The following is a 540,607-nucleotide window of genomic DNA, read 5'->3' as shown; positions in this document are numbered from 1 at the left end:
AGCTGGTCTTTTATGGCCCAGTTTCACAGACAGGGTTTAGCTTAAGCCAGGACTAGGCCTTAGTTAAACTAAGATATTTAAACAACTTTTATTAAACGCCTTGGAAAAAAAAGAAAGAAAAAAAAAACATTACTGGTGTGCATCCTGAGACAAAACAATGTCACTGACATATTTTAAGGTATTTCAGTGCAAGTTATTTTCAGTTAAAACAGCTCAAATATGCATTTTAGTCTGGGACTAGCTTAAGCCATGTCTGTGAAACTGGGGGTAAGAGTAATAAAGAAAAATTATAATGATTAATTCAACTGAAGGATGTAGAACTTTGAAATATATTAATAGAAACATTCATAAAATAAACTTTTTGATCATTTTTATCATTTTGCTTTGTAGCTTTTCTTGTGTGTCATGTTGAATGTGCTGGACACTTGGCTGGTCACCAGTGTGTTTGTTCTGGCTTATTTTACAGATGGATTTATATTTACTGAGTGGTGATTCATATGTTTGGCATTGCTGATTTCAGAGCTGTCTAGCAGAAAAACTCATATCCTGATAATTTATCCAGCTCTTCTCTGCAGACAAGAGAACATGAAAGAAAGCAAGAAAACTTTTTTTTTTCACTCCAAAATAGGATGACAGATTTGTTTGTTCTGGCTATTAATCCAAACCCATAGGTGAATGTTTAGAAAAAAATACTTTTAGTTGAGGAGTTTCCCTGTTACAGTTTAACAAGCAGTGTTGGGGAAAGTTACTTTTTATGAAAAGTAACTTTTGCGTTACTTTTTCTCACCTGGGCTGGGCTTGCTTGTTTGTTTTTTAATAACAACAAAAAAGTTATGTTTTTGGCAAATGTTTTCACACCAAAAGTGAAATGCTGAAGGAAATGCATATTTACGCCTGTACAGTAGAGGGCGAAACTCAAACAAACCTTTCAGCTGTGCTGCCATTCTGGATTAAAGAAGAATAGGATACAGGAGAAGGAAGTTCAACACTCTTATTTCTAAATCTAATCTAAAGTTATTTTTGCTTATTAGTATGGTTGAATTAGATCATTAAAGGTCAGCAGCAAATACATTTAATAAAGTGAGATTAAATACATGAAGTATATTTGTGTCATTTAATATAGTTAATTATTACAGGTTTGGGTAAAATTCTGAGATTGTTTTTATTCATTTTGGGGACAGGAGAGCTGCAGTCAACAAATGTGAAAAAGTAACTTGCATTACTTATTTAAAAAAGTAACAGATATTTGTTGTAAATTGAAAAAGTAATGTGTTACTTTAGTTACTTGAAAAAGTAATCTGATTACGTAACTCAAGTTACTTGTAATGCGTTACCCCCAACACTGTTCAAAAGTTTTGCTCTATTTGACTAGAGGACAGGTCACCAGACTTCTGACCAATATAAAAATATGTTATACCCATAAACATCAGCCATTCATATACTTTTACGCTGATGATCAGCTCTAAATTTCAACCGGGAACACCAATAGATTGTGTTACATTTTAAAAGACAGAGAGAATCCATAATGTTTGGGAATAGTGAAAACAATATCAACAGCATTGGGTGGCCTATATATAGTGGCATTACTAAACTCAGCAGCCTATAGCACAGGGCAGCGGATATACTCTCTGCATGAGTTCACACGGATTCAGTCTAGTGACCTTTACCAGTTATACTATACTATAATGATCTCCACTGGCTCACACATGTGAGTCATAGCATTACCCAAATCCAGTTTACCATAATTAAATGTTTTCATTTCTCACAATGAATCATCCAGTTGGATTCATTTACCGGTCAGCCCTTGAAAGCTGGCTAGAGTTTATAGGGATATTTTCAGGTTTAACGTTGCACTCATGTGAAACTTTTTCTTTTTTTTTTCAGATGCATCACACTCAGGGCCATACTATTAATGATGTCATTGGCTGCTCATGTTGTTGAGGATTCACCATATATAATGCTATAACAACATACAGAGTGCCCGCTCTGCTTACGGTTGTTTGCTAAAGTACATTTTTGTCCCACCACGAAACACGACGCTCATTTTCCCGGCCCACCCTGCAAAACACCCTCTGACACATTAGAGCCGTCTAGCACGCACTGCAGCAGTAACAGCAAAGTAAAACAGTAATCTAACTAATTTGAAACATTTTGTGGTGATTTACAGGCAAAGCTGTGAAATATGACTTTAATAATGGTTACAAATGGCTCCACTGCTGTCTGTCTGAGAAACGCAGAAGAGCTCGAGAGCTTATGAAAAAGGCTGGCCCATTTGCCATATTTCTGGCAGCACATTTGTTATCAATGAAATGTGAAAATGACTGTGGTGTGGCTGTTACGGTTATTGCAGACTGAACTGTTGATGAAGTTGCTGTCCTGTGGTTCTGTTGTAATTGAGCTGAAGGTACTTTCATGTGTCAGACTGTGGATGTGTGTGGTGCCAGTGGGCTGACTGGATTGGTGCTGCCCTACATTTACGAGCCAGCTTGTTTGTTTCAGTACTTCATAACAGTGTGATTTTACTGTTGACAATCTGCGTCAATAAGGTATTTAGCTATATTTAGTGATTTTACTGTTATGACAGATTGAAAAAACATTGGGATACTGATCCTAAATGGAAAACATTTTTTATTAAAACTGAGCAACTTAATTATATTGGCTGAACTTGTTAAAATTGTGCCCAGAACATTGAGGGAACATTTCTCAAACTACTGTGTGACCTTCAGGGTCATTACACTCACTTCAGAAGTCATTACACTTCAGAAGCCACTTTGACACTCGTTCGGTCCTTTGGCTTCCCTCTCATGTTTTATGCACATGCCTTGTACAACCCGTAGGTGAGCGGCCTGCCACATCTGACACCAATAATATGCATAAGGTAACAGAACAAAATGGGATCAAACACTGGAGCCCTCGAACTACACCACCACACAAACCATTTATACCATCAATTTAGAATGTCTCTTTGCTTTTTATATTATAATCACTGTTGAAATTTAAGTCTTCGAAAGACGCATTTCAAGGTAACCTCCTGAGACGGATACTTCTGAAAATAATTAAATGAAGGACTTCCCTTGAGCATTTTAAGCATCCCGGCCACGATCATAATTAATCAGATGAAAAAACATAGCTACTGATTATAGTTCTGTGTGCAGATTTATGTCTGCGCTGATGTGGAATGAAGATGAGAAGAGTTTCACAATGTGCGCCTGCTCCAGAAAGAGTTAAGGAATGTTGTTCATTGTCACATGATGTGGGAGAAGACAGGCAATATTCAACACCCCCCGACACCCCTCCCTGCCGGGCGCACATCTTGCCCGCAGATGTGGTGATACCACAAACACTTCAAAGTGCCTCCCCTCAGACCAACTGATATTCTGACGCCAACTGTAAATGTCCTGGACACGCAGAGTGGAAAATATGAAACCTTTTAAATGGCTCTGGAGGAACTCCTTGAGAAAAAGAAGCACTTCCATTGTGACTATGGAAAAGTTAGAACAAAAAAATTGTTCTATCTGAAGATTCATTGTATCTGAAAGTGAATTAGGCCTCTGTTGCAGAAAAATAACATTGGCTCTCAGTATTTGCAGGGATAAAAAGTGTCTTGGGCATGCAAGCTGTTTTGGGTTATGTAATGGTGTGTTTTTGATTTTAGGTCATTTTAAGTGTCAAATGCTTTTATACTTACAATAATGTTCAAAAGCTTTGGGTCTCTTTTGCTTGTCACAATCATTTGATCGAAAATGCAGTAATAATGTGAAATATTATTGTAATTTTATGGAACTGTTTTCTATTTGAATATATTTTAAAATGTAATATATTCCTGTGATGGTAAAGCTGAATTTTCAGCATCATTACTCCAGTCTTCAGTGTCACACGATCCTTCAGAAATCATTATAATATGCTGATTTGCTGCTCAAGAAACATTTCTTAATATTATCAATGTTGAAAACTGTTGTGCTGCTTAATATTTTTGTGGAAACCGTGATGCAGTTTTTTCAGGATTGTTTGATAAATACAAAGTTCAAAGGAGAAGCATTTAAATCAAAAAGAAATCTTTTGTAACATTATAAATGTATTTACTGTCACATTACAAAATGTCTATTGTCACTTTCAATTAAATTAATGTATCCTTGATGAATAAAAGTATTAATTCAAAAAAGTGCACTGACCTCAAACTTTTAAACGGTAGTGTATATTTTACCAAATAAATGGTAAATGGACATAATTATTTAGGTTGAAGTAAATTAAATATTTTTTAATTAAATTAAATTACACCAAATGATTAAATTAAATTAAATTAAATACAACTATTAAATCGATTCAGTTCAAATTCAATTCAGTTCAATTATTAAATCCCAGCACTCTTTTAAATGTTTTTTTAGTCAACTCTGCTTCAAACTATAGCATGCAGACGCAATATTTTAAATGTCCTCATGCAGCAACACTTTGACCTCAGCCAGAAAACAGCAACATGAGAGGCCACAATTAGAGCAAGAGAAACCGCACCACAAACCATGCAGAAAGTTCAGCATATTCAGTTCATCTGAGTACCGAATTATGCCTCAGTCTCTGTCATACAGTAGTCTAGACAGACAGTCATCTTCCAGATATTCCAATGGTCAGGACTGAATAAAGTTGAGCTTATAAGACAGTAACAGTGCAACAGACATTATACAGTTTAGAGGTCATTATACAAAAACATTTGACCAGAATAAAGCATTCCTGAGAGTCATGTAGTGAAATTATATAATTTGGATCATGTCAGCCCATCTTCAAAAGTGTACAAAGACCTAAACTGCTATAAAACAATTCTAAATCTAAGTAAGGAACTAAACATGAGGACATTTCAGCCATGACTATCTACCAGATCAACAGAAAACATGACAGTAAAACTACCACGTTTTTTTAATTTGGTGGGTATAGGAACTCACACCTGATCTTGTTGGGAGATCCAGCTATGATAGATGTGTAAGTTAATAGGGAGCGTGTTTAGAGTGAACATTATGACACCCCTGAAGTGGCCTGCTGGTATTATACTGGTTCACAGTTGACAGGCTCAGAGAGTTCAACTCCATATGGAACTTATATCACTCAATCTTCCTAACTGCTGGTGCTGCTGCACTTATTAAACTCACTTTAACACATGGCAAGTGGGCTTCACGCTGCAAGTTTCTTGCACACTCTCACACGCTTACTCTTTGTGGTCAGCTCCATATATTTCACAGGCCCTGACTACTGCAGGAGGATTTGATTAGTGTGAGATGCTGAGATCTGTCATCTTTTCAAGCTTAGCCATAAAGACATTTTTCATTTCTCAGTGGACTTTACTGGCTGAACATTAATAAATACAATACATGCAAACTCTATACATTAAACAACCAGCGCTGTTTGTATCTTTTTGTTGTCCTTTTTTTCTCTTTCTCTCATGGCAGAGATATTTATACAGTAGGCTACCTGTTCGTTTCTCACCTTTCTTTTTCCTTAAATTTTTTTACTTAGGAATTTTCCCATTAGGGTTTTTCACACTGCACTTAACCCTGGGTTATCATCGTTCTAAACCTTAGAAGTGGGGTTAGCACCGCTTTTTACCCGGGATTATGAAACCCTGATCTGGAGCAGGGTTAGCGGTGCCAAACTTGTAAAGTGTGAAATGATGCAGTGTTATGTTACAACTAGATGCTTAGCAACCGACAACCAATCGCGTGCCTTATATTCACGCACTTTGGGCAGTCACGGAAACACTGTGCGATGTATAAACAGTGGTTTCTGCATATGATAGGAAAAATGTCAAACGGAAGTGGAAAATGTGACAATTGGAGTAAAGAAGAGACTGTCATTCTTTCCTTCATAGTTCGAAAAGTTCACTCAGAAAAAAACTTTATATTACAGGTAGCAATGTGTAAAATGAGGATGCGCAATGCTAGAGCCTTTATGTTAACAGGTCACGTGCTGCGTTTGTCCAGTCAGTGACACTGACACCACAAATATGCAGATAAGGACTTTAACCTGGGGTTTAGGAATGTGCAGTGTGAAACGGTAGCTTATGAATACCCAGGATTAACTGTCAACCCCGAGTATAGTATGAGCAGTGTGAAACGGTAGCTTATGTATACCCAGGATTAACTGTTTACCCCCGGGTATAGTATGAGCAGTGTGAAACATGAATAAAGATAACCCAGGATTCCGTTTACCAGGGGTTTAGAATGACCCAGGGTTAACTATTTCAAGTGTGAAAAGCCCTAATGTGTGTAAGTTTTTGTTGTTTAGGGCAAGGGTAGCACACAGAAGGTGATGGTATAGCTGATATAAAATCTCTCTAAAGCTGGGTGCATTTTCTGTCAAAGCTTCTAAAACTCGCTTAACAGTTGATCCAGGTGGATTTTCAGAACATTATGTAAGTATTACTAAAGGTAACATGTTGCAGAATGAGAATTTATTTAAAAAATGATACAACTATAAAATATTATGATTTTTATAAATAATAGGTTTTTATGCAAATCAGTGCACAGAATCTCAAAGTGCCCCTATTATGCTTTTTCAGATATTAACTTTCATGCGGAGTGTAATATCGCTGTTTGTGAATGTAAAAGGTCTGCAAAGTTTTAAAGATCAAAGTGCACTATAAATAAAGTTATTGTCTCCTAAAAAAAATGAATTGATTCTGAATTGCCACAGTGAGTCAGTAACATTACATAACATTACATAATAGTCCTATGGTCTTCATTGGCTGCCCACGAACAACGTCTACTTTGACCCGACCTTAAACACTGTAGCTGGTTCTTGTTGTGCACATCGAGAAGACACTGTTTTCTGCACTGCAACAACATATTCTCTTTGTAAACACTTCAAAAGAGTGAGGATGTAAAGAGTCAGTGGTTAAAATTACCACAGCAATACAACAGCAGTATAACCTTTTGACGATTGCGTCACAAATCTCCATGAGATCTAAATGGGATTTATGAAAAAAAAAACCTATATCCATTAAAGATGGGCCAGTACCCACTTTGATTGGACCACCTTGCTCCTCATAATCATAACCTGTAAGTATGATTAATTATTGATGTATTTTCTACCGGGTGTTCAAAATATGTAGTTTTGTGTTATATTGTGTAGGTCTCTGGCTAACTCATGTTATTGTTGTTTTACTGAAATACTTCTGCTAATCAGCTGTGGGCCCATTATTACCTAAAATTGCAGATTGTCTGTTGCTCTTACTACTTTGAGTAATTATAAAGGATGGAGCAAGATTTGTTTTACAAACTTTAATGTTACATCAGTCTTTAATGTTAGTGCTTGGCTAACATATACATATTAGGAAGCCTCCAGAGCTGAAATTCAGTTATAGTAATGGGTTTCGTTTGAGACACGCTGTAAATGGTAGACCAATCACAGCAGACTGGGCCATCTGACCAATCGGTGCCGAGTAGGCTCTCGGAAAGGAGGGGTTTAGAGAGACTGAATCTTCAGACGAGTTGTTTGAGAATCTTTTAAAAATGTGGTGATGTGCAATGTATATTATGAGAAAATAAAAAAGTGTTTTTTGACCTTTGATGCATGTAAATCTGTTGTAGGAGACCTCCAAAACAAAATTAGGAACCTTTAAAATAGCATAATAGGGGCACTTTAATCAACCTTAATCAACCAACATGAGCTTGATGGCTTGTTGTTACTCATTCACACCAAAAAATTGAATGTTTAAAAGAAATCGTGTCTATGGCCAAAATGGTTAAAGTAACATTTAATGAACAAGTAATGAGCTTTTCCTGAATCATGTCTACTGATTTGTGTCATCATTTAGTCATAGTTATCATATATCAATGGAACGTGAGGAGTATAAATTAATGTCAGTCCGGGACACCTGTGGTTAGTGCAGAAATGCCGTGGTGTTTTATTTGGATCTATTTACAGACCTCTGAAGCTTGACTTTTAAAAACATGGCATATTATGAAATCTCAGTTTGGGTTAAATGACTCATTTATTAATAGCTGTGGTCCATTTTCACAGTGCTTTCAACAGCTTAAGCCACATGCTCAGTGAATCACCGATGGAAATGTGCAAAACAGGATGCAGGACTTTCTACATAATAAACACCAATAGACATCATGAATAGTCTCATACTAACATAAAAGCAATACCTCAGCTATAATGTTTGGGGCTAAAGAAAATGTAACATTGGTGACAAATTGCCTTTGTGCGTTAAGGTTGATGACATGAGGCTGATATTAGATCAGGGTTCATGGGGGACAATAGTCTGTACCAGCTGCTTATTTTCTCATTATCATAAATGATACTCAAAAGAACACATAAACTATTTTAAGCCCAGAGTGAGGGGAGAAATGGGAAAAGTGCAGCCACACATAGTGGGTTGCTGTGTTTGCCAGCACTCTCTTGCTGATGGCAATATTGAAGTAATCTCAACCAGATGTTCATTAATGGCTTTTTAAGAGATCTCAGGGAGCGAGGTGGAGAAGCGGCCCAGATCCGCGCTCTGATCTCAGGCTCGCTTTCGCCGTGCCAAGGGCCCGGAGCTCCACAATAACACACATCATCTGACAGCTCCGCTCCCTAGCAACCGGCCTGTTTACACAGACAACACTCACCATAGGGAGGCTATTCGCAGGCTTCCCTCGCAAAAACATATCTTTCCCTACAATTATGAAAAATGATGAGTCTAGAGTTTACTGTAAATTGCCAAGAAGACTGGGATTTTCTTCAAGGGTGCTTGTCTTCCTATACACGGAACCTCATAAATGAGGCTAATGAATGTGACTTATCACTTATTACTCAAAAATATATATATATTTAAACACATTTTAATGGTTAAAGCCTTTAACCTTAGATACCTAATAAAATTAAATACATTAATCAGCTAGATTGCATTAGTGGTGAAGATTTTTTCACTGACTCTTTCTGCAGATTAGCAATATCATTACGCCAGTAGGTGGCGTAAGTGTGAGTGAGTGAGTCATCGACTTGTTCATTCCAGCGATTCATTCAAAACATTGATTATTTCAGAATCAAATTGGTGTTTCCGAAATCGCATAATCTGTTGAGGAGGTACTTTTTTTGAATAATTACTTCATGACTGCTAAAAAAGTATGTTCTTTATAGTATAAATAGTAGTATGAATGTAATCTGGACGTATTACATTCGCCATATTGTCATCATCATGTGACATACCAGCATCGGTTGCGTCTCTTCAATGCCATTCACAAATCCTCTCCCATGGCCTCATGGGATAATAAAGTGTCCATCGTAAGCACACTTCATTATCTTGCCAGAAGAACTAAGTCATCTGGGTATTTTTTGCTTACTCTTTTATGAGTACTGTGAATTCGGACATACTTCTTTTGTCACACACTGTTTTTTGCCTACTCAATAGTAGGGAAGTATGCAGTTTTGGATGCAGCCACTTTTTATGAGTGAGTCATTGAATCATTCATTTAAACGATTTGTTCAAAAATGCTGATTTTTGAGTCAATTGCTGAATTGCAGACTGATTGGTCTACAACATCAAAATACCGCAAGAGCGATTAGAGAGCAGCGTATGCTCATAGATATAGATAGATGCCTCATTAATGGCTGTTACTATGGGCCGCTATACATAAGCCATATTTGAACGGTCAAAAGCCAGTCCGTGAACACTCGAGAGCAAGTTGATTGTGCATCTGCAAACTTAGTTATATGCAAGTATCAATATCTATATCTGCAATAGACTTCAGAAGATGATTTTCATAGGATTTAATACAAGACGAAGGCATTAGCTAACATGATATTAAAAAGTTACCATAATATTGAGTTAATAGGCCTACATACTGTATAAAAGCACAAATCAACACATTCTCACCTGTGAAAGGTTAACCCATTTCTTCAGGAATTTAAATCTCTGCAGTTTTTACAACCAGAGGCTGCACAATATTGTGGCGTCTTGAAAAACTCATTGACACTGATTGGTCTGCACAGCGCCGCTTCAAATCGAACACATAAATGCAATGAAAATTCAGCCCAAGCATAGAGGCTATAATGACAACTTTTACAAACCAATTGCAAATACTTTTATGAAAGTGTAATCTATTAAATTGTTAGTTCATCCAAAAATGAAAATTAGTTTTACAGTCTCATTATGAACTTTTTGAGGCATAAAAGCAGTAGTTCTATAGACTGCTATAGATAGGTGTGGAAAGATAGCTGTGGAAAGACATGAGGGTAAGTAAATGATGATAGAATTTTCACTTTTGAATGAACTAACACTTTAATTGTAATTAAAACATAATTAAATAGCCTTTCATTAAATATGAAGGTTCTGTAAAAATTTTAATTAGAAGGAATTAAATATTGTATTATAGCAAATATTACAATTCATCAAATTAATGCAAAATAAATCTGATCCGAGATCAGTTAAAACCATTAGACACTTGTTTATGAAATGCATGGTGAAATCACGACTTGGTGAGTTTGACAAGCTCTGAACCTCTGATTTGAAACTAAAGATTTGTAAATGTTTTGAAGCTTGTGGGGCAGTGTTTCAAATGCACATTAAGTGCAAAGGCTTACAGCTTTTACTTTGTTTGGAACTATTTTCATTGGCAAAGCAAAGAGGCACAAAGTTACTGGTAATATTGTGTCTAAAATATAAGTTACTCAGTATTATATTCTTGTTTATTGAGCAGATTTGATATTTTTACTGTTGTGGATATCACTGACTAATCACTCAGCATATCTTCTGCGAACACTAAGCAGTGTCTCCTACTCTCCAAAGCTATCAGAGACTTTTTCTTCAAGTTTCTTCAGAATAGCTGAGCTTTGCACATGTTTACGGGTTTTGCAGTACCAGAGCGCACTTTATTTGCTCCTCATGTGCACAGACTGCCAGCTCTAGTCTGGTGCTGTTGAGTCACTCTTGATGGTTTTGATCAACAGAACACCCTGTACTTCCTTTGTTCCCTAATACAAACCAAACATGAAAACAACTGAGCATTATTATGTGAGGGATGAGGTTTACATGCATTCCTAATTAGATCTGGGCTTTACAATCTAAATTTAGATCTGCTTAGAACAAAACCCACCACTTTCCATTTTTCAACAAACAACACATCCAACCTCAGTCAAATAGCAGATAATTGAACAGCAAAATTGGATTATTAGCGTTGCATGATTTGGTTTGTTCGTGAATGACAGTGCGCTATAGAAACACGACAAGTGGTTGCAATCATTTCTGAAGTAATATATCAGCAAATCTTGAGAGTGCAGGTATTTTCCCTCCATCATTCTGACTATATTTGACACTGCAAACATCCACAACGCTGCTCTACTTGGGCAGTAGGCCCTACCAATCCTGCCAGGAGGCATTTATGTCAGAGAGTCATGTTTGATGGCAAACTTGAAATGATTTCCATGCTGCCAGAGGGTGATTCAGGCCTCCTTTTGTTCTTCTGGTTTGCAACGGGCATTGCAACAATTACACGACTGTAATGCTAATGGTGGGTTTATAATGGACGCTGTGCCGTTCCCTCCAGACTTGGGATCCCAATAGACTGAGATTACCTAGGCAAACCTCAGCACAGATGGGCAGTGGAGAAGTCCAATTGGTAACAGATGTGAGCCCCCTGAAATGCTGGCTTGGATACCACAGATATATAGGCCCTCAAGGCCATCACAATATTATTGATCAACTACAAAAGCAGCATTTGTTGTCATAGGTCTAATAACACTTAATTATTTTAGAGCTGCATAAAGAATCTTGTAAAAACAATGTTCTGAAAGCAAATGAATGCCAAGAGTGCGTTTTAATATTCAGTGCACTTCAGGTGTGCCTATGTGACAAACCGGGTTTTGTATTTGGGTGAGGCCCAATCGTGTCTAATAAACATATGGGAAAGCATAATAAACCAGGGAGAATGGCTATGAACGTTTGTCCTAAAGCCCCTGAGGTGAGCCCCTACACTCAATTACCTCTGTAAACATCCCACAGCCCACGTTTCTCTCTCTCTTTCTCTCAGTTGTAATCAGCCCATATCTGGGCAAGAGTTTATTTACTGGGCCTAAGGAAAACAAAAGAACATTTTGAGCTTAACTAAATAAACTAGCTATTAACCCTGTCATCCACTTAAACTAATGGATTTAGCCAGTGTTTGCTTTTACTGATACTTACACAAGGGGTGGCATTTTAATGCCGTTAAATAGGTGAGGCAAGCACATGGATGTTGTTGTGGATGTTATACTGCAGTTTCAGCCAAAAGGTGCAGTCATATTAGCAAAATTTCATCATCAAAAAAGGTCTATTGCCAGCCATGTATAAACTAAAGCACAGCTCACACTGAAGTCACTTTCAAACCAAGCAGCTTTCTGTTAATCAATGCAGTGAACATGTGTGACCAACTTACACCTGTTGTGAAATCTGCACAGGGAAATATTTCGCCCTCTTGTCATGTGGATTCCTATTGATATGACTGGTTCCCTTTCAATATCGGTCTCTCAACGTTGCGCCATTGATGATGCTATAGACCTTTTTAGTGCGATGTCACAATTACGTCACAGGGTTAGCTGGAGGCAAAACAAAGGGAAAACTGGAGACGGCCAATGCAAACCAGCTAGTTTGTCAGCTATTAATATTTATAGTCGGCTACATAAGGAGCTTAAAATGTCATCTTGTGTTTGTTGGGTGCCAGAATTGACAGATTGCAGGCTCCAAATTGAAATTTTATTGCAGTTTGCCAGACAAAAAAAATTACGACTGCTGTGGTTAAACGCAATAAAATGAGCAGACTGGACAGAAACGATCATCAAAAATTCTCACGTTTGTCAAATTGCGCACAATTCATATCAGGGAAGGTTAAATAAACTATTGTCTTTTGTTAGTATGGATTATGGTTTGGTTAAAAGTCTAAAGATTTCCCATGTCTGCCCACCTAATCACAAACTGGGGAACAAGTTAAGTGATTTCTCATGTAACTCTAACTTTTTTAGCACGTAAGTTAGCTAACTTTGCTGCTCCCCTGCTCTGCGTTTCGGTGAGTATGGCATTTTCTTTCAGCGTTGGAAGGACCTTGCTGTCCTCACTGTGAAGTGATTCTTCGCCTCCGTATCGCCATCATCTTTGACAATGTGCTGGCCGCTAAACTGTTCCGCCCTCAGAAAGCAGCGGCAGCCAGAGGGAGGAGAGTCCGGGGACAAGCTCACGCTGAATCAGTATCCGCATGCCTCGCTTCCACCTGAACTACTTATGATTTTCAACTCTGCCTGGGCTGCACCCACGCGGAAGCCACCCTTGAAGAATCAAAAAGCTGGCATAGGTCCCGCAGGCCCTTGTTTTCTGAATGTGCTTACTAGAGCTGGGTGGTATGACGATATATATTGTTACCATGGTGTAAAATGCCTATCGTTAGAGATTTTGATATATAGTGTATATCGCGGTATGTAAATATGTAGCACTATTGACACTTCAGAGTAATGAAATACATGAATGAGAATATAAAGAGTGGGACATGCATGATGTTAAAAAGTGTTACACGTGCAATATATTCTGAAAAGGAACTCATAAAGGCGTATGGTGTTGCTTACACTAACCACTATATAGGTCAGCACTGCTGCCGTTCATTGCCTTGCTATGATAGACACAGGCTGTGCCGCTATTCTCATGAGAGGGTGTAGCTGTTTGCACTGTCTGTTATATAGCTTATGTCTCAATCATGTTCCTCTGTATTTTGGGCAACAGATCCGATTGTTTTGTTTTTCTTTAATCATGGTTGTGCTTTTCCAATAAGAAACACAATAAAACCAAAATAAGCGAAGACTCTCAATAGCAGAGATTTTCTCCTCTTTCCTGCTTGCTGCAGAGCATTGGGTGAACGGCCTTGTATGCAACACCTGGTGCCCACTCACCCGCTTAAAAAAAATAAATGAATAAAAAAAACAAGACAAGCTAAATGCATTCACGTAATGGGGACTGATGATGACATAAATATTATTATACAGAATTAATATTTGTTTTAGCTCTATAGTGTTTTTTTTTTATTATATTTTGTCACAAAAGTTGTTATATTCCTGTACTCACCATTGGAGTGATTAGTGTTCCCTTTGGTGAAGTATCTTCTATTTCAATGAATATGTATGTTGTATAACATTTTTGGAGAATAGAAATAACTTTATATAATTCTGACAGTTTGCTGCACAAACTGATAAACAGGTCAGGCAATCCAAGAAATTTCTATATCATTATTATGGTTAGCTTAACTTAAAATGGATGCTTCTTGAACTTTATTTAAAAAAACAATATATTTGATTTGACAGAACTTATTAAATTATGTTTGATAAAAGCACATTCCTATGGAGCTCCACACGACATGCAGGAAAAAATATGAAATCGTGCGCACGATTTACTAATTCGTTCCCTCGATTTACTAAAATTGCACATTTTAGTAAATCGAGGGAACGTATTAATAAATCGTGCGCATGATTTAGCCTATTTTTTTTCCTGCACATTGTTGATATTTGAAATCAACCCAAACAAACCCACCCCTCTCTTCATTGCTCCGCCTCCAAAACTCATTCTCCAATCCTAATCACCCTGCTCTGAGTCGGTCTCGAACCCCGGCCCATTCACTGATAAACACCTCATTTCTCTAGCGGTCGTCAGTGCGCAGAGGTTTGCCTGCATAACTCTCACTATCTGGCCACTGTTACACACGCAATGCGAGTGGATGTCTGTTTATCACAACTGACGCGCAACAAAATGCTTCATGAAAAATAAAACGCAGATGATGAACGGACGACATGGAAGCACAAAACATGAACGTACAGTACACAAGAGTAAATACAAACAAAAGTTTGTTGTTAATCGACAACAGCACAGCAGCTCCAGACAATCAAAACCCAGTTTTACTCACATGAAAAGCGGGTTCAAAGCTCTCTCCAGTGCTGGAAAGCTTTTCTAATATCAACGCAGGACCTAAAGCACTTGCCCAGTCATAAACCTTCATTCCAGGGATATTCTTTTGAGCTCTTTTGTATTGTGTCTCTTCATCTCTCTTTCTGCGTTTTTTTTTTTTCTTTTTCAAATCTCCCTCTTGCTCTTTCTCTCTCCTCAACCGTCATACGCCCCCTAATGCTGATTGGTTAGACGTTTGTTGTTGGTATCGGCCGACTAACTACCAAACAGTATAGTTGAAAAAATGGATACCCCACCTCATGGTCAACATGTTCAGTATCACCCAAACCAACTGGTGATGATAAGCAGTATCTGGGTTTAGACCCTGCCAAAAGCCTCAGGAAGTTTTCTTCAACCCCAGATGTTTAGTTGGTGGTCAGACACATCAGCTAAAGTTATATCCACTGCCAAGCAGTTTCCAAAGGACAGCGCACCCATGTTTAAAGCAAATGGGAGGTGGTTCCAGACAAATTGGTGGAAAAGTTTATTCTGCTGTCACAACAGTTCCTGTATTGCAAGTTGCCAATCTCAATGACTACTTTGTAAATATGAGTGATCTTTTAAAAAAGTAAATAAAAGACTTTGTAATGATAATATTGCACCATACCTATATAGGACCTTAACTTTTTACTGTTCACTTGATGCGTTTTTGACTTTCAGAGTCCTGTCCTAAACTTTGTGGAAAGCCTTCTCAGAAGAGTTGAAGCTGTCATAGCTGCAAAGGGTGGGCCAACTCCATATTAAACCCTACGGATTAAGAATGGGATGTCATTAAAGTTCATGTGCATGTAAAGGCAGGCACCCCAAAACTTTTGGCAATATAGTGTGTGTGTGTGTATATATATATATACAGGTGCTGGTCATATAATTAGAATATCATCAAAAAGTTCATCTTTTTATTATAAATTATTTTTAAAAATGAAACTTTCATATATTCTAGATTCCCTACATGTAAAGTAAAACATTTCAAAAGTTTTTTTTTTAAATTTTGATGATTAGAGCGTACAGCTCATGAAAGTCCAAAATCCAGTATTTCAAAATATTAGAATATTTCCTAAGATCAATCAAAAAATGGATTTGCAAAACAGAAAAGTTCAAGTTCTTTAAAGTATGTTCTTTTGTGCACTCAATACTTGATCGGCAGGACATATTACAGCAAATGACTTGCTCCTAGCACAAATTACTGCATCAGTGAAGTGTGGAATGGAAGTGATCAGCCTGTGGCACTGCTGAGGCACTATTGAGCCTTCAGATCATCTGTATATTGTTGGATCGACTGTTTCTCATCTTTCTCTTGAAAATATCCCATAGATTCAGGTCAGGCATATTGGCTGGCCAATAAAGCACAGTAATATCATGGTCAGCAAACCACTTGGAAGTGGTTTTTGCACTGTGGGCAGGTGCTAAAGTCCTGCTGGAAAAGGAAATCAGCATTTCCATAAAGCTTGTCAGCAGATAGAAGCATAAAGTGCTCCAAAATCTCCTGGAAGATGGCTGCATTGACTTTGCACTTGATAAAACACAATGGACCAACACCAGCAGATGTCACGCCCCCCCCAAATCATTATTGACTTCAGAAACTTCACACTAGACTTCAAGCAGCTTGGATTCTGTGCCTCTCCAGTCTTCCTTCAGACTCTGGGACCATGATTTCAACATGAAATGCAAAATTTACTTTTATCTGAAAAGAGGACTTTCGACCACTGTTCACTGTCAGTTCTTTTTCTCCTTAGCCCAGGTAAGATGCTTCTGACGTTGTCTCTGGTTCAGAAGTGGCTTGGTAGTCCTTTTCCTGAAGATGTCTGAGTGTGGTGACTCTTGATGCGCTGACTCCGGCTTCATTCTACTCAATGTGAAGCTCTCCCAAGTGTTTGAATCGGCTTTACTTGACAGTATTCTCAAGCTTGCGGTCATCCCTGTTGCTTGTGCACCTTTGCCTACCCAATTTCTTCCTTCCAGTCAACTTTGCATTTAATATGCTTTGATACATCACTCTGTAAACAGCCACCCCATTCAGTAATGACCTTCTGTGACTTACTCTCTTTGTGGAGGGTGTCAATGATTGTCTCCTGGACCATTGCCAAGTCAGCAGTCTTCCCCATTAGTGTGGTTTCAAAGAACAAAAGATACCCGGAATTTATACTGTAGGGATTGTCATTTAATGAAACTCAAATGTAAATATTCTAATATTTTGAGATACTGGATTTTGGACTTTCATTAGCTGTACGCTCTAATCAACAAATTAAAAAAAAAAAAACTTTTGAAATGTTTTACTTTACATGTAGGGAATCTAGAATATATGAAAGTTTCATTTTTTAAAATAATTTACAATAAAAAAATGAACTTTTTCACGATATTCTAATTATATGACCAGCACCTGTATACACCGATCAGGGATAACATTATGACCACCTTCCTAATATTGTGTTGGTCCAGAGGTGTAAAGAGTAACTGAAAACCATACTTGGGTAAAAGTACAGATACCTTACAGTGAAAATGACTCCATTGCAAGTTATAAGTCGCCAATTCCAAAACAACTTGAGTATCTGATTTTAACAGTACTTAAGTATTTTACTCATACTAAATAAAGGCTCAAAGATGCACTACTCCTCAACACCAAAGAGACATGCCAGTGAAACACAAGAAACAATTGATTTGTGAGAAGAGCAATCATATTTATTTTCTATAATCAAAATAAAACCGAACATTGCTATAAATCAAGGTTGACACAATATCCTCTTAAACGTCTATAGACAGTCAAGTCTCAGTTAAGCTCAAGTGCTCAAAAAGAGCATAAGTAAATTCATATCCATCAAAAAGATCTCTTCAGTATAACAGATAAATAAAATAATGTTAAGTAACATAAAAAAGTCAATTCCTTCTAGCACTGGATGTGCCGGTTTCTGTCTCAACGGCAGCTGCAGTCATGTCCTCATCTCATATATAAAACACCAGCCATTCACAACTACTTGCTAATGCACTTGCATTCACATAAAGTAGCCTTGTTGACAAGTTTCAGTGAGTAAGGGCAAAACACACAAGATGTAGTACTTGCAGTGCCCTGTAGATGGCGATATCACTTATTTTGTAGCAGAAATATACTGCTGAAGAAAATGTTAGGTGCCATGAAAAATGTAATGTGTAAATAATTGGTCATTACAAATGTGGTGGAGTAAAGAGTACATATACTTATTCAAAATGTGGTCAAGTAAAGAGTAAAAGTTGCTAATATCTTTTATACTCAGTAAAACTACAGAGTAGCCAAAATGATACTCATGTACAGTAACTAATTTCATTCACTCAAATACTTTACACCGCTGTGTTGGTCCATCTGTGTTGTGTTTGCCAGATCTGGGCCACAAGCAGGCCATAGCAATGCCACATGTCAGCCAAGAGCAAAGAAATAAACCAGAACTGGACCTTATCTGTGTCACAAAATATTTATATATTATTTATAGAATCATCTTAGCATTAACAAGCCTGTTAACAAGCAGAATCACTGAAGGAAAGAAGAGAACAGAAAAAAAGAGACAAACAGAAACACAAGAGCTATAACTGACTTCAGCCACAGTCTTAGATGAAACCAACTGACGATAAAAAAGATATTAAATCTCTCCAGATCTCAGCAGAGAAGGATTAAACCACTCCACAAACAGCACTACAGCTTCACATATTACTAACCAGATTGACTTTATTTCTGTCATTAATTTACAGAAGTTTAACGCTCATTTTTGTTTCATTTGAAGTCACCATAATGGTGATTAATGTTTCCATTAGTTGGGCTCTTAACTCTTATAATATGTTTGTCTTCTCTGGCAAAGAGAAGACTGCCTGCAGCGGTCAACCTGAAGCTTTCACCTGCACACCCACTAAAGCTAAGCAGGGTTGAGCCCGGTCTTTGTCTGGATGGGAGACTGGGTAGCTGCTGGAAGAGGTGTTAGAGAGGCCAACAAGTCTGATCAACCTGTTGCCTGAGTGGGTCCTAATGCCCCAGTACAGTTGCAATAAGCTGTACTGTATAGGGGGTGTAACCCTGGTGTAAAATAGTCCATACAGCACATCGCATACTGCCCAACGCCCCAGTACAGTCACCATAAACTGTACTGAATAAAGGGTTGTAACCCTGGGGCAAAAATAATAATTCTTACATTACATCACATATCATGCAGTTAGTTAGTTTCACATGACATCATAAATGATATAGTACTTTATTTAGTTCTTACAACTTACATGGAAGCACTCTATTTTTTTTTCATTAGTGTTTTTAATGTTTTTGAAAGAAGTCTCATATGCTCATCAGGCCTGCATTTATTTGATCAAAAATACAGAAAAACAGTCATAAACAGTCATAAAAAGTCGCTCAAATCTCGTAATTAATCAAAACGGTTTCAAATTCTACTGTCATTGAGATCTTGTAATTGAACAAAACCAACCAAGATCCAGTAAAACCGACCATCATTGAAATCTTGAAGCGCAACAGAACCAGCCGTCACTGAAATCTCACAACAAAACAAAACCATCAACCATTGAGATCTCATAAAGGAACAATACTGACTGTCATTGAGATTTAGTAAAGGAACAAAAGCAAACATCATTGAAATTTCACAATGAAACAAACCTGACTGTCTTTGAAATCTCGTAAAAGAAAAAAAAAAACGACAGTCATTGAGATCTAGTAAAAACAAAAACAAAAAACAAAAGCGACCATCATTGAACTCTCGTAACGAAACAAAACCAACCGTCATTGAAATTTCATGAAGGAACAAAACCGACCAACTTTGAAATCTCGCAAAGGAACAAAAACGACCGTCACTGAAATCTTGTAACGGAAAAAAAATTAACTGTCATTGAAATCTTCTAACAAAATAAAACTGACACTGAAAACCAACCGTCATTAAAATCTTGTAGAGAAACAAAACCAACCATCATTGAAATGCCGTAATGGAACAAAACAGACTGTCATTGAAATCTCATAAAGGAACTAAACTGACTGTCTTTGAAATCTCGTAACAGAAGAAAACCAACCATCATTGAAAAGTGACAGTCATTGAAATCTCGTAACAGAATAAAACCGAAAATTAACTGAAATTTTGTAAAGGATTTCATTTGAAGCCACCATAATGGTGTTTGGCGTTTCCATTAGTTGGGCTCTTAACTCTTATAACATGTTTGTCTTTTCTGGCAAAACGAAAACTGCCTGCAGCAGTCAACTGCCCCAGTGCAGTCACAATAAGCTGTGCTGTATAAAGGGTCTAACCCTGGTGTAAAATAGTCTGTATGTCACATACTGAGAACTTCTGACAGAACAAAATGTCTCATAAAGGAACAAATTTGACTGTCTTTGAAATCTCATAAAAGAACAAAACTGAATGACACTGAAAACAGACTGTCATTGAGATCTCATAACCAAACAAAACCAACCATCATTGAAATATGTCATTAAAATTTCGTAAAGAAACAAAACGACCGTCATTGAGATCTTGTAAAGGAACAAAACCGACTGTCATTGCGATCTCATATCCAAACAAAAACTGACACTGAAAACCGACTGTCATTGAGATCTCGTACCAAAACAAAACCGACCGTCACTGAATCTTGTAAAGGAACAAATCCGACTGTCATTGAGATCCTGCAAAGGAAATTTCGTAACCAACCCATACCGAATGTATTTGAAATCTCGTAAAAGAACACAGAATCAAAATTGACTGTCACTGAAATCTTAAACAAAAACAGAACCAACCGTTGTTGAATCTCGTAAAAGAACAAAACCGTCATTAAGATCTTGTAAAGGAACAAAACTACTGTCATTGAGATCTTGTAAAGAAACAAAACTGACCGTCATTGAAATCTCGTATCCAAACAAAAACTGACACTGAAAACCGACCGTCATTAAGATCTCGTACCAAAACAAAACCGACTGTCTTTGAAATCTCGTAAAAGAACAAAGGAACAAAACCGACCATCTTTAAAATCTCAGAACAGAACAAAACCGACTTGACACTGAAAACCAACCATTGAGATCTCGTAACCGAACAAAACCAACCATCATTGAAATCTCGTAACCGAACAAAACCAACCATCATTGAAATCTCGTAACAGAACAAAACCAACTGTCATTAAAATCTCATTAAGAAACAAAACTAACCATCATTGAAATCTTGTATCAGAACAAAACCCTCTTTGAAATCTCGTAAAAGCACAAAGGAACAAAACCGACCATCTTTGAAATCTAATAACAGAACAAAACCGACTGACACTGAAAACCAACCGTTATTGAGATCTCGTAACAGAACAAAACCAACTGTCATTAAAATCTTGTTAGGAAACAAAACCAAGTGGCATTGAAATCTTGTAATGAAAAAAAAAATTGCCATTATTTAAATCTTGTAAAAAGAACAAAACCAACAGTCATTAAAATTTCATAAAGGAACAAAACTGACCGTCATTGAAATCTTGTATCCAAACAAAAACTGACACTGAAAACCAACCGTCGTTAAGATCTCATACCAAAAAAAACCCGACTGTCATTGAGATCTTGTAAAGGAACAAAACCGACTGTCAATGAAATTTCATAAAGGTACAAGATGACCGTCATTAAGATCTTCAAAAAAGAAACAAAACCGTCTGTCATTGAAATCTTATAAAGGAACAAAACCAAATGTCATTGAGATCTTATAAAGGAACAAAACCGACAATCATTGAAATCTCATAATGAAACAAACTGACCGTCATTGAAATCTCGTAGCGAAATTAAACTGATTGAGATCTCGCAACTGAACAAAACTGACAGTCTCTGACATCTTATAATGGAACAAACCTGATTAGAAAAAAAAAAAAAAAACCCCACAAAAAAATTATTCTAAGATGACACACAAAGACATCAAGAACCTGCACATGAATTGCAACAAAGGTGACGATCAAAAGTGTCATGCTGCAATGCATGCTGGGAACAATAGTACACTCCCAGCATGCATCACAGCATGAACAAATTATGCAGCTGAATTGTCCTATTATTTTCTTTAATTCTAAATATTTGCTTTTATTTTTGGCTGTGGTTTTTGTTCTGTCTTTTATTAGCTTTTTGTGATGTCCAGTGTTGATCTGATTGTCAGAATATTTTGTTGTCACCATTGTTGAGATTCATACGCTGATTGCTCATATCTGTGTTTGTCAATGTAGTTTATTGTTTTCATCTTGTGGTTTTTTTTTTTTTTTTTTTTTTAAATCTTTTAACTGATTTCTGCAGTACCGTGTGATCTCGTGTTGCAATAAAACAGGGCTTATAATTCAAACATATTAATGGCTATGACATGCAGGGGAAAAAAAATAGTAGGTTATATCATGCGCACACTTTACTAAGTCGGTCCCTCGATTTATAAATCGTGTGCACGATTTACTTATTCGTTCCCTCGGTTTACTAAATCATGTGTACGATTTACTAATTTGTTCCCTCAATTTGCTAAATCGTGCGCATGAAATAATAAAGCTTGCGCACGCTTTACTTTTTTTCTATTGCATTTCATGTGCAGGGCACCGTACATATCAGCATTCTTTGTTACTGCAAATATGTTTGATAAACAAAGACACAAACATAGCATAAGAGTTAAAAGCCCAACTAATGGAAACACCAATCACCATTATGGTGACATCAAATGAAACAAACATGAGCGTTAAACTTCTGTTAATTCTCAATAAGAAATTCTGTAGATGAATGACAGAAAAAAAAAGTCAATTTATTTAGAATTATGTGAAGCTGTAATGCTGTTTGTGGTGTTGTTTAATCCTCCTCTGCTGATATCTGGTAGATTTAATGTCTTCTTTTATCTTGTGTTGATTTCATCTAAGGCTGTGGCTGAAGTCAGTTATAGTTCTTGTGTTTCTGTTTGTCTCTTTTTTCTGTTCTCTTCAATCCTTCAGTGATTCTGCTTGTTAACAGGCTTGTTAATGCTAAGATGATTCTATAAATAATACATAAAGATTTTGTGGCTTAGAAAAGGTCCAGTTCTGGTTTATTTCTTTGCTGCGTCCCCAGGCCTCAAGTTTTTCTGCTGACTGTATGATGTTTTGCTCCAGAATCTGTAATACTGTAGACTTCTTTTTTCATGATGCCATTTACTTTTACAGGGTTGCCTGGCCCATTGGCTGAAAAACACCCCAAAAGCATTATGTTCCCACCACCATGCTTGACCATGTGAATGGGTTTGAATGGTTCTCATGGTTGAATGGTTTTTCTCCAAACAAAAGCCACATCCCTACCTCCAAACAACACAATTTTTGTCTCATCAGACCACAGAACAAAGAAGAAGCCTTTTGGTCATCGATTCTGTGCATAGTCTGATGAGACAAAAATTAATACAAAATAAAAATATATTACAGTATTGGTTGGTTGTTGATTAAAGCACGTGTAAGGTCAACTGTGTTCTATATTAATTACATTACATTGCCAACAATGATTAAATCAACAACATTTGGTCATTTTGAAGATCTCAGTTGATAACATTTGAGTTAAGTTTTGCTGACCCTTCTGCAAGTACTCTAAGTAACCTTCTTACATACAATGTATGGTCTCACTAATTTCATCACCTCCCTCAACGGCCTGTCAAACCTGTCTTCACCCCGGTCACACTGGCATAAATATAATACATATATGACTTTCCAGATTGGACATGCTGAATATTTTGCATTCTATTGAGATCGCTACTGTTTGAAATGCAATATGCAGGGATTCTGGTTGAACTCTGGATGTGCTGGAGTGTTTTTGGTTTGGAAAGGGGGTTCTGTGACTTTAGGCCAGTGGGAACAAGATATGGATAGGGGCACTGGGGTTTTGACAATTTCTGCAGCTGACCATGACTTTAGTTTAATTGTGTATGAGTAAGTACATTTGGAGCTAGATCAAGAAACCTGGCTTTCGTACAGGAAATGGAGATGTATTGCTCCTAATGGTAATTGAAAACATGAGGGAAGTCTCTGATGGTAACAAACTCCCTGAAGAATGTTCAGCTTCCACTAACTGGTGTGCTCAATCCATTCTCGAATGACAGTCCTAAGGCCAAACACATAAAACTCATGAAAGCCTTGTGTTTAAACACGTTTATACAACAGTTAGTTCTGGTACTCAAATTTGATTCTCCAGGCACTGATATAGAGTGCTGCAGTAATGACATATTTTTGTAGGCCAACACGGAAGTTACTTCATCCTGGTTGACTCGACAGAAAGCCAATAGGATATTTTTCCATTGGCATTTGGATTATTGCACAAAACAGGCTCTGTGACCAGCAGAAGTTTATGATTTTTGCGTTTTGATCATCATGATCTTCTTCACAAAGGAACACAGCTTTTATGAATTTTGAAGCATAAATACAATCGGCAGAAGAAAAAAGCTAAACAAAGGCTAAATTAGCTACATTACAGTCACATGATCATTAGGCTTCTGACAACTTTTTTAGTCTATTTAAAGGATTAGTTCACTTTAAAATGAAAATTACCCCAAGATTTACTCACCCTCAAGCCATCCTAGGTGTATATGACTTTCTTCTTTCTGATGAACACAATCTGAGTTATATTCATAAATATCCTGATGCATCAGAGCTTTATAATGGCAGTGAACAGCGCCAATGCATTTGAAGCTCAAGAAAGTGCATCCATCCCTCATAAACGTACTCCACACGGCTCTGGGGGGTAAATAAATGCCTTCTGAAGCAAAGCGATGCGTTTGTGTAAGAAAAATATCCATATTTAACAAGTTATAAAGTAAAATATCTAGCTTCTGCCAGACCGCCTTTTGTATTCAACTTTTTTCGTAAGCTGAATACGGAAGGCGTAGGACGTAGCATAAGCATTTTGAACTGTGAGAGGTGTTACACTTACTTCGTAAGCTGAATACAGAAGGCGGTCTGGCGGAAGCTGGATATTTTACTTCGTAACTTGTTAAATATGGATATTTTCTTACACAAACGCGTCGCTTCGCTTCAGAAGGGCTTTATTAACCCCCTGGAGCCACGTGGAGTACATTTATAATGGATGGATGCACTTTCTTGATCTTCAAACTTGTCCCTGTTCACTGCCATTATAAAGCTTGGACGCGTCAGGATATTTATTAATATGACTCTGATTGTGTTCATCAGAAAGAAGAAAGTCATATACACCTAGGATGGCTTGAGGGTCAGTAAATCTTGGGGTCATTTTCATTTTAAAGTGAACTAATCTTCTATTAAATTTCTGTGAAAGTTTGAGTAAGTAGTTTGATCACGATTAAACACAATGAAGCTGCAAAAGTGAACTAGTGAATATAATTTGTTTGGCATGATGTTTAAACTCGGCATGAAACAGAATATAGTCTTATCAATAGTCTTTTCTTCCTTATATGTCAAGTATCTCTAAGTAAAACGGCTGATCGAACAAGAAAAAATGTAAAATGGGACTTGATTTTGTCCATCTGGAATTGATTGGATCATTGGATGGTTTTAGTTGTTATTGCTGTGATCTCATGTGAGTGACAGGTTGTTTCGCCCTTGCGCGAGTACACACGTCATCAGAGAAAGTAGAGATGTAGTTGCAAGATTGAGGGGAAGTTAATTTGAATAAAGATTAAGATAGCACATTAATAAAATAAGAATGGTCAATTTTGATTTCATGGTGACTTTACAAATGTTCCCAAGACCTATTAATTTGTGGTCACGTTTTATTAAAAGGGAAAAAATTAGTACAATGTGGCCATGATTTAACTTGTATGCATAAATTAAAATTCTAATTAAATATATTTCAAAAGTGAAATAATAACCAACATACATGTTTCACATTTTGTGAGAGGAAAGCATCCCTACAACTTCTGAAGAGCAGTGTTTTACAGTTGCATTACATAAAAAGTGTCATTTTAACGTCAGTGTAAACCTAACTACATTAGCCAGGTTTAACAACAGAAATTAAACAATCAAATGTAAAAAACAAACACTGCTTGCTTAGTCTTCACTGTATGAATTAAATCTACCTTAAACCTACAAAAGTTATTCCAAGCGTAAGCTTAGGTGAGAGTAGAACAAATAGGGCTGGGCAACAAACTCAAACTCCTCTGACATTTCTCTTTAAAAATTCTGGTTTTAGACTTCTAATTCATGACTGGTGTTTGGTTTTGCTCTATCCTCTGAGCTTCCATGTTCAATATGTCATGCGTCGGGTTAGAGGTCACCCTTCCGGAGCCAGTGATTATAGTTCATAAAGTTATAAATATGGATATTTTTCTTACAAAAATACATTGCTTCACTTCAGAAGGCCTTTATTAACCCCCTGAATCTGTATGGATTACTCTTTTGATGGATGGATGTGCTTTTTTTTTTGGGCTTCAAAAAATAGTACCATTCACTCCCACTATAAAGCTTGGAAGAGCAAGGATATTTTTTAATATAACTCTGATTGTGTTTGGCTGAAAGAAGAAAGTCATATACACCTAGGATGGCTTGAGGGTGAGTAAATTATGGGATAAGTTTCATTTTTGGAACCCTTTAAGCACACAGACGGAAGCAGGTTTAGCTGTTGTCACTTTACGAGCTGCACTCTTTCTTTCTCAACTGTTTACTCCACTTAAGACATAACTGACTGTTTTTACGTAAATACCCACCAAGATGGCCATTTTTACATAATTGTGTGTGTATTTGGCCATATAAGATGCGGAGGAGAACTGAAATCGGGATTACACGCTGTCCGAGAGGCTGCTTCCTGTGCACATGAGTACTTCGCTTATTGTGCCTAATAACATTAAGCATGTCACACACGTATGTAACAGTCACGTGTCCAGTCTATTCTCTGCTGTCTGCATCAACCTAAAGCTTAGACTTTGTGTAATCTTTTGAAGTATTAAAATCATTCAGTTTTTGTAAGCAATTGCAATATGCATATCGCGATATGTACATTTGCTATAGGCTACTTTGATAATTTCGATATATCATGTGCAGCCCTAATTGTGCTGTTGGTCTTAAAATATACTCGGAAGAACAACTCTATTTCTCATGTGAAATTGCTTAACTGTTTCTTCTACTTTTATTACTTCAATCTAATGTAAATTACAAAAAAAGCAAGCAAACAACATTCATAAAACCTTCTGTCTTTCGTGCTCCTACACAGCTGTCTCTTACTAATCAGTGCCACCAAGCCCAGCAGGGGTCTCTCCAAGCAGGCCAGGAGCTGGAAAGAGTGCTGTACACCCTGCTCTGGGTCCCAGCATCACAAACTCACTGCAGATGTGGAGAGCTGCAAGGTCAGGACTGGAAATTAAAGAACAAATTCAGACCAGGAGTAAGGGAGCCCATTGGTGGTTAGGAAGAGGGACACATCCTCCATAGTAAGGTCAGGGCTGTCCAGAGAGCATGTGGCCTCTTTAAACACATCAGAGATTCGAATGTGCATGAGCGTAACACACATACGAGAGACATATGCAAGTACATCCATACACTTTGTCTTTGGCTGTTTGCCCTTCTTGAAGCCTTTATTTATCTTACTTTTTCTCCTGACCGAGTAGTGCAAGATCTTTTAAAAATGTCAAAGCTGACGGCTAAAGGGAACTCTGAACTTGGGCTGCTGTGTTCATGGAGCTGGCTTGATTTTCTTTAACCTCTTGTCTTAGAGAATACCCGACTGGCAATTTCCTGTCCATAAATCAGTTTCATGCTCAACAGTAGATGGATAAATGTTTGCCTAGAAAAAAAAAAAAAAAAAGAAGAAAAATCAAAGAATGTGTTTTTAAAATGGTTTGCATGATTTGTAATGCAATTCACGGTTTGTAAATTTGTTTTTATTTGTTGTTGTACTATGTTTTTGTACTATGATGGAATGAAATATGTAATTTTTCAGTTGAGTAGCACATGCTACTCAAATTTCAAATATTAAGGAATTCCTTTAACAGACACTTTGATAATGATAATTTGAGTATGAAAATTATACATTAAACCCAATCATAAAATTTACGTTCTTTCTGCAGAAGACGGCTCTGATAAATTCATAAATTTTCCTTTAATGTTTCAGTATCATCTGCAACAATTTCGACAAGTTTTCAGATTCCAAAGAACATAGAACCGCTTCTGTTGGGAAGCAAGGCTTGAACGCGGAGCTTCCAGTCTATGCTATCCTCTGTGCTTGCACTGCACAAATCTAAAATATTTTGAAAACCTAATTTCCTGTTTCCTGCTCGAATCCTTTCTGCTGCCATGCCAACATTAGCCTCAGGCTCCCTAGCACTTACATCCCATCATATTGGTGGAAAAGTTGGCTGCCAATTTGTTTGAGTTAATGGGTGATAGTCGATGAAAATACTCTCTAAAGTCCCGCTAGCGTTGGCATGCGGAGGAGGAATGACAAGCTGCCTTTGTGTCTGAGAGTTTAGAAGTTTAGTGTTTAGAAACTTCAGCAGCAGTCGCTGCATCAGCGCGTTGATTTATTTCTTATTTGTGTGTTTCAGGGTTGGTTCACTCAGTATAAATAAACCTAAAGAGTGAAATGTGGCTTATACGTATCCTGGTCATGAAACAAAGCTTATTTTTGATTAAGTGCTCTCAAATGTTCATTAGCTCAGATTCAAAGGCTCATTCAGAAATGTTACGGTGTGTTGGAATTAGGTGGGTCATTAGAGCTCAGTATATCAATCTTAGTACCACCCCTGATGAACAAACAAAAATTGGTTTGTTGATCTTAACAATGTTTTTTTTTTTTATGTACACTGCTGTTTAAAAGTTTGGGATCAGAATTTTTTTTCTTTTTTTTTTAAAGAAAAATGAAATGAATACTTCATTCAGCAAGGATGCATTAAATTGGTGAAAAGTGACAGTGAAGACTTTTATAATGTTACAAAAGATTTCTATTCAAATAAATGCTATTCTTTTTCTATTCATCAAAGAATATATCATGGTTTTCACAAAATATATTAAGCAGCACAACTGTTTTCAACACTGATAATAATAAATACTTCCTGAGCATCAAATCAGCATATTAGAATGATTTCTGAAGGATTATGTGACAGAAAACTGGAGTAATGGCTTTTCCGTCACAGGAATAAATTACATTCTAATATTCAAATAGAAAACATATAAACATCATAAAAATCATATCAACCCTAAACATTTGACCTGTAGTGTATATAGCAATAAGAGTCTTTCTCATCCATGTGTTGTCAGCACTTCTAGGAAGCTGATGTTAAATATAATCAGAATATGGTCAGTTTTCAATTTTTGAATCTCATCTATCCCAAATAATTAAATAATACAGTCTTTCTTCGCTAATATCCCATATTTGCTTCTTCTCAATGTACCGTGACAAATTGATTTGACATTTGTCCTCAGGCATCTTTTTTTTTTTTTTTTAAATATGACTTTATGGATTTGGCCTAAATTTGTATTTTGTCTTGATGTACTAGTAATGTATTCAGTCTTAGAAACACAATTATCATTTTTCATTGATGGGCCCCCTCCATCTTTTGCAGCCCATGTGTTTTCTATCAGAGCCCCTCATTGTGGCAGCACAGTCTGGCACAGACAAATTCCTCATATTGTGACTAATGGTCATTACGTTTTCAGGAAACTTTATTAGATATTAATAGGCAGCACTGTGAAGTTGGACCTTGGGTGTCAGACTTTTTCAATGTTCCAATGCACACATACACTTTCCCAAATCCACGTCAACTGTCTCACATCTCTGCTTGTGTTAAATGGTTCTCTCCTGAAACTATAAGGCTCTGATTTCAGAATTAGCTTGCTGATAAAATCAGAATTTAATAGACAAATAAGGGAAAATTGGATTAGCGTTGCAATCTGCACAGTCACCTTACATCTGTGTTTGGGAAAAGCTGAAGCAGACCAACACAACTCCTATCACGGTCTATGATCGCAATTCTCCATGAGGACCTGCAATAAGGCCCTGCCATTGGCCCATCACTCAATAACTGGGCTAATAGCCTAACACTTCCCATTAATAAATGACTACTTCTCCTGGCCTCTCGCTCCTTCAGAGGTGATATTCATCACTGCTCTTAATTTTGTTTATCTTTTCATGCTCTCTCCCCTCAGCGATGGCCATCAATTAGCCACTCTGGCCTTCCTTTTCACGGCTTCAGTCTGTCGGCCGGCAGGGTCAAAGGGTTAATATAAGAATGAGCCTAATTTCCAAACAGCTTTAAGTCCCAAGAGGTCCCTGGAATGTGAAGAGGTGGTGCTTAAATGCTGCTCTCCAGGCCAAGACGATCAATATATCATGAACTAAGAGGATAAGGGAAACGATCATTGTTGCTGTGTTTCAGCGTTGCTCTGCATTGCAGCAGTGAGGTCAGAGAATAGCAAAACGCAAGACTGATCTCTGTGTGGGATCTGTTGTTTTTCCTGTAAGTTTTGAATTTGATCAGGCTGTCTTGGTAAAGTACCATTTTTGGAGTGGTGACTGGCCAGAACACATTTTAGAAGCTTTATCACCATTTTTCCGTTTTTTAATATATTTATTTTATTTTTTATTCCTGGCTCTCATTTAGTCTAATCTAATTTCCTTTAACATTGTCCTCATGTAGACTGAAAATGTAGTTTGCAAATGCCACAGTATTAGATGAGAGCAGAAGATTATAGCCTATAATTTACATTCATATCCTCATAATTAGTTTTTTCGTAAGAGACAATTTCAAGGCAGGTGCTTTACATGTTCATCTTTGTAAATATACTCATTAAAAGAAAACTGATGGGCCTAGGCTAATAATAATTTAATATATGCCCGTTTTAAAAAATAAGCGATATAATTAGACGTGTATATGAGAATGTGTTTTAACAGTTCATCTTCATAGAGCAGCATTCCTCTGGATCTGCTTTTAATTTAGTGGGGTTCCTCTCCAGACAACTTGTAAAAGTGTGTAACATGAGACGTAAAAAGTCTGTGTGATAAATACAGAGCACTAACGCCGCTGGCCACGCATTAGTTATAGATTGTAGCTTTTGACACAGTATGTAAACGAAATGGGTTAAATAATTGGATTACAATAAATCATTAATAACTACTGGACATGTTTTTTCGCGCGGTGTAAGGGAAAGTTATAGACATCTATATCTCTTATATTTTTTGTATTAAAGTCAGAACAGCTGCATCATTTGAAATAAAAGACATTTATGAAATTTAATTGCGGTTTATAAAATGTTTTGCATTTAGTTTTAAAGTAATGCCTAAGAAAACAAAACCGTGTTAAGAGTTCACTTTGGATATTTGTAAAGGGAGGCTATAAAAATTTAAACTCCAAATTAACTGATTTTTATAGTATTTTATGGACTTTTTAAACTAAACAAAAGTTTGTTTTGTTTTTGTTTTTTTCTTCAATGAGGGGCACATGCCGACTATAGTTTAAAGTGCATGTACATCTGTTTATATGATACGCCTTCACTGTAGTTGTCAGGCCCTTGTTTCTTTTCTTGCTGCTCGTTAGACAAACACATGTTATGAGTAACGTGATGTTATGAGAAAATGTCGCGATGCTGAAAACAAATGTTGTGTAAGGTGTGCACATGTATGTTTGTGATGCAAAGGGTTCGGCACGAGCCCTTTTTACGAGAGGATCCTCGAGTCTGATCATAATAATTATCCTAATGAACGCCAGTTGATCCCTTAATAATCCTATGGACATGTGATATGATCCTCGTGAAAAATGATCCGTGTAGGGTTGCTTTCATGAAATTTATTGTCCTCCGTGTTGCCGACAAAGGGGACAAAAAGAAAAAGACATTTTTTAAATTAAACGAATTTGAATATTAATACATTATACACGGTGTTGATTCACCTAATTTTACCTAATTACTTATGCATTATTACTGATCAAATATATATATCAGTCCAAATGTTTAAAATGAGTCATTCCTAATTACTTAGCCTACTTAGGCCTACTTTATTTATTTATTTATTTACTTGGAGCAAATTCGTATTATGTAGGCTAATGCTGGAATGCATAACGTTCCCATGTGACCGAATTTTTTAAGGTTATTCATAAATTCCTGAAGCAATAATAACCACAATAATAGCTCATTTCCATTATTTACGACTAATATTAGGCTATTGTCATGACCAAACTAAGTCTAAACTAGGTAAAATGTATCACCTAAATTATGTCTATTGCTATCATGTTTTAAAATTGCCTTACCGTATTATTAAAAAATATCACCATTAGGCATATATTAATATTTCGATTATGCCTATGCGATTTTCACTTAATTCAAATTGACATCTGTATTGGTTTTCCAATTATTCTGGGTTACAAGTTACAAACAAAAATGCGACTGACAACTCACTACAAGCCATGACAAGATGCAAATATGTTTTGCGTTGATTTCAGTTTCAATTGTTTTATTGTCAATGTCAACTATTATTTGTTGCTGTCAGTGTGACCATCATGACCTCTATTTCTTTCGATAATAAATGCAGGGCAAGTGTTGTCCTCAAAATAAACCCCACCACATTGTAATAAAGTTCATTTAGCCTACTATAACTAAATGACAGCTGTTCAATATCAATGCGTTTATTGCAGTTTTTTTTTTTTTCTTCCTCTATGCAAACAATTATTGTTTTATCGTTTCAGGGTAGATTATTATTTTTACTTTATCCAGTTCGTTTTACAATTTTACTTTTTATTGCCTACTTTTCGTGAAAAAATATAGAGGTCGCTAGACGTTGACTTTTTATTACTGTAATTTTGTTTTAGTGCATAATGTATTTCTTCATCCATATTCAGATTACTCTTAAGCCCTGCTCATAAAGAAAAACATGTTATGGAGGCTGATTAAAACTTTTCTTGCTGGTAAACTAGACGGGCCTGGTTTTGTTTCCCTGTATTCCTCAAAGAAGCGAGAACTTTCATTCTTTACAAAGATTCAAGGTTTCGATATGTGGCAGATTTATGGGCAGAGTAAAATAATAATAAAAGCAAAGCCTTGCGCTGGCACAGGGCAGCGAGCTGGGCTTCGAGGGAGAAATGGGATCCTGGGGGAAAACTAATGATGAAGAAAGATCTCCTCAATCCAAGCTCCTTAATTAAATGCACGGAAAGAACGAGAGAGGCACTGCACATCTGGATTCAATCTGCGCCCCTTTGATGGCATCAAGTGTTCTTTTCCCAGACCTATAGGAGGCTGACGGAGGCAGCTTGGAGCCTGAACTCATGTCACTGCGACACATGCAGAGCTCGATCCCCTCCTGTCAAGAGACTCTTTAAAAGCGCACGCAATGCTTCGACATCCTCTGTAAACCGATTCAAAAAGAACAACATTTTAGTGTCACATCATGGACTGACACCAGGACGCGCGATACCCATAAGAGCTTTGCCAGTGTGTAACTTTGATCATTTTAAGTGTTCGTTTTAATATAGCTTAACATCAGTTAAGCTTAACAAGACCGTTGTCCCTTTAGCCTATTCAAACTTGACTTTAAGACACCACAGCTTGTGATTTAGTAGATAAGGTTACAGACTATTTTATTCAGCTTGCAACAAAAGTGATTGTGATGATCACTACATTGTAGACAAGACATTGTCTATTCAGTTTGTAATCCCAATTGTGAAATAAAGGACATTGACAAATAATGATTTTCGAGATGATAAAAGGACAAAAGTTGAACCAAAAAAAAAAAAAAAAAATGACGACAAAGATTTTTTTGTTTTAAATTAGTAGGCTATAAGGTTTTTTGTTTGTTTGTTTGTTTGTTTTTTTGTTTTTTGACAAAATGTGCTTTTTTATAAAAAGGTCAAAACAAATATGATCTAAAAAAAAAAAAAAACGCATGACAACAAAAATGGCTTCCTAAATGTTGGTTATGCTATTGGTTTGGATTAATAGGCCTATGACAACAAAAACTTTGTTTATTTTTAAAGAAATAATAATAAAAGATGACAAACTAGCTATGTAGTGTAATGTAGTCTTTGACTATATATTTTATTTAAACCCAAAATAAATATCAATGACTTTTAATTCAGAAATGTATACCATGTTCATCATATTTGAACCCCCAAAAAACTATCACATCGTTGACCCATTAATTATTAAGTTTTTTAGAGGGGTTGTTAGGGGTGGAGAAAAGAGATATGACTTTGTTAAACGTTAGAAACGCCGACTAAAAAAACATTGCCACGTAATTAGGGCTTCTTGTATGTCTATCATCCCTCCCCAGGGCTTCAAATGCTCATGTATTTTGCTCTCAGGCTCCCCCCTCAGCGCCAGTGTGTGCCGTTTGAAGTACCGGAGAAAGGAGCTGAGAGAGGCTCGTCCGACCTCCTACTCTTGGGCGTAAATCGTTCATCTGTGCCATCAAACCTTTCTCGCCAGATAACTCCTTCCCTCACTCTCGGAATGAGAGGAGAAAGTCCCAGTTGCAGAAACTAAGAGGGAGTCGTCGGGTAAAAGGCGAAGACTTTGGAGTTCTAAATTTGGAGATATCTTTCGGTGATGCCTTTTTCCATAAAGACGCATGATTGTCGAGTAAAAGATTGATAATTACGCTTGTTTGGATCCATATGACACTGAACTACGGATGCAGAAATCAAAATCGATCTATTTGTCGAATATAGAGTGATTGTTTATGGTCAAGACTTAACCCATGTTGGTTATATGTAGAGGATATCTTGGGTTTCGTCAGTTTGCGTCATGACTTCCAGCTATGCTCATGTAATGGACAGACAAGCCACGCTACCTAACCGACTGGAGAGTCCGATCACCGCGAATCAGGATCATTTACAGGCTAAGAAGAACTTTTCCGTGAGCCACCTGTTGGATCTGGAGGAGGCGCGGGAGATGGTGGGAGCTCAAGCGGAGGAGAGCGTAGGAGAGGCGGGCAGGAGTATGCAGGAGTCTCCGGGACTGACCAGCGGCAGCGACACGACACAGCAGGAGAGTAAGTGCACGAGTAGCACATAATCCCCGAAATTCTTTTAATTACTCAAAACATTCGCAGCATTTAAGTATTAGAATGGCAGTTAATGATTTTTTGTAATTTAATAAGAAATAATTATAGCTAAGCAAGATTTCAACTAAAAAAAGTCGTGCATCAAAAACTGAATATTAAGTTAATTAACATTACTTCTGTTTAGGGTTTCCCAGTTGATTAAATGCAATGAATTTGTACAAGCTAATATTCTTTATAGCCTACTATAGTATGAACACCCTACACATAAAGTAATAGATGTGATTAGCACCGTAGCGTGCAGAAAACGGTCACGTTAGCAGATAAGTGACAAGACATCAGTAGCTACTGAAGGATGGCGTTACTGAAGGATGCATATTGGCCTTACAAGAGTCCCAACTCTGAATGCGTTCTGCTTCATTTACTCCATATGCGTTTAGTTAGCAATTAAGACATGTAATTAATTGTAGGTAGTGTATTGTTGCTTAGACATTCCAGACTTAAACTCACTTGTTTAAACAATAGGCCTAAAAATAGCCTACAGCTAGGCCTGCCTAGTTTTCTTCGATAGGCCTATTAAGGTTTGTTAAAATAAAACAATATCAAAACATAATTTTAAACTTTGAACAGAAAAGTGATAATTTTGTAAACTTTCAGACTGTAATTCTGCAGGCTGTCATGACTGTAGACTTACCAGTCAGCCAGTTTTTATATTTTCTTCTCAAAGAGTCCAATGGCAAGAGTGATCTCGGATCTGCAAAGTCATTATAGGAAATAGATCGTAAATCTTCTAGAGCCTATGAAAAAAAATCTACGTTTCAGATTTAAAGAAGTTGGCTAGTCCAAAGTTTCAGTGAATTACTGAATGAAATTCACTAAATTGGTTAGACCGTGTACATTTTTTCCAAACTAAGGGTTTAACAAAACTGTTCGTTTATTTTTATACTTGTTTTGCGAAAGCTATAGGCTAATTAGCCTATGTCTAGGCTACATGATGGGCTTTATTTTTTGCACATACAATTTTTAATCTCTCTCTTTGAACACGAGGATTAAAACGAAATAATTTGTAGTAATTAACTAAATAAACGTATGGCCTAAATAAAAATTAATAGTTGGGCGTGTATTTCGTAGGCTACGTCGGAGAAATAAAATTAGGCCAATAACCACACGATTTACTCGGGGGCATTTAGGACTATGTTAAAAAAAAATCCTGAACAATTTACGCAACATTTCAGTTGTGAATTCAGATGTACTAGACCTATTTTAAGATAAATTATCTCTGAATAACCATAACTGAAATGAAGACAAATTTCATGTAGGTCTAAGCGCATATAGTAGCTGATAAAAGACGATAAAGTCGAGATGATTTTCGTTGTCACCAAGCACACAGCTGTCACACGCAGAGCTGTTCATGCTCTGGGCCCAGTACTGATAACCTCTTCTTTCAACTTTCTTTTGACTTTACGGCCTTGGAGGAATTGGGGCGAATCAATTCGTCACTGGGGTATTTTCTCCCTCTCTGGGAGTTTTATGGAGCGATTTAAGAACTGATTTATGTATCAAAAGAGGAGTGAGTCTGCAACTGTTTCTCCCCAGACCAAAAAAGCCCTAGACATTATAATTGTCATTTTACTACTAGAAGAAGCCAGAATAATTTTAGAAAGAAAGAAAGTAAAAGAAAGAAGAAAATAGATACATCAAATACTATGGATAAATAGTGGAAACTGATACATGTAGTTTTATTTCATGTACATTATGGCTGATGGGTAATTCTACAAAACCTGATGAAAAATCAAGAAATAAAAAAATAATAATAATTGTGCATATTTTTAAACAATTTGATAAGGGTCTGGGGTTATATTGACCCAGCGGGTTTATTAACTTAAAATGTGAGTGTTGAAAATGTATTGGAAAAAAATTGGAGAAAATTTGCAGATTTTTAATAAATAAGAATTAGTGTTCTAGCTTACACACGGTTTGGTTGGCATACGGTTTTAGGAAGGATCATCACTTTTGCCTTAAGTATAATTTGTATTAATTCTCTGCAGCTCCATCCCATTAAGCCGACTGTCCATTAAACAGTTATAAACTTCCAGTTTTTCAAAGAAATATTTGTGACTTTGGGTTGAATTTCCATTTACTAGTTTGACTTAAGCATAATCCTAAGAATTTAATATCCTTTTTCCAGGTTGTTTATTGAGTAGGCCTACAGACTATAATGGGGATATTCATGTCATTATTAAATCTCTGTGTTTGCAGATGAGCAGCTCAACTCAGAGGAGAAGAAAAAGCGTAAACAGAGGCGGAATAGGACCACGTTCAACAGCAGCCAACTGCAGGCCTTAGAGAGAGTGTTTGAGAGGACGCACTACCCCGACGCTTTTGTCAGGGAGGATTTAGCACGCCGAGTCAACCTCACTGAAGCTCGAGTGCAGGTTAGCCATTTTTTATATTAGCCTGGTCTACAGAATGTAATCGTGCTCACTGTCGTCACATCATGTGGATGCAGCAGTAGCACATCCTTGTATTTTACCTTCTCAGTTGAAACTAAACACAGTGCTCCATTATGATGGTATGGCTGCTCTTCACACTGTCAAACTGAGCACCTTTCATGATTATCCAGGTGTGGTTTCAAAATCGGCGGGCGAAGTTTCGGCGAAATGAACGTGCAATGTTGGCCAGTAAAAATGCCTCGTTGCTCAAGACTTTCTCAGGAGAAGTAACAGCCGTAGAGCAGCCTATTGTCCCACGACCCGCTCCCAGACCCAATGACTACCTGTCCTGGGGCAGCTCACCATCGTACAGGTTAGAAGTCCATCTCAATTTTTATGCCTCTGCTGGTGTTTCCATTGGTTGTGCAGAAGTTATAAGAATATTCTGGGTTATTTACAAATTATTGAAAATGGACAGCATCTGCAGTATGAATGTAATATTGCCATCCCTCATTTATCTAAAAATGCAAATGAAAGTAGTATATTTGTGAATAAATGGTTTAAATATTCAATTATCCAACCATTTGAAAAGTATAACATTAAATGTGTTAGTATGAGAGTTAGTAAGTTACATTCGACTCAAGGTCAAGGGTTCAGTTCCCTGGGAATGTATACAATGTTAATCTCTAAAATAATTGGTAACACTTTACAATAAGATTCACATTAGTTAACTACATTAGTTAACATGAACTAACAATGAAAAATAGCATCTTTTAATATTATTTAATGTACATTCGCTAAAATGAACAGTGAGCAATTGTATTTATTAACTAACGTTTACAAAAAAGAATAAATACTGTAATAAATGTACTGCTTAATGTTAGTTATTACATTAACTAATGTTAACTAATGGGACCTTATTGTAAAGTGTTACTCGATAATTGCTTTGTCACTAGCTTTGGATAAAAGCGTAGATGTAATTCTGCGTAACTATCCATAAAGCACTGTTGGAGCTGAATTCTACAAACTCCACGTACAGAAATTACATCAGTGATACATAACATAAATAAGAAAGTTGCTGTAAACATCTTTTTTTTTTCAAACTAAGGGAGTGAAAATTATTAAAAGTATTAATTATTACAAAATTAAAAAATTGTCTTGAAATCAGAAATGTGGTGCCACAAATGCTATTCATAGGAATTAAGTTTTTCATCAAAAACATATTAACAATTTTTGCCCCAGTAAATAAAATGAATAGAGAGAGAACATGCATTTAAAATCTTTAATATTTTTTAACTGTTAATGAAAAGTGTGAACTCTCATCCTGACTTCTTCCTTACAGCGCCATGGCAACTTATTCTCCATCATGCGCTAACAACAACACAGCCCAGGGCATGAATATGGCCAACAGTATCGCCAACCTAAGACTGAAGGCCAAAGAATACAGCCTGAACCAGGTACCCACCGTCAACTGAAGTGGACAGCAGGGCTGTCAGAGACTCTGAGCCACATGTCAGAGAGCAATCCCAAAGTCCCGACAAAACTGGCCCCCTACTATTGACGTAAATGTTGTTTTCTGTCATCCTATATGTGTTTAACTCTTATCCATCAATTCTACAAGGAAACGAGAACTTCTCCAAGGTACAGAGCTTTCCTAAACCAATGATTTACATAAGACTGTCATGTTCTTGGCATGTGGGAAAATGACATGTGGGAAAATTCGGTTTTGGAAAGCACAAAATGGAAACTTTCTCTGTTCGCACTCACTGTGGCAGTATGAGTGTGGTCATCCCGTTTGAAGACCGTGGCTTACTATAGATTTCTTTCTTGAGACTTTTGCCGACCACAGGGATTTGATGACCTCTGCGGAATCCATATACTACAATCTTGTGGACATCTGGGAAGTTTTTAGGATTTCCCCCTTGATTTCTCCTTGGAACTCATAACTATGCACTGAGGCCACAAAATTGGGATTTGGATATTTTGATAATTTGGAACTGGGTGAAATTTGGCTACCTTATTACCGTACTCTAAAATCAATCTTCACTGTTTTCAGTTTAAAACATGCCGGGGTTATTTGTTCATTTTGGCATATTCAGAACTCTAGCCATATATGTAAGTAATTAATTTGGAGCCTTGTTGATTTTACCCATTTATATTGTCTAAACATATCTAAACATGTAATATTCCTTTGCAATAAAGATGTCCAAGCAGTTGCGCTTCAGGGTTAGAGTGTCCTCAAATGTCTATGGCCTGCCAGAGAACACTTCTTTTGCAACAATGTTTTTACTACAACTATGTTCAAGATTCACTTGTTCTGTTGCTGGCAGCAGTTCCACATTTCAGATATCAATTCCTATTTCATTATGTACGCATAGCCTCAGAAGAGGTGTTTTAGAATAAAACTAGATGAAAATCGTACTCCCACTATTGGCCCATTGAATTTACATTATTACGTAATAGAAGGAAAGGCAGGTGAAATCATTGAGAAACCCAAGAGTAGTGAGAGTTAGAGATTCAAGTGAAGATGTTATGCATGCTTTTCCAAAGCTAAACTGCTCAAAGTGTGTTTGTGGGCTCCCATGGATGGTTGTTACTCTTTCCTTCTCTCAGTGTGAACATCTACCTTTAAACTGTAAAATAACTCTTTGTCTGGACTCCTGGGGGTTTCGTGAGAACCCGTAGAAAGCTTCGCAGAAATTCCTGCGGCTCTTTTCCTCTCCACCCGTTTTCAACTCTGTTCTTTTCTAGGGTAAACAAAAGCAATGAAACTACAAAATTTAGCTAATCAAACTGGTCATTTACAATGTGCTCCAAACACTTCTAGCGCTGTTGTTCTTCTCCTGCCAGCTATCCTTCCAATAAAGTGCTTGTGTATTTGCTTTGGATTTGAAAGCGTTTTAAAGGCTGAAGAGAAAAATCAGCTGACAGGAGCGTTCTGAAAAATAGCCTTTGCTTTTTACTACCTGATGATGGAGACTTTGGTGTCGCGTGGTGAACTTTGATTCCTTTAAGCAGTCTTCAGGGCCGGCGCTGTTAATTTTTTGTTGAACAGGAATGTTTACTTTCAAAACAGTCTGTTTATGGCACAGGAAGCGATCGTTTGAGTTTAAGTGGCCTCGGGCTGTTTTTGAATGGCTGACACTGGCTTGTTTATGTACCTGATGGCTCCCTTGGTCTGCTGATTACATGTGACCTCAAATGACCTCAGAGACAGTCAATTGGAGGAAGGGGGTGAGCCGGTGAGTTGTTTTTCTTTTCATCTGTCTTTCAGCTCTGTGAATGAAATCTGTCAGCTGCCATCACTGTAATGTGCGCCAACAATTTGTTTACATCATGTTTTGTGGGATAAAATGAGATTCTCACACAGCATTGCTGAATATCTTAGATGTCAGTGCACTAAATTAGTGCACTTTATTTATTGTATTAGTTGATATTGGCTATTTTATTGTGCATGCTCATTTACTCTATTTTTACATTTTGATTACCTTTGCCATCATCTAACGCTCACTTAAAATTAATATACAATGCTGTTTAAAAGTTTGGGGACTGTAAGATTATTACTTTAAGATATTAATACTTTTATTCAGCAAGGATGCATTTAAAATGATCAAAAGTGACAGTAAAGGTTATAAAATATTTCTATTTCAAATAAATGCTGTTCTTTTCGATGTTCTTTTGAAAAAAAATGTCACTGTTTCCACAAAAATATTAAGCAGCACAACGGTTTTCAACTGATAATTATAAGAAATGTTTCTTGAGCAGCAAAACAGCATATTAAAATGATCTCTGAAGGATCATGTGACACTGAAGACTGGAGTAATGATGCTGAAAATTCAGCTTTGCCATCACAAGAATAAATTACATTTTGAGATATTAAAATAGAAAATGGTTATTTTAAATTGTAATAATATTTCACAATGTTTCTGATTTTATTTTTTATCAAATAAATGCACTTCAAAAACATTTTAAATATCATACCAACCCCAAACTTTTGAAAAAGTTTGTACAAACATAAACATTTGATAAAGCTGTTTAATGTAATCTTTAGCAAATCTAATTATTTTTCATATTGTACTTTCACTATTCACTTGTAGCATTTCAACTATTGATTTTTTAAAATTATTATTTATTTAAAAAAAACAGTACAGAATACAGGACTGGTCCCCCAAATGAACTTTTGAAGAGTTTCAATATATGGTGTTATTCCAACTGTTAAAAACTAATGGAAGATAAGGTTGTTTAACATTCAATAAATTGTTGCCTTAGGCTTTTTAAATACAGTTGGCAACAGCCTCTTCACATCCAAGAAGTCCAGATTAGGACTGAGAGCATTCCCGATTAGTTGACCTCTTCCGAGTTAGCAGTGATGGACAAGAACTGTGTTTCTCAATGATCCGAGTTTGAGCATTTTCTTAAATGATGCATCTATATTAAAATTCCTGTTTTTATTCCATTTGTGATGCCTTTAATGTGGCTTCTCCCCACAAGCTGTGCTCGTTCCAGCCAATTTACAGCGGAATCTTTATGATCCAAGCAGTTCATGAGTCAAACCCTTTCCAAATACAGCCATTCTCTGAGGACCTGCAATATACGGGATGTTCACTTTGGAGAGGGAGCCATTTCCTATTTCTACAGGTTTTTTTTTTTTTTGACACTACCCTCTTTGAACCATTTATATCAAGGTCGATGGGCCTTGAAAGGTTCCTTAACAAAGTGAGTCTCTGGTTGGAGGATTTTTAATGATACATGCAGAAAGCTGGACGGATTTGTTACTGTCCTCGCGCCAACATCAACCAAACACCTAAGAATGAATTTACGACTCTAAAACATGCGCAAGTTTTATCCTGTAATGTTCTCGGGTGGGCTACTATGCTCATATATGTTTGTTCACACTGTTGATTTCATAAATAATGAAAAGTCTTTGCTCATGTCCCTAGGAGAGTTGTTTGAGGAAGCCACTAGAAAAGACTGAAAAAACAACTTTCATGTTGTCTCCTCTGTCCCCCTGCCTGGGCGTCCATCTTACCTTTCACAGCCTGGGCTCGCTGACCCCAAGTGCTTCCAGATGTCGTCTAGCTCTAACCTGAGCCCCAGCAGCCCTGATCATACGCCCACCCCACCCCCACATCCCTCTGCACCCTGCAGCCCACTGACAGAGCCTCCCCACGGACGGACAGCTCCACAGATGACAAGCGAGCAGCTCACCCCCATCAACCTCCACATCTGGAGCCCATTAAGAAGGAGACAGTCAGAGAGAGAGAGAATGCTAAAGAGAATGGGGTGGGGGTTCAGTTAAACTAGTGTTGGCTGGAATTGCGGTTTGATCTCTCCTCAAGCTGTTACCTTTGAAAATGCCACTTTTCTTATAGCTCATTATAGTAAACATTATTGTGCTTTCTGGAGATAATCTCAGAGAAAATCAATACAATTACCATGTAAATAAAAAGAATTCTAGTTATGACCACATGGGTTATGGTATCATACTGATAACATGCTCCTTTTAATTAAAATATATAATTACAGATTTTTTAAACATATTGTTTCAAACCGTGTTGCTAGTTTTTTTGTTTTTTTGGAAGAATAGTTACATAGCTCTTGCCATTTAACAATTCATTTTAATCATGGGCTGTCAAACATTAAAAAACCATAAAAACACCACAGTGCAAAAACAACTTCTTAATGAGTAAAAAAACAAAATAAAACAAAAAAAACATATCTTCCAATAAAAATGCCTAAAATCATTGAAAACAGGATACATTTATTTGGAAATCAACACTATAACACGGAATAAAATCTGACTGTGCCAAGATAAAATACCCTTATATTAAAGATACATTATCTGAAAATAAGTTAAATTATGCAGTATTGCTTCTCAAGTACATTTATATTGTTTCAAAGATTTTGAAAAATATTAATATTTAAATGAATAATTAAATATGAAATTAATTTCAGTTGTTTTTATTGGATGGATTTTTGAATTATTTAATGGATTTTTAAATATTTTAACATAAAAAATAAGACATGCTCATAACACACTTTTTTTGTAGTGCATGAAAGTATAAGTTGACCAAATGCAATATAAGACAAGTCTTCTGATGCTTAAGTTCTACTCCAATTAAGTCAATATTCACTGATAATCTTCACCCCAACCAAAGCTTTCGTCGACATTCCCGTCCAGATATAAAAATTGTGTGTCAATATCACTGACACCAAATCATAACCAAACTGTAATGTAGTTTTAGTTAAACAAACATGCCACATTATTTTTGAATTCTGCATATGAACACAACTTAAAATAACAGCACACTGGTTTGGAACGATGTGAGTAGATGATGACAGTTTTACAACTTCAATAAACTTGTTTGTGATATGGCCCATTCACAAACAACTTGAGCTTGGCCCATTCAGAAAAAATAAAATAAATCTATTTGCTGTTCTAATAAATTATTATATATCACAATATCTATTCATCAAATACCAAACAGATGCATCATCTTGGAAAAAAGTAGCTTTGTTCCTTGAAGACATGTATTCCAGATTGTGGAAGTTATGAGGCTTTGAACACTGTTTTACATTTTTCAGGAATGATGAATGCTGGAGATGAAATGGTCCAAAACACTGGTCACCTCTCACACAGACACCTATCAGCCCTGAAAATGATCGCTCTGAGCATTGAAAAATATGCTCTGAGAGCCCCCAAAAAAAGTCACTCCGGACCTGATGAGATACGCTGCCCCAGCAATGGTCCTGTCAGATCAATCTGTTGTATTTCACTACATATTAAAATTGAATTGTTTTTCTAAAGGTCTGTCCTCAAACAACCTCTCCTTTCCTTAATAGAAGTCTTTCAAATTGCATTCATGAGAAGTTAGTTGAAATGGACATCTCTAGTTCATAATGCCCTCTGGAGCAGTTTAGACCCAAAACTCATCAAAGCAAACAATCCCAACATTGCTCGATCAGTCTCTGTTCTCTCTGCTTTCTCCCAGAGGAGGAAACCTTCTGAACCAGCACCTCCCCACACGGACCTGTCTGACTCTCATTTCCTCAGCATGTGAACAGTGATGTGGCTCTCATGTTAGAGTCTGTCACGGTTCATTACTGATCACTCTCAGGTACATTCAGAGCCAGTGAATAAGTAGGGGGAAAATGTAAATGATCCATATTGGGGGAAATATACATCTGAAAATATTTAATAGCTGTAAGAGGCACATGGGCACTCAAATATTTAAATCTCTCTCCATTTTGGATCTTGTGTATCTAAAATAGTTGGATTAGAATAATTTTGAGGATAAACGTTTTTCTTTAAAATAATTTACATTTAGAGACATCAGCATGTAAGGCATCATCTGTTTAGCTGATGATGAGTATTGTCCTGTGATTTAGTTTTAAAGTGTCCCTATTATGCTATTTTGAAGGTTACTAATTTTGTTTTGGAGGTCTCATGTAACAGATTTACATGCATCAAAGGTAAAAAAATGCTTTCATTTTCTCATAATATACATTGCACATCACCACATTTTTCAGTGATTCTCAAACGATTCTTCTGACGATTCAGTCTGTCTAAATCCCTCCTTTCCATAAGCCTGCTTTGCTCTGATTGGCCAGATGGCCCAGTCTGTTGTGATTGGTCTACCACTTACTATCATACTTACAGGTTGTGATTCTGAGGAGCAAGTTGGTCCAAATAAAGTGGATACTGACCCATCTTTAACGGATACGTGTTTAGTAAATCCTATTTAGAGCTCACGGAGATTTGTGAATCCTCAAAAGGTTATACTGGTAATTTTAACAACTGACTCTTCACATCCTCATCCTTTGTAAGTTTTTACAAAGTCAATTTGCTTTTGCAGAGCAGAAAGCAGCGTCTTCTCCACATGTACACAAGACGAATAGCTGTAGTGTTTGAGGGTGGGTCAAGTTATTTCGAGCGGACAACGTAGAACATAGGCGGGCATTAGGCAAATGTGTTACCCAGTGATGTGTACCTGTCATGGAAGTGGGATTCAAATTCCTGACAACTCCTGTAAAAAGTAATACACTCTATCTACTCAATAAAATTGTGGCAACAGAGCAATATTATTAATTAAATTCAACATATAAGAACTGAGTTAGAATTAATCAAATTAAAGTCAAATATTTAAAATGTGTAAAATTAGCAAACATCATTACAAAAACCACAAACTGACATAAAAAGCAAAGAGTCAAACTGCCCAACTAAATGGAACACTAATCACCATAATGGTGACCAAACTTTTACAATAAAATCAACATCAACATCTAAACCTCTGTTACTTCATGTGTTTCTCTTTCCTTCAGTCATTCTGCTTGTTATCATCAGGTGTCTTCAATGTTGGCAATAAAAAATAAAGAGTTCTTCATTCATCATTGACATCTGTCTGTTATTCAGATATTTTTGTTTAAATTTTACTTAAATTTTACTCATTTTAAATGGTTTACATTTAACAATTAATTTGATTAATTCTAACTCAATTCTATTTGTTGAATTTAATTAATAATATTGCTTGTAATCTGTTGCCACAATTTTGCGGAGTAGATATAGCATATTACTTTTTACAGTGTAGGTGGTTCAGAGTCGATTCTTTCTTTTTAGAGACAATAACTTTATCGTGCACTTTCAGCTTCGCAGCTTTGCAGATTGTTTACATTCACAGACAGCTACATTACATGCATGAAGGTTAATATTCGAAAAAGCATAATAGGGGCACTTTAATGGTTAATACGATGGCACTCTGTTCAATGTGTCAGTGATTTTTATAGATCTACATGCAGATCCGAAGCATAACCAAAACAATGTTCTTCCGCAAAATGCATGCAGTTTTGTTTTTTTAACCACAAGGGCGTAAGTTACAAAGTATACCTTTAATAAACGGTAGCCTAATAAAAACTGTTTTATTTTACATTGAGTGGGTCACCTCATGTTGGCCTTTTTAAAGAAACGACATATGTCAAAACTGCTCACTTTATCTCTGCAACTGCCATTTTCAATCACTACAATCATGGCTGACAACGAATAGTGCACTTCTATGATGGCATTAGTATAGCTGAAAACATTTATTTTGTGTGATGCTGCATCCATAGCACTAAATGTAAGTTCAAGATGGTGCTATATGCACAGCATAAACAAAAAATGACTGTGCACCTTTAAACATGTTTGTAAACCATCCAACTGCTCTGTGGCATGTGGACCAACTGAAGTTCAGTTTTCCTTTCCTTCTCTGTTGCTTTAATGGCAACTCCCTCTTTCCCAAGTGAAGGAAACAACACTACACTAAAACTCCAGGAGAAGGAAAACAGGTTGGGGCGGAAGACGGCATGAGAGAGTTTTTCTAACAAAGTAGCCACACCATAAATCTGCAGCACAGGCTTATGGAAGGAAGTAGTGATATTATACATCTGTCCCAGAGGCTTTGCACCTTCCTCCCCAGGCTGATTAAGTGGACTCATTCATAAAGGCTGCTATTGTGCTGCTTATCATAACTCATCCATATATTCAATTCAATCAGCCCCCTGCTGCAGGTAAAAAATTCCACTGATTTACACGCTTAATTACGACCTCACTGACCAAAGAACTTCACTCTTACAAAAGGGAATTCGGGAGAACTAGCATATTATCACTTTGTCAAGTTTGTTTTGGAAAAAAATTATCGACAAAGATTATTTGATTATTAACAAGCAGGCCCATGGAAAAGTTACCCTGATCTTCTATACCCTCAAAGCAACTGAGAGATATTATGATAAATCAGCAATAATCAAAACATACTTCTAATGTCTCTAACAGAACCGAGGATTCGCTTCTATGAGTTGGTTTAGTGTGACGATTCATTTTAAAAAACGAGGCTGTGAAGAATAGAAGTACAGTGTTAAATGGATTGTATTGTTGTTTAATAACATAGCGATTGTTTAGCTGAAGAAAACATCTTTCTGAAAAAATAAAAATGCTGTCAACCCCTGATTAAGGAAGTCCTGTGTTGTTTGTTTTTTCCCCCAATATTATAGCCTAAATAACTAAATGCTGCTATCACGTTTTTTTTATTTAGTTATATTAAAAAAAAAATGGTTTGTGTTATGGCATTTGATCAAAATAAATACATTTTACAGTGTTACAAAATTTTCTATACCAATAAATGCTGTTCTTTTGATATTTCCATTCCTCAAGAAGCTTGAGCATCAATCGACATATTAGAATGATTTCTAAAAGGATCATGTGGACACGAAGACTGGAGTAATGATGCTGAAAATTCAGCTTTTGCCATCACATTAGAAAATACAAAGAGAAAACAACTATAATTATTAATATGTAAAAATATTTCACAATATTACTGTTTTACTCTATTTTTTGGTCAAATAAATGCAGCCCTTGGTGAGCATAAGAGACTTTTTTCAAAAAAACGTACTGACCCCCAAACTTTTAAACTATTATTTGACACCTCGTATATGTTAATATACTTAGCTATTCGTAGTACTGTACATAGTAATAGCAACTCGAGCTACTTTAATTCATTAATTGCTACTTTTCAAAGTAACTTTGATAAGAAAATCCATTTAAGGGTTCAGTCATACTAATGAGAAATTTGTAATATTATAACATCATGTGCGGTGAGTGTTCTCTCCAAACAGGGTCTGGTCAGGAGGCCGTGGAAAATCTGCCTTCAATTCCTTTCTGGCAGCACTCTCACAGCATGCGGAAGTTTAGCTATCCAATTACCAATTATGACTAATTGGCAGTGTGGCGAGAAGATCTCCACGATTCTAAATGCTATTATCAAACACTTTAGATCTGATTACAGTGAATCAGTCAGTGCTGATTTGCATCTTCTACTGTTTAGGTTTGCACCAGTTTTCCCTCTATGCAGAGATGTTTTACATATAATTTTGATTAACATATTAAAAATACATTTTTTTTTTTTAATGTTATTTATGTTAAGAAGTAGTCTAAGAGATTTTCTAAGCATCAAAAGAAATGAATTAAGCAAAGGTTCCTAACCTAGGATTTGTAGTATGCAAACTTCATTATGTCATATGTTGACTTGTTACAGACTCACCATGATATCATAATAACAGGAAAAACTCTGACCACAGGTCATTAATGACCTATAGTTTTCATTCACTTTTATCATATTCAGACAGGAAGCAGTTAGAAAGCCTGTGTAAACAAAAAAATAATGTGCAGAAATTAATCTGGTTGATCTAGTAAGACAAAAACATGCTTGAGTCATCTGTTTTAAATCTGCTGGTAATTGCTTTGGATAGTATTTTAATGATGTTCACTCTCCCTTTCTCTTTTTTCTCTTTGCTTTTTCCCACTCTCCATTACTCTCTTTTTTCCTTTCACTCTCTCTTTCTCTCATTTGGTTTTGATTAGGGTTGATCAGGATCTGTGCCAGAGTATTTCACAAACACACTGGTGGGCAACCGCGGCAAGCCCTACAACTGGATTCCAATGTGTGTTTTATTTACATGCTAGATTTACAAGATTCCCTAATTCATTTTCCAGTCCTCCCTAATTAGGGATAAACTTTGGGTTCTCAAGTCCTTGAAGGGGATGTTAGTATCAGATGAGTAGTTTTCAGGAAGTGTACAAATACAATGATGTATGGGGAAAAAAAATTGTACTTAAGTATAGAACAAAGGAAACCAAGGAAAAGGTATATTCATTAGAAACTTACAATGGAATGCAATACAAAAAAAAAAAAAAAAAAGACTTCAAACACATCTTACATTTGCCTCCGAAGACATTCAAAGGTTTTTCTTTCATGAGAACTTGTAACATGTTGCCAGTGTTTGTCTCAGTTTAATTCAAGATGTTGCTTGCCACTCTTTCCGCACAAAACACCGCCCCTTTGCAACTCCAACCTAACGCAATCGTCGAATTAAATTGCAAAGGAAGTTGTACTGCCTCTTGACTCAGAGTGGAAAGAATTCCCCTCCCAAATCTGGAAACTTTGACTACAATATCAAGGGGAATAGCTGAAAGACCACTTAAAGGGTGGAGAGTGAAGGCGTGGGTTTTTGTTTTCCATCATCATGCTAGTCCACACAGAATGACTAAAGAGTTTAATCAGTTAGCCTTCTCCGCCACAGCACAGAATGGAAGGAAAGAGGTATGAGGAAACTATTGTTTTTCCCACACTACAAATGTTAACAAACACTCTTCCATGCCTTTAACAGTCTGGTGGATATGTGCCACATTAAAACACCACATACACATTAAAAACCCCACACAAACGTGTACACATACAAATTCACAATGCTTAAGAGGTGTGGTAGCTTTGAACAGAGCTGGGCTAAATGCAATTTAGACAAAAATCATTTGCTTAAACCATCATTCTCAACTCCATACTCAAGGTTCATATAAATACAATTAACTCTGGATAGCATTTTAAAGTTAAACTGAATTAAGAAAAATGATGTTAGTGGTAGAGAGGGGTTCTGAATCGTTCTTTCGTGCCGTGCTGTTTGAATCTGGCCCTTGTAGCCGTGCCATGCGCTGTACATCAGGACTATCGGTTTTCAGCCAGACCTCAGTAGGGATCGTTGAGGAATGCTGTGCATTTCCCCTCTCGAAGCCCAGCCTGGCTTCAGCCTCATGTCACATGATCAGCTCCTCATCAGCCTCACGAACTCCAGCCAATGACAAATTATCCAAAATTGGGCAAATATTAACACACCGAAGCGAGCTGCTGGTGACTCTTAGGAATACATTGGTTTTTTGTGCTTTGTAGGATGACCATATATACAGTATATATATATATATATATATATAGTATTCACTAAGTACTGTAGCAGCATCTAGCATGCTCTGTAACCTCATAGCCCATGGCCTATGTCCTAAGTATGAAGTAAACAATAATACAGATGCTAAATATACACTGTTCAGTAATGGTACTGTATGCATGTTTATCATTTTCAAATAATTCCTCCTGTACTTTTCACATAATTGATTCTAAAATCAAATAATGCATATTTGCTAGTGAAGGCCACTTGTTTCAGCATTCAAATGTAGTTTTATTGATTTCCAAAAATTACATTCACTATTAATAAACTGTTTAAAATTATGCCATAAAATGTAGGCCAGTGGTTTAAAGACCTCCTTTGACCCTATTATAAAACTATAAACAAACAGTAGGCCCACTTTTTTCCTTCTTTTATGCACAGTTCAGTTGGTTATTAAAATTACATAACTATTACATTCATCCACTTTGTCTTTTGTCTCTTTTCTCAAACTATGGATTGAATTCAAACATACTAATAATTACAGTCCAGTTTGAGGGCAGGAAAACACTCAACATAGCCATGTTCCCTTTCAATACTCGGTCTCTTGTCGTTGCGTCATCCTATGACGCTATATGGGGAAAACACCTTTCTCCTAAAAATACGGAAGCCTGATTGGAAAAATGCATTATATAGTAAGCTATATGGGTATTTTAAATGTATTCGTAATTTACTTAGAATCATTCATTAACTGAGAGTAAGGGAGACCCGATTTGTCATGACACCGGCATTGCCGCCACTTACCAACCCATTACACCGAACCCACCAAAAACGCTGGTGTTCAACTATGTTCGTAGTCTCCACTGCTGTCTGTTAACGCCGGAAGGCATACTGTTGCGAGACATTTATTGATATGCAATTTGTTATGATAGTTGTATCTTGCATGTATGCAGAATTTTTTAATGTGAGACATTGTACTGATAGGGCCATTTGCTCCGCTTATGCTGAGCACCCTTCGCAGTAACACGCCGTGATTGGACTATGTTCCCCATAGCATCATAGGATGATGCAACGTCAAGAAACCAATATTGAAAAGGAAACGTCTCCGGGTTTTTGTGAGTGCCTTATTCAGTCAAAAGTTTCTGAGGAAATTTTGTTCAGCGCTGCATGAGGCGTTCCCACCATTATGGTGCAACAGAGTTATTCTAATCTGGCCTCAGTACTTCTAGGAGAAAAGTGTTTCCCTATAGTGTCATAGGATTGACACAATGTCTCTTTCCCTCATTTCAGGGAACCAAGGGTTATGTTAGTAACATGAGACATTTTGTACAAGATTATGTAAAATCTGATTAGCAGAGCAGTGCTTCCAGTCCAACAGCATTAAGACTTTTTATTTTTTGTCGTGATACATTATGCCAGTAGGTGGCGACAATGTCTTTATACGATTTGTTCAGGAACACGCGACTGAGGGGCAGTTAAACGACCACCGTTTTCAACTAAAAACTTTTAATGCGTTTTGGCTGTTCATTTACACGACAATGGCGTTTTGGGTGCCTGAAAATGCAAGCTTTTGAAAACGGATTTCAAAGTGCAAGATTTTGAAAACGGTCTCCGTGTAAACAACAAAAACGCGAATCTGTGGAAACGATGACGTCATGCACATGCGTATTACAATTTCAGTCTATGGTGTTTCATCGCCAATCTACTGGCCTGGCAGCAGAATACAGCGTTTAGTCTTTTTCGCGGATCCGTGTGAATGGGGATCGTTTTGACAATGGTGTCGTTAGTACGCAGAAAACTTCTCCGTTTTAAGCATATCGTTGTCGTGTAAACATACCCTGAGACAGTGCGTTGTTTCTGCTGCTGTACCTTGTTTTGGAACTATTGCATAACTGTCTAAAACGCAAGTTACTTAATATCAACTTCATGTTTATTGAACTTTTGTGTAAAAGCAATTTTTGATGGTCCGAACTACTGAAAAACTACCCTAAAGCACCTAGAGGATTGTCAAACTAATCAAATGAGGTAGGTTTGCGTGTCAGAGTATAATATGGCACTATACTTTGAAGATACAATTATTATTCTGTAAGTGCTCTGCAGAGATCTCTGTAAGCTTTACCAACTCCATAATAGAGATGATTACGGCTACGTGGAGTGCATGTTTCTTGTCCACAGGCAGGTCATTTGAACAGCAGCTGTCTAAACACAACACACGTGGTGGGTGTGACCGATCCAGTGGCAGCATGCTCTCTCCTCTCTCGCACACTCTCTCTGTCCCCTCTATCTATCCTTTTCTCTCTCTGTCTGTCTCTCGCTCTTGTTTTTATTCACTTGCCGCAGCCTCAGTGAATAAAACACGTCAGTTCCAGCCAGCACTGATACTAAATCACATCAACAGAGACATTAGATGACACAGATATGCGTGACCAAATCCAAACTCTCTTCTTGAATCTCTACTAGATATTAGTTAAATATTATGCAAAGTTTAAAAAAGACTTATTTCATGTCTGATTATTCATTTGTCTAGTTATTCATGGACCATATTCAGTTAATTTCCCAGTGTTTTTGTTTGTAGCATATTTTAGCATGAATGTTGAATTCTGGCTTCAATTTTGTAACATATGGCACCCAACATGGTCCGACGAGATTCACAATCAACCATTGGAAATATGATCATGTTAGTCATTGATAATCAAGCCTTGGGGCCTGAATCATGTTAAAGAAGGGGGAAAGAATACATGTCATTCTTGGAAAGCACCCCTAAGTTCATGTTTTTCCCAGGCTCTGGTGGTTAGAGGTCCAGTATGCTGAGATATCTAAAGAAGAGAGCTGCCTCGCTCCATAACCACTGATGTGGTATGACAGCTTGTTTGGGTCTGTCATTGCCAGTCACTCTCTCATGACTGTTTGCCAGAAAGTTGAAATAATAATTATTATTATTAATAAAGTAACAAAATATTATGTATATAATTGATTTAATCTTACCTATTTTTTATTTACAATTTTAATTAAATACATTTAAATAATAATAATTTCCACTTTTTTTTCTCACAGTAAATTCCCCAGTGTTAAATTAACACCGCACTGTGTTCTATGGGAACCAGCAGGGTGTTAAAAGTAACACCGAAGCAACTGATGACATGTCACCATAGTATAAAACTCATTGTTGAGATCCATATGCTGATTCTGTATGTCTGTGTGTATCTAAAAACATTTTTCCCAAAATGTTTTTAAAAATCAAAAATTTGGAATGTCTGATCTGTGCACTACTTTTGGACAGTTATGAGTTTAATCAATCATTTTTCTTTACAATGATTAAAACTTTATCATCTGATTGTCTAGGCAATGAATTATGTTTTAACAAACACTGTTACAAAAGACCACAAACAAAAAGTGAAGAGTCAAGACTACCCAAATAAAGGAAACACAAACATTTTCAATAAAACATCAACATCTAAACCTCTGTTAATTCTCAAAAAGAACTGTAGACGAATGACAAAAATTAAGTCAGTCTGGTTTGTAATAAGAGAGATTTAATGTCTTTTCAGTTGATTTCATCCTAAGGCCCTGTCCCAAATGGCACCCTAAAACACTCACGTCCTACCAGTCCGCAATTTCGTGACGTAACGGCGCTTTTGACTGTCGGGAAGAAGTCTGCTGCAAAGCTCGCACCAGTGCGGGCTCAGCAGAAGTGCGCATCGAGGGCGCATATCGGCCCCGCAAAGGAGGGCGCTCGCGAGCACCCTTCTGAAGCCTAAAATTGACAAATGGGACAACCTACGGTCTCGTGGAACTTAACGGACACGCGCACGCCGGCAGCCATTGTAAGTCCACAAGACCGAAAGTGCATAGAAGTGTGCCATTTGGGACAGGGCCTAAGGCTGTGGTTGGAAAGTTGTATTTCTTGAGTTTATTCAGTGATTCTGCTCGTTATCATCAGGTGTCTTCAATAATCGAACAATCATCACTCAATTAATCAAGTATCTAATGAACTCTAACACTGCTTCGGTGTTACTTTTAACACACTGCTGATGGTTCCCATATAAACACTGTGCGGTGTTAATTTAACACCGGGAAATTTACTGTGCTAAATCTACTTTAATTTACATATACATTTTTACATATACAATTTACATATACATTCTACATACAAGTTCTCTAATTCTCCCAAAGTTAAATTCTCTTAGGCTACATGTGATCTTGGACATCTGTTTCAAACATAATATGGAAGGCAATTCCCAGATATGGGCCTCGTCCAAAATCGCATACTCTCTTGAGTAGGTACATATTTTGAATAATTACTTCACGACTGCTAAAAAAAGTATGTAATAGTAGTATGAATGTGTATAGTATGAATGTAATCCAGACATGCTACATTCGCCATGGTTGTCATAATCATGTGACCTGTCAGCGTCAGTTGCGTCGCTTCTCTGCCATTCACGAATCCTTTCCTGTGGCCTCATGGGATAGTGTCCATTTTATGCAGACTTCAGAATCTCGTCAGAAGAACTAGGTCATCTGGGTAATTTTTGCCTATTTTTTTGAAGTACTGTTAATTTGAACATACTTTTTTTGTCACATACTGTTTTTGCCTACTATGTGATTTCGGACGCAGTTATTGTTTCTTGGATTATGGTGACCCTCATTTAAGTTGCAGATGCCTTTCAGCCTAAACCAGTGCTGTTTTACACAATTGTGACACTGAAATGTGCACTTGCACAGTGACTTTTGAAAACTGACCCTGAAAGTCTATGGTGTTCCTTTTGGATCGGTACTTCATCCACACTGATTGTCTCTGGATATGAAAACAAACATTTATAGTCTTGGACAAAGTAGCTTGATGGATAATAAACAGACACATTTCTCAGTGCCAGATGATGTAATATGGTGATAAATGAATATAGCCATTTTTTTAAAATAGTAATAAAACACTGGAAGCTCTGAGTGAACTGATCAATACACTGGAGAACAATAAATGAAGATGACAACTATTACATTTATTGCTGATGATGTTTTATCACTCTACTCACCTCTCTTTCAACTCATTACATGAGTTCAACTAACACGTCTAATGCAAAGTCAAAGTGAGTTCTTCTGTATTTGAAGTGCTGAAACTATGAAACATTATGTTTATTTAAACTTTAAACAATGAAACATTCCAATTATTTAAACTTTGAAATATTCTATTTATTTAAACTTGAAACTATGAAACATTCTAGCGACTGTTACTTAGTTTCTGAAAAGACAAACAAGTAATAAAGCAGAGGTTTTATGCACCAAATGTTTGATTAGAAGAAATTGTAAATAAATAAATAAATAAATAAAAAATAGAACAGAACAGGGAAAAGAAACTCTGCAAAGTGTCCCATCTGTTTTTGGCTGATTAGTGTTAATTTAGGCCTTTTGTTGTAAAATCCTCTCTTTTTTTTTTTTTTATTTTTTTTTTTTACACATTTTTCAGTTTTACTCAAATTAGGGTGATGCAAAAATGAGTACACCCCACAACAAAAACTACTATATCTAGTACTTGTATGGCCTCCCATGATTTTTAATGACAGCACCAGTCTTCTAGGCATGGAATGAACAAGTTGGCGACATTTTGCAACATCTATCTTTTCCCATTCTCAAGAATGACCTCTTTCAAAGACTGGATGCTGGATGGAGAGTGATGTTCAACTTGTCTCTTCAGAATTCCCCATAGGTGTTTGATTGGGTTCAGATCAGGAGCCACTGATCACTTTCACCCTGTTCTTCAGAAATCCCAACAATGGCCTTAGATGTGTCGTTTAGGATCATTGTCATGTTGGAAAGTGCACGACGACCAAGGGCACGGGAGTGATTGGTAGCATCTTCTCTTTCAGTTTAGAGCAGTACATCTGTGAATTCATGATGCCATCCATGAAATGCAGCTCCCCGACACCAGCAGCACTCATGCAGCCCCACATAAGGGACACTGACACCACCATGTTTCACTGTAGGCACCATGCATTTTTCTTTGTATTCCTCACCTTCGCGACACCATACAGTTTTGAAGCCATCAGTTCCAAAAACATTTATCTTGGTCTCATCACTCCAGAGTATAGAGTCCCAGTAGTCTTCATCTTTGTCAGCATGGGCCCTGGCAAACTCTAGGCGGCTTTTTTGTGCCGGGGGCATTAAGAGAGGCTTCTTTCGTGGACGGCACCCATGCATGCCATTCCTCTGCAGTGTACGCTGTATTGTGTCACGGGAAATAGTCACCACAGTTTGGCTTTCTACTTCTTTAGATAACTGCAGTGAACTTGCATGCCGATTTTCTTCAACCGTTCTCATCAGAAGACACTCCTGTTGAGGTGTTAACTTCCGTAGACGACCTGGACGTCTCTGTGAGATGGTTGCAGTTCCATCTTTTTTAAAATTTTTTGTACCACTTTTGCTACAGTATATTGACTGATAAGTAAAGCTTTGCTGATCTTCTTGTAGCCCTTCACCTTTCTGGTTGTAAAGAAATTATTTTCTTTCTCGGTCTTGTGACATTTCTCTTCATGTGGTGCCATTGCTGACAGCAGAATTGGGAATGGGTTTTAACACCCTTTTATAGTCAACTGTCTGCTGGACACCTGTGTAATGAATAATTAGACCTCACCTGTGGTTGAATTCTTGTTAATTTAGAAATTTGTGTAAAACTGAAAATTTTGTTCTCTAAGTTATATTATTAACCTTACTTTTATGTGTAAGTTAAACAGATGTATATAAAACTTAGTCTTGTCAACATTTTGGATAGTTTAAAATGTTACTTTTCAAAGGGGGTGTACTCATTTACGCTGAGCACTGTATATTACAGCAACAACAGGTTCTATTTCCTGTTGTTGTTTTCAATTAGGCTGTGAAGTCTTAAATGTCCCTCACATTTAAACCTGTCTGATCCGTTCTCCATGATGTCTTTAATCATCTTTAATGAGTATGTGCAGTAAATGTTTAGGACCTGCTAGATGTTTGATTGCTGCCAATATGGATGTGATTGTGGCCTCTGGGATTCCCCAAATAAAAACCACACCAGAGTTATTATCTCTATGTGGTTTCACCTCCTGGATTTTTCCCTTCTCTTAACCAACAGGGGATTGCTTGCCATCTGACTAAAAGGCTTTATAATGTCGTGTTTTAACAGGAGAGGGGAAAACAAGCCTTTTCTTGTCAGCTGTGAGAATATGCCGAAGGTTAAGTGCTTGAATTCCAATAACACATGATCAAAAAGACACCATTATCCAAGGGTGTGAGCCGATATTTAAAAGATTGAGAATATATACCTTATGCCAGCAACACCTTTATAGACTTTAGATGCATGGTGCTATTTAGTATCATTAAGATACTATTATAGCTTTTAGTAATATTTTGAATGTTTTTATTTTTACTTTCCATTTTAGAAAATCAAGTTAAACTAAATGAGAAAAATAAATATTGCCTTGACAGTTTTTTTTCTTCTCAGTTAGCATTTAATTAAAGTAATGAAATTTTTTTTAATGGTTATAGATAACTATAATAACCTTGATGCAAACACTGTGTAATTTGCTTTACAAATATAGGGTGGCCAAACATGGCCCGATTTACCTGAATTCACCCATATTTGCAGTGCCCTGGACAATGCATTCATTGATTAACATTTTATTCATGTTCTCCTATTTGATCTGCCCATTTTGGATAGAGATCTGTCATTTCTACACATGGCAAAACAGCTGCAATCAGGTTGAAATCAGGTAATGCCACTTTATAAACAAGCAGTTCTGGCACCACCCAATGGCCATTAAGAGAAACTTCACCATCTCTGTCACAGGCGCTGAGGCGAGGGCAAAAGTAAAATAAATGCTGGAGAAAACTACACTTGACACAACTATAAGTATGAACTTATTTATAAACTGAAATCACACGCTTCCAACATAAAAATGAAATGTTCCATAAAACTTGGCTGAATAAGGCAATAATAAAACTTCTATATTTACCCTAAAATGACAGAATATCTTAAAAAACAGGGTGAAAGGAAGAAAGCAGTGATTAATGGCATCATTAGTAGTTTATTTTAGAGAGAGTTTCAGATCTTAAGGAGCAGTCTAGTATTATTTCACAAAGCATATTAGAAATACACTGGCTGGCCTGCAAGGTAATATGCAAATAAAGCAAATGAAAAGAATGGCTTGCCTTTACATTTTGTCTTCACTGCAAACAATTTGTGCCTAATGAGGAGCAGATTACGCCATGATTCTGGTCTGAATTAAACAGCAGGCGTTAAGAGCTGCGGGAGGCACAAACTAATGTATTTTGTATTTCTACTGTTACTAGAAGCTTTAATGTGTTTCAGCAGTACTGCACATATGATGCAATGGGAAAACTAGATGACCCACAGAACAGAGCGCAGTCCAAAAATACTGAAGGTTTCTCTGATAGAACTCATAGGGGCCATTCACACAGAATGCGTTTTTCCATTCCACTGCGCTACTTTTCCATTTTTTTCAATGTAAACACGCTCTAGACGTTGTGCTCGCGTCTCGTGCATGATGCGCGTTCTAAAAACGTGGAGCTCAAGTTAAAATTCAACTTTTAAAAATGGTGCTCTAGACCTTGCGTTTTTTCTCCTCCACTGACCTGGCGTCAAGCGTTTTTAACAGTAAAAACGCGTTCTGTGTGAACCAGCCCGTAATCTGCTTGTAAAGGCAAAAATAAGATGCATCTGTACTGACACGTAACTTCAACACAACACTCTTATTGTTTAAAACTCAAAGAGAAAAGTCATTGCTTAGTATCGCGTGTTGTGCAGTACAGTGTCACTGAAACGATCTATTGTTACACAATAACATAATGGATAATTCACAGTGGTTTCTATAAATGCTGTTCCAATTAGTGATAATTGCTCCTTAACAGGATACAGCTGAACGTATGGTTTTGATTTATTTCCTAAGCTTCAAAACAAAGATGTTATTAATAAATGTTTCGGTGGGATTTTCCCGTGGGCAATTTGTGAGTTGTGTTGTACATGACAGGAGATGAATAGATCAGAGGTGTAACTGAAATGCTTTTCACATTAAAAAAAAAAATTAAAGAACTCCAGCTTTGGATAACCAAAATCTCATGTCCATACCTCTCATTTTTGCAACCATCACCAACACTGTTTTATAATGAGAAATGACATCAGCAAATGTGCTGAAGCACAACACACTAGCAAAAGACTATATGACTGTATCTTATTTTTAAGAAATAAAACATCCTCTCATTATTATTACAATAATGTGTGAAAAAATATAAAAATAAATGAATGAGCTCCTTTTGTATTAAATTGTTTGCAGTACCAGGAAAAGCAGTCACCATACATAGCCAGCACAGAACAGGCATTATTGGACATTTTAAACATGAGACCCTTGTATCCACCTCATGGACTCCTTTGCCACCTTGTGGACAAAACTATATAGCAGGTACATACAGGTCACACACCAAGAGAAGATTTTAACATATCAGCCATTAAGCACTGACACTGTCCTCAGCAAGACTGCATTCAATTGATCAAAATACAGTAAAAACAGCAATACTGTGAAAATATTACTACGATTTAAAATAACTGTTTTCTATTTTAATATACTTTATAATGTAATTTATTCCTGTGACAGCAAAGCTGAATTTTCAGCATCATTACTCCAGTCTTCAGTATCACATGATCCTTCGGAAATCATTCTAATATTAACTTATTAGAAATAAATGTTAAAAATAAAATAAAATGAAATAAATGTAAAATAAATAAATGTAAATAAATGTTCAAAAGAACATTTATTTAAAAGGTGCAATGTGTAAAATTTAGGAGGATCCATTGACAGAAATGCAATATAATATAGGCATAACTATGTTTTGTGTGATGTATAAAGACCTTACATAAAGAACCGTTATGTATTTATTACCTTAGAATGAGCCATTTCTATCTACATACACTGCGGGTCCCCCCCTCCATGTCAAGTCGTCATTATGCGCCGGCATGTTTCTACAGTAACCCTAAACGGACAAACTGCTCTACAGAGCGCGTTTCGTCACTATGTTCGTTGGTGGTTTGAGAGGCAGCTTGCATCACTACGTTGAATACGCACGAAGAAGTAGTTGTAGTAGTCATCTGGTTTATTAGAAGCAGAGACCGTTCTTTGTTAGAAGTAAGAAGAAACCTCATTGCTTGACTGGCTACTCTGCTGTCTCAGACAATGACATCTTCGTCTTTGTGTCGGCCACCGTAGCTTCTCCGAAAGGGAGGGGTGAGCACGGTGTCAAAGAACTTATATTGGCTTCCATACTCTTTGACGGTGCTGAGCCGTTGGTTGCAATTGCAATTCGCAACCTCACCACTAGATGCCGGTAAAATTTACACACTGCACCTTTAAAATAGTATTTTGGTAACATTATTTAAAAATGTCTTTACTGTCATATTTGATCAGTTTAATGCATCCTTGTGAAATAAAAGTATTAATTTCTTAACAAATCTGCAATATGCCGTCTCTATTACTTGGGTTTGTTTTTGCACATCTTATTCATAATCACAGACACATATAATTAAAAATAACCACTTTTATTTAAAAGTCATTTTAAACAAGACGTCAAAGATCATAAAATACAATTATTGTCTTTTTACAAACATCCTGGTTTTGTAGATTAATTTCCAATATAATTGAATGCACTTCAGCTAGATGAGCAACAGCTTTTAGGAGTTATTTTGAGTATTTAAAGTCTTAAGCATCAGCAAAATCAGCTGTCCAGATGTTACATCTACTCACAATGACACTGCACTCCTGCTAATGAGTCACTAGTTACAAAGACAGGTTACAATGTATCAACTCAAGATACAGAAATGTCCGTTCATAAAGAACATTTATTCTGTTCAGTTAATGATATGAACAGAAAACATGTCAGACACAATTGTCTTACATATGAAAACCATAATTATGCATATATACATATATAAAAAAAAAAAATACACAAGGAAAAAAAAACTAGTAGTTATAGAGGAAAAATGCACATGATTGGCTCTCTGGTCCCTACCAGCAAAACCCCACGTATCTCACACCAAAATAAATGAACATGGCTTTATATCCCTGATTTAAAATATTAATTCTTCCCTTTTCATGAATTCCCTTATAGAAAAGTTAGATGGATTAATTTGAAATAATTTATCACCATAACATGTGCATCTTGCATTGGCCTTTATGGCAGGTATTTAAATAAATTCCCTTATTTTCATGGATTTGATTTAAATAACTAAACTAAATTTATAATCATAAACAAAAAAAATTCTGAAACGATAAACATGACAATGTGCAACAGCAAAATTAGTCCCTTTATAAAGTGTGTGTCTATAAAGACTGCTGGGTCGAGTGAGAGCTAAGAAATAATAAACCATGATATAAAAGAGGAGTGATATTAACTAATCATGTCTAAAAATAAACTCACATCTTTGGCTCTCAGTGAACACAAGATGAAACCTGTATTGTAGAAACGTGCAAGATGTGACCGTTCTATAGACTTAATTAGCAAATATTGGCCAGTGTGAAAGATTATTATGAACCAAAACCTGATTTTAACTCTAACCTTCACCACTGTGTAAACCAGAGTTCTCTGGTTATCAGAGCTGAAGAATCTCTGCGGCTGCTGTGTGTTCAGTCGACTGAAGGCTGTTCAGAGCTCTCGAGTCCTCTCTATCACTGCCCATAAGACCAGTCACCTCAGGCAGATCTACAAAAGCAATACAAACATTACATATTACATGTATAAGTTCATGTACACCATTGTTCAAAAGATTGAGGTCAGTTTTTTTTTTTTTTTTTTTTTAGTTGAAGAAACTGATATTTCTATTCAGCAAGGGCACATTAAACTGATTAAAAGTGACAGTAAAAACATTTATAATGTTACAAAAGATTGTTGTTCTTTTGAACTTTCTATTTATCAGCATATTAGAATGATTTTTGAAAGATCATGTGACACTAAAGACTGGAGTAATGATGCTGAAAATTCAGCTGTCATCACAGGAATAAATTACATTTTAAAATATATTCAAATATAAAAGTTATTTTAAATAGTAATAATATTTCACAATATTATTTCTGTTACTGTATTTTTAATACAAATTATACACATAAATGCGGCCTTGGTGATCATAAGAGACTGCAAAACATTAAAAATTATTACCGACCCCAAACCTTTGAGCAGTGGTGTTTAAGTATGAAATCAATCTTTTTTTTTTTTTTTTTCTTTTTTTTTTTATAAAAATAATAATAATAATAATAAATAAAAAAAAAATAAAAAAAATAAATAAAAAAAATCACTTTTAAAAGGGGTCATATCATATTTTGTATTATAAAAAAAAATCCACTTATAATGTTTAACATTTTATACCTTCTTCATCTTCAAAAGCACAAGGTTTGGCAAACTTTCCCACATATTATCATTAGTTCTTCTGGGGTTTGGAATGGATTTGCTTAGAATTACTGCATCAAAGCATTTAGTAATCAGAGGAAAAACTGTTTGGAATAAATCCAATTTATACAAATTGACATTTTTTACAATCCTTTATCTCAAAAGATCAAGGAAAACTGACTTCATGATATGACCCCTTTAACTTAAAGGTGGATGATTGATGTTACTGATTGTGTTTTGAGGAGAAAATCATTTAGTTCAGATTCCTGTTATTTCAGACGCTGACATGTAGCCCTCACCCTTAAAGTCTTTGCTGTTTATTGAACTGTTATGATCTCGCTTAGACACTGAAATACAAAACATCATGTCAGCCGTGAGGTGAAGAGGTTACTGAGTAACACCATTAAAAAGAGTGGCTCAAAGAGGAGGTGTATGTATGAAAGTGAGACAGACATAAATAATAGTTTAGTTGAGTTTCTTACAGCGCACAATCTTTATAGGCCAGATAAGGATCATGCAGAGGCTTAGTGCTGCTAAAACGGCCACTCCACCAGTGACGATGACCATGACATAGTGGTAATACCACACGCAAGCCGAACAGCATACCACTGTGCTGAATGAGAGAAATCACACACAAACACTTTCAACTCAAAATTCTATATTAAAAATAAATAATTTTATATTAAACATTAGGGGTGTAATGGTACAGGTATTCGTCACGGTACGGACGTCACGGTTCGGTGCATACAGTCAGACAACAAATACAGTCAGTCACAGGCAATCCACACTCCAATCCAGAAGGGGGCATGCGCGGTAATGCAACACTGTTTGCTAACCACAACAGGAAAAAGCACAAAAGAAGAACATGTCCCTGTCCCAAATGGCACACAGCACCCCCTTTGTGGTCGATATGCACCCTCGATGCTGTTAGAGTGCTTTGACTTTGACTAAAGACCGCGAGTGTTTAGGGTGCCATTTGGGACAGGGCAACCAGTGTTTCAACCACGGACAGACATCAATAAAACAGCTTGAGAATAATATCTCATGTAGCATTACATTTACCTCAGGCAAGTCATTTAGTGTCCACAGCATATTAGTTCATTAGAGAAATGAACTCTAGAGGGGAGCATTTCACTAAATATTTGCACTATATTAGCTTATATATTGACAATATTTACTTTACCTGTTAGTAATGTTTTAATTATTTAATATGTTTAAATAAATTTGTCATGAAAACAAGTTATGACAGTAACTGTGTAAATTGTCATATTTCAAAAATTTATTTGAGTAGAAAAATAATTTTATAAATTTGATTTAGAAGTTAATGCTAAACCTGTCTGCGCAATTTACATGTGTTTTTTTTTTGTGTGTGTGTTTTTTTTTGAGTGTTGATTATCATATCAAAAAATAAATAGCAACTAAATTTAATAGTTTGGGCTCTGTTGTTAAGTGTAACCTTTACTATTATAATGATGTGCAAGAAAGAGCTCCCTGTTAAATTACAGCATTAGCTGAGAAAAATTGCTTTTATCCTTAAGAAAATGTTCATTATAATTGAATTTATTTACAGAGAGAGAATTTGTTCAATAAACCACTGTTTAATAAAAAATAAGAAAAAATAAGCAATTTTATGTTTAGTTTTCTCCCCCTGCTGTACAGAACCCGTACCGAACAGTGACTTCAATACCAAGGTACGTACCAAACCGTCATGTTTGTGTACAGTCAGTTACACCCCTATTAAACATACAAAAAACCTGGGTTTTTTTTTTTTTACTTTGTATTTTTTTTTAATTTTACTCTAAAAATAAAATTAAACCATTAAAACAGTCTCTCTGACTCATATTCTAGTATGCAAGTATACATTTACCGGCAGGGGTGTAGTGCCTGAATGATCATGACTCCCAGACCATTAGCCACCTTGTCTGTGAAGCTCATAGCTCCATAAACAAAAGCCCCACTTTGCTGTCAGGAGGAAAAGAAAAGTGAAATCAGAAACTCGACAAATTCTTTAAAAACAAATTTTAGTTCCCTGCGACTATTTTAACACTTCTGAAACTAGTCCCTTTGAAGCACATGCCCTTTTCACTTCTGCAAACACCTGCTTTTCTTACTGGTTCAATCATGCGTTGCTATTAAAGTTGTTAGCACTACATACACTAAATAAAACAACAGCTTGAAGCGTTTGCTGTTCATTTTCAGTTCTCAACACTTACTGTCTGATCTCCTATGAGTTCAGCCGTCATGGCAAGTGACATCACCAGGATGGTGCCAGACCCCACCCCTAGCAGGACCGCTGCCCCATACACCTTTTCTCCCATGTGTGTGTCCACCAGCACCCAATAGGAGAACACCAGAATCAGCAACAGTCCCAAAAAATAAGTCATCTATCAATAAAGAACAAGGAAACTTTAGTGTAAACAAAAACCTTCTATCATATTGTATCAACTTTCAATAGTGTACATGAAATTGTCTAGTGAATTGTTTTTCCATTCATTCATTTTCAGATAATTTGGATGGCTGAGAACAGATTGAAGTTCTTAGCGAGCGGGTGAATTTCCAAGGAGCCCTTAAGATGAATCAATATGTAAAGCTTATTTAAACAAGCTTTAAATGAGCTCCACAAAAACAACTAAAACCAAGATATTTCTTATTTTGATTCACCCCTTCTTTTTTAGTTTAAATCTAGATTAAAGACATCTCTTTAGCCAAGCATTCACATAATGCATCTACTATCCTTGCACTCCAGTTATACAGTTACAAGAAAAAGTATGTGAACCACTTGCAGAATCTGTGAAAATGTGCAAAATTTTAACAAAATAAGAGGGATCATACAAAATGCATGTTATTTTTTATTTAGTACTGTCCTGAGTAAGATATTTTACATAAAAGATGTTTACATATAATCCACAAGACAAAAAAAAAAAAAATAGCTGTATTTATTAAAATGACCCAGTTCAAAGTTTGTGAACCATTGATTCTTAATACTGTGTGTGGTTACCTGGATGATCTACGACTGTTTTTTGTTGTGTGATGGTTGTTCATGAGTCCCTTGTTTGTTCTGAGCAGTTAAACTAGGCTCTGTTCTTCTGAAAAAAAATCTCCATGTCCCAAAAATTCTTCAGTTTTCCACCATCTTTTGCATATTTGAACCCTTTACAACAGTAACTGAATGATTTTGAGATCCATCTTTTCACATGGAGGACAACTGAGGGACTCAAACACAACTATTAAAAAAGGTTCAAACATTCACTGATGCTTCAGAAGGAAACACAATGCATTAAGAGTCGGGGGGTGAAAACTTTTGAACAGGATGAAGAGGTCCAAATTTTTCTTATTTCGCTTGAATATCATTTTTTTTTTTTTTTTTTTTTTTTTTTCCCCCATTTAGTACTGTCCTTCGGAAGCAACAGAAAATACTTGCATGTTTCCCGGAATAATGCATCATGTTTTTTTCTGGAGCATCACTAAATGTTTGAACCTTTTTTAAAAGTGTTTGAGTCCCTCAGTTGTCCTCAGTGTGAAAAGACAGATCTCAAAATCATTCAGTCACTGCTGTAAAGGGTTCAAATATGCAAAAAAATGCTGGAAAACTGAAGAATCTGCAGGACCTGGAGATTTTTTCTGAAGAACAGAGCTCAGTTTAACTGTTCAGGACAAACAAGGGACTCATGAACAACCATCACAAAACAAAAAAACAGTTGTAGATCATTCAGGTAACCACACACAGTATTAAGAATCAATGGTTCACATACTTATGAATGGGGTTATTTTAATAAATTCAGCTATTTTTTTGTCTTGTGGATTATATGTAAACATCTTTTATGTAAAATATCTTACTCAGGACAGTACTAAATAAAAAAATAACATGCATTTTGTATTATCTCCCTTATTTTGTTAAAATTATTAACATTTTCACAGATTCTGCAAGTGGTTCACATACTTTTTCTTGCAACTGTATCAGATCAAAAGCACATGACTATGTATTGCTTGAAATGTTATGAACGGCAGCTACGCTAATTATTTTTCATTTGCTTTTCTGTTTCTACCTCGGGATGCCCAAGACAGGAAAACTTATAGCACTAATGAAAAAAATAAATAAATGAAAAAACATCCAAGGATGCACAATGACGCTCCATCTGTGTATTTAAATCTGTAATTGACACACCTCCAACACGTAAGGTCTGGGCTCAAATAAAAATCAAACGTTTCCTCACTGGTGATTACGACTTTATGGTGGTGTTCATGTGTGCTTAACTCATAAATATGATCACACGTATATGGCACAGCAATACTGACTGGTATTGTTAATCACTTCAGACAATGGGAAGAGTTATGATGACTTATATTTCAATCAAAAGACAGAAGTGCAAACTCATACTCACACATTTGCCTATTAGCTTGCTGAGAGGTTTCATGATAAATGAGGAAGCAAAGCCACTCAGGAACATCACCAGGGGAATGGTGGCTATGTACTTCTGCAAGACAGAAGGTCAAACAGAGATCAGTGTCTGTTTTCTTTAATGCTTTTGTTGCTGAACTATGTGTAAAGTGAAGTATTACTATAGTTGTCTTACCTTTGGCAGCAGTAGTGTGTAGGTGAGATACATGGAAATGTACGTTTGTGACAGGTTTACTATCAGTCTGGTGGACATATAAAGCACAGCCACCTGAATAGAGCAGGGTTTAGAGAAGATATTACATTTCTCAAGTCAGTTATAACAGACAGTAACCAAATACGGTTTCCTTAACATTTTCACACCACTGTGATTAAGTGATAACATAGTGTCTCAACCCACTATTCACAAAAGCTGAGCACTAAATTACATGCCACTGAAGAGTAACATGGGTTCTGGCTTCTAACCTGGTAGAATGATGGCTGTCTCAGCCAATGTTTCCACTGCAGTGGATTAGTGGGAGGGACAACAGTGGCGTTGTGAAGAAGTGGCTGGCGTTCCCCAGGACTAGAGCCATCCTCCTCCTGACTGGGACGTGCCCCCTTCTCCCGTGTGCCCAGGTGAAACAGCAGCGAGAACAGAGCTCCAATGCCCACCACTATAAGACCTAGATTCTGAGTGTAAAAACATATTACTGCATGAAGCTTGTCAGAGCTCTTTTATTCAGGCCTACATTATGTAACTTGCTATATAAATGTCAACAGAAGCAAAAGCTGAAAAGACTTGTCCATAAAAATCAGCTGAAAACCATAAACCATTGATTACATTCATTTAACAACATTTTTCTACTCATTCAGAGAAACATCTGAGGGAAATTTGTTGGGTCATCTAACTTTTAATGAAATTTCCTGTAGCTCAAACAGTAGACTATGGTGCAAGCAAAGGCAGTTTTATGGGTTCTATTCACAGAGAAGCAAGAACTGTAGTACCTTGAATACAATGCAAGTTGTTTTTTTGTTGCATAAATGTAAATTGATTCTCTTTTCTGGTCTTGGTCTTGATTCTTGGTCTTATAGAGTACATACAAACACTACCTTCAAAAGTTTCATCAACTTTTAGGAGTACATTAGCATATGGATATTCACAAAAATTTACATTTGATAGGGTCTTTTAATTTAGGTGTTTTGTAATGCAGAATTAAAGGGATAGTTCACCCAAAAATGAAAATTCTGTCATTAATTACTCACCTTCATGCCGTTTCAAACCCGTAAGATTTTTGTTCAACTTCGGAATACAAATGAAGATCTTTTTGATTAAAATTTGAGAACTTTCTGTCCCTCCATAGAGAGCTACACAACTACCACTTTGACGCTTCAAAAGGTTCAAAGAGCTTGTAAAACTAATCCATATGAATTGAGCGGTTTAGTCCAAATTTTCTGAAGAGATTCGATCGTTTTATATGATTGAGCTTCTGTTTATGTTCGCTGATCAATGTTTATGTGTGAATAAATCTGTTAATCATATAAAGTGAATAAGTCTCTTCAGAAAATCTGGACTAAACCGCTCAATTCTTATGGATTAGTTTTACAATCTCTATGAACCTTTTGAAGCGTTAAAGTGTCAGTTGCGTAGCTGTCAATGGAGGGACAGAAAGCCTCAAGATTAACTACATTTGTGTTCCATAGATGAATGAAAGTCGTACAGGTTTGGAACGAAATGACGGCGAGTAATTAATGACAGAATTTTGATTTTTGGGTGAACTAACCCTTTAAATAACCTAGAGTTCACCTCAACACAATAAAAGTTTAGCACTCACTCTGAAAACGGGAATGTCAACAGGGCCAAGATTGTCTGCAATGGCAGGATCATCTCCTTCCTGAGTCTGAAAATGAAACAGGAGCCAGGCCACTGCATACACTGTGATGTTGGCTATCACGGTAAAGGCATACCTGAGGGATACAACCAAAATACAATAAAATGCTAAGACATCATACCGGTCACTATAAGGCAAAGTCCTCGAAACAAGCATCACAAGAATGGTTGATCATTACATGCAAAGAGCTGTATGAGTTTACCTGTACGCAGTGAGCTCCACTTTCTCATGCTCGCAAGACGCCAGCTCGGGAATGAGGGAGAGATGGGAAATCTGGGTGGCCGCCCATCCAAACTGGAAGATGACGATGAAGGGGGTGAAGTAGGTGAGACTGACCCATTGTGGAGTGTTCAGATTACAACCCAGGCACTGATTAAATATAAAGGGGAATGATAGGAGGACGCTGAAGGTCCCTAGGTAGGGTAAAAGACAGATGAGAATGTATATCAATCATCCTATAATATGTATGGAATAAACCTTAAAGAAACAGTTCACCCAAAAATAATCGTTTACTCAGGAAAAAAAATATGCAATGAAAGTGAATGTTGATTCATAACATTGGTTTTTGAAAGTCATACAGCTCTGAAACAACATAAAAGTGATGACAGTATAAATTTGCCTGAATTTTTCCTTTGCCACCATGAAAAAGAAGTTGCGATAGGCTTTTTCTTCCCTATTGTGACACATCTAAATAAAATAACTCAACTAAAAAAAAGAAAATATGTAGGGCATTTTCTTCATTGGTAATTGATTGGATGGTTGTGGTTTGCTATTGCTGTGATCTCACGCGAGTGACAGGTTGTACCGCCCTTACGCCAGTAAACACGTCATCAGAGTAGAGAAGTCGAATAATAATAATAATAATAATAATAATAATAATAATAATAATTAATTTATTATTATTATTATTATTATAACCTGCACGGATAAATCATTTACAATAAATACTGCAATATTCGTTTTAAAAAATTAAGAATTGTCCATTTTGATTTTCATGATGATTTTCCACGTCACTTACCGACTAAATGCCATGTTTTTCTTTTCCCATACGATCCACAGCCGGGTGTCTTATCAGACTCATAACCGATGAGCGGTGTACACACTCCATCCGCTATCTGCCCCACCAACAGCAATACACCCGCATATGTGTTCTGAAAGCCCAGCACTGAGTGATAAAACACCAGCAGGTATGTAAACCACATCGAGGCGCACAGATCGTTGAGAAAATGCCCCACTGAGTAACTCAGACGCCTGAAAGCGGGTAAAGAGGTTTCTGAGGAGTCCGGCATGATTAACGCTATACAGTCAATCCCCAGCCGGCTAAAAATGCGTATTTCCGTTTGTCCACCTCAGCATATTGTCCTCTCCAGCGCCGGCTTCCTCACTGCAGGGAATGAGTCTAGTGTGTGAAGGTCAATGCTTTCGGTCCATAACTGTTATAACAGCAATTCCTCTGGATTTGGTCAGCTGACTTCGCAAATAAGTCACGATGGACGAGGCGCGAAATAAAACTTCTTCATTCTCTTTCATCGATTGAGACTTATAGCCTACTTTTAAATGTAATTTTGGTAAATATCATATGCAGCATGGTTAATGCTGAATTTGTCTAGTGCAAAAGTGATAGTATAGCGTAGTGTCTTGTTATTTTCGATTCCTGTTGTTTATCACGTGCTTATTAAGCCACGCCCTCTCTCATTCGTCTGACGATGGCTTTTTAAAGCGAATTAAAGTCCCTTTAAGATTTTTTTTTTTAATAAAGTCTTTTGTCTAGTGTGGTAAGTTTTTTTTCCATAAATATGATCAATCGCGGGTTTAAGCTTATTTCTACAGTAATAGCCTACAATATTATTTTTATGTATTTGGATTTGCTAGTGTTTGAGCCACATAACACAATAAAGCAAAAGTAGCAGTTGTCAAATATCACCACCTGCTGTTCGTGCAGCACTTTTTATATTCCTCCCGTGTTTTCCCCTTTCCTCGTTTCTGTGCGCACAAGATAGATTTAGTCATGTTTTGTGACTCTTAAAAAATTATAAAAACCATTATAAAAACAAAGACATTTTCTTTGCAACAATATTGCTTAGGCTTGTGTAATTTATCTTTGTGCAGGTTTATATGTCCGTTGACATGTCGTAATTACCGTAATAACGAGATTTCAACTTATAAAATGTGTTCACCTGCTCGTAATTACAATTTGTAAGTTGGGAATTTTCTAAGAGATCCTACGTGTACCACCTGACCTCTTCAGATTCTTTTAGGAGTTGCATAATTCCCAAGCCGAGGTAGGGTATCTCCGAGTAGAACATCACGTGTTGTCATCTTGAAATTACGGTAATTACGACATGACTTGAATGCAGCATGAATATGCAACCGTAAATCAGATAAATTAAGTCAAGCAATTCTCCTGGAAATTAACCACTTATTAGGGGTTATTTTTATATTTAGGGAGATCTGAAAACACTGCGTTTATACATTCACACCTACTAAATTTACTAAATGCGTATTTTACTCAGTTAAAATCTAATATCGCAACTAATAACGTCTGATTTAATGATCAAGCCCGGTATATGACGTGCAAGTTCATTACAACAACAAAAAAATGATCGAGAATGCATGGATGATTATCATGTGTCAAAGTTCTTTCTATCGAAGAAGCGACCACATACAAAGGCTCATTTAGATTAGCCAAACCTAATTTGTTAACTCTACACCAGTGGTTCTAAATCAATAGTTTAAAAATAACTTTTTTTAATCCTTGTCCAGTAAATCATGAACTGCTTGAGAACCACTGCTCAACACCATTTCTAAGAACAGCTCATTCATGTTTCTTGACAGTCTGTTCTAAAGAGGTTAATGATTGAATAATCACAAGATGTCATAATTGACTGGCTCTGTTGTATCTGCAAGTGAAAAGTCATTTGGAAGTATCCTGTTCTAGCAAAATACAATAAACTACAAGGGTGTGACACCTGATCTCATGCCATTCTAACAAGGTGTACTACTCAGTGAATTATATTACACAGGCTTTCACGTGCAATAAAAGGGCTGTTTAAGGCACTTGCCCTGCAGCTAAATGTTCTATGGCACCACATCCTGGCGATTCACTGCAACTGTCTGTGTTTTGTCATGTGATGTCGACTACAATTGGAATAACAGGCAAGGATCAACCACAACCATAAACTCAATACAGTGACTGTGCAAGAACACAACATGTACCATTTTATGAGGCATAGAAGAAAAGCAACATTTAATAGGTATGTAAATTAATACACATCCTCACTCTGATAGGCAACCTCTGTTACTGCGTATAAACCCATGGACTCACGTCTTCATGGAGCTTTGCTATGATACACTTTACAACAGTGAAAAAGAAATCTGAGAAATGCCATTAGACTCCATTAGACTGGCATGGAGCGCACGGTAGAGAACAAACACTCTGAGAGGGCCATGGACACCCCACCTGGATAGGAATCGTAGAGAGGGACACATTAGTGTTAAATGTTTTACTTGGAAAGGCACAAACTATGATTCCCAGGTAACTTAATCTAATGCGAAAAACAATAAAAGCACAATTTTGACTGAGAGCATCACTTTTGTCCCTTTGGGAGAGACCAGCCTGCTGTATAAAATGATCCCACATCTGCCTTTATTTCTGTTGCTTCCTGTCAATTTCAATGCCAGAAATGCCAAACGGTTTGCTTTTTCCCCCCAAAAGTGCAATTCACAGAGGAGAGATCCCATGTATTTCTCTCCATCTCCCACAGTACCTGAGACCAGCCACTGTGCTACAACATCATGGACAGGAAAAAAAGAGCAAGTAAAAAAAACAACAGAAGAGAAAATAAAGAAACACTAAGAGCGGTTAAAAAAATGTTCACACATTCTACAACATGAGTAAAACTGTTCAACTCAGGGAGAGCAGATCTTCAAAACAACTTTTTAAATTACAAAAACAAAAAAGGAAAGACAGAATTTACATAGTTTTTTTTTTCTGATTCCTGTGTGTGTTTCTCCACATATCAGTCAGCAGTCTTTCCCCACTTATTTTGATCCCATAAAAAAAAACATCATGGAGCACATCACTCACTCATCCAGCCAGTGTCAAAGTGATCAGATGTCTGTGTGTATGTGTGAGTCTGGTTGCCTTTTAGTTCTCAAATAATGATTTTGCATGTCATCTAAAATACAAGTTTAAACAGTCCATCTGGGTTTAAGTCACATAACATATATCATCTTACTTCTGATGAATGAAGTCTCTTCTGGTGTCCCACATTGTACAAATATATCTATTTGTTCCACTGAATTGTTTCCTTACAAAGAGTGTCAGAGCCCAGAGTGCTGAGGTGTGTCCTCTGAGCGGATGCCAAAAGTGAGGCAGTGAGTTTCTGTTCTGAGGTGGAGCAGAGACAGAAAGGGAGGAGCTCCATGTTTCAGCTCCAAGTCCTTTGCAATATTTTTTTCTTTAAACGCACCAGTGACTTAACGTTTCAAAGATATTCCTCCTCACTTGTGTCGCTGGAGCGTTTTCCTCTTCCTCCTCTTGAAAAAACAACAGCACCTGAAACGACCGAATGAGTTAAAGACAGTTTTGCAATCTCCCTTCATTCTCAAACTTGTCACACAGTGGAGTCTAGGTTATGTCAGGCAGAGTTCAAAGCAAATTTAAACAACCCACTAGGACAAAAAGCTGAATGTCTTCTAATGTTAGCAAGAGATCACACTGCACAATTGTTATATGTGACTGGTGCTTATGTAACCAAAACATAAAGACATAAATGCTACAACAGTGCTTTTACCCATTGAAACCCATGGCAAAACAGTTGTATAGTACCTGAGGAAGAGCTTTTGACCATCTGCTAGATAATGTGTCATTATAGTTATATATATATATATATATATATATATATATATATATATATATATATATATATATATATATGTGATATTTTGGTGTATTTATCTACACTTAAATATGGATTAAATAGTTGTATATTAATTTATGTTTGAAAAGTTGAAAATGTAGCACATTTTTATGAATTAATACAATGATAACCAATTCCTAGCAATGAAACCAAAACCTATACTACCATTCAATAGTTTGTACAGTAAGAATAATAAGCAGCAATACTGTGAAATTTTATTACAATTTAAAATAACTTTTCTTTTTATACATTTTCTATTTTTTATATTTTAAAATGTAATTTATTCCTGTGATGGCAAAGCTGAATTTTCAGCATCATTACTCCAGTCTTCAGTGTCACATGATCCTTCAGAAATCATTTTAATATGCTGATTTGCTGCTCAAGAGACATTTCTTATCATCAATGTTGAAATCAGTTGCGTAATATTTTTGTGGAAACTGATACTTTTTTTTTTTCAAGGTGATGAATAGAAAGTTCAAGAGACATTTCTTATTATCAATGTTGAAATCAGTTGCGTAATATTTTTGTGTAAACGGATACTTTTTTTTTTTTCAAGGTGATGAATAGAAAGTTCAAAAGAACATTTATTTTAAATATAAATCTTATGTAACATTATAAATGTCTTTAATGCATCCTTGCTGAATAAAAGTATTAATTTCTCAATGTTTTTGACGACATCCAGTTTTATAGCCAATGTTGAGCACATGAATATTGGCATTTTTCCTCTTTTAGATGAACAATGAATTAACGGTAAAACTGAAAATGAAATATTATTTCAAATATAATAAATTTTATTATATAAAATGAAGGATTCAATAACAAATGTAAATAACTAAAATTACTTTTTTCAGATTGACAAATACATGTTTAAAATGTTTAATGTTTAAAAAAAATAGTTAAAATGTAACAAAACTATGAATTAATAAATTATTTTTTAACTTATTAATTATCAACTTTCAAAATTTCATTTTTAAAACAAAGCCACTAATTGGAAAAAAAGGGCAGTTCACACGATGACAGCATATGGATCGTTAATTGGATCGACTTGAGCCAAGGTATCAGAGGAAAAAATAATTTTGTTTCTAGCCCTTATGGTTCAAAAGTTATTAGCATAAACATGGGTGCAACGTTGGTGGCGTAGCAGCTTAGCAGCTTCGGTGCTTGGCCCCTTATTATTATTATTAAAAATATATGAATAGTGGTTAAATTAACAAATTAAATAAATTAATTTTAAGTATGGATATTTATTCGTCAGTTTGAACTATTTTTTTAATTATTAAATTGATAATTCCTTTTTTAATTTTAAAGTGTCATTCCAAGCAAAGAAACTATAACCTTTATAATTTTTCTTTGATTGAACACTATAAAATTGCAACAAAAAAAGAAAAGGATGTGTATAACACAAACATGTATTTTACATCGCCATTACTTAACTATGAAATCAGTTTTTTAATATTTTTTATTATACAGCATGACAAATGGTTCTCAGAACCAATTTCACTACCATAGCAAAAAATATTGGAACTATTTAAATATTTTATTTAACTTTTTGAAAATATAAATATTAAACAAAGTCAATGAATTATTAATGCTAATAACAATTTTAAGTAAATAACACATTAAAACATTAGCATATAGCCTTCAAATATTTAATTAAGTAAACATTGCTTTAAATGGGATAAGTGAAAAGTAATAAAATGAACAACAAATAAACAAATTACATAATTATTACACATACTTGTTACAAAACAAGTGGCATGTCTGTTAGTCTGCACTTAATGCACACATCTAATTTGACACATCAGACTTTTTTGTCTCATCTGTTGCTATTTTTATCACCATGTCAATCAACTCAATCTTGGATTCAATCCTGCATTGAAATTGTTGTCCCTCCAAAAACAGTGTGTACATAGCAGCATTAAAAATAAAATTCATTCAAATTGTAAATGGGTTATGGCAAACAAAGAGCGCTCCCTTTAAAATCAAGAGGGCCATTGGGCGCATTCTGACTAATTTCTTAAATGCTTCTTATTGGTTATTGCGTTCATGTGTCCAACATTGTCTACAATGCTCAATGCTGTAAAAACATGTTGTAAGTAGAAACCTTTGATGAACTTTAGAGCGCCACCGCTCACACAAATGCGCATGAGAATGTTTAAAAGCACTCGCCTATCAGCCGGTACGAGTTGGTATCGTTACATCTTTCAGTATCAACAAAATTTCAGTATCAACATTGTATCAAAGTACTTCTGACAACAATCAGAACTAAAAACAGGCTGCATCACTGCTGTAGGTTGCTGTGCCGACCCCTGGTTTATAACGCATAAAAAAATATTAGTTAGCAAGTTACTGAATTAATGTTAACAAGGTTAGGTAGCTGCTTACCAGCTGACATTTGTTGCAAACATTTGAGTAGTTAATAACATTAGCTAACTGCTGCAAGGGAAAATATGAGACTAAACATTATCAAAATACACTTCTCTCACACATCAAAACTCAGAGTCCCTGAACATAGCACTTTCTGCTACTAATGTTAATTGTTTCAGGGAGTGATAAACTCTTCGTTCTCAGCTAAAGGAAAAACACAAAAATAACTGTGTATTAATTGTTGTAATCATTTTCCAGGATAACAAGAAGTTTAAGGACATTTTACATTTTCTCTAATTTTCCATATGTTTTCCAGGACTAGTAGAGATGCACCGAAATGAAAATTTTGGGCTGGAACTGAAACTTCTGGATGCACTTGGCTGAAAACCGAAACTGAAAATGCCATTTTCAAAATAATTATTAATTTCTTATTTTAAATTAGTTGTTTTATATAATTGTATTATTATTATACTTTTTAATTAAATTCAGTAACTGAATTCAAAAAATATGAGCCATATATAAAATAGCCACACTTTACTAAAGTAAATACTAATACTAATGTAACAAAAATTGGACAGAAAATAGGCCTGTATTAAAATAACGTAAAACATCAATATATTAATATCAATAGTTCTATGCAACAGAATCAGATTTAACAGATTTATTTTTTGACCAATTATAAAAATAAATGATAGTCCTGACTCCTAAAAAGCAATTATTATCAGAGCATGAGAGCAGATAGCAGGGAGTGGATCAGTGAACGAGAGGGTAGCATCATTTTACCAGCGTTGCCCTGCACAGCTATACCATACCATGTTACAGTACAGTTTGCAAACAGAACCAAACAAGTCCAGAGAAATTTCAAGTTGGCATGTTATTTGAGCGGACTTTGTCTTTCCTGTGAGCGCGAGTGGTACATGAGTGGAGCGTTTGGGCCGTGAGTGACTGAGCATGCAGCGCACACAGAGCGAAACATTGAGCACTCGCTTCGAAGTTGTCCGTATTCTGAAGTGGAGTCGCTTGCAAAGTTACAAAACATGCTGCGCAATGTTCTTTTTCTCTATCGGAAACCAAAAATGCCATTTTTGACCGATAATTTTCAGTGGTTGAAATTTTGATGCATCCCTAGAAATTAGTCATCAATTTTCCAGGTTTTCCAGGACACGTGGGAACCCTATTATGCAAACATGTACTTTTGAAAACAACTGGCAACCTTAAGATTCTTTAAATTGTCCTTACTTTGTATCATCGGCCACCTCCACCTCAGCAGGGGCAGTTATGGGAGCGTTTGAGTGTCCCGCCGTGGGATCGTCTGTATTCACTTCTCCATTGGTCGAGCTCATAACCTGGAGATTAATTTAAGGTAGCAGACAATGTGTTTTCAATATGGACTGGCAAATATGAGTAATAACACAAAACCACAGTACACACTGGGATTTATTTTGTCTAACTGGCACTGCATATTTAACAGTTCATGTATCTCAAATTGGGGCTAAGTAACCCATTGAGGACACTTTTTTTTAAATAATTAACCTGTTCAAAATCAGGTTGCTTAGCACCAACTAGGAAGGTTAAGAAGAAGGGGGGAGGGGGGAATGTAAAATGAAAGAACGGTGCTTGGTTAGATAATGGAAATAAGCTGAAAATGAGTTGGAATTCTTATAACACTAAAATTTTATAAAAGAAAAGTTACACCCTGGATAACTGTATGTACACAAGCAAACATCCATTTGTCTTGCTTAGCTACTTGTATACAATATAAGCAGTATTTTCACACTGAAGTCACCAGATCCCAAGCCTAACCATCAGGAACATGCAAGTGATGTGTGTTAGACAAGGGTGAAGAGAGGAAAAGATCATTTAAGTGTTCACAGCTAGAAAATGGACAGAGGTGTCTCAAGTGAGAGGACGAAAGGAACAGAAAGACTAGAGAACAGAGAAAGGAAGATATCGACACCAACAGCATGCAGTACTGCGCAAACACCCAGTACCTGGACAGAGCCCCCCAGCCTATCGGCCGTGAGGTGCGACCCCAGGAGCTCCCTGTTGGTCACGGGAGTGGGCTGGGACTCACTTCCTTTAGGTTCTGGAGACTGGCATGACAGCAATAGGGGGAAAGGGGTCGGAAGGTGGCAAAGGGCATAATAGATGTTTTTGAAAGGAGGTGAGGGTGCAAAGAAAAAAAGAACAGAAAGAGTTTAAAGAGGAACGCCTTCCATGCACAAGCAGACTGCACTAGCTAACAGGATAGAGGTGGAAATAAAAGTGTGAGTGAAAAAACAATAGAGCATGTGACATGCAGAGATGGAGAGGAAAGCTAAGCTCCAGCCAATCATAGAAAATGTATAATGTAACAGATTTAAAGGGACTGTGACCAAGACATGGCAATACCACTCTCAAAAAGAATGGCATTCAGCGTCTGAGGAAACGACAGATCTTCAAACTAGCAAAAAACTACTCTGGCTACAGGAAGTTGTCTTGGGTTTGTTGATGAGTGAAACCAAACATTAACCACATACTGCTGACATGGGTTAAAAGAGAACCATGAAATACTGAGATAACATTTCAAAAATTACACTGCATTAAGCAATGTTTTTCCACAAATAACCAAAGAAAAAAAAAAAAAAGAAAAGAAACTGGTACTTAAATGTAATAACTTTGTCACATTCTTCCTCTTTTACAAGGACTTAGCGGTAAAACTGAAAGTGAAATATTTCAAAATATAATAAATATTACTATATAAAATTAAGAAATCAAAAAAGTGTTTTTAAAGTGTGTTTAAAAATAGTTAAATGTAACGAAATAAATTAATAATTCATTTTTAAACGCAACTTTTAAGTTTCATTTTTAAAACCAAGCCACTAATTAAAAAGAAAAAAATGCCACTGGGCAGTTCACACATGATTATTAATAGACATTTTTATTTTTTTTTTAAATTAATAGTGGTTAAATTAAATTAATTAATTTTAAATATATTTATTAATCAGTTTGAACAATTTAATTAATAATTTGATTATTCCTTTTTTAATTTTAAAGTGGCATTCCAAGCAATGAAACTATAACCTTTATAATTTTTCCTTGATCATACACTATAAAATTGCAAAAAGTAAAGTAAAGAAGAAAGAAAAGGGATGTGTATTACGAAAACATGTATTTTACATGGCTATCAACAGCATGAGGGTTTATCTCACCTGGTTTTTGGTCTGTGGTTGTGCTTTGTCTCTGCTGCTGGGTTGCAGAGGTGTGTCACTAGGCATGGGTCCTATTGGAGTCGGCTGTATAGATACATATATGAAACTCAACATCCATTTACTTGCATCATATACAAGCGGTTTATGGTTTGACATCCAAATAGACTTACCAGCGGCTTGCCGACCCAGTCGTATTCATAGTCAAAGACATAGCCATTCCTGTCAAAGAGGTCTGTAAAGAGTTTTCTCAAGTAGTCATAATCCGGTTTTTCAAAGAAATCCAGTCTCCGCACATAGCGCAGGTAGGTGGCCATTTCTTCTGTGTGATGAAGTCAAAGTTAAGAAAATGCACTGGAGGTGAGAGTGTTCGAGATACGTTTGAAAAAGAACTCGCTTACCAGGGAAACTCTCACAGAGCACTTCTATAGGGGTTGCCCTTTTGGTATCTCCAATTTTCTGATAGCGCTCCTTAAGTGTGTCAGCCTTAAATGAATAAAATGGGACAGAACAAAGATTAGAACATTTTGGGAATTCCGTAAAGATATTTGTTCAGTAAATTGGTATCTTTTTATACTAATAGTATTAGCAAATTTTATTTTACAGTCCCTTGTTCTGCATATACATACTACATATACATACTTATATTAACTGGGTAATAACTAGGTACTACCCCTGAAACTAATTCTAAACCTAACCTTAACCCATCTAGTTACTTTATATTATTCAGTACTTTCTTGGGTAAGTAAACTGCAAGAACACTAAGTGCACATACTGTAAAATGAAGTGCAACCAAAATAGCTTTTTGACCAAAGAATTTCCCTGACCTCTCCCATCATCTGCGATTGAAAAAAGACTAAGCTCAAAAAGGACCATTTCTAGCTGATTGAATATTTTAGAGCTAAGACTTTCAGAAAAATGTACTTTAGAAATTAAGTTGACTAAGTTTTTATTATGATTTTTCAGACATGTCCATATTTTCCATGACAATGGGAACCATGTAATAGGCGAAATTATGATTAGCATGTGTCATTTAAAGGGATAGTTCACCCAAAAATGAAAATTCTGTCATCATTTACTCACCCTTATGTTGTTCCAAACCTGTATGAGTTTCTTTCTTCTGTTGAACTAAAAATGTTGCTTAACCAGACAGTTGAAGGTAGCCATTGACTTCCATAGTATTTTTTTTCCTACTATGGAAATCAACTGTCTGGTTAACCAACATTCTTCACAATATCCATTTTTAGTTCAACAGAAGAAAGAAACTCATACAGGTTTGGAACAACATAAGGGTGGGTAAATGATGACAGAATTTTCATTTTTGTGTACACTATCCCTTTAACAGTAAAGTCACCAAGACTTCAGTCCCCCCCCTCCCCCCCTTTTAGGCTATAAAACCAGATAAAGCTGTAAACAAACACATTTAAAAAAATTTTTGATCTTCTAAATAGGTCAGCTTATCGAGGCTGTATTGGTTATTCTGCTGACTTTCTGTGATAGTGACAGATAGTGGGGCCTCTCACTTTTTCAGACATTAGCTGAGTGAGATAAGACTCTCAGACCAGAAGGATACCATCAAAACACAGTTAAGAGAATGAGACAACTGAATGGAGGGGAAACTAACCATCGATTTATAATTTTTATTGGTACAAAACCGCACAGAACTGACAAGATGCATTAATCTCTCATATATACCATAATCTGTGCTTTAAAATGCTTAATGAAACGCAACAGAATAAAACAAACCACATTTTCTATAATAGTATCGCATATTTTCTCAGTTTTCGAAACAAACTCTTAAATCAAAATGTATAAAGGCAGCAAACATTTCTTTCACTCCACCAAACACAATACCTTCAAGCCTTGCCAAGGCAGACTGCCCCGTAGGAAGTACATAAACATATGACCCAGCGCCTCCAAATCATCCCGCCTGCTTTGTTCTACAAGAAAAAAAAAAAATTATGAAACTGCTAGGTACACTGGAATCTGTCTTCAGTCTGACAAAGAGTCTTAATTTACTTTGCAAAATGATTTATGCATTTAGCAAATTCAAAATCCTGATCCAAAGAGCACCTGCATCTTACCAGTGCCATGATTAAATCTAAGTTGTGACTGAGCAAGCAGATTTGTGTCACTAACAGCTAAGCTAGGTTTTAAGACATACTTTAGTCTTTATCCCCCTATGAAATTCTAATAACCCTTCCTAAGCCCTGACAGAGCGAATCTTTCCCATGTCTGCAAGTCTTACCCTTTCCCAGGTGTGTGTTGATGCTCATGTAGCGAGCTGTCCCTGTTAAGCTCTTGTGCTCCCTGTAAGGGATGTGTTTTTTGGTCTCAGGGTCAATGTATTCTTTGGCAAGCCCAAAGTCGATGATGTGGATTGTATGTTGCCTCTTGGTCCCCGGTCGGCCCACCAAGAAGTTCTCTGGCTTAACATCCCTGTAGATCAGACTTCTTGTGTGCACATATTCCATCCGTGTGATCTATAATAAAGGTATAAGTCAGATTAATTTTTTTTTTTTTTTAACATATTAGTTCCAACATCTTTGTTTCTCTCTCATGAGTGATTACACTGACCAGCTGAATTGCGATCATGAGGACGGTCTTGAGGGAAAAGGTTCTGTCGCAGAGGTCAAACAGGTCCTCCAGACTGGGGCCCAGCAGCTCCAGCACCATGGCATTGTACTTCCCACAAGGCCCAAAGTAGTACACCTGAGGAACACCCTCTGAACACACACGTATATATGCAGTTAGAAAACAGATCCACAGAGTTCGGTAATACAAAGAGGTACTTTAGCACAGCATTAACCTAAATGGTCAGAATTAATAAGATTACGTAAAGACAAGGAAGAATAATCTTTTGTTATTTGGTGTTTGGCACTCTACATAGTACTGCTTCATATTGAGGTACACTACATTTTTGTGTATAATAGCAGTATGAGGCAACAGGGTATGGATTCTATTAGGTGACATATTGAACTGGAACATGGAGAATATCGTAATTCTTTTAATGAGCGTTTGATTAGGCCACAAATTTGTGGTCTAAAAAGACCACACTAGTACACAAGCTTCCTGCACACTCTTTGTGTCACAACTACAGTATGACAGCGTTAAAACAAGGTATTTAAAAACCACCTTTGATTTAAACCTCAGGAGCAGAAACACTGACAAAGTTGGCGAGTTTGATTCATTTAAGCTAATCAGTTCTTTCAAACTGTCCATTTCAATTAATCACTTAAACAAATCATTTGTCATCACTCAACGTTCACAGAAGTCTCCATGTGAATGTCTTCATGCCTTAAAATGTTTTGGGAAAAAAAGGGTAATTATAAAGATTATAATATATACAACAATGGCTGTTTGAGCAAAACGATGGTTTTAAACCAAATTCACAAACAGAAACAAATCAAATGTTTTTAAAAGGCTGGAAAATATCAAGATAAAATATTTTCATCAATATCACCGAGCCCTAATCAGGCCTGGTCACACTGTACAAAAAGACTACCTTGAGTAACCACAAACACGCACAAAAATTAGATTCACAATACAACTTCAGCATAGGAATGAGTAATTATTCAAAGTGTACAGTGTCATGTTTTTCTAATGCTCTCCTCATGAAAAATGCATAGCAGAATAAAAAGGTTCTGAAGCCTTAACGTTGGGAACAGAGATCTCCTCTGGCTCAACAGCAATGAGAGATGCAACGCTACAACCATCAACCCTAGGCTTTATTTGATCTGTGCAAAACACTTAATGGCATTCTTTTATTGATGAACACATTCTGAATACATCATATCATATTGAAATAAGCTATATGTTAAGCCGTCACATCTTTGAATACAAGTTAACCTCTTTCTGTCCCGTGTGAAACGCTGTGTGAAAAAGACTAAAGCAAGTAGAGCAATCGATGCACAGGAACCACAGCCTGTGCTGATTAAATTCATCCTCCGTGCTGAAAAGAGGATGTGGACAGGATGAGCTAAAAGCAACAAGATTGTAAATAGGATGTGGACAGCTTAAGCTCTACAACAAAGAAAGTGGTCTAAATATGGGTGCTAAACTGTAAGATTCAAAGTAACGTATGGTGGATAATAAAAAGAAAATAGATAGAAATACAGCATATTACTTACCCGAGTTGCCCAACTGTTTGTAAAACCTGTACTCGAGGTGGAGCTGGGGTGCTCTGGATTTGATTGGCTCCTATGAAAGAGTAAAATTAAATGACAAAAACATAAGAAGTTTTGGAATTTCTTTTAAATAAAAAGCCAGTTTTTAACATTGGTTTTAGGTTAGCATGAAAGCTGTAAACCATTGTCAGATAACTGACGTAGTCCTTATTATGGGTGCTTTGGGTTACATATACTGCAGTGGATCACTATAATCACCATTGAAATTTCGCAGGTCCATTGTCAATAGTGTAGCAATGTATGCACAACATGATGCGAAATATTTCGCCCTCAAACAAAATTTTCCATTGTGTGGATTCCTATTGAAATCCCTCGATTTCGACCGTGACAATTTACAGAACAATGCAACTTTGATCAATAGGATATCGTTCTGCGTGGTAGATCCAGGTAATGTCATCCCTAAGTGATAAATGCAGGGTGGTCCATTTAGTTGAATGCTGGTTTTTACATAAATAATGTAAGTGGTAGAATGTGTACGTGCATGTTCAGTTAAGTGCAGGATCCAGGGTTGAGTCATCCATGGCACCAGCAGCTCTGAGCATGCGGAGAAAAGTGCTGCTAAGCAGGAGGCAGAATGGAAGAGCCAAATACATATATAAATAAATTAAAAAAAAACAGATTGCATAAAGGCCACAGGATGTATTAAATACCCAGCAGTGGAGAGTGAGAAGTACAACACTGTTACTCTTTTAGAGTGTATTTCCAGTTAATACTGATTAATGGTCATATCAGGAGCAACATCAAGACTCCTTTATTTAGTACCAGTAATTGGATAATACAGCCTTTGTGTAGCTTCTTCAGAGAGGATATTTGTCTGGTTTAACAGAATCAGTACCACTAGGCACACACGTATGCATCTCGATATGCATGTCATAGCAGAAAGCTTGAAATCGGTGTTGTAATATCTCCATGAAGCTGTGTGTACAGACCTATACTTCACTTGCTTCACTCTTATCAACAAATGGGTAGCTACATTTCATGAAAGTGTGATTAAGGATCTCAGTGTAGTATGTAAAGGTTAGACCAAGGAGCTAATGACAAAAGTGAGAGTGTCTTACTTACACGATCACATTTCTTTCAAAGCAGAACAGTTGGCAACATGGAAAATGTAATAATGAAATAAACTTGAGATTTCTGCAATGTTGTGAGACTCTAGAGAATCTGAATATTCACAGAATACATCTTACACACTCAACACTTGAAATTGAGGCCGGTGTTGCTCACGAACAATGTGGGTGGCTACTAAAATGTCCCTAGATAATATTCTAATCACTAACTAATCTTTCCCTATATGTATTTTGGATATGCATGCTTGAAACCAAATCCAATTAAAATACTTATCTGGAGGAGCAGTTTTTAAATTGTTTTTGTATGGTTTGCACAGCAACAAACTAACAAAAAGTGGATGTCCTTCTAAATGAGAAGGCCAGGCACAATTTTCACACTGTGATACTGACCAATCATAAAATAAACATGTACGCTACTGTTCAAAAGTTTGGGGTCTGTAAGATTTTGTAATGTTTTTAAAAGAAGGCTCTTATGCGTACAAATGCTGCATTTATTTAATCAAAAATACAGTAAAAACTGAAAAAAAACTTTTTAAAATCTAAATATATTTTAAAATGTAATTTATTCCTGTGATGGCAAAGCTGAATTTTCAGCATCATTACTCCAGTCTTCAGTGTCACATGATCCTTCAGAAATCATTCTAATATGATGATTTGGTGTTCAAGGAACATTTCTTATTATTACCAATGCTGAAATCAGTTATGCTGCTTAATATTTTGTTGAAAGTTTAAAAGAACAACATTTATTTAAAAAAGAAATACAAATGTCTTTGTCACTTTTGATTAATTTAATGTGTCCTTCCTTGCTGAATAAAATTATTACTTTTTCAAATAAATAAATAAATAATGACCCCAAACTTTTGAATTATAATTTTATATATACATATAATATAATAATTATTTATTTTCATTAAAATTGTACTTAGTGTTTATGAAATCTAATTTGTTACTGCTTTCAGCTACCAAATAGGAGTGTATTATTCTCAGCTCTAACACATTTTACCATATTTATCCTTTCCACAGACTTTCCCCCAAAATCATTGCAGAAAATATATTAAAAAGTCTAAAGATCATGTCTGATCTTGCCAATCGCTGATCAGACATCAAGCAATCAGAAATAGAGAAATACATCTTGCAGCGCAATATTTTTTTTACCACACTGAACCCGCCAACACATCTCAAAGGATTCCTGTTCAGCACTTCATGTTTTTACATGAATATGCTTATTTGCACTTTCACAATCTTTTGTAAATTTACAGAGTATATTCCTCACCACAGGTTAACATACTGCAAGAAAAAACATATGATGTTCTGCATATTTTTATGCAGGTACATCTGTTGTAGAATAAAAAACTATTTAAACAAGACTGCAGTTTCTTTTGTTCATTTAGTTTAAGTAAAAGGTGGATGACTGTTGTCTCCAGTACAAGTAATTACATGGTAATGAGTGTGTGTAAAAAGGTTTTTTTTTTTTTTTTTCAGATGGAAATGGGTGAACAAAGGAGAACAAGCACTGCATATTAATCTAATGTGGCTAGGTGTTATGAACAACTGTGTGTTGATTTCTTTTTGCAAATGTTTAACAGCACACACACAAACTACAGGCAGCAGTGGAAGTTCAGGGTTCATCATTAATTCCTACAATCAACACAATATTGACTATTATTTGTGAGGCACTTACCAGTTTAATGGCCACATATTCATTAGTGTAAAGATTCTTCCCGAGTCGAAGCTCTCCAAAGTTACCACAGCCGATCTTCTTTCCCACTCGGAAGTTAGGGCCAACCATAAGCACCCCGGAGTTGGAGTTTCGGCCACCTCCATGCCCTGTCCTGCTCCCGCCAGTCTTAGACATTCTCTTTCCTTCCTCAGCCTCACCTTTTCCTCCTCCTCCTTTCTTATCAAAATCCATAAGCTTGTGATACCCCGGCCTCTCCACGATTACTCCGCTGCCATAAAATCACAGAGCCACCAAAACAACTAGCAACAGGGGTACGGGGAATGGGATGGAGGAGAGGAATTTAGTGAGAAAGAGAGTGGAGGGAATGGCTTATCCACAATACAGCTCTACACATGTAGATTAAAATAGACATTAACTGCTTTTATAGACGGGGGGAGGAGGGGGAAGTATAGCTGACAATCCAAGGGCGATACAATTCAGGACGAAGACATCATACAGAAATCTTCCTTAAATCCAACTGCAGAGGAGCACATTCCTCGGGAGATGGACACATGCGCACGACACTAGCTGGTGAAAGTGAGGTGCTGTCTGGCATTGGTTTCCATCCTTTGCACCCCCTCCAGGTGGATTTGCAGAGTTGTGTCAGGCATTCCTTGTGTCCAAGTACGAATGCAGAGCACACCAAAGTTTGCGTTTAGGGGAAACAGGCGGCACATCAGCAGCACACCTTAGAATATCTGGGGCAGAGAAAAGGCACAATTAGTGCTAAATAGACTGCTTAAAAGTTCACTGCACTCTCTTGGAACCTGTTCTACTATAGACACTGATTGTCCCACTCATTTTAAGGAACAGTCCACCCAACAATGAAAATTCTGTCATTATTTACTTACCCTCATGTCGTTCCAAGCCTGTATTACTTTCTTCTGCAGAACACAAAAGAGGATATTTTGAAAAATGTTAGTCATCAAAGTGTTTTGGTGACCACTGACTTCCATTGTATGGACAAAAAAAAAAGACATCTCAAAATATCTTCCTTTATGTTCCACAGGAGAAAGAAATTAATACAAATTTGGAGAGAAATAATGACAGAGTTGTCATTTCTGGATGAACCAAACATATTAATGATATTAAAAGACCCCCCTAAGAACTTATGACCGCACCTTAAAGGATTAGTTCACCCAAAAATTTAAATTCTGTCATTTATTACTCACCCTCGTGTCGTTCCACATCCATAAGACCTTTGTTCATCTTCGGAACACAAATTAAGATATTTTTGATAAAGTCTGACAGCTTTCTGTCCCTCCATAGAGATCCACCGCAACTACCACTTTCAAGGTCCAGAAAGGTAGGAATAACATCATAAAGTACTCATAAAAACATAATTTACCACTTTACTTACAAAAATATTGTCGTGATGCTCTCGTGAATGCATGTTGTGTTCAGACTTGAGCATCAACACAACGTACATGCATGAGTGTTCACGAGAGCATCATGACGCATGCGTTTTGTGTTGACAATTGACATTGTTGCGTGAACACATTTAGGATAATATTATTTTGCAAATAAAGTGGTAAATTATGTTTGTTTGTTTTTTTTTTTGCACAAAGCACTCATGTCACTTCATAAAATTGAGTTTGAGCCACTGGAGTCACACGGAGTACTTTAATGATGTCTTTCCTACCTTTCTTTACCTTGGAGTGGTAGTTGCGTTGGATCTCTATGGAGGGACAGAAAACTCTCAAACTTCATCAAAAAGATCTAAATTTGTGTTCCGAAGATGAACAAAGGTCTTACGGATGTGGAATGACACAAGGGTGAGAAATAAATTACAGAATTTTCATTTTTGGGTGAACTAACCCTTTAATCAATCTAAAGGAAGTTGCCAAAACTACTAATACATGACTTCTGTCTTTGGGATATTGCTCAGCATAGCAGATTCAGGTAATGTCATCACTAAGTAATCAATACAGGGTGGTCCATTTAGTTTTTATATAAATAATGTAAATGAGAGAACTCACTCTTGCGTTACCAATTATAACTTTATAAACTTATTACAGCGACTATCAAGGCAGCTTGTTTTAACACAAAGAATTATAACATTTACACATAGCCATATAAATGTTGTTGTCCTACTTACAGTTTGCTTTGTTTTAAAGTATCAATCTTATGTGAGAACTCAAATAAAACACAACGTATACAATAAAAATGCAGGAAGAAAAAGTCAGCATTGCACTATCACCGTTTCTATGAAACACACAAATTAAGAGTCAGAAGGGACACGAAACCAGAGACCATTTCCCTACAGGAAATGTTATCTAGCTTTTCTGACTTCCAGCTCTAAAAATACATCCCTCAGGAGCTCGAGATGAGGCCTGAGGTCGTGTGAAGACGAGCCGGAGTCATCTTGGACCGAGTGTCTTGGTTATGTTTTGAGCAGAGGGAGGCACCTCGCCAGAGGTTATGGATGATGCCGTCCATTGGCTGGTTTATAAAACAACAGAGAATGTCTCAGGAAACGCTCACTGGGTTGCTTATCATTACAAGAGTAATTTTGTCACAAGGCAACAATACTAAGTACCAATAAGTTACACTATGATAGAGTGATAATCCAATAAAGAGATGATAGATAGATAGATAGATAGATAGATAGATAGATAGATGACTAAGTGATGACAAGAACATATTCATTGCTTAAGGCGACATAAAACATGACTTTCCAATAAAACGTTCCTTATGATCAATTCACAATGGATCCACTGAAATGTTACATCTTAACATCGTGAATTATCAACGAAACTACTGAAATGTTACATCAAACCATTTTGTTATGATGCACAAATTTTAGACGTGATAGCCTAAAAATACAAGAATATATATTTTTTCCAGCCTGTGTGGATTGTAGCATCCATTCCATATCCAAGAGTAAGGTACCAGTATTAGAAACGATGACTAAATGTTATAAAACTTATTAAGTTAACCGTCCAGCTAAGACTATAATCCATCGTCTCGCGTCGGATCAGGCCTGATCTATATGCATCGACAACAAAACTGTTTTACAATGCCAACAAATGTGATGAATCAGGCCTGTACGCTGGCCCTCTCTTTGGATTCAGCAGCTTGTCTTATGTATGACCCATACTTTTAAAGCTAGAGAAATAAAATAACGCCAGTGTCAAATATTTCAATGTCTAAAGGAATAGCCTGCTGAAAAAAAACTGACTAAATGTGCCTGCTAGCCTCATGCAGCTCGCCACCAAAGTATGAGAAAGAAACTTGGGTTACTAAGATAAACTTCAAACATTTTGGTACATTCTGTTCCCTTTGTAAGAGTACATTATATGAACGTAAAGATAGCAACGAAGAGACGTTCGTGTGAATCCTCGAGTGTTGAAGAGCCAATGTTGTCAGTTAGCCACTGAGTTGCCAACTAAGCAGCAGAAATGAGTGAACACACGGCTAGCGCGCTAACTAGCCCAAACAAGCTAACGATCTGTGGCCTGCGCTTCAGCAAGCTAACGAGAGTTACTAATTCAACAACAGCAGCAGGGTTATGGAAAATAAAATACAGCTTGTTATTATCTACAACAACATTATACATACATCAAAGCAATATTTGTTGACAAGCACATAGATTTTGTTGCCAGCCATTAACCGGGCAACTCCTTAATCCCGAACAGTCGAAATTGATCTAAATTACGTACGCGGAATATTCCATAAATCGTTCAAGGAGGAAGGTTTATCAACAGATTAGACACTTTTACCTAGATCTCTGTATTATAAGTCGATGACAATTCCCATTTTGTCGGTTTTAATGGTCATTCCTTGAAGCCATTATCATTTTTTCTCCCTCTTCGCTGATGTCTCTTTAAGCCTCTCCGTGCAGCTGGCGCGTTTCCTCCGCTGTCGCCGATCACATCACCGGGTCTAAGTTGCAAAACTTGCGTAGTTGGGTTTGGAGAATACTGGGTCATAAAATTCCGCGCTCTTCGGAAAAAATAATGCGCAGTTTCATTCAACGTAAAACTACGTGAGACTGAACCGGGTGACGTAGAAACTGGTATCGACATGAAAACTAAGCTTGTAGCTACTGTACGTGGGTCAAACTCAATCATATTATGCAGCTTATTTTTATGTCCCCAACATTTTGTTTTAGTACACTGGATAAAATATAAAACTGACTTAAATCATGTTAGTTCGTTTATATAATTTATTTATTTATATAATTTATTTATATATATTTACACTACCGTAAAGTTTGAGGTTTTTACTGTTTATACTGTATTTTGATCAAATAAATGCATTAGAGCATAAGAACAATTAAACAGATTGTGTGATCCTTTAAAACAGATTCAATACTTTTGGTTGCCATTTAAACATGAAAACATGATGAAAACATTTACCCTGGCTATAATATCTATACCTTTTTATAGAAATACAACTCGGACACAATCATTTTTGAAAAGTTAAAAATGCGTAACAGAAATGACCCATATGCTTTCTTATTTTAAGTTTCAGCTATATTCAAAATAAGTAGCCTAAAAATAATTAAGCAGTGTTATGGGTAACGCATTACAAGTAACGCGAGGTAATAATCAGATTACCTTTTTTCAAGTAACTAGTAAAGTAACACACTACTTTTAAATTTACAGCAACATATCTGAGTTAATTTTTCAAATAGAGTAACTTTTCAAGTTACTTTGTTTTTATTGACTGACAGCTCTCCTGTCCCCATGTTGAAAGAAATCGTGAGTAGCTAAAAAGTGCAGAGGCATTGTGGGCGCTGTGTGAATGGTTATTGTAGTTCTAATTAGGCATTTGCTTTTATCCACCTTATTTTTCAAGTAAGGCGTTTTCTGTGAATGAGTGAGACTTCCGGTTTATTATCCGCTAGGCTACAGGGAAATAACAAGAAGAATATCAAAGTGCAGTAAACTGTAAAACTGTGCGCTACAAGCCAACATGTTTAAAATTAAGACAATACATTAAAATAATATGGTGGAAATACCAGTTTGCAATATCAAGCAGCATAACGAGCTTTTTTTGTACAGCTAAAAAATAACTGCCCTGTTGAAAAAAACAGCAAATGCTGGTTAAGGTAGGTTTTGAAGTTGGTATGCTGGTTTATGCTGGTCAAGTGCTGGTCCTAAACTGTTCCTATGCTGGTCCATGACCAGCATAAACCAGCTCAAAACAGCATACCAGCTTCAAAACCTACCTTACCAGCATATGCTGGTTTTTTCAACAGGGTGGAAGAGAATGACACCGGAAGCCAGACACATTAAAACTACAAATGGCCGCGCCGCTCTTACCTGAAAAATAAGGTAGATAGCATTTGTTTTTCATAAATTTTATCAGCTGAAAGTTTGTTTGAGCTGCGCCATCTACTGTACATGTGTGAATTTGCATTTCCTTCAGCCTGAGGTTTATTCATTAATTTCATTTTTGGTGTGAAAGGGCCTTTACATTTTCCAAAAATAGAACTTTTGGAGGTTTCGTTATAAAAATTAAAAAAAAGCAAGCCCAACCAAAGTAAGAAAAAGTAATGCAAAAGTAACATAACACATTACTTTCCATAGAAAGTAACTAAGTAAGCCTACTTTTTGAGGGAGTAACACAATATTGTAATGCATTACATCAGGGCTGTCAATTTAACACACTAATTTAATTAATTAGTTATGGGAAAATAAGGCATAAAATTATTTAAGGTATAAAATTATTTAGGCCTAACGCATTTAACCCTCATGTTGTGTTCCAGATCATTTTGACCCGGATTTTCCCCCCACCTTGTTACACTTGTTACCTACAAAAATTGCTTGTACATCGCTCATTATGCTATATTATCTATATATTATTATCGTTATTCTATATATTATAATCCAATCAGGTTTTAGGAAAAACCATTCCACAGAAACAGCACTGGTGAAAGTTCTAAACAATATATTACTGAGTCTGCTGTGTTAGTGCTGTTAGATTTGAATGTGGCGTTTGAAACGATCGGCCACTGCTCTGACCTCTTGTTTGGAGCACTGGGTGGGCATTCAGGGAAATGGTTTCAATCCTATTTTAATAGAAGGTTCTCTGTTAGTATTGGTGAATTTACTTCATATGCTTATGTGTGGTGTCCCTACAAGGTTCTATTTTTGCTCCGATTTTATTCTCCTGTATGTTTCCCTTGGGGTCAATTTTTAAGAAACACGGCATCTGCTTTCACTGTTAGGCTGACGATACCCAAATCTATCTGCCCCTGGGATCAAATAACATGGGTTTGGATACTCTGTTGGCTTGTCTAGTGGATGTAAAGGCCTGGATGTCCCTAAATTTTCTTCACCTCAATGAAGGCAATACAGAGATTATTGAATCTTCAGAAGCTGCTATCTCCCCTTGCTTAAATTTTGTCCATTTGTCTTTGTGTGTGAAACCAGTGAAGATCTTGGGCGTGTTTTTCAATAGTGCTTTCAGATTTGACAAACAGATTAGTACGGTAGTCAAAAACAGTTTTTTTCATCTCAGAGTCCTTTCTTTCTTTTAAGGACGGTATTAACCAAGCATCGTTAGCCATCCTTAATGGTGTGTGTAAATGAGAGCACATTACTCCAGTTATGATATTTCTGCATTGGCTCCCAATTCGTTACAGAAATGATTTTTAAAGTTTTGTTGCTGGTTTTTAAATCAGTGAATGGATTAGTTCCTGTATATATTTTCGATTTATTATCTGTTCACAATCCTAGCAAAAAGCAAAACTCAAAAGCAAAACTCAAAACCTATCTTTTTTCTTTGGCTTTTAATTGTAGCTAATTTGTGCTGTGTCTGGTCTGTTCTGTGTTGTAATTTATGTTGGTGTTAAATGTTGATGGTATTGATGGTACAGCACCTTGGTCAACAATTGTTGGTTTTAGTGGTGCTATAGCTAAATAAAGCTGAGTTGAGTTATCACCAAATATTGGTGTATTAGGTAGCTTTATAGCTGTACGTATCTGGTCTGGCCACCAGCTGCAATAATTATTTATGGTTCATTAAACGAGCATGAAATATCTGTAAAGCTTGGGGTTTTACAAAATTATCTTTAAAATACAGTATCTTGAAAAAGGGACGTTTATTTTTTTGCTGAGTTTATATAAATGTATATAAATGTCACCATAACATTAATTAGTCATACGTAGTCTAAATTTAGTCTTAAATATTGGCAAGATGATTGAAGTTTTTTGTTTGAATTCTCAATATGCTGTATGGCTGTAAATAAAAAAAAAATAGACCATTATACATGTTTTTGCAGGTGATGTTTCAGTTTGATGTCCTTTCTGTGATTTGGGGGATTTTTGTTACTTGAATGTATCAATCTCATTGCTCATCAACTGATAAAATACAAAGCCACAGCCTGAGTTATTTCCTATTGTTCACGACATGCTCTGCAGAGTCTATTTCTACTCGAACCTCAACGGGTGGTCGCAGTTCAGTTCAAACATGTGCTTTCTGAAATTCATTTTGCTGCTGTTGATTCCATCATATATAAGTGGTAAGTCTCAAAAAAGGTATATAGTAAAATGTTTTTTTTTTGTTTGTTGGTTTGTTTTTGACTGTATTTGGAGAGCTACATGTCTACAATAACTGTACATTTGTACATAACAACTAAAAATTTAACATTTGTAAATTACAAATTGTAAACAGTACTCTTGTAAATAACATATCTGTACATTCATTAAAACAATTATATATTTTTTCTACTACCGTATTATATTGCATTATTTCATTTTTTGTTTTCTGGAAGCTCCTGTCACCAAGACAGATTCCTTGTGTAAACATACTTGGCAATAAAGCTCTTACTGATTCTGATTCTGTCATTATTTCTTTTAGGTGGCTGTCAGTCCAACATTAGTGTAAGTGGAGGGCAGAATGTTTGCTACGGTCAAGACTTTAACCTCACATGTCAGTTTGCTTGCCATGGACTACAAAACCATGTAAAATTGGTGAAAGAGCAACAAATTGAGTGCAGAAAAGTGTCTTCAGATAATAGTATCACACTCTCTATGCAAGTTCATGGTGCAAATAGGAATCATTCAGGAACATATAGCTGCCAAACAGAGCCAGAGGATTCAATAAGCATGGCTTATGTAAGAGTGGAAGGTAAGTGTGAAATCCTCTCGGCCCATTGAACAAATTTAAACTGAATTTTTGAACATTTTTGACTAAGAACGTATTTTCTATTTTCTTTTTCTTTTCTGTGATTCAGACTGTGTTTTTCCTTCAAAATCAACATCATCCCCTCTGGCTACCACATACCAAAGCCCCACACCATCAAGTAAGTTTCTCCAATTAATAGACTTAATCCATCAGTATAGAGAATTTGGATTATTGAAATAAACCATAGCCTATATAACTTATGTTAATGGCTTTATTGGCTTTATCCAGGAATGTGATACAGATCAATATGCAGGATATAACTTACTGTTTGATAAATGTCTGTTGACAATTGTAATACAATATTACTTATCTCTCCTATTGTCCTGCTAAGAAAAAGCTCTGACCTGTGACTTGGGACAAACATTAGCAAGTAAAAAAAAAAAAAGGTTTACATACATGTGCCAGAGTAGATTATTATTGATTTTTTTTTTTAATTAAATATTGATAAAGTAACACAATTTTTATAAGAAAACTGCAACTGTTGTCCTTTTTCCTGGATATTTCAGTCACTTTTGGCATTTCATAATATTTAATGCATTCTATAACAACTTTAAGTGTGTTTTTCTATCTGTTTCTGTAAGGGATCTTGGCTCCAGGGCTGATATGGTACATACTGTTCAAGACAGGGGTTTTACTCATCGGGTCAATAACTGCAGCGCTGAAAGTCAGAAACACTGAAAAATGACAAGAATTTCTGTCATTTAAATTAAAATATGCTTCTAATAAATCATGTACTCCATGCATCTTCACTTGCATGCTGTTTTGCAAAATTCAGTATTCTTGTAAATGTCATGTAGTTGCTATAGCTTCTCTGTGTTGTTCATAAATCTAATGTCAGATGTTCTCATAGATCTTGTCCTTCTTAAAAGAGAGAATGCAAATCATGCCTTTTTGGACATACATGCCTAACTGGACCAGTTCTTGCTTTCTGTTAAAGATGATGATGTTAATATACAATATATTTTTCACAAGTACGGCTTTGTGAACTTGGCAGGTATCTCTCAGAATTTTTACAAAGTAAATAAATAAATATATATGATGAATATATATATGAATTCTCACAAATCTGCTTTCAAAGTGATATGGATCCCATCCTCTGATTCTTTGTGAAAGACAATTTTCTATACCCTTCTAGGATAGCTAATTTGAATTTTGAATTGAAATCAATTATTGCGTCTAACAGTTCAACAAAAAAGTTAAATGAGTTACATGTCCTTTGCCTTGCTAACTGTTTTTTTTTTTTTTTTTTTTTTTTTTACCAGTGAAATGAATGTTTAGACAAAATAATGACGGGATTTCAACACTTGGGGGAGCTCGTGTCCGTAAACTCGGGAGGAGGCTTATTTCATGTAAACAGGATTAGATTGCATCTTTTTAAACGGAGGTTATACTTAAAGTCTGACACAGCCACTGCTACTTTCTTGCAAGATTAGGCTACCTTAAACCATTTTTAAAACCACCTTTAAAAACATTTTTTCGTAAGGGAATAATTACCTAATAATTTTATTGCAGTTTTACACACTTTCCCCCGGTTTCACAGACAAGGCTTAAGCTAGTCCCGGACTGAAATGCATGTTTGGGCTTTTTTAACTGAAAGCAACTTGCTCTGACATATCTTTAAATATGTCAGTGCCATTGTTTTGTCTCAAGATGCACTCCAGTAATGTTTTTTTCTAGTCTACGTTCATAAAAGATACTCAAATGCCCTAATTGAACTAAGGTCTAATCCTAAACCGGGCCATAGTTTCACAGACAGGATTAGGCATTCAATTAGGACATTTATGTAGCTTTTATAAACATGCCTTAGAAAAAACATTATTGGTGTGCATCTTGAGGCAAAACAATGACACTGACGTTTTAAGATATGGCAGTACAAGTTGCTTTCAGTTAAAAAAGCCCAAACATGCATTTTAGTCTGGGACTATAGGCTTAAACCTTGTCTGTGAAACCGGGGGATGATGTAGCAGTTAGTCTGAGCCGTGCATTCATTTGAACGGTGACAGCTATGTAGCAAATAAAATAAATAGAAAAATATTATCTGCTTTACCATTAGAAAAATGTTCTTGGCCCATAAGAAACTTTAATTAATGCTGTCAGTGTCACGTGACAAATCTACTTCACTGGTAAAAAGAAATAAATTGCTAATAAATTGCTAACAATATTGAAATACAAATGTAAATCCTATAAGAATAATATAAATTGTGAAATAATGTAAATAATTAGGCATTTTATTTATCGGTGTTTATTTATTTAGAAATTTCTCAAGTTTTTCGTCAGGTGTGTGATGTTCTTATTTTAATCTGATGTCATTACGTTGCTGTCTTGCCGCCAGCCAATCGCTGCACTGCTGATCACGGTTTCTAGTATCGATATTTATGCCCTTTCTAAATAACACAAGGACGCAAAGTAATATCAGACAATTTAATCCAGATATTTTAATCAAATCCGCCAATTCGCATGAAGAACCAAATTAGCCAGAGATCAGTTATCACGATTGGAAGAACTGGCATCTGTCAAATCATCTCAGATAGCCTATAAACGAGGTACGAATGGACCCCTGTTTTGAAAGTCTTGTAAATACACGTTTTTTAAATTGTCAGCCATATTTATCAGATGATACTTTTTTTTACTCTGATCAGCACGCAATAGTAGCTATACTGACACAATGGCACTGATCCATTTTGCCCCTTAAACTAATTAAACTAAGTTTAAACTAATAGACATCCTGTAGTATTGTTAGCATTGCCTGCAGTATCAGAAACTACCTTTAATTTATGCTTACGGGAAAAACATTCACTTTTGTAACAAATACTACATTAAATGTAAATCACCACTGAGAATAAAGAAATACATTCAGAAGCATTACAATTAGGCCTACATTTTTCCCCCAACACTTAAAAAAAAAAACCCCTCATGTTATGGCAAACTCAAGTGTTTATCAAAGCTGTGATATAAAAATGACCTCTGAGTGTGTCTACATGAAGGACAAAAGTTCAGTGATGTTTGTGAGAGACGAACAAATGAGAAGTAATTTGTGTGAATTAAAACATTTTAATTAGAGAGAGAGAGAGAGAGAGAGAGAGAGAGAGAGAGAGAGAGAGAGAGAGAGAGAGGTAAACAACAAAAAAAGTCATTTAAAAAGTTCAAGGAACATTCCACAGCACAAGATAATGGGCCTGGTCTGTGTCTATCTGAATTAGGGGAGGATAAAAATAAGCTGATTATTAAAGCATATTTACAGATGCAGATGTTCTCTTCTAACACAATTTAAATGAACTTTGTGTATGCTGTTTGTTTGTCATCCTAAAATAATAATAATCCCCTGAGCTTAGGTAGTCAATTATGAGAGTGCTTTTACAAAAAAAAAAAAAAAAAAAAAGAATCAGATAAATAAAAGTAACAACTGTAGTTGAACATTTTTCCATGTTTTTTTTTTTTTTTTTTTTTTTTTATTTTGGCCCCCCTGGGTCAGATGCAAAACAAAAAAAAAGGTACAACCACATGAAAATACATGAAATACATGAAAAACACGAAAGCTACACCAGTGGTCCATAAAATGAGTGTAGAGGGGGCATCTATGAAAATGCAATGCCAAATAAAATAAAAACAAAAACAAAAATGAGGTCTTTCTCAGAAGGAAGACTAAACTCAGCATATTCCATCTTCCAATGTGGTTTCCATAAGGAAGAGAAAAAGGGAGAAAAAAAAAAAAAAAAAAACCCCTCAATTATAGGCTTTGCTTCACTCAGAGTGAGTAGGAGCACTTGGTTTTGTTCCTGGTTGATCGGCATATTTGCTTGTGACATTATATATGAGAAAAACCAAATCAAACATTAAAGTGTCTACAGTCATTATAGACAACAGCCAGCCTTTGATCTGTAAATTGGCACTTATTGGGAAAAAAAAAAAGGGGGGGGGGCTCATTTTCTCATAATACAACTTCAACAACTTTTAAAAACAAATAGACAAACACTTAAAAAAAAAAAAAGGAAGATGAAAATCTCCCTTCCTAACATAAAAAAATAAAAGGGGGGAATAAAAAAAATAATAATAATATAGCAGCACAGCACATTGGTGTCTGGAGGTTTCCTGTATATCTGAGCTTCACCTTTCTCTCAGATGTCTGTCTACAAGCACAAAAAGGAGGCTAACAGAGGACTTAAGGTCTTCATGGAATAAATCACCTTTATTCAAACAGTGAATGGAGTCATTGACAGAGCCCGTGTGTTCACGAAATGTTCAATGACTAACTGAATGAATGAATGGTGAACGGAGCTGGAAATACAAATGCTAGAGACTTTCTCAGAATTTGCTGTAGAGCCTTGAAAATGCACCTCTGTCAATTCCTCAAAACCCCCATGGCATGGCATGACATTTCAGGTCAAAAGGGGAGGAAACAAAAAGGGGGTGGAAATATGATTGTGCAACCAATTCCTGTTTTCCTGAGAGGCCAAGTACAGAAATTGTGCTGCCTCCCTGAAAGAAGCTAAACTTTCCAGTGCAAGGACAGGACATGTAAAACACCAATTAATGAACTAACGTAAAATGGGTTTCAGCTTTAAAATCTGCTTTGGTTGTTCATTCAGAGAGAGATCCTGAGGTTTCTACTGAAAACACTGCTCAGATTTGCTTTTGGCAGAAAACAAGTGTTTTTACAGTAACACAGTGGACTGAAATTTGTAAATGAGGTCCTTGATAAATAAATTAAGGATAGAGAACCCTGCACAACATGGCTGCAATTTCTGCCCTGAATAACTTGAATGAATGATAAATTAATTTGCCACTTAAGTCCCAGCAACAGTCCCAGCAACACTTAAGTCCCATACATATTCACAGTCTGCCATCACTATCACTGTGTGACTTTGTGAAGAAAAAAATAAGTCTGCATAAGTACAAATTATTCAGTTGCTGGGGGTCCCGTGTACGCAAACAGCAAAAGAGTTTTTTCTGATGCTTCGAAATTAAATGGCTTATGTGGGGTCCAGCTTTAGATGAATGGAAGCAGCTTGTGTCCTTTGATGCTCGTGCTTTTCGTAAACATTTTGTTATATTGACAGATTCTAGGGACTTTCAGACGTCAACAAGTCTTTTTCCAGCCACAACAGCCTTTTTATCGAATCAAAACTGAACAGGGCCTTTGAGGTGCTTCAAGTGCTACATGAGAGTCCTTCCGACAAAGTAATTGGGCAGAGAGGTCAGAGGTCAACACACTGCCTAGTTGAAGATTCTGATAAAGTTCATCAGGGATGACCAGAGGCTGGAGAAGGTGGTAAAGATCAGGCACAGTCGCCCACGATCACAAGTGGAGCGAGGAGCTGGCGCAGTTCAGAAGCACACACCGGCCCTCGGTGCTGGCTGCCTGCGGTCTTCCTGCGGCAGGCCAGCTTGGACCTGGAGGGAGGGGACAGCAGCATGGAGCCAGAGCTGCTGGAGAGGAGATGGGGGGAGGAAAGCTCCTTGTCTAGCTGCTGCTGCTCCTCGCTCTCTTCCCTCTCAGCCAGCTGCCGGTTCATGGCTACGGCCTGCCCTGCAAAGAACGTCAGGTCCTGAGCACTACCGCCCCTAGAGAAAGGACATTGATGGCCAGGACAGCATGAATATTAATGAACTGGTATTTACAGTCAAAACTATTGCAGCTGGATAATGGGATTCAGAAACATTATTAAAGGCCCCGATATTCTTCCAGCAGAATCAAAAAACGAACTTGTGTGACAAAATCCAAACAAAATCAGACAGAGTTCAAATTCTGCCAAAGCAGAGTTCGTTCGGGGATTGTTTTGGAAGTGTGAAATTCCTGGGGAGGGGGGTTATATAGAAATAAAATAATTCACTCCGGCTAAACCCATTCAAACTGCCATTGGTCTGTAGCCATTATGTATAGCTAAGTGTGCTTCTAATCAAAAGTGACATGCACACACCTTTAAGTTTAATACTATAAAGCTGCTTTCTTTATAGTACTTTATACAATAGATTCCTTTATAAATAAACCTGACTTGGCCAAATTGAAGAGCTCGTTTTCTCAACACAGTCATTTTTGTTGTGTTTATATTTTGTTATTGAGAGGAAAGTGCGTAGCACGCATTTACATATGTGGGCGACATTGGGATGTTCGCTAACAGTATACCACTCATTTCAAACTTAGAGCACAGTGAAAAAAGAACTTTGCTGTAGGTATATCAGAGCCTTTAGTCTGCACTTTACCCACCTCTGATGTAGTATGGACGCAGACACAGCGTTTGGTGCACACTAAAATGAAGGACAACAGAAATGGGTCACTAAACACGATTTACAAGTCAAAGAAGCAAATATGTGTTAACTAGGTTAAATAACGTCACCAGAGTCCTAGAGATGGGAGGGAATGGACATACCCCTTTAACCCATGGGTGCTGCAGCACTTGAGCGGCACTGAGGCGGTCTTTGGCATCCCGTACCAACAGCTTGGTGATGAGGTCTTTGGCTGCAGGGGATATGTGTGCCCAGTCCTTCTCAGGAAACTCATATTTGCCTTCCTGAATACTCTCAAACAGCATGCTCTGTGGACGCATTGTGATGAATGGTATTAAAAATCCAATCTGAAGTAGTATCAGGGAATTTTTTTTCCTACTGGCCTGGTCAGCCCAGTGGTTCAGATTTTTACTTTCCCTGCCACAAAAATAACTATTTATTGATTGATTTCATTGCGCTCTTCCCTTAAAAAAAAAAAAAAAAAAAAAAAAAAAAAATATATTTATTTTATATTATATATATATATATATATATATATATATATATATATATATATATATATATATATATATATATATATTTATTTTGTAACGATACCACTGCAAAAACTACTAGCCAAACTAATGTAAAGTTAAAACATTAAAGAAATAAAAAGTGATTTACCCCAGGCCAATCCCTGGCTTTGAAACAAGATGGCTAGACCAGGTCCTACTGGGTCTTTCATACTACAATTCTTCGGAAAGTTTTGAACTTTCAGTACTTTCGATACTGAATGATTTCCCAGAAAACTAGATGTGTGGTGTACCTGGCAGGCTTGGCAGGGCTCTCCCCAATCCCAACCGCAGTCTGTTCCACAGCGACCCACAAAGGGCGGGTATCCACTCAGCATGATGTAGAGGATGACGCCGAGGCTCCACAGGTCACAGCGCTTATCGTAGATGCTAGCTTCTTCATTAAAGGCTTCCACCACCTCAGGGGCCATGTATTCAGCTGAGCCACACTGTAGGAATAAAATAAACTCTTTAGTATGTACTGTAAAAGCCCTCAGACATACAAAGGAATGTCCATAAATCTCCCACATGGTTTTTAAATGCCACAAATACACTATTGGGGTAGAGCAGAGAGGAACAATCCACCCTCAAGTTCTGGTTTCACTTCATGTTTACAACATATACACTCATTACTACATCCCATCAGAGTGTCCCTAGTTTGGACAACAAGTTCTGATGTACGGTAACGAATCACAAGATGAGCAACCTAGAGCTATCATTTGTCAGAACTGTCAGCACTCCCTCATCTAGGCCTCTCCTGTTTGCTTTCACCTGCGGAGGCATTATCAAGTTCATTGTTCTGAGTTAAGCTGGGGTGGCCTGATCCAATTCAGACCTGGGAGCGTCAGGGGACAACTGTTCCAGCAGGGACCACAGGCAGCTGTCTGCACTGCGTCATGTGGAAACTAGGCCAAAAGGTTGCTGCTCGAGGGGAAAAAAAGAAAAAGGATTTAAGCTGCTCTACACCGGCTGGGGATAAACAAGCCCCAACCCTGCTTGAGTGTTACATAACACACACATACAAATGGACACCCTGAATGGTGCACTAATAATTAATGCAACAGACAAAAACACTGAGGAGGTTAGCAGTTTAGCAGGACAAGCAGACCGGTTTATTTTTATGGAAGTGCAGCGGTCTGGTAAAAAATTGTTACACAACTACTGCATGAGTCACTGATGCAAACGGAGGAAGCTGCAGACATTATGCCGATGTTTCTGTGCAGACCTAGGGGGAGGAGACTACGTGTCCTCAAATATCCTAAATATCAGGCTGGACTGCCTTCCCTCTGACCCTGACAAATCTAAGCCCAAGCCTTGGTAACCTCGCAAGCACACTCCATGTTCCCTCAAACCATCAGAGCTCTGTAAATCTGTCAGGGGAATCACTTTCAAGGAAACGAGATAGCTGGCAAAAATAGAGTGTGCTGTGATAAAATGCGACTGTGTGCTTTTTCCGTAAGAGGATTGGCCAGTTGATCTTATGACACAATGCCTTTGTAATCAGAAGTAGGAGCTATTGGTTAAACAATTGAAGCTAATAAAAGATCACCTGATAGTGGAAGTGCAATTGGACCCCTTTCACTAGGGACACAGTGGTGCACTGTGATTCAACAAACCGAGAGTCCAGCAGTGATCCCCAATTGTCAGTTTATTGCCCAGCTGATTCTGCTTTCAGCATGACTGAACTCTTACATAATGCTCCTCTGTGCAAGAGGAATCTTAGGAGTGTCACACAAAGCAGTCTGTTGCTTATGAGCAGCCCCACCCACTTCCTCCTGTCATTAAAAAGGAAAAACAAGTGTTTCCAGACAACATGTAGGCTACAGAGGTAGGATTAGCAAGTGATACACAAAGACGATAAGTCATCTTGTTTATATCAGTGACCTCAACCACTGTTAGTTAGCGCTGACATTGCATCAGTCTCAATAACAGTATGTTCTTAGATGGTTTGTGAAGGGAATGTTATCATGGCAAAAGAGGACTTAAGCTCTGGCAAAACCAGGGACTTTCCCTGGTTTCTATTCTAGCAAGTAAAACCACAGTTGTGGGTGAAAAGTGTAACAAAAAGAGTTAAGGGGAAAATCAACCACAGAGTATTTAAAAGGGACAGTTCACACAAAAATGAAAACTGTCAAATACTTGTAGCCATAAGACTTTTGTTCAAGCATGTTTGAGGTCCTGCAGACCAGATTTTATGTATGAACAAAACACTACATTAAATCGATTCATCATATGAAGTTATAATGATTCTTCAAAAGACTTGGATTAGACTGCTTGATTCATAAGGATTGCTTTTAAGATGTCTTTGAGAAGCGTCAAATTTTAGTGGAATAGCTTTCAATGGAGGGACAGAAAGCTCAGGTTTCATTAAAAACATCTCCATTTGTGTTTTGAAGATGAACGAAAGTTAAGGTTTTAGAACAACATGAGTTGGTAAATGACGACAATTTTCATTTTTGTTGAACTAGGCTTTTCGCCTGGTATGCCTCAGAGGGAAAAGTCATTTCAAATGAGTTATTGTATACAAAAGTAAAAAGCCATGTAGAACTATGTCATGGATCTGTTCTTGAACATCCTGGTGCAGTTATGATCGAATAAAAAAAGTAAACGGAAAGGGTACACCATCCAAGTTCTGTCCCACCCTGTTTCAGTTGTAGACATCAGGAAGAATAGACTGTACAAAACCACAAGCCTGTAGTAACCCAGTCTGAGTGCTATAAAAGTGTCTGAAAACCCCAGGGTATGGTGGGAAGAGGGAGATATGGGTGAAAAGACTTCCATGAGGAATTTTGTTTATGCTCTCTGTACATGAAGGTATTCACATTAAAAGACCTTTGCCTGTTCCCTTCAGACTTTGAGAGTTAATAAAACTACTTTAGGTCTACGGTTCCTTGATCTGTAATCTTGACATAATTGTGTGACCTATGGTAACGCTTCATCAAAACAAATGTTGAAACTTCACAAAACTCAGTTACTGGAGGCGATCACTTGAAGGTTTATTGGCTGTAGCTTTAAAGCAATAACCTTTATCTCTGCTGTTCTTATTTTGATAGAGGACAACAGTACAGTGAAGCAGCAATAAAAATGACATTTAAACACTGGCTAGTTTTAGTGACTTGATTTAAGTACACCAAGAATTAAATGTAAGTGAAATAAGTTTAATTTGTGGGTGTTTGCAAGTTCTCAAAAGTCCTCACAACCTTTAAAGTGTTAGTTCAAATGAAAAATCTGTCATTTATTATATCATTCCACATCCGTAAAACCTTCGTTCATCTTTGGAACAAACTCAGATATTTTTGATGAAGTGTAAGAAGTTTCTGTTTCTCCATAGATATCCAACGCAACTACCACTCCAAGGTCCAGAAAGGTAGGAAAAAGACATCATTAAAGGACTCCATGTGACCCCAGTGGCTTAAACTAAATTTTTTGAAGGGACACGAGTGCTTCGTTTGTGCTCTTGATTTTTGTAAGTAAAGTGGTAAATTATTTTTTTTTTGCGCAAACAAAGCACTCGCGTCACTTCATAAAATTGGGATAAAACCACTGGAGTCACATGGAGTACTTAAATGATGTCTTTTTCCTACCTTTCTGGACATTGGAGTGGTAATTGTGCAGGATCTCTATGGAGGGACAGAAACCTCTCGGATTTCATCAAAAACATCTTAATTTGTGTTCCGAAGATGAACAAAGATTCTCCTCTTAAAATGGGTTTCTGACTACTTTTTCCTACCCCTGTCTTACAATCACCCGTCCTATAACTCTTTTAGTCATGTTTTAACAATTTCAAACACTTTAATAGCATTACAGAATCAAGAAGCTAATATCCTCCTGGGTTAAACTCACCGGAGTCAAAAGTTCAGGGGTGGAGATGGGAGAGCTGTCACTATTCAGTTTGATCCCACTACCCAAATCAAAATCACAGATCTTCACTGGAGAAATCTACAGAAAAGAAAAAGAAAAAGCAAGTTAAGAAGAGTGTTGCATTGAGTATTCCTAAACCGGGTCAATTCATGTCCTGTTCAACAGCTCAAAAAAAAAAAAAAAAAAAAAAAACACAGCACAAAATGTTACTGTACCCAACAGATTCGTCAAAAATCTGGTCAGATGTCTCATGTCTCCTCATGTACAGAGAGAGACTCACCCTGTCACTATGCTCACAGAGGATGTTCTCTGGCTTTAGGTCTCGATGCGCCATCCCTAGAACAAGTAGAAGACATAATGAATAATCATCTATGTTGGTAATGTATAGACTGCATGAAGACATTGTATGCATCATTAATAAAGATCCCAACCTTTGTTATGGAGGAAGTCCAGAGCACTGGCGATGTCCTGCACCACTATGCTGGCTTCCTGCTCATTGAAGTGTTGTCTTCGGTGTATGTGAGTCAATATAGAACCTGAGAAAATAAATAAATGCATGAAGATTGCTGATATTTTAGATTATCAAAAGTTCAAAGTTTTCATTTTCTCATGATCCTTCAGAAATAATTCTAATATGCTGACTTGGTGCTCAAGAAAAAAAAAAAAAGATAAATATATTTAATAAACCCACACACCACTTACCGCCTCTCAGTTTTTCAAAGACCAAATAAAATTTGTCCTCTTCCTCAAAGTATTCCACCAGTTCCAAAATGTTTCTGTGGTGAGAAATTATATTAACATTAGGCATTGTAACATGTCATCTTAAAAGGATTTTCAAATGAGCTTCACAAGCTTTGTTCCAAAACCTAGTAAGCAGTATTGCGACGTCTATGTAGGCAGCTACTTTCTACAGCAGCATCTTAACAGTCACAAGACTTGACCCACAATTGATTTTTATAGTTTGCCATTACCATGTTGCTAAGCTAACTGCATAATACTCCAAGAATAAAGATACACAACTTCGGGTAATCAATTTCTAATTACATTCAAACTATTTAATTAACACTTTAGTTTACAAACAGTATTAAATGAAGTTTTTCTCCCTTGTCCACCATCTTGGATTCATTTTTACCCACAAAATGAGGTATCAGAAAGGACCAATAGTCTTACACAGAGCTTTCCGTACCTGTGGCCCTGACACTGGTAGAGCATTTCCACCTCCCTGAAGACACGGCTCCGACTGTGGCCCGGCCTCTTCTCAATTATCTGTATAACATTGGAACATCATCTTAATTACCTAATACAAACCCAAGGAAGGACACAGTTCTGCAAATCAAGGTCAGAGCACAATGAGTCTGTTTCGATGGGCTCTTTTGCTACCTGGAGACAGCCCTTTAAGTACACATTTGCTTTTAAGTGGCAAAACTCTCAGACATGTCCACGTCATCTCAGTATTCAGCTTGAGTCGACAGATCTGCGTGTCCCTTTGTGGATCACCCACGCACAGCATGTGTGGGAGATTAGCAAGCACACAGATGACACGCCACTGCTCGTCTACAAAAGAACATCTCAGACCACTGATTCAGCAGGTCACCACATGGTCATCAGGCTTTACAAGCCAGCAGACTAGACAGATGATCAGGTTTCACAACATTCAGGGCACCCAGGGCATATGTAATGTACAGCGTAGTGGCAGGTTCTTAAATCACAAACAAAGGGTTGACTAATGTTGCGATCAAGTCATGTTGTAAAGACTGTACTTACGAGTTGAACGCACATGAATGCCACCACAAAGTCGTACATAGGAGTGGGAAACTCTATCTTCTTTAAGCCCAGAGTTTACTAGTTGGGGGCGTGTCACTGAGAATGGCAGAATACCACAATTCTTAGAGATATTTAGCAGTGACATCGCCAGGCTATTTACAACAAAATAAGCTAATTGCCTGCACAAAATATAATAGCATTGTAATATAACAATATATGTAAAGCAAAACACACCTGATGCACATTCTTTGTTCTTCATTTTGTATATAGTTTATAAAACCATGCTGTATTTTTGTGTAGTTAATTAAAAGACGGTACACCGCCATCTTGTTCTGACGAAAGTGATTTGAATGCACCGGACGTCATAAACATGACTTCCCAACTCGTAAATACGAACTTCCCAGGAGACCTACTATTGACGAACCAAATGAATAAAACCAAATCATGCCACCAATTTTCTGGTTTTGTTTACTGGGTGCAGATCCATCACCAGGCCAACTGGGAATGTTGTGATAAGTGGTGTATAGCAGTTAATTTAAATAGCACTGCTTAAATCTCACAAAATGTCTATTAAATTTTACACTGCCATACAAAAGTATGGGGGGTTGGTAAGGTTTTTTTGTTTTTTGTTTTTTAAAAAAGCACAAATAAAAGTTTTGCATTTATTTGATCAAAAATACAGCAAAAACAATTTAAAATAAATTCTTTTTGAATATATTTTTAAAAATGTTTTTTTTTTTTTTCCTGTGATGCAAAGCTAAATTTTCAGGATCATTACTCCAGTCTTCAGTGTCATATGATCCTTAAGAAAACATCATTGTTGAAAACAGTTCTGCTGAGTAATACGTTAAATGGAAATTCGCAATTTTTCTTTGAATAGAAAGTTAAAAACATAAAATAAAAAAAAAAATTAAAAAAACAACAGTTTTTATTTTTAACAATTATTTTATAAACGTCTTAATGGTCACTTTTTAATCAATTTAGTGCATCCTTGCTGAAAATTTTTTTTGTTGTTTGAAAAGAAATTAATACTTGCTAACCCCAGACTTTTGAATGGTAGTGTATATTTCTGTAGGGCTTGTGCTTACAAGATGTGTTGCCCCCATTTCCAAACATTTCAACCCAATTACACAATTCACATTATATGGGATGCAAATTACAAATAATCTCAACAGGGAAACTACAAACTTTCCCCAACTTCTAGAAGAGCACCAGCTATTTAACAATATTCCATGACATCAGCCATGTGGAGAACCTGCGGTTTTCAATTTTGTTTTTTCTTTTGGTAAGTTACAGAACATTTGCTATGAAATGCCACATGAATGTCCTGCACATGCTTTATTTAGTCCCCTTCCGTTTCCATAATATTACCTTTCCATCTACTAGAGGTCAAACAGATGTAACGAGAGGAACCACACTGCTTTTTCAAAGATTACATGTCCTGCTGCACAATAACAACAATTGAAAAGAGGAAGTTTCTCTGCTGAACAGGCACTATAGTCATTTATTTTTGTTTCACAGCTGCAGCAGCAGGACAGTAGCTGGAAGGCCAAAGTTCCAGAGAGAAGTACACATAACACAACGCATAAACAAAAACGGCTTATAAGAACACAGCTCAAATCAAAGCTAGTGTCCGGTATTTCCTGATGAGGGCTGAAACACTGATACAGAGCCATCTGTCCCAGCATAAACCCCCTCTTATTCTTATGTAACGCTCTACATTGAAGGCAGGACACATAACTAAGAGCCAAAATTTGCTTGCTTACTTTCCTCAATACATACACCTAGTGTCAAACACATCTTGGAGTGTTCATAAATAAAAACACAAATTTAAGAGAAGATACTAACAATGTTCACCTGCAATCCAAAGTTACCTCGATTTAGATGCAACTTTTGTAGCAGAATTCACTCTAAAGATGGTAATTTGACCATTTTAAATATATATAAAATATTGTATTGAAATTATGATATATTTTATATAAGCATTTTGATTTGCTTCCTTCTTTAAGCCTTTTATTTTCTCATCGGTTAGCACATTATCTATGCATTGCTCACTCTACAAAACTACGCTGCAGTAATATTAAACTTTCTTTAAAAAAAAATAAATAAAAAAATAAGTGTCATGATGAGTGACATCACAAGATCAGCTCAGATCATTTAACACACTTCGGCAAATACCACAAGTCTGATTTGGCTATGATCTGGTATTGTGACAGCAAAATCAGAGCAATAATCATGTAAGGAGGGTATTTTGCTTTTGTAACTGGAGTTTAATCTGTACATAGATAAGACTAATTATTTGATAGCCACATGAACAGTGATAATTTGTTTAGCAATGTGCCGTTTTAACATTAACACTAAAAGAGGGTGTTGATACTTGCCTTAACTGCATAGTCTTTATTGGTGATCAGATTGATGCAGGTCTGTACAACGGCATAAGCCCCTTCTCCAAGAACCTCATTTTGCAGTTTGTAAACATCTGTTAAAAAAAAAAAAAATAATAATAATTCACACACACACACACACATATATATATATATATATATATATATATATATATATATATATATCCTCTACAGACAGTGAAGCTTAACTCCAGGCTCGAGAATTTACAAAACAAAAAAAGCTTGCCTTCAAAACGTCCAGAGAAACTGTCAGTGGCTCTGCATCTTTTTTTCTTCTTATTTCTTTTCTTGGCATCAGGGATATCAATGGGCTTGCTGGATGGCATGACTTGTAAAAAAAAAAAAAAGTTAAGATAAACAATGTGTGGCAAGTTCATCCCTCTAATCTACTATGAACTTTGACTAACACAGAATGAGTTCTTGAGGAGATATCTCTTATCTCTACCTCCTTAGTTTACATCAACCATTAGGAATGACAATAACTGTCGATATTAATTAAACAGGAGGCAAAATAGCTGTACCAGGCCTTGACGAGAGGTCTAACTTGAAGGAGGATTCTGAATCTATGAATTCATCAGTCTTGAAAGGATTTTGCCCCTGGGAACAGGAAGACAGGAACACTTCTGTCAAGTGTCACAAATTTAAGTCCGCCATTTCACATTCACTCACGCCATTAAAACACTTTCTGTCAGAATAGCAAGTAACCAACCTTGAAGGAGCGATGGAATCCTGTGACCTCTGTGATTTTGTTTTGCACCATGTTTTCGAATGGTCAGATGATGGAGTCCAGCTTGGTGCCTAAATCAGTGCAGTGGCTCCTTTAAATCAATTATTTATCACCTCTGATCTGATCACCTCAAGGTGGTCATGCAACAGATGACTCCTGCATACACAGGGAGATAAAAACAGCATTAATATGGGTTCAGACACTCTTCCAGTGAGACAGATAATCTGGAGTCTCAGAGATAGAGATAACTACAAGAGAAGAGAAAAGCTCTTGTACAACTTTTTTCTTCATTATTATTTTTTTCATATTGCAAGAGTCAGCAGTCAGAAATTTGACATGCAACAAATGTATTAACTTGATATTAAAATCGAGTAATATCAACTGATAAGTCTTATGTATGTTTACAGTCCGTTCAGTATTAGTTTACAAGGTATCAGTAGCTGTTTTAATCAAGCTGACCGAGTAACCTACCCTCAGAGCTGCATGTGGTTGCATTTAGAAAGTAATGGGCTGGAGTTTATTTGCTCAAAAAGAGTTCTCAGAATCATTTCATAGGCAGAGGAAAGCGTTTCATCTTACCCCGTTACTAGCCGTGAGGCGCCAGCGTTCACGCCGTTGCTCCAACCCACCGTTTAATAAGTTCCTACTATGTGTTTGTCAATTGTAAGCTAATCTTGAGAGCACAACGCATATATAAGGTTTTATCCCGCACTCCGCCCACTCTATATGCAACATCCAATCAAAATGATAGCTTAGAAAGTCAGAATTGAAAACTCAGAACACTATTGGACATTTCATTTCAGGGGCGAGGCATCCCTATCCCTACGTCATCTATTCAGAAACAAAACTGGACAGGCGATTTAGTGGCAAATTCAGTGGACTTGTTTATTGCCCCATCTACTGTACAGTAGATAAATTAACACAGTTAGATTTGAGGCAACAAATATTTTCTAGCTGTTTCTCACACTTTTAACTAAAACAAAAGCCAAAACTTTACAGATTAATTTATAAATAATTAATTGTTACCATAAGACATTTGGCCTTGCAATAAACATGGTAATATATATATTTTTCGTGTTAGGTCAATTATTGTACCTGTGGTTAGGAGTTACATTTTTAAAACGGATGACTGCAACTTTCTTAAGTAAAAAGAGTGTTTTTATTTACTGTCATAAAAATATGTGTATAGTTTGAATTAAGTATGGTTGGGAACAGCTATTAGAGAAGGGGGTTTCAAACTGTGTTATTGTTATATTTTAAAAATTATATTATTTTTTTGGCGGGGGGAGGGGGCAACCTTTTTATTTTGCATTATTTTAATATAACGTAATTTAAATTAATTTAAATAATTTTAAACAATTTCATCTTGGTTTAGAACCACTGGTCTATAGGCTGGCAGGATGTGTGGATCACTGCAGCCATCTGCTGGTCATTTAGGTTAATTAAGTCTAAATACCATAACGTTTCAAAATAAATGCTTTAAGTTGTGTGAAACATATTCAGCACCATACAATGTCACAGATCACTATTTTCCAAACACAAAATTAGATCAAATAACCTCAAAACTGTTTCGACTTACTAAATATTAAAAATTATGATATTCGGATGAAATGTTAAATTAAGAAGAGCATAGTCTTTATTAAATGTGTTGAGATGAGATTTTGTGCCATCTATGTTCAAAAGAAGAAAAAAAATTCGAATCAATTTCTGCTAATAATTAGAAGTGTAGCTGAGCTAAACTTCTTTAAAAAAAAAAAAAAAAAAACAATGTTAAACAACATCAAACATGTATAGAAATAGTGTTTGGAAAGCAACTGTAACAAATTGTACTTATCTCATTTACTTGCCATGTCTACAAGCTGTGTCAACAATTATAGGATTTCCCTTGACATTTTGGAGCCTTCTGGTTGCTCAACTACAGACAGGAAGACATATAATAGCAGGAAAACCTTTTAGACTGCCAAAGTCATTGAATATTTTAGAAAAAAAACAAGTAGGTATTACTGTAGAACCACGAGCTGCACAAAATATATAGAAAATACCCTCAAGATGCCACTCCCACTAGCATAATGTTTTTATTCTATCCACAAAATTGCAGACTGAGCAGTATTTTTAATTCCTGTCTTTTTATTAATCGCTATGTTGTGGATAACAAATGAACTAAAACTAAAATTTGCTACAAAAATAAAATCGGTTGTAAAAATAAAAATGTCAAAATCAGAAACTCTGAGTTGCGTGCAGTTTTGAATAAAAATGGAAATGAAAAATAATAATCATCGTCTGTCAGTCATCAGTAAACAGCACGAACTGGAACGCGCGAACGTATGTTCTCGCGATATTTAAAGATGAACGTATCGCACGTAGCCAGGGTGGAAATGCGATCTAGTTTGGTAACGTCTTTCATTTGAATTAATGTCTATTTTTGAAAAGAAGCTTTGAAAACTTCGAGAAATCCATTCATAGTAAGTGTCATGATCAGTGTGCACTATAAATAATTGCTCATTGAATACATGTATTCTAAGCAGATAATGTGATAATTTGTTGTTGTCTGCTAGCTCGTGCGTCTGCTGGCTGTCTGCGCACGTCCCTGATTGTTTACGTTAGTGAGATGATCTATTAGTTTCGTCAGTAAAGTCAATGGGTTGCTTATTGTTTGAACATTGTTATTGAACAAATGCATGTTACTCTACACTAATTGCTTTTAAGTCTACTGTGTTGTTACTCTTTGCACACCCACATTAGAACTTACTACGTGCCATTCACTGAAAGTGCATGAGCATTAATGCACTATATCATATTTTATCTCATTTATCTAGTCTGAACTAGAGCAATTGTTATCTTAAAGTGCAGTTCTGGCTGGAAAAGCATCGATTCCACTTCCTCAACTCTAAGCAATCACCATGATGGAAGGTATGTCAATATTAGTGCTATGTTTTAATTTGCTGTTTCAGTGTTCATGCATAGTAAAACCTATTTTAAGTAGCAGACAATGTTCCACCAGGCTGTCAAATGTCCTGCTCGTTTTATGGGTGCAAGAGGACCTACAACAGTCCAGAAGCATTGAATAGTCATCTTCAGGACCATCAAAAGAACACTGCCCAGTCTCTTCCAGGTGTGTATATATATATATATATATATATATATATATATATATTGTACTAGTGCTCTTGATGGATGAAATGCTGTTTGTAATCGTTTAATCAGTTAATTTATAGTCACGAAAAGTGTCACGTCAGCAATTTGATGTCAGATGTACTCTCCTTTATTCTTTAGGAAAAGCTTTCCTGTGCTCTCAAATAGGATGTGATGGTTCATTCAACAACATGCAGCAGCTCATGGAACATATGAGACACCATCACAAGCCAAATTATTTTTTCTTGTGAGTTCCGCTTTGCATTTAGGCTTCTTTCTTAATAAGGATACATTCATTTTTAAATTGTCTCTATTTCTACTCTTCTAAATATAGTTTATTTTGTTGATACCTTTGGAAAGGTTTTAATCAAGTTAACCCAAATTTATTTTTATATATTTTTTTAGAAGAAACAAGTCTTGAATATCATATTTAGTTTCTATAACAAATTGTAATAGCACATGTATGATTTTTGCTATGAAAATAGCCAAAGAAGCTGTCATGGCATTAAAAATAAACAAACATTTCACTCTTTCTTCCCATTGTTTTTATATCTGGAACCATATTATTTCAAGGAACTTTCTTAGTCCTAATGTCTTTAAAAATGTTCTCAAAATCTCACTAACCAATTTACAGTTTTCTTTTATCAATGTATTTTTATTTTTTCATATACATTTTCATACTTTTTTGTGATTTGATGTTTTCTTTTACTATTGATTCATTTATTTTTCATTTTTAAAACTTTTTTTTTAATCCCCAATCATTTACTTCTGTTTTTTAATAATATATTTCAGCTTTATGCTTCCCTGTTACCATTATTTCTATGCCCTTTAGGTGCGAGAGCTGCAGGGCCAAACTGCGTTCTTACCGCACTCTCCTCAAACACCTGCAGACCTGTGCCAAGGTTGCTAAGAATAAGGCTGCAGTAAAGACAGAGCCTGACGCAGAGCCCACCGGTGTTACTCTCACTTCTGGTGACATGGAACCATCTGGACCCATCTTAGCCCCAAATATACCCGAGGAGATGGAGTCTATGCCATCTATGCCCTCTTTAGCAACACATTCAACACCGGCAAACATGCCAGTAACCCAGCGGCCCCCAGAAAACAGTGCTTTCGCTAACCTGACCCCTGCAGGCCCTGCATCTCTGCTCCTTGCCACTCTAAATTCTGCCTCGACCCAAAATCTTCCTTGCAAACCAGAATCCCCCTACAGCCCCTTTCCACCCACTCTGTCTCCTGTTAACCCAGCTATCCTGCCAGATCCAGGGCAGCAGCAGCAGCAGCAGAGGTCTCCCAGGTCTGGTCCTCCCAGTCTGCCCTCTTCACCGCCCCTGCCGTCATCGCCAGGATCAAATGCAGTCTGGAGGAAGAACCAAGGTGAATGGATCTCATAAAGCTTTCCTCTGTGAGTGAGGAAAGCCGACTTAAAAGGTTAGTTCACCTAAAAATTTAATTTCTGTCATTATTACTGTCACCATCATGTCGTTCCACACCCATAAGACCTTCGTTCATCTTTGGAAACCAAATTAAGATATTTTTGATGAAATCCGAGAGTTGTCTGACTCGTCCATAGACAGCAATTTAACCACCACTTTCAAGGTCCAGGAAGGTACTAAAGATTACAACAGTCAACGTGACTGCAGTGGTTCAACCTTAATTTTATGAAGCAACGAGAATACTTATTGTGCACAAAAATAAAACAAATATAACGACTTTATTCAACAATATCTTGCTGTTCACGTGAGCAGCACGATGCATGCATGTGATGCTGACACAGGAGACAGCCAATACTGAGCCGGCATTCTGACGTAGAACCTAGAAGCACTACATGTAAACAGCGTATGAGAATGACACAGAAGTGAAGATATTGTTCAATAAAGTCGTTCTTTTTGTTTTGTTTTTGCGCACAAAGTATTCTCATCGCTGGTTGAACCACTGTAGTCACGTCGACTTTAATGATGTCATTAGTACCTTTCTGGACCTTGAAAGTGGTGGTTAAATTGCTGTCTATGGAGGAGTCACACAGTCCTCGGATTTCATCAAAAATATCTTAATTTGTGTTCCGACGATGAACAAAGGTCTTACGAGTGTGGAACGACATGAGGGTGAGTAATTAATGACAGAATTTTCATTTTTGGGTGAACTAACCCTTGAAAGAAAGTGTCATTGCTCACAATGGGTCTCATTCACTATCCATGTGTATGCACAGATTTGTTCAGGAATATCTGATCATGATTCATCAATAACTTTCATACAAATTTTTTTCTTGTAAGAACAACTGAAATCACATATGATCACATATATTATGTACATATATACACAATGTGTTAAGATGAAATTTTAGATATAATATGCTGCCAAGGAAAGTTTGTGCAGAAAGCCCTTAAATTGAGATTGTTTGGGCATGCTTTATGCAAATCACTAACCTTGGGCACACATTTGCTCTTTTAGAATATTCCATATTCATTAACATTAGAACAAGGTTAACAAATCCATGTGTATACACATGTGTTGTAAACTATAAGTGAATTTTTTTTCATAAGAAGCTCTCCAGTGCACATAAATCTGAATAACCCATGCAATTATTAGTGAATGAGACCCAGTGTTCCTTAAATCATCCTACATTTTAGACGCTGTTCACCTGTGTATTTTCCAGTTTGCTCAACTGATCTCACCTGCTTATCAACAGGTGTGAGTCCTTTTTAAAGGGAATTTGTAAGTCACTTGGGGGGAAATGCCTAAGCCTTGGCCATGGCCACTTTGAGTGAACTGTGTTTTGTCATGTTGCACTGTCCTGCCAGACCCGCCCGGGCCCCTTTTGCACAGATGGAACTCTCCAAGCAGTCAGAGTTTAAGTAGAGATGAAGTCCAGGTGAGGCACAGAGAATCCACACACACATTGCTTGAGGGAACAATCAGATCATCCCTCAAATGATACTTTAGATGCTAATTCTCCTTCCCCTGCTTTAACCGGTCTTAGTGTTTCACTGGGTGTGCCATCTAGCTGCACGACTCAGTCCACTCCCATCCGATCCTAAATGCATATGTCCGGGGGCTTCACTAACATGTAATGAGACATCAGAGAGTCTGCTTTTAGGGCCAGTGTTCCTTTACTTCCCTTTTCCCTTCCCATTAGCATCTTGCAAATATAAGGTGGTCATTTCTGGCAAGAGATGGTGCTGTATCATAATAATCGATCATGTGTGGAGATGTTGAGAGTGCTTAATCCCAACACCTATGTGCCCATTTTCATCCGTCTAAACTGGGTTTAATCATTTTGATTGTGTGAATAATATTGCTTTTGTATATGAGCTGATGTCAGTGATTATTGGGGTTCTTTTTCCAGCTCAAGTCAATCATGTTTTTACTGGTGAAGGTTCTGTTTCTGTCTACAAACATTCTCATTGAACATATAACCATAAATATGATCGTCTTTGTGTTAGTTTTGATTTTAATGACTCGCCCATTAATTAAATCTTTCAGCTCAGTCCTTCAACTGCCGCATCCTGTGGGAACACACAAGAGGGCGATACAGCTGCCTACAGTGTGGCCACTGCACCCCAGACCGGGGGGAGATGACCGCTCACATTGAAGGCCAGCACAGGAACCCAGGTGGCAAAGTGAACGGTGATCATGGTATGATTCCCTACTTCAAAATTTTAATTATTATCCTTTTAATGAATTCAGTACACTTTCACTTTGTATTTCATTGGGTTAAGGCTGGAATAAACTACACAACTTTTGCACAGATTTTTGCTCTGATTTGCAGTCTGGACGAGTTGACGCAAGTTGCTGAAAGCCAGAGCCAGCCTGCAGATTTTGGGCAGTCGGAGTTGACAGATTTAGCAGAAAGTCACGTAGTGTATAATGGGCACAGAGTATTATTTTTATTAGCTTTAGACTCTGATTCCATGCAGTCGGAGGATATCAAACAGGAGGATATTTTAGAACACATTTGTCATACATCTCCTAGCATCTAGGCGCATGTTTCTGCACAAGTTTGTTGTGCTCGGAGCGACTTGAAGTGTATGATGTTTGCTGTTTTAAAATCTGTTCAGATTTTCAAAGTCATGTAGTGTATTCCAGCCTTGAGTCTTTTGAAAATAATTACACAATGTGGTGACATCATCTCACCAGACTGAACCTTCTGTGCATTTTACAGATACAGAGATTGGCACTGCTTCTTTACTGGCTAAGACTTCACTGCACACTGAGAACTCAACTTATACACAGCTCTAGCATGAAATGAGATACGAAACCTGCTGATTGACAAAGAAATTTTGTTGTAGCTTTTTATACAGAGAGAGCAACTCAGTGTTTTCATTTGACTGTTAGTGTGGACTTCAAGAATCTCTATGATCTGGATCTGTCACAAGTTCTGCATGCCTTGTCTTCAGTAAGCATTTGTCAGTCATCTTAGAAAAAGACTTGTTAGGTTTCATTATATAATTTGGAATTGCATATAAATAACCTGAGTAATGTTGTAATATTATGTCACCTACATTTTTTTTAAAATCTTTTTGCAGGAGGCTGTATCTCCAGAACCGTATTCATGTTTAAAAAAGAAATCTTGGCCACTTGTAATTGTTTCTGTAGTGTTTACTACCTGCAAATAAAGCCTGTTAGAAAAAATGAAAAAGTGTGATGGGAGTTTATATGATTTTAATATCTTGCATGATTTTCTGTGGTGGAATTTAAGTATTTAATAGTCTGTTTATAAATTGTATAATTTCACTTTTATAGTGTAATTAAATAGATCTTTTAAAAATACTTTCAGAACTTCGCGAAAGAAAGTTATTGAAAACCTTTACGTATTTTTTTACAGTAAAGGGTGGAGTAACTTTATTTGCATAGTATGTAAGCAAATAATTAAAGTAGATGAAAGATGTGGACGAGAAACACAATTAGATGAAAACCATTCTGCTTTTATTTTAAAAACTGTCAGTGTCGCGGCCATTTGTTCAAACTGTTCAGTTTCTCCCTTCACACTCCATCAGATGTGTAAGAGCGAGGATGCACATTCAATCTACTTCAACGCTTTTGTAAATAAACTAAACAACCGGAACACAGGCAACAATGGAGAACATGGTAATACGACTTTACTGATACTGCCAGACAGCCATCAGAGATATATATGCATGATTTTATCATTTATAGTGAAAGACGCGAGGCCAACGTTTTTCTGAAGATGGTCAGGATGCTAACTTAGCCAGCTAGTCACTCGTACGAGCCTTAAAGCAGGAAACCAGCGGAATTACATCAGTGTTTTATGTAAATTTAAGTCGTGACGAAGATGTGCTTACAGAAACAAATCTGACTTTTTATAAACCTCAGCATTTGGCCTATAGGACAGATTGACTCTTGAGTTCCAATACTTACTAGCTGTCCGGCTAGTCCGGAGACTGTCACAAAACCTAGTGAGCTGCCTACATAGACAGCATTTGTGGGCGTCACAGGCCCGGCGCGCGCGAACGTTCGAACGCCCCCATCGCCAGTCATGCTGTCTAGATAGGGGGCTCACTAGGTTTTGAGACAGTCATCATGAGAAAATTCTTCCATTGAATTGCAAATAATTACACTTAATTAATTCAACAGCTTCTGACGATTTTCAATAGAAAAAAATATCTCAGAAGTCTCTTTAGTACTCGCCTGAATTCAAGACTGATTCAATGACAGCTCATTAGATATGCAAAATTCCAGTGCTATCTATCTATGTATCTGTCTGTCTGTGCCTGTCTGACTGACTGAATGCATGGCCTTAAAACCTTAAAGGTATTGAAACTACTTCAGTCTTAAAACCTTAAAATTTTAAGCTTTTAAAATGACTTCAAACTTTATGGCCAGGGCTTTTCTAGCTAATCTTTGTCTTGAACTTTTACTTTTTTTATCTAGTTTTGTATTCAGTCACTGAAAAAAATGCTTTAGGCATGGATAGGATTGAAACTCAGTCAGCGTAGGCAAGGAATTTATTAACCACAATGAGCTAACGCAAACAATCGTTAATTTTGTTCCCATACCAAGATAAGCTGTAAACAATAAACCATCATGCGTGTGAAGAAGGCCACAGAACTGTGAGTTTCCATCTCCAGCTGTCGGAGAGATAAAGCAGGTTGATTTCTTGCAGATATGAAGTCTAGATCTGACAGTAGTGTTGAGAAGAGCTCCTTTTAGTCCTTTGTAGTCTCACTCTCTGATCAAATATTGCAATTCAGCAGTGCTTATTGTTATTGTGTACCCATGTTCAGAATAGAAAACGGCCTTTAGTCTTCTGGTGGATGATTGTTGCGTTCCTCTTATTACAGTGCACTGTGCAGGTGAAACTGGAGCTGGGACACAGAGCCCAGTTAAGGAAGAAAGTCACTAACGAGGGCTTCACACATGACTGGATGGTGTTTGTTCGGGGCCCAGAGGCATGTGACATCCAGCACTTTGTGGAGAGAGTTGTCTTCCGCCTTCACGAAAGCTTCCCAAAACCTAAGAGAGGCAGGTTATATTTTGAGTGTACTTCATAAAACTGTAAATTTATACTCACAGTGATGTAGGTTAAGATTCCCTTTCAGTCATTGTTAAAGAAAGGCCTAGTGTGTACACCCATCTTCTGTTGTGTTAAATCTGCCCTTTTAACTCAGGCTGTTGCCCAGACTAACATGCTTTGTGTAGTTTTGGCATGTAAAGACCTAAGATCTAGTATAATATAAAAGTAATTGTATAGCAACTATAATAACTAGCATTGAAAACATTACCAACCCTGGCAAAAATTACACAATCACCACACTTCTTTTGCCACATTCCGTGTTGGATTTCCTTCTTAAAGGACTTTCCATTGTTTCAGTGGACAACTCTTTAGTCGGGGCCATGTTTCCTTTCAATTAAAAACGTCCAACAGATTGATAAGGTCTGTTATTGAACGGAACTGACTGAGCTGAATTTTTCTTCAATAATTGATGAATTTCCTGTTTATTACTGTGATGCTGCTTTGACAATCTGTATTTTTTAAAGCACTTTATAAATAAATGCGACTTGACTTGTAAGCACTCTCTTTAACTGCTGTCAATAGGTATTGGGGTAACACTTTATTTGGTTCGTAACACTTTATTTTAAGGTGACGTAGTTACACATTACTACATGTACTTACTATAGTAATAACAGTAAATTAAGCATAATTACAAGTAACTATCCTTAAACCAAACCTTAAACCTAACTGCAACTCTATAGTAAGTACATGTAGTTAATTAATATTACTCAGTACTTACTGGAGTAAGTACAATGTAACAACATCACCTTAAAATAAACTGTAACCCTTTGTGCCCTTGTTACATGTACTTACTGTGATAATAACAATAACAGTAAACTATGCATAATTATAGTTACACTGTATAGTTACACTGTAACAAGGACACTTTTAAATAAAGTGTAACCGGTATTTGCTTTAGAAATGCAAATTACAAGGTGATTCTATATTTTTTCCTCAACATTGTGTGATTCCATATTTTGTTCCTTTACTTGATCTGGTAAACAATATTCCAAATTTAATTTGTTTCAGGAATGTTTTACAAAGCCAGATTGTTCAGCTATTAAACAAATTGTTTTGTGTCATATCTGTGATTTGTTTATTTGTAAAAAGTAAAAAAAAACCTGGACGGACGTCCTCTAAGTGTGGTGATTCAATAATTTTTTGCCAGGGGTTGTATTTAAAGATGAAGTGTGTTTTTTTTTTTAATGTTACATTCTTCTATCCCAGTTAATTGTACTAATTGTAGGTTGACTTCTTTAAAAGTGATAACACTTTGTCTCTGGGCTGCTTTCAAAATATCTCCCTGTTTGTTTGAGTGGTCTGATATGTCAACCTCTGGCTCAACCAATGGCATGATTTTGGGGTGGGGCTACCTGATTTTAGGAGTGTTGCAGAAACCTGTTCGGAAAAAATGGTTATTTTTGCAATTTCGTGGTGTCAGTAGTGGCAAAGAAATAGCACACTTGACCTTATGTAGTATGTACATGTCGATAGTACATTCTAGTTTCATATATCTGTTTCAGTGTAGATTGAAAAATGTATAGCTAAACATTAACAAAGTATTTATCTTTTTTCCACAGTTTGTAAAGAGCCCCCATATAAAGTGGAAGAGTCTGGCTATGCTGGTTTCCTCATGCCCATAGAGGTCTATTTCAAAAACAAGGTGAGCACATCACCCCATATCTACAGCAGTATCTGCATTTCGTCACCTTTGACATGAATAACTGGTATTTCAGGCAAATCACATGAAAAGGCTGTCAGATTGTTGTGCTCAGTCTTTTTAGATGTGTGCCTGGCTGCGTTATTTTTAAGCGGTTTGTTGTCTGTATTGGAAAAACGTTGTGATGAAGAGTTTTGCAATTTGGTAAAGGTAAAGGTCACACAACTAGGTGAACTCAGTATTTGCACTGGGAGCGAACAGATTTACAGACAAGCTAACAGAGAATTGACATGAAGCTGTTGAACTGCAGAGAACTTGGAGGGGGTGTAAATGGTAAGAATATGTGAATTTGTATTTCACTTTAAGACTTACTTCCTTTTCATATTGTTATCATATTGTATACTTACTTTTTCAGAACTCATAGTGGAATATTTCTGGAGGTTTTCTTCTAACGTTTTCTTCTAACGTAATCTACCTAAGACCTTACGTTGATCTAACTTTACTGTAAATGTTTCACACACTGCTAGATTGAGGTTCGGGTTTGATACTTATGTTCAACTCAACATATTTTTTTTTTTAAATATCTATGAAGCCTAAACATGCTTGTCTCTTCTATCACAGGAGGAGCCTAAAAAGGTGTGCTTTAATTATGATCTTTTCTTGAACCTGGAGGGCAACCCACCTGTCAACCACCTGCGCTGTGAGAAGCTTACGTTTAACAACCCCACACACGAGTTTCGACGCAAGCTGGTCAAGGCCGGTGGGGTGAGTGGGGCTGTTTGTTCTTGCTTTTTCTGTACCTCTGTAATCAGCTCTTTTCAACAGACTCTAACTCTCTCTTTCCGTTGGGGTGTTATTCTTGTCTCAGGCTATAGTAGTTCCTGAGGGAGCAGAGATGATGCCAAGGCCCAGTCCAGATTATCCAATGCTGCCGACTATTCCACTCTCTGCCTTCTCAGACCCCAAGAAGATCAAGTCCTCTCATGCAGTAAAGGTTAGTAAAAAAGTCATTCTTTGGTTGAAGAGTTATTTAAATTATTTTAAATAATTATTTAAATTGTTTTCGAAACCTATTTAAAGGGTTTAAGGTTGATAGTCTTATTGTTTAATTTTGAAATTTGCAATATTTTGCACATTTTCACAAAAAAGAAAGTTTTTGGTTAAAGGGATTGTTGATTAATTCCAAGCCTGTAAGACTTTCGTTCATCTTCAGAACACAAATTAAGATATTTTTAATGAAACCTGAGTGATTATTCCATTCACCTGAAATTTGCATTCACCCAAACTTTAACCCTTCAAAAAAGTTAATAAAGGGATCATAAATGTAATCCATATGAATGGCTTGATATATCAGCAGTTTAATTCAAATCTTTTGTAGAGACACGATCGCTTTATTATGATGAACAGATTTAATTTAGGTTTTTATTCACATATAAACATTGATCAGTGTACATATATAGAGCACATCAAATATGGTAAACGGAAGCTCAAACATGCTTGACTCATGAGAACCAGTGTGTTTGTTCTCACATGTCACACAAGCACATTTGAACTGGAGGTCTACACAGGATTAAATTTTCAGCCCTATTCCTGCAACATTCTGTCTAAAGTTATATTTCTTCCGGACCCCATCCGCAACTTTTACGTCCTGCTCCCACCTGCAAAATCCCACAGGCAGAGATCTATGCAGTTTTTCTTGTCCTGTTCCAGTAAGATTCTGTCACACTCCAGTGTCATAGGCTACTTTTTCCACTTTCCACACACACGTGACACTTCAGACCTCACTTTGTTACATTTGTCGCAACAGGAAAAAGGAAGGTTCTTTCCCTTGCTGTCTCATACAACCTGACCCGAAAAACATTGAGAATATCCAACCCTGTGCCTCTAAACCTTTTTTTTGTTGTTGTTGCGCTATAGACGATTGACATTCTGCATCTTTAAAACATAAAATAAGTTTGAGTAACTTTTCCCACGCACAAATCAGTACCTTCCCTCCTGCACTCAGCAATTCAAAACTTGTACCCTGCCGTACTTATTTGTGGCGAGTTCTGCGGATCCCAGGAATTCAGACCTGTAATGGAGCGGTACAATACAGTACAGTACGATTCGAGATGGTAAACCCTGATCCGGTTTGCGTTTTCACCGCCAGCAGTACCCGTATTTGATAGGCGTGGTGTATGCTGGAAAGTAGCGATCAATGTCATTCTCGCACAAAGAAGAAAGCTACACAGTAAACAACAACTCCAGCTGTTGTGGTCTTTCACATTACGGTAGTCGCTCCGCAGCTTCTTGCATTTAATGCTGCACTGCTCGAACATCCGCTGGAACCTCTCGGCAGCCATCCTCTCAGAAACATGCTGAAAAACCTTTTCGTTTCTCACCATGCCATCAAGTTACATTTACGGCCTTTCTTCACCGATGATACACAGGAAGGTCTGCACCTCCAGGGTCGACCATGGTACGTTGCTGCGTGCCGACATTGTGTTGCAAAGGTACTGTGTTTCAACTGTATATTTAAAAAATGACACCTCTTGTGTTGTCATTCCCCTTGTAGCATGCGCAAATGACGATTCTCTGTCAACCAGTCAACACTCTGCAGTGAGTCTAGCTCCATCCTTTAGGTACCGGACTACTGTGCTTGGTACCCCAACGGAAGGGTCCCAAAAAAGTGGTACAGTACGGTTCTCTCTTTTGGTACCATTCACAACTTCTGACAGTTGAAACGGCAGTAATTGCGTACTGTACCGTACCGTACTGCTCCATGGAAACGTGCCATAATTTGTCCTTCAGTTAACCATATTTGATAATTAAACCAATTGATTCATATGGATTCCTTTTACAATGTCTTTATGAACTTTTTGAAGTGTCAATTTTGGTTGAGTGCACTTTCAGTGGAGGGACAGAAACATCTCAGCTTTCATTATAAATAGCTTCAGTTGTGTTTTGAAGATGAATTAAAGTCTTATGGGTTTGGAACGACATGAGGATGAGTGCTTATCGAGCACTCACCGATGCAAAACTGTAGTAGGGTCACAATAGTAGGGTGTTCTGGATGGTTTCCAAGCTGTTATGAGTATGCATTTAAAGATCAGTCTTTTAAAACCTTTTTTGTAGGAATCAAGTAAAGATGGAGGAAGTGGGAGCAGCAAAGGCCTTAAAGCCCATAAGGCAACCAAAGAGCACAGAGAGCGCACGCGAAAGGACTCTGAGAGCAAGGCTGCATCCCGAGAGAGTGACCGCGAGGGCAGCAAGTCCTCACGAGACCAATCTTCGTCCTCTTTTTCAAAGAAAGCCCCTGATGGTAGAGGAAAAGACGAGGGGAAACCTGTACCCAAAGCAGCCTTCAAAGAGCCCAAACTTACGGTCAGAGAGTCCAAGATGGATGGCATGTCTCCAAAAGGTGGTGGAGCAGTGACGGGTGGAGGGGGTCAGCTAGACACTCGAACCCCGAGCAAGCGGCCCTCATCTGCCATGGAGTCTCCGAAGCTAAGTACCAAGAAACAGAAGAGGATGGGCTCCGAGGGCATGAAGGGGCCTGTGAGCGGAGGCTACAGCAGCAACTCTCCCCGTATTACCTCAACAACACCCTCCACGTACCCCGAGAAGAAAACTCCTAAAGATAAAGGCCACTGGCCCAAGATGAAACCGGAGGCACAGGAAGTGAAAAGGCAGCCCGACTCTGACGAATCCAACTCTGAGGATGAAGCCTCTTCCAAATCAGAGGTATGTTTATGTCTTTCCATCAGCAGAACAGGGATTTGAATGTATTCAAATGTACTAAAGCTCAAGGATGTTGTTTTTTTAGCAGTCGGCTCCATCTAGTCCATCAAGTTCCAGCTCGAGCTCCAGCTCTGATTCTGACTTTGAGCCCTCGCAGAAGCAAGGCCAAGGTACTAGGAGTTTAATTGTGAATTGTATGATCAGTAGTGTGATGCTTCATTAAGTTTGGTTTAATGTAATGATTGTTTCCAGGGCCGCTCCGTTCTATGGTAGAGGATATGCACTCTGAAGGCTCTGATGATGACAGCAGCTCTGAAGTTGAGACGCCCATGAAAACGACTCCACCCAATCAGGACTCTCGGTTTGTACCTTGCACTTTGTGATCCAATTTGGTCTGATCCAACTGAAATCTTTATTAAAAAGGAAACTTGACAATGAAAATCAAATGTCCATGCAGACAAAAAGTATTTTGTCCACACTGTACATATTACCACAACCATGTTACACATTGAATCTGATTTATATTCCTTTCACAAGTTTTGATTTTCCCCTTTTCAGTTTAAGCATGGACAGTGAGAGTGATGGCAATGAGGAGTCCCGTCCTCCCAGCCAGGAAGCCCCCTCACCTCTACCCAAACTGAACGCAGCAAACCTCAAGGTAAGATTGGCATTGCATTGCGATGAAACTTCAGACTGGTTTATATTAGGTTTATATTTAAAATCTATTTAAAATCATTTGTGTTCATTGTTAGATGTTAGGAAAAAAGAGCCCAGACTCTTGCACCCGTGAGAAGATGCTCAAGAGGGGATACGACAAGGTAGGAAGGGTAAATAACTGAATTCTACTCATCAGTGAAATTCAGATTTTTATTGCACATAAAACTACAATGGAAGTTTTAAACGAGTGATCTGATTACAGGCTTATACAGAAGAGCTTGTGGACCTCCATCGCAGGCTGATGGCTCTGAGAGAGAGGAATATTTTACAGCAGGTAACAATAAGTTATTTCTGTATTTGAGTGTATTTTCTGAAAAATGCTTTCACCATCAGGCATTATACCAAAACTCCTTTGAAGATTGATCAATGCCTTATTTCAGGACACATTAATGTGTCCTGAATAATTAACATAACAATAATTAACATGTGTCATTAAAAATTATTAAAGGATTAGTTCACCCAGAAATTCACCCTGTCATTAATTACTCACCCCCATGTCGTTCCACATCCGTAAGACCTTCATTCATCTTCGAAACACAAATTTATATATTTTTGATGAAATCTGAGAGGTTTCTGATCTCCCATAGAAAGCAACATAATTACCACATTCAAGGTCCAGAAAGGTAGTAAAGACATCATTAAAATAGTCCATGTGACTACAGTGGTTCAACCATAAGGTAATGAGAATACATTTGTGCACAAAAACAAAACAAAAATAACGACTTTATTCAACAATTTCTTCTCTTCCATGTCATTCTCCTACCTGTTTACAGACACTGCAGCGCTTCCAGGTTCTACATCAGAACGCCGACTCAGTATTGGCCGACGCTGTTCACGTGAGCACCGCGACGCATGCAAGTGATGCTGACACAGGAGCTGGCCAATACTGAGCCAGCATTCTGACGTAGAACACAGTGGTGCTGCACTGTTATTTTTGTTTTGTTTTTGCGCACAAAAAGTATTCTCGCTTCTTCATAACATTAAGGTTGAACCACTGTTATATAATAATATAATGATATAATATGTCAAAATAATATAAAATAAAATAATTATTGAATGTTAGTGTATATGGAAGATAGTTCGAAAAATATCATTTTTGAGCATTTTAGGTAGTAAAAATTGCCTGTCATTGGAAAACAGCTAATTTTTGGTTCATGACACTTTTGTGTTTGCTGCTTTTTGATTGACACATTACTTTGTATCTTTTAGATTGTAAACCTCATTGAGAAGACTGGCCATTTCAACATCACCAATACAACCTTTGACTTTGACCTGTTCTCCTTGGATGAGTCAACTGTGCGTAAACTCCAGAGCTACCTGGAAGCCACGTCCACATGACACAAGGATGCTGCTCGCCCGTGATTTTTTTTTTTTTAAAGTGTGAGAGAGGCCTCCAAACTAACTGGGGGAAGAGGGAAAGGTATTGAAAGCAAAATATAAATGCACAGGAAATGAACAAAAACAAAACGAACAAACAAAAAAAAACTTTATACTGTAATACATATAAGCAAACAAAAGGACCGGGGCATAAAGGGGCGGCATTCAGGGTTTATCTAATAACAGCACTGCGCATTGCACTAAGAAACAAACTGTTGGCACAATACTGTCCAAAATGGACAAGATCTTGCATAGGCACCGTGGATGAGATACCTTATTACAAGTAGGTACATTTCAAGACTGGTTTTGCACCAAAGCTGTAACACTGGTGGAATGGATCCCTCGCTCGGGCCTTTATGCAGGGGCGATGACTGAAAGACTGTGTCCCCTCTCTACCCTGTCACTCTTCTGCTCCATTTATGTCTACCACTCAGCACAGCGTGGTGGCGTGGAAAGAGCTCAACTAGATCAAACCTTATCGGCATACTGTTTGTGTCTGCATAGCTTTGAAGCCCCATGTGTTGGATAAAGTAATACTCTCAAGCTTTGGTGATAGATGCTCCCTCGGATCAGCTAAAGGGGAAAAACTATCTGCCTTTGTAGTGCCTTTTTAAAATGTCATGTTTTTAATTATAATTGTCTGTGAGTCTCTCATTGGTCTTGGGATGACCAAAAATGATCCGTCAATACTGAAATGCCTGAAATTGACATTCAAAGCCCTTTTAAAAGCGGTTTAATACCTGTCCGGAGAGAACACATTATGATAAAGCCGTTCTGCATGTGTGATCTGAGAAGGTCTTGTGCATTATTCTGTTTTTTGATGGTCAACAACATGAAGTCAATTTGTTAAGCATTTAAGGTTCTTTTTGTAGTTTATTTAAGTAACTGTGCACTTTTTCTGGTCACTTCAGTGCTTTGTAATTATCTGATAACTATATTTATGATTATTTTCTCTTTTTTTTTTTTTTTTTTTTTTTACATAATATTGACTTGCAAAAATGTACAGATTTTTGTCAATGTTTTTAAATGCATCTATTGAAGTCATATTATTGATTATTCAATCACTTGAGAGAATATGCACACAGAATGAAGGGGGAAGGGTTTGTCTGTATTCCGATGGTGCAATTGGAAAAAGAGTCTTCTGTTCACCTGAAGTATTATACAAGTGAAAATGTATTTGTGTCAGATACGTATTGTCTGATGACATTGCTTTTTGAAAAGCATACCTGCTTGACATGTTATTCTTCATTGTCGATTGCCAGTTACCCTTTTTGATTCTCAATAATGTATGGTTATTAAGTAAACAATGTTTTCAGTGAAACTTTTGTGGCAGATGTATGTTACATCATGGTTAAATAACAGTGATCCGTGTTTGTGCACACAACCCTATATGTTTGCTTAATCGGCTTTTCTCAGGAATACAGAAGATACTCTTAATAAATCCACACAATATAAACCCATATAACATAAAGCACAAGCTAGAAACTTCTTGTAGCTTGTGCTTTCTTCTGTAGCATTGTAGGATAGCCATATCAGGGGGAATGGGTTCATTTTACAATATTTATGTAAATATGTAACAATGTGCATTAAATGGGTTACCATACACTGAAGGCTGAAATTGTGGAACCATTAAAGCTCATTCTTCATTTAGTTTATATCAGTATGTGTGTTTATAGATTTCCTTTTTATACAAGTCATTTCTACAATTTGTGCCTTCTGGGATTAAAGGAAATGTTTTTAAAAATCGTACACCTCAATCTCATGTCAATGACAAACTATTATTATTTATAACAACATTTTAAACACATGACTGACAAATTAACCATCCAACCAATAATAGCCTAATATACTATTACAGCCAACTGTAATCTGTACAAATTTAACAATATAAATGCCATAGCTTGTATTCGAGATTTTAAAGACACCAAATTATTGGAATGACCTATATGCATCCTAAAATACAGACCAAAATAACATCTAAAGCACATAAATCGGAGGTGTGTGGAATGTAATTGTTTAGGGTTATAAATAGAGCAATATTATATAGTTTATGGAGGCCATGTGTAGATACTTCAGGTTTCGAGGACTTTTATTTTAAAAAATTCGCGACCGGAAACGACTTACTGAAGCTAGATTCCCATTGATACCAATGGTCGATTTGCCGGGATACGAAGCGGATGGAGAGTGCGGGCGTCGTGTTTACGGTAAATCTGGAATTTTGCATTTGTAAACACCACAATGCTGTTAGAATAAGGTATTCGACATGTACACATTTCTTCAGTTGCAGGATTACGACCGTTAGCGTGCATCTGAAAGTAATAATCATGTCTCTTTGAAATGACTCATAAGATTTTTGGGCTACTAGCAGACTTGACCGTTTTGTTTTCTAAAACTTATTCTTAATCATAAAAAGAACAAGTATATGGTTATGTACTAATCAGTATTTTAAATTCGACTACATATATGTTTTTAACACATCTACATGATAAACTCAGGAGCTCATCTAGGTACAAAAGCTAGTTCTGGTGTCCTGACAACCGTTAATGTTACAGTCAGCTGCGTCCAGAAACAATAAAGCCAGCTTAAATGCTTTTACTTTATAATTTGTCGTTAAATCGAAGATCATTACCCTAGTCATAACCCTAGTAAACATATTTGAATGAGATGACACTATTGCGAGTAGCATCGCTACTTGATATTTATAGGAAATATCTTCAGTGGGTTTTTTTTTTTTTTTTTGTGGTTTATTTAACTTTAATAGCTCTTATTACTGGGTTCATATTAAAATGAATGCAAGGTAAACGTCTAAAAAAAAGATGTCCCCTGCTAAAGCTATTGACTGGATTCATCATGTCTTTGATGTGAGCCATTCAGAGAATCCAGTAATATTCTGCAGCCAGTGTGATGTGCTCTTTGTTTGAAGTAAACGCTTTATCTTCTCTATTGCACGCTGCATTATGTCCTTTTTATGTTCTGCTTTTTTCAGGAAGAACGTGAGAGGTCGTGAAGATGAGTTCTCAGCACTATCCACGTCCAGGACTCCCATCTGGCCTGGGACAAGGACAAACACCAGGCAGTAACACTACAGGACTTCCAGGAAGTCAAAAGAACACAGGTTTAAGACGCACTGACTTACACAAACTAGCATTAAACAAACTAGACCTTCACTCCAACACCTCTGTAATACAGGTCATTATAAATGTTTCTAATCATTCTAGAAATCATTCCAATATGCTGATCTGGTGCTAAAGAAACTTTTCTTATTATTATCAATGTTGAAAACAATTTTGCACCTTAATATTTTATTGGAAAGTCCCCCTGTAGTCATCAATTTTATCCCTTAAAACTCATCTTTGATCACCAAAATTACATATTTAAATGTTTTTTCCTGTGAAAAAAAAAATATTTCTTCATGCCTTAAAATAGCTTGAATATGACTTTACACCCTTGCTTCATTTAGTATACGCAGATCCATGAATATGCATATTAGTCCCCGCCTCCACTCAATCACATAAGCTCAGAATACCTGATCCATTTGGTCTTTACTGTAGTAAACGCTGCACAATGGCATGTTGAAATACTGATTTAATTAAGCCATATGTGTTTGATGTATCAGAGTGGTAATGCGTTTTATGTATTGCTCTCTACGTCAGACACCCAACGATAATTAATATGATTGGCCTTTGGCTTGACTACGTTATCAAACAGTGTGTTGCTACCCATGTTACCCAAACCATGTTTCCATTCACCACCTCAGAGTCAGACAGCTGCCTTCTAAAAATCAACATCCTTAGAAATGCTTTGAACAACTTAGAACGTCAGTGGAGAAAAGCATATAGTTCACCATAACATCGTAATATACATCATGTACATAATTCACCCACTGTATTGCTAAATGTACACAATTTTTTGTTTTGTTTTATATCAACAGAAAAATATACCAGGATAATCTGGCTTCTTTTGAGACCCCCTGTTTTGCAGCATAGTTAATGATATGCTAAAGCCCGCCCACACGTTGATGGGATTGGTTACATATTTGTGACGTAGAGAACAAGGGTGATTTCAAACCATGTTTTTGAGACTGTCTTTGGTTTACTGCAGTTTTAAGGAGAAAATACTCAGAAATGGTGTTGACTGATAAATTTGTACATGGATTGTCTTAAAGCATATTAAGGCAGGAACACACCAAGCCGTTTTATTCGTCGGCCGACTAAGTTTTCTCAGTGTGTTCCACACCGTCGGCTGAAGTTGGTCCTCGTCGGCTTTTTTTCTGCCGATTCGACATGTTGAATCGGCGTCAGAGCTCGTCGGTCCGTCGGGCCATCTGATCATTCTGATTGGCTGTTCAGCTACTGCCACCTGCTGGTACGGAAAGGCATTTCATCTTAGGCAGGCGCAGAACAGGCGTGCTACTTGGCCGTCGGCTGTCGAGCGTTGGTTTGGTGTGTCAGGCCAACTTTGGACCCAGACGCTGTCGACGTGAGCCAACCCCGCAGTCTGCTTTCGTTGCCACTAGTTCGTTGCCGTCGGTTTGGTGTGTTCTTGCCTTTAAAAACACCACATAGACATATAAACATAGACATTTCACCACAGAGTCTTTAATATTTTAGTGGAAGTTCAAAAGAACAGCATTTATTTAACATAAAAATCTTTTGTAACATTATAAATGTCTTTACTGTCACTTTTGATCAATTTAATGCGCCTTGCTTACCCTAAACTTTTGAACAGTAGCGAAGTTGAAAATCCCTCACTGAAAACCCTGGTGTTAATGCATATCAAATGTAGACGATAACAAGCTTGTTTATGTCATTAAACACTTCACATCATCAATCATGACCTAATGTGGTTTCATTAAGGAGGACATGAAGATTCTAATCATGCTCCACGTGAGCTGATGTCCAGCGGAGCCACAGCGTTCAGAGATGACAAGCTAGAGACGGTAGTGGTGCGACCCTACCCACAACCCCAGAATCAGCCCCCGCCCCACGGAACAGCTCCGACTCTGCCCCCTCCTCTCCCTCAGCACCTCCCCATCCAGCCAGGCACACCCGTCTCTGTGTCAGCAGCACCATCCCACCTCCCTCAGGGTCTTTCCCTAGCCTTCACTGAGGGTCCTCTGAAGGTACACGGGTTTGGGGTTTTTGATAATTAAGTATCTTCAATTTATAAAGCTGATCCCTCTTGTCTTCTGCCTGAAAATGTCAAAAGTAAGCAAATGTAAAAAGCATGTCCATGTTTACCTACATCACTCTTCTCTTTAATCCAGTCTGCCCTGAAGACAACCATGCCAAGCCGTGTAATTGCTCCAGCACCTGTGTCAACACCGGGCCACCTCACCCTCCCCCCTAAGGTGCCTGGTCATATCACTGCTACCATGGAGTCTACACAGGCCTCTGGTATTCCTGTGGCAACCATCAGTGGTCAGCAGGTTGGTAGTAGTTTTAGATAAATATAAATCAGTTTTGCTGAATTAGAAGTTACTTGGTTTCTCCAGTGTGTGTGTGTGTGTGTGTGTGTGTGTATGTGTATATAAAAAATTATATAAATAAAAAAAAAAAAATTATTTTAATTAATTGTGATTTTTCCTCACATAGCATAAATTTAATAAATGACTCTCCAAATTAATGTAGGAACAACATGAAGACTATAAAGAAGAAAATATGATTTATTGCAGAAATTAACCTGATATATATATATATAACACAATTACACATTTTTTTGAGATTAACAGTTTTGAGATAAAAATAAGAAATATTAATTATTAATTTTAATTTAAAATATTTTATTCAGTGAATAATAGTGATCTATTAATTTATTTAATGTTTTGTTGGACACTAGTTCATTTAGATTAGTATGGTAAAAAAAAAAATAGATTTTTTTTCATTAAGCAAAAAGTTAAATTGACAGACCTTGGGTAAGATGCACTGTGGCAGAAGGCCCACAGTGGAATTTTGTTGCTGGTGTTTTTATTTTTTTTCAGTAATTATTATAATTTATGGAGGTATTGAATCCTGCCATTATTCTCTCATAATTATTTACCTAAATAAACATTTGCATAGAAAATTTATTTTAATATTTTACATGAATGCACATTCTTCAAAAACAAATAGTTTATTAAAAATATATTTTATATATTAAAAAAAAAAAGCAGATGAAAGGACCCAGTTAGGATGTCATATTTTCCCCATAGTTGGACTTGCTGTGACCAGCTTGGTTTTAATTGTTGTTGTTTTTTTGTTTTGTTTTTGTCACAATAAGGGTCACACTGGTAACCTGCATCATCTAATGACAAACGTGCAGATCATCCGTAGTGGAGCCCCCACGCTGCAGATCGGATCCTCCACTGCTCCTCAGCATCCTTTCACCTCCCATTTACCCAGAGGTGAGTTTACAGATATATGCTTCTTCTCATATCAAACAATTTTGTGTTGGCACACTAACTGATTTTGTTCTGTTGTCACAGGAGCGGCTGCTGCGGCTGTTATGTCAAGCTCCAAAGGAACCACAGTGCTGAGACCAGCAGCCGGTCCGAGCTCCGCCACGGGACAGCCTACAGTCCAACACATTATCCATCAACCAATTCAGGTTAATACATCTGTGATCATTTTAGGCATACATTTTGGGATCTATATTAAACACAAATTTGTTTACAAAGCCTGATTCATTTCATACATATCTGTTTGTGTTACAGTCCAGGCCTATAGTCACTACCTCTACGGCAGTCCTGCCTACAGTAGTGGCTCCAGTGACTGCCACCAGACCTCAATCTCCGGTCATCACCACAGTGGCTGCCCACTCTGGAGAAATGGTACACGGGTAAGATGCATCAAGTTTAGATCAAACACATGCACTGAATTTATAGCAGTTGAACTGTAGAAAATGATTTTGTCTTTCTGGATTCTAGTCGTTCAGCTGTGACGATCCACCCACCCCAAGCGACCTTGAGTATTCAACGCCCTCCACCCTCACGTGACACGCCCACAAGGATCACCCTGCCCTCCCACCCTGCCATTGCTGCTCAGAAAGCCATTCCTCACTCTGTTGCACAGGTTAAAATCATTCTGCCCTATCCTTTTGGAAATATTTTTTGAAAATACAAAGCATAAGGAAAGTCATACCTCTTTTTTTCCTCTGTTGTAGAAGCCCATTTTCAGTACTGTGACACCCGTTGCTGCCGCAACAGTGGCTCCAATTCAGGCCACCAATACTGCACCATCACCCACTACAACAGGTGATGAATCTACTCTATACACCTGTGATTTAGAAGCATCTATGCACATCACATAGACTTACGTTTACAGATATATTATAGTACTAAGTATCTGATGTTATTTTAACACCTTTTTTAAAGGCTCCACCCCCTACACTCAGTTGTCTAGTGGCAACATTGTCACTATGACGGTGGCCTCTCACTCCTCTCATGCCACAGCAGTGACCACATCCACCATCCCTGTGGGTAAGTTACCTTTAGCTCATCTGCTCTGGGATTATTTTTATTTCTATTACCACAGAAGTATAGGTATATTGTCTAATATTGTAAAGGGGGGCTTTAGTGTGAAAGCATATGTAACTTTTGCCTATCGTGATTATGTTCGCTTTCGTGTGCTGCCACCTACTGGAAGTGCAAGGTCACACACGTCAGTTGACTTCAATAGTGTGAAGTATAGCGTACAGAGCCCTGCACATGACATGCGGGAAAAAAATAATAAATCATGGCCACAATATAATAATTCATTCTCTCGAACGCTTCTATTTTTGGAATAATTTTTCTTAAAGGTTTTCTTAATTTGTGCAATGATAACCCACCAGCAATGTAAAAATGATTTTATTAATGTATTAGAACGAGTACATTACAATATAAATTTATTAGAATGAGTACATTTATGTGCTTAAAAAACAAGAAAACAGTCAGAATATTGTACCTAGTGGGGAGAGCATGAAACATGAAACCTACGCCATTACCTATAATGTTATACAGTGCTAACAGAGGCTCTTCATAATGCAGACTGCAGAGGGCAACTACCTGCTCTGCCTATAGTTAGCAATGACCCTATAGTATGCAGTGTTTAACAAACAGCTGTTATACTAAATTCTGCTGAGGTGAAATTTAGTGCAGACCCATATCGTGACATTCGTCATACCGTGGCCTCTGTATCGTGATACGTATCATGACTTTGTTGCCAATACACAGCCCCAATAACCATAGCAACATTTTAGCATCTAGTGACTGTGAACAAGAAACATGGTGAAGCAACAGTTTAACATGTTTCCTGTTTGCTATTTTGGACCAAAGTATTACTAATGACCAAAGATGCACTATGTCTGGCAGTTGCACTGCTTTTAAACAGCGCTCTCTCCAGTATGAATGTATTCTAAAGAATAGAGAGTCCCCCCCACAAGAGAGTATTTTAATGTAAATTCTATTAATGACATTAATGATCGCAATTATATTATCAAGGGAAATAAATTTTTTTGTCAAAATCGTGCAGCACTAGTTCGCAATCAAAAAAGTATTCAGAGTAAATGTCATTTTTAAACTTTTTTTATTATTCAGATGCACTCCCTTACAAAATCACCCCAATCTTTCTCTAAACAGAGCTATACAAGTCATCTGCTGAAATTGTTTTCATATCGCAATATATATACAAAAGAAAAGCAAAATATCGCAATGGCATTTTTTCCAATATTGTGCAACCCTAATTGATTTCATACTTTCAAACAGATATGAACTGTACTTGCATGGCTGGAAATAGCTGCCTGGGGGCATAATGTCTGTACTTTGCAAAGTGAACAGACTTGCTCTAAATTGTTTGCTTTGTTCACTTTTAGCTAAAGTGGTTCCGCAGCCCAACACACACATATCACCACGTATCCAGTCTGAATACACTGGAGAAAGGGGCAACCTCATCCCTATCTCTGGTCATCGTTCCTCTCCCAACCCAATCGCCATGGAGAACCGCACTGACAACAGGTATTAATCCTCTCCCTTCAATATATTGAAGAAATTATGCTCCTTTCCACCTTCTTTACATTTGAAATGTGTTTTTGGCCACAATCTGGCAATTTCCAGATCAGGTTCATTCTGTTTGCCCTGCTTTTAATGGCTCCCCACAGACAATCTGTTCCAGTGCAGTTTCAATACTTCCTGCCTACCTACCCATCAGCACCATATCCGCTGACCCACACTTACACCCCCATCACCAGCTCTGTGTCATCCATACGCCCTTATCCAGGTACCATGTGGTGCTTAAATTAATATTAGATAAAGCTAAGTGACTTTCCTGCCCTGGAAACTTAATTGAAATTGGTGGGTACTAATTCATTTTGGCTTTTGGTTATTAACATTTGTTTTTCGTGTTGGCACAGTTACTGCTCAGGCGCCCAGTGCAGCGATGCCTGCCCAAGCCGGTGTAGGAGTTGCATCTGCAGTTCATCTGAACTCTATGCAGCTGATGACGGTGGACCGCATTACCCAGATCAACACTCAGAACATTCAGCCAGCTGCCATGGCAGCACAGGGCGTCCAGCCCACGCCCATCCCAGCCCAGGGCCTCCATACCTCTGCCCAGATCACCACCACAAGCATTCAGCCTACACCAGTCAACCAACAACAACCCCCAACAGAGTCTAAAGCTTCAGGTGAGGAGCCTTAGATCAGCTCTGAATCTTACATTAGGGTCCACCTTTAGTGCTGTACATGTATTCATATACCAAACAACTGCATACAAACCTTTCTTAAAGTCAAACATTTGTAGTGATGAGTATCTCTCTGTTGTGTTTTTCTTCAGTTGTACTAGCCGATGGTTCCACTCTAGTGGCTAACTCTATTAGTAATGCATTCAACAACAGTCAGCCTGCTACCACCGTGGCCCAGACACACAATCAGAGTGCCAACGCTGGAACCCCCTCCCTTGTAACGTCCCCTCGGCCCAGCATTCTGCGCAAGAAACCTGCCAATGAAGGGTAAACATGATAAACCCATTTTTTTTTTCATGTTCTTGGCAGTATTTCTCAAGTGTAAATCTCACTATGATATCTGATCATATTTCACCCCAAAATTACAAAGAAAAAATTAAGTTTAATTCTAATATCTGCAATGCGAAAAATATTTACATTACTGTAATGCAATAATGAAAATCATCTTGTGCAGACTCAATGATGATAAAAAATAAAACAATGATAAATAAATTACTACTATCATGATTCCAAGTGCAACTTTACAAATGTACTTAATTTAAATCTTTTGTCACTCACATAAGCCTTACAGAAATGTATCATTAAGATAGTGGCACAATGAAAAAAATATTTTTGCTAAATTTTGGTTCTAAAATAGGCATTATTTTCTTTACTTGGGTTTTTTTTCCCCCCGTTTTGAATTTAGTGAGAAATATGACCAACACTTGTTCACGAGAGTCAGTGTTAAAACTATTTTAATAGTTTTAGTTTTAACAATAACAATGCTGAATCTCCTGTAAAAAGTTTCTACAATGTTCTACTATGTTTTAGTAGTTCAACATTATTTTTAGGGATGTAACGATATCAAAATCTCACAATATGATAATATCTCGATATGAAGTCCACGATACAATATTTATTGCGATATTTAAAAATAAAAAAAGATAAATGAAGTCTTTGTCAGTTTGAAACTTCCAGTGCAGTGTTTTCAGTTTCCATAATAAGGAAAAAATATTAAACAACCAATAAAAAATAGTAGTAAGGGAAAAAAATGCACAATACTCAACGCCTTTTTGTGTTTATTATACTTGTAAAATGAGTTCAACAGACTGCTAATTCACTAACACTTTACAAATAAGGTTCATAAACAGTTAACTACATTAACTAATAATGAACTGCATTTCTACACTATTCATTAATCTTTAACATTAATTTCAACATTTACAAATACATCATTAAAATCAAGAGTTGTATTTGTTAACATTATTTAATGCACTGTAAACTAACATGAACAATATGAACAGCTGTATTTTTATTAACTAACATTAACAAAGATTAACAAATACAGTAACAAATATATTGCTCATGGTTAGTTCATGTTTGTTAATACATTAACTAATGTTAACAAATGAACCTTATTGTAAAGTGTTACCACAAATTCAACACACATTGGATTCATAAAGACATCACTGTTTCTGAAAGAATGATTCAGTGATACAGTTTTAACAGTAATTTGTTGCCACCTAGTGGCGTAACAATGCAATCAATATATTAGTTAGCCTATTTGAAGCATTCTCAAAAAGTTATTTATTTTGTTTTGATCTGTAATGTAGACAACAGCGTTTATCTGAATAATAAACTTTTGTATACTTCTGTGATAATTGGAATATTTGTAACAGAAATAATGATACTGTGTGTTTGAAAAGATTGTTTGTGAAGCTGTGTATATCTAAATATGACAACTGCTCTTTAGATCAGTGGCAGTGCGAACGCAGATTTGAATGTCGTGATTTTATTTTTGTCAAATGTTTAATATAGCCTACACGGGCGAATTGTTGTCATTTAGGAATTAGATCATATGGTTGATGAAATCGAGAACGCAATCTTTTAAAGATTAATCGTGCAGCTTTGTGCAACTACCTCTCTCTCTGCATTGATATCTGACGTATATGAGTAGCGCGAGGGCTTTTCAGTGCATTCATTGTTATAAAATTCATGAGGTGAGACGTCTCTATTAAAGGATACGCTCCTCGCACTTCGTTCTGGATAAGAACCGGTTCTCTGTTCCCAACCCTAGTTACCACTTCCCTCCGTTCTGTTCCATTGGGCTGAAAAAAAACTACACTTTTTGCCCAGAAGACATATTGTTTCATACAGTCGTGTGACCACAATGATATCGAGACAATTTTGCTATTGCGATACCACAATATTGATAGTTACATCCCTAATTATTTTTGAAAAAAATTGACATTCTCAAGATTAATCCGTCTCTTTGATTTATTGAAGTGCTGCTGTTAGGAAGAACCTGATCCCAGGTCAGCTCAGTGACTCCACAACCCCCAGAATTGATGGACACATCAGGAGTGCTTCAGGATCACCTCGTCCTGCAGGGTATGAAGTATTCAAATTGATTTTGAGATCTTTAGGTTTATTTAAAGGGTTAGTTCACCCCAAAATGAAATTTCTGTCATTAATTACTCACCCTCATGTCATTCTACACCCGTAAGACCTCCTTCGTTCATCTTCGGAACACAAATTAAGATATTTTGATGAAATCCCAGAGTGCTGCATGTAAACTGCAGAGGTCATTGACAGGGGAGAGACAAATTTGTTGAATAAAGTTATTTTTGTTTTGTTATTGCGCACAAAAAGTATCCTTGTCGCTTCATAATATTAAGGTTGAACCACTGTAATCACGTTGACTATTTTAATGACTTTACTACTTTTTTGGACCTTTAATGTGGTAATTCCTTTGCTTTCTATTGAGGATTAAAAAAAATCTTGGATTTCATAAAAAATATCTTAATTTGTGTTTCGAAGATGAACGAAGGTCTTGGAATGACATGAGGGTGAGTAATTAATGACAGAAATTTCATTTTTGGGTGAACTAACCCTTCAACACCTTAATTCTCCTTTTTGTAGTATCAGTTGGTCTTAAATTGCAGCTCAGCTTTATAAACACTAAATCTCCAAACCCTTTGGCAGAGTGAAGCCCAAACCTGACATCCACATGAGCCTCGCTCCATCAGTAGCTGCGGCAATAGAGGCTATTCCTAGCCAAGGAAATGAACAGCAACCACAACATGTGGGACCACCTCCCTCCCAGCTGGCCTCTCAACCTCTCCCCTCCCTAATGACGTCAGCCACGCCTCCCTCCCAACCCACTCCTGCTCTCTCAGCCATACCCGCTGCCATGGCAGTCACCCCACCAATCCCCTCCATGGCCAATGTAGTGGCCCCGCCCACTCAGCCAGCAGCCAGCACCACTTCCGCATGTGCCATCAGCTCCACCCTCCCTGAGATGAATATTAAGCAAGAGGCAGAGCCTATGGATAGTACAAAACCAGGTGAGATCTTTATGCAAAAGAAGTTTTACACTAGTAGTCAACCTATATATTAGCTTGAAAATTAAACCCCTTGTATTTGACTGAGATTAATTTATTAAACCAGTATTTTACATACTCTTCCCAGTGCTACATTGTTTATAAACTGAAATATTGAAAAGATAATGATGTGATACATTAAAGAGACACACATCAGGAGCCAGATTCAACTGATTTAACTGAGTTTAACTGATGAAGCAGTTTCTTTCACCTCAAACCCTCTCAGTGGCATCAGGTCCAAACAGTGGTGCACAGATGTTGGCAGTCCCTGCTACAGACGTCACCCTGGGAGCCTCACCCAGAAAGAAGCCCCGCAAACAACAGCACATCATCTCCACTGAGGAAAGTGAGATGATGGAGACCAACAGCACAGATGAAGAGAAATTCCCACCCAAACCCCTCAGCCTACGTGCAGAGAAACGCAAGTCCCCTCCTAAAGAATACATTGGTAAGCTTCATTACCATGAAGCAGTGTCTTTGTTTGTTTTATTTTTGAAAATGAAGATAATAATGAGGTTCGATAATCAGAGAGATTTCAATTTAATTCAGTTCACATTTATTTGTATAGTGCTTTTCACAATACATGTTGTTTCAAAGCAGCTTTACAGAAAATGCATGCGTCTACATTACAATTTAGAGTGATCAGAGGTGACTGTGTCCAAGTAATGGCCATATTTCAGAAATGTACAGTTCTAAGATAATATAAATCAGCTAACATCATGTATTAACTTTAAGCAGAAACAATAAGCTTATTAAATTATTACAAGTTATGAACATAATGATTACAATATATAGAAAATTTGGCAGTGGTACATGTTGATTCAGAGGTGGTGTCATCTGAAGTCCTTGCAGGAGTTGGAATCATCTCCTCACAGGTGTTGGGTCATCTGTCAAGTCTTCGTAAGAGGCTAGATCAAAACTGGAGCTGGCGTAGTATCTAGTTACCTCCAGATGGGCATCCCAAGATAAAACAGAAAAGCAAATGGAAAATAATGAGTATAGCTGCTGTTCATAACATTTCAAGCAAAGATAATTGTGCATTTGATCTGATATAACTGGAGTACAAGGTTATGGGATGCATTATGTGAATGTTTTGCTAAAGGCACAGTTTCACAGACAGGGCTTAGTCCTTAGTTAATTAGGACATGTAAGTAGCTTTTATAAACGTGCCTTAGAAAAAAATATTACTGGTGTGCATCTTGAGACAGAACAATGGCTGTGACATATTTTAAGATATGTCAGTGCAAGTTGCTTTTAGTTGAAACAACTCAAACATGCATTTTAGTCTGGGACTAGCTTAAGCCTTGTCTGTGAAACCAGGGGAAAGAGATGTATTTTTAATCTAGATTTAAACTGGGATAGTGTCTCTGAGCCCCAAACATCAGGAAGGCTATTCCAGAGTTTAGCAGCCAAATGTGAAAACGTTCTCCCTACTATAATGGATATCCTAGGTACTACCAAAAGTCCAGAGTTTTGTGACCTTAAAGAGCATGATGGATAGTTAGGTGATAGAAGATCAGTTAAATACACAGGAGCTAAACCATTTAGGGCCTTATAGGTCAGTAGCAATAATTTGTAATCGATACGGAACTTAATAGGTAACCAGTGTAGAGATGATAAAATTTCACTTTGTAGGACAATGCTTTTTTTTTTATATATATATATATATATATAATATTGTCAGAATCAACATAACTCATCAACAAAATACTGATAATCTGGGTTTTCACTTTATGGGGCAATGTTTTAATATTTGTTTTTTTTTTTTTAAGAAATTAGAATGGCATAAATTAAATTCACTAGGCAAGTCACCTTTATTTAGCGCTTTATACGATACAGATTGTTTCAAAGCAGCTTTACAGTGATAAACAGGAAAGTAATGATTCAGTGATGCAAACAGCATTCAATTCTGCTGTAAAGCAGCTCTAAAAAGACAATAATAAACAGTGATTATTCAGTTGAAATCAGTTCAGTGTTGATTCAGTTCAGTTCAATAAATGTGTAAAGTTCATCAATTATGAAATGAGTTCAGTTCATCTGTAAAGCTCCAGCTCGGTTCACTTCTCATCCAATAGTGTCAGTGCATTGAAATCAATGAGATTGCTGAATAAGTGTTCCCAACTAAGCAACCCAAAAGGCGAAAGTGACAAGGAACCCAAACTCCATCGTTGACAGAAATGGAAGAAAAAAAAATATATAGGAGAAACCAGGCTCAATCAGGGGGCCAGAGAAGAACTGCAAATGCTACCATGATATTTGCATATTATTTCACATCTTTATAATTTAGTTTCATAATTTGATTTATAATTAATTATTTAATAATTTAAGTTAAATAATTGTAATAATCTGCATTGCAGAAGGCTACTGCTAGTTGGAGGATTGCCACGAAAATAGTAGCACACTAAAATGCACAATACAAAAGTCCCAGACTAAAATGCATTTTTGAGCTGTTTTAACTTAAAGCAACTTGCACTGACATATCTTAAAAAATGACAGTGCCATTGTTTTATCTCAAGATACACACCAGTAATGCTTTTTTCGAAGGTGCGTTTATAAAAGCTACTTACATGTCCTAATTAACTAAGGCTTAATGCTGTCTGTAAAACCAGGCTAATTTTCTTTGTATTTTAATCTACTTTTTTTTTTTAAAAAAAACAAAAAAAAACAAATTGAAAGTAAATTAAATTTCAGTATTCAACAGTTGCTTTTATGATACTTCCAGCTGTGTTTTTAGTAGAATTTTTAGAATGGTGTCTGGAAAAAAAATTCACTTCTTTCTCTGTGGATTGTCTTAAGACTCCTTACTGCCTTCTACCTGTGAAAGCCTGCCAACCTTTGTTCTAAATAGTACATTATGAAATGGCAACTGTGATGGTGTCGTAACCTAATTGAACCGAGGCCAAATGTTATAACATTGCTGGAATAAGATAAAAACATTTAGAGATAAAGATCAGAGTCATCTTGGCAGTTTGTAAGCTGTTCTAGAGATGACTGGTACCGACAGTTCCTCTGATGGCAGCGATTGTGGGACTAGCTGTAGTTTTGACTTATCACAAGATGTAAAAATGATTGGTGTTTCACTTTGTATCTGTTTCACTGCAGATGAAGAGGGAGTTCGGCATGTTCCTACCCGAGTCCGGCCTCCGATCACTCTGCTGCGGCACTACCGCAACCCCTGGAAGGCAGCGTACCATCACTTTCAAAGATACAGTGACATCCGTGTCAAGGGTCTGTTTAGACTCATCACACAGTATCTTATTGTCCATTTTGCATTAATACAATAAATATAGTCTGGCATCAGTCATTAATACCAGCTTGTGTTATCCAATCAGAGGACAAGAAGGGAACCCTGCAGGATGTGGCCAATCAGAAGGGAGTGGTGTGCAGAGCCCAGGGTTGGAAAATTCACCTCTGTGCAGCTCAGCTCATGCAGCTGGTAACATTTTTTTTTTCTTAGGCTTTAATTCATTACCAGTAATGATGTCAAGCTTCAGAACGAATGTGTTTTGCCTGCAGACTAATCTGGAGCATGATGTCTATAGTCGTCTGACGACTCTCCAGGAAGGCCTCATCCCGAAAAAGAAGGCCGGAGCCGATGATGATCTTCACCGTATAAATGAGCTCATACAGGTGAGAGTCACTGATCACTTTTAACAACACATGATCACTTTCAAATGTGCTATCGGCAAGATTAAAACTTTTACTTGCTTAAATCTTCTTCTGGAGATCTATCAGTATATGCACAATATATTGATACCATGTCAGTTATCTGACATTAGAGTTATTTATTTATTTTAATTCATTGGATATTACATGCTTATGTTGTCAAATGTACCGATTTCGGTAGCGAGTCGATACTGAAATTTTAAAAATGTGACGCTTTGAGCGCAGTTGAGCAGATTCGTAAACACCTCTGATTGGCCATTGTGTTCACGTGCTCATCAGATATGTCTGTGATTGGCTACAGTGATCAACACTTCAAAAACCATGTTGTAAATAGACATCAATGACGCTCTTCACTGAGCACTTACACAGCTACACGTTTTCAAAATGCTTTCAAATTTAACACTTCCTTGAAATGCTCCTGTGCATTGATCATTGTAGCCAATCACAGACATATATGGTGAGCGCGTGAACACAAAAGCCAATCAGAGGTGTTTATGAATCTGTTGAACAGCGCTGAAAGCGTCACATTTTTAACATTTCAGTACCAACTTGGTATCAAAGTCTGTACTTTTGACAACACTATTACAGGCTCATTTCCTCTATTTTTACATTTATATTACTAGAAGTGATCATTGCAAATTATTTAATAATAATTTAATAGCCCTGTTAAATATAATCTTTAGCAAATCTCAAAATGAATATCCATTTTTAATACTCTACGTTATGGTGTGATGCTTAAATTTACTTGTAGCATTTAAAACAATTTTAGTTTTTTGTTGATTTTATGTACACAGAATAGTGTATTCTTTTAATATCGACCATTTATTGGTTATCTGTAATAACATGAACCAGAATATCTTCATAACTACTCTAAAATGTAAAAAAAATGCTTCAGACCCGTTTTCTGTACTGATTATCTAGTCAATTAGGCAAACTAAAAATTAGGCAATTTTAAAAATGTTTTTTGAAAAGTTTGGGGTCAGTAAGATTTTTTTTTTTTTCATGCTTTTGAAAAGTCTCTCATGCTCACCAGATCAAATAAATGCAGTAAAAACAGTAATATTGTGAAATATTATTACAATTAAAATAATTGTTCTATTTTAATATATTTTAAAATGTAATTTATTCCTGTGATGCAAAGCTAAATTTTGTCAGTCTTCAGTAGCCACGTTTACATGTACACTTTTTTTGTCATTACGATTAAAATCATTCCGATTGAAAGGTTCGGTGGAGTGTTTACATGAGGTGTTATCTAATCCGATATGGTGTTTACATGCACCAGCGCTTTCAATCTGAATGACTTTGTGACATGCTCACATTAGCTTATGTCCTGTTTGCCGCCTTGTATTCCTGTCAACATGGAGTGCCGTTATTTCTTATGCGCGCTATTTTTATGTAAAGTGTTGCTCTTAATCAAGCAACAGCGTGAAATTTGTAGCATATTACTGCTGGATGGTATGAGGAAAAGACGGGAACAGGAAGCTGACCTGTTTGGTGGCTGTTCTTCTCTAAGGAGCATTTCAATACTACCCCTCCCTCCACCGTAAAGCAGAAGCGTGTGGATGAAGGGCCGTAGTAATGATTCATTGAGTTCCTTCAGTGTATTTAATAAATGTATTGTTTCAGTTTTACTCCAGTTTAATTTTGCCGCCGACATTTTGCATTCTGACGACCCCTGACTGCTTGACGTGATGACGTAGACGCAAAGTAATCGGTTTAACTCGTTTACATGGCAGACTTTTTATTTTGTTCGGTTTTTAGAAAGGTTTATCCCACCTCTCTCAAACCAATTACAATTTCATTCGGTTTGGGCATTTTTATTCCGATTGAGGTGTTTATATGGAGCATTTTCATTCGGATTGGACTTTCAAACCGATTACAATGCTCCATGTAAACGTGGCTAGTGTCACATGATCCTTCATGATACTTTTTTTTTCCAGGATTGATGAATAGAAAGTACAAAATCATTTATTTGAAATATAAATCTTGTAAGTCTTTCAAAAAACAAAACATCCTACTGACCCCAGACTTTGGAGTGGTAGTTATACAATTGATGTTAATCATAATGCTGTTTCACCACATAGGGCAACATGCAGCGCTGCAAGCTGGTGATGGACCAGATCACAGAAGCCCGTGATTCCATGTTAAAGGTGCTGGATCACAAGGAGCGTGTCATGAAGCTGCTCAACAAGAACAGCAGCACTAAGAAGCTCAATAAGCTGAAGCGTAAGGACAGAGCGTGAGATACACGGACTGGGCCACACTGACCTGATGTGGGACAGGGTTCAGCATGACCACAGAACCTTCTGCTCCATGACCTCTAGCATGCAGGCACACTGCCCTGCCTCACTCTGTCTCTACCAGAAGAGATTCACTTCGAGTCCTGATCTGATGGCAAGACGTCTTTATCTGGCAAGCCCTTCCTCTCCCAGCACACATAGAAGCTCTAGGGAACGACAATATTATATTAACCACAACATGCATCTTTAACTGTATCTTCACTGAAATATGAATGTCTAAATGTTTTATTTTAAACAAGACAACTCGGTCACAAAGAGTTTTTTTTTAGGGAAGTTATTGGATGTTGAAGACTCCATTTTTAAGTTATACATTAGCAGAAATCAGTAAAAGCAATGCTGTACGTCTTCAAGTCTATAGATTATATTCACCACTTTATCATTTTGGGTGCCTTGAACGATGATGACCTGGTATTGACAGTTTGTACAGATTGACAGTCTTTACTGTATTAAACACCAGATGGCAGTATTTCGTAATGGCCCTTCTTCATACCGAAAGGTTTCCATTTTGTATTGTAGCACTTGAAACAATAAGAATTGAGAAGCCATAACAACACCATCCTCGCTGTCCTAAAGGAACAAAGACTGAAGCATTTTACCACATATGATTTGTGGGAAACGTTAAAGGTGCTTTGGTGAAATGGAGTATCGTGCCTTTCTGTGTGCCTCATAAAACATGGTTTTGGTGTGATGGAAGCAGTTTTTCTGCGAAGGTTAAACAGAGTCTGAATGTCTGAATCATATTGAGTTCTCACATCACTGTCTGTCGATTTGTGAGGATTGTTTCATGTATCGTCAGTCTTGCAAGCGCTGCTCCAGCTATGGCTTTCTAGGTTTACTCTTTGGTTGGGTGTGATTACATTCATACATTAAGAGTGGTGAGAATCATGTTCAGATATGACATGTCAATCAGAATTCAGAGAGATTTGTATGTAAGTTAAACCTAAGTGTATATATAAATATAAAAAAATAAGCCCTCTTCCATTTTTTTTTTTTTTTTTCTTCATAATTGAACGATATTATGTTTATTTTTCCAGTTAAGTTGCTTGAAGCAGTGTCATTTGTGGCAAAGATAAAGCGTTGTATACTGTTTGATCACTCAGTTTCATTTTGAATGGCATTTCATGTTGCACTTCGCTGCTGAAGTAAAGACACTTTGTACATGTATATGCAGATGTTTGTTTTTTTCTACAAAGTCTAATTTAACTCTTAGAAATCTAAACACAGATATTGGTATATTCCCTCCCCCCAAATCAAGGTACTGATTACACAAACCATAATTTTACCACTGTATTTATACTTCCGTTCACTATAGGGGGTCTTTTTTTAAAGAATTTAATCATTTTTATTCAGCAAGGATGCATTAAATTGATCAAAAGTAACAGTAAAGGCATTTATGATGTTACAGTTGATTTCTATTTCAAATAAATGCTGTTCTTTTGAACTTTCAATTCATCAAAGAATCCTTAAAGGGTTAATTCACCCAAAAATAAAAATGTCATTAATTACTCACCCTCATGTCATTCCAAAACCTTAAGACCTTCGTTCATCTTCAGAACACAAATTAAAATCTTTTTGATGAAATCAGAGAGCTTTCTGACCCCCCATACCCCCCCATAGACATAAAAAATTACCACTTTCAAGGCCCAGAAAGGTAGTAACGACATTGTTAAAATAGTCCATGTGACTACATTGGTTCAAACTTATGAAGCGACGAGAATACTTTTTGTGCGCAAAAATGCCCCAAAAATAATGATTTACAGTATCTCACAGACGTGAGTACACCCCTCACATTGTTGTAAATATTTTATTATAACTTTTCATGTGACAACAAATGACACTTTGCTACAATGTAAAGTAGTGATGGTACAGCTTGTATAACAGTGTAAATTTGCTGCCCCCTCAAAATAACTCAGCCATTAATGTCTAAACCGCTGGCCACAAAAGTGAGTACACCCCTAAGTGAAAATGTCCAAATTGGGCCCAAAGTGTCAATATTTTGTGTGGCCACCATTATTTTCCAGCACTGCCTTAACCCTCTTGGGCATGGAGTTCACCAGAGCTTCACAGGTTGCCACTGGAGTCCTCTTCCACTCCTCCATGACGACATCACAGAGCTGGTGGAAGTTAGAGACCTTGCGCTCCTCCACCTTCCGTTTGAGGATGCCCCACAGATGCTCAATAGGGTTTAGGTCTGCAGACATTCTTTAGCAAGGCAGTGGTCGTCTTGGAGGTGTGTTTGGGGTCGTTGTCATGTTGGAATACTGCCCTGCGGCCCAGTGTCCGAAGGGAGGGGATCATTCTCTGCTTCAGTATGTCACAGTACATGTTGGCATTCATGGTTCCCTCAATGAACTGTAGCTCCCCAGTGCCGGCAGCACTCATGCAGCCCCAGACCATGATACTCCCACCACCATGCTTGACTGTAGGCAAAACACATGTCTTTGTACTCCTCACCTGGTTGCCGCCACACACGCTTGACACCATCTGAACCAAATAAGTTTATCTTGGTCTCATCAGACCACAGGACATGGTTCCTTAGTCTGCTTGTCTTCAGCAAACTGTTTGCGGGCTTTCTTGTGCATCATCTTTAGAAGAGGCTTCCTTCTGGGACGACAGCCATGCAGACCAATTTGATGCAGTGTGCGGCGTATGGTCTGAGCACTGACAGGCTGACCCCACATCCCTTCAACCTCTGCAGCAATGCTGGCAGCACTCATACGTCTATTTCCCAAACACAACCTCTGGATATGACGCTGAGCACGTGCACTCAACTTCTTTGGTCAACCATGGCGAGGCCTGTTCTGAGTGGAACCTGTCCTGTTAAACCGCTGTATGGTCTTGGCCACCGTGCTGCAGCTCAGTTTCAGGGTCTTGGCAATCTTCTTATAGCCTATGCCATCTTTATGTAGAGCAACAATTCTTTTTTTCAGATCCTCAGAGAGTTCTTTGCCATGAGGTGCCATGTTGAACTTCCAGTGACCAGTATGAGAGAGAGAGAGCGATAACACCAAATTTAACACACCTGCTCCCCATTCACACCTGAGACCTCGTAACACTAACAAGTCACATGACACCGGGGAGAGAAAATGGCTAATTGGGCCCAATTTGGACATTTTCACTTAGGGGTGTACTCACTTTTGTGGCCAGCGGTTTAGACATTAATGGCTGTGTGTTGAGTTATTTTGAGGGGACAGCAAATTTACACTGTTATACAAGCTGTACACTCACTACATTGTAGCAAAGTTTTTTCAGTGTTGTCACATGAAAAAGATATAATAAAATATTTACAAAAATGTGAGGGGTGTACTCACTTCTGTGAGATACTATAGTTTCTTCTCTTTCTTGTCAGTTTCCGACGTTGTTCACGTAAGCAACACGGCGCATAGTCGCATACGTGTGATGCTGATGCAGGAGCTGGCCAATACTGAGCTGGCATTCTGACATATAACACGGAAGCACTGCACTGTGTTTACAAAGCGAACAGCATCAGAGGCTGACACGGAAGAGAAGAAATTGAATAAAGTCTTCTTCTTTTTTTCGTGCACAAAATGTTTTTTCTCGTCACTTCATAACATTAAGGTTGAACCACTGCAGTCACATGGACTGTTTTTAACAATGTCTTTATTGAAAGTGGTAATTACGTTGCAGTCTACTGGGGGTCAGAAAGCTGTCGGATTTCAACAAAAATATCTTTGTGTTCTGAAAATGAGCAAAGGTCTTAAGGGTTTAGAACAATATGAGGGTGAGTAATTAATGACTGAATTTTCAATTTTGGGTCAACTAACTCTTTAAAATATATCACTGTTTCCACAAAAATAAATAAATAAACGTTCAGAATAAGAAATGTTTCTTAAAGGACCAAATCAGCAGATTTTACTTTTGAAAATATATTAAAATAGAAGACCGTTATTTATAATTATATTTCACAATTTTACTGATTTTACTGTATGGACTGACCATACACACAGAAAAATAGTAATATTGTAAATTTAAAAGAACTGTTTTCTATTTGAGTATGTTTTAAAATCTAATTTATTCCTGTGGTGTCAAAGCTGAATTTTCATCATCATTACTCCCTTCTTCAGTGTCACATGATCCTTCAGAAATCATTCTAATATGCTGATTTGCTGCTCAAGGAACATTTCTTATTATTAATATTGAAATCAGTTGTGCTGCTTAATATTTTTGTGGAAACCGTGATACATTTTGATCAGTTTAATGTGTCCTTTCTTAATAAAAGTATTAACTTCTTTAAAAAGAAATGCTGACCCCAAACTTTTAAATGAGTCAATGTAGTTTTAACCCATATTAATTTGGTAATATTAAATTATTTTAAACAAGTACTTTATAGGTTCAATATTTTCTTTCCAAAAAACTGAAAATCAGATGCTGCTTATTGTGTTTTTCCCTTTCTGACTATACATACTTTTTTTTTTATTACTATTATTTATATAATGAAGTCACTGTCCAAATCAAGATCCTTGTCTGGTTCGTCATAGGGGCTGGTATTAAATGCCTTTAGATAAGTAATGGTTATCAGTTTTTAGGGTGTGTTCAGGGTTTCTATGCACTTAAATAATTGATCCCTCCTTTCTTAAGTAATTTATTGTTTTCTAGCGTCAGCTTGGATTCAGTCTTATCTCCATGGAGATTTATAACACAGAACTTAACACTTTGCTGTCCTTATTCCTCAATCTAAATGGTGGCTACAATACTAAAGCTTTTTTATGCTGAGCCCTTTATGTTTTTAAAAGCTATAAAAAGTCTTAATATACCGTCAACCTCCAGGAAATGAAGGAGCATTTGTCTTGAACTTAAATGTGCACTTTGAAACCTCCTGCTGGCTGCTCCTATGTTTTCATAATCAATGTATGCAACATCACAGTCACTTATGAAAACAACTGCTTATATGACACCCAAGCAATTACATTGCAGTCCAGTATCTGTTCACTGAGACTATGTAAATGAATGTATCCTCTAGAATCTCACAGTTTTACTGCTTAACAGCCACTCTGACTCAAATAATAAAGCTGTCCTCTGGTACCATCTTCCCCTTGCGTGAAAAGTCCAAAAGGCACATGTTGTGCGTGGTTAATGGATAGGGTTTTTTTTTTTTGATAAGATGCACAGCATTTCAGATTTCACATATTAATGTCTCAAACCACCAAGAATCTCTTGGTTTTGAAGTCCTTGCCTAACTAGTGATTTGCTGCTTACTTTGTTTGCAGTACAGCACATTGGAAACTTAAAGAGTGAATCTCTCAGACTGGTGATGACGTCCATTCACAGCCCTCAGTGGTTGATGGTGAAAATCAGCACACAATGGAGCAAAGTCTAGGGGCCATAAAGAGATGAAAACTAGGGACACTTCCTTGTTGCTGTCACACAAGCGGATGGAAAAAGTATTTCTGGACACGTATGACTTTTAATTCCTTCTTGGAACTGGTCAGCAAGGGTGTGTTGTCCCCGGTTGCCATTCATCAAAGTCATAGTTTTTAGCCGTATACGCTTTGATGAGGGTTACATTTCCAACCGGTTAATTTAAGTGCCTTTATATTTATTTAAGTGCCTTTTTTTGGTTTTTAATTTTAGTTAGATGCCTGTGATACAAAAAGGATTGTCCAAATGGTGATGTTAAAAAAGGTAATTCATTTTATGAATCTTTAATTAATTTGTTTATTTGTTTCTTATTTTATTTGTCACAGTGATGTTTTTTTTTTTTTTTTTTTTTATTCATTTTACTCATTTATTCATTTTTTCTTCATTTTATAGAAGTAATACATTTGTATTGTGAACAATTCATTGAATGACATTTTCAAGGCTTTAAGTTGGTTGTGGGTAGTGTTTGGTATTAAAATGTAGTTAATGTGAATCTGAATCTAGGGGGACCACTTCTGGATTGACTCCAGTATTGGGGTCCCTATTGGAGGGTGTGTGAAGATCTCAGAGAGTGGACGCTATTACCTGACTGATGATGAAGGGAAGGTAAAAATGATGACTCAGATGACTCATACACTAGGAGAGACCGGGCTAGTTGTCACAGAGGCTTTATATAGCAGTGGGTTTGTGCGCTGGTTTTTAAATACTCAGTTCAGGACCCTCTTAAAATTATGTAAATAAGTATTTTTTGTGAATTCTGTCCTCCAAACTACAATCTAAATTACACTATAATCATATTTTTGCTAATCTGTGTTCTCAAGACAAGTGTATTTCTCATAAATGCCATGTGGATCAAATTGTCACTTGTGTTTTAAATGTTATAGCTTGTAAAAAGTAATACGCTATATCTACTCCACAAACTTTTGGCAACAGATTACAAGCAATATTATTAATTAAATTCAACAAATAGAATTGAGTTCGAATTAATCAAATTAATTCCTTAAATGTCAACCATTTAAAATTAGTAAAATTTAAGTAAAATTTAAACAAAAATATCTGAATAACAGACAGACGTCAAAGATGAATTAAGAACTCTTAATTTTTTATTGCCAACATTGAAGACACCTGATGATAACAAGCAGAATCTCTGAAGGAAAGAGAAACACAAGAAGTAACAGAGGTTTAGATGTTGATGTTTATTTTATTGAAAATGTTTGGTCACCATTACGGTGATCAGTGTTCCATTTAGTTGGTCAGTTTGACTCTGCTTTTTATGTCAGTTTGTGGTTTTTGTAATGGTCTTTGCCAATTTTACACATTTTAAATGGTTGACTTTTAAGGAATTAATTTGGTTAATTCTAACTCAATTCTTATATGTTGAATTTAATGTTTAATGCCAGTTTCATTGTGACAACAGTTCCTTAATGTGTGTAATATCCGTTCTGTAAACCCCAACGCTTAAAATTAATTGGTTTGAGTAGGGCAAACTCAAACAAATTAGTTCCATCAAATGAACTTTTATAAGTATTTAAAATGAAACTGACATGTTTTAAGTAATCTGAATTGTTTCATTGTTTTGAGTTTTATGAACTTGTTTCTTTTAATTTAGACAAACTTAAATTTAACTAAAAAAGGGCTGGGATTTCTATTTCCTCAAATGTTTTTTTAGTTTTGCCGACTTATCCGGGTTTACATTTGTGTTGTCAAAAAAGGTTAAATGTGTACAGTATCTTTTTTTCTTCTTCTTTTTTTTTTTTTTTTTTTTGTCAAGACTTTAAGATAAGCGTCTATACAGAAAATTAATTAAATAAATATACACTGAAAATATTAACTTGAGTAAAAATGTGACAACTTGCCACACTCTCCTCTGTATGCCAATGAAATATTATATCACAACACATTCTTTAGTGTTGTAGTTAATCTACATTTGTCTAATCAGATGAATCTCAAGTATTGTGATGGTTTTCCCAGGACCACTTTATCTCGGAGGGAGAGAGGGCCAGTCTTAAGCCTATGCACCCCACCTCAGTAGAGGGTGTGGATGACATGATCAGACTGGGAGACCTCAGTGAAGCTGGTTTACTCAGAAATCTGCTGATGCGCCACAGACAGGGTATTATATATGTAAGTACATTCATGTTACTTTGTCATAACAAAAATGAATTGATTTGATGATTTTTAGTTATCCTGTGTAATCATCATAATGATAATGTTTTTGCAAATTATTAGTATTTGAGTTTAGTATTTGATCGTAATTTTAAAAAAAATGCTACGGTAAAAACCTGCTAATTGGTTAAGAGTAAGTTCCCTTACTCTATATGTTGAAAAACTGTGCTAGAGCTAATGGGATATTTCATGTAATTTTACGGTAAGATAAAATTACAATTGATGTACAACTTTTAGAAGTGAAAATGAACAAGTCCGCTTATAATTTACAGTTTTTTTTACGACTGTGTGCTCATATATATATATTAGTATTTACCTCAGCTTGCAGAAAAACTTGTGATGAATTTGGCTCATCGTGTGGTTTTCTTTTTACCACCTGTGTTTTTAAGGTGGTTGTCAGTATATTATATAAACAGATTATAGCAATTTGGTATATTAACATTATTTCAGTTGATTAAATATACATTTTACTGTAAATTTAGGTTAAATCTGTAAATTCAGTTAAATTTTCACTTTTTTGTTGAAATTTCTTCCAAAAATTGTCTTGCATCCCACAACGTTTACTGTCTCACATTAATTCACATCAATACACATCAACATCAAATAATAAAACACACTACAATGGACACCACTTGATACACAAAACCACATATAAGTATGTAAACACACATCCAGCTGCAGTGCAACAATTTAGTCCATTCCCTTCTTCAGAATCCTGAGGCCTACTTAGACCCCCAATTCTGGTTTATTAATTTTACTGACTGATGAATAAAAGATTTCCGTGATCTATTCTTTCTAGCTTATGGTCTTTCTAGTTTACTTTCTAGATGTAAAAGTAAGTCTTCTGTTTGATTGCAAAAGTTGATATTCCTCATACAGAATATGGAAAGGGTCAGACATAATTTTACTTGTCACGAACAACATTTTTTTTCGTGTACAGCTCATGAAAACTTGGCTCAAGCATTTGGCCCACAATCTTAGTTTAAAGAGATATCAGTCTAGCCAGTTGAGCTTTGAGTTTAACAGTAAAGCTTTAGATGTTGCTACCGTATTTTTACGGTAAAGCTCTGGTAACCACAGATGCCATTTTTACTGTAAATTTTTGTACAAAAATTGTGAAAAATTAGGTTTGTCTGTCTTTCGCTGTAATTACAGCAGCACATGATCAGTGTCACAAATTGACCCATTTGATTAGTGACCTAGAAATAGTGTAAAATCTGAAATATTTATTAATAATTTTTAAATCACAAGGTTTCATTGTTGTAAATCCTAAAACTTTTTGTTTTTTGGGGGTTTTTTTTAGGTTAAATTAAATTTAGAAGCCCAGGTTTTCAGATGTGGTCTCAGATATTTAGATCCCACTGTCTATTTAAGCTGTGTGATGTATTTTGTTTTTTCTGTGTGTGCTGTTTAGACCTATATTGGCTCTGTCCTAGTGGCAGTGAATCCCTATGAGATGCTGCCCATCTACACAGCTGATCAGGTGCACCTGTATCACAAGCGTAAGCTGGGCGAGCTCCCACCACACATCTTTGCCATTGCTGACAGTTGTTACTTCAACATGCGCCGCAATAACCGCAACCAGTGCTGCATTATCAGGTACATATTTGATCTTTTCTTCTGAACATTGAGAATCTAATCTAATGGCTGTATTATGAAAGTAGTAATTTTATATGGTTAGTATTGTAGCAAATTAGTTTTAGTTAACAAAAGTTTTATTTAACTAAATCACGAACACATAATCTAACAAAAACATACATACAAATCACGCATACAGGAAATGAGAAAGTGGAAGTGAATTAAACCGTAGCATAACAGAGGAATGGAGCTATGAAAAGAGTCATTTAACGAGCTGGAAGAACCATCAGTTTCTCACCATAAAGCACCTTTGTTAACAAAGGGGTTCACAACTTAATACTAAATTGCTGTTTAGTGTTCAAATGTACGATACTTGCAATTGGCTTAGCTGTTGAAGAGATATGCAGTCTCGGGAGAAATTGATGGTTCGGTCCGATGGTTCTGAAGTTGTAATAAATATCTTCGGCGTTGAATGAAGAAATGACGACAAACAGTAATAACACACAAAATGTACATTCAATGCATGTTCATTCATTAGGCAGATTTGTCAATGAATTAATGGAAATGATTCCATTTCTATGGGACTGCATGTCTGTCTCTTGTAGCATGTACTTTTCTGAGCAGGCACTATCTCCCAAGTGTCTTTGACATGTATGAAGGGAGCAAATGGTGATAGTTCTCAGTGGGGAAACCAGATATCACGGAGTCTGCATGGATTAGGGGCTGTGAAGATTAACTTTTACAATTGTGTGTTTGATCAATCCAGTCGTTACAGTATGTAAGAATGTAGAAGTGGCTATAAATGGCTATAAATACAGGTATGCTGCTTATGTAAGGAATGTGGTTACATTTAGTCATATATCATAACATCATAAAATTTGCGCATGTTGTAGTCAATGTACAAAATGGAGTTCTGCTCTTTGCGTACTTGGGTTAATGCTAAACAGTGAATGTAAATATTCTATTCTATTCTATTTGCTAATGCCAGAAACAGTGAATGTAAAAAGCCATCAAACCCAATGGTGTAGAATGGCTTTGTTAATTATTCTATTCTATTCCATTGTTTTTGCAATGTTTGTTTATTATTAGCTTTAAGGGTTTTCTTCACCATCATATATAAATCAATAAAATATAAATAACAAATGTGAAAGTAGCAGAGTTCATTCCAGATTTCGCCTTTCATATTCTGATTTAATATTTGTTTAATCGCACAACAGCTCTGTGTCAATGGATTTGACCACATTTATATTTATTAATTTAGCAAACAATGAACGAATAATAAACGCTTCTGTTTTGTGTGTCAGTGGAGAATCTGGTGCAGGAAAGACCGAAAGCACTAAACTGATTCTTCAGTTCCTGGCTGCTGTGAGCGGGCAGCACTCCTGGATAGAGCAGCAGATCATACAGGCCAACCCTGTCCTGGAGGGTAAGCACTGAACATCATCCTTGTTTGGTGGACTAGTTCAATCTTTTCCGTAGAAAGCTGTCTCACTTATTCATATTTTACAGCCTTTGGGAATGCCAAAACCATTCGCAATGACAACTCCAGCAGATTTGGGAAATATGTGGAGATCTTCTTTAATAAACAAGGTGTTATAGAGGGAGCTCACATGGAGCAGTACCTGTTGGAGAAGTCTCGTGTCTGTCATCAGGTGAGACTAAGTTGCACCCTACATGAGAAAGCAAAAGCATCAAGAGCTGTGTGCTTTTATGAGCGTCATTGGATTCAAATAGTGCTTATGAAAATTATCTTTAATGTTTGATAAATACTGTAGTCTTGCATTTTAATGATTAAAACCTAAAAATGAAATGAATTTATTTAATTTTTAAGGCACCACAAGAAAGGAACTACCACATTTTCTATTGTATGTTATCTGGGATGCAAAGTGAGCATAAGAAGACTCTCTCCCTTGGTAATGCATCACAGTTCAAGTACCTGACTGAGGTGAGCGCTTCAATTCGTGTTTAGTAAGTTTAAGAGAGGATAACTGTAACACGTTATGCTCATGATGTACTCAGTAAATGTTTAACTCTAAGTTTTGGAGTATTGTTGTGAATTTAAATGTATAATTTGAGTCAGATACAATTAAATAATAACTACATCACTGGTGTTACATCCATTGAGTGTTACATTCACTCCTGCTCTGATATTCAGATTCCTATATCAGGTTTTGATATTAATAATAACTGAAATACAATATCTGACTCTCCTGATTGTTGTCTAGGGGGATTGTTTGACATGTGATGGTCGGGACGATGCTGATGAATTCGGACGGATTCGCGCTGCTCTAAAGATCCTCACTTTCTCAGACAAGGACTGCTGGGAAATCTTCAAATTACTGGCTGCCATTCTCCACATGGGCAATATCAACTTTCAGGGTTAGTGTGTATAACCTAATAATATGAAAACTATCTTCCCATTAAAAAGTTTATAATAGCATAAATTGAAGTTGACCGATTTGCTCATAATCTTTTTTCAGGCACTATAATAAATAACATGGACAGCTGTGACGTTCTGTCATCAAATAATTTTTCTGTCTCTGCCAAGTTGTTGGAGGTACAGACAAATGCTTCTTCAGAGCTAATGCTGATTTAGCACTTCAAATCATTTTTTAAGCTTACTTTCTTTTATGTAATCAAACATTTGGCTGCTGAATGTATTTGATGACAGCACTTCTGTCACATTGCAGGTAGAAGATGCAGTTCTTGAAAAGAGTCTTACCTATCGCTCCTTCATGACAAACAGAGAGATAGTCGCCAAACCACTCAGCTCAGAGCAGGCCACAGACACCAGAGATGCTTTTGCCAAGGTACCCAAAAGCTCATTTTGGAGATTTAACATAGATAGAGGATTAGTTACACTATACTTTCAAACTTTTTTTTTTAAGAAGTCTCATTTGCTCACCAAGGCTGCATTTATTTAACATACAGTAAACATACCAAACAACATATCAAACATACAGTAAAAAAAAGTAATTTTGTGAAATATTATTACAATTTAAAATAATATTACTTGCTATTTTAATATTTTAAAATGGTATTTATTCTTGTGATGCAAAGTTGAATTTTCAGCAGCCATTACTCCAGTCTTCAGTGTCACATGACACTTTGGTGCTCAAGAAATATTTCTGTGGAAATCATCGTGATTTTTTTCAGGATTATTTGATAAAAAGAAAATTCAAAAGAGCAGTAATTATTTTTTGGTAGCAATGTAAAAGTCTTTAGTGTTAATTTAATGTGTCCTTGCTGAATCAAATGAATACATTGCAACTTACTGACCCCAAATTTTTGAACATGGTGTATACCCAACAGACATTCAGGCTTCCTAAATGCTCATTATTGTTGCACATGTCAGTTAATGTTTGTCCTACTCCCTGACAGGCCATGTACGGAAGGCTGTTTGTTTGGATGTTCACAAAAATAACAGCGCCATTCACAAACCCCAGACTGATGAGTCCTCTTACACGCGCAAGTACATTGGACTGCTTGACATTTTTGGCTTTGAGAATTTCCCTCAGAACAGGTAAGTGTCTGTTGACTAAACTAATAATTAGTTTAAACTACAAAATATAATGTTACATTAACATGGTTGTTCAGCAGGGGTTTAAAGTACTTAAGTAATTGTATTTCGATAGACAGACACAGACAGACAGACTGATGATAGATAGATAGATAGATAGATAGATAGATAGATAGATAGATAGATAGATAGATAGATAGATAGATTGATTTTTTTTGTTTTTTTTTACATTTAAGTATGTTTTGCTTATAGTTGTACAATCAATTTTGACACTACCCATGCTTTAAATATCTCTGTGCTTTTGCCCACTATTTAGTTTTGAGCAGCTGTGCATTAATTATGCCAATGAGCACCTGCAGCAGTTCTTTGTGAGACACGTCTTTAAGCTGGAGCAGGATGAATATAGTAAAGAAGGCATCTCATGGAAGCGCATTGCTTTCAATGACAACCAGAAAACCCTGGACCTGCTGGCCGTTAAACCTCTCAACATACTGGCTCTGATTGATGAAGAGAGCCACTTCCCTAAGGTGAGTTTCATCAGCTGCATGGTCTGGTTTATATAGTAATATTTTGTCTGTGCTCACCACATGTTGTCCTTTTTTCAATGCAGGGAACAGATGCCACAATGTTAAACAAAATGAACCAAGAACACAATGGGAACAAACTGTACATCTCATCCAAGAGCAAACATGGCATGCATTTTGGGATTCAGCACTTTGCTGGGCTGGTTCATTACGACTGTGAAGGTACAATTCATTACTTAAAGACTTTAAAAAGCAAATTGTTACTGGTCTGAAAGGTGTGTATTTTGTCAGGTTTTTTGGAGAAGAACAGAGATGCCCTGAGCATGGACATGATGGAGCTGGTTCGGAAATCTTCCAACAAGTTGCTCAAGCACATCTTTGAGAAGGAGATGAATACAAACTCAGTCAAGAATGCTAACAAAGCCAACAAGATCCTCATGACGCCAAAGAACTCATTACGTGTATGGGACAGTTATTAAGCAGATTGACAGTATTGACTCAACATTGACAACAGATTTTCAATAAATTGTCTCTCTTGTGTCACACAGCAAGTAAATGATTCGAGGCGGCAGATATCTACTCTGAGTGGCCAGTTCCGTCAGTCTCTGGACTCTCTGATGAAGGCCCTGTCTCTTTGTCAGCCTTTCTTCATACGTTGCTTCAAACCAAATGACAAAAAGATGTCCATGGTATCAATTTACATGCCTTAAGTTACATGTTTTATACTGTGTAGCCATCAGAACACCTTTCAAATCATGTTTTTCTTTTATCTTCCTTGTCAGGTTTTTGATAGAGAGCTCTGCATGCAGCAACTTCGCTACTCTGGAATGCTGGAGACCATTAGAATACGCAAGTCGGGATATCCCATCCGGCACACCTTTAAAGATTTCCTGTACCGCTATCGTGTGCTCCTGAAGACTGTAGATTGTGACCCCAAAACTGTATGGGACAGTATGATTATTTACAGATGTGATGGTCTAAATATGTGAATTATTTAATATAAAGTGATAGTTGATTAATGTAGATGAGTTTTGTTGGCTTAATGTGTTAGCATCCATAGCTGGTCCTGAAACTTAATACCTGTCAACCAATCATTGCCTTATGGCTGTGATTGGTTGCTAGGAATAATGTGTATATGATGTTGATGTTGAAGTGTATCATTTCTGCACCACTAGCATGCAAGTATCAGCAAAACGCAAATATTAATAACCAATTTCGAACGTGTTCTCTAAACACTCCCCCCATCTGCCACTGGTCAGAAATTCTAGTAGTCCTGCCAGCATCTTCACACAGCCAATGCTAATGTGTGCCTGCATCACGCTAGTGGAGACACTCAAAACTGAGCAATGTTTACACTTTGTGGGAATCCTTAATTTTGTCTACGCATATTAAACTGACAGGAGAAAGTAAAAGAATTACACACTTCAGCTTTAAACATGATGAATGTACCAGGTTGGCAAAATTTGATAAATAAAATATCTGTTATTTGTTTATCAGGAGCCTCCTTCCAGCTGCTGTGCAGCCATCTGCAAGGCTATGATCAAAGAAGAAGAGGACTGGAAGATTGGCAACACCAAAATCTTTCTCAGGGTACCTCAGGCTTTCTCTAGTATATTATAAGAAGTTTATATCAATATCTGTATACATCCCTGTAATGTTAAATCTGCTTTCCAAAGGCCTTGTTGCCATTTTTAGTATTATATTAAACATAAACTACTGTTCAAAAGTTTGGGGTCCCTAAATTAAAAAAAAAAAATAATTAATACTTTTATTCAGAAAGGACACATTCAATTTTAAAGCTTTCTAAAGACATATGATGACCATATAATGGTCACGCCGGCGCAACTGCCGACCCCAGGGGGTTAAAAAAATTATATTTCAAATAATACTGTTCTTTCTATTCATCAAAGAATCAGCATATTAAAATGATTTCTGAAGAATCAAATCACAGATTAAGAGCATAACATAATAAAATAAAAAAAACACCAAAAAAAAAAAAAAATCATATTGACCCCAAACATTTGAACGGTAATGTTATATATTTTTTCACACAAAGATTTTCTTGCATCGTGTGTGGTTCATTTCTCCCTGTTCCAGGATCATCATGATTCCTACCTAGAAATGGCGAGAGAGCAAGAGCTTTATAGGAAGGCACTTATCATCCAAAGAGTGATGCTTGCCCATAAGGACAGGTTCGTTCCCTGCTGTCGTAGTGTTTCTTTTATGTAGTTGTACAGCTATTTTAAACTAAGTCTTTCTTCATCCACATACAGAGCAGCTTTTGTAAAGAAGAGGAGGGCAGCTCTGGTTTTGCAGAAAAACTGGCGTGGCCACAGAGACAGGAAAGACTTTTGCAAAGTAAGCTTTGCAGGAACATCTCATGTCTGTATGAAATAGCCCTTAAAATTAGTGTAGTGACATAATGAAACCTTGTTTCTATTTACCTTGTTAGCTCAAGCAGGGATTTGCTCGGCTGCAGGCGAAAGTGCGCAGTCGGCAGCTCCATACAGAGTATAAGCGCAGGCGGGCTGCAACCATCACTCTACAAACACAGACCCGTGGCTACCTCGCCAGGAAAGACCTGAAATGTAAAAAAAAGGCAGTGATACTTCTGCAGACACAGACCAGAGGACTGCTGGCCAGGAAAACCCTCAAGAGAATGAAATCAGATGTGAGTTTATAGTGGAATGGAGCAGACCACCTTCTTTGTAGTACTTTTTTGCAGAGTGTTTTTTGCTTTATATACACTACCGGTCAAACGTTTGGAATATTTAAGATATAATTAAAACAGTATTAGAGAAATAGTATTACAATTTAAAAGAACTGTTTTCTGTCTGAATATATGTTAAAATGTAATTTATTCCTGTGATGGCAAAGCTGAATTTTTATCAGCCATTACTCCAGTCTTCAGTGTCACATGATCCTTCATGATTTCTGATCATGTGACACTGAAGACATCAATCATCAAAATTCAACTTTGCCATCACATGAATACAAGTACATTTTAAAATGCTCCAATTGAAAACAGTTATTTTAAATTGTACTAATATTTCACAATATTACTGTTTTTACTGTATTTTTGGTGAGCGTTAGAGACTTATTTCAAAAACATTTAAAAATTAAAGCTGCAAGCAGCGATGAAAGGGCCCTCGCACCCGGGCTCATTGCCACCCGTTGGACTTAGAAAAAACAGCGAACAGTGGGTGACATGCATGTAAGCGAGTAAATATGGGAAATATGGCAAAGTCATTTCAAAGTGCCACACTTCCTGCTGCCAACAGGTGGCGCTTTGACTGTAACTGAATATTGCCATGTAGATGTCTTCAGACCAGGACTGTTATCAAACATGTGAAGTTTGGAGCAGATCAAACATTGTATGCCTGAGTTACAACAACTTCCTGTTTCATGGCGAAACATCGAACTTTGCCAGGCCGCCACGGACACGCCCTTCAGCGAAAACTCAAGATCTTCGCAATTTAACGTCTCAAAGGCCTTTTGATTAGACTGACCAAATATGATGTTGATCTGATTAAAGCTATAAGTGGAGTTTGTTAAAGTACAATGTGTGGAAATGGCAAAAACTGCCAAAATTTTGCAGAGAAAATTCAAAATATCTCACTTCCTGTTGGGTTTACAGATTTTGCACCCCAGGGCTTTTTTGTAGGTATTGGGCTGTTACATCTGTCTACTGAATTTCATACCTGTACATGAAACGTAGCACGAAGGGCACTTGATTGAAATTTGTAGGTGGCACTATCGAGCCCATTTTGACACACCTAATTCTGAAAACCCATATCAGATGTAATGTTCCACACTTCTGACATGTGCTGCAAAGTTTCATGAGTTTTCGAGCATGTTTAGGCCCTCAAAAATGCGATTCATTTCGGAGAAGAAGAATAATTGGCCAAGCAATTACAATAGGGTCCTCACACCATCGGTGCTCAGGCCCTAAAAACTTCTTTATTTCAAACTTTTGATTGGTAGTGTACTTAATTTTTTATGCTTTTATTCATACCCTTGTCCTTTCTCAGGCGTTTTTTGACTGCGCAAGAAAAAGAGGCTCAGGAACTGGCAGCACTGGAGCTTCAGCAACGCCTAGAGGAGCTGCTCAGAAAAAACGAGGAAGCAGCCAAATCCCAGACTAAGGAAGATGAGGAAATGGTGGAGAATCTCTTTGGCTTCATTCCGAGTGCATTAGGAGGACAAGAGGGCCCAGCCCCTGAGGGTTTTGAGGTTAGCGTTATCTTGACAGTAGAACAAGGAAGAAGGACACGTATTTGACGGGAACAAACACTTCCTGATCAAATTAATTTTCCAGAATACAAAAAGCCTTTTATTGTCAATGCACAGTCAATTAAAGCATAATGCATATGCTGTCAGTGATAATACTGTATACTGTCTTTCAAAGACATTTAGGAATGCAAAATATTGCTATTTCTAGGTTAATGCTAACTTTGTTTGAAATGTTCCTGATGTTCTAGGATTTAGAGGCAGAGCCGGTGAAGTTAGAAGAGGTGAACTAGTAGAGAGCCCAGTAAGGGAGAGGAAAGTGATGTCAGTACCAGACATCAGCGAAGACGATCTAGATGATAAAGAGGAAGAGAAAGAAGCTGAGGATAAGAAAGAAGCTGAGGATGATGAGTTCTCTTTCGCTATATTTGCATCTCTACACTTTCAAGGATCTTCTACCCACTCACATATCAAACAGAGATTGCGGAAACCCCTGCTCTACCATGAGGATGAAGGGGATACCCTGGCAAGTGTTGTTCTCATTAGCATCATGTTCCCATTTAAAGCGAGGCTTGATAGTCAACTGGGACATTGTGTCTTGTATTGTATTGTCTTATTTCTTCTCTCCATTTTTCCTATCTCCTCCAGGCCAGTTTGACAGTATGGTGGATCATACTAAGATTTATGGGAATCTTCCAGAGCCGAAGCAAGAACGTGTTTTGCTATAGCCGACCCCATTCAGAGAAACCTCGGTCAGAGACAAGCACGACGACTTAGTAACCTTGTTGGATTAGATCAGGTAAAAAAATCAAAACACCATAATAAAAATCTATCAGATGTACAGTCTATACCTGCCGAAATCAGCATAATTTTGCTGGTTTGGAATTAGTATATATTATATTGCTATAAATATTTTAATGTAAACACATATTTAAAATATAGACTAGCCAATTCAGTTGTGTTACACAGCCAGTGGCATAGATGGTGACAACCACACATAAAATCAGATGTGAGCAACCGGTAGTGCCTCCTGGTGGAAATGTGAGGAATTACAATATAAAGATGTGTGAATGTGTATACAGAGGAAGAAAATTAAATATTTACTTTTTCAAAAAAGGACAAATTAAAACCAATTACCATAAATACAGTACTGTTACAGATGTCATACAATAACAAAATGTAATTACCCAACATATGTAACTAGTGCTTTTCTTATAGCATTATATCAAACAAACATTTGTGTTTTTTTTTGTTTTTTTTGCAGAAATTTTTGAGAAAAAAAATGAAGCAGCAGAAGGGGACAGGGAAACGAAAACACTCAGCCATTCCTGAAGAAGAGGTGAAATGTGTTTATATACTATGAGTACAACACTGAACATTATCCGCAGCTAAAACATATTAACTGCATCATAGCAGGTTCTTACTAACCATTCTGATGACATTTGTAGCCAGAAGAAGTACCACAACCTAAAATGGAGGCTGTTCAGGAGGAAGAGGATGTAATGTTTGGAGAGGGACCAACTTTTGATCGTCCAATGACACCCTTGGAGAAATTACACACTATTGTGGGATATGCCATTGTACGACAAGATATAAGGTTAATATGATGGGCCAGTGGTCATTTACATTCTTCATAATGTGTGATATACTGCATTCCTCATACAGAGAGATAATGGTTACATAATCTTTATATACGTTTTATATGTTTTTCAGAGATGAAATCTACTGTCAGATCTGTAAGCAGTTAACAGACAATAAGAACCACAAAAGTGCAAACAGAGGCTGGATCCTTCTGTCCATCTGTTTGGGCATTTTTTCCCCTACAGACCGCCTCACTAAGGTATGAAATACTATTTTGATTTCTGTTCTGTAATTAATTATTGCAAAATAAACCTGACAAGGTGATCAGGACACTGACATGAGTAATGTGTTGTCCCGAAGGGGTTTATTTTGCAATAATTTCTGCTGAATATTTTTCTGTATCATATCATAGCACAGCTATGTGGAAATAGGTTCTCTTGGACCATGGTCTGTTACAACGTTTAATCATATTACAAATGCCATGATTAACCAATCAAACCAATGATATATATGGTATGTCATGTTTTATTGTTATATGTTGTTTAATGTTATATTTTGTGTTATGTTATGCCATTTTATAATGTCATTCTGTTATATGTTGTATAATGCTGTTTTGTTATGTGTTGTTTTGCTGTTAAATGTGGTTTATGTTGCAAGTGAGATGAGTAAATGCTCACATTTAGTCTAGAAAAAAACAAAGTAACTCAGATTACTTATTTGAAAAAGTAACTCAGATATTTTGTTTTAAATTTAAAAGTAATGCATTACTTTACTAGTTACTTGAAAAAGTAATCTGATTACATAAACTCAAGTTACTTGTAATGCGTTACCCCCAACACTTGTGTTATTTAATGTAAGGTTATGTTATTTTATTTAATGTATATTATGTAATGTTATGTTATAATGTTATGCTCCACAACCTTTTGGCCACAGTACCTGGATAGCTTTATATGCCATGGGCCGAGTGAATACTCCTCCTACTGTGCGGAGCGACTGCGGAGGACTTTAGCCAATGGAGAAAGAAGTGAGCCACCATGCTGGATTGAACTACAGGTAGGTAACCCCTGTTTGAAATGATAAAGAATACTACCCTTACCCTAAACATGACCAACCTTTCTTTCCTCTAACTTCAAGTCTGTAGAGACCAAGAACCCCATTGCAGTGGTTGTGAGTCTGATGGATGGCAGAAGCATCAACCTCCATTTGGACTCAGGCCAGCACTTCTGCAGAGGTGTGCAATACAGTTATCCAGAAAATAAACCTGAAGGACACTTATGGCTTCTCCCTATATGCTGCAATGAATGAGAAGGTTTGTGACATCTGAATGGCTTCAAGATGCATCTTCACTTGTAATAGGTCAAATGTAACTAATGAGCAATAGTAACAAAAGTCTTCACATATGCATTTCTTGCTGCAGATGTGGTCTCTAGGCAGTGGCAGTCAGCATGTCTTGGATGCCGTGTCTATGTGTGAGCAGGAAGAAAAGAGGCAGGGGAGAGAGGAACAGCATGCTCCTTGGCGCCTCTATTTCCGCAAAGAAATCTTCACTCCGTGGCATGACTGTTCATCTGACCAAGTCAGCACAGACCTCATCTATAGGCAGATCATCCATGGACTCAAACATGGAGACTATCAGTCTGATAAGGTCAGTCCAGGATCTGTGCTTGATCTGTTCATATAGCGTATATTATTCCAACAGGATTTGTGATTTATACTCTGTTGTTGAACTATAATCTTCATCTAGGAGGATGATTATGTGCAGCTCGCAGCCAAACATTACTATATAAAGCATGGCTCTGAAAGCAGTATGGAAACTTCCCAGAAGATTGTTCGCGAGTGCATGAACATGACTATAATTGAGAACAAGTCTTTGTCAAACTAGTGCAGTTGGTCCATTCTGCACACACACAGGTATATTCATTATGTTTTATATATATATATATATATATATATACTGCTCAAAAAAATTAAAGAAACACTTTTTAATCAGAGAATAGCATCAAGTCAGTTAAACTCCTGGGATATTAATCTGGTCAGTTAAGTAGCAGAGGGGGTTGTTAATCAGATTCAGCTGCTTTGGTGTTAATGAAATTAACAAGAGGTGCACTAGATGGACAACAATGAGACGACCCCCAAAACAGGAATGGTTTTACAGGTGGAGGCTACTGACATTCCCTACTCATCTTTTCTGATTGTTTTTCACTAGTTTTGCATTTGGCTAGGGTCAGTGTCACTACTGGTAGCATGAGGCGATACCTGGACCCTACAGAGGTTGCACAGGCAGTCCAACTCCTCCAGGATGGCACATCTATACGTGCCATTGCCAGAAGGTTTGCTGTGTCTCCCAGCACAGTCTCAAGAGCCATATCACCCTGTAGCCCAAGACTGGTTGCCCACTGAAGCTAAGCAGGCTGAGCCTGGTTAGTACCTGGATGGGAGACCTCCTGGGAAAAACTAAGTTGCTGCTGGAAGAGTGTTAGTGAGGCCAGCAGGGGGCTCACCCTGTGGTCTGTGTGGGTCCTCAGTATAGTGATGGGGACACTATACTGTCAAAGAAAAAGCACCGTCCTTCGGATGAGACGTTAAACCGAGGTCCTAACTCTCTGTGGTTGTTAAAAATCCCAGGATGTCCTTCGAAAAGAGTAGGGGTGTGGCCCCGACATCCTGGCCAAATGTCCATTGGCCTCTGTCCATCATGGCCTCCTAATCATCCCTATATACTGATTGTCTTCATCACTCTGTCTCCTCTCCACCAATAAGCTGGTGTGTGGTGGGCATTCTGGCACAATATGACTACCGTCGCATCATCTAGGTGGATGCTGCACATTGGTGTTGGTTGAGGAGATTCCCCCTTCCATATGTAAAGCTCTTTGAGTACCCAGAAAAGCGCTATAAATGTAAGGAATTATTAATTATTATTATTAAGAGCATGGAGAGATTCCAGGAACAGGCAGTTACTCTAGGAGAGATGGACAGGGCTGTAGAAGGTCCTTAACCCATCAGCAGGACCGGTATCTGCTCATTTGTGCAAGGAGGAACAGGATGAGTACTGCCAGAGCCCTACAAAATGACCTCCAGCAGGCCACTGGTGTGAATGTTCTGACCAAATAATCAGAAATATATATCTTAGACTTCATGAGGGTGGCCTGAGGGCCCGACATCCTCTAGTTGGCCCTGTGCTCACTGCCCGGCACCGTGGAGCTCGATTGGCATTTGCCATTGAACACCAGAATTGGCAGGTCCGCCTCTGGTGCCCTGTGCTTTTCATAGATGACAGCAGGTTCACCCTGAGCATGACAGACGTGAAATGGTCTGGAGAAGCTGTAGAACGTTATGCTGCCTGTAACATCGTTCAGCATGACCGGTTTGGTGGTGGGTCAGTGATGTCTGGGAGGCATTCCATGGAGGGATGCACAGACCTCTACAGGCTAGACAATGGCACCCTGACTGCCATTAGGAATTGGGATGAAATCCTTGGACCCATTGTCAGACCTACGGTGCAGTGGGTCTGGGTTCCTCCTGGTGCACGACAATGCCCGGCCTCATGTGGCGAGAGTATGCAGGCAGTTCCTGGAGGATGAAGGAATTGATACCATTGAATGGCCCCCACTCGCCTGACCTAAATCCAATAGAACACCTCTGGGACATTATGTTTCGTCCATCTGACACCGCCAGTTGCACCTCAGACTGTCCAGGAGCTCAGTGATGCCCTGGTCCAGATCTGGGAGGAAATACCCCAGGACACCATCCGTCGTCTCATTAGGAGCATGCCCTAAGTTGTCAGGCATGCATACAAGCACGGGGGCCATACAAACTAATGAGTACCATTTTGAGTTGCTGCAATGAAATTTCAGCAAAATGGACTAGCTGCTGCATCATTTTTTCACGGTGTCTTTGAATTCAGTCCTCTGTAGGTTGATAATTTTTACTTCCATCAAGCGATGTGGCATCCTTTCGTTCCTAACACATTACCCAGTCCATATCAGTAAATATCCAGCATGAAATTTTTCCCCGTTGAGATCTGATGTGTTTTCAAAGTGTTCCTTTAATTTTTTTGAGCAGTGTATATATATATCATTGTTCACAATAGTTTGATTTGGCTGCAAAAGAATTTGATTTGGTGGCAGTGCTAATTTGGAGAATAATACGCAGTAGAGAATAATAAACAGTAATCCTGTGTAATTTCTCAGGGTCCTTACATAAACTCTACTACACCTGCCTATGAAGTGAAAGGAGAGATTGTCCAATACGCACGGCAGAAGTGGCCAGTCTATTTCTCCAAGTTATATGAGGCTCGCATGATTTCAGGTAAAAAAAAAAAAAAAAGTTGATTTTAGTTCTTATAGGAGTAGTTAATCCAAAAATTAACATTTTGTTGTCATTATCTTCATGTCGTTCCAAACCTGTATGATTTTATTTCTACTAGAGTTGTCAAAAGTACCACGTTGGTACCAGTGTTGCCAGGTTTTCACAACAAAACCTGCCCAATTGCTACTCAAAACTAGCCCAAAACTAGCCCAATCGCATTCAGCGGGTCCCCCATAAAAATTGCATTCTGGAGTGTAAAATACGTGTATTTGTGGGGTCAACCTGCTAAAATTTGCTTTCCAGGTCTAAATATCTGTTATTTGGGTTGCTTCAACCCCGGACATGAAAAACAACCCGCAGCAACAATGTTAAAGTAGCCCAAACTGCAGACTTGGCAACACTGGTCAGTACTGAAATTTAAAAATGGGACGCTTTGAGCGTTGTTGAGCGGCCACACCTCTGATTGGCCATTGTGTTCACGGCTCATTGGACATGTCTATGATTGGCTTCAATGATCAATGCTGTAAAAACATTGTAAATAGTCATCAATGACGCTCTTCACCGAGCGCTTACACAGATACACACGGGAGCAATTTTTTAAATTTCAGTGCCGATTGGTACCGAAGTCGGTACTTTTGACAACTGTGGAACACAAAAGGAGAGCTTTTGAAAAAATTCATGCTGCTCTTTTCTATACAATAAAAGTGGATGGGGACCAAGTACTGTAAAGATAAAAATAAAAATCTTCTGAAGCCATTTTACAGATTTGTATAAGGAACAGACTGAAATTTAAGAAGAGCACTTGAATATAGCATTCGACTATAAATAATTAATTTGTGTCCCACGGAAGAAAGAAAGTTATACAGGTTTCTAGAAATAAGAGGGTGAGTAAAAGACAGAAATTTTATTGGGTGAACTATCTCTTAAAGTATTGAATCTGTGAATTCACTGTTGTATTTTGTTCAGGTCCATCAATGTTTGAAGAACAGTTTGTAGTTGTCGTGAACTGAAGGGGGTCTTCTTTCAGGACGAGACAGAAGCCGCATTTCTGCAGCTCTCTATCCTGAGGTTCAAGAATCGAAATGATGAGTAAAAAAAAACCTCTATGGAGAACACCTCAGTTACACCTGAGCATTAATAAACTACTTCTACTTCAAATACTATTTCCAGATTCTCAGTCTAGTTTGAGATGAACCACTTTCACAATTCTTTTTTTTCTGTTTCCTTCCTTTCCTCCCACTTAACCTTTCTTTACAGTGAGAAAAGTCTATGGGATTGTATGTTTGACAACTCCAAAGGATGTATACTGAAGGTTGTGAAGGAAAAGAATTTGTGCATCTGGTCAACAAGTTCATCTCAGGCTTAAGAAGAGATCTGAGTATGCTGTGGCAATACAGGACCTTAGCAACAAGGTGCTTCTTTAGAAAATTAAAACCCTTGAATTTAACTATTTAATCAGTAAGTAGTTACATTTATTACAGTTACAGAGGGAAGTTAAAAAATCAGGATGGAGGACAGCCCACATGTAAAGTTCTGGTAACTGTTTTATTTTTAATTTTAAGTATTTTTTGATTTAAAACCATCTAATGAGACAGATTTTCCACTAACTGAAGCACTCTTATGTTAAGTTGGGGTGATGGGGTCTCTAACCATTAAAATGGTCAAAATAGCTTGGATATTCATCTTTCTAATTTTTCTTCCCTTCAGAGGATCCCACAATGCTGAGCTTCAGAAGGGTGATGTCTGTTTATCATAAGGATGAAATATGCTTCTGAAGACGGCTGATCAAAGCAAGGAATGAGAGGACAAGTCAAACTGGAGCAGTTTCCATAGATGCTATTCAGATTCTACCGATGTTGACTAGCCTACAGAAAAACACTGGTAACATGATTTTCTGGTTTCACTCTGATTTTTGAGGAGGTTACTCCTCACACTGGCCATAATTGTGTTCATTTTCTGCCAGCGTTTTGAGGTTTTGTTTTGGAAATAAATACCAGAATAAAGCTAAAGAAAAAATGAAAAAATTATGGCGAAAGGAAATGGTTGTTTGTAAAGAAAGTTTAAATTCTTTAAAACATTTAAAATATTTAGCAGCTTTATATAGTTTCTTTAAAAATTAATCTACCTTTAAAGTTTTTAAACTGCCTTTAAAACAGTTTAATTCCAAGGGTCAAAGATAGAGTATAAAATGAAAAAAAAATTCTAAAAATATTTAGAATTGTTTTCAAAACCGTCAGCGAGGTTCTCAGAGTGACAAAATATGCTGTTTTGTAAGTCAATTTAAGTTTGACAAGAACAAAATGTAAATAGAGTCATTTCTATCCTCTAGAATTTGCTGAATTTGACCCCCACGGAGAAAGTCAGTGATGCCGGTCTTGCCGCAGATGAGGAGATCAGCACAGAGAGAGTTGCCCACATGACTCTCAAGGATTCTCTTTCGATTATTTCAGGTGACAGTTGTACAGTTTGCAGTCATCTCTCAACTGACATAAACGATAACTGCTCCAAAAAAGGAGCAACATGAAAGTTACCAATTTTGATAACATCTCAGAGCTTCTTAAATGATAACGTCATCACGTACCTCTTTTCAATGGCTCACAGGAGTCCGTAAGGAAGGATCGTAAGGGAGGAGCCAAAGAGAAACTATGGCCAACAGCAAAGAGCCTCTGAAACAACCACTGCTCAGGAACCTGCAGGGCAACTCAGAGCTCTGCCATCTCGCTTGTGACTCCTTCACAGATATCCTTCCCGCTGACTGGCCGAAATATGAATCATTTGTTACATACTATATATTACAAATATAACGGATGGTGTATTTTGTGAATTAAGTGATGTACATGTGACCTTAATGAATGATGCTCGCTGTTTTCTTTAACATGGTCTCTACCTATCCTTAAATATATGGAGATTATCCAGTCAAACATGTGCGAACACCCATAGATCTAACAAACCAGATCTTTGGGCCAGCAACAGCGCACGTCGAGCTAAGAGATGAGATCTACTGCCAAATAATGAAGCAGATGACTAATAACAAACATGGTTTGTTGACTGCTTTTAAGTACCTAGATATGATATAATGTTACTTTATTTTTTTAATTGCTGTGTGTTTTTCTCTCAGGTTGATATGGAGCGAGGATGGCAGCTGTTGTGGCTGTGCTGTGGTCTCTTTCCTCCAAGTCAGTTGTTACTGAGGCATGCTCAACGTTTTCTGGAGTCCAGACCCAGAGAGCCACTGGCCTCCACCTGCCTGCAGAGGATGCAAGCCATGCTCAGGTAGAACTTTACTATTCAAATAATGTAAACATGAACAGAACATGAGGCGAACGTTGAACTATAATGCATTGTTTATTGTCCCGTACAGCATCGAGGGAAGGAAGTTGCCTCCTCACCAGTGGAAGGATGCCATTCAGAATAACAGCACTCAGATCTTCCACAAAGTTCATTTTCCCAACGATACATCTGAAGTAAGGAGTAACGTTTTAGTTTTACCTATTTTACTCCCTTTTTTCATCCACGTTAAAAATTCTATCTTTTTATTTCAGATATTTGAGGTGACCACCACCACAAGATCAGAGACTTATGTCGCAAAATTTCTAAAGACCTCCGACTCTCCTCATCGATGGATACAGTCTGTTTGTGAAACAGCCAATAAGTTTCAGACATGATTCTTCTTTTTTTCCCTGAAGTGATGTTTAAGTTCATACTAATCTGTGTGTGGCGTATCTGATACTTTCAGGTAGTAAGTATGGATTCTGAAGAGTACTTTTTCGACAACCTCAGCAACTCACAGATCAGGTCGTTAAAAAAGAAAGTCAAGGAGGTGAGCTATATATGCTAACATGCTAAATACAGTAATTAATCCAATATTTATTTAGTGTGTGTTATAATCAGACTCTCACTATGATAAACATCATTGATCTTGAATTACAGCTCCTTCAACTATTGTTCCTTACCTGGTGCTCTTCATGAGAAGCTCTGGTTTAATGTGATCCCAGGGAAAGATCTAACCGCTGACCTAACGTTCCACTTTCCTCAGTATGTTGTCTATCTGATCATTCCTTACCTGGTCAAAAACCTCTAGTCCCATTTAGCACACATAAAGGCTTAAAAAGAATCATTAATGGGGATTGCTGATGTATTTTATGTCGTATAAATAACCGAATAAAACAATATTTTAAGCTTGTTTAACCACAGACATTATTTCAGACATTTAAAGGTGGGTAAGCAATATTTGAAAAACACTGTTTGGAAGTTAGTCGGACCGACATACCAGAGACAAAAACAAACGTGTAGCCAATCAGCATTAGGGGCATATGATGGTCGAGGAGAGAGAACGAGCAGAGGGAGATTTGAAGAGAAGACTGCAGAAAGAGAGATGAGAGACAAAATACAAAATAGCTCAGAAGAATATCAGTGGAATGAAGGTTATGACTGGCAAGATCTTTAGGACCTGCGTTAATATAGAAAAGCGCTGGAGAGAGCTAAGCAGGAAGGCCTGAAAACAGACGCGGAGGCAGCTTTGATTCCGCTTCACATGTAGTAACACTGGGTTTGAGTGTCATTGATTGTCTGAGCTGCTGTGCTGTTGGCAAACTAAAACGAACTCTTGTTGTGTTTACTCTTGTGTACTGTTATGTTCATTTTTGTGCTTCCTGTCGTTCGTTCATCATCTGCGCTTTTTTTTTCGTAAAGCATTATTTTGTTGCGCGTCAGCTGTAATACAGAGCTATCCAGTCTCGCATTGAGTGTGTAACAGAGGCCCAGCTATTTAGAGATGTGCAGTTAACCTATCTCAAGAGATGCACTGACGACCGCTAGAATGCGGTGTTTAGCGTAGTGCACTCGGAAGGGTTGTTGGGATTGGAGGGTGAGTTTTGAAGCGGAGCAATGAAGAGAAGGTTGTGTTTGTTTTGGGTTTATTTCAAATATCAACAATGTCCAACAGCGTTTTTGAAATATCGCTTACCCACACTTTAACCAAAAACCCTTTTAAAAAATCTCATTAGGAATGATGAAACAGAAGTGAGGAAATTTAGAAATTTTAATATGCTGTGCAACTTTGCCCAACTCTCCTTTTAATTTTCCTAGGAAGTGCCGAAGTTTGCGGGGTTACCATAGGTGTCTAAAGAGGACATGATCTTTCTGGAGGACTGCTGCTCCGTACTCGATTGACACGATAAGTCACAGTTTGTCATGATCCCTCGAATGCTGAAAGATCTGGTTCCAGTGATCAGCACAGGATCATGACTCCTGAGGACTGGAAAAAGGGATCCTCAAGCCTCTTACTTATTGAATATATTTCAAAGATATGGCTCTGTGCATTTTGACTTTGTTTCAAACCTTAGTCAGTGTCTGCATAAACATGTACACTACCGTTCAAAGTTTTTTAAAGAAAAAACATACTTTTTTTCAGCAAAGGCACATTAAAATGATCAAAAGTGTTACAAAAGATTTCTAATTCCAATAAATGCTGTTCCTTTGAACTTTCGATTAATCAAAAATACTGAAAAAAGTGTCATGTTTTCCACAAAATATTAAGCAGCACAAGTATTTTAAACATTGATGATAATAAGAACTGTTTCTTGAGCAGCAAATCAGCTATTAGAATGATTTCTGAAGGATCATGTGACACTGAAGACTGGAGTAATATGCTGAAAATTCAGCTTTGCCTTCCCAGGAATAAATTACAGTTAAAAAATATTTAAAAGTTACTCATTTTTCACTATACTGTTTTTACTGTATTTTGTTCTATCTGCTGAGAAAAAAAAAAAAAAACATAAAAAATCCTGACCCCAAACTGAAACCTTATAATAAGTGATGTTGCATCAGAATGTATAAAGCATTATTTAATAATATATTTTAGTACCCCTGACCCTAACATCATGATGACAGAATGGTTTTGGCCTTTGGTTTACAGCACATCATCAACTCATATAACAAGCAGGCAGGCATAACTGTAGATGAAGCCAAACTCCAGTTCCTGAAGATGATCTCACAGTGGCCCACCTTTGGATGTGCTTTCTTCGAAGTAAAGGTAATCAGGGCAACACTAAAAATAAGCCTAACTGCTAAGATGGAAGTTGTTTCTTGATACTGACTGTGCTTTTACTCCCAGCAACATCAGAAAAAGTTACCCCAGTGTTATCATGATATCAATCAGCAAACTAGGAGTTAGCATCACCAACCCTAAGACAAAGGTACCGATCTGTCTGTATATACTTAATACAACTATAACGTACAGCTCGCCTTAGCATTGCGTAGCTTGTTAAGTTAAAAAGTGTTTTTGGCTGGCTTGCCTGCAGAGGTGCTTGTGATGCATCTATTCAGTAAGATCACTTCCTGGTCTAGCGGAAGCACCTATTTTCACATGACCATTGGCAATCTAGTGCAGGGCAACACTCTGCTCTGTGAGACCTCACTGGTAAATATAGCACACACACACAACTACAGCAAGTGTCTTACCTGTGCGTATATGTTAATATATACATCTGTTTGTTTTTTTGCAGGGTTATAAAATAAGTGATCTCCTGTCCTCTTACAAGAACATGTATATGAAGGAGATAACAGTGGTGCGGCCCAGAAATCAATTGTTCTCTTGAATCATCATGTAGTATGATCATTTTTGGTAGCATTTTTTTAATCTTTTACCATAATAATTTGTTTTGGTAATTTTGGTGTACTCTGAATGTAAAATTACAATTTATCATTACTGTCGAAAATCACTTTTTAATATGCATGTAACAGACACTATAGATCTGTCAGTGAATCAGCTGTTTAAATCATAATGTTTTTGTTGTTGCTTCTTCTATGTGCATATATGTCTTAAATAATCATTTTATAGGCTTGAATATTTTTATTATTTCAATAGTCCACCTTTTCATTGACTTTGCATTGCAATGTTACACTAGGTGACAGTTTTTACAGTCTAATTCTAATCTATCTAATACTGCTTTGAAGGAACCTATATTTAACAATAAAATGTAAAATTTAAAATGGTTTTGAATTTATTTGTCATTGAATGATGACTTTGAACAATTTGTAATAAATAATAGTATTCCATAATTTAAATTATTATAGTATTTGCAGTTTGGTAAAGCTTATAATTTACAATTCAGTAACTAAAAATGGGGAAGATCTGAAATATCTGAACATGATAGGGCATTTTACACAACTGTTCAAAAGTTTGTGGTTGGCAAGATTTTTTAAAATTTTTTTTTTATGTTTTTGAAAAGTTTCTTAACACCATAATATTGTGAAATATTGTTAAAATTTAAAATAACTGTAAGTGTATTTAAGTGTATTTTAACATGCAATTTATTCCTGTTATGGAAAAGCTGAATTTTCAGCATCATTACTCCAGTCTTCAGTGTCACATGATCCTTTAGAAATCATTCTAATTATGCTGATTTGCTGCTCAAGAAACATTTTTGTAACGTTAGAAATGTCTTTACTGTCACTTTTGATCTTTTTAATGCATCCTTGTTGAATAAAAGCATTCTTTTCTTTTAAAAAGCTTTAAAAAAAATCTGCCTAACCCCAAACTTTTGAATGGTAGTGAACATTCTATTCTCGTGACACGGCTGAATTCAAATGCTTACATGTTGGTCAGACTGCTCCCAATGAATGTATAACAAACTGATTTGAACGGCGACGGTTTAGATTAACATACTTAAGTTAATCTTGCAGCACTGTTAAATTAATTAAGACACTGAATATACACATTAAAGTTGATTATTTCTTTCCAAATCCACTGAAACATGCACTGGCTTTTGGGATTTTCACAGCCTCTCTTGCCATTTAATTCTTCCACTAAACCAAAATATCCTAGAGTGCCTCTTTCAACCCCTGGCCTCTTGACCAGGAATTCAGCCTTTCCATGAAACTGAAAGAAATCCTTGTGCTAAAACTGGAAAATCCAGCATGAATACTCCACAGCAATCATGGTAATCGAGTGTAGAGCAGTTTTTGGCCCTGCACACACTTTGCCATGTGCTCACTATTACCAAATAATAACACAGGACCCTGGGCCAGTGAAAGAGACGTCAGAGAAACAACCCTTCACTGTGGAGAGAAAAAACATTTCGTTCATGTCATGCCTAAAAGTGAAACGTATCCATTTCTCATAGCCACCAGCTTCATTTTTCTCTAACTGCCATGAGCCTTGTGTTATTAGAATGTTCCTGATATCACAACGTCGTGGAGACTCGCTAACCCAGGCTGACATCTGTATGTCTGGGGCTTTTACTGTTGAAACCTTAAGATGCTGGTGGATGCTAAAAAAAAAATAGGGTTCTTTATTACAATTACAACTGTCTTTGAGCAGTTATGGAGCAGCTGTATCTAGTGTTAGGGGTAACACATTACAAGTAATGTGAGTTATGTAATCAGATTACTTTTTCAAGTAACTAGTAAAGTAACACATTTTATATTTACAAGAAAATATCTGAGTTTTTCAAATAAGTAACGCAAGTTACTTTGTTTTTCCATATTTTGACTGGCAGCTTTCCTGTTGCTATGTTGAGAGAAATCATGAGTAAGACGCAGAGGCGTTGTGTGCGTTGTGTAATCATGATAGTTATTGTAGTTCTAGACTAAATGTGAGCATACCTTTACTCTTCTACTTGCACAAAAACAGATTCAGTATTCCTCAAAGCAATAAAAACAGTGAAATGTAAACTCTGAGTATTACGCAAACCCACAATAATTAAATGTTAAATAACACAAATATATTTATGTATGTAATATCACTTCAACCAATGTCTGCTGCTGACCTATGATCCAGTTTCAACAATACTAATAAGCAAATACGACTAGATTAAAATCACATTTGTGTTTCATTCTTTTGTTTTTATTACTTAAAGGGGTGGTTGATTATGATTCACTTTTTTAACTTAGGATAGTGTGTGATGTTGAGCAAACAACATCTGCAAAGTTATGACGCTCAAGTTCAAAGCAAAGGGAGATATTTTCTTTTAAAGAATTCTCTGTTTAAGGACTACAACAAACGGCTGGTAGGGACTACAACAAGCTTCTTCCAGATTAGTGACATCACTAACCCTAAAATTTACATAAACCCTGCCCCCGAGAACACGCAACAAAGGGGTGAGGCCATGTTATTGCAATACAGTATGTAACACAAATGCAATGGCATGTCATAAAAGCAGATAACAACATAAGTTATAACCGTAATTAATTAAACTACCGTTCTATCTTCATGCAGCATATTCTCTGGCTCTGTAGGATCTTACAACAGTTCCCACATGAGCGATTTATAGATTATCATGACAGAATATGCTAATCAATGACTACTCCACATCAGCTACATAAATTAAGCAACTAACCATTCAGAAACGTCCTGTTGCATTCTACATGTTGTCACTTCTTCTTGAGTCTCTCATCATTGTCTGACTCCGGTTTGAACATAAAAGGCTGAACAGTTTCTGACATTTTCAGTGAGTCTGAGGTAATCGGCGCTGCTAACACAAGCTCTTGAAACTCCGCCCTCTTCTTGAGAGCAGCAGCTCATTTGCATTTAAAGGGACACACACCAAAACGGAGCATTTTTGCTCACCCTCAAAAAGTGACAAATTTAACATGCTATAAAAATGATCTGTGGGGTATTTTGAGCTAAAACTTCACATACACACTCAGGGATATCAGAGACTTATTGTACATCTTGTAAAAGTGGCATTATATGACTCCTTCAGTAAGAGTGTTGTACTTTCTTCTCCTACAGCCTATTTCTTCTGTGATCCAGAATGGCAGCACAGCTGAAAGGTTTGTTTGAGCTGCGCACTCTACTGTACAGGCATGAATTTGCATTTCCTTCAGTCTGAGGCTTATGCATTACACTTTTGGTTTGAAAGGGCTTTTACATTTGACAAAAAATTAAAATTAAAAAACAAACAAGCAAGCAAGCCCAGCCTAGATAAGTAAAAGTAACACAAAAGTAATGTAACACATTACTTTACATAAAAAGTAACTAACGCAAGGAGTGACACAATATTGTAATGCATTAGTTTTAAAAGTAACTTTCCACAACACTGTTGTATCAGTCCCTCCTGTAAAAATGTAAAGAATTTGCAGAACAAAAACAAGGATTTAAAAAAAAAGTTGCCTGGAACAATTTCAAATTCAGTAATAAATATTAAATGTAGTAATTGTGTTAAATATTTAAACTAAATATATTTAACTGATATCTTTTATTCTTTAACTTTGACAGCACTATAAAATATATTTCTAAAACCTTATTTCTCTGGGGGAAAAGTTGTTTTCTGTAGGCATCATAGCTCTCATTTGTGGCCCCGGACCCAGTTTGAAATCCCCTGTATTAATTAATCTATCTTCCTTATGTGCATTACTTTACCGCTTAGTATAATTAAAAAGCGAGTGGCTCAATCTGTTTTGTTTTGGGACTCACACAGGCAGGTTTTTGGAAAGCCTTCCATTGTATTCTGAACTGTCACATTACTCATGCCAATTAATTGATCGGGAATGCTTTAATGCATTCCTTTAAATAAAGAGCCCAGCTAATGCAATCATGGCCAAGTGCTGAGACTATAAAACAGCAGCTCTGAAAAATGACCCCACGCACGTGACTAGCATTTGAAATGTTGTCATTCCAAACCATGGTAAAGCTTTAGTCATGAAGGGGTATGTGTGGCTCCTTGTGGTTTTACTGCTCTTCATCATTGACCACTGCAGTCATGAGGAATGGTTCAGATTGTGGTATAGTTTGAAAATATGAAGGGAAGGCTGCTTTAATTTATTCGCCTTGCAGCATGTTTCAGATCTATTCAGAGAGAGTCCAAATTGAAGGTTATTCCATCCAGTCATCAATCAATGCTGGAAATGTGTGCGGCTGAAGTAATCAATCTACTCTCTGAGAGCACAGAACATCCAACCAGCATTTGTCAGACAATGAACGGGACAACCTTTTATTTTAGAAAGCTGCTGGGTTTGTTTGAAAATTAATCTGGCTTTAAGCGTTGTTTGGTTCCTGACTAGACTGACCCAAAATTCGTCTAACATCTAATCTAATGTTGTTGTTTTTTTGACAAACACAACCGCTTAAATTCTGATTTGTAAGGCGGATTACTGCTGCCTCACTCAAATAGATAGAAAAAATTATATTTGCTGGCGTTCCACATTTCAAGCTTCAGGAATGTGCCTTTGACTTTGAAATGCTCCACAGCCCTCCATTTTGTTCATGTTGAGGAAGAAACTCAAGGTTAAAAAATGTCAAGTGTTTCTCAAAAGTCGAAAGAATGTTGGCAGCTTTTCTGGCTGTGAGAGGAAAAGGCCTCCACTGCTCTTATAAACAAGATGAATTACAGTGTATCACATGTTTCCCAGTTCCCATACAGGCTGTAACCACCATAAAAATGCTAAACCTGTTCATTCCAACCAAGAGGATTTTCTCTGCTTATATAAGCTTACCTACAGCCAAGTTTGTTCTTGCGTTGGTATGAAGATCCAGTGCTACAGTGTCGTCATCATATTTGCCTGTTAGAATGTTATTTGGTGGAAGATGGTTTATAACAAATATTGAAAGCACATGTGAATATTGTCAATGTATGTAGGCTAGGGTCATGAACTCCCCACATGATGGAGTGCTGTTCCCTCTCTTTTTCTGTTATCAGTTTAAATGGCAATGCTGTTATGATTTATAAACTGTACTTATAACGTTCTGATTTTGAGTCTAAGATATGACAATCCATCACTGAATATATTACTTCTTTTTTCCTTTTTTTAAAAAAAATAAATAAATAATAAAGTCTTGCCTTATAAGGTTCTACTAGCATGCGGCGTTAAAGGGTTAGTTCACCCAAAAATGAAAATTCTGTCATAATTACTCACCGCATGTCGTTCCAAACCCGTAAGATCTTCATTCATCTTCAGAAAACAAATTAAGATATTTTTCATAAAATCCGATGGCACAGTGAGGCCTGCATTGTCAGCAAGACAATTAACACTTTCAGTGCCCAGAAAGCTACTAAAGACGTATCTAAAACAGTTCATGTGACTACAGTGGTTCAACCTTAATGTTATGAGAATACTTTTTTGTGCGCCAAAAAAAAAAAAAAAAAAAAGACTTTATAACAATATCTAGTGATGGGCGATTTCAAAACACTGCCTCATGAAGCTTCGAAGCTTTACGAATTTTGTTTCGATTCAGTGGTTCGGAGCACGTAGCAAACTGCCAAAGTCACTCCCCCCAGTGGTGAACCATTGAAATTTATAAACACTTATCACGTAACGAAGCCTCGTTTACTGAAATCACGTGACTTTGGCGCTCCGAATCCCTGATTCTAAACAAAAGATTCGTAAAACTTAATGAAGCAGTTTTGAAATCGCCCATCACTAGATATTGTCGTAAAGTCGTTATTTTGTTGTCATTATACGTTTTTTTTTTTTTTTGTCTGTTTCAAGATCTGCATTTAAAAGCACATGTAGGCCTACTATGCTTTTAGACATTCTTAAAAGGACCTTCAACCTGGGACCAAAAAATTCATAGTATCATAGTAGAAGTATCATTTAACTGACCCTTCCCACCTGCTGACCAATCTTAGTTTTTGTTGTCATATATACAACAAATTTTATATATATCAGGGGCGTTTCCTCCGAGGAGGCAAGGGAAGCAGTCCAAAAAACTGGATGAGAAAATAATCGATATTACAAAATAAAACAACGCAAATGTTACAAAATTTGCCATTAAAAAGTGTAAAAGTCACTGGTTTTTCTAAAGAAACACTGTCAAACAGCAACACCCCGCAGGTGAAGATACAGCAGCTCATAGAAACAAAGCAGAGCCTCTATAGAGTACCTCAGGGATGATGTGTTTTTGTAGGCCAAGTTAGCGGCGCACGGGTTCCCTCGATCGAAAGCCAATGCAATTTTTCCCATAGACTTTTGGAAAATCGCAAAAAATAAGCTCTGTGTTTAACAAAGGGTTATGACACTTACACGTTTTGTCTATCAAGATAATCTTTACAAGTTAACACAACATTTATACATTTTGGAGCCTAAATAAAGTCGTCAGATATTAAAAGCTAACAGTAGGCTATAAACGGACTACAGCACCCCATGGTCACGGATCAACGTCACCACCACCAAGCTTCCTCAAACTTTATTTAGAAAACAAACTTTATTTAAAAACATGCTCGTTGATTATGATCTGCACTGTGTATGAATACTTAACCACTTTTTCATGAGAAATACTGTCCTGTTTGTCATGACGACGTCTAAAGTCCCCATCAAAGGAAGTCGTCCCTTTTAGCAATTTGTTAGCAACCGCTGTTTTTAAGACACAATAAAGGTTTAAAAAATCACAAGTGGGTTATAAACTGGTGTGTTTTATCTCATAGATCAAAACTAAAATATTGAAATATTTAGAGGCTTTGTTAACCACAGACCTTATTTCAGGCGATTTAGCAAAAACCCATTAAAAAACCCATTGACTTCGGGCAATGGAACCGGAAGTCCTAAAATGCTAACTCGCTTCAGGGTTTTGCCTACAAAAACACGTCATCCCTGAGGTACTCTATAGCGTGCAGTGGGTTTAGTGGGGGGTAGTTGAGAATGAATGGGAGAAAGTCACGTGAGAGGAGGCAATGCGCTATGATTGGATATGATCGGTTATGATTGGACATGATTGGTTCGTGCGATAAATCGCGCCTCTTGTTTTCGTGCGCGTTCTCGTCGAATCGGTCTGAATGAAGACAGTGATGGCGTTAATGGGAAGACTAATTAGTGAGCAATCAGCATGCTGAAATTAAAGGTACATCTTTGTGTCTGTGGGTGAGTGACCAGTGTGTACAAGCTTGATGACTGCTGAAAATAAATTGATTATTAAAAATAAAAGCTTAATATTAGTTGATAAATAATATATATTGTTTAAATTGTTACTGCCTTTAGTTATTATTTTGGAATAAATGTAAAAATGAGTAAAAACACTAACTTGATGAAATTTATACTTGGTTTTAATAAATAGAACATTACATAGTGTAAAAATACAAAATAGAATTGTATTTGGTCTCTCTTTTTATGTAATGTTAACTTAAAATTGTGTAACAGGGACATAAATGAGGACTTTGCCTCCTCATTTTAAAACACCACCGCACACCACTGATATATACCTGTGAGTTAGGTAGTTTTAAATTAAATTTTAGAAAATTATTCAAACATTTAAGAGAAAGTCTAACAAATATCCATATCAGTTTGTTTGTTTTTGTCTTTCTGGTGAAATAAATGAATCCATTTGTTAAAGGGATAGTTCACCCAAAAATAAAAAATTCTGTCATCATTTACTCATCCTCAAGTTGTTCCAAACCTGTATGAGTTTCTTTCTTGTGTTGAACACACGAAAAAATATATTTTAAAGAATGTTGGTAAGCAAACAGTTGACGGTAGCCATTGACTTCCATAGAATTTTGTTTTCTATGGAAAACAATGGGGCCCATCAATTGTTTGGTTACTGACATCCTTCAAAATATCTTCTTTTGTGGTCAGTAGAACAAAGAAACTCATACAGGTTTGGAACAACTTGAGGGTGAGTAAATGATAGGATTTTCATTTTTGGGTGAACTATCCCTTTAATATGTATTTGATACATTTTTGTGTTTGTTTGCTTTATTAGTTATCTTTAGTGTAAATTTGGGTTGATGCTATCATCCTGATATCCTCTATTTCTTGTATACTGTACTCTCATAAATACCCTTTTTAATGTTAAATAATCCAAAAAATCTAAAATCTAAAATAGGCTACATTGTTCACCATATAAAGCTTTGGTAGCTACGTTTAGTTAGTATCTTTTTAAATATCCCTTTTTAAAAGAGGGTAGTTTGACTGGTTTGTGAACTGTGGCTTGTAACTTGGCAAGATACAGTTTTAAACTAGTTTCACCAACATTCTTCAGGAAAAATAGTCTGGGTGGGAACATGCTTTAATTCACATGCTTGTTGAAAATATGATGGCCACGTCTTACATATTAGTTGTAATGTCTCATAATAAGTAGTAATTATGGACCTTGTTTTTATTACAACTGAGATCTGAATTCCTGAGATACTTTCATCACTCAAACTTTTGTCTGAAAAATACCATAAATAGTGAAGAATCCTAGCATGCTTTAGCTTACTTTCCATAGATGATATCAATATGTTGTATTTTTTTTCTCATTGCACCCTAAATAGTGTTAAATGTTTTGAACCTCCTATTGACTTCTTAAATTTAAGTATAATTAAGTATAATTAAAACCATAGAACATACCTTCACCTTTCAAACGCTTTTAATTGCCATTTGTAACTGACAGTAATTAGTTAATTATGAGCCTTCTTTCTACAAGTCTGTTTTGAGAGGGTTTAAATCTGAGAATACAAGTGAAAATGCTTCCATTTGGCATTTTCCATTTAATCCATTTTTGTTTCATTACAAATTATATTATCAGCATAACAGTTTGATTGAAAAATTATTTACATTAATCTGGGGAACGTACATGCCAGTTTTCATACAGTTGAGTGCATGCCATGCACAACTGACTTACAGTAAAATCACCAACACACAACTTCCTCATGAGCAATGCAAGTCTGAGATGCCTCTCATTACTGTAACAAAGATCAGTTTTGTTAAAAACTAAACAATGCATCAAATAGAGCCTTGTCCCATATTTTAAAACAGAGTATGACATCAACACTATGTTAAAAGCATGTAAGAAATATTGAGTCGTCAGTGACAGTATTCACAGAACAGGAGGCTGGATAGGTTAGTCAGTGTTGGGTAAGTCAGCTTTGAGCGAGTTATCTATTGTTCTCTCTCAAAAGCAGAATGTTTGTCTGAATGACTCAGAAATCTGAGTCTAAAATGGGGATAAAGGTGAGCCTGAGGGAAATAGTGCGAGATTTTCTGTGGTGAAATTTGAGAGCTGGAATGCCCCTCACTGCCATTCACTTATAATTACTCATCTTTCTCGGACTGTATGTGAAAACCCCGGAATAACACGACGGAGAATGTGCGAAATGGGATAAAATCCAGTAGATGGTGCTTGCTAGAACCAACAACAATTTCACAAGGGCTTCACAAACCAACAGACACATTTTTATATATTAATAGCTTTATTGTAAATGTATGAAATGTTTCAGAACATTCACATCTTTCATGGATTAAATAGAAGAGGTCAACCCTTGGTCGTGTGTTTACACAACTTTACTGAAATGCTCTTTGGCACCAGTTCCTCAGCATTACATTCCAACACAACACAAAATAATTGTACAAAATATATATTAATATTTACTTTGAAATGACACTTTGACCAGCAAATGTGCCATTTAAGAGCGAACACATTCAAAAACAAAACACAGTTCAGAGTTCACTTAGACTCTTAGGTCTAAATAATGTTTTTGTCTTGCACGACGTGACAATGTTAAGCATGCAATGTAAAAGAATAACTTCGATGAAGGGCGTAGCACCTATCAATAGAAAAATATGAGAAAAATGTAACCATTTATAACAATCAGTAAAGGTGGGGTGGAAAAGATGCATGTGAGAGCCTCAGTTTCAAGACGACAGTCAACTGAACTGGAATGTGGTGAAGTTACCACAGTCTTCTGAGAGGAGGGACAATGCAATAGTAATGACAAATTAGGGTTTTTTTGCCCGTCTTCCTGTACGGGATGGCTTTAAATACCAAAAATGTAGGATTCTCACCAGAAGCATAAGTGTCAGTATTGCGGTTTACTACTTAATCTGTCAAAACATAACAGACTGGACATGTACTTTTAAGAGAAGAGCTCAGCTCCCTCTTTTACATGAGATTTTGAGCAGCTCTGTTATTTAGCTGGACTCTTTCTTCACAACAGTATAGTGATGTGGTGTCATTTAATATCTTCCAGAGCTCCTCATCACACAGGTATGATGTATTTATTTTGCAGGACAGTTTGTCCTGCATGCCTTGTCCAAGTGTGCGTCATCAAATGAAGATCTCCACTGCATCAGCCGCCACATCATCTAGGCCCTTAAAAAGGTCCACAGCAGATGGTGCTTTCTGGATGTTATCTGTGAAAAATAGTAACAAAAAAAAAAAAAAAAAATGGTTATTATACAATGTAACTTTTTATTTTAAACTATGTCTCTCAATTAGCTAATTTTTTTTTACTCTGAGACGAATAATGGGCTTTCACACTGAAGTGTATCATTTTTAGTTAATTTTTCATATCCCATATTATGCAGAAACAACTAAAAGTTGACTCACTGGGGTTGGGCTCTGTGCAGGGGGCTTGATCTGTTGTCTGTTTCTCTGACAGAACTAGATCAGGTTGTCCCCGGGCTGCTACCGGAGTGAGCGTGGAATAAGACGTACCAGCCGCCTGGTCATTGGATTGACTCTTCCCTGGAAAAAAGATTCATAAGAGTTAGTTACAGTTTTGAGATCTAATTCTACTAATTTTGTCAATCTGAGAACCCAGTGCTTAACAGTGAACACTAATGCTAATGTTAGTCAGACTATAACTTAACTAGTAAATGCTAACTAGCAGTGAACACTAATGCTTAAGTTAGTTAGATACTAACTTAACTAGTAAAAAAAAAAAACCTTTTGCCCCAATAGCAACAGCCCTGCATACAATAACTTAGCTAGTAAAAGCTTAGTAACTAGTAAAAGCAAATAACTAGTAAAAACAAACCTAGTAAACGCTAATTAGCATTGAATACTAATGTTAGGCAGACAATACCTTATCTCGTAACTTACCTAGCAAAAGCTTACCTAATAAATGCTAATTAGCAGTGAACACTAATGCTAATATTAATCAGACGCTAACGTAAATAATAAAAGCTTAGCTAGTAACACTAATTAGCAGTGAACTCTAATGTTAATGTTAGCATTCAGACACTAACCTTTGCCGTGGGCCATGTGTGTGAACGTTGAATGAGAGATGGTGATGGAGGGCTCAGTAGTAGCTGGCCGGAAGTCACCTGACTCTCCCTTCTGATCCTGCTGCAGCTTCTGCTTCAGGATGCTAATCACGGTGTCCTTCTCCAGGATTTGAGCATACAGGGCACGGATCCTGACAAATATGAACCTTATGAGTCCTATACAATCCAAAATGTTTCATTAAACACAACTGAAATTTAATTTTAGATGCACTGAAGGTGATTCTCTTACCTGTTTTCAACTTCCTGGTTTCTGATCTCAGATGATGGGAACTCCTCAATGAAGGAATGACAGGGTGAATGGTTGATGATGGTTGTGTCTCTATGAAATATAAGAAAAAAACGATTAGAAATTGCTTCAAAACTCAATATGCTCCGAAGAATTTGACACTGAGCTCATCTTTTACCTCTGAGCTGCAGCAGTGGCAGCAGCATCCATTGCAAACTCCCTCATGGTTTGCTCCTCCAGGTATTTCTGCTCCCAGCGCATCTTGTCAGCTTCCAGGGACAAAATGCGCTCTTCTTTCTCCCGCAGAAGTTCCTGCAGTGTGGACACACTCACATTGGACACTCCTCCGACTGGCTGAGGCTGCCGCTGTGGAAAAAGAAAAACAAACAAAGTGTAAGATTGTTGTGATGTGCCGATTTTAAGTCTCAAGCTATTCTTAGCTTCACTGGAAGGAAATAGCCGAATGCTAAGTCACATCTGAACAGTTAAAAACAAAAACAAAGCCCCGTTTGTCTCAGTACCTGCTGATTTCGGAGGCTCCGCAGTTCCTGCTCTAGTCGTGTCCTTAGACGCGTTTCCAACCCTTCTCTTTTTTCGCATGTTGCTTGCAGCTGAGCCAAAGCCTTTTGCAGACGCTCAACCTTCTCCACATACGCTCTCTTCCTCTGCAGCTCCATCCACAGTTGCTGGCTGCGTGTCTGTGTGGACCTCAGGGTGCTCTCCAGGGCCTCACTCCTGCGCTGCTGGTTCTCAGCTTCGTTTCGCAGATGCTGAACCTCCTGCTCCAGATGCGCACACTGCAGCTGCTGTTCTTCATCTGTTAGAGAACAAGATAGAAAGTAAAAAAATTGAGATCTATGTTTGTAAATGAAATTGATATGAGTGGGTCAGATGCTTAGAGTCAAAGAAATCCAATTTGTGGTCCCCACATGCCAAGTTTAAGCACGTCCATGAGCGTTATTTGGTATTACAAAAATGGTGGGACGGTGGTGTTTTTTGCGCACATAACACAAAGCACATAACAAAATTACTAAAACTTAAACTAAACTATTATTAAAAACCGAAAATATAAAAATAAAAACTAATTCAAAATAAGAAATAATATAATAGTATATAATTAATACTAAATACTAAATGTTCTACATTTATTATTATATATATTATATTATATTATATTATATTATATTTCTCTGTTGTGAGCAATTTCATAAGTGGTGGTGACCTTTTGACATGCTTTGTGGCTCCTAGGTTCAAATGCATAAATGCCTTGAAGGCAATGTATGTTGCATAAATGTTTTCGGTACAAACTAAGTCATTATGTCCAGTCATAACAGGCATAGGCATTTATGTGAGGACGTGAGAAAGAGGCTGAAGGAATGTTTATGCAGGCCCTTTCCAGCACCACTCCCCATTGACTTCCTGCTCATAACAAGAGGAATTCAATCGCAAAGTCCGGAGCGCCTCATTTACGCAAGCGGTTAAGGAATGCAGAGGGAAGGAGATGCAGCGACCCACTCTCCCTTTGACCCACATCTCAGAGCTTCAGATTGTTCTGCTTATTTCCCACAAATCGCTGCAAAAGTCATCATCTTCCCCGCCTCTTCCAACTTTCAGCAAACAGGAAGTGAGGCTGAGCAGAACATTTTGTTAATTGTCAATGTGGATCAAACGAGAGCATTGACAGTGTTTGGCAGCGGTTAACTGTCCCCAGGCGTTCTCCCCCACAAAGCTAAGGTCACATCTAACATTTAATCCTCTTTTCTGATCATTCAGATGCTGTTATGTGACTGAAATTCCTGTTTTGGAATGCTCTAATTGGAAACACATTCCCTCTTTAAGCAAAATGACTCAACAGAAAAACAGATCTAACATTTGGGTTAAGAAGTTTCCAGAGCATGTGAAACAGTAATGAGGTTTAATGTGGCCGTGTTCATGAACTCACTTTGCAGAAGGAGCTTCTCAATAACATGCTGGTTCTGGTCAGCAGCTTCGGCTTCTTTTGCCGCTTGAATGCTTGATTGCTGCAGCCTCTTGATCTCAGCCATCAGCTTGTTTCTTAGCGCTTGCTCCAGAGTTTCTCTTTTTGCACAGCCCTTCATCAGAGTGTCGTAGGCCTCTGAAATCCTTTGGATCTCTTGTTCCAGCTGGTGGAAAAATAAAAAGACTTTTAAATAGCATGTCAGATGTGTCAGTCTGACAATGACGGCCTCAGAAATACGCAAAGGTGGTTAGCAATGTTTCTGGTTATGATTAAGAGCAGAGAACAGAGAAGCTGTTCAGCAGTGCCATATGGAAAGACCAGGATGGCATTAACCATGACTCCATCATCCCAGGCATGTTTACACAAGGCAGTGGCCTGATGGGTAAATGCTCAAACCTGTGTAATTATCATTCTTTCAGAGTGAGCAACAGCTTAACTGCACTGATGTAATCCACTGGAAACACTTCATGGCCTTTTGGAACTTAGCCAAAGTGAAATGAAAAGCTATTGAAAATAATCTTCTGTGTATTGCATCGTTATGTATCGTCATTTGATATATATAAATATATATAAATATAGTGTCTATGTGTGTGTGAGAGAGAAATTATTATATATTATAATAATAGTATGTATAAAAATATATATTATTATATAATAAATAATGTAAATATATTATTTTCAGACAGATGTCCCATAAAGAGCCTTGCTCAAATGTCTCCAAAACTTTTGTATCCATAGCCATTTTGTATTCAGAGAAACAGAGTTATTACATATAACCTGTTGTAAACAGCCTGTGTCATTTTATTAAACCCTGTTATCTTCAGATGGGTGTCCCATTAAGATCTGTATTTACCGTATTTACAGCTAAGCCTTGCTCAAATAACTATTCAGAAGCTAATTACCACTTCTTTTTTTTTTTCACAAAAATGCCAGGGTCTTTTACCTTCTGAATTCTGAGGCCTTTCTCAGTGTGTCCCTCTAGCTCCTGTCTCAATCTCTTATTCTCGTTCATGAGCATTTCCAGTTGGATGCGACTGCAAGCTGCGACCTCCCTGCCAGCAGGGGGAGATGTGGAGAGACTATGGCAAACTTCTGGTGTTTGAAGTCTGGAAGTAGAACAAGGTAAAAATCATCATGTTAGATGAAAACTTAAACAATGGGATTTAGTTCATCTTAGTATGTTAGTATAGTTAGATGACAAACTGCTTTAGCATGTAGCATACTGCATACTCAGCCATAGCATCAGCCAACAGACTGTTAGTCATAATGACACATACTATAAAGTACGTCAGAACTGCAGGAAATGCATACACTGGGTTACAAAATCGAATGTGGGCTGTGGTTAAGTGTAAATTATGCAATTGTTTGGGTCTTCCCTACCTGTTGTGCTGGGAATGAAATGGTGGTGGTGCTTTTGTAGCACGGTTCATACTCCGCTGCTTGTCGCACAGGAAAGGGGTGCTCAGTATAAGGCACCTGCTTATTGTATTCCAGTCCTTGCTGGCTATATTGTAAGTGCTGGTTTGCATGATATCCATGTATCTGAGGGTAACTGGCAGAATATGTTGCAGGCATTTTATTGTGCTCCATTGAAAACTGCAGAAGCCGCTCACTCGGTGACCGTGCATGGGCTCGCTTTTGGTCCCAGCTGTCTTCCTCCTTACAGGGCATCTGGCTTGTTACACTATCCTCTAATGAGCAGCCCCTGTGCGGTTGGCACCATTGGGAGGCCAAATACTGAGACTGGGCCTTTGCTTGTTCATAGGTGGGTAGCTCCTCTTCATGGTGTGGGTGTGTTGTGTAGTTCTCAGAGTGCTGGTAGTCAACCTGGTGCTCTTGACCTTGGGGTTCTTGGCGGGCAGAGAGCTGAGGAGACTGGGGCTCCTCCGGGCTGAGGCTCTCAGATGAAGACTGTGGAGAACAAGCCCCTCCAGATCCAACACCTCCTCCTCGTCGCAGGGCCTGCTGCTGGATGGCCAGGAGTGTGCGGGCATCTGTGGGGTTTCCATAGCGTAGCTGCTCTTGGATTAGTCTGTGCAGAACAGTACCAGATGCTTCTTCACCTCTCATTTTATTTGATGAAGATGAGTATTTATGAACTGAACTGGACCTAGAGGGCAAGAGACCCATTCAACAAATTATTATGGTTTTTAGATTCCATGTAGTTAATAAACAGTTATTTGTAGAATGAAAGAAAGAAAGAAACCATGTTTAAACTCTCAAAAGTTTAAGTCATTTTCATCAGTATCAGAAAGTGCATAATTTTTTCATCAGTTTACAGAAAGTGGACACATATTTAAGCAACAGTACCAAAATAAATCTAAACAAACACTAAAAACTACATTAAAATGTTGTAATTTTTTGTAACATCTGATTTAACTGGTTTTACTTAAGACAAATATGCAAATATTTAATATGATAAAAATCTAAAAACTATACTGAGTTACACCAAAGAAAATATATTCAGTATATTTGAAGTTAATAATAATAACATTTTTAATATATTTGTATTATTTATAAATAATTAGGGCTACAATAAGTATAAACAGTATTGGGAACATAACTTAATAATACAAAAATGAACAATACAATTTCTATAATAAAACCAAAACAACACAAATTCACCAACAACTATTCAAATATATAGCTAAACTAGTTTTCATCTCAATAGAAACGCTGCGCACTCACGCGAGCTCAATGTCAAATCTTCATTATTCCTATAGCACGTGCCAAACTAATTGAACGTCATAAGTTTCGTCTAACAACGTATCCTCCTCAAAGCCATTCGTATTAATCGGCGTCTCATTTATAGTTACATCTATTAAGTTTTTCCGCCGATTAAGTCACTACGCGTTCGCTGCTATTGACCATTAAACTCTGTAGAACGACCAACTTACCAGCTACCACTTTCATTCCACACGGATTCTGTTAATGCATGTGTAATAATCCAAGTAATCCAACTAATATCTTCTGTTTGTGTTTTAATCTCCTCGTTTTGTTTGTGCGCGCGTGTTTAGGTCTGGTTGGGTTATGAGCTGGTAGGCGCGCGCTCTGCTCTCATAAATAACTAAGCGCGCCTGGAATGATCGTGAATGTGTGAGTCTCAGGGATCAAAAGTGAAAAGAGAAAAAAAGAGCCATTTAATACAGCAGCTGCAGTTCCACTTTCGTCCACAGGGGCTTTCACAGAAGGCAGATACCAGAGCTTAGGTTTTAACTGAAAGTCCTGTAATTTAAGAAAACGGTCCAGTTGGTCAAAGAAAATCCATGGCAACATAAAGCCCCTGTATTACTACAGAGAGGCTGAGCAGTGATGTCACCTTAACAGAGAAAAGGTGTCAAAAGGTGTGACCCAATCTGAAAGGTATGCAGACGTGTTGACACAAGAATAATAACCAGAGCTAGAAGATCAACTTTGTGTATTTAGGCATCTCTGGTAAATATTTAAGCATATTTTCAAGTACTAAATGTTTTTACTTTTTCTTTCCTCTTGTATGTTACTGACGTACTGCACTTTCTTTTATAAAAGAAATATACTTTCATAGCACCCTTTATTTGATTGAATGGTTCATAATTACTATGAGCATCTGAAAAGTTATTTTTCTCTGTGGCACAGTTCATTACTTTATCTGTTCAGTCTGAACTATCATTGTCTGAGTAGACGGAGAAGGTTGTAACACTGTTTTCCAAGAAAACATCAACTGAACTCATGCACATTGCACAAAATGGGACAGTTTATACCTTTGCCCTGTACTTTCAGTTTATTTCAGTAGTCTAAAACCAGCAAGTCACCAGCAGCAAACAGGGAGGTAACACCCAACAGCAGACAGGGTGGTAACTTTTCTTACTTGCCTTGTGGTTGTGTATGAATCCTCAGGTTCCTTCTGACTAAAGCATAATAAATGGGAAAGGGTGGAATTCCACAGAGTTACTCTGTAGGAATGTATGATCAGTCAGTCTGGACTGTACATTGAGATCAAGCACTAGATTTCCAATGAAAGAGCACTAGACCAAGAGTTGCTGTTTAAAATAACTAGAAAAATAAGTTTATTTGCTCCCTTGTTATGACATTGAGCAATCCGCCATACACATTCACCTCTTGATTAGACTGATAGCAGGGTATTTCCAGTTAAGTCTCAGACAGTGACTCAATGGGAAACAAGCATGTTATGGACATGTAACTACTTGATTGCAGGTGTGAATGAATGAAGCAGTCACTGGCAAGTCCGTACAAATCTGAGTCTTCCTCATTGTCACTCCTGGAAACAAATGGAAAGACATCAAAGCACCTCCTAGTGCGATCTTCCATTTGACACCCCTCAATAAGAGCTCTCTCACTTTGTTTTTTTCCCACAACCCCTTTGGGAGCCAAACTGGAATATCTCCATTCCTTCAGCCTCCACCTTGATATCTTAGACCTCTGAGTTATAAACTGCTTTGTGGGCTGTTTAGAGGAATCACAAGACTTAGAATAGAAGACAACTGAAAGGAGAAAATACGGAGAGAATTAACTCAGCACAACAGGGATCAGATGTGGTTGTTCGGGTCGTACAAAGCAGGCTCTTGGTGTGGGGGACTAGAGAGGATGCTCTATTCTCATCACAATTCTGCCTTTATTGGCCGCAAACGGCCTGGCATATTTTCATGGCACATTTGTGATTTAAGATGCGATTGAAGCATGAGCCACTGAGATAGCCTACAATGGACTAAGTTGTTTACGGACCTGCACTGCTCCAGGCCACTTTATCTAGATATAAAGAACAAAACTCTATTAAGACAAGCCTTTGATATCAGCATAAATATAAGATGTCTTCAAAGAAAACTAACTAGACTCTTCTTTTTAAAAATATTTTATGAACACACTCTAACGGGAGCAGTTTGTATGTCCTCGCCAGATACAAATGCTCATAAATTGGCCAAATCATGTTCGTATTAAAATCTAATGCAGGTTTCTGTTAAGTTTAGGGGTCAGGATAGGACATTTAAAATATAATGTGGTCCTGTAAACCCTACATTGTGGGGACTAAATGGATTGTAATACCACATATTTTTGACCTTGTGGGGAAATTTTTTGGTCCCCATTAGGAAAACAGCTTATAATTCATACTAAATTATGTTTTTTTAAAAATGTAAATGCTGAAAGTTTTCTGTGAGGGTTGTGTTTAGGGGTAGGGTTAGGGGATAGAACATAGAACATCCCCATAAAACATAAAAACCTGTTTTTCTCACCCCGAAAAAAAAGTATACTTCCATAATGTACTTGAAGTGCTCTATTTATTCACTAATTTTGTAGTTAACGTACTAAAAAAAGATAATCTTAAGAACATCTAAGTGTACTCAACTGTGCTATTTTGAGACACCATGAATATGAACTAAAATGTGCTTTTACCATACTATCTCTGTATTAAAAAGTTTTATTTAGTTACCCCTTATAGTACACTTGAACCAATCTTTCATACACTTTCTTTTCATACACAGGTTCAAGTGTACTACAAGTGGTAGCACAGTTGAGTACACCTTAGATGTTCTTAAGTAGAGCTCTTGTACCTCACGAAGAATCACTGAAAATGTTAGAAACTGTTCAGCCTTTTATGTTCAAACCGAAGTCGGACAATGTTGAGAGATGTCACTAACCCGGGAAGAAGCTTGTTGCAGTCTCTACCAGCCATTTGTTGTAGTCCTTAAAGAGAGAATTCTTTAAAAGAAAATATCTTTGCTTTGAACTTTGAGCGTCCTAACTTTACGGATGTTGTTAATGCTCTAACAGCAACATTACACACTAACTAAAGTTAAAAAAGTGAAATCATAATCAACCACCCCTATAAGTACAAAATTAGTGCATGAAAATAGAGCACTTTAAGTACATTATGGAAGTGTACTTTTTTCACCTGGTATGTTGCAGGTTCTTGGCCCTTTGACTTTGGTTAAATTATTTCACTTTCAGCAATTGTTTAAAATGCATGCTGTCACTGTTGTCTACAATATGTCATGCTTCTAACTGCAGTCACATTCCTTTTACTATGTGCTTTTTACATTTATTTCTTTTACTAAGTTTACAACTGTCTTGGGGTCAGTTGCTTTCGGCTGTATTTTGACACTTAGGAGTTCCCAAGTGTGCATGAAACTCTTAAAAAAGACCTTGATGCAACAGAAGTACAAAACTGTAATCACATACTACTGATGTTTGTTATTTTGTCTCTAGAATAAACTGTGATTCACATTTTACTAAAATTTCAGATGACTACGCTACTCATGTCAGCACTAAATCATCACAAACCAGCATAAACCAGCTGGACCAACATGGAATTGATGCTGGAATAAGAGGCAGCATGGTACCAGATCAGGATCAATTGCTTTTATACAATAGCCTAGTTAATAATGAGTAACTTTCATTCTAATCACAATATTTCCAATTACTATTTCTGTTATTGCTTATTGAAAATAGTTTCAAACAAAGACCAGAGTAGACCAAATTTTGGTGGAGTGAATGTTTCAATGACTCATTCAAAAAGATAGCTGTTTCGTTCCTGTATGGATAATCGTTGAATCTGATTCAATAAAAGAGTCTCTGTAAAATACCTACCATTAATGCAATGCACAAACACAGGCAAACGAAGTGATATAAACAGTGAAAAGTTCAGGTCTGACTTTGAACGCTCACATTTGAGGACAAGAACTGTTGTGCGTACTCTATATATAGTATAAACATGGGATACAGTGGAAACAGACCCACTCTGGTACTGTGGATGTAAGAATGCAAATGAGAAATAAATAGACACATGACCTTCTCATGAAACCTATCGGTGCTGGTCACATGAGCACTATCCTTACAACAATAGATAAAGAAATGTTTATACAAGTCACAATTGCTGTATATTGTTCCCTAATGTAATTCTGTTTTAGGAGATGGAGTGCTTTAAATACAAAGACAAAAGACAGTTGTGTGTCTTATGGTGTAATCATTTGCCTGTATGTCTTTGTGTGACTGTGCTGCTTTGTACCCTCTTTCACAAGTGTCGTTAGACATTATTAGCCTAATCTACAACATTCCTCACCTCTAGTCTCACACTCAAATTATTCTCATGACTTTCTGAGGAACCGTAAACGTGGAATGAGCAGAAAAACAATTGTTCATTCCTCACATAGGTTCGAACTCTGATTTTTCTTGAGAATTATGGATTACTCCATAAAATCAAACAGGGACTTTATGTAATTGCAAAAGTAGTGAAATCAATTCATGACATGGAAAGTGACAGGCAATACAACACAATTACAGATGGAGTTGGTGCAGATCCTCTAAATAGTTTTTCACTGGATCAGGAGAATGCCGTTTATTCATGCGAGTCCCTGCTTTAACCGACCATGTGTGCCCCTGAGCAAATAGCTGCCCCCACTACTGCTGATCCAGCACATAGTTCACACTCAGTGGTTTTGCCCACCAAGGTGATGGAGGACAAGAGGAAGAAAGATATATATAGACCCTGAAAAGTTTATGGACACTTAAGGAAAACTTTTGACAAAACTTAACTCAATTACAACTAAATAAATGTAGCACAAAACACATACTGTAAAAGAAAAAAGTTAAATATGGTTTTAAGAAAAAATAAGATGTACTAGTACACACATACAAAAAAAAGTTTTAGCATGTATTTGATCAAAACTATACTAAAAACAGCAATATTGTTAATGAAATATTTTTGCAATTTAAAACAATTGTTTTCTATTTTTATATATTTTAATTTATTTAACATCAGCCATTACTGTAGTCTTAACTGTCACATGATCCTTCAGAAATCATTCTAATATGATTATTTGGTGCTCAAGAAACATTTATTATTCTCAATGCTAAAAACAATTGTGCTGCTAGTTTTTTTAATGCTAAATGTGTTTACTGTCACTTTTGATCAATATGTTCTTGCTCAATAAAAGTATTCCTTTATTTAAAAAAATCTTCCTGCCCCCCAAGACCAGTCAGGGTGTCCACACTGACCCCTGTCCACCACCGAAAGGGCCAACAGTGGGCACGTGAGCATCAGAACTGGTCCACGGAGCAATGGAAGAAGGTCTGGTGAATCACATTTTCTTTTACATCACATGGATGGCCGGGTGCATGTGTGTCGCTTACCTGGGGAACACATGGCACCAGGATACAATAAGAAGGCAAGCCGGTGGAGGCAGTGTGATGTTTTGGGCAATGTTCTGCTGGGAAACCTTGGGTACTGCCATCCATGTGGATGTTACTTTGACATGTACCACCTACCTAAGCATTGTTGCAGACCATGTGTACACCCTTTCATGGAAACAGTATTCCCTGGTGGCTGTGGCCTCTTTAAACAATATAATGCGCACTGCCACAAAGCAAAAATGATTCAGGAATGGTTTGAGGAGCACAACAAAGAGTTTGAGGTGTTGACTTGGCCTCCAAATTCCCCAGATCTCAATCCAATCAAGCATCTGTGGGACGTGCTGAACAAACAAGTCCAATCCATAGAGGCCCCACCTCGCAACTTACAGGACTTAAAGGATCTGCTGCTAACATCTTGGTGCCAGATACCACAGCACACCTTCAGGGGTCTAGTGGAGTCCATGCCTCGACGGGTCAGGACTGTTTTGGCAGCAAAAGTGGGACCAACACAATATTAAAAGGTGGTCATAATGTTATGCCTGTTCGGTGTATATATGTGATTGCGATCTGGGAAAACCCGTCGGATGTCGCGATGGAACGTTTTCAGTAAAAGTCAAAAAATAGGTCAATGTCTTTTTTTTTTTTTTTTGTCAAAATTGGGTTTTCATTCAATTATCATTCTATAACATCTTGTCTATCATCTCTGAAAATATCTTGGCAAATTTAGCCTGCTAAGTGCAGAAAAATAGCGATTTATAGTAGCAAGGCTGTCTTTCTCTAATGTTACTGTTTAAGAACACACCCAGCGGAGGTAAAAAAAAAAAAAAAAAAAAAATACTGTTAAACTGCCCATATTACTACTGAATAGGATGTCTGCTTCATAAAATGTATGAAAATATGGAAATATATGGTTCAGATTACTCAAATAAATGGAGGCGCCCTTAAATGGTCAGATATGGAGCTTGGGAAAAAGTTTGGTACTGCGCCCAAACAAAATCTTACTGAAAGCTCATTTTTTGAAATATTTTAACCTAAAATTTGGAATCTTGACCTTTTTGGCTTTTATTTTCTTGCAGTTTAATAGTAAAACATGCTTTGTAATATATTATTATAAAATATAAACAATTATTATATTTTCATAAACTTATACTTCTATAACTTTTTTTTTCTTTCACTTTCATAATTTATTTCACTTCTGCAATAATCTGACAAGTGTCTTCTTTTAAACAAGACCAACCTTAGGTCTATATTCCAAAGCGTTCTTGAATTACAACCATTTATGTTTGGATAGTGCATTTTCATGTCTATGCGAAAAAAAAGGGGCTGACATTTATTTAAACCTGTTTTTCTCAAAATTCCATTCCTAGAAATCAGAGCGATCAGCCGACTTCAGATAACCATAACTTTTGTTACAGACAAGCTATGAAAGAAATAAAAACAGATTTGGAAAGGGCTCAAATCCAACTTTGTGATAGGTTTTCACCATGTGATGGGTTTTCGCAGATCACATCACATATATTACATGTATGTGACAGTTAATATAATATAGACATTATATTAACTGTTGCATGTTCCACAAAGTTAGTTTCTAGTGTTTAGCACAATAACCATCTCATTATCTTTATTGGTGCTTGTATACTGAGTGTGTTTGTCTTTGGGAAGGTCATATTACAAATGCATTAATGCTAGATTTGTTTTGTACTTGCACACATACTAAACACCACTTCTTTATTGCAGAGAAACTATCAGCTGAGTGACCTTAAAATAGTGTTTTGTCACGTTGAAAAAGAGTCATTGTGTAGAAGGAACACAAGCAGACTATTTTTACCACTGTGGAAGAATGTCCTTAAATACAAGTCATTTTAACTGATAATGTGTGGGATAATACCAACATCAACTTGAAAATACTTTTTACCCTACAGATATTGTCTTTTTGTAATGTAATACATCTGATCCACAACTCAGCTAAATATAGTTTATCAGCAGGGTAGTTTGCCATCTGGTAATTATCTGAATCCGGATTATATTGTATAACTAAGTGGTGTCTGACTTGTTGCCAAAACATTTTTTGAGAATTCACCCAGCTTTTTTCCATTTGGTTCTGTTCAGCTGGGTGAAATTATGTGACCAAAGGCTCTGTTTACATGTAACCAACCTAGTTCTCTGTGTACTGTTACACTTCAGTGGATAAGAGGCACAAATACAGCCATTTCATGCAGGCTGATATTGACTTCAGAGTGCCATTATATAACAGAGGTTACATGGAAGTGAAACAAGACTCATTCATCTTGTAACAGAAGAAATCTACGGAAACAGGCCTGATACAATACATCAACTAAAGAAGAAAAGACCTGCAAGACACCCTCAAAAGATTCGTAAAGCTTCGAAGCAGTGTTTTGAAATCGCCCATCACTAGATATTGTTGAATAAAGTCGTTATTTTGTTTTTTGGCGCACAAAAAGTATTCTTGTCGCTTCATAACATTAAGGTTGAACCACTGTAGTCACATGAACTGTTTTAAATATGTTTTTAGTACCTTTCTGGGCATCTGAAAGTGTTAATTATCTTGCTGTCGATGGAGGCCTCACTGAGCCACCGGATTTTATCAAAAATATCTTAATTTGTGTTCCGAAGATGAACGAAGGTCTTATGGGTGTGGAACGACACGAGGGTGAGTAATTAATGACAGAATTTTCATTTTTGGGTGAATTAACCCTTTAAAAATTAATCATAAATCATAAAAAATACGTTTAAATATGTTTAATTTTATGGTGTTTTTTTTTGTCATTTGTACCTTGATGGCCCTCATTCACTTTTAATAAATTGAAAAGAATGATCAGGATATGCCTTACTTTTGTTACACAGAAAAAAATACAGAGTTTAGAACAACATGAAGGTGAATAAATATATCTTTCATTTTTGTGTGAGCTATGGTTTTAATCTTCATTATATCTGTGTGCTTTGTTTTAGCCATAGTTCCCCCTGACTTATAACATCCTCTTTACAACAATAGGAGCAGTTCAAAACATCAGCACAATCAAATCAGTCAAAGGACAATGCAAATATTTAGTGAAAGCTGGCACAAATATGTGTTTTGAATAATGGTGTGTATGGTGAGCAAAAGCGTGGGAATTATGGGAGGAATGTGAAGGCCATGACCAACAGCATATCACAGGAAACTCACAGAGCGCATCCGGCGAGGATGAGAGGGGTAACAAAACATCAGCTTTGTATAAGTATCTGAAAGATGATAATAACATCTGTGCCTTTCAAGGATTATCACTAATCACCAGAGTCAAATTATTCTGTTGAACTAAAGAAACAAAAACATGTCAAGACACAGACATGTAAAAATAGCTCAAAAGTAAATTAGAAAATTAGAATCTACTAGAAGTGTGCCAAACCGTCATAAAGTCATAGCAATTAAAAGACAGTTATATACTAAAGTTATATATTAAAGAGTACTAACTCAAAACTTATCTCAAACAAACACATGACAAGTATGTGGAGAAATGACAAGCATGTGGTTCCTGATAATACACTGTTTGTTTTTGCATAATTGTGGTACCATTTGTTTGAAGGTATGCAGAATACGTGCCTCTTAACCTTTTATAGATCTATTCACATTCCTCTGTGCTGTCTTGCGCAAGATTTGTCAGAGATGAGATAGAAGGCAGCTCTTACTGGGATTATTGTTATGCATTGCAACTAATCTTCACTTTCTCATTCAAGCAGACAGTTTGGTCATGGGTTTTCAAGCTAATTTAAAACAGGTGAACTACTTGACATTAGGGAGTCATTCCAGTAAATGGAGGTCAATGCTTTTATTTGGGGTAACTTGGGTTTTCCGTGCTGCTATGCCTTGAATCTGCCAACAATTATCTTTCCAGCTGGAATAGATGTGCAGAACTGTGCAATATGCTGTATTGCAGTAATTATGAATGGAAAGGGGCATTGGTACAAAAAGCTTGAGCAATCTGAGAGAACACTTGAAATGGTTACAGATCTCTTTATGAGGTCTGAGATCATGCCCTCTTTTCAAATAGACAAAAAAATTGAAAGGACCAGTCTTGAAATTTACACATGCATCAAGGAAGCTGTTTCAGCATGAAAAAAGACTTGAAGCTGAATTTATGGTTGCAGCGATGGGGAAAAATGAGCATCAGGTGTATCCCATCACTGTTGCCAACAGTGATCCCTTCTCACGTCCAAACCAGAGATTGTATATTATAGGGAGGTAAGAGGGTCTGTATCTCTTACCATTGGAGAAAGCGTAACGGCTAACTTAATCACATGCGGCACCTCTCAGCCTATAGTGTAATGGCAGTGACATCAGTCGCAACATTCCCTAGTCTGCCTTCTCTTAAAAAATACATTTTTATCAAGCTAAAATCTACATATAGTTCCCAACGAAAGTATTTTTTATTGCAAAACATGCTATAGATTAGCAAACAGGCTGTCGATTAGTTAAATGATTAGCTATTTCCCCACAAAAGCTGTTTAATCAGCATAGTGAAGCCTCTCATCCATTGACATCTATTCAAAAAACGGCCTCTGGTCTCCTTTCCTGCGGAGCGTTAGCATTAGCCGTTACGCTTTTTTGGCTAAAGGTTGCAGGCTCGCCTCCCAGTGACTTTGCCCAAACGCTCCTGTTGTGAATCTGGAAGGGGTTGCCGATAAGACTGTCTGTGGCTGAATGGTAATTGGAATTTGTAGTTGTAGTTGAAAATGAACAATGTGTATTTACAAAAATGTGTGGCATAGTGCAGGGGTGTCCAGTCCTGCTCCTGGAGGGCCACTGTCCTGCAGAATTTAGCTCCAATCCCCATTAAACACACCTGAACCAGCTAACCAATGTCTTAGGCATACTAGAAACTTCCAGGCAGTTGTGTTGAGGCAAGTTGGAGCATCAGAGAAAAGAGATGTTGTTGAAAGAGAGAGGGGAATTAACATTAACTACACTGCATCTACAATGTCAACAGCGTAGAAGACTGAGAGGGAAGAGAAGAAATTGTTGAATGAAGTCTTTATTTGTTTGTTTTTTGCGCAAAAAAATATTCTCATCACTTCATAACATTAAGGTTGAACCACTGTAGTCACATGGACTATTTTAATGATGTCTTTACCTTTCTGGGCCTTGAAAGTGGTAATAATGTTGCTGTCTATCGGAGGCCAAAAAGCTCATGCCCAGACAGCAACATAGTGTCGGCCTAGATCCGGCCCACATCTGGTCCGTGTGTAATCCACATTTATCAGATGTGGGCCGGATCTGGGCCACACAATGTTGCTGTCTGGGTGGATTTCATCAAAAATATCTTAACTTGTGTTCCAAAGATGAATGAAGGTCTTACAGGTTTGGAACAACATGAGGGTGAGTAATTAATGACAGAAATGTCATTTTTGGGTGAACTAACCTTTAAAGTATTTTAACAAAAAATACAAATTATTACGCACTTTGGCTTTAAATTCTATCACCCACTAAACATTTCACAAATATATTTCAGAAGTAAAATATTGTACTAATTTAATTTAAATTATCTTGTCATTGGGATGGAAGCTATACTATATTTTAAGGTTATTTGTCAACTTATTGTGCCCTTCTTTATTTCCTTAATACATCCACTGTATTGCTTTTAGGTAGAACTTTGGCACCAGTTTCAGACTTTACAAATCAATGATATAGGACATGAAGGATATAGAATGTCTTTGATATATAAAGCAAGACTGAACGCTTAGACTAACACATCATAAACATGAAGTATCCTGGCACTGCAGGAGATAAAACAGAACCAGCCTTCAGAGTATCCTGCAGTCTGTCTCATTGATACATGCTGTCTGCATTGCCAAATGTCTTTTCATATAAAAACATTTTCTTTCATGCTCTACTGAGATTTAGGGTCCACCGTAATACATTCCCCGCTCCTTATTTGTTGGGCCTTAAAGAACAAGTATCCATAGCAACCCTGCAACATTCCAACAACGTCTGGCCCCTGGCCTGTCACAACACCATCTGCCTGAGAGCGAGCATTCAGACACTTTAAAGACTGAGGTGGAAGAAAACATCGATAAACTGAGACTTCTGATAAATTCCCACTGCACGGATCACTTCACTGTTTTTGTACGAAGCCTTATGAAAGCAAACGAGAAGCTTTGCTCTGTGTTGACATACGTTATGCTTTGACATTAGCAACAGCACATTTCCAGGAGTCCCACATGGTTCTCATTAACATTCCAAGTGCTCTTTTTCTTTCTCCTTCTCTTCCTCTCTCACTTTCCCACTCTCTTTTGTCTCCTGAGGAGGCCAAACTGACAGTGCTGGCTCCGGACCATGCATTCCATGGGATGTGTCAAAACCATTCTCTGAAGAGCACAGAAGGCCCACATAGGGGCACTTAGACACACACACACACACACACACAAACATAGAAGAGAGTGATGGAGAGATAGGTACATGTTTTCCATGTTTGCTCTGATACAAATAGAAATCCATTTATTTATGTTTGAGCCATTGTCTCATATCTGGAGGTTATCACATAAATGTTAACATTACAGAACAATACATACTTCATCAAAATGTGAGTTTCATTATTATCTAGACCAGAGGTCTTTAACATTTTTCAGGCCAAGGACCTCTATAGACCTTATTCAGGGTTGTGCCTTATTTAATTTCTGATGAGTGAAAATAAAGGCTGTGAGAGACATAAGTATGATGTGCGTTCAATGCATTGTACTGTTGTTTAACAATACAACAGCTGTTTAACTGATGAAACATCTTACTAAAAGTCTTTCTGTAGACAAAATCTCCATGAAACAGAAAGTTATGAGTTGAAAAATATGATGTATTTATATTGTGGATGCCATTGTCAAGACTGTAAGTCTATCCATCACAGCCTAATTTTCGTCTGCATGTTTTTCATCTGATATTTACATCCGTGTACCATAGCCATGTATATAAATATTGCATGATACTTACAATGCAATGCCTTTAAAATAATCATTATTGATGTACAGTAATTTTTATTTTACTTAATACATTTTAATGTAGGAAGTTTCATTTTAATGTAGGAAGTCAAACATTATCTTCTTAATTTTAGCTTTGGTTGAAGTTAGTTCAATGTATTTTATATGGTTTTTTTTTTGGTTTTTTTTCTTCACAAAAATTAGTTTGACATCAAATAAGAATTGGCGGACACCCTGTAGTAGCAACAAGCATTTGAGATCTAAAAAAATAATATACTGAGAAAGAAAGAAAAAAGGATAAAAAAATACATTGATTTTCTTCACATTATCAAAACTCTGTGTTTTATTCTTCACGTCAGTCCATCTAACGCTGAGGAGGAAGCTGATACTGAGATTTGGGCACAGCAGAGATTAATCTGACTCACTGAATCACTGGAAATAGCCTTGAGACTCAGAAAGAGGACGTGAAATGTTGTGGAAAGCCCACTGCAGGATCCCATCTATAGGGCTCTGAATTCATCAAGACAAATATACTGTTAGGTATCTCATCTGGGGGTTCAGGTATATACAGTTTCAATTGCATGTATTATTATTTTTTGTATACTGTTAAGAAGCATGACGTTACCTCCCCCATTATAGAGTCCATTTCATCTCTGTTGAACAGCTGCTCTGATGGTGTTAAGCCCTGGTCACTCATGTGTTGACTCACCTGTGGGAATAAAAAAGACTAATAACATCTGTTAGGTTAGGAGGCCCAAAAGTGTTATTTTAGTGTATATAATATACCTGAAGACTCCTTGATGATGTTTCGCTTTCAGGGCCCCAAGACCTGGAGCAATTCCTACATCTTGTCTTTCCACTGAAAAGGCGATTAGGGGAAGAGAGAGAAAGAGACTGAGCTTCAATGCGTGATAGAATTCACAGTTATTCTATTATAAATAACAGTACAATAACATCAGTACTTTGAGAAGTTGCAGAGAGCATGATAACTCTGCAGGCACTGAGGGCAGGTGATCAGCTCTCCCTGGACGAGATGGCAAATTCCACAAGCCATCCTGATCCCAACCATTTGACCATCAGAAGACTAACAAAGATTGAATATAAAAATAGCTGAAAATTACCATCATCCTGCCACTCATCAGAGATATATATGATTCAAATGATTGGAATGAAATGAGAGTGTGTAAATAAGGTCTTTAATTTTTTAAAGTTGATAAAGTTTATTGTAAGATTGCACTGTGCTATTCTCTTAGAGTTAAAGCTTGTTCATACCAAGAACAATAGCTATAAAGATAACTGTAATGACTATATTAGAATGACTCTAATAATGACTATATGACTATATTAAAGGGTTAGTTCACCCAAAAATTTAAATTCTGTCATTAAAGGGTTAGTTCACCCAAAAATGAAAATTATATTATTAATTACTCACCCTCATGTTGTTCCACACCTGTAAGACCTTTGCTGATCTTCGGAACACAAATTAAGATATTTTTTATCAAATCCGATGGCTCAGTGAGGCCTCCATAGACAGCAATAACACTCCCTTTTTCAGTGCCCAGAAAGCTACTAAAAACGTATTTAAAACAGTTCATGTGACTACAGTGTTTCAACCTTAATATTATAAAGCGACAAGAATACTTTTGTGCGCCAAAAATAACAAAATAGTGACTTTATTCCACAATATCCAGTGAAGGGTGATTTCAAAATACTGCTTCATAAAGCTTCGATTGTTTATGGATCATAGGTTTTGAAACAGTGATTCGGAGCACGTATCAAACTGCCAGAGTCACGTGAACTATTGAAGTTTCAAAACACTTCTGATGTAATGAAGCCTCGTTTACTGAAATCATGTGATTTTGGCGCTCTGAACCACTGATTCTAAACAAATGATTCGTAAAGATTCGAAGCTTCCTGAATCAGTGTTTTGAAATCACCCTTTACTGGATATTGTGGAATAAAGTCGCTATTTTGTTATTTTTGGCGCACAAAAAGTATTCTGGTCGCTTTATAATATTAAGGTTGAAACACTGTAGTAACGTAAACTGTTTTAAATATGTTTTTAGTAGCTTTCTGGGCATTGAAAAAGGGAGTGTTATTGCTGTCCATAGAGGCCTCACTGAGCCATCGGATTTTATCAAAAACATCTTAATTTGTGTTCTGAAGATCAACGAAGGTCTTACGGATGTGGGACGACATGAGGGTGAGTAATAAATGACATAATTTTCATTTTTGGGTGAACTAACCCTTTAATTACTCACCCTCATATCGTTCCAAACCCGTAAGACTTTTGTTCATATTCGGTAAAAAAAGCCTACATGATATCTTTTCATCATATAAAGTGATCGAGTCTCTTCAGAAAATTAGGACTAAACTGTTCAAGTCATATGGATTAGTTTTATGATTTCTTTATGAATATTTTGAAGCTTCAAAGTGGTAGTCACACAGCTGTCTAGAGGGACAGAAAGCTCTCAGATTTCATCAAAAATATCTTAATTTGTGTTCTGAAAATGAACGAAAGTCTTACTGGTTTGGAACGACATGAGGGTGAGTAATTAATGACAGAATTTTCATTTTTGGGTGAACTAACCCTTTAATTGTCATCTGCCGCATTTAAATGCTTATGGTCTTTAAAATCAGGTGGATTCTGTTTGGCTGGCAAAAAATTTATCGTTCATCAGCTGGGAAAAAAATAATTCTGAAAGTTATTCCAACTATCATTATCGTTATAGTTGATGGACTTCCATGATCTCATAGAATTAGAATGATTATTAAAACTTAATCATTACAGTTATCGTCCTTGGTATGAATAGGCCTCAAACGTTTTGCTCCCATGTCAGTGTGTCTCTCATTGAGTCACATAGGAGTGTTACCTGGAGGCCCATTGGTGGAGCGCTTTTGCCTCCTGTGACTGTGGAGAGTGAGGTGGAGGACAGAGAGGAGAAGAAGGAGAAGTCCACAGCAGAGCTGGAGCTTGTCTCGGTCACTGGAGGGTGAACTGTGGGCTAAAATAGGAGCAGAGAAGTTACTACAGCCATGACTACTAATAATAATCTCCCATCACTGCTCATCATTTTGTATGTACAGTGCTCAGCGTAAATGAGTACACCCCCTTTGAAAAGTAACATTTTAAACAATATCTCAATGAACACAAAAACAATTTCCAAAATGTTGACGAGACTAAGTTTAATATAACATCTGTTTAACTTATAACATGAAAGTAAGGTTAATAATATAACTTAGATTACACATTTTTCAGTTTTTCTCAAATTAGGGAGATGCAAAAATGAGTACACCCCACAACAAAAACTACTACATCTAATACTTTGTATGGCCTCCGTGATTTTTTAAATGACAGCACCAAGTCTTCTAGGCATGGAATGAACAAGTTGGCGACATTTTGCAACATCAATCTTTTTCCATTCTTCAAGAATGACCTCTTTTAGAGACTGGATGCTGGATGGAGAGCGATGCTCAACTTGTCTCTTCAGAATTCCCCATAGGTGTTCGATTGGGTTCAGATCAGGAGCCACTGAATCACTTTCACCCTGTTCTTCTTCAGAAATCCAACAGTGGCCTTAGATGTGTGTTTAGGATCATTGTCATGTTGGAAAAGTGCACGACGACCAAGGGCACGGAGTGATGGTAGCATCTTCTCTTTCAGTATAGAGCAGTACATCTGTGAATTCATGATGCCATCCATGAAATGCAGCTCCCCGACACCAGCAGCACTCATGCAGCCCCACATAAGGACACTGCCACCACCATGTTTCACTGTAGGCACCATGCATTTTTCTTTGTATTCCTCCCCTTTGCGACGCCATACAGTTTTGAAGCCATCAGTTCCAAAAACATTTATCTTGGTCTCATCACTCCAGAGTATAGAGTCCCAGTAGTCTTCATCTTTGTCAGCATGGGCCCTGGCAAACTCTAGGCGGGCTTTTCTGTGCCTGGGCTTTAGGAAAGGCTTCTTTCATGGACGCAACACATGCATGCCATTCCTCTGCAGTGTACGCCGTATTGTGTCATGGGAAATAGTCACAGTTTGGCTTTCTACTTCTTTAGATAACTGCAGTGAACTTGCATGCCGATTTTCTTCAACCCCTCTCATCAGAAGACGCTCCTGTTGAGGTGTTAACTTCCGTAGACGACCTGGACGTCTCTGTGAGATGGTTGCAGTTCCATCTTTTTTAAATTTTTGTACCACTGTTGCTACAGTATATTGACTGATAAGTAAAGCTTTGCTGATCTTCTTGTAGCCTTCACCTTTCTGGTATAAAGAAATGATTTTCTTTCTCAGGTCTTGTGACATTTCTCTTCCATGTGGTGCCACTGCTGACAGCATGAAATGGGAAGGGGTTTTAACACCCTTTTATAGTTTTATAGTGTCTGCTGGACACCTGTGTAATGAATAATTAGACTCACCTGTGGTCGAATTCTTGTTAAATTAGACATTTGTAGTCTAAAATTTAACTTTGCTCCAGAGTCTTTCAGTGGAGTGTACTCATTTTTTTGTTCTCAAAGTTATATTATTAACCTTACTTTCATGTTATAAGTTAAACAAATGTTATATAAAACTTAGTCTTGTCAACATTTTGGAAATTGTTTTTGTGTTCATTGAGATATTGTTTAAAATGTTTTTAATGTTTTATGTTTTTAATGTAAAATGTTTTTAATGTCTTTTCAAAGGGGGTGTACTCATTTATGAGCACTGTGTGTGACTAACTGTAATGTAAGTGAATTAGTTATTGCAAATGGGAAAATTTTGTTTTCAATAAATTTAACGAGAAACTTGTCATGTTTTACCTGCAGGGGGGTGTATGTCCTGTCTTTCGCTCTGTTGCTTTGGCATAGCTGACAGCGCCATGAACCACTGCAAACAAACACATTTCTAAAACTAGTGAGAGATGCCCAGTTTTTTTTTTAAATAAACAAACTGGGAAACAAACAAAAATTATTTAGGGGAATAAAATTTAAAAAGAAATATGATTTCTTATTTTTATGTATTTTTATTAAGTTAGATTATTGTGATATATTATTAATATAATGCTATTAATATTAAATGTATCAATAATAATATATTTCAATAACAATTACTTCCTTAAAATTACATAACATTTTAGGGATTTATTAATAGGGTAATATTATAGATTTATTATTAACATTAATTGTATAAATAATAATATATTCACTATATAATAGAGTTTAATTTAATCCTGCTGCTCCCTTTTGAAGTTTGCTGAGGCCCCCTGGTGGGTTCTGGCCCCCTGGGTGAGAAATATTGATGCAGAGTCTAAAAGTCTGAAACCAATTCAGTCTGAAACTGAAATTTAAAATCTCAATTAAACCTGGAAATATACAGTTTTAAGGATTTTGTGACATTTAAAAATAAGAAACATAATGATGTAAAATAAATAACAATTATTTCAGATTCTGCTCTATTTTAGGTCAATAATTTTTTACATGAAATTCATTTTTTAAATTAATATTTCACTTAAATTATTATGCTAATGCTATCATTTGTAATTAAAAAATGTATCAAATTAGACATTTTCACTAGTGTTTTTAGACTGTTGAATCGTATTGATTGTACACAGTCTCACATTTTTTTTTTGTATTCCACCATGCAGTTTATCAGCACTGACTAAAGCTTGACAGATAAAGACTAATGATGAAATCAACTCTAGGTTTGGTAGGGTCAGTGGCCTGTGTGTCACATGACTGCTCTGTACCTGGGTATGGAGGTGAGGGGTGGGACCAGGCAGGTGAGGTGGAAGGCACGAGGACACCCATCACAGCAGATGAGCTCCCCACCATCTTTACACACTGCACACTCATCATCATTATGCTCTATCTGAAAATATGCATCATAAACGTGATGAATACTGAATTACCTGCTGTACCAGGTTAACATTTACAACTTATGCCTACATAATATTTTTCATATAGGATTTTTGTATCTTCAGTGTCTGTACTTTTCCATGAATGTTGGTCACTTACATCCATGACTCTGGTGCTTGGCTCTCCCTGCTGGTGACTATAGTTTTGTGCAGTCTGTGTCTTTTGCACTCCAGCTGTCTCATCCAGTTTGCCAGATGAGTAGAATTCTCCTCCAACCTTGATGCATTTTTTGGCACCTCCTGGAGGAAAGCGCAACTGAGACATCTGTGCTGCCAAAGTGAACCGCCAAAGTGTTTACATCGCAAGGTTACACTATCAAAACACGTTAAGAGCTAAAGCATTAGCTAAGTAAAGGCTTTCATCACAGTCTGGCAATACTGTTTTAGTGTGCTGAGCTCACCAGACTCAATGACCTGCTGGATCAGAATCCCCTCCACTGTCCCGCAGCCAGTGGGATGCTCACTGGCAGATACAGCCACGGCCCTCTGGACTGAGGTAGATACGGCCTGGACCCCTGCGTTTTGAGAGTCATATTTATTCATGGGCAATTTCATTAATCTACTGAAATATATAGTCATCTAATAACACATTTTAGACAAGCATCATGTGATTACCGTTTCCCACTGAGACCTGAGAAAGTGCTGCACCATCTGTCTTCCTCATCGGCTTGCCTTTGCTTCCTGGAACGGTTTAGATATTGAGTTATCAGGACTGTAAGCATCGAATCATGCCCGTTCAAACTGGCACGTGTCAGATTTATTGGTTGTGTTAATAAAGTCATGTCGGAAAGATAATATTTACGAGTTGGAAAGTTGTAAGAAAGTTGGAAAGAGTGTTAAACTCTGGATTTTTTAAAGTCACCATGAAACAAAAGTTGCAATAGTCTTTTCTTCCCTATTGTGACATATATCCTAGTGAAATGGCTTCTCACACAAGAAAAAATGTAGGGTGGGATTTTGTCCATTGAGAATTGATTGGATGGTTGTGGTTTGCTATTGTTTGTCCCGCCCTTGCACCAGTAAACACATCATCAGAGAAGAGAAGAGATGAGGAGATTTTCATTAAAAAATTACAAAGGAACATTTATTAAAAAAATAATGATGTGCACGGATAAATAATTTATAATAAATACTGCAATAAAAAATAAGAATTGTCAATTCTGATTTTATGGAGACTTTAAGACACCATGGATGCAGCATCTGTATTAATGGTAAATTTGTTCAAATTAATGAAATTATTTATTTTATTTACAATAAAACTATTTAAGTTGCATGTACAAAATACCATAGCAATGTACAATTACGATTAAAAAAAATAATAATAAAATAATAATTATATATATATATATATATATATATATATATATATATATATATATATATATATAACGATTAAATTTAGAGCACATTCATAAATTAAATAAAACAAAATACACAACCGATGCACTTTCTTTATTCACCATTTTGTAGATGTAGAGTTGTTGAAAATCTTGTTGAATTGTTGAATTTTACGCAGAAAAGGTGTTGCTTAACATACCACAAAGCAAAACAAAACAAAACAAAATAAAATAAAATAAAATAAAATAAAAAAATTCCCTCTCAAAGTCTTCAAATAGTGGTGGAAACTAGTCCAAACGGAACGTCATTTGCCGTTTTGAACGCAAAACGTCACGTGATAACTAGAAACGAGGAGGTTTTGTTTGCGCGCGTACGTGCAATTTTTTCTCTTACAAAAGCCTGATCTGTCGACACAACACTAACAAAGAGTTTTACCATTTTATGAGATATTTATTATATCCATTAATTAATTAATTAATTATTAATAATGAATTAAGTAAGCCTTACGTGAACATTTCTTGTTTGCTCGGGAAGTTTTCGAGTAGCAGCGTGAGAACAGGGAATCTGCGTCAAACGCGCAGCAATTTTTGCTGAAGGACAACAAAGAACAGCCTCTTATTCACAAAACAGAGATAAGGTGATTTTAAACCCATTGTGTAAGACGAATGGTCTTGACATGGTACATAATTCAGTTCATCACCGTAAGTGACAAAATTATTAATCATTTACTTGAACTGGTTAATTGATTCGAACGTCATAAATCGCACTCAACGCTATATTGGGCCTGTAAGTAGTAGGCCTAATACAGTGAAACGGAAGTAGGCTTTATAATAAATAATAATTAACCATTAAACGAAACGAAAACTGCATCGACTATCACATTACACAGTTGTAGGAAGAAGTGCCAGGAATGACTTGCCTCTTTGCACAATTTTGATATGACCTGAATTATAAGTTTCTTCGTGTGCCGGTGTCCATTACCTGAGCTGGATGTTATGGCTTTCTTGGTGTGGTGATGGGACCGGTGGGTTAGGTGTTTTTCAGCCAGCCCTCTCTTTCTTCCTGAATGGCTGCGTACCTGCAGCTCAAGCCTGGGGTTCCCAGCATGTCTGGCCACCTGCTTTAACCCTGCCAAATGAGATTATCATCACTTAAACTGTGATTATCCTCCAAACCACTTACTGTATGTTTTGCCAGGCCTGTGCACTGTACCTTTGGGGAGGTTCATAAACAGAGTTTCCAGTTTTGGGTAACACTCCTTATTATACTCTTTACAGAGATTGCTCCAGAAGGCCTGGAGGACAGTAGCGTCTTGGTCCAGCAGCAAAGTGAGCAGTGAGTAGACAGCTTTGTGGATCCCATCCTTTTTCTTTCGCTCTAAAGTCTCCTTATAAGTCGGTGATAGTATTAGTTTGTTGTTTTAGCATTTCAGGAACTAACTATAACTGTACAATCATCTGATTAGAACATGAAGATATTCTTCACAATATGCATGTTGACTTGAAATAGTGCTTTTGTATGAAAATGTTCACCCTCAGAATCTCTTCAGAGATGATGTCGTGATCCGCCAGCCCATACAGCAGTGGGAAGGGATCATGGATTGCCATGGCAATCTCAGTCCTACAGGCTCGTAGCTGTGAGCGCAGGTCAGTCTCTCCGTAACCTTCCACCCTAGACATGCTTCCACAAGGAGTACTGGAGTCCTGCAGTACAGATCACAACTAAACTCACACTGAACTTCCAGCCCTGATGTTCAGAGAGCACAATATATTTCTTTAGATATTATAGATCGCGTACATAAATAGTTTTTAAACAAATCAGGGAGGACCCCTTATTGGATAAAGAGATGGAGAAGGCTGCATATTATAAATTTGAGTGTTGTATTTTAAACTGACCAATAATTAATTTTAAAATGTCCTTGTTACAGTGTAATTATACATTTAAATACTGAGTATTATTAATTAACTACATATACTTCCTACATAATTAGGGTTAGTTGTTTGTAATTATGCATAGTTTACTGTTTACTATATAAAGTACACGTAAGATGTGTAACAGGGACACTGTAAACATAAAGTGTTACCATACTTTTTTAAAGGGAATGAAATATTTAGAGATTGAAGTAAAATTAAATTAATAAATGTTAGGTTTTGGTTTAACCTTTTTATTTTTTACAAAAAATAGAGATCAAACCGTAATTGTGAGTACTGCCGCAGATCCCTGGGAGTCACAGACCCCTATCCTAAATAATTCAAAACTATCAGTCATCATGCAACCTTTAGAGATAATGGTACATATTGATTTTTTGTTACCTGACATTAAACACACACAAAAAAAATTAACATAGTACTTACAACAGATGCTGGTGATGAGAACTAGCGATACCTGTAATCTTCTTGCTGGTTTCCTTTTATTTGGTGTGATGTCTGTCAGTGATTGACATGGCTTATTTGTGGTGGATAAATGGCTCTTGGCCTCTAGGGGCCATTGATTCATAAGACCTTTAGTCCTGCTGTGACAAGTGGTGACATTGAACTTCTATTTACAGTTAAAACACTAACTTGCACCTTGTAGGTTGGATAAAAATACCTGCCCCTTGTTTGTTCACATTTACGCTCATTTGTGCGGTATGGCTTGGAAAGTCCACAGTTGGGCAAGAAACGATTTCTCGATCATGTGAGCCATCTACTTTTAGTCACCTGTCTCTCCTGAGGACTATAATTTCCATGCCAAGGGGAATCCCAGTCTCTCTGCATCTCAATAAATGTACTAGATGTGGATTAGCCATTAATGCAGCATTTGAAATGTTGTGTGGGAATTATTAATAACGTCTTATGCTCCAAATTATAATTGCTTTCAGCTTTTAATGAACCCTAGAACATATAATTTGTCTTAAATTTTCATAAAAACAGTGAGAATTTAGATCCATGAAAACAGAAATTCATTAAAACTTCCCACTTTTTTTGCTTGATTGAACAAGTACACACTTTTTATGCAGCAGTTGAATTGCTGTATAAAATTAACATCACACTCAGCATTGTAGCAGTAGACACTAGACAGTATGGTATTAAGACATGAATTTTATTGATTTTTTTTTTTTTTCAGACAGATGTCATGCTCATAAATGTCCTTACAGAGTGAATAAAGAGCCAACTACACTGCTCTACACAACCCTACGGCAACAACTTTGACAGATTCAATCCCCTCACACTATCAGCAGCAACTTCCTGTTCTTACATACAACCTTCCGCTTGCACTCGACTGTTCTGCAATTCTTCTCAACCAACTGTGAATTGGCTAGATGGTGTGAATACAACAATGTCATCACAGATCAACATCATAAATCAGTCCCTTCTTACCTCCCTTCAATAACATACGTGTTCTCAGGTAGCCATACAATGAAAGCTTTGCATTGTGATGCCACAATAACAGAAGGCACAACTAGTGTACAAAAGTGAAAGATGACAAAACAAACGAAAGGAAACGGAGCCTTGAGAAATGTGAAAGATGACATACTCTGTGCCCTGTTAATGCAAAACTCATTAACATCAGTCCCTCCCCATAGTTAATATCAGCGGGCCCTTCAATTATCCGAAAAATAAAGTCAAGCCTAGTACCAACAATTCAGTCACAGTAATTCCTCATGTCCATTTTTGTTTGAATTAATAGAATTATTGGCACCAGAAAGAAACTAGCACTAACAATAAATATATTATAAATACTTAATATATTCTAAATTATCTCTATACAATCAGTGGTGTTAATCAGTGCATTTATGTAAACAATTCAAAATGTAAAACAAAAAACAAACACATTAAATATTAAAGATACTTTGTTTCCAGAGTTTTGTAAACAACTCACATTTCTTGAACGTACTGTTGCAATAACCAGAATGCTGTGAGTGGACTACAGGTGGGTACATTCTCTCTCAGCGCGGATTTAAAAAGGTCTTCACGTTTCAGGATTCTCTGAGATGAAAGTGTTCATCTGCAACATTTTGAGTTTTAATCTACACATCCATTCGACACGTGCGGGAGACTACAAGAGCTTTACTACACAGATATATGAGGGATACGACAATCATTTGTCTGTTTCATCACTTTATGATGTGGTGAACCACACATTTCCATGTCAGAACCCATAACAAAGTGCATGTATTTGAAATGAAAATCTGTTGTTTCCTAAGGCTCACCTTAAAATCGCCTTTCTCGCCCTAACCGAATGAATGACACTTATCTCATTCTTTTTAGTTCTAGTTGGCTGCAAAATGTAAAAAAAAAGAATAATAATAATTTTAAAAAGATTTAAAAATCAACCCACATATTTGTGTAAAATATCTGAAGGGGTTTAACAGGAATAATAGTATTATTTCAGATATAATTTCTCTTAATCAATGAGTAAAACGGTATAAGGCAACAGCAAAATGCCCAAATCATAAATAATAGTTTACTACCAGTGTATGGCTACAGGTGAGACCGACAAAATAAGAGTGAAGCCCTTGTCATATTAAAAAAAGAAGAAAGAAAATAAACCACATTTGTACAGGTGAACATAAACCACGTCTAAATGATGGATGTTCACAATAATATAAATACTATATACAATACAGTACCGCCTGGCGGATCTAAAGTGTATACATGAAGCTAGCAGAAAAATCCATTGGTTCTTTGCAACAGTGCCACGGCACTTTAAAGGTTAGCCAGGTTAGTACGCGCACCTCTCATGGAGGCTGGTACTGGATTAGCATGTAGGATGTATACACAGACCCACACTAAGACTTTGAACAGGACCTCTCTCTTTTGTCTTTTTTTTCATTAAGTTCTTCATTTCGTTACTATTGATGTGTATGGACCAAAGGACATGACAGATTCTAAAAGTTGTCTCACATGCATGCTATAGACGAAAGACAGTTACTCCGCCATCCGTCTTGAATCTTAAACTCATCTTTTGTGAAGGCATCATTTAGTGCTTTTTGTAATGTACAAAAATACAAAACATAACAACTGATAATCCACTCTGAATGTTTTTGTCCGAAGATGGTACACATGCCACTTCCTGTCTTATATGAATCTGTTAGCTAGTCACTTTGAATTACCTATGATATTATTTTGGCAATTGAACAGACAGTGTAGATTTTTTTTTTTCGTTCTTGCAACTGAGGAGTATAATTTTAGACTCAATCAGATAGATGTAAAACGCCTATATCCGATCATAAAGTTCAACAGGACGTGGACCCATAGGAAGCAACAGAACAAGCGTGTGGTGTTAATGAAGGTCCGAACCGCTTTCTACTAACAGGAGCACCCGCTTTCAGTGGCCGGAGGATCCGGTTGTTTGTCCAGCTTAATGTCGATCACTGGGAGGGGGTTGTGTGTCAAGGAAATCAAAGAAAAAATGGTGATAAGTAGCTTTCCTATACACACTGTAAAAATTATTTTTCAAAGTTGTAAATAAAACAAAAATTATTGGAGTACAAAATACCATTTCAGTCTTTTTACTTCAAAATTTCACATTTAATAGAATGTGTTATTTGCAATTTCTTTGTAATTAGTGAAGTGAAATTTACTAACAATTTCTGAGTGAAAATTGTTTCAATGTAAATCCTACACCAATTTTTTTTCAGTATAAACTATTATTGCTATCCCTTATTAAATGTGTCTTATTAAATCTATCTTTACTTCCATCTATTGTATTTGTAGTGAAAACGCATAGTCAAAAAGAAAAAAAATGTATAGCGAATATTGATTTTATCATGAAATGTTGGTGTTACTGAAAAAAGATCCAGGCAGTTGGTAGAGAGGGGTTGAAAATAAGGCTTGATGATGTCAACTATTAAAAAAAGAGATGGAACAAGCTATTCCATTTTAGACTTTAGATTACATTGACATTTTTTTTCTTTAGAATACATGTGCACCTACAAAACATGCACAATAAGATGAGGAAATTTCATGTTGACTGACTTGAATTGAGTTGAGTGAATTGTGTAATTTTAGTTTCACTAGTGGAAACATACAGTAAACGGAAAAATAATGATCGTTTTCAGTTTTCGGGGTCTCTCTCTCCATCTGCCATTGGTCAATTTGCAGCGTTTAGATGGACAGGATGCCTAAACAAACATTTTGATTGCACCACAGAGCCAAGAGTTTATATTTTCCAGGGAAATCATCCTAAAAGTGGCTTACTCATTTAGATTATTCGTTTTGTCTCTGCATGTTAAGCTGGGGCACATCCTCAAAAACAACACATATCACCTTTAAATGTCACGCATTAAAGGATACTTCCTTCTTTGTTATTATCATCCAAGCTCTCCATTCCAGGCAAAGCAGCAGCCACTCGCCGAAACAACTGATAAACCAAACAGAAAGAGAATGAAATCAGACAAAGATATTTTTTTTTTCCAGAGGGGACTGGTACAGCTAAAGCCCTTTGGGCAACAATTCAGTGGCTAAATCAAATCTTTTTAGAGCTTTCCATGTGTCATGTTACAGAGCATGAGCTCAATTAAATTACTCTATTGGATCAAATCTATTTGCCTTTGTAACGCTCTGAGACTCACCTGTTTAACATTGCTGCCAGTCTTTGCGCTAGTCTCAATAAACATCACATTCAGCTCTTTGGCGCGCTGCTCCCCCTCCTCTATAGTGATTTGCCTATCAGAGCAAATGCCATCGTAACGTGTTAAAGTAAAATTATAATTTTTAATAAATTAATTGAATACATTTAAAAAAAAAATAAAAATGAAAATGGATACGGTAGTGACATTTACAAATGAAGAATTCCAGCACACAAAAAATAATATATTGATGTTAATGAAAATGTTAATATTAGGGCTGGGTTAAAAATAATGATTTCTCAGTTTTAATCGATTCTCATTTTGAAGAACTGATATCGATTCTTAAATCCCAATAATCGATCTTTCAGTCTGCTGTTTTCAGTTAATGGATGAACAAAACATTGTAGCGCGCCTCACATCCAATATAAAACCTTTGTGCTTTGTTACTTCTGATATGAAGTTCAAACAATAAATACAGTTTTGGCATGACAAATCACTGTAGCACCTCAGTTGCAGCGCGAAGCGCACATGAGCGGATCATCTTTTTTCCACTTTACTACTAGTTATAGCATGTAATAAACATGAACATCAGAAGGAATGTTAAAAGAAACAGTACAACTTACCGAAATCCGTATCATCACATATAATCAATTGCTCAATCATGTTTCAACCACCAAAAGACGTCAATAAAACAGCTTGTAAATAATGTCAGGTAATCTTACATTTACCTTAGAAAACCATTCAAAACTCATTAGTCAGCTAAAAAAAGGAACTCTAGAGAGTAAAAACTTCCTTATGCGTAATTTAAATGTAAGTAGCCTACAAATCAGTTTATTTTAACCTTTAATATTATAATATTATAGTGTTGTATCAACTGGGGTCCCCTGTTGATGTATTTTTTTCCTTGAGGAAATTTGCCATGTACTGTACCTGACAGGCCTGAATTAATTGATATCGAATCGAACTGAATCGAATCACAAGCGTGTGAATCGAAATTGAATCGCATCGTGAAATTTGTGTCAATGCCCAGCCCTAGTTAATAATATCAATGACTCCACCTCTTTTCCTCTAGGTCTGTTTTGTTGCCGACCAGCATGATAATGACATCACTTCCCCTCTCTGTTCTGACATCATCAATCCACTTGGAGGTTAGCTGGAATGAATTGATATCTGGAGCAAGAAAAGAAAAAATATCAGTTTAATTGGAACATCTAGCAGTTTTGTTCAATGCCTTTTTCAACATGGCAACACAAAAGCAGTTGCTTTTACATGTTTTCATTTATGAGTGCATGTGTGTGGCTCACTTGTGATATCATACACCACCACAGCCACTGTGGAGTCTCTAATGTAGCTCGGGATAAGACTCCTGAACCGCTCCTGCCCTGCAGTGTCCCATAGCTGTAACCTCACCTGCAAAAAAAGACATACTTGTAGAAACTGCACTGTTATATGTATATATATATTAAATATAGTTAGTTTCAAAGCTTCTTACAGTTCGGTCCTCCAGATACATAGTTTTTGATAAAAAGTCAATTCCAATAGTTGCCTGTAATGACAATAAGATTCAAAGTAAGATACAAAATAACATAAACATCTGAAAAATACTTTGTAAACTTCTACATTAATGTATGCACAAAAAAAGAAAGATAGTATACCTGATAAGTGTTGTCAAAACTGTCATACATGAACCTTGTTATCAGCGATGTTTTCCCAACTGTAACATAAACCAACAAAAACAGGATAATGTTCAGATTTAGATGAATCACACACAGTGAAGTAATTAATGACTTTCTTGTCCTGACATAACCCTATACACTGTGTTTTCACTAACTGAATTACACTACCATACTGCAACATATGCTGAAACAAAGCACTGTCTTAACCTCTGTCCTTCAAATGACAGTACATTTCTTAAGGGTTACACAGAGAATGACTGTAATTTGGACTTCACTGTTATTTAGAGTTACAACAACATGAAAAATGGCTTGAAAATGCAGCAGTGCATGACAGCAAAATTCCTGAGTACGTATTTCATACACTCACTACATGACTGCTTTTTTCAGGCCGGTCTGGTCAGGCCTGTTTGTCAGGCTGAGCTGAGATACTAAAATCATCAAACAGCACAATGCCAATAGTTATTCTGAAGCTCATAGAACGAGGGGGAATAATGGTCCCATTCTTCTCTGGAAGGATGAGGGTTTTTTTCTGCTTATATCTTGAAACAAGATCAACCAAATCTGACCAGCAGTTAGATTCAGGACCATGGACAGCAGAAGACAAGTGGTCTTTTGACATTAAAGGGACACTTCGCCCAAAACATGTTAGCATTTACTCACTCTCATGTTGCTAAAAAAACCTGCATGACTTAATTTTTTCATTAACTATTCAATTTCATTATATAGAAAAAAAGATGAGTGGTGACTGAGAATGTCATTCCTCCTAACATCTCCTTTTGTGTTCCACAGAAAAAAGAAAAGTTTAACAACATAAAGGTGAATAAATTATTATTAAATTGGCATACCATCATGGAAAAAAAGATTTTTCCTGCAGGTGTGGTAATATTTATCATCGTATACAGGTTGCAATAGATTTATGATTTCATTCTCATAGATAAGATGCAGACAGCTGTCTCTTTGGGAATTTAGTCTTAATTTCTGCAATTAAAAATTGTGATTAAATGCTCTTCCATACTGTATATAGGGCCCTCTGCCTGACTGGCTGTCCATTTTCTCCATACGAACAGTGAATGATGAAGACATAACCACTGTATCAGGAGCTATAAGCATTACTAGATAATGTATGGCAAATATATGCATGCTCAAGACCAAAAAAAAATCTCAAGAACACGTGAACTTTACGGTGACGCCATGTTCAGTGTTATATTTTGCAATGTTTGGATGTCCAGTCATCAAATGACAGACATGATCTCAAATGCCCGTCTGATTACGTCTTCACAAACACCGACAGTGACAGTGACACTGATAACACCATCATACAGCCAAATGAATATACCAAGATATCTATTCCCATTATATAGTCTGATCTTATGACTGCTCATAAAATGATGCGTGAGGTTTTTATTTTGCTCTGCTGAAGAATCCCACAGACACTGACTGCCAACCTGGGTGTGTCTCCTGTAGACACACGGGAAATGCAAAGCCTCTGCGCCTTTCTGTTTCATGACATATTAAATCAGTGGATGTTTACTGGGACATCTAGACAAATTAAGCGATTTACATTTCTTTCGAATGAAATATTTCATATTATTTGTTTTGAGCGATTTAGACTGCGCTAGAAAATAAGCGATCAATAATCAGACCCTCTTCCTCCAATGGAAAATGCAAGTGACAATCATAACAGTTGTTCAAATAACGAGTATATCACGTTATATTCACAGATGGATGTTTAGTGGTGTAATGACGCTGCATAGCTATACATTTTTATGACTAATCAAAAATTAAACATATGCAACCGACTTGTCTGACAGGGAATCGATTATAGAGATAATAATATCGTTTGAAATAACACCACAAACAAGCAGATACGCAAAAGACTCAACAACATACTAATGTACTTCATACATGTGTTGAAAGGTTAATGGGTTCGTCTAAACCCAGTCGTGGCAAACCCAAACACTCACCGCTTTGCTCCCCTAGAAAAACAAGTTTGAATTTCCGTAAAGGGTTCCCAAAGTCACTTCCCATGGACATGATTGCTTTAATGACACAGTTGTTATGGATTAATATGTACAGGTGATACCAGTCTTGCGAGAATGCAGATGGAAAATCTTCGGTCGCGAATCGATGGATATTGCAGTACTGCTCCGCGATGTCAATTCTCCAGCCCTGTGCGCATGCGCAGCGGTGGCGATACGCCCGTCTGATATCACTGTGTGTTTACGGAAACGTCCCCGTAAACTCTCCTTGCACACTAAAACGCAGGCCACGCATCCGTTCACCAATGCTTGCATCTGCATCTCTAAGCGCAGCCCATATTTATATACTTTTAACGCCTTTTTGGTGTCTTTTGCAGATACTCGAAGACTGCATTTAGACCTAAGCTGTCTCTATATAAACCCATATGTGTTCAAGTGAATAATTTTGAATGGAAGGTGTTAAACAAAATGTTGCAAACTCTTTGTCTGTGTTCACGTTATTATGTAAAATTTGTGACATCAATAGGCTATATAGAAAATAAGAAACATTAAACTTTGTAATTTATACAGTAACTTATAAACTAACTTATAAAGTAACTAATATAGTAAAAGCAATTAAATAAAGAGAATATTTTTGTGTTATCTATGGGTTTTTGACACTGTTGGTAGAGCAAACAGGAAAATTGAGGGAGAGACATAGGCTAATTCAAAGCAGGATCCACATGATGAGCATCATGTTTTGTCTTTACTGGAGATGACATTGACAATAAAATCACAAAAAAACATCAATCCAAATGTATAAAAACAACTCTTGTTTAGTAGTTTTATATTATACTATACTGAACGATGCTCTTTAGGATACAGAACATATAGCATGGAAGTATATTGTCAGATAGGATGCAAATCTAGGACTATACTGCATAGCTCTGCTGTTATATAATGATTGTTACACTCCATCTTATACACGTTTCACCACTCCCTCAGGGCAGTCTGAACATCCTTGCTGGACACACACACATTTCACCCAACATCGTACATGAACATTAAAGGGTTAGTTCACCCAAAAATGAAAACTTTTTCATTAATTACTCACCCTCATGTTGTTCCACACCCATAAGACCTTCGTTCATCTTCGGAACACAAATTAAGATATTTTTGATGAAATCCGAGAGCTGTCTGATTCCTCCATAGACAGCAATTTAACCACCACTTTCAAGGTCCAAAAAAGTAGTAAAAATATAATTAAAATTCATGTGACTGCAGTGGTTCAACCTTAATTTTTAGGAAGCAACGAGAATACTTTTTGTGCGCAAAAATAATGACTTTATTCAACAACGTCTTCTCTTCTGTGCCATTCTCCTACATTGTTTACATTGTTTAGTACCTTTCTGGACCTTGAAAGTGATGGTTAAATTGCTGTTTATGGAGGAGTCAGAGAGCTCTCGCATTTCATCAAAAAATATCTTAATTTGTGTTCCGAAGATGGACGAAGGTCTTACAGGTGTGGAGGGTGAGTAATTAATGACAGAATTTTCATTTTTGGGTGAACTAACCCTTCAATGTACTGAAGTTTAGGTCAGATTGTTTCTTGTGAAAGAAAGTGTAGCAGGAAATTATCAGGGACTCAGAAGTGATTAATCACACAAAACAGCGCTTTTCAAACAAAATAAAGGTTTATTTATAAAAGAGATAGGACAAACATCAAAATTTGTGAAATGCACATGGCTGTAAGGCTGTTTTGGCCAGATTCTTATCATTGTATAATAATCATGGTTTTTATTTATAAGGTACGTTTTACCTGATGCTGCATTACAAAGTACTAAATAACATATAGTAGTCGTAGTCTTTCTTGTCATTCATCATTTATCATTTATTCAAAATGCATGTCAAAATAATTATTCAAAATTATTTTGTATTCAAAATAATTAACAATTATATTGTGTTCATATACAGTATAAACCATCACCGCATTCAAAAATATCAAAAATCAAACAGCTCTGCTTCTTTCTCCTTCCAGAAGGTGAAACTGCGATCAATATATTTACAAATTTCATCATTACTAAACATTGAGAAATCATTGCCTCCATCTCTGCTGAGATGTTCTCCATCAATTGGTATGGTATTCTCGATGATAACTTGCGGCACAACTTTAACCTCAGCACAAGAATCCTTCACAGACTCCTTGGAAACTCCATTTTCTCTTTTCCCAAAGTATTGTATTTTGATGTCCTCAAAACCATCTTTCCACTCGCGTCTCCCAGCCTCAATGTCCTTGAGGACGGCCCTGTGGAAGTCTCGGACTGTCTCCCAGGGAAAGTTCCCTATGTGGTCGAACACCTCAAAGCATAACAGGTGCCTCATCTTGCGTTCCTCAGCTGGGAGGTCCTGCTCAAGAATGTGAAAATACCCAAGCATGAACAGGTCAAGGGTCAGGCTGTCATAAGCAACAGGAGCACCGTCCACACGAGGAAGGAACTGCTCGGGCGAGTAGGTCACACGCTTCCTCTGGAGGCTTCGAATCTGACGTGATGGGACCCCTGAGGCGACGCGTTTCCAGTTGCCGATCATCTTGTCTATTGCGGTTCTTTGCCTGTAGAGATGATACAGTGATCTGGTTCCTGGCTTGGATACTGGAGTTGTTATTCCTTCTCCTGTAAGAGTGCCAAGCTCTTGTTTCATCTTGGCTCGCACTGATATTGCATACGCAGACCTTTTCCAGTGGCTCAAAAAGAGGACAACGATACGTTCCTTCCGCAAGCAGGTGGTCTCCATCACTTTAGTTGCATCTTTGCCCAGTGCCTGTTGGCATTTTATGGCACTGTCATTAACGTGATTTATGTCAGTGCTTTGGATTGTCCCCATGGACTGCTCATTTCGATTTGTTGATGTAGACAGTTTTTGCTGCCTTGTGTCAGATGTGTTGTTTAAAAGGCCAGAAAATGGGTAGATGTTTCCTATCTGACCTTCAAAGTTGGACCTTAAATTTCTCACAGAAACTCCTGACTGCTGGATCTCCAGTTCCACCTTCTGCCTTCGTCCTCTGATTGAACTTTGCCTCTCTGGCCGGTATGTGAAGACCGATGCCAGATCCGTGTTACAGATCCCATCCTCACCATTTGTTTCTGAGAGGTTTGTCAGGAGCAGTGACATGCTCTTTACTATATTTGAGATACGATTGTACCACACTGGAAGAGGCAGAGATTCCTCCATGTTTGGGAGCTGCTGGCACTGGGTGTTGACTGTGATATTAACAATGGGAGCAGGAAGGATGGCCCTAAGTTCCTCCGCCAGCCGGGCAAGCTCTAGTTCATAGGCCTGGCATCGTTTTTGAAGGGAAATTGTTTCAATCTGTCCCTCCAAGTAGACCAGGTCATCTTCGGTAAGCAGTTCTCCGAAAGGGCCCAAAATTACATTGTGTACTTGGGAATACCGCCAACCATCCAACTCAATATGTTTGTCACTGTTGTCCTGTATAGGATGAAACAATTGTTATTGTCATATTGTATGACATAGAGTGTGTTATGGAAGGACATTTTTGCAATATAGTTTTATGTTGGAGGGGTTTGAGCAGTTTACTTTTCTGCAGTGGTTGTCTTCGTTCTGCAGTCGAGCCTGAAGCTTGCGCACCATAACCTGCCTCTTCCATTCAGCAATGGGCCTCCCGTTCTCATCATGAGTTGGGATCAGAGAATCAATGTCAGCAAGATTTGCTTCCAACTCTGCAAGCGGAACAATTCCATTCTCTCCTTTCTGTAAACAGATTCATACAAACCCATACAGATTAACCTGTGATTATGATTTCACTATACTGCCTCAGTTACAAATAAACACATTCACGTCAAGTCAAAATATTTTATATTTGTACATTCAGACCTGAATGTAAATTTACCCTCTTGAAGCATTGAAGACACCCACTTTTGATCAAGTTGAGGTCAAGTTCTAATCAAGTTCTCAGTTTGTAAATGAAATTACTGATGAATGTTCATTGATGAGGGTTTTTTTTCTGATATCATTTGATTTGTACAGTAAAAAGTGCATCATGGCAATAATTATGAGCTCAGGTTAGAAACCTGAAGATTTTTAAGAGGCTGCTTTATCAACCAATACAGTAAGTCTAAGGTTATAATAGCCTACTTCTGCCACAGAATTAAAAACAAGTCTACACTTTGATGACAAATTATGGAATAACATGCACTGATGGATAAATTGGGTAAATTGTGATTTCACATTGAGGCTATAGCACATACATTTATTGTTTGTCCAGTGAAGACCGCTGTGATTCCTGCTTGTCTCAGTGACCTCATGGACTTATGAGATAAAACCGTCTCCTCTTCCTCAAGGTGTTTCCTCATGTTAAATGAAGTTACAACTATACACCAAAGACAGAGAAAATGAGTTAACTTTAGATATATATTTTCTTATTATGGATGTTGACCTTATTGTCATTTAAAGATCTGTAAAGATCTAAGATCACACACTCTAAAAAATGCTGGGTTATAAACAACCCAAGTTGGGTTGAAAATGGATAGTTTAATGAATAATAATTAAACAATAAACATTTATTACATTGCTTATTAATAAATGTTCACCTTTTGATTGTTATTGTTGCCTCTATAGTAATTATGTGTCTGATTTTTAATTTCCAGCCTATTTGGGGTTCATTTTAAGCCAGTCATATAGTAATTTTTTAAACAATAGTTGGGTTAAATAAAATTGCCCAGCACTTTGGGCAAACATTTAACCCAACTGCTGGGTTTGTCCATTTTCAACCCAACTTGGGTTGTTTTTAACCCAGCATTTTTTAGAGTGTATACTCTCGCCTGCGCTGAACACATGCGCAGGGTCATGCACTCTCACCGGTAGAGGCCACTTGCATGTGTTGAATGGTTCCAGCTCCAGCTCCAGCTCTGTTAGCCTGTGAGGAGGCCGGAGATGTGGTTGAAGTATCCAGACATGCTGGAGAGGGACGAGGCTGGGGAGGCACTTCATTCACCGGCTGCTAGGAACACCAAAACAGCCGAATTGATTAAGAACAAGTGTGTCTTGTCATGTTTGCTTAATAAAATCAGTTTATAATAAAAAAAATCATCACCTTGCTATTTTCCATCCGGCCACTATGTCCAAGTTCACAGGACTGGTTGTTGATGTCCTGGTAGGGGTTGGTTGTGTTAAACAAGGTCCTTTCCTCCTCTATGACAACAATGTCTGCGGACTGCTGGAGTAAAGCAATGTTTTTCTGAATTTAAGCTTAATTTCTTCATAGCAAACTGGTGCAAAATACAGGCCTTGAAGCGCAATGTACATTCTGATCTGCCCCCAGTGAGTGAAACAGAAGCTCATACTGTTTAGTATAGCAGACCTCCCACTTAGTTAACAAAGGAAAACTGCCTATAGAGTTCAGTCATCCGATCGGATGGTTCAAATGACCCATACCTGCAATTGCAGTGATTGACTTCTCTTATGGCCACTTGTGAACTCTCTTCTTGCTTTTAAAGCTTGCTAAATTATTTTTTAACATTCATAATGTGTATATTACAGCAGCAGAAAATTAATACATACCCTTTTCAATGCACTGTATGCCAAAAACAAAAAATGCCAAAATGTTGGGTAAGTTTTTTTTTAAAAATCTGTTCTTTTGAACTTTCTATTCATCAAAAAATCCTGAAAAGAATGACCACTCTTTCCACAAAAATATTAAGCAACAAAACTGTTTTCAACACTTATAATAATAAGAAATATTTCCTGAGCACAAATGTTTCCATCTTTTACCTTATTTTTTACTTACACTATAATGACAGGATGTTATTAGTCATGCTTAAATAGTCTTTCTTGATAACATTCAATTTTCAACATTTTTTTTTCTTATTATTCTCGCCAAAAAGAGAAAACTTTTTTGATATGCACATTATTTTCCCAAATCTGATAATGTGATCTGATATTGATTTTACAGTTTTAGAGAAGCATTACTGAGAACACCCCCAAAAAAAACTCTTAAATCATATGATTCCTCAAACCAAGAAGCAATACAGTACATGCTATAGTAAATTTAAAGATATTTCAAAGATTATTTTCTAAGCAGTATTATTTTCTATTGATGTATAAAATCCTACACATTTAATTAATAGGTTTCACATCATAAAATATATTTTAAAAAGTAAAAGAATGATGAATGATCATGTTTATAAAATCTGAAATAACTTACAGTCCACAGCTTCACCAGTCAAGTCTTCACAAGTATAACAGCTGAGTGTAATGAGAGCAGCCACAATCACATCAGTGCTCCAGCCATCCAGTGGCCAAATGCTTAAGGATCAGCACACTATAAACAGTGAGCTCAGACAGGAGGTCTTCATAGTAAAGTATGAATAATTAAAGGGTGGGATTAGGTGAACCGACAGTTTAAAGGTCTAAAGGCTGCCAGACGTTCCTCAGTACGCGTTCCTTGCCACGCTTCTTAAATTCACCAAAACCAGTGTGTGTTTCTCACTATTCTTTTTTTTTTCTTTACTGAACTTCAGTCACTAAACACTATTTGCTGTTCTGAATGTCTTGTAATGTGGTAAGAGAATTCAAAAATCAAAGAACAGGTCTTGATGGTGAATTGATACACATACATGAACAGACAGTTCTAATCTCTATTGTGGTGTCACATTAATATCTATCCGTGACTAATTTGCCGTTACGCATATTTAAAAGAGCTTCACTTAATACCTCTGTCACAGGCACCTCAACCGACCAGGAGCAAAGAGGTCAATACACATCAGTTACACAGACGATTACATATGCAGGAGGAACAGATCAGGCAATTCTATCTAAGCATCAGATCACACCAATTCTATTCACTTGCAGGCACTTCATGTAGGTTATATTATATTATATTATATTATATTATATTATATTATATTATATTTTTTCCCCAAAATATGTCAATTTTACATTTGAATTTGTATATTCTCTCAATTTTCAGACAACTTATTTCATATTATATATATATATACAGTTGCAAGAAAAAGTATGTGAACCACTTGCAGAATCTGTGAAAATGTGAATAATTTTAACAAAAAAAAGAAGATAATACAAAATGCATGTTATTTTTTATTTAGTACTCTCCTGAGTAAGATATTTTACATAAAAGATGTTTACATATAATCCACAAGACAAAAAAATAGCTGAATTTATGAACCCCATTCATAAGTATGTGAACCATTGATTCTTAATACTGTGTGTGGTTACCTGGATGATCTACGACTGTTTGTTTGTTTTATGATGGTTCTTCATGAGTCCCTTGTTTGTCCTGAGCAGTTAAACTGAGCTCTGTTCTTCAGAAAAAATCTCCAGGTCCTGCAGATTCTTCAGTTTTCCACCATCTTTTGCATAATTGAACCCTTTACAACAGTGACTGAATGATTTTGAGATCCGTCTTTTCACACTGTGGACAATTAAGGGACTCAAACACAACTATTAAAAAAGGTTCAAACATTCACTGATGCTCCAGAAGGAAACACGATGCATTAAAAGTCAGGGGGTGAAAACTTTTGAACAGGATGAAGATGTCCAAATTTTTCTTATTTTGTTTAAATACACATTTTTTTCATTTAGTACTGCCCTTCGGAAGCAACAGAAGATACTTTCATGTTTCCCGGAAGACAAATTAAATACAACTTTGATCTTCAAATTCCAAAAGTTTTCACCCCCCATCTATTAATGCATCATGTTTTTTCCTGGAGCATCACTAAATGTTTGAACCTTTTTTAATAGTTGTGTTTGAGTCCATCAATTGTCCTCAGTGTGAAAAGACGGATCTCAAAATCATTCAGTCACTGCTGTAAAGGGTTCAAATATGCAAAAAATGCTGGAAAACTGAAGAATCTGCAGGACCTGGAGATTTTTTCTGAAGAACAGAGCTCAGTTTAACTGCTCAGGACAAACAAGGGACTCATGAAGAACCATCACAAAACAAACAAACAGTCGTAGATCATCCAGGTAACCACACACAGTATTAAGAATCAATGGTTCACATACTTATGAATGGGGTTATTGTAATAAATACAGCTATTTTTTTGTCTTGTGGATTATATGTAAACATCTTTTATGTAAAATATCTTACTCAGGAGAGTACTAAATAAAAAATAACATGCATTTTGTATGATCCCTCTTATTTTGTTAAAATTTTGCACATTTTCACAGATTCTGCAAGTGGTTCACATACTTTTTCTTGCAACTGTAAGAAATATATATATATATATATATATATATAGATATAAATTAAACATGGTTTCACTGGAGATATGCTGTAGAGAAAATTGTCCTTTATAAATTATTTTACATTTTAGTGCCAATATTGTGAATGAATGTTTTGAACTATATTAGAATTAACCAGTCTATTTTGCATTATATCTGCCCTTTTCTTCATTAGCTTTCTGTGGTAATAATTAAACTGGTCTTATGTAATTATTCCTCCTGTAAACAATAATTATTGTCAAGAACCCCACTGTGTTGCTCACACTCTCCTTTGGGGAGACCCTTACACACAGAACAAGCTGTCAGATCTGATGCTATGCCAGCATAAACAAACAAAACATCAGCACACAAACTGGTGAGAAAGGCACATCTCTCTCTCGTCGGCTTTGTGATCGATTGACCGAGCATGAGCGACTCCAAACACACAGGAGTAAAATGCCCTCTGACAAACCAACTGACTGCGTTTATAAGCCTCTGACACCTGAGACGGAGGATCTTATATCGTCCTCACCCCTGGGGCTCTGGAGCTCGTGCTGAGAGGGGCGTGAGTGATAGCTGATAGGTCCTTCATGCGCCAACCAGACAGTACTAAGTGTCTTGCTAATTAGCTTGTGTCAGGTCATAACGTTTTAATATGCCATCGTAGTTATGCTATCAAAAGAAAGGATGACGCTTGCATAGTTTCCACTTCATTTATGAACAAATGACGTATCTGATGCCCTTTTGCAAAGGAGTAACAAAAGAGGCGGAGCTGAACTATATTTTTATGATGCTATCAGAAGTCTTGTTCATCATTCTCTTGACTGGATTCTGACCTTTTGTCCATCACTCATGTTATGGATGACATAAAATGTCTAGCTGTGCTCTTTAAATATTCAGTCTACAAATGCACTAAAAGGACCAGGCAATTAAATCATTAGATTTCATGCTACAATTGATATTTTCCTTGAATTGTCCAATGACAACATTCTCCAAGAGAATAAATACACTTGTCAACACTTTTACTCTTAGCAGGCATGGATCAAATTATAATCAAATTATTGATGCCTCTGTTATTAGAGGATTAAAGGTATCTGTTCAGCCTTCTGAATAGGATGTTCCTGTGAAGAATATCTTGTCCCATATCTGATAAATAATGGAATCAGTTGGCCACAATGTGGGGTTTAATAAATGCACTTTAATATGTGTTCCTTGTCCTCTATTTTGAAGCATGACTCAGCCAATATGAGCTATTTCATTAGCTCAATATATTCATGCTAGAGAAGTGCAGTGTTTGTCTGTAGGTGGCAGTAACAGATTGCTATTACAAGGTGGAGCCTTACCAAAAACCAGACCATCAGCTGTCAATGTTTGCAATATTAATGGGTGTAAAGTACTTGAGTAAATGTACTTAATTGCTATACTTAAGTATTATAATTAAATGTGGGAAACTTGTTTACCTAAGTGTGTAATCTGACTTTAAAAATGCGTAAGATTTTGACAGTATACATACCTAACAGTTCAACAAGATTTGTAAGATTTTTTTAAAAATATTTTTTAAAGAGATTTCTTATCCCCACCAAGGCTGCATTAATTTGATCAGTAGTAATATTGTGAAATATTATCACAATTTAAAATAACTGTTTCTTATTTGAATATATTTAGAGCCCGAGCACCGATGGTGTGAGGACCCTATTGTAATTGCTCAGTCAATTATTCTTCTTCTCTGAAATGAATCGCATTTTTGAGGGCCTAAACATGCTCGAAAACTCATGAAACTTTGCACACGCGTCAGAAATGGTGAACATTTACGTCTGATATGGGTTTTGGAATTGGGTGTGGCAAAATGGCTCGATAGCGCCACCTACAAAGTTTCAATAAAGCGCCCTTCGCGGTACATTTCACATACAGGTATGAAATTCGGTAGACACATGTTACCCACAAAAAAGTCCCTGGGTGCAAAATCTGAAAACCCAACAGGAAATGAGACATTCTGAATTTTCTCTGCAAAATTTTTGCAGTTTTTGCCATTTCCAGACGTTGTATTTTAACAAACTCCTCCTAGAGCTTCAATCAGATCAACATCATATTTGGTCAGTCTAATCTAAAGGCCTTTGCGACGTTAAATTGCGAAGATCTTGAGTTTTCGCTGAAGGAGCATGTCCGTGGCAAAGTTTGACGTTTCGCCATGACACAGGAAGTTGTTGTAACTTGGGCATACAATGTCCAATCTGCTTCAAACTTCTCATGTTTTATTAGAGTCCTGGCCTCAAGACATCTATTTGCCAATATTTAGTTACAGTCATAGCGCCACCTGCTGGCAGCAGGAAATGACATGTTTTACACTGTGATTAACTCCTTTTAGAGATTTAACCAGATCAACATCATATATGAACAGTCTAATCTTAAGGCCTTAGCGATGATAAATACCAAAGATCTTGAGTTTTCGTTGAAGGGTGTGTCTGTGCCGGCCTGACAAATTTCGATTTTTCGCCATGAAAGAGGAAGCTGCTGTAACTCAGGCATACAATGTCCGATCTGCCCCAAACTTCACATGTGTGATAAGAGTCCTGGCCTAAAGACATCTATATGCCAATATTCAGTTAGTCATAACGCCACCTGCTGGCAACAGGAAATGGCATGCTTTGCACTGTAATTCACTCCCAGAAACACATTTGTATATGCCATGAAGTACCAAATATGCTAGAAACACGTTAAATCATGCAACACTTGGCTAAGTGCTAAAGTATGCAATTAACACCATGAAACAGGAAGTTGTTGTAATCTTCATGGCAATATTCAGTTATAGTCAAAGCTCCACCTGTTGGCAGCAGGAAGTGTGGCACGTCGAAATGACTTTGCCATATTTCTCCTGTATTTACTCGCTTACATGCATGTCGCCCACTGTTTACTGTTTTCCTAAGGCCACTGGGTGGCGGTGAGCCCGGGTGTGAGGGCCCTTTCATCGCTGCTTGCAGCTTTAATTTAAAATGTAATTTATTCCTATGATGGCAAAGCTGAATTTTCAGCATCATTACTCCAGTCTTCGGTGTCACATGACCAGAAATCATTCTAATATGCTGATTTTCTGCTCAAGAAACATTTATTATTATCTTCAATGTTGACAACTGTTGTGCTGCGTAATATTTTTGTGGAAACCATGAATTTTTCAGGATTCTTTGGATTATAGAAAGTTCAAAAGAACAGCATTTATTTGAAATAGAAATCTGCTGGAACATTATAAATGTCTTTACTGTTATTTTTGATCCATTTAATGTGTTCTTGCTGAATAAAAGTATTCATTTTTTTCAAAATCTTACTGACCACCAAATATTTGAACATTAGTGTATATATCAAAGAAACTTTGAAAATGGACAGAATTAACTACGTAAAAACAACTTATTTAATTAAAAAATAATGCTTGCAGTTAAAGAAGTTGTGCTGAGGAAAGTACTAATTATCTTACATGAGCATCAGCATCACGGAGGAAGTTGGCACAATCATGATAGCCATTGTATTCTGCCAGGTCCACTGCAGTAAACCCATCCGAATCTCTCTCCAGTGGACTGATGTGATTATTCAGCAGCACTCGGCAGCACTGAAGGAAAGAGAGATTACAGCTGTCATTCAAAACCTCTGTGAAAGCATTTCAAACACTACTTAAACTGTATAATTCTCAGAGTGATCATGATAAGGTTTTGTGATTGAAACTGAAGGAACAGTGACAGACACCTCCAGTTCTCCATTCTCTGCTGCATCATGCAGAGGGGTCCCACCCCAGAGGTCTTTCAGGACTTTTGCTCCCATCAGTAAGAGACGCTCTACAATGCGATGGTGGCCCTCGCTAGCGGCAAAGTGCAGTGCTGTGGCTCCATCTCTGTCCTGACAGGACAGATCCAGATCTGTGAAGGAGGCCTGAAGACCCATATCAGAGACAGAGTCAGTGATAACTCTTACACAACACTCAAATACATTCAATAAAACCTGAGTGAAAACATGACAAAGTGACTGAAGAAGCTGTAACTTACCAGCCAGACCACCAAGGCGTGGTGTCCCATGTGTGCAGCTGCATGCAATACAGTCATGCCATCTTTGGCCTGCACATGGACATTTGCACCACAGTCCTTCACCAGGTATTCAGCCACATGCAGATGCCCCTCCTGACAGGCTAGATACAATGGTGTGGCCCCAGTACCTGTCTGGCAGTCCACACACCTACACAAATAATACATTTTAGACTTTGCACCTATACCTTAATATGATTATAACTCAGTCATTTTAGTGAAGTGTCAGGTATGTTTACATGCACTCATGTTCATCAATTGGAATGAATCCAATCCGATCCGATTTTGAAAATTCTGATTATTTAAACCCTAAACTTTACAATCCAATTTACATATCTGTTTACATGTGTATTCCAATCAAAACTGTGCCCAACTGTGTTCAGAAAGAGTATAATTGTCATTTTTGCTGAAAAAATGCTGACATATATGTCTGAAGAGCTATTTTAGCAAATATTTAGTCTCCTCCACTGACCAAACTATGCACCTTCGTAAGATGTAAAACGTATGTAAATATACACATCACACCACTGTGCATACAGTATGTGAACGATATTTGTGAACCTGATTGAGAAAATAGTTGGATTCAATCATTTACATGCTTAAAGGGGTAGTTCACCCAAAAATGAAAATTCTGTCATCATTTACTCAACCTCATGTAGTTTCAAACCTGTATGAATTTCTTTGTTCTGCTGAACACAAAGGAAGATATTTGGAAGAATGTCATAGTATTTATTTTTCCTACTATAGTAGTAAATGGGGGGCGAGATCTGTTTGGTTACTGACATTCTTCCAAATATCTTCCTTTGTGTTCAGCAGAGCAAAGAAACTCAGACAGGTTTAATTGATCTCATTATTTCAGATCAAAAATTTCATTCGGATTGAGCTCAGTCGGATCAATTGTCTTTACAAGAAGACTTTTCAGTGGGATTCAGCCATCACTCCTACTTACAGATTATTTGGTTGCATGTAAACATATAGCTAGTAAAAGGTATACGCTCTATTGCATCATTAAGTAGAAGTTGGTAGTTATGCAGATGTACAGTAAACACAGGTGGCGTCATGTGGCAGGTAAGAGGCTCCTCATGTATTATAGAGGACAGAGCCCAGATGGTGGGTTTGACATGTGTTGGATGACCTTTTTCCAGCCTCCCTGATGAGCAACAGGTCCCAAGAAATGGCAACGTGACTCTAAACTGCTGCCTTAATGTGTATTTGTGCAAGTATGATGACCCATGGTTTTGCCCATACACAAACATGCACAACAGTCACGTGTAGCGCTGGCAGCATCTAACAGTAGCGATGCTAACTAAACTACATTTTTATAGTGACCAAGTGACTGTAGCTCAGCTGTTTTAAAAATAATGTAGCTTTTCTAGTTACAAGTTCCTTTTTTCAATTACGACACTTCTATGAAATGGTCCTTTTTCTATGGAAGTCCATTTCCGCCACTTAATAAAAAAATCATGCTTTGGCCAATCATAATTATGACGGCTATAAGTATGACATAAAAGGTCATAATACAAGAAACTATGTAATAAACATGAAATATAAAGTCAAAATTATAAGATACATCAATTATGAGATAAAAATCAAAATTTTGAAATACTAAGTCAATTATGAGAGCATTTGACAGACATTTTTATGAATGTTTATTTCATAAAGTCATTGTTTTTGTGTCATAATTTTGACTCTCTCATAATTGACTTATGTCATTATTTTGACAATTGATCTCATAATTATGAATTTCTATGTCATAATTATGATTTACCAAAGTATGGCATAGGCTTCTCATATGTGTGGCATTAAAATGATTCATTCAAAAAAATTGGTTCATCCGAAACAGTTCTCTCTAATATACAGCATTCAAAAGCCTGAATGTTTTTAATTAATCAATTCATAATAAATGGTCCTTTCTCTGATATAGCGTATGAAAGACTGATTCATTCTAGTGAATTGGTTCATTTGAGTTCAAATTAAATAACAATTCACCATTTGTTCTTTTTATTTATATGCTGTCGTTCTTTACAGTTTTCGACTCATTTATATAAATTAATTAAATTATATTCTTTTAATTTATATTTATGTATATTTATAGGCTATTTATCCTAATTGAGATTCCAAAATGAAAGTTTTGTCATTACTCACCCTCATGCCGTTCCAAACCTGTATGATCTGCAGAACACAAAAGAAGATATTTTGAAGAAAGCTGGTAACCAAACAGGTTTGGTTACCATTGACTTCCATGAGAACAAAAAAAACAACACCACATTTTTCAAAATATCTTCTTTTGTGTGTCTGGAAAAGAAAGGAAAGTCTGGAATGATGTGAGGGTGAACGAACAATGTAGTTGAAACACCTTTTGCCTAGCCAACTACATTTTTCAAAAGAGCAGTATGCCTGTAGTTTTCTTTAAATTACGAGAATCTTCTAACTTGACAAGCTAAAAGTATACATACTGTACTGAAAGGTGAATTAAAGTGAAAGCTTTTAGCCAGTCAGGGATGGCGGTAACAGTCTGGGAGTCTCACCGCGGGGGGCTGGACATGAGCAGTTTGAGGGAGGTGAGATCTCCGCTGGCTGCAGCGTAATGGACAGGTCGAGCTCCACAATCTGTCTCTGCCTCTGTGCTGCCTCCCTCAAACAACAGCCATTGTACTGCCTCCGCATGGCCAAATCTGGCAGCCAGGTGCAGGGCCGTCGCTCCCTCGCCATCACGATCCTGTAGGCCAAAACACAGACAAACGTCAGCATCCAATACCCAGTTTGAAGAAGTCTGAATTATGGGCATAGTAAGTAGTACATCACAGTGACCTTTCAATACACTGATACGCCATTATACCATCAGTGATATTAATAAAAGAGATGCTTCTTTGCTCACATTGTACATCCATCATCAATGACCTGTGTAATTGACAGTTAGGGAAACTGACACAGCAGCCCATCCTCAAGAACACCATCAATCCCTTTGTCAAATGTAATTTTTCTCTCAATTTATCATGGTACTCACCTCAATCCCACACTTCTCCTGTCTCAGCAGCCACTGCAGCTCCCGCACGTGCCCGGTGGCAGCAGCATCATGGGCGGCCGTAGCTCCATTTCTCGTACGGGTGTGGCAGGGGAAACAAACTTCATTCACCAGAAACTCCAGGCAGCCCAGTTGCCCGCAGCGGGCGGCGTGGTGGACGGGTGAAGCTCCCTGGGTGTCTGTGATGGCTGGGCTGAGGCATCCGGACACATGCAGGGCCCTCAGAGTCTCCACATCCCCCTCACGAGCTGCCTGAATGGCCTTGTGGAGCACCATGCTAGATCTCGGCCAGTCGAAACAAAAGTGGCAGGGGTCCTTGGGCTATGCCCAGCTATCTCTCTCGCTCCCTCTCTAAAATGATACCTGAGCTTGCTGACAGATGTCCATGGGAGAGATGAAGGGGGTGGATAGCACTGAGCCAGAAATGTAACGAGAGCCCTCATGTGAAAATATACATCTGCTTATATTCCCAGATACAATAACAAATGCTCCGCTTAAGAACAATGTGCATTGAATGGCAACATATTTAGACATAGGTTTAGCATGTGCAGGATGATGTTGCATCATCTAATGTGTTATTAAGGGAAATAAATAGAAACATTTGCTAATTTAGTTGTCATAACAAAAAATGATTCAAAGAGGGGTACTTACCCACTGGGGTAAGAAGCCCTTTTTTAATAATTCTTATTAATAATTAGATATTTTTAAAGTGTTATTAATGTAAAATACTAAATGAGTTCTATTTGAAAATTGTTTTGACAATTTAGATAAATAGTTGAATAATTGAATAATCAATGACAAGCAAAGCAGAATCCCAATAAAAGAGATTCATCTGAAAATTTAAGTTATTCTGTGAATTATATGTATATTTAATCACCTATCAATGATTTCACTCAGTTAGCCTATAAATTTTAATGAATAGCCTGAAATGTACATCAGCTCATGGAATTATTGAATAATAACCCCATTAATTACAATAAGTATTAGATTAAGAAAATAGTAACACTAGTAACAACATGCCACTCTGGGCCTTCTGTGCCAGTTCTGGGGTTAGGGCTTCATCTTACCCCAAGAGTCTAATTTTAACTTTTCAAAAAAAAAAAAAAAATTCTAAAAATATTATTGTGTCCACAAATCCCCAAAACTTTGATATTCAGAAAGATACAATGTCACAAATCACTATTTTACCCTATTTTAAAAGTTAGAAAGACTATAAGTGATCAAAGATGATGTGAGTAATTTTTGACTAAAATGCTTATTTTGTCCTGAAATGATGCAAGAATGATCATATTTTGAATTGCTAGATCATTTAGATCAGAGATGCCAAAAGCAGGGACTGTGGGCCAAAGCTAGATCTTCTTTTACAAGACATCATCTCATTGCCCCTCTAGGAAAACATGTTTGAATGCATATAGCATATACTCTAAAACAGCATATTAGTGTCTGCATCCAAAAGCTTAAAAATTCTGCCTTTGGAGGAAGCATTTTAAGGTAGGAATGCATCAAGGCATGTCCGAATCCACTATTAGCTTCCCTTCCTGTCTCTTGAGATACCTTCATCTGATTAAGTTTTGAAGTCATAGATGTATTCACTGCCTATGATATCGCACAATCCTGTTCCATTCCATTACAGACAGTTGAGCTAAAACTAAATGTATGTTGTAAATGTATGTTTTTAAACACTTTTAATGTCTTTTCTAGCCAGAAATAACTATTGAAGCAATTACATATTCACCTATCACCAAAGCTCGCTCTGTTTTGTTGTAGATCATTAAACCGTTACGCTGCCTCAGAAGTCTGTCCGAAATCAGTATCGTGAGGTACCTTTGTGCGCAAACGCTGCCTGCAAAGTCATTGCCTGATAATGCAGCGAGGCAACAAGTCAGCTTCCTAAGCTTTCGGATGCATCCTAAGTTGCTATAGGCCATTAGGAGATGACCCATGATGAACTTTGATTTGGAGCACCATGTCATTTCACAAGAGGGTGGGAAATAGGAAAAAATATGCCATTAAAGGGATAGTTCACCCAAAATGAAAATTATCCCATAATATACTCACCCTCAAGCCATCTTAGGTGTATATGACTATATTCTTTCAGACGAACACAATCTGAGATATATTTAAAAATATCCTGGCTCTACCAAGCTTTATAATGGTAGTGAACGGGGGCCTGTTTTGAAGCCCAAAAACAATGCATCCATCCATTATTAATATAATCCATATAATCCAAAACAAAACACAAATTAGAAGTCTAAATTTTAAAGAGAATTGATATTGGAGGATTTCAATATAAGAGAAGAGGAGCTTCAAGGATTAGTTCACCCAAAAATGAAAATTGTGTCATTTATTACTTACCCTCATGCCGTTCCACAACCGTAAGACCTTCGTTAATCTTCGGAACACAAATTAAGATATTTTTGATGAAATCCGATGGCTCAGTGAGGCCTCCTTAGCCAGCAATGACATTTCCTCTCTCAAGATCCATAAAGGTACTAAAAACATATTTAAATCAGTTCATGTGAGTACAGTGGTTCAATATTAATGTTATAAAGTGACGAGAATATTTTTGGTGCGCCAAAAAAAACAAAATAACGACTTATATAGTGATGGCCGATTTCAAAACACTGCTTCAGGAAGCTTCGGAGCGTTATGAATCAGCGTGTCGAATCAGCAGTTCGGAGCGCCAAAGTCACATGATTTCAGCAGTTTGACAGTTTGACACGCGATCCGAATCATGATTCGATTCGCTGATTCATAACGCTCCGAAGATTCATGAAGCAGTGTTTTGAAATCAGCCATCACTATAATAAGTCGTTATTTTGTTTTTTTGGTGCACCAAAAATATTCTCGTCGCTTTATAATATTAATATTGAACCACTGTACTCACATGAACTGATTTAAATATGTTTTTAGTACATTAATGGATCTTGAGAAAGGAAATGTCATCTTAATTTGTGTTCCGAAGATTAACGAAGGTCTTACGGGTGTGGAACGGCATGAGGGTGAGTAATAAATGACATTATTTTCATTTTTGGGTGAACTAACCCTTTCAGTTTGTTGCACAGCCCTATTTGTTTAAACTGCGAGAGGCGTCTAAGCTTACGATACTTCTACATTCTACGTCATACATCGCTTCAGGGGGTTACTCTTGTAGCGCAAGTCGACTTGCGCAGTATGCGTACGGTTGTCTGGCAGAAGTTCACTACCATTATAAAGCTTGGAAGAGCCAGGATATTTTTAAATATATCTCAGATTGTGTTTAAAAATGTGAAATATAATATAGCATGTAATATAGAATATAGCATTTACTTTCAATTAAGTTTGATGTTTGGCCCTTCATAGTAAAAAGTTTACTCTGCATCTAAACAAATAAGAAGTCCAAACTCTTGCAACGTTGAGCATATTTCACATTTATTTCACACCCGACAAAGTGTTAAGTGTCCACAGACATTAGAAGACACAGGTCCAACACTCAAAGAACTTGAGCACTGAGTACACTACAGCCCATTCATTATGGTATAAAGTGGTTACAGCTGTGTACTAGACCACAGTTGGGTTTATATATACAGAGCAAATCAACAGAAATATTGAAGCAATTACAGTAGGTACACTTAGTCTATATTGAGTTTCTCTTTTTTAAATCTGGAATATTTGGATGGATGAAAGATGTTTATTCAAAATGATGCTCGGAAAGACGTGGTTCCATTGAGAGTGAAAGAGAAAAAGAGAGACACGTTATCAACTACAAACCCTAAAAATCTTGTTTATCTGCAGTATATATGTATGTTGACAAAGTTCTTCAGGGCATCATGTCAATGCGAAAACTACATGCTCATAGTCGACTGTGATCCTTCAAATCGGTAAATACGACTGAATCTATTATTTTTATGTAAATGCTACTCTTATACTGTATGGAGGTAAATGCGATACATTTGATACATCTCATTTAAAAGCTAAATAAATATGTACAGCATGCTATCATATACATAGCATTGTCAAAGATAGGAATGGATAAAAAAACAAACAAACAAAAAAAAACATCAGGGCACTGGGAGGTATGACTGTCAACATATGGTCCAAAACTTAATCGTCTGTCCCTAATTTACATTTCAGATCCATAGTCAATGTAAGAATCTATAAAGGCATACTTATACTGCTCCTTATAAAGAAACCGTTTTGAGAGGTAAAGATCAGAACCGCTCAAATCTCTCAGCTAAAACGCTGCTGCTACGTTTTGTGCTCTTTGGGTTGGCTGACCCATTGCGCAAAACATCCATCCTCATGAGCAACATACTAAACGGCTGACTGACCAATAGCATGAGCTCAAACCAAACAAGAGATTTCGGAGTTCATCAGGATACGCTACGGTGAACACGGCCTCTGGTAATACCTCTTTAAGATGTAGCCGTCATGACAGGAAACACGACTTTTCTATACTTAGTATACACACATCTTCATCGTACAAGGCAAAGGGTGGAGCAAAAACTAGGTGTATGGGTATATGCTGATACATCTAACAAAAAATGATGTTCTCTATATTGGGGATCACAAAACATTTAGTTTATAGACTTTTTGTTTGATGTTGTAACACTAAAACTGGATCTTCTCTTACAAGACATCATCTCATTGTCACCTCCCTAGGAAAACACCATGTAATAGGTTTGAATACAGATATTCTATTATAACATGTAAGGCTGGGATGATCTAAACATAGCAGCAACAAAAGAGAAACTACACAATCAAGATACAGTGTTTTTGAACATAAACCTCCTGCATAATATTATTTGAAATATGTGATATAATGTGCTCTGATGTATTTGCGTTCAGTGTAACAGTAACAGGAATTTTAGCAACACCGCACTCTAATTTTGTGTGTCAAAATAAGTTGATTAAAATAAACATTAAAGGGATAGTTCGCTCAAAAATGAAAATTCTGTCATAATTTACTCGCCCTCAAGTTGTTCCAAACCTGTATAAATTTCTATTTTCTTCTGTACACAAAGGAAGATATTTGGAAGAATGTTTGTGTCCAAGCAGATCTTGCCCCCACTGACTACCATTTTAGGGAAAAAAATACTATGGTAATCAATGGGGGGGGCGAGATTTGCTTGGTTACAAACATTCTTCCAAATATCTTCCTTTGTGATCAGCAGAACAAAGAAATGTACACAGGTTTAGAACAACTTGAGGGTAAATGATGACAGAATTTTCATTTTTGGTGAACTATCCCTTTAAAGAAGGTGATTCTCTTAGCAGCAGAGCTCTTGTGCAAATGAACCAAAATGAACCTAGTAAATAAAGCTAATTATCAAAAGTGCAAGGTGAAAAAGTATTTTTTTGTAGCGCACTACAAAGAGTGACCTCTTAATAAATTATGTTTATAAAACATACAATGCTTAATAAATAAGTAAACGTAAAGATGTAATGTAAAAAAGACATTACAGATGAAAGTAAAACACAAACTAAACTTCTGTATGGTAGACGTTTTGTACTTTTCTGATGCTGATTTTTGTTGAAATAATTACTTCTTTTATTCTAAAATCCATCACAATTCTATCTTCTATCATCCAATGCATAAAAAGGCATCTCTTCGAAAAGCACGATGATCATGGCAGAATGATCAAAACCAAGAGGCAACTACTAAAGCCCAGGTAAAAGCACTTGACATCTACTCTGAAGCAGCACATACACAAACAGAGCATTGAGTCGCATTTACAAATGAACGAATGCCGTTAAGAGTAGGGCTGTGTCTATGATGCTGTTTTGCCATTCTAGCTTTTAGCTATGTTAGCGGGAAGTGCTGAATATATTTCAATGTTGTAAATTTACACTAAATAGGGCCTGAAACACACATAAACACACTCTGTGAAGCCAAGCCCTCAGTCTATGGTTGGCATGGACAGAACAGGGGGGAATGCTGGGACGGGCAGGCAAGAGGCAGCTGTGATGACATGGGGACAGGGCACTTATGATCACATGACCTAATTACATCACAAAGGCCTAGTAGGCCTTTTTATGGTTTGAGCCAGAGGAAAAAAACGGTTTCACATCCTCATCTGTCCTGATTTTCTTCTGGAAAGCTTAGACCTGTGGGTAGAGAGAGAGATTAGGATAAATTCAGGGATATCACTGGCCATGACCACTTACAGCATTGATTCTCAACTGAAGAGCTGCAACCAAAAAATGGGTCACAAGTCTGTTTTCATACCAAAAACCTTGGGCCCTATCATACACCCGACGCAATCCGACGCCAGGCGCGATGCAAATGTTTTTTACTAGTTTCAGCCTGATGCAGTTATCATTTTCATGTCCAGCACCCTCGTTGTTTAAATAGCAAATGCACTCGAGTCCACCTGTTCGCCCATGGTCTGAAAACGAGGTCTGAAAACGAGGTGTGTTCAGGTGCATTGTTGGCGTGTTGCTATTTTGAGGCAAATGAAAACGACTGCGCCATTGACTTTAGACCAGGTTTTTGTTGGTCAATGGCGCAGTCGTATTTTTTTATTTAAAGAGCGCGTTAGTGATATGCGCCTATATGCGGGTACACAACACACGTACACTCTGCTTATTACACACACAGGGACGCACAGCTGCACATAAACATGCCAAATATTAAAAATAAAAGGATTACAATGTAAAAGATTATTATTGTGTACATAAAGATAAAAATGCCTGCATGTCAAAATGGATAGTCATTGGATTTATCAGAATTACCTATTTGCAGTAATGATGAATAAAACTGGCTAATTATTTGACCAATCATATCAATCCACACATGTATTTAAACTGACTCGTCAGGTTGAGGGCATCTATATTCCGCCATGAAAATAGCAATCCGCCATGGTACAAGCGCACCTGGCTTTTAAAGGGAACGTGAGATGACACTCTGATTGGTTTATTGTATGTTCCACCCAAAACACACCCATGACTCATTAAGAGACTAGGTACAACTCTTTTGGACCATGCGCCGGGCGCGCCAACCATTTTTTTTTTGTCATTAAGCTATCAAAAGTGGATTCGGACACTGCCTAAGTGCACCTGCGCTATGCGCTTCAGACCATGTGCTTAGATCATTAAAATTCGATTCTTTCTTTTTAAAAGACAATAACTTTATTTGTCGTGCACTTTAATCTTTAAAACTTTGCAGGCCTTTTATATTCACAAACAGCTATACTGCATGAAAGTAATATTTGAAAAATCATAATGGGGCACTTTCAATACTATTATAGTATTTATTCACATTATGAATTTTTGATTTTATTTTAATTTTAGTTTTAGTCATTTTGTGCTTTTAAATAAAGCTTTTAGTATTTTTAGTATTTAAACATATTATATTTCAGTTAGTTGCCAATAAAACATTTCACATTTTTATTAAAGTTCAAGTTTTTCAACTAATATTTATATTTTATTTTATTTTATTTCAGCTTTATTTCAATTAATGAAAAAAAAAATTAGTTAACAATAACAACACGTTCAACAAAGACAGGTTGTGACAAAAAAAACTATGCAAGGTGAAATAATAAAATAAAATAAAAACGTGGCTAGTTTGTTGTAACCACAGTTTGTTTTATGTGGTGAATTACTAGCTTAATAGATGTAATAAATAACATTACATTTAAATGATTGATTTTAAGGGCATTTAGGTTTACTATTTTGCTTTATAAACAAATTTGTTATTGTGTTGGGTTGCTATGTAATGTTCAATGTAAAATCTTGCTCCTAAAGCAAAACCAGTTGAGAAGCAGTGACTTCAAGTATTTAATAAAATTAAAGAGAGACCATTATTGTATGAAGACTTTAAGATGTGTAATATGATGTGCTAAAGGAAATGAAATCACTGAATTTAATTTGAATACCTGATAGTTCCTGCCAGCAGTGGGTTGAATGCGTACAACCAGTCATGCATCTCTTTGTCATTGCCTGCTTGGAGGAGAATGTTCCGGTGCTCAGTGCACACTGCAAAAGTGTTAGGAGCCTGGAAACAGAACATCACAAGGGTTAACAAAATCAGTTGACTATTGCTAGCTGACCACTATACTCAGTAATCATGTGTATAATGTCATTGGACGAGGAGTAAATGGTTCTTACCCTCAGCATGGTCTGCTGATCTTCGCTGTACTCCACCTGGGCAGAGGACAGGTTGATGACGGCTCTCTCCACGCAGTCTCTCTCACTGCGGTACAGGTAGACGTAGGGCCGCCGTACCACAATGTACCGCTTCACCCAGCCACTGGTGTGTGGCTCAAGAAAGTGTAGATAGCCTTTCTTTGACACAATGGGGCTGCAGTCATATGAAAAATGATAACAGATACAGGTATATAATGAATTATTTGCAGTAAATTATTATTACTCAGTACTTAAATGTATAATCATTATACTATAACACTATACTATATATACTCTAACATGGACACTGTTACAGTGTAACTGCTTTTGGCCCCACTTCATATTAGGTGTCTTCAAATACTATGTACTAACATTTCAATTAATCATTTGTTGCATATTGTGTACATACATGTATTTACATTGTACTTATATATTTAAAATACCTGCATGTAATTACAGCTGTAATTAATTTATGTAATTACATCTATAATTGCACTATTGACCCTTACATCTTATTTTACATCTATAATTATTTTACATCTATAATTACACTATTGACCCTTACACCCCTTTAGATACACCAAAAAGTCAAGATACATTTCTCAGACAGACTGTTTGGGGTGCTACCTGACACGAATCTCCTGGATGTTCGGGATGAAGGTGCAGCTCCTGGGTTTTCTCTCTATGGGGCTGAAGGGGTCGAGATCAGGGCTAGAGGCACCTGAGTTAGCCTCAGCTCCTCTGTAAAATCACACAGAACAAGAAATTCTTGTTAGAAATAAAGTATTTAAGGTGTTTTGAGAACAAACAGACTCTAGTAATTTGATGCTGAACTGGTATTAGCCATACTGTGATCATATTAGAAGGGGACTCTGGGTTTTTTGTTGAAAATACACCGACCTGAGGTCTGGATTGCCATAGTGACTGTCCACCAGTGACGGGCAGGTGGAGGAGGGTGTCAAAGTGTTTAGAGGTGAAGAAGAACCGTCTCTTAAAAGGGATGCGGACATCTCTGACAGCTAAAAAAGAAAAGAAAAAAAGAGCACCACCAGATGATAAAGCAGGCAACACATTAAAGTGTCTCATACATCATATTCCAGAAAATGCCATGCTTACCCTTAAAGCATCTATTACACTAATCATGCTGCTCTACTCTAAACGAGTAAATAAGAGAAGTGAAGTGAACACAAATTATTTAATGCCTTTTTAAATGACAAAAGGACTGCTATATGAGACTTAGAGAGATATAGGAAGAGGGAGAGAGAGAGATCTGGTCTGCATGGGCGAGAAAATGAGGCAAGGTCTGTATGGACACTAGGGCAGTAAAGTCTCACCTTGCTCTCACTGAGACTGCTGCTCACCTGGCTGTACTGCCTGTTGAAGGTGTGCATGAGCAGTCGCACACACTGAAGAGAGAAATAAAGTAGGAAAAAAGGGAATAAAGTACATAAAGTAACAACAAAAGGTTTTAAAGGCACAATATGTAGTTTTTCGCCACTAGAGGTCACCTATTCAAAACAAAGGCATAGCGTGATGACGTCGAGATTGAGCGCGGAATCATGGAAGATGTCGTCTTCACCTCACAGCTGGTGGAAAATGATTTTGTCCTGGTTAAAATTTATTATTTCTCTGGATTTAAACATTCTTGGAAACATCTGGGATAATCTAAGTACACAAGTTAACAAAATATAAAACACTGTTCTAGTGGTTTTTGGATATTTTAATCCAAAAATATTACATATTGTGCCTTTAACATTTCAGTGTTTTTTTTTTTATAATGAAGTACATTGTGAAAAAAATAATTATCTAAATAAATAGTTTTTATTAAGTATTACTACTTGAGAAGCAAAATTGTGTAAGAAAATAAGACTTATGAGACTCAACTTCAATTAAATTTAATTTGCTTACCCAATTGGCAATTTTTTCAACATAAAATGTGCTACATTTTGTGATACTTTTTTGTGAAACAACAATTTTCCAATGGGATGATTAAATAGATAAATAGATAGATAGATAGATAGATAGATAGATAGATAGACATAGATAGAAATCTTGGCATCTTATGCAATTTTGCTTCTCAAGTAAATTTATCTTGTTTTAGGGATGATATTTTTACTTAAAATATAGTAATTAAGAAAATGATTTATTTTTATATTTATATTTTATCCTTTTGTTTGATTTAGTCAAACTGAACTGGTGGGAATAGGCTATTAGTGTGACATTATGTGGATATGTAGCAGTAGGCATTCACCTTGGCAGCCAGCTCCCTCTGCCTCTCATTGGGACTGTCCAAACCCAGACTGACTACTGGGCTGATCATGGGGCTGGAGGCCTTAGGTGAGTCCATCAGGTCTTTGCCACAGAAAGAATCCTGTCCCAGCAGCAGAGATGCTTCTAGCTTCTCTCTCAGCAGAAGGTAATGCCTGGTCTTCTCCACCTGTAACATACACGCACCTCACAGTCATTTATTTGACTGAAAACAAAAGTCAGATTATAGGCAAGATTTAAAGCCCTTAAACATTCAGATGGACCATATTTTACCTCTTGTAGGAGGCTAAGTTTCTCTAGCTCCCACTGGTGGTCCAGGATGAGGCTGTCACTGCGGGGCCTCCAACCTGCAAGGTTCTCCTCTCCACGCACATACGCCACTGAGGTGTCCAGCACCCGTCTGCGCCTCCTTTGCATACCTGCACCATTATGGTCAAAGCAGAACAACAAAATGAATAAAACTAGGTTAAATGTGTGATAAAATTAGGTTATTTGTCTGAATTTGGACATGATATCTTACCAGGACTTCCAATGTCAGCCAAATGACAGAGGCTTAATTCGTACACTCCAGTCACACGGTTACTGAGACACAAAAGAGAATCATAGTGTTTAACAAAACATTTAACTCCTCTACTGTGATGATAATTCAAGTTAAAAAATGTTTTCAGATATCAAGTCTTGAGCATTAAAGCTTCAAATGGTGCATTGGTTGACTCAAGATCACTTGACTGCAGAAAGAGGCCAGCAAACTTTCCTCACCTCTCAGAGGGCCTAAAGGCACCAGTGCTGAAAAGGTTTCGAATGGAGCGAGACGCAGGAAGTTTAGCGTCTCTGGAGTAGAACACCATGCAAAAGTCCTTAGTGATGACAGTGGGCTGAGTGCAGTTCTCCATCTAAACATCATAGAAAAAGCTTAGTGGAACATCTCATAATCAAGTAACAGGCATACATTTAAATTCACTATTAAAAAATATCCCACACTGATTAAATGTCATAATTTGATAAGTTTATTGTCGAAAAAGGTGAGTTTTTCTCACCTCAAGATAGGCGGAGAGTGTGATGTAAATTTTCTCTCCATATGGAGTGACACGGTTCAGCAGAAGGGAGTTGTGCATGGAGCTATCCCATGCTGCCTCAAAGCGGTAAAATGTCCTGAAAAGTAGTAAACAGCTTTGAGAATTATATCAGTGCTTATATTTTTCTTTATTTGTACAAGTTTGAAGGCTTAAGGTGGGTTACAATAAAAAAATATATACTGATATACTGTATACTTGGGAAAAAAAACGTACCTATGGTCAATTCCCAATGACACTCTGACAGGAAGCAATAAAGACCATGGAAATAATAAATTGTTAGTGTTATTATAATTTTGTTATTTTTTTAATTAACATTAACTTTCATCTAACATAAAAGTTTGTAAATATATAATATATATGTGTGTACATGTACACACACACACACACACACACATATATATATATATAATTTATATATAATATATATATATATATATATATATAATTTAAATACTTTGTTGTAATTACCAAATTTAAGTTATGAATTGTTAGTGTTGTTAACACACATTATAATTAGTAATAAGAATAATTGATTAACATTGCTTAAATACTTTGGTATTCCTAACATTGCTAATTCAAAATGACATGATAGGCAGCAAAAACTGCTTTTAAAAGCATTTTGTTATTTGGAGGTACTCGAGGAAGTATCTTTCTTTACATATTAGTGGTGTACCTGTCATCATAAGATGGTCGTATGTAGCCTGAAGACAGGATGTTGAGGGACAGGATGTTGGGGTCGATGATAGTCTCATCTGCCTCGGGTGTGTTACGGATGCGCCCTAAAAAAGAACAGAAGCTATGCTGAGTCATCTGAAACTCTGCCTCAACATTCGCCATAACATCACCATTTGTCCTCAGTGCCAGCTGGTGTTTAATGTGATGGAAGCCAGAAATTCTGATAAACGATGTTTTAAGAGAGAGAACAAAAAAATTTAGCATTTTCTAACCTATGACGAGCTCTTTAACCTCCTTCCACTCAATATCATTGCCGGTTTCATGGGCTATAGTGACTGTAATTCTCCTTTGGATGCCCTGCGGAAAATGTGTCAAAGGTGAAAATCGCATATCTCTCATTTCAATCTCAAACTATACTATTGTTCAAACCTTTGGGGTCTGTAAGATGTTTTTTTAAAGAAACTAATACAAGGATTCGGCAAGGATGTATTAAACTGATCAGGAAAGATATTTATAATCTAACAAAAGATTTATATTTCAAATTAATTCAGAATCTTGAAACAAGTTTATCACTGTTTCCACAAAAATATTAAACAGTTTTCAACATTAATAATATGAAATATACTCCAAATAAGCATATTATAGAATGATTTCTGAAGGATCGTTGACATTAAAGACTGGAGTAATGGCTGCTGAAAATAAAGCTTTGCAATCACATTAATAAATTACATTTTAAAATATATTCAAATAGAAAACATTTATTCTAAATTGTATTACTTTTTATATATTTTTGATCAAATAAATACAAATTTTAATCAAATAAACGCAGCCTTGGTGATCATAAGAGACTTATTTAAAAAAAAAAAATAAATAAATCTTACCAACCCCAAACTTTTGAACGGTAGTGTAAATAACATATCATCTGTATTACCATTAGTTATTTGGGACAGAATGATGGATTCATGTTTACCTGGTGCAACAGGAATGTACCATGGCAGGGCATTCCACCCCTGTGATCAACAACAGCTGGGATATAGCTAAGAAAGTACACAAACAGGTTCAAGGGTTACATAACATATAAATAACCTACCATACATACAGACTTCAATGAGTAACTTACTAGGCACTGATATACCACAAGTCATGTGTTTATCAGATACTCACTCTCCGTTGGCCTCCAGCTCACAGATCTCAAAAAATGCCATAAGGTCATATTTGCAGTGACATGGGCCAGCAGTGGAGCGTGTGAGCGTGCTCAGTTTTGTGGCAGGCACTGAGGGGAGACAGAGGCAGAGCTCAGACATGAACAGACCACAAAAAATGGCCAAGAAAGTATCAAAAGAGTCAAAATATATACTCACCTGGCTTTGACAAAGGCATAACCCTAGGGAACTGCCTTCTTGTTGGACGTAATGAACTATAGGGAGGTTTTAGTTGACATTTTAGGTGACTAAAAATAAATAATAACAATAGTAATCTCAAAAAATGTTGCTCACCTAATCAAGTCCTTACAGAGAGGAGGGAAGGGCTGTTTTTGGTAATGGCCAAATACCTCAAAAACTATTGGCTGACTCTTGATGTATTCCACAAAAGATTTGGTGACCTCTACAGTTATCTGCAATAGTAGCAAACCACACATAAATAATTTATGTTTGATTTATTTCTAACATTTCAGATATGGTTAAATTACTTGACTTGTAAATGGCACAAAGGTTGTGATTACATTCTGTACATGGTAGAATCCCAGAGGAGGCCCTCGGCCGGTATTCTTTAATGGCTCAGTGGAAAATGCCTCGTCATGTCTGTGAATAAAGCTGGAAAAAGACACAGGGTGGCTGAGACGAGATTGCATCAGATATCTTACAAGCTTCTTGGATCAGTGTGTGCAGAAGTGTCAACCCCATTCAAACTGAGGGGGGATGTTATTTTCAAGTGGCAACTTTCAAAAAAAATACAGATTTGAAAATTAAGCAGCATGTTAATTTATTCAATTGTTTGTTTTTTAAAAAGCGTTTGTCTAAAACACTGTGGTAGAAACGTGTGCATTGCCTTTCAAACCCTAAAATCTGTCAGCTACAACAATGTGCAGCAGAGTTTTTATTATGGAAAACCCTGATAAATCTATGAATGAACGCAACTTACTTGGAATACATCTACTCACTTGAACTGGCAGAAGATATCTGCATACTCAGCAGAGATGCTGGAGGCCTGAAGCACTGTGACCCTGAAGGTGAAGTTGCTGCCTATTTTTAAGTGCTGGAAGGATTTTTCCTGGGCCACATCAAGAGGACATTCCAGACCCTTGAGAGGACTGTTAGGAACTTCAGGAGAGGCTAGATGGAGCGATGCATGAGAAAACAGATCAGATTAGAATACAAACACTTGCTGACTCTTATTTAGTGTACGTCACTATTTACACATACTTTAACAATGAATTATCACAGCATGATTATTGGGCATGTTATTTTATGTTGTGGCATGCATAAATTCATCATAATACGCTGTGCAAAATTGATATCAATCACTAATCAATAAATGAATGTGCGTATATGAATATTAGTTTTTTCATCAGTAATGGTTTTTTAACGTATTACCTGCACAGGTGTTGTTGTTGACCTCATCAGCACTGAGCCCCATCTCTGAGTTTTGTCCTTCTCCTTCTACAATGCGCAGCTCCTCTTGAGATGTGTTTGAGTGAGACATGCCAGCGGTGCATGTTTCTGTCTGGAACTGAGCAGAGAGAAAAACTTGATGGTTATTCTCTTGATGGTGTCTCATCTTCTATGAAAACAATTTATTACCTGAAATTCCAAATCCCAACTCAACTATTGAAATAATAATTGTGAGAATGAACAGTTACATAAAATGTGTGACACAACCAACCTTCTCAAATTGTTGATCCTCAAATGAAATCTTAGCCGTTCCTGATTGTCTCACACCAGAGCCATAATCAGGAGCTTCTTCATCAGCTGTGACAAGAAATAAAAGTTTATGGTTGAACATTTTAATTTGTACAGGGCATCGTTAGTAGGGGGAAAATTGGGAATGAGTACAGGGGGCCCAGAGTTTTTGGGGGGCTGATCTGTATAAAGGGCCCAGAAAACTTAGCGACGCCATGCACAGAATCTCTACATGATGATATTTTATCATCATTTTAAAATGTATTCCTATTTAATTTTTAAGATCATTTTGATGATATACAAAACATATCTAAAGATAATCAGGACCAGAGGCAACAATTTATGAAAAAAAACAAGCAAAACAAAATCCTGTATTAATAAAACACAAGGGAATTAACCAATGAAATAAGAAAACATAATCGGTCTGAATACTGAGCCTTGTGGTACTCCTTTACTATTATATATAAAAAAACATGAACAATACTGATCAATCAATTTTATTTCCAGTCAGTTTAATTTCTGTTTGGAATCTGAAAGCATCATGAAGATGATCTTACCTGATATGGCTTGTACTGCTACTCGGAGGAAACCCTTGACCTCGCCTTTCTCACTTACAATGGCCACACGGTGCACTAATGGCACAGGGTACAGCAGATTACTCAGATACACAAACGCCCTATGCAAGAAAAAGGAGAGGATGGTGGGAAAAAGGAGGAGAGCCGAAGAAAGAAGAGGGATTTGAGACAGTTGATGGGGTGAAAAAAAGAAAAATAGAGGGTTAAAAATAATGGAAAAAATAAATTTAAATGGGAAAAAAATGTCAGTGAAGATCAACTCAGCCACACTGCCACTAGACAACACAACATCAGACACAAAAAAGCAACCAAACAAGAAGCTGCTCCAGCGAAAGCCAAAAAGTGACCTGTAAGTCTGCGGTTCATCTGTGAATACTCTATTATAGCCCCCATTCTCATAAAGTAATACAGAAAGTCGTGATAGCAAGGATTTTGGTCTCTATGGGGGTTGGTGAAGTGTTTCAAGAACATGCATATAGAGGAGAACTGCACCACAAGCTACTTTACGCTATAACTTTTGACTGATCGATTGTCTAAATTGTCAAATCATACACACATCATTGATGATTCAGTAACTGACTGAAGGATTAACTACAATTCAACATCAATTCAAGGCATTGTATCCAGTCAAGTTTGGTGACAGATTGGCCTACAAATTCATTAATTCACTTCAGATCTGCCCTCTTGATCCCAATGTGTTGCTGGACGAAGCTTGACAGGCAGGGGTCAAGAGTGGCAGGAGGCGTGGCCAGAGGGGAGGAGTTTTCGACAAGATTGGTGAGGCGCAAATACAGCATGCTCAGATAAACAAAATATTTAGTGAGAAAATAAACTCCAAATTTGGCTTATTGGGCCAGATGCAAACTGGAAAGCAAAAAATTGAAATGACATTAACATACATGAATTTGACCCCCATCAACTTAAAAGGAAAATCAAAATCAACACACGTCACAAATCTTGTATGTTGCATGTGTGCAGGGAAGTGAGAGTGTGAGAGCCAATCAAAACCGTGATACAAATTTTAGCTCTGGCATGCCTGATTGAGACTGCTGTAGTCGAAACCAGCTCTTTCATCTTGAGCGCTGTAGTTTTTCAGACAAAACAATCTGCTGATTTATACCGATCACAGAAACAACAAAATTCTGCAGAGGACGCCAATTTCATTTCAGAAAAAAGCAGACAAAAATGTATTATCTTTCAAAGCAGGGCAGAATAGATGTGATTGGCATTCAAAACACTTGCATATTAATTTAATCCTGTAGAGCCACCCATGTTCAAATGATTTCAAATGGTAAAAAAAGTTGGCCCTTGTTACAATAAACCATTAGGGATCTGTCACCAGTAGTCTACGATGTTTTTCGCAGGAAGTATCTTCACTCTGCTACCTTTCGGTTCGGTTTCCTCTCATTCAGTTACTGAACACCTCAAATACCATTGAAATGGCTCATTCAACACTGTATGCAACAATATTAGATTATCAATGTATAGGAAAATGGTAAAAGGGCTGTTGTTTAAAACATGTAGAAAGAGGCATTAAAAATTCCTTTAGATCAGGCCAACAGTTTCACACTTTCGAACTCAAATCTTGTAAGCTAATGAACTATTTTATTACTATTAATAAATGTATATGTATATTGTTGACATAATGGCATCATTGTTAGTTATTTATTTAATCTTGGCAATAGATATTGTGACCCCTGCCGGTGCTGTTCATGTGTTTGATGCCCTGGTAGGAAGTTCTAGTAACAGACCCTGTTATCTGTGTCTCAGTGTGAAAGAGCTAGTTTCCTCTGACAGCATGCTCCTGAAACCTCACCAACCTTCCCACTAAACTGAACAGAGGCCAGCGGTCGTAAAAGGGGTCCTGGCCATCGCTGACACCTGGGCAGTGCTCCCCCACACCATCCTCCTCCTCTCTCCCAAGCTCTGAGCCAGGGTCCTCCAAAAAGATCTCATCGTCCAGGTCCTCCAACTCCTCATCCTCCACCTCGACTTTCCCATAATGCCGCTCATCGGCAAGCTCGGTTATGTCAGAGTCAGGGTCGGAGAGGGTGGGGGAAAGGGTAAGGCCACTCATGCGCTCGGTCATGCACGTGTTGAGAATGGGAGTGCTGGTGCAGCCGGAGACACGGGAACTGGGTTAGTACAACACCACACGCGCACACGCTGTCGCACACGTGCACACACTCGCTCACATATACAGGTGCTGGTCATATAATTAGAATATCGTGAAAAAGTTCATTTTTTTATTGTAAATTATTTTAAAAAATGAAACTTTCATATATTCTAGATTCCCTACATGTAAAGTAAAACATTTCAAAAGTTTTTTTTTTAAATTTGTTGATTAGAGCGTACAGCTCATGAAAGTCCAAAATCCAGTATCTCAAAATATTAGAATATTTACATTTGAGTTTCATTAAATGACCATCCCTACAGTATAAATTCCGGGTATCTTTTGTTCTTTGAAACCACACTAATGGGGAAGACTGCTGACTTGGCAATGGTCCAGGAGACAATCATTGACACCCTCCACAAAGAGAGTAAGTCACAGAAGGTCATTACTGAATGGGGTGGCTGTTTACAGAGTGTATATCAAAGCATATTAAATGCAAAGTTGACTGGAAGGAAGAAATTGGGTAGGCAAAGGTGCACAAGCAACAGGGATGACCGCAAGCTTGAGAATACTGTCAAGTAAAGCCAATTCAAACACTTAAGAGAGCTTCACAATGAGTAGAATGAAGCCGGAGTCAGCGCATCAAGAGTCACCACACTCAGACATCTTCAGGAAAAGGACTACCAAGCCACTTCTGAACCAGAGACAACGTCAGAAGCATCTTACCTGGGCTAAGGAGAAAAAGAACTGGACAGTGAACAGTGGTCAAAAGTCCTCTTTTCAGATAAAAGTAAATTTTGCATTTCATGTTGAAATCATGGTCCCAGAGTCTGAAGGAAGACTGGAGAGGCACAGAATCCAAGCTGCTTGAAGTCTAGTGTGAAGTTTCTGAAGTCAATAATGATTTGGGGGGGGCCGTGACGTCTGCTGGTGTTGGTCCATTGTGTTTTATCAAGTGCAAAGTCAATGCAGCCATCTTCCAGGAGATTTTGGAGCACTTTATGTTTCCATCTGCTGACAAGCTTTATGGAGATGCTGATTTCCTTTTCCAGCAGGACTTTAGCACCTGCACACAGTGCAAAAACCACTTCCAAGTGGTTTGCTGAGCATGATATTACTGTGCTTTATTGGCCAGCCAATATGCCTGACCTGAATCTATGGGATATTTTCAAGAGAAAGATGAGAAACAGTCGATCCAACAATATACAGATGATCTGAAGGCTCAATAGTGCCTCAGCAGTGCCACAGGCTGATCACTTCCATGCCACACTTCACTGATGCAGTAATTTGTGCTAGGAGCAAGTCATTTGCTGTAATATGTCCTGCCGATCAAGTATTGAGTGCACAAAAGAACATACTTTAAAGAACTTGAACTTTTCTGTTTTGCAAATCCATTTTTTGATTGATCTTAGGAAATATTCTAATATTTTGAAATACTGGATTTTGGACTTTCATGAGCTGTACGCTCTAATCATCAAAATTTAATAAAAAAAAAACTTTTGAAATGTTTTACTTTACATGTAGGGAATCTAGAATATATGAAAGTTTCATTTTTAAAAATAATTTATAATAAAAAAATGAACTTTTTGATGATATTCTAATTATATGACCAGCACCTGTACAAGGCATTGTTATATGCCAGCATAAACCCAGTCATGAGCCTCCAAATCTGTGTTCGGCTAATGATCTAGTGTGTTTGGTAAAGAGTGTCCAAGCTTAGGTTTAGCATTTGGATTGTCTGAATATTGAAAAATCTGTACAAAATTGCTCACTTGAACGAAGGCTGCACATAGCTTGCCATTCCACTCAAAAGTGAAGGAATAATGCAAATCATAGGCAGTTTCAGGTCATGTACAGTGGAAAAACCAGCATCCACTTGGTACTTTAGAGTTGCACAGCATACAGTATGAGCCTGACTTATTGATTACTCACCGACCAACCAGGCGGAACCATGGAAAGCGGTCATAGAAGGGGTCACCACCGGACATCATATGATCACAGTCCTCGACTGCCGTACTGGGCACCTCTGCTGCTCGGTCATACATTTCTCTCATCAAATCCAGTCTTTGTCTGCAGAGACAATAGTAATGCATCAGCAAAAGCAACAAAACATACTCTGTAATGTTTATCTGCTATGTTTTCTTTATTTGCTCACTTTTTAAGCAAAAACCAAAAGGAAAAAATAAGTCTGAAAGTGCTTTTAAACCCATTAGCTTTAGCCTATTAGCTTTGAGATCATCAATATGCTAGTCTACCCCTAAAAGGTGAAATTAACTTTTAGTAGCTATAAGCATTTAAAATGTACAATATTTCTCTTCTAGGAAAACAGCAAAAATACTGATGACACATTCTGCACATTTTTGTCTAATCAAATGCTTTTTAGAGTGAAAATACAACCTGCCTCTGATTAGCAATACAAAATAATGGTTCATAGCTATCACATAAATTCATGGGCATTGATAGACCAGAAAATGAGATCTTGTTTGAAATCTTAAGTGCTGAGGATGTTAACAAGCTACAGGCCAGTCTTTATTTTAAGTAGTTTAACTATAGCCAAGCTAATTAAATGAAAAAATTAGTTAGACACTACTAGCTACTAACTAAAAATAGCTAATGAAGATTTTTAATATGACAATGCCTTTAATGCATAAGCAGATGATATATCATTTAATCAGATCAGTATTTAGCTAGTGCAAATACAATGAGTGTTGTTAAACTCAAAGACGCACCCGAAATCAATTTATTTACATAAACCATCTGAACTAACCAATTCACTGAAATGGATCAGACTTCCCGATACAATATCGATGAAGAATTTTTTTCATGTTACACCACTTCTGGTGTAAAAAGTAGCTCATTACCAGAAAAGCAACACCATTTTGAAAACAGCTGAGCTACACAGTAGCAAAGTCGCTGCTTTAATTGGACACTTACTCCTGATCCATAACTACAGGGCTAGACTCACTCTTGTGGGCATATTATGTATATTTTATCGCACTGCACCTGAGTTTGTCCAGGGTCCAGTAGTGTGTGGCACCATTTTTCTGGTCCTGAACCTCTACTGCTACAATGGTGCGAGGGAATAGCCTTTTCTCCCTGTCTTTGGCTATGCTGGGGGGCAGGAGGTCAGGGGGCAGTGGGGAGTACAGTGTATCCGTTAACAGCACAAACTGAAACTGAACCTGCAATGAAAACGGGGGGAAAAATATCATATTTATTTTTTAAGAGTGGGACTGTAACTTATCTAAAAAATAAATAAATAAATAAATAACTTTTATATAATGATCATTAGGCTGACCTAAAATAATTTCAATGTACCTTTTTCTTCAGCTCCACACTAATGGCATTAGCCTCCTTGAGGAAAATTGCATTTCCCCAGAGCAGGTCTCTGAGAGAGGTGAACTGATAGAATCGCCATTTCCGGAAAGCCCAGAGGGCCAGTTCCGTCTCCCGCTTTGTCCACAGCACTGCAGGATCAAAATATGAGCCCATTTCAAATGAGATGTCTCAGAAACATCTAAACTTTTTCTAAATTTTTTTAGTGATTGAGAACTTCATATAAAATATGTTTTGAGTTTGCTAACTTGTTACTGTATTTGATATATCTTAATCAGATCATACCCATGTCATTCAAACTGTTACCCACCTTCCTCTTCTGGTTCCTCCTCTTCCTCAGTGGTTTCTGGGTAATATCTGGAGTTGACCTGCCTCTGAAGAGCTTCCAGCTTACTCTCATAGTCCTAAACAAAAATAAATGTTACATTTGGTTTACCTGCCAGCTTCTTCCGGTTTTTATCACTTATAGACTAATTAAGTTCTTACTAGTCTGAAATGGCTTACCAGTCTCTGCTGTTCCAGAAGGTTGCTTGCTTCTTCTCTCTCCTTGCGGTACTGGTCCTCCAGCTCCTGTAACCTGTAAATGATGTAAGCATCAGAATAAAGTCACAAAAACTAGATATTGTAGCTGGTACTAATAATAGGTTGGTTGGTTGGTTTGCTTGTTTATCTGGTGTTTTTAGATGGGCTGTTTATGCCTATTGATATAATTGTCATGGATGATAAAAAAAAATGTAGGATTCATGCTGTTTTAGAACCACAGAAGTGACAAAAGTGCTACCTTTGCTCCATCTCTTGTTTCATGTCAATGCCTTGTTTCTCCAATAGCTCTCTCTGGGCAAAGGCCCAGTCCACCGGCTCCACAGGTGTGTCTGCACATGGGGTCCTCTCCCTCTCTTGCCGTGCTTGCTCTGGGTCATTGAAACGGAACACGTGGCTCTTGCCCATAATGATACGGTTACCTAAGATTACAGACGGGGTCACAATCTGGGTCTTACAGGCACCAATAAAAGTGTTGTTCATCAGACTGAGCCTGTTTTTAGCCTGGAAACTGACAAGCTACCTGATCTGAGAACAGTGGGCTCTGTCACTCTCTTGCCGTTAACGTAAGTCTCTGCTCCTTCACAAGGCTCCAGGACAACCGTACCCTCTCCTGAGGCATTTGTACTACTTGTAAATATACAGTGTTCATCTTTAATGAAATGGCCGCTCAGAACAATGTCCTGCCGACTGCTGGCATCTTCACGGCCGACCCTGCAGAGGAAAATATGGAGGCCATATGTCATGATAAAGGGAAACAGATACATATAGAGAAATGCTGTGGGAAAATACAAAATAGATATTGGAAAAAAACAGATACTATTATATTATTATTCTATTATAATGATCATGTATTATCAATAAATATGAGTTTTTGATATTAGAAAATATAGGTAACACTTATTTTAGGGGACCATTATCGTGTGGTAGTTAAGCATTGACACACCAGTAGTTAATGATTAACTGAACGTATAGTAAAGTAATATTAGTCTTTTTTTTTTTGTGGTAGTTAAGCATGAAGACACAAGAAATTGTCTTTAGTAGTACTGTATTACTGGCAACTTAGCCATAATTACTGGCTTATTGTGGTGAATAAACTTGAACATCACTCATTTTATACTCATTTTTCAAACTATTTTAGCAATTTATTACTCAAAATTGTAAAACCAACACCAATTAGACAATGATTCATATTGTTCAGTTTACTTAATATATGGTAAATCACAGAAATATAACATTAATCACTTACTACAAAAAAAAAAAAATAAATGTTTAAGTTGTAAATAATAGTTGACATGTATGGCAAAGTTAGTAGAATGTAGTCTAAAGTGGACTATCAGAATCAAGTGTGACCCTAAAAGGCATTTACTGTACATTCAGTTAACCATTAATTATTGGCTTATTTCTGGTTATTTATCCTTCAAATGTTTGATAAGTTGTAAATAATGCTAATATGTCCTTAATATATGTTCTATATGTTCAGTTAATCATCAACTTGCAGCATGTTAATGCTTAACAACAACATAATTATGGACCCTTAAAATAAAGAGTTACCAAAATATTTTTATATGGAAAATATTATTTTTATTGAAAAAAAAAATTCCTCACAAAATTTAAAAAGAGCTTTTTTTAATTCTTTATAATATAGTTATAAATGATTTGAAATTTGTGTTTAAAGGGATAGTTCACCCAAAAATGAAAATACTGTCATCATTTACTCACCCTCAAGTTGTTCCAATTCTGTATAAATGTCTTTGTTCTGCTGAACACAAAGGAAGATATTTTGAAGAAAGTTTGTAACCAGGCCATTTTGGGGCACCATTGACTTCCATAATAAGAAAAAAAATACTATGGAAGTCAATGGTGTCCCAGAACTGTTCAGTTTCCCACATTCTTCAAAATATCTTCTTTTGTGTTCAATGGAACAAAGAAATTTATACAGGTTTGGAACAACCTGAAGCTGAGTAAATTATGACAGAATTTTCATTTTTGGGTGAACTATCCCTTTAATGCCATGCCATTTACCCTGACTATTTTCATGGCAAGTAACAAGTTAAAAAAACTATTAACATTAGTTCACATTAACTTTAGTTAATGTATTAACATAAACAATTAGCATTATATTTTACAGCATTTATTAACCTTTGTTAATGTTAGTTAATAAAAATGTTCATGTTAGTTCACAGTGCATTCATTCATTTTAACATACAACTTTTGATTTTAAAAATGTATTCGTAAATGTTGAGATTAACATCAACTGATATTAATAAATGCTGTAGAAGTGTTGATCATTGTTAGTTCATGTTAACTGATGTTGTTAACTAATGTTAACAAATGAAACCTTATTATTAGGCGTTACTAAAAATTCTTTGTTCATATATCTGTCCTCAGACACTGTGAAATGTCTGTGCGGACCCCCAGTGGTCAATGGTCATAAATAAACAACATTCTTACTTGGTGATTCCATCTTTAATGTAGTACAATAAGCACTCAGACATCAGTGGATCTTCATTGAGGTTGACCAAGTGTGGAGTCTGAAACATTAAAAAGAGCTAGTTGACATGTGACTTGACTAGCTTCCTTTTAGAATACACTAAACGATCCTCTAACCTTCTTTGGTGAAAAGACTCCAACGGTACCTCCATCTTCCCTCATCGCCACACCCATTTCAGCTAAAAGTGCCTCCCTTAATGACAATAGATGCTTTTTTTTTTACAAAGGAACTAAGAAACTTGAATAATTTCAGACACATAATTTCAGACACATTTCAAGATAAGAGCCCGGCCAGGGGCCTCCAACCTTTCCATTCGAATGGCCTCGGTGCGGCGAAGCTTCTCTTCCCAAGTTTCATTGAGTTCTGCGATTATCTTCTCAGTTTCCTAGTTGAAAAAGAAGTTGACGTTAAAAAGCTTAGCACTGGCCCTTATTAATTTATCAAACCATCCATCCAGCCATCCCATCATCCTCTCACTCACTTTCAGCCTCTCAATGGCTTCCTCGCTTCCCGGGCTGAACATGATCCGGTCATGCAGACTGCTGATGGAGCCAGCTCGGCTGGACAGGGCAGAGAGTGAGGGGGAGGGGCTCATCCCTGTCATGGCATTGGTCACTGTGGAGAAATCACCCCTTTGATTGATAGCCTGGATGCTATTGATATTAGTCTTGTAACTGGACAAGTCTGGGCAACAAGTGGGAACGACAGGTCGGAGAGTCAAAGGAGAAATTTGTGGTAAGAGAAAAAGGAAAACCATGGAAACAGAAAAGAAGGGGAAGGAGGAAGAGTAAAAAGTATCAAACATAAAGCTCAACAGCTAATTAAACAGGTTATAAAGCTGCAGGGCGCAGGGCAGACGGCATCAATTTGAGGACTTCGGACACTGTTGTGTGTGTGTTTTTAAGTAATTCAGAATATTAAAAACATGATTATAATTTGATTTTCCCCTCATGCCTCAAATTCATTGTACCATGCTTGAGATAATGAGCATGGAGATGAACTGAACACTCAATGTAATACTGATCTGTGACTGCACAGACCGCATGGATGACTACATGCCTGTGCTTTACATAAGAGGCAAATTCCAAGCAAAACTCTAGAGCGCCTCTGGACCATCAGAGCAGCAGTGTACAATTGAGTCAGAATAATAAGTTTAATTTAAACTGATTAGATGAATCCACACAGCATAGACTTTGGTGGTCCAGAGATTCCTGCTTTGGTTATCGCAGGGGTCGGCAACATTACGAATGGTCAATATTGGCAGACACATGAAAAGGACAGAGGATTTATGATTGTTTTATGATTGTAATATTATTTAGTTGTTTATGTTGAAGTCACAGTCCAAAATTAATACTCGTCAAGCAGCAAATATGAGTAAAAAATAGCCTTTGGAGAGTAAATGTTGTATGATCTGAATCTGAATTGCAAAACAAAATAATATTTAAATATTTAAATAATAAACTCATTGATATGTGATGTGCACAATTCAAATTAAAGGCATGCTAATCTCCTATAAACCTCAGTTCATCAAGTTTATCCAAAAATATAAGTGGCAACATATGTGAAATATTCATCATATTAAAGGTTCAGCCAAAAATAAAAATTCTGTCATTGTTTATTCGTCCTCATGCCACTTCAAACCTGTACGACTTCTTCTAAGGGATATATTTTGTTGGTAACCAGTCAACACTGGACCCCATTGACATCCATTCACTGACTTTCAAAATATCTTCTTTTATGTTCAGCAGAAGAAAGTAAGTCATATGGGTTTGGAATGACATGAGGGTCAAATAATGAAATCAAATATTGATCTCTTTAAGCCACCAAAGCAAAAATGTAAGAAAAATCATGATGAATCAGAATCAGTGCAGCGCAAACCAAAAACTGACCCGTGCAGCCCTAATAAATGTCTATCCTATGAGCTGCACAGTCCAATTCACAGTGCTGCATGGGTGACACACTTTGGCACTGCTTTGTTTATTTTTGCTCTCAAAAAATATGGCTTCATTACAAAAAAATAAATAAAATGGATTTCATGTAAAAAAAAAAAGGAAAAAAGTTGCCGACCCCTGGGTTATTGTAAGCTGTGAAGCATTGAGTGCCAAAATACACACATTTGAGAGCAGATATCCCAGGAGCTTGTGCCCGGTATGCTGAGAGAAACAGAGAGAGAAGACAAATCCTTCAGACACATTCCTAGAGCTTTCTGACCCTCAGGTTTCTGATCATGTAATTGTAGAGAATGTTTGCTTTACTAGGATCATTGTCTTGGCAGTATATGCATTTGAGATAAAATTTTAAGTAGAGTGAAATGTTGTAACTCCTCAGTTAGAAATATATCACAAGTGACTCACTCTCAATGATGTCTCCAAGACCCTGAGCATAGAGCAGATCCTTCAGACGAGCCACCTCGTCCTTCAACTCACGCACCAGGCGGTTGTTGGGGTCTTCATTGATGACGGCGTTGCAACGGATCTGCTTGGCTCGGTCAGCATACCTGTAACAGTGATACTGCTATTAACTATCCAAAACAGCATCAGAATGTCCCAAATAGTTAAGTATTCAGAATCAACATCAACTGCTAAGGCATCTAATGACATACTGTAAATAAATTCAACTCAGACTGAACACCTACTTCAGCGCAGAAGAATGGCTTTTTAGCCCGAAGAAAAATACCCTCTGCCGTAGCTCAAATTCATGTTCATTTTTATATTCAATTATAGATCATCAAGATGTGTCACACTATGTTTGATGTCAAAGGGCAGTGTCTCTGTAGACACAAACTCCACCGCACACTTCTAGTGGACCATAAGTAATAACTGAACTGCATTATTTTTGTATGAATCTATCCTTTTTTTTTTTTTTTTTTTTTGAAAATCCTGCATAGTGCACCTTTAAATTTAGTGCACCAGTCTGTTCCTCACATAAAGTTATTGCATAACTTCCTACAACTTGGATTGGATTATAGTGCACAAGTTGTTTGAAATAGGTTTACAACGGTTTATGGTGCTTTTTAGTCATTTTTGGAGCTTGACAGCTTCTGGTCGCCATTTACTTTCATTAAATGGACAAAAGAGCAGCATCAACAACACTCAGCCAAACTTCTCTTTTTGCCTTTCAGAAACAAAAGTAATTTGAGTTTGGAACAACATGAGGGTAATGATCATTGTTTTCTATAAAATACATGCATATCTTTTAACATACTAAAATAGTGTGTATTAATTCATGACCCTAGGTTATTAGTCTAATATTCAGTAATGCCTTTATGGCATCATGAGGTTCTTACCTGAGTGTGCTGAGAGTCTCATCATAGTTAATATCAGCAGGACTTAGAGCTGCTACCATGGCAGTGCGGGAGTTACCTCCTGATAAATGAAAAACATTTTGACCTTCAGAAATGTTTTTGGACCATACCACAGTTAAACGGACCATGTTGACTGCAATATGAAATGCTTTAACTGATGGAGAGCAATGATAATTGTTAATGTGTGCAAGGTGCATAAAGCCTCGTACCAAGGTTTTCCCTCAGCAGCCATGTCAGAACTGAATCTCTGTATGGAATAAAGCTCTCCACTTTCTTCTTCTTCTTGTTCTGTAGGGAGAACAGACGCCATGTCAATTGTCAAAGCTACAGCCATAATGATTGATTTTTAAAGAAAGATTAAACCGATCCTCACCTTGTTTGGTGCAGAGTCCTACAAAACAATGAAAGAAAACACTTTTTAAATGTTTATCGATTTTCACTTTTCTTTTAAGAACATTCCTATTTAAATTAAAAGACTTCTTACCACTTCGGCCAACGCAGAGATAACTTTGCCCAGCGTTGTTAAAGATTTGTTGATATTAGCTCCTTCCTAGAAAAGGGACAAAGCATGCACATTTAATGGATGCACTCATCTGAAATCAAACTCTGTCGAACTCAAAGTGACCCACCTTGAGTCTAGTGCCTTTAGCTCCAGTAGAATCAGCACGCTCACTCCCTGCCAAGTCTACCAAGCTGATTTTGCTGACCTGTTTGAAAATGGAAATGTTGTGTCTCAGAACGGTAAAGTGCTCTAATTCACATACCAGCAACTTCAGCAACTGCCAAACTGTCAACATCCATCAGTGATGTTCGAACTACAGAGAGTCTACTCACCTACTTTTGCATTCTAGTCTATTTCTGAACAGGCAGTCAGATTTTCACATATAGAACAATGCTAAACACTGCCATACATTGAGGCTAGGTGGAAAAGGCTGAAGGAGAGGATGCGGTACCTTTTCAGATGTGTTCTCTGTCTCACCATCATGTCGTTTCTGTGTGAAGATGATGTTGAATACAGCATGGGAGCGGCTGCTGGTCTCATTCATGTTGGTGGCCGCCACAGTCCTGAGAACAAACAGCATGGTAAGCAAATGTTACGCAGTGGCGAAATGATTTGTTCAATTTCAGGACCAAACCTAAATACATTCTCTTGCCAAAAAGTAAGGATTTACACTTCTTTTTAGATAAACTTCCTGAGGAGTCATGAGCGAGGATGCACAGGTGTATCCTTCTCTCGCATCCTAAGGGGGTGAAGCTGGGATGCGAAGAAAGGAAATGAGGATGCACAAATAAGAAATGAGAAGCACCCATAAAGAGCCATGCTTTCCACTAACACTTTGCGAAGTCTTACCTGCCATACTTAGCGTTCTTTCCATTGCCATTATGACTGCTTCTTGTTATGACCTTTTGCCTGTTTCTTGGATATCACGTTTATTGGATTACTGTTTTTGCCTTGGTTGCATCTTTGGACTGTCTATTTTGTTCATTGAACCTAGCCTGTATCTTTGACCATCTCTTTGCCTGTTGATTTGGATTTATTGCTTCAATAAAACTTGGATTCAAAGTCAAGCCTGGGTCTGTTACAATCATGGTTTCCACAAAAACATTAAGCAACACAACTGTTTCAACATTGATAATAATAAGAAATGTTTCTTGAGCAGCAAATCAGCATATTAGAATGATTTCTGAAGGATCATGTGACATTGAAGAAGTAATGTTATGATGCTGAAAATGTGCAGTAATGTTATGATGCTGAAAATTCAGCTTTGCCACCACAGGAATAAAATACATTTTAAATATATTAAAATAGAATGCAGTTATTTTAAATTATAATAATGTTTTACAATATTACTGTTGTAACTGTATTTTTTATCAAATAAATGCAGTCTTGGTGAGCATATGAGACTTCTTTTAAAAACATTAAAAACTAGTGGCAGTGTAATTCAGAGATGCCCAATACAACACTTAAATGTTTCACCTGGCTTTGTTTCCAGAGTCCATTAGGTCCTGAATGTCATTGTAGGAAGTAACAGCCAGTTTTGATAGGTCCTCCACATATGGCCCCATCAGAGGATGCTCTCGCACACGCAGATTCCCTTTGTTCTTTGGGTTCAGAAGGTCCCGCACACGCTCACAGTAGATCTCCATGTAACTTACCTGAAAAAAACAGAACCATTTTCTCTTGCTATACAGTTTCAATGGTAAGAATGCAATTTATGATGGTGTTGTTCTTACCTCAACCGAGTATGACATGTTGTTGTCATTATTGTCACTGATCTTGGTAAACAGGTCCTCACATAGCTGTCACAGAGAGATTTATCATTAAGAATGTGTTTCTGCAAACATGGCAGCATCTAAGCTATTTGCTACAATATCAAAGACAGCGATGATGTCAATAACAGATGGTATTGCAGTATACTACCAGTGGGATGATGCCTTCTTGGTCCTTCTCTTGCTTGCCCATCATGGTATATGACTTTCCAGCCCCAGTTTGCCCATAGGCAAAGATACAGACGTTATATCCCTCAAAGGCATGCAGAAGCATTTCCTCCCCTATGTCTTTATAAACCTGCTTTTGGCATGCATAGTTCACATCTTCTGGCTGTTGAAGACAGAAACACACAGAGTACCAAAGAAAATCATCTTAAATGTCTAAAGAACATCCATCATCATGATCATAGTAGAATTAAAAATAGCAGCAGTGAGTTGCATAAGAGGCAGATTCACCAGTTAATGTGTCAAGAAACTCACCGTTGTATGTGACCAATAGGAATAGTCAAAGTTGAAGCTCTTGTTTTCTTTTGGCTGTTTTGGATTTATAATTGCTAGAAAGAAAACAGAACATGTCTATGAGAATAAATCTACAATCTAATGGACAAAACAACAAACTACCATACATTAAACTATTTCCCCATTTTCATTTCATTTCTTTCATGATCAGACCTGAAATCTCTTATGGCAAAAGATGGTGCTAAAAACCTCATAATGAGGACAGAAGAACTTTCATATTCCTGTAAATATATTTATACACCACTGTTCAAAAGTTTGGAGTCGGTAAGATTTTTTTTTTTTTTTTTTTTTTTTTTTTTTAAGAAATAATGCTTTTATTCAGCAGGGCCACATTAAATTGATCAAAGTGACAATAAAGACATTTATAATGTATTTCTGTTAAAAATAAATGCTGCTTTTTTAAACTTTTTATACATCAAAGAATTCTGAATTCTTGCTTTGACATCACAGCAATAAATTACATTTTAAAATATATTCAAATAGAAAACAGTTATTTTAGATTGTAATAACATTTTACAATATTACTGTTTTACTGTATTTTTGATCAAATAAATGCAGCCTGGGTGAGAATAACAGGCAAAAATAATAAAAATCAATCAATATCTCAATGTAGTCATCATAACAACATACTGGTAATATACCCTATAAGGCTATATATGCATAATGTAGGCATGTTTCAAGACAGATGAGTCTAACAAGGAAGCTTGAATCATGCCGTCCCTTGGGTTCTGGGAATGAGGTCATGAACCTCCCTGCATCCTCTCACCAGCACAAAGCCGTGCAGTGTGTCTGACCTCACACTCTGCATCAGCTGACTCTGTTTTCCCACTCACACTGCAGGCAGAACAACAGGACGGTTTACAGTTTTTGGAGCTGCTCTAGAAACAGGGGCTGGAAATGCCACAGAATTGGCCTGTAATGGACACTGTTCCTGAACATTTACAGCCAGGATCCAAAGCTTTTTGCTACATGGATTAGAAAAACCTAACAGAGACAAATATTTCTTACAGTCCATGAAATAGTATTTTTCCCATTGCACATTTTTTTATTATTATGGCAAGATTATCTTGTTGTTTTTCTTGCATATTAGTGACAAATAATTAGTGTTATTGTGGCACTCTCAGCATCATACTGTATATGCAGAAGTGCACATAACTTTTTGGTCTGGTTCTGAAGGGAGCACCTGGAGATGATGCTTGGTAGTCACACTTATCCTAAAACCTGTCCTCATCACTTTCCTCCTGACTGCTCTCCTCACTATCTTCTTTTCTCTCGAACATGGTAGATGATGATAATGATTTTTTTATTATTATTATTTTACTAACATTAATGACACCGACAACAGCAAGAATATTAGGCTGCTGTCACTTTAAGAAGGAACGAATAACTGACACACATCCGGTTTCTTTCTCAACTGTTCACTTATGACATAACCGAGAGAATACTTGCCGAGACAGGTATTTTGACATAATTTTGTGTGTATGTGTCCGTTCAAGCGCAAGTAAACGCGAAAGAGGAATTAATTCGGTGTTCGAGCACTATCTGATTGTCTCTCTCTGCGTGCGCACAGATAACAGCTCGCGAGTCCCGATTTTCGCCTCTTCTTCCGCTTTTAAAATCGTTTAAATGTGTTAATTGGCGAGACAAAACAAGTCCTAATGATAAACTTTCACTCTATGGTGGTTAAATTTAGCAGTTAATCCGTGAATCATATGCGTGCCGAACCGCTGGACCTTATCCGTACGGATCACGGATTAACTGCGATCCCTTTCACACCCAGGGTTCGATTTGAGGAGGGATATGGGGGGATGGCATCCCCCTTTTTGAAAAAAAGCATCCCCCCCTAGTCACGCCAGAGCTCTGATTCAAAGCAAGCTTTCGTAATTGTTCGTGCTAGTTCAAAAGGATCCGGAGAACGGTTCGAGTGGATCTTTTGACGTTCTTTAAAAAGAAGAGAACAGAAGGTATGATACAAATACTATAGAATAACACAAGACATGTCACTCGTATTGTTTTGAATGGGAGAAAGTGTAACGCTCAATATGGCGGAATAAGTCCCGCCTTCAAAATAAGAGCCAATCGCCGACCTGTAAAGTCATCGCGTCACTGCAGCGGCCGTTAGAAGCACCGGTTTCTATAGAAACAGTCAGACGCGCGCCTCAGAAATGAGGCACAAGAGACGCGCATTTAGGTCTGCGCATGCGTATTAGCTTGATCCAGCCTAAATACTGTTTTTTTTGTCATGATTTGAGCGTTTGGAAAAAAAATTTATGAGACAGTTGTTGTCAGATTTCATTGGTGATTTCAAATATGAAATTTAATCGAAAGCTTGGCAAACAGCTTTGGAGAATTTGATGGGAGATAGGAGCTGCATGATGCCCAGGATGCCCGAGAGGCGTTTCAAAGATGGCCGCCGAGTGAAATGACTTGTCTTAAAGGGACTTTGGTATGATATTACTTTGATTAGTGTTTTAAGAACATTCCCCTGACACATTAGAACTAATAGCTAATACCGCCTCCGGCTGTCGACAAAAAGGCAGTCACATGCTCAGATGCCCCTTTTCCACACCGACACGGTTCTGCGGGTTCCCGGCCTGTGTCTATTCTCGAACCGTTCGATAGTGATGCGCGGTTATATCCGTGGATACTGCGGATAAATTATTAATGTGTTGATTTTAATAAAGACACTAAACTCTCATTTTACGGTAAGACGCAACCAAAGTGCGTCACTCTTTTACTTTCGTTTTCAACTGAACGCATTTCTCTTCAGAGGTAACATTTGCCTAGAGCACCTCCTAGTGGTCATTATATAAAACACAAAGTAAAAACTCTTCATGAGATATTGCTTTATAACTTGACAGTTTTAACTAAAAATATACACAGGCTTAACTAACAGACATTATTCTGATAAGAGTGTTTTTTTAACAATGATGTAATGAAACAGTGACAATTTAAGTTTGAAGGGAGTAAAGCCTGTGTTTAGGCTATTAAGGAAAGGTCATTTAGCCAAAGAAGAAATTAAATAAATGTTAATTTATAAGCAGCCTACTTTAGTGTGATATGTGATATGCATCATGCTTAACACTGAGAATTTGAATAATTGTAATGTGATGATCAGGTGCAGATATCTAAATCAGAGAATATCATCGGGCGGTTGGTAGGTGGATGATTTATTTTTAACAGTGGATTCAGGTACAATTCAATGCACAGACTTTTTCTTTGTTCAATTTGCACACTGAACATGGGTTGGAGCTCTTTATTTTGAACTCTCAAAGTGCACCAGATTAATGAATTTATCTTTAAAATGTACAAAATTTTCTTCTGGGTGGGCACCCCCCGCACCCCCCTAGACATACCAGAGATTTTACCACCTCTGCCTTGTTTTGAACCAGGAAAAACCCAATATTATTGTGTGTGTGTGTGTGAGAGAGAGAGAGATTCTGGTGGTCACTGATCCAATACAACAATGATATAAATAATTTGATAATGAATAATGCCTATTTTTCTACTGTTTAAACCAATAAATAAAAATGTCAAAGGTACAGTAGACCCCACCCCCGCCCGCCCACAGCTGACCACACCATCCCCCTTGAATTTTTTTTACAGTTCGATCTCTGTTCACATCTAATAATTAAAGAACACACTTATCATCATGATTGCTATCTTACCAGAAATGGAGAAAAATCCTACTCCAGTAAGTAAACGTGTCCCTGTGAACCGGTCCTCAAAAATGTTGGTACTCAAAAGCGCTTCCCTCCATGTTCTGGTGCGCATCGTTTGTTTTTACCGCGCATGCGCACCTGCGTATATGACATGAACCAGTCTGCAACTCTTTTTGTTCCTCATATTTTTTCTTTTTTATGGATTAATGCAAGAATTACATATAAATTAATAAAATTTTGACTTTTTTTTTTTTTTTTTTTTTGTAGAACTACCAAAAAAGAGTTTTGTTACTGAGAACCAAACAGTAAACCTGAAGTCAACAAATCTGGTCAGGTGATGACAGCACACCCAATCAATTAAAGCTAACCTTTATCGAAAACAATAGCATGACCCCTTTGACATTTTCAAACCCATAAGCCTAGAGATGCAATATTTCCTCTCATGGGGGTGCTGATGAGAGACCATGGGAATAAATATTTCATTACAATCATAAATAATTACTACAGCACACTGACACCCATCTTTTACCCAAATGAGTTCAAATAATCATTGAAAGCAAGTGAAAACAGAGTACTTACTGGTTGTGTTGCCTGACATCTGGATAATACACTTGCTATCTTTTCCAATCTCTCGTGAATTGAAGGGACGGACCCTCACTGCTACTTTCACCGAGGCACCTGCCATGGTGTCTGAGTGCTGGGGCTTTGCTACTGCACAGGATCTGATGCAACGAAGCCCAGCCAGGAATCAGAGGCCACCTGCCACCTGTAGAGAGAAACACTGACATTCTATGTGTTGCAATCTCAAAAGAAAAGAGTAGGAACATTTCTATCCTTTATATATGTGAAACTTAGTTCACTATAGAATTAAGAGTACAGTAAAGATGCGTAAATATGTTAAGGCCTACACTTTAGCTTTAGTACCTCAGCAATTCACTTCAAGAGATAATTAAGGAAAATCCACATATATCTTTTCAGGATACTGTACTGGCTGAGTTACGCTATTGATAATCTAATTTAGGTAATGGAGTTCTCTGAGATCCAGACCCAATGACTCATCAGGACTATCACATTCAGTAAATTACTGTTCACTTGATATGGCTATGTGAATTCATAACCTCTAAAACTAGCTGTAGCAAAAACAGGCTTACATGGTTTAGGATGCATATGTGCACATTTATTAAAAGAACTAACAAACAGCCTGTTCAAAACATATGTGACAATGACCTATACGTGCTGTAAATCAAACTCTGGGTTAGTGACATTGCATTTCAACAACTCTGTACAAGAGACTATGACATCTCGCATATCACATTTAATATCAGCCCAACTGTGGATATATTCTTTTAATCCATTTTAAAAAGTGTGTCAAAGTTATAGCCTAAATTATTTCATACTACAAAATATATCAGGCTACAAATCATGGTTTAAATCTATAAATGGATTAGAAAAATTGTCCAAACAACCATATTAAACCATACCAAAGAACCAAATTTACTTAAGGTGCCTCAATGGGGGGAAAAAGATTAGAAATAAACTGAAAAATAGACTGAAAATGATGCCTATTTCAACATTTAATGTGGAAAACTGTCCTATTCATTTACAGATGATACGTTCTTCGTTTTATTGGCAACTTCATGTATAGGCTATAGCCTATATCCCTTGTCAAAAATAAGTGAAATACTGAAAATGAAAAATTTAATGTACTGAAAACAAGCTGTGGGTACATTTGTACAAGATTTGTCCACAGACTGTTCTCTATCCAGAAAAAGACTGGGCTAGGTGCCATCCTTCGAGTGGAAAATTATAGTTATGTTTGTACACAAAACGGCGCATTGAGCAAATGTTATTCGCACATATAATCCTCGTAGAATCTACTGAAAATGGCTGCCCTGACCGTCAGCCAATAGTCATGAATCAGCTGTGATGGACGGGCATTTGCGTCAGCTTTAGCCCACCCGGCAAAACAAACGCAATGAAGCCGTTTCAACGGGCACTGAGCAAACCACGGATGACAAGCAGATATCCTAAACAAGGTTATCATATACAAATATGTATCCTATCTGTTTATAATTAGAGCAGCCTCTGCGTAGATGCTGTGATGCGGCAGTAACACCCCATATACACTGCTAGAGACGCAACATAAGAACGCTCCCAGTATAATCAACGAAACTATCTACACAATTATAATCGACATCACTAGTTTGAAATGTGTATGCATTGTATAATCGAGAAATACAATAGGAGCGTGTCAGCGAGTCTCGTCGCGGTAGACTTGGGGTGTTAAAGAAGTGTGACGCCTCTGTTACTATGGCAATATTTTCTCGGAATCTTTAGTCCAGAGCAGAATACAGAGAAATATACATAATTTCCGATATTAAATACGTAAATCGTTTCACATACACGTACTGTATATAGCCTACCCTTCCTAACGCACCTCAAAATAAAAAAAAATAATTCGCTACGTCGTTACATATAGGCCTATTTATACAAAAGGCATTTTCACTTAGTAATTATCCGTTCAGTCTTTGATATTGACAACATCTGAATGATGAAAAAGGCCCAGATTTCATGACATGGCCTCACCCTAACAACATAAACAGCATCCTTCAGCACTGTGGCCAATCTCAGAACTGTCAATACATGTAGGCCTAAATACGACTGAATAAAGCATTTAGCCTACACATTAAATGTTCTTTGATATCCGATAATAATAATGCTATTTAATGCTAAAATAGTATTATTTTAGTACAAGATCAAATTTGAACAAATAATTCTAAATCTATCTTGTCTGTGAAGACAGTTCCCCTTTCCCTTTCCTGAAAACATCTATCTCCAGATTTTTTTCATTTTTTGCTGACTGTTTTGTATTTCAACGGCCTCTGTGTGGCTTTCCAGACAAAACAAGAGTGGAATAGGGCACCACCCTCTTTATTTTCATAAGAGACATGAAAAACACTGGTTATAAAATACACAAATCACACAGACAATAATTAAGACTTCACTTAACTGATTCCTGATGGCAATATCCTGTTGAGATTGCGGACAGCAGTGGGTTATTCCATCAAGTCTGCTTCCATCCGCCGTCTTCTTCCTCACCCTGTTTTTTTTATTTTTTCCTATAGGCTTTCAGCCTCTCCCTAGTTCAGCAACATCAATGCAGGTGGAGCCCCCCCTGGCAAGACCATCAGACTGAGGGAGTCTGGTTTTGCAGGGCCTGGTACGCAGTGGTGCATCAAGAAGGGCCAAGCAGAGGGAGGGGTTAATGGATGTGGGGATGTGTTGAGAGAGAGCGTTTCTTCAGACTAACACAAAATGGCTCTTATGGTGGAGCCAAGGATGCTGATCAGCCGTGAGTCGCTGATGACATCATCAGTGTGGGAGCTAGCGGCATTGATGCAGCACAGGGAGTGGGAGGGAGGAACGGAGGGAGAGAGAGAGAGAGGGAAATGAGAGGCTGAGAGCCACAGACAGAAAAGAAGGGTGTGATAATAACATCACAGGAGGCTGTTAAAAAAGACCGCGGTCATGGATTTGCTTCCGTGTCCTCGAATATAAACCACAGTGTTAAAAGCACAAAGAGCTCATTTTAAATTCCAAGCCTAGCCGGCAGAATGTGTGTCTCAGCATGCACAGCACGGACTCCTCTCAATGAACTCATTATGAAGGGTAGAGGGTGCCAGATAAGTTTATGCAAGGAGACAAACAAGTTAGGTTTACTTAAAAAAATGACTAATAATATTGTAGGAATAACTTTTCTGGTAAATCACAAAAAAATCATGTCTGCTCTTCACACAAGCAATAGCTTTCTGTCTTTTTTACCATTACGAAACCCTTCACACATCTGTAGGTGAAAGCTGTTATGGCAATAATCGGAAATCACCTTTAAAGTCAGCATAAAATGGAAGTTGTGAAGTATTCTCTTCCCTACTGTGAGGTATATCCGAGTAAAATGGCTTCTTAAACAAGAAATAATATAGGGAGGGACTTGATTTTGTCCATCAGGAATTGATTGGATCATTGTGGATCTCATGTCAATGACAATAAGGTTACTGTGAGGTATAAAGTCAATGAAGTTGCAATTGTGAGATATAAGGTCATATGAAATATTAAATCAAAATGATGAGTAATAAAGTTTGAATTGTGAGACATAAGGTCACATTATGAGATATAAACTAAAATTATGAGAAATAAAGTTGCCGTTGTGACATATAAAGTCAACATTCTTAGAAATAAAGTTGCAATCATGAAATATAAGGTTGTATTGTGAGATTTAAAGTCAAAATTGTTAGAAATAAAGTTGTAATTATGAGACATAAAGTCACATTATGAGTATTTTTTTATACTCTGGAGCAGAAATGGGCTTCTATAAGCAAGAGCCCATCAGCTCATGCCATTATCTGCATACAAAGAATATTGTCATCATTAGAAAAGTAACTTTTTAAAATCTGAATTTAAAAAAAATGGGGTAAGATTTTTTTTATTTATTTTTTTTTCTTCAGCAAGGATGCATTAAATTGATCAAAAGTGACAGTAAAGGCATTTATAATGTTACAAAAGATTGATATTTTAAATAAAGCTTTTGAACTTTCAACCATCAAATAATCCTGAAAATAATAAACCATTTTCAACATTAATAATAAGAAATGTTTGAAGTAATAAGAAATAAGAAAAGACTGAAGTAATGGCTGATGAAAATTCAGCTTTGCCATCACAGGAATAAATTATATTTTACTATATTGTTGTCAAATAAATGACATCTTGGTGAGCATATAAAAGACTTCTCTCAAAAAAAAAAAAAAATCATACTTTCAAAAGTTTGGGTTCAGTGTGTACATAAACTATATTTTTATAGTTCAAACTTCTTTGATAGCTGTACAAAGGAATACCAGGGGCAATATATCCATTTTTACTCTGACGCAAACATAAGCAAGAAAATAAGTTTTTACATTTCTTTGAAGATAAATCTATTGTACTAAAGTCAAATAAAAATGACTGAAATAGTTTTAGCAGAACAGCCCCATCTACTGGGCAGCTGACATCATTCTGCTCACTACATTACACAAGTGAATGTCATTTAAAAATGGCACCTGACAAATATATACTCATTTTTTTTAATTAGCTTTTGAATTGTAGTTGAATGGGGTCAAGGTCATCCATGTCTCCATTACTGAATAAGCATTACATCAAGGTACATGTCTTGTCTTTCACAAAAGCATTGCAAGAGAATCTCTCTTACTCTGGCCAGTCAAGTGGGTGTTGAGCCCCACCACAGTGCAAAGGGCACACAAGGGTAAACATTGCGTTTCCACTTATTTACTGTGTAGACTAATTATTTACTGCAGGATAAGTGATGGGGACCAGTACTCTGGTCAAAGTCCCTGCTCTGACATCAGCATCTGCTTCCTATGACACACGACTGGTGTGTTTTTGGAGAATCACTGTGTTCTGATCAGGTCGTTTTGTACAGAGTAAGCATTTTAGTATGGGAACAGCACAATCTATTTATGTTAACGCTTTGCTCATACATAGTTATATAAATATTGTCAAATTAAATATAGCTTAATATTAAATATATGAATCATATACATAATTAAAATAATAAAATTAGCATTTAGTTACTGGATGCATTATAAATTAAAGATTCAAATGCAAATAATGTGAAAAAAAACTTCTCTTTGCAGTAATATCAGTTAGATACGCCTATATATTACATATAAGTCTTAATAATATTCAGTACTTCACAGACATTTGTTAAAACAATTTTTTACACTTTTTAATAGCTTCTTTTAAACACTGAAATAAAAACACATTACAAAAAATACAATTTGAGAATCAATATAACAAATTGCTTTTGTAAACTGAAATATCCGAGTTAAAATTAATATGTGCACCAGCCATGTCTACATTAACTTGCTCTGTAGATCTAATAGCATGTGCTGCACTGACTATACGAGGTACAAATGAAATGTGAGTTGGATGTATCGGTGTGTTCATGCGTTTGTTTACATCAACCAATCGACTGTACTGAGAAGTGTACACTCCTCCACTGAGCTGGTAAACAAGTGGACAATGAATGAATCAATAGAGCACCTTGTATAGCAGGATGTAAACAAAAACTCACTTTTAACTCGTTTGATCTGTTTAATAAAACATTTATTCAAATATAGGCCTTACGTATTCTACAAAATTCTCTTTACTTGAAGAGACATTACTATAGTTTCCAGCTAAACCAGCATCAAACTCACTCTAAAAATATGAATATAGACTAGATATTCATTCAAAATATAGGCCTACAGTACTGCATTTAAATCCATATCAACCCATTGACTAATCGACTGCAACGTTTTCTTCTCTCAGTAGCCAACAGCGCCGTTTAACTCTGTGAAAAAGTTCAGATAAACACCTGTGCTGTTTACGTATTTTTGTGAGGTCTCAGGAAACTAACTAAGGACTAAAATATTGAATCAAAGGACGAAATAAACATACAGCCTTACATAATACAGGACAGCTTCTCGATCATTAGGACTCTACCACCCTTTTTAGTTTTGTTGTGCTGTTCAGAACATCCCTCATATCTACCTCTGGACCGTTATACCTTGTTTGGAAGATGAAGGGCGGGGGCATTTTGTGCCAAAAGCATGACGCACGTTGCTCTGTGTTCCAGGGGTCAAAGACCCGTTTATTTAAAATGTTGGACAAACGCAAAGCTTTGTCCTTCTAACGAACTGCAGCGAGAAGAAACATGATGCCGAGGACTGTCCTTTCCAGATGCGCGCACTTGGCGAAGCAGGTGCCTTTGGAATGCGCGCGGTCCACCAAACACAGCGTCCACCGCGGGATGTCCTCTGTTACCATCCCTCCACCGGCGTGCATGCTCCGGCCACTCGAGGCTCCATTCCGGTACCTGTTCGGACCAGGGCCATCTAATGTGCCGCCTCGTATTTTAGCGGCAGGAGGGAGACCTATAATAGGTCATATGCACTCAGAAATGTTTGAGGTAAATTTTACGCTGCGTTTTTGCACCAACGCATTTTACAACTTTGATATGGGTCGATGGCAAATAAGGTCCGTTATTTTAAAAAGAAATCCATTTTGAAACACATACAAAATTCTTGGAAATGTAATTGGACTTTTGGTTGCACTTTATTTTACAGTACCTAAGAAAATACTGGTTAATATAAGGTAACTTCTTGGGTTAAGGTTAGGTTCACTGTTCACTGTAATTAGTATAAGCACATTTGTGATTAAAATATTTAATGACCATAAAAATGCATATTTCAGGTGGTAAGCATTATTTTCAAAAACGATTTCAAATATTTTAAGGTAAAAAAAACCCTTTATATTTCATATAAAAAATGTATTTATATTAAAAACTCAAAATATGTGATGTTTAGTTAATATATTTAATATTTTATAAATAAAATACTTTAAATACTATAATATAATTTATTAATTAATACAAATATTTATTAATTGAATTTTATTTAAAGAAATATAAAAATATTCAAGTCATTTTAATGTATTTTAAAATAATTGATTCATAGATCTGAGCTGACTTTGTGGAAACTAATAAACTCAGATGTTTTGAGGAATCTAACAGTCAATTCAATATTTGTTGTAGATTATGAATGATATCAAGAAAGGAATCCAGTACGCTTTTCAGACCAGTAACAACATGACTCTGGCCATGAGTGGCTCTGGCCACACGGCGATGGAATGCGCCGTGTCCAACATTGTGGAGCCTGGAGAAAGTGTTCTCGTTGCCGTCAATGGAATCTGGGGAGAACGAGTCGCAGAAATTGCTGAGCGAATGGGTATGAATCAAATAATAATGTCAGCACATTGTTCTGTAAAAATTCTTTATCTGTTAATGAGAGCACACTTTAAACATCTTTCTTTCCCCAGGTGCAAAGGTTCACACCTTGGTAAAAACACCTGGAGGATATTTTACTAATGCAGAAATTGAACAGGTAAAACATTTACTTCATTTATAAATGATGCTGAGACGAGTTTCCTTTGCATATTGTTTCTATTATGGCCACTGTAAGTTTTATGACTATCAAAGCAAATCTCTGCTTTATAACCAACATTTGTCATTCTACAGGCTCTGGCTAAACATAAGCCAGTTCTCTTCTTTCTCGCACATGGAGAGTCATCAGTTGGTCTGGTGCACCCAGTGGACGGCGTTGGGGAAATGTGTCACAAGTAAGAATATTCTACAATCATTTAGATTAATGTGTGACTTCTATTGACCTTTTTTTTGTAAACTTTCATGATTCTGTTTGACCTCAAGTACAAAAACATGAATAAATGCAATTATTTTTTTTTTTTACACATGCAAGATTTTATGATTGGTGTGCACACTGTAGAGATTCACAAATGATCCACTGTCAGGAGTGTAAAACACCATAAAAACATAATATCTGGCTACTGGGTTTAAATGAGGTCCGAGGAATATGTTAAAAGAAGGTAAAGGCAAAATAAAAGGTTAATTCAAAACATGATAGTAGTTTTGGTAAAAATAAAAAACGTGTTCTAAGAATTTAAAAAAAATAAATGTCTGTATTGTCCACCAATGTGCTCTTGCATGGTTTTATCTATACAGATACAACTGTTTGCTCTTAGTGGATTCAGTGGCATCATTGGGGGCTGCACCAATTTTAATGGACCAACAAAGTGAGTGGAGGACCATTAGATCATGTGCATATTCTAAATCTCTGCGTAAAAGCCTGTGGATTAAATTCAACCATTTGTGTTCTACACAATGAATCCTCTTTTTCTTTGTAGATATTGATATTCTGTATACTGGATCCCAGAAAGCATTGAATGCTCCACCTGGCACAGCACCAATTTCATTTAGCGAAAGAGCATGGTGAGGAGAGACTTGTGAATAAATACAAGTATGTTTTTGCACACAAAGAATCGTTCTAACTAATGTTACTTATTTCACCTCAAATGTGATATAGCCACAAGATGTTCAACAGGAAAACAAAGCCAGTATCCTACCTCCTTGATATGACCCATTTGTCCAATTACTGGGGGAATGATGGCAAGCCAGATAGAATGTAAGCATAGCAAGCACAAACTGTTGCTCTTGCAAGGCTCAGTAGAGGACCGAGTTAAGGATAGCGTAAAACTAACTAAACTATGTTTCAGATATCATCACACAGGACCTGTGTCTGGGTTTTTTGCCCTGAGGGAAAGTCTAGCCATCCTTGCTGAAACGGTAAGGGCTGGATTTTTTTTTTTTTTTTTTTTTTTTTTTCCCTCTTAAAGTAAACATTTAACACCTGGTCATAATAATCTTAGATGTTGCTTAACCTCTCAGTCCCTACTGCTTGTTTTCTCAACTATGTATATTTGTTTAAACTATAACAGTCTGGGTGCTTAGACTTATGAATTACATGCACTGCTATTCAGAAGTTTGGGGTTGGTAAGATTTCCTTAACCTTTTTTTTTTCCTAATGCTCCCCAAGGCTACATTTATTTGATCAAAAATAGAGTAAAACAGTAATATTGTAATATATATCAATTTTAAATAATTTCTATTTGAATCTATTTGAAAATGTAATTTATTCCTGTGATGTCAAAGCTGCATTTTCACATCATTGCTCCAGTCTTTAGTGTCACATGATCCTTTCAGAAATCTTTCTAATATGCTGATTTCCATTTATCAATCCTTATCAGAATTATTTGATGAATAGAAACAGAAATCTTTGTAATGATATAAATGTCTTTACTATTACTTTTGATCAATTTAATGTGTCCTTGCTGAATAAAAAGATTATTTTCTTAAAAAACAATATCTTACTGAGGCCAAACTTTTGAACGGTAGTGTATATCTGTTACAAAATATGTCTGCATAGGCAGAAGGTAGTCAATACATTTGGTTTTTTAATGAGTAGTATGTGATACCATGGGGTTAATAATTCTAAAATCCCTGCTCAAGGGTCTTGAGAACTCGTGGAGGCATCATAAAGAAGTTGCAGAGTATCTCTGGAAAGGCTTGGAAGACCTGGACTTGAAGCTGTTCATCAAGGACAGGGTAACTTGGTTGTTGAATTCACTTACTAATTCTGAAAATGATAATACACCCTAAAAGAGAAAGCAGTTAAACTATATTCCCATATCCAAAGGATCTGAGATTACCCTCAGTCACCACCATTGACATCCCTGAGGGATATAACTGGAAGGAATTGCTGGCTTACATCATGAAGCATCACCAAATAGAGTTCACAGGGGGTCTAGGGCCCTCTGTTGGCATGGTGAGTAGAAGTTAGTCAACATAACGTAAGTGCATGACAACGCATTCAACTACATGGCTGAATTATCCCCTGAACTGATTTCTAGGTATTGCGGATTGGACTCATGGGATACAACTGCAACAAGGCCAATGCTGCGATGGCTCTTGCAGCTCTGGAAGACGGTTTAAAGCAGTGTCGAAAGACCAAAGCCTAAAGGCCAACTGTTTTTACTTTTGCAATTTCTTATGGTGATGCTTGTAGTGTGGATATTACATTAATGTAAATGAAGAGCTATTATATATAATGTTTTCATAATGGCTGGTATAATGGAGAAGAATTTTAGCTGATTAGAAATTGTGCCTCCATATCAATCAATGTTTTGAACAGTTTTTCCTCAATGTCCTTTTTAACGTTTCGACAAGCATCACTCCAGCACTTGAATAACCTTCATAAAAACATTACTGAGAAATAAATAATTCATATAAATTCAACATTTGAGTTTACAATGTGAGTTTAGTTATACAGTAAACAGGATGTTCAAACCATTTTGTTATTGACTGTCTTAAGTGAATTTACTCTCCTTTATGAAAGTGAGAAACATAATGCCAAAAATTAACAACTTTTACCAAATTTAAACTGGTGATAAAAATTAAAGTAGCGCTCTGGCATTTCCAGACTAAACAACAGTCTCTGAAACTCAACAAAAAAATTCAGACATTTACATTATTAAAATGACAAAAAGCACAACAGTTTCATGAACAAGAAATAAGCTTGAGGAAAATAAAAATATTCCAAAATCATCTTTGGATATTTACAACTCAAAGCACTGCCAGAATCATTCCAACTTTTCTTAACGTAAACCAACCAGATACGGCAACATTTTCAAGATTCTCCCCCAAAGTGCCTTTTCACTTTGGCTGCTGGGAATGCAGTACTTAACTGCACCAAAAAGTACTGCTGAAGCATCTCCATCCACACAAAGGTCATTTTGACCTTTCCCTCCACATCCTCGTACACGATGATGAACTGCTCACCTTCGTATTCCAAGTCTACCGCTCTAAGTTTATTGGACATCTTGACAGGAGAACTCACACACCAGAAGGGACGCTGAGCCTCATCCAGAACTGTCAGAGTCATCATACAGCAACGCTTGAGGGGTAGAGCAAGTAAACATTGTTACTTTTCGCATCCCAATTTCTCGATATAGAAGGAATGTTTAAGATATGCAAAATACATAAACGGTGCACACTTGTCTATTACAATGCATACAGTAACGGCCGTTTCACACTGCAAGCTTAAGCGACGCGTGAGCAGCGCGTGAGCGTAACTACATCGTCACTGCAGCTGCAGAGACGCGCGAGTATTCACACTGGAAGCGTATGTACAGTGTCACAGCAGCGGCTCCAAGCTACATATAAAGTGAGCATTTCTTTACAAAGACAGCTATAAATTAGTTTTTATAAGCTGGTAATTTATAAACTTGATAGTCTTGAAAGTTTGTTAACATGGGGAGGTGTACAACATTCGCATATAAACGTAAACAAATAAATAAAAATAAATAAATAAAAGCCTTGTGTCATCCATTGCTGCACATGAATGAGGTAAGCTTTGTGTTTTACATCATCTGCCGCGTGCACATGTTTACAAGACAGCAAACTCGGGTTTGACTTGGGAATGCTGCAGCCTATATATCTGTCTGTGTAATAACTAAAAGAATGTTTATGTGTCATATCTTCTGGTTAGTTTACTTCAGTTTTTATAATACACCACTTTAACCCAAACTGAATAATTAAAAACAAGTTTAAATGGGTAAATCTTCTATAAGTATTTTTGATTCATAATTTTCTTTCTGTCATACTCAAATTCTTGTTAGAACACATTAGACATGCTTATTCTGTGCATTTTGAACACTTTTTGTGTGAAATTATATTTATTTTGTCCATCAAAAGTGTGCTTTCACTTTAATTGAGCGTCAGCAGCGCAGCAAAAATAGACTCGGCGCCCCAGCTTCACTGCTGGTCACGCGACGCTCCTGCTTGACGCTTACGCGCTGCTCCTGCTGCCGGTGTGAATGCATCCGTTGGTTAACATGCACGCCGAAAAAAATACGCGCTGCTTACGCTTGCAGTGTGAAATCGGCGTTACGCCTGTTTCACACTGCAAGCGTGAGCGGCGCGTGAGCAGCGCGTGAGCGTAAAAACATCGTCACTGCAGCTGCAGAGACGCGCGAGTATTCACACTGGAAGCGTATGTACAGTGTCACAGCAGCGGCTCGAAGCTACATATAAAGTGAGCATTTCTTTACAAAGACAGCTATAAAAAAATAAGTTGGTCATTTATAAACTTGATAGTCTTGAAAGTTTGTTAACATGGGGAGGTATACAACATTCGCATATAAACGTAAATAAATACATAAATAAAAATAAATAAATAAAAGCCTTGTGTCATCCATTGCTGCACATGAATGAGGTAAGCTTTGTGTTTTACATCATCTGCCGCGTGCACATGTTTACAAGGCAGCAAACTCGGGTTTGATTTGGGAATGCTGCAGCCTATATATCTGTCTGTGTAATAACTAAAAGAATGTTTATATATCATATTTTCTGGCTAGTTTACTTCAGTTTTTATAATACACCATACTTTAACCCAAACTGAATAATTAAAAACAAGTTTAAATGGGTAAATCTTCTATACTTAATTTTCTTTTCTGTCATACTAAAATTCTTGTTAAAACACATTAGACATGCTTATTCTGTGCATTTTGAACACTTTTTGTGTGAAATTATATTTATTTTGTCCATCAAAAGTGTACTTTCACTTTAATTGAGCGTCAGCGGCGCAGCAAAAATAGACTAGGCGCCGAAACCCCAGCTTCACTGCTGGTCACGCGACGCTCCTGCTTGACGCTCACGCGCTGCTCCTGCTGCCAGTGTGAATGCATCCGTTGGTTAACATGCACGCTGAAAAAAAAACACGCGCTGCACACGCGCTGCTTACGCTTGCAGTGTGAAACGGGCGTAAGTGTTAAGCATTTTGCTTTGTCTATGTTCCCCATTCACACAGCATGATACCTACCCATCTATTTATAGACAATATCATAAGAATAGCATGCCAGCACTAACCAGTCAGTTCCAGAAATGAAGTCTAAATAAAGTGGCCAATGAGTGTAAGAATCAGGAATGAATCATAGGTACCTCAACATCTCCCTGCACTCCTTCTGCTTGCCATGGGAGACTGATCTTTGCCACAGGCTTGTGCTTAGGCACATCAGCCAAATTAATGGCGATTAACTGCACATAGTCCTCTTGAAACGGCACTGTAAAGCACAAAAACAGTGTGAAAACACTCATATTATTCATATTTTATTTAAATATCAAAATGTTAATCATAATTTGTTGAAAATAAATGTTTAATGAAGTTTTCAGAAAGTAAAATGAGGCAATATACACCTTGGGAAATAAATTAAAAGAAACAAATGAAATGTGTGACCATATAGATTGTAAAAAATGGCATGTACACATACAAATATTTAAAATATAAAAATATTTTTGAAAATATTTAATGATACATTTTAGTGGTAAACCATGATGATTATAATATGATATTGATCAGAATACGTTAAAAATGAATTAGTTTAGTGAAGGTTTCAGTTTTAGCACACAATTATATATTTACCTCTGCTGGTGTAGAGTGGGGAAAAATGCTGACACATGATTCGCCGAACTGGATTGTGAAGCACAATGTGCAGAGTGTATCCATGGCGTCCACAGTCAGGGTCCGCAGCAGTGCCACCCGTGGGTACGTAGGGACTATTGATGTGAACAAAGATACTTTACATGTTAAGGGACTATGCGTTATCAACTTCAGCAGCATACTAAATAACCGTTATGCCCATTAAGAGTTCAGTACCAAAATCTTGACCCAAGGAGACTTCTTTCAATCAGTTTGTGGAAGTGTAGGTTGACCATGATAAAGGCAATTTTCCAATTGCCCTGCAAACACCAAAGATGAACATAAAAGAAAAAAAAGCATACATAAAACATCCATATAGATGTGATGTTTGAAATAACAATATAAAGTTTATTTTATATAAAAAACAAAACAAAAAAAAACCTACATTTATATTAGGTATGCACCAATAAGCCAATATAGAGGATTATTTTCATGTTACGGCTGATAACGATTAAATGGTTGATATTAAAATTCTACACTATTTTGTCTAAATTAATTAAAACTAAAATCAGTCACTTTAAATGTTGCAAGTAAAGGCATCACAACATTAAAAGGTACAATCTGAAGAAAGAAAAAAAAAAAAAAAAAAAAAAAAAAAAAAAAAAAAAAAAGGACATTCATTTTTAGATTTGAGCTGTATGATTCTGGAAATTGAGAATCAAGAGATTTTTTGTTTAAAATAGAGATCTTGATTCTCCCACAATTCTAAATAGACAACTACACAAAACAACATGTAGTTTACTAGAGGTTCTGACAAAATGTTAAATGTCTATTTAAAAAAAATAATTAATTTGAATCGATTTTTTTTTTTTAAAGTTTCAATCAGTTTGAATGAATGATTCAATGACTCACTCATAAAGACTTAAAGGGGTCATGAACTGCATTTTTTTTATTTATTTTTTTTATAATTTTCTCTGAAATCCACCTATAAGGTTAGTAAGATTTTTACGTCAAAAAACATTCTAATTTAGAATAAGCTTTTTTTTATCCTGTTTTTGACCCTCTTTTTCAAACAGTCTGTTTTGATGGGCGTGTCACATTCAAGAATAAATGATAATAATACATTTTATTTGTAACACACTTTATATTTAAACAAAATCCCAAAGTGCTACAAATTTAAAAACAAAAGAACAAGGAAAAGGTTAAAAATCAACCAAAAGCTAAAAAGGTGGGCTGAGCAGAAAGCCCAATCTCCCATAGTACAGATCTTGATCCTGAGGTGTTTCAGAAGATATGCTGAAACAGAATGGAGGGTGTGTGTAGAGGTTTGTGGAGTGAGGAATTCCTTGAGGTAGGGCGGCTCACCATGGATACACTGGTGGGTGAAGAGGGAAACTTTGCATTCAATTCTGAATGTGACAGGGATCCAATGGAGTTATTTGAGGATTGGGGTAATATGACTGTATTCGCGCACCCTCATCAGGATCCAAGCAGCGCTGTTCTGAATGTACTGCAGCTTCTGGAGGCTTTTGCCTGGGATCTCGATGCAGAGCGCATTGCAGTAGTCTAGCCTGGAGTTTGGCAGTGTTCCTAAGGTGGAAGAAAGAGGTCTTGCACAGATGTTTGATGTGGGCCTCAAATGTCAGATGAGAGACCATTTTAACATCCAGGTTGGTAACTGATGTTGAAAGCGGAATATCCAAGCAAGAGAAGGTAATGCTGGTAATGACAGATGTCCAGACCTGGATTGGAGTGCCGACTAGGTTGGCTTAAATCTTGGAGCTGTTTAGCTGCAAGAAGTTGCTTCATCCACGCTTTTATCTCCTCCAGGCAGGTGGTCAAATTGGATGATGGCAAGGCAGCAGAGGGGGTTGAGTTTGTCCTGATGTAGAGTTGAGTGTTATCAGCATAGCAATGAAAAGAAATTCCATGCTGGCTGATGACATGGTCGAGGGGAAGCATGTAAAGGATAAACAGGGTGGGGCCGAGCACTGAGCCTTGAGGGACACCAGAGGTGACACTGTGTGTCAAGGATTAAACCTCTCCCAAGGTGACATGCTCAGTTCTCCCAGTGAGGTAGGATGAAAACCAGTTGAAGACAGAATCAGAGAGACCAATAGTGGAGTGTAGACGGTGAAGGAGGATGTTGTGGTCCACAGTGTCCACAGGGTCCAAACGCTGCAGTTAAATCCAGGAGGATAAGAAGAGATCGGGAGCCAGCATCTGCTGTCATCAGCAGGTCATTTGTGACCCTGACCAGGGCTGCGTTTCCCAAAAGCATCGTAAGCTTAAGTTGATCATAGCTCCACTGGTGGAAATGGTTCTACGATCAACTTAGGCTTACGATGCTTTTGGGAAACGCAGCCCAGAGCTGTTTCCGTGCTGTGGCCAGGGCGGAAACCAGACTGGAATTACTTAAACTCCCACTGCTATGATTGGGTAACAGTTGTGTATATTAAAATCTTTTTCAAAGTCTCCACTACACATGTGGAAACATATGCTTATGTCTTTATGGTTATGGCAAATAAAGTTTATGTACTTGCAGTTACTACAGTTATAACTGACAAAGGATAACTTACGGTATTTTGTGTAGATGGAATTTTGAATGAATTCACCATTGTTTGTCACACATTCGTTCTTATAGGCTATTCATAGTTCATCCTGTTCGATAAAGCTAAAAACGTATACACTGTCATTTGCAGTTTTGTGTTTTAAATAAAACGTGTTGTGATGTCTTACTGAAGACAAAACAGAAGATGTCGCTCACGGAAGCTTTTATTCAGGATTACAGCGAGTGGCTTAGATCAAAACAATAACAAAAGCAGTGTTCTCTATGTGCTTTCTTCCATATCCGATAAGCCACCACTAGGGCTGGACGATTATGACCTAAAATCAAAACATCAATTAATTTAACATTTTACCTCGATTATGATTAATTAATGATTATTTTGTTTCTGGGTGTTTTTTATGTTGTTGTTTTTTTTTGCCCTCATAGTTCACTTATAAGGTTTGTACTGTAAATATGATTGACTATTAAAAGGTGGGATATTTTTTCCTATTGAAAGAGTGCTCTGACATAACAGCTCACTTTCAGCAGTTATTTTATCTATGGTTCGTAACATTTCTTACAGATTTCTGCTGGTAGATAAAGATAAAGATAAATTAGCACAGTACCAGTACGTAATGAGAGCAATTGCGTGTGTGAATACCATCTCTCTATTAATTGTAAAGCTGTGGGTTGTGAGTAGTTCCTTCAAAAATATGCGCTATAATAACTTTTGAGTTTCTAAGCTACTTTAGTGATAAATCACAGGACAGTGCTGACAACTAGTTTCTGCGTTCCTCTCTGTGCGCCCGATCTTCGCGTTTTGTGCAGCTACTGTTTGTATGAGTGTTCGTGCCACAACACAGCTGCGCGAGCACGGTAGCTCAATATAATAATACACATCCAATCATCTAAAATTGCTTTAATGTCCAAACTGGCAAACCTAAAAACACATACAACTGACAAAGTTTAGTGATGACGCAAGAGAAAGTAATCTCACTTAGGGGCTCACAGCGTGCCGTCTCTGTGTGTTGACTCGGCGTTCACCTCCGTGTTGCTTTCCACTGACTGGACAGGGCAGAGTCACGTGACTACACATGCGGTAGTATGTTTTTAAGGGGGAAGTATTAACAGGATTAAAAAAACGAAATAACCGTCATGGGAAAATTATGTCGGTTAGAGGTTCTGAATTTCGGTTTCGATCACTTTTCGATTAATCGTCCAGCCCTAGCCACCACTGTAGTTTTCACTGCATCATGTTTTATTTTCAGTCTCTGAAAAGCCTGCATCAAACTGTGTCTTGTCTTTCGTCACAGTATAACGTAATAATGTGACAAAATCTGAAACGAGTGGTTTTCTGAGTTTGGTTTCAATAACAGCTGTTTTTGGACTAACGAGGAAGTTTTGAGTTCTGAAACTTACAGATATTTTTCTAGTATAAAGGCCTCTTATATGTCAAAAGTTCAAGGAAAATTTGATTTCTAAATTCATGACCCCTTTTATATAATCTTAAGCCGGTTTTCCAACGAAACTACCCGAAACAATTTGTCCCAGGAACTTTTTTTCCCCCAGAACTGTTGCTGTCTGCGTTTCCATTGTGGTCTAAAGTACCGTGAAGATCAAGTCTGGACTGCGCGCAACTTTCCAGTTCCCGCTGGATTTCATCCTCCACGTATAGCTTAATGAAGCCTGAACCTCAAGCAAACAACTCTTACTGCATGCACCACAACAGACTTTCAAAAAAGGTGGTTGAAATAAAATGGTGCGTGAACTCAGCCAATCGGCCCAAGTCTCACCCCCGAAAGTTCCTGAACTTTGAAAAAGTAGCCTACTACCTCATGAGCAGGTACTTTCTGAGGGGGAAATTTTTTTCACCTGGAACTTTTTTAGACCATAGTTCCTGCGGTCAAAACACACAGAGTACCACCCCAAAGTCCCTATTTCTTGGAGAAGGTTCCTGTGGTGGAAACGCGGCTTTAATCTTTCGTAAGTGATGCAATCTTTATATGAAGCATCAAGTCACTATAAAAACCTGATTTGCTCTATTTTGATCACTACTGTAGACATCAGTGTTTATATCTGAACTATAAACTTTTATCCCAGTATATCCCTTATACTGTGTGGTTGAAAAGTTATTTGTGAAGCCATTTCATACCTATACATGACAACTGCTTACTTTGGCTCAGCGGCAGCGCTAACACAGATCTGAATGTTTGCTGTGATCGTACTTGTCAATGGTTTAATAGACACAGGCAAATCATTGTCATTTAGGAATTAGATCGCATGGGCATTTTTTAATCAAGATCGAGATCTTAACGATTAATTGTGCATTAATTGTACATCTAAATGTAAAATGGGAAATGCTCAACTAAATATCCAATATCAACGAATCTGATACCAACCATTAAAAAAAAAAAAAAAAACAACTTTACAGAATTGTGCATCCCTAATATATTGAAATTATTTAAACTTGGCTAAATAGATCAACATACCCGCCAGACTCCGACAATGATGCCCTTATTCAAATTCAGCAATTTCACAAGCTTGTCAGCACCAAGGAATGACCAGGGTATACTTCTACTTAAACTTGTCTTGTGAATCAGAGAGCGCCACCTTGGCCTACACATTAAAGGCATTAGTCAGATAAGTCTGTAAAAGTATGAGCATATGTTTGCTTCAGATTTTTCAGCTGTTTCTTACTTGTCTCCTGGACCAGGTAGGGCTGGACACATTATTCCATGAAGCTGCAGGCCCTCAAGACTGCTCATGTACGGCCAGACACCACGGCTCCAGCACACCGTAACCGAGGAATCTTCGAAGAAAATGTGCGACTGCTTATGGACACTTTCACGTCCATTCTTTTTTGTGAGCGTGATCTCCCACTGAATGTGTAACCTCCTGTAAAACAAAGTAACAAAAGAAGTAGTTCCTCATTTGAACTATGGATATGTTCCACTTACATCTGACAGATGCTTTTTTGTGTTCACCTTTTCCACTCCAATTGATTTATTTGATTTAAATTTGAAAATGCATTTACTTTTATTTGTCTCTCATATTATAACAAGCAATATAGCATAGTAAGACGTATCTCAAAACTCATGCCTTGCTATGTTATATATGAGGCATCCCAAAACAAAGGAAGTAAATGAAAGGAAACAATTGAACTAAATGTCTGACCATTTAGACTGTAAAATCGCAGAAATACAATGGCATGTGTACAGTAGTTGCCAAAAATGATGTCTGGAGGGGATACACTACAAGTTCAATTAAACGATCAAAGTAGAAGGACAATATTTTTTTATATATTTTAAATGTGAAGGAAAAACAAAACACTAAACTTGGTTAAGGTATTTATCTGACAAAATTACACTATGCAGAATTATTAGGCAAGTTGATTTTCTTATTTTTTTTTCCAGGCACATTTTACCAATTCTAAACCACATGAATCTTAATAACTACTATTAATTTTGTATTTAATCATTTATAATAGATATATAATTGTTCATGAAGGCTGGCAATGAAAAACACCTCATATTCAGGTGAGCATAATTATTAGGCAGGTTTTCTTTTACAGGTAAAATGAACCAAAAAATGGTTTTAACTCAGACTGAAAAGTCAAAAATTATTAAATGCTCATGAGAAGGATGCAATACTAATGCAATACTAGAAATTGCAAAAGCATGACCAATGGACAGCAAAACGCTCATTGGGTCAGCAGGGTCATACACTGTTTGAAGAATTTATCTTCCAGAATCTGGCAGTAAGGTGTGGGAGTTCATTTTTAGTCCATCTCTTATCCTGAAATGTCCGTCTTGCAGATATGGAATAAAAATAATCTTTTAAAACTTACTGCCAGATTCTGGAAGACAAATTCTTCAAACAGTGGTACAAGAGGATGTGGTGCTGGTCCTTCAAGAGTCACTCTAAATCTGTCTGTCTATAAAGCCTATAAAAACCTTCATGTATTTCACAACACTTCAGCTTGTGATTCTTATTAAGTGCGGGTCATTTTTTAGGATTCTTTTCCACCTGTTTTTGTATGACCCTGCTGACCCAATGAGCATTTTGCTGTCCACTGGTCATGCATTAACTAATGCAATTTCTAGTATTGCATTAGTATTGCATCTTTCTCATAAGCATTTAATACTTTTGACTTTTCAGTCTGAGTTAAATATCTTTTTGGCTCATTTTGCCTGTAAAAGAAAACCTGCCTAATACTTATACACACCTGAATGAGAGGCATTTTTCATTTCCAGCCTTCATGAACAATTATATAGCACTTATAAATGATTAAATACAATATTAATAGTAGTTATTAAGATTAATGTGGTTTGGAATTGTGCTTGGAAAAAAATGATCAGAAAATCAACTTGTCTAATAATTCTGCACAGTGTATTTGACAAAAAAAAAAAAAAAATCATAGAAAAACAAAAAGTTAACAGGAAAAAGCATTCATTGGACTACAACAAAATCAGTTATTAATATTTCGTTGGTTTTCTCTTGTTTTTGCATGTGTTCATAATTTCTTTGTATGACAGCCTGGCCAAAAATTATGTCCGCACAAACTGGCATTTTTCACTGCATAAATTATGCAAACAAAGCACTCACATCGCTTCATAAAATTGAGGTTAAACCACTGGAGTCACATGGAGTACTTTAATGGTGTCTGTCCTACCTTTCTGAACCTTGAAAGTAGTAGTTGCGTTGTCTCTCTTTGGAGGAACAGAAAACTCTCCGATTTCATTAAAAATATCTTCAGTTGTATTCCGAAGATGAACGAAGGTCTTATGGATGTGGAATGACACGATGGTGTGTAATTAATGAAAAATGTCATTTTTATGTGAACTAACCTTTTAATCAATCTCTATTAAATTTTGAATAACATCATGCGTTTCATTTTTTTTTTTTTTTGTTCGTGCTATTTTTTCCCCACTTTTTGAGTGGGTTGCTATTTTGAGGTGTGGCTAGAGAAGTGCTCAGTTACTTTTGGGGTCTGCTTTAGTTCTAGGTAATATAAAATAAACGTTACGCAGGTAATGAAATGTGCATTTGTGTACCCAAGAGATTTTTTCCTGCCCTGTTCAAAGAAAAGTGATGAGTACCTGAGAACTTGCTCTGTTAGAGCTGGCATGCCTGTGTGCGGGTTCATGTGTCTTAGCTCTGTTTTCCACATGGTGTCCTTGTAGCCAGCCATTTCCTTGAGTAGCAGCTTCTTCCAGTATCCCGCAGGTTTCTCTTCCACACTTGTGCTGCTCACAGCTTCTGTCATAATTCTTACTCGGGGTCTCCACTTTTTCTTCTCAAACTCAGAAGCATACAACACAGACCACAGAGCACTGGACATCTCTGTTAAAATATATTATTCCTTATTCAAATTCTTTATATCATGAACTCACTTGCTGTTGGCCAGATCATGAAACCGCTTGTTGACAAAGCTGATATTGAACAGAGACGAGGCATCCAGAAAAGAGCAAATCTTCAGGATGATCTCAGAAGGCAACCTGGACAGACAAGACAATGGCACGCAATAAAATACATCTTAAAAACTTAAAATGTGTAAAATATTGATTAACTTGCCTCTCCAAGTAATTTCCATGTCTGTCCCCACCGCACTGTTCAGACACAAACAAAGTTTTACACTGTTCAGGTTGCAAAGACGTCGAGGTCGAGGAAGTGTCATGATCTCTCCGCCTATGCCAAATGGAAAATAGGCCTAAGCATTCAGTAGATGCCATTAGCAAATTAGTAGCCCAAAAAAGGTTTGGAAATAACTCAACGGCCTACCTTCTTGCACCTTCAGCACGCGCAGTTTCCTCTTTCTGAGCCTCTCCACTAGTAGTTTCTTCAGTTTTCACGAGGCCTTGTCTTAAATTACGCAGAAACTCACCAAGCCCCGTAGCCATGATGAATTCGAGGCGGTTGAACTCACTCTCATTACTGATAACCCGACTGACCAATGAACTCACTCACAAGATAACTTAACACTAATTATATCGCTAGAGGGCAATATAATGTGCTGAAGAGATACCGCAGACCATAAAATTAAGGTATAAAATTAAAATATAAAATATAAGGACAATTTAAAATAAATTTTAATAAAATCAATAAATCGCGTATGTTATATTGGATTGTCACAGTTTGATCATATTTTTCTACTATAAACAACACATAAACAGCTTTTTTTTAAAAAGTAATAGTAAATTAAAATTATTTTAAAATTAAAAATACAAATTAAAGTAAATTCACGAAAACAAACTGTAGCATTCTGTTTTTAATTTCTTTATGTATATTTTTTTTATTTTAGTTGACATAATGTTTCTCAAGTTTCTTCAACCCAGATAGCATGTAGTAATCGGCCCGAGCTCGGCTGCCCCGCGGCGCCTGTGGCTCAGACTCGGCATCGGCGTGTGTTAACCTGGCCGACTGTGGCCCGTAGATCACTCTGGTACATGTATATTTGTTACGGCTGTAAAGCACTGGGCCGATTCCTGTTTACCATAACTGGCCCAACTCCGGCTATAGAGATCTGGCCACTTCTGGCAATGACTCAGCTTATGTTCACTCACAGATGGTTACATAATGTAGCAATAATTAACATAAAATTGTCTTAAAATTGACTTTGTTTACTGGTAATATCTGATATGAATTAACTAATGTTACACGTTTAATGTAGCAAATTTGTCAAAAACAATGTATCTGCGGTAAAACCTAATATAATAAAAGTGCCATTTAAGACAGAACATTCTCTAATACGTATAATATCAAATCTATTTATAAGTAATGCAGCAATTTAACTTAAGTAATGCCATTAAACCATAGCAAATTAGGCAAAATCTGATATAGTGCAAATCGACAGTGAAAAATGCTACCTATCAGACTGTGCTTTATTAATGTCTGAACCTACCCCAACTCTAAACCTACACTTCCAACAATGCAAATACAGTCATTTTGTGTTATTTATCATGACAAAAATGATGTAATATTGATGAGCGCACGTGCAGTTAGCCCGGGTAGGACAATCTGACAGGTAGGATGAAATGTCAGGACACCTGCTTAGCCTTGACAGCTCTATTTATGTGGGTTTTATTAGACTTTTCATTCATTAAGTCATTATTTTTACCATTTCAGCTATTTGCAGACGAGCCTGTATTAAATTTGACTACCTTTATATAATATCTAAATATACATTAATTTTTATTGTGCTATATGAAATGTGTAGTGGAGGAAAAGTGTTCACCAGTCCTTCGGCTTGATTCCGAGTCAAGTGAATATCGTCAGAACGCCTAATGACTACATCTCCCAGAGTTCTTAGTGTCTAATCAGGAAGTAGATACGCACTGTGATGGCAAACAGATAGTAGTTCAGCAGCCGCAGCGAGTAATACATTTAGGGTCAATTATACAGTTAAAATTTAAAGATATTTGAAAATATTCAAGCGGAATGTCATGCCCATTCAATCACTCTGGTAGGACAACATAACGATTCCATTTAAATTCATAGACACCTGATTTTTCTTATTTCTAATGGCTTATAATTTTCGAGCTGTCGTCTGTAGGTCAAACGTCAAATCATGTAGCTTATTATCATTAAAATGAAACAAGCAATAAATAAACTGCAGGTGCAGCAGAATGTGACCGTGTCCGTGAACATATTTTATATCACGGATTTCCATGTTTCCGCAGCGGAGCTGAACCCCGCAGTGCTGCCGCTGGACTGGCTCCTGGGAACCTGGCAGTCCGATGAGCCAGGAGAGGGCTCCTTCCCCTCCATCGCTCCTTTTCGTTACACAGAGACTCTACATTTCTCACATGTAGGGCAGCCCGTGGTCAATTTTATGTAAGTAACAAAATAACTCAGAGGCATTGCAATTTTTTTGTTGTTTTGTTTAGCCTGCTTCTGACCCACACTCATAAAGTTGTGAACGCTTATATAACTTGTTTTTTTTTTGTTTTTCAGGTTTAATGCGTTCCATGCTGAGAGCAAAAAGCCACTTCACAGGGAGTGTGGATTCATCAGGCTTCAGCCAGGCACCAACAGGGTGGCCTTCATCATTGCCCAGAACTCAGGTGTTTGATTTGTAAAAAATGTATCTGTCAGAATAATATAGATAGGTAAATCTATATTACTGCATTTCTTTTCTTTTTTTAAAAAAACTGTTTATACCTCTTTTTTAGGTCTTGTGGAGATTGAGGAGGGGGAACTCACTGGACAGCAGCTGACTCTACACACTACTGCCCTGGCTAGAACTTCTTTTGCCAAGCAGCCTCATGTTCAACAGGTCTCGTAAAACAAACTAATTGACTTGCATCTTGTCAGATCAATGAAACAAACTCTAATGTAGCAATATTTTCATATAGAAAATGTGGCATGAATTGTGCTGAACTAGTGTATTTATTATAACAAATGTTCCACTAAGAATTTTGATGTTTGATCAGATTTCCAGGCACATCCAGTTAAAGCCGGATGGAAGGCTGGAACAGACCGTCTCTATGGCACTGGAAGGACAGCCTCTGACGCAGCATTTGCACATTACTTACCGCAGGACTGATTAACAAGCTGTCACATGGGAGGAAGATGTGTTTCTGAAAAGCACTTGAAGTAATGTACTCATCTGACCTAAAATAATGCTAGTTTATATATAGCAACCTGCAGGTGATGTTGATGGCAATATATTTGTGACTAAGAATGTTATCTAAAGTAACAGATGTGATCTGACATGTCTTCCCAAAAAAAACAAAAAAACATTGCAAATATTGTTACAATGAATAAAGGGGTCAATTTGTATAATGTAGAGACACTACAATAAAAGTATGAAAATCTCTTTGTAAATTTATATTGTTTAGAGTTAAAAGTCTGTCTCTGAAGAAAATGCTGTTCATTTTCACGCATCTATTTCCATAAGATTAAGTTTACAAATTAAATATTAATCAAAATGTCAAATACTTAACACTAAACAACTTCTTTTGTATGTTTAATGGTAATTCATGGGGATACATTAGTCGACTCCTTACCTTTTGATAAATTAATTGTCATGGTATTTCCAGTAATCATGAAAAAATGGAGAATATTTGAATATAAAAAAAGTCTACTCTATAATACCGTTCAAAAGTTTTGGGGTCATTAACATTTTTCTTAAAGAAATGAATACTATCATTCAGCAGGGCTGCAATAAATTAATCAAAAGTGACAGTGAAGACATTTATAATGTTACAAAATGTCTATTCACGTAACTGCTGTTCTGTTGTACTTTATTTTCATCAAAGAATACTAAAAAAAAAAAAAAAGTGCATCACAGTTTCCACAAACATTTTAAGGTGCACAACTGTTTTAAACATTGATAATAATAAGAAGAAATGTTTCTCGGGCAGCAAATCATCATATTAGAATGATTTCTGGATCATTTGACACTGAAGACTGGAGTAATGATGCTGAAAATTCAGCTTTGCCATCACATAAATAAATTACTTCTTACAATGTAATAAAATAGAAAAGATATTTTATATTTTAATAATAAAATTACTAAAATAAAATAATAAAATTTTTGATCAAATGCAGCCTTGGTGAGAAAAATAGACTTCTTTCAAAAACAAACTAACAAAATTCTTACCAACCCCAAACTTTTGAATGGTATATATTCACCCCATATATTCATTAAATTCAAAAAATGTATTTATTTACTATTAGTTTTAAGCTTTTTCCTGGACACAAAAATATAAGTTTCCCTTATACTTTCAGGTTTTCCATGATTGCTGGAACCCACTCTGTATAAAAACATTGAATTTCTCTCTCAAGACCCACAATAAAATCTTTATTTAAAGATGTATACAGCTGGTGAAAACTGTGTTACACACACCACAAACTGTACAAATTGAAAGTGCAAAGTGACACTCCAAACATAATCTTAAGCAATTTTGTAAAAATAAAAATCTGAACATTGTCATACATTAAAATATCCCACTCATGGCACAGTTATTCAGTATAAAATCTCAGTAGAATGAATCCATACCATGCATCATCAGCACGAAAGGAGCTCCTTTAGCTGCAGACCTTATTTCTGGGTCATTTTATATTAAGGAAGACAGACATTATGTAGCTCCAGCAATGAATATAGCCGTTTTCCCTCATAGTACCATCCCCTCCACAAAATGTCAGCTCATAGTATTTGTTTCACACTATGTTTAGTATATTTTAAAGAAATAATTAAAGGTAAATGACGATTAAGGTGCAGTTGAACCTGGATGACGTGCTGTAACCTTTGTGAGGGGCTATATTGCTCCCCAGGGCTCCACAAACAGTACAATGGACCATTCAGATAGTTCTGGGAGGGAAAGATTCAGTTCTCAGTCAAGAGGATGACTTCTGCACAAGGCTACTTCGTCAGGTAGATGTACATGGTCTTTATGAATTCCCTCCATGATAACAAAGCTGTTGATAACCAATGGGCATGAGCTCTAGAGTCCATGTTCACCACACATTTTGAAATGTCCCCCTGGAAAGAAAGATGAAAAGAAAACATTGAAATGCTATCAAATACAATACCATTCAAAAGCATTCTCTTATGCTCTAAAAAATAAATAAAAAAAATAATTGTTTTGTATTTTAATACATCTTAAAATACAATTTATTCCTGTGATGGTAAAGCTGAATTTTCAGCATTATTACTCTAGTCTTCAGTGTCACATGATTCTTCAGAAAGCATTCTTATATACTGATTTGGTGCTCAAGTAACATTTCATATTATTGTTCTGCTTAATACTTTTATGGAAACCATGGTAGATTTTTTTTTTTTTTCAAGAATCTTTCAGAACAGCATTTATTTGAAACAATTCTTTAATCAAACAATGTCTGCACCCACACTCTTGAACCATTTAACATATTCTTGCTGAGTAAAAGGTATTAATTTTTAAAAATATATTAAAAAAAAAAAAACAACTTACTAACCCCAAACTTTTGAACAGTAGTGTGTAGTATGCTCTTAAATGTATAGTATGAAATTACAGTAGCACAAAGAAAATAGTTAGATGTGTTAACACAGAATGGCTACAGGTGTGTAACAATACTTAATTTCCTCATTTGGCCTCTAGAGGTCAGGACCAATCTTGGTTCATGCAGAAGGCAGTAAAGACAATGAACACTTACCCATCCTCCCCGCTTTTTGAGCCATGGGACCAGGCTCCTACGCGCAAATTCTCCCAGACTGTCCACAATGGTGTGCACCATGACTGGATGGCCCTGTCGCACACAGTCCACAGCCAGCCCAGCAGCTACAGCGTAGATGGCCACCACTTTGCCCCATGTGATCCCTTGAAAGTAAAAGCAATTCTGTGAGCAGAACTAGAAAGCTACTGAGCTATCCATTTTGAGCACCTCAAATTCTCTCTTGCTTTTGCATTAATCATACTAGCTTTTGAAAAAAGAAATTCTCAAATAATATTAAAAACCGGTTATAATGAGAATTCAGTTAGGGCTGCAAGTCCTAGATTTGCCCATATCTTATGCAAATTAAATGTAAATGTATCGCAAAAGATTCAAAAGATTTATTCCTGTGATAGCAAAGCTGAATTTTCAGCAGCCATTACACCACTCTTCAGTGTCACATGATCCTTCAGAAATCATTCTGATATGCTGAATTTTAGTTCAAAAGAACAGCATTAATTTGAAATGGAATTTTGCCTATTGAAATAAAATTGGCTTTACTGTCAATGCATCCTTGCTGAATAAAAGTATTAATTTCTATCAACAAAAATAATCTTTCTATCCCCAAACATTTGAAAAGTAGTGTATGTGTGTGATGTACAAATGTATATTTGACTGTATACGATCCCTTACCTTTTAGGTTCACCATAATTTTGCCAAGTAAGACGTTTCCTCAACTTTTGTTGACCCTGGAACAACATTCCTGCCCAAAAACATAGTCCTAACCTTCTCCCTACCCCTAAACCTAACCCTACCCATAACTTATCCCTAAAATCAGAGGGAAATGATAGGTGAAAAAGGATGGTGTAGAAGCCCTGAACTTGACATTAACTATAAACCTATCCCTCAAATCTGATTGGTTGATTGGAATGTTGTTCCAGTATCAAAAGGATGTTCTACTTGGAGAAATCACATACATCTACCTTTTAGATATAATATCGGCAGTTACTTTGTACAGTTACAGTTACTTTACTTTTCTTCTGCCAACAAGTCACTTGTTTTGTTCCTGAAAGAATCAGTTTCTTTGAATGAATCTGTTGAGTGAATGATTCACTCCTAAAGACAGTCACTTGTCGCCACCTACTGGCGATACAATATAACCTGCAGAAAGAGTCATTCTCACTACTCACTATACACAGTCTGCCTGGAACGTGCAAGCAGAATGAATCAAACAATGAACCGATCCAGCAAACCATTTTTCCTTACAAAACATTCATATTTCTTCATGCTCTTTCAATCAAGAATGTCTTCAAAGGTCATTTAAATTACTAAATAGTTACTGTACAGCATTTTGTAGTCATTTTAGAAATGGCAACCTCTATCTACAACAAAGACTTTCCGCCATGAAAAATATTCTAAGTATAAAACAGGGCCAGATCTAAGACAACATCTAACAGTTAAGATTAGTAAACCTATTCAACTACATAGAGGCGCAGCTCTGCTGTGCTGATGATGTAACAGGAAGGCTAACACCATTAATTCTCAGCATTAACAGCTGCCATGCTTCACTAATGATGAGCCAAGAGTCAGGGACTATGCCAGTTGTTTACGTTCCATCATCTTTAGGATTCATGTAAGATAAAATCGTCACAGATCTATACCTTACTACTGAAGATGGAAAGGTTGTGGGAAGATTGTCGGGCAGAGTAGAACGATGTTGACATGGTTTTGGACTCCCATCACAACCACCATGTACATCAAGAAGAAGCAGAACCAAGATAAAATATGTGACCAAATATGTACAAAGAGAAGAATGTGGGTATGACCTTTTTAGGGTTTTTTCCATGTTCCGAAAAAAGACCACTGAAGAACTTAAATTAAACCACTAGGGATGGTAATCAAAGTGCCCCTCTCAAACACACTACTGAAATCCAATAATAGGTTCAAGTCAATAGTTCTTCCAGTATAGACAATTTTCATGTAATTTAATAAAAAACATAAACATATGAATTTAATGTCCTGAACTGTTTTTTTTAAAGCTCAAACTCTACGCAGGCTAACATCGCTTCATTCACATTTGGAACAAATCCCACAATCTCAAAGTTCCCTCCATTTATAGTAAAGATGCCCTCATGTGCAGTGTTGCATTTTTTTTTGTTGTCCCAAAATAGCCTCAGTTGCCAGTTATGTACAGAATTTAAGAATAGTAATAGTATTAATAATAACAACAAAAAGATAATAATAAAAGAAAATAAAAAATAATAAAATATCACCATGAAATCAAAATATAGTAGTCAGCATTTGAAGTGGATCAAAAAAGTTCATCAAAGTTGTCCTAAGAACTAAGTTGTCCTAAGAAGAAGGTTTTAGGACAACTTTGATGAAAGGTTTTGATCCACTTCAAATGTTGACTACTGTAGTTTATGGAATATTGCAGTATTTATTTTAAATGATTTACTCATGCACACATCATTATTTATTTTTTTTAAATTCACGTGCCCTCATGAACTTTAATCAAAATAACTTCCCCTTCCACTTGAAACAACGTGTTCTCTGATGACGTGTTTCTCGGCACAATTCCAGATGGACAAAATTTCATACTGACTTTAAAAGCACTAAATATTTTTAAAAACAAAAATACTTTAATGCAGGACCAATAAGGACATGCACACAAACACTGCCTATGAAACACCTGTTTTATTGTTTTCAAGCTCACTTACCCATGGCTAGAATCTCTGTTGCTACAGAGAGAAAGGCATCTGACACCACAGCCTCCACTGCTACACTGATGTTCAGCTGCTTTGCAATATTACGATACACATATGGGCGCATACACTCCAGTTCATCACCTATAAAACAAAGCAAAACCTGTAAAATGGTTTAAATATACACTCAATAGACAATGAGAGGGATATGTCCCCCCAAGACCTCCCAATAATAGGAATAGTGGTTAACCAAAATAGGTTTTTCTATGGTTGAATCAACATTTGGTTCCCTCCGGATACACAATATGTGGTTACAGCCTTGATACACACTTGTTATAAATCACAGTATAACATTATGACATTAAAGACAAATAGAAAGAAAGAAAGAAACTTTTGATTTTCACATATTGATGTTATGTCAGATGATAAATGCTGAAATATCATCACACCTATTACGAGCATCAATTCACACTCACTCCTGGTTCTCTTACCCAGTTTAAGAAGCACCACAGATACATCTGCAAGAGCACCGTGTGGCTCGGGCAGATCTGGCTCAACTTTTGACCAGCTGAGTCCTTCCCTTATGATTCTGGAGTGAATGAAGTCTCTACAAAGTTCCTTGGACTGAGAGACGAGTTCTTTTTCCGTGGGAGTCCGGTCAAACACCTCCATCATCTCCGCGGCGAACACGGTCACGGGAGATCGCTCAAACACGGTCATGTCCCGCATGTTTGTTTGGCACGAGCTAAAACTACAGCAACTTCACTGGTTGTGTTCACTGGACAGGTAGCCTACATAAACACCCCACAGACTCCACTAACAACACGAAGCGCATTTCCACGACGGACGTTTAGACAAATTAAATGTGAAACAGGTTCGCCGTAACGTATAGCCAATCAGGGAAAGCAACTACAACAGCCCAAACTAAATTCCCTCACTAGAAAATTGATTTACGCTGATCGATCGACCAACTTCCGCTCCGCTGCCAGATTTGATCATTTCTCATCTTCAATGTCCCTTCTTCCATGTTTCGCATAAGAACATACAATGCTGAAATGGACTTTCTGTCACATTTCCATCGGTTTGTTTGAGGTCGCTGTTCGCTTGTGCCCTGGATCTGACACTTGGAAGCGATTTTTCTCGCTACCTGGAACGCTTAGGTAACCACTAATCAACCAAGTGAACGGCTTAGTCCAAATATAAACAGTCTCTGGCATCCTGGCACGGCTCAGAATACCTTTAGTCCATGAAACTGCTCATATCAAATCATATCAACTCCTTCAAATCAAAGGTTATTTATCAAATTAATACAACAGGCTATATAGCATGCAACATTAATATTAATTTCGTAAAAATCACTCTCATATTAAAAGAGGAGCCTTTTATCAAACTGACCCAGACGTGAAGGCTTCACATAAAATGCTCATTTCATATAATGATTCTTATCCAAGGATCAGTGGGAAGTTCATTCATGCTTTGCTCTAGTGGTGACCGCGTAAGTTATTATCTGTCTATGTTTAGCGAGCTAATCCTCTCATTACAAACCAACACAACAGTTTAAAGTCCTGTGTTTGACTCGTGAATAGACCTCAGTGTGGGAATGTGCATATGTCTTTATCTGACATTTCATCATATTTCACATGATGGTCACTGTGGTAATCCCAGAAAACCGTGTAAAAGGTATGAGAGTTCACTTGCAAGTCAAGTTTACAGGGATGCCACTTTCATTCATTACATCCAACATGCTTTATTTAGTAGGCTTATGCCAGACTATAACTAAAATAACGTAATCTGACCAAAAAAGTAGCAAAACTGTTTGTTTTGATCCATATACCTTTGATATTAAATTAACGCAAACTGTAATTCATAGACTTTCTTTGGTTTATCCTACTCATGCACCAAGTATTGCACACCTGTTTGTATACTGTGTTTGTCAAACATTATATTTTTATGCAATCGCATTATGCTGTTAAACCTTATAAATCTATTTAGTGTAGATTTAAGTGCTAATAGGCCTTTATATAGCAGTTAAAGTCACCATGAAACCAAAATTGACAGTATTTATTTAATATATATATATATATATATATATATATATATATATTGCAGTATTATAAATGATTAATCCCTGCACATCATTGTTTTTTTTTTTTTTTAATTCATGTTTACTGGTGCGAGGGTGGGACAAACTGTCACTCACATGAGATCACAGCAAACCACAACCATCCAACGATCCAATCAATTCCCGATGGACAAAATCTAGTACCGTATCGCCCTACATTTTTTCTTGTTTGCGAAGCCATGAAAAGACTATCGCAACTTCCATTTCATGCCGACTTTAAAGTCACAATGAAATCAAAGGGACATTTCTTGATTTTTATGGAATATTGCAGCATTTATAATAAATAATTTATCTGTGAACATCATTCATTTTTAAAAATTCATGTGCCCTGTAATCTTTATTCAAAATAACTTCCCCTCCCTCTTGCAGCAACTTCTCTGATGACATGTTTACTGACATGAAGGCGGGACAACCTGTCACTCTCATGAGATCTGACCAGTAGCAAACCACAACCATCCAATCAATTCTAAATGGACAAAATCAAGTCCCGCCATACATTTTTCTTGTTCGGAAAGCTGTTTCAGTCAGATTTACGTTACAACAAAGAAGGAAAGAATAATTGTAACTTCCATTTCATGCCAACTTTTATGCTGGGATCCTTCTGAAGGATATGCAGAAAAGCAAGGGCCACATGCAGCCAGGAACAGCACAAGGTTTGATAAATTTTCCCTCATTTTTAGCATCTATCCTGCTTTCTCCTTATTACAACATCATGATTGGGTGGGCCATTTCTCCTCACCCAATAATAGGTATCACTAAATTTCATTCTAAATAATTTTTGCAGCTTGTTGTACATAAATGCTCTATTGTTTTTTACTGGGAGAAAGTTTTGTGTTCTGTAATTTTCATTATGGTTTCATGTATATGTTAAATTCTGTCCATGCTGCTAATATAACTACAACACCCACAATTCCCCGTTCCTTGAATCAGAAGCTGCGCATGCGCTGTGGCTCCTATTATTTTGTTCTCCCGCAAGCAATAAATGAAGAGCCGCCCGAACGTGCGTTGATCAATACAAAACAATTACAAGCGGAAAGCGATTTTTTCGTACGCAGATACTTTCATACATGGAGTCACACGACACCTAACTGTCATTCTCGCCAGGCTGCGGGGTCCGCCATCAGGGGATTGGAGGCCGAAAACACGGCAGACGAACAGGACATGCAGAGGTGTTTTTGTATGTAAAAGCTAGCTAGCTAAGCAAGGGATCGGAGGAGGAACAGCGAAACCTTAAAGAGTTTTACACCACCCCTCCGTTGGCAGAAAGGGCTACATCTGCTCTCATCTACACCGACCTGCCGTTAGGATGGCGCACCTCCGCGACATGCAGAACCAGGTAAATCCGCAGCCCAGCCGAGTCTCTTCACCCTGCATGCAGAGTATTAATCTTATAATCAGTAAAACCACAGTGATGTTTAGTGAGCCTGTCATGTCATGACATTTTCCTATTTAGAATATTTGAGGGCTGTCTTGACGTTATATTGTGTTTGGGTAACAGTTGTAATTTTGTTTTTGTGATAAATTTCATGTCTTATCTGTTTCATTTAATTTAAATTGCATATATTATTATATATATAAATAGTTCATTTGTTGCTCAAACATATTTAGTAGAGCATCCCAAAGGATATGCTGTAGTCTACAAGGGTCAATAGTAAATGCTCACTGATACTCTTCTACACCTTTTTCATTGTATCTCACGTTATAAATCTACTGTCTCTCTCACACAGAATTCCCGGCTTGACCCGGAGGAGTATTTCACAAAGCAGGAGCGCATTGGAAAGGGGTCTTTTGGTGAGGTCTACAAGGGCATCAACAATCGCACTAAAGAGGTAGTGGCCATCAAGATCATCGACCTGGAGGAGGCGGAAGATGAGATCGAGGACATTCAGCAGGAGATCACGGTGCTCAGCCAGTGTGACAGCCCCTATGTCACCAAATACTATGGCTCATATCTGAAGGTACACTCTCCCATTGTTTGGGATCTCAGGCGTGTACAGACAAACAATAGTAAGAGTTTTTTTTTAATGTCATTACAGCATCTTTTAAAGTCAACATGAAATCACTTTCTTACTGCATGTTGAAATGATTTATCAATGCATTATTCCAAAGAAAAATGTTATCTTTTATCAAAATGTAATACCTTCTTCTTCTGAAGTAACTTTCCTCCTTCGCTGTCACCACTTAAGCCATGCGAGATATTGGATAATGTTAACCAATGGCCAAATAGTCAAACTGCAAGGAGTTTTGTGTAATACCTGGAGAGAGCTATCTGTTTTCCCATTCATCTCAATAGCACTTGTTTAGCAAGTGTGGGCAATTTTTAAAGGTGACCTATAATGCCCCTTTTGACAAGATGTAATATAAGTCTCTGGTATCCCCAGAAGTTTCAGCTCAGAATACCCCACAGATCATTTATTGTAGATTGTCAAATTTGCCCCGATTTGGGTATGAGCAAAATCAAGCCGTTTTTTAGGGTGGGTTGCTTTAAATGCAAATGAGCTCATGCTCCCCGCCCCCAAGCTCGCTCGTCATTCCAATACACTGAGGCATACATAATACAGAAGCTAACAGCAAATATAACTCGCAAAATGGATCATTACAAACTGTTCTTGATGCAGCATATAACATAGGTATGCCATGTATTTTGTGGATGTTTGCTAAAATTCGATTCTGAATGATTTTGATAGCATGATGCACGGCTAACTTGGCTAAAGCCACACACTGTTGGAGAGACTTAATAAGAATGAAGATGCATTTATGAATTATACAGACTACACATGTTTTTGGGTTAAAAATGGAAATTCGTCTTCGTCTCCGTGAATACAGTAAGAAACAATGGTAACTTTAGCCACATTTAACTGTACATTAGCAACGTGCTAACTAAACACATTCAGGAAGACAATTTGCAAACATCACAAAATAAATATATATGAAATTGGATCAGTTTGGTATCGATCCGTCTTTGAGAATCAATTTCTGTGCAAATCCTGTGTTTTACTGATGATCGTGTGAAGCATTCTAGTGTTAATGACTTACACATACTGCTATATGAATTTATCTGGACACATTTCCTTCATAAATAAAATTACACCACTGCGTCCTTAGTGGCTCAGATGCAAGGGAGTTTATGGAGATTCATATGTTTGCTATTATAGCCGTTAACAGATCAGTGATAATGTTTACATAGCTGAGACATATCAATATTACGACCTCGTTCTTGCATGCTGCTGTCCTGCAGAGTTTTGATCTGACCCAACTCACCTTCCTTCACGTAGCTTTAGTAATCCTGAAAGCATTCAAGTGTGTTTGATCAGGGTTGTAGCTAAACTGCGGGACAGCTGCTGCTATTGCTGCACTCCAGGACCAGTGTTACTCGTCGCTTGCAAAAACAATGGCGGCGCCGTGGGTGGAAACATACAGATTCAGAGGGCAGTAATATTATAATAAGATCCCCTTCCTACATCACAAGGGGAGTGAAATCAGAACGGCTTGATTTTTCACATGCTTGTAGAGAAAGGCTTACCAAAACAAAGTTACTGGGTTGTTCTTTTTCACATTTTCTGTGCTGGTAGATGCACCAGAGACCCGATTATAGCACTTAAACATGGGAAAAGTCAGATTTTCATGATATGACCCCTTTAAATCTGCCATATTTACTCATGGATACTCTGTTCTTCTGCCAGGTTGTTTTTAGCCAGTCACCTTAACCGAAATGTCATGTTACTAATGATGTCAGTGCTATGCTGATTTGCTGTTTGCATCACACACACATAAAACATCTACTATAATATCCTGAAATATTTCGGATTTAATGTTGCTTGAAAAAACTGTCAATATTCAACTAATTTGAATGGCTGTCAAAAGGAAAAGATGTTCCTTGCTGCTCAATGGTGTAATAACTGCGTCTGCAAGCAGGGGCTGATGGGCTATGCCAAACATTGAGCCCTTCGCGAACTCGCATTTTTTTAGTAATGTCCACTGCCCAATCAATTTCTTATGGATAATATCAGTCCCGCCCTATATTTTCTCTCATTACATATCCTGTTTCAATTGGAATTACTTCCAGAAACTAAAGTCTGCACCTTCACTCTCACAGCAATGCCATAGAAAAACAATTTTGGGCTTCCAAAAAAACATTTTACTCATCAGTTAAAGGTTAAAGGACCATTTTTTTTTCTTACTCTGAAGAGATTTTCCACTGTTGTGCAATTAGAATAAAAAGATTCCATGGATGTTAAAGTTTCTTCATTGAACCATCAATGACAATAAAGAACCTTTATTTTAAGTCCCATGATAAAATACCTACTGGAGTCATATTGAAATATGAACACTAAATACAACAAATGTCGTGTGACACTTGAAGAAATGGTGCTTGTGTTATTTTTGCCCTTGTCTATAGGGAACTAAGCTGTGGATAATCATGGAGTATTTAGGAGGTGGTTCTGCTTTAGATCTTGTAAGTAGTGGCTCTTCAGTTATGTAAATTTTTTCATGTGTGTATTCATGTGATCATAAGAGCCTTCAGGTTTTGACTCAGAATTTTAATTTGTCTTCTACTTTCCTCCACACATCTCAGTTGAAACCAGGACCGCTAGAGGAGACGTACATCGCCACTATACTGAGGGAGATTCTGAAGGGACTGGAATACTTGCATTCGGAAAGGAAGATTCATCGTGATATCAAAGGTGCGATAACACGCACGTCTGCCTACTCAATCAGGCCAGCTAGGAATGGCTTCATATTTAATCATTTGCTTTGTGTGAAATCTGAACTCTGTGCTGATGATTCATGTCGTGTCTTGTGGCAGCTGCCAACGTGCTGCTGTCTGAGCAGGGGGATGTGAAGCTGGCAGACTTTGGGGTGGCGGGACAACTCACAGACACCCAGATCAAGAGAAACACTTTTGTGGGAACTCCTTTCTGGATGGCTCCAGAGGTCATCAAACAGTCTGCGTATGATTTTAAGGTGCGGAGGTCCAGATAAATTGACTTTTCTCAGCGTGCAAAGGAAGATTTGAATATTAATATGCAAATGTGTCTGCAGAGCTGTGAAAACACACGATCAGCACTCTGGCAGAAAAGCTGGAGTGGTAAAACTGTTCCCAAGCATTCAGCTTTCTTTTTTTTTTAAGTGGTAGGCATGGAAACCAGTCACTAACAGAGTTTACATTTTAGCGTAGTAGCAGCTAATCATATACATATTTGTTTAATATCCAGTTGAGATCAGTGAAGACTGTTTGGTTTGCTTTTTTTGGCTGCAGGCGGATATTTGGTCTTTGGGAATTACAGCTATTGAACTAGCGAAGGGGGAACCCCCAAATTCCGACCTGCATCCGATGCGAGTGCTGTTCCTCATTCCCAAGAACACTCCCCCGACGCTGGAGGGCTCCTACAGCAAACCCTTCAAGGAGTTTGTGGAGGCGTGCCTCAATAAAGACCCTCGCTTTGTGAGTATTCGGCACTGAATTTCTCAGAATAACCCCAATGTACACTACTGGTCAAAAATTTGGATTAGCTAAGATATTTTTAAATGTTTTTTTAAGAGAAGTCTCTTATACTTACCAAGGCCGCGTTTGATTAATTGAAAACTACAGTAAACCGGTAATATTGTGAAAAATCACTACAATTTAAAAGAGCTGTTTTCTACTTTAATGTATTTTCAAATGTAATATATTCCTGTGATGGCAAAGCTGAATTTTCAGCATCATTACTGCAGTCTTCAGTGTCGTGGCATAATGGTTAGAGAGTCAGACTGGTAACTCGAAGGTTGCAGTTTCGATTCTCAATACCGGCAGGAAATGACTGAGGTGCCCTTGAGCAAGGCACGTAACCCCCAATAGCTTCCCGGGTGCCTCATGAAAATGTCTGCCCACTGCTCCGGGTGTGTGTGTGTGTGTGTGTTCACTACTTGCTGCTCCTAATGTGTGCACATAACTGGATGGGTTAAATGCAGAGGAGTATGGGTTACCATACTTGGCCTTCACTTGTCACTTTCACAGGAACCTTCAGAAATTATTCTAATATGCTAATTTGCTGCTTAATTATTAATAATTGTTCTTATTATTATCAACGATGAGAAACATTGCCTCTTGATGTATTGTGGGAACCATGATACATTTTTTTCAGGTTTTTTTTGATTAATAGAAAGTTCAAAAGAACAGCATATTTTGTAACATTATTAAAGGGTTAGTTCACCCAAAAAAGTAAGACCTTAGTTTGTCTTCGGAACACAAATTAAGAGATTTTTAATGAAATCCGAGGGTATCTGATCCACACATAGGCAGCAACGAACATTTCACCTTTTGAGGTCCAAAAAGGTACTAAAGACATCGTTAAAACTGTCACCGTGACTACAGTGGTTCAGCCTTAATATTATGAAATGACGAGAATACTTTTTGTGCAAAAATAGCATAGCAGTATGACAGGGGACAGATGAATTTGTTGTTTTTTTTGCACAAAAAGTATTCTCGTCACTTCATAACATTGAGGTTGAACCACTGTGGTCACGTCGACGGTTTTAACAATGTCTTTAGTACATTTCTGGACCTCAAAAGGTGCAATGTTCGTTGCTGCCTATGTGTGAATCAGATACCCTAGGATTTCATCAAAAATATCTTAATTTGTGTTCCGAAGACAAACTAAGGTCTTATGGATTTGGGACGACATGAGGGTGATGCTGAAAATTCAGCTTTGCCATCACAGGAATAAATTACATTTTAAAAACTAATAAAATAGAATAGGTTCTTTTTTTCTTTTTCTTTTTTTTTTCAAAACTTTTTCACAGTATTTAATCAAATAAATAAGCAGCCTTGGTGAGCTCTTGAAATCAAAATTATTGCTTTTGAATGGTAATGTAGCCATAATATAGCACACAACCTGTTAAATTAAATGATCAAACACTAATTGTAGTCTGACATCTCAAGATTTTTGACACGAGGCAGTAAAAAATCAAGCATCCTGAGCAAGCCATTACTATTCTGGTTATGTGCAGCGGCCCACCGCCAAGGAGTTACTGAAGCACAAATTCATCACACGCTACACCAAGAAAACCTCCTATCTGACAGAGCTGATTGACCGATACCGCCGCTGGAAGTCTGAAGGCCATGGAGACGAGTCTAGCTCTGATGATTCTGACATGTATGTCATCCATCTATCCATTATAATGCATATACTCTACAATCAATAACAGCCCTCTAATTCATCATGATGTATTATTCATTTCCTATTACTTGAGCCCTGTCTTTTTAATTAGATCTCTGGTGAATTGATCCTCATGAGTTATATCCTCTGTTCCTCCTTGTACTCGAACAGGGATGGCGATAGTGATGATAGAGACCAGTGTCCCATGTGGACGTTCCCCACAGTCCGACCCAGCTCCATGAACAAGCTCCAGAAGGGCTACACAAACACAGACTCAGAGGTGAGGATTCCAACATTTCATATTTGTTTTCAAAATGAAATAACAGTCAGGGTTGTGTCCTGTCATTGTAGATCATTTATAAAAAAAAAAAAATTTTAGTAGTGAAATTTCACTATTCATGATACCAATTTTGATATCACAGCAAAAACAATATGAAGTTAAAAAGTTATAAAACAAAAACAATGCAATGTTTCATTTTTCAAAGAAGCAACGTTGCTTCCAAAGCTTCACGTAATTATTCAAATAATCAGTCAGAAATAAAGACAAAGAAATTAAGAATAGTGAGTGTTTTTCTCCAGGGTTCCTACAGGTTTTTGAAAATACTTAAATTCAGTTTGATCAAATTTAAGGTCACAAAAAGTCTATATATGGTATAACAAAAGTCTTAATCATCATTTTATGAGGTCTTACATTTGATGACAGGAAAACTGGAATATCAATACATGGCCTAATGTGATTTATTATACTTAAAAAGGATATGATTTAATTACATAAATGTGAGCGTTGCACATTTAAGGTTAAAATGTGACACTGTTGCACATTTTTACAGGCTCAAGGTTTCAGAGCAGTTTGCAGTCAGTGAATACCGTGCATTTATGCCAAACAATTGCTTATGCTGATGAATTATGATCTTTACATTATGGTGTTTATATTGCAATATGTTGCAATGGCTGTAAGAGTGCATATTTTATTTCCGTCATCTGTCTGAATGAGCAGCTGGAAGATGTAAAGCAGGCCTTTCAAAATAAGAGTCCCATTGTATTTTGGACTTGATTATATTAAGTCCCACATTATGCTTTTTTTTCCTGGAAATTGGAAATTTTGGTTACACAGTAAACTGTATCTGCCATTTAAGCTGTAAATGCAAACTGTATCTGTAAACTCTTGTGGCTTCCCGTCACAGGAAGGAAAGATTAAGAACAGTATTTAACACACTCAATCGACACATCATTTTTATTGCCTTTTTGTTTAAACACTATCATTTCAATAAATATGTATACATTGAATAAAATATGTCCTTAGTATTTTAAATCGCAGTTACCCTGTTTTGCAGTGGGATGTGCTGCATGTTTAATGATGTGAAAGTATCTGAAATATATTTTGAGATTTCATGTTTTTGTTCTTTCTGGACATTCAGTATTAATTTTATTTGTACAGGTCTTAAAGTCTAAAATTTGATTTTAAAAACTCTGCAGATACGCTGATCTCTTTTTGTCTTTAATATTTAATATATAATAATATACTGTTTGATTAATATTAATGGCATAACAGATGGTAGCAGGTCTATTAGACTGCATTTACAGTGCAAGGCCCAGTGTATATACAGATAAAATCCCTGCACCAGAATATGCCTACTTCCTATTATATAGTAGGCAAAAAACGTTAATGAAATGAGCAGTATGTCTGAATTCAAAGTATTCATAAAACATTTTCTGTTTAAATGTCATTCAACTATGAAATTTAAAATAAATTCAAAGTATTAACAAAAACTCTAATAGTATATAAATGATACTAAAACCACACATCTATGTTACACTACTTTGTTTTAGCATTGACCTTGTTTGACATCACTACATGAAAGATAATGTTTTGCGTTTGAATTTGTTTTAAAGGCAGCTGAGACGGTAAAGAGGCAGCCCAAGTCACAATGTTTGTCAGCGCTGGTCTCTCCCATCTTCAGAGAGGTAAAAGCGCACAATCTCAAACTCACCACTTATACATCCTGACTGGAGTTCCCACTGTAAGCTTTATGCTTTTTATCACGGTGGCAGCAGATAAGACAGCAGTAAAGTGTAATAAACCGTGATAAGCTTTATATGTTATAGAGTTAAATGCAAGTCAATCTGTTCTCCAGCTGAAGGAGAAGAGAAGGGCATGTGGAGGAGGAATGGGTGCCATAGAGGAGCTGGAGAATGCCTTCAACCTGGCAGAAGAGTCCTGCCCTGGCATCTCTGACCTCCTGGTCACACATATGATGGAGAGAGTGTGCAGGTGAGCTGATCTGTATGAAGAAAGTACAGTACAGCGGTATAGAATATATGCCTCTATATAGGGCTTTTCACACTGTACTTAAAGGGATAGTTCACCCAAAAATGAAAATTTGCTGTTAATTTACTTACCCTCAGGCAATCCAAGATTTAGGTGACTTTTTCTTCAGCTGAACAGTAAAGATTTTTAACTGAAACTGTTGTCCTTGGTGATTTGTATAATACAAGTCAATGGCTACTGTCACTTTGAAGGTTAAAAAAAAACATATACAGGTAAAACAAAATTAATACTCTGCTCCTGACAATATATTGAGGTCTTATGGAGTGAAACGATCGGTCTGTGCCAGAAACTGAACATTTAAAACATTATTACCTGTAATCCACAGCCTCAGCAAATGGTCTTGAGTTCGTTCACTGCAGTTTGAAGCACGAGCTTCCTGATGCATAATGAGCGGGAGCAAACTCACAGTGAGTTTACAACAGAGAGGGAAGACGTGTGTGTTGTATTGTTCATCAAAATCATACTTGCTTCTGTTTATCCTGGATGCAGCAACCTATATACAGGTGCTGGTCATATAATTAGAATATCGTAAAAAAGTTAATTTTTTTTATTGTAAATTATTTAAAAAAATGAAACTTTCATATATTCTAGATTCCCTACATGTAAAGTAAAACATTTCAAAAGGTTTTTTTAAAAAATTTGTTGATTAGAGCGTACAGCTAATGAAAGTCCAAAATCCAGTATCTCAAAATATTAGAATATTTACATTTGAGTTTCATTAAATGACCATCCCTACAGTATAAATTCCGGTTATCTTTTGTTCTTTGAAACCACACTAATGGGGAAGACTGCTGACTTGGCAATGGTCCAGGAGACAATCATTGACACCCTCCACAAAGAGAGTAAGTCACAGAAGGTCATTACTGAATGGGGTGGCTGTTTACAGAGTGATGTATCAAAGCATATTAAATGCAAAGTTGACTGGAAGGAAGAAATTGGGTAGGCAAAGGTGCACAAGCAACAGGGATGACTGCAAGCTTGAGAATACTGTCAAGTAAAGCCGATTCAAACACTTGGGAGAGCTTCACAATGAGTAGAATGAAGCCGGAGTCAGCGCATCAAGAGTCACCACACTCAGACATCTTCAGGAAAAGGACTACCAAGCCACTTCTGAACCAGAGACAACGTCAGAAGCATCTTACCTGGGCTAAGGAGAAAAAGAACTGGACAGTGAACAGTGGTCGAAAGTCCTCTTTTCAGATAAAAGTAAATTTTGCATTTCATGTTGAAATCATGGTCCCAGAGTCTGAAGGAAGACTGGAGAGGCACAGAATCCAAGCTGCTTGAAGTCTAGTGTGAAGTTTCTGAAGTCAATAATGATTTGGGGGGGGCGTGACGTCTGCTGGTGTTGGTCCATTGTGTTTTATCAAGTGCAAAGTCAATGCAGCCATCTTCCAGGAGATTTTGGAGCACTTTATGCTTCCATCTGCTGACAAGCTTTATGGAGATGCTGATTTCCTTTTCCAGCAGGACTTTAGCACCTGCCCACAGTGCAAAAACCACTTCCAAGTGGTTTGCTGAGCATGATATTACTGTGCTTTATTGGCCAGCCAATATGCCTGACCTGAATCTATGGGATATTTTCAAGAGAAAGATGAGAAACAGTCGATCCAACAATATACAGATGATCTGAAGGCTCAATAGTGCCTCAGCAGTGCCACAGGCTGATCACTTCCATGCCACACTTCACTGATGCAGTAATTTGTGCTAGGAGCAAGTCATTTGCTGTAATATGTCCTGCCGATCAAGTATTGAGTGCACAAAAGAACATACTTTAAAGAACTTGAACTTTTCTGTTTTGCAAATCCATTTTTTGATTGATCTTAGGAAATATTCTAATATTTTGAAATACTGGATTTTGGACTTTCATGAGCTGTACGCTCTAATCATCAAAATTTAAAAAAAAAACTTTTGAAATGTTTTACTTTACATGTAGGGAATCTAGAATATATAAAAGTTTCATTTTTAAAAATAATTTATAATAAAAAAATGAACTTTTTGATGATATTCTAATTATATGACCAGCACCTGTATGTGTGATCTCATTCAGGAATATTGACTTTTCACAGATTCTCAACATTTGAGCTCCTGCGCATATGACATTATGTGACAGGAAGCCAAACTTGTACAGTGTGAAACGATGCAGTGTTAGAATGTTACGACTAGATGCTTAAAGGGATAGTTCACCCAAAAATTAAAAAATTAATCCATGATTTACTCACCCTCAAGCCATCCTAGGTGTATATGGCTTAAAGGGATGTAGGTGTATTCTTTCAGACGAGCACAATCAGAGTTATATTAAAAAATATCTTTGCTCTTCCAAGCTTTATAATGGTAGTGAAGGGGGTGTGAGATTTTGAAGCCCAAAAAAGTGCATCCATCCATCATAAAACTAATCCTTACAGCTCCAGGGGGTTAATAAAGGCCTTCTGAAGCAAAGCGATGGGTTTTTGTAAGAAAATTATCCATATTCAAAACTTTATAAACTATAATAACTAGTTTCTGGCTAGAGTTGTCAAAAGTACCGACTTCGGTACTGAAATTTAAAAAATTTGATGCTTTGAGCGCTGTTGAGCAGATTCGTAAACACCTCTGATTGGCCATTGTGTTCAAGGCTCATTGGATATGTCTGTGATTGGCTACAATGATCAACACACAGGAGCGTTTGAAATTGAAAGCGGGAGCGTTAATGGCGAAAGAGTAACCCCTGACCTGACACGACGCAATGACAAACGTGGAAGTTCAGAGGATAGAGCAAAACAAAACACTGGTCATGAGTTAGAAGTCTAAAACAATAATTTTTAAAGAGAAATGACGGAGGATTTCAATAGAAGAGAAGAGGAGCTTCAGTTTGTTGCCCAGCCCTATTTGTTTGAACCACGAGAGGCCGGAAGCTAGTTATTATAATTTATAAAGCTTTAAATATGGATATTTTTCTCACAAAAACTCATCACTTCGCTTCAGAAGGCCTTTATTAACCCCCCTGGAGCCATATGGATTTTTTTTTTTTCCCTGATGGATGGAGCACTTTTTTGGGCTTCAAAATCTCACGCCCCCTTCACTACCATTATCAAGCTTGAAAGAGCCAGTATATATTTGAATATAACGCTGATTGTGTTTGTCTAAAAGATGATAGTCATATACACCTAGGATGGCTTGAGGGTGAGTAAATCATGGGATCATTTTCAATTTTGGGTGAACTATCCCTTTAACAACTGACAACCAATTACGTGCCTCAAATTCACATGCTTTGGTCAGTTACGGAAACACTGCACGTTGTACAAACAGTTTCAGCGTTTGGGGGGGGAAATGTCAAATGGTGACTGAACGCGACAATTTATAGTCTTAAAAAGTCCATCCAGATGGGAAAAAAAAACTTGATAGTACAGCCAGCAGTGTATAATATGAGGATGATGATGCACAATGCTGGATCCATAATGTAAACATATCGCCTGTTCATATCAATGTTTGTCCAATGTGTGACACTGACACAGCAAATATGCAAATAAGGACTTTAACTCAGGGTTTAGTATTGTACAGTATGAAACAATAGCGTATGAATACCCATGATTAATTGTTAACCCCGGGTAGGTTATAAGCAATGTGAAACGTGAAGCAAGATGACCCAGGATTCCCCAGGATCATTTCAAATGTTAAAAGCCCTTATGAGTATAAATGTCACATTCTGCTGTTAAAAAAAAAAACTCTTTTCTTTTGTATCAGGTTTGCTCTGAATGGCAACACCACGCCATCAACACGGTGAAGCCCCGCCTCTGCTGCTCCTCCCTCATTCTGCCCGAAATCATCAGAGCCCCATCAGGACCACAATACAACTGCCCATCCTCCACCCTCTTACTCCCAGAGAACTTTTAATTAGTTATGATTAAATATTTTTACAGTTTTCTTTATAGAATGGAAAGTATTTAAGAGAAAAAGCCATGTCATGGAGCGAACTGTGTTTACCTGTTAGATCAAAATCCTATTATAAAGTGTTTATGGAAACATTGCGTTTGTGTGGTTATTTAATGAAGTTAAAATGAAGAAAATGTGCATCATAAAGTAAGGTCCTCAGGTGACCAGGGGCATAGATAGTTATATTTATAAAAACAAATAGGAGAGTCTATGGTCTTATATTTATTTATAACCAAAGCTATGTATTGTTGTGGTATAATAATAATTATTAGTTACTATTGTGCAAAAACCTTGCATAGCAAAAATAACAGGAAATGATACTTAATAGTAATAATGTTATCAGACAGTTGAACATAAACATGCTCAGATATTCTTTGTTTTTATATTTGCTCAAATTCCAATGGTTTTAGAGCTTGGCTGCTTGTGTCAGTTATTCTATTTCTTCCACATTTAAAGGGTTAGTTCACCCAAAAATGAAAATAATGTCATTAATTACTCACCCTTATGCCGTTCCACACCCATAAGACCTTCGTTGATCTTCGGAACACAAATTGAGATATTTTTGTTGAAATCCGATGGCTCAGTGAGGCCTGCATAGCCAGCAATGACATTTCCTCTCAAGATCCATTAATGTACTAAAAACATATTTAAATCAGTTCATGTGAGTACAGTGGTTCAATATTAATATAAAGCGACGAGAATATTTTTGGTGTGCCAAAAAAATAAATAAATAAATAAAGAATGACTTATATAGTGATGGCCGATTTCAAAACACTGCTTCATGAAGCTTCGGAGCGTTATGAATCAGCGTGTCAAATCATGATTCGGAGCGCCAAAGTCACGTGATTTCAGCAGTTTGACACGCGATCTGAATCATGATTCGACACGCTGATTCATAACGCTCCGAAGCTTCATGAAGCAGTGTTTTGAAATCAGCCATCACTATATAAGTCATTATTTATTTATTTATTTATTTATTTTTTTGGCACACCAAAAATATTCTCGTCGCTTTATATTAATATTGAACCACTGTACTCACATGAACTGATTTAAATATGTTTTTAGTACATTAATGGATCTTGAGAGGAAATGTCATTGCTGGCTATGCAGGCCTCACTGAGCCATCAGTTCAACATTCAACAAAAATATCTTAATTTGTGTTCCAAAGATGAATGAAGGTCTTACAGGTGTGGAACGGCATGAGGGTGAGTAATAAATGACATTATTTTCATTTTTGGGTGAACTAACCCTTTAAGTCTCAACCTGTATCTAACACGAACACCCCCACAGACACTGTCCGCATCTGAGCTCGAGCCCATTAATCCACGTACTGTTACTAGGTCGGGCCTCTCACACCTACACACTTTCAATATTATATAACCTAATTTGATGTAGATTTAACGATAATACTTCCAACTACCTCGAAATATCTTAAAGAAATCTCACCGATAAAGACCTTATCAATGTTTCACGACCTCTAGTGGCCATCGAGAGTCACTGATTTGTAATTAGCCTGCAAGTAAAAAAAAAAAAAAAAAAAAGCCCACAATTTTGACAAGTCCTTGACCTTTCTGCTATAATCACCAGCAACTTGATATCTGAACAGCAAAAAAGAAAACCCCCAAAAATGTTTTAATACAAAATTTTATTACAAGATGATAGACAATAATGGTTTAATAGAAAGTTTTCAAGTGAAACTTTAAAACTGGAATGTGGACAACTGCAGTTTTTATGGAAAGTAAAACTCAATGGTTTAAAAGTTATGTTTGCTTTTGTGTAATAGATATAAATCCTCATTTCAGATATTATTTCATTGTAACATTTGTTTCAGAAATGATTTATTTATAAGAAAATGTACTTTAACCACAGGAATAAGATAAAAGTTTTAACCATCGATCCCAAAAGAAGGTAAAAACTTAATATGCATCAAGGTCAAAGAGCACAACAGCATATTTCAATGTCACTCCACTAAGGAAATTTTACATTGCACTCGTTCTAGAACAATGTCTGGTAGTAAATACATGACAGTATCCACTCAGGTACAAATAAAAATAAGCAAAATGAGCATTAACATCAGAGAAAAGCCTATTCTCCTTCATTAGACGGCATAGGGAATGAATCACGGGTCACAATATAATGTTTTGCATCCGTTAGGGGACCATTCAACTGAACACCAAATATATTTCAAAACTTCATGCAGGGAAGAGGAAAGTATCTAAAAAAAAAAAAAAAAAAAAAACTTCTGAACAGCAATCTCTCTGGCAATACTTGCAAACAGTATAAAATGATTTCTCCAAAAACATGATGCAACAACTGCTACTGTGACACTGAAATTCAACAGCTGCTTGTATTTTCACAGTGTTTGTTTAGCTAGACGGGATAGAGTGTTCTGGAGCTATACTAATACTAATGCTGCTCTACAGTAGAATTTGGCTCTTGTAACAGAAAAAAACACTTTGTTTAATTACTGACCGTAGTTCTTCATTTTTGGTTACTGGAACAGGAAAAAAAAAAAATGAATGAATATTAGCAACAGTATTTGAATAATAATAATAATAAAAAAAAAAAAAAACGTAATACTGCTTAAAAAAAAAACCCCTACAAGATTGAAATAAACTAAGAAAATGCAAGCAAGATGATCTGAAGATCAGTCTCTCCTCTTTCTCCACATTTAGCAACACTTCCTCTTCTCATTCCACATCTGACTGGGTCAAGCTCGAAAGACAAGTCAGCGTCTATAAGAAACAAACAAAAACAAGCTCCCTAATTGCATATTTAATACCAAAAATAAATTGCCAATTTTCTCTGAAACACAAGTGACTCAATATTAAATTATATTTCAAGATATGCAACATACATAGATTTGCATTCAAAAACATTAACAAAATATTACATTTTTACAAAGTAAAAGAGACTAAAAGGCAGCAATATCAAATATAACATCAAATGTTATAGCAGCTCAGATCGCAGAACTGCTTATACAATGTGTCAGAGACAGTACCATGACCACAGATTTGGTTATGTTGAACTGGGATTTTTTGTTTTGTTTTTTTGGAAGACCTCAACTTACAACTGCAACAGCAAAATCCGAGATAAGGCACGGCTTGCTTGCTTTAACGTCTGTGTTTGTAATGTGCTCTTACCGTGTTTCTCACAGGTGTGGGCTGTCTCATTCATCTCCCTGCTTCTGCATCTGCGCCTGCATCTTAGCGATCATCTCCTGCATCCGCCTCAGCTGAGAGACACAAACACAAATCACACATTGACCTTCACACTCAAGCAGTCTTGTTATTAGTGTTCAGCTTGTGTTTGTTTGAGAGACCGTACCTCAGCCTCCTTCTCCTGCAAGATCATATCCTTGTCCATTTCCTCTGGCTCCGGACCCTTCCTGCTCGACACAAAGCAGGTGTAAAGAGACACATGCACAGCAGTACTTAGCAGTGAAGTTTAATAAATGATCATTTATGACATATGGATCTCACAATTACTTTATCCTGTTGGCAAAACAAAATTACTAGGGTAGTCAAATGTTGAAAAATTATAATTTAAATAAATGCCATGCAGCTTAAAGGGATAGTTCACCCAAAAATGAAAATTATCCTATGATTTACTCACCCTCAAGCCATCCTAGGTGTATATGACTATCTTCTTCGTGACCAGTGATTTGTTTTGCTCTAAATATGCCATGCGTCAGGTCAGGGGTTACTCTTCTACCGTAACTCGATCTGCATAGGACTAGGCCGTCGTTATTTTAGCTTTTCTGTTTTTTATTTTAGTATACTAGTTATTTTAGTTTATAAAGTTTTAAATATGGATATTTAAAACTATATTTTCTTACAAAAATCCATCGCTTCACTTCAGAAGGCCTTTATTAACACCCTGGAGTCGTATGGATTACTTTTATGATGGATGACTGCACTTTTTTGGACTTTAAAATCAGAAGCGCCATTCACTACCATTATAAAGCTTGGAAGAGCCAGGATATTTTTTAATATAACTCCGATTGTGTTCGTCTGAAAGAAGATAGTCACATACACCTAGGATGGCTTGAGGGTGAGTAAATCATGGAATAAATTTCATTTTTTGGTGAACTATCTTTTAACTCAATTATTCAGAATTAACTGCATATCAATATCTGATGAGAAAATAAATTTAGATAATACATTAAAAGTTATTAAATAATTGTAGCAGGCATATAAAATCATTAAAAATATATTATCACTATCATATATATATGTGCATTTAAGATTTAACTGCACTGATGACAGAAAATGATAGGATAGCAGATATATTAAACATTCTTAACAAATTATCACTATAAACAAACAATTTTTCACAGAATTATGCTTGGCATTTAAGCCGATGATGTGAAAACATGGGGTATGAAATGTTAATTTTTGCTAATTTTGCAATTCAAGTCAGAATTAAAAAATATATATAATATATACTGATAATATTTTTAAAAAATTTAATAAATAAAAAAAAAAAAGTCTGGCATTTAAGATTTAAGTGCTCCGATGATAGAAAAATAGGGGGCATGAACTGTTTATTTTGTTAAAAAAAAACAAAAACAAAATCACACTGCAGATTTACATGTGCTAAATGATTGTGATTGAACAAAAACTATTAGTAAACCACCAGTTTGCGATGCAGAGTTTAGGCAAGACAAGAAAAAGACAAACCCAAGTTAACAGCGCAAGCGTGTAATAAGCTGAACAGGAAGTTACTTTGTAAGTGAGTATTTATGTGAGCAAGAGTGAAAAAGAGTGTGTGCAGTAGGAGCTAGTGAGCAGAAACAGTGCTAGTGTCAGGCTGAAGGACAGGTGGAGCTGTGACTGAGCTCCCAGCAGTACCTCCCCCTCCTATCCTCTGATGAACACAGATCCCACAGCTCGCTGCAGATCCATGAGACTGAGTCAACACAGCACACATTAAAACTCAAACTTTCGTCTCTCTAGAGCTGGGGTGTCCAAACTCAGTCCTGAAGGGCCACTGTCCTGCAGAGTTTAGCTCCAACTTGCCTCAACACACCTGACTGGAAGTTTCTAGTATGCCTAGTAGACCTTGATTAGCTGGTTCAGGTGTGTTTAATTGGGGTTGTTGCTGAATTCCGCAGGAGCAGGATTGGACACCCCTGCTCTAGAGCGTATGGAAGACAGTTTATCGACTGATTCAGCTAAAACTCAACTCAGACTTAATGAGGCAAAGCAATGCTGCTCTTTTACTTTTATTTCTGCTATCAAATTACTTTTTATATGTGTCTTTAGCAAAAAAAATGAGAAGTTGTGCTATTTCAATACATCTGTTCCTGCCAGTTCTGGGATATTCAAATAATCTGTGACTACACTCACAAAGCTCTGCTGTTTCATAGAGGTTGAGGGAGGAGGTGGAGAAAGACAGGCAAAGCAGTACGTACGCAGGCGACAGAGGCAGAATGTAACCATGGGATGACAACCTGCCGCCCCGTTTGAGGCGCTCCGAGCGGAAGTTCTCATAGTGAAGGTCCTGAGTGACTTCCTGCAGGTCCTGCATGTGGGTGCTGCACAGATGGCAATTACCATCATTAGACAATAATGACAGTGACTGATGATATAGTACATTATCTTAAAATGAAAATGAGGCTGAGAGGGACAGAAGTACAGTCTATTTAAAGGGATAGTTCACCCCCCAAAAAAAGTCTGTCATTAATTATTCACCCCTTAATGTCATTTCAAACTTGTAAGACTCTCTTAGATGAAATCTGAGAGCTTTCTGTCCCTCCATAGACAGCTACGCAACTGACACATCAAAAAGTTCATATAGAGATCGTAAAACTAAACCATATGAATTGAGCGGTTTAGTCCAAATTTTCTGAAAAGAATCAATCACTTTTTATGATGAACAGATTGAATTTAGGCTTTTATTCACATGTAAACATTGATTAGCAAACATAAACAGAAGCTCAACCGAACCTCTTCTGGAAGCTCAAACGTGCTGCGTAACACACAAGAATGAACCTTACTGGTTCTCACATGTCAAGCAAACATGCTTGAGCTTCTGTTTACCACAACTGATGTGTGAGTGGATGAATGTTTATGTGAATAAAAGCCTAAGTTAAATCTGTTCATCATATAAAGCGATCGTGTCCCTTCAGAAAATTTGGACTAAACCACTCAATTCATATAGATTAGTTTTACGATCTCTTTATGAACTTTTTGAAGCGTCAAAGTCACGTAGCTGTGTATGGAGGGACAGAAAGTTCTCAGATTTCATCAAAAAGATCTTCATTTGTGTTCCAAAGATGAACAAAAGTCTTACGGGTTTGGAATGACATGAGGTAAGTAATTAACGACATAATTGTTTAATTTTTGGGTGAACTATCCTTTAATGTTTTTACTGCTTAAAAGGTACAACTCTTTTTTTATTTTTTTTTCTCTCCAGCATTACGTTTTGTCAACTGAGAGATTGACGACAAGCTTCCTCATAACCTCATTTTCATTTGTGTAAAATCAAGAATTTTAGAACATTAAACAGCAGATAAAGTTATTCACATCAGCATGGTGCGAAGTTTAAGGAAGTCGTTGTGTTCTGGGTTTTCCACCTCCACCACACCCCATGGATACAAACGTCCTCTCACTTTCTTCCCTTTAGCCTCAATCTGCTGGTTGGATCCCACCACGGCAAACGGTATGCTGGCCTACAACAGAAAGACCAAAGAAAACCCATAACAGAATGCGGCCTAGGTTGGATGCTTAAGTTTTGTTTCCTACTCTTCAAGAGATGAGCATAAAAGGATAACCAATAAAAAATTAGTTTGACTTGTATTCTTCTATAAATTCTTCCACAACATTCAGTAATAAGAATAGGACTTGGAATATAGTAAACAAATTATATGGGTCACTTTTATTATACGCAAGCAATCAAATGTTTGGGGTCAGTACAAAAAAAAGTCTCACCAAGACTGCATTTATTACAATAATATAATATAAACAGTAATATTGTTAAATAGTATTACAATTTAAAATAACTGTTTTCTATTTGAAACTTTTTTTCTATTTAAACAATTTATTCCTGTGATGGAAAAGCTGAATTTTCAGCATCATTACTCCAGTCTTCAGTGTCACAAGATCTTTCAGAAATCATTCTAACATGACGATTTGATGCCCAAGAAACATTTCTTATTATCAATGTTGAAAACAGTTGTGCTGCTTACTTTTTTGTGGAAACCATGATACATTTTTTCAGGACACTTTGATGAATAGAAAGTTCAGAAAAACAGCATTTATTTGAAATAGAAATCTTTTGTAACATTATAAACGTCTTCACAATCACTTTTGATCAATTTAATGAACACTTGTTAAATAAAAATATTATTTTCTATTAAAAAAATCTTGACCCCAAAGTTTTGAATGATAGTATATATTCATGGTGCTTTTTTGTTTTTTGAAGTTTCAAATCAGTTTAAAAAAATAATACATTTCTGCCTTTGTGTTCCATAGAAAAGTTTTCACCCAAGCTTTAAAATTGTCATTTTCTCATCATTTTGTTCCAGTCTCTTTAAATTAAATGAGAAAAATAAGGCCTACATACCTTGAGAATCCTGGTCTGCTCTTTGAAATCTTCATCCTCATCGGACTCAGCATCAGGGAGGTGATAGATCTTAATGCCATGTTCATCTATTTCATCCAGAATCTAGAGCACATAAAGAGATGCATATAGCCAACAAGCCAGACTTATGTTCAAACCATGTTTGGAAAGAAATCTGAATGCTTACTCTGCGCTTGAGTCTCTCTCTCTCCCTCAGTGTCAGCGTATCTGCTTTAGCAATAACAGGAACAACATTCACTTTGTTGTGAATGGCCTTCATGAATTGGACATCTAGAGGCTTCAGTCTACAAAATTGGAGCATGAGACAAGAAAATCCATACAAGTGTGAACACTTACACTCACACCTATGACAGTGAAAGGTATCAAAAAAAAAAAAAAAAAAAGACTTAGTTGAGTTAAGTATAAGATCTCACCCGTGACCCAGAGGGGAAATGAAATAGAAGCAGCAGTGTACACGGTTGTCCACAATGTGCCTGCGATTGAGTCCGCTCTCGTCATGCAAGTAGCGCTCAAACTGGTCATCGATGTATGAGATAATGGTGTTAAAACTGTCCAGGAAAAGACAGAGCATCTCTTTAAACACTTACAGAGACAGTGATTTATAAGAAACAGAAACATTTAAGGAGTTTGTGTCAAATACAGATTAACGACTCCATCCATATACTTTGTTTTTAACGCTGGGATCCTTCTGAAGGATATGCAGAGCAGCAAAGGCCATATGCAGCCTGGAAAAACACAAGGTTTGACAAACTTTCCCCCATTTTACCTTTATCATTAGTTCTTCTCTTGTTTAGAAATTATAGCATCTATCCAGCTTTCTCCTTATTACCACATTGTGATTGGGTGGGCCATTTCTCCTCACCCAATAGGCATCACATTTTTGCAGCTTGTTGTACATAAATGCTCTGAAATTCACATTAGTACATCAATTTCATAGTACATCCATCGCTTATCTCAAAAGGCCAAGGCAAATTTGATTCCTCATGATATAACCCCTTGAAAGAGTCTCAAATTGAAACATAAAAGAGTGCAACAGTCAGGATCTGAAAGTTAACCAACCTATTCAAAATACCACAGAAAAACTATTAAATATTTGTGTATATATGCATATTCTATGTACATAGTCAACAACATGAATTAATTATATATATACAGGTGCTGGTCATATAATTAGAATATCGTGAAAAAGTTCATTTTTTTATTGTAAATTATTTTAAAAAATGAAACTTTCATATATTCTAGATTCCCTACATGTAAAGTAAAACATTTCAAAAGTTTTTTTTTGTAAATTTGTTGATTAGAGCGTACAGCTAATGAAAGTCCAAAATCCAGTATCTCAAAATATTAGAATATTTACATTTGAGTTTCATTAAATGACCATCCCTACAGTATAAAATCCGGGTATCTTTTGTTTTTTGAAACCACACTAATGGGGAAGACTGCTGACTTGGCAATGGTCCAGGAGACAATCATTGACACCCTCCACAAAGAGAGTAAGTCACAGAAGGTCATTACTGAATGGGGTGGCTGTTTACAGAGTGAAATATCAAAGCATATTAAATGCAAAGTTGACTGGAAGGAAGAAATTGGGTAGGCAAAGGTGCACAAGCAACAGGGATGACCGCAAGCTTGACAATACTGTCAAGTAAAGCCGATTCAAACACTTGGGAGAGCTTCACAATGAGTAGAATGAAGCCGGAGTCAGCACATCAAGAGTCACCACACTCAGACATCTTCAGGAAAAGGACTACCAAGCCACTTCTGAACCAGAGACAATGTCAGAAACATCTTACCTGGGCTAAGGAGAAAAAGAACTGGACAGTGAACAGTGGTCGAAAGTCCTCTTTTCAGATAAAAGTAAATTTTGCATTTCATGTTGAAATCATGGTTCCAGAGTCTGAAGGAAGACTGGAGAGGCACAGAATCCAAACTGCTTGAAGTCTAGTGTGAAGTTTCTGAAGTCAATAATGATTTGGGGGGGGCGTGACGTCTGCTGGTGTTGGTCCATTGTGTTTTATCAAGTGCAAAGTCAATGCAGCCATCTTCCAGGAGATTTTGAAGCACTTTATGCTTCCATCTGCTGACAAGCTTTATGGAGATGCTGATTTCCTTTTCCAGCAGGACTTTAGCACCTGCCCACAGTGCAAAAACCACTTCCAAGTGGTTTGCTGACCATGATATTACTGTGCTTTATTGGCCAGCCAATATGCCTGACCTGAATCTATGGGATATTTTCAAGAGAAAGATGAGAAACAGTCGATCCAACAATATACAGATGATCTGAAGGCTCAATAGTGCCTCAGCAGTGTCACAGGCTGATCACTTCCATGCCACACTTCACTGATGCAGTAATTTGTGCTAGGAGCAAGTCATTTGCTGTAATATGTCCTGCCGATCAAGTATTGAGTGCACAAAAGAACATACTTTAAAGAACTTTAACTTTTCTGTTTTGCAAATCTATTTTTTGATTTATTTTTAGGAAATATTCTAATATTTTGAAATACTGGATTTTGGACTTTCATGAGCTGTACGCTCTAATCATCAAAATTAAAAAAAAAAAAAACTTTTGAAATGTTTTACTTTACATGTAGGGAATCTAGAATATATGAAAGTTTCATTTTTAAAAATAATTTATAATAAAAAAATGAACTTTTTGATGATATTCTAATTATATGACCAGCACCTGTATATATTTTTTTTTTTTAACTTATCCATAGTTTTTAAATTATGTCATTGCAATGCTTCATGGGATTGTACTTCTTTCCCAATGCTGGTGCTTTAGGCACTTTTGCACTCTATGTAAAAACAACAAAACATAAAAAAGGCCTTTAAGTAAAAAGGCTGAAGTGATTTTAATACACAATCTTGTGATATTTCATTGACCGTTACAAAACCAGGGCATTAAAATGTCAAGTTTCACATGAATAAAAGTTATGTGATGGCATACATTTCCTTTTTCAGACATGAGCACTCGAATATCCTCTCTTTGCTGTTTTTGCGCTCAAGTGGGTCAGGGAGCAGTCAGGAAGAGGTCACACATGTTTCCTGTCTCACCACTTCCACTAGCAGAACAGCATTCCCAGAGCTCAAAAAAAAAAAAAAACCCTCTTCTTCCATTCCTCCAACGCACTCTCTAGTCTTCATGTCTCCTACCACAGACCGTCTCCAATTACACTATCAAGTGTCTCTTTCAACCAAATTTCTCTTAAAGAGAAACCTCTAATCTACTCACCCTCACACCCTTCCAGTTGTTTAGAACTTTATTCAGTTGAACACAAAAGAGTATTGTGTCAGTAAGATGTTTTTAAAGAAATTATTACTTTTATTCAGCAAGGATGCATTAAATTAATCAAATGTGAGAGTAAAGACATTTATAATGATACAAAAGGTTTCTATTTCAAATAAAAGCTTTTGAAATTTAAAAATGTATGAAGTTTCCACAAAAATATTAAGCAGCACAACCGTTTTTAGCATTGACAATAATAATAAAAAAAAAAATAATAAAAAATAAAATAAAAAGTTTCTTCAGGAGCAAATCAGCATATTAGAATGATTTCTGAAGGATCATGTGACTGAAGACGGGAGTAATAATGCTTTAGCTTTGCATCACAGGAAAAAAATTACATTTTAAAAATATATTAAACTAGAACACAGTTCTTTTAAGTTGTAATGCTATTTTGCAATATTACTGTTTTAATCAAATAAATGCAGCCTTGGTGAGCATAAGAGACTTAACAAAAAATCTTACCGACCCCAAAAGTTTGAATGTAGCATGCAAGTGAATGGACTCCAAAGTGTCGAAGGCACTCCAAAAAAAAAAGCATGTACAGTCATCTTGACTAATCATTACGGCCCCAGTGAATATATCACTGTTTTCTAAAGCAAAACACTAGGTGCGTATAAGAAAAATACCAATATTTTAAACATCAGCATTTGGGAATCCATTCTCTTGTACTACATGGACTCACAGAGGTGAGAGAATTTATTTTTGGGTAAAATGTCCCTTTAAATAAAGAGCATTAAATTGTCATCAAGCCAAAGCCACATAACATACACAATATGTATGATGACTGTATGTGCGCTGAGCATATTTGAGTATTTTTAATGACCATCAAAGCAATCCTCACCAGTCCTGGCTGTTGATGGCGTCACCGTATCCAGGCGTGTCGACCACAGTGAGACGCAGCTTCACTCCACGCTCCTCGATCTCCACCGTTGAAGCCTCGATCTGCACAGTGCGCTCAATTTTCTCTGTATAACAAGAGCACATGTAAAGATACATCAGAGAAGACTCAAAAAACAAGGCAGAGGTCCAAACTTTTCTGCAAAACTGCCTCAAATATCAGGCCACTACTTTTACCCTTACCAATTATAATGTTTAAAAACATGAACAACATTTTAAAACACCTGATGTAATTTCATCAGTGTTGAAACTCTCACCTGCAGCACCAGGAATGACCCTCTCTGGGTAGAGATCAGTGAGGAACAAGCTGTTGATAAGCGTGGACTTCCCCAAACCCGACTCACCTGAAAACAGCAAAAGTATTAATGAAAAAGCATTAAATTATCATATCAACTACAAAAACACTCCGACAGGCAGATTGTACTTCCCTAAACGGCATAACGTCACAGCAAACACTACGGACTTCAGTGTTTTATGCAATCATCTGTTCCTCTAGTCAGTGTTTTTGTTTCTACATCTCAGTCAAGCTGTCTTCCATCATTTGCTGAAGCTGTGCAGCAGTGAAAGGGCTCGCGGCCGAGGTTCTGCATTCCTCTGTGATTTATTTTAAGACGATGGGATGACTGTACAATGAGCTCCCGGCCACCCTCCCCCCACAGCAGATCTCATTTGTGTGTCAACAGCTGTACACATACACACTCACAGGGCTGAGGGGAGAGTCCAGTCGCCTTAAAAAAAAAAACTAGGATTTATCAGCGCTGTGCTGCTGCCAAACACTTTTGTTCCCACAGTCACTTTCACTACACAATAACCACTTAATCATGAAATACTAAAATTTCCTTCTACTAAAATATAACGTTTTCCCTCCAGACATGGAAGCTGCTCTTCTCAAACATGACATTTCCTCACATATTGTAATATAGCTGCCTTCACATGCTATCGGAAATTTCCTACTTCCCACTTCTGAAGTCGTGATTACGAGGTTGTCGCGTTCAAGTGCTTTGGTGTCGGAAAGAACAGGAATCATGGAGGGCACCAGGTTTATTCTGGCCTATTTATTGGAGAAATCTTATTAAAGCCAAAATGATATTTAGCGTCACATTCGTTGACAACCATATAAACACTGACTGAGCTATCTATATAGTCAGCTTGCTGAAGATTCTTGAATTTCAGTCAAATACAGGCTATTTTCCATATGTATTCAAGGCTCACCCTCAAGGATTTATTGAGTGTGACTTAAGCAATTGAAAACAGCAGTCCACTATATAGTGCCCACATGTCGAACAAGTTTTTCCATGCTCATGACCAAAGGAGTATACTTTGAAAGGCTCGCACGCTCAACTGTACGCGAGATGTAGCCGAACGCAGAAAATTAGAGCTGCACGATTCTGGATAAATGAGAATAACGATTTTTTGGTTTCAAATAGAGATCATGATTCTCCCACGATTCTGAATATACAACCAAACATAATAACATGCAATTTACTAGAGGTTCTGACAAAATATAAATTGCTGACTCTAATTGCTGGAAAATGTTTGAATGAATTATTTAAAAAATGGTTTTGAATGAATTCAATGACTCATTAATAAATACTGTTTCATTGCTGGATGAATCAGTGTTTTTGAACGAATCTTTTGAATGAACGATTCAATGACAAATACATTTTTTAACAGTCAGTTGTCGCCACCTAGTGGAATTAGATGTAATTGATACAACCGTTATAGAGTACCTCAGGGATGACGTGTTTTTGTAGGCAAAACCCGGAAGCGAGTTAGCATTTTAGGACTTCCGGTTCCATCGCCCCGAAGTCAATGGGTTTTTTGAATGGGTTTTTGCTAAATCGCCTGAAATAAGGTTTGTGGTTAACAAAGCCTCTAAATATTTTCACGTTTTGATCTATGACATAAAACACACCAGTTATAACCCGCTTGTGATTTTTTTAAACCTTTATTGTGTCTTAAAAACAGCGGTTGCTAACAAATTGCTAAAAGGGACTACTTCCTTTGGTGGGGACTTTAGATGTCATCATGACAAACAGGACATTTGGACAGCATTTCTCATGAAAAAGTGGTTAAGTATTCATACACAGCACAGATCATAATCAACGAGCATGTTTTTAAATAAAGTTGTTCTCTAAATAAAGTTTGAGGAAGCTTGGTGGTGGTGACGTTGATCTGCGACCATGATGTGCTGTAGTCCGTTTATAGCCTACTGTTAGCTTTTTATATCTGACGACTTTATTTAGGCTTCAAAATGTACAAATGTTGTGTTACCTTGTAAAGATTATCTTGATAGACAAAACGTGTAAGTGTCATAACCCTTTGTTAAACACAGAGCTTTTTTTTTTTGGCGATTTTCCAAAAGTCTATGGGAAAAATGCATTGGCTTTCGATTGAGGGAACCCGTGCACCGCTAACTTCCGGGTTGGCCTACAAAAACACGTCATCCCTGAGGTACTCTATTTGACGTGCTAAGTTCATTTCAAAAGGTAGTTTGCGCTATTTTGATCTCTATCGTAGACACATGTGTTTAAATACTAACTTAAAACTTATATCTCAGTACTTCTGTGATAATGTGAATATTTGTAACACAGAAATAACTAATGTGTGATTCAAAACGGCTCTCTCTGGCTCTGGCAGCACGAACACAGATTTGAACGTTCCGGTATGATTTTGTCTAAGGTTTAATAGACGCGGGAGAATCGTTGTCATTGATAAAGTAGGATCGCGTGGGTGCTTGAATCGAGATCGCGATCTTTTTATAATTAATCGTGCAGCTCTACAGAAAGTGAAGTGTACCTGGGCCTTTAAGCCGGTGGAACGGCAATCTGCTTGCCGCAAGAGGCAGCGTCACGTGTTCCACAACAACACTAGCTGCTCGCAGATGCGCCTGCCTATTAATCGGCCTGATTTGCAGCACAATCGGCCAATGCCGATTAATAAAAAAACAATGCGAAAAATCGGCCCAATTAATCAGCCAGCCCATCAATCGGTCGACCTCTAATATGCACTGCTTTAACAAAAAGACAAAGCAATGTAGCGGTTGTGAAAAAAATTAAGCATACCAGTCACAGCAGCAATTCTTCTCCACCATGTTTAAAGTTTATTGATACCAACTCGGGTATCAAAATTATCTGCTCAAGAGAGCATTCATGTCCAATTTCCGACTAGGAAGCTCATATTTACGATAATTCCGATCGCATGGTTTTACATTTTTATTGCCAAGAAAACAACACCGCCACCCAAAAAAAATACAAACAGAACATGGTTTCTTGTGGTTAGGACATTAATCACATGAAGAAGAAAATGCTGTATTGCCTAGTCTTCAAAATACAAACAGCATGAGCAAAAGGCAAAGACTAATTATTATAAAGAGATTATTCATATTTTTAACACAGGAGAACATCAGGAAAACATTCTGCCTAATTCACGAGTTAATTTGTTCTTAACCTGATTCTAATGTTAAAGTCACGATGAAACCGTAGAAGTGACATATTTCATTCATAATGTGACATACATTATTTGAGTATGTGATTTTTGCGGATAAGTGGTTAAAGTTGTTCCTACATTTTGTAAATTTAAAATAAATTTATTGGTGTTAAAGTTATGGGCGAATGAAACAAAAAAGTTGTTCAAAAATCTAATTGGTGTTTCTTGCTAATATTTCCAAGTTCATCAGGCTCATTCAAAACATCACATCAACGCTACTTACCCACCACCATGAGAGTGAACTCAAAGCCCTTTTTCACGGATTTCCGGTGCACCTGATTTGGCAAATTCGCAAACCCCACATATCCAGGAGTCTCTGGGTTTGTAAACTGTCCCTGCTGATCACAAAAGAACAGAACAATCTATGAACAAGCTCATCTAAAAAGTCGTACTAAACAGATCTCTAAAATTCTCTCAAATGTAATTAAATTCTGAACATCTCCCGTTCATCAATCTCCACATAAAACTGAAACCCTGTGCAACATCCACCCGTCAGCTCTCATTTCCTTACCTTGAGTTTTTCAGCTTGAGACATTTTGAGCTCGAACCAAACCTGCAAAAATAATATTTTTTTGAAACCAGGCTTATTTACAAAATGGATGTAACCAAATTACATGAGAGAATAAATTTAGGTGTTAAAAAAAAAAAAGGACCATCTTTATGTCGCAGAACAAGTTGAACTTACACTGACAAGAAAGCTGTCGACAAAGTGAAAGGTTTTACAGTTCTACAGGAACAGGAAGTCAGTTCCTGTCTGCAAGCATCAGTCTCACCACAAACCTGCACCAGCCATTTTACATTAACCAGTAAGAGCACTAAAGGCTGTTTACTCATTTTAATTCAAATAAAGCAAGTATTTTTGAATGCAGTGCAAGAAAAAACTCATGGGGTCTTTGAAAAAAAACGTTACGGGGCCATTGAATATTATTATGGACACTGGAGGGTCTTGGAGTCAAAAAGGCTGAGAATCACTGATTTAGACTTATATATATATATATATATATACACATATATATTTGTAAAAGTGAAGCATAGGTTTTGACACAGTTGGGACTCAAACATGATGAAATACCCCAGGCATAATGATAAGAACTCGGGGACAGACAGAGACCATATAAATCAATGTAAATCACATGTGCAGACATTGATGAATAAGATTCTTCAGATTTAATACGAAATAAAACGAAGGGCTCTCGATTTAGAGATAAAACAATTGTTTTTTTTTCTGTACTCTGAACAGAGTACACTTTTTTTTAATAATCCGCAGACGTACATTATAAAAACATGAAAGGTTAGTACTGATATGATGCACTCAAAGTGTTTTACTCGTACAGTACATCGCTTTTTACAGTACATATTGTTTAAAGCAGCTTTACAAGAAAACAGCGTCTTAGCTCCTCCAGTAATCAAACAGAAAACGACTTTGGCAATGGAAAAACACACATATGTTTAAGATTATCGCGGAAAAAGTGTGAATCTGTAGTATATAACAAAGTGCTTATTGTCGTAGGATGATGCAGGATTGTGGTGGTTTGATTTCTTTCTCGCGCACTAGTGACACGCCTCTGTTAACGGAGCTCATTCAGAGGTTACGAGTGAGTGACACGCTAATCTTCAGAGAAGCAGAAGTCACGCATCGGGTAAAACCTGACTTGTGATCTGAGGCACAGAAATTAATTGAATAAAACGCTTAGATATACCTTTCAGGCGCGGAAAATCTTGACTTCGGTACCGCAGGAGGTTGTGGAGACGAACAGCCCAAATTCCTGAGATTCCGGAACTCTCACTGACGCCGACAGCAGAGCAAAATTGTGAAGTAAGAAAGTTTAAAGTCTCCATGTTTCAAAATAAAAGTCCCATCACAGCTCCGTATTGACGACACGTAAATGTTGCTTACAGTCTCAGAATTTATGCACAAAACTGTCTCATTTAAATTGTTATTAAAATTGGGCTACAGCAAGAGTATCTACTTGATTGCTACCTTCCAGATTTCATTATCACTCTAAAAAATGCGGGGTTGTTTCAACCCATGTTTGGGTGAAATATGGACAAACTCAACCGTTGGGTTTAAAAATTGAATAAAAAAAAAAAATTAAACCAACAGTTGGGTTTGTCCATATTTGACCCAAACATAAGTTGAAACAACACAGAATTTTTTTTTTTTTTTTTTTTGAGAATTGTTTTATATGGAGTATTTTTAGTATTGTAAGATTTTAGCTCTAAATTTTGTTCTAAATGTATAAAAATAACTGTTTCTTCAAGAGAACATTTATTTCAGTAAATTCGCTGAATGCAATATCAGATTTCATATCGTAAATTTCAGTGTCATAATTCTATATCATGTCAGGACTCAATAATAGTCCTTTTACACATCCAATTCATCAGATTAGATCTGATTAAATCTTCAGAATCTCACAGATACAAAATTAGCAGTGGCCTCTATGCTGATAAACAGTAGACAGTTGTTACTATGAATTTCACAGAACAATATTAATATTCATGTGTGCTGCCCTGATAAACCTGATATTGGTCCGTGTATCCAGTTTATAATTAACAGTAGTCTTAATAATGGCTACGTTCCATCCTTAAACATGCAGTGATACAGCCTGTGCTTAAAAAAGTCTACACTTGATCTACTGGTTTTAACTAATTATCAGCCTATTTCAAAACGTCCTTTTTTTCGAAGGTACTGGAGAAGGTTGTTTTTCATCAACTCTACTCCTTTTTATAGAAGAATGATATACAAACCCGATTCCAAAAAAGTTGGGACGCTGTACAAATTGTGAATAAAAAAGGAATGCAATAATTTACAAATCTCATAAACTTATATTTTATTCACAATAGAATATAGATAACATATCAAATGTTGAAAGTGAGACATTTTGAAATGTCATGCCAAATATTGGCTCATTTTGGATTTCATGAGAGCTACACATTCCAAAAAAGTTGGGACAGGTAGCAATAAGAGGCCGGAAAAGTTAAATGTACATATAAGGAACAGCTGGAGGACCAATTTGCAACTTATTAGGTCAACTGGCAACATGATTGGGTATAAAAAGAGCCTCTCAGAGTGGCAGTGTCTCTCAGAAGTCAAGATGGGCAGAGGATCACCAATTCCCCAATGCTGCGGTGAAAAATAGTGGAGCAATATCAGAAAGGAGTTTCTCAGAGAAAAATTGCAAAGAGTTTGAAGTTATCATAATCTACAGTGCATAATATCATCCAAAGATTCAGAGAATCTGGAACAATCTCTGTGTGTAAGGGTCAAGGCCGGAAAACCATACTGGATGCCCGTGATCTTCGGGCCCTTAGACGGCACTGCATCACATACAGGAATGCTACTGTAATGGAAATCACAACATGGGCTCAGGAATACTTCCAGAAAACATTGTCGGTGAACACAATCCACCGTGCCATTCGCCGTTACCGGCTAAAACTCTATAGGTTAAAAAAGAAGCCATATCTAAACATGATCCAGAAGCGCAGGCGTTTTCTCTGGGCCAAGGCTCATTTAAAATGGACTGTGGCAAAGTGGAAAACTGTTCTGTGGTCAGATGAATCAAAATTTGAAGTTCTTTTATGGAAAACTGGGACGCCCTGTCATCCGGACTAAAGAGGACAAGGACAACCCAAGTTGTTATCATGGTATGGGGTTGCATGAGTGCGTGTGGCATGGGCAGCTTACACATCTGGAAAGGCACCATCAATGCTGAAAGGTATATCCAAGTTCTAGAACAACATATGCTCCCATCCAGACGTCGTCTCTTTCAGGGAAGACCTTGCATTTTCCAACATGACAATGCCAGACCACATACTGCATCAATTACAACATCATGGCTGCGTAGAAGAAGGATCCGGGTACTGAAATGGCCAGCCTGCAGTCCAGATCTTTCACCCATAGAAAACATTTGGTGCATCATAAAGAGGAAGATGCGACAAAGAAGACCTAAGACAGTTGAGCAACTAGAAGCCTGTATTAGACAAGAATGGGACAACATTCCTATTCCTAAACTTGAGCAACTTGTCTCCTCAGTCCCCAGACGTTTGCAGACTGTTATAAAAAGAAGAGAGGATGCCACACAGTGGTAAACATGGCCTTGTCCCAACTTTTTTGAGATGTGTTGATGCCATGAAATTTAAAATCAACTTATTTTTCCCTTAAAATGATACATTTTCTCAGTTTAAACATTTGATATGTCATCTATGTTGTATTCTGAATAAAATATTGAAATTTGAAACTTCCACATCATTGCATTCCTTTTTTATTCACAATTTGTACAGTGTCCCAACTTTTTTGGAATCAGGTTTGTATTAGACAAGTTTCAGTCCGGGTTCAGAGCTCAGTACAGTACAGAATCTGCTCTTTTGAAAGTACTAAATGATCTGTTATTTGCTGTCGACTCTGGAAAATGTGTTGTTTTGGTTCTCTTGGTTTTAAGTGCAGCCTTCGACACCATCGATCACTTTATTTTACTGAAATGTCTGAAGCAGTACGTTGGTATTAAGGGAACAGCCTTAAAGTTGTTCTCATCCTACCTTAAAGTTAGAACTTTTTCTGTAACCAATGAAAATTGTATTTCTTCCTCTGCTACCTGCACATGTGGTGTGCCACAGGGCTTCATCTTAGGCCCTGTTCAGTTCTCCCTTTATCTCCCTCTTTTAGCCAATATCTTTGGTAAGCATTAGATCTCATCACTGTTACGCAGACAACATACAGCTTTATCTTCCAATGAAACCAGAAGAGAACATATCTCTTCAGTCACTGTTTGATTGTTTGAGTGATGTTAAAAGTTGGATGGTGAAAAACTTTCTTCAATTAAACAATTCCAAGACTGAAGTGTTGGTTTTTGGATGTCCTGAATGTGCTAACATCCTCTCAAAATCCCTGGGTATTATAACTAACACTGTTGGCACTTTTGCATGAAATCTGGGTTTCATTTTTGACTTGACTCTTGAATTTAATAAACAAATCCAGTTTTTCAGTCTTCCCTGTCAGTCTCCTATGCTGTTGACATAGTAAACGCAGTGCAGCATATTAATTTTAACTTGTCTGTGCAGAACTATTAATAAAACTAAACTAAAACAAGGTCTTGTCAAAGCAAGCAGCATTCCATGATTCACAGCTTTTGTTAAAGCAAAAAAAGGTAGTGAAAATAAGTAAGACCTTCTGGAGTAAACATTTAATTGTAATGACATAATATGACACTGATATGTGACCACCAAAAAAACTGCATCTCTGCATTTCTGTACATCCCCCATCAACTCATACTGAGTAAGTATCGCCATGCTTACAGGGCACCTTTCACGTAAAAGCTCCGTTTAATTTGCTGTGGCACATTTGAAATCTTTAGCCTGCATTAAGTGCTTTTCTCAGAAATGCCTTATTGCAAATGTCTCTAACTGACTGCTGACTGCTGTGATTTGGGGCTTGCAGATAGGCAGGCAATAATGTCTCCCAGCTTTATCTGCAGTATTAATTTCACAGGGGCGAGACAGTGGCTAGGGATAGATCATGACACCTCTCAGGATTTGAGCTGTCTCCTTCATTCCTCCAACACATTTTTACCACAAATATTTCCATGAAAGGCTATTAAAGCAAAGCTTGACTTCTCTCAAATATGATTAAAATAAGCACAAGATTTATCCCCCAGAGCAGAGGAAATCTGTAGGATTGCTCTGGAAGAGGTTTTCAAAATGCACCGCTTGAAGGTGTCAACTAGCTCTTTACCACACCGAAAAAGGTCAGAGAGTGTTTTATTTCATGCCTAAATATCTCTGTATTTACAAATTCATGCAACATGCAGATAAAAATTTTGAAACTGCTTGAAATAATTTAGAATAGTCAAAGAATTTTGGGGCGTATCAAACTGTACAGTGGATATAAAAAGTCACACCCCTGTTAGAGCATAGACAGACACTAGAGTGTAGACACTGTGTATACATATTACTGTATGCAGTGCATTTAATTTCTAGAAAAGCATTCACTTTCATTTCATAACTATCTCTTTTTCTTTTCTTTCCATCTCTTTTTTTTTTCTCAAGCACTGCATTTTCCATCTAATTCTTCTAAATGTATTCCTACATGATATATCAAAGAAATGGTATTTTGAGTCCTGGGGTACAGCATCACTTTTGCTTGGAGGAAACACAGGTTATGATGGTCAATTTGTGCTGTTGGCAAGTTTTACTAATCACTCTCCATGAGGAACATATTGTCTGCGCTTAATTTCACTCCCTGAGAGTGTACAAAGCATCCAATTATATTCAAAACACAGCCATATTTGTATATATGTATATGATAATAAATATGACCCTTGACATTTACCTGCTTCACTGGTCAAATATTTTTACTTAACATATCACACATACTTATTTGAAACCTAAATAAATTACATTATGTTACAATAGATAGTTTAATTTTATATTTAGAGGTGTATGCTAAGCTCTTTTCATCCTACTTGTCATTTGAGGCTGTGAAAAAAGGCATCTAAAAGCAGGATATAGATTTGATAGCTCTTTCAATGGGCATATTATCTCCCTGTAAAAGGCAAATAAAAAGCAATCAGCTTCACAGCATGACCAGTGCCCCCCTGTGTCAGAAATCCCTCAGTGCAGAAAATATAATCTCATGCTGGACACAGCAAATCACTAACTGTCCTCTCTCTCATTTATCTGAACAATTTACACAAGCAGTGGGCTCGAGACATACATTAGGAAGGTATCTTTTCCTTGACATGGAAAGATTATTCATGGCTAACATTGTTATCCATGGCCAGCCAGGCGTCTGCAGATGTTCCTTTTTGAACATAACGCAAAAACATGTCTTTAGACTTCAGTCATTCTCATGCACTTCGTCAAATCACAATAGTTTTACATGTTAAAAAAAGGGTAAATTCAGGAAATGTCTTGATATTTTGGTGTGTTTTTTTTTTCTCTCCAGCGCATCATCAAGCTTCGGAGCGTTATGAATCTTTTGTGTCGAATCATGATTCTGATCGTGTGTCAAACCGCCAAACTGCTGAAATCATGTGACTTTGGCGCTCCGAACCGCTGATTCGACACAAAAGATTCATAACGCTCCGAAGCTTCATAAAGCAGTGTTTTGAAATCGGCCATCACTATATAAGTCGTTATTTTGTTCTTTTGGCGCACCAAAAATATTCTCATCACTTTATAATATTAATATTGAACCACTCTACTCACATGAACTGATTTAAATATGTTTTTAGTACATAAATGGATCTTGAGAGAGGAAATGTCATTGCTGGCTATGCAGGCCTCACTGAGCCATCGGATTTCAACAAAAATATCTTAATTTGTGTTCCGAAGATTAACGAAGGTCTTACGGGTGTGGAACGGCATGAGGGTGAGTAATTAATGACATTATTTTCATTTTTGGGTGAACTAACCCTTTAAGTTAATGATGAAAACAAAAACCTGCTGTTGATAATGAAAGTATTTTTGTTCTTTATTTCTAAATTCCTATTTGCCATACTTGCATTTGTAACAGCTATGCAGATAAAAAAAGCAAGACCTTGACTTTTAAAAACAAAACATGGTCAGTGACTAGTTCAGCCATAGCAAAGCAAGTGGAAATTCATTCGATTAGCTGGTGGCAAACATATCAACTCAGGGGATGTTTACACGATAACGATATGCTTAAAACGGTGAAGTTTCTCCTTTGAGTTTTCTGCGTACAGACGTCACCATTGTCAAAACGATCCCCATTCACGCGAAAACGACTAAAAACGCTGTATTCTGCTGCCAGTCCATTAGATAGCGATGAAACACCATAGACTGAACATGTAATACGCATGTGCATGACGTCGTCGTTTCCACAGATTCGCGTTTTTGTTGTTTACACGGAGACCGTTTTCAAAAGCTTGCGTTTTCAGGCACCCAAAACGCCACTGTCGTGTAAATGAACAGCCAAAACGCATTCAAAGTTTTACGTTTTTAGTTGAAAACGGTGTCGTGTAAACGGCCCCTTAAAGGGTTAGTTCACACAAAAATGAAATTTCTGTCATTGATTACTCACCCTCATGTCGTTCCAAATCCGTAAGACCTTCGTTCTGGCCTTCTCCTGTGTCAGCATCACACACATGCGTCGTGCTGCTCACGTATACAGCGTAGGCCAATAACTGAGCTGGCATTAGGACATAAACATGGAAGCACTGCACTGCGTTTACTATGTCAAGTGTGTAGGAGACTGACATGGAAGAGAAGAGATTGAATAAAGTCGTTATTTTTGTTTTGTTTATGCGCAAAAGAGTATTCTCGTTTTATAAAATTAAGGTTGAATGCAATTAATTGTGAATGCATGCATGAATATAAAGTATTAAATTAATGTAAAAAAAAAGTGAAATGTGAAATTTTCTACATGAATTTATGTAAATGAGATTAAAACAATTTTTTTCATAGAATATCTAAAAACAAAACATAATTCTGTTCAGATGTGAATAGCAAATGCTTCAAAAATGTAAAACACCATTTAATCGTCAAATAATCTAAAACAGCATTTATCTTATTCTTTTATCATTGTTATGCATACAAGTTATGAGCTCAAATTAATTGAGAGACTAGGCTACATGAAATGTTTGTACTTTTAGACATTCATTCACTTTGCAGGAGCATTTGAAATGAACTGACCAAGGCAAGAAGTTGATTAAAAGAAAAAAATGGAAATGGTCACAGCATCTACAATTAACCTTATGCGTTTAAGCTAAACTGTTGATAAAAAAAAAAGTTATGGACGTGTTATGCCTATGACAGCTTTTGTTGTAATTAATCCAGCACCAAGGACAGCATTTAATAGTGTCCTCGCAGTGTAAGATCAAGGCTGTGCGCGCGCGCGTGTGTTTTTAAGAGAGCGGCTTACCTAAACTTTTATAGACAGCTTGAAAGTCAATTTAATTTCATTTAGTCCCCTTTTTGCAGAAATGACAGGTTTTCTGGTGTCATTGTAACTGTGTTTGTCGCTCACGCGCTGATTGGGCGCGGAAGGTGATGATGTGTCAGAGCGCGCGCTCCTTGCTGCAAAGCTTTCTTTGAAACTCTCTGCACTTGACAGAGATTTGAAACAAATATCTCACAAACCAAGAGGTCGTTCACACACACATACACACACTTCACTGTTAGTTGCAAAGAAATAATCCTGCCCTTCAAACAGGGCGTTCATTCCGCTGCATCTCCATGAAATAGACGTGCAGATCTCATCTCTTTTCACCAGAGCAGGAACCCTCTCTTTCCATAGATGATTTCAATATACTTTCAGGTGTTATAGCAACTTTTTTTTTCTTCCGTGACGCAAAGCAGCAAATGAACCTGAGGAACATGGTGAAGCAACCCATGGAGCACATCAAGAGACCAATGAACGCGTTCATGGTCTGGTCGCGAGGTCAGAGAAGGCAGATGTCACTGGAGAACCCAAAGATGCACAACTCTGAGATCAGCAAGAGACTCGGTGCCGAGTGGAAGTTGCTCTCCGAGTCTGAAAAACGACCTTACATCGACGAGGCCAAAAGACTTCGCGCCCAACACATGAGAGAGCATCCAGATTACAAATACCGACCGAGACGCAAACCCAGAGGACTTTTGAGGAAGGACACTCTGTTGTCTTTAGCGCTTCACAGCGAGCGAGACTTTCAAAGCGTCTCAGCTTTGACCAAACCACGACCTCTCCATTCAGCTGCGTCCATGCAACATCCTTTCATTGAGCAGAGCCGATCCAATACCACTGCTTTCCAACATGAAAAACCTGCTTTAACCCCTGGCTCGTTGGTTTTTTCTCCAGCTTTAGGCTATCAGAGTGGACACAGGTCCATCGGGGGTCTGGGATGCCCCGGTCAGTACGCGCACACTCACCTGTCACCTGCAAACCCCGGATACCTGCTGCCCTGTAACTGTTCGCCCTGGTCTTCTTCCAGTCTCACACCTCCACTTGCCTACATAGTGTTTCCAGGTATGAGCAAGACTGCAATTAACTCTTCAGCGCTGTGATTAATATCGCGGAAAGTTTTTAAGAGAGAAGACGACTGGTCTTTTTCCGTTTCTTACTTTAGGTTTAAGTGCAGCTTTAATGCGTTGATTAAAAGTGGACAACACTTTGATTAGTAGATTAGTATAATTTCATTAATAATACCCACCTACTTACTATAGACCATTTTCACAGACTGTGATGACGCGTTTTAACAGTCATCAATATCGTAAATCCTGCAAAGTTTTTTATATTTTCATTTTAAAAATGCTAGTTTACAAAAATAGTTAACGCTGCTTGTGAGGGTGTTTTTACAGCAGCTATGGAAGTGACGGTAAAAAATTACACCTTTCTCCTAATCGCTCTCTATTTTTTCCTCTTTTTGAAATTTATGAAAACATTGTTGTGAAGTTTTTCTTTTGCTATTTGTGCAAATGGAAACACAAAAAATATATTTAATGAAGTCTCTCATTCCGCTTCTGAGAAACCCGGAAATGGGAAAAGGGTCTATTTAGTTAGTTAGTTATGCTAGTTGGTTTTGGAATTTCACATTTGTTTTCGCATTGATTTATGAAGCAGATTTGGGATTATTGTAATAATTATAAATGATAGAATTACTTAATGCTCAGAGCCAAAGATGAATTTTAACACAATCAAATACCAGACAACACATTATGATTTGAAGTGCGTCATTTGTGTATTGAAATTTTGCTTCACCCGAACTTTTTATATAATGAAAATGCAGTGAAAGACTCTTTCAAAGACATTTTCTACAGTCTAAAATGCCAAAAACAACAACAAAATATATACAGTGGGCACTGTATATATTTTTAAAAAATCAAGTGTTACTTCCATTTGGCCTGCTGATTTGTAAAAGTGTTCAGTATCTGTAAGCTATTTTTAGTAGCAAATATGTCTACAGCATAGACAGATAAAACTTGTTTTAAAAGCTGCTCTGCTGATGTAAGATGTATGTTTGCAGAGTTCACTGTGCTCTCAGGAAGAGGCTGAGACAGAAAAACACTTCCTGCCACATTGACTATCAAAACATTAGAACTGTCCATTTCACAAAATTTCAACAACTATCACCAAATTTTATGGCGTTACCAAATTCAGAAAAATTAAGTCATTTTGGGAGAAAACTCTGGCTTGATCACAACAGCAGCAGCTTGCCACAAACTAAGAGAGTCACCCAGCGGACAAAACTAAAGTCAGAAATATTCTTATCTTGTCTGAATGTAGTTACAAATGTACAAAGTATTTTATTATTATTTTTATTTATTTATTTATTTATTTTTACATTGTCTTAATTATTTTCTTGTCATTTCTTGTTTATAAAAAATGTAGTCATGTAGTCTATTTATTTACTTATTGATTTATTGAATTTATTATTTATTTGTTCATTGTTTATGTAATGCTTCAGCAATACTGAACAAGTCATGCCAATAAAGCTCATTTGAATTGAACTGAATTGAGTAATTTACAACAACTTTGAACGTGGCTCAACCAATCATAATCAAGGACCGGAACTATCCATTTTATAAACTCAATTATACAGCCAAGCCAACATTGGACTAACTCATTAGAATTTTCTTGTTAATGTTTATTTATTTCATTTTAAAATGTCTTAATTTCAGTGCTGTCTTTATTTGATTATTGCTGGTTATTGATATGGTCTTGTATGATTCATGAATTATATTCAGGCAACAGTCCTTTATAGTCAAAAGCTGTGATTGAAATCTTAAAAGAAAAAGACATTGTATCAATAAAAAAACAAATTGTCTTGTAAATGTTTGTTTGTTCTGTTTTTTGCCTTCCCTGTTTTCAACAAGTGCAGATTTGCATTTGCCATTGTTTTTTCCTCCCTTGTGTCCTGAAATCTTTTTTCACATTTTATTCTCTCTGTCCTTCATCTGACCCCTGTCCATTATAATACATTTATATTGATGTTCTAGTATAGACAACATGTATGCATATTTAGCCTAAATAAAGTTCTGTAGGGGTTATTTTGGGAACAACCCCTTCTTTTTGTTAAATACAATTCAACTGTCTAAATCAAAATATGAATAATTTATAAATATATTTAATTGCAATAGGTGGAATAATACCGAGAGACAAGAGGTGGGACAGGTGAAAAATCACCGGTCTTAATCATATATGGTTCTTATAGGCCTTTCTTCAGTTTTTGTGTTATAATGTCCATCTCATTGTAATATTCTTAACTTATATATATAAAATGTGAATTTCTTGTATTTACCTTTCAACAGAAAATGCTGTTTGTGTCTGGAACAAATCCAAATGATTAATTATAATAAACTAGCTACAACTGCATAATATCATGCACATTCATAAAGGTGTTCACTGTTTTTTCATAATTTTATTGGATACTACACCTTATCACGTGCATCTCACCATACAATTAAACGCTATAAAATGTTTTTAAACTATTGCTCATTCCATTTATAATGTCTCATGTTTTGTTTTCTGTCCTGACAAATGTAATTAATTACTAATTTCTATCAGATTCTTTTAATCATCTGCTGATTCTTCATGCATCAGTATTAGTAAAGTATTCAGCAGAGGAACAATCAGAGGTGAAGACAAAATAAAGCAGACTTCATCTTGAATTACATGTTTACTCACTCAAACAAAATGATCTAATAATTAGGTGTGCAATTTAAGACGTGTCTGAACTGATCTTAGATATTACACATCAAGTGACCTCAAGTATAATTTGTGTTAGTTAATGCTTTGACAGATGCCGCTTATGATGATTAAAATCCTCCTTTTATGTTTCTGTTAGAAGTAGGTGGAACTATGACCACTCGAAGCTTAACATAAGCATCACTTCATGAGTGTGCATGTGAGCCTTCACACTTTAAAAAGCAGTCTCACCCCATTCAGCTTCAGTTGAACTCAACGCTTGACACCACCAGCTTCACCAGATCTTTAACCAAGAAACGAAGACAGAAGCAGAATGAGTGCCTACGCGCTGCAAACCACAGGTTTTGTATCAGGAGCCATTGGTGTGGTTGGAGTTTTTGCAGCCACGGTTATGGATGTCTGGTGCGCCAGAAACCAGCAGGAGCAAAAGTTAACTTCCATCTACACTTATATGGGCCTGTGGAAGAATTGCGAGGTGTCCGGCTCTGGATTCGCAGAGTGCCAACCTCTCTACAGCCATTTGAACTACTCAGGTGGGTTGAGATAGTGATTTTTGGAGATTTACTACAAATCCAACTGAATTTTGTACAAACCCAAAATGGACATTATAGTTTATTTCTGAACCTATAACATTGAGAGTGAACTTTGTGCCAGAAGTGTTGCTCATTTTCACCAAATATTCCTTATTGTGTGTACTGTTCAAGAACTGCTAGCCTAACAATGAAGGAGGATAAGCAATGTGAAATGATTTTCAATAAGATGATATATATATATATATATACACTCTTTTTTGTCTCCAATTTTGTTATCATCTGCTTTAGTCCACATTTAATAATACTAGGTAGAAATCAAACAAAAAGCACTGACTCAAAGGCCCTCTACTATCCTGTGTTTTTTACTATCCTGTTTGTTTTCTTTTTCAGGAATCCTTCAGGCTGTAAGAGCTTTGATGGTATTAGCCATTTTAGTGAGTGTGATCGCAGCGTTCATCGGATTCTTCTGCCTGAAGTGTCTCAAAATGAGAAGTATGGAGCTATCGACCAGGGCCAAACTGATGCTAAGTGCAGGGATCTTGTTTATCATTGCTGGTAAACAAAAGCTTATTCATTACTCACTGACTAAAGTAACTTAAACCCACTGATCTTTCAGTTATTCATTTCTATTAGGTTTACAGACATAATTATTACTGTTGTTATTACAATAATTCCAATTGTAATACACAAGATCCATAAAAATCATTGTTCTTTTCAGGCCTTTGTGGTATTTCTGGAGCATCAGTGTATGCTGATCAAATTGTGCCTAGTTTCATGATGACCCCATACAATCAAAAGCAAGGAGAGAAGGGAGGGATACAATGTGGGAATGGCAACGGCATGCAAGGAACTGATTCATTTGCTTCCAGGTAAGATGAAACACCACTGATTTTCCACTGGCAAATGTTCAGTGGTGTTATGTGCTGGTCACATCACTTTCTGTTTCCTCCATCTTTGTTTTGAATGGTCAGGTACACATTTGGCCCCGCCCTCTATATAGCCTGGGTAGGAGGAGCTTTGTTACTTCTGGGAGGAATTTTGAAATGCATCGCATTCAAAATAATGCTAACGTAAGTCACTGCATTTGAAAGTGTAACAGATCTATCTATGTAAATAGATGTTCTGTGACATATTAAGTTGAGAAGTACATGGGTTGTAAACTAACTAGCATGTTCTATTTTAGCAACACTGATAAGAGAGAAGGATACATTTACAACGCCCCAGCCCAGTGCAGGCCGGAAGTTGAAGAGCTCCAAGTCCAGAGAGTGAGAACAGAACAATAAAAAAAATAATAATAATAATGTCAGACCTATATAATGCTTTGCACTGATGAAATGAAGTTTTTTTTTTTTTTTTTTTTTTTTTTTTTTAGGGGTGCTGTTTTCAATAATTGCACTGTGTTCATTGTCTTTTTAATGTCTCTATTGAAAAGTCTTAATTGTATAATTGGGTAAATTGGTCAGATAAGGTTGGAATGTCACAGGTGTTTAAGATTCAACAGCCAAACACTGTAAATCATTTGCTGTTTGGAATTATAATAAACTTTTGCCATAACTGTACTGGACATGTAGCAGCTTAATTGTTTGGCCTAGCTCGAAAAAAAAAAAAAAAAAAAAAAAAAAAAAAATATTCTTCAGACTGGAGATCAAAGGGAAAAAAAAGGAGTGTCCTGACAAACTAATCTTAAAGTAGACTTTTATTGTTTTATATATAGCTAATTAAAAACGATCAACTAACCCAACTGCTAAAAGTCAACAGTGCATTAATAGAATAAAAAACAGACACAAACATTTTTCTCATTCATTCCTTTGACAATCCATTTATATTTCATGTGATTTCATGTGTGAGAGCAATCTTATAATATTTTTAGTAAAATGAAGAATTTAATACATTTAAGACTTAAAATATTGAACATCAAAATATAGTTATCTTTTTAAAATCGATAGAAAGCTTTTTTCCAATATATATCGCTGCAATGCAAAAGAAAATAACTTTTTGTCATTCTATTTCACATTTGACTTGTTTGCTGCAAATTATCCATGCAGTGAGTGCCGTTAAACCAAGAACATCTTTACAACAGAAAATCAACAAATGGCAGAGGAACTTGGATTCTTTACAACGTAGTGCTAAATATGTCAGGAGTCCTTTACAACAACTTTAAAAAAGGCCATCAAACATACCGAGAAAAACACTGGTCTCATTGCTGATTTCCTCTGTGTGATCCCTGCAATTATTAAGCAATGTTAACATAGTAAACTGGTAATATGATAACTAAAGGTAATTATTTCTTGAAATACCTGCTAATAGGAGTGTTCTCCTTCAGAGCTGCATCTGTCCTTGAAAAGAAATCAAATCTTCTTTGGACTGAAGGTGTTTTGGCTTGACTCTGGTTTGAGAGGGAGTTCATACTAACTCCTTTTAAGCACACTGCCTGTGAAATGAATTATAAAACTAGCTATTTTTGACTGAAACACAATCATTGTATGCTTTCTAAATAGTGTAACCAAAATGCATGGTACCATATTTGTCTTAAAAAATTGAGGGAAATGTTAAAAGTATTTATGTATACTTACAGTCTGAGGTGTAACAGCCATTGGTTGAATCCTGAAAAAAAGTGATCCTATTTTTAGAGGCATTAGGCCAAAAGCAAATGATAGTTCAGCAGATATCATATAGTAATGCACCCTCTGGACCCTAGTATAACTGCTCTTGAATCCCTATTAAACAAGCTTTTAGTCAGTGGGAAGAGGATGACATTGTGAGTGATATTAAAAATGCCCCACAACATCTATGCCAGCTGAACTGAAACATTTGAATGGAGAGGGGAAAAAAAGTCTCCTTTCAGTTACCTTTGTTGCAAGACTTGCAGGGTTTGGCCTGGACATTGTGAGGCTGAAAAAAAAAAAAAAAAAAAAAAACCAAGAAAATTTTAGCATTTAAAATTTTACAGATTTACAAAAATTTAAAATGATTTTACTAATATCTGACATACAAAAACAAACAAACCAGAATTTGTAGGTTGATCATGGTCTGTCATCAGGTTACATATTTGGGATTCACAGCACACCTCACTAGCATCAACAAGGTTACCATCATCAAAATCATCCCAATCGTTCAATCCCAGGTCAAAGGTCACATCCAGGGAACCAGACCAGCGGCCATCAATGTCAGTACTGTGGTCTGGGTTTGCATGGGTAGAATAAACACTGGCTTCTTTAGGACTGACTCTGTGCATCGGTCTATTGTTGCGTGGCTCATGCTGACTGTGTATCGAAACCCCTGAAAAATATGATGGAATTATTATTTTTTTATTAATAATATGAACAATATGAGGCAAACACCAGAAGTTCTAAAGTACCATACTTTGAGGTAAAGCAGAAGGTTGAGGATGTTCTAATGCTGGGTCTCCAATTTCAGAATAAAAGTCTCCCAGCTCGTCATTGAAACCTGTAGATAGTTTGAAAATTGAAACATCCGAGTTCTGAGATTTCTTATTAAACTCTAACCTCACATTCACTGTAACTGCAGTATTTTCTGTCAACAAATTTTTAGTATATGTGAATGAGAGTAAACATACCATCATGGTATGACTCAAACGACGAATTCTCTCGTGGAGTGACACAATCTAACTCTTTGATTTCATATGTACTTTGAGTGTAACACTGACTTCCCTGAAAGCTTAAAGAATAAATATGGTAACACTTTACAATAAGGTTCATTAGTTAACATGAACTAATAATGAACTGCACTTCTACAGCATTTATTAATCTTCGTTAATGTTAATTTCAACATTTACTAATACATTATTAAAATCTTGTTAACATTAATTAATGCACTGTGAACTAACATGAACAAACTATGAACAAATACAGTAACAAATGTATTGCTCATGGTTAGTTCATGTTAGTTAATACATTAACTAATGTTTAACTAATTAACCTTATTGTAAAGTGTTACCATAAATATTTACTTTAGGAAATAATACAATCTCAACAATGACAACTTCAACAATAATAGGACAACTTTTGTTGTCAGCAGAAAACCAAAATACTTCTTGGCAGCAGGCAGTGTGTCTTTGGGTTTGTATGAGAACTGCTGCATGCTTACAGCTTCTGTCCCCTTATTCATCATCATCTAAAGGGAAAATCAAATAAAAATGGATTGAGACTTTGATACAATACAATATATCTTACAAAAATAAATTCTAGTTATTGAAGTGTACTATTATTAGACTATACTGAATCATATTTTCTGACAGTTATGTACATGTAACCCTTGACAGTCAGAATTCTGACCTTCAAACGTTTCACAGGAGTCGCACAAAGTCTCTCATTCCTCATTTTTAGGTTGTTAAGGTATGAGGTGACACTAGACTGAGCCCTTTTCGTGACTCCAACTTTGCCTAAAAAAAAAAAAAAAAAAAAAAAAAGAGAACTAGGTGAATCAAGAAGCACAGATAATGACAGCACAATCCAAGGTCATCTAGAATTTCTCATACTCACAGCACTCGTGTCCACAGAGCTCCTTGTTTTTGCAGAGATGATTGCACTGTCTCTTAACTGTGTTTGGAGCAACTTGATCCATGAAGAGAATGTCTACATTAAGTTAAACATAATTTTTATAAAGTGTCAGTGTTTGAGCTAAAAGGATTTATATAGTTAGTTTCAGCAGATTTATCAGATCTTTGTTATTAACATTCATCTCAGGGGATCACAAGTGGTTACTCCCTAAAAAGTAAAAAAGTAACTAAAGTAACTAAGTTAAAAAGTAAAAAGCTGGGCTGGGCTTGCTTGTTTGTTTGTTTTTTAATAACAACAACAAAAAAAATCATATTTAGGAAATGCATATTTACGTCTGTACAGTAGAGGGCGCAGCTCAAACAAACCTTTCAGCTGTGCTGCCATTCTGGATTAAAGAAGAACAGGATACAGGAGAAGGAAGTTCAACACTCTTATTTCTAAATCTAATCTAAAGTAATTTTTGATTATTAGTATGGTTGAATTAGATCATTGAAGGTCAGCAGCAAAAACACTGGTTAATAAAGTGAGATTAAATACATAAAGTATATTTGTGTAATTTAATATAGTTAATTAGTACATGTTTGTGTAAAATTCTGAGATTGCATTTCACAGTTTTTATTCACTTCGAGGAATGTTTTTGTGCAAGTGAGATACAGTGGGTACGGAAAGTATTCAGACCCCCTTAAATTTTTCACTCTTTGTTATATTGCAGCCATTTGCTAAAATCATTTAAGTTCATTTTTTTTCCTCATTAATGTACACACAGCACCCCATATTGACAGAAAAACACAGAATTGTTGACAGATTTATTAAAAAAGAAAAACTGAAATATCACATGGTCCTAAGTATTCAGACCCTTTGCTGTGACACTCATATATTTAACTCAGGTGCTGTCCATTTCTTCTGATCATCCTTGAGATGGTTCTACACCTTCATTTGAGTCCAGCTGTGTTTGATTATACTGATTGGACTTGATTAGGAAAGCCACACACCTGTCTATATAAGACCTTACAGCTCACAGTGCATGTCAGAGCAAATGAGAATCATGAGGTCAAAGGAACTGCCTGAAGAGCTCAGATACAGAATTGTGGCAAGGCACAGATCCGGCCAAGGTTACAAAAAAATTTCTGCTGCACTTAAGGTTCCTAAGAGCACAGTGGCCTCCATAATCCTTAAATGGAAGACGTTTGGGACGACCAGAACCCTTCCTAGAGCTGGCCGTCCGGCCAAACTGAGCTATCGGGGGAGAAGAGCCTTGGTGAGAGAGGTAAAGAAGAACCCAAAGATCACTGTGGCTGAGCTCCAGAGATGCAGTCGGGAGATGGGAGAAAGTTGTAGAAAGTCAACCATCACTGCAGCCCTCCACCAGTCGGAAAGATGAATGCGGCCAAGTACAGGGATATCCTGGACGAAAACCTTCTCCAGAGTGCTCATGACCTCAGACTGGGCCGAAGGTTTACCTTCCAACAAGACAATGACCCTAAGCACACAGCTAAAATAACGAAGGAGTGGCTTCACAACAACTCCGTGACTGTTCTTGAATGGCCCAGCCAGAGCCCTGACTTAAACCCAATTAAGCATCTCTGGAGAGACCTAAAAATGGCTGTCCACCAACATTTACCATCCAACCTGACAGAACTGGAGAGGATCTGCAAGGAGGAATGGCAGAGGATCCCCAAATCCAGGTGTGAAAAACTTGTTGCATCTTTCCCAAAAAGACTCATGGCTGTATTAGATCAAAAGGGTGCTTCTACTAAATATTAAGGGTCTGAATACTTAGGACCATGTAATATTTCAGTTTTTCTTTTTTTAATAAATCTGCAAAAATGTCAACAATTCTGTGTTTTTCTGTCAATATGGGGTGCTGTGTGTACATTAATGAGGAAAAAAAAATGAACTTAAATGATTTTAGCAAATGGCTGCAATATAACAAAGAGTGAAAAAAATTTAAGGGGGTCTGAATACTTTCCGTACCCACTGTAAGTGAATGCATGTTCACATTTAGGCCACATCCTAATATTGGCATCTACGCTAATATTAGTCTTTCTGTTTATCCCGAGGTTCACCGTAGTCAACCGGATCCGGGCCGTATCCAGGTGAGACCAAGGACCTGCACCTTGACACGACCACAACGCAGCCCTTAAGTATCAGCAGAGATTGAGTCAACTAGATCATCCCCTGTGAAGGCCTCATCGACACGACAGCCACGACACAGTTCCTCAACAACCGTCCATACCGGCGTGATGAATACGATCCTCAATTGGATGGAACTGAAATAAATACTTTTAATGTTGCGATCCTATTGGACTTATGATAGCAACCTGAATTGTAACAAAGCACTGTTGGCCAGAGGAGAACTGGCACCCCGACTAAGCCTGGTTTCTCCCAAGGTTTTTTTCTCCATTTTAACACCAATTTGCCACTTGTCTGCCACCTGATGTCACCTGATGGAGTTTGGGTTCCTTGCCGCTGTCGCCTCTGGCTTGCTTAGTTGGGGACACTTGACTTGACATTTGATATTCAACAGTGCTTTGATCTGCCTGCATTGACACTATTCTTTAAGAGCTGCTGTGCAGCCAAACAATGTACCAGTTATCAATGTAAAGCTGCTTTGACACAATCTACATTGTAAAAAGCGCTATATAAATAAAGGTGACTTGACTTGACATCCACACGAAGCCAGAGATTTCCCTATCCAATCTTTTTTTCCCTCGTTCTAAAAAAAAAATTCTGTAAACACAGTGTTGTTTCAAGAAATATCTCTGTACACACAAAACCACTGAAACCGACTCAAAATAATGTAGTATACATGCCAGATCAGTATGTGGCACTGTAATTCTGCCACAGAGATGCACTAAAAATGGAGAAGAAGACTTAGAGCATGCGCATAAACCTTGCGTGCTGTACACAAACACCGATACGATACAAAATTTTTACATATACAGCGAAATGCGTCTCCGTGTGTACGGGCTCTTAGTCTAGAATTACAATAACCATCATGTTCACACAGCACACACAACACCTCTGCACTTTATTTCTTTGAAAAAGTAACGTAGATATTTTGTTGTAAATTGAAAAAGTAATGCGTTACTTTACTAGTTACTTGGGGGGAAAAGTAATCTGATTACGTAACTCAAGTTACTTGTAATGCGTTATGCCCAACACTGATTGTAACTCTATCTGAGTTCTGATTAAATTGTTGTTGTTGTCGTCAAGATGTCTGACCTGTGTTTGAAGAAGAGGGAGTTGTTGACATGGGGCCTTGTCTCTTCGCTGTGTCGAGAATCCTCTGCACTCTCCATGTAGGTCTCTCACTGATGCAGGACTCCGCTCCAAACATCTTTGCGCCTGAGTAATAGGCACTGTACTCCTGCTGTACGTCCAGACCCACTACACAATCAACAATTATTAATTATTCTAAAATATTACCAGATAGAACAGATCACTCTACATGTAGATGTTTATGCAAAACAAATATTTCATATTTTATTGAATGACACTATGCTCTGACCATATTCAGAGCTGATCAAATGAATGCGGAGCTCCTCTCCCTTAGGTGCTCTTGTCACCTCGATTCTCTTTGACCAGCTCCCAGACCTCAAGAGCAATGTGTCCCTGGAAAAACAAATTATGCATCTCTTACATATTTTACATTTGTTTAAAGATAACTTGCCAATGATTATTAAATCACATAGAGCTTACATTATTTTCTGCTGGAAAACTACATTATTGTCACAGTCCCCAATAATGAGAGTAACATAATGGTGGTCTGGTCCTGTCCGTTTCGATGCCAACTCCTTGAAATTTTGCAAGTTCACTGTGACCACAATCTCAGCTGTGGACAGACTGTAACGAGGAATCTAGAAAAAATATTTGATTATATAAAATATGATAGATGAATTTGTAAAATTATGATTTTACAATGAGTTTTTTTTTTTTAAATCATCAAAGATATCAGATTAAAATTGGTGTAAAAGTATATGTGAAAATATGTATTCTGTGTATTCTAGGCCCTGTAATAGGTTGCTATTTTTGTGGAGATATTTTTCACCAAATTTCACCATCTTTTTGTCTTCACTAGTTCATTGTAGTGTTACAATTTTGTAAAAGTACAAATATTTCATATATGAAATACATTACAAATATATGTCTCTCAATTAGTTTTAGCTCAAAGGGCTATTTAAAATAATTTTATATGGATAATTACAGGTCATCAACTTTGCACTTTCCAAAACTTCATTCCATGTCAACTACCCAAGTATATACAAGTTACCTGTTCCAAACTAACTTCATATTTTGGAAGTTTGCTGACAGCTTCCTTAATCTGGTTCCCAAATGGAGGGTGTCGGTTCAGAATCTGGCAAACAAACAAACAAATAAATAAATATGTGTCAGTACTACTACTGTAACAACAGAAAGGGACGTAATGACTTATGACATTTATCATGAATAAATGTATTTCTCAACTTCTAAACAATTATCTAGGATATTTTGGCTTACTAGCTCTAGTTCTCTGGGACTCTTCTGCTCAATTTTGCTGAATGTTGTAAGCCCTGCATTCACCATAGCAGTAGCGAGTGTTAATCCTAGAAAAGAAGACCCCAAATATAAAAACACATATGCGTCACAACAAATACACTACATTTTTAATCAGTAGGTTCCATTTATTCACTTTTGTCTCAATATAGAACAATACCACTTAGCCTTTTTTAATAATGATATATAAACTTTTAGATGGGCTCCCTGACCTATCCTCTCAAGCTGTCTGGAGATGTAAGGCGAGTTCTCCCACAGTTTAGCTCGAAAACATTTGGCAAGAATTAAAGAGTTGAGTTGAGCAGAAAAATTTGATTTGGAGTGATGACTGAGAAACTCGGTCAGATCTGGCAGAGATCAAAAGCAGCATTTTATGCGAAGTAAAAAGTTGCATGAGAAAGAATTGTACATTTGCAATTTCATGGACGTCATCAGACAGAATAAACACACAAAGAGAGACATTACACAAAATCACGTAAGTAACATACATCTGCTGACTCGATTTCCATTTCTGAATATTTTTCCAGTGTCCTGTATGAGTCCAAACTCCTGAATGGGGATGCAGCCAAGCTGAGCTTGAATCAGACTAGGATGAGATTATAATAAATGCATAAATAAAAAAATAAAAAAAATAAACAAATATGCAGACCATACAATAAAAGTGGTAAAATTGTACATTCAAACAGCAATAGCAAGCAAGACCTTACCAATTCACTTTCATGTCATTACTTTTGATCTTTCCTTCCATAGGAAACCTAAAAAGAAAATATTACAGATGACATGCTTTAGTCCACCTGTCCACTCTACACAGTATGTTAACTATGAGAATTAGGTAGTTAAAGACAACTTTGACCTGATGGTGGTTCTGTTCTTATCCTTGTTCAGCATGTTCAAGGTTTTCTTCTCATTTACTCTCAATTGCACATCACTAAATTCCTTACCCTTTGATATCATTTCAATCTATTATTAAGTGAGAAAAAATATATATTATTAAGGCCTGTTTTCACAAACAGGGCTCAGATCAAGGAAGGTTTAGGCCTTAGTTCAATTAGGATATTTAAGTAGCTTTTAAAAACATGCCTTAGAAAAAAAAAAAAAAAAAAAAAACATTACTGGTGTTCATCTTGAGACAAAACAATGGCACTGACATATTTTAAATATGTAGTCAATAATTATTCCTTAAAACTCATCTTTGATCACCAAAATTACAAATTTAAACATTTTTTCCTGAGAAAATAATTTCTTCATGCCTTAAAATAGCTTGAATGTAATTCTACACCCTTGTTTCATTTAGTATACAGGGATCCATGAATATCCACTCAATCACACCAGCTCAGAATACCTGATCCACTTGGTCTTTACTGTAGTAAACACTGCACAGTGGTAAGTGGAAACACTGTTTTCAGCCACATATGTTTGAGCCAGAATCTCATTCAGAAGAAGTGTGAGAGCAAATTATACAGGCTCGTCTACAAGTCGATATATCAGAATGTTTTATGTATTGCTCTCTACGTCGGACACATAATGGTAATTGATATGATTAGCCTTTGGCTCGACTACATTATCAAACAGCTAATAATGTGTTGTTAATGTTACACAAACCATGTTCCTACTTGCCATCTCAGAGTCAGACAGCTGCCTTCTAAAAATCAGCATCCTTAGAAACACTTGGAACAACTTAGAACGTCAGTGGAAAAGGCATATTGTTCATCATAACATCGTAATATACATCATAATTCACCCGCTATATTGCTAAATGTACCTAATTTTTCATATCAACAGAAAAGTATACCAGAATAACCTGGCTTCTTCTTGAGACCCCCTGCTTCGCAGCATAGTTAATGATATGCTAAAGCCCGCCCACACATAGACTGGATTGGTTACAACATGTTTCAGACGTAGAGAACAAGGGCGATTTCAAACCGCGTTTTTGAGACTGTCTTTGGTAAACTGCAGTTTTAAGGAGAAAATACTCAGAAATTTTGTTGACTGATGAATTTGCACATGGTTTGTCTTAAAGCATATTAAAACAGACATATAAACACTAAAAACTTGATTTTCACCAGAGGGGGTCTTTAAGATATGTCAGTGCAAGCTGCTTTCAGTTAAAATAGCTCTAACATGCATTTTAGTCTGGGACTAGACTTGTCTGTGAAATCAGGGGTATATGTTGTTCTGAAGAAGTAAATAACAATGGATCAGGAAATGCTGGAAGAACAACAGTGCTTTTCTTACCAACTCGGGTAATGTCTCTGTTCCAGTCACCAGACTGAACTGCCTCACAGTGTCAAAGGCAACACAGTACCTGGCCATGAGTTTTCCAGTCTCTGTGTGTGAACATTCAATTTATATGGCCAAATCAAGATTGGTAGAGTCATTAAAATACTCATAAAAAGAGAAAAGGAGAACTATATAAACTATTATCAGTAACCTGTGGGCTTGATGTTAATGTCTTCATCCATGGTAATCAGGTTAAAAGAGGCCAAAGAGTTGAGGTTCTTCAAGCACAGTTCTGAAACACACATGTAAATCGTATTCTCACCATAAGTTTTCAAATGAATGATTATCAACAGATTCACTGATTGAAATCATTTTTTTCATACCTTGTAATTTAGTCTCAATTCCACATTTGTCAAGCTCAGGTGGAAAACCTATGACAAAGTATGAGACTAATAAAAAACAGCCAATAGCACTTGATGTTTATAACTTTAGAGTGGTCAATGTTTAGGATTTACCGTAGTGGTTGGGGTTTTTCAGAGCACGGATGTACAGGAAGGTGGAGCGGATCCAGTCTAGAGCCATGTTCACATCAGATATGGTGTGGAGAACTATCTCTGCATTCAAGTGCTCCACCAAGTTTGTATGCAAGCTGAAAATAGTCATTCTTTTGTACTCATCACATACATAGATAACACATACATCAACTAGCCTATATCACGTGTTTATGGAATGTAAAAATTCCTCTAAGACTGAACAAAATGTGTTTTAGATAGTATATACCTGCTCTCTATGCTGTCTACGCCACTTAAGAAATGTGTGTATTTGTCCTTTGTCTGAGCCCGGGTCATGATCACTGCAGTCGCTGTCGTATCAAACTAAACAAAAACCAAAGCCAGCAAAAAGTGCCAAAGTGCTTGACTTCATATATATATATATATATATATATATATGTTTATATATATATATATATATATATATATATATATATATATATATATATATATATATATAGCTTATGGAGCTGCCACTATTTTTATACGTAATATATACATGTTTTTGTAGATTGTTGTGATGGGTACGCGTCTTCCAATTGAGTAAAATATAGTTAATTTATTTTTTAGATTATTATTACAAACTGTACACATAAAGACTTCAGAGCCAGGAGAGACCTCCTGAAGTCATGCTCTGAATTTTGTTAGCCATACCTGTGGTCTGCCAGCTCTCCCAATCATCTGTAGCAGGTCAGCTTCACTGTACTCTTCACATGCACCACCAACATAGTGCAATGTGGATTTGATTATCACAAGGTGGGCTGGCAAATTCACACCCATGGCTAGGGTGCTGGTTGTGACTAAATAAGAGAAAAAAGAGGTGTTCCTACATAAGCTTTTCTTTAATAATAATACATTAGGTACTGAATAATGAACAATGTAAAGTAAATGATTGAAAGTATATTTGCAGAACTTACATAACACTGGCAAGTCACCCACTGTAAATGCTTCTTCAATCAATTTCCTGTCTGAAACATCCATGCCAGCATGATGATATCCAATCCCACAAATAAACAGATCTGGAAAATTGTTTAGTTTACCTTGATAAAACAGTGACCAATGTTTTCATCAATGTCGTACAGCAGAAGAAATCTCATTAATGTACACACCTCTGAGTTTGGCATCAAGCAGAGAGTTTGCATATTTCATCAGTCTATGAAAAAGATAATGAGTTAAACTAAGAGCTGTACACATGTCAAGAGTAATCTTAAAAGTACAGTTAATATCTGGTAAAACATCTGTGGTAGTTCAACAACAATATGCTCAAATATGCATTCATATCAGGGGTGTCCAAACTCAGTCAGTCCTGAAGGGCCACTGTCCTGCTCCAACTTGCTCCAACTTGCCTCAACACAACTGCCTGGAAGTTTTTAGTATGGCTAGTAAGACCTTGATTAGCTGGTTCAGGTGTGTTTAATTGGGGTTGGAGCTAAACTCTGCAGGACAGTGCAGGAATCTCGAGGAGCAGGATTGGACACCCCTGATTTATACTGATGTATATGTAAGTTTTAATCTCGAGACCAAAATTGTTATATGATATAAGTGGCAATGTTTCATTCATTTCAAAATGTAAATGTTTATTTACAGCCTATGTAATGTGACTATAGTACCTTTGTTTGTGGTCAATACTCATAATGAACCTGGCATCCTTGGCAAGCACAGCAGCAGACTGTTGAACTCCTTTTCTTGTGGAGCAAAACTGTTTATTTCAAACAAAAGTATCATATCAAATTGTTATTTTAAAATGCACAACCCAACACATTTGCATTCACAAACTTCCCTTACCACAAGGGTTGGTTTTTGATCAGAGTAGGTCTGAATAATGTTGGAAATTTTGTAGTTGAGAGAAAGATCAAACTTAAATTCATTCTGATTACTTCCGCAGGGGAACCCAAGCACCACTTTCCTCAGTTTCACTGGCCTGTGACTATCATCCATCTCCAGACAAGTGGCAGGCCCTGACTCATCCGAAAGCCATTCAGATAGCTTCAAAATTGTAGAGAACAGCACAGGAATAATCAAAATTAACCTGAACACAGATAAAGAGATTCATTTGAATGACTTTGGTACTTCATGAAACTACGTACGTCACGGATGTTTGGGATGGTAGCTGAGACAGCCACAAATCTCACAGATGCTTTTGATTCTGAATTTACAGCCAGGTGATAGGAGTGCATGGTTTTCATTCTGCTGACCACAACCTCAAGAGTGGCTCCACGGGTTTTGTCTTTCACCACATGTACCTAGAGAGGGTATATAGGCAAAAATGTCATTGAACAAAATACTACCATCTATTTTCAAATATTGGTATTAATGATCATGTGGGAGTAAATAAATCAGACCTCATCAATGAGGAAGAGACGAACAGATGGCAATAAACAGTTATCCTTCCACCTCCTTGTCATGCTGTCCCATTTTTCCTTTGAAGGGAAAAAAACTTTCAGACCTGTTGGAAAGATGTTTGATGTTTAGACTGTACCACAAGCGCCAACTTACTGGAGTTGTAAAAATTAGATGAGCATCCTGAATTTCAAAAATGTCATCAATCTCTGTGTCTCCAGTTAACTCCTTGCAGTTTAGTCCAAGAGGTCCAAACTTCTGTTTCCAGTTTTCATATCTTTGACTGCAAAGAGCCTTAATTGGTGCCACTAAAGCATAAACCAAAAAATACCAAACAGTATTTGTTATAAATTACTGAATAAAATGTCTCAAAAAATGCTTAGTTTATAATCCTATTAAGCTTAAATAATAATAATTATAGGTTTTAACTCACTGTACACAGCTCTGACATTGTGCCAGGGCTCTGAAGACTCAATGAGTAGTCGAACAATGGCCAGCTCGAAAAGCACAGTTTTCCCAGAGCCCGTGGGAGCACAGGCAACAAAATTTTTATCGGTGTACAGGACCTGAAATAGAGCAATAATCTACCACATACTGTGTTTATGAACTTTACATTATATAGATATAAAAGCTAGAGACTTACATCATCCAATGCCTGGGACTGCACATAGTTAAAGTAAGGGAATTCTTTGAACGCACTTCTGAATTTAGCAGCTACGCATATATCAAGGAAAACAATGAACATGACAATAAATACATCATTCACAGTCCAAAGATATAAATGTGCATTAAAGACGACTTACAGGAATGATTTAAAGGGATAGTTCCCCAAAAATGAAATTCAGTCATTATTTACTCACCCTTAAGTTCAAAAATATATATCAAATATATATCTTCAAAATATCTTCTTTTGTGTTCAGCAGAAGAAAGAAATTCATACAGGTTTGGAACAACTTGAGGGTGAGTAAATGATGACAGATTTTTAATTTTTGGGAGAACTGTTCCTTTAAAGTTCCAATGAAATCAGAGTTTTCCTTCCTGTGTTAATAAAATTCCTATTGAAACAGGAACTTTGGGTGGGACGTATCAAAGAACTTATTCTGGTTAACTGGACAAAAATCTGTGTAGTGCAACATGAATTATCAAAGTTTTTTTGATCTGTATGCCCAGATGAAAATCTTTTTTTATGTGAATATCATCTAAAAGTGAATTTTGTCAGCGTTTAGGAGTATACTAGCATATAGCTCAACGCTAATGAACATGGACTAAAAGCCACAAAACTCTGATTTTGGGTCCTAAATAGAATTAAAATGTATTTCTTATCATCTGGGTTAAATGGAGGAGGATACGAATTTCAGAGACTGAGCGAAGTGTTCCTCTTCCAGACGACCCTTTAAAAACAGCATCAATATTAGAAACCGGACCAATATTCAGTCTAACACTGATTGCTATCTATGTATGGAAATTTTTTATAGTTTTTACATATGCCCTAAAAGACTGCATATTTTACTCTATTATACCGTACAAAGACTTAACTTCAGATAGAATAGCTGGTTAATGTAGTACATTTGTAGCAACATGGACTGCTCCACATGAACTAACTCTACGTCATGGCATTCCAGTTAACTAATAGAGCTATAGTATTATATTACCTTCCAATTCTGCAGGTTTGAAACCAAAATGGAGATTATGGTTTATTTTTGCAGGTACATCACATTTTTGTTCCGTTTGGCCCAAGCCAATAAAGGGACTACAGGTAGCAACAGCATGTGTAGTCTGTGGGCTGCTGGTTGTCATAGCAACCTGACCAAGGAAACCAGTGTCATTTGTCGTTGACATCATATGATTTGAAATACCGTCTTCACCATTGCCTGAGATCCTTCTTGTGGGAGCTCTGAACAACCTAGGTTAACAACAGGGAGATAAATGCACTTTGTTTACCCACTTATTGTTCTACTGCCATGCCAATATCCATTTTAAACACAAAGAACTGCTTGTTACGTCAGCAAATTTTGTTAACTCAATCAAGATGTAACAAAGAGTACCGAGTCTTGAAGGGAGGAGCACTGGCAGTAGGTAAAGGCCTCGATTCCACAAAACCTGTCATGCTGACAGTCTGATTTCTTTCTTTAGATGGTTCATGGGTCCACAAAACAGATTCCTCCAGCTCATGTGATTTCACAGTCTGCCCTTGGACACTTTCATTAGAATTGTGAAATGGTTTTTGAGCCAGAGCCAGAAATTTCTTTAATCTCTGCGAGTAACCTTCATAAATAAGGAATAAAACAAAAATGGAACAGCTCTTTTGTCATTTGAGTCTCTAATAAGATTTTATTTACTTTTTATGTACCAAAAACATGGAAGTGATTACATTTGCGCACTAAACTGGCAGTGAAATTCGTTGTAAAATTTGTAGCAATACAAACCTGTACCAACAGATGTAGATAGACGCTGTTTAGGAGTCATAAACGTAATAACCAGTTTCTTTACATGTATTTATTAATTTGTGTGTGTATATATATAAATATATGTATAATATGTGTACATACACACACACACACATATATATATATGTATACATATATATATATATATATATGTGTGTGTGTGTGTGTGTGTGTGTATATATATATATATATATATATATATATATATATATATATATATGTTTAAACCCAAAACCTTGATTATTTAAAAAATGGACATGATATGCTTCAACTACCAAACCTTATTTTAGCCTCAATCCAAACACTCACTAAATGAGGAAACGTTTGCTGCCTCTCCCTGGATGTCTTGTGTTGCAGGTATTTGCGATAATGAGGGTGGAGCATCAAAGATCCATGCGCCTTGTCCTTGACATAATGGTTTCCTAAACAGAGCCATAGACGAATGCTGTCATAAAAGTAACAACCAGTTTCTCGACATGTATTAATTCATTCTCGGGTATCTGGCGTGTCTCTGATCAGGTATCATGTGTAAAGGCCTAACGTTACTCACACTTTATGAATTACTGGCCCGTCATAAAACAGGTTGTCCAGCGACAAAACGGCTTCTTCAGAGTCTAACATCTTGTGCGTGTCATTGACATCATAAAAGAACAACTGTAATATAGATCATTGAGATATAAAGCTGTTATTAAGCATTACAACATACTGATATAAAGCAAGTTCTTTACTGTAAACCCTCGAGTTTAGCTGTTAGCCGGCTAGCTAATGTTTCTCTGAGTTAAAAAATTATTAGCTGAGCGAGGTATGCGATGGAAGGTCTGCTGGTACACTTTGTGTGAACATAAATAGTAAAGTGAGTATAAAAAGTCTAAAAACATAACATAAATTTCCTGGATTGTATCTAATAGAACAGCATTTTGTGAGGAATACTTTAAAAACTGTCGCTCTCTTGATGGCGGCAATCGACCCCGCGAGCTGTGAACCGTGTGTGAATCGCGCGCAAGGTCATGCAAATCATCATTACAGCATTAAAAATGGTCTTTTTATTACAGAAACCAGATAATACAAACGGGAGTGTCCCTTATAAGGTTATACACGCGGTATTTTACAGAACTAAAGAACAGAAAGCCACCATATTTTAATTAAATTAATAATTGTAACGCCTATGTTCTTAAGTATGATAGCTGTCTGACTAGACGTGTTTTGGGGAAACACCTTTGAAGGAATTTCTTGTTTCCCTAGTTCAAACTTGATGTGCATATGCATTCACGACTTAACATAAAACATTTTACTCTGATATACATTGCTATGCGCGTTATTTTATTCAAAATAACTGGTTGGGAGTGCCTTTGTCATTCTTTCTGCTTATCTTCTTCTGTTCACTTTACCGTCAGTACTTCTACTTGCCACCTATTTGGAATAGTCCACTTTTTGTTTGGGGGGCATTATTAACATGACTCATACAAATGGTTAATTTTTTCCCGATTAAACGTATTCAATATGTTTTTCTTGTGTAAAGTTGTATCATAAATAAGTAGTTGCCGTTAGTCAATGATAATATCAACAATTGTTTTAATACATTTTGTCAAGTTTTTGGAGTCCCCCTCAATGAGGTGCAATGCCTTTGTCTGTGGACCATCGAGCAAATATGGCGGCTTCGCAATAGATGGAAAGCTTGAGCGAGCAAAAATGAAATGATTTCACTTCAGTTTTATTGTCCACAATCGCATCTGCAGAAAGGTAGGCTAAAATGCATTTGCCAATAACATTGAAAGGTGAAACCATCAAAATGTCCCCAACATTCTGCTAGGGGCAAGTGTTTTTAAGCTTGATGTTGAACATAATGGGCTTGATTGCTACCTTGCTAGCACACTCTCATAGTATGTAGTAACAGCAATGCCTAAACATAAAGATGTCAGAAATATATTTCATGTTATTAATGCACGTAATTCTTCGTCTGCACTGGCAGTTTGAATTATTAAAATGACTTGTTTCTGAGTAAATTGGTTGCAGGGTTGAAGGCATTTGATGTTTTGTGAACCACTACTTATGCAATAGATAGAACTTGATCCATAAAGATATAATGTGCTTTTCAGGAATTGCATCACAACGATTATATATCATGACAACTGTTAATACTTTTAACATGTTATTTAAACTGTTCATGTGTTATTTATACATTTAGGAATAGATGTTTTCTTTTCTGAGAGCATGTGATTTACATACCGTGGTCACATGAAGAGTAAGATTTCCCCTGTTATCTGTTGATGATTCTTTGTACAGTATTATCAGGTGTTTTATTTTTTATTTATACAGTCACAGTGTCATAATGCACATAAGCAATCTGAAATCCTTCCTTTATCTTGTATGCAAAGTGTAGTGCCTATAATTGGTGTCCCTGTTCCTGCTCACGATCAGCCATAATATATAATGCTTACTCTCTAATGTTATTATAGTATTATTAAGCTTAAACTCTGCCTAGTTGTATGTGTCGTTTCCACTATCACTTTAAGTATGCAACACCAACTAGTTGGGGTGCTTACCAAAAAATTGCATGTACAATAGGAATTGATTATCATACTAAATTTACACATGTTAAAACTTGCTTTGAATTTTAATTATGTTGTTAACCAGCAATAGTCAGGAGCATTATTTTTTTTACTAATAATAATAGCAATATTTCTGTAGTAACCTGGTGGTGCACTTATATAATAAAAAAAAGTTAAATACAGTTATGACTAAGTCACAGTTATATATACTCAAGAGGTAAGTATGACTATCACCCATGAGCAAAACTATCATATGTACAAATGTGAATAGCGAAGTCCATAAAGCGTAGGAAAAATTTACATTGAATTCCTTTTGCATTTCCTGTATGTTTAATTATAGTTATAGAAATTCTATTTAGTTATAGAAATGTAGAATCTGTTTTTTTAAACTGTTTACAAAATCAAATTCAGTTTTATCCAAAGTGACTTTGAGAATAATACAAGCAGATGTTATTATTCAGTTTAATATTGCTTTGTGTGGTTTGTGAAATGTTATTAGAGGAGAATGTATCATTGTATTGTTAAGAAGACGAAAGTGTGAGTGTGCAAACAGTACTGGTGTAGAAATTTACCTTTGTCCAGCTGCACAAAAATAAGCCTTATCACTATTAAATGTTTGCTTGAAAGCAATAATTTAAATGCAAATGAAGAAAAAAACATTTTGAAAATCATCAATGTGAACTTTTTCTATTGGTTTATTATTAGTGGTATTTAGTGTTGTCAAAAGTACAGGCCGCGATACTAAGTCGGTACTGAAATTTAAAAAATGTGACGCTTTGAGCACTGTTGAGCGGATTCGTAAACACCTCTGATTGGCCATTGTGTTCACTCGCTCATCAGATTTGTCTGTGATTGTCTATAATGATCAATGCACGTGAGTGTTTGAAAGCACACGGAACTGTTTGAATTTGAAAGCGGGAGTGTTTGAAAGCAGGCGTCTATCAGCGGGTGGTCCGCTGATGAGACACCTCCTTTCAAACGCTCCCGTGTGTATCTGTGTAAGCGCTCGGTGAAGAGCGTCATTGATGTCTATTAACAACTTGTTTTTAAAGCGTTGATCATTGTAGCCAATCACAGACATATATGTTGAGCATGTGAACACAATGGCCAATCAGAGGTGTTTACGAACCTGCTCAACAGCGCTCAAAGCGTCACATTTTTAAAATTTCAGTACTGACTTGGTATCGCGGTCGGTACTTTTGACAACACAAGTGGTATTTGATAGGCACAAAGCAGAGTTTACATTGTTTATGGTTGTCAGGTAACTTCACAACTTGACAATATTAACATTAACATGAATTCATTTATATATTGATTTTCATGCTCATTATGTTTTTGTTTGTTTGTTTTTGTTTTTTTTCCCCAGAAACAGTCCTTAGGACTCTTAGGAATGTCTGGTTTGAAGGAGAGTGCCAAAGTAGAGGAGAATGACACCTCAATGTCAAGAATCTCTCAGGACCTTTTGAACAGCGAGACATTCTCTGCAGAGGGGGCTACACCAGGACCATCAGCGCATTATCCTCAAGAGACCATGGCACTACTCGATGACCAAGGAGACCTCCTGACCAGTGTCGGTTTTATGGACTCCATTTGCTCAGATGGACCAGCCAAGGCTGCTTATGTCAATGGATCCACCTCACCCCATATATCAGATGAAATCTTGCTAGATATTTCAAAAAACGTACCAGTATTCCTTCCCAAATCATTACAAGCTCAGAATTCTGTCACAACCAACGTCCACTTTGAAGGCCCTGATCCACTCAGAAAAGAGGGGGAAATAACAATCAGGCAAACGTTGACTGCGGAGGATGTGGAGAATAGGGGCATATGGGGCTTTGATACAGAATCTCCAGAAAGTTCATTAGATAATTATGATGATGGAAATGACCTTAGCTGGAATCCCCAAAGGGAATTCATGAAGTTTCTGTGGGATGATGATAATGGACTTGAAATGGAGGAAAAACTTTCCCCAGTTCCTTCACCTATCAACCATAAAAGAAGAGTTCCATCACCACTCTGCCGTAAAAGAAGAAAACGTAAAGAAAAATTGGTGTTAAAAGTCGATCCTTCAGAGGACCTATACTCTGATTTGAATTTTGATTCAAAAAAAGATCATCCAGGTGAAGGAAGCCGGACAGAGTGCAGTCCTGTTAAGAGGAAACGTTCCCCAAGAAAACCATCCAAATTACAGTCACCCATTGTAAAACATACCAAGTATTTAAATGGAGCTGCTAAGGCAGTCAAACACCTGTTTCCCAAACCAGCCAAAAAACCTATTAGCAAGACACAAAAGATGGAATTGATTAGAGAAACTTTGCCATCAGACTCATGTTCTAGGGAGGAACCTTCTTTTTTTCAACGTAATAGCAGTTTTAAAGAGAAATCACAAGAAAACAGACAAATTACATGTAATAAAGATACAACTACTTCAAAGCCATTCATATGTAAGGAATGTGGGCAGTGTTATCATGATCATAGTTCAATGTTGCATCACATAAGTGTTCATCGGGACAAGCGACAGAAAATTATGGAAGAAAATAATGAGTTGCATCAAATTAAAGATGAAGGTAAAGATGCAAAGTTGCAATGCCCCCAATGTACCTTTGGAACGAACTGTCCGAACACCTTTGTGCAACATGCTAAGACCCATGAGAAGGACAAGCGGTACTATAGTTGTAACAAGTGTGATTTTGTTGAAATGAATGAAGTTGAACTGAGACGCCATTTGCTTCATAAACATGGCATCAGTGGTGCTGATCTGACTGTTTGGAAATCAGATGGATTTCAGGAGCGCAAAGTCAATAAATCAATATGCCCAAATTCCTACTCCTGTTCTGTTGAAAGAAAAACTAAAAACATAATTGGAAATCATGTTAAGGCTTCCTGTCAACCTCAGTTTAATGAAGAACAGGCATCCTCACATTCCCTTGACAGCAGTGATGAAGAACTATCACTGACTGAACAGCCGACTTCTGTTCTTTCATCATGTGCAAAACCAACAGCAAAGTCACCAAAATTGTCTGTGAAGCTCCGGGCACCAGACAAAAACGAGAGCTTGTCGTCTGATCAGAAGTGTGGTCTATCACGAAAGAAAAAAACATGGATGCACAAAAGTGTTCAAAGCCAATCAAGACTTGACAAATCAATTCACACGCTTTTATCTAGAAAGAAACGTAATGACCAGAGTGCCTCAGAATGCAACACTCATCAGGAGCCTGATGGAAGCAGTACAACAGAGTTTCTTCACAATAATGAGACCGCATTCTCTGGAACAGGAACTAGTTTGTCCCCCTCAAAGTGTCTGAAAAGATCAGCTCATTCTAAAGAAGGGAACACTAAAAGAACTTTTAAGTCTGATGGAAACGTTACTTGTTCAGAAGATGTTGGAAACACCAACTGTACGCATTTAAGTTTGGAAAAGCAAACACTGAAGAAGTCTCCTTCCAAAAGGAAAATGTCAACTCCATTCCACAATATGCAGGGCCAAGATATTCTTTTAGATTTCCCAAAATCTCGACAAAATTTCAAGAAAACTGAAACATCCAAGAGGAGAAAGGACTGTATTAACAATGGTGACTTTATGTGTGATTCTAATGATGATCTTGCACCTGAAGAATGTGAAATCAATAAGAATGCTAATGCGCGTTTTGTAAGAAAACAGACTTCGCCTGCAAAGGCAAGTCTTGTTGCCTCATCTAGTCACTTTGAGAGAAATCACGGTTCCCCGAGGAAGTTTTCCGTCAAAGACGAATACAAGGAAGAAGAGATCTCAGAGTCGAACTCCACTGTAAAGCGTGAACAGAGCTCAGATGTTGAGACAGATCTGAAGGCTTGTCCGTACTGTCCTGCTGTATTTGAGTCAGGAATTAGCCTCTCTAATCATATAAGAGGACATTTGCACAGAGTGGGCCTAAAAGTACGCCATGCTGTATCTGCAGCTAAGGTGACTTCTCCTGACAAAGTACCTCCAGTTCGACGACGAACATTGCAACAAATCAAAACAGGTGATGCTTCTCTTGTGCTTGATAGACTTTCTTACATCTATACAGAGTTTTTAGTTAACCAATTAAGGTAGTATTTATGCAGCAAAATCTTTATTTATGAGACTTTCCCTTTTTTAAGGTTTAAAGGGTTCACCCAAAATTAAAATTATGTAATTAATTACTCACCCTCATATCGTTCCACACCTGTAAGACCTTTGTTCATCTTCGGAACACAAATTAAGATATTTTTGATAAAATCCGATGGCTCAGTAAGGCCTGCATCGCCAGCAATAACACTCCCTTTTTCAATGCCCAGAAAGCTACTAAAACATATTTAAAACAGTTCATGTGACTACAGTGGTTCAACCTTAATATTATAAAGTGACTAGAATACTTTTTGTGCGGCAAAAATAACAAAATAGCGACTTCATTCAACAATATCTAGTGATGGACGATTTCAAAACACTGATTCATGAAGCTTCAAAGCTTTATGAATCTTTTGTTTCGAATCAGTGGTTCAGAGCGCCTATCAAACTGCCAAAGTCACGTGAAATATTGAAGTTTTAAAACACTTATGATGTAACGAAGCCTTGTTTACTGAAATCATGTGATTTTGGCACTCTGAACCACTGATTCGGGTGAGGGTTTCATAAAGAAATCATAAAACTAATCCATATGAATTGAGTGGTTTTGTCCAAATTTTCTGAAGAGATTAGATTGCTTTATTTGATGAACAGATTTAATTTAGGCTTTTATTCACATATAAACATTGATCAGTGAACATAAGCAGAAGATCAACAGAACCTGAATGACACGCGAGAACAAACCTCTTCCGGAAGCTCAAATGTGATGCGTAACACACGAGAACGAACCTCATTGGTTCTCGCACGCGTCAAGCAAACATGCTTGAGCTTCTGTTAACCACAACTGATATGTGAGTTGATGAATGTTTATATGTGAATAAAAGCCTAAATTCAATCTGTTCATCATATTAAGTGATTGTGTCTCTTCAGAAAATTTGGGATCAATTCATATAGATTAGTTTAACAATCTCTTTATGAACTTTTTGAAGCATCAAAGTGGTAGTTGTGTAGCTGTCTATGGAGGGACAGAAACCTCATGGATTTCAACAAAAATATCTTAATTTGTGTTACGAAGAAGGTCTTACGGGTTTGGAAGGACATAAGGGTGAGTAATTAATGACAGAATTTTCATTTTTGGGTGAACTTGGGTCATTTAGCAGGTACAACCCAATGCATTTTTCAGTTGTGGTCCAAATTTACTAATTGACCTGTATTTTTTCCAAAGTCCAAACTTAAAACTTGGTGTAGATGTTAGAACATAGATGTATGCCAAATTTTCTGAATGGACTATCATCATGATATTTGGTATATACACACAGTTTGTTTACAGGAAGCAGTGGACCAAATTTCTCATAGACTCTTATCCCGATTTGCCTGAAATTGGTTGTGTATTTGTTAAATTTTATTAAAAATGTATGACAAATTGATCTATTTACCGTGTGTGCATTGTCCAAATTTCAGAGTCCTGATGTATGTATACCTTTTTCATACACGTATCAAGATTTATAAAAGAAAATACAAATTTTGCAAAAATGTGCGCACCATCCACAACAAATTTAGAATAATAATACCACCCTCATGTATGGTGTGAAGTGCTCTAATCAGACATACTCATCATTAAGATTTATAACAATTAAAATTAAAGGATATAATCATTTCTAATTTAAAAGGTATTAGTATATACGCTGTAAATGGAAACATTGGAGATTCACTGAGAATAGAATGTAGATGAGTTGGCAAATACAATTTTTCTTCAAGGTGTTCTTGTGATAGCACCTTTTATTGTGCAGTTTCTGATGTTTCTCTTCTTCGAGCTGGTTTTCAGCCCCCCCTTGATTTGTTTACAGTCAGAAAAGGTTGTGGTTTAAATTCCCACACCAACTAGTGTGACGCAAGTTAGCAGATATGCAGGCTGGTTAGTGTAGATGCTTTCAGTTTTAGTTTGGACAAATTTAATTTACATAATTTTTAATTTTACAAATCTTTTTTTACAAATTTCATGTGGTTTCCCTTTTGCTTTCTGATCCCAACAGAGGAGGATGCATCCCAGACTGATCATTCTGCAGAGATGCCAACTAACTGCCAACAGACGTCACACCTCATCTGTCCTCTCTGTAGGGAGTGGTTTGAAACAAGGACTGGGCTGTCCAATCATGTACGAGGCCACCTGAAGCGACTGGGCAAACCCACTTCCACCGCATCCAAATCTCCAGTGATCATATTGAAAGAATTGATGCGCGACAAGAAACAGTTTCAGATGAAGCTACAGGTTCTTGAGAAGAAGTGCCGTGCCACCAATTCTTTCCATCCTATTAGGTTGAATAATGGACTAACCTTCGCATCTACTGTCAAACGGCATAAAGATAAGGATGAAAAGAAAAAGATAGATATTAATAAAGGCTCACCACCAAGTGATCTGATTGGAATTTTGAAGAAAAGAAGAGCCCATGAAGAGACCAAAGCAAAGCACTCATCCCACACGGCAAGAAAGGCTCTCCATTTATCTTCAGGCAAAGACTGTGACCTGGAGATAGAACCTTTCAAAGCAGTGCCAAATTCACTAGCAGGTAATGTTTCATTTGTTCCACTGATCAACTGTAGTAAAGCAGGCAGAAAAGGAAATTCTTTGCTCAGTCTTATGTTTGGCCAAACCCATATGCTTGAAATACAGAAAAAGAACACGCATACGGGTTTGGAACAACATGAGGGTGTGTAAATAATGTCAAAATTGTAATTTTCAGGGTAACTATTTCTTTAAACAACATGAAAAGATTAATATATTTTAGTGACTTGAACATGAAGAGTACATTGAGGTGTTATAATTGGTTAATTTTTATGTGTTGTGTTTCTGTTACAGAGAAAAGTGAACTGAATAGAAAAGTTTGCGTGCACTGTAATGCCACCTTCCACAGTGGTGTTAGTCTCTCCAATCATTTGAGGGCATATGCACATAGAAAGAAAAAAGCTCTTCTGGATGGAACTAGTACGCACCTTTCTTTCCTCCTGTGTAAATGCATCTGTGTACTTGAGTTTGGCTTGTTCTACTTTCATTGGGCTTAGATCTTACAGAATGCATGTGGCATGCTCACTCCCTTTTCTAAACTTTGCTTTGACTCTTCCAGTTTCTCATAAAAAGTAACATGGAAGTAACTTAAACATTTTGAATTGTTTTTGATAATCTGAACTTAAGGATAATTCAGATGATTTATACTGATGTTTGATGGTTGTAGTTGCTGCATGATGCCATTGTACAAGTATTGTTATCATTTGATTTTATTTATTCACAATCAAATGTCCAATAATAGAGGGTTATTGAGATGAAGTGAGTGGTATTCAGCTGGTCATGTGAGCCAGCCACTACAAGGGTAACACTTTATTTGTAATATATGGAATAGGTGCTTTAACATATTTTGCTAAACATTAAAAACATATATATATATATAAATATTGTTTATATAGTTTCTAATAAATGCATTGTTCATTATTGCAGCTTATGACTGTAAACAGAGAAAGCAAAGATCAAGGTCTGGATCAAAGAAGAAAACTTACCCGCTGCTGCACACTCCAGAGGAAATCTATACACTTACATGCAGGTAACCTCTGTTACAAAATTTAAATGTATGTCTAGTATAATATTACAATAAGTGCTGTCAAATTTCTTAATTGCGATTAAATGCATCTAACATAAAAGTTTATAAATAGATATGTGTGTGTAATATACATACACACACACACACATATATATATAATATATATTCAAGTCATCTTTATTTATATAGCGCTTTTCACAATACAGATTGTTTCAAAGCAGCTTCACAGTGATAATAGGAAAATTAATGGACAGATTGTTTTGGCTTTACAGCAGCTCTAGGAAAAAGTTTTTATCGAGCTAAAGTAGGTTTTTGATTGAATCACTTCCATTTAAATGACACCTTTTTAACTGAAAACAGTACACTTTTAATGCGTTATATATATATAACGCATTAAAACACAGTACTACATATATAACGCACAGTACTATATATATAATATATAGTACTGTGCAAAAGTCTTAGGCCACCACCAGCTTTGTTGTTTTAATGCAATGTTTTAATGACCATCCATGTGTATTTTTTATTTTTTATTTTTGGTCTTTATTAAGATACAAACAGAAAATACAGAAAATATGTACACAAAATGTAAAAAAAAAAAAAAAAAAATCAGAACAAAATGGCTTCTTTAAGCAAAAATCAATATTTAGTGTGACCTCCTGGACTTCTCCCATTTTCTCAAAGAAGAAATTCTAAGAAACTTCTCATATTTTGAAAGTCTCCTTGGCCTTCCAGTCCTTTTCCATTCCATTTAGGTTTAAGCGAGCCGGTTCCTGCTATTGCTCAAGTGGAAGGGGAGGTCAATAAATACTTGCCACTTTAGCCTATAGAAGTCCTTTTTTTTTTTTTTTTTTTTTTTTTTTCAGTTTTTTTAATACTGCATACAAATTTCCTGTATTTTCTTGTTATATTCTAATAAAGAGACTTAGAAATAATTATATATTGTCATATACCATTGCTAAAACAACATCTAATGGTGGCCTAAGACTTTTGCATTATTGCATTTAATCTGTAATATACGATTTTACAGAACTAAAGCACTAATATAAGTAATCCATTTAGCATATTATAAAATTCTTTTTGGCTAGTTGTTTAGTTTCTTGTTTGTCCATTCCATTCACATTTGTCCATTCCATTCACATTTGTCAATGCATCATTGTTAATCTACTGTGTAATTGTTTCCACATGCAGGTTTTGTGATCTAGTCTTCCAGGGCCCTTTGTCAGTGCAGGAGGACTGGATAAAGCATTTACAGAGGCACATTATGAATACCGCTGTACCGCACACAGGGGCAGGGATGGTGGAAGTCACCTCCTTCCCCAAGGACTCTTGTTCCAACACCGTACCACAGGCACAACCTTCAGTGATGCAAACATCCTCATGAGCCCAGGAACACACACAAATTGTCCTTAGAATATCACTTGTGTGTAACTTGTTTGGTTATTTGGTTTAAATTTTATATTGCCATCAGTAAGGACTTCTGTTTTTAATCTTAATGACGATCCATTCTTATCACAGACGGCTTTTTAGATATTGTTACATTGTGCTGGTGTTGTACATGGTCAAAGAACGTACGAATGGTGGGTGGATATGTTGAGATTTCAGTGGAACCCACCACCAAAAGACAACCTTTACCTCAGATGCTTCTCACGTTGAGTTTAATCTGTCATCGCAGATTTATGCTCTACAAAAACTGAAATGATTCTGTATGTGGATTTTATAACAAGCCATTTTAATTTGAGAACCAACACAATTTTGTCTTTTTGTTGTCCCATCCATGAGCCTTGGAAGGTGCACATATGAGGCATATGTGTAAAAATGTAAGTCTATATATTTACTTGATTCAGAAGTTTAACTCATGCCAACACATCAGTCATTGTGTAAAACATCCTGTTCTATTGATATTTAGCGGTTCAGAAAGTATGCATGTCATAACTCCCGTTTACACCATTTCCGCTCCAGTAACATTTTGGTTTTCACTTATTACCCTGTTTTGATTTTATCTTAAATCTGTAAGTTTGCCATGTGTGCAAAAAAAAAAAAAAAAAAAAAAAACACCAAAAAAAAAGAAAAGAAAAACATTAACTGTTACTTGTGTAGGCCATTTTTTTACAGTTCAGATATTTTTGTGTATAAACCTTTTTAGGTAATTTATGTGAAAAATGTAAATCACTATAAACATTTTTGCTGTTCGGAATAAAATGTTTTTGTCGTCTTCAGCTTGTTGGTATGTTAAGATATGAATGAAACTTGATTTGTCATTTTATACCACATAATCTGCATATTGCCAACAATGCTAGCAGACGTATTGTAGTCTAATAACCTAGATAATCTTCACAGACAACTTTAAAAAAGGCTGAATTACTAGTGATACTGGAATACATGCAGAAAGCAAAATCATCCTCTCTACTGAGGTAGACCTACATTCATGTGAAAGAAACTGGTGGTTTTAACAGCAGATCCTAAGAAGTTTGGTTCATCAAGTTTATGGGTATAAATTCTCTTAGTAGTTTTTCCCCCATAAGCTCCTTTTTTCTTCTAATGATACATGAGCAGAAGGGTCCTAATTATCACATTTAGCTCCAGACACACCCATTGCTGAAGGATGTACAAATATAAAGAAGAACAATGCAGCCTCCATTCACACACAGTGGCATATTGTATTAAACTGAAGGGCTCAGTGTCTTGGGCAAATTTTTCCCCCAGCTGTAACTACAAACAATGTTATCAAGGTGTAGAAATGTCTAGGAGAAAACAACAAAACCAACAGGAAGGCGATGGACAAATGCTCTATAAACCAACATGTTTGAAGTAAGGCAGACAAGTTGAAACATGTATGTAAGCAAAAGTGTAATATGTAAATACCTGAATTTACTCAAGTGGAGTGTGCATGTTTGACTGGCAAGCCAAAATCAATTAAGAGTACAAAAAAACAGAAGTCACAATCTCGTAAATCAAATTCTTTTAATTTGTGATATTTGCAGGTATTGTTCTTTGTAAATATCAGTTCCCAATACTCAAAATACAGGTTAAAACCTTTGTACCGTTGTACTTTTAAAACACTGTAACATGTATCTAAACCTATACACAACATTTAATAACAATAACAATCAAAAACAGAAAAAAATAAGACATTAATAATTATATTGCAGAGAATATTAAGGGCAGTATGTTCTTTGCCAAGCATGTGGCATGTTTTAAGATACAATCATTACGACAATGCATAAGTAAACCTCGAGCAGCTTTACAAGGTCATTGTGGTTGTAATCATGAGGTGCAGCGTGTACATCCCCCCGTCTGGCAGTTCTTAGTCCTTGATATGCCTCTTATCAACACAATACAGCAAAAACACTTCATATGTTTCACTGTTAACAAAGGAAATACAAAACACATTCTCAAACTCAAATGCATGTTGCAATATTGTTGTTATTGCTAAAGAGAAAACGTGAACTTTCATAATATATTTCATCATGTCACATCATGTCTTTGAGTGTGTAAAATGTTGGTAAGCGCTGCTCCTAAACTCACAGAAAAAAATCATAAGAAATACATGATACATATAAAAAATTAAGTTAAGTTTGCTTCCATAGTTAAAGACCTTGCTGAAAACTGGTGCTGATAGACACTTTTGAAATTTTAGGACACTTGAGATTTAGGATAACTACTGACCTTTATACATAGTTCACCCAGAAATGCCCATTCTGCCATCATTTAGTCAACCTCATGTTGTTCAAACCGGTTTGACTTTCTTTCTTGTGCGGAACATATAAGATATTTCGAAAAATGTTATAGTGTTTTATTAGTCCATACAATGAAAGTCTAAGGGGTAGGATGTTGTTTTGGGCCCCATTTATGGGCAAAATAACAGTTGAAACGTTCTTTAAAATACAATCTTTTTGTGTTCCATATTAGTAAGAAAGTGATACAGGTGAGTGTGTCAAATGATGACAGAATTTTCATTTATGTGTGCACTTGTTCCTACTCATCAGTCTGTATATTAAATATGGTATTATATAAATAACACAATATACACATGTAAATGTGTAACAGAACATAATTTAAACTAAACATACCTTCTAATAGGCAAACAGCAGCAAACCAAACCTGTTGTTTGCAACGTTCCCGTTATATTTTGCAACAAGTGTTTTTGCTTCCTGTCTTTGAGGCCCATTTATAGACCATATATGTTGATGACATATTAGTAAGCCCGTAGACAATTCTTTCCAAACAACTGAAACATCCATCATTCGTACAAGTGAACACATTCCGCCCCTTGCACATTAATTTATTAAATATTTTTGGCTAGTTTTATTATATTTTTATCTACCAATAAGAGTGAAGTACTCTTTATAATGCTTAATTAAATCCATTCTGAAGAGTTCCGTTAGTCACTACTGATACTTTCCTTGACCTCAAGAGGCAGTGTGTCAAAAAGATGATCCTCCACGAAGAAGAGGTTTTTCCGAAGAAGGTGACATTGGCCAAGTTGGAATGGAAGGCAATCTAAGCAGTTCCCTTTGAGCTCAAGCTGGGACAACTGAGTTAACTGCCCAATGGAGTCTGGGATGGAGGTGATGCCGTTATGACCCACAAGTAAAACCTTCAGTTTGGAACATTTGAACAGTTGATTAGGCAGAACTTCTACCTTGTTCCCTGTGATAGCAAAATGTTGAAGGTTGTGAAGGTGTCCAATCTCCACTGGTATACTTGAGATGGAGTTGTGGCTGAGGTCAATGTGCCTCAGTTTGGGCAGATGAAACAAAGCTGGAGGAAGGGTCTCCAGTTTATTGTGACAGATAATGAGGGACTCCAGACTCTTCACTAGGACTATCGATGGTGGAATGGCAGTGATCTTGTTGTACCACAGCTTGAGACACGCCAATCTTCTCAGGTGCTGAAAGCTGATGATTTCCTCAATGGTCCGGATATTGTTATTCTTCAAATCCAGTTCTTGCAAGCTAGCCAAGCTAAAGATGGCATGGGGGATCCTCTCCAAATCACAGTTCTGGAGCTCCAAATCAACCAGGCTGGTCATCTTCTTGAGACTGTTCAGTACCAGTAATTTAGTCCCATCATTGTGTATCACCAGTTTGACGAGATGTGGTGACAGTTCTGTTAGATTTGTGGGTATTTTGTTGAGATTGCTTTTGAGATACAACATCCTTAAGTGTCTCAGATCTCTCAGTGACTCCAAACCGATCATCTTGTTGTGTTCAGAGTTCAAGTTCCCAATCAGGTTTAGTTCCTTGAGGCTCCTCAACAGATAAATCCACGCTGGGATTTCTGCAACATCAGTAAACTTAATGTGAAGGCGATGCAGATGGTCACGGAGAAAAGTGAAAGCGGTTTGTTCGACTTTAGCAGGGCAGTGATATAGATGTAGTTCCCGTAGGTTGGTCATCTGAGAAACTTTGGCTGAAATCCTGACCTCAGGAATAAGCTCTAACTTGAGGATTTCCAGATCAGTGAGGTCAAATACCGCATTAGGGAGTCCTGAGAGCATAAAGAGGTGTAGTTCTTGTTCATCTTGAGCATTGGATGTTACATGCTGACGTAGTTTTTCAAACGTCCACTCGTGGTTAAGGCTAATTTCTCGTAGTTTGTTCTCACTAACCTCAGAAAGAAATACGCCAAATCGTTTGGAGTACAGCTGATCGTATTGGTCGACCATGTGTAGGAGAAATGCAAAGTCATTCTTGACATCAGGAATATCACTAAAGCTACTTTCCTCTCTGACTTTTTCAAAAGAGTACTCCTTAAGTGGTCTCCTGAAGAGCCAGTAGAGTGTATACAAACACACCAGTCCATAGAGACATATCATAGCCATGAAGGTGAAGAGAAGTTTCCTTAACATGAATGCCATGTTGTGCGTGCAAACGAACTGATCATACCCAGTCAAACTTTCGATTTCAGGTTTGCATATATGGCAGAAACTGATCTTTGCGGCAAACGTTGACGTATAGCTCAAAATCAAAATGATCTTCAGTGCTTTTATTGCTGTCTGAGCCACATAGAGTTTGTAGATGAAGTCACTGTCTTCGATGTGAGCTCGAAATTTTCGCACTTTCTCAAAAAGAGCCTTGGCTTGTTCTCCATCTTTTTTGTCTAACGTGGTCAGGCTGGGAGCTTCCGCAATGAGCTTTTCGGTAGGAAACTGCACTGTTGGAGTTTCCATCAAAGGAGTAGACTGACTGCTGTCCTCCGAGGATACATGTTTCTGGAAAACCGCACCGCCTGTGAATCTTTGCTTGTTTTCCTCAGAATCTTCACAAGCGGTTTCGGACAAAGCTTTCGTTGTCCATGGCGATTCAAAGCACCGCCCCAAAATGGAAACAAAGTGTTCAATCTTTGAGCTGGTCTTTGGGTACTTGAACCAAAAATTGCTGCTTACCATCAGCATTATGGTGTGTATGAGGGCAAGGTAAGGAAAGTATTTGTTATACCACGGTAGGGCATCATGGTAGCACATTTGGTTGACAAAAATATACTGCTGATAGTCCAGGTTTGTTTTACGTCCTCTGGGCTCAGGTTGAGACCACATACCTTCTCCTTTTAAGGGGGTAGGTTGAGTGTTAAGAATTTCATGTGCAATGCTGTCAGGAAGGTCTTTAGTTGTTGTGGGTCCAGTCCCCAGAAGGGATGTTGAACATTCTGGTCGATTTTGTGTTGCCTCAGTGTTTTTCTCAAGAATGGGAAGACATGCCACTTGGTCTTTGGATAACTGCATAGTCCCGGAAAAGATGGCTAACATCAACATTACCACCCCGATATAATCCATGAACACATCCCACCATGGTTTCAGAATACGATAGGTTGGCTGAATGTCATTAAGGGAGGCAACTTCAGTGAGACTAAACATCCCTGTAATAAAGAGGAGTGCAGTCAGTGAATATGAAGCCAGTGCATGTTTGAACAGAACTAATTTGAGTCTTTTACTTCATGTCTCAAATGTTAATGATGTACACATTTGAAAGTCTTGGATGTTTAGATAAAATAAACAGAGTAGATTTACATTTAGTCATTTAACAGATTCTTTATTTGAAAGCGACTTATGTACAAATGTGTTTATAAATGAGTTAAACCACGCAGAGTGCATGTACTGACTAAGCAGTGTGCACTATTCGTCAAATACCTGCTAGCCACATGTGGCTTCAAGTTACAACATGAAAGGTCCGAACCATCTCAAGAGTGTGTTATGTTTGAAATGGCACTTCACTGCGAAGTCTTACAAGTTCGTGTGGCCAGAGAAACACGTGTCCATCCGCTTTGGATATGTTTCCTGATTCCAGGTTAACATTTTTAGCAGTCAATGTGGTATTAATATCCCAATTCTGTTTTTAAACTTACTCCCAGTGGCATGCACACAATTTGAGTGCTGCTTTATTTGATGCCTGCTATTTTCTCAGTGTTGCGTGAGAAATACAGTCTGGAAACACATAACAGCTGTTAGTCATTAGAATTGTCTGCGTTAACTATTCACGGGTTTTAAGAAATATATAAGCTAAGAATCCCATTATTCTGACTTTGAGGTGATTATATAGCTGGTCAATCCACAAAATGGGTGCCTTATGTGCCTTTATTTTGAAGGCATAGTGAACTTTTCAGGACAATTTCAGGCTTCCTCCATCACTTCAATTCATATTTGTTACATTTGTCAGAAAGGGGTGATCTTAAAAAAATACAGAAAACTAAACTGTTTTAATTAAATGTCAGTGTCAAAATCAAATTCTCCATCTAAGAGAAACCTTATAGTGTTATGACAGCAAAAGGACAAATGGCTAAATTAAATATAAAACTGACAACCCTTTTACCTATTTTTAAGTAATTAATTCATTATTTTTATTAAATTATTATTATTAATAATAAACTTTTTTTAAAAAAACTTTTCAGAATGGAAATGTATGCATTTAATCGATGACCCAGTAAATGGAAAAGGTTTCCAGGTTGTTCTAAAAAGGTTTTTATCAGGGTAATGAAACGTCTTAAAATAGAAATATTCATATTCATGTGCAGTAATATGATGTCAGGATTTACATATAAGGTAGACCGAGACTTAAAACGCGAAACTGCACTAACATAACCTGCAACCTCTGGGAATAATATATTTCTAGGAAGTAGGAAGAAATAACCCTCAAAGACCCAGATAAAAACAGTAAAACGGTCGACTTACTGTCTCTGCTGACGTTTTTCACTGGGATGGAAGAGCACGCGCTGTTATCTTGATTCTCATATTGCTGTAGACGCTAGATTTGACAAAAGTTGCCGTTGAGCAGGAAATGGACTACAAAATTCAAATACAAAAATGCCAACAAACAATCTTCTTTCAGCATAGAAATGTAATGTCCGTCAACCACTGTACACTCTATCCATAGAAGTAGGAACTCGGCAAGAGGTTTAAAACATGCGATTCTTTGTCCGACTTGCTACGACTTGTAGTTCAGCAGTCAAAATGACGGAGTTGATCCGCTCGTCAGCTGCGTATTTCATTGGACAATGACAGCGCAGCGTTTATGAACCCACCGGATAAGTTAAATTATCACCAGAAAGTCTTACAGCGCTGAAGACGCCCTATACAAAAAGCAGTGTCTAGATAAAGGTGTTTTTTCAATTGTAGGTGGAGTCTGTGAAATATTACAATTCTGACAGCCATAACCATTTAATAATTAAGACTAACCCCGTGCGCTGTTTCTTCTTCTTTTTTTCTTCGTCCATTCATTATGAGGAAACTAGGACCCAGATGCTTAAATAGTGCAGCATTGTTTGGCTGGCACAGTGTGCAGGAAATGTCTTTGTAACAAATCAACCCACCCTAAATGGTTTTTTCATGTTTCAGCTAGTTTGAAAGAGGAACATATTTTTTCCTTTGCTGTCTGGCTGAAATCATGAATATGCTTATTTTTCTTCCTCTTCTGTCATTTTTTTTTTCCAACCAGTGTTTTGAATGCTTTTAATCATTCTTTTTCACAAAATATCATGATATTTAATATATGCTAGTTTATGGCATGAATATTTATTTTCATGAACATATGCCCAAGGCAATGAGGAATGACATTTCTACTCTTTATGCAAGTTCAACACATGCATTTGCCATAAAAGTATATGCCACCACCTGTTTATCAGTGCATTTGCTTCTTTAGAGCTCTTGAGTGTCATTAGAAGGGAGCAGATGATCCCTTTAGAGAGATATGAGTCTTCTCACAGTGGCATGATTATAAGAGGGCCCAACCCTGGGTTTTTGAGAGCACTACAACTGGAATTAAACCCATAATAACTTTGTATGACACATCTGCATTAAGCACAAATGATTAATACATTTAGGGATGGTATATAATTCTCAAATAAAGCATAGGGTAATTGTTGCTGAAACTTTAAAAGCCTTGTCAGTTAACAGCAGTAATGTGACCATTAGTTTTAAAATGAGACAACAAATCATGTGCAATTTCCGTTGTAGTCAAATAAAGTCATGTGCAGTTCTGCACCTGTGTTAGGTTTCAGTCCAGACAATGTCATTATTATGTACTTTTTAAGAACAAATTTGAGTTAAAGATTAAACAATTAGAGTCATATTGTACTAGGCCAGACTCTAACCTATGACTCTAACATGTCTTTTGGCTATAATTTATGAAATTGTAATTTTATTTTACATTCTCTCTCTCTCTCTCTCTCTCTCTCTCTCTCTCTCTCTCTGTGTGTGTGGGTGTACTGTGTACCTAACCTGCTATCTGGGACTGTCCCTTGTGGGTAAATGTGGGTAGTTTATGCATAATATTTACATGAACATTTTTCACTAGTTCATTTTAGATTAACTTTAAAATATTACAAACCTCATTTTAATATAAAGATTTTTTATGAAAAAGAAAAAAAATAGCAAATATAATGTGAAAAGTTAACATGATAAATACACCTTAATTGAATTCCTGAAATGACAGATGTAGAGGCTACTTTATGTGAAAATATAACATTTAATGCCTGCATTTTAAGGTTTAAATTGCCCATTTGAAACTTATTCACATGTTGTTGATCATGAATAAATTTGCCGAATTATAAAATCGTACGTTTGGCACTTGTGGCTCTCCGTCTTCGCCCTGTACACGTGACCTACAAAACCTATAAATAGGGGTAGCGGGCGCCCATTGTGTTCACCGGAGAGTCACTGCCGTGGACAACTGATACTAACAGTATGGCGTCGACGAGCCGGTTAGTTACATTTCTTCTGGTTTTGTTCCTCTTTGATATCGATCTGTAAACGCATGGCATAGACGACCTTTGAATCTTTCCGGTGTGAGCCTCTATAGGATTTTACTCGAAGTTTGTTGTCATCGTGAGGTGATGCGTATAAAGGAGGTCTTAGATAATGAACACTGTCATTTTCTGCTAGCGCATGTCGGCTAGCCGTTCGCTTCTCATGAAATGAAACCAAATGAGAGCTAATTGCAGCAGGTGATTTTGAAAAATTAGCGTTAATAGATTTGTTTTAAATACGCGGGGAAGGTTGAGATGCCTGTCAAAACCGAGCCAAATAACACAGTCGTCACAGTGCTAACAGCGCTAGCTGCACGTACATAAATAACAAGTGGGACACTTGAAAATTCTCAGGAAGTGATTCCCATTGATTATTTATCCAGTAAATAATTATTTTTATTTAAGCTAACTTATGTCTGCCTTGTTGAGGCTACAACATCAGTGTTTAGTAGCATTTATCTGCTGTAACAGTCCAAGCCCCCCTTTAGTCCACTGTTATTAAAAAATAATAATAATTAAACAGCTGGAACAGCTGAGATTATATTTTGCGGTTCTTTAATAATAAATTAACACGTTATTGTGTAGTTGTAGAGATAAATTATGGATCAGTTGTGAAAACGCTCAAAACAGATTTTTTTTTTTTTAGTTTTAATTTTTTTTTATAGATAAGCAAATAATAGAACAAGCCCTTAACTGAGCATATGCCGAATTCAAATAATAATAATTTCTTGAAAACCGATGCTAAATTTCTCCACAGATACCGATAGCAGATTATTCAGAGTGATATCTGTCGATACCGATAGTTTGGGGTTTCTGCCTTTTATACCTTCTTTTAAATTGATGATAATTTCATTATAATTACATCATAATTAATAATTATATTTTTAATTATTTTATTTTGAAAGAAATGCAAATAAAAACTTTATTCTCTCCATTTCATCAGAGTAACTGGTATCAGTTATAAACAAACACATTACTCAAATTAATATTAACACATTAACTAAATTCTGAAGATTAAATTTATTTTTCTTAACTTTCTAAATGTTATTAATTCATATAATTACTATTAATATGGAACATCAAACTGGTTTCTTAGCATTTTCTTTACACAAAGCACACATTCAGTGCATTTTCCTACCCTCTTTTGATTGACAGGGTATATCGGCCCTGACTATCGACTGTTTCTAAACTATGGGCCAAAAGCTGATAGTGTGAAAATTTGCTTTTATTGGCTGATACCGATTATTGGCCGGTACATCGGTGCATCTCTAATAAATTCAAACAATGTATTAGACGCCAGGAAGGATCTGTCATATTTATGTACTCTGTGGTTCTGCTGTGTATGAAAAAAATGATGCAGCAAGAACTCTCTCTAATTAATCTATGTAGTCTATGTATTGTTTACTGTATCCTAATCCACAGACAAACAATTGACCATTCGCAAAGACCCCCACCCTCTTTAGTTACTGTTACTATGTCCGACAAGCCATGCCGATCTCTCGCCACACATCATGTTCTCACACAGTGAAAAATACATTGCGGAGCAAAGAGGACACTGACAACGTGTCAACAGACAAGACAGAGCAGGTTACGTTTGATATGAAACCGTCTCAAATTTCAAATTTTAAATACAATAAATACCGTTTTGTGGCTCTTTAATGTGTTGTGACAGATCGCTGTTGCGCCTTAGTTCAAGCGGCTCGTGAACCGATCATCTCTTCCTACTAGTTCATTTATAGCATCAAATAAACATGAATGAACATCATAAGGAATGTTGTTTGTTGTTTCAATCGCAGAAAGACGTCAGTACACACCATTTTTCAAGTTCAAGTCCACCTACGTTAATCTACTGCTTTGTCGGACAAAATGGCGGATTCAGCGTTATGATTGGTTAGATCGCATGTCAATCAAACTCCTGGCGAAGGATCAGTTGTTTTCTCATGTCAGCAGAGTTCATATAGATTTTTCCTGACCTTTGGAATCTTGTCTGTGTTCAGTGGAGATTCTCTTCCCAAGGTGCAATGCCCCAATCACCCCGATGCACAGCTGGTGGAGGACTACAGGGCAGGAGACATGATCTGTCCTGAATGTGGCCTTGTAGTAGGTATGAGTTTCCACCTGAATATTAGAGCTTTAAGTGGACATTTTTCATCACTTACTTAAATAATAAGACAAAAAGCGTACATTTCCTTTCTTTTGCAGGTGACCGTGTAATTGATGTAGGGTCAGAGTGGAGAACGTTCACCAATGAGAAAGCAACTAAAGACCCGTCTCGTGTTGGTGATGCTCAGAACCCTCTCCTCAATGGAGGAGACCTCACCACCATGATCAGCAAAGTAAGGAACTAGTCTACCTACTGATTTTGTATTTTGAAAGTTTGATGTGTTCTCACCATGATTTTTTAAATACATTTTCAGGGAACAGGTGCAGCAAGCTTTGATGAGTTTGGAAATTCCAAGTACCAGAATCGGAGAACCATGAGCAGCTCTGATCGAGCCATGCTGAATGCCTTCAAAGAGATCAGCACCATGGCCGACAGGATCAACCTTCCCAGAAACATCATTGTGAGTGTCCCAGCCTACTGTTATTGAATTATAGTAATAATGTAATAATAAATAAACCAAACCAAAGAATTATATTGTGAACAATAAACCCAAATAATTACATCTGAAGTATGCAACCTATTCATTTCTATCACATATTTATAAATGGTATCAAACAAAAATCTTTGTTTTTTTTTTTTTTTAATAAAACAAAACTTGAAAGTTGAGTGATTAACTTCACACTTGTTGTCTATATTCTGCTATGTACATCACATCATTAAAATTATTGAAATACAGAAAGTACATTTAAAATAATTAGCAAAATTATTCATTTCTATTTACTATAGACTTGCTTTCTGCTCACTGATCTTTATATATAGATGCATTATTTTAGATATAAATCCGTGTTTCCACCATGTTTCACATTGATACGCTCCTTACGACGGCAGCAACTCGTGTATCATCTATAATTCTGAGTTTCGCACTTGTAAATATGACTTTAACTCTCACTCCGTGTCTAATTCACGTACTAAGTAGGTACTACGTTTAAGTTTGAATTTACTCCATGACCGTTAAAAAAACCTACACTTCATATAGTATGAATATGGGTAGTATGAATACAATTCAGACATACTACATCCGCCATGTTGTTACTGTCAGATGACCTACCAGCGTCAGTTGAGTCGCTTCACTGCCATTCATTAATCCTCTCCTGTGGCCTCACTGTTTTTCACATACTATATTGTAGGGAAGTGTTTGATTTCAGAAGCAGCATCAGTGAAGTGCCTCTGTTTAAAAATGGTTTCCTCTGTTACAGGACCGAACAAACAACTTGTTCAAACAGGTTTACGAACAGAAGAGTCTGAAAGGCAGAAGTAATGATGCGATTGCTTCGGCCTGCCTTTACATAGCGTGCAGACAGGAGGGCGTCCCTAGAACATTTAAAGGTAAAACCTGCATATTTTTTTCTATGATGTTGGTGATTCATAGACTAGACTGCACTGTATCTACTGAGCATTTGACCTGACATCATGTTAAGTACATTTACACTTCCTCTTATCCCATCGTAATATGCAAATACAACTATAAGTGAGCCATTTGTAGGTTAATTATGCTGAAAAGAGTTAACACTGTGGCTTTGTCATGCTGAAAAACATTACATTGTTTGTTTGAGCTTCGTGACCAGTCCGACACAGCAATATTGGCTCAACCTATAGAGTGCTACATTTGGGTTCAGGAAGTAAAAATCCCATTTATTTTCTCATTAGGGGAATTGATTTTTTGCAATAAATTATAAGCTGTTAAAGACAGACCTTACTGTGAGCTGCAAGGTTGTTAATCAATGGTAAATGCTTTTTTCGAAGTCCTCAATCTGCATTATTTCAGCTTATTTATTTTTTTAAGTAATCATGTTTAACAGCAGAATACCTGGTGAAAAACTTCATTAAACATGATTCTGCAGAGTAATCTCCACCAATCAGAGAATTGTTGCAACAAAGGAACATTGTAGTGCCCGCCCTGCAAAAAAACTGCAAAAAAATGTAGTCAGTTCCCCTACGCTCTCAAACTACCTAAATATTTGTGTGTGTGTGTGTATATATATATATATATATATATATATATCTTTGAATCAAGTTTTATATTTCATTATCGTTTGAATTTTGTGAGATTTCTTGTTTCAAATCTTTTTTGTAATGTGATTCACCTCGTAGCTGGTTGGTTTAGATCGGTTAATGGCTTAACACTTAAGACTTTTTAAAAATCCTTATGGGAAAAATACTTCTGGAACCAATGTCTCTGAAAAAGTGGATGGGCACTGTTGTGCTCTCAATAGTATGAGTTTATTTGTGTAAGCAACCAGTGGAAGGCAGAGGGAGTGTTCTGGAAAACCTCTTAGTTTTGTAACTCCATTTGGTGATGCTAGTAATGCAGTAAATTAAACACTTCACCTTTAGGATTAAGCTAGTAACTCAAATTACTATGCTTGATGAAGATATTTAGCTATCAATATTTAAGCAGGTCTCGATATCCAAGTTTGTTTAATAATTCATATCTCCCTCCACCCCAGAAATCTGTGCCGTGTCTCGGATCTCAAAGAAGGAGATCGGCCGTTGCTTCAAGCTTATCCTGAAGGCTCTTGAGACGAGTGTGGACCTCATTACAACCGGCGACTTCATGTCACGTTTCTGCTCCAACTTGGGCTTGCCCAAACAGGTGCAAATGGCGGCTACTTACATCGCCAGGAAGGCCGTGGAACTGGACTTGGTTCCAGGGCGCAGTCCAATCTCAGTGGCAGCCGCAGCCATTTACATGGCCTCTCAAGCATCTGCTGAGAAGAAGACACAGAAAGGTAAGGGAAAACAGTCCACTCGTGTATTGTGATAATCAAAAACATATAGCGTTATGTTGGCGTCCTTGATATATGAAGTTATTTTCCTCTCGTGCAGAGATTGGGGACATTGCTGGAGTGGCAGACGTCACCATCCGTCAGTCCTACCGTCTCATTTACCCCCGCGCTGCCGATCTCTTTCCTCCCGACTTCAAATTCGACACACCTGTGGATAAACTGCCTCAACTGTGAACACCCATGTGCCCCACGCTCACCGCTCTTTGTACTTTCAGAATTTTTGCCCTTTTCTCTTTGAAATTTGCCTTGAAGGCACAAGCCTTTTGAAAAGACAACGGCAGGATTCGGCAAAGTGCAGAAGACACATTCCAAGATTTAACACAGATTACAGGCTGTACTTTCATTTGTGTGTATATAATATTGTACATATGTCCAAGTGGGAATTTGATTGGTGGTTCCAACTAGGCATATTTCTTACTGTAACATTTTCTTTTGTAGGAAATTATTTTGTTAGCTTGTTTGCATTATATTTAGTAACTTAATAAAAAATGCTTTTCAGAAAAGCATGGTGAACATCTTGGAAATCCCCAAATCAGGTTTACAAATACCTTGAGATTTGAAAGCGTGTAGCTCACAAATGGTTTTATTCCCTCTTTTTTTTATTTCACGAGGGAATTTTTCACGGTATGAAGTGAGTTTCTGTTTGTGTTTCTGTTCCTGTATTCGCAGTTCAGTTATTATAAAGATTTTCATGAAACACCAGAGAATCATTTTTGAAGTCACAAATCATTTACAACCTCTAAAAATTGTTCAGAAAGAGGCTCACAACTTACATAATAAACATTTAATTTTTGCATTCATGATGGCTGACAGTTTAAGCAAAACCTGTTATTTACATCATTGTCAAGTCAAACTTCACAACTGTACCATTGAAACATTTCCTTAGCATCATGCTTAGACATATAAGTAGTGGGTAGAAAACCTTTGTACAGTCCATTGTTTCCCACAATTTAGATAAAACATTGATATTTTAGACAAAAATTAGTGCTTCCAGCTTGATAGTGTTCATGTAGTGTAGCCTATATAACACACCAGACCTCAAACTAGTATCTACCCCTCCATTTGGATTGCTCATTACACATATGAAGCTTCTAGCGCATGTTTGAACAACTAGAGTTATTAGTATATTCATGTTGATATTTGGTGTCTAGCATGGATTCCAGTCTGTCATGACTCATGTCCATCATTTATGAGTTTTTTGTGAACAAAAACCTACGAAATGAATTTCAGTAGGGAACAACTAGTGCTAACTCAACAAATGAGGTAATGTGATTGCTTATCACAGGCACGCACACTACCATTCAAAAGTTTGGTGTCAGTAAAATTTAAATGTTTTTGAGAGTCTCTTATGCTCACCTTTGATCAAAAATACAGTAAAACGGTAATATGTTGAAATATTATTACAATTTAAAGTAATAGTTTTCTATTTGAATATATTCTAAAATGTAATCTATTCCTGTGAAGGCAAAGCTGAATTTTCAGCAGCCATTACTCCAGTCTTCAGTGTGTATGTATATATATATATATATAATTAATTACTGACCCCACACTTTTGAACGCTAGTGTAAATCCACTGACAGCTTAAGTCTGGTAAAAAAAAACAAAAAAAAACATGACTTTCTCTGACAGAAAAATAACTTAATGAATGAAAGAAGATACATTTCCTGTTTCAGAGCACTATGACATATATATATATATATATATATATATATATGACTACAGTTGTAATTATGGTAGTAAATATTTGCAGTTTTCATTTTAACTAGGATCATAATGCATTAATACTGTACTGTAGGGAAGAGTATAGACTCCATTGCATAAAAATGGCTAGATGTTTTGGTAATGATGGAAAATTGTACATTCATTAGATGTATCAGATACCTATCATCTCGGTCTATGGCTTTAAAATACTTTCAAATAATTAACATTGACATTTGACAGACTTTTTTTTTTTAACCACTCACATTTTAAATGCTTCAAATACAAAAATATCAAAATCAAGGCTCATGATTCTCAGTGTAACTGATGAAATTCTGTGGGCAAGATGAATGTGGATGTGGCATACTGACTTCCACAACACTAGGGGGTGCCAGTAAGACACCTGATCACCTGTTCTCATCATGAGCTGTGGTTGTCAGTATAGTTGAAAACTACACTGATCAATTCATGTTTTTCTCAATCACTGCTTAGGTCCAATCATTTCTGATGAAATGTCAAAACAGAAAAGGGATTGTGGTAATCCTAAAATAACACTGAAAACAAAATAAGGATATCTGCAAATGGTCTGATTCACATTATCTGCATCTGTGTGTGTAGAGGGAGGGATGCCAACATGGCTAACACCAGTCTGCAATATAGTCAAAGTCTACAAACAGGTCCTGCTCGTCCTGGTTTAAGTGCCGGGGTTCTCTGGGTGGTGTCAGCACCGGAGCCTCTGAGGTAAATTCATCATCAAAGTTACTAACGTCACTGGAACTTTGGATTGTGGGTACAAATGGTGGCTTCACTTTCTTTGCTAGTAGTCCGTCCCAGTCAATATTCTGGAAAAATAAGGTACAAATAATATTTATAATCAAGGGGGGGGGGGGGTGTATTCTTGGAAGGAGGATTCAAGATGTAGATGTAGCCAGATGGTTCAGAACTTACCCTGAAGAACAGATGTTTCTTCACATCCTGTGCGTCGCGTTCACCAGCTCCAAGTCGGCGCTCTGGATTCCTTCTTAATAACTGTGTGCAAAAGTGAAAGAAATTGATAAGACTGATACTCCTACAAAATTTGTCTACACTTGGTAAATCCACACTAATAAAGCTGCCCTTGGTACCAACCCTTCTCATAATGGAGATGGCCTCTGTTGAGAGGAATCTTGGGTACCGAACCTCGTCATTCACAATGCTGTCAAACACCTCTTCTTCATCATCACCGGGAAATGGAGACTATGGAAACATGAATCCACTTAGTCACACAGAATGGCTTACAAAAATACACCTTTTGAACCTAAAGATGATCTAGGATTGATACTGATGTCACTTTCACACATAAAACATTTGCTTGAGTGTGAACATAATTATGATTGTCTTCTCATCTAGTCTGTTATCATATGTGTTAAGTAGCGTCACAATGTCATATACCTTGAGCAGAATAATGGTTATGAGGTACACTACCGTTCAAAAGTATGGGGTCAGTAAGATTTGTTTTTTTATAAATACTTTTATTCAGGAAGGATGCATTAAAATAATCAAAAGTGACAGTAAAGACATTTATAATGTTCCAAAAGATTTCCATTTCAAATAAATGCTGTTCTTTTGAACTTCCTAGTCAAAGAATCCTGAAAAATTTATAACAGATTTCACAAAAATATTGAGCAGCACAACTGTTTTCAACAGTGATAATTATAAAAAAAAAATGTTTCTTGAGCAGCAAATCAGCATATTAGATTGATTTCTGAAGGATCATGTGACACTGAAGACTGGAGTAATGATGCTGAAAATTACAGGAATAAATTACATTTTAAAATATATTAAATGATAAAACGGTTCTTTTAAATTGTAATAATATTTCACAATACTGTCGTTTTTTTATTTATCAAATAAATGCAGCCTTGGTGAGACTTCTTTCAAAAATATTCAAAAATCTTGCAGACCCCCAACTTTTAAACAATAGTATATTTGGAGAGATGAAGAAGAAATGAAAAACCGTTGACTCTGACCTCCCCAACAAGCATCTCAAAAATGAGCACGCCGAGCCCCCACCAGTCCACTGCACGTGTGTAGGATGTTTCGGTTAACACCTCAGGAGCCAGAAATTCTGGAGTGCCACAGAAAGTGCTCGTTCTGTCCCGGTAACCCATTCCTAACACAGAAACAGGTAGAACATGTGCATCTGGTGCTTGTACAGAGGGTAACACAACAACAAACATACCCTTACCTTCTTTGCAAAGACCAAAGTCAGCAATCTTGACGAATCCCTCTGTGTCAAGCAGTAAGTTATCCAACTTCAGATCTCTGAAGAATACATTGATTAATCCTCAAATTAATTAAATGAAAAACAATGAACATTTGTGTCAACATTTGAATAGTTAAAGGCCCCGATATACTTATGGCAAAGTTCTTTTTCCTTTTTCTTTTAGGGGTAAAAAGAAGTTCGAAATACGTGACCAGCGAGCAATATACTGTTAGCGAACATCCTAATGCCACCCACACTGACGAGTGTGGCATTTAGATGAATATGTAAATATGTGCTGTTGGGAAGTTTAATTTGGAAGTGTAATCGGTTACAGATTACAAGCTACCCTATTTAAAATGTAATTAGTAGTGTAACTATTTCAATTACTAACTGATTACATTTAATTACTTTATGATTACTTCTCTAAATTTCTAACGAATATTTTCAACTGTCATTTTCAAGCATTGAAACCAGGCAGGGTTAACCTTACAGTTGTACTCAACACTGATTACTGTCAGACTTTCAAAATCCTTCATCACTTGAATTAAGATTATAATAATTTAATTTTAAAGCACAGCAACCACAAATTCAGACTTTAGCACCTCCTTTTACTTTGAGATCGTTCTGAGGTTAAATACAGATTTAAAATCATAACAAGAAAGAGTTTAATAGCTATGATTCTGTTTTTGAAATCAAATCTGCATAGCTTTGACGGGAAACACTGGCATCTAACAATGCCAGTTAATCTTAAAAAATAAAACATATACATAAACCCAAATAGGAAATAAAGCAGTTATTGAATAAGCATGTAACAGATACAGTAACAGATTACAGTTACATTTATTTTGTTACTCTGTTACATGTAACTAGTTACTCCCCAACACTGGCTGTGTGCTTCCAGATTTCCATGTCAAAGAACACGGAGCCTCGGCACACACCTAACTATTACATAATCGCCACAAACCGATAGTAGTTTGAAGGCGTTTACCAGCCAGAGTGAACTTTTCTGGAAAGTTCACTTCGGCATGCTGTTTCAAACGCCAAAAATAAACTCCAAACCAACTTCGATTTGACCTGATTTTGTTTGAAATTGTCACATCAGTTTGTTCTTCGATTTCACTTGAAGTATATCGGGTCTTAAGTACAGAGCACCACCAATTTTTCCACATACCTGTATACAATCTTGTGCTCATGTAAAAACTGCAACCCCAGGACAACACAAGCTGCATAAAACCTGCAACAATCAAGATCAACAGAAGATGTATTACTGATAAAGGCTTGATTACAATAATCTAAAAAGCACAACTTGTCACTCACGTGGCCCGTGGCTCTGAAAACACATCGGCATGAATGTGCATCATGAGGTCTCCTCCTGCTGCATACTCCATCACAAAACACACATGCTCCTTGGTCTGGAAACACGCAAAAAGATTGACCAGGAACGGGTGCCGCACGCTGTTCACAGTCTCGAATATCCTCTTCTCACACATCAAACTGGGAAAATAGAAAATATAACAGGATAAAATAAGACCAAACAGCTAGTAGTTGATAAGTGTTGTTCAAAAATGATCATATATAAAATAGAGGAGAAAATTTTACCTTTCAACCTCATCACGGGCAACAATATCTCCCTTCTTAAGGGCCTTGATGGCAAACATTTCACCTGTAATACTGTATTCTGCTAGTAACACCTGAGGGAAAAGGTAATGTGATACAGATGTAATGATTTTTACATTTTCTGTGAATGGTGTATGCCTTTGCAAAAGTCACCACCACAATTTTAGGTATTTATCAGGGCACCAAAATCAGTTGCAAAGGTGTTGTTAGGGGATTCTGTGTGGTTGTTGACTAGTCAAATGTGACCAGTCAAATGTGTCTCTGATCTAAAAAGGTTAATAGGGGAAGAAAAAAAAAAGTAGGGATGTGCCAATATTAAAACAGATGCAGACAAGCTGACAGTCTTATGTTATGGACAATAACCAATAAATGGTCCATTATTAAATAATTATATATATATATATATATATATATATATATATATATATATATATACACACACACACACACACACACACACACACACACAAATAACAAACGATATTTATGACTAATGATATTTTAAATATTACAAGTGCATTTAGGCATCACAAAATTATAATGTTCAGTATGAAAAACATTCATATAAGATATTCATTCTGAGATTGGCTAAAGATTACATTTAACAGTGTTATTAAATTATTAGTTTATTAATAAATTATTAGTTTTAGTATAGATTAACTTGACTTGAGTGTAAGATGACGACAAAGATATTCTAAATGTAAAAACAGAAGAAATGAGCATGCACAAAAAATAGTAAATATCCAATAGTAATATTGCCTTAGCAATCACCACTAAATTATATATTAAAAAAATTATAAGCATAAACAGCCTCATACCTTTCCAAAATGGCCCCGTCCTAACACTGCAACACATTTAAAGTCTTTAAGACTGAAATGAAACTGTTCTTCCTCTTCTTCTTCTTCCCTAAAACAACAAAAGACCTTCAGTAATAGTCAAGTGTATATTTGTTAGTACAAGAAAAACATAAGAATTATAAACAGTTCACCTTATTTCTGTGTTCTTTTGGACAGTTATGAGCTGTAATGCTGACGGTTGAGTCTCACGTTCCACGACTTCCTCAAGGTCAGACTGAACAATGATGCTATTCCTGTCATTTCGGTAGTCAAATGTGGTCAAAGTGTCCTGTAAAAGGAAAAAAAGCCTTTCAGCTGCCACTGTTTATACAAGATGAGACTGGATAGCGGTTATCTTTATGTTAATAAAAGTAACGGTGAAGGCATTTCCTATTCCTTTTAAATGCAAGGGGGCAGATGAGAGACTGAACATGAATTACACGTCTGCTTCAGATCTTTATCCTCAGAGTCTTTAACTGTGCTTTCAAGGAAACAGATGGCATCAATTCAGATGCCTGGGTGGCTTATCTCTATGACAACATGATAGCGTGTGATGTTACCTGTTCTCGCTCTTTGTTGGGGATCTGGTTCTCAGGCAGGACTTCTCTTATACTAACAGGAGAGTAATGCTTTGGTGTAGTGTCTTTGTCAAAGTCCAGTTTTGTCACTATTGGGTCACTAGAGAGGGCAGACAAATACAAATAGACACTTAAAAGCACTGCTTTGACAAAAGTGACTTGTTTACCAGTGTAAGTGTGTATTGCATGTTTATACCTCCTCAGAGCAGGGGTTCCTGGGTGACTGCTGTGTCCAGTCTCAGCTGCCAGTTCAGCCACTTGAGGACTAAATGAGTTATTGGGAGAGGGAATGGCTCTTCTCACCAGCCGGCCCCATGTACCGATGCTCATCTGAGGGGCCCGCAGAAACGTTCTCCCTGCAGACAAGAAGAAACACATTCATCAGACCCCTATAAAGTACTTTACATAGAGATCATGGTAATATAAACAAGAAGCTACAATGACAATAACATAACTTGAACCAAATGGTGTTTCACAAAGAAAAATAAAGGAATAAGGTGCAGGTGCAGATTTGGGATTGAAGCCCAGGTCTGTTGACAGGTGGGAATAAATCACTGTTTTGCTTTACTACAAGCAAAGTGCCAGCATTATTAAAAGGCACTGCATTTATAATTGGCCCATTATGAGTTATTTACAGTGCTCAGCATAAATGAGTACACCCCCTTTGCAAAGTAACATTTTAAACAATATCTCAATGAACACAAAAACAATTTCCAAAATGTTGACAAGACTAAGTTTAATATAACATCTGTTTAACTTATAACATGAAAGTAAGGTTAATAATATAACTTAGAGAACAAAATTTACTCAAATTAGGGTGATGCAAAAATGAGTACACTCCACTGAAAGTCTCTGGAGCAAAGCTACATTTCAGACTACAAATGTCTAATTTTACAAGAATTCGACCACAGGTGAGTCTAATTATTCATTACACAGGTGTCCAGCAGACAGTTGACTATAAAAGGGTGTTAAAACCCCTTCCCATTTCATGCTGTCAGCAATGGCACCACATGGAAGAGAAATGTCACAAGACCTGAGAAAGAAAATAATTTCTTTACACCAGAAAGGTGAAGGCTACAAGAAGATCAGCAAAGCTTTACTTATCAGTCAGAATACTGTAGCAAAAGTGGTACAAAAATTTAAAAAAGATGGAACTGCAACCATCTCACAGAGACGTCCAGGTCGTCCACGGAAGTTAACACCTCGACAGGAGCGTCTTCTGATGAGAAGGGTTGAAGAAAATCGGCATGCAAGTTCACTGCAGTTATCTAAAGAAGTAGAAAGCCAAACTGTGACTATTTCCCATGACACAATACGGTGTACACTGCAGAGGAATGGCATGCATGGGTGCCGTCCACGAAAGAAGCCTCTACTAAAGCCCAGGCACAAAAAAGCCCGCCTAGAGTTTGCCAGGGCCCATGCTGACAAAGATGAAGACTACTGGGACTCTATACTCTGGAGTGATGAGACCAAGATAAATGTTTTTGGAAACGATGGCTTCAAAACGCGTCGCAAAGGTGAGGAATACAAAGAAAAATGCATGGTGCCTACAGTGAAACATGGTGGTGGCATGTGGGGCTTATGTGGGGCTGCATGAGCGCTGCTGGTGTCGGGGAGCTGCATTTCATTGATGGCATCATGAATTCACAGATGTACTGCTCTATACTGAAAGAGAAGATGCTACCTTGGGCGTTGTGCACTTTTAAAACATGACAATGATCCTAAACACACATCTAAGGCCACTGTTGGATTTCTGAAGAAGAACAGGGTGAAAGTGATTCAGTGGCTCCTGATCTGAACCCAATCGAACATCTATGGGGAATTCTGAAGAGACAAGTTGAGCATCACTCTCCATCCAGCATCCAGTCTCTAAAAGAGGTCATTCTTGAAGAATGGAAAAAGACAGATGTTGCAAAATGTCACCAACTTGTTCATTCCATGCCTAGAAGACTTGGTGCTGTCATTAAAAATCATGGAGGCCATACAAAGTACTAGATGTAGTAGTTTTTGTTGTGGGGTGTACTCATTTTTGCATCACCCTAATTTGAGTAAAACTGAAAAATGTGTAATCTAAGTTATATTATTAACCTTACTTTCATGTTATAAGTTAAACAGATGTTATAATAAACTTAATCTTGTCAACATTTTGGAAATTGTTTTTGTGTTCATTGAGATATTGTTTAAAATGTTACTTTTCAAAGGGGGTGTACTCATTTACGCTGAGCACTGTGGGTTGAAATCAATCTCTTTTTTGGCAATTTTAATATTTACACCATCTATTTATGAGGATTTCAGTGGTGTCCAGTTGTCAACTTGTATAAAAAAAAAAAAATAAATAAATAAAAAAAAATAACTTTTAATCAAATTGTGTAAAAACATTTGAAGAATTCAGATGCAAAAGTCACTAAACACCACCTCCGTTAAAAATGAGATAATGATATTGAGCGAATGCTCTCCGTACATAGTATACGTTCACAAAATACTTTTAAACGCCACTTCCCTTTGTCAGCAAAAGCCTCCACAGAAGAACCATTTGGAAGACGCAAATCGAATCATATGATTTCAAGATGACAGTGTGCGTATGAGCCGGCTTTCAATTGCTGAGCTGCAAGTTATTATCATGTTTTGTCCATCGTTACAGTGGAAATGACAGGATTTTGTGAGTAGCAAGTAAACAACAGTATTCCTTTTGCTGCTGTAAAACTGACAGGAACTGATGTTTTACTATGTCTTGTTGTCCAAAGAGGTGGACTTAGAGGTTTTTGCAAAAAAAAAGCACACATGGACTAAACTGGTTTTGCCACAAAAGACAGTCAAATTCGTTAAATACCAATGAATTGACTAAAGTGACATTTTTGAAAATAAGGCATTTCAATAATTGATTAATCCAATTGTTTTTGGTGCAAGAAACCCTAAATGACTCCTTTAAAGGGTCTGATGAATTGTAAAATTATAAAACTATCATAATACTATGATTCTATGTAGAGGAGATGCCCTCACCTTGTTGCTTTGAAAAGATCTTCTTCTGCCTTTGGAGTTTGGTTCTTCGTTCAATGACTGGATTAAAAAAGGTAACCTGTAACAAAAATGGCTTTTAGATCAAGCTCTGAAACTAATCAAATTCCACTTCAGATCTACTAGGCTCAGTTTCTTTAAAGAAGCAAAGGTGGGAAAACCTGCCCAGGGGTTTCAGGGGCCACTGAGCGTGAGGAATTCCTCTGACTTTCTCACAGAGCTCCGGGCTGCTAATCAGAGGGGTCTTTGTGAGAAAGTATTGATCGCTGAGAGACAATATTGTAAAGTTACCTCTGCAAACAGAGTCCCTTGTGGCTCAAGGTAAAGGCACATTCCGTGCCGCTGGTTGTCCAGGAAGTCCTCCAGTCGCAGGAATTTCACTGCACAAAGAGACCTCCAATCTCTCCAATACACCGAGATCTCCAGCTCACGAGACTATGGGTATACAAACATTTGCCACAGCATATAAAACAAGATGCAGGAGTGTTATGAATGTATCATGTATAAATAAACATGTACTTTGAGTTTTACCCGGTCTAGCTCTAATGTAAACTTCTGGTCCCATGACTGATTACTGACAGGTTTCCAACTGGTCTGACCAACTACAGTGTTGTCAAGCTTCAGCACAGCACTAATCTCATCTGGATACAAACAGAAACACAAATACATATTAAGCTCCTCAACTCCACAGTGTTTTGATTTTTAATTGTACAAAGTCAAATAAAAGGCTTGTGAAAAGCCACTTGAAAGTAAGCACTAAGAACTACTCAACTGGACAAGTCATCATTTTTGGAGAGATTTCGAACGCTGGTTCCTCTGCGGTTCCCACGGCTCATGAAAGAGGAGCGCGTTTCACTGGGGCTCCAACCGGGCAGCGGCACCGATGTGGCTTTTGACCGACCAGGAACACTGTCTAACAGGTCCTGACATCCCATGAGTCGAACCTCTAATTTGCCTGTTTTAGTCAATAACAGTCACCATTACAATACACTACTGTTCAAAAGTTTGGGGTCAGTATGATTTTTTTTTTTTTTTTTTTTTTTTAAAGTTTTTGACATAAGTCTCTTATATTATGAATATTATTAAAATGTAATTTATTCCTGTGATGGTAAAACTGAATTTTCAGCATCATTACTCCAGTCTTCAGTGTCACATGATCCTTTAGAAATCATTCTAATATGCTGAGTTGCTGTTCAAGAAACGTATCTTATTATCAATGTTGAAAACAGTTGTGTTGCTTAGTTCTTTTGAGGAACTGACACATTTTTTTCAGGATTCTTGGATGAATAGAAAGTTCAAAAGAACAGCATTTACTTGAAATAGAAACCTTTTATAAGATCATAAATGTTCAATTTCAAGCATCCTTGATGAATAAAAGTATTAATTATTTAAAAAACCATCCTGCTAACAGCTTCATATAACACTTAAATAACATTAAGCTAAATCTGAAGGTTATACGTGTTGGTCACCTGTGAGTGCAGCTGGTTTGGTGCTGTACTGGTTCTTGACAGTGCTGTTGTGGTTCTGTGTGGATATGAAGCTCTGGCGGGGACTGAGGGCTGGAGAGGACATGAGCGATAACTCCTCCATGATCAGACTGCTCTTGGGGTGGTTCTTCGGAAGCTCATTGAGTCTCTGCTCCAAGGAATACTTCAACAAATCCAGCTTCTGATTGGACTCATTGAATCTGGCTTGGGCCTGGATTTCACAGAATTACAGAGGAGGAATTAATGGCAGTTACATGGATGCATAGATGAACCTTACTATGTAGAAGCTAAGCTTAAAACAATGGCATTAAAAGAATAGTTCACAAACAATTGATTTTTTGTCATTACTAACTAATCCTCATGTTGTTTCAAACATGATTAATATTTTTAACATCAAACACAAAAGGAGAATTTTTCAACCAGCTCTTCATGCGGCTGTTAAGTCTGACAGCACGTCACAGAGTCCACACACTCTATCAGATCCCAAAAGCAAACAAACGGTGCTAATATACACTCTCACGGTGTCTATCCTAACCTTTATCTCCATACTGAAATCTCAGATGGCCAGACAATGATTAATCTTTTATGAATCGTTAAAATATTGGTGTCTGGGAAGCCATGAGACCAGAGACAATAGTGTACATTGTGAGTTTTTATAGCTTAGCTTAAATTTGTGCTTTAAATAATAGTGCTCATATACAGCTGTTGAGATAGTATTCTTACTTGAAATGGACACTGGACCTGGAAAGAGTATTTGGGTAACACTTTACAATAAGGTTTATTTGTTAACATTTGTTAATGTATATTAACTAACATGAACTAAACATGAGCAATACATTTGTTACTGTATTTGTTAATCTTTGTTAACATTGGTTAATAAAAATGCAGCAGTTTATTGTTTGTTCATAGTGCATTTACTAATGTTAACAAATACAACACGATTTTAATAATATATTAGTAAATGTTGAAATTAACATTAACAAAGATTAATAAATGCTGTAGAAGTGCAGTTCATTATTAATTCATGTTAACTGATGTAGTTAACTAATGTTAACTAATGAACCTTACTGTAAAATGTTACCAGTATTTGTTACGTCACGACTATCAAGGAGATAGTGACCATGTCTATCAAGAACATGACAGAAAATAAATTAAATTAATTTTTATTATTTGATTTTTATTTCAAACTTACGGAGCCCCGCACATGACATGCAAGAAAAAAAAAATTAAATCGTGTGCACGATTTACTAATTCATTCCCTCGATTTACTTAATCGTGCGCACAACTTATTAATTCATTCCCTCGATTTATTAAAACGTGCGCACGATTTACTAAATTGTGAGCATGATTTTGACTACTATTTTTTGTCCGGGGCTCCGTACAAACTTACAAGCAAGCTTTCAAATTAAATTATTTTATTTCACACAAGTAAGCAAGCTTACAAATTAAATTAAATTGTAATCTTTCTTACTTGTGTGAAGTAAAATACCAAAAAATTTAATATATTCTATTCTATATTCTATAAATTTATTCTATGTCAAGCTATGTCAACGTATTTGTATTTTTGTGTGTGTGTGTGTGTGTGTGTGTGTGTGTATGAATTGGTTGTATGTGCATTGCTGAGGAGATAGATGCCAACAAAACTGTCATCATGAGAATGACTCTCTAAAATCAAGGACCAAAATGGAAATAAGTTAATGCAACTTTATTGTGTTATCCTTGACAAAGAAGTTGTAACGCAGTTGTATTGCTACTTTTTATGTCAAATAATCTCAAACTCCAAGCTCGTACACTGCTGGTGGTCTCTCTAAACACCTTGTTTTCAAAGACTGCAAGGGTCAGAAGGTGAAAGCTATAAACATGTTAAAACTTAAAAATAGTGCTAAAAGTCAGATGCACCATGAGGTCAGTTTTAGACGATGATGACAACACAGTTGAAAATACCTCTGAGTGCGCCCTTTTCTCGGCCAGTTTGCCAGAGCCCAACAGCTTCATGACATTCTTGGCCCCCTCGGCCACAGCGTACTCTATCCGTGTGTGATGGCAAAGCTCCTCCACCCGCAGGTCCAGTGGACTGATGATGGGTTTGGCTGCACCACAACACCACAAATATATTTATTAGTTTTTGTTTTGCTGAACTGTGAATGCTAATGCTGGAGGATCTACGTTTGAGTGTTACCAATGACATCATTGTTGTCAAAGCTGAGCTCGCTGGTTTGGCTGGCTTTGAGGATCTGCATTCGGATGAACTCGATCTTTGTTTTGCTGTCTTGAAGCATCTGCTGTGCTGTTGCAAGCAGTTTTCTGTCCTGTGAAGTCAACAACATAGTCATAGAAGTCATGCAAATACATAAATAGATTTTATGTGATGAAATGTTGTTTGACAGGAAATTCTCTTCCTTATCTTTTTTTTTTTTTATTTTCACTTCATTTTATTAGACATTTAGATATCTATAATAATATTTTTTTTTAATGTTGGGAGGACTCTCGTGCAGGCTGGTCAAAGGCTAAACATATTCCAGGGACTGCGTCCCGTCTGAGAGACTGTGAGAAGGAAAGGCTTCCGTTTACAAGTCATTTCCTGGTTGACATCAGCCCTTGTTTAATTTCCCATAGGGCTGCACTGTGCTTCAGGCCTGTTAACACTCCACATCCTGACGGTGGTGTGTGTGTGTGTGTGTGTGTGTGTGTGTGTGTGTGTGTGTGTGTGTGTGTGTGTGTGTGTCTGTGTGTGTGTGTGTGTGTGTGTGTGTAGCCAGAGCGAATAAGCTCACCGTCAGCGCCACTCTTGTGGCCAAACCTCTCAGGCAAGCTGCACTCAAACATGTCATTAAAGGAACACTCCACTGCAGACTCTCCGGGTCTGGCGGTACCACTTTTAGCATAGCTTAGCATAGTTCATTGAATCTGATTAGACCGTTAGCATCTCGCTCAAAAATGACCAAAGAGTTTCAATATTTTTACGATTTAAAACTTGTTTTAAAACTAGTTACATTGTGTACTAAGACCGACGGAAAATGAAAAGTTGCGATTTTCTAGGCCGATATGGCTAGGGACTACTTTATATAACTATACTCTATATACTCTGTAGACGTAACTACAGAAGAGTCAAGTTTTAAATAGGAAAAATATCGAAACTCTTTGGTCATTTTTGAGCGAGATGCTAACGGTCTAATCAGATTCAATGAACTATGCTAAGCTATGCTAAAAGTGGTACCGCCAGACCCGGAGATCGGCTGAATGGATTTGAAAACGGTAAAACTCAACTGTTTAACTCTAGGGGAGCTGGAAAATGAGCCTATTTTCAAAAAAAGTGGAGTGTTCCTTTAAAGAAAAGCAGAAGTTCTGGGGTCTGTGTTTCTAACAAAGTGAATTTAGATGTATTTTATATACTGGCCTTTTTTCTTTGCTCATACACTACCATTCAAAAGTTTAGAGTTAGTAAGATTTTTTTATTTGAAAAGAAAATACTTTTTTTCAATCAAATTCATCAAAAGTGTCAGTGAAGACATTTATAATGTTTCAAAAGATTTCTATTTCAAATAAATACTGTTCTTTTGAACTTTCTATTCATCATCGAATCCTGGAAACAATATATTATGGTTTCCACAGAAATATTAAGCAGCTCAACTGTTTTTAACATTGATGATAATAATAATAATAAGGAATGTTTCTTGAGCAGCAAATCAGCATATTAGAATGATTTCTGAAGGATCATGTGACACTGAAGACTGGAGTAATGATGCTGAAAATTCAGCTTTGAAATCACAAGAATAAACTACATTTTAAAATATATTCAAGTAGGGCTGGGCGATTTTTCCGACTAATTTGAATTCAATGTTTTGCCTCGATTTTATTATTTTTGAAATCGAGAAATCGCGATTTTGAATAAACATGTTAGCAAGCTTTACAATTAGACATGTTGATAATAATGACATGTTGATAATACAGCTATGATAACCGTTAGGAGAAGAAAATGAACCGACCTCATAATGGCGCCGGCGCGCCGGATTAACCGCTCTCACGTGACGCTCTATGAACGTAGAACACATCACTATTCTTTAAGCGGCTGTTCATTCAGAAATGCGTTATTGCGTTACAAAAATGAGACGCTGGCAGTGGAATGAGAAAAAAAAGGCAAAGTTATTAAACGCAAGTTGAAGTATTTTTAATTTGACCGCCGTGTTTTTAGAATGCCGTTTCATGGGTGAGACGCTGCAAAAGACACCGAGACACGAGTGCGCCAAACATAAAAACAATAGGACAAATAGCGCAATGGAATGCAAAAACCTGTAAAGGACTACTGTATGTTTGATATTTCATGTTTACATGATGATGACAGGCTGAAAGCTGCTGTTGTTTTCTGTTTTCACAAAGCATTTGCTGTTAATAATAGCCTATTACTGGTGTTATTTATTTCAGGCATATTTTCTGCTAAGATATTTAACAAATTGTTTTACATTTACACCATGTTGATCACTTCAGGTTTGGTGCACTTGTAATGGAACTTTTTTTTAACCAGATTGTTAATAAAGTGTTACTTGAATCATATTGTAGTTTTTAAGTTGATAAGTTAAACAGTAAAAAAAAAAAAAAATCAAAATCGTGAATCGGTCTATCATTCTGAAAAAAACAAAAACAAATAGAGATTTGATTTTTTTTGCCTTATCGCCCAGCCCTATATTCAAGTACAAAGAAGTTAATAATATTTTACAATATGACTATTTTCACTGTATTGTTGATCAAAAAAAATGCAGCCTTGGTGAGCATAAGAGACTTCTTCAAAAACTTGGGGGGGGGGGGGGGGGGGGGGGGGGACCTCAGGCAGAAAGAGTCATTAAATAAAACCAAATGGTACTATACCTTTGAGGAGCCATTTGAATACATCTGGATCATGTTCTCAGCCCCCTGCTTCACCTTCAATTCAATGTCATTCTGTTTTTTCAGGGCCGCTAGTCTGCTGCTGCTAGTGCATGTTCGTGCTTCACTTTTAGGGCTGTCCAGCGTAAGAGGGCACTCTGAGAAACAAATGACAGAAAGTTAGTAGGATCCGAAAGAGAAACCTAGGAGCAACCTAGAGTTAAACAGGTAGTTTTGGGGGAACTACCTGTTTAATGAAAATTCCATAATTTTTTACTCACCCTTTGTCGTTCAAACCTGCATGACATATTGAGAAATATATATTTTGCTTTTTCCATACAATGGAAGTCAATGTTTGGTTGCCAATGTTCCACTAAAGACAGTCATACAGGTGTGAACGACATGAGGATGGCTTTTATTTGGGTAGATTATCTATTTAAGTGTCTTGCTCAAGGGAACAATGGTGACGATGGATAACCCCTGTGGGGGCTTGAGCCCATTTCACCAAACAACCACCACTGGAAAGGACCAATTTAGTAATGATACTTTCTTTGGGTCAGGAATCAGAAGCGGAGTAGTATGAGAGCAACAAAAAATTAAACGGTTAGTTTACCCAAAAATGAAAATTCTGTCATTAATTACTCACCCTCATGTCGTTCCACACCCTTAAGACCTTAGTTCATCTTCAAACACAAATTAAGATACTTTTGATAAAATCCGATGGCTCAGTGAGGCCTGCATTGCCAGCAAGACAATTAACACTTTCAGATGCCCAGAAAGCTACTAAAGACATATTTAAAAGCCATAAGTGTTTCAGAATTTCAATGGCTCACCACTGGGGGGGTGACGCTTCAAACCACTGATTCGAAACAAAAGATTTGTAAAGCTTTGAAGCTTCATGTAGCAGTGTTTTGAAATCGCCCATCACCAGATATTGTTGAATAAATTCGTTGTTTTGTTTTTTAGTGCACAAAAAGTATTCTTGTCGCTTCATAACATTAAGATTGAACCACTGTAGTCACATAAACTGTTTTAAATACGTCTTTAGTACTTTTCTGGGCATCTGAAAGTGTTAATTATCTTGCTGTCTATGCAGGCCTCACTGAGCCATCGGATTTGGTCAAAAATATCTTAATTTGTATTCTGAAGATGAACGAAGGTCTTACAGGTGTGAAACGACATAAGGGTGAGTAATTAACGACACAATTTTCATTTTTGGGTGAACTAACCCTTTAAGTTTATGCAGTTGTCTGTGCCGAGTTCCAGATTTTTGTCTCAACCACAAATAAGAGGAAGGATGTTGCAACAAAAGTACCTGATTCTTTGTTTGACCTTTGAGAGAACCATTAAGAGTCACGTTTAGAAGCTGCACTAATCTTTATGATTTGAATTCATTTGTCATTACTTTTATTGGTGCAGCAAGTTTAATAAGCTGTCTATATGGTGCAAGTACTCTCGTGAATGTGACTGCTTAAGTCTTGCAGTTTTCCAGGAATGTTTTTGTGTGGCTGTGATAAGGGACTGTGAAAACTGAAATAATTTCAGTGAAGCACAGCACTACTTTACATGTCCAGACTAGACAAAACTCCCCCACCTCTACAGATAAATGAAACCAGTTAGACTTCTGCTAATAACAAACAAAAACATCAGCTCTCACAAAGGCACTTTATGTGACTGCAGAGCTGGATAATATAAAAAATATGATGGCAGGCAACACACACACACACAAAAGATGTTTTTGATAGCATCACTGATTTAGACTTCAACAGAAATAATAGCAAATCACTTGGTATAGTCAACTCATTTATGTGAAGCACTTTTCTCTCCCTCCACTTTTCTGTTAAATCAACAAGGTTCTATATAATAAAAGGCTAAATAAATTGAAAAAGAAGAAATGTTAACCAATATCACTGTTGATGCATAATAATGAAAAAAAAATAAATAAATATCTTCCTTCCGTTCATTCATCAAAGCCTATATTTTTAAACTTTATTATTTTTACTGTGTTTTACATTTAACATTTTAAAGCTGCTTGGCAACAATGGCTGGTTGTTAAAAATAATGGTTCCTCAGATTGAAGAAAAAAGTTTAGGGTCAGTAATTTTTTTAAAAAACAAGAATACTTTTATTCAGCAAGGATGTATTAAATTGATCAAAAGTGACAGTAAAGACATTTATAATTTTATTAAGGACCCTGAAGTTTTCATATGTTCTATTATTCATCAAAGAATTCTGAAACAAACGTATCATGGCTTTCACAAAAATATTAAGCAGTTTTACTGTTTTACACATTGATAATAAACTCAATACTTAAAATTAATTTGCTGCATATCCCAAAAATTGGATTACATGTGTGATTATACACAGAGATACTAGCAATCTTCTCATGCAAGCAAAAAAATAAATAAATAAATAAATAAATAAATAAAGTGCTCAGGGCATTTAAAAACCTCAACAAACGTTTTGGTTACGCAGGACCTTCCTCAGTGTTCACATTCTTTTGAAACATTTCATCTTTATATACAGTTTCTTACATAAACACTTGTATTCAAATCAATTAATTATAATCCAGTTACTCAATTGACAATTAACCAATATATCTGAAGGGGAAGGAGGAGGGGGAAAAACAGCTTCACAATATATAAAAACTAGACTAATTAAAGTCTTCATTCAAACCATGTGGTTGTAAAGTATTAAGATGAAAAATCCATTAGATTTCAGTTTATAATACTTTCTGTTCCATACTTGTGTTACGTAGCATTGGAAGTACTATATCTATTGCAAAAAAAATAAAATAAATTCCTCTGTGAAATGTTGAGCAACTGGTGATTTACTATCAGCTCTATTTATAGCACTCCTGTGTTCATTAATACGGAATGTCAGGTGGCAACTGGTCCTACCCACATATTGAAGGCCAAAAGGGCAAGAAAGTAAATATATCACATTCGTTGAATGACAAAAAATAAAATTCAAATGTTTTTGAGAACAGCTAACAAACTTATTAACTTTTTTTTAATGTCACAACAAGCCAATCAATGTCTGCATGGAAAAAAGCCCACTGGACATTACATTGTTTTTAAATGCATTTCAACAGAAGCCGTGTTGGCATGTACCATGTAATCCCGCAAATTTCATCCCCTAGAATACACAAACAGAGATCTATCATTAAACCGTTCTTTAGATTTCTCGTCTGTGTTTAAAATATGCTAGTCTTTCTTAATGATGTTTTTGACATCCTTGCTATTAGGTGTATATGTGGTCCAACATAACAATGATTTTTTCTTTCTTTTGGAATGTTTAATCGAGACACCGTCTAAAATATTAACTTTCTCCAAAGCCGAATCCAACCATTGTTTCTTATATCCTTGTTCTAAAAATTTGTTAATACAATTTTCTTGACTCAATAACAATGTCTATTTGAACAGATACATCTTATTCTTAGGAACTGACTGTAGGGTAAACCCTGTTTTAGTAGCTACTTGAAGCATGCATAGGCTGTTCTATCTGTCGATTTTCTATATACCGTTGTCGATAAGATTTGATCAACTTTTAAAATGTTGGTGTCCAGAAATAGGAGCTCACTATCGTTGTATTCCATATTAAATTTAATTGAACCACAAAAACTATTAATTTCCTCCTTTAAGCCCTTAAAAAGTTTTATAATAAGAAATGTTTCTTGAGAAGCAAATCAGCATATTAGAATGATTTCTGAAGGATCATGTGACACTGAAGACTGGAGTAATGATGCTGAAAATTCAGCTTTACCATCAAAGAAATGCAGCTTTGATGAGGATATGAGGATAAGAGGATTTGCGTATCCAAAAATGCGTTGATCTAAACAAAACTGCTTAATAGGCAGCACATATAAAATAAGAAGGTTGTTGAAGTTCAGAGCGGAAGCGAGAAGATTGTCTGTGATTGATAAATCTTCACAGAGCACCTTAGTGTGGGAAGCACATGTTAATGAGGAACAATTGTCTTTTGTTGAGCACCTGGAGAATCCTGAGTCACATCATTACACAAGGCATAAATACAGATGCCTCTGTTGTGGTTATTATAAACAGAGTCCGCAGGCTAAGAGAAAAACGCACACACGGCAGGTATTACTAACCTATTACAAGGGGACTTAAGAGGTGCTTAAAAGTAGATTACAGGCCTATAACATACTGGAATACAATTTATTTTGCACTTACACTACAAGTCAAAAGATTTTTTAATGTTTTTGCAAGATGTCCCTTAAGCTTACCAAGGCTACATTTATTTGATCAAAAAACGCAGTAAAAAACGGTTATGAAATTTTACAATTTAAAAAACTGTTGTCTATTTTAATATATTTTAAAATGTAATTCATTCCTGTGATGGCAAATCATCATTACTCCAGTCTTCAGTGTCACATGATCCTTCAGAAATAATTCTAATATGCCGATTTGCTGCTCACGAAACATTTCTTATTATTATCAATGTTGAAAACAGTTGTGCTGCTTAATATTTTTGTGGAAACCATACTACACTCTAAAAAATGCTGGGTTGAAAATGAACAAACCCAGCGATTGGGTTGTTTTAACCCAGCGGTTGGGTTAAATGTTTGACCCAACCTGTTGGGTAGTTTTATTGAACCCAACTATTGTTTAAAAATTACTATATGGCTGACTTAAAATGAACCCAAAATAGGTTGGAAATTAAAAATCAAACACATAATTACTAGAGGCAACAATAATAATCAAAAGGTGAAAATATATTAATAAGCAATTTAATAAATGTTTATTGTTTAATTATTATTCATTAAACTTATTAATAAATGTTCATTTCCAACATATTTTGGGTTCATTTTAAGCAAGCAATATGAGTTAAATAAAACTACCCAGCACGTTGGGCAACGTGAGCAGCAAAACATAAAAAATAAAAAAAACTTAATTATTGCAAACTTTGAACCGGTAGTGTACATGCTATACGCAAAAACAAACAACTGTGCATGTGCCCTTGATGTAATAAGTAATATGATGAGGTGCAAAAGGCTTGACCCGGGTCAGCAGTGAGGGCAGCAGTCTCACAAAAGTGTACTGTCTGAACAAGACAAGTGCTGAGCAACAGATAGCACTATGACATCATCATTGAGGCACTGGCACTGGAGCGCTGTTGTCTCCCAGCCGCGTCTGGAAGCAGATCTGCTGATTTCTGCTCAGCGGACACAGACTGAGGAGGTCAACACAGAGGTGTGACACCCGGCAACATTCCTCTTGCACTGAGTCACCAAACAAAAACCCCTTCACATCAGATGCCAGGCTAAATCTTGTCCCGTATAAGGATGTGGTTAGTAGGGCAAGAGATTTGATCAAGCTTCTGGCAGATATCTTCACAACAATATATTACAGTTCAAAAGGGGTTGCTCTGTAATTATTCAGTTTAGATGAACTGCTACGCCTGTATAGTGTTACTGTGCTCACATACCTCACATGTAATAGCTATTTATTATCTTCAAAGCAATCAAAAATTGCTTTGTGGGCACTGTGGAGCAAGACATTATTTTGAAAAATGGCAACAATAAGGATGGCACACTGGAAACTGCAAGACTGCACCATTTAATTAATAAATTCAGCCTTTGAAACTTTCTAAACATTAAAAAATATATATATTATCTGCATATATATGTATGTTTGTGGTAATATTTTATACTGTGGGTAATATTTTTGATTGGTTTTGAAAGTTTCAACGGCTGCATTTATTTGAAAATACAGAAAAAAGTTAATATTGTGAAATACTATTACAATTTAAAATGACTATAAAAATGACAAAAATAAATAAATTAAAGTTTTCTATTTGAATACATTTTAAAAATGTAATCTTCTTGTGACGTCAAAGCTGAATTTTCTCCATCATTACACCAGTCTTCAGTGTCACATGATCCTTCAGAAATCATTCTAATATGCTGATTTGCTGCTCAAGAAACACTTATTATTATCAATGTTGAAAACAGTTGTGCTGCTTAATGTTTTTGTGGAAACCGTGATACATTTACTTTTTCTGGAGTCTTGATGAATAGAAAGTTCAAAAGTATTTTTGATCGATTTTAATGCATCCTTGCTGAATAAAAGTATTCATTTCTTTAAAAAAAAAAAAAATTACCCCAAACTATACACACACGCACAAAATAGATGTATAATATCTGAATACATAATAGTCATATTATTCAGCGCTACAGATGTTTGAAGTTTACTTATGACAGCTTTGCTCATACCTAAGAGAAGATCCTCTGGATCCTTCACCACAATATGCGCGTTGAGTTCCTGCAGCTCTTGATGCAGCTCCTCTAACTTCTTGTTGGACTTCTTGAGCATATTATCAACATATGCCAATCTCTTTTTTTCAGTGGTGACCTTTCTAAGGTTCTCCACCCCCTCTTTGATCTTCAGCTCTTTGCGGATCTCCCTCTTGATCTGCTCCTTGATTTCATCTAGCTTCTGCTGCACCATGGTATCAGACAGGTCAAGGTTGTGCCCCAGGCCCAGCTGCTCCGAAACCATGTGAGCCTGTACAAAATAAAGCTTTTCTAGTCATCACAAAATATACTAGCATATTTCGCTGTCGATAGCTTACTACAACTTTCACATAAAGGTCTTCAATCCATTCAAAAAATATAAGAATAAATAAAACATTCTTAGTCAAAAACATATAAAGGAAATTACCTCCTAAGGATTAATTGTTGCTTGCAGTAACAGGAGTCATTCTTTATTGCATTAACATCTCCCAGTGCATCATGCACACTAACCCCCCAAGCATGAACAAAAACAGGTACACATACACATTAAGAAACAGAGTATGACTGACATCAGCAGGGAGGATAACTGGTCTGAGTGGGTGAGCCAAATCCTGCTTAGCCCAGCTCTTCATGAGCTCATGACAACATGTAAGAGAACTGACACGGCTCCTCTAATCTTCCTCCAGGGGAAAGTGGAGCCATAAATAAATTTCACAACAAAGCACTGAAAACTTTCAGCAGAATGTGATCATTCAGGTCTAAGGAAGGGTGAAGGTGATGTTCGTCAAATATGCACAGACAATTAGCAAAATATATCTGAGTATATATCTCTAGTACAACTAGATCTCTTTTATTGAATCCAAAAGGTTTTAATGATATTTTGCTACATATAGGTATTTTAAAGATTTTGAAGTGTCAAAAGGCCATTCAGTTTAACTGTCTAAAGGCCAATACAGCCATTTCATTTGTGATTAAAATATCTTAAAATGTAATAAATTTTTATATATTTTTTTCATTCTGGCATGATTTTATAACATCATATATCAACATAGTGGAAAATGGTATTACAATTATGTGTAGAACTAGTTGCTTTGTTAAGAGAAAGAATGTCCGGAAAAATGAATTTCACTGATGTCATTCGGAGTAATCAATATAAAGGGACCATTTTGGATCAAGTCATGCGGTCAATATCATGTGACAGGATGTGACATCATTCAGACATCTGCAAAGGACCACACATGGTCGTGAAGTAAATTAACTAATTCTCTCTTAATTATTTGAAAAAAATCATGTTTTCACTTGCTCATACGCATGTCCCGAAACATCAGGTCATTCGGTACAACTGCTATAAAACATGGAAAATGTTGTAATATTTCAAAAACTAAATATAAAATATGTACTAAATATAAAATGTTTGATTGTCCTTTTGCTAGCTAGCTAGATATAAGTCTGTTAACACTGTTTGAAAATATTGTCATTCGGTATAACCAAAAGTGTTAACCAAAATTTTGGTTAAACAGAATTACTTTTTTGATGACAAATTTTGTCCATCTTGTAAAAAATGACAAAAGCAGTGTTAATTGATTATAAAAACCACATAATCTCATTATTAACACATAATAAAATTTTCCATTTTGTTTTTTTTTTACACTTTTAAAAACCTTATTTGTCAATGACCCATATATAAAAAAAACAGTTATTTAAGTGTTTTGAAAGCTTAACTAAAAGCCTAAATAAAAGTAAATCTAAAAGGGGTAAATAAGCATGAACATTTAAATATCCAATTTTGACCAATACAGATCAATTCATATATCTCTGATATCTGCAGTTAACCGATATGGAACAGATAAATTATGCTTCATTAATTCGAAGTATATCTGAATTATGGTAAGGCCCTGTTTCCACTAGGATTTAATAAGATGCATTTTAGTCGATCGGATCACAAGTTGACGAGGGAGACATACCCATTTACACCTGTTATTTTAATCCATCTCTTTTGTCCACTTTCAACCACTTCTGTCCTGATTTCTTCAAGGGGAGGGTCTATGGATGGGTAAATGTAAGGGTTTTTTCAGATCTTTTGATCTAATGGACAAAATAAGCTTGCGCAGTTTACATATGAACACACCCAAGACGACGGAAAAACATACAGAGAGCAGCCGCTTTCATTTCTGCTCTGACAGCCGCAAGACCGGCTGAATGCGGCGAGTGCATGTTAGAAATCAGGAATGGTGAGAGAACATTGTGTTTGGTACGTTTTCCGTCTTCAAACCAAACTTGGGGCTTCAGCCAACAAAGTGTAAATCCCGTCTGGCTAGTGCGCTTCTCATAATGTTTACGCATTAGGTCAGTAGGCGGAGAGAAGACGGTCTTTAGTGGCTGTTCGAACACATTCGACATCATGAGCTTTTCCACTACAAAATCAATCTGGTTGAATGCGTTTGACTACCTCTGGAAGTGGTCAAAAGTGGACAAGCTCAAAACGTTTTACACCCCGTTACATCTGTATTTAGCGTTGTCCACAACGCACCAGTTGGAAACAGTTTTTCCTGTCCGTTATAACTAAAAGCAAAACTAGGGGTGAATCTTCTGAAATTTTAGATTTTGTGACTCTCTTGTTTATAGTCTTCATGCATGACTTTGTACACATTTCACTGTCTGCAAAAAAATAAAAAATAAAAAATAACTGACACTATGCTTACACGTACAGCACTGACTCATGTGTCAACTGAAGGTCATGGAAAAGCAACTTCTGTACTTCATTTTGGTTACTATAGGAAAATCCAGTTGCACCTCATCTCTTCCAGTTCCTCCCTTGTACTGCCTGCTGCGCTACACTCAGGACAACAGTCACACGCACATACAAAATCAATATTAAAACACCATAGGACAAAAAATGGTTTCATTAATAATGTGTTTTACTTATTAAAACTTAAACTGATGGGGTGAAAATCTCCCTTCATGCATTGAAGAGAATCCTAAAGAGCACTTTAGCGAACAACAATGTCACCATTCCTATCATTCACTATAAAACCAAATTATACAGCAGTATCTCTTCCACTTTCCATAATACTCTTGGACTTATCAGTTCTAGGAACAATGCTGACAAGACATGTTTTGGTAACAACAGTGTCATTTCCAGTTTAAAATAGCTGAAAAACATACTATAATCCTGTTCTTAATTTAAATACACTGTCAAAATGACATCTGCCTGGGCCTGGTTTTGCATACCGGACAACAGAATTTTCAAATGCTCAGATATCATCTCTGTACAACATGAAAGGTGATAATGGGTGGACTCAAACAAATAACCATTATAGTAAGAGTGAAAATCTATATCTAGAAGACTTCCACAATAATGCACTTTATAATTCAAGTTATAATAGATGACAGCTCATTGCAGTTATTGAAATGCCATCCGTTTGCCAAAAACATTATCTTGACAGATCTCAAAAGCAGATAAACAGTTTAATTATTTTATTTATTTATTAAACAAAGAAACTAGAAAAGTTAATATATAGGATAAATTGTTTAGTTTGTTAGTTTATATTACCTAACAAACCATGGTGTTAAAAGACAAGTGTAGCCTACATTGTAAACATTCAGTTGTAAACACATTCATCTTGATAACTAGTTTCAAAATGTTAGAAACAAGACTACAGTTCAGTACCAAGCAAGAAAAGCCCCAACCAAATAACTACAAAATAATTTGTAGAAAACATCTCAAAACAAGCATAAACCAACAGAACTTCATACTCAACAACTTCCCAGTAAACTTTACCATACTACGCCTCACTGCAGGGATGCTGAATGGTGGTAATAATGTTAGAGGGCGGCAGCGGACTTACTAAACTACTGTTTATTAGCTTTATTTAAATCTGTTTTAGGTTTTGTCTTCAACCCATTTTGCAGTCTAGTTAGGCAGCTCACAGAGTTGAGACACAGCCAGTGGTTTTAATTCCAATTCACAAAAACTCCGTGTTTTCCACTAAGCAACGCCGCATAAAATCAGTCCAATTTTATGTGGAGACACTACTATGACTGCACGGGAGAAAATACATGCTCTGAACCCCTGTCATTAGTGTTTTTCATGCCCCGTTCCCCGTTTTCCCGTGTCATGAGCTCTACGGCGGAGGAAGAATCTCGTCCCAAAGGAAGAAAAGTAGTGGTTTGAAAGTGCGCGAGAGAGCTACGCTGAGGGCGCATACTGTGTTTCCAAAGCATAAAAGTTGCCCTGCACACTTTACATCATTTAAGATTCTTTACATCAATATTGCACGAGATAAAAAACTTTTCCTACCTGCATGGGATCGGCGGCCATCTTGGTTGTGAACTCTTTTGAATCAAACTCTGGGGAAGGGGAGGTGAGTCACTCCCAAAAAACAAGGCTGTTATGTTTCCGTCTCAAGCGAAAAGCTTTTTATTTTGCGTATGATCCTTTGCATGGCGGGGAGACGGAGGGGGTCCCATGGTTGAGCTGATGGTTTGTTGCAAATGTAGGGGTTTAGACCCTGGCTTGGAGCGGAGATCCACGCATTTGGGGTGAACGTAGAGCTCTGCTGCTAATATCGGAACAAGGGGAGGCGGGTGGCAGAACGACCCAAGTGCAAGTTTCTGTTCCCGCACCCAGTTCAGCCACGGCTAGTCCACCCTCGATCATGTGATCAATAACAGCTTTACAAAAACAGGCTTCAACTAACACAACAGTCTAATTCTATAGGAGCAGCAACACTAATTCTATTAGGACTTAATATATAAGAACTTATTTACAGTACAAGTTATTGTAGTGCAATTTATTCTGTAGGAGCAGCACAACAATGTTGTATGAGGGCTTATTTTATTGGATCCCGTATATTCATTCTATACGGACTTTTTCTGTACAAATAACAAAAACTCGTTCTGTCGTGACGTATTTTATCGCAGTAACACATTGTTTTTTAAAAACTCATTCTGTTTTAAATGATTCTATAGAGAAGATGATTCTATAGAACTAGAATGACTAGAAATAACAGTGGTTCTCAACTAGGGGCCCGGGTCGGGGTCCACTAGGGGGCCCCCATCACAGGATGACTTAAAATTATTTGAATTATATTAAAATAAATTGAAATGCTAAAAAAAAAAAAAAAAAAGATTTAAATTGAAATCATATTTCTTTTTTCTTTTATTTTTCACCCACAATAACAATTCTTATTCAAGAACATACAATTCTCAAGATTTCTGGAATTACTAAATGTATGTTGGGAAGGGGGAGTCTTCAAATATATAGGCTAAAATATAGATTCTTTTTAGAGATGCATGAACAACATTATGTATTGTTATTATTATTATACAGGTAAATTAATGTCAGTTCATTTGGATTTACTATGCACGAGCAGCAACTTTCATTCAGTAGGGAATGTTTCAATAGGCAATGCTTTAATTTTATAGAAACACTCATCAGAAATATGGACTGACAGTCAGACATGTTAAAGGGATAGTTCACCCAAAAATGAAAATTCTGTCATAATTTACTCAGCTTCAGGTTGTTCCAAACCTGTATAAATTTCTTTGTTCCGTTCAACACAAAAGAAGATATTTTGAAGAATGTGGGAAACTGAACAGTTCTGGGACACCATTGACTTCCATAGTATTTTTTTTTTCCTACTATGGAAGTCAATGGTGCCCCAAAACTGCCTGGTTACAAACTTTCTTTAAAATATCTTCCTTTGTGTTCAGCAGAACAAAGACATTTATACAGAATTGGAACAACTTGAGGGTGAGTGACAGAATTTTCATTTTTGGGTGAACTATCCCTTTAAGAAGGCAGAAGCATATAGAGAGGAGGTACATTAATCATTCTTCTTGGCTGGGTCACAAGAAAAACATCCATATTACAATAATTACAGATTAGGACATTATGGAATGGTCCTAAATGTATGATGACATTAAGCCTTTAATAATTTATAGTGTTTTATTATTTATTTTCTAAACATTAATAAAAATATGTTCTGATTTTTTTTTTTTTCCTGGATGCATAATTTATTGGATTAATCCTGCACATAGTTATCATGCTAATGGTTGCTTTTACTGGAAAATGCTCTTATCTTTTAATTTATTTACAGGCATTTCTAAAGTGTTACTACTGAGTGACAGAACTACCTTCAGCCAACAGAGGGTGGTGTTCTCCATAAATTCTGTCAATATATTATTCAAACCCAATAAAATGTATCACAGTAAGTGAAAACACAGCTCATATCACTGAAGAGATCCTTATTGGATAATAGGTTTTTAATCTTTTTTTTCTTTTTTTTTAAACAAAGCAAATATTACTTCATACACAACACACTTTAAAGATCGGTCCTTTATAGCAAACTTAAAATTTAAAACAAACAAACAAAACATTGTGATCTCCAAGAGATCATCTGTAGTGCTGAGAACCTTTATTCTCTGGATGCTGCTAGAATTGATTTATGGACAGGTTAATTACAGGGATACTGTAATTGCAGACCAGGAAGAATATCCATATCATTACCAAAAGATAAATGTCACTCACACACACACAACAGTGGAAGATGGTGTGTTTTCACTGCCTGAAAGTGAAGCACACATCTCCATTTCAGAACTAACAGACACCACAACTAAATTGCAGGTCCACAACATATAAGAAAGGTCATTCTGTGCAAAACCAATCCATAATTGATTATGATACGCAAGGATGCTTGCTGATATTACTTTTCAGCTCCAATGGTTAACCTCATTTAAACTGGCAGATATTACCATATACGTTGAATTTCCACAATATTAGACCTTCACAAAATGGACTGTAGCTGACAAAGCAACTACTGGGTTATATGAGGTCTTGAATATGAAACTAGGTGCTCCATTAGTGTCTCTTTCTTGGAGCTCAGCAAAAAAAAACGACGAGCTCAGGACTCCTGTTCGGATATGTTGTGCTCCCTGAGTGAATCCAAGTGGTCGTTTCTGTGCGCAGAAGCTGTTGGCCTGTCCCGCTCACAGTGCAGTTTTCCATTCACATAGTGAAAACGGTCGCCAGGTACTAGCTGGTTTTGGCAGACAGAGCATACAAAACACTGCACGAGTAAAGAAAGAAATTAAATTACTGTGAAGAAAATGCATTACGAGGCACCCTGCCCCCCCAAAACACACTTTAGCATATCAGCCTATAAACTAGAAGTAAAAATGTAGATCATTTATGAATGAAGTGTATGTAAATAGATCAGAGTAAATTACCTTGACATGGAAAACATTGCCCTGTGCTCGCATAACCATTTCATTTGCTGGAATAGACTTACTGCAAGCCCTGCAGACTCCGCTGTTTCCAAATAATCTGTAGTGAATATCATAATCACAGATGTCTTTTAATAAGCAAGTCATTAGTCTTTTTTCTCTTTCATAAACGCAGCAAGCCATTTACAGCTTTTAAACCTACTTATTATATTGCTGTTTGAACTTTTGTCCATTTTGTTCAACCAGAAATATAAGTCTGTCATCATTTACTCACCCCACTTGGAACAAAAACCAAGATATTTATATTTTTTTAGTATCATAAAATGAAAGTCAATGGGGTCCAAAGGTGTTTTGGACCCCACTGACTTTAATTGTATGGACAAAAACAATTGAAACATACAGTATTTAAAAAAAAAACAAAAAAACAACAACAGTATTTTCAAAATATTTGTGTTCCCCTTAAAGGAATAATCCATACAGTTTGGTTATCATCATTCTTAAAAATATCTTCTTTTGTGTTCCACAAAAGAATGAAAGTCATACAAGTTTGGAACGACATGAGGGTGAGTAAATGATGACAGAATTGTCATTTTTGGGTGGACTATCTCTTTAAGTCTAACCTCATATTTTATTTACTATAGTGACATAAGACTATATTGGACAAACAAAATAACTGCTTTCATTTATCCAGTACATTTGTTAGCTCAGGATGTGAATGATGGTAAAATATTAAGGATGACAATAACAAAACGGAGTTTTGTCCCTGTAGTCTGACCTTATATAGTCACTTTTGCAGAGGATCAAGCCACGCTTTGTGAAACACGATGAGCCAATTTCTGCCAGCTGGGCTTGGCAGCAGGAACACTTGAGACAGTGGCAGTGCCAGTATCCATCCAAAGCAAACAGGAGGAAGCGGTCCAAAATCTTGCATCCACATCCAACACACCGCTTCCATGCCAGGGCCCCCATTCTGACATGAGGCAGTTGTGTATTACAAGCAGTGTTTACCATAATAAATGGGTCACTACCTAGAACAGAGTGAAACTAAACAGATGTTTCAATTATAAAACTGGACCAGAAACACAGACTGTATTCAGTTAACGTATTAGGCAATAAATTTATTTAACCAGTGGGCCTCTATCTGTTTGACACTGACAGACAACAACAATCTTGCTAAAGTAAACAAGTTCACACACTTATACTTGTTTGGCATAAGCATGCGCACTTACCTGCTTTACAACTTCCAGATCATTTCACAGGCTCATAAATACAGAACAAACGATCGCGCGACAAACCGAGGATCGCGTTCAGTCTGACAGTTTGGATAGATACAGACGCCGGACCATATCTTGTCTTTAGGCAAAAAGAAATGTCACCGATAAAACTTAATTTACCTATATTTAAACTACGTCTTGTTGGCATATCATCATGAGGTCTGAGCATTGTAAGTTAACGGCGCTCTTCACGCTGCTCTGTTACCAGACTTCAATCCCCTTTAAACATCCGTGAGCTGACGTCAGGCGCGCTTCAGCCAATCAGCAGTCACTTAAATTTTGTTCTCGTGCTGAAGCAGATGCAGTATTTAGATGCTGCATTATTGATGCTATCTGAATGGCGCAGTCGTCATTTGACTATATTTAATGTACTATTTAAATTTTAATTGTAAACCAAAGAAATTGAATTGTCAAAGTGACTTGAAGTTTAGAAGAACTGCCTCACATTTCTCATGCGGAGTCGTTTACAATGGAGCCTTAATCACCCATATTAAAGACCTAATTACACCACACACACAGCGTCATGGCCAGATCACTATGAAAAGAAACCTTGACAGCAGTCTGATTGGGTGGTAATAGAAAATCATCCGTGAGAAAAGGATCCTGCCTTTCTTATCATCTGTCTGTCATTTAGCCATGATTACCATCAGATTAAATACAATCAAAGCAGTTTGGTTGAAAAGTGGTAGTCATGGGAACCTAGGAAAACAGTTTATCTTAATTCAAACATGCACACTCTAGATTACACAGATGTAGGAGCTGAGAGGGGGGAAAGAGGGTTGTGTTTGTTGGCTTCTGTCACTCATTATGGTATTATGTCACTATTCAATGCAGAAAATTAGTCTCTGATGACATGACAAAGCTGTAAGGGTGGCTTAGTGTTGATATATGTGCTGTTTGCTTTGAGGAACTAAAACCTTCTATCTCAAGGTTTGGTTTTATTTTGAGGCTGCTAATGTCTGCAACTGCACTCTGTTGTATGAGAAAAGTGCATTATACCTTACTACCATAAAAATCCTGTTTAATTTACATTTTAAAAAAGAAATTCACCATCAAAAGTACAGTGACAATGTTTCAGGTATGATGGGATGGCATATTGGTGAAGGTATGTTTTACAATTTACAATTATACATTTCATTGAGATGTAATGTTAATATAGGAATGTACTTGACCTTAAAATGTATGTTAAAAACAATAGATTACCACATGATGAATCCGAGTTCATCGCAAGTGGCCTGTCCAATAAATGTGGCCAATACTTGTTTATAGACAGAGCATAGGGTCATACACACAATAACAAAACACCATCAGGGCAACACACATGACACTATATACTGAAAAAAACATGAACTAAATTACAGAAAATGTAACACCTTATGTACGATACTACTATCAAAAATAAGAAGAACAAAACTTTATACAAAAACCATTCACTCTAAAAAATGCTGGGTTAAAAACAACCCAAGTTGGGTTGAAATGGACAAACCCAGCGACTGGGTTGTTTTAACCCAGTGGTTGGGTTAAATGTTTGCCCAACGTGCTGGGCAGTTTCATTTAACCCAACTATTGTTTAAAAATTACTATATGGCTGGCTTAAAATGAACCCAAAATAGGTTGGAAATTAAAAATCAGACACATAATTACTAGAGGCAACAATAATAATCAAAAGGTGAACATTTATTAATAAGCAATTTAATAAATGTTTATTGTTTAATTAATATTCATTAAACTTGTTAATAAATGTTCATTTATTAAACATTTATTAATAAATGTTAATTTCCAGCATATTTTGGGTTCATTTTAATTAAGCAATACAGTAATTTTTAAACAATAGTTAAATAAATTAAACTACCAACCAGGTTGTGCAAACATTTAACCCAACCGCTGGGTTAAAACAACCCAATCGCTGGGTTTTTCCATTTTCAACCCATCTTGGGTTGTTTTTAATGCAGCATTTTGTGCGTGTACACTCAGAAAAAAAATGGTACAAAAGCTGTCACTGGGACAGCACACTTTTAAAAGCTTCTAATATGTACCATCTATGTACTAATATGTACACTTTTGGTACCAATATGTACTTTTAAGGTACTAATAAGCACTCTTTTGGTACAAATGTGTATATTTTGAAAGGGTACAGCCCCAGGAACAGCTTTTGTACCTTTTTTTGTGATGTGATATCATGCAGGGACTTCTGGGAATGTTCTTTTACTGTTTTTCCCACTGTAAATTATATAGTAATTCATAGTTTTTTAAAACCACACATTTGACAGTATTTTACAGTATAATATAGTATAATGTGTATAATACATATAATACATATAATGTGATGTTAAACCATTTAGTTTTTCAAGGTCACTTACATATTTTTTTACTGTGTACGTTAAAAAAAAAGAGACACATGGACTGAATGCGCATGAAGCCAGACTAAACTCGGCATAAATGTAATTATCAATGTTCTGCATGAGCTATTACTTTTTTCAGCCCCTATTGTTGGTTTTGCCTGTCTAGATTTCCAGTAAACGAGACTAGCAACCCCCCATCTCCTGGATCATTATGTTTATGTAATGAGGTCACAGTCGTTGATCTAATGGTGGAGCGCAAAGTTTGAAATGTGTGTAGGAAGGGGGGCGTAATGGAAAATAAGTCATTTTCTCCACAGCTCCATTACTTTAATTGTTTACTGAGCAGAGGCATGTTGTGATGTTTCAGGTAAAGCACAGGAGTCACATTAACAAAGAGCATGAGCTGTCTGAACATATACAGTTAGATAAACATCAGATGGAAACTGTGAGACAGAGGCCTCATTACTTAGAGCTGGAAATGACCGATGTCTTTTTAGCACAAGATTTTCAATATTGCTCAATAATTAAATCTGCGAAACATTCGACAATGATGTGCATTTCTGTCTTGGTAATTAGAAGAACATTTCCAAACAAATCTACCAAATTACTTTAGCTGGTTATTTTATCGAAACAATTTCCTCTAATTAATGTATCCTTTCCCCACCGACTATAGCCAACAATTATGATGTTCATTAAAAATGAAGGGAAGCTCGACTGTCGATCAAACACAGAAAGGGATTGTTTGAAAGGCCCTTTATTTGTTGCTGTGACAGCTCAATCACCCGTCATGATCTAACCAGGGGGGAGGTAAAAACCGCCGACAATGACCATCAGAGGCTACAGACAGCCCTTCATTTGAGTGCTAATTAGAAAAATTATATCTCTGAAAGGCAGCCTGGTATCTGTTCCCAGTGTGTTGAGAGAGACAAGCTGAAGAGACAACAATGAGTTAATAGAAAAATTAATTATTTACACTATTATCTAGGCCATGCCATTGAAAGAATGACTCAATAATGCTTTAATTGTGTTGCTGATTACATTTCCACTGACATGGACTCATAAGCATATCACCCCTCTGATGTTTATTAAATGTATGTGCTCCGATGAGATAACATGGATATTGCACTGGTGCACATCACTGCTTGAGTACATCTCGATCTCATGTGTTAATGTCAGTGGTGAGCTCCTCTGTGGAAGAAGAGATGTTACAGACCAATGGGTTACACCCAGTTATTCTAGATCAAAGAAGTTTGTGGTGGTTAAAAAAGATTTTTTCTCCAGAAAAGACCACCGTTTAAAAGTTTGAGGTCAGTTTTTTTTTTTAAAGAAATACTTTTATTCAGCAAGGATGCATTAAAAATACTTGATGATCTATGATTGACATTGATGTCACTTTCACACTTAATACATTTGCTTGAGTGTGAACATGAATATGATTGTCTTCTCGTCCAGTATGCTTTCATATGTGTTAAGTAACGTCACAACGTCATACACCTTGAGCAAAATGATGGTTATGAGGTACACTACTGTTCAAAAGTTTAGGATAGTATAGAGTGGACAGGAAGCGAGGTGGAAGAGAGAGGAACAGGATCGGGAAAGGTCCACGAGCCAGGACTCAAACTCGGGTCGCCTGAAGCACAACGGTACTATATGGTGACGTGCTGCCCACGAGGCTATCGGCACCAACAAGTTTTGCTTTTTTTAAAAGAAATGTATTCAATAGTGACAGTAAAGTCAATTATTATGTTACAAAATATTTCCATTTCAAATAAATGCTGTTCTTTTGAACTTTCTATTCATCAAAGTATCCTGAAAAAACATATCACATTTTCCACAGAAATATTAAGCAGCTAAACTGTTTTCAACATTGATAAGTAATGTTTCTTGAGCAGCAAATCATCATATTAGACTGATTTCTGAAGGATCATGTGACACTGAAGACTGGAGTAATGATGCCTAATATTCGGCATTAAATTTTAATCATTTAAATTGTTTTTACCATTTTTTTTTCAAATAAATATATGAGAAAAAATGAGACATTAAAAATAGTACCAACCCCAAACCTTTAAACAGTAGTGTAGGTTTAATTTGTGTTTGTGTTGTTAGCAACAAAAAAGGCAAAGAATATTAAAAAATAAACAAATGAAGTCTAATACAATTTTCCTATAATGAATGCTACTTATTTTTCTATATTTCAGCTTCTCCTTTGTTTAAAAAGAAACTACTTTTAGAGAAACAGACTGTGCCATTTTATCAAAATTATAATGATAAGGGAATAACAGTGAAGAAAAAAAGCTCTTTTTATTATGGCTGACATATCCAAAAATCAATCTGTTTTCAAATCTACCTCAGCACTGTCAGCAGAAAAGAGCAAAGCTCCTGGAGTCTCATTTATTTAAAATGAAAAAAAATAAAGCAAATACAGGCCCACATGGTGGCACTGCAAAAGAAAGATAGTAAAACTGATAGCTATAGGCTACTCTAGTGATTCATATACAGTACAGATTGGTTTTGATTATCTGAAAACATTCAAAAGAATCTGTAAAACCCCAAAATATATATATTTTTTAAAGTAGCAAGTGATAATCTGTCACAAAGACCTACTGTTCTACTCATATTTTGTCTTGGAGATTTTAGGGGCAAATGTGCAATCCAGCACCCATTACATGCACAAATGTGTAGTTGATAAAGGTCATGTACAGAGAAAAACTCAAATTGTATAATGTACTCAGGAGACAAATTTCCATTTTCAAAAAGACATCAGTTCCACTCTTGTAGTACCATTAACAAGGCAAACAATTTCATATGATGGTTGCCTATTTCCACATTCATGTTGATAATGGCAATCTATGCAACTATACTGACATTTCACCTTGTAAAACAATTCCTCACCTTTTTACATGCTGAGATGTCAAGTCATATTTACACTGGCTGTAAAAACAGCTCTGTGTCACATAGAAAAAAAGGCACAGTCTTTCAATGAACACATTTAAAGTCAAAGATCTCTAAATCATAAAGCAGCAAACTAATGGTATGTTTCCATGAGAGGCTTGACAAGTCTTTGAAATAAAGTATGTCTGAACAATATATATATATATATATATATAAAAACATGATAATTCAGACGTAAAATATATAAAATCAAGTTTTAAAGAAAAAATAATATGCTGCTTACCAAGAACCAGTAACGGTACAATAATCCACATGCAGATATAGTTATGTTTGCTTTTGTTTTTATCTTCAATTCTTTATCCTCCCACATTTCAATGTTTGGTCCAACTGTAACTGTAATGACCAGTATCTACATAAAAATATATTTTCTGAAATAGCTGAAAAACTGCAGGGATGAACCCCAGGCAGAAGGTTCTGATTTAAAAATGGCAGACAGCAATTGTGGATACATTTTAAACAAAAAAGTCTGGTATATCAAAGACAAGATATATGTTAAGAATGTATACATCCACATCACATCTGTGTATTTCCAATAAATTCCATAAACAGCAAAAGTCCATGAAATAAAGTACTCATCATTTTACTATACTGAAAAAAAATACTATACTTTCTCAGCTTGATAAAGAACTTCAAGAATGTTTAGTAGTCATCTGTACTCTTTTTACGCTTTAAAATAAGATGTAAAAAGTCAAAAAAAAAAAAAAAAAAAAACTAATCAAAAAAATAACCATTAATGTATTAAATAAGGATAAAAGAAAGACATGTGACAGCACCTGTATAAAACCCATATGGCAGAAAGGCGGTGGTTGTCTTGAATAATGATATGAACAAGATCTCAGTCACTTTTAATGCTCATTTGAGAGCTTTTAACCCTTCTTTGAAATGATATGTATTGGGGGATAAAGCTCATGACAGCTGATTGGCCCCAAGACTCTTCCCTGTGGCACATACTAGTTTCAGCTGCTCAAAATGTACATATCCAGATGGAAAAGAGTCAGGCAGAATGCACATTTCAACGTAATGTGTCCTCCTCCAGTGTTTCTGACCACAGCATACGGCGTTATGGAGTCTCAGGTAGTCTTTGGGTAGATTTTCTCATAGAAAAAGTTCTGTGCCAGTAGGTACAGCTCTCCATCTTTTTCTCTCACTGCATGAGCCCGAACGTACTGGAACTGCTCTAGTGCAAACTCATAAAACTCATTCTCCATTTTCCAGATGTCTGACTGCTGTAGTCTGGCTATAGACTCTTTGGTGGGTGGCTTCTTCTCACTCGTTTTCCTTAGGTGCGATTTCTTCCCTTTAGAAATAGACAAATAAAAGTTGATCATATTAGTTTTAACGTGCTTTATGTATTCACTTAAGAACTGACAGTGCATCATACCTGTCCGATAGAGCTCGGTGGCCCCCTTAAAAAAGCGAGGAAGTGCCGCCTCCAACATCATAACAAAGTCTTCCAACTCCTCTGTCACCCCAACTAACATATATTCATTCACCAGGTTGTATTTGGCTTGCTCTAAAGCCCATTTGCTGCCAATGTTCCTGTGAAAAAAATAATTAAGAAAATGTTACAAGAGTCCTAAAAGTGGTATACCCGAAATACGTATAAAGACACTGAACAGCTTACCAGCACTCAGAGTAATGACCACAGAAGAAGGGAATCTGAAGCCACAGTTTCTCTGGAGCACAGTCAGACCCTCCAGCAGCTACACACTCATCAAACGTCTGAAACACATGCAGATCTTACAGTTTACAAACAGACTTTAGAATGTTTGTCAGGAATGTTCTGGGTTCAATATTTGATAAGCCCTGGGTATACTTTGTTTTTTTCTGCGTTTGCTAGTGTACGTGCACAGGCGAACGCGCAGCCTTGCAAAGCGTACTTCATTCGACTCGTATGTGTACACAGGCGTGCAACGTGTGTGCAGTTTTAAGGAATCTCTTGCCCTGAGTTATAACCCATGTAAACATCTTTGTATTCTTTCATGCTGGAGTTGTACAAATGAGGATACTTTCTAATCTCTTCACACAATCTCTCATCTATGTAGGCCTCCATTGTCGCTGTAGCTTGCATGCGTTCCGGTCTGTTCTGTTTATGCAGTTTTTCTTTGACTACCTTGTGAATCGACGGCCCCAGGACATGGTTGCCACCTTATGGTTAAACTAATTACTGCAAAAAATAAAATTAAATGGCCATGTGTGACCTGCACGTACAAGTATGCGTGGTTACAAAAATCTGGCGGTGCGCGTACAGTACCCCCATGCTCTTCTGATGACGAAATTCGCGTCAAGCGCACTGTACGCTGACCCTCACGTACGCGTAAAAAGTGAACTATACTTTGGACTTAAAAGTCAACCTCAATTGACAGAAAAAAATTGTGGCAAAAATCATGGTTAAAGTAATGCACTTAATATAGTAAGTAAATTAACAGGGCCAGCATTCAATAAAGTTTAAAAGCGCACATGTGAATACAATTTTTGGGACAAGTCAAAAAATTTTTTATTGTCATTTATAATAATTTATCATTTTATAATATTATTTTAAATTGTATTTATAAATATTATATAATAATATATATAGAGATAATACATTTTATATAATAAATATAATTTTTTATTAATAGTAACAATATTTATTAATAATATTTTCATATTATTATTATTTTATAATATTCTTTACTAACATCATAACCTGTCCAAAATATCATTTATAATAAAAATAATTAATAATAATGATATTTAAATTGTATTTAAAAATCCTAAATAAATATAAAATTCGATTTTAAATGCAATAATAAAATCTATTAATAATATTTAACGATAAAATTTATTATTAATGTATTAATAATATTACTATTATTTTATAATATTTTTTACTAACACCATAGTTGTTTTGTGAAATTAAACTTCAGTACCTTATAGTCGTAAAATTCAGAATAATTAAAAAAAATTGAATAATAAAAGTAAACAAAACAACTTTAACTCCCAAACCAAAGACACCAGACTCACCTTTTTGTCTCCTTGCTTTCTGCGTCGTAGGCCGGGTCTGTAGTCATCACCAAAGCGTAAGAAATAGTAGTAAGACACCAGACGCTCAATGGGGTCCCGGATAACATTTATGTAAACAGGCTTTTTCTTCACTCCAAATCTGATAAAGAGATGAGAAAGGAACTGTCAAGCTCTGTATTTCATGTATCATTCCTTGTAAATACAATGTATCAGTGCAGTAGGATTAACAGATGCTTTAGGCATTAAGGCATAATTAAATATTTACTTTATGCATGTAGGTACAATTTCATAAGATTTGTAAGATATAGCAAGACCCAAAAAACTGGAAACTACCAATATGATTGTTTTGTTCAAAATCAGCTGCTAGAAGTTTGCTGCAATTCTTTTCAAAGCCACCAGGAGTCAGCAGCATCAAATTTTTTTTTTTTTTGGGTTGTTGGGAACTTAAAAAAACCACAGTGCCTATGCAGAATGTTGGCAAATCACTCCTCAGTGATGTTGGCACCAAATGCAAAACCTGAAACAACTCTGAAGAGCATTTTTCATGCAAATACATTGGCCGCAACAGACCGAGGGAGTTTGCACAGGGAACGACAAGAGCGCATAATACACACTTGGTGAAATCCAGGAAGGAAACATGTCCATGGTAGAACGCGGGCTTCATCTCCTTCCATAATGTCACATTCTTTACAAAGCGTACCTGAAACATCAATAAATAAATAAATAAATCATAAAGAAAAAAGAAGTCAATCTTCTTAGAGATTCATGATAGAAATGTACCCATTTTAAGTGCCCTCAAGCCTCAGGATACCATAATAAAGGCACCATACCATAACATCTGCTGTATTGCTCTATTAAGGAAATGCTTTGTGTCATTTAGAAGCTGTTTGGAGCATTTCAGTAAACATTTGGATCCTTCCAGCATTATAATCTGTTGTTTGGATGGTTGCAAGTGGGAGGCACTAACAATGAGCATACACAAATTATACAAAACTGACCTGATCCTGAAGGGACATGACAGGATTATTTTTGGTGGTATTGATGTGCAGCACATGGTAGTGGTTCTTGTTGCACAGGTCATAGGCAATGTTGGTGAAGGAGGTACTGGCTGTTTTGGGCACTCGGTTGTAGATGACCACCAAATCGTCCTCCTCTACCAGGGCCTCCTTCGCCCCCTCTTGAATGTGTCGTTGCTCAATCTCTCGTACCTCATGTCTGGCAATGGCTCGTTCTGCAAAGGAGGGGGAGATATGTTCAAATGAATGTGCTTAGCCACCAAGACAAAAATATGTTTTTTGCATAATTAAATTTCAATAACTTTCCAACAAAATACTGCAAATAATCCTGCCATATACCAGATTCATACAGGAATACTCCAAGTACTGTATGTTCTAATTGCAAAAAATACTAGATGAATAATTATATCCTAATATGCCTTTTATTATATTTTTTATTATTTATATTTATGTATTCTGTTGTAGATTTCCCATACGCACCTAACCTAAATTAACCTCGTGTCCCTGTCACATACAAGAATTTTCCTCAGGTGAATCCCACTCTGCCGACAAAGGTTGACACCTAAGTGTAACTGCTCTGACCGCATATGATGCCTAAGAGTTACAGTTACCTGACTGCAATCAACCCCCGTCTAAGAGTCCCACTCTGAGTCGGACGATGTCTCGTCCCCTACGACACTAAACCTGGGAAACAAATTTCAAGTGTCTAAATTGCAGTGCTGCTGCACAATAACCAGAGACTCCAGCTGTTGTCCTTGAATGCTTTAATCAAATCATCAAATCACGGCCGGGAGAGTTCTCATCAGAGAATCACTCTAATCCAAAGAATACAGAAGGTTTTATAGGATTTCAGGTACATCACACAGTCAGTAATCGATTACTCATAATCATCAGTCTTAATATAATTGGTTCAGATTTTAAAAAAACAACACCTCTGCCACACTTACTGGCAGAGTAAATTTAGATCAAATGAATCACAGAATCATCAAAAATCATAGTTCACTGTTTACTCAATAGTTCAAAACAATTTTATAGACTTTTTGTATCTGTCTAGCCAGCACAGCAAAGTTTTCAACTGTTACAACACACAGTGACTAGTGACTATTTCTCTATTTTCAAAGTTAACTTGTTAGGCCTGTAGGAGAAAGAAATGTTAGTTAATTAATTAGTTTAAAAATTCCATCACAATTCTTATGTACTTAATTTTTTTGACAAAGGTAAAAGAACACTTAATTTCTCAGAACAGTCTATTTTTTGTTAACGTTTTTGTTAATTACATTATATATATATTAGTTCTGTCAAATTGATAAAAAAAAAAATCCCTCTTTTTTTTTCTGTAATTAATCGCGATTTGAAACATAGGAGTTTTAAATATTTTTATATTGAAATAATTTCACAGTTTCCCTCCAAATTAATTTAGAAACAACTTAAAGTATATTTTAAATATTTGTTTAATGGAATCTTTTTATGAATGAAGGCCAGAATCACTGATGCCAATATTGGTACTGATGTCTCAGTGATTTGATTTTTTTTTTTTAAACATTAATTATAGACATTCAACATTACAGTATGACTGAAAGCTATCAATTTCAACATTTACTAGGATTTAAAAAATAACTTTTAATTTAAGTAATCTTAAAACAATCTTCACATAAACCATTATAATAAATGGCATATTTACCTATTGCCTTCCACCTGTGTAACAGGTAGGAAATATACAGAAACTGAATAAAGTTGTCAAACACTTTACAGTCTTCACGGCATAAATTATAAATTAAATATTGACTAATCCTTATTAAAGCTACAATTTACTCTGTTACCTTTGCTCTTTGATTAACATTAATGAGAGACAGCACAACAACTGGTTTATTGGGCTGCTGTGACTTTAAGACCTGCCGCTGCCAAACATGACGCGGATCTGACATGCATCTCATTTTCTCACAAATCTTAAAGGTCTTTTAAGACCTTATTTATTGGCATCATTGTGTGTGTTATTGTTTGTTCAAGCGTGAAAGAGAACTCGAAACTGGCGTCTTTCTGTGCACACGAGTTGTGTGTGTGTCACACAGACAACATTCACAGACAGCGCGTTCTCCTTTGTCTTGTGGCGTTTGAATAGAGTACCACAGGGATGACATGTTTTTGTAGGCCAACCCGGAAGTTAGCGGCGCACGGGTTCCCTCGATCGAAAGCCTATGCATTTTTCCCATAGACTTTTGAAAAATCGCAAAAAATAAGCTCAGCTACATGTTTTGTCTATCAAGATAATCTTTACAAGTTAACACAACATTTATACATTTTGAAGCCTAAATAAAGTCGTCAGCTATAAAAAGCTAACAGTAGGCTATAAACGGACTACAGCACATCATGGTCGCGGATCAACGTCACCACCACCAAACTTCCTCAAACTTTATTTAGAAAACAACTTTATTTAAAAACATGCTCGCTGATTATGATCTGCGCTGTGTATGAATACTTATCCACTTTTTCCATGAGAAATGCTGTCCAAATGTCCTGTTTGTCATGATGACGTCTAAAGTCCCCGCCAAAGGAAGTAGTCCCTTTTAGCAATTTGTTAGCAACCGCCGTTTTTAAGACACAATAAAGGTTTAAAAATATCACAAGCGGGTTATAACTGGTGTGTTTTATCTCATAGATCAAAACGTGAAAATATTTAGAGGCTTTATTAACCACAGACCTTATTTCAGGTGATTTAGCATAAAAACCCATTCAAAAAAACCCATAGACTTTTGGGCAATGGAACCGGAAGTCCTAAAATGCTAACTCGCTTCCGGGTTTTGCCTACAAAAACATGTCATCCCTGAGGTACTCTATGGTTTAAAAGCATTTGCGTAAATAAGAGAGTGATAATATAATGTAACGCTTGCCAAATTATGACAGGAAAAACGGATGCTGTGTTATATATATACAGTAGGCCTAATCCCAGATGGACTCGATGATGGTGAGATCAGATCTCCGAGTGGAGCATACAGGTGTGGTGCCGAATTCCTACCCCTGCCAAATTATTACCCCCCTAGTATTGGTATGTTTAGGATTAGGTGTGGGGGAGGGGTTATGATTAGGCAATCAGATAGCGACTTCAATGAGGGGGGTGATAATTTGGCAGGGAGTCGAAATTCGGCACAACACCGGCTGTTGTCAGACTCCTTGTGCATATACAAAAATCTCATCGGATTATTACAATTAATGGCAAAAGGAAATGTAAACTGATATTTCCTACTGACACACTACAGCAAATTATATAAATATCTGGCTTAAAACTATTTTTTTTCTGGTTAAAATACTAACGTGAATAATTAATGAACAAAATGTAAAGGTTGAAACAGAAATGGTCCTATGGCCTTGTAATACACATGAGATCTTGAGATGGAAAATTGACAGTGTACACGATGTGGTGACAGTAGTGTGTGAATGTGAACTGGAGTCCGGGCAGCTGCTACTGTGAGGTGATGAAGTCAAGCCAACCACAGCACATTCCCGCCTAGCTCCCACTGCTCTCCAGTCTCTAGCCATCACATGTGGACAACTGCTATCGCCCATGACAACAACTGTTGCTATGCCACATTATGATGTCAGACTCTCCCACGACAACAGAGAATATCTTGTCACCCTTGCAAAAAGCAGTTTGACATTTTAAAATTCAGAGGAGAAAAAAAACACTCCTGAAAACAAAGACAAAACCTAGATAATTAGAAATGTGACCTTGTACTTGTTTTTGTGTGTGATGAGCTGTAATGGAAACGTTTGACTCTGAGGTAATAGAGGAGACAGGGTTCAAGCATTTATGGGTAGACGTGCATGTGGCAGACTGTTTCACCATCTCATTACTGGTGCAATACCCAGCCTAATGTAATAATATAATTGCAAGTTAATGAGAAAAACTCCCTGAACCATTGCCTATTTCCTACTTGATGGACACACAACTGCTGCTTTATGCTGAGTGAAAGCGCTCATTTAACAGACAGGCGGCAAGAGAGCCCTCAGGGTAACTGATGCTATTGATGACTGCAGAAATTCACTTCTATTGGCCTTTACACACTGCATTCTCTGATAAGCACCTAATTCACAAGTACAGTGACTTATTTCATGTTACTGTTTTTTTTTTTTTTTTTTTTTTTGTACCCTGAAAACATTACTTAAAATGAATTTTTGCAGTTACTAGTGTTTTTCAAGTGTTTTTTTTTTTTTCCACATCTACACAGTTTCCTTAAGAACAGTAATAAGTATGAAACAAACAAAAAAAAATTCTAGTCATAATAAGCATTTATTAAAATCTTAGCCTATGACACTTATTTTTTGGTCCAGATCTTTTATGTTATTCAAAAACACTTGGGGAAAAAACAATTCATACATACAATGTCTTGAATACATCTCTACTAAGATTAGTATGTTTTTGAATTCTAAATTATAGATATTTGAAGTTTTATTGTATTTGTAACATACATTTAAAAACTAGATTTAAGAATAATCAAAGAGAGATTTTATTTTTGTCATTGACCCAATTATACATTTACAGACAATAAAAAGATATAAAACATAATTCATGATGTGAAATGATGCAAAAAATGTTAATGGTATAGGTTATTGTTTTGTTCCAGTAAAGGCCAAAAATAATAAGATGAGCGAATGAAATTTAATATCTACAAGTGTCAAGCTGCTCGGGAAGAGATGGGGATTTACTGCAGTCAGCTGCCAAGCCTGACGCGTTATACTCTGACTGATGTCTTTTCAATGATTCAAATCAGGTTACGGTCTTTCCTTAGATAGAACAAATAAATCCAGTCAGATTTGCCTCTGAGAGACTCTACAAAATGGAGGTCACTGTGGGGTCATTTTTATGTTCAAGCTTGAAGAAATCATGCCACAACAACATTTACAGCCTTGGTAGAGTGACAAGGCTGAGTGAGAGAAATGGAGTAGTGTAGTGTCTTTCACACTTGGTTTGATTGCCCGGTCCGAACTAGGGTTTGACTGCACCCCTTCCTCTGCTGGATTATGTTCACATTATATTATTTGGGTCTGAACCATGGTACGCTTGCTTCATCAAAGCAGCAGCTGTTTACCTTTGCTGCATGGTAATGATGATGCAGGAGAAGGCGGCAAAATGCATAGGGTTGCTCACCTTACTTTAGATTTTGGTTTTTGAACCTTTGGTTTTGTTTTCAAAGCGTCAGCACATAACGGCACTTGTGTAGTGCAAATGTACTGCAAATGCTCTAAAGAACGCAGGAGTCAAGCAGAAATGACATTCTCTCTGCTTGCAGCGCATCAGTCAGGCTTTTCAGGAAACACGCACAGTTTTAATGAATCACACGTCATCAATAGCGGTTCACTTTCACAATTTAGTATGATTGCGTTCATATCAGCAGCAGACTGTACTTTTATTTAGGACTTTTTATTTCCAGTACTTTTTATTTCCAGCCTTTTTATGAGGACTCGGGTGCAGTTCGCGGGTCCAAACTAGAGTTCCGAAAACAGTGTTCACATCATCCACCGAACTCTGACATCAATTGAACCCCAGTGCCAGTGTTGGATGTAATGCATTACTAAGTAATTAATTACTGTAATTTAATTACTTTTCCCTTGAAAACATAAAGTAAGGGATTATTTTTATTTTTTCTGTAATTTAATTAGTTACTTCTGATGTAATTGCATTAAATACTGTATAGACTATAGATCAATTCTATAAAAAACAATAGCTAATGTTAAAATGTTATAATGTTTTAATGCCAACTTCTCCCTTTAAATACTTTGGTCAGTTCAAGAATAATTTATGCACTTTTATATTATTTATTTGAAAGAATTAAAAGCGCAGTTTTATGTGTATCCTTGTATTGTTCAACTGGTCAGGTTGATATGGGATTTAGAAAGTAATTAGTAATAATAATGCAATACACTTTAGAGAGAGTAATTAGTACAGTAATCTAATTACACTGTTGAAGATGTAATTAGTAGCTAGTAATTAATTACTTCTATAGAGTAACTTACCCAACACTGCAGGGTGTGCACCAAAAGTGCTAATGTGAAAGCACCCTTAGTAGTACAAAAGGAAAAACAGACCTGAAGTATGTCCTGTGTACAAAGAGGCCATAAAAATCAACTAAGAAATGCAGGCAGCTGTATTTCTTAGGGGCTTTGAAGGGGCTTTGAAGTTTTAATAAATAGTTAGTAAAGCATTAAGTTTATAATCTGCCCTAGGTTATGTACCATCTGGTTACACACAAGACGTAGCCCACCTACTGACACCAAGAATGTTTATATTTTCACACTTAGTGTGGGATTTGCTATGCATAAGTAAGATTAGTATGTATAAGGTGTAAGCACACAAACCTAATGGTTTGTTTAACCATTAGGTTGAAATTATCATCATCACATATAGACTAAACTGTATTGATTTGGCTTTCAGTTAACTCATAAAATGGATTTACAATTTACAGGTATAAGAAAGATTTATGTAACACTGACAAGTTACACTCAGTGTCACACATAGTACTAAATACTAGTGTACAATATCATTCAATATTTTGGGGTAGGAAAAAATTCTCATTTGGAAAGAAATTAATACTTTTATTCAGGAAGGTTGCATTAAATTGATCAAAAGTGACAGTAATTCCACTTATAACAAAAATATACAAAATATATACATATATACAAAAATGTATCATGGTTTCCACAAAAATATTAAGCAGAACAACTTTTTTGTACATTAGTAATAATAAGAAATGTTTCTTGAGCAGCAAATCAGCATATTAGAATGATTTCTGAAGGATCATGTGACACTAAAGACTGGAGTAATGATGCTGAAAATTCAGCTTTACCATCACAGGAATAAATTACATTTGAACATATATTCAAATAGAAAACAGTTTTTTTTTTTTTTTTTTTTATAATTGTAATAATATTTTACATTATTACTCTTTTTAATTAACTTTTGATCAAATAGAGAGACTTATTTTTATTCATATTTTTTAAAACATCTTACCGACCCCAAACTTTTGAACGGCAGTGTATATGATGACTTTATATATAAATATTTATTAGTTTGATGAATAAATGAATGTTTATTATAAACACATAAACTTATTAAATTTGACATACATTTGTATTACATATAAAGACTAAAGTATTTGTTTAGTTGGTAACACTTTAAGGTTCATTAGTTAACATTAGTTAACTACATTATAGTCAACATGAACTAGTAATGAACTGCACTTATACAGCATTTATTAAACTTCTTTGTTCATGTTAATTTCAACATTTACTAATTAGGGTCCAAGCCACTAAGGCGCAGGGCCCAACTGTTTTTCTAAGGAGAATTTTTTTTTCTTCCACCATCCGAGGCTTTTTGGGGGCCTTAACGTGATCAAAAACTCTAATCTGTGGCCATTAGGACGCCGCAGAGGCTGGGACCCCAAGCCTTAGAAACGGACGGGAAGGAGGGCCTCTATAGCACCACCTTTTAACAAAAGTGGGTGGTTTGTTTAACCTACAGTCACAAACTCGGTACACATATTGTTCTCATTAAGCCGGACAACTTTCTAATTTACACTCATTAGCTCTGACCAACAGGAAGTCAGATATTTTGGTTTAAATGTGGATTTTTCACACTCTGTCTGTCTGTCTCTCTGATTACCCATTTATTGATGAACTTATAAAAAAATTTTTGAACTGCAAATGATAACTTCACACTCATTTGAAATTAAACCATGACACTATATCACTATTCGGACAGGACTAGTTTTCTAAATGTTGTTTGAGTTACAATCATTATTACCTGACACCTGTGATTTCATGTACTGATTCATACAAGACTAACATCTGTTTTTTGTTTTTTTTTTACAGAGGAGAGTGTGTTTTCTAGACATCGGCGTTACAAAAGGTCATGTGCATGTTTGCGAGCATCACGTACGACACGTCTTTAAATTAATTATTTATTGATATAATTCAAATTTATTAAAAACCCCTATTTAAGTAAATTTCACATGATTTTATAATAAACTTGCATAAGTGAGCAGAAAAATCTAGACGTACCTTACTATTACCTGAGACTGACGTTAAAATTATCTTTGCAGGTTCTGTGATTTGGCTCTTTTTAAAATTAATGTTATAATTTTATTTTTTCATCGTATACCACACATATTGAAATTAAATGAAAGCAAGCTTTTGGTGCATAAGATTGGTGCACAAACGATAGCTCAGGGAGGTCAAAAAACACATGAAGAGAAGTGTTAGGATAATACAACATCAGCAATCACAGACATTCGCATTAAGACTGGAAATTTGCTCTGGAGTTTTTATAGAGGTTGTCTGAGAAAAACACAGACATAGCAGATTAGGACGATATTCTGCACTCATTTGAAATTGACCTATGACATTCTATGACATGAAATTAATCTAAATTTAAACGATCTCATGGATGTGGCTGTTGTGGTTTGTGATCATATGGGAACCAACTGCTGAAGTATATGTGGTGTATTCAAATAACCTTGACATAGTCCCTTTGTTTATACGCTTTTATGTTTAAATGCCTATTGTCCACCGTGCACAGTTGCCCTGAAGCCACCGGGTTGGCAGTGCCACCTGGCTTGGGCCCGTCATCGCTGCTTGCAGCTATATTATATTATTAAAATCTTGTTAACATTAGTCATGCACTGAACTAACATGAACAAACAATGAACAACTGTATTTTTATTAACTAACATTAACGATTAGTAAATACAGTAACAAATGTATTGCTCATGGTTAGTTCATGTTAGTTAATACATTAATGTTTAACTAACGAACCTTATTGTAAAGTGTTACCATTTAGTTTATATGTCATCCGCTGGCTCTGAAACCTTTTCAACAATTAACAGTGCTTTCAAAGTCTTTAAGCTTCATAAACACGTGGCTATTTTGGATCTAAAAATGTACAATAGTCAATGCGTTGGTGCCAAGCCATAACACATGGGCTTATGTTCTTTCAAAGCCTCATCAGGGCTAAAAACAGTACCAATTTGAAGTGTGTTTAAAGGGAATCCCAGAACTTCCATTAGCAAATGGAGACAAACTACTATCAGGTTAGATATCAAATAACTTTTCCGATTCTGATGAACCATGAAAGTGCATGTCAGCTGCCATCATTAGAGCAAATGGAAAAATAATAAATCAACGTTTCAAACTGATGTGACACATGAAAAATAGTCAGAAAACACTCCTGAAATATTGAGTCAAAGTTAATAAAACAGTTTGCACAAGATATGTACTAAAGAAGACCCCATTTGATCACAAACAAGATGTACAACAGGACGACAGTTTCAAAAACATCATCAATTTATGCAGTGCTAAGACTGACAGCTCTCTCCAGGTCTAACCAGATGGAAAACCTTCCTCTCACCTTTCTGCCTGTTAACAGGTCTCTCATATTCCTCTGCAGTTGTGCAACTATTCATAGAGCAAAAACCTGTTAGTTGATGTAACTCATCGTGGATGGTGGGAACCAGCTAACCTAAACAACAGCTTACCAATTTTTAGTGGAAAGAACGTCGCTTATTCAAACAAACAAAGCATTATAATAACTTGAGTATGGCACAGATATATATCTCTAGGTGCTGCTGTGAAACAGATATGTTGCAGAAGTGATGCGTTACAGTCAAAATGGTGTAGCATTTAGAATAGCCTGTACGGGACATGAAATAGCCCATATCCGATCGCTCTATAGGCATGTGGGTTTGACATGTCTCACTAAGTGGACATGTGGCCTGTGTTTGGAATCACAGCACTCAACCCAAATACAAAAGCCCCGCTGACGGGTGTACTTCACAGATGTTTAAAATAACTGATCTTGTTCTTTTCAATTGATTAGTTGTAATAAGCAGGAAACCTTTTAATTTCACAGACAGAATTGCAAAAGGGTTTTAAGAATACCAGGCTGAAGATATTCTTAACTTCCTTAGATAATCCTGTACAACGTCAGATATTTATAAATACATTTATAATAACATTTTTTATAAATCTGCTAAAAGTCAGCCATCGTTCTGAAGATCCTTATTCCATTTTCACCTGCTTCACCAGCTCACTCAGCTCTTGTTTGTTATACTTTTTTTTTATAAATAATATAAATAATAATAATAATAATAATAATAATAATAATAATAGGTAACTAAAATTCATAAGTATTTCTTATTAAGTACTAAGGTCTACATTTTCTGTGACACAGTCATGATATGCAAGCTCTGCCACATACACTACCATTCAAAAGTTTGCGTAATATTGCAAAATATTATTACAATTTCAAATAATTATTCTTGTGATGGTAAAGCTGAATTGTCAGCATCATTACACCAGTCTTCAGTGTCACATGATCCTTCAGAAATCATTCTAATATGTTGTTCTGCTGCTCAACAAACTTTCTTTTTATTATAAATATTGAAAATAGCTGGGCTGTACATTTTATAAATCTTTTGTAACAAATGTTTTTACTGTCACTGTTTTGATTAACTTGATTCATCATTGTTGATTTCTTTTCTTATTAAAAACATCTTACTTACACCAAACGTCTGAAATGTAGATTTTTTTAAAAGGTAATTCCTCTCATTTTAAACAGGTCTTGTTAATAGCCAGAAACACCAGAACTAAACAAAACTAAAGTGCTATTAGATTTAATATGCTTTTATGGTGATTTGCCAATACTATAAGGTTGACTTACTGTTGTGACAAGATGGTGAAAAACAGTTTGAAAGTACCATGTAGTCTCAATTCATTCATCACTGAAAAGATTTTTTTGACTTGCCAATATTCATAATAATTAAATAGTACTGACATGTTATTTCTGACAGTGTTGAGCCATATTGAGTTACAGGCAAGGGAAAAAAAACGCACAGTAACCCTAGCAGAAGAATAGTGCCAAACATGTTGAATAAATTAATCCAAAATAATGTTGTTTTTATTTTCTTCAGTTGAGTAGCCTGTTCGTCCCAGTCTTTTGAATCAGTTCTGATGCAGTAGTTCGGTAGTGCAGGTCAAGAGATACATGCCTCACACTGACATAGGAAAATATCTATTGCACAACTAGAGTCAAAACTGATATTGGATCTTGCTTGAATGAAAATGCAGCTGCTGCCTGAGACATGGTGGACCATGTAGTCCAAACATACACAAGAATGCCCAATACCTCCCTAAAAACAGTACTGAGGACACAACTCACACTTTTATAAATATGCTTGATGATAATGTTAACAAATTAGAGCAATACGACAGACTACGCTGATTTTTAGTCTAGAAATGATTTCAAAATACTTCATGGAAAGACTCTTACCCAGCTTCCCCCGTGACTCCTCAAGCTTCTGAATTTGGTTTTCCAAAAAGATCATCGCAATGGCGAAGGCCAGCAGAGCCAGGAGCTGAAACTTCGGCGGCATCTTTAACCTTAAAAGCCCCATCAAAAAATCCAGCACAGAGAGGACATACCAACTTTATGACCCAGTTCTATGGATGCAACGAGCAGTGCTATTATTTTATGATCCCCATAATCAGTCCTCGAATATAAACACAACAAACTACTCTACAATGGACGCTTACTACCCTAACAAAAACAGTTACGCTTAAAATACTGTATACTTTGTTGTATAAATCAGAATAGCTCAGACTATCCCGTAGCTGAATAGCAACTGTAGTGTACGCTCAGTTGTTGTTAAATCCTGGGAAGTAGAGGCACGTTGTGTCAGTGCGCATGCGCATTCGCCGGGTTTGACGTCAGTCGGTCAGCTGTCGCTCAATGACAGGAGAATCACTTCACTCCTTTACATTCACCGTCAAGACAACACGCCATATTTACCTATATTATATTGGTATATTTACATATACCTGACCGTGTATAGATGCAGATGTTTTTTAATTAAATATTTTATATTTTTATTGCATATAAATAAGCAAAAGCTCACCTATAAAATTAAGTCTCCAGCATTTCCAATTGGAAAATGAAGTTATATTTCATTAATTGTAACGTAAGTGTTATTCCATACATTTGTCTTGTGCGGAGAAACTAAATTTGCATATAACACATCTTTCGTGCCAAAAGGGGCTGTTGATAATATTTAGAAATGACAATATTATGGGGTATATAAAAAGAAATTCAGTCAGGTTTTTCCAAACAATTCTTAAACCATTGAACTTTTAAAGTTCAAAAAATAAATAAATACATAAAAATAAAAAATTAAATAAAATGCTCTAATCTATCTAATCTATTTTTTGTCCCATTCTTGTTCATTTTTATTCTTTAATAAAAACGTAACAATTATTTTTATTATTATTGTTATTAATAATAATATTTATTATTATTATTATTATTATTATTATTTTTCCTGTGGCAATGCATGATAAACGACAAAACCAGACACTCCTTCAGCTTAGTTTAAAAGACTATAATAAGCCTGTAATTGTTTAATTTCTTAGTTGCCAATTGTTCAAATAGTTTGAGCTTTTTTAAATCAAGGGGAAACTGATATTCTTTCAAATAGTTATTTGGTTATGCTAAGACTTTTATTAATAAGCTCGGTGTAGCGGATGTGTTTGACGCACTTCCTGCTGAACCCAGCGAGAGGAAGAGAAACAATCATGGCGGGGGAAGTGTACCTGCTTTGGTTACTGCCGTTATTACAAACGGTAGGTGAATAAAACCCATCTGTACACTTTGATCTTTGAAAGTAGATACTCAACAGTGACAATGAATCCACATGTCTTTGTAAAATCTGGACTAGTTACGTCCAAGGCAATGGTTAGCCGGTTCGCTAATGTTAGCTAATGACGTGGCTCAACTGGCTGATAGTGTAAATAATGCTATTAACCAGTTTACCTGAAAAAAGAAAAAAAGTAAATCACATAGCATGGTTACTTAGCTTTTAAAATGAACATTACAGTAATGTAAAATATGTATTCCTTTATGTTTACACAATTCTTTCCTCTCTTGGTGATTTTCCCACAGTAGCTGGCATTCGTAAATAGGAAGCAAGTTCACCTAGTGCTATTCCACATATTTGTCTTCTGTGGAGAAAAAAATGCCATAAGGGCATGTTGATTATATTTAGAAAGGACAATATTATGTTCTTAACAAGAAAGCAAGTTCACCAAGTATAGAGGCGAGATGTATCAATCACCAGCTATAAACCGTACACTTGTTGTTATAGTAGCTGTAGCCAAAGGTTGCAAATTCATGCACCTGTGCTTTACCCTCCATTTGCCTTTTTCTTTGACATTGCATTTGAGGGTCATTAAAATCAAAGTGAACAGCTGAGAATGTCCAACAGGTTTGAGATGTTGACATAAAGGTCAACTGGTGTTAGTGTGTCGAGAATTACATCTACTGCTTGTTTACAGTGTAAAGTGTCTAAATTGTGGTCTCATTCTTCCTGGCTTAGCTGGCGTCTTATGGAGCGGAGCTCTCCTCTGAGGCGTGCAGGGAGCTGGGCTTCTCCAGCAATCTCCTGTGTAGCTCCTGTGACCTCCTGGGGCAGTTCAGCCTGAACCAGTTAGACCTTCCATGCAGACAGTGCTGCCAAGAGGAGGCTCAGCTGGAGTCTAGGAAGGTGAGTTCTACTTCTGTGCCAAATTACAAAGTAATTTCCAACTGAACACAGAGTGCTGGAGCTTTAATAAACTCCCCCTCCCCCCCAATGAAATGAAAAACAATGAAAATGGACACATTTCATATTTAGATACAACAAGCCAAAGGCCACGGTTTGCTGTCATATCACTTGACTTGAATTCATTATGATGAAGACCCATGTTTTTATTTCTAGTTTTGTGAACCTTTTTGTTTAAACCCACATTAATGTGCATTTGTCATTGATTTCTTTGACAGCTCTACCCAGGAGCCATCCTTGAGGTCTGTGGATGAAAATTGGGGAGGTTCCCTCAAGTCCAAGGTAGATTGAGGATTTGGCCTCAAATATGAGTAACTGCTACTTCAAACTTCATATTTCTTGTGTTAATGATTATACAAAAATGACACAGCAATGTAGCAAAATAAACTAAGTTTATTTAAAATGCCTCAAAGGATTTTTTTTTGTAGCAGCTGTTGCAACAGTTTAGTTGTTGTGTAGCACAGACTTTCAGAGTGTTTGCTTTTGCACACTTATTACAAAGCAGTAATTTTTGTAACTGCATTTCCCTTCAGCTTTTGTCAGGAGTGACAAGCCAAAGATGTTCAGGGGTCTTCAAATCAAGGTAATATTTTTTGCTAAATATTTTAGTTGTGTATGTGTGTATATATATATATATATATATATATATATATATATATATATATATATATAACACACATTATCATTCAAAAGGGTTGGGGTCAGTAAGTTTTATTTTGTTTTTTTTTTAAAGAAATTTATTTTATTTTTTTTAGCAAATATGCATTACATTGATCAAAAATAACGGTAAAGGGAAAACATTTTTTTTTTTTTAAATAAATGCTGTTATTTTGGACTTAAGCAGCACAACTGTTTTCAACATTGATAAAAATAAGGAATGTTTCTTGACCAGCAAATCAGCATATTAGAATGATTTCTGAAGGATCATGTGACGCTGAAGACTGGAATAATGCTGAAAATTCAGCTTTGCCATCACACAAATAAATTACATTTTAAAATGTGTTTTGAAAAAATTAGTTATTTTAATGTAATAATATTTCACAACATTACTGTTTACTGTATTTTTGAACAAGTAAATGCAGTCTTGGTGAACATAAGAGACATCTTTCAAAAATGTTTAAAAAAAAAACTTTCAGGCCCCAAACTTTTGAACGGTAGTGTGTATGTGTGTGTGGGTGTATTATTTGGTGCAAACATAATATTTGTCAGAAAAAATATTGCTATTATACTTGGCTTAAACACTGGTTAATTCTAAATGCCCCTTTTTTTTTTTTTTTTTTTTTTTTTGCATTTCTTCCAGTATGTGAGAGGCTCAGACCCTGTACTAAAGCTGCTGGACGATAATGGGAACATTGCTGAGGAGCTCAGCATCCTCAAGTGGAACACAGACAGCGTTGAAGAATTTCTTAGTGAGAAGTTAGATCGAATTTAAAGTCACCATTTCATATTTAAAAGTCAGATTTTCACATTTTGCTTTTTTATCATCAATCTCAAACTGAATCAAAGGACCACTATTCATATTTGTGATCAATAATGGATGTTAAAAACATAAATTGATTTTTTTTTTTTTTTTTTTTTTTTATATATAAAGTAAAAGCAGCAGCGTCTGGTTTGAGTTTAAGTGATCAGGGCATACTGTACTTATTTTGAGTTGATGTTTCTGCTACATTTTGTTGAATTGTTGATGTGCTGAGGCCTTTTATACATCTTGTGTCTGAGTGAAAAGAGTGAAGCGTTTTGAATGTGCTGGTTTGGTAAAGCTTGTGTGACTCCCCTTAGCTCATGCTTTTGTAGATTTGCACATTAGTGAAGGCCTGACAGTAAACCAGTCCCTGGAATGTGAGGCCTGAAGACCCTGTGTAACTCTCTCAGCATGCTGTTATGGTGGAAATCTACAAGATCTACCCCAGTATGAGAACGTGGAATCTGTTCATTAAATGTTTGTTGAAAAAATGGAATTTAAACTCAATTTCATTAGTGCACACACAAATAAACCTGTTTTTCATATTAATGTTTTTGTTTGACTTTTTGTGAATCGTTTAAGATGTGATATGGCTGTTCAAGACAAACAGCTAGATTTAATATTTAAATTACTTCAAGTGTTGTTTTCATTTTAGGGCATTTTGGGAAGGTGTTTAAGAGTTCTAATGTGCACTGATAAGTGCCAAAATGTTAGTTGACAAGATTTGATTACAGTGGGAGAGTTAATTAGTATAATTCTTTGTCAAACCTTCCACACAGAGTGTTGCTTCTAATATACAGACATTTTGAGCAGTAACATTTATCCTGTGATGTTTGTATTTTCACCACTAGATGTCAGCAGACATTTTGGTTGAATTCGCTTGTTGGACAAGTTTTAGATGAGATTCGAACCCCTGGTTTCACAGACTAAAATGCATGTTTAAGCTGTTTTTACTGAAAGCAACTTGCACTGACATATCTTAAAATATGTCAGTGCCATTGTTTTGTCAGATGTAATGTTTTTTTTTCTAGTGTACGTTTATAAAAGCTACTTAAATATCCTGATTGAACTAAGACCTAATCCTGGCTTAGGCTAAGCCCTGTCTGTGAAACCAGGCCTATATAAATGTATTTGTATAATTTAATAGGGTACGTGTTTACTTTATAATAATGTTTCATTAATCAAACTAATAAACATTTATATATAAATTCCCATCACATACAAGAGTTTGGGGTCGGTAAGATGTTTTTGAAAAAAGTCTCTTATGCTCACCAAGGCTGAATTTTTTTTTTTTAAAGTAAAAATATTAATATTGTGAAATATTATTACTGTTTTGTTTTACTATATTTTCAAAGGTAATTTATTCGTGTGATGGCAAAGCTGAATTTTCAGCATCATTATTCCAGTCTTCAGTGTCACATGATCCTTCAGAAATCATCCTAATATGCTGATTTGCTGCTCAAGAAATCAGTTTAATGCATCCTTGTTGAATAAAATAAATGATTTCTTAAAAAAATAAAAATAATTTTTTAATCTTACTGACCCCAAACTTTCGAACAGTAGTGTACATTTTTTGTAAATATTTAAAGTAAATTTGTATAGTCTGCAGATGTCTGCAAACGGGAAGCTCTGAATCACTGATTAATGCTGCATGTTTGGCACATCTTCCTGTTCACAGATTTACACAATGTGTTTACAGTCTTTTTTTATCATTATTATTGGTCCTAACAGTGTTAGTCATCAGCTAGTCACCAGTTAACAATGAAATTACAAGCACATTTTGATAGACTGGTCTTGGACAAATTGCTATGCCATTTCCAGAATGTGCCATGACATCTCTGTTTTTCAAAATCTGAACTTTAAAAATGACTCAACATCACAGTTCACAGAGTAACAGCACACCCTTGTGGAATGTAAGCTACTGATAGCGAGTGCTTGCTAATCTACTTTTTCCTGATTCCCACCTGCGTTGCTTTGTCCAGCTGTGCACACAATCTTACTGCATATGTAAAATGATTCTAAATGTTGAATAAACAGGGTTTGTTAAATCGTCAGGAATCTCACACAAACTCCATTCTAAAACTAACTAAATGCACAGCATAGCTTCATCTGTAAGGATCAGACTTATTGTAGCTACCCCTAATTCGAAAATATTTTAGAAACTTAACTGTTATCAAGTCCCACGAGCCACAAACACTGAACGTCATCGATGGTATGATGTACGTTGTCTGTCAATACGCTGTCTGTCACGAATTATCATTGCGTATGGGAAAATTGAACTTATTTTCACTCTCAGGATGAGTAAAAACATACTAGCCCTCCCGGGGTCCAGGGGCAGTAGTTGTGGCAGATCCCTTGCCAAGCACAGGACTGCAGACACTCCTCATCTCTGATGAATTCCATATGCGCTCCGCCTGCAGTTACTGCTTCTCTTGAACATCATAGCACATTTCTTCCATTACACCTCATTATCTACCCCTTTCATCCAAAATAATAACATATGCAAACACACACACACTTGTAGATGTCGATCTATCTGTAAACATTCACAGAACGTTTTGTGGGATATTCCGGGAAGTATTTCAATTAGGCCTATCGTAATCTATCTATAATAATTTTCGTTCCAAACTAAATTTTAATCATTTTAATGGTTTTAATTGCATTTAATGATTTTACTCCAAAACATATTACATTATATTAATATTTTATAGGCCTATATCTTTTTGGCTTTAATATTTGTATTGTGTTTAATTATTTTATAAAAGCAATGAGATGTGCTGTATTGTGAATACAGTCTTCGATCGGGTCTCCTTTAGGACCCAGGCGGTAATGCCTGTTTAAAAGTTGTTATCATGATGTCTTGACTAATTATAACCTATTTCACTATTGTATGATGTTTATTACATTAAGTGCTAAAACAACATGCTTGAAATATAAAATGAATGCCTATGTATTGAATAATAAATCAAACTGGAAACACAACCATGCCTAAAAATGTTTTTTTCTTATAAGGACAAGGATTGATGCAACATACTATGTTCTGTAAAAGTAATTTAATATTAATTTTACACAATGACAGCAATGTGGTATATTATATAATAATACTATTATACATTTTTTATAAATTAATTGTCATGCTAAGTACACACAAGCATCATAATTTGAAACATGAACTATATTGGAAGCAAACTTGGAAGGGAAACTATATTGGAAGCAAAAAAAAAAACATACCTAATATAATATAAGTTAAGCTAGCAGGCTAATCAGGTAGATGTATGCTATGCTAGTGCATAAGCTAACTAAAAAACAGCAAGAACTGTTTGATTTTACAACCTATAGCTTCAGATATATACTAGTAAATGAACCATGTCATTTAAAAGACATTAATGGTCATTATAATGTATTTTAAACGTAAATCATAACGTGATTTTGCAGGAATTATAATCAGGCACTAAAAATACTACCCATTAAAAGTCTGTTGAACCAATGGGATCACTCGGGGTCCCAAAGGAGACCCAATTCCTGGGGGGCCTCGATTTCTCACCACACCTGTTTCTGTTACCGTAAGTGGTCTGATATACAAACACAACTAGCACCATCTTTGAGTCTCCGTCATCTGTACTGAAAATGCACTTCAGTATTAATATTACTGTAATGTTGTTCCTGCGTTTGTCTTGTTTGTAGGCCAGACTTTTGTACATTGTAATAAACTAGCCTACTTTTTTTTTTTTTTTAGCAAAAACTTATATATAATTCACAGGTAAGATTTTAAAATAATTTCAACTCAAATAATTATTTATTGTCCACTTTTTTATTATTTGGTGAGAATCATGTGCAGTCGAGATAATTCTGTCATTATAAATGCAACAATGAATTTTAAAAATCCTGAAAAATATGTATCATGGTTTCCACAAAAACATTAAGCAGCTGTTTTCAAATGTGATAATAAATGTTTCTTGAGATGATTTCTGAAGATCACGTGACACTGAAGACTGGAGTAATGAAGCTGAAAATTCAGCTTTGCCATCATTGTAATAAATTACATTTTAAAATAGAAAACAGTTACTTCAAATTGTAATAATATTTCACAATATTACTATTTTTGATCAAATAAATGCAGCCTTGATGTGCATAAGAGACTCCTTTTTTAAAACATTTTACCAGCCAGTTTTGAACAGTACTTAAATAATTTTGATACCTGGAAAATTTTTGTGCTTTATATGCACATTGAATGGAACATTCATATAAAAAAGAGCTCTTTCCACCCCCAATTGCTCATTGCACTTTTGTCCAACATGTGGAACACGCGCATCGCAGCCAATACTCTGAGGGGGTTTCTCACAGAGGAACATATTGTAGGATTAAACTACACAAAAACATCAGCAAGTCCCTCCAACTGATATTGGCAAAATATCAACACCCCTTTGACCTCTTTACACTGCGCTGTGAGCATAACCCGAAAACGACCTTTGTTCAAAACATCAAGTGGGGTTGACTATATTCCCTGATTCTGATTTTTCCTGACAAAGCCTCACTTGTGTCGGCCAGTGTCCATCGAAGTGATGCAGATGCACAGGATAAAAGCTTTTTTGTACTCAGTATCGCTGAATAAGAATTTCTGACTCTCTCATCCCTCACTTTTCCTGTTTCCATCTCTGTATTTCATTGGACTGTTTCAGTCTCCTGACTGGGCTGCTGTTTCAGAAGACGCTTCCTTCCTGCATGAGGGCTTGTCGGTGTCGTATGATCAGCGAGGCTGCTGTTATGAGAAATGTGGAATGGAGCAAAGCATAAACAGTCAAAATGAGGCTTTCTCTCTCTAGAACCCTCTATAATTCTTCCCATTCCTCGTTCATAGTTCAGTTCAGGTCTTGGATTCATTTGCCTCCTGATCCTGACCTCTTGCACATTTATTTCTTATGTCCTCAGATTTGAGGTCCTATTTTTTCATTCCAGTTGTGGGAACGGTTCGACATTGAGCTCTAGCTGCAATCCCTTTGTGTAATGAGAGCAAGAGATTTTGTGGATGTGCCAGTGCTCAACCAGTCTTTATGGAGGGTGGTGGGAACTTGACCTACATAGTGTTTTGGATTGGTTGCAGATGCTGCCTGTTGAAAAGGGAACCTGCAATTGATTCAGCAAATGTTGAAGATCCACCAAGCTTTGTCTGTCAGACCTTTAAATGAATCCCAGAAGTCATTACTGATATTGATTATCCAACACTGAGGTAGCAAATGCATCCAAAAGCATTTCATTGAACTGCATATAAACAATTAAGCTGTATCATATTTTATGGGGTTTATATCATGTAAAGTACTCCAGGGAAGCACTGTGCTGTGGAGAATCAAACCAGTCAGTCTACATAGCTCTGGGTCATTCTGTTTTGAACAGAGTTCTGAGATCACTGATATATGCTGAGATCACTGAAGCTTCAGTGCAGCTTTACCACAACTTGTGGCCCAGAAGGTGGAATAAAATTAAGCAAAGGAAAGTACGACTCCTTAAGGATGAAAACATTGTTCTTTGCTCCAAATGCATGACTCAGTGAGAAACTACACTTTTCCACTTTTGCGGTTTTCCAGCGGATTTGCCACTCAGACCTTCTTGCATGAATACATTTTCCATGGATTTAAATCACATGATCACATGAGCATGACTGTAGTTATATGCACTTCAAATATATACCAACCAATAATGAGCAGGAAAAATGGAACAAGAGAGACAAGATACAATGAAAAACAAACTAAAAGTCAATGAAAATGAATCTAAATATATATATATATATATATATATATATATATTTATAAAATGGTTAGTTCCTGTCCTTGATTCTGATTGGTCAATAGCTGTGTTTTATTCACGATAAAACACTGCTATGACCGCTTCACCCAACGGTTCTGTGTATCACTACACAACACCCTTAGCAACCACTCTTAGCAACGTAAACTGTATGTTCTCAGTTGACATTGTTCATTGAAGCTTACTGTATTATGTAGAAGAGCATTGTGAGAAAGAGATCGAGTGAGCGAGTTTATTACCTGCATTCAGATTTAGCATTTTCCTTCAGGTCAGTCCTATGTTCATAATATAAAATCTGTTTAAATGTCCGATGTATTATCCTGTCCTTTGAACAGTTAAGAGGTTTTCCCATGACTGACAGCGCTAGTCAAAGCATTTTTGCGTTTTGTTCCGTGTTCACAACAATTCAGTCTTTTCAATGTAAAAGTCTTCGCTACTGACTGACATACTCATAAAGACATGCTGTGTTCGAAATCGCCCCCTATACCCTCATTCACTATTCCCTACATTACTCCACTAATATAGTCCACTAGAAGGAGTGAATGAAACGAGTGAGTGAATTTGGACACTGAGTGCACCGGAAGGGCTGCCGATTTCTCATAGTTTGTGCTGTTGTTTAATAATCTTTTGAAATGTAGCAAACTGGCAGCTCCAGTAGTAATGACTATTTATGTTGTACTAGCATGTTGAAACCTTTTAAACGATTTAATGATCAATTTAAAAGGAATTTGTATGATAATGCTGGACCAGCATGGTTTGGAAAATGAATGGATGATTGATTCAGCTGCGGGCGGCATCTCCTGGCGAGACGCGGGAATTCATTCAGCGCGCAACTCTCATAGTGCATTATGGGTATTCTCTAGCCATTGAGCATGCATCGGTTGTACACCCGTTATTGCGGTGCATTGTGGGATTGAATGAGTGCACTCAACATCGTCCACTATGGTTTCGGACACCACTACAAATGGCTGTCCCCTCAAATAGTGCCCTATTTAAGGGTATAGGGGGTGATTTCGGACACAGCCTAAGTCTTTGCCACCATCTAATGGCGTAATAATGTAACTTCTGTTGCTGTTCACGGTCAGGGACTATTTTTTCCAGTGGAAGGAAGGCTTTTAGAAAAAGTTTACTTCATGAAAGTTGAATTGCTTCACGTCGTACCTAACAACGCCCTTCAGCCTTGACTTATTCACGATACAGCACAGCCTCTCGTACCTTATTGCTTACATATATCATGGTCTGTTATTTTTTCAGTTTCATTTTCAAGTTTGTTTTTCATTGTTTCTTGTTTCTCTTGTTCCATTTTCCCAGCTCATTATTGGTTACCATGGTTTTTGATAAGTTACTCATACCTGTTTCCATCTATCATCTACATATAGCCTAATATTTAAATGTATATACAGTATATATAGTGATGTAAAAATATATATTGCTATATTGCATCATCATTGATATCAGTTCTGTTATTTTGTTTATATGTGTGTCATATGTGTGTTTCATAATTTCATATTTAATTCATTTCAAATTTCAAAACATTATTTCTGCAATTGTAATTTCTGCACAAGTGCTTTAATGCCACATATGTGCAGCATTAAATTGTAAATGCACCTTTTCCTGGTATATGCTACTTCATATGGAGTTTCTGTGCCTTTACTGTGTGAAGTTAGCAATAAACTGATACTGTGTTAGACTAAATCAGCTTAATTTTAAAAATCACACTGCATTTCAGGAGCTTGGAGTCAAGCATGTGGAATAGAAGTGGCGGCTGGTTCAAGAGTGGGTCATCTAGGGCTTTTCCTCATGGGACTAGAGGCTGAATGTCACTTGTAATCTGCTCTCTCAGTGTCAACACAATGTCTGGCGGCTCCTTCAGCACAGCGTGTAGTTCTCTTGGAACAACAAACCCACATACGGAGAGCATATGCTAATGCCTCACTCATTGCATTGAGCGTATTGATGATTCAAAGCCAGATAAAAAAGAAAACATTAAGTGAGAAAAAAGAAGGTGATACAATAACACATCATCAGTGCATATCTGTTGTACATTTTAGGAATACACAGACAAATTACCTTATAACATGCAGTAGGTACTTATAGATTAATTATGTTTAGTGACAAAAATGTAAGGGAACTCATAGCATACAGTGCCACTTTTGAGATTAGGTCATTTTTTCTTGATTGAAATAAGCATGCATTGTGTCTAAATAAAATAAAAATTAGGATGTAAATACAGTAGAAGGATTTCACTCTGTATATAATGAACTTAGATTTGCAAATGTGCAACAATTGTTGATATGTCTTGAATTTAGTGATGTAAAATGATGTTGAGTCTGCCTCTGCCTGACAACAAGAATTCCAATTTTCAGCTCAGTTTAGCTGTTGCTTGGTAACAGGAAGGTCTGTGAAGTGAAACCCCTCAGAAGCCTGTGCCGCGAACAGAGCCCTTTTGAGAGTAAAATATCACTAATATCTCTTAATGTCGAATGTTTTTCCTCTTTGAACATGATAAGAGAAAGATCAATGATTAATTAGTTAAAGAGATTTGTTTAATGACAGTCATATGTTACGTATTGATGTCAGAATGACGAATAAACACAATTTCAAGGACCTTATTGAGCAGTTCTTCAAATTAGCAAGTAAAAACATGTGATAGGAACAATAGCAGCAAATGTTATATGACAACATTACAGATTCTGCTACATCTTTTACAGATCCCATCCCTCTTTTTCTTCTTAGAGAAATAGCTTCTTTGTTTAGTAGTATGAAGAAAAATGAGCAGATGAAAAAGATGCTCGCTTCTTTAAACAAGCTGCATTATTCAGACAAGTAAACAGAAATGCTGTAGTACTTTATCTAGTCATTCCAAAATCAAGCTTCACTTGAACTTTTCATATTAAAGAGCTCATCATATCCAAACCTAGCCTATAGGTGGCATGACTCGTGCAATGTTTAAACAGGGCTCGGAATTTAAGCCCCATCCGCACAGTCGAACAAACAGCCTTCATTTGACTCGTACATGTACAGGTGTTTGACGCATGCGTAGATTTGAGCAATCTCTCGCCACGAGTTACAACTCATGTAAACATCTTTGTATTCTAGAGTTGTACAAATGAGGGTACTTTCTAACCTTCATTGTCCATTGGCCTCCATTGTCGCTGTAGCTTGCATGCATTCCTGTCTGTTTTGTTTATGCAGTTTTTCTTTGACTACCTTGTGAATCGACGCCCCCAGGGCATGGTTGCCACCTTGTGGATAAACTAATTATTGCAAAAAAATTAAATGCGCATGTGCGACATGCGCTTATGCTCAAAATCCGGTGCACTTAGGCCCTGTCCCAAATGGCACCCTAAACCCTCACAGTCTTCCTCTGAGTCCGCACTTTCACAACGTAATGCTGCTTTGACTGCCGGGTAAAGTCCTCTGCATAGCTCACAGTCTTGCAGGCTCAGCAGAAGTGCGCATCGAGGGCGCATAGCAGCCGCAAAGGGGGCGCTCACGAGCACCCTTCTTTAAGCTTAAATGACGAATGGGACACCCTACGGTCTTGTGGACTTAACGGACACGCGCACGCAGTGGCCATTGTAAGTCCACAAGACCGAAAATGCACATGAAGTGTGCCATACAGTACGCGTACACTCTTCTGATGAAGCAATTCGCGTCACGCGCACTTGTACGCTGACCCTCGCGTACGCGTAAAAAGTGTATATGGGGTGGATTTCAGCAGTGGCGTGTAACGCAGTCATTCTTACTAGCCATTTTGGCAGACTGAATTTTATATGTACAGTTTTCATTTTTCATTATCTGAAATAATAAACAAAGTGTGTAGTGTTGTCAAAAATATAATTTTTTCAATACATATCGATACTGAAATATCTGAAACGCTTCCAATACTCTTTTTCTGCATAGTAGATAGGCTACACGATACCAGTTGCGCTTTCTTGCTCTCTCATCTCTGTGACAGCGACACACGAACCCACCTTCCCATTACTCACTTGTTTAATTTGCTTCAGATGAATATTGTTGGTGTTACAGGGCTTGAATTTCAGTGTGGGACTGCATGTATTGCGCGCAATTTCTCTCATTCCCGCAGATTTTGTGCACCCAAAGTGTGCGCACATAAAGCCACCTCTCAGTGCTAAAATGAGTTCCTTTTCACTGCTCATTGCGCTTAAACAGTTAAATACACACAAAATACCCGTCTTGGCAAGTATTCATGTAAACACAGTTAGTTATGTTTTAAGTGAATGTAAACAGTTGAGAAACGTGTAACGATCTGCACATCTGTGCATTAGGTCTTAAAGTGACAGCGATATTTATTGCAATTTTCCCCCATGGTGTTGATGTCAAAATTGTGGCCAGTGAAAATGCTGAGTGGTTAGTAACTTTGGAAAACCACTAGCCACAGTGGCTGGTAATAATAATAACAACAATAAAATAACATTTTCCCTTTTGCAATTTCATGCAGATTTTGGCAATTAAACTAGGTGTATGTTAATAAAAAAAAAATAAAAAAAATCCAAATAAATAAATTAAAGTAGCCTAAGCATAAGCATAAGGAGTAGCCTTAGTACTATTAAAATAATAATTCTCATACAAGTTTTTTTCTTTTCTTTTTTTCTTAAATATATTAAAATACATTAGACAGAAAACATAAAAACCTGTCCAAAGCATCATTAGGTTTAACCCTAATAATTTTACCTAGAGGTCAAGTTCATTATTTATGCTTGACATTTCATAGAACGGACCGCAAACTGCGCTCATCAGCTGAATGTGGTAAAGGTAGCGGTCCCTTTAAGAAAGTTGGACAGCAGTATTTTGAAAACAGGGGTGAACTGTTAATTTAAAACTGAAAAGTCATTGTACACAGAATGTATGTATCGCATATTTAATCTATTTATTAAATAAGCGGACCTCTTTTTCCTATACTGTAAAACTGGAAATCAGCTAATTGTGTCAACGGGAAATAATATAGTCTGTTTGACCGTTCCCCCCTCTTTCGCACAACGGTCTGTCTATTCTGGATCTAAGGCTCATGATGCAGCGGGGTTCAATAAGCTGGTAGGTGCTGCCCAACGCAAGGTTTTCAGCTCCAATCCACTGCGAATGAGCACGGAAATATACCGCAGCGTCCTCATTCATTTAAAGTCTTCACGCGCAAATCATAAAGGTAAGTTCTTTGTAATTACTATAATTTTATTTCACGCTGTTTTTAGGATGCGTCAGTGTCTGTTTAGACCTCATAACAGCCCATTCAATAACAGTCTAGCATCCCTCACCTATTGTTCAACTCCAGACATCCAAATTCCATGGACATGAACACTGGCAATGACATGTTGCATGTGATTTTGCTGCGTTACGTTTATCTTCGTGGATTTTGATATATAAGCAGCATATCTAAAGAGCCATTCGCTCAATATAGCTAGTGTTTGCATTATAATCTTCCTCCTAACTGCATTTTGCAGCAAAAGGTGGAAATATTGCTGTTGTCATGAAACCGCATGGATTACAGAGCAGACAGACAATACGTTTAAAGTAACAGCAGGCTTTCCCCCCATATATGACTTTATTTTCTCCATTGTAACTGTCTGAAATTGTATGCATGAGTCTGGCATCTTGTATTGTGTTGAGTGGGCTATCGATTGTCTATCAGGACTGTTATTAATGTAGTTCCAAGCATGCCAAACACAGACTCATAAATGCCTTTTTCTTTCTCTTCTCATGCTTGTCCCTTAAATTGTATACTGTTTTAAGGTGTTGCTAATGTCTTGGATCATTCTAAGCTTTTAATTTAGGTTTGAAGGGTATCAGACAAGCCGTAATGACAGCTCGCCTGTCGTCGCAGTGCAAAATGTGGCACTGGTGACCTGTTGTGTTTATAAGTACTTGTATAAAATACAGCTGCTCAAACCAGATTTAAAGGCTGTTAGACTGCAGTTTGCTGTCTGTTTGGATTAGGATAGCTGCTGAAGGGGATGATCATAAGTTTGGCTCACACTTGTATCTCAAAATTCTTGTTTTGAGAATTAGTCATTGGCCAGAATTGCACTATATTAGGTCATTTGGTTTGAGCAACCGCAGACTAATGCTTGTTTTGAGCACAAGAAAGTGGCAGTCACTTTTAAAGCCCTTTAAATGCCATCTCTGTTGGTTCCCTCAGAAAAATAGTCAGTTTAAACGTCATGGATAGCAGGGAAACAATGCTTGCATAGTTTGGATGAAAACATAAATAGGCTTATTAACCTTTAAAGTCTGCATGAATAGGAAAAAAAAACCTTGTAATTCTTAATCAAAATGTCGATCTTCTGGTGAATTGACAGACTTCGCTCTGTTGATGTATGCCGGATTTCTCCAATCATTTAGTCCACCATTTTCTTACAATCAACTTGAGCTCACGTTCAGATTTCATCCACTAAACAACAGATGTATAGAACCAAGGTTTTTCATTTTCGATAAGCCGTTTCAATCGGATGTACATCACAATATGGAAGAAACGATCTGTCAATATTTCCTTTACATCGCAACTTTAAAAGGGAAGAGAAAACTTTTTTGAATGTGTCTAATCTTAAAGAATGTGTGTCCAATCAGACTCTGTGGTATTTTGGCACAAATACATGTCATGTTAATATTTTTACATATTGTTGGGCTAAGACTTTATTGTATAAAGTTCCTGGTAATATTAATACATTCCATGTTTAGTTTAAGATAGTTACAGTTTTGAAGTGAGTTGGGTCACCAAAAGCTAGGTTTTGAAGTCGTCATGAAATCAAAATTGACCCTATTTACTTTGTAAGCGCATATTACTAGTCTTGTGGTGAACAATTAATCCGTGCACAGAAAAAAATAGTTTGTCGTGGTAATCTTTAATCAAAATCTGAAAAGTTACTTCCGGTCTGGAATGGCGTTCCTTCTCTGATGACGTCAGTTTGACGGCTTGGGTTGAAAACGCTTAAACCACTCCCCTCCAACCGTTAGTCTGCTATGAGTGAGAGATGAAGAGGAGGAATACTAAAGTAAAACCCTGCCCTCTATTCAATATTCCGTTTCACTTGGAAATATGACAAAACACTGGAGAAAAGTCGTTTGCAACTTCCGGTTCACGGGGACTTTAAAACAAAACCGCTGGTTTATTTAATGTAGGTAGTCTTGCACAATTCTTGATTAACTTTATGCCTTTAGTTTAATTAGGACGTTTGCTGTTCTTACATTTTGACTACAAGCTACATTGCATCAAACTTAAGAATTCTGTACTAACACAACAGGAATGTAGCGCTTTCTCTTCTTTGGCGGCGTAAGAAGGGATGTGGAATGAAAAGTGCAGAGCTGGAACAGTGTCATGGGATTGTAAAGCCATGATTATATGAGGAATGCCATGATGACTTCAGCAGAGATGCGGAAATGAACTGCGTTTAGAGGTAACAGATGAAAATGCAGTTAGAGTTTTTGTCAGCGCTCCTCTTAGGGCTTGAGGAAATAAAGGGCTTTAGTACAGTCTATTCTGTGGCTGAGGAATTGTCTTAAAAAAAAAAAACAGCAGAGCAGTCTATGAATAGCTGATTTTGACATCATATTGGCACCTTGCATTACATGGTCGAGCCAGCTCCGATTGGATCATATTTTAAGCGGATGATCCAGTGGGTCGTTCAGGGTGAGTTTTGTTGTTCACATGTGGAAAGTCTTGGGCATTTCAGTCTTCTCACAGTATGAATGGTGAGTCACAGGATAAATCATGAGAGTAATTAAATCCAGTAGGTATATCAGCTTTTCAAATGCCTCCCTCTTTTTGCCATTGCAAAAGCTGCGAGTGAATTTAACCATGATTTCTTTTAGACTTCTCCCTTCTGGCAGCCTAGTTCATTTGTGTCTGTCATGCAGCTCCTTATATACCCTATATATTTGTATTTTATTAAATATAAAAGTTTAATAACAATTTACTATAAATCAAAAGAAAAAACACTTTCACCCAAAGCTGCTGAAACTCCTAGTCAGTCCCTTTTATAAAGAGTAAAAGCTTAAAGGGATAGTTCACCCAAAAATGAAAATTCTGTCATTTACTTCCCCTCAAGTTGTTCCAAACCTGTATAAATTTCTTTGTACACAAAAGAAGATATTTGGAAGAATGTTTGTAATCAAGCAGATCTCACCCCCCATTGACTACCATAATATATTTTTTTCCTACTATGGTAGTCAATAGGGGGTGAGATCTGCTTGGTTACAAACATTCCTCCAAATATCTTCTTTTGTGTACAGCAGAACAAAGAAATTTATACAGGTTTGGAACAAATTGAGGGGGAGTAAAAACTTTTCCTTTAAATGTACTGAGCCATATCCATGAAGACACCTGTTATGATGTTGCGTCAGGTTAATCTGAAGAGCAGAAGATGGGAAGGAAGTGGACATATCCATGCGGTCATGTCTCAACATGATGATGTGTCTCAGACTGGATTTATTTCATGTCATGGAAGAACTTAATAACACTTATGGGTTATGGATATGGTACATTCAAACTCTCTGCAAGATATTATCAAAATTTTGAGAAAAAGTAATAATAAGGGCTATCGAGAGTTTTTTTTTTTTTTTTTTAATATCAAATTAATTACTTGACAAGCCAATTAATTAATCACAAATTCAAAGTTTACATTATTGTGGCCTCAAAAGCACTGAATAGACATTACAAAGAGTCAGTATATTGCTTGTTTTATTTACATATCATTGAACATAAGACATCAATGGCCACATTAATCATGTCTACCAGTATATCGGCCACACTTACCCTTAAATGTGTTTTGATTAGACATTGTTTTGTGAGACTTATAATAAAGACAAATCAATATCCGTTTTAATGGCCAGTAACTTGACCGATTTCACAACAACACTAACTAGTTTGGATGCCCCCTGACCGAGTAGTTATTAGTGGTGATGAAATACTTTTGGGCCCAGGTTGCATTATTGTGGTTTCATGTTGCCTTTGTGTTGTTTATTCTCCAGGGGCGATTTAGGCCCATCTGTCTGACTCTTCACATCAATAGAGGCCGCAGATGCGTAGCCTGACCCCCAGCAGGCCTTTGTAATGTGCCCAGGCGTGGCGTGTGTTTGTTTCTGTGTGCGTGCACGTGGGTATGTAGGCTCCATACTCACTGTTTTGTTCAGGACGTGCCACCGGTCTGCTTTAAAGGGTCCTTAGAGTAGGTTGCGTGTTAGTCACAACAGACAACACAAAGATGTAAAGCTGTCTGTGATGGTGCTGAGTACAGGTGTCCTGTCAGCAGAATTAACGCTCTTTTGTCTGCATACATTACTATCAAAGCTCTGATTTTTAAGTCTACAGGACTTAACAATATTTTTTTCCTGCTGATCTAGTGAGGTCGGTAGTACAGATTTTTATGTGATGAATTTTTCACTAGCCTCACTGCAATAAATAAATGATACATTTTTTTAGCAATATATTTGATGAGTTAGAAATGTATTTTGTTTTTCATTAAATATTAAGTTTTATTTATAAATCAAATAGGGATACACAATATATTCATATTATATTGATTATTGGCTGTTTTACTCATTTGAATTCAAGGGGTCCTATTATGCTCATTTACAGGTTCATAATTTTGCTTATGTGGTTTAAAAAAATACGTTTACATCATTTAATGATCAAAAAACAAAATTTTTCTTATAATTTACATTGTTACCTGTTTTCTCCTTCTGTCTAAAAGCTCTGTTTTAATTTTAATTTCTTTAAAACCCGCCTTCCGAAAAGCACAATCTGTGCTGATTGGTCAGCCAGCCCCAGCCTGTTACTATTGTCTATCACTTACAGCATATATCGGAAATGTAACGCCCCTTACCGTAACCAGAGAGTATCAGCTCTGGATTCTTGCAAACCCTACTGTAACTACGTTAACGGGCATAAGTTTTGCCATATCAGTTTGAGCCCGAGTCCAATAATGACAAAAAAAGTCAAAAAGTTGAACAAGTTGATCAACCCGAACCACTTTCGCAAGCACGACTTGTGCAGGACATTTCACAGTAGTAATTCTTTATTTTATACCTCTTTTACATTTCAGATGTGATGTTTTTGTAATTGTGTCATTTATAACATCTGACCTGCATCCAGGGGATTAGTGAACATAAGCAGAAGCTCAACCGAACCTAAATAACGCACAAGAACAAACCTCTCAAACATGCTGCGTAACCAGTGAGGTTAATTCTCATGTGTTACACAGCACGTTTGAGCTTCTAGAAGAGGTTTGTTCTTGTGCATTGTTTAGGTTCGGTTGAGCTACTGCTTATGTTTGCTGATCAATGTTTACATGCGAGTAAAAGCCTAAATTAAATCTGTTCATCATAAAAAGGGATCAAGTCTCTTCAGAAAATTTGGACTAAACCGCTTGATTCATATGAATTAGTTTTCCTATCTCTTTATGAACTTTCTGAAGTGTCAAAGTGTGAGTTGCAAAGTAGGACTAGCAACAACTATTCGATAAAATCGATAATGAAAATCATCGACAACGATTCTCATTATCGATTAGTCGGGCCTGCCCACAGTGCACGGAAGACTTCCGCCAGTTACGTCAAATTACAGCACTGAATAACGCATTTCTATGGACAAAATGCATCTAAAAATAGTGAAGGAAACAGATTGAGCTGCTGCAGGAAAGGTTCGTGATCAAAGCTGATCAAAACATGAGAATTCTTTATTTTAAGCTTCAAGCTAATGCATTAGCATAAGGTCTTGCCCTGTCAGGCGCTTTGACAGATGCATATGCGTCCTCAGCGCAAAACGTTTATTCTGTGTCTGTATCCTTATCTGTAAATGTCACAAATTCACGCGAACATTTACATTTTGCATAAAGGCTCATCCTGACAGTCTGCGTTAAACTTCAAACTTTACTGAATGAGCGCCGGCGCGCGCACCCGCATCAGACAGATGGGACGCGGGAGAGAGGGAGACAATTAATATTCAGCACAAAAATATTCATTTTGCTGAAATATCTGTTGTTTAAAGTTAAATTTAGATTTAAAAATCAACATGTCATTCAAGTATTTTATGAGAGTAGTAACTGTAAAGGGATAACAACATGTAATTGAATATAAATGTAAGACGTTTCTTATAGCCTATTTACAGGATAAAGAAATGACAGTAAGAGGTGATTGTGTCCAGAGTGAATGTGTGTGTTCCTGCAGAACATTTATCTTGCCTGTTGGTTAACACTGAGTTTGTGTTTTTCTTTATCTTTATTACTATCTTCATTTTTAATGTAGAGTAGAGATTTAAACTGTATACAGTGCTTAACAAATTTATTAGACCTCTGCCACCCATTGTATGGTTTGTGCCACAGCTGCCCTAAACTATCAGTATTGGTGATTACTAAAATCATTTTTCATGTTTCTGTAATGGTTAATGGTGAAAGCTCTTTAGTTACAGCAGTATTTCTAAAGCTACAGTATAATTATTGCTGTTATCCATGAATTTTTTATTTTACTGTTTTACAAGAAAGGCAGGAAAAAGTAAAACACTTTGTTTTTTTTCTTCAGATGCCCAATTACAGTCAATAAGAACAGAGATTGTTATTAAGTTTTTTTTTGGATATTATGTGTGAATATTTAGAAACTATTTAGTTGTTTCAGTTTATTTTCCTAATAAATGACAATACCACTTTTAGTTTTAAAAAAGTTTTGATAGATTCCTAAAATATTTGTTCTCTCTTCGTTATGACAGGTAGTCTAATAAATTAAGCTCTGTATGTTTTTATAACATTCGATTGGCACATTTGTTTGAAGTACTTTGGAATGTGCAATACTGTGTTTTTTTTTTTTATCAATAAAATAAAAATAAATAAAATTAGGATTTTTTATCTGATTAATCGAAAAAAATAATCGGCCAACTAATCGATTATCAAAATAATCGTTAGTTGCTGCCCTATTGCAAAGGCAGTCTATGGAAGGAAATCTGACAGCATTCTGTCATCAAAAAGATCTTCATTTGTGTTCCGAAGATAAACGAAAGTCTTATGGGTTTCAAACGACATGAGGGTGAGTAATTAATGACAGACTTTTCATTTTGGTGAGAACTAACCCTTTAACGGTTGCTTGTGGCAAAAATGCCCCCAAAAATTAAAGGATTAGTTCACCCAAAAATGAAAATTGTCATTAATTACTCCCTCATATCGTTCCAAATCCGTAAGGCTTTCGTTCATCTTCAGAACACAAATGAAGACCTTTTTGATTAAATCTGAGAGCTTTCTGTCCCTCCACAGACTGCTTCACAACTGACACTTTGATGCTTCAAAAAGTTCATAAAGAGATCATAAACTAATCCATAGGAATTTGGGCTTTTACTCGCATATAAACATTGATCAGAAAACATAAGCTCAACCAAACCTGAATGATGCGGAAGCTCAAACATGCTGCGCAGCACGATAATGAACCTCATTGATTCTCGTATGCGTCAAGCAAACATGCTTGAGCTTCTATTTACCACAACTGATGTGTGAGTTGATCAATGTTTATATGTGAATAAAAGCCTTTTTATTCTTAAATTAAAACCGTTTATTCTTTTATTTTTTAATTAAAACCATTAATAATATAAGGTGATCGTGTCTCTTCAGAAAATTTGGACTAAACCGCTCAATTAATATGGATTAGTTTTACGATCTTATTATGAACTTTTTGAAGCGTCAAAGTGTCAGTTGCTTAGCTGCCAGTGGAGGGACAGAAAGCTCTCAGATTTCATCAAAAATATCTTAATTTGTGTTCCAAAGATGAAAGAAAGGCTTATGGGTTTGGAACGACAAGAGGGTGAGTAATTAATGACAGAATTTTCATTCATGTTTTGTTCCTGAAAGAATCAAGATTTCTGAACAAATTCATTTAAATGAATGATTCAATGACTCACTTATTAAAACAGTGAATGCTGCCACCTACTGGTGGGTTTCCACTGCACCCCACTCTGGAGTGCAAGTCTGTAAGCTAGGGGCACAAGTGTTTTTTTATTTATTTATTTATTTTATTTATTCATTATTTATTTCCTCTCGCTGTGTGCAGGCTCGTTTATTGCCTGCAAACATACCTCAATAGCCCTTTTTTGAAATATCGTATTACAAATACATTCCTTGTTGCAAATATTACTATGTTCTGTCAAAAAAATAGACCGTATGCTCCATTTAAATGAGTTCTCTGGGATTGTTTGTCCTGCTTTGTGGCGTTGACGTGTTTTATATATTATTTCTTTATATAATAAAGAAATAATTTATTTCTTTATTAAAATATATATCACCCCAGCAAGCCCAACCCAAAACATCTTCCCGTGCCCCTGTCTGCACTGAACAGCATGGTTCAGAATGCAGTCGTTGAGATTGTTATAAATGTTAGGAAAAATTTGTTAAAATGTATTTTTAAGTTCGTCTGCCTTAGGAAGGCCGAAAAAAGGTGGTTTTGATTGGATGTGGGAAAAAACAGCATCTTTTGGACATGACGAGAACACACTAATAATAACGCAATTCAACCAGGTCTTGCACAAGGTTAACAGCAAAACATGAAAATAATGTGGCTACAACCCCAATTCCATTAATCCATTAAAATGGTGTTATTGCTTTTCTTATGTCCTGTTTTGGGCTGATAGATTTAGAGGCCCTATTCTTACATAACTGCTGCAGACATTTTACAGGGCCTGTTACTAAATATTGCTTTGATTTTATAGAATGCATCGACAAATAAAATCCTTTCGCAAGCACAGCAGATCAGGCCTTTATTGAATCTCTCAGCACTTACTCTAGCTCAGGCCTTGTCGGCTCATATCATAGAGAAACGTGATTGCATCTTGTTTACAGGCTCTTGAGAAATATTTTTGCAATTAAAGTGGCCCAACGCTGGGTCAGCTGTAGGAGGATTAAGGCCACACTGCTGCGAGTGTGAAGAGCTCAACAGAAGGTGTTGATGAAAGCAGCCCTATGGAGGTGCTCCACAGCAGATGGCATACACACACTGAAATCTGGTGTTAGGTGCCAGGTCACATTCCTTCTCCCACTTCCGGAGGATTATTAGAAATCATTCAATATGTCTCTGCCCGGGTGATGATCTTTATTTGTGGCAGAATTATAATAACCTGCTTTTATTGGCTATAAGAGGTGATGGATATGGACACAGAGCAGGGAATAGTTGTCACTGTTATGTTCTCAATAATCAGTGTAATGAATGTATATTGCTATCCACACCAAACCAATATTTTGCTTGTAAATATTGAATGAGCCAATCATTTCACAGTTGTGAACACAGTTGTTTCAACACTTGTGAACTCATTTCACAGCAGTCGCTTACATATTGGAATTCTTTCTAATATACCACAGTCGCTTATAATGGTGTTTCTTCAACTCTGGGCATTTTTGGCCTTTGTGGGCTTTTAGAAACACATTTCTCAAACTAAACTTATTGAAATGTCAACAATGTCTGAAAATTTTGTCTTTTGTTCATTGAAATTCAGGTAGAAAATGTCATTCCACCATCTCAAATCATGTTTTATTTAGTAGTGGAAATGACAGTGGTGGAAATTATACTTTTGGATTTTTGGAATTAAATGGCTTGTTCTTTTGTCTTCCTAAAGATAATTTCATTGCTGGCATTTCATGTATCCTAATTACATACAATTAAATCCTATTTCTATCCCTTTTGTATAATTTTACAAAAGTGAAGCTTGAAATAAAAATCTTAAGTGATATAAACATTCAAGTGAAATATACCTTTTCTTAGTTTTTTTTTTTTTTGTGCTCATTTCATTTTAAGCATAACACTATAGTCTCATTGATGCAGGATTGTTGTTTTGGGCCTTTGAACTTTGGTTCAAAAATTGGTAAATATTTTTCACACAACACATATTGAAATAGTTTGTTTAATTCACCCTTTGCTTAGGTTATCATAGTTTTAAAAATGTTAATATTTTTATGATGTAATTTAGCATTCAAAGATTTAAAGGGGATCTATAATGCCCCTTTTTCAAGATGTAATATAAGTCTCTGGTGTCCTCAGAATGTGTATGTGAAGTTTAAGCTCAAAATACCCCACAGATCATTTATTATAGCTTGTCAAATTTGCCCCAGTTTGGGTGTGAGCAAAAACACGCCGTTTTTGTGTGTGTCCCTTTAAATGCAAATGAGCTGCTGCTCCCTGCCCCCTTTCTAGAAGAGGGCAGAGCTTTAACAGCTTTCTCTTTGGTTGCTCAACAACAACAAAGCTGGAGAATCTCACGCAGCCAAAATGACGATTGTCAGTAACGGTGTTCAACCTTACATTGTTCAAACCGGAGTCGGACACTGATGGAGAGACTCAGGAACTTATAGAATGCAACTGGACATTTCTGAATGGTTAGTGGATACATTTATGTATTTGCTGTCGAGTTGATTCAACTCATCAACTAGCATGTGCCGTCTAGTTAAACTTTTGTGCAAATCCAGCGTTGAATTGACCCTCGTTTGTGAAGCAGTCTGGCGCAAAATGACGGCATGGTAACAACACTCTACTACGACAACTCTTCCTCTTCTCTAAAGCAGCCCAACATGGCCTCACCCCCTTTGTTGCGTGTTTTCGGGTGCAGGGTTTATGTAAATTTTAGGGTTAGTGATGTCACTAACCTGGGAAGAAGCTTGTTGTAGTCCCTACCAGCCATTTGTTGTAGTCCTTAAACAGAATCCTTTAAAAAAATCTCCCTTTGCATTCAACTTTGAGTGTCATAACTTTGCAGATGTTGTTTATGCTCAAACAGCAACATTACAGAAAATAAATGAAGGCTGGGTAAGAAGTTTTAATTTGACCTGCACACTACAAAAAAAAAAAAAAAAATGTTGCAGTCAAAACAAAAGTTTTAATATTAATCAACCCCTGGGACATTTAAGTGTCTGTATTAAAGAAGCGCTCATAAATGTTTAGTCAACAGTGAAATATGAAATGTTTCATTTATCATTATACATTTTAATTATGTAAACAAGCAGAGTGCATTATAAAAGTAATGTTGAGTTAAAGTAATTAACTCTGTGAGGTTTGTCTGACTGCAGGATTAAAATGTGACCCAAATCCTCTGGACAGGATGAAAAGCATGCATGAACCTGTGATTTGTGTTCGTATTTAGGGAATGGGCTCTTAATTATACAGTTAAACATACCATGGTGGTGTTCACAGTAAGATTCAAGCAATTTCTGAGATTCATCTACCTATTTTAACTTTTTCTATATGAAGGAAAACATTTGATCTTGTGAGGATTTTGAACCTATTATTTCCCATATTCTTTCCTGTTTCAGTCTCATTTCAGACATTTTCAACATAAACAATAGGATTAGCCTTACGTGTGTGAGAGAAGCACAATCACCCTCCATTTTAGGAATACTTAAATTCTCTAGGCTTTATCCAAAAATGAAAAATCTCCCCATCTCTCATTTATTAGTGCTGCATGTCTAGCTGAATGAATAAAATGTCTGCAGTCTACATGATCTGCCATCTTGCATTCACATGACTGCTTTTACAGAGATCAACAATAAAGGAATTTAAAAAAAAAAAAAAAAAAAGAGAGAGAGAGAAGAGGATCGGCGAATAGTTGGGAGCGCTGGCAGAGGGCCAAGCACGACGTTCAAACGGTGACCTATTTCATGTCGTCCAGAGTGTGCTAGACTAGAGGAGAGATGAATTACTGTCTCTGTTGCCATCTCATTTCAGGTGCTTATTTACTTGGCACTGTTTGTGCTACATTCTGGAATATATCTATTTGCTAACAGCTGCTTTACATTATATGCAATGTGCATTATCCTTTTGATGACCCTCATGCTATGGGCTGTTATGTGATGGGGTGAGACTGTTATAGTGACTACTAGCTTGTCCGCTGGGCATCTAGTAGCAAATACATGGTGGTGTGTCCAGTTAATGCACCCTGGAGGTTGTGTAGATGTTTACATCACTGAGTTGGCTTGAGTCAGTCCTGGCCAGTGTAAAATTGTGCCCAACCCCCAGGGTCGGTTTAAGTGGCAGTGCATTAGCATTCAATCCAAATGTCAATTCTCATGGTGGCACATCCAGTTCTCTCTGGTGGCACAGTATTGGCAGAAATGCAGATATGTTGCCAGTGAACAAACACCCATAAATGTATGTTTTTTTTCTAAAATTTTTGGGTACTTTCCTTTGACTTTGTTTTTATATTGAATTAATTAAATAGTCTATCCCCAATCCTTCAAAAAGAACATGATTATTTCCCCCTAAAATGAAAATTGTCATAAAATTATCAAAAATTGATATTGTTTCAAACCTGTATGACTTTCTTTCATCAGTAGAACTCAAAAGGAGATAATTTAAAGGTACACTATGTAACTTTTGGACCTCTAGCGGCTAAAAAACAAAACTGCATGCATTTTGTGGGAGAACATTGTTTTGGTTGTGCTTTGGCTCTGCGTGACTCTGCGGATGAATATAGTTATCCTGCTGCTCATAAAACATTTACTAGGCTTAAGTTATATAACCAGTTTAGATGGAAAGGATATCAAGCTGACTAGCTGAAGACGTTACTGTAGCTATACCCATTAATAGACACTGTATTTCCTTGAAAATAAATTCCAGCACAACAACCAATAATGAAAAGGCTTTACAGTGAACTCTGTTAGAAAGCTACATATGGCAATTTATCAGTTCTTGCCATCTCCAAAAAGCCAAGCCATTGTTGATTCTTGTTTTATTACAAGCTCTGTCGTGCTCTCTTGTTGCCAGTAGACTCTCTTCTGTTCACCGTTTTCAAAAAATGGGTGATTCCCCAGAGGTTTAGCCTGCTCCATGTCAACATTTCTTGCTCTATGTGACCACTAAACTATGACACTCCCACATCATACATGCATCAAAGTAGCTGGAACAACATTTTTTTTTTCTGTTCACGGATATGACCAGACATGCACGGGCGAGTGACATATGTACGCAATTTCCCACAAAAAACATCCCCCAAGTCTAAAATATAAACACTTATAGTAGGCTTACCAAAGTGAACCATAGTCAGTAGTAAATTGTGACTCAGATTTTGACTAACACTTAACAAATCACCCGAGTGTGTCAGCTAAAAAAGTACACGTGGTTTGCTGGTCATTTTCCAATTGGTTTTGGTGTAAAAGTAATCCAACCCAACCCACGCAACTGCATACTTCAGTCATTCATCTGTGCATGTTTATGTCATTTTTGTATATAAAGACATCAGGCTACTACTATATGCAGTGGAAGGTGTTGTAGTAGCTTGAAGCCACAACAAACATCAAACTGAGAAGTGTTTGCAAGCAAAAAAGGAAAGCGACAGTACCTGTAATAAATCATGAATTAACATAGTTTGCATACCACATCACATTTGCTGTGCACCGACTAGGTTCACAAAACAATGTTTATGTTGGTAACAATGCCAAGTCTCTAAACCAGTTACTGCTTTGGTCTATTTGCCTATAAATATCCATATAAGCTGCTTACCTACTCATAAGACAAATTTTTCAAATATTTAACTTTATTTTGTTAGTTGGGAGAGTTTTGACATTTGCACCGATAAGGCGATCATCTGTAACCACACAGTGGTTCATCTATGCAGAATAGTGGAGCCAAAGCACAACTTAATTACCAAAACAGCCTGTAATTTTCTGTTTCAACCACTAGAGGCCTAAAAGTTACATAGTAGCTTTAAGCAATTTTAATAATCAAATCGTAGCAGACGACAGTGCTCTCCTGTGCACCATTGTGTATACAGGTTTGAATGATGGCGAGTAGGAATGACATGATGGTGAGTAAATGATGTCAGAAGTTTAATTTTTGGGTGAACTATCCCTTTAAACAAACTATTTTGTATTTACATTAAGACTTTATTTACAGTATAAGGGTGTGCAGTTTTTGAAAAAAAAATCCATTAGTGTGTTGCGCAAGACACTTCAACTTTATAGCATGTTTGTTGGATGACTAGTTCACCATCGTCACCCATTTCTGATTATTTTGTATATTTATGAAGCCATTTGTTCTTGTTGGTTGGTCATTAAGATGTTTGTGATTTGTAGACTCTACTATTTATGTGTGAACATTTGTTCAGAACTTCAGACCCGAGGACATTACAAAGGCATCCAGACAGTCAGGCTATGCAGAAAAATAAACTGCACTGACAGATATTAGGCTAGGTTTCACTCAGTTTTGTTTTACAAACAAGAAACTTTACAATATTTGGTTTGGGTCACAAAATGGCCAAATTCTCACAATTTTCAACACAGCTCCAAATGACTCACTAGATGTTGTTAAATATTGCATATGAATCACTGTCTTTGATGTCAACTTAGTCCTTTCAATGCTTTGCCTTTATATAACATCATAAATCCTGAGATGAAATTGCTGAACGATTCATCTCAACCTGATGTTAGCGTATCTTTTCTCTCATTGGTCAGTTGTCGTTACAGTCTAGACCAAGGTCATTAAAACCGTTTTTTTTTTTTTTTTTTTTAACTGAACTTTCTGTGGGCAGTGAGAGCGGTGATGACACTGTAATCCCATTGAAATCTGGCCTACAATCTCTACTGATGCGATTAAGATGTTTCTCAACTCTTTATGCGGTAGGCATTGCTTCTAAGCTACAATTAGGCTATGTTTCTGTGGGCCTATACATGACCCATACGTGGTCCTCCGGCAACATATTGCACTTTAATAAAGTCTTTGTGATGACAAACATGTTTTTTTAAGTTGAAGATTAGGGTCTTTCCACTTAAAGACAGAGGGTAAGCAGTTCAATGTGCACCTGTGATTAAGGAAAGCAGTCAGATTGTATTAGACTAATAGAAGTTGATTGAGGGCTAACTGCCATCCTGGCTGGTCTATCCAGTCAGTAGTAAGATTTCGTTTAGTTTGAAGGACGCTGTCATTCTGCTGCCACCGTTACGGGACTAAACCCGGCAATAAAGTATGTCAAAAGATGTGTACTGTGATTCTGTGCTTCCTTGTACGCCAACTTTGGAAATGTGTCATTTCTGTTTGGATTTCAAAGGAAACTTCATCACGTGAGTATCTTGTGGTGGTTTTCTGAGTTCCTAAAGGTGTAATTTTTTTTTTTATTGCAAACAACTGTTTGAGTGATACTGCTTTCTCTTTGTCATTACCTACATTTGTAGTTCAGCCTTACTAAATATTAAAGAGTTTGTGATTCAGTGGTGGGCTGCAGAGATACCTGTATTATTGTCTGTCTGGATGGATGACTGCCAGAATTAATCTCTTTATAAATGACCATGAGAGGATTATTCAGATTCAGACCCGTTTCATGTGGAGAGCAATAAATCACTTCAGCAAGCGATATGAGTTTAGCATTGAACAGACCCAAATTATGAAATGCAAAGTCTACTAATGATGTGTAGGGGATTTCTTTAATCGAATGAACAACTTCTGGTTGGGGGGGAAGAATATCTTTCCAGATTGCCTGGTGTTAATTGTTGCTAGGGTCAATTACATTCTTTTTTCTTTTGTCCAGATCTATCGTTCATTACAATAAAAAAAATAAATAAATAAAAATAAATAAAAACGCTAAAAATGTAATTCAGTGTTATGCAGTGACTTGAATATACATCTTGTTTATTGAAAAATAATTTTGACTTGTAAAATTAATTTTACTTATTAATATTTGAAAGACTTTTGTCCCCCAAAACATAGGGATGCACAAAATATTTTGAATTTATAATTCATGTTAAGGTAAAAAGTATTTTTTTTTAAATAATAATTTTCAAAAAAAATTTTTTGAAAATGACTAATATGTATACACTCTTTATACATTCATGGTGTTAAGGAAAATGTTTTATATTATTATATATTACTATAAATAATTATATATTATTTCTATTAAAAGTTTGTGGTCTGATTTTTGAAAGAAAGAAATACTTTTATTCAACAAGGACATATTAAAATGATCAAAAATGACAGTAAAGACTTTTACATTGTTAAAAAATATTTCCATTTCAAATAAATGCTGTTCTTTTATTTTCAAAAAATCCTGAAAAAAATCTATCACAGTTTTCTCAAATATTAAGCAGCACAACTGTTTTCACCATTGATAAGTAGGAATAGTTGTTGAGCAGCAAATCAGCATATTAGATTGATTTCTGAAGGATCATGTGACACTTAAGACTGGAGTAATGATGCTGAAAATTCAACTTTAGGAATAAACATTTTAAATTAAAATAGAAAACAGTTATTTTAAAGTGTAATAATATTTCACAGTATTACTGTTTTACTGTATTTTTGATCAAATAAATGCAGCCTTGGTGAGCATAAGAGACTTCTTTCAAAAACATTAAAAAAATCTTACCGACCCCAAATTTTCCTTTCTTTTATCTTGGACAGTCTGATTTGTCATTGACCTACTAATTCTAGGACAAGCAGTCATACTGTCAAGAGTTTTAATGCATTTATCTTGTAGATGCTCTTGAACATTTTGAAAGGAATTCCAACCTGCTAACAGTTTTTCCAGGTGTGTTTCTAAACCACACGAGTACTGTGAAGTTCAGATCGTTTCTTTTAATGATGTATGTCCTGTGATGTAGTGGAAACTTTGAAACAGCATCAAACACATCAGCAACAAGCTGCATGTTCTTTCTCTGTGGAAAATACATCCCCATGTACAAACGCTTGCTGTACTCTCAGCATGTTCACACAGTGTTCAAAAAACACAACTTGGAAAAAGGTGAAACTGTGCTTATGGAGGGATTAAGAGCTCTGACTCACAGTGGCCTTTCTCTGAGCCAACCTTCCCCCATACTGAGACGATGCGAGAAACATCCACAGGACCATGCAGTCACAGCCGCTTTATATATGTTGTTCAGCTCTAGTGCTGGATCGTTTACATCTGAGCAGGCTAATAGTAATTGAAGAACGTGCCTTTATGATTTACAATTTATCATTATGAGCAGAAGTTGTAGCGTCAAAGAGGTTAAAATGTACTTTTTAACATGTATGCAGCAATGTCACATGATGAATTCATACTTTGACTAAATTAGCACACACTAAGCCAGTCAACAGACTCATTTAAAGGAGCTGTAAGCAATAATAACTATTTTGCTAACCTACACCAGATTTGGCTAAAGAGTAGAGGTTTGGCTGCCTAGCATGGTTGAGATAGAACATGCGGGTAGATGCTGTAGCTACGCCATCTGGAGCCAAAAAGCATTTTTTTTTTTTCCGACTGACAGCTGTTTAAAAGTTGCCATGTGCTCTGACATTTTTTCAAAGCATTATATATATATTCTAAACATTTCATGATATTATAGTAGATGTGACGGTGACAAAATTGCTAGTTTTCTCATTTTAACTTGGGATAGAAATAGAAGTGACTTATTGAGATGAATGGCAATGCTAACGTATGGCTGCATAGAAAGTAACATGAAAGTAAGGTTAATAATATAACTTAGATTACACATTTTTCAGTTTTACTCAAATTAGGGTGATGCAAAAATGAGTACACTCCACAACAAAAACTACTACATCTAGTACTTTGTATGGCCTCCATGATTTTTAATGACAGCACCAAGTCTTCTAGGCACAGAATGAACAAGTTGGCGACATTTTGCAACATCTGTCTTTTTCCATTCTTCAAGAATGGCCTCTTTTAGAGACTGGATGCTGGATGGAGAGCGATGCTCAACTTGTCTCTTCAGAATTCCCCATAGGTGTTCGATTGGGTTCAGATCAGGAGCCACTGAATCACTTTCACCCTGTTCTTCTTCAGAAATCCAACAGTGGCCTTAGATGTGTGTTTAGGATCATTGTCATGTTGGAAAAGTGCACGACAACCAAGGGCACGGAGTGATGGTAGCATCTTCTCTTTCAGTATAGAGCAGTACATCTGTGAATTCATGATGCCATCCATGAAATGCAGCTCCCCGACACCAGCAGCACTCATGCAGCCCCACATAAGGACACTGCCACCACCATGTTTCACTGTAGGCACCATGCATTTTTCTTTGTATTCCTCACCTTCGCGAAGCCATACAGTTTTGAAGCCATCAGTTCCAAAAACATTTATCTTGGTCTCATCACTCCCAGTAGTCTTCATCTTTGTCAGCATGGGCCCTGGCAAACTCTAGGCGGGCTTTTTTGTGCCTGGGCTTTAGGAGAGGCTTCTTTCGTGGACGGCACCCATGCATGCCATTCCTCTGCAGTGTACGCCGTATTGTGTCACGGGAAATAGTCACCCCAGTTTGGCTTTCTACTTCTTTAGATAACTGCAGTGAACTTGCATGTCGATTTTCTTCAACCCTTCTCATCAGAAGACGCTCCTGTCGAGGTGTTAACTTCCGTAGACGACCTGGACGTCTCTGTGAGATGGTTGCAGTTCCATCTTTTTTAAATTTTTGTACCACTTTTGCTACAGTATTTTGACTGATGAGTAAAGCTTTACTGATCTTCTTGTAACCTTTCATCACAGCATGAAATGGGAAGGGGTTTTAACACCCTTTTATAGTCAACTGTCTGCTAGACACCGGTGTAATGAATAATTAGACTCACCTGTGGTTGAATTCTTGTTAAATTAGACATTTGTAGTCTAAAATTTAGCTTTGCTCCAGAGACTTTCAGTGGGGTGTACTCATTTTTGCATCACCCTAATTTGAGTAAAACTGAAAATGTTGTTCTCGAAGTTATATTATTAAACTTACTTTCATGTTATAAGTTAAACAGATGTTATATAAAACTTAGTCTTGTCAACATTTTGGAAATTGTTTGTGTTCATTGTTACTTTTCAAAGTGGGTGTACTCATTTATGCTGAGCACTGTATATGGGAGTTTACAGCAGTGATGATAACTACATTCTATAGATAAACTCGCACACCCGTAAATTTTCGAGACTCCGCATTTTCGGCGAAGCCTGGATTGGACAGCTAGTTTTCTGTAATGTCATACAGTGCGAGAGAGCTGCTCTGCACTGAATGCCGGTTCAGTAATTTACAAAGGCGTGGATATAAACTGCATCTCATCTCAAAGTTTAATGTTGTAGCCCAGGGGCCTCTGGTTATATTAAATGTACAGCAGAGCAAAGACATTTATACAGGTTTGGAACAACCTGAGGGTTAGTAAATGATGACAGAATTTTCATTTTTGGGTGAACTATCCTGTTAAGGCGCCCTTGATGGTCCCCAAAATTATTTGGTTACCAACATTCTTCAAAATATCTGATTGTTTCAATCATAGTCAATAATGTCAGGCATTGTCATTTGACGTTAATTAACTCATGAAATTAATCAGATATATACACAACATTAACGTAATTTTAAAACTTACATCTGCACATAGTCAAAGTGATTCAACTGACAGTTTAACTTCAATTCTCTGGACCACATAACCAATAAAACCAATCAGACCTCAAGTTACAGCCCACAATGGTGCCCTAACCAATTAGAGTTTAAACTTACACAATCATAATTTTCATGAACGATCATCACTGTCACTTGCGAGTACACAAGTACTAAATATCACATGCCCATTCCTACTAGTAACTTACAGCAACAAAGTTGCAGATAGTATAAACTGGGCTGAAGACGTCAGTGCACTTGCTCCATGAGGTCATGGAAGAGAGAATATCTGACACCGCGGTTCATGTTTATTGTTCCTGCCATGGATTTTTAATTGGACAGAGCTGAGAATCCATTGTGTATTCCATGACAGTGGTTTGCTCAACTGTGTTCCTCCACATTCAGGGAAGAATGTGGTGTTGTGCTGAATGCTCTAGTTTTTGTGTAAGAATGAATATTGAAGGTAAAGTTATGATGATGACTGTGGTTTTAGTGAATAGACTGGGTGAGGTCTGAATCCACAGCGCCTTTGTCCAGCTGGTCCACTTATTAAAAGAACAGCAGTATCAGGTTTTCTTCGAAAGATTTAGTTTATGAAAATTTAATACAGCTGATACTCGGTACCGGCCTCAGACCGGCTGCTGCTGTCTGCCGACACAAGCAGCTGGTTGAGGGGCTGTAATTAGATTAGAGAGGAGTGGGTGGCAGTGGCCAGACGAGCGTGCGTGAGTGTGTGTGTTTCTCTGCTGGTGTCAGAATCACGCACACAGCTGATGTCACGACTGGCTGGCTGAAATCCGGCACCCTGAGTTGTGCGGCCCATACCGCTGATGGAAGGTGTGTGATGCCATCAATTACTCTTGCTCTCTTCCTCTCTCCTTTATCACTTTTTGTCTTTCTTGCGATGCATATGGTGGCATTTGGGACATTGCTTTGTATTTATTATTTTCTATAAGCAAACAAAAACAAATAAAAAACACTTAGTGTTGACTTTATCAAAGTATTGACCAAAGACTGCATAAATGTCAGATACATATTTCAAGATCGATCTGCTCATCCCAATTTCATGTCATTTGATAATTAATGTGTATAAGTATACATTATATGTGCTCAGATAATTTTATGTGATGCAATGTGCACTAGTGTTTACATCTGAGACTCAATTTCTTTTTTTCTTTTGTTCATATTGTTATGATTTCAGTGGGCTACTCTCTCCCTTTTGATATGTTGTGAGACATTTTGGGTAGCTGAGAGGGCGAAGCAGGGATCAGGAACACACTGAAGAGTTATTTTGCCTAATATTTTACTGCCAGGCGAATATTTCTCTAAGTAGAGTAAAATTTCAATGAAATTAATTCCCATTATTTGACCCAGCATTTCTCAGTAATTATGGAATAGAGCATGATTAAATACAGATTAGCTGGTTTATATGATGCATGACTCTGAGGAGCTTTTGTTTCTAGTAAACAGAGACCTAAGTGCCATTATTCATAAGAGGTTATTATGTACCACCCAAAATATCTTTCAGTGAGTTCTTGAAATCAGCCTGAATGGGCAAACACACTGTGGATTATACAGGCACACATGTGTCTCAGCGTGCACACGTCGCTGTTGCATCCGGATTGTTTTGTTTCTGTCGAGTCTCCAGCTGGTTTTCACGTGGCATGGCTATTTGATATTCCATCCATCATTGATTTATCACAGCTTTACATAATAGCAGCACTGTCAATGCTAATACTTCATCAAAACTGAAATACAGTACATTTGACAAGCGTAATGTTCTCTTTGAAATCAGAGATTACTGTTTTTAGCTCTTTTTTCACTTTGCACAAGACTCAGCAAAAATTACTATTATTATTATATTTGTCATGGTGCTATAGCATATTAGCTGTCTACTAAAACTAAAGTATTGTAAATACATTTTTCATTAAATATTTATGTAATATATTTTCTTCTGGCATATTTAAAGGTGCAGTAAGTGGTATTTGAACTACGCTGTTGGACATTGTTGTTATTTGAAATCAACCCAAACAAACACACCCCTCTCTTCATTGCTCCGCCTCCAAAACTCACACTCCAATCCTAACCACCCTGCTCTGAGTCAGTCTCGAACCCCGGCCCAATCGCTGCTGGCATGCGAGGCGAGTGCACTACCAATGACGCTAAACACCTCATTCTCTAGCGGCCGTCAGTGCGCAGTGGTTTACCTGCACAACTCTCACTATCTGGCCACTGTTACACATGCAATGCGAGTGGATGTCTGTTTATCACAGCTGACGCACAACAAAATGCTTCACGAAAAATAAAGCGCAGTTCATGAATGAACGACAAGGAAGCACAAAAAATGAACATACAGTACACACGAGTAAATACAAAGTGTTTGTTGTTAGTCGCAAACAGCACAGCAGCTCCAGACAATCAAAACCCAGTGTACTCGCATGAGAAGCAGGATCAAAGCAGTTTTTTTAGGCCTTCCCTCTTAGCTCTCTCCAGCACTGGAAAGCTTTTCTAATATAAACCGGGTCCTAAAGCGCTTGCCCAGCCATAAACCTTCATTCCAGTGATATTCTTTTGAGCTCTTTTGTATTGTCCCATTTCTCGTTCTGCAGTTTTTTTTTTTTTTCTTCTTATTTTTAAATCTCCCTCTTGCTCGTTCTCTCTTCTCGACCGTCATACGCCCCCTGATGCTGTTTGGTTAGACGTTTGTTGTTGGATTCGGCCCGACTAACTTTCAAACAGTGAATTTGAAATATCACCCTTTAAAAGTATACTCTAGTGGTTAGTCTAACAAAACCATGCATTTTGCTGAAGAACATTGTTTTGGTTGTGCTTTGGCTCTGCGTGACTGTGCGGATGAATATGGTTCTTTCTCATAACTAAAAAAAGTTTAAACTCCCTGGAGGTTTGAGATTTGGCGTGCTCCATATCAACATTTCTGACTCGTTGTGACAACTAACCTATGCTGCTTCCACACCATACATGCGTCAAAACAGCCGGAGCAACTTTTCTCTGTTTACGGATATAACAAGACATGCACGGGCGAGTAACATACACAATTTCCTGTGAAAACTATTCTATCACGTCTAAAAATATAAACACTTATTATAGGCTTGCCATAGTGAATCAGGGTAAGACAAGAACACATTTTAGAAGGAGGATTGATAATGTATTGCTCATTATTTAAATTTTGTTAATTTTAAACAAAAAAAAGTTACATAGGGTACCTTTTAATATACATTTTTCTTTTTTTTTTTTTACATGATTTTTTTTTTTAAATTTAATTTATAATTTTTTTGTGTGTGTGTGGTGGGAACAGACTGGGCTAGCAGAAGAAAAAAAAAATGTTAAGCCCTTCCTGGATTTACCTTTAGTCTTCTATCTTTTGACAAATCTGAAAAAGATTATTTTTGTAGTGGTGACACGGGTGGTGTTATGTTCTTTTTTCTGAGTTACTGGAGCATTGAACAGCCCTTTAGCTGAGTTTCCTATGGAAAAGCTTGTGCTGTAGTCTGTGCCCTTGGCCTGTGCGTGAGAGATGAGTTGGGCCGGCTGAGCCTTGACAAAACCTTTAGAGATTGTGAGGCAGCAGACGGGCACTGCAGCACTCCTTACTCAGCACAATGTCCTCTCTCTGTCTCTCCTCCCACCCTCCCATGCATTCCAGCAACTGCTGCTGTTCTGATCCTTTCCCAGACTCCTGTGTGTCCAACCTAATAATGAGGAGACTGCACATCCTCGTTCTCTGTCTAAAACAAACAGCGGCTCAGCTCAAATTCCTTCACTGCCCTACTGACGTTCACATGTCAGTCTGATAACATTTTGTATTGATGGCCATTCATGATTTTGCATTTTTAAAGATGTGCGATGACCCAAACACTGGGAATGGCTCATCTCATATACTGTACACTGCTATTCAAACATTTGAAAATATTTTTAAAATGTTTAATGCTCACAAAGGCTGCATTTATTTGATCAAAAATACACTAAAATGTAATATTGTGAAATATTATTACAATTCAAAATAACTATTTTTCCATTTTAATATATTTTAAAATGTAATTAATTCCTGTGAAGGCAACGCTGAATTTACTCCAGCATCATTAGTGTCACATGACCCTTCAGAAACCATTCTAATATGCTGATTTGGTGCTCAAGAAACATTTCTTAAGTTGAAAGCAGCTGTGCTGCTTACTATTTTTGTTGAAACTGTGATATGTTTTTTTTTTTTTTTTTTTAAGATTCTTTAATAAATATAAAGTCTCTTTTTTTTTTTTTTTTTTTTTTTTCTCCAAATTCGCCCATCATTGGCGTAAAGGTATTTGTCAGAAAGTTATTTTTCAACCTTGTGTACCAGAAGTGTGTTTGTGTGTGTGTGTGTGTGTGTATTCGTTGCCTCCCTCTCTGTATGAGCTCTCATTAAGCTGTTCTGGGTGCCGGCCCATAACTTGGCCTCTTTTTTCAAAGTGGACCTGCTATGGAAGGATGTTTTAGTGAAGAGACGCTCCTTGTTTCCAGCTTTTAACATACTAACAAACCTATTCATCTCCCTCCTTAAAGGAGGCCAGCCTCTCCCACACTGGCCTTGTTGGTAAACAAAAGATCCTGCGCAAAAGCCGCCACACCTCCAACCTGTTTGTCCCAATTGGGGCCTGTTCCTCAAAATAAACCTCAGTGTGTGGCAATGGGGAATGTTCCTTTAGTGGTTTGGGACTGTCCTGGTTTCCTGGAGAGCTTGAATTAAAGAGAGCCTCTGTAAGTAAGTCTTGTAGTATTTCTTTTTCCCAACTATCAGATGTTCCAAGAGAAGGCAGCATGGATTCCTTATGAATTGTTGAATGGTTCCTTTTATGTTTTCACCGGACCATTGGATGGACCTTTTTGTTTCCTTGTTAAAGTCACAACGGCCTCTGCAAGGTGGAGCTTTTGATTCTGTGTGGTCCTCCAGCTCCATTCAAACCATAACTTCCTCTCCTTTAGTGAAAGATCTTGTCTGATGTTCTCTGGATCTGTCTTCTAGATCAGTGGTTCTCAACTGGTAGGTCACAACCTAAAAATGGGTCTCAGGTTCTGGTATGATAAGTATTTTGTATATTTTTTGTAAATATAGCTAACCATACTATAGGATAGCAAATTTAACAGGTTTAAAAGGAAGGATAAACTACTTCCCATATATTTTGTTGAAATCAAACTAAAGTATTTTGCCACAAATTCATGTCAATATAAAAATAAACTTGTTATACTCAAACTATAAAAACTGACTGCCGAGAGCATGAAACCACAGGAACTTAATAGACATTTGGAACCAAAATTATAAATTAAACTATTATTATTGAAGCTCTTGTCATTAATAACTTTGTATTGTTGCGTCACAGTTTTGTTTACTTTTATATAATACTGTATTGGGTCACCACATGATGTCCAGAAGTAGAATCTGGTTATGAAGCAAAACCATTTGACAAGTCTCCCTGCTGTAGCATGTTTACTCATTAAAACTGGATCTTTGAGAGAGACTGATTCTGCTGCTGCTGGTGGCAGAAAGGCATGATGGGAGTGCCATCAAAGACAAGTAGCATCCAAGGTGAAGAGTTTGTCTGTGTGCATGAAAGAGACACACTGAACATAAATAGCACTTGCATTCAGCAGTATAATGTATTCTTGTGTCTGGCTGATGAGTGCTTCGCGGAGCTGTTGTTTAATGTCTAGAGTTTTAGTTTCCACTGACATCTACAGATCGTCTGTAGTTTCAGGGATGTTACTACGATCGTTTGTTAGATCTTTGTTCTCGTTTCGCACCATTTCATTCTCTGTTGTTTTTTAGTTTCACGCTGAAGTGGAATAGGAGTGTTGTAGTAAGTTAAGTTGACACTGTTGGCTGTAGATTTGGGAATTGACTCACCCACATGCTGTTGTATGTGATTCATGGCTCGGCACTCGTTTGGAATGATAATGCAGGCTTTGGTGTTTGCTCACAGATAAATGAAGCTGTGAAAGTCGGCGGTTGGCTCTGTGTGGAGTGCCGTCTGCACGGAATGCCAAATGACCACGTGAAAAGCGAAGGCTGTGCTTGAGTAGTATCTAAACCAGCTCTCAGCGGGATTTATGTTCTGCTACTAGAAGTTTCTAAAACATGGTCACCTCCGACCCTAGAATGCATGACTCAAAAAACCTATATACATGAATGCATAAATATGGTCAAAATGACTCCTGTTGGATTCGCTGGTTTTCTTCAATGAAGAAATGAAGGCATCCTGTTTTTATCTTAATTTTCAAAGAAAATATCAATTTTACTATACACAAATGTTTAAAGTCAGCATGAAATAATCATATTTTCTTCCCTATTGTGACATATATCCGAGTGAAAAATACAGGGCCTTGATTTTGTCCTTGGATCATTGGTGTTTGCTAATTGAATTTTTATTTATTGATTTTTTTTAAATAATGATTTGTGTGGATAAATCATTTATAATAAACACTGCAATATTCCATAAAAAAATTGTCCATTTTGATTTCATGGTGACTTTAAATGTTTCATTAATGTTAATTTGTAGTTCCCATGTACATAAAATAAAAAATGTGAATAAAACCTGTTTATTTAATAAAATAGATTTACATATTATTTTTAAAATTATTTAAATCTTATTATATAAATAATACATTTTAAAATAAATAAAATGTTTAAAATATTATATTTTATTTATTCAATTCTTTAAATAAACACACACACACACACACACACACATATATATATATATATATATATATATATATATATATATATATATATATATATATATATATATATATATACTGTAAAACATTTTCAGCTGGTTAAACTTAGAAATGTAAGTTCACCTGCTGCCTTAAAAATGTGAGTTAACTCAACTTGAAGATAAGCTTTGTTTCAACTCACAAATAGTCAAGACAATGCATTACTTTAAGTTAAAATTTAAACTTAAATAATGCATTGTCTTGACTATTTGTGAGTTGAAACAAAGATTATCTTCAAGTTGAGTTAACTTATGTTTAGTTGAGTTAACTCACATTTTTAAGGCAGCAGGTGAACTTTCATTTCTAAGTTTAACCAGCTGAAAATGTTTTACAGTGGAAACAAACACATGAAATCTGATTTTTTTTTTTTTTTTTTTTTTTTTTTTTAATTCAAACCACATTTGGAATTGGTTTGTAATGTGAGTCCAATCAGATTTTTACAGATGCGCCTTAGTCTACTCGGATTTCAAATTGTATTTTGCGTCACTCTTCACGCGACACATTGATAACGGTCAAATGATCAAAGCCCATAAGCTTTGGAGTGATGAATTGCTGAAAGTATTCATATGGTTTTCAAATAGAATGTCCAAAGATTTCGGTCATGACTACAGCACGAAACATCACAATATATACCGGTTCTGCACCACGACCCGACAGGGTGCTTGTGTTTGGAGAGCGAGATGATGCACCTCCATATCTCCTGCATATGTTTTGAAAGCCTCATCACATACGTGGATATGAATCTGATTTGCCTGGAGTCTGAACATAGCCTTAGTTGTCTGATATCAACTTCTGACTTATTTCTACTGGGAAATGAGCATTGCAGAAGTTATAGTTGCCAAATATTTACATGGTTATCACTGAGGAGGAGTACCAAAACCAGGTGCACTTCCTTGCACAGTGCTAGTAGAGGTCTTGCATCGTACATCCTGTGAGACACCCAGTCCTGTCATGCATCTGGACCTGGACCAGTGAGGGTCTGATGAGAAATGGAAGGCAAATCTTCCATTTCACTCCCAGGAAACACATAGACCCATTGATTATCCTCTTAATTGTTTCTGTAAGCTTCTCAAAGTAGATGCCTTGTGTTCTGTTGATGGATCTGTGAGTCTCAGTGGTATAGTCTGCTCAAAGTGCGTGCAATGTGAGGAGGAACCAGCTGACTAAATGTGGGTTCTGCACCTTCATATCATTAATCACATGAACTGTGTTGTGTTGAATTTTCTAGGGAGGGATGACATGATGAATATGCCTGTTTGACATCTCATCTGTGTGTCTTGATGAGTCTGAGGGGGAAAAAATTGTGGACAAAAAATCAACTATTAATAAAGTGATTCTGAATTTCTAAATTTCTAAATCTGAGTTTTGCTGTCAGGTTGTGTTCTAGGCTAGCCATAACTCTGACTGAGGTGATAATGTGGTTACTGCTTCATTAAAGTGCCGAGCCCCGAATTTGTACCAGGATTTTCTCATTACTTAGATGTCCACGTCGGGAGGAGCTTCCCCATAAAATGACAAACTGTAGCCATGTGAGCCTGCGAAGCTCCAACATCTTCTGCTTTCTGTATAGTGTCATGATGATTCATTAACACAGTAAAAGGGATGGAACACTATGAGCTCAACATGCAAACACTCATCATCCACTCGCTGTATTTATGTGGCCCACTGCGAATGTCCTTACTATCGCAGTCTTAGCTGAGACCGGCATCTAGGCTGTGCTGCTCAACACTGCCAGATATAAAATTATCTTTAACCCCTCATAACACTCCTTTGGTCACCCTTCGGATTTTACCGATAACGATAACTAGGTTGGATCATGCAGTTTTTTCTTTAAATGGATACTGAATGAAAACAAACATAACACTTAAAACAGTGCTGAACTTTAATAAAAAAAAAAAAAAAAAAAAACAGTACTGAACCATGAATTATTATTTTAATAATCTAACATTTTTCTCATTGCAAGTGTTTTGGTAATAAAGCAATCAGAAATCCATTGAGTTTACTGTTCATTGATTTGTGATGGCAGCATCTTACCTGCTGTTTTCTCTTGCCCAGGCGTCACCCCAACTGATAACCTACAGCAGCTAGAGGACAAGGGCGGCTCGGACAGCAGCTCGGACAGCAGCTCGGAGCCTGTTAAAACCTGAGCCACATAGAGGTTGGTTACTTCTTTGCTATTTAGTAAATGCTTTTTCATCCAGTAGAACTCATAGAGTACTAGTTGTAAAAACAATACTTTGAACAACACTAGCCAACCTACTGGCAATATACCAACAAACATTTCAAATGATATCCGCAGTGCTGGGGGCAGAGAAGTCTGTTTGCATTTCCAGGTCCTGCAAGTGTGTTGTGTTTGTTATTGTGTGTGTTAGCAGATGTTCCTTCACAGCAAAACAAGAGTTACCTGAGGGAGCAGCTTTTAGTGCAGGAAAAGTTTTTCCCATGTCATTTCCTCTTAAGCATATGGGTTGTACAAGCTGACATACTCCCTTTGATCATTTCCAATCCTTCAGATGTGCGTAACTCAGTATGTTCATCTGGGTAAACGCGATGATGAAGTCAAAGTGTTCCAGATTCACTAACAAGCCATTAAAATGTAATCGCATGATGTTTGGGATGCCATTTTTTTCATTGTCCACAATCAGAAAAAATATGTTACTTAATTTTTTGTTTTGTTTTTGTTTTGTTTGGATTTTGTACAATTGCAGGCTGATTGTTTCATGTTTTTAAGACCTGTGTCAAGCTAAACGTACCTTCTTTTTCTTTTCTAATCTGTTACTGTCAATCTTTTAGTTTTTGAATGCAAGAACATGTCCCTTGTGAACGACTTCTCACTGATTCTGTACTGCTTGTTCTCCGTAAGTGAGGCTCGGTGAGTCCAGTTTCCTGTTGTAACAGATGGTACTTGATTTGTTCATTTAAAAAACGTATTTTGTTCTTTCCGATAATTAAATTGACTACCCTAATAGTAATCCTTAGACTATAATACAATATCATGATGAACCATGTTAACACATGCGCTGAGACTGTAAAGTAATCCAATCCACAGCATCAGGATCAGCCAACTGAGGCCATCCTCAGTTCTCCATCACTACTGTCCTTCCACTGCTCCTTGAGTAGCACTAACGGGATTATTTCTTCTGCGTCCGGGAGGGATAAAGCATTGAGTGCACAAGAGTTTAGCGTCTTCTGTGAGGACACCATTTACTTTTTAATGGATGAGTCTGCTGTGGGTTCCTCATAGTTATTGTACAGTAAAACTGCATACATGCGCTCATCATTCATTCACTATTCTACGAGTGATCAAAGCCCATAAGCTTTGTGGTGATGAGGCAAGAGTAAGGTCATGAGTGGTGAGATCTGTCCCATGAGCTTTAGTACAGGATAATCTGGGTCATGGCTTTGCTCTCAATGAACCTCAGTCTGGGGTAATGTCCCTTGCATCCGTTTACACCAACTAGATTAACATTGTTCTCATTAACTTTAAGAATTAGTTAGGTATTGGTTGCTGCAAGAAACTCACACAACAAAGCTGTGCTAGAACATTCATATTCTCCCAGGACATGTTTCGGATTGTTTATACACCCTGCTTTTGAAATACTTTTAATACTTTCTGATAGAACAAACAGATTTGCAGTGGTCACTTTGTCGCATCCAGTGTGGACAGCTTCTAGCTGTTACGTTGCAACGCAGCAATGGTCGCGTCTGGTGTAGACATGGTGTTGCTCTTCTTCATGTGAACTTATGTAGCCAGGGTCCAAAATTAACACTCACAGAATGTCAAACGCTTCCCTGTTAGCATGGCCTTTGAAAATAGTTTAAAGGTTATTCCTAGAGTGTGTCCCAGAGGGAAGGGAGCACATTTAATTGTGCTAAAAGCCAAAGTTGCCCTCTAAAGAATACAGACAAATAAGCTTGTGCTTTGAAAAGCTCACCTGCAGTTATGCATGAGCCATAGAAGGCATATTCTGGTTATGTGCAGTTGTAATTTAGTGTTTTGTAGACCTTCTCAGAATAGATGCACTGTTGCTACCTGTGCCTGCCAGGTAGCCCTCGACAAATCACAGGACGTCCTGTGTTTGGTCTGGATGTCAGAATGATGCCTTTTAATAGGTTCCCTATTTACCTTAGGCTTTATTTTCAGAGCCTCTCCTCTATCACAAAGCACCTTTGATTTACTGCAGTGGCATTGAGATCACAAATATCCTTGAAATCGCTGTGGACCTTCCAGTGCCAGTATCACAAATAAAATTAAAGTGTCTAAGACAAATATGTCTTCTGTCTGGATATTTTGGCAGAGAAAATGTCAGATGGAGATGGTGAACTGAATGTGATGCCAGAGACTGATTTGTGTCCAGTAATATGTTTGCCACATATTGACATTTCTTCTGACTTTGAGTTTTTGTGATGTCTAGTAATATTTTCTTCTGCTCTCTAAAGTCATGATGGCTTTTGAATTTAAGCTTATATTTAATTTTTATGTGGATAGTAGACTAACCAGTAGACCAGGGGCGGTGAAACGTTGATCCTGGAGGGCCATTGTCCTGCAGAGTTTAGCTCCAACCCTGAAAAAAACACTCACCTGCCTGTAACTTTAGTAATCCTGAAGACCTTGATTAGCTTCAGGTGTGTTTAATTAGGGTTAGAGCTAAACTCTGAAGGACAATGGCCCTCTAGGATCAACGTTCCCCATCCCTGCAGTAGACTGTTCAGACCAGGAATGTTTCCTCCAAGGAGGCAAGGGAGGCAGTGCCTCCTCAAAAAATTGGATGAAAAAATAGTTTTTCACTAGTTTTTCTAAAGTAACACTGTCCAACAGCGACACCTGTGATGCAGGTAAAGTTACAGCAGGAGTCTTGCCTCCCCTGAGCTCATTGAGTTTTAACAAACCCTCTAAAGTGTGCAGGTGGGTTTGTTAGGGGGTAATTGAGAATGAATGGGGGAAAGTCATGTGAGAGGACGCAATGCCTCCATCGTGCTTTGATTGGTTATAATTGGTTTGTGCGGAAAATCCTCTTGTTTTCATGCGTGTTTGCGAATCGGTCTGAATAAAGAAAAATTATGGCATTAATGAAAAGAATAATTAAAAAGAAAGCAAGAAACTCAGCCTCTTAGACATCACCGCTTTGTCACGTCAAATCAAACTTGAAATGGCCTGAAAACATGATGACTGTGGGGATTTAGTGAGCAATCAGCTTGGTGAAATTGAAATTAAAGGTACATCTTCGTATTTTTGACCAGTGTTTACCGAGCTTGATGACTTATAAAAATAAGTTGACTTAAAAAGAACAGCTGAACATCAGTTCACAAATAAAATATATTATTTAAATTCTTACTGCCTTTAGTTATTATTTTGGAATAGATAAATAGTAAAAATGAGATTTATAATTTGTTTTAATAAATAGAACATAAATTACATAGTTAAATCTTGGGACATGTGGTCTTCACCTCACAGCCGGTGGAAACAATCGGGATAGGACTCAGGAAGAAATCATGTTCATGGATGGGATTATTAACGTTATTGTGGTATGAAGCAGAGCAGGATCGAGTGTTGTGGGAGCTGAACGAGGCCGCTGGAGTGATTGCGCAACACGCCGCGAGCAGCGGAACTTTTATTATGCCACAGTCGCCGGCGCCGCTTCCGCTTTTCCGGTCATGAGTATGAGGTAACACAGCTCTGTTTAACATATTAGATACATTTGAGTGTGTTGAAAAGGATGTTATGACGTTACTCTGTGCGTTCGCTCGGCGGCTGCTGTGAGACACTTCTTTGAGACACACTGCAGTAAGCTAGATTGATATTAGAATATCATTAAATGCTGGATGGCTTGTGTTGATAAATTGCATGCAATTAATTTTAAAACGTATTGTATGATGGAGAAAATTCTGTATTACTGTTACTAAAAATAAAGCTGCATCTGATTATGCTATGTTAGCTACTTCACAAAATAGTGTTTTTTTCTGAGGCATGGTAAAGCATGGTACTCGCAAAAAAATCAAGAAAATTAGATTTAAACAATAAGACTAAACGTGTTGAGCTATATAACAATAATTAGTTTTCTGTCTATAAATATATCAAAACAGGTGTTCCCTTGTCTATTCAAACATGTAATATATTAAAGCATCTTTGGTGTTTCCATGGTTTCTACGAAATAAAACCAGAAAACGAGGGTAACGCGAATATGACGCAATTGACAGGCGACTCCTCACACGTCCCGGGGCCTTGGTTAAAATTGCAATTGTCTCACGATTTACAAATAGTTGGAAACATTTGGGATATTGTAAGTACTCAAGTGAACAAAATATATAACACTGGCCTAGTGGTTTTTGGATATTGCACCTTTAATGTAAAAATACAATTTTTTTTTATTTTTTATTTGGTTTCTTTTTAATGTAATGTTTATTAAACCAGAAATATGTGACAAGATTGGGATATGAATTTACATTTAATATTATATAAACATTTAAAAAAACTGTGAGGACTTCGCCTCCTCATTTCAGAACACCACTGCATGCCACTGATTCAGACCAATGTGTTAAAAACTGCAGACAGGCTGAATGAAAATGCGAATTCACTCTTTAACAGTAACTGGCACAGAAAAGCAGAAATGCCCTGGTTACCCTGGTACACAAAGTGCTGCATATCTTTCCTTTTCTGAAACAGAATAAAGGAAGTCAAACAATAGTTACATGTTTCCAAATAGGCGTTTAGATTTTGTATTTGCTGTGATGTTTATCAAATAACACCAAATACACAAGAGAGCCGGTTCTGGATTCTTCCTCTGATTTTCACTGTTGCTTAGCAAAATCTGTTTGTGAGTGCCACCAATGTAGTTTTATATAACAGCAGCATCTCTGGGCATGTGACCAAAAGCGCAAATCTTACTGCAATGAAAAAAATTTGGTGTAGGATTTGGTGTAAAAATTGCTAGTAAATTTCACAAATAATTACAAAAAATGGTAAGTAACACACTGAATTAAATGTGAAATTTTGAAGTAGAAAGACTGAAATAGAATCGTTTTTTTTTTTTTTTTTTTTTTTTTTTTTTTAGTAAAACAGACTCAATATTTATATTATTTACAATGTCAAAAATCATTTTTTACAGTGTGATTAGCCAGTTTTTTAAAAAAAAATTTATGCAGTGCGATCACAGACAGATTAGAAAACTTTCAGCAGCTTCCTGCCGTCTGCCGTAAGCCAGTTATTTAAGTTTTTAAATATGAATATTTTTCTTATACACAAACACATCACTTTGCTTCAGAAGGCCTTTATTAACCCCCCGGAGCCATGTGGTTATCTTTTATGATGGATGGTTGCACTGTTTTGGGCTTCAAAATCTCATCCTCTATTCACTTCCATAATAAAGCTTGGGAGAGCCAGAACATTATTTAATATAACTCCAATCATATTCGTCTGAAAGAAAAAAGTCATATACACCTAGGATGGCTTGAGGGTAAGTAAATCATGGGGTAATTTTCATTTTTGGGTGAACTATCCCTTTAACGTCGCTATTGTTTTTAAACTGTTAAATGCGTTATTGTTTCGTTAACTTTGAAATCCCCCCCTTTTGATTGACCGGATATAATCGTCCCTGATCATCGGCTGTTTTTAAACAATCGGCTGATGGCTGATAGAGAAAATAATTTCTTTTATCTGCCAATACCGATTATTGGTCAATACATCTTTGATAATGAGTGATGCTGTATAAACTGAATGAGTTGAATGGATGCCCTGTTCTATTTCTGACGTACTCTGTGCTTGTGCTACTTCCAATAACAGGACAAATGGATTTAGATCATTTGTTGTCATGTGTCCATTGTAGACAAGCTGCTACACAGCAGAACAGACACTATGTGGTACTGCAACTGGTCTTGTAGCTTCTATATATGATATTATTATGTAACAAGGGCTCAGGCACATTCACACACACACACCTGCTGTGGCGGTGGGCCCATGTCTGGATAAGTGACAGGAGGGGAGAGCCAATGAGCTGCTCTCCCCTGAGGGACGGGGCTCATCTGCTGGCTCCATGAGTCACTAGACCAGCCCACTGCTCACAGCATACAACCAGCTCTAATGTCACAGCCCCATGCTGCCGCTGCTGCTGCTGCTGGTGTGAGCAGATAACAGATGGACACCAGAATCTGTTGCTTATATAGCAGTTCATCAACACACTGACACTCTCAATAAAACTGCTCATTCATTTTAGCTCTGTGCCATCATATCTAGCTGTGGTGTAATCTTACAAAACTTTTGTGAACGTATGGATATACAGTCGGGTCCAAAGGTCTTGCTTCCATTAAAGCTCAGTATATGTGCTTTTATTACACTGATAAGGGGTGTATATTTAAGAATTATTTATAAATAATAGTATTTTTATATATAAATAGGATTTTATTTATTATTTATAAATAATTGTAACAAATAATTTTATTTATTTTTAGATATGAAATATTTAGTAAGAAAATGTTTTGACACCACAGCCAAAGCAGGTTTTGTTGTGAAGCAGGATCATACTGTAGTTCTTCTCACCCTGAGAAATGTAACTAGAGGACGAGCCTTTAGGCAAATGTGATAAAAGGATTTTAGCTGAAATCCAGTCTTCTCTTTGTTGTATACACAATTTTGTAACCCAATACACCCAGTGGGACATTGCTGCTTAATATCATCTCAGAGTTTATAAACACAACAGACTTGTGAATCTCGTAATAACGTAACTTGCATCTATGAGCAGGACATTTTATATTGTTGTTTGAAGTAGCCATGTGACCTCAAAGCAGCAGGGTTTTTTTTTTTGTCAGTTTCTGTTTTAAACTGCCTGAGTAAAAACTGTTCGCGTGATCATCATGTGTTTGGAGTTAAAAGAAAAAAAATTGGACTCTCAGACAACAAGATGGTTTTAATGGCGGTGTTGCTACATTGCCAAACGGCTCAGCTGATGTGGCGTATTTTCTGTGATTTTATGACCTGAGGCGCACTGGAATGTGGCTTATGTGGTCATACAGTATAGCACTGATACAGCTGAGAGCACATTCCTAACATGGGAAATGTACTCGTTCATTCAGATGTGCTTTATGATCTGCTAGCTGAATGTAAGAAACAGTAAAGACCTCATGAAATAACAAGCAGTTTTCTGTCCTTCTGCTGAGTGCTGACACTACCCAGAAACCACTGATATTCAGGAGAGGGACTTTCTCATTCTAGAGAGTTTTTTGATTTGCACAAAAAATACTTTACGCCTCTAATTCATGTGAACAACAGATTTTTAAATCAACATTAATTTATAAATATGCTATTGTTCATTGTTAATTTGTATGTTTATAATAGATTTAATGTTCAAATATACTTAAAATGTTGACAATTTATTATTTATACGTAATGTAGCAATGAAGAAGCAATGTAATATTTATAAATGTATTATTGCTTATTTTTAATTCATAATGCCTAATGCATTAACTAATGTTAACAAATTGAATCTTATTGTAATGTGTTTACCACTAAAAGCCACAGAGTTCAATGTGGTCTTTTTCTTTCTGATAAACACTCTCGGAGATATTTTAATAAATATCCTGACGTATCCAAGCTTTATAATGGCAGTGAACGGGACCCATGAGTATGAGCTGCTGAAAGTGCTTCCATCAACATCAGAAACGTGTACTCCACACGGCTCTGGGGGGTTAATAAAGACCTTTTGAAGCGAAGCGATGCGTTTGTGTAAAAAAAATAACCATATTTAACAAGTTTTGAAGTAAAATATCTAGTTTCCGTCAGACCGCCTTGTGTAAAACTAAAAAAGAGTGTAAAACTCTTGCAGTTCAAAAAGCTTATGCTACATCCTACGCCTTCCCTATTTAACTTACGGAAAAAGTGTAACTGACGCGACACCAGTTTACACTTTCTTTGTAACTTTAATACGGAAGGCAGTCTGGCGGAAGCTAGATATTTTACACAAACGCATCGCTTCGCTTCAGAAGGGCTTTATTAACCCCCCGGAGCCGTGTGGAGTACACGTTTATGATGGATGGATGTGCATGGATGCACTTTCTTCAGCTCCTACTCGTGGGTACGGTTGGGTATCGAGAACTGGTTCCATTTTAGAACCGGTTCCAAATTTCAAAGAACCGGGTATTCGATACGATGCACGCATTTCGATTCTGTTTATCGATTCCTGACTTTTTTTCAGTCATTCTTGCACGGTGAACAGCAGTGAGCATTTTACAGTTGTGTCTATCTGCTAGGACCTGCAACAAGGACCTTATCTCATCACGCACATACGCAGTTCATTACAATCGGCACTGACTTTTGCTTCAACACTGCATTAATCTGAAGGAATGCACCGTGTTTGGGGCCGTTCACATGTCTGAAGGTCGGAAGATTGTATGTCCACGCACACGTCATGAGTGAGTTTATCTAAAAATCATACGGACGCAGTGATATACGACACGATTTTACGACCTGCCGATTTCCAAAGCAATTGCATGAAGTTCCGTGCCAAAAGCATGGAGTCAGAGGAAGGGATGGTTTAAAAATGATCAGGAGGTCGGGATTTGCTCGTAAGGTTAAAAAAAAATCGCCTAAAAAAAATCGCCTGCGAGCTCGTACGACAGCAAAAATCGCACCGTGTACGCCCGCCTTTAAGAGCAGAAAGGAATATTTACTGTATTACACACATGACAGGTATGTTTCTGATAAGGGCAAAGGATCACATGCAGAGGTCTCCATATGCAGGGAGGCCTGCATGTATTACTAATTGTGTAGCATGTCGTTTTAATGACCATTTTACCAATCGCTGTTTTATTTCAGCAGGCCAACTCACATGGATGGTGCGATGAGGTAAAGTGTTATCCTTACATGGATGATAAGGGTGAGCGGGTGCGTTGAGAAAGCCGTGGGGATTGTCTTTGGCTCTGATAATTCAGAAGAGCTTTGGAGGGAGATGAAATGATGTGAGATGGCTCTTGGCTGGAGTCCCACAGCTGGGCTTACTCTGTTTTGGGGGAGGGGGCTACAGCACTAAACACAGAGGATTAAAGGAGACTGTTTTTTTTCTTTGCGGGGGCGTTTGGGGAGATCGTTACAATTATTACTCTCTACATGACCCGTGTTTTAGACTCCTCTGTGTTCTGTAATTATGTTTGAAGAGAAAGGCCCATTCCCCATATGCTGTTTAGGTTTATAATCACTGACCCCTTGCTGAAACTTCTAAACAGTCATTGTTGATAGTGTTATCAAAGAACTGAAAGCACAGTTTTCATCACAGTCTGCTCATATTATGTCTAGCTAAATCCCAAGTGACTGCAAAAATTTTTTTTTTGCTGTATATGCTTGTTTTTTCCCTGCCAATGTCCTGCAAATGGCAAAATAGGTTTGTTTAGATAGCATTACTTAAGGTTATTCCAGAGCAGTGCTTTTATGTTAGGACTATCTGGCTGGTACATAATTCACTTTGATTTACTAGTAGAAGTTGTTTTTTGTGTGTTTTTGACCAGAAATATTGTGTTAAAAATATCTGTGGCATGTTGTCGATTTGCCACCGAAAAAAAAATTCGACTTGTGCCAAAAATGTTCTAAAAACGCTTATAAAAAGCACAATATATATAGATTTTTTTTTTTTCCCTCATAGACTTCCATTAGAAGCACATAACCTTCAGTGTGTTTTTCGAAATTATTTTCTGTGTGAATTGACAGCATGCCACAGACTGAGTTTAATTTAACCAGAATTGTCCTTTTAAAGGCCATCTTATTCTGTTTTCTCCAATACTTCCTCCTCTGACATTTCTAAGACTTTGCAAGCTAAAATCTAACCCAAAAGTAACCCTGGGGATGTTATAAGTGCTTGGGCGTAAAAAAAAAATGTGCTTTTGGGTCTAGTGAGATTCACTTGATAATGGGAGTTTTTGTAATTAAATTATATGATATTTCTGCAAAGCTGATTGCCATACAACAATAAAATCCCTAGTGAGCTTGTAATCACTGGATTTGAATGGCCTGCGGTCGGGATGTACTAACATGAAGAACTGTGTGTAATAACTCAGATATGGGTGCCATTATAGGATAATGTTTCACACAGGTTTGAAGTTAACTAGACTTTGTAATGGTCAACATACAATGTCACATCATGATAACATTCTGTACCGCCTAACAAAAACTTATTTGAAATAATAGACCATTTTCTACAATACAAAATGGTACAGATATGCTATTTAAGTAACTTCAAGCTATATAAGCAGGAAAGCATAAATCTATTGAGCTAAAGACCCTCGGTATGTGAAGACTTAAAATAAAAGCTCAAAGAAAGAAACTCTTTGTCGTCTCTGGAATGGCTGTGCTGATGTTTATTTTTTTATTAATCTCTGCAGCCCTTAGATTGAATCAGAAGATTGTCACAGACTGCTGTGCCATAAACTGCTTTGTCATAGCAGTTTCCAGAACTATTGTGGCCACCACAAACACTGTTGTCCAAGAACCTCTGTAATTACTTTTATTTATGAGACCAGAAACGTTTTCCACCATTTTGTGTTTCTTCCTCTCTTCAATGTATTTTTTTCTTGTCCCCCTGCAAATAGCCTCAGGGTTTTGGCAGAAACATGAGCCCTGATCATACATCTATATTTCTCTGGCTGCAAAAAGAAAACTTGCACACTCACACTTAAATTGCTGAATCATGGTTTCTTTGCAGTTTTATGAGAATAATTTGCCTCTTTTCACTTTCATGAGAATATATACATATAATTTTGTTATGAAATAATTATAAGCAATAAAAAAGAAGGCTGGCTTATCAAATTCTCTTTTGCTTTATTGGATGATTATACAGACGAACAGTGGTAATATATCATATAAACTAAGGATTTTCATATAAGGATGACCATTGCAGTTATACATATGGGACCACAATGCACTAGTCTACATAAATATTTCTAGATTTAAAAAGTCTAAGATTGTTTCACCCACACCCAAATACCACCCAAATGTGTTAATTCCACTGATATTAAGGGGTGTACATGTGTTTCTATTAGTTGTTTTCTCATGCTTACATCATCAGCCAACGGCATGCTAGAGTCGCAGCTCTTCCTGTTGTTGCTAGGAATGTGATGTCACCTGCTCCCTTAACATGGTTGGTCCTTGTGTGTTTCAGATCCTCAGCCTTGGCCAGGAACAAAGAAGCAGAGACAAGGCTTTTCCCCACAATCCTCTGGTGCTCCCTCCCAGCTGGCTGAGCCTGACGGGTTGTGCTGACACTGACTGGAGCTGAGTGCTCCCTTTTTCTGTTGCGCAGGGCCTGGCTGCGTGGAGGAAGCGGGGGCTAATTAATGAGCTGTGAGTATGAGGCCTCACTGCTGACAGCCAGTGGAGACAGGATTAATAGTCCGGTCATCTGGCTTGATGTGTGTGCCTCCAGGCTGCCCCTTGACGAGAGTCCACTGCGGAATCCACCACGGCGGCCGCCGAGAGACCAGCAGAGATGCCCACCGAGACGCTGCAGGCAGATAGCAAGCCCGTTGGCCAGGGTGGGGCCTTTGCCTCCGCGGTCCCACTCCGCATTCTCAACAAGGGGCCCGACTACTTCCGACGCCAGACTGAGCCAAACCCAAAGCGGTTGAGTGCCGTGGAGCGGCTCGAGGCCGATAAGGCCAAGTATGTAAAGAGCCAGGAGGTCATCAACGCTAAGCAGGAGCCCATCAAGCCACAGGTACTGGCCAAGCCCCCTGTCTGCCCAGTTCCTGTCAAGAGGAGTGGTGGTGTAGGATCTGGCTTGAAGGCTTCCAACAACAATGCCAAGTCAGACACTTGCGCAACCACCACCAAACGGGAGAATCTCAACCTGGAGATCCTGAAGAACATCTTGAACAGCTCCTCCTCATCCGAGGGACCTGCCAAGGGGACGTCGCACAAAGTCGGGGCACGCAGCTGGGCGCCGCATCGCTCATCCGAGCTGTCGGAACCTGGATGTCGTTCTTTTACCGACTCGCTCAAGGTACCACCTTCCACGCAAGGTCGACACAGTCCACAGGGAGGCAACTTGAACCTGAGTCGCAGGCTGCTGGAGGAGAGGTCGTGCGAGGCCGATGGGGAGCGCTCGTCGCTGCATGCCTCCCACAGCTCCTCAGACATTCGACGCATGTGCAATGGCAAGCCACTGAGAGCGGCCCGTAGCAGCAGCTCTTCCGCACCACCACTGCCGCCCAAGCCTAGCGCTAAGGCCTTGGCTGCTTGTGACAATGCTCCCCGCTCCCCTGAAAGAGAGACACTGGCCAGCACTGCTGCAGAGCTGGAGTTGGGCAATTCTGTGTCCCGCAGGCCTTCTCTACACCGCTCCAAATCAGACCTGAGCGACCGCTACGCTCGGGCCGGCGCAGACGTGGAGCGCTTCTTCAACTATTGTGGGCTGGATCCCGAGGAGCTGGAGAGCGTAGGTGTGGAAAGCTTTGCCCGAGCGAACTCTGATATTGTGTCGCTCAACTTCCGTAGTGCCAGCATGATCAGCTCGGACTGTGAGCAGTCACGGCATAGTAACGATGACCTAACCGATGAAGAAGATGATGCCGGGGAACGCGTTCCCTATGGAATTTCTGCCGTTGAACGGAACGCCCGAGTCATTAAGTGGCTCTACAGCATCAAGCAGGCAAGGGAGTCTCAGAAAGTCTCCCATGTCTAAAAGAGGGAGCAGACCTCCCCAATCCCATCTGGACTTGGTACCTGCTTATTTTTGCAATCCATGCACTGTCTTTGAAATCTCTAAAGATTACATGGCAAAGCCTTTTGAGTTGACGGCTTTTTTAGTCGCTTTTTGCATTCAGTGTTCGCTGTCTTCTGAAACTGCATGACTCCTTAGACACTCAGCCTCTTTGCGGCCTCAAGGTAATGCAGCTCATGTAGGAACCTCTTTAAAGATGGTTGCGTCAATGCCATCTCTGTGCAGAGAACAACTCATATTTCCTTTTTTCTTTCTGCCTCTGTCTATCAAACGTTTTGATGCCAGCACCTTTCAGGTGCTTATTATTTCACTTGGGTGCACTGAGCCAGGAAGCCATATCGGTATGAATGCAGAGCTGCAGTGTGTTTAGACTTCTTTTGATCCTCTCTCTCTCTGTCTTTTTTTTTTTTTGACTTGTTCTTATGATGGATATGAGCTGTATGTATATAAACCTCTGTGAATAGGCGCAGCAGAAGCATGTTTTAGTCTATTCTCGAGATCTCCCCTGCCCGACTTCTCTTGGTCAGCCTTGCACTGGTCATATTGTTCCAGCAGTATCACCACACCTTTCAGCTTCATGTGTTTTGTTTTCACTTTGTCTGTCGTCCATAAAGTTTTTGTTTTATTTTTGTGGTACTATTGTTTCGAAAGGTGTAAATGCTGTAAGAATATGTATATAATTTTCAGAGTTGTCGGAAAAGCTTTGTGTGATGACGAGTCTGATATGTTCCTCCATAGCTCCTGGTCTGTTTGCCCCCCCTTTGGGCTTGCATTGCGAGGCTGTGTGAGACTTTGTCCATAAACAAATCTGTACGACACTGTTGTTGCAATGACATATATGTTCGGTATATTGAAGTTTGAGCTGTTACTTAAAAATTTCATCAAAATGTTTGTTCACATTTAGTTCTTTTTCATTTCAATAAATTCAAAAACTTTTGTCATCAACCTCAAATGTTTAAATGTATTTTTCTGTTATTTATATATTTGATGCATGCATGTGATATTTTGCAGCATAAACATTCTTCAAAACAATTTATTTTGTGTTCCTCTGGAGAAAAAGTCATAAAGGTGTAGAACGACATCAAGGTGAGTGAATTATGATTTTTTTTTTTTTTTTTTTTTTTTAACTATCCCTTTAAGCAATCATAGAATGATTCTTGAACCAGCTCACACATCGGGGTAGTAAGTGGTGGAAAAATAACAAAGGCCAGTCATGTGATCCTCCTATTGCGGACCCTGAGAAAACAGCTGTCAAGTCTTGTATTCTCACAACTTGAGCATAGGCAAGGTCTTCCCAGTTTTGAAACCCTTTTTTCACTCTCTCATTGTAGCCCTCGGTCTGCAGGAGGGTATGTACTTTTAATTTAGTCGTTTGTGCTGCCTGCTTTCTCAGGGCAAGAGGAAATGATCTAATTCATCACAAATGTTTAGAAAGACCAGACCGCTGCACTAGAGGCCCCCTCGTTCCCCGGAGCACCTTACTCACTCCCATAAACAAGCTCAAGGGATCCATGGGTCACAAGCTGGAACACTTACATGAAACCTAATGTTTTCACCCACTTTTCTCTGCATTTTACAGAAAAGACCTTCAACTTGATGCAGTCGAAAGCACTGAATTGGTGTTTGTGATGCTTGCTAAGGCAAATCTCAATGTAACTATTTCTGATACTTACTCAATTTCAGTGCACATGTATGGTGCAGACATGAATAATGCCTCAAACTGTGTGCCTTAAAGTTTAGTTCACCCAAAAATGAAAATTCTGTCATTAATTACTCACCCTCATGTCGTTCCACACCCATTAGACCTTTGTTCATCTTCAGAACACAAATTAAGATATTTTTGATGAAATCCGAGAGGTATATGACTCATCCATAGACAGCAATATAACCACCACTTTCAAGGTCCAGAAAGGTACTAAAGACATCATTAAAACCGTCGGCGTGACTGCAGTGGTTTGACCTTAATCTTATGAGTGACGAGAACTTTTTGTGTGCAAAAACAAAACAAAAATAGCAACTTTATTCAACAATATCTTCTCTTCTGTGTCATTTTCATACGTTGTTTACGTTCAGCGCTTCCAGGTTTTACGTCAGAGCGCAGACTCATTATTGGACGGCTCCTGCGTCAGCATCACACGAATGTGTCATGCTGCTCACGTGAACAGCTTTGGCCAATACTGAGCCGGCATTCGGACGTAAACAACAACTTGTTGAATAAAGCCGTTATTTTTGTTTTGTTTTTGCGCATATTAAAGTTAAACCACTGCAGTGACGTCAACTGTTTTAACGATGTCTTTAGTACCTTTCTGGACCTTGAAAGTGGTGGTTATATTGCGTCTATGAACGAGTCATATACCTCTCAGATTTCATCAAAAATATCTTTTTGGGTGAACTACCCCTTTAAGGAAAGGTGTTTTTGCTTTTAAATTTTTCTTAGTAATTGGACTAATGATTTAGCCAAGTGGGACAGTATAATGTGCAGAAAAAAAGACTTGCATTAAAGAAACGACCTGAGCCATATCTAATGACCAGAATACACACTCAAAGATAAAGGTTCTTTAAATGCATCTATGGACCTCTAACCTTTCTAATGCACAAAATATTCTTTATACTGGAAAAAGGTTATTTAGCTTATGTTGACACAATGAAAAAAAAAAGAAGGTTATTTTAAGAAATGATCACTGAAAGGTTATCATTTTCTACTTAAAACCACCCTAGCAACGCCCTAGCAACCACATACACCTAAAGTGACATTTCTTAGGTTATGCTGTTATCTTGAACATCTACTGTATTATAAGTGGCTTTTGATTGTAGTAACCAGAATAAGGCTTGTCTGTTATTTAAGCCACAAAATGGCTGCCAACTCTTGCTTTTCTGAAATTGAATGTTGTTTTAGGGTAATTATGAATGACTTGTAATAGCATTTGAGTGCCTGTTAAACAATATTTACAGAATGCACACCCCCTCCCCCTACTCTCCTTACCCCAAGAAATGTAGGATTAGCCAATCCTCCCTCCGGCTTTGCATGACATGAAGATAATTTCTCAGTTGATCTAATAACTAATGGGGGTTTATCTGTTCATGTGAGGAAAGCACAAGATTGTCGAGCTGTGGCAGTAAAAAAGACTTGCTTTCCCTGTCAGGACCTGGATTGAAACAAAATGGCACCCCAGGCAAAACCAAGACTCGATAACAATGAGGAGGTGAATTTAATTTTCCATTTTGTTTCCTGAAGTTACACTAATAACATCAGACCCTCTCATGAACACCTTCATTAATTTCCATCTTGCACGCCTGACAAAAGAGGCATTGATGAATGCCCTTTCTATAGTGCCTTGCTCTCTTTCCCTGGCAGGAGTGGAGCAGAACATTAGGCTATGAAAGCAAGCCATGTTTGAGCTCTGTCTCTCTCTCTGCTGGAGGGATGCTGCGACATGGTTGTTTGGGGTTCATTGGCTGTAATCATTCCCCCTGCACGCCTTCCTCCACAACACAAAGGCTGCAAGTTTCTTCATCCCTTTGATTCATGCTTTTCTAATGCAGCGGTTTAAGCCCAGCGCTTGGCTACAGCTGTGAGCTAACATGACATTTACCACCGATTGCCACGTCTCTCAGGCCAGAGGCTCACAGTCATCATGTGGTGTCATAACAGGCTAAGTGTGTCCTCGTTGTCCCACTTTTGTTTGTTTTGCTATTGTTTTTTCTGTGGCGCTGCAGCAGAAATAACCAGGGATTTCTTCATCATTATATCTCCTTATATCAGTATTGAAATGGAGGATTTTCCTTATGGCACTTGGTCAGTTTTTAGTTAGTTTAGTTTAGTTTCGTGTTCATTTTTTTTTTTTTTTAAAGCAAGTGTATTTTGAATGCAACTTCAAAAAAATTAAACAAAAATTGTACTGTTTGTATAAGTTGCATGATTATTGCAGGTAAAAAACAATGGAAATGCATGCTGATCTGTTAAGTTCAGTTGCAATTTTGCTTGATTAAATAGTAAATAAGTAAATTGCAAGTAAATAACATTATAAGACTGATAATACCGGACTTTTGATTTTATGTGTTACACTGTCCTTAATGTGTGTGTAACCCTTCTTGTCTGGGGCAATTGTGGTAACAATAATTATAATTTGTTAGTTTGTTTAATTTGTTCATTAAGTAGTGCAAAATGTTTTCAACACTGCTAATGTTTCTTGAGCAGCAAATCAGCATATTAGAGTGTTTTCTGAAGGATCATGTGACACTGAAGACTGGTGCAATGGCTGCCAAATAAATAATTCTAGTGAACCAAGCAAATTATAATATAAAATAATATAATATATAAGCAATAAGGTACAAGAGGATGTGCTGTATCGTGAATAAGTCATGGCTGAAGGGTGTTGTTTGGCACGACGCGAAGCGGAACTTACTGGGAGGGTTAAAGTAAATGACCACAAAAGTTGTGGCAACCAATCGGAATCCTCTCAAGCGAGGACCTCTACATTTTGATTGGTTGCCGCTGAACCGCGTCATAGCTCATTACCATAAAGTTGACCTGACTTCAACTCTCCTCGACGCTCTCACCATCCAAAACGCGCCGCTCTCGCCGGAGCTCATCGCCGTCCTTCATTGAAAATGAATGACTTCCTGTCACTTTGACGCTTTCGCCGGCGGCAGTGTGAACGCACGGTTATTCACGACACAGCACTAGCCTCCAGTACCTTAATGCTTTTATGAAACGGTTACCACACAATACAAATATTAAAGCCAGAAATATGTATCAATGCAACTTTCATGAAGTAAACTTTTTCTAAAAAAAATTGTCCCTGACCGTGAACAGCAACAAAAGTAACATTTTCAGGCCGTTAGATGGCGGCAAAGACTGTCTTTATGAGTGTGTCAGTCAGTAGCGAAGACTTTTATTTTGAAAAGACTGAATTATGAAAACGGAACAAGACGCATTTGACAAATGCTTTAACTAGCGCTGTCTCTTAAATGTTAAAAGGACAAGGTGATACATCGGACATTTTAACAGATTTTTTATTATGAACATAGGACTGACCTGAAGGAAAATGCTAAATCTGAATGCAGGTAATAAACTCGCTCACTCGATCTCTTTCTCACAACACTCTTCTACATAATATAGTAAGCTTCAATGAACAATATCAATTGAGAACATACAGTTTACGTTGCTAAGAGTGGTTGCTAAGGGTGTTGTGTAGTGATACCAAAGTCCCTTCACTCAGACAAGTCATTTCACTCGGCGGCCATCTTTGAAACGCCTCTCAGGCATGCAAGTGCAGCTCCTATCTCTTTGAATGGGGAAACATCAAATTCTCCAAAGCTGTTTGCCAAGCTTTCGATTAAATTTCATATTTGAAATCACCAATGAAATCTGACAACAACTGTCTCATAAATTTTGTTCTAAATGACAAAAAAACTGTATTTTTCAGGCTGGATCGTGCTAATGCGCATGCACAGTCCTAAATGCGCAGTCTCTTGCATCTTATTTTGGGGGCGCGCGTCTGACTGTTTCTATAGGAACCGGAGCTTTTAACGGCCGCTGCAGTGACGCGATGACTTTACCAATTACCGATTGGCTCTTATTTAGAAGGCGGGACTTATAGTCATAGCCGTGTTTTATCGTGAATAAAACACAGCTATTGACCAATCAGAATCAAGGACAGGAACTAACCTTTTTATATAATATACAGTATCTCACATAAGTGAGTACACCCCTCACATTTCAGCAACCATTTTATATGTTCTCAAGGGACAATACTATAGAAATGAAAACTGTATATACTTTAGAGTAGACAATGTGCAGCTTGTATAGCAGTACAGATTTACTGTCTTCTGAAAATAACTCAACATACAGCCATTATTGTCTAAATAACTGGCAACAAAAGTGAGTACACCCTAAGTGAACATGTCAAAACTGTGTCCAAAGTGTCAATATTTTGTGTGAGCACCATTGTTATCTAGCACTGCCTTAATCCTCCTGGGCATGGAATTCACCAGAGCTGCACAGGTTGTTGCTGGGATCCTCTTCCACTTCTCCATAATGACATCACGGAGCTGCTGGATGTTAGACAAATGGCGCTTTTCCACCTTCCGCTTGAGGATGTCCCACAGATGCTCAATAGGGTTCAGGTCTGGAGACATACTTGGCCACTCCATCACCTTTACCTTCAGCTTCCTCAGCAAGGCAGTTGTCATCTTGGCGGTGTGTTTGGGGTCATTATCATGCCGTTCAGCCCGGTATCTGAAGGGAGGGCATCATGTTCTGCTTCAGAATGTCACAGTACATGTAGGAATTCATGTTTCCCTCAATGAAACAGAGCTCCCCAGTACCAGCAGCAATCATGCAGCCCCAGATCATGATGCTACCACCACCATGCTTGACTGTAGACAAGACACAATCTTCTTGGTACTCCTTACCAGGGCGTCGCCACACATGCTGGACACCATCTGAGCCAAACAAGTTTATCTTAGTCTCATCAGACCACAGGACATGGTTCCAGTAATTCATGCTCTTGGAGAGGTTGTCTTCAGCAAACTGTTTGCGGTCTTTCTATTGAGCCAGGTTCAGAAGAGACTTCCTTCTTGGACTGCGGCCACGCAAACCGACTTGTTGCAGTGTGCGGCATATGGTCTGAGCACTGACAAGCTGACCTGCTTCTGCAACCTCTAAAGCAATGCTGGCAGCACTCATGCATCTGTTTTTTGAAGCCAGCTTCTGCACCTGGCGCACAGCACGAGGACTCAACTTCTTTGATTCAACTTCTTTGGCCTTTTCCGAGTAGAACCCGTCTTGGAAAACCTCTGTATGACCCTGGCCACTGTACTGTAACTCAGTTTCATGGTGTTACCAATCTTCTTATAGCCTAGGCCATCTTTGTGGAGAGCAACAATTCTAATTCTCAAATCCTCAGAGAGTTCTTTGCCATGAGGTGCCATGTAGAACATCCAATGATCAGTATGAGAGAACTGTACTCAAAACACCAAATTTTAACTGCTCTAATACAATGTCCACACATTTGTATGGTCCTGTCAAGCAGACAAAAACATGAACATGATAAATAGGACATGTGGCTTTGCATTGTTAAACAACATACAACTGCTATCACTTAGGTTGTACTCACTTTTGTTGCCAGCTATTTTGACAATAATGGCTGTATGTTGAGTTATTTTCAGAGGACATTCAATCTGTACTGCTATACAAGCAGCACATTGACTACTCTAAAATATATCCAAGTTTCATTTCTATAGTATTGTCCCTTGAGAAGACATACTAAAATGGTTGCTGAAATGTGAAGGGTGTACTCACTTTTGTGAGATAATATAATATAATATAATATAATATAATATAATATAATATAATACTGGAATTTTGCTAAGAAGCCTGACCTTTATTCAGTCTCTTTGAGTATTATCACAAAAATCAAGGAAAACGCTAGGGCCAAAACCTAAAGGTAAGGCTAAGGATGAATAAGAATGCTGGAATGGAATGTGATAAGACATTGGAATGATTTTCTTATATTTTTTAACTTTATATCATGAGTGCCAAGTGTAAAATTACTACCTTATTTAAATGTCACATCATGGTGGTTTAGGGCTTACTTTTGTAGGACTTCAGCTTTCTGCTACCTTTGTCAACAGCTGTTAATCAGGTTTTACCTTGTCAAGTATTTGAACAATACAAGCAGTCCGTCAGAGCAAAATATCATTAGAAAGCATGTGGGGACCCATCGTTAAAATTCCAGTAGCTTGGTAAAAGCTTTGTCAACAACCTGCATTCACTTGTGTTCAGTCAGGAGAGTAAGGGGGCTCTGTGTGCAATGAATGCTCCTGAAATTGAAATTCAAATGGCAGCCCACAGCTAACCATCATCAGCTGCTCTAAGATTCCTCTCTAGCCTCAAACTAAAGATGCTTAAAAGAGGGGAAATCTGAATTATAAAACATAAATTAGGCTTGTATATTTAAACAGTGTAGATTCTTGTGTCTTTTAAATCAGTCTGTTTAAAGTGTTTTTTTAGCTTGATTTCTAGCAGATTATCCTAACATCCACCCCTCAACTGAGTATGACCAACAACCATAATCACCTGATTAAAGTGCTTTTTTTATTCTTATGATGAGAAATGTATAAGCCATCCATTTCTAAATATCTTTTATGGGCATGATCCTGAGATGGCATGCAGATGTGGTTATTAGTGTGATGCACATAGTGCCCGCATACAGTATGAAATGGAGATTAAATAAAGCTTCTACTTGGGCCGTGTGTTAAAGTGCCCCTATTATACCTTTTTTTAAGGTTCATAAATATTGTTTTGGGAGTCTCCTACAACAGGTTTACATGCATGCAAGGTCAAAAAAAAAAAAAAACACTTTCGTTTTCTCATAATATACATTTAATTTCACCTCAGTTCTCTATGTTTTGTAAACGATTCGTTAGAAGCAGTTCAAAGAATCGGTCTCTCTAAACCCCTCCTTTCCGTGAGCCTACACTGCTCTGATTGGTCAGATGGCCCAATCCTTTGTTATTGGTCTACTGCGCGCACTGTGCAAGTACAGATTCGTTTCTCAAAAACAAATAAATAAACAAAAACATATTAATAGCCTCAGGCAACGAGTGATTGATTATCTGCAATGTCTGCATATATTTATAACAAAACGAAATATTAAACAACCCTGCCTCTTTTCGTTTACATTTCAAAAATATTAAACATAGTAATATTTGTGCATACTCTGATTATCTTCACTGTAATGAAATTAAATATAACATAAAACACAACCCTGTCTCTTTTTGTTAAATGTCCGTTTTAATGATCAATAGCCATTATAAAAAGGTATAAGAATATACAATAAGAAATAAAGCAAACAATTCAGTCAAGCGTACAAAATCAGCGCTTTAGTAGGATACAAAAGTTAAATAGCCATATATAAAGTTATGAAACGTCACGTTGCCCTCCGCCAAAACGGAGCCAGCGGCAAACGTCAGAAGGACTAGCCGAGGTAAGGCTGTTTTTGGCTGGGTCCATGAGCGCTGAGCGTCCGGTGATCGCCTGGATCTCACAACTCCGACAACATCAGATCAAATTGTCAGAAAGGCGCTATCTTTGTCAATAAACCACAAATTTGAGCTTTAAACCAGTACATTCTCGCCTGAAAAACTCTTAAAATTGCATATCATGACATAATAACAGTAATATGTTTAAATTACGCGAGTTTTCTCCTTTACTATTGACGCTTGCTGGTTAGTGCGAGATGCATTCTGGGATACCTGGCTGTCTCAAGTTTGCAGAAGTCACCTCTCGATGCATCCTCGATAAAAGGGGTGGATCAAGAACACATCCGGGGATTTTAACTGTACTTGGCTAGATGCGAACTTTGAATTGGAACAGTACTTGGACAGCGACTGATGACGTTTCACAAGCCCACAAGCCCACAAGCACACAAGTACAGACAAGTACGCATATTGAGAAACGGCTCAGGTCTCTGCAGGACATTAATGATTGATGGGCGAGGCCATAAACAGAGGGGCGTTTTTGAGAGCGTTACCTGATTTGCCCATGTCAGAGTGTGGGTAGGGTTTAGGGGTGGGGTCGGGTCGGGTAAAGGGGATCATTTTCATTGCATGATATATAAACACCCACCAGTTTGAAAACACCCACAAATACAGAAACGCCCACTTTTGTTCCGCAGAGACCTCATACTCGCACTGCGCAACCATTTCCACAACTGAATGACAGCCAAGTTGTATACAATGTATGGACAGAAAAGATAGCATCAATTTTACCGTATCAGTTCGAGCCCGAGTCCGACGATGAAATGTCTGAAGTGGTCAATCAACCAGAAACTGATTCGCAATCACGACTGGAGTACGACATTTCTATATGGTAAGTGTCACCTTAGTTTGTGTTATTTATAAGACGTGATAGCAGCATCACTGTTATACTTTGTGTAGGTGCACCTGTGGGAACTGTATCAGAATGCCAAGCGAAGCTGAAAACCTCTAACATGAGATAAACATTTAGGCCAGATGTGTACACAGACTTTTTTGTCATAACTGTTAACAAAGAAAAATGGCTATATCATTGTTTGACATTACAAGGAGTGTTTACTGTTTACAGAGAGCATACTTCAGCTAGTTAGCATGGACTAGCAATTTAACATTCTATTACAATACAGATAGAGCTCCACTCTACTGTAATAATAAAAACGCAGAGGAAAAAACAGTTTGTTTTACAGTTATGTAAGTGAACCGGGCCCACAGTTATGTTGTAAACTCCCACATTAGCCGAGCACAAATGTGAATAGCTGATAATGCATTACACTTTGTAAACAAAAGTCGTGCTCCATCCTTGATCATTACTTCAAGTAATCACACATCTGAATAGCAGAACTACAGAAACGTGAGTTAGCCGGTTAGCAGGAGACATACAGACTAGGGTGTATGTTACACAACATAACATACAAAACTACGAATTTTGAACGATCGCTAGAAAACATAAACATCAATTTTTAATCATACTTACAGTTCGAGATTCAGAGGAGCAAGCTGGTCCAAATAAACTGGGCATTGATCCATATTTCAAGACCAAGCGTTTTGTGAATCCTGCGTTAAACTCCCTGAGGTTTGAGAAGCAGTCGTCAGTAAAATGACGGGAACACAACAAAAAATTGTACTGCTGTGGTATTATTGAAAAAATGAATTTTCCCTGGCGTCTGCGCGCACAATAAAAGGGCGGGCAATATGCTGATGTTTCATTGTGAAGTCACAACGAAACGGCTTGTTTTACAAACTACTCGTTTAATTGACTCAGAGTCGACTTTTACTTTTGAGAGACAATAACTTTATACAGTGCACTTTCAGATTTAAAACTTTGCAGGATGTTTTCATTCACTTAGACCTATGTTACACACTACATGAAAGGTAATTTTCAAAAATCCATAATAGGGGCACTTTAAGGACAGTGTGTGTAACCCTTCTTGTCTTGGGCGACTGTGGTAACAAACATAATTTGTTCATTTGTTCAGTTTGTTCAATGCTAAGCAGCACAACTGTTTTCAATATTGATAATCATCATGTGAGGATCATGTGACACTGAAGACTGGAGTATTGATGCTGAAAATTCAGCTTTGCCATTACAGAAATAAATTACATTTTAAAATATATTCAAATAGAAAATGTTTTTAAAAAATGTTATAAAAAAAAGTATCAAAATATTACTTTTTACAGTATTTTTGATCAAATGCAGCCTTGGTAAACATAAGAGACTTCTTTCAAAAAAAATGACTGACCCCAAACTGTTGAATGGTAGTGTATGTACAGTAGCCTATTTTGAATAATGATAAGCCATACGCATTTACACATGTTTGAACATGAATGTTTCCGTAATAAATATAGGCTACTTTTTCTTGCTATATGTATCTCTATGCCTGATATTAGCCAGTTGTCTGTCAGAAACTCTTTTAATATGTTTTTTTCAGTGACCTTCAGTGAAACCGATCCATTTCACAGAATCCACTCTGAAATATCGATACGAAACAAAATGTAATGTATCTAGGTCTATAAGTCATACAGTTCCATATAGACGCTTTACGTCTCAGGGACACAATGCACAAGCAGGTTTGTGGTCACAGCACCGAGGATGGAAGGTCAGTCACGCAGGACTATAATTGACCTAAAAAGCTTTTATTTCAGTTCCCAGTTCTGCATCAAACTCTTGGCACACAAAGAAGGAACAGAAACCTTATCTGGATCGTCAGAGCATCCAGAGCAGCCTGAACAATAACTGCACATGGCGAACTCAGACTGGCCCCTAGTGGTGCTTTCTGCTTCCTACATGGGTGAGATTATAAATAGAAAAGCCTTTTTTAAATCTAATTTCACATTACTAAACTCCAGTATTTTTATACTGTGTTTAATATTTTAAAATGCATTCCCATATGAGAACAAAATGCAAAAACAGTTCCGACAGTTTGTTAGTGCATTCAAATCATTACACACAGGGCCTCAAGGGGGCAGCGTACACAATGAGATGATCTTAAAAACACATGCTGTATGTTTTGGCTATGTTCACAAAGGAATACTAGCTTACTAAAGACTGTGCAGCATACAGTTCTTAAAGTATGTAAAACAGAGTGAATTATGCAATAATAAATATTATTATTACAGTAGTATTAACAGTAGTATGCTACATTGTTGTCACATGACATCATCAGAGCATGCTTTAAGGATTAGTTCACTTTTAAATGAAAATTACTTCAAGCTTTACTCACCCTCAAGCCATGCTAGGTGTATATGACTTTCTTCTTTCTGATGAAAACAATCAGATAAATATTGAAGGATGGAAGCACTTTCTTCAGCTCATACTTGTGAACCCAGTTCACTGCCATTATAAAGCTCTGATGCGTCAGGATATTTATTAATATTTCTCAGATTGTGTTCATTAGAAAGAAGAAAGTCATATAAACCTAGGATGGCTTAAGGGTGAGTAAAGCTTGGGGTAATTTTCATTTGAAAGTGAACTGATCCTTTAATACATGACTGCTAGAATTCTTAATCCAAGAAAAATTTCAACTGATATTACTTCTGGTTAATTTGTCATGTTCAAACTGGAATGTCAAGTCAAGTGCACTGCATTGAGGTATACAGTGTAGCATGTGTTCTGTTGTTTATGGCATATTTTGACAAATATGCTGTTGTAGACCTGCCAAGTATTAAATACATATAGAATAATGCATACTGAAAATATATCTATATATATATCTATATAACAGCACTGCCTTTTAGCCTGAATAACACTTCAGATGAACAGCATCACCTAGATACGCTAATAACTAGGTTATATCTGCCATTCAATATAACATAAAACTTTGTTAGAGTTAGTCGACAGGTGTTTTCACATTTGCTATTGTTGATATCAGTGTCAATCAGAGCAATGTATCAACCTGGAACCATCCTCCAGCCCGTGACCCGGAAACCAATCTAATTCAGCCATAATGAAGGACATATCAATTCTCCAATTGCACCTTGAGGAGGGGAGGAACAAGGAAGCTTCCTGAGGAATCATGAGCGAGGATACCCAGGTGTATACTTCCTTTGCATCATAAGGGGGTGGAGCTAAGATGCAAGGAAAGGAAGCGAGTAAATTAAATGAGGATGCACAAATAAGAAATGAGAATCATCCCCGGACAGCTGCAGGTCGAAGTAATGGCCGTGCTGAAAGGAGGCGTGCCGAAAGGCTTGAACCCCTTTGCGTCTATTGGCAGCCAGTACAAATGGATGAAGAGAGGTGTGACATGTGCTCTCTTCGGCTCGTTAAAGGCCTGCCAAAAGAGCATTACAATAGTCCAGTCTGGATAGAACACGAGCTTGGACAAGGAGTTGTGTAGCATGCTTTGATAAGAAGGGTCTGATCTTTCTAATGTTGTAAGGCAAATCTGCAGGACAAGGCAGTTCTAGCAATGTGGTCTCTGAAGTTTAACTGATCATCAATCACAACTCTGAGGTTCCTGGCTATCCTGGAAGGAGTTATAGATGACAAACCTAACTGAATGGAGAAGTTGTGATTAAGAGTTGGGTTGGCCGAGATCACAAGCAGTTATGTCTTTGCAAGGTTGAGTTGAAGGTGGTGGCAACAAAAACTCAGGCCAATACTCATATCTCAATACTCATATTGATGCTTCCTCATTTCCTCGCTCCTCCATCCTCCAGCCCATGACCCGGAAACCAATCTAATTCAGCCATCATGACGAACATCTCAATTCTCCAATTGCACCTTGAGAAGGGGAGGAATAAGGAAGCTTCCTGAGGAGTCATGAGCGAGGATACCCAGGTGTATCCTTCCTTTGCATCATAAGGGGGTGGAGCTAAGATGCAAGGAAAGGAAGCGAGGAAATTAAACGAGGATGCACAAATAAGAAATGAGAATCACCCCGGGACAGCTGCAGGTCGAAGTAATAGCCGTGCTAAAAGGAGGCGTGCCAAAAGGTGAACTGGTACAAAAGAAACTAACCCCTAACCCTACCCTACACCCTGACAGACAGCTTTCACGACTACTGATAAAGACCTTTCTCCACAACCCTACCTTTCGACACGCCCATTACTCCGACCTGCAGATACCCACACTTGGGCAGATTTGGCCACTGTACAAAAAGTAAGTTGCAGTTATTTTATTGCCCTGAAAGGGGAAATGTTACATTAAACTGTCAACTGCTGACGCCTTTCTGTATTTTATTGTATTTACATCTCTCAGGGCTTTTAGTCCAAAAGTGTGCTCATTTGAATAAAAACTTATAGATTATCGTATGTTTACTTCAAATATAGAGAGCAGTATTCTTTTTTCTATTTTTGCCCAAAATAGGGCGATGTGAGCATTATGGAATGCTAAACTCTCACTTAATTTGTTTCATTCATACTCGACGCCGGAGGGCGCCCTCGTGCAGAAAGTGAGACTCATAGGGGTAATAATAAGTCATCTCTGTATTTTATAAGGATAAAGTATATGCATAATGCAATGCCAATACACATAGCCTTTTCACTGTATAGATTACTATAAAAGCCTCGACACATATGTGGATACGCCTACGTCATTACCAAAGCAACCCATGCGGATAGGTTGGTTATGTCTGGACACACAAATCTTATATAATCACCTGTAATTAATAATGCAGACAGTCTGCCTGAAAAGATCTGGTTTGGGGGGGGGGGGGAACAGATTTTCCTGCAGCCTGAACATAGCCTTAAGCCCGGAACACACCAAGCCAACTGTCGGCCGTTGGGCAGTTTTTGTTCGTCGGCCGACTAAGTTTTCTAAGTATGTTCCGCACCGTCGGCTGAAGTTGGTCCTCGTTGGCTTTTTTTCGGCCGATTCGACATGTTGAATCGGTGTCGGAGCTCGTCGGTCAGTCTGGCCATCTGATCATTCTGATTGGCTGTTCAGCTACTGCCACCTGCTGGTACGGAATGTGAAACTGTTCACCACTGCTTCACCTATATACAGTACATTTAAAGTATTTATGGTGCTTTATAAGTAATAAAAGTAAATTAAGTATTTTGTTTTACACCTCAGGAGTTTCTTAGGGCCAACTGTTTTCATTCAACTTTCAGGTATCCTTTCCTTTTATCCTTTCAGATACCCTTTCCATAAGGATCTGGAAGATGACAATGTAAGTTACTTGTACAGACTTTATATTATGTAAAAAGTCCAGATCAGTGTATAGAGGACATCTCATAAGTTCTAATGAACAGAAGTTGATGGATCCTGTTTATATACATTAAAAAAAAGAAGAAGGGAGGTTTACCTTTTGATCTGATTTGTTTTTACCCTCTGTGTTTGCAATCTTGGCACCAGTCCCTCAAACATAAACTCAATGGAGCTTGGAAGAGCAAGGGGAGCGAGGCTGTCTAAAGAAACTCCAGGAGCCTGTCACAGGTGTGTATTCTTATAGTTTAAAGGGTTAGTTCACCCAAAAATGAATGTCATTAATTACTCAGTCATGTTGTTCCAAACCTGTACATCTTCGTAACACAAATGTAGATATTTTTAATTTGAGTGATTTCTGTCCCTCCATTGACAGCTATGCAACTACCACTTTGATGCTTCAAAATGTTCATAAAGAGATCGTAAAAATAATCCATATGAATCTAGCAGTTTAGTCCAAATTTTCTGAAGAGACTTGATCACTTTATATGATGAATAGATTTAATTTAGGCTTTTATTCACATATAAACACTCATCAACACACACATCAGTTGTGTTAAACGGAAGCTCAAGCATGTTTGTTTGACGTGCGAGAACCAATGACGTTCATTCTTGTGTGTTACACATCAAGTTTAAGCTTCAGCAAGATGTTTGTTCTCACGCGTCAAGCGGGTTCGTTTGAGGTTGTTTATGTTTGCTGATCAATGTTTATATAATTAAAAGCCTAAATAAAATCTGTACATCATCAATTGAGTCTCTTCAGTAAATTTGGACTAAACCGCTCAATTAATATGGAATAGATTTACAATCTATTTATGAACTTTTTTAGTTCTGTAGCTGTCTATGGAGGGACAGAAATTGCTTAGATTTCATTAAAAATATTTTCAATATATAAAGATGAACGAAAGTCTTATGGGTTTGGAACAACATGACTGTGAGTAAATAACAGAATTTTCATTTTTGGGTGAACTATCCCTTCAACACTGTTTTGCTACAAACTGTCCTGGCCAACCCTCACCCACCACCCCTAGTAATAACTACTTTAGCATTTGCCAGAAAGGAAAGATAAAATTCTCTATTTTAAGCAAGTGCTGCAGCTAAATCATCTGTTGCTTTAAATGCTTGAGCTCTTTATTTCTGATTGGCTTCCAATGTTTTTGTTCATCAGTTGGAAAAAAAGTTCCCCCAAAAGTGATTCCAAAGATATTGTTCCTCTTGTGTCATTATTGTTACAGTTATGGTACAGTTATCACTATTGTCTAAGAATGAAAGTGAGAATTATGTTATATAATTTTATGGTTGTAGTTATTGTCCTTGGTATGAATTAGCCTTGATTTAAATTTTTATTCTATTGTGGTTACAAAAATGGAAGGTTAAAAAAATTTAATTGTGCATTTGAGGTTGTACTAATTTTTAATTTTCTCCAACAGGAGTTTGCAGTCGTTGGTCAGGATGCATCCTCGATTGATGTGAATGGATATGTGAATGGATATTCATTAGATGCAACCAAACACCTTGGTTTTCAAACTCTTTTGGCTTCTGTGTGGTGAGCTTTTAAACCCAATGTCTTATGCTTCACACTTCCATGCATACATGAATGGAATATAATTTAACCAGGGCAAAAGATGGACTTTCGGACCCTTGAAACAAGTCTATGATAAATTGTGATTCACAAGAATGTTTAAAATGTACAGTTAAAATGAAATGTGTAGTACTGTTTAATGTTTTAAAGAGTTACAGGTAATGTGTGTACTGTTTTTGGAAATGTGAAATTGATCAATATGTAAATGCATCCTGCAATATTGATGACGCATTGTGATACAATGTTTGAAATGTTTTTTCTTTGAAATATGTGCATGAAATTGTGAGATTGTAATATTTTTAATGTTATTTAATAAATGTGGTAAAACAGCATTATGGCCTTTTTAATATGTTGTGTGGGGTACAAATGTGCCATTATAAGGTACAAGGGGCTTGTCACTGGGGCAGTACCCTTAAAAGGACAAATTTGTACCATTTTTAGGGGTACATTATGGTACAATTTGGTCACCAAAGGTACATATTTGCCTATGAAAGGTACAAACTGTAAGGGTACCAATATATACCCATTATAAAGGGTACAACAGGTGTACCCTTGAGGGTACTGCCCCAGTGACAAGCCGTTGGACCCCTAAAGGTACAAATTTTGCACATTTTTTTCTGACAGTGTAAGGGTTAACTAATTTCCTAGAGATTTCAAACTAGAGCTTTCAAACAAGCTAGACCAAAGACCAATACAATCCAAACAACTGCCTATGGATAACCACTCAAAGCACCTTAGCAGCCTCTTAGCAAAGTCTAAATCTCTTCAAACTTTGTATATCTCTTTAAATGGCCAGAGTATTCACAATATGCAAGACTTATAACCTTCAAACTTCAAATATCTCTGCAATCTTCCAAAGTATTAGAAGTACACAGAGCCTAAATAACCTTCAGACTTCAAACTAACTTTCATACAAGGCTTTGTCAAGCCAAAATTCAAAGTTAGCCAAGACAGTGTTTCTTTTGTTGTTTATCTTGAAGATTGTTCTGCTAGGAAGGCTTACAGATAAAATGACACACTGTTCCCACATTAGGCAAATCTGCTCCTACAACAGCACATACTGACACATCTCTTCCATTTAGCATCGAGGGCTCAACGAGTGCTAGAGCAGACATTGTGTTCTCCCGAGGGACTTGACTTTCTTGAAAGGCAGAGGATTGGAAATACATGAGGGACTGGTGGATGACAGTCAGCAAACTGTGTAAACAGATTGAGGAGAGACTAAAAAAAAGTAATTACACTAAAAAGGAAGTCATTCAGAACCTCTGTATCATAAAACCAGGTGAGTTCGGGAAAAGACTCATCAGTAATGATGATATGACAGTAGTCAAGCTGAATAAAAAAAACACTTTTCTTTTGGTATCTTCATTTTAAAGGCCCTATATGTGGTTCAATCCCAGAGATATGGAGATCTTAATGCAGCTCCATGAATAAATTGGGTCCAAATGTGGGTCACTTTTCAAACAGCTGATACTTTTTTCTTTTAAAGAGGAATATCTGAACAACAAATAATGTTGAAACTAGAAATGTATCTCATTTTTTTTTTTTTTCTATCAACATAATTGCATCGAACATACTGAGTGCCATATTTTTTTTCCCCAAAGTTTGCGTGCATGTCACTCAAAAAGTAATAAAGATATTTCAATATGATTTTAGATTCTGTTTCTTAACAAACTTTTCTTTTGAAATCTTCATTTTCAAGGCCCTATTTGGTCCAGTTCCATAGATATGGGGGTCTGTCATCATTTACTCACCATTATTTCAGACCTCTATATTTTCTTTATTTTTATCCCCTGTGAAACACAAAAGAAGATATTTCAAAGCTAAGGGGGGTTCAAACAACACTGGACCCCAGTGACTTTCACTGTATGGGGGGATTCAAAAACTTTTTTGTGTATTCTGCAGAAGAATACATCATGAATACATGATAATACAATTTACATTTTAGGATGAACGATCCCTTTAATTTTGTGTTTTTTGATGTTTTTATTTATTTTTTGTGTTTTGTTTATTTTTTTAGTTATTTTATCATATTCATTACTATTTTAGATGAATTAACATGGCTCAGTAAATGAAATATAAAGTATAGTACAGTAAAAACTATTGTATGTATGTATGTTTAATCTATTAGGCTTAATTTCAAAGTAACATAACAAACACTGAATGAATAGTACTGGATCCTACAGCATAATGGAATTGTTGTGGATCCCCTTAGAATTATTTCTATTCCCAATGTTATAGTGCACGGTCCTCCTGAAATGTCCTACAGAATATATTGATACTATATGCACAATTTATTAGGGTCTAGCCTTGACCTAAAGTAACAGATGCACTTAAGTCTGTTGACTGATAATACTGTTGCTAGCAATAAAAATAATACAAAACAGAGCAGCTATGGAGCAGATTAACTTTTTTTAAATTTTGAATCACCACTGTGAAGGATGACATAAAAATCTTTTCTTTTTTTTTCTCAAATAAATCAAATAACTTTGCTTTAATACTCCTCTATTTAGTGCCCAAGAAATGCATTCATGATCTTTTTGCCAAAGTTGGATTGTAAAATCAGAGACGCTACTGTCATGAGTGTCTAAGAAAATAATGGTACACTCAGAAGCATCTGCTTCTGCCTCTTAAATCTGAAAACTGCACCTGAGACACTCCAAAAAAAGCCTTTTTTTTTCCCCAAATATTTAATTAATAGTAAAATTCCATTAAAATGAATTGAATAATCCTTACATATTTTAATTGCGTAATTGAATGATCTGTGCATATTTTTTACATAATGATTATTCAATTCAATTTGATGGAATTTTACTATTAAATGAAATGCATAGGCCTAAATCTTAAAACAAAAAAAAACAAAAAACTATTTTTGAGTGCAGATGCACTTTACCTCTGATCTGCACACTGACTGGAGCTGGATCTCAGCTCGTGATTACAGTAAATTGTGTCATTAGGGGTTAATTCATAAAAGATCGAACAACTTGACAGTCATACAGACCCAAAAGCATAATATGAGTTCTGAAACTTTGAGCTTCAATGTGAGATTGCCAATGTCAGTAGAGTTGTCTGCATTATCATGACAGGTTCCAGCTTGATTTTGTCTAGTCAAGAAAATTTACAAAAGATAATTAACTACAATCTGAAGGCGTTTAGAGGGTTTGTTTTGGAACCTGATGCGTTTTCTCCCTTAGTTTGGTTCGTTTAGGCATATATGAACAATCGCTCCGAGATCGCCTGAACGAAGTTGTCTTGACCCGATTGAAAATGAACTCTCGGGAGGTTCGGTTGAGGTGAAAAAGCAATCCAACCCAGCAGACTCAACAAACCAAGCAGTACCATAATTCACAACGGGAAATGTGTTATAGGCTATAAAAAGCAGCATAGTAAAAACAAAGCAAAAGCAAAAACCATATACAGTGGGTACGGAAAGTATTCAGACCCCCTTAAATGTTGCACTCTTTGTTATATTGCAGCCATTTGCTAAAATCATTTAAGTTCATTTTTTTCCCTCATTAATGTACACACAGCACCCCATATTGACAGAAAAACACTGAATTGTAGACATTTTTGCAGATTTATTAAAAAAGAAAAACTGAAATATCACATGGTCCTAAGTGTTCAGACCCTTTGCTCAGTATTTAGTAGAAGCACCCTTTTGATCTAATACAGCCATGTGTCTTTTTGGGAAAGATGCAACAAGTTTTTCACACCTGGATTTGGGGATCCTCTGCCATTCCTCCTTGCAGATCCTCTCCAGTTCTGTCAGGTTGGATGGTAAACGTTGGTGGACAGCCATTTTTAGGTCTCTCCAGAGATGCTCAATTGGGTTTAAGTCAGGGCTCTGGCTGGGCCATTCAAGAACAGTCACGGAGTTGTTGTGAAGCCACTCCTTCGTTATTTTAGCTGTGTGCTTAGGGTCATTGTCTTGTTGGAAGGTAAACCTTCAGCCCAGTCTGAGGTCCTGAGCACTCTGGAGAAGGTTTTCGTCCAGGATATCCCTGTACTTGGCCGCATTCATCTTTCCCTCGATTGCAACCAGTCGTCCTGTCCCTGCAGCTGAAAAACACCCCCACAGCATGATGCTGCCACCACCATGCTTTACTGTTGGGACTGTATTGGACAGGTGATGAGCAGTGCCTGGTTTTCTCCACACATACCGCTTAGAATTAAGGCCAAAAAGTTCTATCTTGGTCTCATCAAACCAGAGAATCTTGTTTCTCACCGTCTTTGAGTCCTTCAGGTGTTTTTTCATGTGTCTTGCACTGAGGAGAGGCTTCCGTCGGGCCACTCTGCCATAAAGCCCCGACTGGTGGAGGGCTGCAGTGATGGTTGACTTTCTACAACTTTCTCCCATCTCCCGACTGCATCTCTGGAGCTCAGCCACAGTGATCTTTGGGTTCTTCTTTACCTCTCTCACCAAGGCTCTTCTCCCCCGATAGCTCAGTTTGGCCGGACGGCCAGCTCTAGGAAGGGTTCTGGTCGTCCCAAACGTCTTCCATTTAAGGATTATGGAGGCCACTGTGCTCTTAGGAACCTTAAGTGCAGCAGAAATTTTTTTGTAACCTTGGCCGGATCTGTGCCTTGCCACAATTCTGTCTCTGAGCTCTTCAGGCAGTTCCTTTGACCTCATGATTCTCATTTGCTCTGACATGCACTGTGAGCTGTAAGGTCTTATATAGACAGGTGTGTGGCTTTCCTAATCAAGTCCAATCAGTATAATCAAACACAGCTGGACTCAAATGAAGGTGTAGAACCATCTCAAGGATGATCAGAAGAAATGGACAGCACTTGAGTTAAATATATGAGTGTCACAGCAAAGGGTCTGAATACTTAGGACCAAGTGATATTTCAGTTTTTCTTTTTTAATAAATCTGCAAAAATGTCAACAATTCTGTGTTTTTCTGTCAATATGGGGTGCTGTGTGTACATTAATGAGGGAAAAAAATGAACTTAAATGATTTTAGCAAATGGCTGCAATATAACAAAGAGTGAAAAATTTAAGGGGGTCTGAATACTTTCCGTACCCACTGTATATAGATATAGTTATATATAGCCTATAGTTGTTTGACGAACACTGATCTAGCTATATAAATGATATAGATCAGTGGTCAGGACAGCTACGGATAAAGCCACAATAGCATGCAGAGCGAATTTTTGGATGTCGCAGTCACTCAGAGGAGACCAATAAGAGACCAGTACTCACATTGTGACATGCATACACACATTTTGGTATGCTTTGAAATGTTGCCTTGTGAAAGCTAGCCAAACCAAGAAGGAAATGCAAAATTTTAACCAAGTTCCTGTTTCGGAGAATTTGTTGCATGTGGCATGAGAAATAGCAAAAATCTTGCAATTTTGATAACAGACTTGGAATTTTTCTTTAGTAATTGTCAGAATAGGACAAGAAACCGAAGCTCTGAATTTTGAGCTTTTGAAGTTGAGTATTTTTGAAGAGGTCAGGGTTTACCTTCACCTATCTGCCTCATTTCATAGTTCAAACAGATAACAGTACTCTGACGTATTTACTGGATCATGAATTCAACATACAACATTGGCCAGGAATAATCAATGCTTGTGCAGAAACTCTCCAACTTTTTTTTCTAATGTGGCATGTCACAGAGTGCACTGACATAAAAAGCAAACTGACCGTAAACAGCTTAAATTTGTATTGATTGTACATTAAAGGTAACAAATGTCCTTTTATCTCTACGTTACCATTCCAACTTCAAGGTTAGTTATACTGTAGTTTTAATCTCCTGATGTTTTTCCTTTTATGGCTCTGTGAGGGTCATAGTGCATGTGTGGATGTATGCTGACACAGACATGAACGCTGTGGTACATTAACGGTTTTTCATCCAGCAGATGCTATTATTCAAAGCGACATAAAGCAGAAGCAGTTCATCATAAGAGTCATTACAATGCAAGTTTCAAGTACGAGGTAGATTACACAAGTTAGAAAGGAAAAGAGAGAAATTTTTTTATTATGTACAGTATTTATAATATTATATTATATATATATTTATATTTATAGTTATTATAGTGCCTTTGTTTATAGCCTTTGGTTGTAGATTAGTTCAGTTCTTGCATTATAGGTCCTTCCTGTAGCTCAAACATTAGAGCATGACACTAGCAATGCCAAGGTCATGTGTTTGATTCCCTGGTAATCAATGAATTGAAAAAATGTATAGCTTAAATGCAAAGTAGGACATATAAGACACTGCAAATAATGCACAGCATGTGGTTTTAAATTAGTTCACTGATTTATAAATGTCTGATGAAGTTAGCAAAAGCTTAAACAACAAATATTTTGATAAAATGTCTTTCCTATTCAGTTGTTCTTGTGAACTTGCATTGCAATTCATCCAGCTCTTTTCTTTTCTTTTCTTTTCTTTTCTTTTCTTTTCTTTTCTTTAAGAATAGGTTCTCTTTCATTTTACAACCTTCCCTGGCAGTCATCCATCCAAAGTGACTGTTGAACGCAATGGAGAGTTTGTCTGGCTATCTCTCATCAAACAGCAGACACTTGCTCATGACCATTTGACAGGGCATGCTTATTATAAGTCGGTGAACCAATGCAGGGCAAAACTAGGAGGTATGATGCTTCATACTACAGAGATTTTGTTCAAGTCATATTCTGCACATATAACTTAATGTATATACGTGATTATTTGAGCACACCTACTGTATATGTGTGATGTTAAGTAGCAGTCTTATGCTGTACTTGCTTGTATCAAATGCAGCAACCACCAACACTGTCGATGCCAACTTAAGTTGGGATAAAATCCAGTGGAATGTGCTCTGACGTATTATTTTCATCAATGTGATCCCAGAGCTAGTTTTAAGTCAGCTGTGGGTATACAGACTTGTATTAAAAGATACTACAATTTAATAAATGTTTTATTCCAGGGGAAGGCTTCCATCAGCCTTTGGGGTAAATCCTTTTTATTTTCAAACAAAGTCTGACAGCTGACACTCCCGGAGGGTTGTGTGTATGATATAGATTTCACCCCTGTAGCTCATTTCTAATTGGTTAAACGATGTAACAACTCATCCTGTGTTACAACAGTCCACTATGTGTTGTATAATCAGTCAAAAGTTGTGTTACGACCCTCCCCAATGACAAGTCTTTTTTTAACATGTAGGTAAAAAGCTTTTAGATGTTATATAACAAATTAAACAAGGTGCTCTGCTGATTTAGATTATATACATTCTAACATTCATTAACATGATCACAAATCAAATTATAAATTAGACATGAAATTTAATTTCTTCAAAATAACTTTTTTTTCTGTTATATTCTTTTTATATTCTTTTTATTTTATATTTGTATATTTAAATTTTGCTAAACCAGAGGATTTCAAACATTCTCTTATTTAACAAATAGTTCAGGCCTGGAATCTTTGCTCAGCTTAACAAGCAAGAGTTTTCTTTTCAGAAAAATTTACCCTGCATACAAAGTTTGTGTACATAGCCAGGATTTGTCATGTTGGATGGGCACTATATTGAACATATTCTTTCCTGTATTTTACCATTTTTAGCCTGTCAGATCACTATGGCGAATGTGATTTCACTAAGTATGATGTGTACTTGGATTAACATCTTTGTTGATCCTGTAACAACCCAGCAAAATCACGGTGACCATATATTCAAGAAGTAAATTAAAATTTATTATGTTTTTTTAAGTATACATATTTTTATTAATATGGAGAATTTATCTAAAAATTTAAAATGTCTTTTTTATGTAGGGGTGAATTCAGGGTGATTGGGACAATTTTGCAATTGAGATGAATTGGAAAAAGTGTCCCAATCGACCTGAATTATCCCTATTTTTACTGTTACTGTTACAGCAACACAGACTTGATGGTATTATATATTGTATTTGCAAGTCTTCACAATTTGGGGTTATGGCTAATGTTTAATAAAAAACGATTTTCAGTTCAATTCAGTCTTTAAATGCACGTGAGAAGTTACAGCAGCCATAAAGCTTTATGAATACCTTCATGCTATAGGTGAGCCCCCTCACACTTTTAATTTGTATGTACATACTATGATCCTACATTTCACTTTTCAAACATGTTGTAACAGTTTGTGAGCTGAACAAACTATGGGGAAAGAGGCTCTCCGAGGATACAGTATATAATGATTTGATTGCAGCAGATTGTTTGGTTTATCTGCAGTTTCAAGGTCAAATGAATGCCTGGCCATCACAGTGTTAATAATTAAAGTTGATGAACATGGCCTTCATCTGGACCTTATCAAAAAAGTTAACCCATTTTAGTGAGACACGTCACACGTATTGAGATTCAAATGGTGCTTTTGATAAGATCATCAATATATTAGAACTTAAAGCTGATTATTGATATGTTGGTAACATTAACTTAGTTCCATTAAATAATATTAACAGATACTTTTGATTTTAATAATGTATTATGGAATGTTGAAATTAACACGAACTAGGATTAATAAATGCTTTAGAAATATTTTTCATTGTTACTTCATGTTAACTTATGTAGCTAATAATGTTAACAAATGAAACCTTATTGTAAAGTATTAACGATCCATTCAGTTGCCAAAAATATCTGAGAAGAATGTTTCATTAATTTTAAAAATCTTAATTTTAATCCTAATTCTCAGACTGCTGCATGCAGGTGTAATAGAACAAATGCCCAAAGGTAATAAAACAAGGTTCCATTCCTAAAATCATGTTCATACTCATTCATTTGGATTATTTGTCTGATGTGTGTAATTATGTTAAACCAGCCTGAACAAAGCCGTTATGAAAATTTTACTTACCAGCTCATGTCAGTGAGTTTTGTAACAGTGGGGCTAAACTGACTGAACTCACTGATGCTTTTAGGTTTTTGGGCAGAGCACCAGTTACCAACGATCAATGACCGTTTATCCAGAAGTGACCTGTCAAATTAAGGTTAAAATAGTATAAACTTCTTGTCTTAGCAAATAAACACTCTGCCAATTCATACAGCTTTTTGACCTCTCCTCATCACCAGGACAGGGAAATACTCAGAAAACCTTTGCTGAAAATATGACTAATCATTTGCTACACTTGCTCATCTGAGACAATCATGCTGCAAAAAAGGAACATAAATTTTAGACACAAGGTGTAGCATAAGAGTGGTATAATGCTTTTTGTTTAAATATAATAAATCTAATGATGGATTTTTTTTAAAATGTGACACTGATGCAACCTCAACCTTTTAGTCATCGATAGATTTTGTGTCACAAGGAAATAGTTTGTAGGTGTGTGCTTTCATTGTTGAAGACCAGTTTTGTTTTGAGACGTTGTGTGAAAGACCCGTGGTTGTGAAATACGGGTGTCTGTATGTAATACATCCACTGAAATGAATTTGCGTAATATGTAATAGCATGATATTAGCATAAAAAATCTACAAAGAACAAAGCATGACTTAATCAACATGTTCAAGTGTTTAAAATGAGTTTCAGAGAAAAAAACAAAACAAAATAAATCAAAGACCTTGAATGTGTTTCCCAACTTTGCAATACTATCAAAGTACAGTCTACTGGCCCTCAGGTGGAGGTGTCCATGGACTCCGTTCAAGGACACACACACAAACGCATATACACCTATCAAGTTTTTTTTTTCCCTAAAGGCATCTGGCATGTTTTCAGAAAAAAAAAAAGTGTTGGAGGGAGTCATTAGTTGAGGAGTTACGTCAGAGGCTGTGGCTTGAGGTGAATCATATAAAAACAGTTCTAAGAGTGTATGAGTGCATCTTTAAGGATTACAGCCACACTCTAGTTCCACCAGGTTTTGTCTCCCCAGCAGTCATGATCCTAAGCATTGCCCTCATTTGGGCCATAGTAGTTGGGCTCTGTTGTTGTCTTTGGCTTATCACAGGAATACGCAGAAGGTAAATACCCACAGATTTGTGACTAAAAACTTCACTGATCTTGAGAATATAATGGGGATGGTAGGATTCATATCTGTTTGACAACTGATGATACATAATGTTAAAATCTCTAATGCTAAGGTGTGAGATTTTAAATGATTTTTTTAGTTAGTTTTCCAAACAACTTTTTTGTTTTGCATGGCATTGAATAGAATCAAGTTCTTTTAAGTTCTCTAAGAACTAAACTTCATGATAGAACTTGTTTAATGTTCTTAAATCCTACATTTATGAGCTGTTTTGTAATTGATTGGCGTTTTGGGTGTTTCAGACAGCCTGGGGAGCCTCCAGTAGAAAATGGATGGATCCCTTACCTTGGCTGTGCTCTTCAGTTTGGCGCAAACCCTTTGGAGTTTCTTCGCAGCAGACAGAAGAAATATGGTCACATTTTTACATGCAAAATTGCTGGGCAGTATGTCCATTTCCTTTGTGATCCATTCTCCTACCATGCCGTCATCCGCCAAGGAAGGCATCTTGACTGGAAGAAATTTCACTTTGATGCCTCTGCAAAGGTACAGGGAATTACATTTAGACTTCAGCAATCTAACTACACAGAAAAATATCCAGAGTTAAATCAACTCTACTTAGAGTACATATGGTCCCTCTCTAAATAGTGTTAAAATAACTGAAACAGAGTTAAAGTTGGATGAGTGAGATAATTAAGCAATTAATTAATGATTGCACATTAGTGATGAACACCTGCTGTTAACAAGCAGAATCACTGAAGAAAAGACAAACACAAGAACTACAACTTACTTCAGTCACAGCCTTATTAATTGCTTAATTATCTTATTAACTTTAACTCTGCTTTAGTGTTACTTTAACACTATTTAGAGAGGGACCATATGTACTCTGAGCAGAGCTGATTTAACTCTGGGGATTTTACTGTGTACAAAATTAACCACTTAAATTGGCATGTGATGACGTGCATGTTTTCTTGCAGGCATTTGGTCATGAGAGCATGGATCCCAGCCATGGTTACACCACTGAAAATCTGCATCAGACATTCCTAAAGACTCTGCAAGGAGATGCCTTGTCTTCTCTTATTGAGACCATGATGGAAAACCTTCAGAGCACCATGCTGCAGTCAGGCATGCTGAAGGCTGAAACTTCCAAGTGGCAGAGCGATGGTATTTTTGCCTTCTGCTACAAGGTCATGTTTGAAGCAGGCTACCTGACCCTCTTTGGAAAAGAATTGGATGGGGACCAGAGCATTGCACGCCTGCAAGCCCAAAAAGCTCTGGTGCTCAATGCTCTGGAGAACTTTAAAGAATTTGATAAGATCTTTCCTGCTCTGATCGCTGGCCTCCCCATTCACGTTTTTAAGAGTGCCTACAGTGCTCGCGAGAACCTCGCCAAGACTATGCTCCACGAGAACCTCAGCAAACGTACCAATGTGTCTGACCTCGTATCCTTGCGCATGCTCTTGAATGACACATTATCTACCTTCAATGAGCTGAGCAAAGCCAGGACCCATGTGGCCATACTGTGGGCTTCACAAGCCAACACTTTGCCTGCAACCTTCTGGACCCTGTTCTATATGATCAGGTACAACTCATACTCAGCCAGCATAAAACTGCACAGTAGTCACTCCCCAGAGTTATAAACCAGCATAGATAAATGTGTTAATTGTAGTTGTAGAGATAAGCATTAGAGTGTTCTTGGAAAAGACTTTTACTGTACCTGCATATGGAAGCGTTAAACTGTGAAACTAATCTATAATATTGTATGCAACAGAGAACAGTTCAATAATGTACTTGTTAGGTTGATGACAAAACTTTTGCTTGTTTTCAGGTGCCCTGCGGCCATGAAAGCTGCTAGCGAGGAAGTAAGGCGAACGTTTGAAAGTTCTTATCAGAAAATCGATCCAACGAATTCTCGACTTGTACTAACAAGGGAACAGTTGGACAACATGCCAGTTCTAGGTGGGAAGCACTTTGAAAATATTTAAACATTTATGTATTCAACATTCTTAACATAGCCTACCAAAAGGTCATGTGGACTAAAGCTTCTCTGCAATTTTTAGACAGTATCATTAAAGAGGCGATGAGACTGTCCAGCGCGTCCCTGAATGTGAGAATGGCCAAGAGCGATTTCCTTCTTCACCTGGACAACAAAGAGTCTTACCACATCCGCAAAGATGATGTAATTGCTCTGTACCCTCCGATGATCCACTTTGATCCTGAGATCTATGACAATCCTCTGGTGAGTATTATGTCCTTTGCTGGTGTTTAATAGATAAATAGCAGCTTTCAACTGAAAAAAAAAACAAACATTTGAATTAACTTGTAAATTTTATCTTTAAATTTTATTCTCATCATGAATGTTTTTGCCACAAACAGGCATACAAGTATGATAGATACCTTGACGGGAATGGGCAGGAGAAGACCAGCTTTTACAGAAATGGACGCAAACTTCGTTACTACTACATGCCCTTCGGCTCTGGGGTGACCAAGTGTCCGGGCCGTTTCTTTGCTGTGCACGAGATTAAGCAGTTTCTGTCTCTTTTACTAGCATACTTTGAGATGGAACTTTTGGACTCTGATGTGAAAGAACCACCGTTGGACCAGTCTCGTGCTGGACTGGGTGTTTTGCAGCCCACCTATGATGTTGACTTTCGATATAGACTCAAATCTCACTAAGGATCTCGCACTTATTTATTGACTGTTGACTTAAACTGTAAATAATGTATATTTTGCGTCATGTCCAAGTAGACAAATGTGTTCTTTCTATTCAACTTGATTAGAGAGAGATTTTAGGAAGTTTGAAAGGAACTTTAGAGCTCACCTTTTAAAATTTTCAGTAACATTTACTGCACTTGTGCTATGTGTATTCATAGTATTTTTCTCAGTTATTAAACTACTATCTGGCAGTATTCAAAATATGATATTGTACATTGCTTAGAAAATGTAATCACCCACATCCTCTTTCATCGGCTGTTCACCATTTTTGTAAAATGATATGTGCTTTGTGAATTTTATTTTGAATATACATAGTGATTTTTTTTTTTCTTACTAAAAAAAAAAGTGTGTCTTATTCACCCGCCGTTTAAAGGTTCTGTAAGTAATTTTAGATGTAATTATATGTAGATGATCCTACCCCTTGAAAGATATCAATGAAATAACTGTCCTGATGTATCACAACGATCTCTGTAACAGCCTCTAAAGTCAGAATCGCGGTCAGACTAGCCAATCAGAGTTTTTTTTTTAGGAGTTTTTGCACATTTCACAGTGTACAGTCCATAGATGAGTGCCAAATATGAACTTGGAGCGGGTTGGTATGTGTTTGAAGGGTGCTAAAAGTTCGCGATTCTGTCAATAACGGCGTACATAACCAAACATCTTAAAGAGAATAGGAGTAGGCTACAGGGGAAAATAATGACACCAAAATTCTACGTGATCGGAACATCGCTACAGATTTTCATCGCTGGACTGCCTTTTGAAAATAGTCACCAATTTTTTATTTGCTTCTGCTTGACAAGTAAAAATACCATGGTTACGTTAAAACTGCAGTGTTTATTGGCAAAAAATTATATCTCGATATTTTGCTAGTACCTTAGCAGGTTTAGGACTGCAGTGGACCTAAAACTCCTAAAGTTTTTGAAATTCTTCATATTCTTTGCGGTGGTTAGTCCACAACAGTGACAAAATTAAATTTTTCATTAAGTTTAAACTGATTTTTACCATTTATAGGCATTTTTAGTTCATAAGGGCAGTTTTATATATGAAACTAAAACCACCAGTAATAAGAGAATTAGCCGCTTTACCACCGTTGGGCCGAACAGTTCAAAGAACGGAGCGATTTCAGATATATTTCCACTTAAGCCTGGTACGGCACTGCAGGATTACAGTAGTGACATTGCAACTCACGATTGGTCGTACCTGCGACCGGATCAGCACAGAATGGAATGGTTAAGCAAAGTAATGAAACACCGCTGTGTGTTGCTCAGAGATCGCATACTTTCAATTCAACATGACGACATTTCATTAAAAGTTGAGTAGTTTGCATCCCTAGATAGTCTATTACTGTTGGTCACGGAACATTTCTATCGTAAAATAGTTGTCTTACAACTTATCTTTCCACAAACTCTCTTTGCATTGTGTAGGACTGGATATTGACAAATTCGATTCGATTTCGATTCACGAGCTTGCAATTCGATTTGATTCCAATTCAATTTGATTCGATTCAATATCCATTTGATTCAATATTTTGTATATAAATCAGGAAGAGTACATGGCAAATTTTCTCAAGGAAAAAAAATCTGTGTAAACTATAGGCTACATGTGAGTCAGATATTACAATAATATTGAAGGTTAAAATAAACTGATTTGTTTACAAACACTTAAATTAGACTCAAGTTTTTATAACAATAAAGATAAAATACTAACTTTACAAGTATATTTCTAATCCAATTCGTTTTTTGAAATACATTATTTGAAATGGTGGCTGTCATAAATACTTGACGGATTTATTCAAACATGCATTAAATATTGAAGAACATTAAAAATTATAATTAATATGTAATATGGTGCATATATTTATTCATTCATTTTTCTAGCTGACTAACGAGTTATAGTCACTGAATATGGTTTATCTGAGGTAAATGTGATGTTACGTGACATGTTGCTTACAAGCTGTTTTATTGACATCCTTCCACGGTTGAAACTCTGATAGACCGATTACATGAGACAGGATACAGATTTCGGTAAGTTGTTCGGTAATTCATGTTTATTTCGCGCTGTAACTAGTATTACAAAGATGATCAGTTCATGTGCGCTTTGCTCTGCCGCCTCTCTTGAACTGGGACGCTACAACGATCTGTCACGCCATGTTAAACAGTGCCAAAACGGTTATTTTTCAAATTTCATAATAAAATGGACATAATTTGAAATCTGAGACTTTGTTTCATATCAAAAGTAACAAAGCAAAAAGCTTATTGCCATTTATTGGATGGGAGGTGCACTATGTTCCGTTCATTCATCAACTGAAAACAGACTAGACTATCGATTCTTGGGATTTAAGAATCGATATTGGTTCGTTAAAATGAGAATCGATTAAAATCGAGAAATCTATATTTTTTACCCAGCCCTAGCGTTGTGACAGTGACAGTAAGACCCGCCTTCTTTGATTTGATTGACCATCTCGATCATTTTGACATTGTCAATCGCTGTTAGACAACTGAGGTAGAGCAGCCGATTTGAAAAATTTTGTCAAAAAAGAAAAAAAGAGAAAGTATGAATTCTATTATTATTATTATTATTATTTTTTTTTTTTTTTAATTTATTCATAGCTCAGACCAAAGTCATTGGCTCTGGTCTGGGGTGGGCAGTGCTGTTGATACTCAGCTGAAGGGAGTTTATTGGTATTTTGTTTACTTTTTTTGGTTCTCATTTGGTTTGTTTTAAGAGTTTGAATGCACATGATTTGGAGTGTTTTACGTGTCCTCTTCTGTTGATGCTAACATTATTATAGTGCCTGTAACAAACAATGTGGGCATTTAACTGGTAAACTGTTTAAATGCTGTGTTTCCACCACAGGAACTTTCCCCAAGAACTAGGGACTTTGGGGTGGTACTCTGTGTGTTTCGACCGCAGGGACCAGAGTCTAAATGAAGTTTCAGGTACAGATTTCCCCCTAAAAAAGTCCCCGCTCGCTAGGTAGTACTTTTTCAAAGTTCAGGAACTTTCGGGGGGTGGGACTTGGGCACTGAACATGCTGATTGGTTGAGTTTATGCAGCATTTTGATTGGTTGACTCCATGCAGCATTTTATGTCAACCACCATTTTTAAAAGTCTGTTGCGGTCCGTGCATTAAGAGTTGTCTGCTATTCGACTCAACAACGGAGTTTAAAAAATACGAGCGATGATGAGGTTCAGGCTTTATTAAGCTTACATGCGGAGGCCGAAATCCAGTAGGAACTGGAAAGTCGTGCATACAACGAAATTTTTTTTGTAAGTGAACGCAAAGTTTCTCGGAATGAGAGAACACAAAAGCATTGACATATAATTTTTCCTCCCATCTCATAATTTTTTTCCCCTTCACCATGTCCCTTTAAGGGCTCCATACATTTGCAATTGTGCTGATATTTGAAAAAACGGCACTCTTTATGTGATTGCTTAAAGGTACACTATGTAACATTTTTTGTTCAAAATTAACTATTAAAATAATGCGTCAATACATAAATCCTGCTGGCAAAAAGAGAACTGACAGAGCTTGTAATAAAACAAGAATCAACATGGGCTTTTTGGAGATGACGAGAACTGATTTGAAATGTTGTAAAAGCGACGCAGAGATGGTGTTTTTATTACTCAACAGGTTAGTACGGTATTTTATTGAACAGATAAATTGCCACTGTATGTAGCTCTCTAACAGAGTTTATTCACTGTAAAAAATCCAACTTGCAAAATGTTAGCTGAGTTTAAAACTGTAAGTCAAGTGGACACATTTTTGAGCAGTGTTGAGTTTACTTATAAAAGCTATTAAACTGCATGTTGATTACTACTTTGTCCACTGGATATAAACAATTAAGTTGAGAAAACTTAATATTTTGATTTCTAAGTTCGACCGTTTAACTTTTCTGTTATTGCGCATGCGCGATCTGTCCTCCCGGTAACGCGCGGGGTTTCCCCTCTCCAATCACGCTGATGAAGGGAATGGATTTCAGCGTCTGTTCGAGGTGAGTTTTTAACGTTATTATTGAAATTAAGCTAAATAAACTGCACGCCTAGATTATAAAGTGCAATGATATGTTCATAAAAGAGTAAACTCATTCTATAGCACGTGTTTATATCTTCAAAAGAGCTCAATTAGCGATCTTCATAGTTTAGCTGCTAACATCTGAAGGCTAACGTTAACAAAATAGTGTATCAAGTAGATTTTGTGTTGTAGACGGTGTTAATTTTGTTCTTTAATGTTCGTCATTTTTGATTTTTCTGTAGGACTACATGTGAAGTAAACACGGCCAAGTAAGGATTATTGAGTAACCATACTATTTTTTTGATCAATGTTATTGTGTCACATTTTGTTCCTTTTTTCCTATTAAGTGAAATTTAGTAACTAGTTATCTTTTTATTATGTTTGTATTAACTAACATAAGTTAATGTATTAAATAACATGAACAAACAACGAGCAAAACTTTTGTTACAGTATTTATTAATCTTTGTTAATGTTAGTTAATAAAAATCCGCCTGTTCAAATTACTTAAGTGCATTGACTAATGTTAACAAATACAACATTTGTATTTAATAATGTATTAGGAAATGTTGAAATTAACATTAAGATCAATAAATGCTGTAGAAGTATTGTTCATTCTTTGTTAATGTTAACTAAAGTAGTAAACTAATGTTAACTAATAAAACATTAGTCTAAAGTGTTACCATCATTTATTAATATTTTATGCTGTTTTAAACATTTAATGTTAATTTTGTAGAAATGTAACATTGCACCTCTCAAATTATTTCTTTTTCTTTTCTTTTTTTTCCTTTTCATAGGTTTGGAATGCAGTGTAAGCTTTGCAAATTTGCCCACAGTATACTAGCAGAGAGGTCCTCTTGAAACATTACAGGTTTCACCACTATTAAGGGTGATCCTGGCAGCAGCCTTGCTTGTTACTGACTGCATCTGCACTTTCAAAACCGTAGGTGTGTTAAAATCTCATTTAATAAGAGCACACAAACAGACTGCTGCAGTTAAAGAGCACTTTATTTTTTCATGTGAGTTATGTGATTTTAAAGATTTTTGTCAGCCATCTCAGTTTTTATTTTTAAACCATATCAGAAATCATTTGAAGAAACATGACAGTCAAATGTCCTTTTTGTTGTTCTGTCTTTCAGACTTCAGATATCCTTGCTCAAAGAAAGGCAACAGCTCTCAAAGGGCTCCCTGTGTTTATGAGGGAAAAGTCAGAAAATGTCCTGAAGACCTGCCTGGTAAGAATATGTGTTGTTATCAGCATATCAAGGTCAAGGTCAAGGTACCATTTATTGTCTCCCTTAGGAGAAATTTGTCTTGGATGAGAGAACTGCTGCACATCAGCCCACCCAAACATACATTTCATACATGCATCAATTCCACATTAATCACTCTAATCTCCAAAAAAACAAACAAACAAACAAAAAAAAAACATAATACTAATACTAATAAGAATACCTACGAAAAGAACACACTTTTTATTAAATAATTAAATAATTTTAATTTAACACATAATTACCTTAAAAGCATGCTGCATCTTTCCCATATTACCTTACACTACCATCAGTACATGCAGTTATGTAACCACCTTACTGGAGTTGCTCATTAAGTAATTTTATCGACAACGGGACAAATGAATGTTTAATATACACTATCCAAAACACATCAGTTAACTGTTCTATCAGACAAAAGGCAGGGAAAAGAGCAGAAAGCAGGAGACAAAGTGATGGGGAAAAAAATAGTTTATTGAATAATTGTTAACACTTTACAATAAGGTTTCATTTGTTAACAAAAGTTAATGTATTAACTAATATTAACTAACCATGAGTAATACATTTGTTACTGTATTTGTTATTCTTTGTTAATGTTAGTTAAAGGGTTAGTTCACCCCAAAATGAAAATTCTGCCATTAATTACTCACCATCGTGTCGTTCCAAACTCATAAGACTTTCATTCATCTTCAGAACACAAATGAAGATCTTTTTGATGCAATCAGAGATTTCTGTCCCTCAGTTGACTGCCTTTGCAACAACCACTTTGACGCTTCAAAAAGTTCATAAAGAGATTGTAAAACTAATCCATATGAATCAAGTGGTTTAGTCCAAATTTTCTGAAAAGACTTGATCGCTTTTTATTACTCACATGTAAACACTGATCCGCGAACATAAGCTCAACCGAACATAAATAACAGATGAGAATTAACCTCTTGCAGAAGCTCAAATGTGCTGTGTAACCAATGAGGTTTATTATTGTGTGTAACGCAGCACGTTTGAGCTTCTGCAAGAGGTTTGTTCTTGTGCGTTATTTACGTTCGGTTGAGTTTCTGCGTATGTTGGCTGATGGAGGGACAGACTTATCTAAGATTTCATCAAAAATATCTTAATTTGTGTTCGAAGATGAACAAAGATCTTATCGAAGATGATCGAAGATGAACGAAGATGATCAAAGAGTTTGGAACAACATGAGAGTGAGTAATTAATGACAGAATTTTCATTTTGGGGTGAACTAACTTTTTTAATAAAAGACAACTGTTCAGCGTTACTTCAGTTCATTAATTGTCAACAAATCCAACTTTTGGTTTTAATAATGTATTAGTAAATATTTATATTAATATTAACAAAGATTAATAAATGCTGAAGAAGTGCAGTTCATTGTTAGTTCATGTTAACTAATGTAGTTAACTAATTTTAATTAATGAAACCTTGTTGTAAAGTGTTACCGAATAATCTTAGTTTAGCTTTTCTCAATGATCAGTCTGATTTGATCTGATAGCACAAATTCAACAAGCGTTATACCAAAGCAAAGACAATGGAAAATTACTGCTTCACAACACTGTCCTGACTTTTGTCAATACAATGAATTTTTTGCATTACTTTTAAACAATATAAAAGTGTTAGATCAACACGGCTGTGTATTCTGCTGTCAACAAGTGCCACAGATAATCACATCAATGCTGATATTTTGTCTAACAGTACAGTTGCAAGTGTGGCACTGTTTGGGATTGGGACACACAGGCAGTTTTATTTTATTTTTTTTTTAGTACTATGACTAAATTGGGTCATGCTTCAAAACTGGTCTACCTTTACTTTCCAAATGACGTTATGTGTAGGAAGAGTAAGAAAGATGTTAAACACTATGGTCTAGCAGAATTCAATCAATCGAAAATGACTTTTGACCATGTTTTTATTCTGCTTATTACTTCAGGACACAGAGCCAGAAGACAGTTACACAAAGAGGATGAAGATGGGGATCTTAAGCATCGTCAAAGATGATGTTGCCAGCATCCATTCCAACCCAAATGTAAGGTGCCTCTAGTTGTGCTGGAGTTCTTCCCAGTTCTTTTGATTTCCTCTTTGGCCTGAACATGAACTATCCTAAAGAGCTTAAATAAACTTTTGAAACCACTAATTTGTTGTTCTAGTTGTTCCTGTTGTTTCAGTAACAGTTGTTCCTTAACTGTACATGTCCAAAAAAAAAAAACCTTTGAGTTGTAATGTAAGGCCCAGTGTTGGTTTAGCAGTTGTAATTCTTGATTTCTTCAGCACGTTTGTTGCATGGATGTACCAAATGTAATAGACAAAATTTCAAAAATGCAATGCAAGGTGTGTTGTAACTTTTAAAGGGTTAGTTCAGCCAAAAATTAACATTCTGTCATTAATTTCTCACCCTCATGTGTTTCTACCCCCGTAAGACCTTCTTTCATCTTCAGAACACAAATTAAGGTATTTTTTATGAAATCTGATGGCTCAGTGAGACCTCTATTGCCAGCAATGTTACTGCACCTCTCAAGACATATTTGTATGTCTGTATTTGTAGGTACTGAAAACATATTTAAGACAGTGGTTCAACTGTAATGTTATAAAGCGTCAAATACTTTTTGTGCACCAAAAAAACAAAAATAACAACTTTTCAACTATGTAGTGATGGGCGATATCAAAACACTGCTTTGGAGCTTTACGAATCGAATCAGTGGTTCACGTGATTTCAGCAGTTTAATAGTTTGATACTCAATCCGACTCACTAATTCGAAACAAAAGATTTGTAAAGTTCTGAAGCTTCATGAAGCAGTGTTTTGAAATCTTGAGAGGTGCAGTAACATTGCTGGCTATGCAGGCCTCACTGAGCCATTGGATTTCATCAAAATTATCTTAATTTGTGTTCTGAAAATGAACAAGGATGTTACGGGTGTGGAACGACATGAGGGTAAGTAATAAATTACATTATTTTATTTTTGGGTGAACAAAGCCTTTTAAGACTTTAAAGTCTTGTTTATTGCTGCAGCATTTTATGATTGTTAGCACTTTAAGAAAAATTTTTTTTTACTCCAGCACTTCAAAAGAAGTGTGTGTTGTTGTATTATGCAAGCACTTTGAAAAGCATTACGAGATTTTTTTTTTTTTTTTGTTTTGTTTTTTTCATCTTGATCTTTTAGAACTTCATGCTGACAGAAAATGTGCCGTTTTGCAAGCGTCAATAAATATTTTCTATAATGTTGAGTATTGCTTTGTATTTGTGTTGTTTTTACTGTATGGTATGTACTCCATGCATTTGGATTCCCAGTTGGAGGTCTATACAAGTTTCTGGGTGGGATAATTGGAGAAAGTTTAATTAAAAAAAATAAAAAGTTGAGTTAACTTTAAAAAATTAAGGCAACCAGCTGCAAAGCTTTTTTGAGTTTACTGAACTTCAGGACCCTCAGTAGTTGTGCTTACTCATTTCTTTGAGTTGGACTGGTTGTTAGGTGAACTTACTGAGGCAGGTTTAATTAACTTAATAAAATAAGTTTAGTGAACTTTAAAAAATGATTTGGCACAACTCCGACCACTGAAGTTGAGTAAACTCAAAAATGCTTTGCAGCTGGTTGCCTTATTTTTTTTTTTTTTTTAAGTTAACTCAACTTTTTCTTTTTTACAGTGTTGTAAAGCATTATCTATTGTGAAGGGTCATTTTATTATGGTTGTTGTAGCGCAGTGCTGGAATTTGTTTTAAAGGAAGTACTGTCTATTAATAGGTATAGCTGCAGTGACATCCTCAGCTAGTCAGCTTAAGATCTTTTCTAAACTTCCTATCTCAATTACGATATTATCATAGACATTATATATCGCACACACCTACAGGTATAACTCAATTAAGGTTTTAACAGCCCTGCTAAAAAAAAAAAAAATCCTAAACTAGCATACGATCGTGCTGGTTTTAGTTGGTGTCCCAACCTGGTCAGGTTGGTCTGTTTGCTGGTATAAGAATTTTTGGTAACGCTTTAGATTACAGCCCAGAAAGTACTGCGTAATTACAACAAATTTACAGCATATCTTTAAATAATTATAGTGTACCTATAAAGTAAGTATAGGGGAACAATATGTAAAGTTTTGGGAATAAAGGGGTAACAACCAGGAAAATAACAAATCATTTATACTGTAAGTATTTTAGAACTAAGGGGTACTTATACTATTATGATAGACAACAATCTTACATTTGGGAGCAATTTAGTGAGAACATACACTGATTAAGTTGTTTCAAGGCAAGTAGAAAGAACTATTGCAATCTTTTTTAATACATGGGGAAACATGCTTTTGTTTCATGTAGTTACAGGGTAAATATGACATTACGGGCCGTAAATTAAAGTGGTGCTTGTTACACTCTTGTTTCATGTAGTTACAGGGTAAGTAATTAAAAAAAACCCGCAAACAATCTGTTATCACTCTGAAACCTTTATTTGAAAAACAACTTATTTCAAAACAGATTTAAAGATGCAACACTTCTTATTCGTTTCTCTTGCTTGGCTTCCTCCTCTTCTTTTTCTTTCTTTCCACTGATGAATCTTAAGAGGGAATCCCATGTCATTTGTATTAAAAGAAATTTCTGGGTGTACTGTATTTTCTTTTAATACAGAATAGCAATGGGATTCCTTCTTAAGATTCATCAGTTGAGAAACAAGAGGAGGACGAAGCCAAGCAAGAGAAACAACAACATCAACAACAACCAAAAAAGGACAAAATGCGTTACTTTCTGTCAGGATTTTAGAATTTGAAATGAAAAGTTGATTTAAAAAAAAAAAAAAAAAAAAAAAAAAAAGTGTTGTAGACCTGTTCTTAATTAAGTTGTTTTTCAAATGTTTCATAGTCGGTGATATCAGATTGTTTGCGTTTTTTTATTTTTTTTTATTTTTTTTATTACTTACCCTGTAACTACATGAAATAAGAGTGTAACAAGCACCACTTTAATTTACGGCCCGCAATGTCATACTTACCCTGTAACTACATGAAACAAAAGTATATTTCCCCGTGTATTAAAAAAGATTGCAATAGTTCTTTCTACTTGCCTTGAAACAACTTAATCAGTGTATGTTCTCACTAAATTGCTCCCAAACGTAAGACTGTGTAACGATTAGTCCAGACTGAAGGCGAGATGATGAACCCAAGTGCAGTTTATTGTATCAGAGTGAACAAACAAACCAAGCAACCAGTTGATATGAACATGAGCCATGAGCAGACTTGACCTTGAACAGACTTGACCATAAGACTCACCGACAGCAGGGTTACAATAACAATACACGACAAAGTAACGGGGAATACAATGGCTTTAAATACAATAACTTAGAGAACACATGACTAAGACAACAAATGGGGAAGTGACACAAGGAACAAGGGAACCAATGACAGAACAGAACTCAGAAACACATGACCATAAACAACCAATGAGAATATGACACAGACTAAGGGAGAACATGAGGAGCAAGGGAAGCATGACACAACCAAGCAACATAAATCAAACTACAAAATAAAGGACAAGAAAACATGAACATGAAAACTAGAACATGAGCAAAACCCAAAACTAGACATTACAGAATCCCCCCCTCTAAGGGCGGCTCCCGACGCCCAACATAAACCAAAATAGGACAGTCCAGGAGGGTGGTGGAGCGGAGGCGGTCTTGGGGGAGGGATGGAGGGCCAGGCCCGTGCAGGGGGACAGGACATGGCAATGGTGGGCCTTGGTCAAGGATCAGAGGTGGACCAGGGCCGTGGAGCGTGGGTGGACCTGGGCCATGGAGCGTGGGCGGACCTTGGCCGTGCAGCGTGGGCGGACTTGGTCCGTAGAGCGTAGGCGGACTTGGACCATGGAGCAGTGGTGGGCCTGGATCATGGTGCAGTGACAGACATGGGTCGTGGTGCAGTGGCAGGCTGTGGAGCATTGGCGGACCTGGACCATGGAGCAGTGGTGGGCCAAGCTCCGCATCTGCTGGAGCTTGGTACCCATAGTCCCCCCCCCAAAAAAATATTTAGGGGAAACTTGGGTAGACATGACGTGAGAGGGCTCTGGCGTGGCAGCCGTGGCGTGACGAGGCTCTGGCGTGGCTGCAATGGCGTGACAATGCTCGGGCATGGCAGCCATCTTGGCTGTGGGCTCAGGCGTGGCAGCCATCTTGGCTGAGGGCTCAGGCGTGGCAGCCATCTTGGCTGAGGGCTCAGGCATGGCAGCCATCTCAAGATGCTGGTCAGGGGCTGGAGCACCCTCTGGACGCTGGTCAGGGACTGGAGTCCCCTCTGGACGCTGGTCAGGGACTGGAGTCCCCTCTGGATGCTGGTCAGGGGCTGGAGTCCCCTCTGGACGCTGGTCAGGGGCTGGAGTCCATGTTTGTGCCGCCCACACACATAAAAAGGCTGTGGCCATAATGGTCAGTGCTGCATTCTCTGGAGACTCTGGAATGGCAGCCATCTTGGGGCGAGACTCTGGAGTGGCGGCTATCTTGGGGCGAGACTCTGGAGTGGCGGCCATCTTGGGGCGAGACTCTGGAGTGGCGGCCATCTTGGGGCGAGACTCTGGAGTGGCGGCCATCTTGGGGCGAGACTCTGGAGCGGCGGCCATCTTGGGGCGAGACTCTGGAGCGGCGGCCATCTTGGGGCGAGACTCTGGAGCGGCGGCCATCTTGGAACATGGCTCTGGAATGGCAGCAATCTTGGGACATGGCTCTGGAATGGCAGCCATCTTGGGACATGGTTCTGGAATGGCAGCCATCTTGGGACATGGCTCTGGAATGGCAGCCATCTTGGGACATGGCTCTGGAATGGCAGCCATCTTGGGACATGGCTCTGGAATGGTGTGAACAGGCCTTGGCGTGGCAGTCTGTGGTTGAGCAGGCATGGCGTGAGCAGTCTGTGGCCGGACAGACGTGACATGAACAGTCCGTGGCTGGGCTGGCATGACGTGAACAGTCTGTGGCGTGGAAGACATCACATGAACAGGCACTGACCTGGCTTGCTTGGAGTGAACAGGAGCAGACTTGACCTTGAGCAGACTTGACCATAAGACTCACCAACAGCAGGGTTACAATAACAATACACGACAAAGTAACATGGGGAAGACAATGGCTTTAAATACAAGAACTTAGAGAACACATGACTAAGACAACCAATGTGTTTTGGGCACAAGGAACAAGGGAACCAATGACAGAACGGAACTCTGAAACACATGACCATAAACAACCAATGAGAACATGACACATAGACTAAGGGAGAACATGAGGCGCAAGGGAAGCATGACACAACCAAGCAACATAAATCAAACTACAAAATAAAAGACAAGAAAACATGAACATGAAAACTAGAACATGAACAAAACTCAAAACTAGACATTACAGACTGTTGTCTATCATAATAGTATAAGTACCCCTTAGTTCTAAAATATTTACAGTATAAATAATTTGTTATTTTCCTGGTTGTTAGCCCTTTATTCCCAAGACTTTACATATTGTTTCCCTATACTTACACATACTTACTTTAAGGGTACACTATAATTATCGAAAGTTACGCTGTAAATTCATTGTAATTATGCAGTACTTTCCGGGCTGTAATCTAAAGCGTTACCGATTTTTTTTTGTTTTTTTGTTGCGTTTCATTCTGTGAGATCAGCTTAAACCAGTTAAGTCCAGCAAAGCAGCATATGCTGGTTTTTAAAGGACATTGAAAGATATAATAATATAACGTATAATACTAATAACGTAATCTAGCCAATTGATTATACACAATCACAATGAATATTTAAAAGCCCACAATTTTTTAAGCAAGTCAATGTTTGTAAAACCTGTTGACCTTTTCCTTAACATCTGTTAGCAGTAAGGATGCCAAATAGCCAAAAGTAATGCTAACATAGACCTAAATTTAGTTGATAAACACATATTGATTGTGTCAGATAGATTGTGTCAAGGACGCTTCATAACCGCCTTCTGTTGATAAGCTTGGCACAAGGTATGCAAATATTAAAGTGACTGTTAGTAAACCCGGGCCTACGGTACATCAGCTTTCTTCAGGGTACAACGTGGAAGAGTGAACTTGTGTGCGCTGCTGTACACTTTGACCTTGAGCTGATTACGTAACAAACCTGCCAACACGAACTACAAAAGATCAATTTGCTAAAGGATAGGAAGTTTAGATTAAACTCAGCATATAATGTCTTCAATATTTAATTCATTATGATTGACATAAAGATCAGTCTTATGATAACATTATGTCATAATTCAGATTAGTATCATTAGTCTCATAGGTGATGTGCAATAGCTGAATATGTATTAAATCACAATTCTGAAGAAGCAGGATACTGATGTCAGAGATGTTATGCAATTCAGTAAGGAATAAATGAGAGTGGTTAATTTTTGCCTTTTTCAGTGAACCTGATGACAGCCAGCAGATAGATGCTGTTTGCCAGTGTAAATAATACATCTGAATTAGCTGTTTGCTTGTGAGCTGGATAGCCTTATCTTTTTATAGGGCTGGAGTTGTTTGTGCAAAACAATAAAGGGGAAATGTCTGTCACGATATTGTGGGTTATTATTAATCATGCTGGAACTTGTATATTGCATGTAAACATGGCTTTTAGGCTATAGGCATTTGGATGAAGTATCATTAATTGGTAGAAAACGCATATAAAATGTGTAATTGAAAAGTAAAGTAGTTCATTGTTTTATATTATCTTAACCGCTTCATAAAGATTATCTCAAGGTCACTGTAATTTAGGGTAATGCTTCAGATATGGAGTTCAGATATGGAAATAAATCATCTAGAAGCAAAGTTTCTGCTGTAGCTGAAGGCTGGCAGTTTTTACAGAGTGTTTAATGGATTTACTCGCCTCACTTTTTCAATACCTAAAGAGACAGAGAAATCATTTAACATGCAAATGAGACTGAAGCGCTCTGTGTGAAGTAGAATGGGGTTGCAAAAAGGGATTTAAATGTTTGAGGAGAAAAATCAGCCTCATCTGGCACAGACTATATTGTCCTTTTGTTTTCGCGTGCCATAGCCATGTACTGTAACAATGAAACGGAAACAAGTGTTTAAATTAGAATGCCTGAAGACAAAGTTTTAATAACAATAGTGGGTTATAAAATGGCAAAGAATATCAATCATTTGGATAATGTTATGCTGACTATTACAGTTCATATAGTCTGTTATTAAAGAAAACCCTCTGCCTTGTCGTTTGTCTTGGGGATGGTAAGATTTTTAACTTATTTTTGAAATATTTTAATACCATGAAATATTACAGTTTAAAATAACTGTTTTCTATTTTAATATATTTTAAAATGTATACTTTATTCCTGTGATAACAAAGCTGGATTTCCAGTTTCTTCCAGATCCTTCAGAAATCATTCTAATTTGTGGATTTTGTGCTCAAGTAACATTTATCAATGTTGAAAACTGTTGTTCTACTTGTGATACATTTTTTACAGGATTCTTTGATGAAAATAGATTAAAATAGAAATCTTTTGTAATTATACATGTTTTTCATGTCACTTTTCAAGTTAATCCACCCTTGATGAATAAAAGTATTAATTCTTAAAAAATGTTAATCTTAAAGATTTTGGAACATTGGTGTATATTTTTCACACGGAGTGATTTGTCATCTGACCTTACAATGTTTTGATCATGCCAACTAACTTAACACCTCTTCCAGGAGCAACCTAGTTTTCCCAGGAGGTCTCCCATCCAGGTACTGACCAGGCTCAACCCTGCTTAGCTTCAGTGGACAACCAGTCTTGGATTACAGGTGATATGTTTGTGGCCATAGTCTATCCATATGCAGGCTATTTATATATATACAGTATCTCACAGAAGTGAGTACACCCCTCACATTTTTGTAAATATTTTATTATATCTTTTCATGTGACGACACTGAAGAAATGACACTTTGCTACAATGTAAAGTAGTGAGTGTACAGCTTGTATAACAGTGTAAATTTGCTGTCCCCTCAAAATAACTCAACACACAGCCATTAATGTCTAAACCTCTGGCCACAAAAGTGAGTACACCCCTAAGTGAAAATGTCCAAATTGGGCACAAAGTGTCAATGTTTTGTGTGTATATATATATATATATATATATATATATATATATATATATATATATATATATATATATATATATATATATATATATATATATATATATTTAATTCCTTTATTTAACCAGGGGAAGTCATATTGAGAGTATAGTCTTTTTTTCAAATGATCCCTGGCCAAGAAGGCAGCACTTAAGAAATGTATCAGCACCCCATAAACCATACTACAACACCTAACAAAGACAAAAGTTAAATACAACAATAAACAAAATATGACACAATAACATAACCAGGACAGAACAGCTGCCTTGTCATTTAGCAGATGCTTTCATCGAAAGTGATTTGCAGTACACTAATTACAGTGACAGGCCCCCTGCAGCAACCTGAGGTTAGGAGCACACACACACACACACACACACACACACACACACACACACACACACACACTATATTACATATAAACATTGACTAAACAAGTAGTTTTATAAAGAATATGCATCTAATTGTATCTCACATATGCAGTCCAGAGGGAAAGTTATCATTTGAATGTACAGAATGTGCAGTCACATTTCTCTACAGTATAGCTCATGTATTTTGTGTACTCATACGGATGTGCTTTTTCTAATGAAAAGGAAAGGTTATAATGTATTGTGGTACTGTAAAGTTTTAGCAGAGTGTTTTATCTCTAATAGTGGAAGTTGGTGAAGCAAGACATAACTGACTTAACATGCATCTTTCACTATTCCGTGAAGTGACAACAGAATTGATTGGTGAAAGCAACAGGATTACACAATATACGCGAGCTCAAACAAGTTGCTATCAAAAAAAGGGGGGGAAAAGTAATCTCTTGCAAAGCCAGTCAAATAAAGGTCAGAACAATGGTTTTATGTCTGTTTCTTTAAACATCAGACTTTGTTGTTTGTTAAAAGTAATAAACTGAAAAAGTATTTTTAATAAGGATAAGATGGACCTTAGTTGAATATCTTTTATGTCCTAGTTTTGTTTCTGCTGCTGAGTCACCAGCACTTCCAGAAACACTGCTGGTTCATTCCCAGAACATGTTACCATTTGTGCTTTAAGCTTGGTGAAAGTTGTTTTCTTATCACTAATAAAGCACTACAATATGAACTGACAGCAATATTAAAGGATTAGTTCACTTTAAAATGAAAATTACTCCAAGCTTTACTCACCCTCAAGCCATCCTGTATATGACTTTCTTCTTTCAGATGAACACAATCAGAGTTATATATCCTGACACATCCAAGCTTTATAAGTTACAAAGTAAAATATCTAGCTTCTGCCAGCCCACCTTCCGTATTCAACTTACGAAGAAAGTGTAAAACTCTCGCAGTTCAAAACGCTTACACTATGTCCTACGCCTTCTGTATTCAACTTACGAAAAAAACGTAACTGACACGATGGAAGTTAGATATTTTACTTTATAACTTGTTAAATATGGATATTTTTCTTACTCAAACGCATCGCTTCGCTTCAAAAGGCCTTTATTATTTGTAGTCCTATTTAGGCACTTGTTAGCAAC

At 36.9% G+C, this 540,607-nt stretch overlaps 32 protein-coding genes and 3 long non-coding RNA genes across 71 annotated transcripts; 19 read left to right on the top strand and 16 right to left on the bottom strand.

Moving 5' to 3' along the window:
- Positions 1-34,131: 34,131 nt before the first annotated feature.
- LOC127502476 (paired mesoderm homeobox protein 1-like) lies at positions 34,132-39,676 on the top strand. Its single transcript, XM_051875416.1, has 4 exons — positions 34,132-34,814; positions 37,083-37,258; positions 37,447-37,628; positions 38,598-39,676. The coding sequence occupies exons 1-4, from the start codon at positions 34,568-34,570 to the stop codon at positions 38,728-38,730; spliced, it is 738 nt and encodes a 245-aa protein (XP_051731376.1). The 5' UTR covers positions 34,132-34,567; the 3' UTR covers positions 38,731-39,676.
- A 20,874-nt stretch (positions 39,677-60,550) lies between these two features.
- On the bottom strand, positions 60,551-70,352 carry LOC127524394 (major facilitator superfamily domain-containing protein 12-like). The gene is given in 12 exon segments (XM_051915839.1): positions 60,551-61,679; positions 61,682-61,723; positions 62,704-62,751; positions 62,887-63,017; positions 64,272-64,366; positions 64,618-64,788; positions 66,787-66,879; positions 66,979-67,071; positions 67,266-67,472; positions 68,615-68,747; positions 68,874-69,084; positions 69,690-70,352. Coding segments are annotated over 12 exon segments (1,527 nt in total). The 5' UTR covers positions 69,961-70,352; the 3' UTR covers positions 60,551-61,647.
- A 1,537-nt stretch (positions 70,353-71,889) lies between these two features.
- LOC127524403 (casein kinase I-like) lies at positions 71,890-90,013 on the bottom strand. Of its 5 annotated transcripts, XM_051915857.1 has the most exons (13): positions 89,845-89,985; positions 86,974-87,006; positions 86,084-86,820; positions 83,279-83,348; positions 81,726-81,874; positions 81,397-81,631; positions 81,003-81,088; positions 79,550-79,634; positions 79,322-79,470; positions 79,152-79,235; positions 77,952-78,053; positions 77,200-77,306; positions 71,890-73,229 (listed from the first exon to the last, which is right to left on the bottom strand). In XM_051915857.1, exons 3-13 carry the CDS (start codon positions 86,312-86,314, stop codon positions 73,175-73,177), a joined length of 1,353 nt encoding a protein of 450 aa, XP_051771817.1. In that variant the 5' UTR covers positions 86,315-86,820; positions 86,974-87,006; positions 89,845-89,985; the 3' UTR covers positions 71,890-73,174. The 5 variants fall into 5 exon arrangements, with proteins under 5 accessions (XP_051771817.1, XP_051771808.1, XP_051771826.1 ...); XM_051915848.1 differs by lacking the exon at positions 86,974-87,006 and having other exon boundaries at positions 89,845-90,013; XM_051915866.1 differs by lacking the exon at positions 86,974-87,006 and having other exon boundaries at positions 79,322-79,467; positions 89,845-90,013.
- A 3,466-nt stretch (positions 90,014-93,479) lies between these two features.
- On the top strand, positions 93,480-95,987 carry LOC127499359 (uncharacterized). The gene is made up of 4 exons (XR_007926101.1): positions 93,480-93,596; positions 93,935-94,204; positions 94,311-94,379; positions 94,843-95,987. It is a non-coding gene; the product is annotated as an uncharacterized LOC127499359 (long non-coding RNA).
- A 1,626-nt stretch (positions 95,988-97,613) lies between these two features.
- Positions 97,614-110,530, bottom strand: LOC127499455 (MAP kinase-interacting serine/threonine-protein kinase 2-like). The gene is made up of 14 exons (XM_051869790.1): positions 110,374-110,530; positions 109,777-109,950; positions 109,589-109,664; positions 109,294-109,395; positions 109,044-109,141; positions 106,085-106,164; positions 105,601-105,674; positions 105,330-105,434; positions 105,179-105,234; positions 104,881-104,976; positions 101,292-101,486; positions 100,630-100,794; positions 100,467-100,507; positions 97,614-99,823 (listed from the first exon to the last, which is right to left on the bottom strand). Exons 2-14 carry the CDS (start codon positions 109,825-109,827, stop codon positions 99,538-99,540), a joined length of 1,425 nt encoding a protein of 474 aa, XP_051725750.1. The 5' UTR covers positions 109,828-109,950; positions 110,374-110,530; the 3' UTR covers positions 97,614-99,537.
- A 1,560-nt stretch (positions 110,531-112,090) lies between these two features.
- On the top strand, positions 112,091-117,565 carry LOC127501534 (zinc finger protein 414-like). 10 transcript variants are annotated; one of them, XM_051873622.1, is made up of 8 exons: positions 112,091-112,256; positions 112,611-112,704; positions 112,775-112,906; positions 113,068-113,173; positions 113,759-114,303; positions 115,728-115,798; positions 116,410-116,562; positions 117,089-117,112. In XM_051873622.1, exons 2-7 carry the CDS (start codon positions 112,695-112,697, stop codon positions 116,503-116,505), a joined length of 960 nt encoding a protein of 319 aa, XP_051729582.1. In that variant the 5' UTR covers positions 112,091-112,256; positions 112,611-112,694; the 3' UTR covers positions 116,506-116,562; positions 117,089-117,112. The 10 variants fall into 10 exon arrangements, with proteins under 10 accessions (XP_051729582.1, XP_051729525.1, XP_051729565.1 ...); XM_051873565.1 differs by lacking the exon at positions 115,728-115,798 and adding an exon at positions 117,453-117,565 and having other exon boundaries at positions 112,092-112,256; positions 117,089-117,322; XM_051873605.1 differs by lacking the exon at positions 115,728-115,798 and having other exon boundaries at positions 112,092-112,256; positions 112,796-112,906; positions 117,089-117,565.
- Positions 117,566-117,859: 294 nt separating this feature from the next.
- Positions 117,860-128,574, top strand: LOC127500192 (protein ENL-like). 5 transcript variants are annotated; one of them, XM_051871180.1, is made up of 12 exons: positions 117,860-118,014; positions 119,229-119,409; positions 121,021-121,103; positions 121,722-121,865; positions 121,969-122,094; positions 124,215-124,823; positions 124,909-124,990; positions 125,073-125,181; positions 125,379-125,478; positions 125,573-125,638; positions 125,740-125,811; positions 126,747-128,574. In XM_051871180.1, the coding sequence occupies exons 1-12, from the start codon at positions 118,003-118,005 to the stop codon at positions 126,873-126,875; spliced, it is 1,713 nt and encodes a 570-aa protein (XP_051727140.1). In that variant the 5' UTR covers positions 117,860-118,002; the 3' UTR covers positions 126,876-128,574. The 5 variants fall into 5 exon arrangements, with proteins under 5 accessions (XP_051727140.1, XP_051727121.1, XP_051727130.1 ...); XM_051871161.1 differs by having other exon boundaries at positions 125,573-125,647; XM_051871170.1 differs by having other exon boundaries at positions 124,906-124,990.
- A 406-nt stretch (positions 128,575-128,980) lies between these two features.
- LOC127501804 (histone deacetylase complex subunit SAP130-like) lies at positions 128,981-147,102 on the top strand. The gene is made up of 21 exons (XM_051873995.1): positions 128,981-129,118; positions 129,901-130,029; positions 131,771-132,036; positions 132,181-132,342; positions 133,173-133,296; positions 133,378-133,499; positions 133,606-133,730; positions 133,819-133,963; positions 134,055-134,145; positions 134,266-134,370; positions 135,744-135,885; positions 136,029-136,147; positions 136,281-136,553; positions 136,703-136,877; positions 138,876-138,980; positions 139,575-139,936; positions 140,199-140,420; positions 143,075-143,200; positions 143,305-143,408; positions 143,489-143,602; positions 145,723-147,102. Exons 2-21 carry the CDS (start codon positions 129,924-129,926, stop codon positions 145,879-145,881), a joined length of 3,147 nt encoding a protein of 1,048 aa, XP_051729955.1. The 5' UTR covers positions 128,981-129,118; positions 129,901-129,923; the 3' UTR covers positions 145,882-147,102.
- A 3,281-nt stretch (positions 147,103-150,383) lies between these two features.
- LOC127499944 (unconventional myosin-VIIa-like) lies at positions 150,384-161,788 on the top strand. Its single transcript, XM_051870674.1, is given in 21 exon segments — positions 150,384-151,581; positions 151,822-151,923; positions 153,289-153,441; positions 154,898-155,082; positions 156,366-156,487; positions 156,571-156,713; positions 156,893-157,006; positions 157,287-157,440; positions 157,542-157,618; positions 157,752-157,871; positions 158,443-158,467; positions 158,470-158,584; positions 158,898-159,108; positions 159,192-159,327; positions 159,397-159,566; positions 159,654-159,794; positions 159,888-160,046; positions 160,603-160,695; positions 161,203-161,297; positions 161,379-161,463; positions 161,558-161,788. Coding segments are annotated over 21 exon segments (2,649 nt in total). The 5' UTR covers positions 150,384-151,563.
- A 2,273-nt stretch (positions 161,789-164,061) lies between these two features.
- Positions 164,062-170,240, top strand: LOC127504668 (unconventional myosin-VIIa-like). Its single transcript, XM_051879569.1, is given in 12 exon segments — positions 164,062-164,134; positions 164,600-164,674; positions 164,784-164,932; positions 165,049-165,175; positions 165,850-165,969; positions 166,051-166,128; positions 166,130-166,225; positions 166,334-166,561; positions 166,661-166,787; positions 166,790-166,827; positions 169,107-169,224; positions 170,191-170,240. Coding segments are annotated over 11 exon segments (1,182 nt in total). The 5' UTR covers positions 164,062-164,134; positions 164,600-164,617; the 3' UTR covers positions 170,235-170,240.
- Positions 170,241-185,314: 15,074 nt separating this feature from the next.
- LOC127502190 (angiomotin-like 2a) lies at positions 185,315-192,284 on the bottom strand. The gene is given in 11 exon segments (XM_051874842.1): positions 185,315-186,273; positions 186,470-186,607; positions 187,111-187,280; positions 187,379-187,468; positions 187,554-187,741; positions 187,897-188,192; positions 189,318-189,519; positions 190,300-190,462; positions 190,737-190,766; positions 190,768-191,466; positions 192,254-192,284. Coding segments are annotated over 10 exon segments (2,022 nt in total). The 5' UTR covers positions 191,427-191,466; positions 192,254-192,284; the 3' UTR covers positions 185,315-186,187.
- Positions 192,285-203,923: 11,639 nt separating this feature from the next.
- On the bottom strand, positions 203,924-214,350 carry LOC127502208 (autoimmune regulator-like). 7 transcript variants are annotated; one of them, XM_051874944.1, is made up of 15 exons: positions 214,033-214,350; positions 213,872-213,920; positions 213,211-213,381; positions 212,891-213,065; positions 212,660-212,806; positions 210,956-211,021; positions 210,742-210,855; positions 210,441-210,610; positions 210,173-210,294; positions 209,247-209,313; positions 207,314-207,445; positions 205,403-205,524; positions 205,227-205,299; positions 205,066-205,149; positions 203,924-204,950 (listed from the first exon to the last, which is right to left on the bottom strand). In XM_051874944.1, the coding sequence occupies exons 3-15, from the start codon at positions 213,355-213,357 to the stop codon at positions 204,870-204,872; spliced, it is 1,500 nt and encodes a 499-aa protein (XP_051730904.1). In that variant the 5' UTR covers positions 213,358-213,381; positions 213,872-213,920; positions 214,033-214,350; the 3' UTR covers positions 203,924-204,869. The 7 variants fall into 7 exon arrangements, with proteins under 7 accessions (XP_051730904.1, XP_051730895.1, XP_051730866.1 ...); XM_051874935.1 differs by lacking the exon at positions 213,872-213,920; XM_051874906.1 differs by lacking the exon at positions 213,872-213,920 and having other exon boundaries at positions 214,064-214,350.
- Positions 213,217-215,013, top strand: LOC127502225 (uncharacterized). Its single transcript, XR_007926797.1, has 2 exons — positions 213,217-213,324; positions 214,784-215,013. It is a non-coding gene; the product is annotated as an uncharacterized LOC127502225 (long non-coding RNA).
- Positions 214,741-222,092, bottom strand: LOC127502224 (ras-related protein Rab-6B-like). The gene is made up of 8 exons (XM_051874979.1): positions 221,872-222,092; positions 219,887-219,945; positions 219,724-219,777; positions 219,536-219,641; positions 219,290-219,401; positions 218,235-218,328; positions 217,957-218,023; positions 214,741-217,034 (listed from the first exon to the last, which is right to left on the bottom strand). The coding sequence occupies exons 1-8, from the start codon at positions 221,939-221,941 to the stop codon at positions 216,970-216,972; spliced, it is 627 nt and encodes a 208-aa protein (XP_051730939.1). The 5' UTR covers positions 221,942-222,092; the 3' UTR covers positions 214,741-216,969.
- A 1,544-nt stretch (positions 222,093-223,636) lies between these two features.
- Positions 223,637-237,473, bottom strand: LOC127498236 (espin-like protein). The gene is made up of 10 exons (XM_051867364.1): positions 237,178-237,473; positions 236,699-236,889; positions 234,135-234,321; positions 233,839-234,021; positions 233,573-233,704; positions 226,979-227,101; positions 226,744-226,882; positions 226,134-226,255; positions 225,463-225,636; positions 223,637-225,354 (listed from the first exon to the last, which is right to left on the bottom strand). Exons 1-10 carry the CDS (start codon positions 237,469-237,471, stop codon positions 223,867-223,869), a joined length of 3,033 nt encoding a protein of 1,010 aa, XP_051723324.1. The 5' UTR covers positions 237,472-237,473; the 3' UTR covers positions 223,637-223,866.
- A 3,116-nt stretch (positions 237,474-240,589) lies between these two features.
- On the bottom strand, positions 240,590-274,370 carry LOC127522031 (kinesin-like protein KIF1A). 7 transcript variants are annotated; one of them, XM_051911562.1, is made up of 49 exons: positions 274,045-274,370; positions 271,614-271,800; positions 267,334-267,407; positions 267,005-267,184; positions 266,818-266,883; positions 266,561-266,739; positions 265,536-265,647; positions 265,212-265,289; positions 265,067-265,132; positions 264,956-264,973; positions 264,792-264,870; positions 264,565-264,643; positions 263,633-263,775; positions 263,393-263,431; positions 261,760-261,962; positions 261,584-261,663; positions 261,395-261,470; positions 261,239-261,318; positions 259,308-259,498; positions 259,026-259,206; positions 258,749-258,821; positions 258,555-258,648; positions 258,227-258,375; positions 257,912-258,090; positions 256,841-256,978; positions 254,616-254,906; positions 252,778-252,896; positions 252,204-252,289; positions 251,915-252,050; positions 251,482-251,653; positions 251,044-251,134; positions 250,817-250,935; positions 250,682-250,737; positions 250,485-250,593; positions 250,291-250,357; positions 249,593-249,677; positions 249,319-249,424; positions 248,859-248,882; positions 248,607-248,721; positions 248,329-248,462; positions 248,090-248,151; positions 247,843-247,988; positions 247,553-247,738; positions 246,636-246,707; positions 246,202-246,320; positions 245,929-246,042; positions 245,284-245,476; positions 245,052-245,170; positions 240,590-243,282 (listed from the first exon to the last, which is right to left on the bottom strand). In XM_051911562.1, exons 2-49 carry the CDS (start codon positions 271,717-271,719, stop codon positions 243,240-243,242), a joined length of 5,427 nt encoding a protein of 1,808 aa, XP_051767522.1. In that variant the 5' UTR covers positions 271,720-271,800; positions 274,045-274,370; the 3' UTR covers positions 240,590-243,239. The 7 variants fall into 7 exon arrangements, with proteins under 7 accessions (XP_051767522.1, XP_051767525.1, XP_051767535.1 ...); XM_051911565.1 differs by lacking the exon at positions 263,393-263,431 and having other exon boundaries at positions 261,760-261,893; positions 274,045-274,369; XM_051911575.1 differs by lacking the exon at positions 254,616-254,906 and having other exon boundaries at positions 274,045-274,368.
- A 3,367-nt stretch (positions 274,371-277,737) lies between these two features.
- On the top strand, positions 277,738-281,772 carry LOC127522069 (alanine--glyoxylate aminotransferase-like). The gene is made up of 11 exons (XM_051911646.1): positions 277,738-278,034; positions 278,659-278,851; positions 278,943-279,007; positions 279,142-279,242; positions 279,643-279,713; positions 279,825-279,909; positions 280,004-280,102; positions 280,194-280,263; positions 280,987-281,082; positions 281,174-281,302; positions 281,388-281,772. Exons 1-11 carry the CDS (start codon positions 277,780-277,782, stop codon positions 281,493-281,495), a joined length of 1,272 nt encoding a protein of 423 aa, XP_051767606.1. The 5' UTR covers positions 277,738-277,779; the 3' UTR covers positions 281,496-281,772.
- LOC127522073 (F-box only protein 15-like) lies at positions 281,504-293,471 on the bottom strand. The gene is made up of 9 exons (XM_051911660.1): positions 293,283-293,471; positions 293,076-293,189; positions 292,895-292,999; positions 292,601-292,834; positions 290,199-290,396; positions 289,991-290,117; positions 285,191-285,273; positions 284,957-285,090; positions 281,504-284,597 (listed from the first exon to the last, which is right to left on the bottom strand). Exons 1-9 carry the CDS (start codon positions 293,399-293,401, stop codon positions 284,455-284,457), a joined length of 1,257 nt encoding a protein of 418 aa, XP_051767620.1. The 5' UTR covers positions 293,402-293,471; the 3' UTR covers positions 281,504-284,454.
- Positions 293,472-294,799: 1,328 nt separating this feature from the next.
- On the top strand, positions 294,800-296,331 carry LOC127522106 (peroxynitrite isomerase THAP4-like). Its single transcript, XM_051911701.1, has 5 exons — positions 294,800-294,963; positions 295,181-295,334; positions 295,455-295,564; positions 295,673-295,776; positions 295,934-296,331. The coding sequence occupies exons 1-5, from the start codon at positions 294,939-294,941 to the stop codon at positions 296,048-296,050; spliced, it is 510 nt and encodes a 169-aa protein (XP_051767661.1). The 5' UTR covers positions 294,800-294,938; the 3' UTR covers positions 296,051-296,331.
- Positions 296,332-297,285: 954 nt separating this feature from the next.
- Positions 297,286-302,515, bottom strand: LOC127522096 (bcl-2-related ovarian killer protein homolog B). The gene is made up of 4 exons (XM_051911691.1): positions 301,831-302,515; positions 301,355-301,483; positions 298,638-298,801; positions 297,286-297,987 (listed from the first exon to the last, which is right to left on the bottom strand). Exons 1-4 carry the CDS (start codon positions 302,066-302,068, stop codon positions 297,868-297,870), a joined length of 651 nt encoding a protein of 216 aa, XP_051767651.1. The 5' UTR covers positions 302,069-302,515; the 3' UTR covers positions 297,286-297,867.
- A 1,881-nt stretch (positions 302,516-304,396) lies between these two features.
- On the top strand, positions 304,397-316,931 carry LOC127522059 (serine/threonine-protein kinase 25). Of its 2 annotated transcripts, XM_051911624.1 has the most exons (11): positions 304,397-304,797; positions 305,189-305,419; positions 307,861-307,917; positions 308,038-308,146; positions 308,269-308,426; positions 308,722-308,907; positions 310,452-310,597; positions 310,772-310,880; positions 312,494-312,565; positions 312,736-312,872; positions 316,653-316,931. In XM_051911624.1, exons 1-11 carry the CDS (start codon positions 304,768-304,770, stop codon positions 316,690-316,692), a joined length of 1,275 nt encoding a protein of 424 aa, XP_051767584.1. In that variant the 5' UTR covers positions 304,397-304,767; the 3' UTR covers positions 316,693-316,931. The 2 variants fall into 2 exon arrangements, with proteins under 2 accessions (XP_051767584.1, XP_051767594.1); XM_051911634.1 differs by lacking the exon at positions 304,397-304,797 and having other exon boundaries at positions 305,328-305,468.
- A 1,538-nt stretch (positions 316,932-318,469) lies between these two features.
- On the bottom strand, positions 318,470-333,950 carry LOC127522082 (septin-2). Of its 2 annotated transcripts, none has more exons than XM_051911671.1 (13): positions 333,801-333,950; positions 332,612-332,653; positions 332,324-332,438; positions 328,869-328,955; positions 328,556-328,679; positions 324,842-324,976; positions 324,595-324,712; positions 324,411-324,512; positions 323,372-323,517; positions 322,258-322,380; positions 320,169-320,229; positions 319,985-320,076; positions 318,470-319,576 (listed from the first exon to the last, which is right to left on the bottom strand). In XM_051911671.1, the coding sequence occupies exons 2-12, from the start codon at positions 332,633-332,635 to the stop codon at positions 320,011-320,013; spliced, it is 1,101 nt and encodes a 366-aa protein (XP_051767631.1). In that variant the 5' UTR covers positions 332,636-332,653; positions 333,801-333,950; the 3' UTR covers positions 318,470-319,576; positions 319,985-320,010. The 2 variants fall into 2 exon arrangements, with proteins under 2 accessions (XP_051767631.1, XP_051767639.1); XM_051911679.1 differs by having other exon boundaries at positions 322,297-322,380.
- A 7,294-nt stretch (positions 333,951-341,244) lies between these two features.
- LOC127498511 (transcription factor Sox-14-like) lies at positions 341,245-342,317 on the top strand. The gene has a single exon (XM_051867893.1). The coding sequence runs from the start codon at positions 341,419-341,421 to the stop codon at positions 342,097-342,099; it is 681 nt and encodes a 226-aa protein (XP_051723853.1). The 5' UTR covers positions 341,245-341,418; the 3' UTR covers positions 342,100-342,317.
- A 2,562-nt stretch (positions 342,318-344,879) lies between these two features.
- Positions 344,880-346,837, top strand: LOC127525043 (claudin-18-like). Its single transcript, XM_051917233.1, has 5 exons — positions 344,880-345,273; positions 345,664-345,828; positions 345,992-346,142; positions 346,245-346,343; positions 346,457-346,837. Exons 1-5 carry the CDS (start codon positions 345,054-345,056, stop codon positions 346,554-346,556), a joined length of 735 nt encoding a protein of 244 aa, XP_051773193.1. The 5' UTR covers positions 344,880-345,053; the 3' UTR covers positions 346,557-346,837.
- A 114-nt stretch (positions 346,838-346,951) lies between these two features.
- Positions 346,952-362,881, bottom strand: LOC127525005 (probable ATP-dependent DNA helicase HFM1). Of its 3 annotated transcripts, XM_051917184.1 has the most exons (40): positions 362,818-362,852; positions 362,438-362,541; positions 362,197-362,309; positions 361,486-361,705; positions 361,093-361,343; positions 360,790-360,831; positions 360,084-360,154; positions 359,874-360,006; positions 359,597-359,748; positions 359,443-359,520; positions 359,188-359,343; positions 358,886-359,086; positions 358,711-358,799; positions 358,210-358,253; positions 358,018-358,119; positions 357,755-357,900; positions 357,330-357,424; positions 357,065-357,198; positions 356,933-356,980; positions 356,761-356,841; positions 356,565-356,656; positions 355,183-355,289; positions 355,037-355,084; positions 354,818-354,915; positions 354,542-354,676; positions 354,294-354,379; positions 354,067-354,150; positions 353,496-353,653; positions 353,305-353,408; positions 353,019-353,183; positions 349,776-349,868; positions 349,569-349,675; positions 349,325-349,407; positions 348,851-348,951; positions 348,637-348,720; positions 348,280-348,552; positions 348,123-348,165; positions 347,847-347,877; positions 347,571-347,704; positions 346,952-347,497 (listed from the first exon to the last, which is right to left on the bottom strand). In XM_051917184.1, the coding sequence occupies exons 2-40, from the start codon at positions 362,506-362,508 to the stop codon at positions 347,431-347,433; spliced, it is 4,320 nt and encodes a 1,439-aa protein (XP_051773144.1). In that variant the 5' UTR covers positions 362,509-362,541; positions 362,818-362,852; the 3' UTR covers positions 346,952-347,430. The 3 variants fall into 3 exon arrangements, 2 of the variants coding, with proteins under 2 accessions (XP_051773144.1, XP_051773151.1); XM_051917191.1 differs by lacking the exon at positions 360,790-360,831 and having other exon boundaries at positions 362,438-362,871; XR_007933226.1 differs by lacking the exons at positions 346,952-347,497; positions 347,571-347,704; positions 347,847-347,877; positions 348,123-348,165; positions 348,851-348,951 and having other exon boundaries at positions 348,488-348,552; positions 362,438-362,881.
- Positions 362,882-363,471: 590 nt separating this feature from the next.
- Positions 363,472-374,311, top strand: LOC127525022 (zinc finger protein 644-like). The gene is made up of 6 exons (XM_051917204.1): positions 363,472-363,627; positions 365,803-368,440; positions 370,536-371,069; positions 371,360-371,485; positions 371,993-372,095; positions 373,284-374,311. Exons 2-6 carry the CDS (start codon positions 365,827-365,829, stop codon positions 373,474-373,476), a joined length of 3,570 nt encoding a protein of 1,189 aa, XP_051773164.1. The 5' UTR covers positions 363,472-363,627; positions 365,803-365,826; the 3' UTR covers positions 373,477-374,311.
- A 728-nt stretch (positions 374,312-375,039) lies between these two features.
- LOC127525029 (volume-regulated anion channel subunit LRRC8D-like) lies at positions 375,040-380,903 on the bottom strand. Of its 2 annotated transcripts, none has more exons than XM_051917224.1 (2): positions 380,767-380,903; positions 375,040-378,953 (listed from the first exon to the last, which is right to left on the bottom strand). In XM_051917224.1, exon 2 carries the CDS (start codon positions 378,949-378,951, stop codon positions 376,477-376,479), a length of 2,475 nt encoding a protein of 824 aa, XP_051773184.1. In that variant the 5' UTR covers positions 378,952-378,953; positions 380,767-380,903; the 3' UTR covers positions 375,040-376,476. The 2 variants fall into 2 exon arrangements, with proteins under 2 accessions (XP_051773184.1, XP_051773177.1); XM_051917217.1 differs by lacking the exon at positions 380,767-380,903 and adding an exon at positions 380,263-380,760.
- A 1,241-nt stretch (positions 380,904-382,144) lies between these two features.
- On the top strand, positions 382,145-387,991 carry LOC127498261 (transcription initiation factor IIB). Its single transcript, XM_051867418.1, has 7 exons — positions 382,145-382,289; positions 384,332-384,438; positions 384,537-384,670; positions 384,752-384,898; positions 385,695-385,824; positions 386,946-387,227; positions 387,325-387,991. Exons 1-7 carry the CDS (start codon positions 382,273-382,275, stop codon positions 387,456-387,458), a joined length of 951 nt encoding a protein of 316 aa, XP_051723378.1. The 5' UTR covers positions 382,145-382,272; the 3' UTR covers positions 387,459-387,991.
- Positions 387,992-388,053: 62 nt separating this feature from the next.
- Positions 388,054-414,510, bottom strand: LOC127498254 (serine/threonine-protein kinase N2-like). The gene is made up of 22 exons (XM_051867404.1): positions 414,177-414,510; positions 409,856-410,147; positions 403,624-403,778; positions 400,940-401,069; positions 400,705-400,850; positions 398,743-398,971; positions 398,046-398,228; positions 397,805-397,914; positions 397,565-397,708; positions 397,259-397,334; positions 394,455-394,614; positions 394,241-394,358; positions 393,833-393,969; positions 393,663-393,750; positions 392,827-392,918; positions 392,545-392,721; positions 392,399-392,461; positions 391,210-391,286; positions 390,992-391,134; positions 390,111-390,218; positions 389,931-390,011; positions 388,054-389,824 (listed from the first exon to the last, which is right to left on the bottom strand). The coding sequence occupies exons 1-22, from the start codon at positions 414,195-414,197 to the stop codon at positions 389,621-389,623; spliced, it is 2,934 nt and encodes a 977-aa protein (XP_051723364.1). The 5' UTR covers positions 414,198-414,510; the 3' UTR covers positions 388,054-389,620.
- Positions 414,511-415,631: 1,121 nt separating this feature from the next.
- On the bottom strand, positions 415,632-418,893 carry LOC127505169 (LIM domain transcription factor LMO4-like). Of its 3 annotated transcripts, XM_051880556.1 has the most exons (5): positions 418,333-418,876; positions 417,879-418,147; positions 417,107-417,203; positions 416,782-416,946; positions 415,632-416,692 (listed from the first exon to the last, which is right to left on the bottom strand). In XM_051880556.1, the coding sequence occupies exons 2-4, from the start codon at positions 418,112-418,114 to the stop codon at positions 416,782-416,784; spliced, it is 498 nt and encodes a 165-aa protein (XP_051736516.1). In that variant the 5' UTR covers positions 418,115-418,147; positions 418,333-418,876; the 3' UTR covers positions 415,632-416,692. The 3 variants fall into 3 exon arrangements, with proteins under 3 accessions (XP_051736516.1, XP_051736524.1, XP_051736508.1); XM_051880564.1 differs by lacking the exon at positions 415,632-416,692 and having other exon boundaries at positions 416,725-416,946; positions 417,879-418,131; positions 418,333-418,893; XM_051880548.1 differs by lacking the exon at positions 415,632-416,692 and having other exon boundaries at positions 416,725-416,946; positions 418,333-418,865.
- A 3,890-nt stretch (positions 418,894-422,783) lies between these two features.
- LOC127501997 (heparan sulfate 2-O-sulfotransferase 1) lies at positions 422,784-439,442 on the bottom strand. The gene is made up of 7 exons (XM_051874368.1): positions 439,011-439,442; positions 427,676-427,908; positions 427,292-427,377; positions 426,678-426,816; positions 425,296-425,393; positions 425,053-425,210; positions 422,784-424,968 (listed from the first exon to the last, which is right to left on the bottom strand). Exons 1-7 carry the CDS (start codon positions 439,132-439,134, stop codon positions 424,742-424,744), a joined length of 1,065 nt encoding a protein of 354 aa, XP_051730328.1. The 5' UTR covers positions 439,135-439,442; the 3' UTR covers positions 422,784-424,741.
- Positions 439,443-440,206: 764 nt separating this feature from the next.
- On the top strand, positions 440,207-443,344 carry LOC127502091 (selenoprotein F-like). Its single transcript, XM_051874643.1, has 5 exons — positions 440,207-440,356; positions 441,109-441,276; positions 441,552-441,615; positions 441,867-441,916; positions 442,634-443,344. Exons 1-5 carry the CDS (start codon positions 440,258-440,260, stop codon positions 442,763-442,765), a joined length of 513 nt encoding a protein of 170 aa, XP_051730603.1. The 5' UTR covers positions 440,207-440,257; the 3' UTR covers positions 442,766-443,344.
- Positions 443,345-453,612: 10,268 nt separating this feature from the next.
- LOC127502037 (protein FAM110B) lies at positions 453,613-495,303 on the top strand. Its single transcript, XM_051874446.1, has 3 exons — positions 453,613-453,761; positions 481,711-481,813; positions 492,792-495,303. The coding sequence occupies exon 3, from the start codon at positions 493,119-493,121 to the stop codon at positions 494,310-494,312; it is 1,194 nt and encodes a 397-aa protein (XP_051730406.1). The 5' UTR covers positions 453,613-453,761; positions 481,711-481,813; positions 492,792-493,118; the 3' UTR covers positions 494,313-495,303.
- An 8,611-nt stretch (positions 495,304-503,914) lies between these two features.
- Positions 503,915-511,447, top strand: LOC127498520 (uncharacterized). The gene is made up of 5 exons (XR_007925907.1): positions 503,915-504,228; positions 506,037-506,182; positions 509,473-509,506; positions 509,692-509,772; positions 510,972-511,447. It is a non-coding gene; the product is annotated as an uncharacterized LOC127498520 (long non-coding RNA).
- A 9,423-nt stretch (positions 511,448-520,870) lies between these two features.
- On the top strand, positions 520,871-525,576 carry LOC127525483 (cytochrome P450 7A1-like). Its single transcript, XM_051918061.1, has 6 exons — positions 520,871-521,016; positions 521,324-521,564; positions 521,996-522,600; positions 522,847-522,977; positions 523,079-523,257; positions 523,395-525,576. Exons 1-6 carry the CDS (start codon positions 520,934-520,936, stop codon positions 523,692-523,694), a joined length of 1,539 nt encoding a protein of 512 aa, XP_051774021.1. The 5' UTR covers positions 520,871-520,933; the 3' UTR covers positions 523,695-525,576.
- The last annotated feature ends 15,031 nt before the right edge of the window (positions 525,577-540,607 follow it).

Source organism: Ctenopharyngodon idella, chromosome 2 (assembly GCF_019924925.1).
Source record: "Ctenopharyngodon idella isolate HZGC_01 chromosome 2, HZGC01, whole genome shotgun sequence".
In the NCBI taxonomy this organism is placed as follows: domain Eukaryota; kingdom Metazoa; phylum Chordata; class Actinopteri; order Cypriniformes; family Xenocyprididae; genus Ctenopharyngodon; species Ctenopharyngodon idella.
This window is presented reverse-complemented; position numbering and strand designations above follow the sequence as displayed.

Excerpts from the sequence above, each read along its gene's own strand:
- LOC127505169 (XM_051880564.1), bottom strand. The coding sequence starts at position 418,114 with ATGGTAAACACTGCTTGTAATACACAACTGCCTCATGTCAGAATGGGG. Across the intron at positions 417,204-417,878 it reads TGCAAAAGTGACTATATAAG|ATTATTTGGAAACAGCGGAG; the intron begins GTCAGACTACAG and ends TATTCACTACAG. Across the intron at positions 416,947-417,106 it reads GCAATGTTTTCCATGTCAAG|TGTTTTGTATGCTCTGTCTG; the intron begins GTAATTTACTCT and ends TTACTCGTGCAG.
- LOC127525022 (XM_051917204.1), top strand. The coding sequence starts at position 365,827 with ATGTCTGGTTTGAAGGAGAGTGCCAAAGTAGAGGAGAATGACACCTCA. Across the intron at positions 368,441-370,535 it reads ATTGCAACAAATCAAAACAG|AGGAGGATGCATCCCAGACT; the intron begins GTGATGCTTCTC and ends TGATCCCAACAG. Across the intron at positions 371,070-371,359 it reads AGTGCCAAATTCACTAGCAG|AGAAAAGTGAACTGAATAGA; the intron begins GTAATGTTTCAT and ends TTTCTGTTACAG.
- LOC127502037 (XM_051874446.1), top strand. The coding sequence starts at position 493,119 with ATGCCCACCGAGACGCTGCAGGCAGATAGCAAGCCCGTTGGCCAGGGT.
- LOC127502224 (XM_051874979.1), bottom strand. The coding sequence starts at position 221,941 with ATGTCCATGGGAAGTGACTTTGGGAACCCTTTACGGAAATTCAAACTT. Across the intron at positions 219,642-219,723 it reads TGTATCTGGAGGACCGAACT|GTGAGGTTACAGCTATGGGA; the intron begins GTAAGAAGCTTT and ends CTTTTTTTGCAG. Across the intron at positions 219,402-219,535 it reads GGTGGTGTATGATATCACAA|ATATCAATTCATTCCAGCTA; the intron begins GTGAGCCACACA and ends TTCTTGCTCCAG.
- LOC127525483 (XM_051918061.1), top strand. The coding sequence starts at position 520,934 with ATGATCCTAAGCATTGCCCTCATTTGGGCCATAGTAGTTGGGCTCTGT. Across the intron at positions 522,601-522,846 it reads ACCCTGTTCTATATGATCAG|GTGCCCTGCGGCCATGAAAG; the intron begins GTACAACTCATA and ends GCTTGTTTTCAG. Across the intron at positions 523,258-523,394 it reads AGATCTATGACAATCCTCTG|GCATACAAGTATGATAGATA; the intron begins GTGAGTATTATG and ends TGCCACAAACAG.
- LOC127525029 (XM_051917224.1), bottom strand. The coding sequence starts at position 378,951 with ATGTTTAGTCTCACTGAAGTTGCCTCCCTTAATGACATTCAGCCAACC.
- LOC127502476 (XM_051875416.1), top strand. The coding sequence starts at position 34,568 with ATGACTTCCAGCTATGCTCATGTAATGGACAGACAAGCCACGCTACCT. Across the intron at positions 34,815-37,082 it reads CGACACGACACAGCAGGAGA|ATGAGCAGCTCAACTCAGAG; the intron begins GTAAGTGCACGA and ends CTGTGTTTGCAG. Across the intron at positions 37,629-38,597 it reads GGCAGCTCACCATCGTACAG|CGCCATGGCAACTTATTCTC; the intron begins GTTAGAAGTCCA and ends TCTTCCTTACAG.
- LOC127522096 (XM_051911691.1), bottom strand. The coding sequence starts at position 302,068 with ATGCGGGACATGACCGTGTTTGAGCGATCTCCCGTGACCGTGTTCGCC. Across the intron at positions 301,484-301,830 it reads TGTGGTGCTTCTTAAACTGG|GTGATGAACTGGAGTGTATG; the intron begins GTAAGAGAACCA and ends TTTGTTTTATAG. Across the intron at positions 298,802-301,354 it reads AACAGAGATTCTAGCCATGG|GGATCACATGGGGCAAAGTG; the intron begins GTAAGTGAGCTT and ends TTTACTTTCAAG.
- LOC127525005 (XM_051917184.1), bottom strand. The coding sequence starts at position 362,508 with ATGTTAGACTCTGAAGAAGCCGTTTTGTCGCTGGACAACCTGTTTTAT. Across the intron at positions 358,120-358,209 it reads GCTTGATGCCAAACTCAGAG|ATCTGTTTATTTGTGGGATT; the intron begins GTGTGTACATTA and ends ACAATTTTCCAG. Across the intron at positions 348,553-348,636 it reads ACCTTCTGCTTTACCTCAAA|GGGTTTCGATACACAGTCAG; the intron begins GTATGGTACTTT and ends CATATTTTTCAG.
- LOC127522106 (XM_051911701.1), top strand. The coding sequence starts at position 294,939 with ATGTCATGCCCATTCAATCACTCTG. Across the intron at positions 294,964-295,180 it reads ATGCCCATTCAATCACTCTG|CGGAGCTGAACCCCGCAGTG; the intron begins GTAGGACAACAT and ends ATGTTTCCGCAG. Across the intron at positions 295,335-295,454 it reads CAGCCCGTGGTCAATTTTAT|GTTTAATGCGTTCCATGCTG; the intron begins GTAAGTAACAAA and ends TTTGTTTTTCAG.
- LOC127522073 (XM_051911660.1), bottom strand. The coding sequence starts at position 293,401 with ATGGCTACGGGGCTTGGTGAGTTTCTGCGTAATTTAAGACAAGGCCTC. Across the intron at positions 293,000-293,075 it reads CATGGAAATTACTTGGAGAG|GTTGCCTTCTGAGATCATCC; the intron begins GCAAGTTAATCA and ends TTGTCTGTCCAG. Across the intron at positions 290,397-292,600 it reads CTAACAGAGCAAGTTCTCAG|GAGGTTACACATTCAGTGGG; the intron begins GTACTCATCACT and ends TTTGTTTTACAG.
- LOC127498261 (XM_051867418.1), top strand. Across the intron at positions 384,899-385,694 it reads ACCTTCCCAGAAACATCATT|GACCGAACAAACAACTTGTT; the intron begins GTGAGTGTCCCA and ends CCTCTGTTACAG. Across the intron at positions 385,825-386,945 it reads CGTCCCTAGAACATTTAAAG|AAATCTGTGCCGTGTCTCGG; the intron begins GTAAAACCTGCA and ends CCTCCACCCCAG.
- LOC127498236 (XM_051867364.1), bottom strand. The coding sequence starts at position 237,471 with ATGGTGCTCCACAAGGCCATTCAGGCAGCTCGTGAGGGGGATGTGGAG. Across the intron at positions 234,022-234,134 it reads ACGCCTTGGTGGTCTGGCTG|GCCTCCTTCACAGATCTGGA; the intron begins GTAAGTTACAGC and ends ATGGGTCTTCAG. Across the intron at positions 233,705-233,838 it reads CAGAGAATGGAGAACTGGAG|TGCTGCCGAGTGCTGCTGAA; the intron begins GTGTCTGTCACT and ends TCTTTCCTTCAG.
- LOC127500192 (XM_051871152.1), top strand. Across the intron at positions 119,410-121,020 it reads CTTCCCAAAACCTAAGAGAG|TTTGTAAAGAGCCCCCATAT; the intron begins GCAGGTTATATT and ends TTTTTTCCACAG. Across the intron at positions 124,991-125,072 it reads CTCGCAGAAGCAAGGCCAAG|GGCCGCTCCGTTCTATGGTA; the intron begins GTACTAGGAGTT and ends GATTGTTTCCAG.
- LOC127502208 (XM_051874906.1), bottom strand. The coding sequence starts at position 214,174 with ATGAATCAATGGCCCCTAGAGGCCAAGAGCCATTTATCCACCACAAAT. Across the intron at positions 210,856-210,955 it reads TCAGGTCTCAGTGGGAAACG|GGGTCCAGGCCGTATCTACC; the intron begins GTAATCACATGA and ends CTCAAAACGCAG. Across the intron at positions 207,446-209,246 it reads GGACATACACCCCCCTGCAG|CCCACAGTTCACCCTCCAGT; the intron begins GTAAAACATGAC and ends CTCCTATTTTAG.
- LOC127525043 (XM_051917233.1), top strand. The coding sequence starts at position 345,054 with ATGAGTGCCTACGCGCTGCAAACCACAGGTTTTGTATCAGGAGCCATT. Across the intron at positions 345,829-345,991 it reads GATCTTGTTTATCATTGCTG|GCCTTTGTGGTATTTCTGGA; the intron begins GTAAACAAAAGC and ends TGTTCTTTTCAG. Across the intron at positions 346,344-346,456 it reads GCATTCAAAATAATGCTAAC|CAACACTGATAAGAGAGAAG; the intron begins GTAAGTCACTGC and ends GTTCTATTTTAG.
- LOC127522082 (XM_051911671.1), bottom strand. The coding sequence starts at position 332,635 with ATGTCTCAAGCTGAAAAACTCAAG. Across the intron at positions 328,956-332,323 it reads GTTCACTCTCATGGTGGTGG|GTGAGTCGGGTTTGGGGAAG; the intron begins GTAAGTAGCGTT and ends TGCTGTTTTCAG. Across the intron at positions 324,977-328,555 it reads GCCATCAACAGCCAGGACTG|TTTTAACACCATTATCTCAT; the intron begins GTGAGGATTGCT and ends TTTCCTGGACAG.
- LOC127524403 (XM_051915848.1), bottom strand. The coding sequence starts at position 86,314 with ATGGATTTTGATAAGAAAGGAGGAGGAGGAAAAGGTGAGGCTGAGGAA. Across the intron at positions 81,875-83,278 it reads CAAACAGTTGGGCAACTCGG|AGGGTGTTCCTCAGGTGTAC; the intron begins GTAAGTAATATG and ends GTGTGTGTTCAG. Across the intron at positions 77,307-77,951 it reads GGCTGGGGGGCTCTGTCCAG|GTTATGAGCTCGACCAATGG; the intron begins GTACTGGGTGTT and ends ATTAATCTCCAG.
- LOC127522031 (XM_051911562.1), bottom strand. The coding sequence starts at position 271,719 with ATGGCAGGTGCCTCGGTGAAAGTAGCAGTGAGGGTCCGTCCCTTCAAT. Across the intron at positions 261,471-261,583 it reads GAGGCCATTCGAATGGAAAG|GGAGGCACTTTTAGCTGAAA; the intron begins GTTGGAGGCCCC and ends ATTGTCATTAAG. Across the intron at positions 258,091-258,226 it reads GTGTGGAGCTGAAGAAAAAG|GTTCAGTTTCAGTTTGTGCT; the intron begins GTACATTGAAAT and ends TTTTCATTGCAG.
- LOC127499455 (XM_051869790.1), bottom strand. The coding sequence starts at position 109,827 with ATGGTGCAAAACAAAATCACAGAGGTCACAGGATTCCATCGCTCCTTC. Across the intron at positions 109,665-109,776 it reads GATTCCATCGCTCCTTCAAG|GGGCAAAATCCTTTCAAGAC; the intron begins GTTGGTTACTTG and ends TCCTGTTCCCAG. Across the intron at positions 100,795-101,291 it reads AGCCCTGCCAAGCCTGCCAG|AGCATGCTGTTTGAGAGTAT; the intron begins GTACACCACACA and ends ATGCGTCCACAG.
- LOC127501534 (XM_051873565.1), top strand. Across the intron at positions 112,907-113,067 it reads CACTGCCCAGTCTCTTCCAG|GAAAAGCTTTCCTGTGCTCT; the intron begins GTGTGTATATAT and ends TTTATTCTTTAG. Across the intron at positions 114,304-116,409 it reads AGTCTGGAGGAAGAACCAAG|CTCAGTCCTTCAACTGCCGC; the intron begins GTGAATGGATCT and ends TAAATCTTTCAG.
- LOC127498511 (XM_051867893.1), top strand. The coding sequence starts at position 341,419 with ATGAACCTGAGGAACATGGTGAAGCAACCCATGGAGCACATCAAGAGA.
- LOC127501997 (XM_051874368.1), bottom strand. The coding sequence starts at position 439,134 with ATGGGGCTTTTAAGGTTAAAGATGCCGCCGAAGTTTCAGCTCCTGGCT. Across the intron at positions 425,211-425,295 it reads GGTCATTACTCTGAGTGCTG|GAACATTGGCAGCAAATGGG; the intron begins GTAAGCTGTTCA and ends TTTTTTTCACAG. Across the intron at positions 424,969-425,052 it reads CACCGAGCTCTATCGGACAG|GGAAGAAATCGCACCTAAGG; the intron begins GTATGATGCACT and ends CTATTTCTAAAG.
- LOC127501804 (XM_051873995.1), top strand. The coding sequence starts at position 129,924 with ATGAGTTCTCAGCACTATCCACGTCCAGGACTCCCATCTGGCCTGGGA. Across the intron at positions 130,030-131,770 it reads AGGAAGTCAAAAGAACACAG|GAGGACATGAAGATTCTAAT; the intron begins GTTTAAGACGCA and ends GGTTTCATTAAG. Across the intron at positions 143,409-143,488 it reads CAGCTCAGCTCATGCAGCTG|ACTAATCTGGAGCATGATGT; the intron begins GTAACATTTTTT and ends TTTTGCCTGCAG.
- LOC127498254 (XM_051867404.1), bottom strand. The coding sequence starts at position 414,197 with ATGGCCGCCGATCCCATGCAG. Across the intron at positions 397,709-397,804 it reads TTACATTAGAGCTAGACCGG|TCTCGTGAGCTGGAGATCTC; the intron begins GTAAAACTCAAA and ends GTATACCCATAG. Across the intron at positions 393,970-394,240 it reads CCAACAAAGAGCGAGAACAG|GACACTTTGACCACATTTGA; the intron begins GTAACATCACAC and ends TTCCTTTTACAG.
- LOC127522069 (XM_051911646.1), top strand. The coding sequence starts at position 277,780 with ATGATGCCGAGGACTGTCCTTTCCAGATGCGCGCACTTGGCGAAGCAG. Across the intron at positions 279,008-279,141 it reads CTAATGCAGAAATTGAACAG|GCTCTGGCTAAACATAAGCC; the intron begins GTAAAACATTTA and ends GTCATTCTACAG. Across the intron at positions 281,083-281,173 it reads AGCTGTTCATCAAGGACAGG|GATCTGAGATTACCCTCAGT; the intron begins GTAACTTGGTTG and ends CCATATCCAAAG.
- LOC127522059 (XM_051911624.1), top strand. The coding sequence starts at position 304,768 with ATGGCGCACCTCCGCGACATGCAGAACCAG. Across the intron at positions 308,908-310,451 it reads TCAATAAAGACCCTCGCTTT|CGGCCCACCGCCAAGGAGTT; the intron begins GTGAGTATTCGG and ends GGTTATGTGCAG. Across the intron at positions 312,566-312,735 it reads TCTCTCCCATCTTCAGAGAG|CTGAAGGAGAAGAGAAGGGC; the intron begins GTAAAAGCGCAC and ends TCTGTTCTCCAG.